The 576,716-nt window shown below is 45.9% G+C and overlaps 3 protein-coding genes across 3 annotated transcripts; 1 reads left to right on the forward strand and 2 right to left on the reverse strand.

The window, feature by feature from the left end:
* Positions 1 to 40,801: 40,801 nt before the first annotated feature.
* LOC146810081 (uncharacterized) lies at positions 40,802 to 393,235 on the reverse strand. The gene is made up of 9 exons (XM_085614940.1): positions 392,649 to 393,235; positions 289,175 to 292,487; positions 279,960 to 280,021; positions 146,690 to 146,753; positions 143,949 to 144,058; positions 110,096 to 110,170; positions 108,739 to 108,832; positions 49,762 to 49,865; positions 40,802 to 40,865 (listed from the first exon to the last, which is right to left on the reverse strand). The coding sequence occupies exons 2-9, from the start codon at positions 292,463 to 292,465 to the stop codon at positions 40,802 to 40,804; spliced, it is 3,864 nt and encodes a 1,287-aa protein (XP_085471066.1). The 5' UTR covers positions 292,466 to 292,487; positions 392,649 to 393,235.
* A 58,224-nt stretch (positions 393,236 to 451,459) lies between these two features.
* Positions 451,460 to 482,907, forward strand: LOC146810082 (uncharacterized). Its single transcript, XM_085614404.1, has 2 exons — positions 451,460 to 451,704; positions 481,917 to 482,907. The coding sequence occupies exon 2, from the start codon at positions 481,951 to 481,953 to the stop codon at positions 482,797 to 482,799; it is 849 nt and encodes a 282-aa protein (XP_085470530.1). The 5' UTR covers positions 451,460 to 451,704; positions 481,917 to 481,950; the 3' UTR covers positions 482,800 to 482,907.
* Positions 482,908 to 503,359: 20,452 nt separating this feature from the next.
* LOC146810083 (avidin-like) lies at positions 503,360 to 519,152 on the reverse strand. Its single transcript, XM_085614405.1, has 4 exons — positions 519,030 to 519,152; positions 513,453 to 513,663; positions 503,835 to 503,949; positions 503,360 to 503,510 (listed from the first exon to the last, which is right to left on the reverse strand). The coding sequence occupies exons 1-4, from the start codon at positions 519,093 to 519,095 to the stop codon at positions 503,438 to 503,440; spliced, it is 465 nt and encodes a 154-aa protein (XP_085470531.1). The 5' UTR covers positions 519,096 to 519,152; the 3' UTR covers positions 503,360 to 503,437.
* Between the last annotated feature and the right edge of the window lie 57,564 nt (positions 519,153 to 576,716).

The raw sequence follows: 576,716 nt of genomic DNA on the forward strand, positions 1-576,716 counted from the left end.
GCCCCAGGCAGGCCCAGGGACTCGCCGGTGGTCGCGTCAGCCCTCTACCCCCTTCCTGTCCACTTCCCATGCGGCTCGATGGCGCCGCCGAACACATGCCACTATGCGGGTTGGGGGGGACAGGGGGAGAAATCAGGGATACCAGTCCGGGCTCCACCCGGCCCGAGGGCGCCCCTTGCAGCCGGGGGGGTGTGGGGGGGGGGGGGGAGAAAGAAAGTCTGTGCCTGAAGGGGCCCCAGGCAGGCCCAGGGACTCGCCGGTGGTCGCTGGTCGCGTCAGCCCTCTACCCCCTTCCTGTCCACTTCCCATGCGGCTCGATGGCGCCGCCGAACACCTGCCACTATGCGGGTTGGGGGGGGGGGGGGGGACAGGGGGAGAAATCCGGGATACCAGTCCGGGCTCCACCCGGCCCGAGGGCCGCTCACACTCCAGGGCTTCATCGCTGATTAAGGGGGCCTCTGGTTGCAAAAAGGGGCACGTCTGCCCTGTGGGGCCAGGGGACCGTCGGCCCGCTCCCAGCACAGACTGCGGCCCAAGGCCCACCACGCACCACCCCCAGACGCCGCTCCTCACCTCCACGGCCCGATCCAGCCATCGAGCCGCCCAGCCGTCGTCCGCCTCGATCTGCGCCACAGAGCAGTAGCTGACCTCCCTTCAGCTGCTCCCTTCCGTCGGCCGGTCCCAGGGCGCACCTCTCCCCACCTCAACAGCAATACCGCACCCAGGCGGCCACACTCTCCTCGTCTGCTGATTCGGGTGACCCTCAGCGCGATGTCCTGGTCTCATGTCGGACCACGGGGATGCACCCTCAGAGGAACTTATCACGGCCGAGGCTCCACTCCGCTGCCACGAGCCTCCGCGGACGCCACAAATCGGCTTGGGCGGTGTCACCAATGTCGTGGGGCTGCAGGTTCTCTGCGGAGATCAGATTGGCATCGGAGGATCGGAAAAATTGAAGGATTAGTGGCGGTCTGGACGGAGCTCGCTCAGCACACGTCCGCCATGCTGGGTTGCCAAGCCACGCCCTTGAGTTTCCATTTTTGTGTTGAATATACATGATGTGATAGCAGAATATGTGTCACCAGTGTGTATTAGTTCTAGCGAGAACCATACGCAAATTAGGCAAACCCAATAATAAACGTTACTACCAAAATTCTCAGCCTCAGTTACCTCGAGCATTACACAAGTCTACAAAGAACCTCATCATTCAGCCAACGATTCTGTTTTATCACTTATGAAGTGACACTGCACCCTACTTGAAATTGCTAGCCCAGAAAGTTTGTCTGGGACTGCATCTCTGACCCCAAAACAAATCTTAGTATTACCCCTTAGTTTCTTTTACCAGCCTCCTCTTTCTCAACAAATTTTCCGTTAACCAGCCCATTTTATTCTGACAAATTGTTTCTGCTCCTTCATTTCCCATTGCAACTCACAATAGGTTTGCACTTGCTCAGCGGTGTGGATTGACTGAAGGCTCCCACTGTGCGTGGCGAGTGTCTGTGTGGGAAACTCTATACTCCCTAAATGTAATCTTAATGCTCGTCCAGATATAATGTCTGCCTGTGATTCACCTTCTTTACCACCTAGTCCTTATAGGGACCCAATAGCTACTCAGTTGTTACGACTGCAGGACAACCCATCTGTTTTTATCAAACACGGTCTTATTTTGGAATGTTGCTGGGTTGCGTCATTAGTGCACTACAATTGAGTGGCTCGATTTTGTGTCTACGTTTCACATTATATGTTTACAAAAAACATGGTCCGTGGACCCAAATAGGTCTTAATGGCTTCAAAACATTTCACTCCCCAGCCATCCCATCTATTTATGGAAGACCTAAAGCGGGACTATATCTACGTGTCAAATAATCTGCCCCCCAGAATATTGCAGTTATTGCGATCAAAGTATATTATCAAATCCTTTCAATTCAGATTACACCTCACACTACTATGGCCATAGTATATTTTCATAACAGTCCCTGTGTATGGGATATTATTCTTGCCCTCCACGAATTAGACACCAATCCTGAATCTGTATTTTCACTGGTTATAGGGACTCTTTGGTTTTGGCGATTTTAACCTTCAACTAGGTCTTCAGCCATCCAACAAGGTATGTAGGTTGGCCACTCCAGATAATGGCGATATTACTCACTTTTCACATACAGGTTACGGGGATTTGTTAAACGACTTACTTTTTAAACACAATCTGAGTTTTTGCAATGAACTAACTAGTCCCCCAGTCACAGAGTACTTTTAATGGGAGAGGGGAAAACAGTGTCAAACTTCTTGCTGTTTCCTTAGCATTACTCAGCATTGGTCTTAAATTTTATAATTTCGACATTGCAATTAGCGATCATTTCCCCCAAAGCGTTGCTTTGAATATCAATCCCTTGTCTTAACAGGGGGGTCAATCAAAACGTATTAACTGTGGAGAATATTGAAATCTCCCATGCTAATGGGTACTCTTTGAGATGGTCTATGATCAATCCAAAGTATTTCCTAGAAAATGTCATTTTAAATCAGTGCGGCTTTTGATATTTGTTTAGACGAGTCTGCAGAGGCACAAAGTCATCACAGCCTTAGATCAAATTAAGAAGGGAAATAAAAAAGGCCTTACTGCCAATCGGAACAAAGATGGCGTGGGGAACTGCAGCTGGTTTGACTCAGCCTGCATGAGGGTCCTTAGGAATTTAAAAGCAGCTCTATGTAAGAAAACTAGGTCCATCCAGGAAGTCCGGGAGTGCAGACGTGAATACAAGCTTGCCACCAAACACCGCACAAAAAAATATGTAGTAGGAGTCATGGAATCAACTACTGGAAGCAAGCCTGATGAAGGATAATACAACCTTCTGGCGCACTATTCACTCTCCATTCTTAAAATCAGCAGACCGTCCCCGTATTCAATCAATCAATCAATCATGGAACTTATATCGCGCACTACTCACCCGTAAGGGTCTCAAGGCGCTTGGGGAAGGGGGTCTGCTACTGCTCGAACAGCCAGGTCTTGAGCTGTTTCCTGAAGGCCAGGTGGTCCTGGGTCATCCGCAGGTGGACGGGTAGGGAGTTCCAAGTCTTAGCTGCCAGGTAGGAGAATGACCTTCCTCCAGCGGTGGCTCTCTGGATGCGAGGGACGACGGCGAGGGCGAGGTTAGCGGAACGTAGCCGGCGGGTGGGCGTGTAGAAGGTGAGGCGGCTGTTGAGGTACCCTGGGCCTAGGTCGTGGAGGGACTTGTGTGCGTGGGTGAGGAGTCTGAACGTGATCCTCTTGTTGACCGGGAGCCAGTGCAGGTCTCTCAGGTGGCACGAGATGTGGCTGCGTCGGGGGACGTCCAGGATGAGTCGGGCGGAGGCGTTCTGAATTCGCTGAAGTCTTTTCTGAAGCTTGGCCGTAGTACCGGCGTAGAGGGTGTTTCCGTAGTCTAGTCTGCTGGTGACGAGAGCGTGGGTGACCGTCTTCCTGGTCTCGGTTGGGATCCATCGGAAGATCTTTCGGAGCATGCGGAGGTTGTGGAAGCAGGCTGAGGAGACGGCGTTGACTTGTCTGGTCATCGATAGGGAGGAGTCCAGTATGACGCCCAAGTTGCGTGCGTGGTCCGTCGGTTCAGGTGCGGTGCCTAGTGCCGGGGGCCACCAGGAGTCGTCCCATGCGGAGGGTGATGGTCCCAGGATGAGGACTTCTGTCTTGTCCGTGTTCAGTTTCAGGCGGCTGATGTTCATCCATTCAGCGACGTCTGTCATCCCTTCGTGCAGGCTGGCTTTGGCGGTGTCGGGGTCTCTGGTGAGGGAGAGAATTAGCTGGGTGTCATCGGCGTAGGAAATGATGTTGAGGTTGTGTTTGCGTGCGATGGCAGCGAGGGGTTTCATGTAGATGTTGAAGAGAGTGGGGCTGAGCGACGATCCTTGCGGGACGCCGCAGATGACTTCGGTGGCCTCGGAGCGGAACGGAGGGAGGCGTACTCTCTGTGTTCTGCCTGAGAGGTATGAGATGATCCATTCCAGAGCCCTCCCTTGGATGCCGGTGTCGTTGAGGCGTTGGACTAGTGTGCGGTGGCAGACAGTGTCAAATGCTGCGGAGAGGTCTAGGAGGATGAGTGCCGCTGTTTCGCCGTTGTCGAGCAGGGCTCGGATGTCGTCGGTGGCTGCGATGAGGGCGGTCTCGGTGCTGTGGTTGGCTCTGAATCCGGACTGTGATGGGTCGAGGGATCCGTTCGTCTCGAGGAAGGCGGCCAGTTGCTTGTTGACGACCTTCTCGATGACTTTGGCGGGGAAAGGAAGGAGCGAGATGGGGCGGAAGTTCTTGAGGTCGGTCGGGTCCGCTGTTGGTTTCTTCAGCAGAGCGCTGAGTTCGGCGTGCTTCCAGCTCTCCGGGAAAGTTGCTGTGTTGAAGGAGGTGTTGATGATGTCTCGGAGGTGGGGTGCGATGGTAGAGGCTGCCTTGTTGAAAACATGATGGGGGCACGGGTCGGTCGGAGATCCGGAGTGGATGGTGTTCATCATGCGTGACGTGTCTTCGGGGGTCACCTCGGTCCATGTCTGGAGGGTGGCGGCGGGGTGCGAAGGTACGGCCGATGGGTGCGGGGGTGAAATGTCGAAGCTGTTGTGGATGTTGGCGATCTTGCGGTGGAAGTACGAGGCGAGGGAGTCGCAGAGGTCCTGTGAGGGAGTGATGTCGTTGTTGCCGGTGCTGGGGTTGGAGAACTCCTTGACGATGTTGAAGAGCTCCTTGCTGTCGTGGGCGTTCTTGTCCAGTCGTTCCCGCAGAGATTTCTTCTTGGTGGTGCGGATGAGCTGGTGATGTCTGCGAGTGGCGAGTTTCAGTGCTGTTCTGTTGTCGGCGGTCTTGTTGAGGAGCCAGGCCTTCTCGAGGGTGCGGCAGGCCTTCTTGGAGTCCTTAAGTTCGTCGGTGAACCAGGGGGCCTTCTTGCTTCTGGGCCTGGTGAGGGGGTTCTTCAGTGGCGCGAGGTCGTCGGCACAGGAGGTCAGCCACTGCGTGAGGTCGAGGGCAGCTGTGTTAGGGTCCGTGGTCCTGACAGGTGGGCTCTGGCTGAGGGAGGTGGCGAGCTGGTCGGCGGTGATCTTGCTCCAGTTTCTGTGGGGAGCCTGCTTCGGGTGATGGTGGACCGTGTTCTTTCTGAAGCTGAAATGGACGCAGCTGTGGTCGGTCCAGTGAAGTCCGGTGGAGTGGCTGAAGGTGACGTGCTTGCTGGACGAGAAGAGTGGGTCGAGCGTGTGGCCGGCGAAGTGGGTGGGGGTGTTGACCAGTTGCTGAAGTCCGAGGTTGGCGAGGTTATCCAGCAGGGCGGTGGTGTTGCGGTCATTGTTGTTCTCCAGGTGGAAGTTGAGGTCCCCGAGGAGGATGTAGTCGGCGGAGGGGAGGGCGTGAGGGCTGATGAAGTCGGCGATGTCTTCGCAGAACTGTGCGCGTGGTCCCGGGGGTCTGTAGATGAGGGTGCCTCTGAGGGTAGTCTTGGGGTCGGTGTGGATCTGGAAGTGCAGGTATTCGGCGGCGTTGAATACGTCGATGGAGTCAGTCGAGATGCGAATGGTGCTCTTGTGTACGATGGCGATGCCTCCTCCGGTCTGGTTGACGCGATCCTTCCTGATGATCTTGTAGCCGTCCGGGATGGCAATGGCGATGTCGGGGGCTGAAGAGTCGTTCATCCAGGTTTCCGTGAGGAAGGCGACGTCTGGAGATGCAGTGTCGAGGAGGTTCCAGAGTTCCACGGCGTGTCTGTGGACGGAGCGGGTGTTGAGCAGGATGCACTTGAGGTGGTTGCTGTTGTCCGTCTTGGTGGGCGTGGTGCTTGTTTGGAGGCAGGAGAAGTTGCAGGATCTGCAGGCGAAGGGTCCATGGGTGCGTTGCGGGGACGCTCGGTAGCATCCGGTGGCTCGGGCGGTTTTGAGTGCGATGAGCGTAGCGAAGTCGTAGGTCCTGCGGGGGGGCTGGCGGGCGCGGGGACCAGGGGGTCTGGCGCTGGGCGCGGTCCAGGCGCGGACGGGCGCAGACGGGCTTACCTTTGGCGCACCTTCGGCGCTCAGTCGGCGCTCCCGCTGCGCGCGTCCGCTGCGCGGTCGCTGAGGGGGCGTCATAAATAAGGAGCCGGGAGGGAGGGTCAGCGGGAGGCGGGAGCGGGGTGGCCAATGGGCAGGGAGGGGGGGCGGGACAGAAGGAGGAGGCGGGAGTGGGAGTGTGCGCCTGGGGCAGCGGCGCCGAGAAAACGGCGGGAAAATCGGCGGGAAGCGACGGAGCCCAAGGAGTGACCAGGTAAGTGGCGGTGGTCAGCGGGCGTGGGGAGTGAAGGTAGCGGCGTGGGTGGCGACCAGGAAGCAGCAGGCGGTACCTGGGAGGCGGCGGAGGCGAGATGCAGGCAGCGGCGTCAGGTAGGTGGTCAGCGGAGGCAGGTAGGTAGCAGCAGTGGGAGGGAGCGTCCGTCTGTGCAGGCACAGGGGGTCGCACTGACCAGCACGCGGGGTCCCCTTAAATAAGGAGCCGGGAGGGAGGGTCAGCGGGAGGCGGGAGCGGGGTGGCCAATGGGCAGGGAGGGGGGGCGGGACAGAAGGAGGAGGCGGGAGTGGGAGTGTGCGCCTGGGGCAGCGGCGCCGAGAAAACGGCGGGAAAATCGGCGGGAAGCGACGGAGCCCAAGGAGTGACCAGGTAAGTGGCGGTGGTCAGCGGGCGTGGGGAGTGAAGGTAGCGGCGTGGGTGGCGACCAGGAAGCAGCAGGCGGTACCTGGGAGGCGGCGGAGGCGAGATGCAGGCAGCGGCGTCAGGTAGGTGGTCAGCGGAGGCAGGTAGGTAGCAGCAGTGGGAGGGAGCGTCCGTCTGTGCAGGCACAGGGGGTCGCACTGACCAGCACGCGGGGTCCCCTTAAATAAGGAGCCGGGAGGGAGGGTCAGCGGGAGGCGGGAGCGGGGTGGCCAATGGGCAGGGAGGGGGGGCGGGACAGAAGGAGGAGGCGGGAGTGGGAGTGTGCGCCTGGGGCAGCGGCGCCGAGAAAACGGCGGGAAAATCGGCGGGAAGCGACGGAGCCCAAGGAGTGACCAGGTAAGTGGCGGTGGTCAGCGGGCGTGGGGAGTGAAGGTAGCGGCGTGGGTGGCGACCAGGAAGCAGCAGGCGGTACCTGGGAGGCGGCGGAGGCGAGATGCAGGCAGCGGCGTCAGGTAGGTGGTCAGCGGAGGCAGGTAGGTAGCAGCAGTGGGAGGGAGCGTCCGTCTGTGCAGGCACAGGGGGTATTGAGATTACCATCACAGAGACTGAATGGCTAACCCACTTTTCTAATCTTTATTCAATCCAGGAGGTTACTGCCACTGCCCTTCCTACGTTAACTCCTACGAGAAACTCCTCATCATCTGCTCCCCCGAGCGTCCAGTCTTATCCGGATTTCACCTTAGATGAGGTAGTTCTGGCTCTGAGGGCGAGTAAAGGTGGTAAAGCACCAGGCCCCAATGGTAACCCAATCGACCTATTCAAATCTAATATCGACCTGTGGGGCTCCCTCTTAACACTTTTTTTTTTTAGAGCCTGCCAGGACATAGGATTTTCAAGTACCTGGCCAGAGTCCCTTATAGTGCCTATTTCAAGAAGGGTGACCGTAGCAGTCCAGCTCAATAAAGACCCATCTCTCTGCTAGACTCCTCAGGCAAGGTGGCCGGGCGCATCCTTTTAGGCAGACTACAGAATTGGGCTGAGTCTAACAGTGGCATCTCGGACCTGCAGTATAGTTTCCGCCCAGGTGTGGGGACTATTGAGCAGGCTTTTAATTTGAACCTACTTATAGGGAAATATGTGCACATTAAAGGAGGCAGCTTTTTTAGCATTTGTAGATTTATTCTCTGCTTTTGATTTTGTTGTGCATGACAAATTATGGTCAATTATGCTCACCTTGGGTGTAGATTACACAATTGTGAATTTCCTTAGACATCTGTACGCAACAGGCCGGGGTAGAGTACGATAAGGTCTAAATGGTGAATGCACTTGGTTATTTAGGAAAGAAGAGTACGCCAAGGATGTGTACCTGCTCCATTCTTGTTTAACCTTTACCTTATTAGTTTAGGCGAGACCCTTGCAAGCAAATGTACTGATCTACCTCAAGTCGGGCATCAATCCATCCGGCACTTCTTTATGCTGGTGACACAGTATTAAGGCCCGGACTCCTCTGGGCTTACAATGATTACTTAACAGATTTGCCCAGTTCATGCAGAACAATGCTCTGCAAATTAATATCTGTAAAACCTTTGCAATGAAACTGCGGAAAAGGGCAACATCCTGCTGATACTTTTTTATTGAGGGTACCAAAATTCTGTTTACATCTACCTTTTCATATCTAGGTATTTTATTCAATAAAGAAGGCAACTAGAACAGTGCTGTTACGTCAAGGAGGCTTCAATTTGTCAAAAGCATTGCGGCCCTGTTGAACTTCTCTAGGAAGCGGAGTATTAAGACACCCAAGTGAAATGATGATCATTTACAAGGCCAAATGTAGTCCGACCGCCACCTATGGGTCAGATTTATGGGATTACATGAATGTTGATTCACTTCAGACTGCAGAAAACACTTTCCTAAGGAATCTTCTTGCCCTCCCAAAATATTTTTCAACCTTTGTCTGTCATTCCGAACTGGGAGCCCACTACTTAGCAGACTTAAGATCCAGCCTCAGATCTACGTCTGCATTCAAAATTCCCTGGCTCAAATTTGTGCGCAATTTTCTGGACGATATGGGCCAGCCTGAGAACTTCAACCACACCGAGCTTTTGACTAGCATCTCAAGGAAAGACTTAAAATTGAAATGTTACTCGCTACTAGAGAAATTAAGGCTATCCTCCAAGACTAATAAACCCTCTGTTTTGAAGAATCAATTGTTCTTCACCAGCTATGACATGCAACCATATCTAGCCAAAGTACATCATCTGCGTCAGAGTCGTATTGACCGGGCTTCGGCTGGATATTTTCCATTAACCAGTTTCCCTACCACTATTAACTAGCAGCATGAACCAGCGATATGCCCATGTGATAATGTATTAATGCATACTACTATACCAATTCTATTTTACTGTAAATATTACTCTGACTTTAGGAAACGCTACATTAAGCCCCTGTTAAAACCACTTGGCTTCGTGCAATGCCGACCAGCTTTTTTTTACTTGCAAGCCCTCCCGAATTTGTATACATGTTTTGTTTTGTCACGGTTTTTATTGGCTGTAATAAGAAGTAGGAAGCTGCTATAGAAACTTACTGATAACAAGAGGGTGTTCCGGTTTGTTTGTACCATATGTGTTTTAACTTATTTTTAATTGTTTTTAATTCAGAGAATGTATTTATTTTTGCAGCTTTTATGATTCACTATGTGATTTCGAATGAAGCTTATTTTGATTCGACTGAAACCAGCCAAGAGCTGAGAGTGGGGACCTGTGACCCTGGGTTTAGAAAGACCAGCTATGTCTCCTATTTAGGTCTGTCAAAGCACAAGTAGTTCAAATGGGAACCACTAGGTCAGAACCCAGCTCATACCATATATCTTAGGCTCAATCCTGCCTGACTTTATTTAATTTATCTGTGGAGCTTCAAGGGAGCTTGATGAGGCATGTATGCTAATGACACCATAAAAATCAGAGGGTGGCACCTTTTGCAGAGGTCTGCAATCTGAGTAACTGCCTTGTTTATATACATCATTTGATGTCCTTTCAGTCTCTAAAGGTAAATCCATAAAAGGAAAATGCTACTTACCCAGTATGCATTTGTTCTTGGCATATAGAGCTTTAGAGTCATATGCTGTGCATAGATCGCCAACTAGTGTTGGGTACGGATGTTTGCACTTTGTTTTTCTTCGAAGAAGTCTTTCCAGTCACGAGGTAGGGGACTCCTCCTTTTGGGGATAGTGCGCATGGGCATCCGCTCGAATGTTAAAAAAAATTCCCGCAGAGTGTGATAATGGAGTTAGTAAGAGTAGTAAAAGGAGATGTCCATGAATACATGTATCTAAGATGTTAATGGAACAGGTATAGGTACCCGAGGAGGGTGGGCGCATATGACTCTACAGCTCTATATTCCAAGAACAGATGCATACTGGGTAAGTCGTATTTTCCGTTCAAGGCATATGAGCTGTATATCATATGCTGTGCATAGACTACATAGCAGTTATCTCCCAAAGCGGTGGCTAACCTGTATCTGTTGCAGTGATCTGAAATAGTGTACGTAAAACTGCCTGGCCAACTCTAGCTTGTTGTCTTGCTAACACAGCTACACAATAGTGTTTTGTGAATGGGCGAGGTGTAGACCATGTTGCAGCTTTGCATGTGTCATCTATGGGTATATTTCCTAAGAATGCCATAGAAGCCCCCAGTTTGCGTGTAGAGTGCGCTTTAGGGGGAACTGCTAATGTTAGTTTTGCTTTTGCAATGCATTTTTGAATGCACTGGACTATCCACATTGCAATACCGAAGTTTGATATGAGACTGCCTTTGTGTGGTGGAGCAAAAGCGACAAATAATTGATTTGTGTTCCGGAAAGGTTTTGTCCTTTCTATGTAATCAAGCAGTGCTCTCTTCACATATAATGTGTGTAGGGCACGTTCTGCCACTGAAACTGGCTGAGGGAAGAATCAATCAATCAATCAATCAATCATGACATTTGTATAGCGTGCTACTCACCCGGAGGGTCTCAAGGCGCTTGGGGTAGGGGGGGTCCGCTACTGCTCGAACAGCCAGGTTTTGAGTTGCTTCGTGAAGGAGAGGTGGTCTGAGGTCAGGCAGAGGTGGATGGGGAGGGAGTTCCAAGTGTTGGCTGCCAGGAAGGAGAAGGATCTTCCTCCCGTGGTGGCTCTTCGGATGCGTGGAACGGAGGCGAGGGCGAGGCTGGTCGATCGTAGCTGGCGAGTGGGAGCGTAGAAGGTCAGGCGGTTGTTGAGGTACCTGGGTCCCAGGTTGTGGAGGGCTTTGTGTGCGTGGGTGAGGAGTCGGAACGTGATTCTTTTGCTGACGGGGAGCCAGTGCAGGTTTCTCAGGTGTCCGGAGATGCGGCTGTGTCGGGGGATGTCCAGGATGAGTCGTGCTGAGGCGTTCTGGATGCGTTGGAGTATTTTCTGCAGTTTGGCTGTGGTTCCGGCGTAGAGGGTGTTTCCGTAGTCCAGTCGGCTGGTGACGAGTGCCTGGGTGACCGTCTTCCTGGTTTCGGTGGGGATCCATCGGAAGATCTTTCGGAGCATGCGTAGGATGTTGAAGCATGACGAGGAGACGGCGTTGACTTGTCTGGTCATCGAGAGGGAGGAGTCCAGTATGAAGCCTAGGTTGCGTGCGTGGTCCTTTGGTTTGGGTGCGCTGCCCAGGGCCGGGGGCCACCAGGAGTCGTCCCAGGCGGAGGGTGATGATCCCAGGATGAGGACCTCCGTCTTGTCTGAATTCAGTTTCAGGCGGCTGTTCTTCATCCACTCGGCTACGTCTTTCATCCCTTCGTGTAGGTTGGTTCTGGCGGTGGCGGGGTCGTTGGTGAGGGAGAGGATCAGCTGGGTGTCGTCGGCGTAGGAGATGATGTTGAGGTTGTGTTGGCGTGCGATGGCCGCGAGGGGGCTCATGTAGATGTTGAAGAGGGTGGGGCTGAGGAATGATCCTTGTGGTACGCCGCAGATGACTTCGGAGGCCTCGGATCTGAACGGGGGGAGGCGGACTCTCTGGGTTCTTCCGGTGAGGAACGAGATGATCCATTCCAGTGCCTTCTCTTGGATTCCGATGTTGTTGAGGCGCTGCACTAGGGTGTGGTGGCAGACAGTGTCGAACGCTGCGGAGAGGTCCAGGAGGATGAGGGCCGCTGTTTCCCCGCTGTCGAGTAGGGCACGGATGTCGTCAGTGGCTGCGATGAGGGCGGTCTCGGTGCTGTGGTTGGCTCGGAAGCCAGATTGCGAGTGGTCGAGGGATCCGTTAGTCTTGAGGAAGGCGGTCAGCTGTCTGTTGATGGTCTTCTCGATGACTTTGGCAGGAAAAGGGAGGAGCGAGATGGGTCGGTAGTTTTTGAGGTCGGTGGGGTCCGCTGATGGTTTCTTCAGTAGGGCGCCGAGTTCGGCATGCTTCCAGCTCTCCGGGAAGGTGGCGGTGTTGAAGGAGCAGTTGATGATGTCCCAGAGATGGGGTGCGATGACGGAGTCGGCCTTGTTGAAGATGTGGTGGGGGCAAGGGTCAGTTGGTGAACCGGAGTGGATGGTGTTCATCGTGCGGATGGTGTCTTCGGTGCGATCAGGGTCCAGGCGCGGCGGGTGTTGGTGGGGGGCGTCGGTTGGGTGGTAGGGTGTGTGGGCTGTGTGCTGAAGCTGTTGTGTATGTCTGCGATCTTGTTGTGGAAGAACGAGGCGAGTGAGTTGCAGAGGTCTTGCGAGGGAGTGATGTCGTTTCCGGCGCTGGGGTTGGAGAGCTCTTTGACGATGCTGAATAGTTCCTTGCTGTTGTGGGTGTTGTTTAGTCGTTCCTTGAATGCTGTCTTCTTGGTGGTGTGGATCAGCTGGTGGGGTTTGCGGGTGGCGTGCTTGAGGGTGGTCATGTTGTCTGTAGTCAGGTCGATGCGCCAAGCTTTCTCGAGGGCGCGGCAGTTCCTCTTGGAGCTCTTGAGTTCGTCGGTGAACCAGGGGGCTTTCTTGCTGCCGGGTCTGCTGGGGGGGGGGGGGGGGGGGGGAGGGGTCTTCAGTGGAGCCAGGTCATCTGCGCAGATGGTGATCCACTGTGTGAGGTTGTCAGCTGCTTGGCTGGGGTTTGTGGGGTGATCAGGCACGAAGCCTCCTGAGGCGGAAGCCGGGAGATTTAGCCTGTTGTTTTAAAATTTTGATTGTCACTATTGCTGATTTTAAGAGCACTTACTTTATTATTTCATCAGGACTCTGCCCTTGAAAGCGCCGCACAGCCGATTAAGCGCTGGTCGCGGACACTTCCAAAACGCACTCTTCCTGCCACGCCCTTTCTGAGGCCACGCCCATCTGAGGCCACGCCCTCTCTGATGCCACGCCCTCTGAGACCACGCCCACTTGAGGCCACGCCCCCTGGCCTCCCCCTCCCTATTTCAGAATGTGCTTACACCGTACGCGCAGCGGACGGGCGCAGCGGGCGCGCCGTTTGCGCGCTGAAGGCGCGCCTAAGGCAAGCCCGTCTGCGCCCGTCATCGCCACGACATCGCCATTCGCCAGTCCCCCTGGTCTAACCGTGCCCCATATGCCCCTACGGTACAACCGAGAAGAACTCCTTGCCGTGAATCACAGACAAAGATGTTCTGATGTGACAGGCGTCCTTGGCCACTCGAAACTCCAGTGCTACTCTTGCCACTTTATTACTGACAGCCCAAATCGCGTTCGGGGAAACCGAGGCACAACCACCACCTCGCCCCTTACGATACTTCAACTTAACGTCAGGTCACTCACCAAACACCATCTAGAGGTCAATTCGCTCATATTGGATGAAAACCCAGACATCCTCTTTCTTTGCGAAACGCGGCTACGAGATGGCGCTTCTGCCATTCCCAACCTTACGCTCCCAGACGAGTATCATTTGGCCACCTTAAATCGCGATACACGAGGCGGTGGCATCGCGGTAATTTATAAGAAGCATTTCACCTGCTCATTTATTAAAGAAGCTTTCCCTGATTATGAATGCGCCCAATTTAAAATTACCACAAGCCCACAATTCACAATGTCGGGTCTATATATCTACCGCCCACCTGGCCCTGCTTCCAGGTTCATTGACGCCCTCCTCGAGGTGTCTACCGCACTTATAACCAAATCTGCCAACTTTACTATTCTGGGCGACCTCAACCTGCATTTTGACCTATCCAACGATCACACTATTACTAATCTTCTCACTGATCTCTCGGCATTGCAGCTTAACTCCCTCATCCAGGCTCCCACCCACCTAGCCGGGCATACTCTGGACCCGGTCTTTACTAACATCCAAGAGGCAGTCACAGAAGTCCCCATACCTATGGGATGGACGGACCATTACCTCATCAAACTAACCGTCCCAGTTCCAGGACGTCAGTACAAAACCGAATCCAATCGCCGCCTTAAAAGACCATGGCACAAACTTTCCACCCCTATTTTCCATGAAACCCTAGGAGTATTTCATCGGGAAGCCAATCAAGACATTGACACGACCTATACCTCCTTCAATAACTGGATCACAGGTGGACTTGACACTCTCATTCCAGCCAAATTGACCAAAGGACGGTCCACACCATCTAACCCTTGGTACAATGACACCCTTAAAGCCTTGCGCAAGGAATGCAAAAGAGCCGAGCGTCAATGGAGAAAAGACTTTGACTGTCAGGATAAAGTTAACTATTTATCCAAACTTAAAATATATCAAAAAGCCATCCGTACTGCCCGCGCTGCTTTCTATGCTGACAAAATCAGCTCCAACCCAAATCCAGCTAAAATGATTTTCAAACTAGTCAAAGAACTTCAGAGTCCTAGGTCACCCTCTCCCAAAATTGCATCCACTGAACAATGCGAACAGCTTGCCACATATTTTGTAGAGAAAGTCCAGAATATCTACAAAACCTTTTCGCAGCACCCTCTTCACCCTGGTGAACCCACCAACCTTACCTCCAATATCACCCCTCTCACCCAAATCCCGGCTATCTCTGCTATCGACCTAATCAAACTCTGCAAAAAAGTGAAATCTGGCTCCCCTGGGGATCCTATCAGCCCTTCTCATTTTCTGGACTCGCTTGACTTTTTCCTACCCCCCATGATCGAAATACTCAATCTTTCCTTCTCATCCGCCACTGTACCTACAGATTGGAAACAGGCTTGGGTATCACCCATTATCAAAAAACCCTCCCTGGATCCTTCGAAGCCAGAAACCTTCCGACCTATATCCCTTCTCCCCTGGATGTCTAAAATAGCAGAAGACCACGTCAACGGCATTCTCTCCAAACATGTGGACCTAAATGGCATCCTGGACCCATCCCAAAATGGTTTCAGACCGGGCCACAGCACGGAATCTGCCCTGTTGGCCACCACCGAATATCTCCGGACGATTTTAGATTCCGGTCACAGTGCTGCGCTGATCCTTCTTGATCTCAGCGCAGCCTTTGATACGGTATCCCACGACATTCTTCTTAAACGTCTGGAGATGGCCGGTGTGTCTGGCCTTGCTTTAACCTGGTTCCGCTCCTTTCTCAAGGACAGATCCTTTCGGGTGTCAGCTCCCCCTTTCCTCTCAAAACCTTATCCCATAACACAGGGAGTTCCCCAGGGCTCAGCGTTGAGCCCCTCCCTTTTCAACTTATACGTTCAGCCTCTTGCGGAAGTGGCCAAAGAGTGGGGGCTTACTCTAGTATCGTATGCCGATGACACCCAGTTGGTCGTCACCCTCACTGAAAGCCCTTCCATCGCGGCGTCCAGGTTCAGAAATGGCCTGGCAGCAGTGGCACAATGGATGACGGACAATTATCTACAACTGAACGCCGGGAAAACCGAGGTGCTCCTCCTTGGCAGAAACACCAGCCATTGGAACGAGCACTGGTGGCCGTCATCCCTTGGTACCACCCCACTCCCTAAATCCAGTGTCAAAAATCTGGGAGTCTGGATGGACGCCACTCTCAGCTTCCAGACACATACCAAAAAGGTGGCAGCCACTTGTATAGGTCTTCTGAGAAATCTTAGGCCCATACTTGGCTTTTTCGATCCGAAGGTTCGCCAGCTGATTGTCCAGGCAACTATCTTATCACGCCTGGACTACGCGAACGTCCTCCTCCTAGGTGCAAACAAAGCAGAAACTGCTAGATTTCAACGAGTGCAAAACGCGGCGGCAAGAACGTTGGTCGGTCTTCCCCACAGATGCTCAGCCAGAGCCACCATCCGCAAACTCCACTGGCTGCCCGTTGAAAACAGAGTAAAATTCAAAGCCCTCATCACGATCTTTAAAATCTTCAAACAGGGAAGCCCCACTCTCCTACAAAACCTCATCTGCCCCTATGTTCCTAGCCGTGAGTTGCGCTCCTCCAACCAGCTCCTTCTGAATGTACCCCGAATAAAGCTCTGTCGCACTGGAGGTCGCTCCTTCAAGGTCCTGGGACCCAAGCTGTGGAACGCTCTACCTCTTCACATACGTTCCATAGACAGTCTTTCTGCCTTCCGTAAGGCAATCAAGACCCTCCTATTTCCTTCCGACTAGTGCTGCTCCCTTTCCCCCCCCCCTTCCTCTTCCTGGTAGGCTCTGTGACTTCTCTCAGCGCCGGGACGCCCCATTGCTGGGGCAGCTGTTGCGCTTTACCAAACCCAGAATAGAATAGAATCAGGGTCAGGGATGTGGTGAGCTGGACGTCGGTGATCTTGTTCCAGCTCCGGCGGGGAACCTGTTGTGGGTGGTGGTGGGTGGTGGTCTTTCGGAAGCTGAAGTGGACGCAGCTGTGGTCTGTCCAGTGAAGTCCGGTAACGTGGCTGAAGGAGATGTACTTGCTGGATGAGAAGACGGGGTCAAGCGTATGTCCGGCATAATGGGTGGGGGTGGTCACCAGTTGCTTGAGTCCGAGGTTGGCGAGGTTGTCCATCAGGGTGGTGGTGTTGCTGTCGTTGTTGTTCTCCAGGTGGAAGTTGAGGTCCCCAAGGAGGATGTAGTTGGCGGAGGGGAGGGCGTGCGGGCTGATGAAGTCTGCGATGTCTTCGCTGAAGTGTGTGCGGGGTCCAGGGGATCTGTAGATGAGGGTGCCTCTGAGGGTGGTCTTGGGGTCGGTGTGGATCTGGAAGTGCAGGTGTTCGGCGGCTGTGAGGGTGTCGTCTGTGTTGGTCGTGATGCGGATGGTGTTTCTGTGGACGATGGTGATGCCTCCTCCGGTCTGGTTGACGCGGTCCCTCCGGGTGATCTTGTAACCGTCCGGGATGGCGATGTCGGGCGCTGAGGAGGCGTTCATCCAGGTTTCCGTGAGGAAGGCGACGTCTGGAGATGTGGAGTCGAGCAGGTTTCAGAGTTCCACGGCGTGTCTGTGGACGGAGCGGGTGTTGAGCAGGATGCACTTCAGGTGGTTGCTGCTGGGGGTCGGCTTGGCGGGTGCTGCGCAGGTCCGGAGGCAGGTGAGCTTGCAGGATCGGCAGGTGAAGGGTCCGTGGGTGCGTCTCGGGGTGGCTTGGTAGCAGCCGGGGCTCCGGCCGGCATTGAGTGCGTTGAGGGTGGCGGCGTCGTACGTTAGGCGGATGGGCTGGAATCTGCGGGGGCCAGGGGTTCCGGCACTGGGCGCGGTCCAGGCGCGGACGGGCGCAGACAGGCTTGCCTTTGGCACGCCTTCGGCGCACAATCGGCGCACCCGCTGCGCGTGAATGCTGCACGCACGCGTGGTCTCCATTTAAGGCGAAGTGGGAGGGAGGGGCAGCTGGGAGGCGGGAGCGGGGAGGGCACAGAAGAAAAGGGGGCGGTGCCGCGATGTACGGCGGTGGGAAGCGGGGAGCGGGGGTCACAGGGAACAGGGGCGAGAGTACAACAGGAATACACGGAGCAAAACAAAACAGGGGCAATCCAGACAACAAGTGGAAAAATAAAACACAGAACAGAACAAAGGTAACTCAACAGATTGATTGATATGAAAAGCAGAAATGACTCGAGGAAGGAATTTAGGAATAGTCCTAACAACCACTTTATTTTGGTGCATTTGTAAAAAGGGCTCTTCTATAGTTAATGCCTGAAGCTCCCCCACTCTTCTGAGTGATGTGATCGCAATGAGGAAAGCAACTTTCCATGTGAGAAACTGCAGTTCACATTTGTGCAATGGCTCAAAGGGTGGACCCATTAGTCTGGTGAGAACAATGTTAAGATTCCACACTGGAGCATGTGGACGTCTCGGGGGAATGACTCGAGTCCCTCCATAAAGGCTTTGATAACGCGCAAGAGATAGAGGTTGTCTATTGTAGAGGTAGTTACCAAACATAAGGATCCACCTCAGGGAGGAAAACGAAAAACCTGGGTTCAAAAAACTGGGGTAGATGAGTGTGCGTGTCCCACAATGGTTGGACGCACACTGAGTTGTTTAAATACCCCTCACACACCAAGAATGACACATGGTGTCATGCGTCATCATAGGGGTCTTCACGCCCCGCTGCGGGACGGGGCGTGCTACGACCTGCGACTACGCGGGAGCACTGACGATAAAGTGCTATGTGTAATGCAAAGGCAGGGTCTGGGGTAAGTGTTAATGTGAAATTAAAAAGGACCTGGCCGCTTAAGACAAAACAACTTTAATATGTCAAGGAGGGGGCTGGTACTAGTAAAAAGGTGGTGCGGAGATTCCCTACTCAATGTGTGGTTACTCCTAATACGTCAACATGTTTCGATGCAGAAGCATCTTCATCAGGACAGGGCTAAGATCCCTCCTATATGGAAAGCGTGTACTTCTGAAAATACTATAGACATAAGTGAAGATGCAACTAGTCATGCATAAATATACGATACCTAATAGTATACATGTATGTTCTGTAAAGGAAAAAAGAAAAAGAAAAAGGACTGGTTTAGTGTCCCAGGAATTAAAAACATTGTACCTGCAAACATAAGAAGTGCGCCACAAATGTGACCAAAACATGATCGTTGGCCATAGATCTTAATATTGCAGGAAAAAGTGCGGTGACCTGTAAGAAAATAGAGATAGTACAAGACACTACAAACAGACAACAAAAAACACACACTCTATGAAATGCGTGGACTATTCTCTAAAATAGAGATAGACATAGTGATAACAAGAATCCATACTTATGTGTATGTGAGGTTTCGCCTCATGAACCTTGAGAACCGGTGGAGAAATCAGGAGCCTCAATGCTAAATGAAAAAGCAAAAAGGAAACTGAGAAGGAGAAAAGGCTGTTATCTCCAGAACGCTACTTGAAACCTGAAAGGCTGTGTCGGTATCCTCGAACTAGCTCAATGTGCATCCATCCCGCGGTTCCGCTGATATGCGGGACACTGTCAGATGCGTTCTATTTAAGTTAAGCCGGCAAATGCTAAATTACAGGGAACTCGTAGCACCTGGTTCACTGCAATGGCTTCCGGGTGAGGAACTGGCGGAAGACTAGAACGGGGAAAGCCTAACCTTCCGGGAAACCGGAAATGAGGACCTGTGGTGTGCGTTAAAAAGGCAAGACTGGGCTAACAATAGATATTGGAAGCAGAGTTACTTATATGTTACGAAGTCTCAGGTGTCACTTGTTGAGTAGAGAGCATGTGCACGAATAAAAAATGCACGAGTAAAATACAAAAAACACGAGTCACCCCTTACGCACCATATTCGTCCGAAGGTACGTTCCCAAATGCTGTGTTAAACCCAGGGTGGTAGCGAGAAGTGATGCTAAAGTCTAAAGGCGTATTGAATAAAAAGGATTGAATAATTACTTGGGGAGATAAGCTCCCGAAGACTGTTATATAATAAAAAAAAAATTCTTATAAAAAATGTGGGCATGCGCAGATAGAGGCTGGTGGGTTGCGTGAAATCGCCCATTATAGATAATGAACGGGATTGTTTTCTTAAGATATATCTGGCAGACAGGGATACCAGCTATGAATATCTCATTGGTCATGTTGAGGAATCTAAACCAAGTGCTGTACACAGATTAATGGAGGAAGGCAGTACTGCTGAGGGTTTTGTCTTTTGTGTTACATCACAAAAAGAGATAATCGCTGTTTCTGATTAAGCAGGTCAAACGGGCAAGATAAATAAAAACGACATGCGTCAGTAGACACATGTGGGGAGTGATGGTACTACGTCAACTGTGACCACGGTATCTCATCATTCAGGCCAGTCAAGTGTGTACCAAGACGGTACACCCAGCGTTGCTCTTTTTCAAAGAGCCCATAATCGGTGTTCAATTGTTCTATCTCCCCAAGTAATTATTCAATCCTTTTTATTCAATACGTCTTTAGACTTTAGCATCACTTCTCGCTACCACCCTGGGTTTAACACAGCATTTGGGAACGTACCTTCGGACGAATATGGTGCGTAAGGGGTGACTCGCGTTTTTTGTATTTTACTTGTGCATTTTTTTATTCGTGCACATGCTCTCTACTCAACAAGTGACACCTGAGACTTCGTAACATATAAGTAACTCTGCTTCCAATATCTATATCTATTGTTAGCCCAGTCTTGCCTTTTTAACGCACACCACGGGTCCTCACTTCCGGTTTCCCGGAAGGTTAGGTTTTCCCCGTTCTAGTCTTCCGCCAGTTCCTCACCCGGAAGACATTGCAGTGAACCAGGTGCTACGAGTTCCCTGTAATTTAGCATTTGCCGGCTTAACTTAAATAGAACGCATCTGACAGTGTCCCGCATATCAGCGGAACCGCGGGATGGATGCACATTGAGCTAGTAGCAGTACAAGGGCACGTGAGTACAGCACAGCCGTTCGAGGATACCGACGCAGCCTTTCAGGTTTCAAGTAGCGTTCTGGAGATAACAGCCATTTCTCCTTCTCCGTTCCCTTTTTGCTTTTTCATTTAGCATTGAGGCTCCTTGATTTCTCCACCCGTGCTCAAGGTTCATGAGGCGAAACCTCACATACACATAAGTATGGATTCTTGTTATCACTATGTCCATCTCTATTTTAGAGAATAGTCCACGCATTTCATAGAGTGTGTGTTTTTTGTTGTCTGTTTGTAGTGTCTTGTACTGTCTCTATTTTCTTACAGGTCACCGCACTTTTTCCTGCAATATTAAGATCTATGGCTAACGATCATGTTTTGGTCACATTTGTGGCGCACTTCTTATGTTTGCAGGTACAATGTTTTTAATTCCTGGGACACTAAACCAGTCCCTTTTCTTTTTCTTTTTTCCTTTACAGAACATACATGTATACTATTAGGTATTGTATATTTATGCATGACTAGTTACATTTTCACTTATGTCTATAGTATTTTCATAAGTACACGCTTTCCATATAGGAGGGATCTTAGCCCTGTCCTGATGAAGATGCTTCTGCATAGATACATGTTGACGTATTAGGAGTAACCACACATTGAGTAGGGAATCTCCGCACCACCTTTTTACTAGTACCAGCCCCCTCCTTGACATATTAAAGTTTTTTTGTCTTAAGGTGCCAGGTCCTTTTTAATCTCACATTAACACTTACCCCAGACCCTCCCTTTGCATTACACATAGCACTTTATCGTCAGTGCTCCCGCTTAGTCGCAGGTCGTAGCACGCCCCGTCCCGCAGCGGGGCGGGAAGACCCCTATGATGAAGCATGACACCATGGGTCATTCTTGGTGTGTGAGGGGTATTTAAACAACTCAGTGTGTGTCCAACCATTGTGGGACACGCACACTCATCTACCCCAGTTTTTTGAACCCAGGTTTTTCGTTTTCCTCCCTGAGGTGGATCCTTATGTTCCGTAACTAATTCTGAGTGGAGGACGTATCCACCTCCAGTGCCCGTGTAGGGCTTTTTCCTCTACACTCCCTAATCTTGTTATTAGCTATTGTAGAGAGGTATGCAGCTATTGCAGCTAGATTTTGAGCGTATGGACGTGTACGCTAAATTGAAACATTGTAGATGTAACAAATAACATATAATGTTTTGTACAGAAGCATCAAGCGGGTTGATGTGGTTATTACAGGATATAACAAACCGCTTCCAATTTGCTGCATTCCAGGCTCTGGTGGTAGGACGTCCAGCCTCTTTGATAATATTCATGCAGTCTGACAGTAGATTAAGATAGCCAAACTCTAAGACTTCAGGAGCCAGATCGCCAGATTGAGTTAACTGGGGTCTGGATGTCTTATGTCTCCAAGTCTCTGTGTGAGAAGACTGGGTGCAAGACGTAATTTGGTGAGGAACTACCAGTTCCAATAGGGTCTTGAACCAAGGTTGACGTGCCCATGTGGGAGCAACTAAGATTGGTTTCAGGGACGATTGTTTGAGTTTCTGAACCACTAATGGAATGAGTGGGAGAAGCAGAAAAGCGTAAGCAAATATCCCTGACCAATTCATCCATAGTGCATTGCATTTGGACAATGGGTGTGGATACCTGGATGCGAAGTTTGGGCATTTTGCGTTTAGATGTGCGGCGAACAGGTCTATGTGTGGGAAGCCCCACATTTGGAAGAATGGGAGGAGAACTTGAAGGGGTATTTCCCATTCGTGGATTTGCTGTGTTTGATGACTGAGCAAATCTGCCAACTGATTGTTTACTCCTGGAAGGTGTTCTGCTAGGAGATATATTTTGTGATGTATGGCCCATTTCGAGATGGTCTGTGCTAGCTGTGACGGCTGGAGTGTGTGTGTCCCTCCCTGTTTTTGTATGTAGTACATAGCTGTCATGTTGTCTGTACGAATTAGGACAGTCTTGCGTACTAGCTGAACTTAAAATGCTTTCAGCGCCAGAAAAATCGCTAGCAGCTCTTGATGATTTATATGAAGCTGTTTCTGCTGCAAGCTCCAAATGCCCAGAATTGTGTGGGTTTGGAGATGTACTACCCAACCTGTTAGTGATGCGTCTGCTGTCAGTACTATCTGTGGAACCGGGTCGCTGAAGGGCTGCCCTTTTAAAAGGTTTTGTGTGTTCAACTACTGCAGAGAGCGATGGGTGCGGCCGTCTACCAACACAAGATTTGATAACGGACTGTGAGCTTGGTTCCACTGACGTGCTAAGCCTTTCTGTAGGGGACGCATTTGAAGTTTTGCGTAGGGGACTATAAAAATGCAAGACGCCATCATTCCCATTAACTGCATGAACACTCGAGCTGGTAAGGAGTGTTGAGGCTGAAACAGACATCAGGATTTGTATATTCCGGACTCTGGCTGGAGTTGGGTATGCTAGAGCTTTTTGCTTGTCAATAGTAGCTCCTAGATATGCTTGAGATGTGGATAACTGGAGATGGGATTTGGACAGATTTACTGTGAATCCTAGCTCGTGGAGCAATTGCACAGTTTTATGTGTGCGGCGTAGACAGCTGTTGTGCGAGCTGGCCTTTATGAGCCAATCGTCTAAGTATGGGAAGACATGAATATGTTGTCTTAGATGGTTTGCGACTACTGCCAAGCACTTTGTGAAAACCCTGGGTGCGGTTGTTACTCCAAATGGGAGGACTTTGAATTGATAGTGCTGACCTGCTCCCACAAACCTGAGGTATTTGTGTTGCACAGGGTTTATTGGAATATGAAAGTAGGCGTCTTTTAAATCCAGAGTGGAGAGAAAGTCACCTTGCTGATGAAGGGGAAGCACCATATGAAAATGGTCCGACAATGTATAGATTTAGTTTGCGGATGTCTAATATAGGCCTGAGAGAGCCATCCTTTTTGGCAATCAGAAGTAGAGCGAGTACACTCTTGCTCCCCGGTAAGGTAAAGGGACTGGTTCTATTGCACCTTTCTGCAACAAAGAGAGAACCTCTTGCTTTACAAGGGTGAGATGTTCTTGTGACATGAGGTGTGACCTTGGAGGATTTTTCGGTGGAGTGCTTGAAAGCTCCAGGCAAAAATCAGATTGGATAATTTGTAGAACCCATTTGCCTGATGTAATCCTATTCCAAAAGGGTAGAAATTGGGAAAGACGTCCCCCGACAGGAGTGGAAAGGTCGGGTATGGAAAGGAAGTCACTGTTTGGTATTTGCAGGGAAAGTGCGTGTTGAGTTACCTCTGCCTCTTCCCTTGATGTTGTTTCCCCTATACCCACCTCTAAAATACCCTCTTGAAGAGGGTGACTGATTTTTGCCCTTGTAAGAGGAGGAGAGATTGCCTGTAGACACATTTTTGGAGCAGCCCCTGTAAAATGAGCGACAAAAGGATCCTCTGTTGGAAGGTGATTGTAAGGCCCCCATGGACTTAGCAACTTCAGTATCCTTTTTCATCTTTTCTAGTGATGTATCGACAGCTGGACCAAAGAGGTGTTCTTTGTCAAAGGGTTGATTAAGAATAGAGGCTTGGCCCTCAGACTTGAATCCTGAAATTCTTAAAAAAAAAAAATGATAAATGTTCATTGGTTTCAACAGGTACAAGGACAGCCAATAAATGGATCCCTGAAACTCTTAACCAAGCCTGTCTACGGAGCAGAACACTAGTGTTTCCTGTCCGAGCTACTGTGTCTGCCTGATCTAGAGCACACCTGATAGTGGTATTAGTTATTAATTTACCCTCTTGAATAAGGGCACTAGCTCTAGACTTATGCTCATCAGGAAGAAATTCAATGAGCTTTTCTAGCTCATCATAATGAGCTCCATCATACCTTGCCAATACTGCTTGAGCTTTGGCAATGCGTCAATAATTAGCTGCTTGTGACGCTATCCTTTTGCCCAAAGCATCAATTAATTTGGACTCTTTATCAGGAGGAGGGGCTTCACCTGTTTGCAAATTCGCTCGTTTACGAGTGTTGGAAACTACCAGAGAGTCCAAGGGTAACTGGCCTTTGATATATACAGGGTAATTAGTTGCAGATTTGTATTTTTTCACTACCCATGGGATTGATTATTCTAGCTCTTACAGGGTCTTTAAAGACGTCCTCAGTATGTTCAAGCATACCCTTTAACATTGGCAATGTTTGTGTAGCCCTTTGAGATGAACTTAGTGTGTCAAACTAAAAATCCTCCTCTAAAGTCTCTTGATGAAGCTCTACTCCATGATATTGTGCAACTCTGTTAACAAGCTTAATATGAGAAGGTCTAGATGGATATAGGTCTGGGTCATTATCTGGTTGTGGGTCAACATAATTATCCCATGGGTCAATATCCTGTGGTGTGTAGTCATCTACATCCCCATCCCCTGTATCCTGTGGGTCAGGTGATGGTGGTGGAGGAGAATGTGTAGGTGTAATGAGTAGATTTGGATCAATGGGTGAAGGTGGAATGTATGGCGGAGAAGGGTTAGTACCCACATTTTTCCTTTTTAGAGGAATGTGGTAGTCTTCTTGTAAGCCCATTTGCCTCTTCTCAGGAAATTTGGCATGATTATGTCCAGTTTCTGGATGAATCACAATCTCCTTCTGTTTCGGATCCGAAGGTGGAATATCGGTCCAAGGCTCTTTAGTTTAAGTACTTTCTTTAGACACTGGTTTTGGTGTCGAAAGTTTCGGCTCCGAAGTTTTCGGCTCTAAAGATTTAGCCTTATGCAGCAGTGGCATGGAAACCAGAAGGTGTTTGGATTTCGACGCCAAATGTTTCGGGTCGGCACCGGCGTTGTGACGAGTAAAGCCCGAGCCGGAAGGCTGTTTATGTTTCGGCACCGAACTCGAAGACGGGTTGCTCGAAACCTTTTCTCAGTGCCGACCTTGGCTCGAAGGCAGAGGAGGAACCAGACCCTTTTTATGTAGGAGATGGTGGGGGAAGGAAGTCTCTTTACTCACGATCCGTTGTCCCGATGTGAGGTCTTCGGCATCAAAGTCTGCTTCAGACATGGAGATTTGCTCCTCCTCGCATTCGGTTTCCTGCGCGTGGGATTCTTCATGTTCGGAGTCGTCTAAGACGAGATCCGGTGCAGAGCCGCTTTGTTAGTGCATTTTGTGACGTCGCGGCCGACAGTCATCGGAGCGTCTTCTTCGATCGAAACAACCGACACGCGTTGCAGTCCTTCTCGTCATGTTCCGGGGATAGGCAAAGGTTGCACACTTCGTGCAAGCCGGTGCGTGGAAACTTAGTGCGACACCCTGGACAGAACTTGAATGAAGTCCGTTCAATCAACTGCTACAGACCCCGGCGCGGGCAGGGACTTCCACAAATCTTCACATCGATGGTTTGAGTGTAAACGATACGCGGAGAATAGGCAATACGATCGATAATCAATACCGTCGAAGGTAGTTGATTGCGCGTCAAAGGGGGCCTGAAGAACGGTGCGGGACCAAAGCGCAACAATTCAGATCCGAACCAGATGGCGGAAAAAAACAATCTAACAATGGAGTCGATGCCCATGCCTACTATCACCGAAAGGAGGCGTCACCTACCTCGTTACTGGAAAGACTTCTTTGAACGAAAAACAAAGTGCATAGAAACATAGAAATTTCTATAGTTCCCTTTTACACTGGGTACATTTCAGGACCTAATTTGTCTTTCCCCTCTTTCGCCACTCAATACACCTCTGAATTTGGCTTCTAATGTCTACTGTCGGATGTATGTCAGAATACGTTTTGAACATCTGGGCAGCGAAATCACTTGAGGCTCCAGGGTCTCTCTATGTCAAACTGCTCCTGCCTGTAATATTCACTTCACATTTTCTTCCCCCATAGCCCAATTCTTCTTTCCCTCCTAAATGATGGAAATCGTATTTATTTTAGCTGCCTTTTCCCAGCCACAATCGAAGGATGGCTGCCATGGCGAGACCGGCGATGCCAATTGCACTCTTAGAGTGCCTCCGATGAATGACACTGTCAGGTCCTTAATAAGGAATGGTGGCAACAACACAGCTGTGGATTCAGGTTTTTGCCTGTGGTACACATCATGGGAGACATTCCCTTGCAGCACAGACTGCTATTTTAAGGGACACTGCAGCATTATCCTGCCTGAGCATTTAACTTCTTAGAAACCAGCCGTGTCAGACTCCTCTGATGAGCTCTGAGCAGAGCAACAGATGTACGAGTAGTTGAAGTGAAGCACAATATGAGAAAAGATTTAACAAATAAATGACTATAATAAACTGAAAATGAAAACGTGGGCGATCAATATGCACAATTATCCGACAGGCACTGATGCTGGTTTGGTGGCGTGTGGCCATGGTACTCGTTTTTGCTTCCCAGGCATAGTGGTGTTGCACAGTGGACTGAACAATTACTGAGCTGTTATACTGTAAAAACTTAACTGCTTTAAAATCGGCTCTGCTATACTTTTCTGACCAGCTCCAAATAGCAAACTGTGAATCAAGTACTGCACTGAGGCAAGAAGTGAGGAAATGCATTCCCCCATGAATAATGAAACTGACCATAAAGAATTACATTGAAGCAGAATGTGCAGAAACGTATTACGGTGTGATGTTCTACAAAATATATAATTACAAGTTCTACAGTGCAATAGGAGACAAGAAAGAGGGCCATGGAACACAACTGACAATTCTTAATAATATTGATGTTTTGTTATGGGGTTCCCATAAACTTTATTTTGCATTAAGAAATGTTCCTGCTTTCAAAGTATATGTACCGTCATGCGACGCTGGGTAAAGAAAGAAGACATTTCAAAATCAGGAATTTAAAAGCTTCAATCCTGAAAAGAAAAATGTTTACTGCTTAGATATCCTAGCTTACAGAACAAAATACTTAACGGACACTACACTGTGGGATTCGGAGGAGGCCTGGCTACCTTAAAGAGGGAAGTTCTGAAAGTATGGCTACCTGCCTATTAGTTTTTTTTATTTTGTTTTAAATTTTAAACAAGGGATTTGTAAAAAGGTCTTAACAGATAGTTGTACTTATAGATCAGAAGTTATCATGAATTGACATTGAAATTGATTGATTGAAATTAATAATGAAACAGTGAAGCCATATAGGCATGGTGAATTCATGTTGAACATGCCTATCTGTATTAAACCAGAATTTCTTGTTGTAAATGTTTCAGGATGTAACGCATAGGTGAAAATATTCACTGCTGATGAATATTTAACAACAGGAAGATATAAGGCCCACAGTTTGGTGCAAACCACTGATGTGTTTCTCCACCACAACAAAGAATAGGCTGATAACGTTCACCTCTATCTAAAGGAGAAACCTTTCTACTAGTGTTCTTGCAGACTATGTGCCTAATTTATAGCCCAACAGATGAGTACTCATTCACAAATGTGACAGATCTAATACACTTGTAATTCAGGGAGCACTTGAAGACCAGAAGGTAGTGTTCCTTAACACGTATGCCCCAAATATCTATGCACCCAAAATCTTCCAGTCCCTCTCACCCAGCAACGTGTCAAGAACTCCCCAGTAATTTAGGAAAGGGGGAGACCTCAATTTGATCCTCAACCCAGAAAAAGACCGTACGGGGCCAGACATACTGGGAAACTACACACCACTAGAGCTTTGGTAGAGATCATACATTTATTGGACATGACGGACATCTGGAGACATATATTTTACCACTCACGAATACACATTTCATTCAGCCCCCTCCCCCAACATGGGTACTCAGTCCCACATTGACTATTGGCTTGTCACATGATCCATCAATATGTGGGTCAAAGATGTTCTAATCGGCTGCGTACACTGTCTTACCACTCCCCCGTGAAACTGGTCCTTTAGATACCAGGTCACAGATTTCACTGATCCCCGCCCCCCCCCAGCGATTCCTGAATGGGGCCCTCACAGTCTAGGTCTTTTGGGAATAGTTACTTGAGGCAACAGAAGAATATTTCCGACTCAATGAAGGGACTGTGTCTACCCATTCCACACAATGGGAAGCCTTTAAAGTTCATATCGGAGGCATCATTAGATCTAAACATTCGGGAGTGTTGAAGGTCATACGTACACAGTTCATTAAACTCAAGCAAGACATTTTACGGTTGTAATCGACCAACGCAACCCCCTTCTGCTGCTTACCTACATGAGTGTAACCGGTTACTCCGGCAGTACCTGGAGTTTGCCGATAGCGAGGTGGCATTTCTGGGTAAGCATGTTCGTAGCTGGAAATATAGAGAGAGTGATTGACCGGGTAGGACACTAGCTAATATTTTGAGGGACTACTCGCATCGGACACATAGAACCTATATTTCACATTGAGGCAGGAGAAACTATATTCTCCACAGAAGAAATATTAGCTGAATTTGTCTGTTACTATGGCAACCTATAAAGGACCAAATTAGATGAATCCTCTGCCGCCATCCAAACATACTTAAATGACATTGTACTGGTGTGGCTGGAGCGGACTCATCAACAATTTCTAAGCACCCCCATCACTACGGCACTAGAGATGATATAGTGGCAGTAATTGAATCCCTGCTCAGCCTCAAGACACCTGGCCTGGACGGGCTGACTGGAGACTTCTATAAAGCGTTTAAGCACCTTTTAGCCCCCCACCTGTTGGAGGTGTTCACTAAAGCAGTGCAGACCAGGATCCTCCCCCTCCCTCCGTGAGGCCGTGATCACACTACTGCCTAAACCTGTTAAAAACACTGCACACTGCTCCTCTTACAGGTCGTAATCCCTAATAAATCTGGATAGTAAAATTCTAGCGACCTGGGAATCATCACCTAATGATGTTATACTTCCGATGCTTAACATCCACACAGTATCATTCACTATATTAGAGCCAGTGACACCTGCTTGCCTCTTGAATAAAAATGGCCCTTTCTCCAGATGTGCTGTGGGATCCACAGCACTTTTATTGCAGTGATTACGGTTTCAGTGACTCCAGTCTTTATTGGCCTCAATGCTACTGGACTCTGAAAGACATGTATGATGTTGGTGTATCCAAAGTTTCCAAAATAGGGCTCCGGCAGCAAGTCCTGGTGCTGAGGTTGCCCAAGACCTACAAAAAGCCTTCCACAGCAAGACTGAGGCAAGTGGGTCTTCATATCTTCCACCAAGTGCTGAAGTGGGAAGGCAATTAAATCAGTAGTGGTTTGAGGCAGGAAGCGGGAGGTAAACATCAAGGTATGGGGCAACCATATTCTCATGCTTTAATTTCAAACTTACCATGGAACCCAGGATCCATACCTTACCTTCCTTACCTGCATCCTTCAAGCAGCCACTCTCTTATTTAATTGTAAGGACCCAAATTTTCACCACTCTTGTAGTGATTTCCCTTCTGGGCCCACTTTGGTTCTCCCTTAGTTGCACGTATTAGCTGTTTTAGGATGTCTCTGCTTTGCACAGCCACACAATACATTTGTTTTTGTGACAGGATTTTATTTTAGAAATATGCTGCACATATTATTTGTTATTCAGAGACTCTTCTTGGGATTCAGTCTGAACATTTCGTAGAAGGTCGAACAACGTGGTGTACTGTTTTCTTGTGCCCGGTCAGCAATTATCTCCTAATGTTTTTAGAAACAACGCTGCAGAACAGCTGCAGTTTTCTAACACAGTTCTTATCATATAAATCGTGTCTCACCCCCTCGGGGCAGGGAGTACAATTCCAGCAGAGAGACCAGTCCTGGAACGGAGGCAGCAGCCTTGAGTAAACTGTTTACACCTATGATGCAGACCACCTAACCAAACACACCAGGTATGGGGTTCGGTGCTAATCCCAGGGATCACTATTTATACACCTGTAATCTCACAGTGAGGGTAGGCCTAGATAGATATATTAGTTGCCATGGCTGGGTTGTTCATTGTATACATCCTGCTAGTAAGGTTTATGTTGCTCAGTTGTATTTGTTTACTAATCGCAGCATACTTGCATCAAATTAGACAACGATAGTTTCAATAAATATATTGGAAACTTCCTTCATGTCTTTGTTTTGTTAACTATGGACATGTATGAGTGAGAATCGAAAGGGGTTGATCAGTTTCTACGGTTCCCTTCAGGACTAGGGGTTCATGTTCTAGGTTTGCAGAAATCACCTGCTACTCTGGAAAGGTTAGGAGTTCAGGTGAGGCACTGTGTGCTAGTTGGATTTGGGCCTACAGGTACAGACGTGGTAGAGAGACTCAGTCCCTAAAGTCTGATGTCCTGTTGTCCCAAGGCACAGTACTGCTTCCAAGTAGAATCCATGCAACACTCTCTGATGAATGCCTGCCAGGAGAAAGGCAAAACAGAATAGGAGTGTGAGCTTTTGGTCCTTTTTTATAAACAGCAGTGGGGACAGTTTTTCCACATTACGAGAGAAATGGGAGCATTGATCTGGCGAATTAGATGGTGTTGACTGGAGGGAAGCACAATGACCCCTAAGGAAATAAGCTATCTCATCTCATTTATGGTTGATACAGTTGAAATAACAGACTGTCAACTTCTTCTTGCTTCTCTGCGCCGGTCAAGACACGGATTTCTTTCATATGGTCTGAGCATGCTCTAAAATTATAAGCTATTGGCTGGTGATTGCGAATGTACTAACAGGGTGCTAGGTAAGTTGATTTGCCTGATACCCAGGAGTGCTCTCCTGGGGATCCTGGATGAGCCTGGTGAAACCAGGGGACAGGGAGCCCTAATAGGCCTAACAGTATTTGCAAAGAGAAACCCAATACCACAGCCACCCCCACAATAGCCCAAGGCAAAGGATTGTGTGTGAAATTGAAGGAACCTATATATATTGCTTGGGGTTGTCCACGTAAACATCATAGGATTTTGGTCAAATTGTGGAAATATCATGGGCTGGTGACTAAATGAGTGGATATCTATTACTGGGATGCCTGGGTGGTCGAGGGTGGTAGCCTATAGAAGATCGGTAAGAGATACTTGTTATTGTTACTACTTGCACTTGGTTTGCATAAGATCAATAAAGGTGCTTTATAAAAAACAAAAAAAGAGTAACATTATTTGTTGAGAACTCGCCTGTAGTTTTTGGGGTGTTGCATAATAGAGGCTGGGCAGTTGCTGTACGCGGTGGAAATGCTCTCACCACATCTTGTAAGAGAGACTGTCATTCTAGCTTACACCTCTTGAGAAGAGAACACAAATGCAGAAAGGTACAGTAGCAGTAGGATGTTGTAGGTAGCAGGTGAGGCAGAGATAAACGTGCTGGATGGCATTGAAATGAAGAACCATTTATTGCCTCTGGTATGTATTATCCATGCTGCTTTCGCTGTGTTATGTTCAGGGTGGAGATGAGTTTGATATATTGTATCCTCACCTGGTTCAGGTAGAAATATGTCTCTGCCTCCTGCAGGAAAAGCTTTTCCTTCTGCTCTGCGGAGAGCCCAGCCAGCAACTCATAGAATGCATGGAAGCTCCTCTCACCTCGAGCCTAGGAATAAAGAGGCACAGAAGGAGTCTAAAATATACTGTTGAAAATCGAATACTACAGAAGGGGACAGGAGCATACAAGAGTGTTGGCCAGATACTACTGTAGAGCTTAAAAATATAGGAAAATGAAAGAAATAGACTACAGAATACGAGAAGACAGAATTGACAACAGATGGGAAAGGAATCTTAAAGAAGCTGGAAAAGAGAAATACTACAGAGCAGCACATGATCTTGCAGGGGGAGTAGCAATATAAAAGGCAGGTAAAGAAATATACAAGAGGGAAACACAGCAGATGGGGGTATGATAAAAATATACAAAAGCGTAAACAATTACATGATGGGATTAGCAATCTGCAGCAGAAGCACACAAATACAGGAGAATGGGCCAAGATGCTGATGAAGGGATAGAAATAAACAGGCTCACACAAGGTAGTATGCAACTGACATGATTATCTTAGAAAGGGCAAGACACTGCATAGTGTACAGTAACATATAGTACATAGGACAGCATTCTGCAGCAGATACACAATACCAACAGCATGATGTGCAGACAATCAGTAAAGATGGAAAAGTGGCAACAGCATACTATACAGAAAATAAAAACATACAGTGGGTGACATTATTCCACAGATGGTACAGAAACATACCAGGAAGGGCATGATATTGAACAGAACTATACAGGTGAGGACAGGATGTTAAACAGGGGAAATAATACAAAATAAAAATATGCAGGAGTGGATTGTATACGACAGAACGGAAATATACAAAAGATGGAATAGAAACATGGAGGAACGTATAGGGATTGTAACATGCATGAGTGAACCGGTAACACTAGTAGATAAAGGGATGAACTCTATCAAGATATTTCTATCAAGAAAGACTTTTGGAAAATCATTGCCCCTCAGAGTGCTGCAGGTCTTACCTGGAATACGACACGGGACTTTTCTAAGAGATACTGTGAGACGGAGGTTCCTGTAACAGTCCCACTGTAAGACCCAGTGAGAGAATGTCAGAAATACAGCCTGGGTACAAAGCAGCATAAAAGACAAGCTCAACAAGGAACAAAGATCAATCAATCTATCTTAAAGGAAGTAAACCACACCAGCATCGAAGTCAAATTGTGACCATTATATGTTTCACACAACCACCTGGGCACAACAGTGGTAATCTCCTTTTAAACAGAATTTTTTTTTTTTAAAGAATCCGTTTGAAACACATTCCTCAACAAAATAAGCATTTAGTTCCAGTCAAAAGTTCACAAACATGGCCACTGTTTTCTATGGAGAGACTGGGGCTTGAGTTTACTTAAATAAAAATAGGCCAAAGACTGTAACAGCGTGAGCTACACAGCCAAAGTGCCAGCTCTATCCAAGGTTACTTAAACCCAACAATGGAGCTGCAGACAGAGAAGAGAAACTGTCTAGAGACAATTGTGAGATTCAGGCCAAAAAAGAGGAAGTATCAATTGTAATTCTATAATAGGTGCGTGACAGGATCAAATCAAACCTACAATATAATTGATCAGTATACTGCTACTGAATATACAGCAATTTAGGGGGACACAGTGAAGAATGGCAGGTCTGAAATATTATATATAGCCGAAAAAAGGAATGAGAGGTTAATCAAATGCACTGGTCTATCCACCGTTAGCAAATCTTCACATAAAAAAATGAGGCATGGTCCATATTTTTCCGTTGTTAGAGGTCCCCCTTTTTTAATGGGGTTGTGAAAAAAACTACTAATTTTGGTCTTTTTCGTCCATGAAAAGTCCCAGGCATCATGGTTGAAAGGATGGAAAACTCACCCAGTAACAGTGGGTTCCTCCTCTACATGACATGCATTTTATGGTTCAAGCTCGACTTCTTGGGATCTCTTAATTAAGGGACTTTTCAGTGTTTTATTCTATTGCTAAATCGAATTAATTGGGACCGACCTAGTAAACAAGTTTAGTGTTCCTTCACATGGCTCCCAGTTTTGATGACAGCCTCAAGTTAAAAATGTGTTGGGATGGTGTTAATTGTTTTTTTATTTCAATTACCTCTCTTAGAAGTGGAAAACTTAAACCACTAGTGATCTATTATGTGTCCCTAAGGTCTATGTGTTAACTTGTTTCTACTTGTAACTTGTGCTCTTTCTGGATCATCAGCATTTGTCAGGACAGGTCCTGGGGTTTATATGTGTGTATGTGGTCAGGAGAGAAGGGGCGTGGCTTGCCGTGCCAAGATGGTGGTCAAGGTTTTAGGACCACTCCGTCCGACGACCTACAATTCGGGGGGTCCCGCTAAAATCTGAGTTGTGGCAGCCTTCCTATTGGAGACCCGTGTTGCGGGAAATGTGTGGCACCGACTGAGCAGCGTTTGGATCAGCAGTCATCAAGAGACAGTGGTCACCGATCGCTATCCCCTCCGACCGTGTGCGCCTGCCTCCGGGCTGCTCGAGGTCACGGGCTGGACCTGTGCAGATCAAGGGGACTGCTGTTGTCAGACCTACGCGGTGTTGGAGCGAGCTGCCCACTGAGCTCGAGAGACTGAGTGGAGGCCAGAGCTCGTTCATGGACCTTGGAGGCGGCACACGCAGTGAGTGATCTCCCTGGGTCCTTAGACCTTAACTATATTCTTCTCAACCACAGATACCTTATTAGAGTCACCATTTTTTTTTTGTTCACAACAGATTTTATTTTTCACAGACACGAAAGACCCAGGCAACACCAGGGCAGAACATCGTATACGTATCATGGAAATGGTAAAGCTGTCAACTTTTACAATATACAGTTGTCGAAAAAAAGCAATATGCAAAAATCTCAATTAAACACAAGTAAACAGAAACTAGAAACATCAGTGTCACAAAGTCCTTATATATGTAATTGTACAAAATCTCCAATCGTAATATTTGATTACAGGGATAATTATCATAGACATTAGTACCCAGCATTAGATCTTTATGGCAGATCTTCATTGTGTAGTGCAGGGGGGAAAGGTTCAAGATACAGACCCTGATAATCAGCCCACCGTTTCCATATCTTCGGGTGTTTCTGGGGACATCCCAAGCCTTAAAAATTGGTAGGTCTAGCCCCATGGAAAAGTCAAGGCCCTGTTTCAAGACCCCGACAGATGGCGGAGAAGTCGCTTTCCAAGCCTTAGCGATGTCACGCTCAGCCAGAGTAAGACCCAGGTATAGCAGATGTCTTTTGTACTTGTTACCTCCAATTCCCTCCGTAATATATAGCATAGTTAAACGTGATGACCGTGAAACGACCCACCCCAACACTGAGAGATAAGTCAGTACCCCAAGGCAAAACCGCGATAAAGCAGTACATTCCCATACCGTGTGAAGGAGTGTGCCCTCGGCCATTCTGCAGCACAGACACAGGTAGGATGCAATCATTCTTGCGCGCCAAAGCCTGTAGCGAGTGAAGTATACACAGTGGAGTTATCTAAATTGTATAAGACGAAGACGTGCATCAATGGCCACCCCGCACGGGGACTCATGAGCCTCAACCCAGTCGTCTTCATCAAGTGGACCCAGATCTTCCTGTCAGGCGTCTCTGGTCTTAATTGTAGTGTGGCTGTTAGTGACCAATGTGCGATATAGTGCTGTAATTTTGTGCGCACCCATCTCGCCTAGGAACACCTGGCCTCAATGGGATTGAAGTTGGAAATGTTGTCTTGCTGTGTTACGGGGAGAATGTGTGGCGAAATTGCAGATATCGGTAAAATTGGGACCGAGGCATTTGGAATTCGGATTGTAGTAGCTGGAATGACTTCAGGTTCTGACCATGGAGGACGGCGCCAATCGTTGAGATACCAATAGCATCCCAGCGCACAAATCCCTGCAACTCTTCCAATTGTGGTAGCAGGCCATTGCGCCAAAGAGGAGTCTTTCTTGAGTTTGCCCCACCATCCCATCCTACGCTATGCTTGTCGCCATATCACAAAGAACGTTCTGGTTGCGGGCGGTAGTGGTTTGAGTGTCGCCCTAGAGTATAGAATTGTGTGTAAAGATTTAGTGTCCATTAACCAGTGCTCGACAGCGTTAGCAGGGTCCCATCTAGTTCCGTACCACCAGTCATTTAATACGAGGAGATTGAACGCAGCATGATACACCTGGATGTCTGCAGTCGCAAGACCCCCACAGTATGTGGACTGGAAGCACATTCTTAGTGCGACATGCACGGAGCCCCCACCCCAAAGGAAGTGATTAAGGACCGTCTTTAATGTATGCAGTATTGGGTAGGGATGGTTTTGAAGTTGGTAGAGAAGGCGGGGTAGCGAGACTATCTTAAAGATGGCCGATCTGCCAAATAATGATAAAGGCAAGTGTGACTAGGAGCGCACCTGTTCTTTAATTTGAATCAACAAAGGGGCCAGATTGTTATTACAGGAGGCGGGTTGTGACGCCGACAGGAAGACCAAGATACTTAAAACCATCCAGCACTACTGTAACCTCACGCGCCAAAGTCCCAAGCTGATCGCCCCATTCACAGAGGCCAAAGAAACAATTTGCGGGAGTTCATATAGAGAACAGAGTTTTCACCAAAAATTTGCATTATTCATAGTAGGCGTGGTCCTTATCTATTCCTTGGGGAATAGTGGGTTGCCCTATTGTGATACCTTATCTATTCAGGCATGTTAAAAATGAATACGTCGTCGGCGTACAATGCTATACGATGGGAGACCTCCCGTGACCACTCATAGCCATATGCCTGGGCATCGATTCTTATCCACGCCGAGAGAGGCTCCATGGCGAGTGCACAAAGATATGGAGATAAAGGGCATCCCTGCCTGGTACCCCTTCCGATTCAAAACAGCTGTGAGATCGAGTTGTGATCTACACCGAGGCGGTAATGTCTGTGTATAGGAGGCAAATGTATTTAGTAAGTCGGGGGCCAATGTTAAGGCTGCTTAGAAGTGCAAAGAGGTAGGTCCAACTAATGGAATCAAAGGCCTTGTCGATATCAGCGAGAAGGAGCACTGCTGGCTCGTTCAGCCTATCCACAGTGGCAATAGCGTTTTGTGCACAACAGATATTATGTCCGGTGGTGCGACCGGGCATAAAGCCCGCTTGATCTGGATGAACTTATGTGCGGGACGATGCAGTTCGCAATGATTTTGGCTAAAAGTTTCGCCTCCACATTGAGTAGGGAGATCGGTCTATATGAAGTATGCAGTTCTGGGGGCTGACCCGGTTTTAAGAAGATAACTATTTCGCGTGGCGCCAGTCAGCCGGAAGCCGATCGTCCTCCGCAGCTGCGTGAAGTGCCGCTTAATAATGCGATGCTAGTTGAGATGAGTATTTCTTGTAGAACTCACAAGGAAATCTGCTCGGGTCGGTGCTTTATCTGAGCTCATGTCCGCGAGAGCACTCTGAACTTCCTCAGTCGTGACCGGGGCATCCAGGTCATCCCGCACAGAATCCGGCAGGGACCTCGAGGGCAGATTGGCCAGAAACTGGTCGGTGGTGGACTCAGGGAAAATCTCCCACGGGGTGTATGAAGTAATCAGCAAAGCTGGTAGCAATTCGAGCAGGGTCTGTAAGTACCTCGCCCGCTGGACCAAGAATTTCAGGAACAATCACAGGTCGGAGCGTTTGCTGGTATAGACGATGTAGAAGGGCACTGGATTTTTCCCCCCACTGATAAATCTGGCTACGCGTAGCAAGCCAATACGTTTTGGCTTCGTCCAACAGGTCGCTAGCGTACAATTGTTGTGTCATCGAGAGCCGATGACGAACCACGCCACCATCTGCATCCCTACTCCTTTGTTCTATGTCAATAATTTGGGCCTCAGTGCGGATCAGTTTTTCCCGGCGTTGCCTACATCATGCGTGCAAAAGGCAATGTCCACCCCCCTTAGTGTTTGCTTCATGGCCTCCCAAAGAGCCCCGGGGAGTCAACTGTACCAACATTGTGGGAAAAATATTCAGTAATGGTGGTATACATCTGTTGGTGGTAGTGATCATCCTGTAGTAGCCATGACAAGAGGGCCCCGGCGGGGCACACCCGGGGACCAAATGCAGTAGTAGTGTAACTGGAGAATGATCTGTTAAGACCCTAGGCATGATCTCGGCTGTCTCAATTTTGTGAATGTGGGGCGCAGACATGAATATATAGTCAAGGCGAGAGAATGAATCATGAGTGCTTGAGAAGTATGTGTACTAGTTCACGGTCGGATGTAATTTCCGCCAGATATCAACCTATCCCATTCCCTGGGTCAGTGCTTGGAGTCTCGATTCGCGCGTGTCAGCCAGCAGCCCAATGCTACGCCATCTATCTGTCAAAGGGCACATTATGTTGTTCCAGTCACCCCCAGCTATCGTCTGGCCCTGAAGAATCTCCGCCCAGAGGGAAGTCAATCGCTCCACGACAATGGGGGGGGGTGGCATATACACAAACTAGATTAAGGCGCTCACCATATAATGTGCCCGTTGCCACTATATATCTGCGCTGGAGGTCAGACCAGGTCCTATCATGAGCAAATGGCATCCTGCGATGCTACTACCCAGGAACCCCTAGTGAATTTAGAGTGAAAGGTCTGGACTAAGCCAAAGTGTGCAAGACAAGCTTTCTTGTTGCCCAGCAAAAGGGTTTCCTGTACCATTAGGATATCTGTATTGTAGCGCTTGGTCTGGTGGAGTATAGCCCCTCTTTAATTTTGTCGAGCAGGCCATGGGCACTCCAGCTAACAATATTCAATTGCCGCGTCTGGGTTTCTGGCATGTCGGGTATCTGACGTGCAAGGAGACCAACATGTGGGTAATATGATACAATCGGACTCTGTACATGAGATAAAAGATTGTGACACTAAAGAACAACAAACTTCCCATGAGTTCCCCCCTTTCCCCCCCCCCCCTCCCCACCAATACCTCAAGAATTTTGAAGCATCTGTCGCGGCATGTCGGGCATTCTGCCCCTAACAGGCTAGGTAGGATCCACTCCCAGCCAATGGATCCCCAATAAACATTTGTTGTACATTAAGGCGTCTTAAAACCCACTGAAATGTACAAGTCCATGTAGCCCCAGTTTAATCAGCCATCAAGATTAATGTGTCTTATCAAACAATTCTGCCAGCATTTGTTAGGAAGGTGTAGGAGCTTCCTGACCCTCCGTTACACGTCTGCGAGAGTTGCTGCGATTTTGGGATCTTCTCCTAGAGCATGACCAGCATTGGTGTTTCCCGCTGATCCTGTGTGGGTCCCGGCCGGAACCTCTTGATGAAGTATCTGAGTCTATTCCAGAGGGAGCATGGGGCTTCAGTTTACCCGATTCATCTGTCCAGCTGACCACCTGTTCAGGTGACTCGAAGAAATAGGACAGTGATTTGTAGGAGACACTCAGGCGGGCTGGAAATAGTAGGAAATATTGAATTTTCAGGCCTCGCAGATGGGCTTTTGCCTCAGCGAATGATTGTCTGCGTTGTTGGACGACTTTAGAATAGTCTGGGAAGATCATGATGGGTTGGGAGGCTTTATGTGATTAATCCCTTCAGCCTCGTGTGTTGGACAATCACATCTCTGTCTTAATAGTTAAGGAATCGGGCAATAATTAGACGGGGAGGTGCCCCGGGAGGCGGTTTCTGCTGTAGGGCACGATGGGCCCGCTCGATTGTGAAGCATGTAGACAAGGAATCGGTTGGGAGCCATTCCATGAGCCATTTAGTTAGAAAATCCACTGTATTGTTCTCGCAGCCCTCAGGAAACCCCACAAAGCGGAGGTTATTCCTTCAAGGGCGGCCCTCTGTGTCCTCCACTCTCGCTGCAAGGCCGCTCATCAGCGACTACAAGCTGGACCATCTTTTGAAGGGTGGTCACTGCATCCTCCGTCATAGAAATCCGCGATTCAGTTTCGGTAATCCTCTGAACCGTGTTTCGAAGATCCTGGTGAAGGAGCATGACGTCCGATCCGACCGCACCGATTTTTGTTTCTAGCGAGCCTCTGGACTGTGTGATAGCCACCAGCAGCGCAGCATTATCAGGAATAGCAGTCGCTGCGTTGTCGGGGGCAGATAACTGGGCTCCAGCACCAGTGTACTTGTCCATTGTGGATTATTTAGAAGAGGCCCCGGAGGGTTTATCTTTAGCCGTTCTGCACAGGTCAGAGGAGAAGCACCACAGAATAATTGTCCATAGCAGACTGAAGGCCAGTAAGTCACCGACACGCGGCCAGCACCTCTGAATCCCCCCACCGAGCACCCATGGGCAGCCACCCGGGGAGGGTTCCACACCCACAAGCCGCACCATGGCCTAGCCTGGCCGCCTCCGCAGGTGATGACCCTCCCCCCCTTCCCCCACCATGGCTGTCTCCAGCCCCCGGCGACACGGCAGCAGCTAGGCCGACGCCACCAACTGTAAGATGCTCCGGCGTCCCTCGGGATCAGGCAAAGGATTGCAGGTGGGGGCTAGGCAGCAACGACACCAAGTCAATAGGGCAGTCCGCTCTATGTATGTGGAGCGGCACCCAGGGCAGCACACAAGCAGGGTAGGTACACCAGGGCCCTGGTTCGAGAGCGGTAACGAGGTGGAACAGCCGGGGTCCCAATACACTCACCGGAATGTCCCTAGTATGTCCCAGCTCCTGGGTCCAAGTCAGGCTCATCTGGATTCGCCAGCACTCCCTCTCAGGCTGGTGTCTCACGCCACAAGACGGGCCACATAATCCTGCACCCAGGCCACACCAGAATCTGGCCCTGTAGGTATCACAGTCCAGTCTTTGACATATTTAGATGTTTTCTCTACTCTTCTTGCTACATCTATGGCTTTTTGTAGCAACGGGTCTTTTAAATCAATTAATTGTTTTGGGATTTTGACATTGCTTGTTCTATTAATATATTGGACCCTTATAATTTCTTCATGTAGGTCTCTAAACCTGCAAGTTGATGCTAAAGTCCTTAAGACCGAGATATATTGTTCTACAGACTCCCCTGGTTATGGTGCCCGAGAAAAGAATTTGTGTGTGTACTACAATGCTGGTTTTCTTCCCAAATATATATTTTTTTTTTTACAGAGCTTTTATTACTACTCTATATTCATCAATACAGTCACCCCTTACATCCTCAACTTCTTCATCACTGGTAGAACTCACACGAGTAGGTGTAGGCAATGTCTTCAAGACCTTCCGGCCTTCTACTCCTAAATTAAGTTTCAATAAGGCTACTTTGCATGAAGCTATGAAATCTTCCCCGCCTATTGACTATAAATAAGTTTCAAAGGACTCCACTCAATCCTCCCACACCATTCCAGGCGCTCCAGGGTTTGGTAAAAATGTTTGGGGAGCTACTATTGACAACATCTCCATCTCTACTACAGTTGTGCCTCCTCAGGAATAGGTACACGATATACAAATAAAATGTGCAGAACCTTATTGCTATTATTCAAACAATCCTTATTAAGCAATTGATTAGTCGCTGCTATCAAGTTTGACAAAACAAGCTAAAATAAATAAAGTAGTCACAGCTGGTCATGTAGTGGTGTTTGTAGTGTTCACTTTCCACTTTCGTAGCCGCTTCACACAAGGATACGCTTGTGATTTGCCTCAGAATGTCTCCGGCTTACCAGAGCCTTTCACGGTGTGCCGTAGCTGCGAGACACTCGCGACGGCCGGCTACCAACACTTCAGATAGCAACCACAGTTGCTTAGTAACAGTTCCTAAACGTGCTAGCAGCTCCTTGTCACACAGAGACGTACATGACAGAGGCGCGTGGCGCGATGACGAGCTTCCGCGGAGTATGGCGGCTGACACCCACGCGAGTTGGAACTTCGTCGCAGCAGCCACATGATCAAGAGATATAGAATTCCAATGTAGAACTTCGTGCCAATAAGATGGTCTCCCTTCTCCTTTTGAATGTATACACGTCCTCGCAATAGACCACGACGTTATCAGACACCGCCACAACACACTGTCCAATTGTTGAGCTGGCATCACTCAGCAATCCTTACGGAAGACATGCAAGGTTCCGAGTCCACCGCACAATTTGTAGAGATTAAATACTGCCTGATAGCCAGTACTTCTGGATTCCGCGCACTCGCAGGCCAGCCACACTACAAGGGTACCTGCAATATCCGTGCTGCAGTTCGCGCAATAATCAGTCCACGCAAGGTACTTTAGCGTAAAAGGCCATTTTATTAGGACAGGGTTGGACAACCATAACCAGAAACATAACACAAAATCCCCAACAACAACATTCCTCACTACCCATACTCTCCAAGACTCCAACTACTCCATCCCCACTTCACACCGCAACCTTCTCACTTCCATTCGCTTCCTCACTTCTCTTCCAAAACTCCACCATCATCTCCATTCGTCGTCCACTGCTCTGACGCACCCCCACGTTTCCCCAGTATCCCCCTCCCCGGAAGGGTGAGTATGCCCGTCATGGACTCCTCCCCCCTCCCCAATCCGCCCCACACAAACACAACCCGTCCTAAACTGGCACGCTGAAAAAACATGACCTCACCAACTAGTCACGTAATTGCCGGGTGGGCGGGTGGCCAACGATCCACTAACTACCCTCCCTGAGGCGCTGGGGAAAGGAAGAGGAAGGACTTCCTCTTCCTCCCCCTTTTAATCCCTACCTGCGACCCCACCCCTTATCCCACCCCTTCCTCCCCTGTCCTTCCCTTGCGCGAACTCCCCGGGGGAAGACTAGACCGCTGGTCTTACTTCCCCCGGGGGCCTCCATGTCACCTTTGATTGTTGTCGGTCGCTCTCTGGCACACAACGGACTCTGGAAGGCCAGGGGTTGTTAGGTTCGGGCAAAAATTGTCCACCTCGACTTAACCATAGGCACACCGTCGTGGATCAGCATCCCATCCACATCGCGATTGTTTAAGGACACAGGCCAGCATAAGATAGTTAAGTGTTTATTCAGATGTTTGGAACAACACCTTCAAACGTCCTCCTTTCTCCAGCAACCAACGCTCTCTCCCTCTCCTAGAAACCTCTTCCATAACACCCACAGTGGAACTAGCAACGGTTACTAGGATACAACAGTGCCCAGCTGATCTCCAGTGGCAGCTCAGGCCGAATGGTTTCCGGCGGGTGCACCTAAACTCAAATAGGGCCAGCCCACCCGCCATCTCCACTCCCACCGTGTATTCTCGGCCCGGGAGTCTCTATTTAAATAAAGAGCTCCGTTAACGCTGTTCTGGGTGGCAGCAGTGATTCGCTCCTTCCTTTTGACCTCCCCGAGACCCGCCTGGTCGCACATTACAGGAAAGTGGGCCCATCATGGTTCGGGTACCTGACCTAATGGCCTGAGCTGTGTGCTGATTGTGCTGATTATGCCCCCCACTCCCTCGACACTTGCTCCCCCTCAGAGGAAACCCCCCCCCCCCGCCCCCACGCCACTGAACAATGCCTAAACACTACTGGTGCACAGAGTAGTGCTTTAATGACTGCACTAACTGGCCCCAATGTATGAAGCGCCCACGGAACATTCACAACAACTCATCGGTGACCTCCACAGAGGAAGTAATGTACATATGAAGCACACTTAAGATATTGCATTACTCCTCAGCACCTGTGAGGCACTTGAGTGGGCTAACTCTGACAGGCCTGATTTGCCCAAGATCGATTGCAGTAGGTGGTGGGGGAGTTCTACACCATGCACGTTGACTGTAGCACTGCGGGGGACATGGCTGCCTCTTCCCATAACCTTATCTCCTCCCTATTGCTGTGGATCAATGCCATGATCTACACCTACTCTTCTTCCTCCCCCCTTTTCTGAAGCCTGATATGTGGGGCGCTGTGCTCAGCCTGGACTGCTTGTACCCCCCTTAATGTGCCTCATCTGGGTTTGAGAGGTGAGGCGGGTCTCGACAGTCCACAGGCTGAAGAGGACTGGGGACTTACGCTGGACTACATGCAGGTATCCCTTTGCAACTAGCAGCGCCATTCCCATAAATTGACTACCACCACCGGGAGTTCTGAGCGGGGCAGGCCACAGCATCCTTCTGTTTGCATCATCCCTATCTGAGTCAACTTCCGCGGACTGACAGACCCCTTCAAAAGTTGACGGCAGAGTTGTTGAGTTACTTGGACTGCACGTGCTGCCCTGCCAAGAGGTCCTTAAGTGACAGATGGGGGTTCAGGCAGGTTTATAGACATTGTTTGGAGTGTGACTCCTTCCTCTTGGGACCTGCCCGCTCATGATTGCTGGTGACCACTGTACGATAGATGGCATCTTTGACCAGAAATGGGATGACATGTAGCAGGAGGCTCCCGAGGAATAGGACGCTTGGATGTCAGTTCCACTGAACACACCGAACAGATGACACTGCCAGCTGGCCCACCCGTGGATGCCAAATTAGATAAAATCTTTGCAGCTACAGATGAAACTAGGCAAGACCTACAAAGCTGAGTGGACGCAATAGCAGTTGAGGTGGGTCTACTGCGCAATGATCAAAAGAATTTTGCTGCCAGTGTCATGCAAACGAGCAGCACGTTGGAAGACCCAAGACCCCCGGTGTCCGACATGCTGCACAGCTTAAATCCCTGATGGCTAAGGTGCGCAAACTCAAGCACTAGACTCTGAAGGGTGATCCTGCTGCAGCAATGTCCAAATCATTAGCTTCGCCGAGGGTGCAGAGGGTTGTGATCCAGTGTCATTCTTTGAACGGCGGCTGGCCCAGACGGTGGAGCCTGTGAAATTATCAGCGCACTACTTCCTGGAACGAGCCCACAGAGTACCAGCAAGACGTCATACCCAGGGACTCCCCCCTTGACCAGTAGTAGCCAGACTAATCAACTACAGAGACAAAGAAAACATTCTGCATGCAGTACGTGTGACAGAGCTGATCGTATACTAGAGCGCTCATATATTTGTGCCCTTGTTACAATCTTATTACAACTCCGCAGAACTTCCTACCTGGGAGTGAAAAAGTTTCTAGATGCTGCGAGACTGACCTACTCGCTGCTATTCCCACCTAAGCTGAAGGTCGTGGCAGATGGATCCAGCTACTTTTTTACCAAACCAGCAGTTGCCTGGGATTGGGGAGTGCAGCGTCGATGAGTCTTCGACTCCATTGACACCAACACCACGGCCTCGAACAGACAGAACCTGGCGACGTGATAAACAATGTAATCAAGCAGACGGAGTCTTGAGAGTCAATGGAACCCCCACCCCGGCGCAAGCCAGAGAGGAATAGATCCAGGTTTTATCAGCTGCTACTACATTATGGACAGATGTTCTCTCCACCTCAGACTCCTGAGGAAACGCTCTCCTAGGTAAACTCTAGCACCTCAATGGGTAGCACTATATCAGTAATCCTGCCGGATGTGACAGCAGAAACTGTAGACAATATAGTTTGAAGGTATTTCAGGTAATGAGCATGGGACAGGGGTTCAGAAGCTGCCTCTGCTGTTGATGTCTGGATGCAGGTGATTATCTGCCTTCTGATAAGAACAAAATGAAGTTGGCTGCTATTTCTTCCCCGCACTTCACGTCTTCCCACGTGGGTTGGCACTAATGCACACCTCAGCGTTGAGCCTCCCTATTGATATTCGGTCCTCCTGACTTTCGTTGAGATGAAATGGGTCGCATGCCTCACTTTTGACCTGATAGTGGCTAACACACTCTTTCATCAGACTCCGTTTGGCCCTAGCCTGCTGGAAACCCCCCAGATGCTCTTAGTACATGTGCTGTATAACTATACACGACCCAGACAACCCCACTGATGAGACTGTTTTGTTGTTTGTTTGGGCAGTCAGTGGTTGCTCGACTGCCGTTGGTTGGGAGTTGGGGTTTCTGTTTTCTCTTTTGATTGTTAAGTCATGCAGTGAGAAGTTTGCTAGCCCTGTGCCCTATTTGGTCTGCGTGCTACCATCTCTGGGAGGTACACTTATATTCTCCCCCTTAGTCGCCTCACCTCCCTGTGCAACACGTTATGGCTAGATTACTCATCTTAACGTGGAATGTCTGTGGCATGGGGACAGCGCCAGTGGCGTAATGCAACTTGACGGGCCCCCTGCAAAGTACAAGCAGGGGGCCCCTACAATCCAGAGCTTTCAAGCCAGAGACCTGTCAGTACCAACAGGGGCCTTTTGTTACGCCAATGGACAGCGCACAAAAGATGTGCCTTACAGCAATGTATCAGACAGCAAGACGCCCAAATTGTGTTTCTTCAGGAAACCCACTGCTCTGGGGGGTAAGACACGTAACTTCAGAAATGCTGGAATGGCCAATGTTTTAGTAGCACATACTCTGGTTTTGCTCGCCAGGCCCACATTAGTGTTAGACCCGCGGCTCCCTTTTAATATACTGCAACAGTCATAGACCAAGAGGGCAACTATATCCTAGTGCAGGGTGAGCTCAATGGCAGGCCCAGCCTACTGGGTAGCATTTACACAGCAAATGTAGCACAGGCCTTTCTCGCACATCACTGTGTTGGCTTGACCAGATGGGGACATATTCCTTGGATCATCAGTGGTGACTTCAATCGTGTCTTAGACCCACAACTAGATTGCTCACATCCTCCCATGCCAACCTCCCCCGTTATACCCACTGCTGCCTGTCTTTTCCAATGGCTCACACACTGGTCCCCGTTAGATAGCTGGAGTGCCCTTAATCCGCTGGCTAGGGAATATTCCTATAATTTGCCCCTCATGCCCTCCATGTGCGTTGTCATCCAGCCACCCAACTGCAGATCGAACATGCCGAATACTTAGGGAAGACATTCTCGGACCATAACCCACTTCAATTACACCTTGATCGGGGTCGTCGCAAACACTGCTTCGCATGTGGTGACTACAGCGAGTCATGTTGGAAGACCCCATATTTAGGGACACGACTTGTGAAGTGCTATCAAATTATTTAACTAACAACTGGGGGACCACTACCTCCAGATAAGTAAAATGGGAAGTGTTGAAAGTAGTGCTTCGGGGTCAATGTATACATTGTCATGGGTGCAAGGTCAGGTCTTCATAGGGACTTGGTCCGAGTGGAGGCCTCTCTAGAAGCCCAGGAGGAGGAGGTACATGCACTACCCACTGGGTGTTGGCATCGGAAAAGGTGGATCATGCCCAGTGGATTGCGCAACTGCGTTGCTTAGACTTTACAGCCTACCAGGCCAAAATGCATGCAGAGGGAGATCAGCCTGGTCGACTTTTGGCTTGGCTGTTGAGAAGCACAACACCGGTTACCCCCATAGTCATAATTAGAGTGACTCCAGACAGACTGGTCAAGAGCCAAGTGGACATACACAAAGTGTTCACGGATCATTATCGAACCTCGTACGATCCCCTCCCCCCAGTGGATCACGGGGCCCATGATCCAGCTTTCCTTTACAATGTGACACTACCGGTCATTGCCCCCATCAGTAGAGAGGAACTTAACGTGCCTTTCACAGTGTAGGAAATCCGGGGTGCCAGTAAGGGTGCTACTACAATTAAGACACCAGGACTAGATGGCCTGCCGGTCAAGTTCTATAAGGCATAAGAGGACCTCTTGGCCCCTAAGCTCCTGGAAATATAGACTGCGTTAATGGAGGGTCAGCTTCTACCAACGTTCCACGAGAAACCCTTCCTAAACCCGCCCAATACCTCGTTAGAGTTTACATCATACCGCCAACTGTCAATGCTAAGACGGATTATGTAATCGTAAGTAAAATCATTGCAGCAAGACTGCTGGAACACCTTCCCCACTAAGTGCACCCGGATCAAAAATAGCTTTTTACCGGGCAGATCCACTAATCTGAATATTCGAAGACTTCATAGAGTGCTGAAGTTGGCCCCCACCCATTGGCCCAACACTGCATGCATAGTGGTGGATTTAGAAAAGGAGCTCGATACAGTTGATTGGGGTTTTTTTGTTTTTGACGCTGAAAGCTATGGTCATTACTGGCAGAATGTAGAACCTTATTAGACTCTTCTACGCTGAGCCTATTACCTGAGTGAAGATCGAGCAAATCATTTCTCCCCCTTTCTCTGTAAATAGGGGTACCTGCCAAGGATGCCCGCTATCTGCTCCTTTTTGCATTGGCGATGAAGCCATTGGCACAAAGGCTTCGGCAACAGGGCCAGGCATGGGGAATACTGCTGGAAGAGCGGACTCGTATGATCTCCCTATATGCTGATGACGTATTGATTTAGGTCTGAGACATCCAAAACGGAATTTCAGAGAATACAGATATCCTGAATTCTGGGCCGACTCTGGCTTGGAATTGAGCTGGCCCTGCCTGTTCCGGACTTACCCAGGATGCCCACCACAACATTTACTGGTGGACAACCATCCCCTCTGTTGAAAACTACACACCTTTCGATATCTGGGCATAAATATCTACCATGCACACAAGATCTCATAAACGACAACCTTACTAAAGCCATTGCTTCTCTTCAACCCCAAATGGCATTCTGAAGCACTCTCCACCTCACGTTTCATAGTAGAATATCATTAACCAAAATGTTAATACTCCCACAACTACTGTATTTCTTTCATTATCTTTCTGTGGGTATACCACGGAGCACATTTTGCACCCTACATGCTATGCTTAAGGTCTACCTATGGAATAAAGGAAGATGCTGCATTGCTCTACTCAAGTTGCAACTCCCAGTCGAGAAGGGAAGCCCCCAACTTTGAGTATTACTATTTAGCAGTGCAACTATAATGGCTTGCTCGATGGTTAGCATTTCTACAACTAGGAGAGATGCACCGTGGGGCCAGCTGCCTCTTATAGGTCACTCACATCAGCTTCTGTAGGAGTGGCTGGAGATACGGGAAGTATCTGGGGCGGGAACCTTCCGCACTCTTTTTCAGAACGGCACGCTCATCTCCTTTGAACAACTATAGGCTAACTATGGCTTGCCTGCAGGTCATTTCCAGGTCTATGGCCAGCTAGTGGCTGAAATGGGCAGGCTATGGCATATAGTTGCCACGAAACCAGGGCAACACCCGCTGATGCACACGTTACACACTACAGGCGGCCATCGCCGGCTCATTACTTGGCTCACACGGGCCCCGGCGTATGTCACAAGACCCCCTGCTGCAAACGCATGGATGCTGAAACAAAAACTAGGCCAAGACCAGACACAGAAGAAATGGGAGAGAGAACTGCTATTCCACACAAACTCTCCTGCAACGCTAAGTTTCAATATATCCAACATAACATTTTACATCAGGCCTATCTCACCCCGGTGAGACTATACAAAATGTTTGTGTCCTATTCGAATTGCGCTTGGTGCCAGGAATCTGATGCCGACAAGGCACATATGTTTTAGGGTAGTCCAGCGGCGGCGAGTTTATGGTGAGAGGCTACGGACGTGGAACAGCTTGTTTCATGAACTACAGGCAAATTGCCCTGGACAGGGAGGGGTAACAACGCCCTAGTGACTGGCCGGCATCACACCCTGATAAATTTGTGCTTCTACCACCCGCTTCCCCAATTTTATTTTTCACTTGAACAAAGCGGCAGACGAGAGCGGAGATACTGAGGGGTACTATCAGGCATCTTTATTTATGATATGATCTAGCAGTACGGAGTTGTGGGTGTGCGGGACGCAGACATATGGGAGAGCAAAAACAGGTTGTCTGCTACTAAGAATTGTTATATCTGAACTTACAAACGGTCATGACTTTTAGTTATTAATGTTTCACTGTTATCACACTGCACCAATTACTCATGTAAGACATTATACTGTATGTACGGGAACCATAGTGGGACCATCAAACATGAGCAAATATGGCCAATCTAAATGATTGTAACGTGTATGTAAAATTCTGCTAAAACCCAATAAAAATGTTTTTTTTTTAAATGTGGGTAGTTGAGAATTTAAACGTCAGCAGAAGCACTCTTGTTAGTATGCAGAGAGATCTTTCACCAGATGGGTTTGGTATGCAACTGTAGTGGGAGTGGTATAGATTTTGGCACCTCCAGTGTATATATGAGGCTGATGGGATAAACGTATGCAGAGTGGGAAGGGCTCTCTCCCAAGTAAGTTATAAGGTTTTGTGTGGGTTAGCATGAGTATCTGTGGTAGAGTGTTGGTGTGTGTGTGTGCATGGTTTAAACAGGTCAGTTTCTCATACTCACCTGAGGATGTGTATATGTAGAAACTTCCCAAAGCGGCTAGAGTTATGGTTCAGGATGGTTTTAGCATTGCCGAAACTCTCCAAGATCGGATGGACTTGGCAGGGCTGCAGAGAACAGTAGAGCAGAGAGGAAGAGATGATGCGCATGCTCCAGTAAGGTATTTATCTCTGATGGGGATAAGACAACTTTAAATCACATTATTGATATAACTTAGACAAATGTTTCCAAATAAAAATACAAAGGCCCGATGTACTAAACAGTTTCCTTGACTTAAAGTCTTCAAACTCCTTTAGCCAAGGGAAGATGGTCCTGTTTTTCAAAGGGTCCTGTCCTAGCTTTCACCTGTTTCTTCAGACTGCCTTCTGTTGGAATTCAGAGTTGTGAGTTAGGTTAAGTTTTAAAAGAAAGTACTGCCTGCTTTCAAGATTCTCTCAATTCAGTGCATATGAATTTGGGTTGTTTGTTGACTGGGGTTTGAGCCCTGGTGAAGTAGCAACCACAATCCTTGTCAGGGTGAGGCACACGCCAACCCTAAATTAACTGGTCAACCCTCAGGTAGATTGCCACAGAACAGTCAGGCCTTTCGTAAAGGCAATGTGTAAAGTATTTGTGTAACACTTCAAACAGTGATAAAGTGAAAACACCACACAAAAAGGATCCCACATCATGTTAGAAAAAGAGAGCTTTCTTGATCAGTAGAACTGCAGATATGCAGTTTTAAAGATTTAGGGAAAATAGCACCAAAAAGCATAAGGTGCCAACTGTGGAAATCTGGTTGTGCTGGACCGGGAATAAACCACAACTTCTGGCTGACCGCGATGTAGCTAGGGCAGGCTACAGGGACCCAGTTAGGTCCGCTGAACAAAGTACCTGAAGTCTTGTTTTCCCCTAAATCTTTATCTCCTCTGTTAAACTCCTTTATGCTAACCAAGTGGCATGCCTTGAGGTGAATGGCTTCCTTATCGACTACTGCCCTGTCACCAGAGGGACTAGAAAGGGTTGCACCCTTTACCGTCTCCTGTTCATTATTGCAATGGAACCATTGATTTGCCACCTTCAGGAGTGGCACATGCATTGAGGCCTTCAGCTCACACATGGTCCTCTCCTACTCTCCCTGTATGCAGATGACATATTATTGTTTGTACGCTGTCCTTCTGATAATCTTCCCCCTCTGATTCATGAGATTATGTGTTTTGGAGTCTTTTGGGCCTCCTAATAAACTGGGCTAAATCTGAACTCTTCCCATTGACTGAGAACACTCATCTCGTAGATGTCAAATATGCCTTTTCATGGACCACAGACTCCACCAAATACCTGGGCATACACTTGCACTCTGACAAGGATCAGATTCTTAGCCTCAATTACGGACCAGCTGTCGAAACTGTGGAACACTGGATACAACTTCCACTTTCCATGGCAGGGTTAGCGGCAATAATTAAAATGGTCAGCCTTCCCTGCTTTCTGTATTTATTTCTAAATATCCCAATACCGCTCACACAACACTTCATCACTGTCCACAGCCTCCTCTTGTGGCTCATATGGGCAAACCCCAGATCCGATGGGACACCCTGACTCTCCCTTATGAATGTAGAAGTTTTGGGGTCCCAAACTTCCATTCTATTATCTTGCTGCACAATGCCAGTATGCATATCGCTGGTACCATCCAGATGCCCACATCTCTCATCTTAAACCAGAGAGGGATCAGTTCGGACAACTGTCACTCTAGTCTATATTACCGAAGAGATCCCTATGGATACCTCTGACATTCAAACCCTATCCACCACCTGTTGGGCTTGGGGAAACTTTGCTGCGTATTGGGCGGAGGCATTTTTTACTCTCCTGCTCTTCTACTAACAGAAAACCCTTGACTTCCCCTTACGAGTGAGAAGCTTGTCCAGCACATCCTACAGCGTTATGATCTCTATACAATGGGAGATGTTACTCGACGGCCATGTCCTCATGCATGCCGACAATGTCCGCTTTCAGAACGCCTCCTATGTAGATAATTTTGTATTAAAACTACTCCATAATACTCTACGATCCTGCATACCCACATAGCCCCTCGCACTGAACGACTTCCCACCATTAATGCTCATCATATCAGACATTGAGGGCGGTCACCTAATCTCCAGAATATATGACACCTGCATGACCATGAAACCATATTCCACCAAGTTCATTAGGGAGTCCTTGAGTACCGACTTGGTCTATTTGCTCTACCACAAATTCTGGTCCTACTGCTGCTCCCAAACAAAACTTGTGTCCGTCAACCACAAACAAACATACAGTTTAGGTTTCTTCACCAGGCGTACATCTTTTCTATAGATATCCACCGATTTGACCTCACCCACTCGTCTCAGTGCCCCAAGTGCCTAGCTGCAGATGCCAATTTTGCACATCTTAACTGGTCGTGCCCCCTCATTAGCAATTATTGGACCATTATCTTCTCGCTCATTTCCATGATGATATACACCACAACTATGCCTAACCCCATGATGGCACCCCAAGGGTACACCTACAACATCCCCTAAGCTAGACGCAGATTTACATCTGTTGCATTATTGCTCATTAAACGAAAACTGGCTCTACATTGGGGCAGTAATGTTTACTGCACGGACTCTACCTGGCTCAAAATCATGTCGTACTGTGACATTTGTGAAGATTTTCGTAATTCCAGCCCCTTACCTCTAGGCCTAAAGATGTTTGGCAACCCTGGCAAGACTATCTCCTAACCTTAGAAATAGACCCATCAAGTTGAACTGTATAACTGTTACGCTGATCACCTGCTCAATGAGCTTTCTTCTTCAAGTCTCCTGTATTGTCTGCCCTCAGCACGATTCTATGGGATCTGTTCTCCGACACCCTTCTCCCATTCCATTACCTCGTTATTGTCCCTTGTGCTGATCTACATGGTCTGATGTACCATGTACTGGATTGACAAAGCTTCTGCCTCAATGCAATGTATTCTTTGGAAAAAAACATTTTGATAAAATTAAGTACCTAGAGCATGCTCAAAGTTATAAAATTATCTGCCATGCTCCAAATTATGAAATGTTTGCACATTTCTGTCCACTATATGAATATCTTTCAAGACATTAGAGAATTTCTGAAATAGGCATAAAACACTTGAAAAATGTTCAAATACAAGATGACTTAAAAAAAAAGTCTTCAGACGGTTTAAAAATGTAGAATTATAATAAAATTGCATGGATCAAATCACAGATTTTTCCAACTTTCACCTAGGTTTGTAAAAAAATACATCCATGTCTTCCACCAGATTTCCAGAGGATGACTAATGAAAGTAAATGTAATATAGAGCAGATCAATGTATTTATTCAAGCATAAGCATAGATGCATATGGGAGGCCCAATTCAGAAATAGCTTTTCACGATCCCTGCTAGCATAGACATTTTGGGTAAAAGCACAATTCATACATGTGTATGTATGTATGTATGTATGTGCGTGCCATGAGCTGTGGGAGGCACAGATTCTAACACATCTCAAAGGGATGAGCTGGATTATGCCCCTGACACACATTCCGCTACAGTAGTCCTAACCTAGCTCACAACTGCCACAGGCAACGGGGCAATGTAGGTAGAGGAAAGAAGCGTCCCCTGTCTGCACTGAGGACCTCATAGCCCACACACAGTTCATGAAATGCATAAGCAAGAGGGTACAGAGTCGAATTCTAAATCCATACTGAAGGGCGGAAACACTATTCTAAACACTGATCTGCACGGCCCCTTTAATGCCTGCACACGTGAATGTGCTCTCATGTGTGACGTGGGTGGAGGGCAGGAGATTCCTTACAGCAGCATGTAGCACCTGTACATTTACAACGACAAACACTTAGCAAATTGAGTATTTACTTATGCATTTATGTTTTACAATTAGGCGCTATGTTACCAGGCCTGCTAATACAGTTTAGATATTGTAACATTTATTCTCCCAAAGTAATTGTTCAAATGTTTCAATATACACTATTATAGTTAGCTTGTCTTACATTCAAAAGAGATGTGTATTGCGAGTCACAGTAGAGCATGTACTGTGATAATTGCATTAACCTTGAGGGTTGGAAAACATTGCTATGGCATTGGTAGCAGTTGTAGAGCTTAGAAGTAGCAAGACCCACCTCGGCTGTGGTGTAGTGCTTCTATTTTCAACATTCAGAGTGACGTAACTAATAAGTGGCTGGACAGATGGTGAGAAGCAAAACGGCACAGGAGAGACTCGGAGGAGTGAAGTGGGTCGGACACTCAGTCACATATGGCGCTCCATACCTCAGAAACATTTCTGCCCACTGGTGAGTGGAACAGGAAACGACAGAACGTTAAGCGGGGAAATGAGGGGTGTTGGGCTGCCAGTAGGATTCACCCCACTGGAGAGAGACATTGAGCATGGAGCCACATGAACAGCCCTCGGAGTTCTATCAACCTTGATGATATTTTAGTGTGTAGCTAAGGAGGTTTACAACTTGATAGCATGGGCTGAGCAAGCATTGCAAAGTTGCCTGTAATTCATGCATCCTCAGAAAACCGAGTAGACTCGGTTTTACTGTCCTTACACATTGATTTACACCGGATGGCTATATGTTTCAAAATTTACATAATAATTTACACCTAAAACAAGAAAGATATCATTGGTTTAAAAACATTCCAAACTCAAAGATTGCTTTTTTGTACAAAAATATTTAAGTGCACATAACATTTGGGTTTGTTTGCCCCAAGTAAATATTTGGAAGCGTGGACTGTCAAAGAGACATTCCAACTACATCTGTAACCCCACCAAGCTCCATTTTCCAGACACTACTGAAGAAAGGCCATGTTGTTCACTTCACAAACGTATGTAAAAATATAGGACTCCAGAGTCACAAAGCTATTCAAGCCCGTAAATATACGTTAACGGCCAAAACTGACTTAAATCAGGTGATGGCAAAGTTTGGCAACCTCAGTCTAAAAATGGTTCCAGCTCACTAGAGAGTGGGAGGTTCAACAGGTGATTTGCCTAGTTTATTTTGTTTGTGAACCCCCAAAAACTAGTGTGCGTTTTGCTATTCACAAACTCCTCTCCAACCTCTTACTACCCTAGAAATAGCCCGAGATTTACTACAGGAAAGAAAGTCCTGACAGTCTTTCCATGGTTATATTAAATCAAAAGGAGGAAGAAGGAAGGGATTGTGATCCATTCAGCTTCCTAGCGTTAATACTGCATATCAAAAGGGAATGGATCACTTGACCCGAGTAACCAGGATTTGCCACATTCGTGTATTCTCTCAATAAAAAAACCCTCATTCACGTACTCAAGTCGTAAGGCGTAATATCTTGGTTCTCCGCTCTGTTTTTTAAAAACGTGACAGCATCATCATTGGGTTTCTCTTTACTTGTATGCTACCCTCATCCGGAGGTGAACCACTGGTTATTGCAGTAGTGATCAGGAAAAAAGGAAATGTAAGTGCTCTAATGAAGTGAATTCTTAAATGTGGGGCTAAAAAACTCATATCTAAATGGTGTTTTTAATCAGTCTAGATATGGGATTCTTTAAAAACAGTATCGTGCGTTGGAGGACCTGTTATTTGTCTACCGCACTGAATGTCCATAAAAAGGTCGACATGTTTCAGCCCTGTGGTTTGCCCAGATGGGGGGCTTTCTTCAGGACCTCAGAAGATAAGAAAGGCTGTGTCTTGTCACAGTCTTAGTGAATCAAGGCATATTTCACCCGATACTTAAGTGGTCAATTAGTACCTGTTCAAATGGAAAGAAACCAAATTGGAATGTCATACTTCACATTCTTTAGGTGCTGTTCAATAATGTATGTTCAACATGATGTCTCTTCACATTAAAGGAAATCATAAACTCAATCAGGCTCAGTGAAGAATTAAAGTGACTAAAAGTAACTAGAAAATGGCAATTCTTTATCCCTGTATTGTAGTAAAGATAGGGGGTCCGGGGTGGTTCCCTATTTTTACATTAATGGCACCGTATTTTGAGAGGTACTGGTTTTAGTGCGCGCTGTCAGTTGGTTGAGGTGGTATGAATGAGCAATTCCAGAAGCTATGACTTGTGTTGTTTTGTTTGAGGTGCCCCACACGAGGCTCTTGTGTTATATGGTCATTTGTTAAGTTCGTTTTAACACAGGTCTCGATATTACAACGTATCACGAACGTGTATGACAGATGCAGGATATGGCACAACGAGTGCACTGAGGCACTTGTGGTTAGTGAGACAGGTGTATATTTCGTGGAGCTCTTGTATTATCAAGTGTGGTTGGTTTGTGCGTATCAAGGCATGTCCGGGGTATGAATGGCAAACACTCCCAGTTTGTTCGCTTATGAGCGGAAGTCCATGTAAATTGATTTTAGCATGGCTGGTGTGTGGGTGATTTGGCACTCTATGAATGGTGTTGCGACAGAAAAATTAATTTTGGCAATTACGAGCATCGAACGCATAATAACGCTCTAAGACGCTAGCTGGTTATGCGTCTCAAGGCGTGTCTGGGGCGTGTGTGGTTAAAAATCCCAGTACGTTCACTTAATAGCGTGACTCCCTGTAAATGGATTTGCGTGTATCAGGTGTGTGAGTAACTCGGCACTCTATGAGTGGCGTTATGACAGATTTAATTAATTCTGGCAAGTAAGAGCATCAGGCGCATCTAGTTGGAGCGACAAGTACCCGTCAGTATTCTGAGTATACATATATCAATAACTCAACATTCATATTTTGAAATAATATTTAGGAGGTGTATCGAGCGCGTATGGTGAGGGCGAAGATTATTTAAAGTGCAGGCATACCTTTAAGAACTGAGTAGCAGACTTCTTCAGGCAGCCGTAGAGCGCATTGACCTGCTAAACATAAGTTGGTATTACAGATTAAAACAATCAATGTTAATACGATACGTTTTTTGAGGATGGTCTCCTCGTGTTGATGTTCAGTACCTGCTGCGTGGTGCAGCAAGACTTGTGCTGGCTCTTCCTGTGGCAACCTGGATATGGTTGGCTGGGGAGTTGCCGAGTGTTATGTATCCATGAGTCGATATGAAGAAAAGACTACTGGTCTACCTTTCGTGTTTAGGTGGAAAACAAGTTCAATTTTAAAAAAGATGTTCAGTTTAAAAAAAAAAAGATATATATTCTATGTTACTCCAATTATGTGAATAGGATAGTATTTATTTAGTAAATTCATTTTTAAATGATCTTTTTTGCCCAAAGTGCAAAATAGAGAGAGACATTGATGTTAGCATTGAATGGTGTTAAGTTGGTTTATTTAAGGTATGGGGTTTGTAGTTAACCTATTGCAGTTAGTTTGTGTATCTTTTGTGCTTAGTTCTGTATTCATATCCCAGTATTTATTGGATAAGGAAGTGTTATTTCAGTACTTATGCCATAGGCTCAGCCACGGAAGTGTTTTCCAGTTTCAGTGCCCTAGACTCGGCCACAGGATATTATCGTTAAGGCCTTGCGTGTTCGTTTTGAGACGATGGACCCATCTCTGTTCTTTTTCAAAGAGAATCTTGTCCGCATTATAGTTCTTCCTCTCCAGGGTTTCCAGGACTATCCATTTTAGATCATGGACGGAGTGGTTTGCTTCAATGAAATGGTTACTCATCTTCGTTGTGCTCCTCTTGCACTTGACATTGCTCCCGTGTTCGCATATTCTTTGTTCTGCCTTGCGACATGTCATCCCTATATATCTTAGGGCACACGGACACGTAATAATGTAGATTACATGTGTGGAATTGCAGTTTGTAAGGTGTTTGATTGTCCATTGTAAATCTGGTAAGAGTTGGATGGTTTTCCTTGCTGTGGTAAGGTTACACACTGAGCATGAGCCACATGGGTAGTGACCTCTGACTGGGGGATTGTCCCAGAGTCTCGGGGTAGGGTCATTTTGCACTGGTTGTGGTGGTCTTGTGTGGACCAGTATATCTTTTAGGTTCCTGGTTCTTTTTTTCGCGAATCTGGGATTAGGCCAGTCCAATGAACCGGAGGTTAAAATGCGCCAGTTTTTGTTCACTATTTTTTTTACTTAATTCGAGGCAATATTGTAGGTACTGACACAGGTTACTACATCTTTTTCGGGTTCTCTTTGTGCGATTTCTAAGAGGCTCTCCCTTGGTTGATTTCTAGCCCTCTTGACATCTCATGATCGTCTTTTCTGGGTAATCACGTTTCTTCAGTTTATCACACAGATCTTTTGCTTGACTCTTATATTCTCCAACTCTCCAGCCAACCATATCCAGGTTGCCACAGGAAGAGCCAGCACAAGTCGTGTTGCACCACGCAGCAGGTATTGAACATGAACACGAGGAGACAATCCTGAAAAAACGTATCGTATTAACATTGATTGTTTTAATCTGTAATACCAACTTATGTTTAGCGGGTCAATGCGCTTTACGGCTGCCTGAAGAAGTCTGCTAATCAGTTCTTAAAGGTATGCCTGCACTTTAAATAATCTTCGCCTTCACCATACACGTTCGATACACCTCCTAAATATTGTTGCAAAATATGAATGTTGAGTTTTTATATATGTATACTCAGAATACTGACTGGTACTTGTCGCTCCAACTAGATGCGCCTGATGCTCTTACTTGCCAGAACAAATTAAATCTGTCATAACGCCACTCAGAGTGCAGAGTTACTCACACACCTGAAACACGCAAACCCATTTACAGGGAGTCGCGCTATTAAGCGAACGTACTGGGATTTTTAACCACACACGCCCCAGACACGCCTTGAGATGCCTAACCAGCTAGCGTCTTAGTGCGTTATTATGCGCTCGATGCTCGTAATTGCCAAAATTAATTATTCTGTCGCAACACCATTCATAGAGTGCCAAGTCACCCACACACCAGCCATGCTAAAATCTATTTACATGGACTCCCGCTCATAAGCGAACAAACTGGGAGTGTTTGCCATTCATACACCAGACACGCCTTGATACGCACAAGCCAACCACACTTGTCAATATGAGAGCTCCACGAAATATACACCCGTCTCACTAACCACAAGTGCCTCAGTGCACTAGTTGTACCATTTCCTGCATCTGTCATACACGTTAGTGACACGTAATCTCGAGACCTGTGTTAAAACGAACTTAACAAATGACCATATATCACAAGAGCCTTGTGTGGGGCACCTCAAACAAAACAACACAAGTCATAGCTTCTGGAATTGCTCATTCATACCACCTCAACCAACTGACAGCGCGCACTAAAACCAGTACCTCTCAAAATACGATGCCATTAATGTAAAAATAGGGAACCACCCCGGACCCCCTATCTTTACTACAATAGAGGGATAAAGAATTGCCATTTTCTAGTTACTTTTAGTCACTTTAATTCTTCACTGAGCATGATTGAGTTTATGATTTCCTTTAATGTGAAGAGACATCATGTTGAACATACATTATTGAACAGCACCTAAAGAATGTGAAGTATGACATTCCAATTTGGTTTCTTTCCATTTGAACAGGTACTAATTGACCACTTCACAATCGGGTGAAATACGCCTTGTTTCACTAAGACTGTGACAAGACACAGCCTTTCTTGTCTTCTGAGGTCCTGAAGAAAGCCCCCCTGACCCATCTGGGCAAACCACAGGGCTGAAACATGTCGACCTTTTTATGGACATTCAGTGCGGTAGACCAATAACAGGTCCTCCTACGCACGACACTGTTTTTAAAGAATCTCAAATCTAGACTGATTAAAAACACTATCTAGATATATGAGTTTTTTAGCACCACATTTAAGAATTCACTTCATTAGAGCACTTGCATTTCCTTTTTTCCTGATCACTACTGCAATAACCAGTGGTTCACCTCCGGATGGGGGTAGCATACAACTGAAGAGAAACCCAATGATGATGCTGTCACGTTTTTAAAAAACAGGGCGGAGAACCAAGATATACCGCCTTACGACTTGAGTACGTGAATTAGGGTTTTTTATTGAGAGAATACACAAATGTTGCAAATCCTGGTTACTCAGGTCAAGTTATCCATTCCCTTTTGATATCCAGTCATTCCATGGTGACAGTGAGAACAGAATACCACAAACTTCATAGGGTTTCAGGTGAAGACATGTCTCCTTGGCGGCAAATATTTTCCCCATTTAGAAAAAAACTAAAAAATAGGAATTTGCACATTGGACAGCCTTTCATAATGTCGAGTTGTACCCTGTATATAACTTTTCACTGAAGGAACAGCAAAATCATGTGTCATTAAAACAGTACTACAGAGAATGTTTGCAAATTCCTGGAAAGTCTTACTTTTACATTAGGGTGTAGATGTTTATAGTTGTAAATATACTTTCTTTTAGTGAATCGGCCCCATGGTCTTAGAACCAGCTTTATACGGCAGTAACAAGGGTCCGATTCACAATGAAAGGAGTAAATATACTCACACATTTACATCATGGGGCAGCGGCGCAGCGAGGGTTGCCAGCTCCCGGGGCAAGGCAAGTATCCTTCCACTTCTCAGTTAAAATGTTGCACCCTTAAGAATGTCCCTGCGCCCTCAACAATGCCCCTAAGAATGTTGGGCCCAGGCAACTGCCCCTGTGGCCCTGCCCACACTATGCCACTATCTAAGGGCAAGTCTAGGTTTGCTGCTTTCTGGTAATCGCAAAGAATCTGCTTGTAAACCTATGCGCATGTTTCCATGCGAATTTATCGGAAAGTGAGTGACTACTCTTCCCATAGAGCTCCACAGTGAGGGCACAGAAACCCCTGTGGTAATGTATTTTTCCCCCATACCCTTCTCTTACACCGCCACCAAATCTGAGGTAATCCATACCTCTTCCCACCATGCAAAGGGACTCACACCATCCCAATACGGGAGTAAAAGTCTGACTCTTCACAGGGTGGAAAGGAGAACAAGATGAGTTTGGACATGCTCACAAATGTATATGTATGTGGGTCTCCGGAAACTGCTACGGCTAACCACGCAATGGAAAATCCGCTTCCCTATTTGAGCGGGATTTACAGGTTTGGAGATATCCGGAAAGGGTCTTACACCTGCAAGGAAACCCTTAATGGATTTCTGGAAGATGTAAAACAGGTAAACTCATTGGTAAATGTAACTTTACAACATAATTTATTTCTGTGAATAGGGCCTTGAATGTTTTATTTATGCATACATTTAGCACAAGTTAATAATATTTATGATACAAGAAAATATTAAGCAACAGTTTATTTTATATAATTAGTACTCATGTACACTACTCGCTTATGAAACAAATCAGACAGGACAAATAGAAAAGGGTGTCCGCTACAATGGAATAGAAAAAGGGATGATGGAGATTAGAAGCAACTCAACACCACTGCACCCACACAGGTTTTGGTAGTGAATACATACCAGAATAGTGGGTGCATGCCTGCTGATTTGTCATGCAGGTAGTGCCAGGACAAAGCAGTCAGCACAACATCTGAGCCGACAGCCCTGCCTTCATGAGCCAATCACAATCGTCAACTGAAACCATGGTCTGACTGTAAACCAAACTCAGCGTAGCACAAATGTTCAAACCAGCCCTACACTGAAAGAGGCCAGAACAAGCACGGTGCCGTATACACTTTAAGATTATTGCAGCCCACCCTGCTCCGAAAGCAGCCTTCTAGCCTGGCACCCACTGGGGAAATGTAAGAGTGGCACAATAGCCAGTCCGGCTCTAATTTGGCCTTCCAGGGCTTTGAGACTGTTGCAAAGTCATCCTTGTGCACTGGTCACCCCCATTTTTTAAGTCTCGCCTAGGCAGTGTACATGCGCTGCACTAGGAGGGCCTTTAGCCATCGGTCTTCACTTTTCAAGAACTGCACTCGTGCTTGTGGCGGCATCCACCTTGCGGGAGCAAACAGCGGCATGCCACAAGCACGAGTGATGTGCTTGAAAAGTGAAGCCTGCGCGCACGCACCACTCCCGGGCTTGTTTTCTTTTCGCTGACGTTTCCAATTTGCTGCTTGGATTGACATGCTGCTCTCCCCTCCGTGCTATGCTGCACTTTTCTATTCGTGCCACTGGGTGTCGCTGCTCTTCTCACAACAGCTGCTTTGCCTCGTCTTCTCATAGACTTGCTCCTGTTTTCCCTCCTACACTCACCATTAGGAATCAATGCCCTCCTTCCCGCAAATCTCTCTTTGCTACTGGTCTCTTCCCTCTCACACACCTGACATTTCTCCCCTCCTTCCTTTGTCCTCGCCCCTTGATCCCTCCCCGTTGCTTCTTACCTCAGTACTGGGAGCTGGGATGGGAGCTGCATTTCAGCGCTTCCCTTGTTTTTGTTTTGATGGCCGGGCCGCCCTGTGGAGCAGATTACAGATTGTTTGTCTTTGGTGCCAGGGTTTCTCTAGGGCCTAGGCTGTAATCGATAATCAATGGCGGCATTACATTGCTTGGCTCCAAAGTTACCGATGTTCACTCTAGACAGTTGCGACCCCTGATATCCAATTCCACCTTCCTGATTTTTACGATGTGGTTATTGAGAACCAGGACACCCTGCTTCCTCCTTCTCCTCTTGGTGACGGCATTGCTCAGCCTGTCCTTGCGTAATGATTGGCTGGGCTGCGGGAGACCTGGGCCCCGGTGCTCCAGCTTTCCCGACTGGTTGGCCCTGTGGCTTCAGGGCACTGACTATTCATGTAGGCCGCGCACTTCTTCCTTGCGTTTGGAAACCTGCTGATCTTTTGGGCAGTGGGTAATGTTATTGGAGGCCCGACAAACTCACCCAGTGATGGGAGTTTCATTACCCCTCAACCCGTTTGGCAGCTGAATTATGCAGTTCACAGCAACTTGCTCGCCCTTCTGCACAAGGATACAAAAGAGGCTCATTTTAAATTCTGTAACCTTGGCCTAGTGGTGTGGGTGGGTCTACTGTGAGCCTTATACTCTATAAGCACACGCTTGCGCATTAAGCTTTGAAGTCATGGTAGAACTAAGTATTTCAATTCATTCCTTACTGTCAATGGTCTGATTTTATTTTGTAGAGCACTTATTTTGCTCCGTCAGTGATTGATTTTGCGGAATAACCTACTCTAAATTTAACAATAGAGGCTGCCACTTGCGTGTTTGCAAGCTTTCCCCAGCTGCCTCTACACCACTTCAAGGTACCTGACACTACTTTGAATGCCATGAGCTTCCACACGTTCCCCACTTTTGCAATCTTCCCTTGGCTGCCCCTACACCACTTCAAGGTACCTGATTCTACTCCGAATGCCGCAAGCTTCTGCACATTCCGCACTTCTGCAAGCTTACCTCGGCTGTCGCAACACCACTACAAGCTCCAGCACTGGCACTTCGGTCCCTGTCTGCCCTCCCGCCTGTGAGATGTAGGAAATACTGCAGCAGATGTGAATGGTAAGTGGGTAACCACTATTTCACAAGTTCTCTTTAAGAGTAAACAAATGTGAATGTTATGGTACATGTTGTGTTCAATGGACAGGCTGTGGGGGAGGGGAAGAGGGTGGCGTGCTACCACTTTCCAGTCACTGCACCCGGGATGGCCTGGACAATACTGGCGCTCTCTTACTTAATTTACCTGGGGTGATAACTTCCCTCGTAAACTCCTGTCTCATGAGAGGGGAGCTAGGCTCACAAGACAGTTTCACCAGCGTCTGAAAATTGTGCTGGTCACCTCTCTCCTTCTCTCATCCAGCCAACGTCCACCTCTTCATCAATCCATCCATCCCCTTGTCTCTCCTCTCATCCATCCAACGTACATTCGTCTATCCATCCATCGTCGGCCTCCTCTCTCCTTCTCTCATCCATCATCTCTGTTCTCTCCCCCTCACCAAAAATACAATGTGCACTTTTACATTGTTCAGGCGTGTTTGTGTTTTAATGTGTGCCCCCTAAGTGTTTGTGAGTTACAGAGCTGTTGAAATCAGAGTGACGATTCCCAGTGGAAAAAATGTACACTGCTAATAATAATTTGTATTATAGCAGGGATTACATGACCACTGTGTCATGGGCATCAACTACCCAAACGTTCCACATCACTGCCAAATAAGGGGCCATTCGGGAGTGTGAAAACTGCGACCCTGGAGTGGCCCACCCACTTTTTGGACTAGTAAAGATGGTTCTTGAGTGTGTCTGTGCAGCTGGAAAAAAAAACATACATATAAATATATACACATATATATACAAATTCACTGAAAAAACCATAGGTTTCACACATGTTATAGTTAGCTGTACATTTTACTGATAAAAAACCAATGAAATTCCCCCGTTATAGTTACTGTAGGCAACTATAACTCACGCGACCGCAATCCTCTGCTGATGCTAATACTGTATTTAGACACTTATTTGCCCATGTCTTCTTCCATTAAATTTTAGCTATACATATATTACAAATATTTTTTTTTCATAAAGACACATATGTCATCAGCAGAGGATTACGGTCGCGTGAGTTATAGTTGCGTACAGTAACTATAACGGGGGAATTTCATTGGTTTTTTATCAGTAAAATGTACAGCTAACTATAACATGTGTGAAACCTATGGTTTTTTCAGTGAATTTGCAAGGTTTTTTAAATGCTAATTACTAACTATAACGTGTGTGAAACCTATGGTTTTTTCAGTGAATTTGTACGGTTTTTTAAATGCTAACTTACTTTACGCCATTCGTGGCGTGCGCGCCCAGTTAACGCAGTTCGTTCCGTGCGCGCACGGTGAGCATGCGGTGCGCTTCGCGCACCGCGCGCCCACTTTACGCAGTTAGTGCCATGCACGCACGGTGCCCACATTATGCGGGATGGGCCATGTACGCACGACGCGCTTCGCGCACCGTGTGCACATGGGGGGCATATTTTGCGCATTGTTGTGAAATGTTTTGTTTATTATTTTCATTTGTTTGATATGCCATGCACAAATGGTGCCCTTAGGGCACCATTTGCACTTGGGGTGGGGAGAGTGTGGATAATTTTTTTTTTTTAAACCAATTTTTACCGTACGCGTACGGTAAGCGTAATCGGCGATTTTTCGAAAAAAAAAAAATATATTTTTTGGGCCTTGGGGGTTGTTTGGGGGCCCGTACATCACTGCTGGGTGAATATTATCTCAATAAACTGCCCCTTTACACATTTTTGGGCTTCATTTATGCTGCCCCACTCAGAGTGCGAGAGAGAAAATGGCGGCCGCCGCTTCCTGGTTTCGACCGATTCGAATGTTTACTAAGATCTAAGAGCCAATCAGAATTGCGCTCGCGCACGTCACCGTACGCGTACGGTAAGCGCACCGTAAGCGCACCGTAAGCTGGCTCAGATATATATATTGATTTAAAGGCTATTTTCTCAGAATCTACTGAACAGATTTACACCAAACCTACAAAAGGCACTTCCTTGACCTGAGGACTACCTCTCTGCCAAATTTCAAGTAATTCTGTTCAGCCGTTCGGGCTGAAGCTGTGTCTAAAGGTCCTATGGAAAAATGCATGGGAAAAACGCGTTTTGGGACCCCCCTTTTATCTCAGCCCCCGCTTGACGAATCCCCCCGAGACTTTCAGGGTAGGAGCGGAGCGTAGCGCCCCACCTATTTTGAAAAATTCGCGAGGATTCGTCGACCGGCACAAAAGTTATTCAAAATAGAATGTTGCGGATTTCCTATGGAAACGTGGTCCTAACTATAACTACCTACTGGCGACCGCCAGTAGGTAATATATATATATATATATATATATATATATATATTACCTACTGGCGGTCGCCAGTAGGTAGTTATAGTTAGGACCACGTTTCCATAGGAAAACCTCAACATTCTATTTTGAATAACTTTGGCGCCGGTCGACGAATCCTCGCGAATTTCTCAAAATAGGTGGGGCGCTACGCTCCGCTCCTACCCTGAAAGTCTCGGGGGGATCCGTCAAGCGGGGGCTGAGATAAAAGGGGGGTCCCAAAACGCGTTTTTCCCATGCATTTTTCCATAGGACCTTTAGAACGAGCTACAGCCCGAACGGCTGAACAGAATTACTCAAAATTTGGCAGAGAGGTAGTCCCTAGGTCAAGGAAGTGCCTTTTGTAGGTTTGGTGTAAATCTGTTCAGTAGATTCTGAGAAAATAGCCTTTAAATCAATATATATATCTGAGCCCGCTTACGGTACGCTTACCGTACGCTTACGGTAAGCGTACGGTGGCGTGCGCGAGCGCGATTCTGATTGGCTCTTAGATCTTAGTAAACATTCGAATCGGTCGAAACCAGGAAGCGGCGGCCGCCATTTTGTGTATTTCACTCTGAAAAAAAAGAGTGAAAACAAGGAAAGGGGGCAATGAGGAGAGTTACAGACCCCCTAACATTTGTAAGGGGGTCAAAGAAGGACAGAAAAGTACAAAAAAAACATTTGATTTTAAAAAAAATCACGGGGTACGCGTACGGTAAGCTTACGGTAAGCGTACGGTAAAAAAAATAAAAATAAATAAATGAAAAGCAGATTTAAGAGTTTAGATATTAGGGAGCTCTAAAAAGAGCTGTTGTGTTTATGAAGTCATTTTTTTAGTGGTACCTACAAGTAAGTACCGATGCAGAGTCTAAGGTTCAAGAGGAAGACTCTGTTCCCTTCATCATTGAAGTGCACACCATCTCCTCTATAAATGTCTTGCATGTCATAACGCAAGTTGTTGTGGTAAATGGCACCCATACCATAGTCACGGAGGAAAGCAGAAACAGATTTGTTGACGTGCTTTCTTGCTTTGTCAATCTGTGGACAGAAATGATTGGACCAGTTCCATTTTTGCCTTTGGCATATGTTGGAAAACACAAAGGCAGTTTTAGGGAAAAGTGTAAACAGTTGTGCAAAGGTGTCCTTCATAAGCATTTCCAGACCTACCCCAGTCAAAGTGCCTAGGTCATTGCCACCACAGTGCACTATTATGAGGTCAGGGTGTTGGATTTGAATGAAGGATTTCACCAATGGCATCAATTGGTGCCACTTTAACCCTCTCTGACCAATCCATTTAATGTCTACATTTGGCAAAGCAAGGTCTCTCACCATACCTGTTTTCTCTGCAAACTTTTCACTCCAGAAGACATAGCTGTGCCCTACAATCCACACTGTGAACATCTTCAAAGGAGAACTGGATGCACTCAGGAGGTGTCTTTCAGTAGAATGGCAATATGAAAAGAAAGACAGTTTGGAAATGGAGGCATACATATTTTTTTCAAAACAAAAAGAACTGATTGGCTGTTTCATACCATTCTAGAATAAAAACTAGGCTGTATGTGTAAATTAATAGAAGCATGTTTTGTATTGGTAAAAAAAAATGTGTAACCAAAGAACAGTACTATGGATTTGCTGTTAGGTTTGAAAAGTCAAGCACTCTTGCTCTGTGGAATTGAAACATTGTTTGGCGAACTTCTGACCTAACTCAACACAGCAGTGTTCCATGAGCTGTTGCTATGGTAGCAGGCAGAAGTCAAGTTGGGGGAAGGGTACTAGGCAGAAGTCAAGTTGGGGGAAGGGTACTTTTGGAAAAGGGTTGGTTTTCAACCAATAGAAATGTGTGATTACATTTGAAAAAAAGGGGGAAGCACTGAGATTTGAAACTTACAAGTATATGTGTGGAAAAATAGAGGGAAAGTTTGCCATTATCTGGTTCTGCTGAGAGGAGAGAGGTGAACACAACAGAGATCCTGGCTCTGATAATCTGCTGTTTGAGTGTCACATTTCTTTCACAACTAACTAATTTTAAAGGTGAGTTTACAGTTTGAGAGGGGATGTATGTGGTAACTTAAGAAATGAATAATAGAAATGGAAATTGTTTTTGTTGTAGTTACACATGGTGGTTTCATAATGTGTCAGTCTGTAAAAGTGATTTTCACTTGCCCCGAAAAAAAAAAGAGCAGTAAGTGTGCTTTCAAATTGGCAAAGAAATTTCGTTTTGGGACTGATGTGAAAACATGACTCTGTGTGCAGAGAGGAATTCTAGGCAGAGATTTATTGCGTATTGCTCTGGTGATTTCACAGTTGCATTAGATGGAAAGGGGGAGCGAATTTTTGGAGGAAGAAGCAGAGTCTTAGCACACACCCATGTAGTGAAATGCAATATATTCTGAAAACAGCAAAAATAAGGCAAAAATATTTTTTGGAAAAAAATGTAAATATGTGTACTGTATTATAAAATGTTTTAAAAATATTAATACTTTTTTCTTTTTTTCCAGATAGATATAGAACATTTTCTAAAACTACAAACATTTTTAAAACTATTTTTTAAAAAAACAAATGAATAAATATTTTTTCAGTGAGTATGGTAAGTCAATAATAATAATTGTAGTCTCTCAAGGACAATGTAATGTGATAAATGATTTTTAGTGTTTTTTTAAAAAAAAAAAAAAAAAGTACGCGCACCGTACGCGTACGGTAAAAAAAAAAAAAAAAAGTTTTTAAAAACATATGTAAAAAAAAGATGAAAGATAAGGTTGGCTCTTAAAAGAACCGTTGTGTTCATGCAGGGACAAAGGAAAGGAAGCATGGGAAAATTATTCAAAGCGACAAATGTGCTGATCTATTTTGTTGTTCACTAGGGAAACACTGGTCTCCCTATGGCAAATTAGATCTTTACAAAATGTGCAATGAATATCAACCTTCCGAAATCGAGGGTTCATTTCCAGAGGGCCAGCAAAAGGAGATTCTCCCCCCACAGATGAAGGGCTCACCTGACCTGCAGAAGAAGGAGTCAGCCCTGCAGATGATGGTCCAGGCTGAGCTACTGTGGATGTACTGGCTCGTCTTTCTGAAGAGTTACCTCCAAAAAGATGACCATGTGTCCTTCTGTGTACATCCTGGAGGTGTCTCTTCATGGTGTGATTCCCAAAGGAATACTTCCTGTTAGGATTACCTCTAGAAAGTACACACTTACACAGCTTACAAGTCACTAAGGGTGCATTTACCTTTTGCTGGCCTTCAGGAAAAGTAAAATAATCCCATACATAAGAGGGCTTTTGTTTCCTCGATCTCTGCCTCACGACAGTGCTGCTAGTGCTAGCCTCACTCTCAGAAGAGCTCTGCTGTTCTGCCATCGTATCCCAAAGACAAACCAGCTCCTTCTCCCAAGGGATCACAAGCAGAAATGAGGGGAATGGGTGTGGTGTAGGAGAGTTCTAGAACTGAAAGTAGTTTCAACCAATCAAAAGTTGTGTTTCATGATCACATGACCTACCGTACGCTTACGGTACGCTTACGGTACGCTTACGGCAAAAAGTACGCATGCGCGTAAAAAAGACACGCGCTTGCGCGCATGCGCATAACAGTCACTACCCGACACTTCCGCGTAACGTGCGCGTGTAGCGTAAGCGCGCACGCGTCCCACGCGCAGTACGCGCGGCTACGCAAAGTGCGTAACTATACGCAAGCAGCGTAGATAGATTACGGACGTTGCGTAAACCGTACGCTTACCGTGAGCTTACGGTACGCGTACTAAAAAAATATTTTTTTTTTAAAAAAAGTACTGCAAATAAATTTTACATGTTTATTTTAAAAAATATATTTAAAAAAACATATTAAAGAATTTTAAAAATTTAATCATAGTCTTTATAAAAGGTAAGATAATTAAATTAAAAATAGGTTAGAAAAAAAAAAAAAAATTAGCATTTAAAAAACCTTGCAAATTCACTGAAAAAACCATGGGTTTCACACACGTTATAGTTAGGAATTAGCATTTAAAAAACCTTAGAAATTCAGTGAAAAAACCATAGGTTTCACACACGTTATAGTTAGGAATTAGCATTTAAAAAACCTTAGAAATTCAGTGAAAAAACCTTAGGTTTCACACATGTTATAGTTAGCTGGACATTTTACTCGTAAAAAACCAATGAAATTGCCCCGTTATAGTTAGTTCAGCTAACTATAACTCGCGCGCCCGCAATGCACTGCTGATGACGTCACATATTACATCACTCATGACATGGTCAGTGACATCACTCATGACATCACTGATGACATCTCAAATGACATCACTGATGACATCACTGATGACATCATCCTTGTGATAGAGTGGCAGACCTCCTCTCACCCTAATATAACCTTTGACACACACATTCAAAAATAGAGACTAAAATTTTCAAAACAATGGACATACCAATACCAGTTACAACAACCTCTTTAGTAATTCTAAGATCCACATACACATCCACTCATTCACCAACAGTCCAATACAGTCACTCATACATGTACTCACTCATCATATGTACTCATACACCTATACATCCTGTTACACAATGCCACTCATCCATAGAGTTACTCACACACATAGTCACTCGTACTAATAAAGAATCAAACATACATTTACTTGCATATACAGTTATACACACACCACCATACTTACTTCTACGGAAACTTACACATACTTAGTCTTTTAAACAATCACTTATAGAAACACATACTTATTCATACAGGAACTCTTCCAATCTCTCACCCTTGCATATACTCACATATATACACCAATAGTCACATATACTAGTTTTAAACATATGTAGTTACTCATAAAGACACTATTGAGACAGTCATTCACTCACTAACACACCCATACACACACTCATCCACCCATGCAGTCCTGCACACATGGTCTGTTCAACACATACAAACAGTGAGTCACTCATTCATGCACCTATGCACTACGTAATACCCCCCACCGAACCATACAGACACTCAGACTGATACTCAAAAAACCAACTAATAACCTATATAGACACCCATGTAGCTACTCACCAACCCATGCAGCCACTTATACACAAAGTGAGAGACTCATACAGATATTTACACATTTAAACATTACTCACTAAGCCATGTATTCACTAAGATACACTTAATCAGTCAGTTACACAATCAATTTTTCAAAAACAAATCATCCATTTAGACACTTATATACCCATTTATTCTTCCATCGACCTTGAGATATACATATATAAAACATATTTAATTTTCAGAAAAACCCACATTCACTGGATGATGTCATCAGTGATGTCATCAGTGATGTCATTTGAGATGTCATCAGTGATGTCATGAGTGATGTCACTGACCATGTCATGAGTGATGTAATATGTGACGTCATCAGCAGTGCATTGCGGGCGCGCGAGTTATAGTTAGCTGAACTAACTATAACGGGGCAATTTCATTGGTTTTTTACGAGTAAAATGTCCAGCTAACTATAACATGTGTGAAACCTATGGTTTTTTCACTGAATTTCTAAGGTTTTTTAAATGCTAATTCCTAACTATAACGTGTGTGAAACCTATGGTTTTTTCACTGAATTTCTAAGGTTTTTTAAATGCTAATTCCTAACTATAACGTGTGTGAAACCCATGGTTTTTTCAGTGAATATATATATATATATTCATTCCTCCGTCACCAACTGCATTTGTAAAGACGAAGATAGACCCAAAATTCAGTGCACATTCGAAGTTTTATTATCAAACGCCCTGCACCATCGCCATTACGCGTTTCAGCCTCACAGAGGCCTTGATCACATGATACGCCAACGGAGAGTTTTTTGACCTTTTTAAAGTGCTAGTGCTCAAAAATATGTGATAAGACACTCCCACAAAAATTCATGGAAATAAACACATTGTCTTTCAAGTGCAGTATATCCCAATGCTAGTGCAAACTATAACGCAATACAGTACAATGATAAGTATCATAGTGCAAATAGCGCTAAACCCAATAAATATAAAAATAAATATTCCTGAGTACAAAATATAGCATTAATAAAATCTGATAAAAATGCTAAAGTCATAAGCTAAAATATTATAACAGTAAAACCAGTAAATCCGATGGAATTAGCAGCATAGTTGCATGTCCAATCCTTACTGTCAGAATACATGGCTAAAGTTGTTACATAGATAGCTCCATCATTCGCAGCTCAATTCAGGCCTAAATACCGATTGATACTGCTAACAACTTAAGGTGTTAATGACCAGGTTGTTGCACCGTAAAGGACATATATCGTACAAAAGAATCCAAATTATCCGCCCCAGTGGGCCCAATAATTGTCTTGTGGGAACAGCCGTGAATGGATATGTAAATATAAAAAAAAATCACAGTTTTTAAATCATCAGTTCTATTATCTAATTTGTCAGGAGGCGGCAGTACATCTAAACTATACTAAATGCAAGTGGTAGCTCATTTTTAAAGACAGGTAAAAAAAAGTCCTCACTCGCATTTAACCCCTGAGGGTGCCTTACTATCTAACTCTAAGATATATCTTGTTTCCATTCGTCTCAATAGTTGATCCCGGTTGCCACCCCTTCTCAATGGCAAAACCGTATCTATAACAAAATATTTAAGATGAGACAAATTATTCTTATGACACTCCCTAAAGTGCCTAGCCACCAGGTAAGCGGCATCGCTGTTATTGATAGCTCTAATGTGCTGGAGCACTCGTTTGTGAACCTGCAGTTTCGTGCTCCCAACGTAACGCAGGCCACAAGAGCACTCCAGCACATATACCGCATATTCGGTCTTGCAGTTAAGAGCTTTTGTGATGTTAACTGGTTTGGGCTGAAATGGCGTTTGGTATAGGTGTGTGTTGATACCATATTTGCAGGCTTTACAAGAGTCACATTTGATGAATCCCTTCCTGCTGTCGAGCCATGTTTTGGTAGATCTGATCTCTGGGCTGCTCTTAACTAGAGAGCTACTCATGGAACGCGCTTTTCTGAACGCGATGCTAGGGGACCTAGGTCAATCCTTTTCCTAGAACTGGGTCATTACACACTAAGAGCCAACTCTTGTTAATGATCTTACGTAATGTTTTATGCTGTGTATTATACGTTAGTATCAGTCGTGTAGGCTGATCTTGGCTAATACCTGTAGTGGCTTTATACCTCAGTGCGTCCGACCTCTGTATTTTGTTAGCTTTGGTCATAGCTTTATCCAAAATATCTCCAGAATATCCCCTGTCCAGGAATCACTCTCTACACTCATGTTGTGCTTGTGTGCATTCCCTGTCTGAGCTACAGATTCTGCGAATCCGCAGCATCTCCCCAAAGGGGATGCTGTTGATTAAATGTGGCGGATGGTGGCTCTGTGCATGCAGGACTGTATTGCCAGATGTGGGTTTCCTATGGAGTCTTGTTTCCAGTTTATTATTTTGTACAAAGACCTCCACATCCAAATAGAATATACTGCTCTTACTCATCTGGGCTGTGAATTTAAGATTTAAATTATTGATATTCAATTTTTCAATAAAATCTTGTGCCGCTCGTTCAGTGCCTTTCCAAATTAAAAACAAATCGTCGATATACCTATACCAACATACAATCTGAGATTTTAGGGTTTCGCCATATATTGCCATGAGGACCTGCTCCTCCCAGAGTCCCATATGTAAACAGGCATAACTCGGAGAGAAGCAAGCCCCCATGGCAACACCCCAAACTTGTTGAAAAACCTGGTTTTGGAACGGGAAAAAGTTATTCTCTAAACAGGTAGAAATCATCGTCAAAATCATTCTGTTGTGCAAATGTCTATTCATAGGTCGTGTGCTCAAAAAGTATTCAACAGCTTTCAAGCCGTCCTTGTGATGAATGCTTGTATATAATGAAGCTACATCTAAAGAAATTAACACATAACCTGGTTCCCATTTGACATGATTAATCTTGTTTAAGAAATCCCCAGTATCCTGTACATACGAAGGCAATTTCTTTACATGATCCTGTAAGAAGAAATCAACAAATTTGTATGCATTTTACATAATGCTGCCCTGGGCAGAAATAATAGGTCTACCCGGAGGTCTGCATGCATCCTTGTGAATTTTAGGTATAAAATAAATCACGGGGATGATGGGATGTTCAATTTTTAAAAACTTAAATTCATCCAAAGTCAATAATCCTGCAGACTTCCAGGCACGTGAAGTTGAACAATGTAACTTTTTCAGTTCTGATGTTATATTATCATGGAATATGTCCACATTATCACGCAGCATCATAGGGCAGAAAGTGGATTTAATTTTGAAATTAGTTTGTGAACCACCCCCTGGTTGAATCATATCTTGGCTCATTACACTCACATCTCCATTGTTTTCATCCTGAAGTTGTTGCATGGCCTTTCAGCATCCCCAGCTGTTAATATTTCTTCAATTTCCTGCACTGGCTGTATATTCGTCATTCTTTCCTTATCGTGGGTGCCTTGAATCAAATGGTATTTGCGCAGTTTGAGTTTTTGTACAAATTTATAGATGTCAATCCTGGTCTGGGCGTAATCAAAGTTACTGGGAGGGCTAAAAGACAAACCCAACGCAAGCACACTCCGATCATCATCACTCAACACGCAGTCAGATAGATTGATGACTGACTGCAAATTTGCTTCCTTTATTGCTTGCGATTCCATTTTTTGTTGTTTGTTTTTCTGTTGTTTTTGACGTAGGCCCTGCTGTTTGCGCCGATCCCTTCTTTTTTGATTGAGTCCTTGCTGACGCTTACATTTTGGGCACGCGGTCGTAATGATCTTATTCTGTCCTGCCTGACATAATCCAATTCCTGGGCAAGACTGGGTTTTGGAAACCCCCGTCTCCTCGCTATTGCCAGTTGCTCATTGTCGGATTCACTATCTACAGCAGAGCTCAGGTGTGTGTGTGTGTATATATATATATATATATATATATATATATATATATATATATATATATATATATATATATATATATATATATATATATATTCACTGAAAAAACCATAGGTTTCACACACGTTATAGTTAGGAATTAGCATTTAAAAAACCTTGCAAATTCACTGAAAAAACCATAGGTTTCACACATGTTATAGTTAGCTGTACATTTCACTCGTAAAAAACCAATGAAATTCCCCCGTTATAGTTAGTGCAGGCAACTATAACTCACGCGACCGCAATCCTCTGCTGATGCTAATACTGTATTTAGACACTTATTTGCCCATGTCTTCTTCCATTAAATTTTAGCTATACATATATTACAAATATTTTTTTTTCATAAAGACACATATGTCATCAGCAGAAGATTGCGGTCGCGTGAGTTATAGTTGCCTTTAAATGCCAAGTTACTTTACGCCATTCGTGGCGTGCGCGCCCAGTTAACGCAGTTCGTTCCGTGCGCGCACGGTGCGCTTCGCGCACCGTGCGCGCACAGTGAGCACGCGGTGCGCTTCGCGCACCACGCGCCCACTTTACGCAGTTAGTGCCGTGCCAACGGTGCCCACGTTATGCGGGATGGGCCATGTACGCACGATGCGCTTCGCGCACCGTGCGCACATTTGTTAATTTCATAGCTCTAATATGCCATGCACAAATGGTGCCCTTCGGGCACCATTTGCACACGGGGTGGGGAGAATGTGGATAATTTTTTAAAAAAAATGTTTTTACCGTACGCGTACGGTAAGCTTAATCGGCGATTTTCCCCCCCAAAAAATTTTTTTTTTTGGGCTTGGGGGTTGTTTGGGGACCCCTATATCAATGCTGGGTGGTTAGGATCTCAAGAAACTGCCTCTTTAGACATTTTTGGGCTTCGTTTTTGCTGCCCAACTCAGAGAGCGAGAGAGAAAATGGCGGCCGCCGCTTCCTGGTTTCGACCGATTCGAATGTTTACTAAGATCTAAGAGCCAATCAAAATCGCGCTCGCGCACGCCACCGTACGCGTACGGTAAGCTTACGGTAAGCGCACCGTAAGCTGCCACAGATATATATATTGATTTAAAGGCTATTTTCTCAGAATCTACTTAACAGATTTACACCAAACCTACAAAAGGCACTTCCTTGACCTGAGGACTACCTCTCTGCCAAATTTCAAGTAATTCAGTTCAGCCGTTCGGGCTGTAGCTCGGACTAAAGGTCCTATGGAAAAATGCATGGGAAAAATGCGTTTTGGGACCCCCCTTTTATCTCAGCCCCCACTTGACGAATCCCCCCGAGACTTTCAGGGTAGGAGCGGAGCGTAACGCCCCATTAGTTTTGAAAATTTCGCGAGGATTCGTCGACCGGCGCCAAAGTTATTCCAAATAGAATGTTACGGTTTTCCTAAGGAAAGAGGATCCTAACTATAACTACCTACTACATATATATATTCACTGAAAAAAACATAGGTTTCACACACGTTTTAGTTACGAATTAGCATTTAAAAAACCTTGCAAATTCACTTAAAAAACCATAGGTTTCACACATGTTATAGTTAGCTGGACATTTCACTCGTAAAAAACCAATGAAATTCCCCCGTTATAGTTAGTGCAGGCAACTATAACTCACGCGACCGCAATCCTCTGCTGATGACGTCAGATATTACATCACTGTATTTAGACACTTATTTACCCATGTCTTCTTCCATTAATCTTTAGCTATACATATATTACAAATATTTATTTTTCATAAAGACACATATGTCATCAGTGATGTAATATCTGACGTCATCAGCAGAGGATTGCGGTCGCGTGAGTTATAGTTGCCTGCACTAACTATAACGGGGGAATTTCATTGGTTTTTTACGAGTGAAATGTCCAGCTAACTATAACATGTGTGAAACCTATGGTTTTTTAAGTGAATTTGCAAGGTTTTTTAAATGCTAATTCGTAACTATAACGTGTGTGAAACCTATGGTTTTTTCAGTGAATTTGTACGGTTTTTTAAATGCTAAGTTATGTATTTTTTTTTTTTTTTTTTTCAGGTTTTTCACCGTGCGCGCACCGTGAATTTTTTTTTAAATCGCGAGGTGCGCGCACCGTGCGCGCGCTGGGGGTGCACGGTGCGCTTCGCGCAACGAGCATCCACGGTTCGCAGTGCGTGCCGTTTGCGGTGCACGCACCTCGCAATTTTTAAAACAAAAAAAAAATAGTTTTTTTCTCCCTTGGGGGTCCTTCTGTGACCCCCTGACCAAGGCTAGGGGGTCAGGAACTGTCCACTCTGCCCCCTTTTCACGTTCTCCACCTTTTTTTTTCACCCCCTCAGACTGCGAGAGACAAAATGGCGGCCGACACTTCCTGGTTTTGACCGATTCGAATGTTTACCGACATCTAACAACCAATCAGAATTGCGCTCGCGCACGGCAGGGTGCGCGCGTATAGATATTGATATGCTTTTAAATGCTATTTTCTCAGGAAATACTGAACAGATTTACACCAGACCTGCAAAAGGCACTTCCTTGACCTTATGGCTACCTCTCTGCCAAATTTCACGTAATTCTGTTCAGCCATTCGGGCTGTAGCTGCGACTAAAGGTCCTATGGAAAAATGCATGGGGAAAATGCATTTTGGGACCCCCCCTTTTTCTCGGCCCCCGCTTGATGAATCACCCCGAGACTTTCAGGGTAGGAGCTGAGCGGAGCGCCCCATTAGTTTTGAAATTTTCGCGAGGATTCGTCAACCGGCGCCAAAGTTATTCAAAATAGAATTTTGAGATTTCCTATGATAACTAGGTTGTAACTATAACTATCTACTGGCGACCCATATATATATGTTCTACATTAACAGTTCTAAATACATAAACGCTCCAATTCAAATCAAAGTATCCACAAGTAGGCTGCTAACAAGGATGTTTTATGTTTTTTATAGAGTGCTGTGAAATGAACCACCTTCTGAATACTTCTCAAACTATAACAAACAAGCATTAGAACAGACATTTTTTGTATGTTAATTATTTTTTAATAGGGTCATTCAGTTGTACATAATGTCGTCTTGGTAACAAAAATGCTTACAACACTTTTTTTTATTTTAACTTTTCAACATGCTGCACAGCAGCCACAATGCTCTACTGTATAGTTTAAAGACATTGGTGAAGCCAATAGCTCTGGCTAAACACTTATAAGGTCCCAAAGGCGAGACCTATTGGCTATGCCAATGCTTGTTGATGACAAGTACTGGTGGCTATGCTTGACCAGGCCCAGGGCCAGTGCTATGCTCAAAACACACTTCTAACAAAACACCTACATACACTAGGTTACACTATGGGTTAGGGTACCCCTATGATAGGCATTACCTCCCCTATAAGGTCCAATTACATAATAGCAAAAAACAACAATTGATAGACAGAATGCAGAACAATGTCATACATTCACCCCAGTACAGAGATCTGGGCCTAAATCCATTATTTTTTGCTCACCATGCCATTCCAGTTTGAACCCAGCCATGTGCAAATCAGACTTGACCCTGTGCTCAATGGAAACAGTACAGCCCGAACTGCTAGGCCAGGTCCTCCCTGGACTGGAAACAAGCATCCTATGACCGGTTACATAATAGGGCAGGGGGATTGTAACTACCTTTTGGTCCCTCGTATATAATAGGGCATGGCAGTTTAGAGGCCTGCCGCCCTTTCTGCACTCGCATGTGTGCACTGCGGAAGCCCAAAGTCAGTTTAAAAGCAACCCTGGGTTGCAGGACTGCCTTTAAAATGCAAATTAGGCCCAAACTCCACTTTGGTGTTTGGGGTACCTAAAAATTTATAAACTACAATATTTGGGCATATTAGGTACCCCCAGGGTCTCCCCTAGGTGTCGTGGGTATCAAGTATCTATAAGGAGGACCCTTATAAAATGAGTTTTAGATGCCCTGGGTTAAGTGAAATTTCGCATTTCACTCCCAACATTATAATAAAGTGCTTCCCAAAATAGATGTTTTACTAGGAGCACTGTGGAATGAGAATCTGCAATGTGTTTACATATTCAGAACCCCTAAAGTCTACCTTAGGTGTTTCAGGGGTGGGGGTCCTGTAGATATAGTCAGGATCCTTATAAAGGATGTCTTAATAAGCCATAAAATAAGTGCATGCTCAGGAATGGTGAATGTGGGCAGACAAATTGATTAGTACTAATATTGAAGAACTCTGGAGGAGAAAGGTGGTTCCTTATTTTTAGACTTGTTGCTGGATGAAGTCCCATATCTTGTGTTTTCAGAAGAACTGTCAGCTTATTTTTGGTCATCCCATTAAAAACCACATTTTCGGAATCAGATCTAGTGTTGCCTACTGAACCAATTACTATCCTGTAAAATTTAGACCGGATAATTTGAAGGAATTTTCAAACATCTGAAGTGGAATATAATGTTATTCACCATGATTGAAACTGAAAATTTCATAGATAGGGTGTTCAGCTAGCCTCCCAAATGTGTAACTTTCTTTTCAGGTAAGATGGTTTTTACAAACTAAGAGGTCTGAGGGTATATTTAAGCTCTTGGCAAGCCTCGGAACCAACTAGTACAGTTTCACTTTTGCTGCTAGTAAGTTGTGGATTTCTTTTTCATCCATGACTCAGTTTCATCAAGAAAGAGATGGCCGTGGTTGGTTACTCTTCCCAAGCCATAACACAATCTGTGTATATATCTGCATAAGAACCGTACTCCAGTCTGCGTCTCCTCAGAATATCTAAGAGTGGTTTCAAATTGATGTTGAATAAAAATGTCGATAAAGCAAACTCCTGTAGGACTCCAAGTAGATTGGGGAGGAATTTGATATAAAGGGCTCTTTTGTACAATGTATATTCCATCATTCAGGAAAGAAATAAGCCATCCATGGACACTAGGCCTAACTCCTGCATAGTCAATCACCGCACCACCAGTCTTGAAAGCTGCAGAGAGGTTCAAAAATATCAGAAGACTAAAGTCACCCCAACAGTGATCTAAAGCAGCTTATTAATTACCTCAAGCAAGGATGTCGCTTTTCAATGGATTGCCATAAAACCAAACTGATTGTTATCCACAATGTCAGTCACATCCATGTAATTGGCTAGTTATGTCTTCTTGAACTAAAGAGGCATTATTGGGAGTTTTATAATGGCTTGTTTGAAGCTGCCTGGTACAAGTCCATCCTGTAAAGTTTTATTGATTATTAATGCAGGGGTAACAAAACAAGCAAGTAAATCAGAAAGATTATTAATAATATTTTTGGTTGATATTCTATCTACCTGTAGATTCATCACCTTTTGAATATCCCCAGGTGCCAGACTGGACCCTGAAATTTTGCAACTGCTCTTCTGTGCCAGTAGGTGGTGTTTGCTCCATCTCAATGGTGGTTACTGTCCAGACATGATTTCATGGGAGCCATGAAGTACCACCGTAGTGTCTGAAGTCAGTTCCTAGTCCATATTTCCAAAGTCCTTAGATGCATAGACGAGGCCAGCTTTAAGTTGCCAATGACAGGGAGGTAGATGGGATATGTGAGTGTGAGAAGTTGGCCTGGTATATGATGCTCACTAGTTAAAGTGATCACCTTGTACCATGCCAAGCAACCCTTATGGTGTGGTTGTAAGTCAACCTTTTCGGACTAGCTGCCCTAGTGGTAGCGTAGGCTAAGCAGTCTTTGAGGCTAAACTCGTGAAGCGTGTTAAGCCAGCTGTTTTACCAAATGCAACCCCCTTTTATACCAATGAAAGGACACCACACAGATATATATTCAAAATATATATGTATTTATTTCTCAAAGTAACCCCTAGTCTCTTTATGAGCACAGGAGCACAAATCGTCAAACAAGATTACAGTAGAATACACAGAAGTTGCACTTTATATGGATAGGCCCTGGTGGCCGCTCAAACCATATACTAAATAGTGGTATAAGTACCACGAACAGAAAAGGGAAAAGGCCTAGGGCCTCTAGAATCGCTGGGCCTACAAGGAGCTAACTTCAGTTAGTGACCAGGAGGTCCACGGGTGGCGTGTGCAGAGCAAATAGTCACACGCGTGCTCCCATAGGTTTCAATGGGTGCGTAAAAAGTACAAAGTTACTGCAAAGAGGATCTTCCGGATGGACTAGGAACTCAAGATTTGGAACACAGGCACTAGAGATGTAATACTACACTTGGGCACAGGTGTGCCAGCTTTACCTCACCCACAGGAAGCGGGTGCATAGGCCTCGAAGTGCGTCGGGTTTCTTCTATCTGTTCCGTGGCGCTTGAAGACAAAGATGCTGCAGGCGGTCGGTCCGGGAGAGATGCAGTGGATCCAAGAGTGGATCGGAGATGTTGAAGACCTGTAAGCAGAGGGGACAGTGTTCACAGTCACTAGCCAGTGACCAGCGTGGCACCAGGTGGGTACCAGGCAATGTCGGGAGGTTGACGACGTCCAGGAGTCGGTTCACGAGCTGTCCCACGCAGGCTCTCCCTGTCGGCGGTGTCGGCGACTTGATCGAAGCAAACAAGCCTTGGCAAAAGCAATTGTTGTAGGAGATGAAATAAGCTGATGGTTCTGACCAGCAAGGTCAGAAGGACTGCTCCTTTGGAGGGGAGCAAGGGCCAGTCTGGAGCAACCAGACCAGCGGTGTATTTCGTGAAGTTCGTCGCCAAGATGGCTACTAGCCAGCGGGCCAGCAACCGGTTAGGCGCGTCGAGTGGCAAAATGCAGGAGGGCCCCACGTAGATCGTGGAGATGCTGGAGGGCTCACCTTTGGTGCAGATGTCGCTCGAGGGTTGGGCTTCTCAGATCCCAAAGCACAACTTGGAGGGAGCCTCGGTTGTTGCACTTGTCAGCTTGTCGTGGTCGTTTCAAGATGGCTGGCTCCACGTGTCTCGGTGCCTCCACGGGTCTCCTCTTTTCAGGGACTGTGGATCGGGCGGTGAGAGGTCTGGAGGTCCAGGTCTTGTCAGTCTCTGGGCTCGGGCTCCGGCGGGAGGCGGCGGCAAAGCAGACGTTGATTCGCTGGATGGTGCTTGCGTTAGCAAGGTGGTCACTCCCTGACCACAGGGGAGATTTCCTTCAGTCTTCTGTGCAGCAGAATGTCGAAGTTCCCGTCTTCTTCTTAGTTTCAAGTTGATTCCAGGATGTCTGAAGTCTTAGGACACAGCTCCTACCTTTAAGCGGATTCTAGGGGCCGGACTACCTGCTAGGTCCCTCCCTATGGGTGGGACCAGGAAGGGGGGTGGTTACACCCCCAATCCTTTGTCCAGCTCGCCCCAGGCCCGGGACTGGTGTGCCCCAGGACCGGTTTGAACTGGCATATGCACCGAGGCTCCTTGTGAGCCACAGGCATGTCTGGTTTCTTTCAAGCCCTACCTGACCAATACACAAAATCCTGTCTGGGGTGGTGCACGCACCTCCCCTGGCAGGAAACCCTTTGTCCACACCTCCCAAGCTGGAAGGACTCCCAGCAGCAGGAGGGCAGACTTGTGTCTGTGGTGGCAGCATCCATTTTGTGGAGCTGAGGCTATGTCTGATTTTACCCGGGTTTCAGGTACTGTACATGTCGTGTCCCTCTAGAAGGGTGGAATGCTAACCCCGTCGCCAGAATTGGCGAGGGGTTAGTATTCCAATTCGTATGACACCTTACTCGACATGTTTTGATAAAGCCAAACCAAAGATAGCATTTAACCGCGAGGTTCATAATGCACTTAAGAGTATATGGTATGACGATATCTGGAAACAGTAGAAGGAAGTTGTTCCGACCACTGCAGACAGGCTCAGCTCATGCCAGAGCACCATCTCACATGGAACCAAGCACTCTGCCTTCAGGATTGTTAAGGCCTGCCATAGGAGTGACTTATAGGTTACCAGGTGTCCCATTTAAGGTTAGGTATAGGTATACTACACCTAAGTAAGAGGTGATTACACCAACTTACCCCAGCTGATTGATCAGCCAGTTGTGTCAAATTGTTAGGCCAAGCCTGGGGTGGCATAATACATGCTTCAGCCCCTGGCAGGCATTGGGTACACCAATGCCCTGGGTACCTAGTGTACACTGGTACAGGGGCTGACAGGGTGATCCACTTCCAATTGGTTATGCACCTAGGGTGCATAGTTTTAATTTAGTAGAGAGAACAGCAGGCTGGGGGTCTGATTGGCAGGCAAACAGCCTCAATATGTCAAAAACCAGTGAAGCAAAAAGCAAAAATTTGGGGTGACCATAGGATAGCAGACCCTACTCTCCTACAGTGAGGAATCTGCAGGTAGTAAAGAGTATCTACCACAATAATGGATACCTCTACCTTCCTTACCTTTTAAATGGATACCATAGCAATAACCATCCCAGATGGTGGGTCTGAAGGCATGGTAACATAAGATAGTCTTCGGGCATGGAACAAGCAAAAGGGCCATCCCAACTCGCCTCAAAGTTCAAGCAATAATGCTTGAAAAAGTGTCAAGCGAAACCTCATGCTGTCACAAGGCATATTTCCGCGATTGGCTTCCCCCTGTTCAACATAGATGATGCCTTTTCTCTGATGCAGTGAGCTCTTACCCCATCTGATGGTTCCTTCTTGGCAAGGGCATAACAGATTGTAATACAAAGTACAATTGATTGGGACAGGAGCCTCTTCTGGACTGCTTTGACCTTCATGTTGCCCAAATATCCGACAAGGAGTTGGTCATCACATCTGAAATCCTAGGGTCCTTTTGACATAATATCCCCGTTGAGGGTCCAGCCTATGTAACCTCTCCTCCTCTTTGGTGAGATGGGCAGAGTAAAAAATGTAGGTAGAGTAATTGACTGCACCACCTATGAAAGGAAAGCTGCTTTAGTTCTCAGAACCAGCTTGTCAGGGTATCAACTAGTGAAGGTGGGCCAGACGCACAGCGCTTGCAGTTCAATGATGTAAACAGTCAATGTGATGGCCACGAAAAGGATAATGTTACTTACCCAGTAAGCATCTGTTCTTGGCATGTAGAGCTGTAGATTCACATGCTTTGCATATTCCTGCTATCTATTGTTGGGTCCGGATGTTTGCAAGTTTTTCTTCGAAGAAGTCTTTCCAGTCCTGAGGTAAGGTGACTCCATTGTTAGATTGTCTTCCCGCAGAGGGTGAGAATGGATTTAGGGTAGAATAGAGACGTCCATGCATATGAATGTAAATTGAGAACTACAAGAACTACAAGAGACCGGTGAGGCGGGTGGGCGCATGTGAATCTACAGCTCTACATGCCAAGAACAGATGCTTACTGGGTAAGTAATATCATCTGTTCGAGGCAAGTGAGCTGTAGATCACATGCTTTGCATAGACTATATAGCAATATACTCCCACAGCGGTGGCTAACCTGTAGTGGTTGTATTCGTTTGAAACAGTGTTTTAAGTACTGCTTGGCCTACATTTGCCTGTTGTCTCGCTAGCACCTCTACACAATAGTGTTAGGTGAATGTGTGTGGTGTAGACCATGTTGCTCCCTTACAGATGTCAGCTAGGGGAATATTCCCTAAGAAGGCCAAAGTAGACCCTATTTTGTGAGTGGAATGTGCTCTAGGGGGTATTATGAAAGTTTTTTTTCCTTTGGCATAACATATTTGGATACATTTTACAATCCATCTAGCAATACCTGACTTAGATATGGGATTGCCTTTGTGTGGTGGCGCAAAAGCAACAAATAGTTGCTTTGTTTTTCGAAAGTCTTTGGTTCTTTCTACATAATATAGTATAGCTCATCTAACATCAAGTGTGTGTAGAGCTCTTTTTGCTACAGAATCAGGTTGGGAAAAGAACACTGGTAACTCAACTGATTGATATGAAAGGCAGAAACTACTTTAGGGAGAAATTTAGGATTGGTTCAAAGAACCACCCTATCTTTGTGAAGCTGAAAGAAAGGCTCTTGCATAGTTAATGCCTGAAGTTAACCAACACTCCTTAGTGAGGTTATTGCTATGAGGAAGGCAACCTTCCATGAGAGGAATTGTAACTGACATTTGTGCATTGGTTCAAAAGGTGGACCCATTAGTCTTGTAAGGACTATGCTTAGGTTCCATTCTAGTGCAGGTGGAACTCTTGGTGGTATCGCCCTTTTTAATCCATGAAGGCTTTGATCACTGGTACTCTGGATAGAGATAAGTGTTGTCTTTTTTGCAAGTATGCAGCTACTGCTGCTACGTGTAAACAAATGGATGTGTAAGCCAATCCGGATTACTGTAGATGCAACAGATAAATGATGTTCTGCACAGAAGCCTCAAGTGGATTGATATTGTTGTTAGATAACAAGCTGTTTCCATTTTGCTGCTTAACATGCTCTAGTAGTAGGCTTTCTGGTTTCTTTGAGAATATTCATATAATCTGGTGGAAACTGTACATAACCAAACTCTAGGACTTCAGGAGCCAAATTGTTAGGTTCATTTCTTTGGGATTTGGATGAGTGATTTCTCCATGGCTCTGAGTGAGGAGACTGGGTGTGAGATGTAGCTTTTGACGTGGAACCACCAACAGTTCTAACAGGGTGGTGTACCAAGGTTGACGAGCCCATGTGGGGGCTAATAAGATCAGTGTGAGGGATGTTTGTCTGAGCTTCCGAACAAATAATGGAATTGGTGAGAGAGCGTAGGCAAATAACCTTGAGCAATTCATTCATAGAGCATTACCTTTAGAGAGATGGTGTGGGAACCTGAATGTGAAGTTTGGGCATTTTGCGTTGTGTACTGTGGCAAAAAGATCTATCTGTGGAAAACCCCATGGTTGAAAATAGGGGAGAAGAACTTGGGGATGAAGTTCCCACTCGTGAATTTGCTGCCTGTCTCTGCTGAGCAGGACGGCAATTTGATTTTCTACTCCCGGAAGGTGTTCTGCTAGGAGATAAATTCTGTGATGAATTGCCCAATTCCAAATGCTTTGTGCAAGGCGAGACAGCTGGAGAGAGTGTGAACCTCCCCGTTTCTGTAGATACTACATCGCTGTTATGTCTGTGCATACTAGGACAGTTTTGCCTAGAAGACGAGTGTGAAAAGCTTTGAGTGCTAGGAACACCGCTAGAAGTTCCAGGTAGTTGATGTGGAGACGTTGGTGATCGTCTGACCACAGCCGTTGCACTGTGTGATGTTGGAGATGGGCACCCCAACCGGTTAAAGATGCGTCTGTTAGTACAGTCTGTGGAGTCGGGTCTATGAAAGGCCGCCCTTTTGATAAGTTTTGAGGGTTCTACCACTGCAGAGAACGATGCATGCAGCAGTCTACCAACACTAGATCGGTTAATGGACCCTGTGAGTCATTCCACTGGCGTGCTAGACATTCCTGCAGATGACACCTGTGAAGCCTTGCGTGAGGTAATATTGCAATGCAGGATGCCATCATTCCTATCAGTTGCATAAAAACTCTGGCTGGTAATGTTTGATTGGGTTGAAATGTTAGTATTGTGGAATTAATATTGCGAATCCTGGCTACGTTGGGAAAGGCTAGAGCTTTGAGTGTTGAGGGAAGCTCATGCATACCCTGTCTCCTGAGATGACCGGCTACTACTGTGAGACATTTGGTGAACACTCTGGGGGCCTTGGTGAAGTCAAATGGAGGTACCTTTAACTGGTAATGTTTGCCTGCTATCACGAATCTGAGGTATTTGTGATGAGCTGGATGAATTGGAATGTGAAAGTAGGCGTCTTTCAGATCTAGAGTAGACAAAGTCGCCTTGCTGAAAAACAGAAATGTCACCATGTGAAAGTGCTCTTACAGTATGTATGTGTTTAACTCTCTGAGATCTAGAATAGGTCTTAATGAACCCTCCTTTTTGGGAATTAGAAAGTAAAGGGAATAAACCCCGACCCTTGGTACTGAAGTGGCACTGGTTATTTAGCCCATTGAGTAATAGAGATTGCACTTCTTATTGAAGCAAGTGCTGGTGGTCTGGTGACAATTTGTGAAATCGAGGTGGAATGTTTGGAGGGTTGGCAATAAACATGTTGGATAATACCAATCACCTATTTGTCGGTTGTTACTGATTCCCAAATGTGGAGAAAGTCTTGAAGTCTTCCTCCGACAGGTGTGGAATAGTCGGAGGGAAGTGTGGGGAAGTCGCTGCTTATTTGGGAAGGGGAATTTCGGGCTGTGGCGTTTTTACCTCTGCCGCTGGGACTATTTCCCCTATAGCCTCCTCTGAAAAATCCTCTTGTAAAAGTTGATTGGGAATTATTTTTGTAAGAGGAAGTATTTTGGTCTGCCCCTGTGGACTTGGAACCTCCCCTGTACAAGGAGTGCCAAAAGGAACCTCTGTTTGAGGAAGATTGAAGCGCTCCGATAGATTTTGATACATCAATGTCGTTTTTCATTTTTTCGCGCACTTGATCAACTTTAGGGTCAAAAAGATCTTTCTAGTCAAAAGGTATGTTGAGAATGGATTGCTGGACTTCAGGTTTAAACCCTGAAATATGTAACCAGGCATGTCTCCGGAGTAGGATGCTAGTATTTACCTCTCCAGCTGCAGTGTCAGCCGCATCTAGAGAGCATCTAATGGAAGTGTTGGAAATTAGTTTACCTTCTTGACCTAAATCCTGAGTTTTGGCCTTATGCTCATCTGGGAAAAACTGTAGCAATTGCTCAATTTCGTCCCACTGGGCCCTATCATATCTTGCTAGGAGACCTTGGGTGTTAGCAATACGCCAGTGATTAGCTGCTTGCGCAGCTACACGTTTGCCAGACGCATCAATCAGTTTTGACTCTTTATCTGGGGAGGAGCATCCCCAAACGCTTGAGAATTTAGCTCGCTTTCGAGCATTGGATACTACTAAAGAGTCAAGTGGTAACTGACCCTCAATAAAAATAGGGTCTGTTGAGGAAGGTTTGTTTTTCTCATCTACTCTAGGAGTGAGGATTCTTGCATATACAGGATCTTTAAAGATGTCGTCTGTGTGCCTCAACATACCTTTAAGCATAGGAAGTGCTTGACTGGACTTATGTGTTCCTAGAGTTTCTAAGAGAAAATCCTCCTCTAAGGATTTTTATGGAGCTCCACCCCATGGTACTGTGCAGCTCTAGCAATGAGCTCCCGATATGACAGATTGGCATCAGGTGGAGATGGTCTGGTAGGGAAAAGATGTGGGTCTGTAGCCTGTGGAGGATCAATTGTATAATCCGTCCAAGGATCTATTGGTAACTGTGTCATTATTTACTTATTTATTTGGAGTTTTATATAGCGCTGGCTAGACCCGGAGGTATCACAGTGCTTTACATAAGGGAGAACGTGGACGTTACATAGGTTCCAAAAAATAGATACACAACATCAATGTCCAACACTAAAAGTGCAGTTGAGCAAGAGAAAGAAAACAATTACACTTAGCAAGCTAAGAGGGGGGATCAGGAATACAACAGACGAAGGAGGCGAGGAAGGGAGGGAAACCCAACGGGGAGACGAGGAAAAACATAGTCCGATATCCGGCTGGGTAGGTGACGGCCGAGGGGGTGAACCAGAGCCAAACTCCTCTATAGCTGCGTAGGACAGCTCCACCGGGCATCGGCCAAGGTTGCTCTGGCTCCACGGTAAATATTTATAGATTCTGCCCAGGGGGCATCGTCAAAGTTCCATCTAAAGCCCCTGTGTTACAGGGAAGCTCTGTCCAGCTCGTCCTCCAGCTCGCCCCAGTTCAAGAGTGGTGAGAGGAGAGGCAGAAGGGACAGTTCTAGTGTCAGCAGATAATCCCCATTCACAGCAGCAGTAGTGAAAGTAGTGCATTGGTGCGAAATCCCAGTGGAAAGGGGAACCTGGGCACCTTAGGGTCCAATAGTGATGCCTCAACACGGAACGTGTTAGGCCATCGTTAGATCCTCCATGCCTCCACCAGGAACCAGGGTCTCAGAGTTCCCAGAGGTCGCAGGGAGAGATCACAGGCAGAGGCATGCGAAAGGATTCCCTGTTGGTGGATGGTCTGGAATAGTCTCGCTAAGAGGAGTGTTTTGCATGTAGTGGGACGGTGCGCAGCTGCTGCCAAAGTCTACGTACCTCCCAGTCGTGGGCTCTGTCCCCGATATAGGCCCAGACTCAGGGTAAACTGCAGGTCGGGCCCGCGGACCCCTCCCCCTCCAACCGCACCCTTGCCTCACAAGCGGTGCAGGTAAACGAAATCCACGATGCAGAGTTTTTCTCCCCAGTAGGGCCAGCCGGCAATGTTTCAAGATGCAGGCGGGGAGGGTGGGTTGGGTGGGGTAGGGTTGTGTGGCGCTGTCTGAAGGTGAAACGGAGGTCAGTGGCATCGTGGAGCCCATTCTTACGGCCTCCGGGCATGGATTCACAGCCCCCCCCTGCACCATCTTAGCATGTTCACTGGCAGGATGTCGCGGCTCATTTCTCTGCGATGCACGGACGGAGAAGGGCGATGTCTCCGGTGATCCGCCTGTATTCCGGTTGCGGAATTATTGGATTGGGCACCGCTCTGGAAGCTGATGTGAGGGTTTGCTATGGAGCTACAGCTCCGAGAGACCATCATGGTCGTTAGTTCCTCCTCCTCCTCCTCCTCCTCCCTGTCCATCCTATGGCATGGCTTGAGTATTCACCAAGGTGTTGATGGCAGCTACTATCCCCAGAAACTTCAGGGCAAGTATGTTGGGATGACAAGCTGGTAAATGTATCCTTCTCCAAGCCCAGACTTTAATCTCTTCATTGTGTTACCTCACTAATTTTCTCCCACTGCCTGTCAAAAAATTTAAATCATCATAAGTATCACCTGCATCAGGGTGAGGTAGAGGAGACTAACGAGGTGTAATGTACAAAGGACGAAGCTGTGGTGGAGAGGGAGGAGATGGTAGAGTGTGGAAAGGACTAGTACCCACATCTTTACTCTTCAACGGAATCTTATAAGAGCTGTCATCATCGGGAAGCTTTTGTTTGGGTGGCAGTTTAGCATGAATATGCCCCTTGTCAGGATTGATATAGAGTTTCTTCTGTTTCAGATCAGACTTGGGTAGTACAACGTCCATGTTTGGATCCAGTTGTGGTTCGGGCAGCTCTTTAGTTCTCTGCACCGAAGCTTTCGGTGCCAGGCTGGAATGTCCTTTAGGCGCTGAAGATTTCGGCTCTGAGGAATGTTTCTTTGGTTTTGGTGTCGACGGTTTCGGCTCCGAGCCCATTTTGTGCTTAGAGCCCGAAGGCTTTGGCTTGGAAGTGGGTTTTGGCTGACTTGGTCCCGAGCCTGGAAGGCTTGTCAAAGTGTTTTGGTGCCGAGCTGGAAGGCGGAGCATTAGAAACCTCTTCTCGGTGCCAACCTTGGACTGAAGGCAGTGGTGGTGCCAAAGCCTTAGATTTTTTAGGGACGGTGGGTGGGTGGGGTCTTCTGTACCTACGTCCCCTTGTCCCTGCGGCACATCGTCGTCCTCGAGGACAATCTGCAACTCTGATTCGGAGTCAGACGCCGCTGAAGCCTGTTCTTTGGCCGCTGAGACCTCCTCTTGCTTGGAGTCTTCGCCGAAGAGATCCAGTGTGTCATCTGACTGCTGCATCTCTCAACGTTGAGCCAGATGATCACAGAGTTTTCTTCGATCTGAAGGATTGGCACGCGTTGCAGTCTTGTTCTTTGTGCTCTGGTGTAGGTCCGTACGCGGATACTTCGCGTGGCACAGGGGGCAGAATTTAAACGGAGTCTGTTCCATCGACAGGGAGCTGGACCGACACAGATAGGCCGGAAGGCCGCCTGCAAAATTCCAATCAAAATGAATATTTGATGGTTGAGTCGAACCGCAGAGAAAAGGAAACATGTTTGTAAACAATACCGTCAAGGGTTAGAGGATTGCACACCAGGAGGAACCTGAGGACCAGTTCCAAAACGGAGAGCAGCAATACACATTCAAACCCAATGGCGGAAGAAAAAAAAGAAAAATGGGGTCGATGCACATGCGCACTATCACCGAAAGGAGGCGTCACCTTACCTTGTGACTGGAAAGACTTCTTCAAAGAAATACAACTTGCAAACATCCGAACCCAACACTAGATGGCAGGAGTATGCAAAGCATGTGATCTACAGCTCACATGCCTCGAACATACTGTTTTGAAAGTTAAAAGCTGCAGCTGGAAGGTATGCATGAGCTCAACTGGAGCCAAATCAAGAACTTTATAACTATATTAAGGCCCCACTGAATCAAAATGAAAGGGTAATGAGGAAACCTATATGCCAACCCCTTCAAAAATCACCAGGCAACATTTCTACCATTTAATATGAATCAAGTTAATGGCGGGGCAACATGCTGACATGATGCTGCTGATCAGCTCAACTGGTAGGTGAAAGGAGCTCCGCTACCCAACTCACTCGCAAGGACTGAAGGTAGAGGTTCTGGATGTTGGAAGGAAGAACCTGCCGCTCTAACTACAAGAGGTGGTCCTCTCAGAATCGGAGCTAAAGTGGAGGACACCTGGAGAGTCTCAGAAGGACTGTGCATCATATTGTTCTCAGCTAACCTAAGACCACCAGAATGACTTTTGCAAGCCTTGCACAACTTCGAAACTGGAGGGATCAAGAATTTTCAGGGTAATGCATAGTAAAGTGCAAAATTTCACATCAACCGAAATTAATCCTCCAAGGGCTCCATGCAAGGGAAACCAGAGGGCAAAGAAATAAGGGCATTCTTGCGAGTAACAAACAGATCTACCGGAGGAGTGCACCACAGGGCAAAGATGTTCTGAACCACTTCAGAATGGAGGGGCCATTCGTGGTCAACAACATGTTGAGACTCAAGTTGTTGCCTTTCATGTTATGGTCTGTGACCAACCTGATCTAGAGCATGTCGGCAGAGAAGAAGAGATTTAACGTCTCCTAGCTTGTTTCACATCAACCAAGTGTTGTCTATCAAGATCTGAACAGATTGACTGCAAAGGGCCTTAAAGAAACCTTTCAGGGCCAGACAAACCACCAGCAGCTCAAGTATGTTGATGTCTAGTCTCTGTTCTCCTGCAGACCAGAGGCCTCTGATCTCCAGCTCCTCTGGATAGGCTTCCCACCCTAATGTGGAAGCATCCATCACTTTCATGACTAATGCTAGTAGTGGGCAAAAGGACCTCTCACATGAAAGGTTGTCCACTACTGACCATTACTGCGGTGTCCAGGGGTATCCTGATAATTTAATTAGATCGCCCTCATGCTGGAACATTTGTTGACAGATCACTGGAGAGCCCACGCACGTCAGCATGCATGCATGATTTGCAGTACAGCGGTAGCTAGCAAACACAGCAAGTGGAGGACTACAATTGGAATCTGAGCATCCCCATGAATCATATCCTGAATGTCCTAAACGAGCTGAAGAAGAGGGAAGGTGCTGAGAGGTGTGTCCAGTAATAGCCCTATGAACAGCAGGCACAGTAGGGCTCCAGGTGAAACTTTGGGAAGGTGATGGAAAACCGCCAATCCAAACCGCAGATATGCAGTGGCATTCAGATTTTCTGACACCCACTGCAGTGAGTCCACCTCAAGCAGCCAGTCATCCAGGTATCGTAATATTTAGGTCCCTGCCCTAATCAGATGTGTCACAACTACCCCATCAACTTGGTGAAGACCCTCAGTGCCTCTGTCAATCATAATGAAAGAACTGCAAATAAGGAGAACCTACCACGAAGTGCAGGAACCCCCTGTATGACTGCATGATTGGTATATGAAAACATGTATCCTGCATATCAAGGGACAGATCCAGTCTTCCTGTCCAAAAGCCAGAAGCAACTAAGCCAGGCACAGCATCTTGAATTCTCCTTGCGATGGAAGGAACTCAGGACCCTCAAAGGTAGACCACAGCTTTTCTTTGGAATAGGGAAGGACCAGGAGTAACATCCCTGCCCAATTTCTTGCCTGGAACCAACTCCAATGCCCCTTTCTGCAGGAGCATTGTGATTTCCTGCTGGAAATGCGACTGGGGCGTCAGGAAGGAACCGGGGGGAATGGGAAGGGTTTCTACTTGAACGGAAGGGTACATGCCATTTCTACAGGTTGTAAGGTGTGTTGGTCCATCGTAATGTCCTTCTAGGCCTGTAGATGGAACATTCTACCCACAATAGGTCATGTGGGTCCACTTGAGAGAGAAGTAGACTGGCTTTCCAGGTAGTGTTTGGGAGTAGGAGGGGGCTACATTCCAGTCTGCTTGCAGACTTGCCATAGCCCCAGCACTGCCGAAGAAATTGGTTCTGGTGTTGGATGGGCAGAGGAAGATAGCAATGACTGACCTTCGGATGGCCTTAAAACTTGCAATATGGTCTATGGAAGCCGAGGGCTGGATACACCACACCCAAAGAATGAGCCATAGGTCACCCTGTCTGAAATCTTTCCTTGACCGAGTCAGTCTTGTCATCAAAGAGGCAGACCCATTGAAAGGCAGGTCCATCAAGGTGGCTTGAACATTAATCCTGTTGAGTGCAGACAGGTGTGCCTCTTAAAAGCAGTAGAGGAACCCATGTCCCTTGCCACCAAATCCATGGTGTCCAGGCTCACTCTGAGGATTTGATTTGCAGCATTCTGTACATCTTTGACCACGTTTGCAAAGCTATCTTTTAAGTGGTTCATGAGGCTTGGTATTACCATCTGCGCCATATCTTCACAAATCGTGTGTATAACTGTCTATCAAACAGGTGGCCATCACCTCTAGTTCCTTGGATTTCCTGTAGGGAGGAGACATAGCAAAGATGCTTAGGCTCTGCATTGAGCAAGATGAAGTCTGTACCATCAGGCTTTCTGGAGAAGGATGAGTGCACAGCCTACAGTATCACACTGACAGCACCAAAGTGGTTATGTGCAGGTTCCATAAGCGCATCACTGAATGAATGGAAGAGCTCCGGGGAAGTAGGGCGTGGTTGAACAATCTGTGAAAAACATCTGTTTGGTTTTTGTCACCACAAACTGGAGATCCAGCTTTGCTGCATCCTTGCTAATGACCTCCATAAAAGAAACCACCTCCAGAGTGAGAGTTCTAAGGGACATTTCATTTCAACATCTGGAAAGATGCTGAGACCATTAGCATTTTAAAGGTTTAAGTAATCTGCAGTATCTAAATCTGCAGAAGGAAGGAAACTGGCTTCCTCATTGTACTGTCCTCATTATTTGGGATGATCTGTTGCATTTGAATGTGGTCGGAATTCGACCAGAAGAGGTCACCTAGCATGTGCCAATATTTATCCCTGTCTAAAGGTTTGGGTTGAGTTCTGTCCCTGTAGCTAGTCTCGTCCAGCAGTCTTTACGCTTGACACCTAGAGCACATCTCTATGTTATGATAAATACAATTCCTCACTATAGGAAACTTGGCTAGTAGTAGTAGTGCAGGATGTGAGACATGCGAATGTAATAGGTCCACAATTTTGCTGGGAACCAAGCACTGCATTGTAGCACTTGACTTTCTCAGGGTAAATAAGCAGAGTGTCCAAGGCCTACTCAGGGGAGGTGGTGTGGGCTAGTAATCAACATTAGTAAGCACCTAATAATAAAACTCAAAAAATGACTGCCCAGTGAGTGTTTTTTTCTTTGGGAAAAAGAAAAAGTACATTTATTACACCCACACTACTAAATACTATGCATTCGTTTGAAAATATATACATAAGATAGATTGAAAATACCTTAGATGACATTATGAACTCACATTTGACCCTTAAAGGGTCAGGACACTCAAAATCACAGTACCCCTCCTCCCCCCATACCAGACAGCACATCACTTTAAACAGGACAGCCTATTGTCTTTATAAAAGGTCATCAAAGCATTTTAGGTAAGCCTAGTGTCATCATCAAAGGTTCACCATATTAAAAGGCCAACAAATCTCGGTAAAAAAGCCATAATTTGCATAAATACAATAATCCATAACCACAAATCACTGTGAATAAAGCACTTTTAAAATCCTCAATCACTGTACACATGAATGGTTAATAAAGAATTAAAAATAAACATGTGTGCATTTTTATACACCTTTAGGCCACATAGAACCAGCTCCAAGAGGGTCCTGCTCTCTATGTGTCTTCTTCATACCTTTTCAGGTCACGTCAAATGCAACTATAGAACCAGCCCATAGAGGGCATCACCCTCTATCTGCCTTTCTTATACACTAAAAAAATGCAGTCATAGAACCAGGCCCTAGATGGCATTACAGTACCAGCTGTAGAGCAAAAGCTTCAGCCTTACAAGTGCTTGAAATAATAATTAAAACTCTAGGGGGTGGTGTCAAATTCCTGTCCCTCGCAAACAAAGGTCCGGGGGGGGGGGGGGGGGAGGGTCTGCTGATCTGCTGAAACCCCTGCAACACTTCTTTATGTTGTTGGTGGTGCCCATGCCATCAGGGGGCCACCACAAAGCCAGAGAAAAAAATGAGCCTATCCTGAGGCATTATGAGGAATATTTTCTGAACGGCTCTCCACTTGTGCCAGAGAGCGGAGTGTAGCTTTTCTTTTTTTTTTTTTTAAGGGGAGAGGTGCCAGGTGCCAGGTCCCAGGCATGGCTCTCACGTTGGGGGTATCTTAGGGAGCCCACCCCCAGCTGCCCCAGAGAGCTCTGTGCCTGGCCAACATCCTGAACTGCCAGTACGGGAGTCGTCTGTGTTCCTACCCTGCCTGTTCTATGAAAGTAGGGAGTTTGTTGTGCAGTGGCTACCTCACTCTACCCAGACACGGGAAGCAGAAGCAAAGCCACCCCCAGTGGGTGGCCAGAGGTGGAGTCCCAGGTGCCTTCTCTTTTATTTGGGGGGTGCAAACTGCTTCCCCAGTCTCCGTCTGTGTCATCCCCGGGAGCAAAGTTTGAAAAGGGGAGGGTGCTCCACACACACCCCCTTCCTCCAAATAATTTACTAATTCTCATGCCGACCCCCAGACCCTGGCCCGACCAGAGGTAAAATGATGCGGTGGAGCCCCAAGTGCATTGATCCTCGCTGGGGGTCAAAGGTCACCAACCTTTAAAAGGCCATAAGTCAGGCCCCATTAGGCTGATTTGGACGATCCTGAAGAACAAGTTACTTACCTTTGGTAACGATATATTTGTAAGAAACATAGGTTAGTTATAGATTCCTTAACCTAGAATTACCCCCAGGCGTCTGACTGTATCCGGAAAGTTTGTCAGCAGTACCCCTGCGCGTCAGAAGGTGGTGTCGGTCGACTCCGCGTTCGCCGTCATTGTCGTGGTCGCAAGGATGGCGTCGCATTAGCTACATAGATGCCGCCCTCACGCGCTGACATTTCTGTACACTACTTTCTACACCAGAAGCGTAGAGCCATGCAAGACCCTGACCACTGGTGCACAAAACTAGGGCCCTGAAAGGGTGTCCTTAACCCTAGAAGTCAGTTTGCTGAACGGGGAGGATGGGTAGGGCGGTAAGGAATCTATAACTAACCTATGTCTATTACAGATATATCATTACAGAAGGTAAGTAACTTGTTCATCTGAAAGAAACAGTTAGCTATAGATTCCTTACCTTAGATTAGATACCCCAGCAATACCAACCCTGGAGGTGGGTCTGCGAACCAAGTTCACACCAGAAAGTCCTGGAGCACAGAACGGCCGAAGAAGTAGTCTCTCCGGACTTGGCTGACCAGGCAGTAGTGTTTGGTGAATGTGTACAGCGATGCCCACGTAGCTGCCTGACAGATAATTAAGGGGGACTCTCCATCCAAAAGAAGTAGTGTCTGCCGTCGCCCTGGTGGAATGGGCATGCAGTCCCATTGGAGGCTCCTTCTTTGCCAAAGAATAGCAAGCTTTGATGCACAGAACAACCCACCTGAAGATGGTCCGTTTGAACACGGCCCGACCTTTCTTAGCACCCACGTAACCAACAAAGAGCTGGTCGTCCACCAGGAACTGCTTTGTGTGATCCAGGTAGAAGGAAAGCGCACGTTTTGGATCCAGACAGTGGAGCCTTTCTTCCTCTTTTGAAGGATGCGGAAAGAAGGTGGGCAAAGTGATGGTTTGGCCAATGTGGAAAGTAGTAACCTCCTTGGGAAGAAAGGAAGGTCTAGTTCTAAGGACGACCTTGTCCGGATGGACAGCCAGAAAGGGAGGCTTGGAAGAAAGAGCTTGTAGCTCACTTACCCAGCGCGCAGAGGTGATGGCCACCATAAAGGCAGATTTCAAGGTAAGAAGCCTGAGAGGACAGTTATGTAGCGGCTCTAAGGGAGAAACACATAAGATATGTAAGCACCAAGATCAAGTCCCAATCGGGCATTACAAAGGGAACAGGAGGAAAAAGATGAGTAATGCCCTTAAGGAATCTATTTACAGCAGGAGACTTGAAAAGAGAAGGCTGATCAGGAAGCCTAACGAAGGCTGAAATGGCCGAGAGGTAGCCTTTTAGAGTGCCCAGAGCAGAGCCCTGCTGGGCCACAGAGAGGAGGAGCAAGAGAACCTCAGAAAGAGGGGTGGAAAGGGGATCCACAACCTTTGCTGTGCACCATGCCACAAATTTGTTCCATCTGCAGGCGTCTACAGTCTTAGTGGTAGGACGCCTGGCTGCGAAGATAACATCGCAGACTATGGGAGGCAGATCAAACAACGTCAACTGCCGCCGCTCAATCTCCACGCAAGGAGGTGGAGGCTGGACAGGTTCAGGTGGAGGACCGTCCCCTGCTGCTGCGACAGAAGATCCTCCCAAAGAGGCAGCCGGATCGGAGGATCGATGGCCATGTTGAGCAGCTCGGGATACCAGACTCTTCGTGCCCAATTCGGAGCAACAAGAATGACTTGAGCCTGGTCGCGCTTGATTTTCTTCAGCACTCTGGGCAGAAGTGGTATAGGCGGAAAGGCATATAGAAGACCGCAACTCTACTAGCGACGAAAAGTGTCGCCCAGTGAGTGCCACCTTGGAAATTCCAACGTGCATAACGGCTGACATTGCGCGCTCTCTTCGGAGGCAAATAGATCTAACCAGGGCTCTCCCCACTGCTGAAAGAAAACTTGCACCACCTCCGAGTGAAGACGCCATTCGTGATCCATCATGCACCTACGGCTGAGTTTGTCTGCCCTGGCATTCAGGGAACCTGCCAGGTGTTGAACCACCAGGGATATGCCCTGATGTTCCAGCCATGTCCAGAGGCGGAGGGCCTTCAGACAGAGTCCACGACCCCACCCCGCCTTGTTTGTTGCAATACCACATGGCAGTGGTGTTGTCCGTGAACACCTGCACCACTCTTCCCCGGACAGAGGGAAGGAATGCTTTGAGTGCAAGACGAATCGCCCGAAGCTCTAGAAGGTTGATGTGGAGGCCGGAATCCACCAGAGGCCTCCAATCTACGCCTCCCCCATGTGGCCGCCCCATCCCAGAAGTGATGCAGCGGTCACTATTGTGAACTCTGGTTGAGGAAGGGAGAGGGATCTTCCGTCGACCCAATCCTGCTTCGTAAGCTGCCACTGCAATTTGTGTGCAGTGCCGTCCGAGATCTGGACCCAATCGGACAGGTTACCCTGATGTTGTGCCCACTGGAACTTCAGGTCCCCACAGCAGAGCCCGCATATGCCATCTGGCATGGTCCACCAGCAGAAGGCCATCAGACCCAGCAGTCTGAGGGTCATTGTGACCCTGGATAGAGGCTGAAAGATCGGAATCATAGCCCAAATATCCCAGACTCACTGTTCGGGAGGATAAACCCGAAACTGTGTCGTGTCCAGAACCGCTCCGATGAAGAAGAGTTTCTGAGAGGGGGTCAGGTGTGACTTCAGCACGTTGATGGAGAACCTAAGCGAATGCAGGAGTTCGGCCACAGTCTGGAGGTGGGAGACGACAGCCTGGGGCGAGCCCGCCTTCAACAGCAAGTCGTCGAGATAGGGGGAAGACCGGAACCCCTGATCTGCGCAGATGAGCTGCAACCACCGCCATCACTTTTGTGAACACCCGAGGGGCGCTGTTAAGGCCAAAGGGGAGCACGGTAAACTGAAAGTGCTCGTGGCCTACTGTGAACCGCAGGTAACGCCGGTAGGCCGGCAGAACGGGGTTGTGAAAGTAAGCGTCCTGCAAGTCCAACACTACCATCCAGTCTCCAGGGTCGAGGGTAGACAAGACCAGAGCAAGCGTCAACATTTTGAACAGAGGAAGCGGTTGATGTTCCTGAGATCCAAGATAGGATGCAGGCCTTTGTCCTTCTTGAGCACAAGAAAGCAGTGGTAATAGCAACCAAGACCTACTTCTGGGGTAGGAACCGGCTCGATGACTCCCTAGGCCAAGAGTGCTGAAACTTCCTGTTGGAGAAGGGTCAGATGATCCTCCGACATGCGATGGTACTGAGGTGGCATGGATGGAGGGGTAGTCTCGAAGGGAAGGGAGTAGCCCCTTCGGACTATTTGCAAAACCCACCTGTCCTACGTGATGGAATTTAAGGAATGAGTTAGTTCACACGTACAGAGAGAATCAAGGCAAAGTACAGAGCACGCTAGACAGAACTCTGGCTCTCGGGAACGTGAGATGTGGCACATGCAATGTTTGCCCCCTGTGTTTGGAATCTGATGCCTTGGAACACAATGGACGTAAGGTCTCCTCTAGATCTTTGAACAACTGTAGGAGCAAGAATATTGTGTACTTCCTTCGCTGTCCATGTGGGAAAGGATACGTTGGGGAAACGGGCAGGGAGTTGCGTATCAGACTGCAAGAGCATCGCTCAGCGATCCGTACTAGAAAAGCAAATGCCCCCCTAGTCACCCATTACATTGAAGCTGGCCACAATGACTCTGATATACAGTGGTTTATATTAGAGAAAATCTGGATGGGGGCCCGTGGGGGCAATATGGAACAGAAAAGGAAAGCAAGAGAACAGTGGTATATTTCCCTGTTCAACACAGTGCGGAATGGCCTTAATTCAAAGGAGGAATGGGAACGTTTAATAAGATGACAATATTCCCATGATGTGTCGTGTAAAATACTTGTCTTAGATGGGAACACTGTACCTCACTCTTCATAGCATTACTCCAGGCTACCATACAACGAGAGTTAGAATACCTTAGGGAGCGGACCGTTAGGTAAGTCGACTGATCCCGCTTATGTGCCCATATCAGATATTATATAGCGTGCATCACATATGTTTTTTGTTTGCTTATCATACAATTGTACCACCTAGGATGTAAGGTGATACATTTAGGAGAGGACTCATCGGGCTCGAGAATGATAATTTTCCCAAAAAACCATGTGTATAGATGGAAGCTTTTTGCTTCAGGAGTGGCACCAACGAGGTGGGAAACAGAGTAGGTTTGACCTTTACTATACTTCCCAAATAGTGCTCACTATTATACACTGTTTGCGCACCGGTTGGATTCCAATACAGATTTCTCACGAGAGATTGTTTTTTTAATTGTCGTGATTATGTTAGGTTTTAAAAGGAAATATAACTGAGTCCAAATAACATTCTGCGAAGTGGGATGTATAATATAACTTGTTTCCTTGGCAAGGGCAATATTGGTAGGGCCATTTACCCGGGTATTACATTGTGTTCAGGCGATCGTACTGGCACTCCATGATGGCCGCCACAGTTTCCGTTTTATCTTTAGAGTAGGCTGTGCTCCTTTTGAGTCAGGATACTAACGTGGATCGTGGGTCAGGACAGTCCAACATGGCCGCCACACCGGAAGCGGTCTGTTCATGTTCAGAAAACAGCTGGTCGTAGTCATCGAGTTGGACTCGTTTACACGTAGTATATAAGGCAATTCAATTCGGAGTTATTCGTCGAGACGTTGGGACCCGGAGACTGTACATGACGTATACGCATGTTTTAAAGGTGAGCAAAACGAAGACTGCAGGTCTGCTGTTTGTCGCGTTTGGAAGATAGACGCCTTGTATAGTGTTATTTGAAGTTCATTAGTATGGAATTGGGGAGGACTGATAGTTACCATCTAGGGCTTTATCAGCCCTTGAGGCAGTTTTCTGCTCTCTGAAAAAACAGGATATAGTTGGGTCTTTTAGTTTTGTACATAGGCGATTTTAATGAAGGGGTTTAGTTGGGTTAGTAGTCTCATTAGGAAGCAGGACCAGTGTAGTGACTGCTGGCAGTATTGTCTCGCACATTTAAGTTTATTAAAGATCTATGGGATCTGATATTCATGTCTTTCCAGCACTCAGAAATCTGATGATCATGCTGAAATATGTGAGGGAAGAAAAGAGTCTCCCTAACACTATGTCTCTGTTGAAAGAACAAGAATTTACCAATTCATTGAACTATTAAAGGTAAATCCTATGCATGATTAATTCCGAGTTTTTTAAGACCGAATATAAAGGAGCCAATCTAATAGTAGAACAATATGTATTATGAACTTTGTTCTTTTTTTAGATTATTTTACCACCAATACCTGAACCTAGTGACCATAAGTACACAGGATGACAGGTTATTTCAGGTGTTTTTGAATGCTCAAATGCCGTATATTTTAGTTTTCAGCTAAAACTTAAGTGTCCTAAATTTCTTTAGACTGATGGGTCAATCTATCTGTGTGTGACTCCACTGAGTGACATTGATGAGGTGCCACGAGGAAGTTAAGATCCCTTGAGTATCCATCACTCGAATACTTCTCATATACAAGGTACAAAAATGTATGATATGAAGATGGATGTGACACTATAAAAGCAGTAGGATTGTAAGATATTATTGGTTGAAGTGTGAATGAATGAGTCAATGGGAAATCACAAGGAGAACACCACCTTGTTATTAAATGCATTTTTATGCATGTGTTCTGTTGTATGTGAGGAATCTATTCTGTGTCTTAAAGATTTAGGTGTATAGTTTAATGACGGAATAGGGTGTGGTCTGAATTTGACTGTACAGCTGTGAATAGAAAAGTAGAATTTTTTTTTTTTTTAAATAGAGTGTTGTAAATGTTTTTAATATGTATATTCTGTTATTTGATTTAGATTGTACATTGACTGCATGGGAGAATAGAATATTTGTCCTGAAGAAGGTGGTCGTTTATTCCCTGATTTCCACCGAAACGCGTCGACGCAAACATAGGAGGGAGATTATAGATTGTATTGACATCTGTTTTCAGAACTACTGAATGTTGAGACAATCAACTAGGAAAATAGCTGATCTTGATCATATGTCTCCGTACTCCTGTAGATAAGAAAACAATTTGTCTTACTGTGTCTCCCATTGTATTGTATTGTTGTGTGTGTACTGGTTTATGTGTACATCTATTATATTGTATATTATTTGGAGATTTTTAACTGTTTTAATTTTGTGTTATATGAACTCTTGACTGTGTGAAGCCATAGGACTATATATTTTTAATAAAATACATTGAATTTTTCATATGAAGATTGGTTTGGGGATTATCTTTGGTGTCTTATCCTGGTGAGAGATTGGGTAGAGTTGTGAATGTGTGGATAGAAGCTCTGTTGTTCCAAAAGGGGAATTTTCTCTTTGACTTTTGTCTACGTGATGGTGCGCCAGTGGGGGAGGTGATGGTGAATCCTGCCGCCCACTGGCGTTTGGTGGTCCTGAAAAGTCTGACTAGGAGGGTTTGGAGGCTGCTGCAGGGCGGGCTGTGGTGGACTGGCCTGCCCGCTGGCCCCCAGAACCACAGCACTGGTTCCCACGTGCCCGGCCACGCAGAAGTTTAACAACTTGCACTGGCCTGTGGCGGGGCAACCCTTCCATAGCCACAAAAGGCAGACTGCGAAGGGCGGGTGGTGGAGAGGCCCAAGGACCTAGCCGTAGCCAGAGAGTTCTTCAAGCGCTCCAGTGCGTTGTCTGCCTTGTCGCCAAAGAGGCCATAGCCATCATAGGGCATGTCTAGGCTGTCCGGAATTCGGTTTAAACCGAATCTGACCGACAGTACCCTACCGGATGAAAATCAGCGGACCCGGTTTAAACCGAGTGTCACTGATTTTCATAGTTGACGGGGGAGAGGAGCTGTTGTGGACTGCAGTCTCTCTGACTGCGGCCGCACCCGAGTACTTCACAGGTCTTTAAAAAGCCCATTTAGATAACAAGGCTTTGTTGTTCTTTCGCCCCTTCTCAGAGCCCCTGTGGGCGGGGCTGAGCGCAGAAACCGGGTAGGTCAAAAGTGCACAAGACTGAAAACGTGGTTCTTCAAGGATTTTCTAGGTTGCATTTCCCAGCATGGACTTTACTGGCAGTTGCAACACTGGCTTGGTTGTTTTGGAAGGAGTAGGTCTGCTGAGTTTAGAAAGGAGGTGAGAATGTTTGGCTTTAGTGAAGACACCTTCCATGCAGAACTCGGATTTTACATAAATAACATTTACTTCTAGGGGCGGAGCTTGCCTGGCTTCACGATGGCGGCAACAGAGTAGAGCTCCGGCAGCCTGGCTGCTAATTTACAGGAATCCTGACGCCCACAGCGCAAAACAAGACAAAACAGCAATATTCCAGTACAACAGAAACACTGGCTACCCCAACCAGTGTCCAACACCATTTAGCGATAAACACAGCATGAGATTTGACATTACCAGCCTAAATGCATGGCTGCGGCAGAACGTGGCACCGGAGGGGTGCCTGCACAGCAAAGGGAATAACGCGAAGCGGAATCGCACTGAGTCCCGAGCCCGTGGCCTGAGAGGCACAAGAACGGAGAATCCCCCACCCCTTTGCCAAGATCGGCAATCCAGAATAGACCGGGAGACCTTTGAGGCACCTGGAGAGGGAACGTAAGTGCTGCAGAAGTGACAGCGGGCGTCCCCGACACCCAGAGGCCCATACAGGGAGACGAGGAGGCATCGCACAAAACCAGGCGAGTGGCCTTGGGGCTGCAGGAGACTCGCCGCCACAGAGAGCAGCTGAATCAAGCGGTTCTGTCCAAGAGAAACACAGACTGCTGCTCAGGTGAGTAAAACTTTTCATATTAAGGTACTTGGAGAAGCGTGTAATCAAGGTGTGCTTTAGGGTATTCCTCCAAGAACCTGGGCGCAACTGAATCCAGATAAGATTCACAAACCTGGGGAGAAGGCAGCCTGTGAAGCACAATGCTTCACGGGTGCCGAGGGGTTGGCTGTGACCAGATAAGTAGCATGTAGACTGAATGGGAAGCACCAGATGGGCCTTCTCCCATCCCTGGTGAACTGCAAGACTGTCGGGTGCCGACTACACCAGTTAGCGTGGTAGGTACGGAAGACACACCCTCCCTTAACAGTGAGGGAATAGCGTAGAATGAATCGAGCATAGCAGCGTGTAGACATCTTGGGGACACGCACCCAGTGCTGGCAAGATATTACCTCCCAGTCGAAGCTCAGAAAGGCCCCATAGGGCTGCACTAGACCATTGAGGAGACTCAAAGGTGTTTTGAGGGGGTCGCTACTGCATGCAACATTAACACGCCACCTGGGACACTAAATGCTACTCGCACCCCCACAAGTCACAATGAGGAAGACGGAAAAAACTCAGTCCAAACTCCAATTTGAGGCACATAAGTCTCCCAGGGCCAGAGACTTTTTTTTTCTTGCAGGGTTTTATATAGCGCGAACTTGACCCGAATCCAATCGGGTATCTTTTTGCGGGCATGATATGGTCCCATGTAGATGCTCATTGTCATGCTTATGTGCCTCTAATGCTATTATCATCCATTCCCCTCTGTACTGTGTATGATTAAGCTTTAAGAAATATTGTTTTATTGGAACCAACTGCTGGAAATGTTTGTTCACAGAATAAACTAGTTAAAAAAAAAAATGTAAAGTACTATGTGACTGATTGTAAGTGCAAAGATGGAAATGTAAATGCTAATAAAAATATCTTTTTTTAAAAATCAGTAGCGTAGTAACAAGAAAAACATTTTTAATTCTTGAAAGCAAATAATTGAAATCATATGTCTGCCACAGGCTGCACCGTCTAAAGTCTGGAGTATTGACATCTACTTTTAAGCCCATTCATTTCTCCACTATCCCATCTGCGGCAGCAACCTCTGCGCCACTTCTTCTCTCCCTGACTCCAGAAGCAAATTTTATTGAGTGTTGATCTGGGTGTTAAGGGATGGCCAACAATCTAGCTTGGTGTTCATCTCAGAAATGGGGCAGCACTCTTTTTTGGGTGCAGCGGATGTGAGCAAGTCGTGTCTGTCAACTAACACCACCACCCCCACCCCTGTGAACAGGTTGTCAGTTGGCTGCCACCCCTCCCGCACCCCGAGAACAATCTGTCTGTTGCCCGCTCTTACCTGCACCTAAACTGGGTGGCAGTAGGTCTAGCTACCCCACTGGCTATATCTAGTGTGTACATCAAGACCACTGAGCTTACCCTGGCTCGCTCTCATACCATTTCACTTCTCCTCAGAGAGCACATGTGGTATAAAAACTTAAAAATATACCAAAATATGCTGTAAATCAGGGCAGGCGTTACGCACTACTGAGCCATGCTTGCGGACAATTCTGTCCTAACTCTATGCCTCCACATATTGTGTCCATGATAAATTCAACATGAATTATTTTTGTAGCTAGGTGAAATTTCATCCCTAATCACGGACCAGATATGGCCCAAACTCAGCTCTCAGTAATCCCATTTTCCAAATACAGATCAACCAAAAGTTAAGAAATTTCTAAGGAGTGGCAAGTAGAGCGGGCATTTAAATAAATCGAAATCAGGGCGAGTCAACTCTACCAACCATCTTGAAACCTTCGACTTGTAAAAATGTATTTGGACCTCATATACACTCTATGTACACTGTCTATATACCATGCATCAATGAAGAAAGCAAGCAATAATAAAAGCAAAGCGTTCCATAAACACCGGTAAAACACTGTTTCAGTTGTTTTTTATGGGGCGAAAATGAGTAACCACTGAAAAGCACTGTTTTTTTGAGGTTTTGAAATCACTGGAAAACACTGAAAAAACACCACCAGAATTCACCAAAAATAGAAACTGAAAACAGGAAAGCCTAGGCATGTCCATAAAAGTGGATTGGACATCCCTGGAAAAAACAGTCGACAGCAACCAGGATTAGCTTCGAAGGGCTATGGACGTGGAAATAAATCGTCCTGCCTAATGAGTCGGCGGTATCCAGCCCACAGCGGATGGTAAACTTTGCTGCGTCTCTCCCCTCTGCAACTGCACAGGAGAGCACGGCCCGGGCTTCCTCCATGCACTGGGGCAGCACCTGCGCTACCGTATCCCACACAGAGTGGGTGTAACGGCCCAACAGACATGCAGTGTTTACCGACCGCAGTCCCAAGCTGGAGGAAGAAAACATTTTCTTCCTAATGTGGTCCAGCTTTTTGGATTCCCTATCGGGTGGTGCATTAGGGAATGCGCCTTTGGAGGTGGAGGCTTGGACCACCCAGCTCTCAGGGGTTTGGGTGTTGGGAGAGGAAAGTGGAGTCGTCCAGGGCCGTGCAGTGGCATCGGGCAATCATCCAGTCCACAGGTGCCAAAAGGATGTCTGTGAGGGCTTCATTAAACGGGCAGCAGGGGCTCCGAGGAGCTCACTGCCGGTTGAAGCACCTCTGTCAGGGGGTTAGTCCTGACTGCCACCGTAGGTAGCTCGAGGTGAAGCACCTCGGCCGCCCTACGCAACACCACTGCGTATGACGCTCCCTCCTCCGTAGCCACGGTAGTTAGACACAACATGCCAAGATCTGGTGAGTTATCCAGACCACCTGCTTACCCCAGTTTCTCTCTCCAGTCCTGTTCGTAAACCAACCAGTCGGTTAAAGGGTCCCCAGAACTCTCCCAGTCCTCCTCACCCTCCTCTGGCTACCAATCTGGACTCAAAAGAGCCAGGGTAGAACAGGGGCACAAAAGTACCCGTCGGCACTGGTCAACACCGGTCCGACTCCGTGTCTACCTCGAGGTGGAGGCCAGGGTCGACGTCGGCTTGGGACACAGCAGACGCCGGTTGCGGACGTGGTGCCGGGGCCAGTCCGGATCCAGGCTTGGATCCAAGGGGACCATGCGGCGCCAAAGCAGCTACCGTAGAAGGCCCAGGGCCCCCAGCCGAGTCCGCGGGGCCCAAAAGCACGCCAGCGGAGTCGGGCTTCCCAAAGATGGCGTGCATCCCTTTCTAAAACTGACGAAGCTGGGCAGGGGCACTCCCAGTCCCGGGAAAGGGGGGGGCGTGAGACCTGGAGCCGACCCTACGGGCACCGCAAGCAGAGCCGCGGGAGGGGAACCACCCGCATCCCTCGTCACGTCGGCCAACGGACGGGGAGAAGTCGAAGAGCGACGATGCTTCTTCGACTTCTTGTGCTTAGACTTACCTGACCCGAGTGCGAAGACTTAGATGAAGAATGGTGTTGGCTCCGCTATCAGTCCCTTGACGTCCTATGCGACCGGGACCTCGTGCGACGCGGAGCCGACTGCTGGGCCTCGAAGGAGCTTTTGGGACCACTCCCACAAAGACTTCGGGGCAATGATCCGGCAGTCGGAGCACGACTTGCGGTCGTGGTCACGCTCCAGGCAGTAGATGCACACGCGGTGCGGATCAGTCACCGACATCTGTCGGTTACAGGAACCGCAAGCCTTGAAGCTGGGCATCCCTGTGACCAGGAGTCGATGGACTCAAAAAACTAAGTCAACAAAAGTCCAGAAAAAGTCAGTCAAAAAGTGACTGGAGGTACCACTCTCTCCGGATCTGTGCTTGGCGTAGAAAAAGAAAACTGTCGTCAGCGCACGAGGGCGGCGTCTATGTAGCTACTGCGACATCATCTAGGCAACCATGATGCGGAGTCGACCGAGGCCACCTTCCAACACGCAGGGGTACTGCTGACAAAAAACTTTCCGGATCCAGTCTAACGCTGGGGGTAATTCTAAGGTAAAGAATCTAACTTTCTTTCAGATCTCATTTTATTCCTGGTGGCAAGCTCGAGCCATCAAGAGCAGTTCCAGTAGGCCTCCTGCCCTAAAAATTGGTGTCATCTGCAGGGTGCTGTTTCAACAGGCTCCCTGTGCCACCTCGTGATTGTCCCTGGGTGCAGAAGTCTAGATCTTTCCCCCAACTGGTCGTCAGGGCATTTAAGGAGGCCAGCCTCAATGGCCCTTGGAGAGACCCAGTGGTCCTGGGGTCAACTGGGACAGAGTTCTTGGTCCTTTTGGGCATCAGGGGTTTCTTCTTCCAGTAGTCCAAGGCTGTCACAGTCCCATGGTCCAGCAGCAAAAAGCAAGTCTTTTCTGACCCTTGTGCAAGAGTTTTTAAAAAGGGGTGGAAGGTTCTAGAAGCCAGGCACCCTTGGCAAATCCTAGGGTGCCACATCACTGTCACCTGTCCCAATCCTCCTGCATAGCATGCTCGGATAGTTTAAGATGGCACCATTCAGGAGTCACTGGTCACATCTGCGCTGGGAGCCTCAGCTCTGAGCCTCACTGCCAAGTCCTTTCCAACCAAAACTTCAAAGAGAAGCCCCCTCCTATGTTGGCTCCACTTACCTGGGCATCCTCCTTTGTTTAGTGGGCCTGGGCTGTCCTCGGGCCTGGGCTGTCCTCAGCCCTGGTACAGTGTGACAGGTAATTAACAGATGTAGATTTTCTTCCCCCCTCTTTTCCAGCTCAGCCACCTTTGTTCCCTCTACTGTGTAGAAATGCAATTAACTTGGTCCATTAGGGTGACAAAAGGCCTAGGCTCTGATTGTGTGCTAAGACCGAGAACTATGACAATTCTTACATAAAACTGTGTTTTCTACCCTCTAACAAGTAATTTGCCAGTATACAACATTTTCAAAACTTACTGAATGTCACTATTTAAGGCTGTATAATAACTTTGAAAAGTGCAAACCTAACTAATTCTTTAAAATAATTTTGTACATTTTCAAATTCTCTATTCTGTTTCACCTAATTTTGGGCATGATTTTAAATCTCATTTTAAATGAAATATTTTAATTTATTTTCAATTAAATATACATTTTTAGAGTACAGAATTCTTCAGACAATGTGTCTACCTAGTCTAACTTATTAACAGCTAATTCATGCATGTACAGACTGGTAAACAATTAAACAACATTTAAAAATAAGCATTAAACAGGTCTACAACTTACACAACAATTACTGTAGCAGAGTATGTAGTATGGATACTATTAAATAGAGGTACAAATACAGAAGCGCACACAGAGGCTTGTGCTAATGCCCAAACATCTACACACACACTAACACACATACACATACACATTTACAAACACAGGTAAAAGCACACGTAAAACACAAACATATGCACAAAAACAAAATCCTCTACACCTATGTGAGAACATAGAAATGTTGACTTAAACATACAGGCACACACAACACACAGAGGCATGCATAAAATACGCAAATGTATACATATGCACATACAAGCACACAAACTGATGCTCTCCCCTACACACACACACACACGTAAACACACCTGTATTTCAACATACTTATATACATGTACATTAGAATGTATTTATTCTACTAGCGTGCACTATTAGATCAGTCTCCTAAACTGGCCTGTCCTAATGTCCGCTGGAGCTCAGCACTGTGTCCAAGGCTGTCAATCTCCCCCTAGTGGACATATCCCAAGGATTTGCATTTTAATACAGGTCACATGTTTGCGGTCTCAAGAGAGTTCCTGGCTCTGTGTGGTCATTTCCAGACAAGCACGGTCTCCTCTCACCTGCCGTATGCGGCCCTTTTGCTCATTGCCCAAGCTGGTGAGGTACTGCAGAACAGACTTAGCTGCCTCCGTCTTTCCTGAGCCGCTATGTCCGCTGTTGAGAAAGAAACAAAAAGCATATTAGAGTTTACGAATAGAGAAGTGTATCTTCCACACCAACCAAAGGAAAGATGGTCCAGGTGAGGTACAGGTTTTATTTATTTATTTATTTATTTATTTTTTTTAAAGAGTTTTATATAGCGCATACTCGACCTGAAGACATCAGGTATCAGAGCGCTACAGTTGCGTTACAGAAGGACCCATTCATTTTTGTTAGGCACGGGGATATAGAGGGCCAGATGCAACGCAATTAGCGACTCGAAAATTGGTGGGTCTTACATTTGCGACTCGCAAATTGGGATGCACAACAGTCTCTGAGACACTGTTTGCATGAGGCATATTAATGAGGTTGTCGCAATTTGCAATGACTTTGTTCTAGAACAGTTGCACTTAAAACATTGGGATTATTAGTTCTAACGTACATCCATAACATGTTCATGAAGATATTAGCAAACAGAAAACGATGTTGTCTATCGCTTAGCCTTAGTTTTACTTTAAAGGAACATATCTGAGCGTTAAATGGTTACCAGCTGTCCTGGTGCCTTGAAATTTGATAATGCTGAATGGTTGACCTATTGGCAATTTTGCAGCAAAAAGTAGTTGGCCCCCAGCAGCCCCTTTAGACTCCACATTTTGAGTATGTTAACATGTCATCTTCCATTGTGTAGTCTTGAGGCAGTATTTTCCCACAGTTAAAAAAGTAAAGGGAACCCAGGTGCAATCAAAGTCCAGTCCCAGAAGCTGAGGTTGTGGGGGGCTGGATAGACGTCATTTAATTTGAGAGGTTAGTGTGGTCGAAAAATATTAAACATATGGCATCTAGATTTCTGTCTAGAAATGTTAAAAAGAGAGAAAAATAATTCAAGGTTTTGGAAAAGTAACCAATAATATGTGATGTTAAAGAAATATAATAATTGCTGATGGAATACAGCTTTGATCAGTAATCTGATTTGCTTATTTACAGAGTTAAAATGGAAATTTGGCATTTTAATGAATTGATAGGTGAATGCCTGAATGGATTTATGTAATTTTGTTAAATTGAAGACACAAATTTATAAGTAAAAATGAAATAGGATGACAGTCATCCCTGCCCCTCTGACAGGAGGACTAGGTGGGATAGAGTCAGTGCTCACAAGAGTTTAATGTAAATGTGTGTGGTGCGAACGGGTGTTCAGGGAATGTGAGATCAAGGCGCCCACAGGCAAGTTGTATTTAGAAGATCCCAATTTATGTGACAAAGAGTGCAGACCCCTCCTACCTGATGACAATGCACTGCTCCTTGTCCGAAGACTGCGACAGCTTATAGGCTTTTTCCGCCACAGCAAAGATGTGTCTGAAGAGAGAGCAGAGTATGCAAGGTGATCATTCAGGCAGCACATGGGAGTTGCTTATCCACAAAAACACAGGAAAAGACGCATCACATTTACACAGCACCACCAGAGGCAGATACCCTGGATAGGTGGTAAGGTGGGAGGCAGGACAACAAATCTTTAGGGCCTTGCAATATAAATGTAAACAAATCAGGTAGAAAACAAGCAATTGCTAGTGTTAGAGGAATAGCTAAGGGAGATATACACCCTCAAGGGCAGACTAGTATGAAAGCAAGAAACTCATCAATAAATATAAAGTAAACAATGGAATTACTTCTGGGGTGCCACTTCTGCAGCCCCTCACACACTCATCTACATGTATGATACTTGCTCCCTCTACTATAGAAGGCCTGAACATATTGTTGTAATGGCCAGTAGGCCATTTAGAGCAGGAGTGTCCAACGTAGACCAAGGAAGGCTGTACCCACACCATAGACTACACGAATGACTTCCATATAGATTCATTCTGTGTAAATTCATTACATTACTTTGATACTTTGAAATCTGGTATGTATCGTGCTCTCTTCGGGCTGATGTTGGTCACGCCTGATCTAGAGGAAGAGAAGCTGCAGCGCTGGGATCACAAGAGTAATTAAGCTGCATAATGTGACGTTACTCTAATCTACAGTCAAAAATACAGGGACTCCCTGCTACTAATGTAGATTCCTAGGGGAGGGAAATTACTTAATTGAAGAGAAACCCCTAGGCAACTATCGGTCTATAGGGTGTTTCAGACCTAGTAGAACACAGACATTCTATTAGAGACTCAGTATACACATCAAATTATTCAAAATACGTTTATTTAATTCAAAATTCTTTAAAATCATCCTAATACATGTTCCCATAATTTCCAAGCGCATAAGTGCAACAGCACCTCAACATGACTTAAAAAAACACCACAAATTATGATAAACAGACATAAGCGTTTCTACTTGATACAATAGAAAGTTATAATGACCGGTTTGAAATATCAATTAGAGAATACAATGTACATCCGATGAATGAACAATTAGGTCAAGTGGCTAAATGATTGATCATCTTAATGTCTACGCATGTTTCGGCGTACAAGACACCTTCATCAGGAAAGCCACAGTAATTCCGAAGCCTAAAAATGAAATAACGTACACTTAGTCCAAATTAAAAATAACATCAATTCCAATATTTAAAAAAAAAAAACTTAATTCTCCAGGTGTAAAAAAAAAGAAAAAGAAAAAAGAAGAGCACTGTGATGACAAGCAAGAAAGGGATGTATCCTTCACCTTGAAAAATATTCAGTACTTAATATGTACAAGACAGGTGCCCAAGAATAGAGGTAATACCTAGCAAGGAAATAAGACACCATATAGAATGTGTCCCTACAATGAACCCAAGAGATGAAGAACAGAAAAGAAGAAGGGTAATAAAAGAAAAGTTCCATTAACTTACCACAATGTATCCCTCGATAAGTACAACAGAAAAGGATGTGACGAGTATACAGTATGTTGTAATGAACGAAAATCTCTGAAACAAATTGAGAGGTATGAAATGTCAGCCTAGATTAAAATTATATAGTTCAGAGGCTGGCTACTTAGAGGTGTGGGGCGGGGGGGGGGGAGGGAGAGAGACTTTCTCACTGCACTATAGAAGGCCTGAACATATTGCTGTGATGGGCAGTAGGCCATTTAGAGCAAGAGTGTCCAACGTAGACCTAGGAGGGCTGTACCCATGCCATAGACTACACTAATGACTTCCATATAGATTCATTCTGTGAATATTCATCACATTACTTTGATATTTTGAAACCTGGTATGTATTGTGCTCTCTTCGGCCTGATGTTGGTCACCCCTGCTCTAGAGGAAGAGAAGCTGCAGGGCTGGGTTCCCAAGAGTAATTAAGGTGCATAATGTGACGTTACTCTAATCTACAGCAGCCATTTCACTGCCCTCCTGAGAAGATTTACATGGTTAGAAAAACCATTGAGAAAGGAAGTTATGAAAGATTTAAAATGTCGACCAAAATCTTTTCTAAGCACAGACTGTCCAACCAGAGCATTAGCTTTAGAAGATATGCAAAACTGACTGTTTAAAAGAGGCTCATGTCATCAACAAAACTGTACCCATGCTGATGGCCTGGAGCACCGTATTTTATAGAAATGCCGCTCACGCATTCTTGTACACGGGTGTCCTAAGGGGGAAGTTCCACCATAAAGAAAAGCATTTCAAGATACTGGAGACAGCCCAGTGGGCAATAAAGGGCCTGTGAAGCCAGTTTTCCTGCTTCTGGGGAACCACTGGGAATAAAGAGCCTGCTGTGGTTTAACCAGCTTTTTTGAATGCTCCTCTTAAAAAAGTAAGGCTTCCAATGAAGGACTCAGGAAGGAGTCCTATGAAACACTCTACATGGTTCATCCGAAGAGAGGGACTTTCAATGCAAACTCCTCCTGCGAGAATTGACTGGGTCAGAGTGAATCAAATTAGGCTACCTTCCATGGCCTTAATTTCTGGTCAGAAGATGTCTGAGGATCAGAAGACCTCTGAATGTAAACAGCTAAAACAACTTGTATCAAAACATGTAGATGTAAGTAAAATGTCCATCAAGTATCTAGGCAGGCAAGCTCAAAGATACAGCGCACATGGGTGCTACCAGCACTGAGGCAGAGATAAATCATCACAGTTTGTAGGTAGTACAACACAGATGTTTTTCCTACAATGTCTAGAGTGTGAAGAACTAAACTGGAGAGCAAAACACACCATAAGACGCCCTAACTATCTGAATTTGAATTCAGTTTGGGAATAGAATTGCTGGTGCAAGGTAGGGAGGAATTTCTGCAGCTCGCTGGTCGGCAACAGATCTGCAGAGTCATGACCCCTATGTGCTCAAGAGGCAAGCATACAACACTTTGCATTTTCCTGTGATTTAAGGAGATCTGCATTTTTCAGCCACTCCTCTAACAAAGAGCCACTACTTTATTATCCATTTATGACAACTGCGTGCTAATTTAATTAACCTGTTGGCATGCATACTATACATCAATGCTATGTGAGTGTGAGGCAAGGCTATGCTGTTGTTCTGTACACCTAGATGCATCTCCACTACATGCTTCCACACCTAAAACAATCTGTATCCCATTTTACCATAAAATAACCATTGCTGCGATGCTGTAGGTGTAGATCAACATATTTTTTCCACTAAGTATAGTATGGTTTTCAGTGGCTGAAAACGTTCATGTTTAGTACCTTGGATCATAAATTAACTGATTGCTCATGCCAAGTCCCCCCAAGGCGTGTGTGTTGAGATTGGATATTACCGGTATTTGTTGCCATGAAGAGAGGAATGCACTTCTCTTGAGGTTTTTCGTACAGTCAAAATTCTTCCCATCTCTCATCACAGAGAAGTGGGAGCCACTAGGATTAGTGATACTTTTCTTGGTAATGGGATAAATGCAGTACTTCTATCTTCGAAAGGCAAATAATATTTGAGGTTAAGGATAATACATCTTGGAGGTTTAATGCACAGAATTATTCAGCTAACCGGAGAAGGAGCAGAAGGTACAGCAGAGTTATTTTCTTCAAACGCTCCTGAAAGAGAAATGCTAAAGCTTCTCGATCAGGAACCATGACTGATGAGACTGAATGGTGGGAAGTGATAGAGGAGAGAACAGAAGAGGGAGTCTGGTATAGTCCATGTTGAAGGTATAAATAAACTATCCCAGGCAAGCCTTTGAGAGCCAGATATGACATGACAGGAGGGGCTCAATTGAGACCGACCGGATTAAATATGGAAGGTGAGGGTAACAGTCAGGAGACTTGTTTGCAGTATCCTAGAATGATCACAGGCAGTGAATGTATTATGGTAACCCTTGCAGGCGTGTGCCTGCTCAAATTGTTACACAACAATAGGTAAAACCCAGTAATCAGCTGGACCTGGGCCAGCAATGGTATGAACAAATGGTTCAACTGACCAATGTTTATAAAAAAACCTTTGTATGGCCCCCACATGCATCAAATTTAAACAATAACAAAATGTTAGTCTTAAAGGATTTTATAATATGAATTTATCCATGGTTTTCAATATCAATAGTTGCTCCAAAATATAAAGTGAAATAAGTGCTCAAGGTAGTGCTCATGATGGGATGGGAATTTGAAGGTAGAAGTGGTGATAATTACAATATTTACAAAGATGAGATCGACCCGTCTAACAATGCTGGTGCCATACTAAGGCTTTTGTATAAACATTGGTCGGTTGGACCATCTGTTGTTCATACCATTACTGGCCCAGGTCCAGCTGATTACTGGGTTTCCCTAATGTTGTGCAACAATCTGCACACGCCTGCAAGGGTTACCATAATATATTCACTGCCTGTGCAGCAGTCCTATACTGAGGTGAGATAAGGTGCCACTTATTCTAATTTATACACTCACCTTTCAATGTGATTTTGGGTAATTATTGATGATGCCTTTATGCTACTGTGGTCACCTGGTCATACAAGACACCTAGTCTGAAGTGGGTTTTGTCAGAGTTTTAATGGCCAACATAAAGATCACAAGGGATTCCGAGTAGGTTAGAGGCTGGACTCTTTAACAAAGTATAACAGAAGAACAAATGTTACTTACCTGTAAACTGTGGTTCTCCAGTATTGGTACTTTCATAGATTCACATGCTTGAATATTCCCCGTCGTCGAAGTGGTATATAAAAAGCAATAAGTGCCATGTATATACATATACATACATAACCACATAATAGCATATACATATCCAAATAAACTTTATATATAATTCAAAATAACATATCAAGTGAAAATACCATAGGATAGTATTGACACATAGGAAAGCATTGAGAAAAAGAATCACTTTACTGACATATCCTTGTCGTTTTATAGTCCAAACTCTAGCTAATCAGGCGCAAGCACCCTCTAGAACCTTCTCCTCAGAGGCTCAGGCCCTCAGATTTTCGTAGCACGAGAGTGACAAAAGAGTCTAATGAGGAGAAGAGAGCCTCTGAGGGGAGGAGGGTGGGTCGCATGTGAATCTATGAAAGACACCAATACTGGAGAACCACAGTTTACAGGTAAGTAACATTTGTTCTTCTCCAGTATTTGGGGTGTCTTTCATAGATTCACATGCTTGAATAGAATAGTGAGCAGTAAGCAGCAGCCGGCTGACAAGGCCGTATTAATATTGCATGAAATACCATAACAATGTATTTAATACGCAATTGAGAATACCCAAGAAGGAGGGAAGTAGCAGAGGCTCACCTTATTTAAACAGATTCCATAGAACTGCTTGTCCCACAGCCGTGTACGCTTCAATAATCGACTCCAGGCAGTAGTGCTTCGCGAACGTGTGCCTGCTGGACCACGTAGCTGCCCGGCAAATCTGATGGATGGGTACACCAGCGAACAGGGCAGTGGAAGATGACATGGCTCTCGTTGAATGAGCCCTTACTCCAGAAGAAAGAGGCTTGCCCGCCCTTTGATGGCAAAAGGAGATTGCTGAAGAAACCCAACGGGCAATCGTGGGCTTGGTAACCGACTGCCCTTTACAATTGCGTCCGTAGGCCACAAACAGCTGATCCAACTTGCGAAAGAATTGTGTTCTGCGGATGTAAAATTTAAGACATCTCTTTAAGTCCAAAGAGTGTAGACACTGCTTCGCCGGAGATTGCGGATGCGGGAAAAAGGTTTTCGAGATTACTGGTTCATTGAGATGGAAATCGGATGGTACTTTAGGCATGAAAGCCGGATTAGTGCGGAGAATTACACAGTCCGATCTGAATTGAAGAAACGGAGGTTGTACTGTAAAGGCGTGAATGTCACTGATTCTGCGGGAGGAAGTCAGTGCAAGGAGGAGGGCCACTTTCCAAGTTAAGAATTTGAAATCCGCTGAATGGATTGGCTCAAAGGGCGCCTTCATGAGCTGAGCCAATACGATGTTAAGACGCCACATGGATGGAGGACGCCGAATGGGCAGGAACATTCGGAAGTGACCCTTGAAAAATTGCTGTATTACTCTAGAGGAATAGAGAGAGGACGAGCCGTCCTGCCGAAAGCGAGATATTGCCGCTAGAAAGACCTTTAGGGTAGAGTGTGACAGTCCAGACTGCGCTAACTGCAGGAAGAACGGCAGAATGTGTTCCGGGGAGGCGTGCACTGGATGTATGTGGACCGACGCACACCAGAGACAAAATCGCTCCCATTTTAGCTTATAAGTTTTCACTGTGGAAGGCGCCCTCGCCTTAGCTAACACCTCCCTGCAGGCTGGTGGAATGTTCAAATGAGCAAACTCAAGGTGCTCCGGTTCCAGGCCGACAAGCTGAGTGAGCTGGGATTCGGATGGCATATCCGCCCGTCGTTCATTGTTAGAAGGTCCGGCCTCGGGTGAAGAAGGATGGGTTCGCATTGGGAGAGGAGGAGCAACTCCGAGAACCATGCTTGCCGAGGCCACCGTGGAGCTATGAGGAGCATCTGGCACGGTTGTTGCCGCATCTTCCGCAACACTCGAGGAATCAGAGGGATCGGCGGAAAAGCGTACGCAAATATCCTGTACCAATTTATCGAAAGGGCATTTCCGCACGACCCTTTGTGGGGAAACCAGCTTGCGTAGGACTGGCATTTGGTGTTCTGTGGGGTTGCAAAAAGGTCGATAGTCGGGCGACCCCAAAGGCCAAAGACAAAGTCTAGAGTCGGCTGGTGCAATTCCCACTCGTGGGTCAAAGACGTTGACCGACTGAGTGCATCCGCCAGAGTATTGGAAATGCCGGGCAGGTGAACTGCCAAGAGCGTAATCCGATGGACTATGGCCCAACTCCAAATCCTCTGAGCCAGTCGGGAAAGCAGCGGAGATCTTGTCCCGCCCTGCTTGTTCAGGTAATGCATGCAGGTGGTGTTGTCCGTCTGAATGAGGACTGACTCCCCCTGGAGCTGGAGGCAGAAGGATTTCAACGCCAAGAAAATGGCCATCAGCTCCAATCTGTTGATGTGCCAGGAACGCTGAACCATTGTCCACTTGCCCTTGACGGATAAATCTTGTAGATGTCCGCCCCATCCTTCCATGGATGCGTCCGTGGTAAGAACGAGCTCTGGGGCGGTCGTTAGAAAAGATGCTCCCGCTGCGATGTTGGAAGGACGAGTGCACCAATGCAGCGCCTGAGCCATGCGGGCTGTCACCACGAGCTGGTCGTTGAAGGAACCGGAGACCTGACGCCACTACTTGTCCAATTCCTCCTGAATGGTACGACTCCTCAGTCTGCAATGTGGGATCAAAGCGATGCATGAGGACGCCATCCCCAGAAAGGACTTTAATGTGCGGACTGAAACGGACTGCCTTGCTGCGATGGAGCTTGCAAGCTGTCGAATCCGTGTTTGCCGCTCTGCAGAGGCAAAGGCCATAGCCCTGCTCGTATCGATGGTAGCGCCGAGAAAGGTCTTGAACAGAGCTGGCGTGAGCTGAGACTTTTGCAAGTTGATCGACAAGCCCAGAGACTGAAACAGATTGAGACAGCGCTGAGTGTCGAGGGCCGCTTGGTGGGAGGATTGAGATTTGATGAGACAATCGTCCAAATACGGGAATATTTGTATGCCCGTTAGTCTCAAATGGGCCACCACCGGGGCCAGGATTTTTGTGAAGACCCGCGGAGCTGAGCGGAGGCCGAATGGCAGGACCTTGAATTGGAAATCCCTGTGACCTACACGAAAACGTAAGTACTTCCTGTGGCGTTGAATTATGGGCACATGGAAGTAAGCATCCTGAAGGTCGATTGTTGTCATGAAATCGCCCTGAGAGAAGAATTGAAGGATGTCCTTTAGTGTGAGCATGCGGAATGATTGGTCCTTGAGAAATTTGTTGAGCGACCTTAGATCGAGGATGCGGCGCCACTCCCCAGATTTTAGTATGAGGAAAAAACGGGAATAGAACCCCAACCCCTTTTGTGATTTCGGAACCACTTCGATGGCCCCTTTCTTTAGCATTATCTGGATCTGGTTGAAAAGTTCTTTGAGGTGAGCGGGAGGAGGTCCGGATGGAGAGGTGTGTGGGGGAACCTTTACAAACTCTAGGGCATGGCCCCTTGAAATAATGTCCAGAACCCAGCGGACCGAAGTGATTGAGGACCAAGTCGAAAAGAACTGGGAGATTCGTCCTCCAACTGGAGAAAGGGAAAAACTGGAAAGAGGGGACCATTGATGTACCCAGTCATTGTTTTTTGGAAGAGTTTCCCCTGTAATTGGATTTTCCTCTATAAGATTTGCCAGACTGCTGCCTGTAAGACTGTTGTGGCTGTGAGGAATAACGTTGTTGTCCTTGGTTGTAGGAGCGGTACTGGGAAGAGGACCCACGAAAGGAAGAGGAGGTGCAGCGCGCACCCCGAAAGGGCTGCTTCCGGAACTGGAGAGTGCAGAGGGAGCGAGCCGTCTCCGTGTCCTTCTTGATGGCTTGCAAAGCGTCCTCCACATGCTGGCTGAACAAAGACTCTCCGTCATACGGCAGGTCCAGAATCTTGGCCTGAACCTCCTGACGGAACGAGGTGGAACTAAGCCAACCCTGTCGTCTTAAAACAGCCGCTCCAGCCAATTGACGAAAACCCGTGGAGGTGCTGGAGCAGAGTTTTCTTTTAGAAAATTCTGGGGCTTTTGAAGCTCTGGCATGTCTATGCGTTTTATTAATTTATTAATAATTAACAATTAGTTATTTGTCTTGTGCAAGTGTGTTTTACTAATCAACCTGTTTGTCCTAACACAAGAGAAAGTTATATGAGGGTTAGCTTATTTGTGCTGTTTCTGTATTTACAATAACGTGCAAGTTTTCATGTTTAAACGTTGCTGTGTGCTATTTATTTTGAGCACAAAACGCTGTCTGAATTAATGCTTTTTTATGTCGCAAAGCTAGATAAATGCATACACATAAGGGTATTAGTGGGGTTTACACTGTCTAATCATTATGCTGTAGTAACGTTTATTTTGTCTCTTTAATTAAAGATGGTCTATTGTGGCCTATGAAGGCCTTAACCGAGCTGAGAGTATTTCGAAGCCTGGCTGTGGCATATTCTGTGATGTGGCAAGGGAGACCCCTGCTGGAATAAGGTCGAAGACAACTGACCGTGGTCCTTATTGTATTTTTCCATGAGGACATCAGCAGTTTGGAGGATCTCCAAAAGAAATGGAACGTCCTTGGCAAACAAAGGAGCTTCAGAAACAGACAATGAACTGTGGCCTGGCTGCCGAGGGAAGTTGTACAAGTTGGATACTTTAATAGTTTCTTGGTTCCTGTTCCGTAGTTCACGTCTTGTGACTTTTCCTGAGCGGAGATTTCCAGATGTAGCAATGTTACATTTCTTCCTTTTCGTTTTGCTCAGTGATACAGTTTATCCTGTCAACTTTATGTGTGTTTCTATTGTATTTTTCATTATAAGAATTGCTAGCTTAGGGAGGGTTTTGCCACTTGCCATTTTACCTTTGCCGCGTGAACTTGCGTTGCTGAGGATCGATGCTGAGGACTCTGTCTTGAGAGACTTTACCGAGAGACTGGTCCTGACCCGTTCTGACACTTAGTTAGAATAGGTAACTATGAGAAATGATTTATTCTGATTTTACTTTGACTAATTTAGATAAAGCAATATAACTTTTAAACATGGTGTCGAATATTCTTTTTTTTGTCAATTATTGTGTACATTTTTGATCATTGTGGTATAGATTGTATAGTGTATGTTTAAGGACAACCACTATAATCAGGTCCTATCGCTTAGATATAGATGCAGGGTGGTTTAGGAGTTTTCTTCCCACAGGTTTATTGCTGGTAGAGTATTTGAGCGTATGTTAGTGAAATGGGCCCTAGCGTATGATGAATGTATGTGCGTGTAACTGTGAGATTACTCTATCTGTGGTAGTGGGCATATTTTTGATATCCTGATCTCTATCAGAGGCAATGTCGACGGAGCAGTCGATGATTTCGGAGGATGCCCTCTCACCCTCTTGCAGGATCTTTAGAGCTTCTGCTCTAGAATCTTCCGGGATAAGCTTAACCAAAGCCGCCATGTCCGACCACATTTGTCGATCGTAACAACCGAGGATGGCCAAAGAGTTTGCTGCTCGGACTGTTGTTGAAGCCATGGTTGAAAACTTTTTGCCAATGGCATCCAGGTGGCGGCCGTCACGATCCGGAGGGGACGAAAACGGAGACGATGGATTTTTGGAGCGACATTGCGCCGCCTGGGTGATCACCGAGTCCGGCTTAGGCTGAGACACTAAGCAAGCTGGGGAAGAGTCCGGGGCCTTGTACTTCTTCTCCAGTCGCGGGAGGACAGCCGGGATGGAGTTAGGCGTTTTCATGAGCTTAATGCCCTTGTTCCAGATAAAGTCTATAATGGGCACGGCTCGTACCTGTTTCTGCGGCTGGGACTTGGAAGTCGTACAGAAAGCAGTCCTCCTCCCTAACCACCATGGGAAGGTGAAAACGTTGAGCCGCCCTTTCCATCAGTTGATGGAATCCTGTTATGTCGACAGGTGGTGAATTTACTGGCGATGTTGGAGGTGATGCAAGCGAATTGACTTGATAGTCATCCCAGTCCGCCATAGAGTCGTCATCATGAAGCTCTCCCTCCTCCGTATCCAGATTATCCACAACCTCATCTGTTGCAGGGGGAACCAATGCAGGTGCGGATGGTGTCGGCATCGTTGGCAACACAGGGGTAGACGGAACGGCAGATGGCGTCTCACGTGGAGAGCTATGAAAGGAAGCCGGAAAGCGAAGATTGTAATCTTCCAACATGAATTGAAGGTTGGAGATGAGCGACAAAGGGAGCTGCGCCATGGGAACTTGTGCAGGGGGATGTTGCTCCTGCTCCTGACCGTAATAGTCCTGCGAATAGTCATCCTCTTTAAAATCTTGGCATTTAATATGAAGCTCAGAAGGACTACGAGCATCTCGAAAAGAGGACTGAACATCGTCATCAGAATCCGAAACTTCCTCATCAACCGAGGGGAATAGCTGATGAGATGGCCGAGTGACCGGTGGCATCATGACAGAGTCCAGGACAGCATGGCGACGCTGCAACAAGGAGTTGTCCGCCGACACTGGTGTAGACATTGGCACCAAAGGCATCGTTGCAAAATTTGACACCTCCGTCGTCACCAAAGGCATCGTTGCAAAATTTGACACCTCCGTCATCGATGAAGTCGTCGTCGACGAGGCTGCCGTCGATGCAGTCGAAAAGGGTGCCGTCGACGAGCCCGCCGCCGCCGACGAGCCCGCCGCCGACGCCGTCGTCGACGATGCTGTGAGCGTCGACGGCGATGACTTTTTCTTCTTCTTCTTTATTATCGTTGACGAAGCTTTAGACGTCGACGGAAGCGCCAGCTTCCTAGTCATCGACGAAGAAGATAGTGGAATCGTTGACGAAATAGTCTTTAGGGAAACGCACACCACTGTCGACGGTGAAAACGGTTGATGAAGTGGCAGATCTCGTCGACGGAGGGGCTGTCGATGGGCCCGTTGACGGTTTTGTGCGTTTTTGACTGGAAACATGCGCTGACGGAGTCAGAGATGCCTGAGAGCTAGGTCTCGGGGGCGCTGGCGTAGTAACAGAGACTTGGCCTGCAGACACTTCCTCAAGATGAAGTCTCTTCTTTTTCAAAAAGGGAGACGGCAAGCCCTGAACACTACTACGCTTGGAGAAGACTCCTGTTCCAACAGAGGCTACACTCTCCACCTCAGAAAGTGGGTTATCCGTATCCTTCAGCTTTTGAAGCCACAATAATAGGCAACCCTCCCTGTCCTTCAAAGTCTTTTGAGAGAAGCTTCTACAGATTTTACAGTTGGCCACCTTATGGTAAGGGTAAAGACAATAGATACATTTTTCATGAGGGTCCTCAGAAAAAAGTCTCAACTTCCCACAAGATGAACAGGGACGGAAAAGGGACTTCTTACTTGAAGACATGATGAGAAAACTCAAACCAGAGCAAAGAACTGAGCAGAGCTCAGGGAGACTCCCTTCACACGATGTGCGGTAGAAAATCTGAGGGCCTGAGCCTCTGAGGAGAAGGTTCTAGAGGGTGCTTGCGCCTGATTGGCTAGAGTTTGGACTATAAAACGACATGGATATGTCAGTAAAGTGATTCTTTTTCTCAATGCTTTCCTATGTGTCAATACTATCCTATGGTATTTTCACTTGATATGTTATTTGGAATTATATATAAAGTTTATTTGGATATGTATATGCTATTATGTGGTTATGTATGTATATACATGGCACTTATTGCTTTTTATATACCGTGTGACTCCCACTTCGACGACGGGGAATATTCAAGCATGTGAATCTATGAAAGACACCCCAAATACTGGAGAAGTGTCCTTCTTGACAAGGTGGCCAACGTCTGTAGGCTTAGTGTAGGAGAGTAGGGTCTGCTTTCTATGTTCACCCCCACTTTTTGCTTTTGCTTCACTGGTTTTCGACTTCGATGTGGCTGTGGGCCTGCTAATCAGACCCACAGCCCAGCTGTTCTCTCTCTAAACTAATACTATGTACTTTAGGTGCATAACCCAATTGGATAGGATCACCTTATTGGCCCCTGTATAGTGTACCTTAGGTACCCAGGGCATAGGTGTACCCTAGGCCTACCAGGGGCTGCAGCATGTATTGTGCCACCCCTGGCCTGGCATTATGACACAACTGGCTGATCACTCAGCTGGGGCAAGGTCGTGTAATCACTCCTTGCTTAGGTGTAGTATTCCTATACCTACCTTATATATAGACACATGTGTACCTATCAGCCACTCCTATGGCAGGCCTTAACAATCCTGGAGGCAGAGTGCTTGGTAACATGTGAGATGGGGCTCTAGCATGAGCTGAGCCTGTCTGCAGCTTTCGGAACCATGTCCTTATAGCTGTTCTATGATATAGCCTACCATATACTCTTAAAGTACCTTATAATCTTAAACGGTTATAGTAACTATGGTTTGGCTTTATCAAAACATGTCGTGTAAGGTGTCTAACACTTTGGAATAATAACCCCATGCCATTTCTGGCCATGAGGATATTATTCCTCCCTTCTAGAGGGAGAAGACATGTTGAAACCTACTTACCCGGTTAAAGTTAACCAGAGCCCCAGCATCACAAAATGGATGCTGCTGCCACAGACACAAGTCTGACCTCCTGATGCTGGGAGTCCTTGCAGCGAGGGAGGCTTGGACAATAGGTTTCCTGCCTTGGGAGGTGCGAGCACCACCCCAGACAGGAGTTAGTGTATTGGGGCAGGGAGGGTGTGAATCAAACTAGACACTGCCTGGGGCACACACGGTGTCCCATGCATAGTCCAGTTCAAACCGGCACTGGGGCACTCCAGCCCCAGCTCTGGCGCGAAACTGGACAAAGAAAAGGGGGGGTGTAGCCACTCCCCTTCCTGGTCCCACCCATAGGAGGGACCTTGCAGGTAGCCCAGCCCACTAGCCCAGTATATCAGTAGCTAGCTGAGCCCTGCTAAATTAGATTAACCTGAATCTGCAACTTGAACAGAAACTCTGAACCTTCGACATTCGACCTCAGGAAGAAGACTGAAGAAATCTCCCTTGTGGCCAAGGAGTGACCACCCTGGGCAACCAGGCACCATCCAGCGACCGCTGCTTGCTTTGCGACTGAATCCTACGAGGGACGACTGCAGAGACTGACCAGCGCCGAGACTTCCAGACACCTCTGAACCAGATCCACATCTCCAGCGAAGCTGAGACCCGTGGAGGCGACGAGGGACCGGCGACTTGGGAAAAGTGTCTAGTAACTGACTAGCGCGACTTCCGAGGCTCCCTCGAGGCTGTGCTTGGGGAATTGAGAAGCCCCACTCCGAGCACCCTCTGCAAAGAAGACCAGCTCCCCGCACTTCACGTGTTCTGCGTGGGGCCCTTCTGCACCTGTGTTGCTCGACGTGTTGTCCGGTTGCTGGCCCGTTGGCTAGTAGCCTCTGCGACGACGAACCTTTACTTTCATCTTGCTGGTCCGGCTCCTCCAGACTGGCACCCGCTCCTCTCTGAAAGAGAAGCAACCCAGACCTTCCTGGTCTGCACCAGAAGCAAGTCCTCCATCCTGCGTGGGTTCCGCTTGCCAAGGCTTGTTGGGTCCTGACTCGACTTCGACGCCGCCGACAGCAAGAGCCTTCGTGGGACACCTCACCTCCTGGTCCTGGTCGTCCTCGACATCTCCTGGTACCCGTGGCTGCTGCGACAAGCTTCACCTCTTCACCTGCATCTTCACGACATCGCCTGGTTCCTTCCCGGCTCCTGGCTGGTGACCTAGACTCTGTCCCTTCTGCTTGCAGGTTCCTTCCTTCTTGATCCCCTCTTTGGGATCCACCGGACACTCTTCATTGACCGCCTGTCAGCAACTTTCCTTCAGGCATCCATAGAAGTCAACGACGAAACCCGACGCAAGTTCACACCTATGCACCCGCAGCCCGTGGGCTAGGTAACTTGAGTACTTCGGTGCTCACAAGGGTATTGACTATCCTAGGGTCTCGTTTCAGAGTCTCGACTTTCTAGCTATACCAGAAGTGTCCTAAAACTGTTAATTCCTAACTGCTAGTAATTCTATCGACTTTTACGCATTACGCGTGAGTGTTTCCACTCTGCACCTGAATCCCGTGGGCCTCCCACTTCCTAACCTTTGGTAGTGTAGTGTCGCCGCAGCGATTCCCTAGGCCTAGGCCTATCCTGTGTTCGTGACAGTGGTCCTTATACCACTTACTTAGTATATGGTTTGCGTGGCCCCTAGGGCCTAACTGTATTACTTACCTGTGTGACTTAATGTATGCTTAAATAAGACTGTGTTGTACTTGCCTCGAATCTCATAAAGAGTGCTGAGGGTTTGACTAGAATAAATACATTCTATTTTTATATATATATCTGTTGTGGTGTCCTTTCATTTGGTATTAAAGGGATTATATGGTATAACAGCTGGCTTCACATGCCATTCACAGTTTAGCCTAAGACTGCTCTTGTCCATGCTACCACTAAGATAGCTGGTCTATAAGGTTGACTTTACAACCAATCACCATAAGGGTTGTTTGGACTGATACATGGTGTACACTAGAATTAGTGACATCATATATCAGGCCAACTTCTCACACTTAGGTCTCTCTTTAGACTTGAACTGGTACTTGGAGTCACCTTTGTCTCTTTATGTCATCCCGCCATGTCAGAGGAGGAAAGGAAGTATGTATGCAGCCCTCGAAATAAAGCACAAACAATAATCCGTTTTAGAGTCCTTAACAAATCTTAAGCCTATATGTCACCTTCACCCAGGAAATGAGCTGCGAGAACCAATAAATGACAGGTGGGGTTCCCTGCAGTGCCATGCAGACGCATACATTTAGTGCCCCAGCCTCCACCACCCAGTCGTGAGATAGTGAATGAAGGGTACTTGCCGGAAGCCACGGCCCTCCTGGGTTGTGGCAGTAGGAGCCTCACCGCCCTCCTCCTCCTCTCCAGTACGGTCAGACCTTCGCACATTGCCCATAGGTGGTGGTGTCTGTGCTTCCACTTCTGCGGCGTCTTCTTCCTCCATGTTGGGTGGCCCTTTCTCCGGGAATTCCGATGTCTCCTCTCCAGCCCCTGGAACTCGCCTTCGCGTCCTGTACTCCATCTCTCCGCAATCAGACTGTGTTCTTCTCTTGTTGCTCGTCGCCCTTCACTTCCTTCTTTTGAACGCACTGGGGCCGCGCCTTCTAGAACACCGACCTCCTGTTCTTGGCACCCGGTAGCAAGCACCATCTTGGAAATCCAGCTCGAGAGAGACGCGGGATTACACCTACCTTTTAGGTTGCTCCTTTTCATAGTCCTGAGGAAGACCCCGCTTTAAGAAACCATTGGCCTTCGTCATTTTCTGGGGTTGAAATGTTGACCTTTTCTGTACTTTGACCTGTACTTGTTATTTATGCCCAGATGTGGAGGATATAATACGTATTTACATCTCGCTACTTGGGGTTTGTTTAGTTAGTCATTTAAACATTGTTAGACAGGTCTATCTCAGTTTTGTAAATATTGGAAGTATCACCACTTCTACCTTCACATTCCCCATCACATGCACTACCTTGAGCACTTTTTTCACTTTATATTTTGGAGCGCCTATTGATACTGAAAATCATGGTTAAATCCATATTATAAAATCCTTTAAGACTAACATTTTGTCATTGTTTAAATGTGATGTATGTGGGTCCCGCTCCAGCAAGCATCCCTGCTGTTGTTGGCGGTATGGGGAAGTCCCGCGGGACTTCATCGCTCAGTCTGCCTTGCCTGCACCGCATCACTCAAAAGCACCCGGAGGCACTTTAAAAACTGCCGCGGGCTCCCGCAGTGCGGGACACGCGTGGACGTGCCCGAGTAAAGCCCGGGCCAAGGGCCAGCCCGTCTGCACCAGACGTGACACAGCATGGCTACTCCCCCTGTGTATTAAACCTTCGGCAGTTCTGAACATCCACCTTAAAGGTACTTTTCCTCCTTCCAACGAGTACCGGACCCATATCTTTGTCCTCTTTATATTGTGAACTCCATAAGGGGTGGACGATCAATGTTTCAGGTTCTTTTAACCTAACTGTGAGGCACATATTGGTATATTGACTATTGTTGTACTGCTTTTTAACACTTGTTATTACTGCCATTATATATTATTTAATTTCTTTTTTCCATCATCTTACAATTGTTTGATCTTATCATTTAATTTTGGCCGAACATAATGGGGAAAAAGAAAGCCTTGGATAATGGGGAGGGGGGCTTACAAAGAAAGGAAAAAAAACATCCAAATTGTTACGCAAAACTCATGCCGTCATGGATCTTATTGCTAATCTTGTTGATGATTGTGAGAAGATATTAATTGTTCCATCCGGTTCGTGTAGTTCATCCAATACAGCCAGTGTATCATCCCCCATATCGACCCTATCCATCAAAAAAACTGTCCTGGCTATTCCTGATATGTTTAAAAAAACCTCCACCCCCAAGGGCCAACAAACTACCAATTACAAATATGTCCAATCTGAAGAGAGTACCAATTCTTTGCTGCTAAGCCCATGTCTTCCTACAACTTGTGTAAATGAGCCTGCCATTATATGTTCAAATAGATTTTTACCCCTATTGCAAACTTCCCAGGAACAAAATGTTCAGCAAAATCCAAAGGGGTCCGATGGCGCAAGCATTAGTTGTGACGACACAAATAATAGGGTTCAGTGTTTTTGTCCAGCTATGCTTAAAAATCAAATAACTGAACTAAAGGTCCAGACTCTGCACCTTATGGAGGAAGTGAAGGAGCTAAAGGGCATGCTAGAAAGTCTTAACTTAGCACTGAAAACAAGTACAAGCAAGGAGTATGCATCCACAAAAGCTTTGACCCAGACACAAGCTAGTAGTACACTTAATATCAACAAAAGAAATGTAAGTTGTTTAACTACTAAAAACAAAGCTACTGGACAAATAGAGAGAATTCCCAAAAAATCGATTATTGACCCAAATATCATGCAAAAATCTGCTGTTATCAATGAGGCAGTGAATAGACCTACTATTTTGTCCAATGCTTATACTAGAAGTGAAATGCATACCCCGTATGCTCCTACAGTTCAACTAAGGACTAAATTACCTGCAAGTAATTCCTGTCCCTGCCCTTTTATCTCACAAATCTTCCTAACTAATGTTCCTAAAGGTTTGCCTAGTCTAATTAAGAAGGATGAGCAGTCCCTGGCCTAGAAGTGCACCCAATGGCTAAGACACGTGCGCAAGTGTAGATCAATAATTAGGGAGGTGTGGTAAATATTTCATTACCGGTACTATTTTTTATGCGGTAAAGTCAAGTAAGAATAACTCAGTAAATATAAGAGGCAGAATCCGTGGTATTAGAGGTTTTAGAGGTTTAATAGGCTTTATTCCTATACAAAGGAATACAATTCGAATTGTAGGCTTTCTATTCCATCACCACGAAAGTTCAGGAAGGAAGGGGCATATATTATTGACAGATAAGCAGTTTTATAGAAAATGCATTACAGTGAAACAGATGCAAGAGGCGTAACAGCTGATAGTACAGATAAAAGGTGCATACGTAACTAACAAGGGCGTATACATGGGTGTAACTAAAATACGTCATTAAACATGATGTCACAAGTGGGTGGATCCATAAAAGAATCCTGCAATGTCAGCAGAAATATCTGGCAGAGATGCGCGCGCAGCCGCATGACGTGTGATTGACGTGCAACTAGAGGGTGAAGGGGACTTGACATTTAGCTCTACATGTGGAGACAGAAGTCTGGGGGTTATGTCAACCTAATCCCAAATCATATCTAATATCCTATGTTTAAAGAACTGTGTTATCCAAAAGGAAAGGTCTCTAGGATAGAATCTATTCTATACTGACTGTTAGTGCGTGTACAAGCGTCTAAGTGTCTACATGAGATGCGAGGGGGTAGGAATATTCCATGGTAATGGGGGCTATGAATTACTTGCATGAGGACAGCGAGGCCTGGCCCCTCTGCACGGTAGCTGAAGGAATGTTTACCTAAACTGCTAGACAGGAATGCATCGGATGAGGAGCGGAGTAGATAATCTTGAAGGTGAAATACAGTTTTTGGCAGGCAATATGCTGGATCAGGCACCGTTAGCCGCGCAGGGAGTAGGACAAAGTTCATGGATACAAATGCAGGCTCAGACTGGAGCTTTCAGAGGCAGAAGGCAGGAAAAGGCTTGATGACAGAATTCAGGGCCTACTCGCCTGAATCTGTAAAATGTGGAAAGTGAACCACATAAAGTCGGTGGCCTTTCATATTTAGGAATGGAATATCTGACCCATTCATGGCGGATCTGAAAGAGGACATGTTGACGGTGGACGCATATGTATTTGCGTCTTCAAAACTGGAACTGGAGGGAACATACATGTACTTATAGCATGCACATGGAGCCGTTGGGGTCTACGATAGGGGACATAACTGATCACAAAATTCATATTTCCTCATTCCCTCCTTGTCCCCTACGGACCCTCAGGAGATATCGATCTTCATCAATCCATCGATCTTTTCATATAACATCATTTGTTCTTCTTTCTTCTTCCGGGATCTTGAACGAAAACTTGGATGTGAGATACACGATGTGGCACACAGACCACAAATCGCTGGCCCACATTGTAGACATAAGCAGCAACTGAATAGTATGAGAAAGCCAATACCTAGGAAGGATAGGATTCTCCATCCCCAGGCTGACAACACGCCCCAGAACCAACCGGACCAAGTCCAGGTGCCTGGACTCTGGTGTATCTGGCTTATAATCTTATGAAGGCGGGTTATGGCTTTATATACTGATGGCGAATTTTCTGGTATGAAAATGCAGCAACTTGATCCGATGACCCTACAAGCTCCGCCCCTATCGGCCAGGATGACGTCAAGGACAAGACGATTTTGAAGCACAACAATCCGCATAGCAGACTGCTCTTCTGTTAAATTGCCTAAGGCGGAAATAGTTTCGTTCACTACTGCTTCAAGGGTTCTGGTTAATCTACGTATCAGCTTACTATTAGTGACTGTACCTATATAGGGAAAGAATCCTTTATTGAAATCTGTGTATTTTTCCCATGCTGTTTCAGTGTAATCGACAATTGGGAGATCTCTCTGCTGTCTATTGTGTACTAAATGAGTATTTCTATGGTAATCAGGCGGGGCTAGGAAAACAGGTGGCAGAAGGAATGCTATGTAACAGGTACCATCCCAATCTAAAGGTAGACATATATATGCGGTCTGGCCACATATGAAGTAGGAATGATGGGAAGCTCTAAATGTAGACTTGCCTTGATCACTGAATTTTATTACAGTGGTGCATTTACTATGGCCCATGTGTATGGAACCATTCTTTCTTACACATAATTCCCCTTTTACTGGGAATACTGACATGGCGGGCAAGATTGGTGTAGCTTCAGATTCAACGTTCAGGATCATGAGGTTAAGTGTAAAATTACCTAATCCATATACTTCATTTTCTAGATCAGTTCCTGTTCTTTTGGGAAGTCCCTCCTTGTTAGGGTAGCAGACTTTAAGCAAAACTAGGTTCAGGTTTCCCCATACCCAGTTGTCTTGATAAACTGCGGAATTTGAATCTAGGGAATTAATCAAACTAAACCATGCTCCACAGGAGCCATTGTGTGTGAACGGATATGGAAAGAGGGGCAAAACTCCCTTATAGTTTTGATAGGGAGGGAGTCGGCCACATATCCAACAATTTGTGGCATTGCTGGTCTGATGGGAATGATGTAACATACTAATAAATGTGTTGTTGCGCAGCGCAAATCTATAGGACAACTCATGCGGAGGAAATTCGCTAAAAGAATGTTCTGCAGTTATGTTGTAAGCACGCTTAAGAATAGGGTAATACATATGCAATAGTATGCTGAAAATAATGATCAGAAGACTTAGAAAAAACAAAATTAATAATGTTACTGTGCAGTGACTACGAAGTGATTTACAATACGCATGTTTTTTCAGCTGCATCTGTTGATTTCTTTCTCTATTCCGGTCCAGAGGATACATGTCAGAGACAAATTCAACCGATTCACCTCGGAGAGGACTTAAACAATCAAATTGTCTGACTTGCTAGACCTCAATTTCAGTTTGTACAGTTCTGGTTTTGATTGCTCAACCAAGGGGAGCTTTGAGTCTGTCTGTGAGGGAATACAGGGTTGAGTATTCACACTGGATGGTAGTCCATAAAATTTCTTGATATGACTCGAGTGCAACCACCCTTTGCGACCCTCAATCTTCACGGCAGTCCTTGTAGTCAGTAGAACCAACTTAGGCGACTTCCACCTAGGATCCAGTTGGGTCTTCCGGTCGAAATTCCTGACCAAAACCAGGTCACCAGGAACCACGTCATGGGGCTTCACCTCAGTATTATCGGGAAAAGCTGCGGCTACCTGTGAACGACAAGATTGTAGTGCAGACATCAAGGAAGCCAGGTAATCTGTCAGCATATTACAGTCAACATCAGTTATTTTGCGAGGTATAGGCGTCCCCCACATATTTGGTGGTCTACCGAAGATCACCTCGTACGGGGATAGCCCTGTTCGAGAATGTGCTACCATTCTCATGTAAAAGAGTGCAACTGGTAAGGCTACTATCCAATCGACACCTTTTTCCCTACATATTTTGGACAATCTAATTTTCAGAGTTTGATTATGGCGTTCCACGAGACCTGCGGCCTCGGGATGCCGGACACAGTGGAATTTCCATTGGTAGCCTAACAAAAGGGAAACGTGTTTCATTAGTTCGGATGAGAACGGCTGGCCGTTATCTGAGTAGACAACACGTGGTAAACCGTATCGTGGGAAGAATTCTCGAACTAACTGTTTGGCAGTAGTCGGGGCGGTGTAATCTGAAACCGGGTATGCTTCTGTCCAACGGGAAAGAGCACAGACAACTACGAGAACATATTTGAATCCTCGACATCGTTCCATCTGGATATAATCCATCTGGAGGACTTCAAAAGCATGATCGGGAGGTTGAAATCCACCCTGCTCTACGGGGATGCTTTTACCTGGATTAAACTGACAACATATCATACAGGTACGAACTTTTTGTTTAGCTGCTGCTCGCAAGTGTTTGTTGAACCAAATGTGTTGAATGCTGTCTAGCATAGCTTTTTCTCCTAGGTGCGCTGGACTATGTATTGTGTTAATGATGACTTGAACCATAGAGTCGGGAAGAAACCATATAGATTTTTCCTTCGTCATCCATCCTTGATCCGTTTGGATCCCTCCTAATTCAGTCCATTTCTTTATTTCTTCTGGTGTAGCATGTGTCTGTATGTCAATTACATCAAGGGCGGGATCCTTAACTGTCATGCAATGTGTTAATGTCTGAACTGTTGTCTTTGTCATGTCAGTTGTGAGAGTCTGATTCTGAGCAGTCTGTTTAGCTGTTCTGTCAGCTAGGTCATTACCCTGAGAAATGATATCGGTAACTTTTGTATGGGCTTTGCATTTCATAATCGATATTGCAGTAGGTAGATGAATCGCGTCTAATAGGGCTTGAATGAGGGGTCCGTGTTGGATGTGGGCACCGTGAGAAGTTAAATAACCTCTCTCTCGCCACAGTACGCCGAAGTCATGGACGACTCCGAATGCATAACGTGAATCTGTGTATATATTGACTTTCTTATTTTTGGCTTGAATACAGGCTTGTGTCAGAGCGATGAGCTCTGCTGCTTGAGCTGACAAAGTGTTAATACGATTTGTTTCAATGACTTCAGTGTCTGTTGTGACTGCGTAAGCGGCCACTAACTCTCCTGTACTTGTTCTCATACATGACCCATCTACATACAATGTCAAGTCTGGATCTGACAAAGGGATATCTGTCAAGTCTTGTCTGGGTTTCGTCGTGATAGTAATAACTTCGACACAATCATGTGCCAATGGATCTGTTCCGCCCACTGGTAACAGTGTGGCAGGATTTAACGTATTACAGCGTCTGATTTCTATGTGTGGCTGAAATAATGTCAATTCGTAACCGGTGAGTCTCGCTATAGTCAAGTGTTGTGTTTGTGTGCGGTTCAAAAGAACCTCTACTGCGTGTGGTACTTGTACTGTCAGTTGGTGTCCTAACACTATGGCATCGCTTTGTCTGATTGCTAAAGCTGTTGCTGCCACCGATTTCAGGCACACAGGAAGAGCCTGAGCTACTGGATCTAATGTACTAGAGAAATAAGCACATGGTTTGTGTGATCCTGCTTGTTCCTGAGTGAGTACTGACAAGGCAGTACCTTCGCGTTCTGTAACAAAGAGTGTAAACTGTTTGCTGTAACATGGTGTTGCTAAAACAGGTGCTTGGCATAAAGCTTTCTTTAAGCTTTCAAAGGCGTGTGTATGTTCTTGAGTCCAAGGGAGGACAGTCGATGTGGCTGCCTCCTGTGTTGTCAACTGGATGAGTGGTTTTGCTAGAAATGCATATTGAGGGATCCACTGCCTACAGTATGAAGTGAGGCCTATGAATGCCCGCACCTCCTTTTGTGTCTTGGGTGGTGGCATGTTAGCGATTAACTGGATGCGGTCGGATGTAAGCTGCCTTCCCTCCTTGGACAGCGAGTGCCCAAGGTAAACAACTCGCTGGACACAGAATTGCAGCTTAGAAGGGGACACCGTGTGTCCCTTGTTAGCCAAAAATTTTAAAACCGTCAGTGACGCTTTTTCACATTCAGGTTCGCTTCGGGCGGTGATCAGCAGATCATCGACATATTGAAGCAAGGCAGTGTTAACTGGCATGTTGATACTGTCAAGTTCTCGTTTCAGTGCTTGGCTATAGATGCTGGGGCTTTCTGTAAATCCTTGAGGTGCGCGTGTGAATTTAAAACTTCGTCCATTTAAACTGAATCCGAACAGATATTGACTTTCCGGATCGATTGGGACACTAAAGAAAGCATTTTTGAGATCAATTACAGTGAAGAACGTTGCTTCTGAGTCAATAGCTGTTAGTAATGAAGAGATATCTGGGACCACAGGGTATTGTGGTACAATACATTTATTTAATTCGCGCAGGTCAATAACTAATCGATATACTGGTGGTGCTTTTGGATCCGTTCTTTTAAGAATCGGAATTATCGGGGAATTGCATACATTGGAGTCGGTTTCGACAACCACTCCTTGTGCAATGAGCTCGTCAATGATTTGCAGCAAAGCCACAACAGCATCTGGTGGTAACTTGTATTGTCGCATTCGTGGTAGTACTACTCCTGTTTTTAGTGTAACTCGATATGGTGTAATATTCATGCAACCAACATCAGTGGGGCCTTGTGCCCATAAATGTGTAGGTAAATTCTGCAGTCGGTGATCCATGTCTCTGGACACGTAGTGACCTTTGAAGTCACGTAGAAATAGTCGTACTCCTTCCGGAGAACAACATATTATAGCTCCTAGAGCTTTCAATGTTTTTATACCTAACAAGTTTTCTGGACATGATTTAGTAAGCAATAAATCTGTAGTACGTGTCAATGGACCAATCGTGAGTGGAAGAGGTTGTGTTACGTCATTTATTATAGGTTTTCCTGAGAATCCAAGGGAAATATTTTGTGAGCCTGAGAGGGGTGCCCCTGGAACTTCACTGCGTCGTATAGTCGTTCTGCTTGCCCCTGTATCAAGTAAAAACTTTCTGTCTTCCCCTAATAGTTCACTATGTACATAAGGTCCCTCTTGGTCTACAGGAACCTCTATAAGGGGTAAGCCAAATTCCCTCCCTAGGCTATTTCATGTGTATCGCTGATAATCGGGATAATCTGCTTGTGCATACTGATACATCTGTTGTGTTGTTGCTTGTGTTGCAGCAATAGGCTGCGCTGGTGGTGCTACGGTCTGTTGTGGAGCTCCCTGTTGCGGAGCTAGTTGTTGCGGAGCTAACCTAGGTTGTGTATGCTGAGGGATTTGTTGTTGATTCTGATCCGGTCTAGGTGGACGTGGTCTCTCCTGGGTTCTACCTGTAGCAATATTATGTTTCAGGACTGGACAATCGTGTATATAATGACCTAGTTGTTTACAATAGTTGCATGTCCCTTTCGTAGGACCTGCGGAATCACCCTTATGATGACCATCGGCTGGAACTGACTGAGCAACAAGCATTTTCATTTTTGTATCTTTCATACGTCTTTGTTCGTGTTCTTGTTCTTCTCTAATTCTATTGTGGTGATATTGTAACATCTGTAACATCTGTGATGGGGTATTACCTTGCCAGGTACTTTCGAATTTCAATACTCTATTCTTGACTTGTAGCAGAGAATTTTCAACTAATTTTGTCACAAACAGATGTGGATATGACTCACTACTGGCTTTTATGCCACTATTTATACCAAAACATTTTTCAAATCGGGAATAGAAATCACTAGTGTCTTCATCTGGCTTTTGTTTACAGGCTGATATCGCACCCCAGTCTTCCTTTTTCGTAGTTAATAAACGTGGCAGTACCTGTACTAGTAGCCCTGCTAATGCAGTAGTCTTTTCCCCAAGCCCTGCTCCTGCAGCTCGGGCCCTTTCTTCGTTTTCTAATGCTGTCCAATCTATCTTTTGGTCTCCCACCTCCCATTCCTTTTCTTTGAGTTTCTCATAAACACCGGCGGGTAATAGGACTTTTAATATTTTCATAATGTCGGGGTAGGTATACCCTCCCATGAGTAACATGTCCTTTATTTCACGGTGGAAACCTGCTGGATCCTTGTCATGGCTGGGTACTACTTTCTTCATTTCCAATAATTCTAGTTTAGTTATAGGCGTGTACACAAACACGCGTGTAAAGTTATTACCGTCACCTCTGATTGGGTGTACTTCGCGTAACGGGTTCTGTCTATCTATGTGATACATTTTTCTTCCCATAATGGGAACTGGAACGTGTTCTGGGCATACGAAATTTAAATATTGGTTTCGGAATTCTAAAATTTCCCTAATCAAATCAGTACCTGACCCTCTCCATATATTCGTGAGTAGTTCTGTCAATATGTCAGGTAAGGGTCCTGGATCGGAGTGTTGGCTTTTATATAATATAAGGAGGTGTTGAATCATGTATATACTAGCTAAACGCTGTTCGTATGGGTCAAGATTCAGAAACGTGTGTGCAAGTACATCATCATTGTAGTCACTGGGACTGTCAGCCCATTGTACTGCGGACCTGGCTAATTCTTGTTCGTCCATGGAATCGAGTATATGGTACCCCCTTCGATCTCGGAGTAATTTATCAACGGCTTGGAATAGGTGTTCGGGGGATTTTGTATTTAACATAGGGTTTGGAAAATGTCTATTATATTCTGGACGTATCGGACGTATCTGATCATTAAAGCCTCTAGTATTATTATGGGGTCTTCCTCTACCTACATAAGCTATCGTTTCTATTTGTTCTGATTCTTGCTCCTCCTCCTCTTCTGATTCTACTCTGTCTGTTTCTCGTCTTTCTTTATGTATTCGGTCTACTTCCTTGCGGATCTTTCGACACATGGCGATTATACACGCCTGTCTATCATGTTTCTCTTCTGATATGTTCTGACCCCATTTGACAAGTTTCTGCATGGTATCATGATCTGCCCCGGGCCTGTCTTGATTCCTAATTACACAATTTATGAAAAAACGTAGTAGTTGTCTTTGGACATCCACTTTCTGGTATTCCATAGCTTCGTTAATACTTTCTGGACCTCGCCCTGTTTGGACAAAGCGATATATATTGTCTAGGTGGTCAACCATTCCTGGTATCGTCATTAAATATAATGTAGCTCGTCGTATACGTAGTGATGATATGAGCAATTTGTCCTGTCTACCTGGTACTGGGTCGTATCTACAATCCACAAGCTGTTCTTTAAACATGTCGGATGTCGCTAATTGGGGTGTACGTTGGAGTGCTAAATCTCTAAGGGTCTGTTTGTTTCGCGGCGGGGTGGCAAACATGTCTGTCGTACCTCCTGTAGCACCATCTGAGGTGCTAGGCACGAAAGGATTCGTTGGACGTAGGATAGAGATTGTAGATGCGGGAAAGACTGTAGAACCGGACGGACCTGTGGGAACTTGTGTAGGAGTTTGTAGTTGCGGGGATACAGACGGATGCTCTTGGTGTTGAACACCATCGGCAAGCGGTGTGGGTGGCATGGCATTAGCATACTCGGGAGCTACGTCATCTAAATAGGAGGAAAGGAAAACGTCCTTTGCTGTTTTGGGATGTACTTTTATCGGGAGCAATGGAGGAGTTAAGTCTTTTGGTATTTCCGGGATAGCCTTAGGTAACCCTTCGGCCAAAAGAGGATACATACCATTCATAAGAGTGTTTCTTTGTCTATCTACTTGTTCTGAGTTTACTCGGGTACCTTCCTCAAGTAATAGATTTTCTCGAGTTTTATTTGAATTCTCTCTACCTTTCTCCTCCTGTCTGAGCGCTTTTTCTGTACGTCTGTATGATTCTTTACGCCATAATTCAATGGCATCTTTCTGTGACTGTCTGGCTTTCTTTTTCCATAATTCTTCTTCTACTCTCATGATGCAATCTGCATCCCAGGTCCCTGCTGCGGGCCATCTCTGATTTTCTGGCAAATCCTTGGTGTAGTCTACCCATAAATCAAGAAATAATACGGCATCTAGGCCATGCTTATGATACATAAAATACCCTGGAGTGTCCCTAGGTGGGATGGGAACAGCTTCTTCGAGTACACCTTTTCTAGTTTTGATCTGTCTTAGTTTCGAAAAGAGCGGCATTTTTAGATCTGGTTACTTAATCTTAAACACACTTAATACAAATAAACGCAAATAATGAACAGTCATTCACACCACAATATATAGAACGTATTAAAACATTTAACGCTTAACATTTTTAACGAACGATGATAACTAATAGAAAACTAGTTACTGACATAATACTGACACTAGATAATACTTATTTATATGCAAGACATACTATATATACTGCTAAACAGTACAGATACACTGCTGAAACAGTGCAGACCGGATTTGTGTACCCAAACCCGTCTTGACCGGCACAGACTATGTGCACGTTAAGTGCCTCCCCGGTAATGGTACTCACCGGGTAGCTCGGAACGGAAGGCCTCGGAACGGAACTGAAACTGGACCGGACTGGACTCGACTCGACTCGACTGGACTCGGAACTTCGGAACCTGGTGGGCCTCTGTATACCTCGGATCTTGCTCTCTCAGCTAGGCTCTGGTCGGGATACTTCGCACTTCTCACCGCCTCGTCTGGGTGTTGATCGCAGCCTCAGTTGCTCCCGCTTGGCCGGAGGGAGATACAGGAAATCCTGCGGGTACGCGTTTTTGTCCGTTCAGCTGTGGCAGGAGACCGGGCCTGCAACGCACCGCCGGCGCGTGAGATGAGAAAGTGTCCCTGTTCGGGCGCCAATTTATGTGGTAAATATTTCATTACCGGTACTATTTTTTATGCGGTAAAGTCAAGTAAGAATAACTCAGTAAATATAAGAGGCAGAATCCGTGGTATTAGAGGTTTTAGAGGTTTAATAGGCTTTATTCCTATACAAAGGAATACAATTCGAATTGTAGGCTTTCTATTCCATCACCACGAAAGTTCAGGAAGGAAGGGGCATATATTATTGACAGATAAGCAGTTTTATAGAAAATGCATTACAGTGAAACAGATGCAAGAGGCGTAACAGCTGATAGTACAGATAAAAGGTGCATACGTAACTAACAAGGGCGTATACATGGGTGTAACTAAAATACGTCATTAAACATGATGTCACAAGTGGGTGGATCCATAAAAGAATCCTGCAATGTCAGCAGAAATATCTGGCAGAGATGCGCGCGCAGCCGCATGACGTGTGATTGACGTGCAACTAGAGGGTGAAGGGGACTTGACATTTAGCTCTACATGTGGAGACAGAAGTCTGGGGGTTATGTCAACCTAATCCCAAATCATATCTAATATCCTATGTTTAAAGAACTGTGTTATCCAAAAGGAAAGGTCTCTAGGATAGAATCTATTCTATACTGACTGTTAGTGCGTGTACAAGCGTCTAAGTGTCTACATGAGATGCGAGGGGGTAGGAATATTCCATGGTAATGGGGGCTATGAATTACTTGCATGAGGACAGCGAGGCCTGGCCCCTTTGCACGGTAGCTGAAGGAATGTTTACCTAAACTGCTAGACAGGAATGCATCGGATGAGGAGCGGAGTAGATAATCTTGAAGGTGAAATACAGTTTTTGGCAGGCAATATGCTGGATCAGGCACCGTTAGCCGCGCAGGGAGTAGGACAAAGTTCATGGATACAAATGCAGGCTCAGACTGGAGCTTTCAGAGGCAGAAGGCAGGAAAAGGCTTGATGACAGAATTCAGGGCCTACTCGCCTGAATCTGTAAAATGTGGAAAGTGAACCACATAAAGTCGGTGGCCTTTCATATTTAGGAATGAAATATCTGACCCATTCATGGCGGATCTGAAAGAGGACATGTTGACGGTGGACGCATATGTATTTGCGTCTTCAGAACTGGAGGGAACATACATGTACTTATAGCATGCACATGGAGCCGTTGGGGTCTACGATAGGGGACATAACTGATCACAAAATTCATATTTCCTCAGAGGATATATCCTCTGCTGTACGATACTCTTCGAAGGCTATCGACTCGGATTATTTGTGCCTTACCCTAGCCTCACCATCGCTGGTAGAAAACCTGTTGGCTTTTGAATTAAGAACTTCCCATCTGATACATACAAATATTAGCTTGAAATTGAACCCTCCTGATTCTGCCCATTATTTACCTATTAATGTCCCCGAACCCATGCGAATTGGAGACTCGTCCCTTTAAAATATAGATTGACCCTTGATTGATCCATGCTCCCAAGTAAGATCTGCGGCAGCAATTCCAACAGTAAGGGTTGAAAGCTTTTGCTTAAATTTTCCACCTAGAATCGGATGTGATGGGACGGATTGTGAAATAGAATTGTCTAGGACCCTAGTGAAACCATTGAGTGCTCCCCATAGTCAAACAGGCAATTCTAGCCAAACTGAAAATCCTATCTTACTTCCAGTTACCCTCAAAACGGGTACCATAGTGGAGGCTAGCCCAGTTAAAACTATGGACCACTATGATACATCCTTACTGAGACTAGCATCCTGGAATATAGCAGGGCTATCCCATAAGATTCACTCATCCGATTGGACAGATTTTATACGAACACAGGATATTATAGTGTTCCAGGAGACCTGGGCATTGGCTCCGGTTTTTCATCTTGGCTATCCAACTTTCATAAATCCGCGGTAGGTGGTCATAAAGGCAGACCCTCTGGAGGGTTAACAATATGGGTAAGGCAGAGCCCCACCTTCAAGATAGCTGAATTGGAGATTGAAAATATTGACATTATGGCATTGATTATTAGCTCTAAGCATTCCCCAAATTTACTTATAGTTAATGTATATGCCAGGGGCCTTGCGGGTGGCAGGTCCTCCAAGACAATCACTGATCTTAATAATTTTTTTGCTAGTAAGGGAGAAGGGTATAATATCATCATTGCTGGTGATTTTAATACTACATTTGAGCCTTTGGATTACGAAGATGGCAACCTAAGTGCAGATGAAGATACCCAGTGGGGTATCCCCCAGTTAGAAATACCACCAATTAAAAAATGGACTGAAGCAGCACTTCAGTTGAAAGCCTTTAGCTTAGAGAGGGGTGTGAGAGCAGTAAATGGTCGTACACCCTCAGACCGCTTAGGATCTTACACTTACAATAGTGGCCTTAGAAACAGCCGAATCGATTACATTTTTATTAATATAGAAAACTGGTCATCCTTAGTGGACATGAAGGTCTGCCCAAGGAACGAAAGTGACGATGATCCACTAATGTTAAAACTCAAAAGCTCAGCCCATGCTGTACTCTTGCCCTTAGTTGATGTAACTGAGACTGCCGATGTTAAAATAGGTAATGATATGAGGAGGGTCAAATGGTCCCGGGTGGTTGAGAATGAAAGCTCTCTCACAAACATGAAAGCGGATGTGTCAAACACGCTAGAACTCCTTGAAATATTTAATAATCGGGAGGAAAATAATTCTAATATTACACATACCCACAAGATTATGTTTGAAAACATCAGGCGCTTTTTTGTCAAACCTCACAAGACCCCCAAGAGACTGTCATCAAACCATGGCCATTGGTACAATAAGGCATATAAGGCAGCTTATAAGCAGCTGTCCTGGGCTATAAAAACTAACAACATTGATAGGATAAGAACAGCTCGTAAGCAGTACATAATCGCGCAATTATTAGCATAAAAGGTCTGGGACGAACAAAGGTGGATGGAACTTTTGCAAGCTAGTAAAATGAGAAACACACAATCGTTTTGGCAGCTTGTCAAATGGGGCAGAGGAGGTCATGGCAAAGTCCCGTCAAATCATATTTCCCCTGACACATGGGTATCTTTCTTTGAGCATCAATTCGCTGTAGCTGAGAACACTTTTCCATTCATAGTCCCTAGCGCAGTGACACCGGTAATATTCTCCTTAAGGGAAGTTGAAACCACTGATTTCAGCACCAAAGGGAAGGGCCCCTGGTCCTGATTGCATCCCGGCGGATCTATTTTTATCTCACAAAGACAAATGGCTCAAGTATATTTTGATCCTTGCAAATGCGACTGCCAGTGGTGCATCCATTCCCGACTCCTGGAGAGGGGCCGAGATCCTAGCTATAAGAAGGGGGACCGTTCTAGTCCTGGTAATTACAGGCCCATCAGCCTGATCGACTCCACTTAAAAGATCATGGCTAGGTTGGTTCTGAATAGAATCCAGATTTGGATAACTGTGAATAACATACTATCCCCCTTCCAAGCAGGTTTTAGGGCCCTTGTAAGTACAATAGATCAAGTCTTTCATTTTGTATTAATCTAGTGGCGTGTTGTACTATTAGCGGGTGGAACTATTTATGCCACCTTTGTAGATCTCCAAGCAGCATTCGATACGGTCCCGAGAAATAAACAATGGGCCGTATTGAGAGATCTAGGAATACCCTCTGAACTTCTGCAGCTTGTAGTTAAATTGCACGAACATAATTATGTGCAGTTTTGTTGGGGTGCGCAAGGGAATATTACCCCCAAATTTCCTATTCTTAAACGGGTAGGCCAAGGGTGCGTACTGGCCCTCACTTTGTTTTCATTATTTATACACGGTGTGGTTAACTATTTTTCTGACTATCCAACTGATGCTCCCTCTGTTGCTGGCATTAAAATACCAATACTCATGTTCGCGGATGATATTTTAATTCTATCCAAAACCCAAGTTGGGCTGCAGAAAGCATTGATACGCTTTGAGACATTTTGTAAGGAACATGAGTTATTGGTAAATGTAGACAAAACTAAATTCATGGTGCTGCATAACTGCAAAGTTATTAAATCGAGGGTTGTTATGAACAATGAGCCCTTGGAGCAAAGACTTATTTACTTATCTTGGAGTAAATATTAGTCGGAAATTAGATTGGAAACCGCAGATAGAATTAATGGCGCTTAAGCATTCCCAGTTAGCAGGTGCGATCTTGAAAGAATACAGTCTTTCTCAGACAAAGCCAGTGGCCCTGCACTTAAGATATAACATATTAAGGTTATGGGGTCTATTCTGTATGGGGCAGAACTGTGGGGGTTTGAAAATCTGTCCTCAATAGCTCAGGCTCAAAATAGTTTTTTGAGAGGTCTGGTTGGCCTCCCCCAAAGTACCCCTCCTGCCCCCTTATATTTTGATGTGGGATTACATTCTCTGACAGAGGTTGCTAGGTTTAAACCACTGGCTTATTTGTGAAGACTCTGGTACCCCGGAATTAGCCCATTTTGCACCAGTTCTAAAAGATATTAGAGGAGCCGATACTTCCCTCAAGATTAGATGGCTACAACAGGTGAAGAGCTCCCTGGTAAATATGGGCATGAAACATTTATGGGAAGATCCGGAACATAATACTTTTCCCTCAAAAAAAGTCCTTAAAGAAGTGTACTGGGCCACGATCAGATCGGGTGTTTTGAACCATTCTAAATCTCCATCTTTGACCAGTACCTTCTTGGATCACAAGCCGGAACCACTATATGAAGATCTTTGGGACTTTATTACTAAGCCCAATGATAGGAAACGTTATTTCCAGTTCCGGATAGGAACATTACTGACCAAAGTCTTCTCTGAAAACTGGCATCATTCTCAGGATAGCAAATGCTTATTCTGTCAGAGTATGGATGAAACAATTCCTCATATATTTGCTTGCCCTGCATATAGTTCTCCATGGAGCAAATGGCTCAAACCAATTTGTCAGAATCTGGGTAATAGGTCGAGTGCTACCGTGCTACGATTACTAAAGACCAGCACACAAGAGGCAATTGTGATCGCTATAGCGAAGTTCTTGGGGTGGGTGTGGAGAATAAGATATAAGATTGAAAACAAGCAGACTGCGACAGTGCCCAACAATGCTCTGTCTTCTGCTTAGTTTTTCAGCCCTGTTTCATATTATCTTTTATATTTTTATATCTATATTTTTTTTTTTATTTGTTTCACTTTGGATAGGGTCCTGTCAGCACAAAATATTTTATGAATTTTTATGAATTGTTCTTCTAGCTTGTATAGATCTCTGCTTTTTACTGTAATAGGGGACATTTATTGATCAGTTTTTATACAGTCATTTAATTTGTTTGTCTTTTTTAACATGTATTATCATATTATCTGTACAGTCCTTGTTGAGATATGGATTTTATATATGTACTTCGTAATGTTAATATTTCTTGTCTTTTATGATCAGTTTGATCGAAATAAAGACTAACAAATGAAATGAATGTATGTATGTGGGTGACATACTAAGGCTTTTTATAAACATTGGTTGGTTGCCCCATCGGTTGTTCATATCATATACATGATTTGGTCAGGTGAGGCACCTGGCTAGGTATTTACTGATGGGAAAGGCAGCAAGGGATTGAGAGGTCATCTTACTCTGCAGCATAGACATTTGGCCAAGGTCTACCTCAACCACTGCCTAGTCTCATGAATTAAAGAAAAAGAGTCAATTTAGCAAAGGAACACCTGAGGAGGTATGGACTACCCAACTATCACAGGGGGTTATTGGTGAGTGAGAGACTTGTGAGTTCACATAAGGGCCTCATGGTTGTGATTCAGATTCTGCCAGAAGAAAGGACTGTCCAGCTAGCACAGGGACCACCTGCATGAAAGAAGGATCTACTTAACAAAATTGCCTTGAGGCTGAGAAGGAGACTTTTGATAATTCAATGCTTGGCTGACTATTTTACTGCAAGAACTCATGGACTTACGGAGCCATCTGAGAAGAAGCAACCTGACGGTACATTCTTTCCACGTCTGCAGAGTATGTGTTGAGAATTTTGAAGGGGTTCACAGACACTAGCATATGCCCGATGTAAGTCTGCAAGACAATGAAGAAAGGATCAGTCACATATTTAACTATCTTCAAAATATAACACTGAAAAGGCGAAGTGCAGGGTAAAAGCAAAGTAAAGGAAACTTTCTCCAGAATCACTATCTGGCAGAAATAGTGCAAATCTAAAAGAATGCCAAGTACTTTATTGAAATGGTGAGTTGGATCAGTACTACTAACCCAATATTTAAAAAAAGAGAATGACAGGCTGCACAAGTGCGGGTCTCCATCCTCTTTCATTTTGTCATTTCATATTTGTAATGCATGCAAAGAGTAAATCACACATCCTAGTGTTTCACCACCACTCAGTTTGTCACGGGTTATTTTACCACATAATGAGTAATCTACACCCTGTTGCCTGTGGCAAATTTTCAAATACTGAAAAATCTGCTACTGAAACTAGAATATTGGGCGGAATCCCATTTATGTTCCACACTGGATCCTTCCACTTGATATTCTTATTCATTTATTTAGTCCACATTTAAGCTCTGTAAATACCAAAAGGCTTGTCACTATTTCGTTTGCATATTATCATGACATCACTCGCAATTGATTCCCAACAATGCAGCGATCACTTCTCATTTGATAAAGTACCAGGTTATTTAGTTACAGGTTCAGATTTTTTTTTTTTTTTTTTTTTTTTAACATGCTTGGGCTAATTTGTCGTCATAAAAAACAAAATGCCAAATGGAATTTTGATACATAAACAGAATAAAAGAAGGAATAAAAACCAGAGACAACAAAGTGGTGATTAGGAAATTATTAACAATCCCTTTTCCACGCTCTGATTTTAATTGGCTTAATTTGCTTATTCTAGTCTTGTTTCATGTAACTCAACTAAATAGTCCCTTATTCCAGGTTCAGACTGGACTAAAAATAGGCCCATACACCAAAATGAAGATGGCCTCAATTAGCGAACCAGATAGTTAAAAAAAAAAGTAGCCCACATTTGCAAATCAGGGCAGTTTTGAGCTTGTAAAGACACACTGTATGGGCAATTTTCAAGTTAATGGAGACTGCATGCATCTGCGTTTGCTGCAAACAATGATTGTGGTAATATCAGGGGAATCAACTTTAAATATCGGCCCACATGGCCATAAAACAGGCCCACAAACTACTAAAACAAATGGCCCATACACTAACCTGTCAAACCAGCCAATGGGACACTGCCAGATTACCCTATAGGCCATTCGACCCTGCTTTTAATGAAGCCTTATGGGCACTCCTGGCACTACAGTCTTGCACTGTGAAAACATTTTCGACAAAAAGGCAACTGTTTTGATGTCCTCTTACAACGCCTGGCGCCTCATGCACATGCGATGGTCCACAGTGAAGCCTTCATGCCTTACAAATGCCATGCGTCTCAGACACCGGAGTTCTTCAAACTTGCCTATAACTGAACTTCATACAAGAAAGGGGTACACATAGTACACTGTGCAATCAGAATAAGACTCAACCAATCAACAGTATGACTTGACGAAACAATCTAATGTAACCGTAAAGAGGCATGCAGCGTTTTACAAATCTTCCAAACAGGTGACTGAACAACATCCTATGAAAATCGTGTTAAACAAAGGTGTGTAGATGTACAAATGTTCACCTAGAAACAAATTATGAAAGCAGTCATGGTGGAACGTCAAAATGAAACATACCAAATACTTGCAAACATTACAAAAACCCAATTGTGCGGGGGTGGGGGAGCGGGATGGTGGATGTTGGAGAAATGTGCCGCTGTTGAACTGTTTTCTGCCAACTTGCCGGATTCAGGGGCTACTGCATTGCTCTACATTGTGGAAAATTATGTGTCTGATTACTGTATTGTGCTGCTGCTAATGAATACAATAAAAACAAGTTTAAAAAAAAAAAACCCAATTGTGAAGCTTTCCAGGTGGTGGAGTAACTAGAACTCCTCAGAAAACTTGACCTGTTCTGGAAATGGGTAATCCTGAGTGTGGCAGCTCAGCCCTGACCTTCATGTTACCCACTAGCGTGACAACCTCCAGCAGGCGGTGAATGCAATTGTAGTACACAAACGAAAGCAAACTGGCAGGGGCGACGCGGAGGAGCGTCGCCCCACTACCTTTCAGCACTACCAAAAATGAAATGATAACGCTGGGTTATCATTTTATTTTTCTGTGCTAAGGCAGTTTTAATGAGCAGGGCTGGGTAGCGCAGGGGGGAGGAGTGGTGGACCTCTCGAAGTGTCCATGACTGTTTGGCCGGCCATCTTGGGTCGGCCAAACAGTCATGCGCACTTTGCATGTCCTTAATACAGCCTGGGTGGAAAACGTGTCCAGACTCCCATTCCCTGTCTGAGCGCCAAGTCACGGCGTTCAGACCAATCACAATGCTGCATCGCAGCATTGAGATTGGCTTAGGGAACCTGGGTGCTTCCTGTTAGCAGAGAAGCTGGGAAATGGACTGAGACGGCTGGCCAGCCGGAAGGTAAGTGATCTTATTTTTTTTGTTACACCTTCCCCTCCCCGCCCCACTACTGATTCACGGCAGCAGACACCACTGCAAACTAGGCAATAAGAATATCAATTGTCCAAAAACGCAACCTTGAGAAAAATTGCAATATACACCCCCTTAAATTGGCAATGCGGTAGTTGTACATACGTAAATGAAGTCACGGTGAAACCTCTTCTTGAGACATAGCAGCACAGCGCTCTCGCACACCTCTCTAAAGGGGAGGCACAAAAGAGAAGAGGGGGTCACAACTGGGAGGCTGCAACAAGTGCGACCAACATATCCTGGGTCCATGAGCACTCAATGGGCGAGATTCAAGTCATAACTTGATGTCCAGGTCAGGCTGAATGTACTCCAGTACGGTCGTGATAATCAAAATGACAACAAGCTCGTTTTAATAGAGTGCTTATGCCACTGGGTAGCAACTTTAAATCACTGTAAGGAGCAGTGATGTTATCCTTCCCGACTCAGTGCTTCTTACTTTATCGAACTGGGAATAATGAAGGAGCCAGGTGCCCCATCATCATTCCAACATGTGGTTTGCAGGTTCCACAAAGATATCAGCACTCAGCAAGTACACTAAGTTTACAAGCTGTCTCATCTGCAAATGGGAAACAAAGGATACAAGAGAAAGGGAGACAGCGCAAGAGCGTTGGGGAGGAAAAATGGGAATCAGCTTGTTGAAGGGGGAGTGGGATAAAAAGAGTAGAGAGAAGCGAACGAGTGAACAAAAAGACGATTCACAAACTGCACCTTGTATAATGTTTTGTAGCCCTACACAGCTTACTACAAAGTGATATGCACAAACTGCACTTTTGTAGTAACTTATTCGTAGAACTTACTTTTGTTGCAAGTCCAGCACTACACATGGCCAACCACTAGGGATGGATGATGATACAACGCATACTAATACCACGCGTGCCATTACAACGCGGGTATTACTACGCGATGTCAATGACATCGCATGTCATTACATCGCATACTTTTACCACGAGTATGCCTTTACCACGCATGCCATTACAACGCAAAGGCATGCGTGGTAAAAGCTATACTCGTGGTAAAAGTATGCAAGGTAAGTGACAGCCCTACCCCTACACAACACACTACTCCCACCCCTACACTACCCCTAACCCTAAAACACTACTACACTACCCACACTACTCCCACCCCTACACTACCCTAAACCAATACTACACTACAACACTAACCACACTACTCCCACCCCTACACTACCCTAAAACACTACAACACTACCCACACTACTCCCACCCCTACACTACCCTAAACCCTAAAACACTACTACACTACCCACACTACTCCCACCCCTACACTACACTAGCCAACCTACTACCACCCCTACACTACCCTAAACCCTAAAACACTACAACACTACCCACACTACTCTCACCCTTACACTATCCTAAAACACTACAACACTACCCACACTACTCCCACCCTTACACTATCCTAAAACACTACAACACTACTCTCACCCCTACACTACCCTAAACCCTAAAACACTACTACACTACCCACACTACTCCCACCCCTACACTACACTACCCTACACTAAACCACTACCCCCACCCTAAGCACAATCAGCCTTACCTCTTTCCTCGTGGGTCCAGCGTCGCCGTCTCTGCTCCCGGTTCCTGCTTCCTGCCTCGTCAGAGGTCCACGTCGTTGTGAGGAAACAGCCTCAGTTTTCCCACAACGACTTGGATAGCCGCCACATTATATCGCATGCGTTGTAAAAGCGCATGCGATGTAATGGTATGCATGGTTTTACCACGCGTTGTAACATCGCATGCGTTGTAACGCATGCGATGTAATATCAACGCGTGGTAAAACCCGCGTTGTAATGGCTGTTCCCCACCACTAGTACTGCAGTACTTTTCATTAGAAAATTATGGAGGTTGGTGTTCAAAATAAAACCCCATATGAAAAAATGTTAAACTAAAAAAAGATTTAAAATAGTTAAAATATAAATACATATTGATGAGGCCATCAAAAACAATTCTATGTAACTTCCCACCGTATTGCCCTAAAACCCCAATCACATGCTACTAAAATATAAATTACTAACAAAAGTATAAAAAAAATATTATTTAGAAATTAAACTGAAATAAAAAATACAATTAAACAATTTAAAACAAATTAAGCATTTAAATATGTAATTTACAATAAGTAACATTAATTTAATTAACTTCTCAATCCATTCCCCTGTAAACCATATAACCCACTATAAAAATATAACCCACTAAATAAACTGTAAACAATTAAATCTACATTAAAATTAACAAATTAAACCTAAATAAATTAAACAATTAAATTAATTTACACAATTAACGAAATATGTAACAAAATAATTACTGTTAACATTAAATTAATTATAATGTAATTAACTTCTCACCCTAATACCCAATAAATCCAACAACCCACTACTACACTATAATTAACCAAATAAAATTAAAAAAAATAACTGTACATTTAAAATTAGAAATAATATTTAAAAAATATTAACAATTAGACTAACAATGCTAAAACCTAAAATTAATAAAAACTAAATTTGTTCTAAAAAACTATATTATATCTGTATTAAAGTAAATATTAAACAAAAGGATGTTCTTAAATCGATATCCTACACCAAAAAAAGCCTTGTGTTAATTGTAAATTAATTAACTTCTCAATCCATTTCCCTGTAAACCATATAACCCACTATAAAAATATAAATTACTAACAAAACTGTAAAAAATAAAATCTACATCAAAATTAACAAATTAAACAAATAAATAAACAAATAAACAATTTACACTATTATTAACTAAATATGTAACAAACATAATTACCATTATAATTAAATCACCCCATTACCCAACAAATCCATCAACCCGCTACTACACTATAATTGAATTAAATGAAAAACAAATTACTGCACATTTAAAATTACAAATAATATTTACAAAATATTAACAATTAGACTACTAAAACCTAAAAGTAATATACGAATATACACTAAATTCGTTCAAAAAAACAATATTTTTATATCAGTATTAAAGTTATTAAACAAAATTATGTTCTTAAATCGATATCATACACCAAATAAACCCTGATATTAATTATAATTTAACTTCTCGATCCATTCCCCTGTAAACCATATAACCCACTATAAAAATATAAATAACAAAACTGTAAAAAAAATCTACATTAAAACAAATCAAAAACAATTTACACAACTAAATATGTAATCAACAAAATAATTACCATTAAAATTAAATTAATTATAATGTAATTAACTTCTCACCCTATACCCAACAAATCCAACAACCCGCTACTACACTATAATCAAATAAAATAAAAGAAAATAACTGCACATTTAAAATTACAAATAATATTTAAAATATATTAACAATTAGACTAACAATACTAAAACCTAAAAGTAATATACTAATATACACTAAATTCGTTCTTTAAACAATATTTATTAGATCTGTATTAAAGTAAGTATTAAATAAAATGATGTTCTTAAAATCGATATCATGCACCAAAAAAACCACAAAAAAAACATTCATATTATCTACAGTTCTCCACAATATTTTGCTACGGACGATATTTTTGATATGCTATATGTGTTACATTTTTTTTCTCATCATTCACCTGGTATTTGCATAGTGAGAACCTAAAGAAAGGCAGCAGAGCAATGCACAAGGAAGCAGATATTTTGCCGAATCCATGGACCTTCAGTGGCCGCACTAGCCACCATCAGTAAGCCGACATGGCGAATCCGTTTGACATGCTCTCTCTCTCGACCAGCTGGCCAGACACATGTGCAGATGCCCTGTAGCTTACTGTCTGCATATTTGACTAAAAGTAGCATGAGTCACCCCCTTCAAGAGTGTTTTGGATATCCCAGTGGGAGGGCAAGGGTACCTGAGGCTAGGGAAAAGGGAGGAAGGAGACGTATGGCTGGAAAGGCTGTTGTGGGTGGGGAAAATCGAGACATGGTTAGGTTCCACTGCTTAAAAGACTTATTAGTGGGAAGAACAAGGGATATAGGTGAATGTCAGTTTCTGTTAAGAACGCGAAGAGGATGGCCCTAAAGAAGATCCAAAGGCTCTCATAGATACTTACTTTCTTGGGTCACAGCCTCTCATTTACCACAAAGCAAGTTAGAGGCCTAGAACGTTGGCTGGAATTACTAGAAAGGTTTAGTGGTGCACCAGTGTGGTGAACAATGGCTTACTGATTGAGTAGGTGCAAATTCAGATACCAATGCAGCAGGAACAGGAGGTTTACGCTGTTCTTGGAAAGGTGATGAGGCAGAACAGAGGAAAGTGCCATGCGGGAGACTTAATTACATGAAGTGCTTGGATCTATTTTTGGTGCCATTGGTAGAAAGATATAAGGGAGTGAGCAGCTGAACTGAAAGTGTGTTGCTGCTGTTGGGAATGCATCTGCTCAGCTTGAAATGCAATATACTGGTTTCGGATACGTATGTTTTAGGGGCTGATAACAGATATGCTGATATGGGATGATGTTGCTAAAATGGGTTGCAACATCAACCTATAATAAAGTTCCTGGTGCAGGTATGTTAGAGCCCATTGCCTAGCAACAAGGCAATTTTCTAGTCCATTTGCTGCCATCTAGAACCCTCTTGTGGTTGCATTGTAAGAGATGCCTAGAGTGGTCTTCATGTAGCAAAGGCCGCACCCACATGCTAAAAGACTTGTGGGATCTAGGAATATCAAGACATCATACAAATCACTTACTTTTAGAGGTGGGATGAATTCTTATGTTTTATGTCCAGAGGAGAGCAGTGCCAAGGAAAGGAACAGAACAGACCATATCGATCTCATGGAGACAAGAGACACGCTGTTCTCATGCTTTTGGATCTATCTGCTGAGTTTGATAGCATCTTCCACCCCATCCTCACTTAACATCTACATATGATGCCGGCATTCAGAGACCAGCGCTCATCTGGATGTGCTCTTTCCTCACAGGCCCCATCCGGTCAGTCAGCCTGCCTCCCTTCACCTTGGCCGCCACCAAACTCATTTGTAGAGTGCCACAAGGATCCTCGCTCAGTACCACGTTGTTGAATGCCTACATAGTCCCACTCACCCTCATTCCATGGTCCCATTTACACCCACAGAATCAACGTTCTCTTATGCAGACGACATCCAGCTGTCCCTCTGTGACAAAGATCGAACACCCAAACCAAATTCTCTGTCTGTCCGAAGTCTCCAGATGGATGAAAACAAAAAACCTCAAGCTCAACACAAACAAGACAAAAATAGTCATCTTCGGTAAAAACATCTCATGACTTGCTGATCTCAGACCCCAACCCAACCATCCATGCGCAAAACCTCGCAATTTTAGTCAATAACCAGCTACCTATGACAGGCCAAGTGAACGCAGTCTCAGCTCCAGTTTCCACGCACTCAAGACGCTCAAGAAGATTTTTCAAGTGACTTCTCTTGCAGAACCGTTACCCCAGCCTTCATCATCAGCAAGGTGAACTACAGCAACACACTATGTAAAAATCACTGTGCAACTGACCAGAAGACACCAGAGAATACAGAATTCAGCTGCCAGACGTACTCAGCCTTAACACCCTATACCCACATCACCCTGTACCTCAAAGACTTCCAATGGTCACTCATCCTCAAACAGACACTATTCAAACTCCTCACATACAAAGCCTTGCACAACATCAGCCTCACCTAGAGCAATTGCATTAACTTCACATACCTCTCCAACACCTCCACTTAGGCGGACTCCTATCCACACCCCCTCCGGCATATGCAGAACCAGATCTGGTGGGCGGGATTTCGCTTACCTTGCTCCCAAAGCCTGGAACAACCTACCTGAACACATCAAAGCCACCTCCTCAGTTATTGAACTTCTCAAGAAAAGGAAGGCTTGGCTCGTCACCTAGTCTCGGCCCTGGCTCGACCAAAGTCGCGCATGCTTTTCAGCTCCAGGCTACCTTCCGGGTGAGTCATGCACTCAGGCCAGGCAATCTTTATTAGATTCAATGGGTGTCGGGCATTACAGTGGCTAAGGTGTGCCTCCTGGCAGGCAGAAAAATTGGGAGCTTGACGTTGCAGGGTTGCACCAGAATAAGAAGAACGAAAAGTAGTGGCAGGAGGTCAACAGCAGAGGTTTTGTTAATTCAATTAGTGTGAACTTTATCACAATGATTGCGTAAATTCACGGCGAAACGTCAACCTCACAGGAAGAGGTGTAGATAAATGCCCACAGTATCATGAAGTGGGATAGCATCCACACAGAGAAGAGAACGTTCATGGGAATGTTTTGTTATTTTAGCTTGTTTTACATTTTTTTTGATTCAGGTTTGTTTTGTTTGTATTGTTGAGAGGTCCTGGCCCACCTGTTCATTTACTTATTTTAGTACACTATGTTAATACAGGCATTTGTATAATTTTCAGTAGTCGTGCTGGGTAAAAAACTCCTATACTACAGAGTCTAAGTTCCAGTTTGAGTTTCTGTTGCCCTCATGTTGGCACTTGTAGGAAATTGGGGTATTGCCTCAAGTAATAAGCACAATCCTTGTTAGGTGAACCACTAAAGTCACTGAATTAACCTGAGCTCAACCCAATGATAATTATGGCGCAGAACAGACAGGCTTTACCTGGAGGCAATGTGTGAAGTATTTATGTCATTAATAAAGTTGAAATGCAAAACAATAACGATCCCAAACCAAGTATGAGAAATGAGATCAAATGTAATAAACAAAATAACACCAGAATGATAAAAATCCAATAAGGGGAACTGGAGATGTAGTTTTAAAAGTTGTAAGTAGAAATAGAAATAAAAAGCACAGTGTGAATGATATTCAATGGTCATTGTAGAACAGCACCTAGGTCCAATTTGACACTGACTACAATAGAGCGAGGGTCAGACACACTAACGAGGTTCGTCCTGATCAAAGATTGTACCTGCTTCCTTTAAGTCCAAATCCACCACAGGAGTACACTTCTAAAGCCCCCAGGACCTCACTGGAGGCCCCTAGAGACCCACAGGGTGGCAGGTAGAGTCCAATCCAGGTCCAGATGCCACCGATCATCTGGGCAGATGCAGAAAATCCTCTTGTAGCTTATTGTATTCTTTTAGCTTGAACAAGTGGTCAACCTAAGGGCCATTGGAATCCACTTCTAGGTACAAGAGGAACAGCAGGTTTCGTCTTCAGGGCTCTTCTCAGGTCACATACAGCAGGTCCAGCCAGTCCTCTTATGTTCTTCCACAGTTCCGGAAGTGATCTGAAGTGAATGTCAGGAGGAGCAACATTTTTGCCTGGCACCCGCTAATGGGTATATGTTCCCAACCTAATCAGTAGGGTAAAGGTTTCCAAGGGTAACCCTATCCACTTTGGCTCTTTTCAAAATGGCTAAAGTATTTGCCTATGCAAATGTTTGCCACTGAGAGGTGTGTGATAAATATGCCATGGTAATCCTAATGTCCTCCACTTCCAGTTTGGGGCAGTCACTGTACCCACAATAAGCCTGGAGCCAGACGTCTGGAATGACAAGCAAGGTTTTCCAGCAATCAACTGTTTTGGCATCCTATTTCCCTTCCTTTCAAGTGCACACCCAGTATTATATGAAAAAGCCCAGCAGACCTGTCTAGCATGATTTGGCATTTAACTAGGATTTGACATAATTTCAAAGAGAATGCTCATGGCCCCACCCCACATATTCTGTCTGGTTCAGAGAAGTCATTTCTGCCTATTCAGGTCAGCTTATTGCGTTTTCGCTGGAGCCTCTTCACAACTTTTTTATTCAACTATCTTCACACCTATTCAAATATTAGTTAAAGGCTGGCAGAAGTGGGAGAGAAATGCAAATTTAGCCTTCAGAAACTTCAGCCAGGGAAAAGGTGACTTTATAAAAGTTACTTCTCCTTAAAGATTGACTGTCACCTTTGAATTAGGTTTTTAATGACTATTAAAAAATGTTTTCTAATTAGTTTTCTAGGTAGTCCCATTCCGGAGATACAATATTGGGATTTTTATCTGTATTCTGGTATTCTGCTTGCGACAGCTAGGCCTGCCACAGTGAAAAATAGCTTTTGGGTGATGATCACTTTAAGACCATGCTAGCATTAAAATTCTACAGGTCTTACTTTTAAATACCAAGCACACTGCCTTGTGGGTGACCAGGCCTACTTAGGGGTGACTTATTATTATTTAAAAGGGAATTTCTGACTTGTCTAAAGGGTTTATTTTGACATGCCGAATTTCAATTTTTAAACTGCTACAGCCAGGTTACAATGGTAGCCCTGAAGCTACGTTTCACATTGTGCTATAGAGGATGGCAAAGTAGGTGCTGTTGTCCACCAGTGACATTTAACTTACAGGCCCTGGGTACACCATGTATCATATACTAGGGACTTCTAGGTAAGCTAAATATACCAAGTAGTAAATGCCAATTTAACCATGTTTAAAAGGGAGCACTGGTACTTTAATGCTCGTTGACAAAGGTAAAGTGCATAGAATTCTTCAGCCACACTAAACATGGGCTCTGAAGGCAGGTGGTGTGTAGGGAGAATACTATGGTAATCCCGGTGTCCTCTCACATCTAACATTAAAATCCAGTCTTAGGCAGACCCTGTACCACAACAAACTCAGAGACAAAAATGTGGTATAATAAAGCTGGCAGTGGATACACAAACATTGTTTCAGCATTCTGTTTTCCTCACTTGAAGTGCGCCCCAAATGTTATATGAAAAGCTCCAGCAGATGTGTCAAGCAGGATGTGCCATTGAAGCAGGGCTTGACACTTTAATGTCAAAAAGATATCTCCCAGCCCCCAATGCGTTTTAGGTCAAGTTCAGAGGGTCCATCGCTTCCCATTCAGGTCAGCCTAATATTTTGTTTCATGGAGCAAGTTCACACCTCATTCACGTCTATTAAAATGTAAATTACTGGCTGGCTGAAGTAGGAGAACGAATTGCAAAGGTAACTTTTTAAAAGTTATTTTTTGGCAACATTTAGATCACAATCAAATTCACCATTCAACCGGATTTTTAACAACTAATAAAAGGAATATGCTACTTACCAGTATGCATCTGTTCTTGGCATGTAGAGCTGCAGATCTACACACTTTGCATAGATCGCCATCTGGTGTTGGGCCCGGATGTTTGCAGTTTATTTTTCCTCTTGGAAAGTCTTTGGAAGTCACGAGGTCGGTGACTCCTCCCTTGGTTCGTATTGCGCATTGGCTTCAGCTCCATCCTCAGATTGTTTTTCGCCAACAGGGAAAGATGGAGCGTAGTAATAACAGTGAAGAAACCCATGTGTGTTGTATCTAAATAAGATAGACTGGAACAGATACAGGTAGCAGGGGAGGCGGGTGGCCGTGTGTAGATCTGCAGCTCTACATGCCAAGAACAGATGCATACTGGTAAGTAGCATATTCCGTTCGAGGCATATGAGCTGCAGATTACACACTTTGCATAGACTATATAGCAGTTCCCAACCTTAGCGGCGACCACCGGTATCTGTTGCAGTGGTTTGGAATAGTGTTTTCAGTACAGCCTGGCCCACACTAGCTTGTTGCTTGGTTTGCACATCTACACAGTAATGTTTAGTGAAAGTGTGCAGTGTTGATCATGTAGCTGCTTTGCAGATATCATCTAATGGGATATTCCCTAGAAAAGCCATAGAAGCCCCTATCTTTCTTGTAGAGTGGGCTTTAGGGGGAACAGATAGCGTGCGTTTTGCTTTGTGGTAGCAAATCTGTATGCATTTTACAATCCACCTAGCTATCCCTGATTTAGAGATGGGGTTGCCTTTATGAGGTGGAGAGAAGGAGACAAAGAGTTGCTTTGTCTTTCTGAAAGGTTGTGTTCTCTGGATATAGTAAAGCAAGGCACTTTTAACATCGTGTGTGTAGAGCCCTTTCCGCAACAGTTTGAGGTTGCGAGAAAAAAAACAGTAATTCTACCGATTGGTTTAGATGAAAGGGTGAGATGACTTTGGGTAGGAATTTTGGGTTGGTACGTAGGAGAACCTTGTTCGGGTGCATTTGGAGAAAAGGTTCTTGTATAGTAAGTGCTTGTATTTCACTGACCCTTCTAAGGGAGGTGATGGCTACAAGGAAAGCTGTTTTCCATGTGAGAAATTGCAGTTCGCATTTGTGCAAGGGTTCAAAAGGCGGTCCCATTAGCCTTGTGAGCACTATATTTATGTAAGTTCCACACAGGTGAGGGTGGCACCCTGGGGGGAATTATTCGTTTTAGGCCTTCCATGAAGGCTTTAATGGCAGGCACTCTGAAAAATGATAGGTGCTGTCTGTTTTGTAAGTAAGCGGCAATTGCTGCGAGGTGTAGCCGAATGGATGTATATGCTAGGTTACATCTTTGTAGGTGTAGTAAGTAGCATATGATGTGCTGTATGGATGCGTCTAGAGGGTTGATTGTGTTGTTATGGCAATAAACAACAAATCTTTTCCACTTGGCAGCGTAACAGGCTCTAGTGGTAGGACGTCTAGCTTCTCTGATAACTTTCATACAGTCGGGGCGAAGGTTAAGGTATCCGAACTCTAGGATTTCAGGAGCCAGATCACAAGGTTGAGCTGATCTGGGTCCGGGTGTCTGATCTCTCCATGGTTCTGGGTTAGGAGGCATGGTGAGAGGTGTAATTTTTGGTGTGGCACTACTGAGAGTTCCAGCAACGTGGTGTACCACGGTTGTCTTCCCATGTTGGAGCTACTAGAATGAGTGCGAGGGAGTGCTGCTGTAGCTTTCGCACCACTAATGGAATTAGTGGGAGAGGTGGAAAGGCGTATGCAAATTTGCCTGACCAGTTCATCCATATCGCATTGCCTTTGGACAATGGGTGTGGGTATCTGGCGGCGAAGCTTGGGCATTTTTTGTTTTCGTGGGTGGCGAATAGGTCTATTTGTGGATGCCCCCACATTTGAAAGAACGTGTAAAGGACTTGCGGGTGAAGTTCCCACTCGTGGATCTGCTGCGTCTGTCTGCTGAGCAGATCTGCCATGGTGTTCTGGACTCCTGGGACATGTTGGGCTAGGAGCAAGATTTTGTGTGGAATTGCCCATCTCCATATGCTCTGTGCTAGTTGAGAGAGCTGTGGCGAGTGTGTGCCGCCTTGTTTTTGGATGTAGTACATGGCGGTCATGTTGTCCGTGCGGATGAGGACTGCCTTGCCTAAAATCTGTGTGTGAAAGGATTTTAGGGCTAGAAAGATTGCCAGTAGCTCCAGATGATTGATGTGGAGAAACTTTTGTTGCGGCGTCCATGTGCCCTGCACTGTGAGGTGTAGTAGATGAGCTCCCCAGCCGGAGAGCGATGCGTCTGTTGTCAGGATTATTTGTGGAACCGGGTCCAGGAACGGTCGACCTCTGGAAAGATTTGTGGTGTTCCACCACTGCAGAGAGAGATGGGTGCGACCGTCTACCAACACCAGATCTGTCAGTTGCCCCTGGGCCTGGTTCCATTGGCGCGCTAAGCACTCTTGGAGTGGACGCAGCTGGAGTCTTGCATGAGGCACTATAAAAATGCAAGAGGCCATCATCCCCATCAGTTGCATAAACACTCTTGCTGGGAGGGAGTGTTGAAGTATGAATTTTTGACGCAAAGCCTGAATGCTTGCGATCCTTGCCGGATTGGGGTAGGCAATGGCTTTTGAGGTGTCTATGGTGGCACCGAGGTATTGCTTTATGTGGGATGGTGTTAGTTGGGACTTTTGGTGGTTCACCGTGAAGCCTAGTTGGTGAAGTAGCTGGATTGTAGTGGCGGTGTGGTGTACACATTGGTTTTAGGACGCGGCTTTTATGAGCCAGTCGTCCAGATACGGGAAGACGTGAATGTGCTGTCTTCTGAGGTGTGCCGCCACTACCGCTAGGCACTTGGTAAATACCCGTGGTGCTGTTGTGACCCCGAATGGGAGCACCTTGAACTGGTAGTGTTGCCCGTCCACTACGAATCTGAGGTACTTTCTGTGGGCATGGTGTACCGGAATGTGAAAGTATGCGTCTTTCAAGTCCAGTGTGGTGAGAAAGTCGTTCCGGGAGAGGAGCGGAAGTACCTGCTGAAGTGTTACCATGTGAAAATGGTCCGAATGTATGTATGTGTTTAGAGGCCGGAGATCTAGGATAGGTCGTAGAGTCTTGTCTCTTTTCGGTATCAGAAAATATAGGGAGTAGACCCCTACATTTTGCTGATCGTGGGGGACCTGTTCTATTGCGTGTTTTTGTAGGAGGAAGATCACCTCCTGTTTTAGCAACGTGGAATGTTCTTGTGACATTGGGCGTTGCCTGGGTGGAATGTTGGGGGGGGGGTAGATGTGAGTTCCAGGCAGTACCCTGAACGAATAATTTGGGTCACCCACTTGTCTGATGTGATGGACTCCCAGACGTGAAGGAAATTTTGTAGTCTGCCCCCGGAGTGGGATGGTCTGGGGGGAGCAGGGGAAAGTCATTGGTTAGGCGGTGTGGCAGAGCGGGCGGTATTTATTTTGCCTCTGCCTTTATTGTTATTTCCTCTATAGCTGCCACTTTGATAACCTTTTGTGAAGGTGGACTGAGGAGGGGATTTGTAGGACGTGGACGCGCTATCTGAGGAGTAGCCTCTGCCCGTGCCCCGAAAGGAAGAGCGGCGAAAGGAGCGTCTAGGAGGGTGTGACTGTAGGGCTCCCATAGATTTCTCCGTATCTGTATCTTTTTTCATCCTCGAGGGCCTCATCTATCTTTGGACCGAATAAATGTTCCTGATCGAACGGATGGTTTAATATGGAGGCTTGTACCTCGGGTTTAAAGCCTGACACTCTCAGCCAAGCGTGTTGACGGAGTAGGACACTGGTGTTAATGGCCCTGGAAGCCATGTCTGCTGCGTCTAAGGCACAGCGTATAGAGGTATTAGTTATGGTCTTACCCTCTTGGATTAATTCATTGGCCCTATTTTTATATTTCTCTGGGAGATGGTGCATGATGGTTTCTAGTTCATCATAGTGCGCTCTGTCGTATCTGGCCAATAGCGCTTGAGTGTTGGCGATACGCCATATGCTAGCTGCCTGTGACGCAGTGCGTTTTCCTGATGCGTCCAGGAGCTTTGATTCCTTGTCAGGTGGTGGTGCTTCGCCTGACGCCTGGGAATTTGATCTTTTTCTTGCGGTGGATACCACTAGGGAATCCAGTGGCGCTGGCCCTTTGATGTAGGCAGGATCTGTAGGGGCAGCTGTATACTTTTTTTCTATGCGTGGGTTTAGGACCCTAGCCCTGACTGGGTCTTTAAAAACCTCTGGCGCATGTTTTATTACCCCTTTGAGCATAGGTAGTATAGCAGTAGACCTATGTGCTGTATCCAAGGTATCTAGGAGGAAATCTTCCTCTACTGGGTCAGTGTGTAGCTCTACCCCGTGATAATGTGCCGCCCTCTGAAGTAGGTGGTGAAAACCTAGTGAGTCTTCTGGTGGCGATGGCCTGGATGGATATAGGTCATCTTGTGGGACATCTGGAATGTCTGGATTATTATAATCATCCCAGGGGTCTGGGGATCCTGTAGGGGTGGGGTCTTGTGGCACATCTGCTGGGTCGTAGTATGGGTCCCCCTGATCATCATGGTCCGGAGACGGGGTCGGAGAGCGATGAGGCAGGGGTGGAGGGGTGGAGGTGGAGAGGGTGGAGGAGGTGGAGGAGGCGGGGAAGGCACTCTGAAAGGGGAGGTAGCACAGTCCTTCCTCTTTGGAGGTGGAGGTGGAGCTGGTTTGTCCAATTGTCTCTTTTTAGAAGACAGTGCCAAATGTCCAGTTCTTGGATCCTTGGTAAGTGTCTTTTACAAAGGATCCGGTGTAAAAAGCTCTTGCGACACTGGTTGTTCGGTCGGCGCCGACATTTTCGGGGCAGACGGCTTCTTAGGCTTGTCTGTGCCGTGCTTTTTGGGAACCTCCGATTTTTTGTTCGGTGCCGAGACAGGCTTCGGCGCGGAAGTGTCGGTGCCGAGGGCCTTATGATGTTTGGTCGGCACCGAGAGGCTGGGTTTCGACACGGAGGGCTTTGGTGTGGAACTCTGTGTCGAGGTAGAGGCCGATCTTTTCTTCGGTGCCGTAGGGTGTTTTTCGGCACCGCTGGCAGCTGGCTCGAGCCCGAGCCGCCGGAAGGCTTACTTGGCTTCGTCACGAAGGTGGGGTGTTCGAAGCAGTGTCTTTGGTCTTGCCTAGGCTCGAAGGCGTGACCGAAGCCTTTTTGGGTGTCGGCACGGGTGTGGGAGGGGGTATTTTACTCACGACTCTCTGCGCCGGGGTGATGTCCTCCACATCCGAGTAGTCGGCTTCGGAAGCACTGACGAGGTCCTCTTCGGTGTGCTGGTGTCCCAGAGCTTCGACGTCGTCCCCGAAGATGTTGACTGGAACGGAGGTCGAGGAGTGCGCCATTTTTTGTCTGGCCCTTCGATCTCGAATGGTCTTTTTGGATCTAAAAGACTTGCAGGCGGGACAGTCTCGAGCCTCGTGTTCAGGGGAGAGGCAGAGGTTGCACACCTCATGAAGATCGGTGTGGGGGAATTTGGACCCACATCGAGGGCACTTCTTGAATGGAGTTCTTTCCATCAGCCGGGACCGGAGCCTGGGTAGGCCCGAAGGCCGCCGTCGATGACTGGAATCGAAGGTGCGTCGAAGAAGAAGGTGATTGAGGAGATCAGTATCTAAACAAAACCGCGGAGAGCGAGGATTCCGCTTCGATCGTCGAACTGGAATGTTCGGAACCGGAGCGCGAAGTATTACATCCGAGCCCGATGGCGGAAAAAAACAATCTGAGGATGGAGCCGAAGCCCATGCGCAATACGAACCAAGGGAGGAGTCACCGACCTCGTGACTTCCAAAGACTTTCCAAGAGGAAAAACAAACTGCAAACATCCGGGCCCAACACCAGATGGCGATCTATGCAAAGTGTGTAATCTGCAGCTCATATGCCTCGAACATAGTGTTTTCTTACTTTTCTAGCAAGACTAATTCCTGTGATATAGGATTAGTATTTAATATTGTATCTCAGTGTTTCCATAAGGAACAGCTAAATTTGCAATAGTAAAAATAGCTTTCAGGGCAATTTCACTATTAGGACATGTTTAACATTATTAAACTTTTGCATGTCCTACTTTTAAATACCACGCACCCTCTCTTTGTGGGCAATAAGATTTAGGCTGGACAAATATTTTAAAGGAAGGTGTAGGTCTGTCAGAAGGGGTTATTTTGACACGTCAAATTTGCAATTAAAATCTGCAAAGTCAGGCTACTGCTGGCAGGGCTAAACACATGTTTATTTCGTCTCTGTAGTGGATGGCACTTATGACATTTAACTTACAGGCCCTGGGTACACCTTGGTACCATATAATAGGTACTTATAGGTAAGCTAAATATGTCAAACAGGAGTTTACCAATTTTACCGTATTAAAAGGAGGCCCTTTACAATTGGTTAACACGCGTAAAGTCAACAGAGTTCTATCACCAGTAAAAATAATGTTCAGCAAAAAGGCTACTAATTGGGGTTACAGTATAGAAAGGGCACATTTTCAACAGTACTTGTTTAGTACTGAAGTACTGGCCTTACTTCCAGCTCTGTTGATGGTGCATGGGTGTGGTCTCTGCCCCTGGCCTTCAGGATCAGCAGATGCTGTGATCCTTTCGTACTCCGATAATGGCGTAGCTGTGCAATTGGTGTACCACTGGCCTGCCAAAGGCATGCCTAGTGCAAGCCAGTCTTGCCCCTCCATGGCCTGCCCATTTGCACCCGGACAATCAGGACACTGACAGGGATCAATCCTGTTGGCAACCAGACCTGCCCCATCTTGGATAGACCTGGTTGCTCTGCTCCCCTTTTGGCACCCTCTCTTTCTCCTAAGATGGTCCACCAATCCTTCTGCGCTCATGTCTCCCATGCAGTTACAATGCACATTGATCGTTGCTAGATTCGTGTGTAAACATGAGAACAAAATAGTTGACTTCTTGGAATACACCTATTACACCAACCCAAGTATTTATGTCACTTCGCACCTTTCTTCCAAGAAATTGTCGCTAAAATCTGTGATCTTTATCCACCTCAATTCTCATCTGATTTGGCTGAACTTCCATTTGAGAATAACATTCATATACAGCCATTAAGACATTTACCACTGCTTTACCAAAAACACATCTTAGGCCTGATTCATAAAGAAAGTGGTAAATCTTCAATGGTACCACCAAATATAAGATGCTGAAAGACAAGATATTATGAGGTTGAAAAACTTCAGATGCACAATTCATAGAATGACATAGCTGCTTGCCTGTCTCCTGCGGACTTGTGAGGGAAAGTCGTGCCAGACGAGGCTTTGCCGAACCACAATCCCCATCACTCCCCACAACCCCTGACGCGCATTCAAATGTGACGCTGCCCTGCGGAAGGGGTAGCCACTTGCATGTCTCCTGCTGACCTGCCACGAAAGTTGGGTCGGATGAGGGAGTCCTTGCTGCACCGCTTGGGGGAACCACAATCCCCATCACTCCAAAGGCGCCGGACGCACATTTAAACTCGGAGAAGCCCCGCAGGACTTGCCTGGGCAAAGCCTGGGCCAAGGGCGGGCCCGTCTACACCTGGAGAAGGCTCGGCTGGGCCCCCTATCCATCTCGGTTGGTCTCGGGCCGTTACAGCAGAGTTCAAACTCCTCATGGGGAAACGGAAAACCAAAGTTGGCGAACAGAGACGAGAACCCATTTACATATTGGACTCCTTCCTCTCCAGAGCGGCGGATGCCTTGGCAAAGAAGATCGAAGTCACAGAGCACAGGCTCTCCACAGGAGAGGTAGGAAAATCGCCTCAAGTACTGGATCTTGTGAATCATCGGACAGTATCTCCTAGTGATTCAATCTCCTTACCTGATACTGTTAATACCTGAAGCAAATGTACACATTTTACAGCTGTCTCTGGCGGGGAAATTCACACCCCAACTGAACCACCTACTAAGAAAAAAAAGGGGGGGGGGGAAGAGATTGAGTTAGTCTGCTGAGGCAAAATCAAGACCAGCTATATATACACACCCTAGCCCCACTTTGATTACGTCATTTGATTATGAGGCCCTATGTACCAGAATGGAACAGACACTTGTTCAACTGTTGCAACCTCTCGCAAAGTGATTAGCTAAAATAGAAGAAAACCTACCTTTAGCTTTATTAACTGCTCAAGGGGGAAGAACCCAAGTGGGAGATCATCGCAGGTCCCCATCTCACATATGGCTAATGATCAAATTTTTTCTCTGCGTCCTGTTATCCTCAACCCCCATGAGTCACAGGTCCACAAGGGTGACGGTTATGGGGTAACTATAGGGAATGAAGGCTTCAATAACTCTCTGCTTTCGCTAAGGATCTACTCAAGACAAACATTACCATCGCCATACGTATATACAACGTCCCCTACTGCCCCAAGTCATCCCCTCTTCACATATTTGCGCTCACATCCCACAAGAAACTCCATTGAATTAAGGTATGAGGGCTTCCAACAGTATGCTTCGAAGGCAGAGGTTACACTTTGCAGGAAGGACAGGCAGGAGATAACTGGCAAAAGCCTTAAACAAGATTAGATCTACCTTCAGCCGCTTGCCCCCATGTGGTTATCCTGGTTAACACCCCCGAGTTGAAGAACACACAAATAGAGTCCACTGAACAACTAATGCTCCACGCCGTCCATTGGATAAATAAACACACTATAGGAGGGCCAGAACACTCTACATCTATTATGGCCAGAAGAGTTGAGGTTACCCCCTCTTACATCTACCCACTTACCTGTGTGGCGCTTCATCTTCCGATCGAATGGAAGTGTATCAGGATGTGCCCTACCAGGATGATCAGTGGGAGGCGGATCCCCTCACTTCCCTCCAGTGGGATGAGGACTTTTGCGAAGCTGTGGACGATTCTATACATAAAGCGGTAGAGAAGGCCATGGCGCCCTTAGAGGACCGCCTGTCTTACCACATTGAGCAGGCTTGTGAAAAGATAGCCAGGGCGTCCCAAGCCCTTCCTGCTCCTTCGCCAGGCGCTGGCGGAGCCCCCGCTGACTCACAATCCCCGCCTGCTAAGCGTCCTAGGGACTCCGGGGTGGATTTGGATGCTTTCAGCAGTCTTAAGCAGGTGTTCTTAGCGAGCAACCCCAAACAGATGCCCTCAACGGCCCCAGGGGATAACGCGACAGGCGATGTGGATGACTATGCTGGTCCATCCCGTCCCTGGCGCCCAGCCCGTCTGGACCTCTCTTCTGACTCGCAGAACCTCTGTTCCGACATGCTCGACCCGACGACATCCTTCATCCCCGGTCCTCTGACTGGGCCCCCCTCCGAGAAAGTGTCCCAGTACGTGGCCAGCAGGATCCGCCGGCCGTTAGAGGCCAGAGCCAGCAACTGTCTAAGGGCGGAGTGCCCCCGACCTTCGCTGGAGGGGAAAGTGGCGGCTACCCCGGAGATAGATCCAAGCATGGCCACTTTTCTTCAAAATTGTGTTAAGGACCCCAAGAGGGGTATCGACAGATCCTGGCGTGCTTGCCAGGACAAGCTCCTCGATGCCCTAGGCCTCGCTACGAAAATATTGGACTTGGCTTAGGAGGCCAAACTGTCGGACTTCCTTATCTCTGAGAATCTGTCAGCCTGGCCCCAACGTGTGGTGTTCTTCCTGGGGAACGCCAACTGCGCGATTTCCACGGAAAGGAGTAGGAGCTTACTCATAAAGGTTGACCCCAAGCTCGGGGACTTGGCCGACTCGGAGGCTGGCTCCATGGCCCAAAGGAGTCTCTTCGGAGAGCCCTTTATCAAAAAGTTGGGCAAATCTGTAAATACATTTACGTCCTAAGACCGGGCCCAATCTTCCATTCGCGCAAGGTCTTCCGCCCTCGTCCGGCCGTCCTAATCAGGCCAGGGGACAAGGCTCCGGGAACGGACACTATCAAGACCAAGCCAGATTCGGCAACTTTTACCCGACCAGGGGACGTCAAGGGAAACACAGAGGCGGCCGAGGCAGTGGAGCCTCCAACTCTCCCTTCTTCCCTTGTAAAAGTAGGGGGGCCGTCTGGCGCGTTTTTTCCACGCCTGGACTTCTGTCACAGGGGAAGCCTGGGTTCTGCAGACTGTCCGGGGGTTTCACAGAGTTTCACGGGGAGGCCTCGCAACTGGTCCCTCTGCACCCGCTCTCCTTCTCTGCCTCAGATACCGTGCTGGTGGACCAAGAGGTTTCCTCTCTTCTAGACAAAGGGGCGATCGTGGAGACCCTTCCGCACCCCAGAGGTTTTCTCAGCAACCTCTTTTTAGTGGACAAGATGGATGGAACCCAGCGTCCGGTCATAAATCTGCGAGAGTTCAATGGGTGGCTCGTGTACCACCACTTCAAGATGGAGGGGATCCATCTTCTGCATGACCTCCTCAGACCAGACTGGATGGCGCGCATCGATCTAAAGGATGCCTACCTTACGATACCCATTTTTCCCCCCTCACGGGCGGTTCCTGAAGTTCCCCAAGCGGGACAAGGTGTACGAGTTCACCACTCTCCCTTTCGGCCTGTCTTCCGCAGCCTGGTGTTTCACCAAGGTCCTTCGGCCAGTGATCGAACGGCTGCGAGCGTCCGTAATGGTTTGATTGTGTACCTGGACGACATCCTGTTGATGGCTGTGTCCCCGAGCCTTATCGCTGCAGCTTCAGACAGTGGTCAACCTCCTTCAGAGCTTGGGCTTCGTGGTCAACGGGGCAAAATCCACTCTTGTGCTGGCTCAGAAGGTGGTGTTTTTAGGGTTCGTGATCGACTCAGTGGAGTCCACCCTCAGCCTTCCTTCTCGGAAACTGACGAAGATCCGTCACAAGATCAGGAGAGTCCTTGCGCAATCCCGCCCCTCTCTCCGGCAACTTGTCCAGATCGTGGGGCTCCACTCAGCCTCCATCCAGGCAATCTTCCCGGGCCCTCTGCATTACAGGGTCCTCCAGCGCCTCAGAGCCAGTCAAGTGCTGGACCAAGGATGGTTTCTCTTTTGACGGGGACAGGACAGAATTAATGTAGCAGTAAAATCATATTTTTGTACATTGTTATTTGAACTGAGAAATGTGTTGTTTACATATGTCAGGTTTTAATCGTATATATGCAATAACATTGCTTTTGCATCTCATTTACAAAAATGAGGTTTTCTTATGTGTCATTCATAATAAAAAAGTGCACTATAAAGCAAAAAATATCTATCTCAATAAAAAAGAAATATATGCTTTGAACAAAATATCTAAATGGAAAAAAAATGTTTTGAATAAAATGATCAAATGAAACTTAGTAGCAGATCTTGATTTGTACAGTATAGGGAGCCCTTTAGAGCTTGTGACAGCCGCAATGAAACCACTGTAGGTCGTGTGGGAGTATTTTGTTATATTATTGTTGGATTTCCCCATCTCCCAGACCTAGAATTATATATAGGGGGCACCTCATTATAGATAGAAAGATCCACTCTTGTGCCCGCTCAGAAGGTGGTGTTTTTAGGGATCGTGATCGACTCAGTGGAGTCCACCCTCAGCCTTCGTTCTCGGAAACTGATGAAGATCCGTCACGAGATCAGGAGAATCCTTGCGCAATCCCGCCCGTCTCTCCGGCAACTTGCCCGGATCGTGGGGCTCCTTTCGGCCTCCATCCAGGCGATCTTCCCGGGCCCTCTGCATTACAGGGTCCTCCAGCGACTCAGAGCCCGCCACCTTCGCAGGGGTCTACCCTACTCTCAGAAGGTATCCCTCTCCGCTGACACCAGGGGGGAGCTCCAGTGGTGGCTTGCCAATATGGAAGCCTGGAAAGGGCAGGCGATCTTCGGTTGCGCGCCCGATCTCGTTATCGAATCAGACGCCATCAGATCTGGCTGGGGCACGCAGTGTGGAGAGTTTGCTACTGGAAGTGTGTGGTCTCCACAGGAGCAGCAACTGCACATCAATTGTTTGGAGCTCGTAGCGGGCTCTTTCGCGATCCAGTGCTGGACCAAGGATTCGGTCCGATCCTGTGTTCACCTCAACATGGACAACATATCAGCCATCCGGTACATCAACCATCTTGGGGGCTCACGCTCGCGAGCTCGGTCGGACCTGGCAGCGAACTTCTGGCAGTACTGCCTGGATCACCATGTCTCGGTGACTGTGGATTATCTTCTGGGTCAGGACAATTTTCACGACGTGGACCTGTGGAAACTTCATTCGGGAGTCTTTGCGGACCTTCAGAGCATCTGGGGCCCATTCTCGGTGGACCTTTTCGCCTCCCGCTTAGACTTCCAGCTTCCCCGGTTCTTCAGTTGGAGGCCGAATCCTATAGCGACTGCCACGGATGCGTTCCTGCAGGACTGGAGGGAAGAGATGGGGTATGCCTTTCCCCCGTTCGCCATGTTAATAAGGGTCTCGGCCTAGGTTTGTCGCCAGAGAGCAGACGTAGTGCGGATATCGTCAATCTGGAGTACTCAAGTCTGGTTTCCGGTTCTTCTGGAACTTTCTTGGGATTCTCCAATCCCACTCCCCCGATTTCCGACTGTCCTGCTCAGTCCCGACGGGCTTGCCCACCCGCTCATCGCTCAGGGCTCCCTAGCACTGATGGCGTGGCGGATTACAGGGGACGATGGGCGGTCCCAGGCCTTTCGGGAGTGGCTGAGAAATTCATGTCCAGGGCCAACGGTATAATCAAGCGGTACCGCTCCACGTGGAGACAATGGGTTTGCTGGTGTATGCGACGGGGTTTCAATCCCGTGGCAGCAGATGTGACGGCTATACTAAATTTCTTGGCTGCCTTGGCGGAGGAAGGTTTGGCTTATATAACCATTAATACCTTCCGGTCCGCCATTTCTGCCGGCCATACCATGGTGGATGGCTCCCCGGTGGGTGAGCATCCCTTGGTTTGTCACCTCCTTCAAGGCATCCGCCTCTCGTTGCCTCCTGAGCCTCGCTACTCACAACTGTGGGACGTTAATCAGGTTCTCAATTTGTTTTTGTCTTGGCAGCCAAACAGATTCATGTCTAGAAAGGAGTTATCTGCCCAACTGGCTATGCTCCTCTGCCTCATATCCTGCCGGCGCGTTTCAGATGTTTGAGCCCTGGATGTTTTGGGCAAGATCTTTTCTCCCTCCGGTGTTACGTTCACAGTCCAGAGGCGGACGAAGTAAGGGACAACCTCTATATCGTACCCTGCCTTTCGCGGACTCCCCTAAGCTGTGCGTCGTAGCCTGCCTTAAGGCTTATGAGGAAATGTCTGAGGAGTTCCGTCCCCCAGGTGAGCGGCTGTTGCTTATCGCACTCAAACCTCACAAGGCGGTCTTCTCCCCCACGATCGCCCGTTGGGTGATGCAGGAGGCCGGAAATGACCTGCGGGCTTTTGGTGCCCACTCTGCCAGAGGGGCCATGGCCCCTACAGCATTTGCCCTGGGAGCTCGTATGGAAGACATTCTCAATGCAGAAGACTGGTCTTCTGACTCCAACTTTAAGCGGTTTTATTTTAAACCAGTGCTGGATATGGCACACTTGGTGGTGAGCAAGCTTTAAACAAGTATAATCCTTGCCTCCGGTCCCAACACAGAATGAAAAATTTCCTAGCTAACGTAACGGAAAGTTTCAATTCTATTAAGGACTCGGAGGCGAGGATTATCCCACCCAGGGTACCTGTTTCGTGGTTACCTTTCCCGCCCTCGTAATGGGGTAACTTTTTTCCTATTTCGTAATTTCTGTTGCGTGCTCATTGATTATGTGTTGTTATCTTCACTCCCTGGCAGGGTTAAACCTTAGACACTGCTGACGCTTACATTGTGCTATGCTTCTGCAGACGATGCTGGCAAACAAGACTTGTGAGGATTTCGGGCTGGCTGTCTTAGAGCGACGAAAGAGGGAGACTGAAGAGGGACAGAGGACTACATACTCCTAGGAGCCCTGTGATTGGTGCATTGGAAGAGGACTATCTATCCATGGACACTATTGTTTTTTGTGTTGTTATTCCCTATGGTTCAGGGGAATAGTGGTTTAACTTTGAATGGCTGCTATTCAATAAAGAAGAAAGAATAGCATAATCCTCGCCTCTGAGTCCTTAATAGAATTTAAACTTTCCGTTACGTTAGCTAGGAAATTTTTCATTCTCCCCGGAGTTGTGGTGGTGAGCTTTTAAAGGACCCCCGACAACTGATGCAGATAATGAGCGAATAAAAATAATCACCTGGAACATAGCAGGCATCAGGTCCAAATTGGGCGATTCAAAAATGTGTCAAGTATATAACCCATTATGACCTAATATATCTACACGAGACATGGGAAACGGGAACAATTCACCTAGATAGATATCGTTCTCGCTGTACACCTGGGCTACTTTCCAAAGCGGGGCATGCGAGAGGGAACATTCTAACATTGGTAAGAAACACCTTAAGACTTAAAGTACTTGTCTGTTGCAATGATTCCCCGTACTACAATCTTTTGTGCTCAAAAGTGTTGGTGGTGGCAATATGTTCCAAATAAACTTTTATAATAATAATTTCACGGGTGAGATGTCAAGCGGCGCCAACTCAATTGAGAAGGCAATCAAAGCCTACATCAGAGACTATGATAATGTCCTGAACATCTTATAGATGGGGGATTTTAATGTGCAAAGCTGTGGTAGCATGGCAAAACCAGTGTGTGGTTTAGCTAATGAGGAAGGAGAAGTAATTCCTCACTTCTGCCATAAGGCTTATGGCAATGCTCTCGGAATTTAGAAATCATTCATTTATTCGACACGAGCACAGGCTTATTAGATAAAACGTTTGGCACCAACTCTCAAGGTTCCACTATTGACTACCTGGTTGTATCTGTATCCCAAATATATATTTTTTGCAACATTAAAACATATTTCTTAAATATTAGTGATCATGCGGCCATATCATGCCACATGAAATGGAAAGAAATACATACTTTGCAAACGAGGCATCTCCCAAAACCCCTCATACCGAGAGAAAATGGGATAGCTCTTAAATGGGGCAATATTGACAAGGAAAAAACTGTCCCGCTGGTTGTCGTCAAAAGACGTAAGGAGGTAATGATGTGTATTGACTCAAATACACCTTTGGTTAATGTGGCGGCAGCCTTTGAGACAATTCTGGATGATGTGAAAACTAACTAAGTGCATCAAGTCCATGTTCGTAACACCTTAGCTCCCAAATGGTTTGATCCAGCTTGTACTAGGGTCCTATCCAACCTTCAAAAAACCCTTAAAACAAATCCAAGGGATAGGGCCCTAGTCAGGCTTTCTCAACACATATATAATGAGGCTAGGAATGCCAGGCAGAAAACTCTGAAGGAGGAGGCTTGGGAATGCCTCCACCAGGTGGCTATCACAAATAATTCAAGGGAATTTTGGGCTGTAATTAATGCCCCGTTTTTGAAAGATAGCACATATCTTAATTTTGATACCCATGTGGATGAAGACACTTGGGTGGAGCACTTTCATAAAATATTTGGCTTCACCCATGAGGGTATGGAACATCACCCAAGAGGCACAACAGTAACTCCTAAATTAATACTAACATTTAACCAAACTGAGGTCAGATATACTCTGCTGCAGTGCAGCAGCAAGGCCCCTCGCCTGGAGGGTACCCAATAGAGTTTTCTTTGAAAATCCAGATCTTTGGGGGAACCTATTTAACTAATGTTTCTAATGCTGGGGCCACCAGAATCATGATCAAAAACAATTATAATCCCTATTCTTAAACAAGCATTGGAAATGCAATAGGTCTCGCATTTGTTGGAGCTGGAGCTCTTGGCATTGTAAATGGCAATGTTTTTTATTTATCCTTGGGGTTTTATATAGAGCGAACTTAACAGCCTCAGTTGTGAATTTCAATTCAGCAAAGTTTGGTGAGCCCTGAAATTTGCACAAGTAAAGTGCTAACAGTATAAATATGGGCACTGTTTAACAAACGGAGCCACTGCAATACAAGAGCAAAGGTGATCGAGTAACTGCTTCTGGGTTGACGGAGTTGCTTACAGTCACTGCCCGTTAAAGCTAGCTAGCCCGCTACTGCGAGTTTTTCAAACTTAATGCTATGTTTTCCTATGTTTTGTTATGCTATGCTTTGTTATGCTATGCTTTGTTATGCTATGCTTTGTTATGCTATGCTTTGTTATGCTATGCTTTGTTATGCTATGTTTTGTTATGCTATGCTTTGTTATGCTATGCTATGCTATGTTTTGTTATGCTATGTTTTGTTATGCTATGTTTTGTTATGCTATGCTATGTTTTGTTATGCAATGTTTTGTTATGCTATGCTTTATGCTGTGCTTTGTTATGCTATGTTTTGTTGTGTTTTGCTATGCTGTTTTTTTTTTGTTTTGTTATGCTATGCTTTGTTATGCTGTTTTGTTATGGTATGCTTTGTTTTGCTATGCTATGTTATGCTATGTTTTGTTTAGATATGCTGTTTTGTTGTGTTTTGTTATGCTATGCTAGGTATTGTTATGCTATGTTTTGTTGTGGTTCGTTAAGCTATAATTTGTTTTGTTATTCTATGCTATGTTTTGTTATGCTATGTTTTGTTAACCTCTTGCGTGCTCCGCCCTTTCCCCCTCCTGTGCCGGGCTTTCTATTAGCGGGCGGAGTCCATGACGAGATGGTCTCGTCATGGGCACAGAGCAACCGCGGCCCATGACGAGACCATCTCGTCATGGACACTGAAGGGGTTAAGCTATGCTATGTTTTGTTGTGTTTTTTTATGCTATGTTACGTTTTGTTATGCTATTCTATGCTTTGTTTTGCTATGCTATGCTTTGTTGTGTTGTGTTTTGTTATGCTATGTTTTGTTATGCTATGCTATGATTTGTTATGCTATGATTTGTTGTGTTTTGTTATGCTATGCTATGTTTTGTTTTGCTATGCTATGTTTTGTTGTGGTTCGTTAGGCTATAATTTGTTTTGTTATTCCATGCTATGTTTTGTTATGCTATGTTTTGTTAAGCTATGCTATGTTTTGTTGTGTTTTGTTATGCTATGTTATGTTATGCTATGTTTTGTTTTGCAATGCTATGCTATTATTTGTTATGCTATGGTTTGTTATGCTATGGTTTGTTGTGTTTTGTTATGCTATGCTTTGCTATGCTATGCTGTGTTTTGTTATGCTATGCTATGTTTTGTTATGCTATGCTATGTTTTGTTGTGTTAGGCTACGCTATGTTCTGTTGTGTTAGGCTATGTTATGTTCTGTTGTGTTAGGCTATGTTATGTTGTGTTAGGCTAGGCTGTGTTATGTTGTGTTAGGCTAGGTTGCGTTGTGCTGTGTTGTGCTTTGTTATTGTTTTGTTCTGTTATGTTTTGATATGTTATACTATGTTTTGTTATGTTATACTATACTATGTTATGCTATACTATGCTATACTATGTTATGTTATGTTTTGTTATGCTGCGTTATGATTGGTTATGTTGTATTAGGCTAGGCTATGTTTTGTTTAGTTATGCTATGCAATGCTAGGATATGTTTTGTTATGTAATGGTATGTTATGTTAGGCTATGTTTTGTTATGCTGTTGTTATGTTATGTTAGGCTCTGTTTTGTTATGTTATGTTGTATTAGGTTAATGCTTTTGTAAAGTATGCCCACACCCACAGGGCCTCATGGCACCAAACAGCAGAAACTGCTGAGAGGAGACTTCTGTAATATGTGCAAAGCTGCCTGCTCCCCCTCCCTGCTATGGTGCAATGCACCCCCAAACACCCCCGCCAGCCCCCCAGCCGAGCGTGTCGTGTCCGGTCGAGCAAGATAGCCCTCTCAGAAGAGCCTCTGGTCTGCTGCCCCCGCCCCCAACCCCACCTGACGCAGGAACTCAGTGTACCCTGCACTCACTCAAATATAGCGACGCGTGAAGGAATAAAACGCCGCACAGTCACTCAAATAAAGCGCCGTGTGAACGAATAAAGCGTCGGGCAATCACTCACATAAAGCGCCGCACAGTCACTCAAATACAGCGCCGCGTATCCGCAAATAAATACATCTGCGCAGAGGCGCAACTAGAGCCAAATTTCGGGGGGGGGGGGCTAAGGAAAAATTTCGGGGGGGGGGGCTGAATCTGTAAGCAATAGTCAGAGTGGAGCTGCAGGGGCTCTTAGAAGGGGTGAAACAACAGCAAGGCCTCATTAACATGCAAATGGTCTTTTAAAGACCTGTGAAGTGCTCGGGTGCGGCTGTGTGCGTGCCCGAAAAGCTGTCTCATCTCGGGTTGCCACACACGACGGGAGAGGGCTGAAGCCCTTTGAGTCCAATGAGTTAAATGCTAAGTTATGTATTTATTATTATATTTTGTATATATTTATTTTACAATAAACTACGTATTAAAATTATTATTTATTTTTTTATGGTTTTTCACCGTGTGCGCACCGTGCGCGCACCCCGCGATTTAAAAAAAAAAAATTAAAATGTTTTTTTCTGCCTTCGGTGTCCTTCATGGACCCCCTGACAAAGGCTAGGGGGTCAGGAACTCTCTACCCTGCCCCCTTTTCACGTTCGCCACCTTCCTTTTTCACTCTCGCACTCAAAACAATCAAAATGGCGGCCGACACTTCCTGATTTCGCCCGATTCGAACGTTGACTGACATGTAACCACCAATCAGAATTACGCTCGCGCACGTTAGGGTGCGCGCACGGTGCGCGGCTATAGATATTTATGTACTTTAACTGCAATTTTCTCAGGAACTACTGAACAGATTGACTCCATATATGCAAAAGGCACATCCCTGACCTGAGGACTACCTCTTTGCCAAATTTCAAGAAATTCTGTTCAGCCGTTCGGGCTATACCTTCGACTAAAGGTCCTATGGGAAAATGCATGGGGAAAACGCGTTTTGGGACCCCCCTTTTTTCTCGGCCCCCGCTTGACGAATCCCCCCCCCCCCCCCGAGACTTTCAGGGTAGGAACTGAGCAGAGCGCCCCATTAGTTTTGAAAATTTCGCGAGGATTCGTCAACCGGCGCCAAAGTTATTCAAAATAGAATTTTGAGATTTCTTATGGAAACACGGTCCTAACTATAACTATCTACTGGCGACCGCCAGTAGAATATATCCACCGCTTTGGAAAGCGCCCGCAAGTTCACAGAAAGGAGCACGGACCACAGTTTTAGTGCTCGTGATGATTGTTTATTTCATTCGAGGTAAGCCAGCCATGACGCGTTTCGACTCCGTGGAGCCTTGATCACATGACACGCCATGAAGTCACCTGATTATTTAAATTCATGTTTTCACCACTTTTTTCTCTTACAGCTTCCGTTTAAAGTTAAAGGGACAGTGCTAATAGTGCAAACTTAACCATTTACGTTCGGGGCTTGTTGAAACACATCTCGGTAAAATACCATGATCTCAAAGAAACCATATATATACAGCCGTACATGTGTGCAAAAATAGCAGTAAATAACACTAATAGAAAAACACATATTCATAAATGCATATAGTACATAAATAAATAAATAGATAAATATGTATAAAAAGCATCCATCACACAACAATTTTAAAAAACCGAATATAGGTTTTGTTAAGATATTAGAGATATTTTTTTAAAAAAAGGATAAAAAGTGGATAAGACTGTGTATATGTTAATCTCAACTTATGTTTGGAAATCCTTGTATTATATATATATATATATATATATATTTATATATATATATATATTCGACAATCCAGTTCAAACTGTATATGAAGAGGCGCTGACTCCGTGGGAGATTTCGTCAAAGAAAAATATTTATTCACAACAAAATGGCCTATTTATATATATATATAAAACTATAGTTTACTACGATATCAAAGCATTAATATTGTTAATATTACTAATAATCACGTTAGTCTGTGATCTCTGAACCAGTCTTCCAGTAAACAAATGAGTGAACATCTAATTTTGAAGCACAGATAATCCATCATCTAGTTTGTGATGGCTGCCGCTGAAATGGACTGTTCTGTATCAAGTGTGTACGTACACACACACAGGACACCGGATGACACGTGTTGTGTGGCTGCAGGAATGAATGGCAGTGTCATAACGTGACATCTGGGCTGAAATGGCTACGTGAGATAGCTCGGTCGGGCAGCGCACCGGCGGCGGAGATATACAGATGCTAAGGCCGCTGGGGCAGTCTCAAGCGTTGAACCGTCTGATGAGCGGTAGTGTCGGGGGGCCGTGACTCATGTTCAATTAGGTCATGATGTGGTCATGACCTCAGTCATCTCCCACAAACATTTCTTTTTTTTTTTTTTATATTTTTAAGATTAACATCATATCACAGCCGGGTAAAATCAAGTGCAACATGTTTCTTAAAAGACCAAGTGTTGTCCTTCCCATTGCCACAAAGAACGTTACATATAAGCAAATTAGCTCTTCCATATTTCTCAGCCCTCTGAACACTGAAGTACTGTGAGTCGCCCCCCAGTGCCCGTCCATTGCATTTTCAATCGCTCAAATCTGGGTCAGAGTCCTCCGGGGGAGGGGTGCAAATGTTCCCATGATATGCGTTCCATTTGCCCCATACCCTCTTCCATTTTTGTGGACAGCCCCTATGGATGAATACTGATTTCTCTGCCACCATGGCGCTGTCTAGACCATCACACCATTGTCGATGGGAGGGGATCGTCTGTGCACCCCACAGCCGAGCAATGTTCCGTTTGGCTAACGCCATACCCAAGTTCGCCCAGCACTGCTCTGCGTGATTAAGGTCCATAGGTTCCCACACATAGAGTAGACATCTCCTAGTCTCCGGGGAGAGCTCGTGACCATTCACACTAGTGAGCGTATCCATGATCGTCTTCCAATAAACCGTAATACGGGGACAGTCCCATAATGTATGGTAGAAAGAGCCGTCAACTCCGCAACCTCTCAGGCAAAGCGGTGACTCGGCCCTCCCTATTTTGTAAAGTGTGGTCCTGGTGTATAGGTTCTGTGCAATATTTTATGTTGCACAAGTTTCAGTCTGGATGGGATTGCTACCTCCCGTGGGGAAGCCAGGGCCTCCTGCCAGTCTTGTTCCTCCATGTCACCTATCTCGGCTTGCCACTTTTCCCTAAGCTCTTGGGTCGGGTCTGTCTGATTATTGATCAATTTGCGATATGTTAGGGAGGTTGCTTTTTTGGTGAGAGGGTTTGTCAACAATCGGTCCTCTAACGGTGAGGCGTCGGGGAGGTCTGTTCCAGGGGCTATGGCTTTTGTGAGTGCATGTTTTATTTGGGTGTATCGGAAATGCTCCGTCTTTGCCATGTGGTATGTTACTTGTAGCTGTGCAAACGTCACTATTTCCCCCTTTTTTCCACAAGTCTCCAACCATGAAGATGCCTATTTGGTCCCATCGGGAGAAGCCTTTACTGGTGCGCAGTGTACCCAACCTGGGGGTGTCCCAGAGTGGCGTGTGTTGTGTGAGCACTCCTTCCCATCCTAATGTGCGCTGTGCCACTGACCAGATATGCACGGTGTGAGCCGTGGGATCAACCAACGCTCGTCTCCGCTTTTTATCATATAGGGCCCCCATGATTCCATCTGTGCCGAGTGTGTGCCTGTCCATACGCAATGCGGGTTCTTCCTGTGAGGCGTGAAGCCACTGATTAACCACTGTAAGCTGCGAGGCCCAATAATAGAACTGAATGTTGGGAAGGGCGATACCCCCGTCATACCAACTCCGTATAAATTTGCGTTGCGCTACCCACGGGGGCTTTCCCTCCCAAAGGAGGTGTCTCACCTCCGCCTCAATAGATCTGAAATAGGAGTTGGGGACAGGCGTTGGGGTGTTCTGTAATGCATATAAAAACATGGGCAGAGCCATCATCTTGAACAGAGCTGCTCTCCCCAGGAGCGTCAATGGCAAGGAGTGCCACCACTTCACATAGCTGCGGAGTCTCTTCAGAAGTGGTAGGAGATTACGTTCGTAAAATTGTGTGGGGTGTGGTGTGATGTGTATACCTAAATATTTAAATCCCTCCGTAGCCAGAGATATCTCCACGCCCTGGGGTAAACGTGGGGGGGGGTGACCCTTAAGTATATACAGTACCGACTTCGCCCAGTTAATGGTGTAGCCTGAAACTCTGCCGTCCGATTCGCAGATGTCCAGTAGGCAGATAATGGACTTTCGGGGGCTTGGCATATACAGCAGGATATCTGCGTAGAGGGATATATGTTCTTCCCCCCCCTCCGTCCACCGTAATCCCCTTATTTCTGTGTCCCACCTAATCCGTGCCGCCAAGGGCTCGAGCACCAGAGCAAATAGAAGCGGTAACAGGGGGCATCCCTGCCGGGTGCCACTACCCAGGGGAAACACTCCCGATAGTCGCCCGTTGACCACAACTTGCGGCATTGGTCTTGTGTACAGCAACCGAACCCAAGCACAAAAATTGGGCCCAAAACCGAGGTGTTGCAGTACAGCAAAGAGGAAGGGCCATTCCACCCGGTCGAAGGCCGTACTTGCGTCCAGAGAGAGAATGACCGCCTCCTCCTGTACGGTGGGTAATCTGGCCAATACTCCATGGAGTCTGCGTAGATTCATTGCTGTGTTTCTGCCTGGCATGAAACCTGATTGGTCGGGGTGTATTAAGGTTGCAAGATGTATTGGCAGCCAGGCTGCAACCCCTTTAGCAAGGATTTTCGCCTCTGCATTAAGGAGCGAAATTGGACGGTAGGAGGCACAGTCCTGCGGGGGCTTGCCTGGTTTTGGGAGTGCAATAAGTGTGGCTATTTGTTGGTCTCCCGGGAGTATTCCCTTCTCTAGGCTATCCTCGTACATCCTCAACAAGTGGGGCGCCAACACGTTGGAGTCTTTTTTATAGAGTTCAATGGGGATACCATTAGGACCCAATGCCTTCCCAGACTGGAGCCCTGTAATGGCTGTAATGATTTCCTCCACCTTGAGGTTAGCTTCCAAAGCCTGGGAATCCTGCGGTGTCAGCTTTGGCATATGTATATCTTGGAGGTACTCCAGATTTTCTTCCTCGGAGTACGTTGCTATGGGGGTATATACTGTTTCAAAATGGTGTGCAAATGCTGCGACTATGTCGTTGGGGGTCTGTCAGCAACTCTCCCGAGGGCAGACGAATCTGTGCCACCCAGCTACTGGACCATTCTTTTTTATCTAACCAGGCTAACCGCCTACCCGCCTTGTCCCCGACCTCATAGATGGTGTGTTGCGTTTTGGTAATCTTCCCTTTGGCGCTCTCCCGTGCGTAGTCCCCATATGCTTGTTTAGCCAGGTTGAAGGAGTGGGTCATGTGGTCAGTGGGATCTGCGGCGTGCGCGCTTTCAGCTCGGCCCACTGCCCGTTCAAGCTCCTCCATCTGGTGCCTTTGGTCCCGTTTGTGGGCAGTGATCAATGAGATGGCTTGTCCGCGGAGGACTGTTTTATATGCTTCCCATAGGATGACAGGGGAGGCCACTGAGTGTATACTTTCTTGAAAATAATGTGTAGATGTTTTATGGAGGCTTTTCCAGATTTTGAGTTCTTTGAGGTAACCCGGATGTAAGGGGTATGTACGTCGTCTACCCATGAGGTGCGATGTATATGTCATGCGTATGGGGCCATGATCAGAGATACCCCTGGGGAGGTGTTCAATCTCCATTACTCCCTCCATACTTGCGGGGAGAAGTAAATACAGAATCAATACGCGATAGGCTATTGTGTGCCCCTGAGTGGAAGGTGTACTGTAATGTGTCGGGATGCTGTGTGCGCCATACATCTACCACCCCAATTGCATCTAGGAATTCTCAGAGGGGCGATGAGGCTGTCCCATGCTCCCTGTGTGGGTATCTATCTAGTGCCGCATACACGGTGGCATTAAAGTCGCCTCCTATAATTAATTCCCCGGGTGGGAGTGCTAACAGAAATTCACCGAGGGCTGGGAGGGCGAGGCTGTGGAGTGCTGGGGGAATGTAAACTGTCACTAAGTTGTATGGTCGCCCCTTCCATTGACAGGATAGGGCTGCAAAGCGCCCTTGGTCGTCAGTCCAAGTCTTGGCTACTATTAGAGGGCAGCTTTTTTTGATTAGGATCCCCACTCCTCTGGAACCAGATGTAAAATGTGCATGAACCACCATATGAAAGACCCATCTGTCCAACGCCTTAGTTACCGTGCCAACCAGATGTGACTCTTGAATGAGGGCAACTGATGGGGCGTGTCGCTTAAGGTACTGCAATACTAATCCCCTCTTTATTTTATTACCCAGTCCATTCACATTCCAGGATAGTACCGTTAGGGGTGCCCCCAGTATGTGTGGGTCTTTAGACTGTGACCGGGGAGGGCTTAGTGTTACGGACCCTAAGGTTTGTGAGCGATCGGTCAACATGGGCACACTTGTGTCCTTGTGGTTCTGTGCGGCCCCTTTCCAGTGGCAAAGTGTATCGGCTGTGAGTTCTCTCTTGGAACTATCTTAACTACAAAAAACATGAACTTAAACTGCACCCCCCCCCTCCACTCCCCTCCCTGCTCCCCTGCACAACGGATTTCCAACTACCCGCCACCCCAATAATGCAGAGTGCTTCAGTCCCATAAACAGTACTTGCGTGCGGGAGATGGAGTCCGGGATGTCCCTCGAAGATCCCCAAGTTCCCCAACTTTAGAGCACGTAACGTTGCGAATGTCAATGTTGGCCCTTGTAGCGTCCTAGTTTCCCCCAGAGCCAGCCAGCCTGGGTTGGGTTGGTTGCACGGTGATGTCCCGTAGCGTCTCAAGACTCGCTGCCGTCCTTCAGCATGTCCTTCTGTCGTTACGAGGCTTTCCATGTTGGATGTCTCCCGACCTCACCTTCCAGCTTCCCCTTGGGATGAGTTTTGTTTTTCGCCGCCATCTCTTTCGCTTGACGAGGCGAGCGCCTATGTTGTTGACCTGCTGATCTTGCCGTATGTCCCACTTGGCGCCATCTCTCCAGCCAATCATGGGCCTCCTTGGGCGCCTCAAAAAAACAGGTGTTGCAGTCTGCCACGATCCGTAACTTCGCTGGGAACAACATAGAGTAGGTGATTTCTCTGCGCCCAAGTTCTTTTTTCACCTCTAGAAAGCTCCTTCTCTTGGTGACTGCTGCCATATAATTAGGGAAAAAGGACATCACCGAGTTCATGATGCGCAGCGGAGGGGCCACTCGTGCAGTCTGAAGAATGGCGTCGCGGTCGTTAAAAATGCGGGCCAGCACCGGTCTGGGGGGGGCCCCCCGGTTTGGGCCTGCCCCCTGGCACTGTGTACTCTCTCAACTGAGAAGAAACTGGATAGTCCCCTTGGCTGGAGCCTCGTCTTGATGAGGTCTTCGATGTAGAGGTCCATTGCTTGTCCCCCTTCACTCTCCGGCATGCCCGTAATCCGGACATTGTTTCACTGAGAGCGCCCTTCCTGGTCATCCAGCTTCGCTGCCATGAGCCTGTTTTCTGCTTCTAGGTGCTTGACTTTCTGTTGCAAAGTGGTGGTGTCTTTAACAACAAATGTGGTTGCAGTTTCTACATTCGATACTCTTGCGGCCATTTTTTGAAAAACAGCGTGTAGGAAAGACATCTGCTGAAATTGACCCCACTGTTGTCTGTACATTGGTGAGGGCGGCCATAATGTCCTGTAATGTTACTTCTGGCGGGCTTCCCTGTGTGGGGGCCTGTTCTTTGGATGCCGTTTTATCAGGGAGCGCAGGAAGGTCCTTGGAGTAAGCATACTTGTCCAGCTTAAGCTGCGGCGGTGCACGCTATCCCTTGCTCCCCATTTGCGCGCTGTGTATGGGCAGAGGATGCCCAGTCCAGGTGTTTAGCTGTACTCGTCGCTGCCTGCCGTGCGGGTGGATATCGCACTCTGCCTTTCGGTTTTCCCGCTATGTAGAGTGCGCAGTCACTGTGTGGGGAGCAGTTAGGGTGGATCGTGGCCAAGTCTGGGGGTCTTTAGGGGTTGTGGCGCTCAGCAGCAATTATTCTACCCATGGCCTTTTATACTGGAGTGCCGCCTCCCTGGTTGGTATTGTCCATCCGGTATGGTGGTAGTGTGAGGAGGTGAGCAGGCACTCAGAGCCGGGAGCCCGCGAGACCCGGAGGCACCCGCGGGCTGTCCACGCGCTCAGCGGTGGCCCGTCTCCTGCCTCTGCGTCTCATTCCCCAAATCTGGAGGGCCGCCCGACCAGCAGTATAGAGTGGAGCCCCCAGGTACCTCTGGTTGTGGAGGGTGGTGGGTCGTTCGTGTACGCGTTGTTGGCACGCGGGCTCCAACGCTGCTGCTCTGCCTGCGATGCGTTCTGGAAGAGGTTCCTAGGCTAGTGCCCCCCGCTGGATATCTCGTGCAGCCGGGTCTCCCACTGGGAAGCGGTCATGTAAGTCTGGCCTTCAATTTAAAAGGGATGCGGCACCTTTCGTTCCGGGTGCTGCCATCCAGGCGCCCTCACGCCGGGGTGCTCTCCTAATCGAGGCCGCTGCTTCAAAGGCGTGTATAGGCCTCACACTGGTCGAGTCGCCGGGACTGTGCTGCGGCAATATTCGGGTCGTCAATGTCGCTCACCAGGTGCCCAACACGGTCCGGTTCGCGATTCGGTGCGTTGGGGCTAGGTTTTGTTCGGATTAATGAACGGATGGTGAAGGGGACCTCTCGGTAGTCCCGTAGCTCCTCTAGGCTGCGGCCATCGTGCTCAGCTGCAAGCCACGCCCCCATAAACATTTCTAATAAGCAGCATATTACTCGCAGATATGGTTTTCATGGATATTACTCAAACAAGATATTGTGACAGGGAATAAAGGTGTAAATTGGTGAAGCAAGACACCTCTGCGATCAGCTGTCCTGCAGTTTCCCCAGGGCACAAGCAGGCATCCACTTCTGTCAGGACAGCTGATCGCAGCAAAAGACAGAAGTGGATGCCTGCTTGTGCCCCGGGGGGACTGACAAAAAAATAAAACATGGGCAGCGGCATTTTAGATTGCTATGGCAACAAAATGGCGTGGGACTGTCCACAGTCCCTACGGACACGTGCATGCTGTCTGCTATGGACAAATGGCAAGAGCAGCCATGTTTGTCCATGCAGGCGCGTGCATGAAAAGCCCTCTGCAGAATCGATTTCAAAAGGTACTTGCAATTGCGAGAGCAATGCATGTGCTGCTTTCGCCAGGCGAGTCCTAAAAAGGTGATAAATCAATCCCAAAAACTATAGCCCCATTTATTTACTGTACGGCACAGCCAAATTGATGGGCTGAGTGCAACTGAATAGATTAGAGGAATTGGCCACACAGAAAAATATGATACCCGCGCGGTATGGTTTTAAGAAAGGGAAAGGGACATTGGATCAATGCTTTAACCTGAGCATCTTATTTCCAGGTACACTTTAGCTAAAAACGGAACGGCCTATATGGCCTTTATGGAATTATCAGCAGCTTTCGATTGTGAATACAGCTATCTTGTAGATGTGGGTGGGAGACACAATCTACAGCCTGTGACCGATATGGAAACCAGGAAGAGTGTATTAGGTGGTTTCAGATTGAAAGGGGGGGGGGGGGTCAGAAAGGGATGCGTCCTCACTCCCTTTCTTTTTTCCTTCTATACGAATGGCTTGGAGGCACCCCTCTTAGACCCTCTCCTAGATGTGCCTGTGATTAACCAGGTTTACATTCCCATACTCCTCTATGCAGATGATGCAGTGCTAATTGCCCATACTGGCATGGCACTGCAGAAACTCAGAGGAGTATGTGAAATGTATGCAAAACTTAGATCAACAAGTTAATGAGGCAGTCTTATCTTAGTGACTTGCCACCAAAGAACCCACCCACTTTTGACATAGCTGAGCGTAAAGTGGAACAGACAGATATCTTCTCATATTTAGGAGTTCTGTTCGATAAAATGGCCACTTGGAACCGTATGGTAGCCAACAGAAGCTTATTACTGGAAAAAAGCATTATTGCCTTATATTGCCTCTCTCACAAAATTGGGCTCCAAACCAGTGAATTTCATCAAAAAGATATATAGGGCTAAATCTACTTCTGTTGCTGCATACAGGGCAGGAGTGTGGGGACATACAAACCCAGACCTCCTCCAAATCATAGAGGACTCCTTTTTGAAAAAATTAGCAGCCCTCCCCAGAAGCTGTTTCAATTTTAATTGCCATCTTGAACTGAAGTCCCCTATATATCCGACCAGGGGCGTCTAGCCCCAATCCTTTTATGGCATTCAGTATGGAGAAGGTAATCGGTTTGTTTTACACACCATAATATCAGGGATTGTCTAAACCTTGATAGTGCACTCAAGGACCCTTGTATTTCTTATGTCTAAAATGCTCTTATTTCCTTGGGTTTCCAACAGCTGATCGAGACCCCAGCCAAATGTTTGGCTATCTCTAAAAAACTGATTAAAAATCGTTTTTTTAATCAAGATGGACAAAGAAAGATTTCAAATTAATTATAACAAACCTACCGTCTTAACCTATTTGAATGTACCTGTTATTTCTGATGGGTCAGTCTCCTATTTGACGTTTGTCACAAACCCCCGTCGTCGTTTTGTATTAAGGTTTCGACTAAACTGTATTTCCTTTATGCTGGGCTATCCTACTGGTATTTATTTCTCCCAAGCTCTGCCGGCCTGTCCACGTGATGGTGTCTATCCAATCAAATCTCCTTATTTTCTTTTTGTAAATGTTACGCAGCACACTGTAAAAGTTTCATTTATCCCATCATGCGTAAACACAAATTCAGGCAGCGCTGACCAGGATTATATTTTCTACAAATGCTTCCTGATCAGTCTGTTACAGCGTAGTGACTTTTCTATGTATTATTGAAATCTAGGAGATAATAGTAGCAAGGAATAACCAATGCTATTCTCTGTCAATTCCTATTTTATGGTTTTTAATACATTGAATGTGTCTTTTAAAATATTTATATCTTGTTATGCGGTCTAGTTTACATATTTTTGTACTTTTATCATCTGTGTTATCTAGATCGAATAAAGTGATTAACTGACTTACTGACAAGAAAACTCTCCGCTCCCATATCAGTATGTACAAGGAAGAAAAGGACTCTCCAATAATATTGGCGCAGATCAACTGGGCAGCAGCGAAGTTCACCTGGAGTGAAATGATGCGTGGCTCAGCTGTAGTCCGTTGAGTGTCTAGGTTGCAGAAGGACAGTCTACTATCCTCAAAGTCGTGATTTCTCAATAGTCAACACACCCAACCCCTACTCTGAAGAACTAGCAATCAGAGAAATTTGTGTTCAACCCTTTATTCTTAACCAATCCTGAATAAGTCCTCGTAAAATTTAAATTGCACCATTAAAAGAGAAATTACAATAGATGAGATCTTGGAAGCCATTAGCGACCTTCATACCTGCAAGTCTCCTGGATAAGATGCCTTTCCTGGCAGCGCTGGGCTGATGTGCACTGAATGAGGGGGGCTTACCTGCTTTGGCGCCAGTTGGCTGAATTCCCATGCTGTCTTCAGTGTGCTTCCAGCAGCTCGCAGGGGGTTGAGACAGTGGACTGGGAGGGGGAAGGCTAGAGAGGGCCTCTGGTGGACTGTTGACCTCGACTGGGCACTTCATAATGCCAGATCGGCGATGAGGGTGCAGCAGAGCCATGGGCAGCAGCTGCGGCCTCGGATGGCTGGGAATGTCCGAGAGGTCATCTCAGCAACCAGGCTTCTGGCAAGACTTTGACAGCAGCAGACAGGGAGTCCAAGGAACCAAAAGAGAAAACTGCTGGGAGAACCTGTGTCAAGAACTCAACTTACTGCAACAGAAAATGCTGCAGGAAATAAAAATGCATATGGACATTGAAGGCTCCACTGAAGGTCCACAGGTAAAACCACGTATTAATTTGTTTTTAAGCCTAATGCCGCTAATGCCAATTCATCGGATACTATGGCTAGTCAAAGGACTCTGGTCGAGTTATTTAGCCCCCCAAGGGCTTGGGCTACAAGCGCATACAGCAATAGCATTACCAATCCCTTTTGCGGATTTAGGCATGCTCACTAGCGGGCCGGCCAGGGAAAGTCCAGCAGCTGTCAAAGACAAGGCAGAGGAAGAAGTGACCATGCAAGTAGTACATACAGATAGCAGCCGCAGTCGGTAGGAGTAACTGCAGGGCGGTGACGTGGGGAGGGGAAGGGGCAGGGGCAGGGTGGGGGGTAGTAAACTATAGATTACGGAGGTTTACAGGTAAGTTAACATATAAATTAATAAAACTAATTTCGTTGCGTGCACTGCATCGCATTTGGGGATGCAGTGCACGCAACGAAATTCGTTTTATTAATGTATATGTTAACTTACCTGTAAACCTCCGTAATCCATAGTTTACTACCCCCCACCCTGCCCCTCCCCACGTCACCGCCCTGCAGTTACTCCTACTACCGACCGCGGCTGACAGATAGGACAAGTAGAGGATATGGTTGCCCGGCACTCTGGGAGTGTGGATCTGGGCCCCATTACTTCTAATTGTACCATCGGTCAGTAGAATCCTGGGAGTGGGCGTCAGAGTTCATTGGATGCTCAAACTTTGGGCGCAGCTGCCAGCGGCATGGGAGCAGCTTTGGTGCTGCAATCATCTGACTGGGAAGACTGAGGCCAGATCCTCCAACTCATAAAAATCTGGACAGGTCAGTGGGAGTCGCGGCTGCCAAGAGGCTTGAGGAAAGGAGACGAAGAGGCGGAGCAGGGAGGGTCCACAGCTCACGCTGAGAGCCTGAGCAGCGAAGCACAGGCTATACACAAATCACTGGATCCTTTTTTTTCCAGCAGATTGGTTTGGGAACAGTAGCCTATCATGCACTTTGAAGTCTTAATCAGAAATGGATGGAAATTTGGCCTGGGGTGGTGAGTTAATGGCTACAATAAAGCAGCCTGCTTGAAAGCAACAAAACAGAACTCCTAATGTGGGGGGCTCATAAGAAACAGTCTCAGGCAGATGGTCTCAATGCTCAAATGGAGCAGCTCATTGCTCCGGATCTTAAGGAAGGCTGCAGCATACTGGAAGTGAGGGAAGGAGGATCTCCCAGTGATGGGAGTTAGTTTGGGATCCCGAGGGCATTGAACTAACTCCTACTAAGAAATAAAAGAGGGGGGCTGTCAAACACTCCCTTCAGTCAACCTGGTTTCGTATGGATCTCCTCACATGCCCAGAATGGCTTGTACGGATAATTCCTTCTATCCAGAACTGACCAATTGAGAGCGGGGAAGGGCTGAGACTGACTTCCACTGCCTACAGACAAGCTGAAACTGGAGAACGTGCCCCCTCAATTTATGAATTATTACAGCAGCACAGAGATGAATATAGGAGGCATTCTGCCCAGACTAAGGCATTGCACCACAGGACTCGGGTAATACGGCCGAAAATATCTAAAAACATGGATATCATTTATAGCCACTTTAACAAGCTTGAAATGCAAACTGCAGATTCTGTGGAGTCAAATAAGGCATTGCAAACTCAAGTAGACCAGCATGAGGTCAAGTTGAGTGAGACCGACCACAAGAACGAAGATATGGAGAATAGCCTACAGAGGATAATCTCAGGGTGCTAGGCATACCGGAGGAGAACGAGGATGACGATCCAGGAAAATACGTTGTCCATCTTTTTAAATAAGCATTTTCTCAATTAGAGGATTGGGATATAGACTGTCAATCCAAAGGGATCACCGGTTCCCCTTCTGAAAGCCTGACAAGAATCGTCTAAACACAATACCCTCGTGCGGTTTCGATGAGTTTGTCAATAGTTTCTCAGCTGGCACGCTCTGCAGCCCACTCAAGGCACTCGGAATGGAGTTCTTTGTGCAATCTGACTTCTGCCATCACAGAGTAAAGAGATCATGACTGGTACGAGAACTGATCGCAGTCTTTCAAAACATTGGGGCAGTAGTATACTTGCTCCAATCAGCTACTGAAGATATTATAACAAGAACAAATTCTCTCCTGTCAAGACTCAGTGAAAGCTAAAGAAGTCTTAAGATAGTAGGGCGACTAATGGGAAATTACATATCTCCTGTTCTATCTTGTCTCCCTTTGATTGAGGGCGCTAATTCGGTTAGCCATGATAATGTCTAGATCTGCTGAAGAAACATAGTACTTGGGCATTTCTGTCCAGAAGTGGGTGTTGGTTTTCGCACTGTATCTTATTTGATGGTGATCTACAATGAGCTCAGCCGCCGTTTTGCATGGACATTGTTACCTTTCTTATTTTTTCTCTTCTCCCATTTGCCCTCAATCACTACTTTCCATTGCTTTTTTATATATTCATTGTTAAAGATTTTTCGTCTTTTCTTTTTGTTATTATTTTTCTTCCTCTTCTTCATTAGTGCAGTGGCCATGGTTCCAGTGGGAGTCAATGACACTCATACGACTACTTTCCTTTAGTGCTGGTGGAGTTTTTCTTTTAGGGGATGGGTTTACGGACTATTTCCCTCCTGGGAAATATGATGGGAATGGGTAGTTTGGAAATGTGGGGGGGAGGGGGTTGGGAGCTGGGGTTAGTCAGGGAAGGACTGGCAATGGGTGGGTAGTGAGTAATGTTCACAATTTCTCCAACTGCTTATTTGAGAAAAGGCATGGTTGTTAGGTTATGTGAAATGAAAAATTGGAAAGAATTGGAACCTGTTTCTTCTCATGCATTTGTCATATGCAAAGACAATATGAGCAATAATGGTTAGTGTTTTATGTCCTCGAAGCCAGGATGTACAAATTCTTACCTGGAATATAAATGGTTAGACAGCATCAGCTAATATCGGCCTTCTAAGGGAGGAACTGTCCACATTAAAGTGACTTGGTCTACAGAAAGAAGACTCATTTAACTATCCCAGAGTCCAGGAATGTCAGTAGCTTAGAATGCAAGGTTCTGGAAGTCTCCGTTAATGACATCCCTAAGCACGGGGTCACGCTGATGGCGTCGACCAGGTATGGCATATTGCGACACTTAAGATTGACTCGGCTGGGCGCTGGCTAATCACTCAGATAGGCCTGTCTTTGGTTTAACCATTTGCACCATTTATGCGTCTAATGAGGATGATTCATCATTATATATTTTTTTTCAGTCCGGGATCAGTCAATGGCTGGAATTGATTATTATATCCAGAGACTTTATTCTGGTCTTGCTACCTGGTATGGATTCAATGTTTTTAAGGAGGTCTCAAAGTTGCATGTCTAAGTTTTTGCTGGCTGTGAAGCAATTCATGGACTCTTATTCGCTGATCGATGACTGGCATGCCTCTAGGTGCGTGGAATGTAAATGTACTTATTATTATGCTCCATTTTTTACATCCTCGCATATAGACTTGTTTTTGGCAAGTCACACTATGTTGTCTGCTCTTAGGATATGAATTAATTCTAGGATTATTTCGGATCATAATACCCTCTTGCTTTTTAGGTCTCGCCGGGCGTAGGCTGCGCACATGCGCAGTCTCGCTGGCGAGATTTAAGGTATTTCTGTAAAGGGCATTAAGCCCCGTCCCTCTCTTCCATTGGCTGGCGTCACCGTTTATGCTAAACGGTGGCCAGCCATTGGAAAAGAGCTGTTGGTGACGTTTTTGCCCAGCTTTTTGAGCCGTTCCATTTGGACGGGCTAGTCTGCCTTCCGTGCGTCGCGAAAGCTTTCTTTTCTTTATGGGGCCATGTGTTTCAAACACATGGCCCCATAAAGACAAGAAAGCTTTCACTACGGACGAAAGTGAAAGCGGACCGTGCTTGTTTGTTTCTGTAATGAGAAGTAACATTGCTTCATATTGTGGTCTCTCAGTTCCAAAGTGGTCTGCTCAACCGCTGGGCTACACTTCAGACGTGTCTCAGCAGTTTATTTATTTGCCGAGGGCGTTCTCTCACCCCACCGCTGGTCCAAATTCTAAATACAGTGTAATCAGAAGGGGGAGCAATAGACTTTAGGCCACTAGACTTTAGGCCACTTTCCCGGTGATTGATGGCAGCTGGCGTGCTGCTCCACAAACTCCTCGCACCCGCCAGTAGTCTGTGGCGTCTCCAATCAAAAGAGGGGGGAGAAAGTGGATTACACCGGTCTCCGTGGCAACAAGTGACTGGTGAGTGGATAAAGAGCGCGCCGTAATCTCGGCAGCGGAATGTCCCCGGCTCCCACAATGGGGGCGCTCCACGGCCATTTCACGCTCTCTGCTGATCGCATTACAGGGTCGATGCAGTTATGAAACGATAATCAGTGTTATTCGACGCGGAGCCCGCGAGCCCGTGACGCGACGCAGGAAGACGCAAATGTGTAAAATGCGCCGGTGCTATTTAACCAAGTCTACGGCCCTCCCAGTCTACGAGTACTTCTGGTTAGCGCGCAAGTTCAAAAGCAAAAAAGGGCCCAAACAACTTTCCTTTCTAACTGCGTGCTCTATTAAAAATAAAAGGTCCAAAGGGAGTCGCGACGGAGATATGCGTGCGTACTGGAGAGGGGCCAGATAACGGGCAATGGGAACCATTAATTACTCTCAACAGCATAGTTACGCCTCCACTCAGCCCATGAGTCTTTATAGAGTTCCAACCTGGTTTCCTACTTTTCCGTGCGCAACTTTAGGCCTAAGGCCCCAGGGGGGAGGGGCGTCGCCCCCAAAACTCGAACCGGCCTCCTCTTGCTACACTACGGATAGATTTGCTTTCTATTAATCAGGAAACATTATGTTTCTACCACAAGGTATGATAAACAACTGACATGATTTTTAAACGAGTGCTGTACTAATGACTAATCGTGACAGTGTGAAAAAGTGCGCTGATCACAGACGAAGACCAGGAAAAACAACAGTTTGTTCCTGGACTTTATCCACTTTACACACTTTGCCATACCTAAAAGTAGAACAGAAGATGTCAACAAGCTTTTGTGTGAAAATTTGACAGCATAGCCTCACTGCAGTCTTGTCCCCTAGAAAGAGTACCCTAGGTCCTGTCTAGGTATGAAGGAAGATTGTGAAATCTCTAAATGACACTTTTTGCTGATCACCATCTCATAAGAGGTGATCCTCTTTGTGCCACTAAGGATCAATGACAGAATGAAGGGCTTCCTCAAAAGTCTAATTGAGCATTGACCGCTTCCAGGGCAGATGCTCGGTCTTTTGCCAGATGACCTGGTGCTCTATTGCCTCAAATTACCAGAATTTGGGATTTTCTATCAACTGGGAGAATTTTCTCTGAAGATCATGCTTGGGCAGGGGGAGGGGTGGGGGAGTAAGGACGTTAGCCATATTTGCAGCTCAGAGAGGACCACTGCATTTCTCTTACAAGCAGCTGCCAGCAGAGGTTCGCTTGGACAGAGTTCTCCCACTCTGGCTCTGAGAAAGGCCTAGTATATTGCCGAAGATCTACTTCTTGGTCTCGTGGATCTCTACAAGTCTGCCTTCCTGTCAACTAACCTACCCAGACATCCAACTGCACCAATGCTAGGTCCTGAAAATAAGTTTACCTCATCCGCCTAGAAACTCAACATTCTTAAAAGCGGTCCAACATGTTCTTGCTGTAGATCATCAATCCCAGCACACAAGTGGATAAACCGCAGAGCACTCGCTATCTCAGAATGATCACTTTCCGACACACAAGTGCCAGCTGCCAGCAACCTGGTCACTGTGTTCAACAATAAACCATCCCCATCTTCATGCCAAAACCACAAGCCTTGAGAACAGCATACATGGAAAATCACAAAAGCTTGTGTGTACAACACTGTAACAATTAATATAAACGGGAGATGCCAAGCTATTAGGACAGAAGCACATGTCCCGCAGTAGACAATATTACTCAAACAGAAGAATAACAGTGTTAGATTTGTGTTTCTGATGGACACTTCTGCTAGCCGAACTTGTTATTGGCTTGACAGGGAAGGTGCACAGTATTAAACAGATCAAGAGTTGTGGAGTTATGCGTGGAAGGGAGAGAGGGAAGGGAGAGAGGGAAGGGAGAGAGAAAAGAGAGCGAGAGAGAGACTCTTTAGCTCGCTCTCTCGGAGTTTCGGTGTGTAGGGATGTGTGTGGCTGTTTTTCATATGATTGCTGTAATTTTCGAATGATGTGGGTGAGAGGAATGTGAGGGGAACAGTTCAAGAAAAAATGGATGAATCATGGCAGAAATTTAGGCCACAAGAAATGTATGGCAACGGAGGACCACCTTTTGTGGCAGGATAAACTAAATTATGTGGCATGCCACTGGCAGCATCATGTGTGGCACTTTTTTTTTTTGCAGTAACTTTAGATCGGTTTGAGTAAGAAACAATGTTTTTGGTTATAATCTGCAAACTACACGCAGAAGGCAGATTATGTTACAACTGCAGTACATCCAAATATATGTGGAAAAGCCAATTACAGTGACCCTGTGTATAATAGTACAACATGCCCGCCAAATGAACACATTAAATGACTTAACAAGCAATTTCGGATTTCATGGAATTTCAAAGAGTGAAACGGAAGGCCTGTATAGCAGGACATCATTAACCCCTCCAGGGTACTGCACACAAAGAGAGCAAACACAAACCAAGGAGTTCTGCAAATGATCAAAACCTGCGAGAAATGAAAGACGAGAATCTGCAGGAGAAGCTGCTCCAAGGCCCTCCCCGCTTCTAGGTTGTAGGTCCTGCCCAGCAACTGGCTACCGAAGATACTGTCTAATTCGAGACGCTAATCATATAATTTGCTGCATTCTACATAATTTACTGATTACAGGCCTGCGCGACAACGCTACCGGGCTGCAATCAAGCAATTATGGAAATAACCTCGCCAGGTCAGAGCAGGTATTCCAGCAGTTTATTCTTAATATTACACTCTTTATGTACTACATACTTTCGATGCTGAACCGTGCTGGGCGAACAAACGGGCTGCTGAAATGGCTCGTTTCTGGGGCTTTTATCCTGAGTGACAGGTGAATAACCGGTGTATCGTGAGGTGATCGAGGCAAAGGAAAAGACACTATTCTACTAAATTAACCTGTCGTACAGAACAAACAGGAAAGCCATCGAAAGGCATGGCCTGCTGCACAGTTACACAGTAATATGGATGCAGCTTTTACACTGTCGTACGAAAAGCTGTAAAGTGCCACAAACTACCTGTAGAGCTTTTAACAATTTTAATAAAAATCTGCATATTTGCCACGGCAGTTGTGCGGTTTTGTCAGGAGCTTTCCAGACAGCAAAGCAGGCATGAGACAAGCAGTCAAGGGCAGCTGCAGAATATCACAAACTAGGATCCCTGCTGCAACCGTCCTGGTCTTGTTGAATCAGCAATGAGTGTCAGGGGGTGGGCGGAGGGCAAGTCACCCACACGTGCTCACAAGAAACTTGTCCTGCACAAGGCCCAGAATGTACAGCTCTGCTACTTTCATCCCAGAAACCGGCCACTCGGAAATGTAACTAATTGTAAGCGAGCATTGTGACGATATTGGGGTTCAAAGGCAAGAATTTCCTCTCATAAGTAGGTAACGTATCCCATTGTCAAACAAAAACAGAAAAAATCCCCAACGACCACATCACCCATATTCTTCGGCTCAAACTTATCTCGAACAAAGTTTATCACAACCACAGGCTTCAGAAAACTGATAGTTTTTGCACAATAGCTCAGTAACTTGACTGCTCACTACTGACATCAGCAGGTAAGGATTTAGAAGGCCAGCAAGGGCGACTCAGCCTTTCATCCTTCAATTTAGGTAAAGGGACTCCATCAAAATGGGTAACAGTAACATTTGTTATTTACAAAGCTCAGACAGAACAATAGTGAGGGAAGAAAAGTTGTACAAAATGTTAATAAAATCTTCATTTCACGGTTACACTATTTTACTCAATTTCCGGCCCTCCCTACTGGGTTCTCAGTAAAACTGTATGGGCGAAACGGATATGCACTAAAATGGCATTGTCAGGCTTTTTTCCTGAATATAATTTGCCAGTGAAAAACTGGTGACCTATATTAACGAAAATGTGCTTTGAATGTGAGATAAACCTGCAGAATAAGTGCTAAAAACAATAATTCCCAAAGAAATTCCCCATTCTGTGAGGGTAAATAAGTAATGGTGGGGTATTGCCACACTTATTAATTACTGTACGCTGTGCCATTGATAATTACGGGTGTGGTATTACCGCATCAATTTTCCATGAGCACCTCGTTTAAAGGGTGTGGTCTCGAATCCTATTTATACAGTGTACCTTCCTCATCCTTAGCATCATTGCTGGTGCTTTTGCTGTGCCCATTACTGCTAAGGCACTTCCTCTCATGATCTCACAAATGAAAACAACTTCAACCAGCTCTCCCAGCTGGTACCCAATTGAAGAATGATCCACAGGCACAATAAAAAGGTATTTGTCTCCCCTAATCTGACTAATCATTTATACATCTTCAGCAAAATGTATTGCACGCTGAGTTCAGCTCGTTGAACCGCTGGCCATCAATGGGGACTCAAACATATTATGTGTTGCAGTTGCAAATTAAGCTCTATCTAGTATGGATCATGAATTATGCTGGGGTACTGAGAGGGAGTGAAGCAGTGCTGGGGGACTGGGAGTGAGTCAAACAACGCTGAGTGCAGCGGTGACTAGGAGGGAGTGAAGCAACGCTGGGGAACTGGGAGCGAATTAAGCAACGCTGGGGTTCTGGGAGGGGGGGGACGGGGAGAGAGTGAAGCTATTCTGAGGGAGTGAAGCAATGCGGGGGGACTGGGAGGGAGTGAAACAATACTGGGGGACCAGGAGTGAGTGAAGCAATGCTGGGGGACCAGGAGTGAGTGAAGCAATGCTGGGGGACTAGGAGGGAGTGAAGCAATGTGGGAGGACTGGATTGAGTAAAGCAATGCTTGGATACTGGGAGGGAATAAAGCCATGCTGGGGGACTGGGAGGGAATAAAGCCATGCTGGGGGACTGGGAGGGAATAAAGCAATGCTGGGGGACTGGGAGGGAATAAAGCAATGCTGGGGGGCTGGGAGGGAGTGAAGCAATGCTGGGGGGCTGGGAGGGAGTGAAGCAATGCTGGGGGACTGGGAGGGAGTGAAGCAATGCTGGGGGACTGGGAGGGAGTGAAGCAATGCTGGGGTACTGGGACTGAAACAATCCTCGGGACTGTGCTGTGGGGGCCTACGAAGGTATGTGTGATGTGGGGACAGAGTCGCGGTCATTGATCGGATTGGGCCCCTGCTCTTCCTTCTGTCGACATCAGTGTGCCAACTGCAGAGCTTTAAGAGCATCGGGTCCTTCCGAGTCTCAGATGCAGCAGGATTTAAAGACTCTGAAATGGGTCCCTATCGGTCCTACATTCATGTCCTTTACAATTAACAAGCATTGGCATACCCAATAGGTCTCGCCTTTGGGACCTTAGAAGTATTTAGTTATGCAGCACAATATCCTTGGTGCAACAACATCAACTGTTGCATGGGTAAACACTTATAAGGTCCCAAAGGCGAGACCTATTGGCTATGCCAATGCTTGTTATTAATGGGGATAGTCTTATCACTGATTAATTTACTCTGCTAGACATTGGATAGGAAGTTACTTTTGGACATAGAGTTTCTTAAATTTATGCAGTCTACTTTAGTGGAATTTGTGAACAATAACGCTGGCTCCGTCGACCAAACAGTGGTACGGGTCGCCCTAAAAGTATATGTTCGGGACAGACCCTAACCTGCGCTGTTTGAAAAGTACAAAGAGAGAGGGTGATGGACGAGCAGTTATGGTCTCAGCTTCATAGTTTGAAAATGGAGTTGCCGATTGCTATTCCTAATCAATTATCTCTTGAGATTGTCACCAGTCTGAACAGCTCACTTTGGCACGCATGGCAGTCCGGATAGGGTATGATAAAAAGCAAAGGCCAACCAGGTTGCACGTTTCAAGACTAACGAGTAAATGGGGAAATCACCTGCCTTTCAAATTAAGGACAGGAAAAGTGCAAATGTAATTTAGGGCATTAAAGATCCTTCATGTAACACAGAAAAAAAGAGAGCACGTTGAAATATTAGCAGCTTTTAGGGAGTTCTATTCTGTCTTATAAAATGATGACTGCTTAGCCCCTCCAGAAGCGGTGGAGACTTATCTTAACACTGTAAGTATGGGTCAATTAATAATAGGTCAGCAAGACGTCCTTGATGCCTCAGTCACCCAGGCGAAGATAGAGGAGGTTATAGGGCAGCTTGCGACTGGCAAGGCCACTGGGCCTGATTCAATACAACCTGAGTTGTATAATGTTCTCTAGCTTAGTGGTTACAAGCATGTTGGATTTCAACTCTCAAGCCTTGGCTCGCTCAGTGCTATCAACACGGGGTGAGACATTCATAGCAGTCTCCTCCTCTAGACATTCAATTCAATCAAATGCTTTCTCAGTGTCAAGGGATAGTGTAATGGCGATTGGTTGGATAGTGACTAGAAGACCTTGAAAGCATTCGTAAATGGAGAAGTCACCTAGGACAAACCCCACTTGGGATTTGTGTATTTAAGAGGGTTATGACTTTGCACAATCAAGCGGCCAATACCGTGGCAAGGATTATGATACAAACATTTATCAAGGTGATCAGATGGTAGCTGTCGTAATTATGGGCGTAACAATTGCCCTATTTGATATGTGTTCAAGAGCGCCTGTTTCTGCTTCTTTGTAGGCAACACATGATATCAGAGTGAGGGAATGGACTCCTTAATGAAATTATATGTTGTTTCAAATTTTAACCACATTTTGTAGGCCTCGCATGCAATTCTCCTTGTCGCTCCTTAGATGGGTTTGCTTGCATAATTATTGTGTATGTAGAATCTGTTCTCTCTCACATGTGTTGCCGGTGGAGAAATGTATCTTTGTTTGTTAGAATAACTCTTGTTTTAGGAGCTAGGTTTAGGGAGGAGAGGATACATTTGAACGAGCGATACTGATAATGTGAGACGGTGTTCTTTCTCACTGGAGAAGGCCTGAAAATAAGGTCATCGAGCAAGAGGCTGGGAGCACTGTTGCTGCATGGAAAATTATCTATGAGGAGGTGTCTAGCTGGATGGGGCGATCGCATGATGTGATAGGTGTGACCTACGATTTTGTGTTGGGGTCAGAGTCCGGAGACTTCTACTGTGCCAGTAGAGAGCATATCTGAAAACGCGCTCTGTAGCTTTATGCTACTTGACCCATTCAACGTGAGTGTTCTTCTTAGGAAGCCTTCACGTGCCGAGACCTTATCTGGAAATTTGCATGGGAAATGCCAAGTAGGGGTGTCACGATAGTGGTAGCAGAGGGACAGACTAATGCTTTTCACTTCTGAACCTCCAATGAAGAGGACCATTGATGTAGGCGCAGGTATTTTCTGCATACTGATATTGGAATTGGTTGTGTTGTGCATGTTGTACCGCCTAAATTTCACTCTTAGATTTGGCTTTGTATTTGTTTGTGGGTGTTTGTATGTCTAACTTTTCTTGGCTTTGTAATAAACTTGCTAACTTTGGATCTGGAGTGTGTGTTCCTTCGGTAATATGGGAGACTAATGGTAATGTACAATTAGCTAATGATTTTTCCTCCCATCCACACTTTCAAGCAGGCAACAAAGAGCCATCGACCAGGGGTTCCAGAGCAAGTCTAGAACGTGGAACCCAGCTCCTTCAGTTGGTAGCAGAGTAGGATGGTTGCCTCTTGAAGTGAGGGGAGAATCTAGATATTTGTAGAAAGGATTTTGACTCATGGAGCCCCAAAGAAAGAGCCCGATGATCGAGAGCGGAGAACAACGGACTATGGCGGAGACCAACGGAGATTGACGGTGTGGCGAGAACAGCGGTGAACGGTGGCGTGAGTATGAATAGGGATGTGTTGTGTGTTAGATTGCCGGAATGATTTGACTGAGATGTCTTGCAGAGTTTGGATGAGAGTCGAATGAAAGTGGTTTCGGACCGGACGCGTGCGGTCCATGGGTTTTGTTTTATCGGGCTGAAGAGTAGCCTAAGATCTCGGGATATATTTTTGGTGCAGAAAACACAGATTTGTTGTAATTGTCTGGCAGTTGGTTTGTTGAGAAGTCGGGAAGCGCTATTGACAACCCTCCTGAGACAGGGAACTTTGTGTGAGTGGATTTGTTGGAATCTGGTGGGAAGCCTTGGGCACCGAGGTGGACTACAACAATTAGAGTGGCCAGCGAAGGTCAAGGGTCACGGTGCATGAATGTTCTAGAATGATTGGATTCTATTGATGGGACAATTACTTGTTTCTATTATTTGCAAGAATAAATGCGTAAGGTGAGATTGTGAATGAGGGTGAACCGCTGTGAAGTGGGAACAAGTGACATCTGAGTGTGCCACGCTGCGATAGGTCGGATAGTTTATCGTTGCGCTGGGATTGGCTGGTTGTCATCAAGAAGTTGAAGCAAGAACATCTTGTTGGCGAAAGAATTTGGGTTAATCATGCAACGCTTTAAAGTATTACGAGATCTTTGTAGGGGAGATAGAGGAGTGGTAACACGAGTGGGTGAAGAAGTACCGCCGAGGATACCCCAGCACATTAAATGGCAACGAATGTAGGTTTTCATACCATAGTCCAGCTCCAAAATTGACACAAGATTACTGAAAAAGAGGGAGATTTGGTATTTCCATGTTATGGTTCATTTTGATTGGTAGTATTAGATCGGTTGAGGGGAGCGATGGCTTCAATACGGCCCCCACCTGCACCAACACAGTTTGAGGCCTTAGATGCATGGATGGGAGCAGCTGAGGCAAAGAACAGGGAAAGGTGTCCGGGAAGGATGAAAAAGGCAATGAAGGCATATCAAGATGTGCGATGGGATGTACAGTTGAAGAGGTGGAGAGTAGACACCATTGAGGGAGAGAGATTGTACCCATTATTAGTGAAGGAAGAGGGATAGAGATGAGAACGACACTGATGACAGCTTGTTAGATAGATTATTAGCAGAGGGTCCTCCACCATACAATCCAAATTCAGAGGAGGGAAGACAAGAATTGGCCAATGCAGTGAGCATGGAGAGAATGGTAGTGCCACAGACAGGCTCTACTGCAAGAGTAGTGGGTAATATTTCAACAGGGACAGAAGGGACAGGGGAGGCGCAGAGACGAGTGGAGTCAACGCTACTATACGGTTACCAGAGGCCCTTACGGTACCGGTCACTATTGGACCTGTAGTCTCAGTGTATGACCCAAGTTTAGGGGAAAGCAGTAGTCAGCCACAGACAGGTTTGGGAGAGGGGGCCAATTCAGGGGGAGGGTGGGGGGGGGGGGGGGGAGGAGGGGAATGAACAATGGATGGAAATGATCCATTTCTGGTGCCTATGTAAGCTAGTACTCCATTACCAGCAACCGCTAAACCTTCGAGGGTGCGTGCTGGGTCTAGTAAAATACGATCAGTGTAATTAGCAATTTCAAATCAGATTTTAAGATGTAGGAAGCTCCAATTAAAGGACCCATGGGGAGGATATCAGAAGGAGGTACAGTTCAGGGAGTTTCTGGAGATCCACATGTCATGCAGACTACAGTAGCAGGAAATCGCCAGAGGAATCAGAGTAGCCGAAGAGAAGGACAGGGTACACTGACAAAATATCGACACCCAAAATATCCCCATACAAAAATATCGTGACCAAAATATTGATGTCAAAAATATCTACATCCTGTACTTATAATGGTAAGTACAAAAATATTAGGGGGAAAAATATTGATGTCATCAATATAGTTATACAAAATATCGTTTATATATATATATATATATATATATATATATATATATATATATATATATATATATATATATATGCGCGTTTCAGCATTCGCCTTCGTCACTGCGTTTAAAAGCCATCCTTTTTGCCACAGCGAGAGACCTTTTAAACCAATGTACGGCCTGATTGGTTGGATTTCGGCCAATGGGAGGACTCCTTTTCACGTGGTATTATGCCGTATTTCAATGCAATTTAGGTACTAATTAACCTTGTAGACCAATCGCCGCTTTGAGGCTCTGCCGATCAAGAAGGTCGTGACTTATTCAAAGCCAGGAGTGCCTCGCCATACGACGGACACCCGCAGTAAGCCAACAGTCAAGATCCAGCGGCAGGCGAGAGGCGATGTGACACAGCGAGAGTGAGAATAATTTCCTAAGGTAACTATGTGGCAGGACATGAGTGGCATTAACCGGGACATTGTTTCTCATAATCTGACATTGGTCTAAAAGGTTAATTATGGAAACACGGTCCTAACTATAACTATCTACTGGCGACCGCCAGTAGATCTAGATCTATATATATCTATATATATATCTATATTCACTGAAAAAACCATAGGTTTCACACATGTTATAGTTAGCGGAAATTTTACTGATAAAAAACCAATGAAATTCCCCCGTTATAGTTAGTGCAGGCAACTATAACTCACGCGACCGCAATCCTCTGCTGATGCTAATACTGTATTTAGACACTTATTTGCCCATGTCTTCTTCCATACATTTTTAGCTATACATATATTACAAATATTTTTTTTTCATAAAGACACATATGTCATCAGCAGAAGATTGCGGTCGCGTGAGTTATAGTTGCCTGCACTAACTATAACGGGGGAATTTCATTGGTTTTTTATCAGTAAAATTTCCGCTAACTATAACGTGTGAAACCTATGGTTTTTTCAGTGAATTTGCAAGGTTTTTTAAATGCTAATTCCTAACTATAACGTGTGTGAAACCTATGGTTTTTTCAGTGAATTTGTACGGTTTTTTAAATGCTAAGTTACTTTACGCCATTCGTGGCGTGCGCGCCCACTTAACGCACTTCGTTCCGTGCGCGCACGGTGCACGTCGCGCACCGCGCGCCCACTTTACGCAGTTAGTGCCGTGCACGCACGGTGGGCACGCGGTGCGCTACGTGCACCGCGTGCCCACGTTACGCTAGATGGGCCATGTACGCACGATGCGCTTCGCGCACCGTGCGCACATGGAGGACATATGATGCACTTCGTTTTGAAAGGTAATATTTTAATTTTTCGTAATTTTTATAAGCCATGCACAAATGGAGCCCTTCGGGCACCATTTGCACACGGGGTGGACAGAGTGTGGATAATTTTTTTTTTTTTTTTTTTTTTTTTTTTTTTTAAATATTATAGTTTAACAAAGGGGTTATAAGCCATGCACAATTGGTGGGCTTCGGCCACCAATTGCACACGGGGTGGGGAGAGTTTGGATAATTTTTTTTTTTATATATTTTTTTACCGTACGCGTACGGTAAGCGTAATCGGCGAAATTAGCGAAAAAAAAAAATCAGTTTTTGGCCTTGGGGGATCTTTGGGGACTCCCTCAACATGGCTATGTGTGTTGGAGCTGTCAAAACAGCCCCTTTACATGTTTTTGTGCTTTGTATTTTCATCATCACTCTCAGTGCGAGAGAGAAAATGGCGGCCGCCGCTTCCTGGTTTCGGCCTATTCGAATGTTTACTAAGATCTAAGAGCCAATCAGAATCGCGCTCGCGCACGCCACCGTACGCATACGGTAAGCGTACCGTAAGCGCACCGTAAGCTGGCTCAGATATATATATTGATTTTAAGGCTATTTTCTCAGAATCTACTGAACAGATTTACACCAAACCTACAAAAGGCACTTCTTTGACCTGAGGACTACCTCTCTGCCAAATTTCAAGTAATTCTGTTCAGCCGTTCGGGCTGTAGCCCTGTCTAAAGGTCCTATGGAAAAATGCATGGGAAAAACGCGTTTTGGGACCCCCCTTTTATCTCAGCCCCCGCTTGACGAATCCCCCCGAGACTTTCAGGGTAGGAGCGGAGCGTAGCGCCCCACCTATTTTGAAAAATTCGCGAGGATTCGTCGACCGGCGCCAAAGTTATTCAAAATAGAATGATGCGGATTTCCTATGGAAACGTGGTCCTAACTATAACTACCTACTGGCGACCGCCAGTAGGTAATCTATATCTATATCTATATATATATATCTATATATATATATATATATATATATATATATATATATTCCATACGAGAAATCATGCTGCCTTTACAACACAGAATCAAGCCCATCCATTTGAGAGAGTCAAAGTTGATTTTATTCCAGTAGGCAGCTCAGTAGCAATAGCATGACGCGTTTCAACCGTCTTCGGTTTTAATCATATGCACGTGTGAGGAACCACTAGCTCTGAGTTTAAATGCACTGCAGTTAAAAACAGTGAAGAAGGACAATCACATGCAGTCCACTGATTTTAAAAGGGGCACTGGTCACAATGTATTTTCATTCTAACCTGGGACTATACCATAACTTTTCTACACAATACTCTTTGTTATTAAATGACAGTTCGTTATTTTTCATCATTGTCTGAGTTTGCGTGGTTAAAGTCCCTGTTTTGTTGATTCTCGCACTACATTGACCAGCATGCATTGTAAAGATGATCAGAAAATGCGGCATCACATCCTTCCTTATTTAAAGTCAATTTCGATTTTTTGCCATGATGTTCAATAATGAGGTTGTAACATGCCCACCTTTGTGCTTTATCCGGAATAGTTCCATTCTGTGCAGGGGGCAGATACACTTTATTTCCTCCGTTTGTCCCAGAGCATCGGTCCTCATTTTCAGAGATGTTAAAATGTCTCTTTTCCTGGCTGCCTGTTTTCGTTACCTTTTCTTATTCCCAAAGTGCAGAAGAAATCTGCAAACCCTGGCTGCTACCAGTGTGTAGAAAGTCTTTAGCCAGCAGGCCTCGCATCGAGATGGTGGCAGAGCCTCCCATTCCAGCGGTGGCTCCACCAGACTCTGTCTTTTCATCAACAATGTACGCAGCCGGCGGGCACCCTTCTCATTAAATTCCAAATGCAATTTTGACGAAGTGGGTGCCCTTCCAAACGGGTCGGGGCTTGTTGGCGTCGTCACCGCCTCCATATTCCATACGAGAAATCATGCTGCCTTTACAACACAGAATCAAGCCCATCCATTTGAGAGAGTCAAAGTTCGTTTGGAAGGGCACCCACTTCGTCAAAATTGCATTTGGAATTCAATGAGAAGGGTGCCCGCCGGCTGCGTACATTGTTGATGAAAAGACAGAGTCTGGTGGAGCCACCGCTGGAATGGGAGGCTCTGCCACCATCTCGATGCGAGGCCTGCTGGCTAAAGACTTTCTACACACTGGTAGCAGCCAGGGTTTGCAGATTTCTTCTGCACTTTGGGAATAAGAAAAGGTAACGAAAACAGGCAGCCAGGAAAAGAGACATTTTAACATCTCTGAAAATGAGGACCGATGCTCTGGGACAAACGGAGGAAATAAAGTGTATCTGTCCCCTGCACAGAATGGAACTATTCCGGATAAAGCACAAAGGTGGGCATGTTACAACCTCATTATTGAACATCATGGCAAAAAATCGAAATTGACTTTAAATAAGGAAGGATGTGATGCCGCATTTTCTGATCATCTTTACAATGCATGCTGGTCAATGTAGTGCGAGAATCAACAAAACAGGGACTTTAACCACGCAAACTCAGACAATGATGAAAAATAACGAACTGTCATTTAATAACAAAGAGTATTGTGTAGAAAAGTTATGGTATAGTCCCAGGTTAGAATGAAAATACATTGTGACCAGTGCCCCTTTTAAAATCAGTGGACTGCATGTGATTGTCCTTCTTCACTGTTTTTAACTGCAGTGCATTTAAACTCAGAGCTAGTGGTTCCTCACACGTGCATATGATTAAAACCGAAGACGGTTGAAACGCGTCATGCTATTGCTACTGAGCTGCCTACTGGAATAAAATCAACTTTGACTCTCTCAAATGGATGGGCTTGATTCTGTGTTGTAAAGGCAGCATGATTTCTCGTATGGAATATGGAGGCGGTGACGACGCCAACAAGCCCCGACCCGTTTGGAAGGGCACCCACTTCGTCAAAATTGCATTTGGAATTTAATGAGAAGGGTGCCCGCCGGCTGCGTACATTGTTGATGAAAAGACAGAGTCTGGTGGAGCCACCGCTGGAATGGGAGGCTCTGCCACCATCTCGATGCGAGGCCTGCTGGCTAAAGACTTTCTACACACTGGTAGCAGCCAGGGTTTGCAGATTTCTTCTGCACTTTGGGAATAAGAAAAGGTAACGAAAACAGGCAGCCAGGAAAAGAGACATTTTAACATCTCTGAAAATGAGGACCGATGCTCTGGGACAAACGGAGGAAATAAAGTGTATCTGCCCCCTGCACAGAATGGAACTATTCCGGATAAAGCACAAAGGTGGGCATGTTACAACCTCATTATTGAACATCATGGCAAAAAATCGAAATTGACTTTAAATAAGGAAGGATGTGATGCCGCATTTTCTGATCATCTTTACAATGCATGCTGGTCAATGTAGTGCGAGAATCAACAAAACAGGGACTTTAACCACGCAAACTCAGACAATGATGAAAAATAACGAACTGTCATTTAATAACAAAGAGTATTGTGTAGAAAAGTTATGGTATAGTCCCAGGTTAGAATGAAAATACATTGTGACCAGTGCCCCTTTTAAAATCAGTGGACTGCATGTGATTGTCCTTCTTCACTGTTTTTAACTGCAGTGCATTTAAACTCAGAGCTAGTGGTTCCTCACACGTGCATATGATTAAAACCGAAGACGGTTGAAACGCGTCATGCTATTGCTACTGAGCTGCCTACTGGAATAAAATCAACTTTGACTCTCTCAAATGGATGGGCTTGATTCTGTGTTGTAAAGGCAGCATGATTTCTCGTATGGAATATGGAGGCGGTGACGACGCCAACAAGCCCCGACCCGTTTGGAAGGGCACCCACTTCGTCAAAATTGCATTTGGAATATATATATATATATATATATATATATATATATATATATATATATATATATATATATATATATATATATATATATATAACTACAATGTGAGCAATAAAGAATCTCGCCATACCAAAAAGAGGAGTTCGTGCTGTCTTTTCATCGCCCGTGTGGAAGTTGGAATCGGCATTAGTTATATATATATATATATATATATATATATATATATATATATATATATATATATATATATGTGTGTGACACATGGAACGCTCCTGCTGAATTGCTCGACCCAAGGGAGGTGGCGCAAATGCCGGCGGAGCACGCCGGCTCGTAAATATTTCCACAAGGATCGGCGCACGATGGAATGGCGTGACCATTTCTGGCAAGACTACGAGCAGGGACCCAGCCTTGACAGATACAGTTACCCACTTGAGGTTGGAGAGACTCTTGGGAGACACAGCGATATCCACTAGTGATGTCAATCAGCCTAAACTACTGAGACCAGCATGCCGTTGCGAGGCACGCCCACTGGGCGGGACCATACTTTAAATGCTGCAAAGGCGGCGGGAAACTCTTGTGCTGTGCCCCCCGAGGAATACCAGTGAGCAAGGGCTAAGGTAGCCCGAAACATGTTTGGTGACTTACGCTGTGATGTGGAGCCTGATTTCCCTGCAACTTGCCGAAATAAAAGGTTGAATACGCACATGTGTGGTGCCTCAATTTTGGTGCAGCTTTCGATTGGATGTGTAGCGGCCTTGCCCTGGTCGCGAGACACCCCGCTGCGGACGAGCAGCTCCAGTGCGCTGTGATTGTATCGGCGCACGATGGAATGGCGTGACCATTTCTGGCAAGACTACGAGCAGGGACCCAGCCTTGACAGATACAGTTACCCACTTGAGGTTGGAGAGACTCTTGGGAGACACAGCGATATCCACTAGTGATGTCAATCAGCCTAAACTACTGAGACCAGCATGCCGTTGCGAGGCACGCCCACTGGGCGGGACCATACTTTAAATGCTGCAAAGGCGGCGGGAAACTCTTGTGCTGTGCCCCCCGAGGAATACCAGTGAGCAAGGGCTAAGGTAGCCCGAAACATGTTTGGTGACTTACGCTGTGATGTGGAGCCTGATTTCCCTGCAACTTGCCGAAATAAAAGGTTGAATACGCACATGTGTGGTGCCTCAATTTTGGTGCAGCTTTCGATTGGATATATATATATATACAATGTGAGCAATAAAGAATCTCGCCATACCAAAAAGAGGAGTTCGTGCTGTCTTTTCATCGCCCGTGTGGAAGTTGGAATCGGCATTAGTTATATATATATATATATATATATATATGTGTGACACATGGAACGCTCCTGCTGAATTGCTCGACCCAAGGGAGGTGGCGCAAATGCCGGCGGAGCACGCCGGCTCGTAAATATTTCCACAAGGTTAAGTGCTGCGCTCTCAGTTACCAGTAAATGCCAGAATCCGAAAAGTATCCAAAGAGGTGTTTATTCCTCACAACAACGCGTTTCAACTCTATGCAGAGTCTTGATCACGTGATCATCATCATCAACAAAATAAACTCATTTTTTTATTTTTTTATGAGTAAATAAAAAAGATAATGTTAAAAATGTTAATGAAAAAAAAAAATTATAATGTTAAATACATATCACAAATACATACAATTATATTAAATAAAATAAAAATAATTTTCAAACCAATACATTTTTATTTCGAAATTATTTTTTATTAATGAAAACATTGCTTATAACATACATTTAGTCCATTTACTTCATACCCCTGTAACACACCACAACCCACATCGAAAACAAAAAAAATGTATTTGCATAATTAAATGTTAATCAAAAAACAAATTAAAAACACAAAATGTACAGAGGAGCCGGGGCGTGAAGATTGGCAGGCCCTGGGTGCAGTGTGAGCGGCGTGGCCGCCCGCCGGAGCTAGTGGGCGCGGTGCACTGTCCTGTGTGCACAGCATCGGAGGCAGCATTTGTGGGGCGGATCGGCCTCGGAGACCCGGCCGGGACATTGGTGAGGAGTCGGGAGAGGGGGGCGCACCGGCCCGCGGTGTCGGGCGGCAGCGGACAGTGGCACTGCAGTTGAGGAGGAGGCCTGTGTCCGGGGCCCCGGACTCAGGAGTGCCCCTCCTCCGTGAATTTGGCTGCTGCAGTTTGGATGGGGGCTTCGGGGGTCGGGAGCTGTGGCAATACCCCCCCCCCCTCCCCCGGGCCTAAGCTCCCGCCTGGGGATCGGCGGCTAGATTGGGCCGCGGTGGGGGGCTTCAGAGGCACCCACGCTCTCTCTGCACGCCTTTTCCAGTTTCTCTGTGGACCCTCCCCCGCCCCGGGACCTATATTGGAAGTGGTGAGCGAGGCTCTGAGGGCCTACTTTCGCTGGACTCCACCGCTATTTCTAGAGATAGGCCCAGCCTAATTTGTGGCCTGGACGGGTGCCTGTGGCGGACTTGTGGTAGGTGGGGGAGCCTGGAGTGGCAGCGCTGCAGCCGGGTGAAGTACCCAGGGGCCCCTGAAGATCACAGTGAACCGGGTCGACGTGAGTGCCCGGGGTGAGGGCCATCGCTGGCGGGCCTGAGCTGGTGGTTACCAACGAGGGGCCCGGGGAACGGTGCCACCAGTTGGGTCACGCGGCTTGGGTGTTCTGCAGCACAGGAGTACAGAGAGTGTCCCCCCCCCCACGCATCGACTGGAGTTGGTATTTGGCAATCGGCTGGCCCACCTCTGTACGGTTGGTGGGGGGGGCACTTGCTGGTCGTGGCCCCCACTGGTGGATTGCGGGTTCCTGACCTGGGGTGCCTTCCTTACTTCCTTCGGGATCGGATCGGGTGACGGATCGGCTTGTGGCGTGCCTGCGCTGAGGGGGTCCTTGTGCTAGCGCTTAGTCCAACTTGGCCTGCATCCGCAGGGTGTCCATTGAATGCCACCATGACAAGGGATAAGGGCGGCGGTGGATCCACAAAACAAGGGCCTATCGACAAGTTCACCGGCCCGGGAGCGACGGGCGGTGCTACAGGGAGTCCCCAGGAGGTCATGCCGGACAATGCTGCTCTGATGGCGGCAATCACCCAATCCAGGGACATGCTTGATGTCAAAATTGGTGTGGTGGGCGCGGATGTTATGTTACTACGCGAGGATCTACGGAATGCAGTGTCCCGCATCACGGAGGCTGAGACCCGCATCTCAGGGGTGGAAGATGATGTTTCGGTCCTCAAGCAGAAGGTGGCAAGTATGGAAACCATCCAGAAGGGCCTGGCGCTCCGGGCTGAGGATGTTGAGGGGCGGGCCCGGCAGAACAACCTGCGCTTTGTTGGATTCCCGGAGGGGTGCGAGAATGGTGATATGGAGCGATTCCTCACACAATGGCTGGAAAGCTGGCTCCCTCCGGATATCATGTCCCGGTGCTTTGTCGTGGAGCGGGCCCACAGAGAGCTCATTCAGAAACCACCGGTGGGGGCTCGGCCACGACCGGTGATTGTGAGACTCTTGAACTACCTTGACTGTGAGACCGTGCTGAAGCAGACCCGGGCCAAAGAACCTTTGCTCTATGATAACCACCGTATCCTAGTGTTCCCGGATTATACACGACTCGTGCAGCAGCAACGCAAATAGTTCATGGCGGCGAAAGCCAGACTGAGGGACCTCAAGCTCCCGTATGCCTTACTATTCCCGGCTCATCTGCGGGTGGTGTACCAATCCCGAACCCACTTCTTTGACTTCCCGGAGGTGTTCAAGTGGACAGATGAAACCGTGCGGGTGCATACGCCGTCTGGGCTGCAATCAGGCGCTCTCTGTCTTGCGGAGCTTCCTCCCGGGGAGACCCTACTTCCCAACATCGGACACTGGATCCCTAATCTTTGTGAACAAGATGGTGCCGAGATGTTCCTCTAATTGGACTGTGCGACTGTTTGATTTAAGCTGTATGGAGGGAGCCCTTAGGAGGGCTGAATCCCCACCTGTCTAGTGCTTGTGCGGGGTTGGCCTGGGCGACATGGGCTGTAAGTTGGGGATCCATTAGCGGGGGCGGCCCGTGTCCCCCCGTTGGGGGCTTTGCGCCAACCCCGCCGCAACAGGTACTTCAGCGTTTTTGAGGTATGGGGTGGTGGGTTTGTTATGGGGAAGGGGTTTGGTTAGGGGTAGGAGTTGCACTTTTGCGCTGGGTTCACCACGACACGCACACACATCGTCGGGACCTCCTATCCGTGTTACACCACTGCTTGTTGCCCGATGGCTAGTGGGGTTGTAGATGCTCTGGTGTCCCTGGGCACCCTCCGCATTGTTAGTTGGAATGTGTGCGGGGTCCTGGATAAAATTAAGCGAGGGGCTGTCCTGCGTCAGGCTAAGAGGGCCGGAGCGGACATCCTCCTTTTGCAGGAAACCCATTTGATGGGCTCCAAGGTCCTGTGCCTGCAGCGCTATGGCTTCCAACTGGTCTTTCACGCTGGGTGCATGCATGGTTCCAGGGGAGTAGCGATTTGAATACACCGCAGGGTCCCATACGTGCATGCGCAACAATGGCTGGATATGCAGGGGCAGTACCTATTTCTCCGGGGCACGATTGGGGAGGACCCTATTGTGTTGGGCTGTGTGTACGCCTCCCCCCCCCCCCCCCCCCTCTACAGTGGTCTTTGGTGGAGCGGCTACTCTCCCTGTGGGCTGACATGCCAGACGAGGCCTCTGTGGTGGGTGGAGATTGGAATGATGTGGTGGCTATGAGCAGGGACAGAAGCAGGGCTGGTGGGGGCCTGGGCGGCAATCATCCCACAAAATTGCACTCTCTGGTTACAAGCCTTGATTGGGTAGACACCTGGCGACACACACATGGTGACAGGAGGGAGTTTATGTACCTCTCGGCGGTCCACAAGTCATTTTCTAGGATAGACTATGTTTTTGCAGAATGCTGAATACGAGAGGCACATGAGGGAGGCGAACGCAAACTACTTTATCGCCAATGTGGGGGGTCGGTCTCCAGTGCCGTGACACTTTGGGAGGCACTGAAACCCACTCTACGTGGGGTGGACATAGCATGGTGTGTGGTGGCCCGTAGAAAGCGCCGGGATGAGTTGGTCCGGGCTGAGGCGGAAGTAGAAGCGCTTGAGCGTCGGAGCCGGGAGGCGGGTGTTGGACCGGTGGTGCGACAGCTACTCCTGGCACAGCAGTCCTATGCCTCTCTCCTAATGGACGAGGCCCGTCCAGTCTGGCTGGCAACGCGTAGGAGAATCTGTCAATGGGGTGACAAGTCAAGTAAGATGTTACATTGGCTCTGCCAGGGCGCTTTACATCCCCAGGCCCTTCCGGGTGTGCTGGATGAGGGTGGGGCACCGATAATAGACCCTAAGGCCATAGCGGAGAGCTTCACCACCTATTATGCGGATCTCTATGCCCCTTGGGAGTGCTTGCCGGAGGCTACGGTCGGCAAGTTCATTGCAGAACTCCCGCCCAAAGCGGTGTCCGATGAGACGCGTCAACAACTGGAGCTCCCCCTATCAGAGGAGGAGCTGGGTAAGGCCCTGGGAGAGCTCAATTCGGGTAAGGCTCCTGGACCCAATGGGTTCCCCAGTGAGTTCTTTCGCCGGTACAACCTACAGTTGGTCTCTTATTATCGGGTGGGGGTGGAGGAGGCCAGTCGGCTCCCCCCGGACTGGAGGCATGCAGGTGGTGGTGTTTCATAAGCCTGGTCAGCCCCCGGAGCAGCACGCCTCTCACCGCCCCATCTCTCTTCTTAATGTGGAGGCCAAAGTTTTGGCCAAAGCACTGGCTGACCGCCTCTTGCCCCGCATTTCGGCCTTGGTACACCCAGACCAGGCCGGGTTCATGCCTCAGAGGTCGACACAGCACAACATAAGGTGGGCATACATAGCGCTGGCACCGGTCCGACTGACTGGAGAGCCGGCTGCACTCCTACTGGCGGACATGGACAGGGCATTTGATTCCCTGAGCTGGGTCTACCTTTTCGCTCTCCTACGTAGACTTACTTTTGGTCCCCGTATTTTGTTGTATATGATGCTCCTTTCTACAGATCTGGCCGTGTCGGTGCGGGTGGCAGGAGTGGTCTCGTCCAGCTTCCCTATATGACGTGGCACCAGACAGGGGTGCCCCTTGTCGCCATATTTATTCGCCCTAGCCATGGAGCCATTGGCGGCCTGAGTGCGTATCGATGCACAGCTTACGGGATTTGAGTGGGCTCCGGGCCTATCAGACAGGATCGCATTGTATGCGGATGATGTCCTTTTTTTTCCTAACTGCATTGGATAGGTCGGGGCCACGAATCCTGGAGATCATGCAAATATTCGGGGATAAGACCGGGCTGTATATGAACCCCCGTAAGTCCACGCCGTGGGTCTTGGGAGCTCGGGTGAGTGTGGATACATGGGCGTCTGTGCTACAGGTGGCGGTGGGAGGTCTCAAATACCTGGGTGTATTCTTGTCGGATGTGCTGGCTATATCATGGGAGCGGAACTTGGCACAGGTCTGAGAGCGCGTTCGTACAGAAATGAAGACCTGGTCACGCATGCCCTTAACAATTTATGGCAGGTCGGCAATCTTCAAAATGGTTGCGCTCCCCCGCCTGCTATACCAGTTACAGAATCACCCGTACCCGATCGCGCCTAAATGGTTCCGGCTGGTGAATTCGGTGCTGGGGCAGTTCCTTTGGAGGGGGAGGGGGTGAGTGTGGCGTTGCGTATGTGCTTTCTCTCCACTTACTGTGGGGGTCTGGCGACCTCAGATGTTCTATCGTACTACCAGGCCTTGCACCTGTTAGTTCTTAACGAGTGGTGGTATGGGGACAGGGGGGACCCGGCCTATGCATTGGAGCGACACCTTATGGGGCCTCACACTCTTCACACGATTCTCTACTCAGCGACGCTGCGTGGTACGCTACCACCAGTGACAAAGGTAGTATTCCAAATTTGGCGGCAGTCACTAAGACTAATGGGGTGGTGGAATACCCATTCTAGAGAAACTCCTCTGTGGCACAATGGACGCCTGCCTGATCTAGCGGCCTTGCAGAGCTTTCGGGGATGGGATGCCATAGGTATTTCGTGCGGGAAGGGTCCCTTAAGTCCTTCCGGGATCTACAGGTGGAATTTTGCATGCCCAGGTCCCAGTTCTATCGGTACCTGCAGCTCCGCCATGCGCTTTCCCCCAGCCTGGAGGGCCTTGACTCTCTACCAGAGTTGGAGGCGAAGGTTTTCATGGGGGATCTGGAGACCAAGAAGATCTCGCGGATATATCAGTCCATGGTCACTCCCAGTGCTCCTACGCTTCAGAAGTTACGGGGGGTGTGGGAGGAGGATGTGGGTACGCTGGAGGAAGAAGACTGGAGGGAGGCCCTAGCCGCCCCCCAGGGAGCAGCCATAGCGATGCGTCTCCACCTCATTCAATTTAAGTACCTCCACCAGGTTTATTTTACTAGGGTTCGACTGTGGCGGGCGGGATGGATTGCCTCCCCGGAGTGTCTCCGGTGTGGCGGGGTGGAGGACACATTCCTGCACACGGTTTGGCAATGTTCATCACTGGATCGTTTCTGGAGGGGGGTATTCTCCTGCCTATCGGAGGTTTTAGGGTGGACACTCCCACGCACATCACAGTTCACCCTGCTGCATGTGATGGAAGGGATCGGGGCAATGTTTATAAACGGCATCTTATGCAGCTGGGCCTCACATTGGCGAAACATGATATAGCCAGGAGGTGGAAGGATACACGGGCCCCCTCGGTGGCCGCCTGGAAGAATGGTATTGACTTCTGCATGGGGCTGGAACAGCCAATCTTTGTGGCCCGGGGATGTCCGCGTAAGCACTACAAAATATGGAAGCAGTGGGCGGACTATAGGGGCTTGTGGCTGGAGCCTCCGATCGCAGCAGATGAGGGTAGGGATGGGGAGGTTGGGCCTGGCACGGGGGAGGAGTGGGGGGAAGCCTGGGGTGTGTGTGTGCCAAGACTGGCACTTCCCTACTTCTGTTCTGGTTTCTCGTTTATTATTTCATTTAGTCCTATATTATCAGCTGGTGGACTGGGGTCGTTGCGCAACTCGGTTGGGGTGTGGGGGGGGGGGGGGTAAGTTGGGGAAGGAGAGTCCGATATCCTACCAGATACTCAATGTCAAATATTTTGGTTGCTTCGTTTTACAAAAAGGTCAGTTGCTGTCCTGCAAATGTATGAACTGATACGGCAGTGGCCTCTGGGATACAGAGCTCTGCGTCATCTGTGCAATTTGACAATAAAATTTGTTTAAAAAAAAAAAAAATGTAATCAACGTCCCAATCTTTTCACCTATAATCACCAAAACCCACACCCTTAATTAAACGGTAAAAAAAATAATTGCACAATTAAAAAACTTTCTATTAAATAACTCATAGCATTTAGCAACCAATTATAAAATAAGTAAAATTAATTTACTGCCCCATCCCACCTACAAACCCAGACAAAACAATAAACAATTATACTAATTACTTATTAATTAACTTAATAATCAACTAATCAATAATTAATTAAAAATAAGTTACTTGCTTATTGGCGCCGTGTGCATGCGGTAATGGAGTGTGTCACTGGGGTCGCTCTGTTGCCTGAGGCTCGTCGATGTTTGCTGAATGTATGGGAGCCGAATGATTACAACGTTGCCCAGGCCCGGTGGGCGGCACTTGGGAACATGATTGCAAAGAGGGATATCGCGCAGCTTTGTGGTTCCCGACGGCCTCCCACCGTGTCAGTGTGGAAGGAGAACATGGACTGGTGCATGTTCAGAGAGAAGACGGTATATCTGGTTCGGGGCAAGCCCGGGGCGTGGGGTAGAATTTGGGGTCAGTGGAACGCCTACCGAGGTAACATTTGTATGCCCCCTTTTGAAGATACTTCTGACATTTCTCTGTCCCCCTGATCCTGAGGTTCCCGGAATACTGTACTCTTTATGCTGATTGTTCTGACTTCCCCGCTGCCTCCCCCCACCCCGGGTCATCTTTATTGACCTCCTGATTCTTTACCTGGTATGGTGGGGTCCCCCCATCGGCGCTTGACACCGTCTAGACTGTTTCTCGCCTTGAGTTTTGTTTTCTTGTTTCTTTGTTCGTTCTTTTCTTTTAAAATTTAAAATATCTGTATCCTGCCTAACTTCTGAGTTGCCGAGAATAACTTTTGTAATCCTGCTGCGCCTCTGGGGATCAGTCGCTGCTTTGTGACGTCACGTAATTGGCATGCATATACTAGCGGCCGACCCTGGTGGTTGTAGGCCCATGTTTGTACTGCTGGTTTTCTGCAGCATAAAGTTTAAAAAAAAAAAAAAAAAAGTTACTTATCACCCTTTACCCCTAAAAACCCTACAACCTGCAACTAAAATTACATAATTTCCATATTTAATCGTCAATGAATTAATTAATGAAAAATAAATTACTTCCCACCCTTTACCCCTATAAACCCCACAAACTGCACCTAAAATTACATAATTGTCAATTAACAACTAATTATTAATTAAAAATAAATTACTTTCCACCCTTTACCCCTAAAGACCCTACAACCTGAAACTAAAATTACACAATTTCCATATTTAATTGTCAAGTCATTAAAATTAATCAATTAAAGTAAATTACTTCCCACACCCTTTACTCCTGGGAACCCCACAAACTGCACCTAAAATTAATTACACAATTACAATAATTGTCAATTAACAACTAATTATTAATTAAAAATAAATTAGTTCCCACCTTTAACCCCTATAAACCCCACAACCCGCACCTAAAATTTACCCCAAAAAAATAAAAACAATTACCATGATAAAATCTCAACAAAAAAGAACAATGAATAAATAAATAAATATATTCATTAATTTATTATAATTAAATTACTTCCCACGCTAATCCCCTATAAACCCACACTCCACTTCGGAACTAAAATACGCAAAATGTTATTAAAATAAAATTAATAGCTACTAAATATTTAACAAAAAAAACATACGTATACAAAAAAAACACATCACATACATTTAAAATATACAATAAAATATATAACACTAATTAAGAAACAAAATCAATATTTTAAACAAGTATATTTTAACAAACTATATTGACTTCAAAAACTTTTAAATCAATATTTTTTACCTTATAGTCCATATTCTTGACCACAATATTCTTGCTGTCGATATTTCTGTGTCACGATATTTAAAACTCGATATTAGTGTAAGTCGACATTTCCAACTCAATATTTTGACTGAATACCGAAGGACAGAGTGGCGTGTCGAGTCAGGGAACGATCAAGGCTGCAGTAAAGGCAAAATTGTTAGACGTAGTAAGGCTGAAAGCAGAGGCGGACAAGATAATTAGTGGGAGCCTAGCTTTGGAAAGGAAAGAACTTTATGAGCAGGATGAGCTGCTGTTCGTGGTGAAGGACATAACTCATAATGCGAGCACATGAGAAACTGACTGAATTGGCCCAGAAGTATGATGTGGATTTGTCCATAACAAAAATGTTGCAGGGAAGTCATAGGTTAAATTACAGTGATCACGAGTCGGAAGAGAAAAGGGTAACTGGGTTGAAAAGACACATTTCGGAATCTGGTTGTAGGGATACGTGTGTGGAGCATGCTTAAGAGAGAACAAATGGGGTCAAAGAAAAAGTGTGTGAGGAAAGGGATAGGAGATAATCCGCCACCTGGGGAGGGACAACAGGAGTAGAGGCTTACCCATTGCGAAAGGTACAGAGCGTAGGGTTTGTTCATGTGCCTTGGAGCAGGGGTGATTTGACAGCATTTACAAACGATTTTCCTCGGCTGAGGGAGAAACCTGCTCAATGGTATAAACAAGTTGATCGCTTTGTGAAGATCTCAACAAGTGGATTGAGTTGAATATGCTATTCGATATTGTGGTTCCTAGTTATTTGTGGTCCGCTTGTAAAATTGCTATTGATTGGCAGACTGCTGAACCAGATAGAGATCCTATAACACATGGTCCTTCACCCTTGGACATGAAAATAATTGAGCAGGTTACCTGGTTACAGTCCAAGATTGCCCCACAAGATATCGATTGGGTTAAGATAGAACGAATGACCCAAGAGCCCAAGGAATCAGTATATGCTTATTACGAAAGGCTCTTGCAAGCCTTTAAGCAGTACAGTGGGTTGGATACTCTAGACCCTGAAGACATGGGACAGTTTCCTCCCAAGTTTGTGTTGGAACTAAGACCAGAGATTAGCTTTATGATCCAGTAGCATTTAATCTGCTGGCAAAATAAGCCCGTAGATGAAATCCTGTGGTGTGCTCGTTACTGTAGCAATGAGATGTATTCTAAGCATAAGAAGATTAAGGATAAACTGATACTGGTCCATATGAGGAATGCAGATAGAATAGAAGTGCAGACGAGTGGAGGAACTTTGGGTCAAAAACAGGGTAACAGTCATGGAGGGACTCAAAACGTGTCAACCCACTTGGGACAGGGAAGAGGGAGAGGAATAGATCCAAAGACAGGAGTGGCTGTTGGTACCTAAAGAAGACCACCGCTTGTCACTGTCACAAAATCGGGCATTGGAAGCCCAAGTGTCAAGCAAATTCAGCAAATCAGTTCCAGGATGAGGAGATTGTACAAGCACCTGATGTTATAAATACGGTGACAAGACCCAGATCTGTCAATGGGGGGGATCCGATTTAGCAAGTGCAGGTACCCCATCCTCTGAGAATTTCACAGGGTAACTGAGCGTACCATCACATGCCCTTCATCGAAATTCTAGATGGGTTCGATCCAGACCCGCTACGATGACCGTGCCTGGGGGGGTGGGGAGGGGGGGGGGGGGGGAGGGGGGGGGAATGTGCCCTTGGAGCAGTCTTGGAGGTAGACCAGAGGGGACCATATGTTAAGGCAGAGGTAGACTGTCATCCCATTACATTCTTGATTGATACTGGTGCTACCTGTTCTATTGTGATGTTTGCAGTAGTCCCAAACCTACCCCTTTTGGGACAATCGATCCAAGTTGTAGGAGTTGCTAATAGGAGAATGACTAAATCCATTGACAGATGAGATACCTGTGAGAATAGGAACATTTCAGGATCAACACCAGATTGTGGTATGTGATTCCAGTCCAGTCTGCTTGTTGAGAAGTGACCTCTTGTGTGGGCTGAATTGTACCATCTATTGCACGCCCAAAGGAGTAGAATTGCAGACTAACGATGAGGACATTGCATTGAAACTGGCGAACCAGAACCTGTGTGTGGAGATGTTCCCCATACTAACAGTGGAGGATCTGCCATATAACTTGAGACACAGTGTCTCTCGGGTAGTGTGGGACTTCACAGGAGACGAGATGGGACTGATTTGAGGAGTTGAGCCAGTTAAGATACAGATCAAGCCAAATGCTGGATTTCCACGAATGGTCCAGTATAAACTGACCCCGGAAACAGTGGCAGGAATTACACCTGTGATTGAGTCAATGATCGCGCAAGGCATTCTGAAAGAGATCATAGAAATCCTGTGCAATTCACCTATAATGGGGTTGCAGAAGCCGAGTGGAAAGAACAGGATTGTGCAGGACCTGCGAATGGTCAACACGATCGTGATTCCATGTTGTCCAGTGGTACTGAGTCCATCTGCGATCCTATTTCAAATCCTTAGTGAAGCTGAATGGTTTACAGTGATTGATCTATGCCAAGTATTCTTCTCGATACCCTTACATGAGGAAAGTCAATTCTTGTTTGCTTTCCGGCTGGAAAACCATGTGTTAACGTGGTGTCTTCCACAAGAGTATACTGAGAGTCCATCAATCTTTAATCAGATCCTGAAAAAGAACCTTGAGAGCATAGTACTGACACAGTTCAGTACTCGTGAAGTACATTGATAACCTCCTGATTGCCTCCGAGACTGAGGAAGCTTGTAGGGTTGATACCGATGCTCTGTTAAACCACCTGGCAGAAAATGGACACAAGATGTCTCCAAGCAAACTTCAGTACTGTTTGCCTAAAGTCCAATATTTGGGTCATCGCATTGAGAAAGGCTAGAGAAAGGTGCTACCAGACCGCATTGAGGCCATCATGAAAATGAATGCGCCTTCTACGCAAAAGGAAGTCCGGGTGTTCTTGGGAATGGTTGGCTACTGCCGACAGTGGACTCGCCACATTTCATTGAAGGCGAAGCCTTTGCAGAGATTGATGCACAAGGATGCGAGTTATCCGGTACCATGGGATAACAATTGTTTGGTTGCCTTCTTGGAGCAGAAAGAAAGACTATGCCGCGCTCCGGCTCTAGAAATGCCTGATTACAATAAAGCGTTTGCTATTTTGCTGGGAGAGGGAGGGTTGTGCACCGTCTGTACTCACCCAGACATATTACCAATTGCCTACTTCTCAGCTATATTAGACCCTGTAGCTTCAGCGTTGCCGGGATGTCTCAGATCCGTTGCTGCAACTGGTGTCAGCATTGAGAGATGTGAAAGTATTGTGATGGGTCATCCTCTAACTGTCTATGTTACACACTCAGATGAGCTCCTGATGACGAGAACCAAAGCAGTATTTGCCCAATAACAGGCTCACATGTTATTAGCAGGTTATACTGGCCTCAGAGAATGTTACCTTGAAAAGAGGGTCTATGTTAAATCCTGCCATGTTGATGCCTATTCCAAATGTTGAGGGAGAAGATTGTGAGGACCATGACTGTCTGGATGTGACTGAACTTTGTACCAAACCGAGACCGGACATGGTTGATGAACCTGAGTCAGACCAAGTTCTTTTTGTCGATGGTTCATGTCTAAGAGACAATGCGGGCTATCTGAGAGCAGCTTTTGCTTTCTGTACCATTTCTAGAGTCGTGGAAGCTGCTGGGTTACAGAGAGTACACTCCGCACAAGTAGCTGAGATCATTGCCTTGACCGGTGCATTCCTCGTTTCTGATCAAATCCGAGTCACCATTTATACCGACAGCCAGTATGGATTCGGTGCGGTTCATGACTTTGGGCAGCTATGGTCACAGAGGGGGTTCATAACGTCATCAGGATCTCCTATCAGAAATGGGTAATAGGAGAGACAACTGTTGGAATCTTTGCAACAGCCAAGGTAAGTAGCTGTGGTAAAATGTGCTGCTCATGGAAAGGGGGAGGATTTGGTCACCATGGGCAACAAATATGCAGATGAAGTTGCACACATATGTGCCGTACATGGTTGCATTTTCAATGGGGATTTTTCAGGAGAGGGATGTATGACGTTACAACGCACACTTTTACAACGCATGCACTTACAACGCATTTTTTACAACGCATAATCCATTACAACGCACTACACTTACAACGCATGACACTACAACGCATTTTTAAAAACTACCTTTACAACGCATACCATTACAACGCATAATATTAAATTGCATTTAAGGTAAGTATTAGATAGTATAGGGGTAAAAACTACTTTTCTAACTCCAGGGGGTGCAACAGTAGGGTAAATGTTGGATATATAGGGGTAAAAATTACTATTCTAACTCCAGGGGGTGCAACAGTAGGGTAAGTGTTGGATAGTATAGGGGTAAAAATTACTATTCTAACTCCAGGGGGTGCAACAGTAGGGTAAGTGTTGGATAGTATAGGGGTAAAAATTGCTATTCTAACTCCAGGGGGTGCAACAGTAGGGTAAGTGTTGGATAGTATAGGGGTAAAAATTACTATTCTAACTCCAGGGGGTGCAACAGTAGGGTAAGTGTTGGATAGTATAGGGGTAAAAATTACTATTCTAACTCCAGGGGGCGCAACAGTAGGGTAAGTGTTGGATAGTATAGGGGTAAAAATTACTATTCTAACTCCAGGGGGTGCAACAGTAGGGTAAGTGTTGGATAGTATAGGGGTAAAAATGACTATTCTAACTCCAGGGGGTGCAACAGTAGGGTAAGTGTTGGATAGTATAGGGAAAAAAATTACTATTCTAACTCCAGGGGGTGCAACAGTAGAGTAAGTGTTGGATAGTGTAGTGTAATATTATGCGTTGTAATGGTAGGCGTTGTAATGGAATGCGTTGTAAAGGTAGTTTATAAAAATGCGTTGTAGTGTCATGCGTTGTAAGTGTAGTGCGTTGTAATGGATTTTGCGTTGTAAAAAATGCGTTGTAAGTGTAGTGCGTTGTAACAGTTGCGTTGTAAAGGTTGTTCCCCTCAGGAGCGTGTACATACAGAACCGAGCTCAGCATGATGTTAGAAGTAGCAGACACTTGGGATAAGGTCAAGCGTCTGCAAGGAGAAGTGTCAGACCAAGAAGAAGCCGGTTGTATTAAGGCATGGTTGTGAGAAAAGAGATGATCGCATTTGGGTTTCAACAGATGGTAGAGCAGTGTTGCTGGATTGTAAACTTAGCCCTATGGCAAGATAGATTCATGGAGCAGTTCACATTGGGAGAGGTGCGAGTGTTCAGACAAATGTGGTTTAACCTGAGGTTTTGTGTTTGCGGAGGTGGTGTGCCACGTGTGTTACGTGTCAACAGATGAACGCTGGAAAGAAAACTGTAGTTGCATGGAGTCACATTGGGAAGTTGGGGAGTCCTTTCAACAGAATCCAACTTGACTTCATAGAGATGCCTAGGTGCAACAGGCTGAGATACCTCTTGGTTGTGGTATGTGTCTTTTCACGATGGGTAGAGGCATATCCAACTAGAAGGTGTGATAGCCTCACAGTAGCGAAGCTGTTACTTAGGGAACTCATTCTGCCTTTGGGATTTCCAACTTCATTGATATCGGATAGAGGAACCCATTTCCTCAGCGAGATCATGAAGCTGTTGTGTACTGCATTACAAATTGACCAGAGGTTGCACTGCAGCTTCAGGCCGTAGGTGTCTGGCATGGAGGAGCAAATCAATGGGACTCTCAAAATGAGAATGGCAAAAGTGTGCTCTTCCGACGTCTTTGAATTGGCCTGATACGTTCCCTTTGGCGCCGATGAGTTTGCGTAGCATTCCAGATAGAACAGGTCCACACACAAGATAATGATGGGGAGGGCAATGTGCTTGCCGTTAGTTCTTAACGAGTGGTGGTATGGGGACAGGGGGGACCCGGCCTATGCATTGGAGCGACACCTTATGGGGCCTCACACTCTTCACACGATTCTCTACTCAGTGACGCTGCGTGGTACGCTACCACCAGTGACAAAGGTAGTATTCCAAATTTGGCGGCAGTCACTAAGACTAATGGGGTGGTGGAATACCCATTCTAGAGAAACTCCTCTGTGGCACAATGGACGCCTGCCTGATCTAGCGGCCTTGCAGGGCTTTCGGGGATGTGATGCCATAGGTATTTCGTGCGGGATGGGTCCCTTAAGTCCTTCCGGGATCTACAGGTGGAATTTTGTATGCCCAGGTCCCAGTTCTATCGGTACCTGCAGCTCCGCCATGCGCTTTCCCCCAGCCTGGAGGGCCTGGACTCTCTACCAGAGTTTAGCCCGTTGGAGGCGAAGGTTTTCATGGGGGATCTGGAGACCAAGAAGATCTCGCGGATATATCAGTCCATGGTCACTCACAGTGCTCCTACGCTTCAGAAATTACGGGGGGTGTGGGAGGAGGATGTGGGTACGCTGGAGGAAGAAGACTGGAGGGAGGCCCTAGCCGCCCCCCAGGGAGCAGCCATAGCGATGCGTCTCCACCTCATTCAATTTAAGTACCTCCACCAGGTTTACTTTACTAGGGTTCGACTGTGGCGGGCGGGATTGATTGCCTCCCCGGAGTGTCTCCGGTGTGGCGGGGTGGAGGACACATTCCTGCACACGGTTTGGCAATGTTTATCACTGGATCGTTTCTGGAGGGGGGTATTCTCCTGCCTATCGGAGGTTTTAGGGTGGACACTCCCACGCACATCACAGTTCGCCCTGCTGCATGTGATGGAAGGGATCGGGGCAATGTTTATAAACGGCATCTAATGCAGCTGGGCCTCACATTGGCGAAACATGATATAGCCAGGAGGTGGAAGGATACACGGGCCCCCTCGGTGGCCGCCTGGAAAAATGGTCTTGACTTCTGCATGGGGCTGGAACAGCCAATCTTTGTGACCCGGGGATGTCTGCGTAAGCACTACAAAATATGGAAGCGGTGGGCGGACTATAGGGGCTTGTGGCTGGATCCTCCGATCGCAGCAGATGAGGGTAGGGATGGGTAGGGATGGGGAGGTTGGGCCTGGCACGGGGGGGTGGGGGGAAGCCTGGTGTGTGTGTGTGTGTGCTAAGACTGGCACTTTCCTACTTCTGTTCTGGTTTCTCGTTTATTATTTCATTTAGTCCTATATTATCAGCTGGTGGACTGGGGTCGTTGCGCAACTCGGTTGGGGTGTGGGGGGGGTAAGTTGGAGAAGGAGAGTCCGATATCCTACCAGATACTCAATGTCAAATATTTTGGTTGCTTTGTTTTACAAAAAGGTCAGTTGCTGTCCTGCAAATGTATAAACTGATATGGCAGTGGCCTCTGGGATACAGAGCTCTGCGTCATCTGTGCAATTTGACAATAAAATTTGTTTAAAAAAAAAAAAAAAAAAAAAAAAACACTAAATGTAATCAACGTCCCAATCTTTTCACCTATAATCACCAAAACCCACACCTAAAATTAAACTGTAAAAAAAATTACACAATTAAAAAACTTTCAATTAAATAACTCATAGCATTTAACAACCAATTATAAAATAAGTAAAATTAATTTACTGCCCCATCACTCCTACAAACCCAGACAAAACAATAAATAATTATACTAATTACTTATTAATCAACTAATCATTAATTAAAAATAAGTTACTTCTCACCCTTTACCCCTAAAAACCCTACAACCAAAATTACACAATTTCCATATTTAATCGTCAATTATTAATTAATGAAAAATAAATTACTTCCCACCCTTTACCCCTATAAACCCCACAAACTGCACCTAAAATTACACAATTACCATAATTGTCAATTAACTAATTATTAATTAAAAATAAATTACTTTCCACCCTTTACCCCTAAAGACCCTACAACCTGAAACTAAAATTACACAATTTCCATATTTATTTGTCAAGTCATTAAAATTAATCCATTAAAGTAAATTACTTCCCACACCCTTTACTCCTGGAATCCCCACAAACTGCACCTAAAATTAATTACACAATTACCATAATTGTCAATTAACAACTAATTATTAATTAAAAATAAATTAGTTCCCACCTTTAACCCCTATAAACCCCACAACCCGCACCTAAAATTTACCCCCAAAAAATAAAAACAATTACCATGATAAAATCTCAACAAAAGAACAATAAATAAATAAATAAATATATTCATTAATTTATTTTAATTAAATTACTTCCCACGCTAATCCCCTATAAACCCACACACCACTTTGGAACTAAAATACGCAAAATGTTAAAATAAAATTAATAGCTACTAAAAATTTAACAACAAAAAAACATACGTATACAAAAAAAAATACATCACATACATTTAAAATATACAATAAAATATATAACACTAATTTAAAAAAAAATCAATATTTTAAACAAGTATATTTTAACAAACTATATTCACTTCAAAAAATTTTAAATCAATATTTTTTACCTTGTAGTCGATATTCTTGACCACAATATTCTTGCTGTCGATATTTGTGTCACGATATTTAAAACTCGATATTAGTGTAAGTCGACATTTCCAACTCAATATTTTGACTGAAGGACTTTTTGAATGATATCAGCTGCCCCCTGACTCTTTCAAACTCTTTCAACAAGTTCAATGTTGGGGGGAGGAGCCTAGCGCGCAACCAAGATGGCCGCGTAGGTGCGAGGCTCCCGAGGACCTCCGTGACCTCCTACACATATCCTGAAAATATCCTGTCCTAGATGAGGGGACTGTTTTGGTGAGCCCGAGCTGAGGTGGCACCCGTTTTCCTCTTCCAAATTGGACCTCGGACACCGGCGGGAACATCGATCGAGGTTTGCGGCCTTCTCCACGCCGGACCCCGGATTAGATCTGTGGGGCTATCCGGAGACAAAGTGAACAACAGCGGCGGGCAGGGCTCGGCGACTCGCGTACCCCGCACTTTCACTTTCGCTTTTGCACCCTCCTTGCTGTCTTGGCGAGGTTGGGTCGCGGGGCACTGTGAGGTGGTGTGGCCTCGTTGGGGTACCTTGCCGGCCCGCCGGCTGTGATCCACCCCGTAGGTCTGTGGTGGCCCCCCCCCGGAGCCCGTGACCCGGCTTGCCTGCCCTTTATGACGTGATTGGCACGATCGGGGGACTGGAACCATGTCCACAAAGCAAGATGGTGACCAGGCAAAGGTGAAATCGACTCGACGTGGCGCAGCCCAGCAGTCTAACAGCATGGACCGCTACACCCTCCAGAAGGGATCTCCTGAGGTGCCGCGTAGGTCTCCTGAGGGCCCGGCTGATGCTCCTGCTCTGCCCGCGGATCTGACCCTGCGGGATGTCATGGGTGCTATCGCCGAGATGAAGGCCTCGGTGGGCCAGCGTTTTGATACACTGGCGCAGAAGATAGACTCGGTCCTCGTGGATGTTGGCTTGGTGAGGGCCGATCTATCCAAGACCAATGATCGGGTCGATTCTTTGGCCCACACCACATCGGGCCTCACGACAGATGTGGCGACCCTCCAAAAGGAGGTGCGCCGGCTTGGCCAGGCGAGTGCGCTGATGGACCGCCGCTTGGAGGATTCCGAGGGTCGGGCCCGGAGGAACAATGTCCGCATTATCGGGGTGCCTGATGGACGTGAGGAGGCGGCGGCGGCGGACCTATTCGTGGAGGACCTGATTCTCACTCATCTCCAGCCCCGGGGGCTGAGTAAATTCTTCGCGGTGGAACGGGCCCACAGGGTTCCCGGGGGAAGGCCTAAGACCGGAGCCCCTCCGAGGCCTCTTATTGCCCGGATCTTCAACTTTCGGGACAGAGATGCTATTCTGCAATCCTCCAGACTACAGGGACCGGTCAGACTCGACAACATGGACATCAATTTTTATCCGGATTTCACTCCAGCGGTCCAAAAGCAGAGACTGAGCTTTCTCGGAGTCAAACGTCGTCTACGGGACCTTAACCTCAAGTATGCGATGCTTTTCCCAGCTAAGTTGCGGGTGGAGGTGGATGGCCGCACGCACTTTTTTGATCGTCCCGAAGTGGCTGGGGACTGGCTGGATACTTTGTCTGGGGATCGGGCTCGGGGGGGTGGGGGGGGGAGCGGTTGGGGGAGAGGGCTCGCCGGATCAGGACTGAGGGACTAATATTAGGCCTCGCTCTGGACAAAATTGATGTCACTTTGGACTGTTCGTCTGTTCGAGTAAGTTCCCCTCCTGTGGAGGTCGTGTGGGGTCTCTTGGGGGTTCTCCCTCCTCCTCTGGGGGCTTAGTTAGTTTAACCATCTATGGGGCGACAGGCACACTGCACTTTGGGGGGGCTGTTTGGGCTCATGCAGGGGTGCAGGGAGGGGGGAGTTCCGTTGGGGTGGGTGGGTTGGGGTGGGGTGTTGTACGTTTTTACCACAAGGCAAACCCTTTTTTGTATTGGTCTTAAGGTGCTCTCCGGGGGACGAATGATGGCTTTTGTGTGTGATGGGGGGTAGGGACTTGACTTTGTTGTCTTGGAACGTAAATGGACTGGGGGATAGGATCAAACGAGGTGTGGTCCTGCAGTATTTGAAACGAATCTCACCCGATCTAGTCTTTCTGCAGGAGACACACCTTATTGGTAATTCTTTTTGTGCCATGAATCGGCGTGGCTACCGTTTAGTGGCCCACTCGGGCTTCACGTCGGGCTCACGGGGTGTGGGCATCATGGTGAAGAACTCGCTCCCGTTGGAAATTGATGAGGTGCTCCATGATGATAGGGGACGATACACTGTCTTGGTGGGGAGAATGGAGGGCAAAGTAGTTGTCTTTGTATCAGTATACGTCCCACCGGGGCTACAGTCGACCACTTTTGCAGACCTGGGGCGCCTCCTCCTTGGCCTTCCGGGGGGGCTTCTGGTGGTTGGGGGGGGACTTCAATGCGGTGGTTTCTGGGACTGTGGATCGTCACCCCCCTAGGGACCTCCCCCGGGCACAGGCGTGGCTGTCCGGCCTCTTGGATACACTGGGATTGGTGGACTGCTGGTGCTTAAAACATCCCACGCAGCTGCAGTACACTTTCCACTCGGGGGCCCATGGTAGCCTCTCACGGCTTGATTATGTCCTTGTCCCGGCGGCCTATGTTGGGAGGGTAGGAGAGGTGCGCCATTTGGCGCGGGGTATTTCAGATCACTCCCCGCTCCTGTTACACATTGATGTCTGCCCGAGGGGTGAGGGCAGGGTAGTTCCAATCAATGCTTGGTACTTGCGCGACCCCATCATTCGCGCTGACTTGATTAAATCCTTACACCGATACTTCGATGAGAATGTGGGGTCCGTCCCTTCGGCTATCTCCCTGTGGGAAGCCTTCAAGACAGTTCTCAGAGGGGAGGCCCTATCCCTTATTTCCCATGCCCGGAGGCGCGAGCGGGAGGAGGTGACCCGGGTGGAGGCCGAAATTGTCGAATTGGAGGGTGATCTAGAGGGTGGGGTGACAGATGCTGCGCTACATGTCCTACAGCTTAAGCAGGCGGCCTACAGGGCCCTCGTCACGGAGGCGGCCAGGGGCCTCAGTAGGGAGCAACAGGGGCGACTGTATGATGTGGGTGATAAGGCTGGTAAACTGCTCGCGTGGTTGGATAAAAAGGAGAGAGCGAATCGTGTGGTCCCGCTGATTGAGAGGATGGATGGTGTGAGTGTAACCGAGCCAGAAGAAATTGTCTCCTGTTTCGCGGATTATTTCCGTGAAGTGTATTCCCCGGTTTCTCCCTGCTCGGAGGAGGATTCCCATGCCCTGCTTAGGGATATCGCGCTCCCTTCCCTTTCGGAGGAGGACAGGGTGTCGTTGGATGCCGCTCCCACCTCCGACGAAATTGCCCTCGCCATACGCTCGGTCGCCTCTGGCAAGGCCATGGGCCCGAATGGCATCCCTATCGAGTTGTATAAGTTGCGACCGGATGCATTGGCACCCCACCTTCGCGCGATGTTCCTGGCGGCCCACTCGCTGGGCTCCCTCCCGCTGGACCAGCGTCTGGCTACAATCGTGGTGATCCACAAGGAAGGGAGACCTCGGGACCGGGTTACATCCTATCGGCCTATCTCGCTCTTAAATGCGGAGCCCAAAATTCTTGCCAAGGTACTGGCCAATCGGCTGGTCGGCGTGGTGGGCGATCTGGTCCATCAAGACCAGTCCGGCTTTATTCCCCATCGCAACACAGCCCTTAATCTGCGGCGCTTGCACGGGGTGCTCGCACGGGTTCCATTCGTGCGGGAGCCGGCCATACTGGCGTCCTTAGACGCCACCATGGCGTTTGACACGCTTGAGTGGCCATACATTTGGGCGATGCTGGCGAAGTTTGGATTTGGCCCGGGTTTCATCAGTTGGGTCAAATTGTTGTATTCGGGCCCATTGGCGCAGGTGGTGGTAAACGGAAGAGTGTCGGCCCCATTCGAGCTGGGTCGGGGCACGCGGCAGGGCTGTCCCTTGTCGCCGCTCCTGTTTGCGCTGGCCTTGGAGCCCCTGGCGGAGTGGCTGCGGTGGGAGCCTTCCATCCGTGGTCTCCGTTGGACCCCCGAGTACGAGGACCGCGTGTCCCTATACGCTGACGACATCCTTTTGTACCTAGCCTCCCCACGTAAATCACTAATAGTCCTGGTTGATGTTTTACGTTCATTTGGCCGCAACTCAGGCCTTGTCATCAACTGGGCTAAATCATGTGTGTATGTGCTCTCCGGGGAGGCTCCCGTCCTCCCGCGGGGCTGTCCGATCCAGATTGCCGCTCAGGGGTTTAGGTACCTGGGTGTTTACATTACTCTGGACCCGGAGGCCCGCTACGAGCGGAACTTGCTTCCCCCCCTCCAGCGCTTGAAGGAGGACGTCGCGCGCTGGCGGCGCCTGCCGCTTTCGCCGCTCGGCCGGGCGGCGCTGTTTAAAATGATGTCGTTGCCACGCTTCCTGTACGCTCTCCAGAACACTATGGACTTAGTCCCGGCGCGCTACTTCCGTGAGGTGGAGAGTCTACAGCGCCGCCTGTTCTGGGACGGGAGGCCGCGTATTGCCCTGGCGAAGTTGACGCTCCCATGGTACGACGGGGGGATTGCCCTCCCGGATATTAAACGGTATTACTGGGCCTCCCAGTTAGCTGCAATCAACCATGGCCTCTACGGGCCCGCCTTGAACCCGGCATTTGAAATGGACAAGATGCTACTGCCCGGTGGCGACTACAATCGAGCGCTCTACTCTGGCGCGCCCGACGCTCGCCTGACGGGACCTGCGCGTGTCATGGTGCGAGTATGGCACGCGGCTAATGCAGCTATGGGGTGGAAGGACCGTTTGACCCGGGCGTCACCACTATACGCGTCTGAGCGGTTGGGCTCCCTGTGGACCTCGAAGGGCTTCGAGAAGTGGGACATGATAGGCATCAGTAAAGTCGGGGATCTCTGGACGAGGGGGGGATTTAAACCATTCGAGATGCTGCAGACGGAGTTTCAGCTGCAGGACAGTGAATACTTTCGGTACCTGCAGGTCCGTCATGCACTGGGCTCCGTCTTCCCAGACGTTGCCTCCATCCCGGAGTCTTCCCCCCTGGAGGACAGAGTGCTAGATGGCCATGTCCCAGACAGCACGATCTCCCTTATTTACAAAAAGCTGATCAATGACCGCTCGGGCTTGCTAACTGGCCTCCGAGAGGCCTGGGTTGCCGATGGGCTGGAGTTGGACGACGAGGACTGGACCTCCGCGGTGGCCTCTCCGAAGGAGGTGGCCATACCGGCTCGCCTTCGCTTCGTCCAGCTTAAGATACTCCACCGGGTCTACATGACGGGGCCAAGGCTTCTGCGTATGGGCTATGCTGAGGATGGGCTGTGTAAGCGTGGGTGTGGTGCTTTGGCGACCTTTCTGCATATTTTGTGGGAATGTCCGAAGGTGGAGCGATTTTGGCGTGGTGTGCATGAGGTCCTGCGAGTGGTTACACGTGTCGCGCTGCTGCCTGAAGCGAGGAGGTGCCTGTTGAATGCGTGGGAACCAACTGACTACTCGGCTCCGCAGATGTGGTGGGTGACTCTGGGATATATGGTAGCTAAGCGTGATATTGCTCAACTGTGGGGATCCCAGAAGCCCCCGGCGGTGTCGGCCTGGAAAGAACACATGGACTGGTGCATGTTTCGAGAAAAGGTGATGTATGTGGCGAGGGGTAAGCCTGGGACATGGGTGAAAGTATGGGGCCCCTGGAACGCCTATCGTGGGGGTATCTGCGCGCCACCACTGCTGCCTGCTGCCTGCTGCCTCACCAGCCCCGTCCCCTTAGCTGACTCCTTCCCCCAGCCCCGGGCACAGGGTTCCCCCAGTCCTTGCTCTGTTCCCCTTCCCCTCTTTAGACTCCTGTGTCTACTTGGGGTCCCCCATTCGGGGAGCACGTGCTGCTACTGTCGATTGCGGGTTGCCTTGTGGGTGTGGTTTTTTCTTGTTGTTTGTATAAAATGAAACCGTATTGTGGGGTCTGACTGATATGGCCCACGGCATTGATACCTCCTGATTATGCTCCTCTGCAACACCAAGTGTTTTATGAACGTATGTCATATGCTCCTGTCATCCTAGCGGCCGGCCGGAAGGTTGTAGGCCCATACCTGTATATTTTTGAGATTTGTAATAAACGGTTTCAAAAAAAATAAAAAAATATTTTGACTGAATACCGAAGGACAGAGTGGCGTGTCGAGTCAGGGAACGATAAAGGCAAAATTGTTAGACGTAGTAAGGCTGAAAGCAGAGGCGGACAAGATAATTAGTGGGAGCCTAGCTTTGGAAAGGAAAGAACTTTATGAGCAGGATGAGCTGCTGTTCGTGGTGAAGGACATAACTCATAATGCGAGCACATGAGAAACTGACTGAATTGGCCCAGAAGTATGATGTGGATTTGTCCATAACAAAAATGTTGCAGGGAAGTCATAGGTTAAATTACAGTGATCACGAGTCGGAAGAGAAAAGGGTAACTGGGTTGAAAACACACATTTCGGAATCTGGTTGTAGGGATACGTGTGTGGAGCATGCTTAAGTGGGAACAAATGGGGTCAAAGAAAAAGTGTGTGAGGAAAGGGATAGGAGATAATCCGCCACCTGGGGAGGGACAACAGGAGTAGAGGCTTACCCATTGCGAAAGGTACAGAGCGTAGGGTTTGTTCATGTGCCTTGGAGCAGGGGTGATTTGACAGCATTTACAAACGATTTTCCTCGGCTGAGGGAGAAACCTGCTCAATGGTATAAACAAGTTGATCGCTTTGTGAAGATCTCAACAAGTGGATTGAGTTGAATATGCTATTCGATATTGTGGTTCCTAGTTATTTGTGGTCCGCTTGTAAAATTGCTATGGATTGGCAGACTGCTGAACCAGATAGAGATCCTATAACACATGGTCCTTCACCCTTGGACATGAAAATAATTGAGCAGGTTACCTGGTTACAGTCCAAGATTGCCCCACAAGATATCGATTGGGTTAAGATAGAACGAATGACCCAAGAGCCCAAGGAATCAGTATATGCTTATTACGAAAGGCTCTTGCAAGCCTTTAAGCAGTACAGTGGGTTGGATACTCTAGACCCTGAAGACATGGGACAGTTTCCTCCCAAGTTTGTGTTGGAACTAAGACCAGAGATTAGCTTTATGATCCAGTAGCATTTAATCTGCTGGCAAAATAAGCCCGTAGATGAAATCCTGTGGTGTGCTCGTTACTGTAGCAATGAGATGTATTCTAAGCATAAGAAGATTAAGGATAAACTGATACTGGTCCATATGAGGAATGCAGATAGAATAGAAGTGCAGACGAGTGGAGGAACTTTGGGTCAAAAACAGGGTAACAGTCATGGAGGGACTCAAAACGTGTCAACCCACTTGGGACAGGGAAGAGGGAGAGGAATAGATCCAAAGACAGGAGTGGCTGTTGGTACCTAAAGAAGACCACCGCTTGTCACTGTCACAAAATCGGGCATTGGAAGCCCAAGTGTCAAGCAAATTCAGCAAATCAGTTCCAGGATGAGGAGATTGTACAAGCAACTGATGTTATAAATACGGTGACAAGACCCAGATCTGTCAATGGGGGGGATCCGATTTAGCAAGTGCAGGTACCCCATCCTCTGAGAATTTCACAGGGTAACTGAGCGTACCATCACATGCCCTTCATCGAAATTCTAGATGGGTTCGATCCAGACCCGCTACGATGACCGTGCCTGGGGGGGTGGGGAGGGGGGGGAGGGGGTGGGAAAGGGGGAGGGGGGGGGGAATGTGCCCTTGGAGCAGTCTTGGAGGTAGACCAGAGGGGACCATATGTTAAGGCAGAGGTAGACGGTCATCCCATTACATTCTTGATTGATACTGGTGCTACCTGTTCTATTGTGATGTTTGCAGTAGTCCCAAACCTACCCCTCTTGGGACAATCGATCCAAGTTGTAGGAGTTGCTAATAGGAGAATGACTAAATCCATTGACAGGAGATACCTGTGAGAATAGGAACATTTCAGGATCAACACCAGATTGTGGTATGTGATTCCAGTCCAGTCTGCTTGTTGAGAAGTGACCTCTTGTGTGGGCTGAATTGTACCATCTATTGCACGCCCAAAGGAGTAGAATTGCAGACTAACGATGAGGACATTGCATTGAAACTGGCGAACCAGAACCTGTGTGTGGAGATGTTCCCCATACTAACAGTGGAGGATCTGCCATATAACTTGAGACACAGTGTCTCTCGGGTAGTGTGGGACTTCACAGGAGACGAGATGGGACTGATTTGAGGAGTTGAGCCAGTTAAGATACAGATCAAGCCAAATGCTGGATTTCCACGAATGGCCCAGTATAAACTGACCCCGGAAACAGTGGCAGGAATTACACCTGTGATTGAGTCAATGATCGCGCAAGGCATTCTGAAAGAGATCATAGAAATCCTGTGCAATTCACCTATAATGGGGTTGCAGAAGCCGAGTGGAAAGAACAGGATTGTGCAGGACCTGCGAATGGTCAACACGATCGTGATTCCATGTTGTCCAGTGGTACTGAGTCCATCTGCGATCCTATTTCAAATCCTTAGTGAAGCTGAATGGTTTACAGTGATTGATCTATGCCAAGTATTCTTCTCGATACCCTTACATGAGGAAAGTCAATTCTTGTTTGCTTTCCGGCTGGAAAACCATGTGTTAACGTGGTGTCTTCCACAAGAGTATACTGAGAGTCCATCAATCTTTAATCAGATCCTGAAAAAGAACCTTGAGAGCATAGTACTGACACAGTTCAGTACTCGTGAAGTACATTGATAACCTCCTGATTGCCTCCGAGACTGAGGAAGCTTGTAGGGTTGATACCGATGCTCTGTTAAACCACCTGGCAGAAAATGGACACAAGATGTCTCCAAGCAAACTTCAGTACTGTTTGCCTAAAGTCCAATATTTGGGTCATCGCATTGAGAAAGGCTAGAGAAAGGTGCTACCAGACCGCATTGAGGCCATCATGAAAATGAATGCGCCTACTACGCAAAAGGAAGTCCGGGTGTTCTTGGGAATGGTTGGCTACTGCCGACAGTGGACTCGCCACATTTCATTGAAGGCGAAGCCTTTGCAGAGATTGATGCACAAGGATGCGAGTTATCCGGTACCATGGGATAACAATTGTTTGGTTGCCTTCTTGGAGCAGAAAGAAAGACTATGCCGCGCTCCGGCTCTAGAAATGCCTGATTACAATAAAGCGTTTGCTATTTTGCTGGGAGAGGGAGGGTTGTGCACCGTCTGTACTCACCCAGACATATTACCAATTGCCTACTTCTCAGCTATATTAGACCCTGTAGCTTCAGCGTTGCCGGGATGTCTCAGATCCGTTGCTGCAACTGGTGTCAGCATTGAGAGATGTGAAAGTATTGTGATGGGTCATCCTCTAACTGTCTATGTTACACACTCAGATGAGCTCCTGATGACGAGAACCAAAGCAGTATTTGCCCAATAACAGGCTCACATGTTATTAGCAGGTTATACTGGCCTCAGAGAATGTTACCTTGAAAAGAGGGTCTATGTTAAATCCTGCCATGTTGATGCCTATTCCAAATGTTGAGGGAGAAGATTGTGAGGACCATGACTGTCTGGATGTGACTGAACTTTGTACCAAACCGAGACCGGACATGGTTGATGAACCTGAGTCAGACCAAGTTCTTTTTGTCGATGGTTCATGTCTAAGAGACAATGCGGGCTATCTGAGAGCAGCTTTTGCTTTCTGTACCATTTCTAGAGTCGTGGAAGCTGCTGGGTTACAGAGAGTACACTCCGCACAAGTAGCTGAGATCATTGCCTTGACCGGTGCATTCCTAGTTTCTGATCAAATCCGAGTCACCATTTATACCGACAGCCAGTATGGATTCGGTGCGGTTCATGACTTTGGGCAGCTATGGTCACAGAGGGGTTTCATAACGTCATCAGGATCTCCTATCAGAAATGGGTAATAGGAGAGACAACTGTTGGAATCTTTGCAACAGCCAAGGTAAGTAGCTGTGGTAAAATGTGCTGCTCATGGAAAGGGGGAGGATTTGGTCACCATGGGCAACAAATATGCAGAGGAAGTTGCACACATATGTGCCGTACATGGTTGCATTTTCAATGGGGATTTTTCAGGAGAGGGATGTATGACGTTACAACGCACACTTTTACAACGCATGCACTTACAACGCATTTTTTACAACGCATAATCCATTACAACGCACTACACTTACAACGCATGACACTACAACGCATTTTTAAAAACTACCTTTACAACGCATACCATTACAACGCATAATATTAAATTGCATTTAAGGTAAGTATTAGATAGTATAGGGGTAAAAACTACTTTTCTAACTCCAGGGGGTGCAACAGTAGGGTAAATGTTGGATAGTATAGGGGTAAAAATTACTATTCTAACTCCAGGGGGTGCAACAGTAGGGTAAGTGTTGGATAGTATAGGGGTAAAAATTACTATTCTAACTCCAGGGGGTGCAACAGTAGGGTAAGTGTTGGATAGTATAGGGGTAAAAATTGCTATTCTAACTCCAGGGGGTGCAACAGTAGGGTAAGTGTTGGATAGTATAGGGGTAAAAATTACTATTCTAACTCCAGGGGGTGCAACAGTAGGGTAAGTGTTGGATAGTATAGGGGTAAAAATTACTATTCTAACTCCAGGGGGCACAACAGTAGGGTAAGTGTTGGATAGTATAGGGGTAAAAATTACTATTCTAACTCCAGGGGGTGCAACAGTAGGGTAAGTGTTGGATAGTATAGGGGTAAAAATGACTATTCTAACTCCAGGGGGTGCAACAGTAGGGTAAGTGTTGGATAGTATAGGGATAAAAATTACTATTCTAACTCCAGGGGGTGCAACAGTAGAGTAAGTGTTGGATAGTGTAGTGTAATATTATGCGTTGTAATGGTAGGCGTTGTAATGGAATGCGTTGTAAAGGTAGTTTATAAAAATGCGTTGTAGTGTCATGCGTTGTAAGTGTAGTGCGTTGTAATGGATTTTGCGTTGTAAAAAATGCGTTGTAAGTGTAGTGCGTTGTAACAGTTGCGTTGTAAAGGTTGTTCCCCTCAGGAGAGTGTACATACAGAACCGAGCTCAGCATGATGTTAGAAGTAGCAGACACTTGGGAGAAGGTCAAGCGTCTGCAAGGAGAAGTGTCAGACCAAGAAGAAGCCGGTTGTATTAAGGCATGGTTGTGAGAAAAGAGATGATCGCATTGGGTTTCAACAGATGGTAGAGCAGTGTTGCTGGATTGTAAACTTAGCCCTATGGCAAGATAGATTCATGGAGCAGTTCACATTGGGAGAGGTGCGAGTGTTCAGACAAATGTGGTTTAACCTGAGGTTTTGTGTTTGCGGAGGTGGTGTGCCACGTGTGTTACGTGTCAACAGATGAACGCTGGAAAGAAAACTGTGGTTGCATGGAGTCACATTGGGAAGTTGGGGAGTCCTTTCAACAGAATCCAACTTGACTTCATAGAGATGCCTAGGTGCAACAGGCTGAGATACCTCTTGGTTGTGGTATGTGTCTTTTCACGATGGGTAGAGACATACCCAACTAGAAGGTGTGATAGCCTCACAGTAGCGAAGCTGTTACTTAGGGAACTCATTCTGCCTTTGGGATTTCCAACTTCATTGATATCGGATAGAGGAACCCATTTCCTCAGCGAGATCATGAAGCTGTTGTGTACTGCATTACAAATTGACCAGAGGTTGCACTGCAGCTTCAGGCCGTAGGTGTCTGGCATGGAGGAGCAAATCAATGGGACTCTCAAAATGAGAATGGCAAAAGTGTGCTCTTCCGACGTCTTTGAATTGGCCTGATACGTTCCCTTTGGTGCCGATGAGTTTGCGTAGCATTCCAGATAGAACAGGTCCACACACAAGATAATGATGGGGAGGGCAATGTGCTTGCCGTTAGTTCTTAACGAGTGGTGGTATGGGGACAGGGGGGACCCGGCCTATGCATTGGAGCGACACCTTATGTGGCCTCACACTCTTCACACGATTCTCTACTCAGTGACGCTGCGTGGTACGCTACCACCAGTGACAAAGGTAGTATTCCAAATTTGGCGGCAGTCACTAAGACTAATGGGGTGGTGGAATACCCATTCTAGAGAAACTCCTCTGTGGCACAATGGACGCCTGCCTGATCTAGCGGCCTTGCAGGGCTTTCGGGGATGTGATGCCATAGGTATTTCGTGCGGGATGGGTCCCTTAAGTCCTTCCGGGATCTACAGGTGGAATTTTGTATGCCCAGGTCCCAGTTCTATCGGTACCTGCAGCTCCGCCATGCGCTTTCCCCCAGCCTGGAGGGCCTGGACTCTCTACCAGAGTTTAGCCCGTTGGAGGCGAAGGTTTTCATGGGGGATCTGGAGACCAAGAAGATCTCGCGGATATATCAGTCCATGGTCACTCACAGTGCTCCTACGCTTCAGAAATTACGGGGGGTGTGGGAGGAGGATGTGGGTACGCTGGAGGAAGAAGACTGGAGGGAGGCCCTAGCCGCCCCCCAGGGAGCAGCCATAGCGATGCGTCTCCACCTCATTCAATTTAAGTACCTCCACCAGGTTTATTTTACTAGGGTTCGACTGTGGCGGGCGGGATTGATTGCCTCCCCGGAGTGTCTCCGGTGTGGCGGGGTGGAGGACACATTCCTGCACACGGTTTGGCAATGTTCATCACTGGATCGTTTCTGGAGGGGGGTATTCTCCTGCCTATCGGAGGTTTTAGGGTGGACACTCCCACGCACATCACAGTTCGCCCTGCTGCATGTGATGGAAGGGATCGGGGCAATGTTTATAAACGGCATCTAATGCAGCTGGGCCTCACATTGGCGAAACATGATATAGCCAGGAGGTGGAAGGATACACGGGCCCCCTCGGTGGCCGCCTGGAAAAATGGTCTTGACTTCTGCATGGGGCTGGAACAGCCAATCTTTGTGACCCGGGGATGTCTGCGTAAGCACTACAAAATATGGAAGCGGTGGGCGGACTATAGGGGCTTGTGGCTGGAGCCTCCGATCGCAGCAGATGAGGGTAGGGATGGGGAGGTTGGGCCTGGCACGGGGGGGTGGGGGGAAGCCTGGTGTGTGTGTGTGTGTGCTAAGACTGGCACTTTCCTACTTCTGTTCTGGTTTCTCGTTTATTATTTCATTTAGTCCTATATTATCAGCTGGTGGACTGTGGTCGTTGCGCAACTCGGTTGGGGTGTGGGGGGGGTAAGTTGGAGAAGGAGAGTCCGATATCCTACCAGATACTCAATGTCAAATATTTTGGTTGCTTTGTTTTACAAAAAGGTCAGTTGCTGTCCTGCAAATGTATAAACTGATACGGCAGTGGCCTCTGGGATACAGAGCTCTGCGTCATCTGTGCAATTTGACAATAAAATTTGTTTAAAAAAAAAAAAACACTAAATGTAATCAACGTCCCAATCTTTTCACCTATAATCACCAAAACCCACACCTAAAATTAAACTGTAAAAAAAATAATTACACAATTAAAAAAACTTTCAATTAAATAACTCATAGCATTTAACAACCAATTATAAAATAAGTAAAATTAATTTACTGCCCCATCACTCCTACAAACCCAGACAAAACAATAAATAATTATACTAATTACTTATTAATCAACTAATCATTAATTAAAAATAAGTTACTTCTCACCCTTTACCCCTAAAAACCCTACAACCAAAATTACACAATTTCCATATTTAATCGTCAATTATTAATTAATGAAAAATAAATTACTTCCCACCCTTTACCCCTATAAACCCCACAAACTGCACCTAAAATTACACAATTACCATAATTGTCAATTAACTAATTATTAATTAAAAATAAATTACTTTCCACCCTTTACCCCTAAAAACCCTACAACCTGAAACTAAAATTACACAATTTCCATATTTATTTGTCAAGTCATTAAAATTAATCCATTAAAGTAAATTACTTCCCACACCCTTTACTCCTGGAATCCCCACAAACTGCACCTAAAATTAATTACACAATTACCATAATTGTCAATTAACAACTAATTATTAATTAAAAATAAATTAGTTCCCACCTTTAACCCCTATAAACCCCACAACCCGCACCTAAAATTTACCCCCAAAAAATAAAAACAATTACCATGATAAAATCTCAACAAAAGAACAATAAATAAATAAATAAATATATTCATTAATTTATTTTAATTAAATTACTTCCCACGCTAATCCCCTATAAACCCACACACCACTTTGGAACTAAAATACGCAAAATGTTATTAAAATAAAATTAATAGCTACTAAAAATTTAACAACAAAAAAACATACGTATACAAAAAAAATACATCACATACATTTAAAATATACAATAAAATATATAACACTAATTTTAAAAAAATCAATATTTTAAACAAGTATATTTTAACAAACTATATTCACTTCAAAAAATTTTAAATCAATATTTTTTACCTTGTAGTCGATATTCTTGACCACAATATTCTTGCTGTCGATATTTGTGTCACGATATTTAAAACTCGATATTAGTGTAAGTCGACATTTCCAACTCAATATTTTGACTGAATACCGAAGGACAGAGTGGCGTGTCGAGTCAGGGAACGATAAAGGCAAAATTGTTAGACGTAGTAAGGCTGAAAGCAGAGGCGGACAAGATAATTAGTGGGAGCCTAGCTTTGGAAAGGATAGAACTTTATGAGCAGGATGAGCTGCTGTTCGTGGTGAAGGACATAACTCATAATGCGAGCACATGAGAAACTGACTGAATTGGCCCAGAAGTATGATGTGGATTTGTCCATAACAAAAATGTTGCAGGGAAGTCATAGGTTAAATTACAGTGATCACGAGTCGGAAGAGAAAAGGGTAACTGGGTTGAAAACACACATTTCGGAATCTGGTTGTAGGGATACGTGTGTGGAGCATGCTTAAGTGGGAACAAATGGGGTCAAAGAAAAAGTGTGTGAGGAAAGGGATAGGAGATAATCCGCCACCTGGGGAGGGACAACAGGAGTAGAGGCTTACCCATTGCGAAAGGTACAGAGCGTAGGGTTTGTTCATGTGCCTTGGAGCAGGGGTGATTTGACAGCATTTACAAACGATTTTCCTCGGCTGAGGGAGAAACCTGCTCAATGGTATAAACAAGTTGATCGCTTTATGAAGATCTCAACAAGTGGATTGAGTTGAATATGCTATTCGATATTGTGGTTCCTAGTTATTTGTGGTCCGCTTGTAAAATTGCTATGGATTGGCAGACTGCTGAACCAGATAGAGATCCTATAACACATGGTCCTTCACCCTTGGACATGAAAATAATTGAGCAGGTTACCTGGTTACAGTCCAAGATTGCCCCACAAGATATCGATTGGGTTAAGATAGAACGAATGACCCAAGAGCCCAAGGAATCAGTATATGCTTATTACGAAAGGCTCTTGCAAGCCTTTAAGCAGTACAGTGGGTTGGATACTCTAGACCCTGAAGACATGGGACAGTTTCCTCCCAAGTTTGTGTTGGAACTAAGACCAGAGATTAGCTTTATGATCCAGTAGCATTTAATCTGCTGGCAAAATAAGCCCGTAGATGAAATCCTGTGGTGTGCTCGTTACTGTAGCAATGAGATGTATTCTAAGCATAAGAAGATTAAGGATAAACTGATACTGGTCCATATGAGGAATGCAGATAGAATAGAAGTGCAGACGAGTGGAGGAACTTTGGGTCAAAAACAGGGTAACAGTCATGGAGGGACTCAAAACGTGTCAACCCACTTGGGACAGGGAAGAGGGAGAGGAATAGATCCAAAGACAGGAGTGGCTGTTGGTACCTAAAGAAGACCACCGCTTGTCACTGTCACAAAATCGGGCATTGGAAGCCCAAGTGTCAAGCAAATTCAGCAAATCAGTTCCAGGATGAGGAGATTGTACAAGCACCTGATGTTATAAATACGGTGACAAGACCCAGATCTGTCAATGGGGGGGATCCGATTTAGCAAGTGCAGGTACCCCATCCTCTGAGAATTTCACAGGGTAACTGAGCGTACCATCACATGCCCTTCATCGAAATTCTAGATGGGTTCGATCCAGACCCGCTACGATGACCGTGCCTGGGGGGGTGGGGAGGAGGGGGCGGGGGGGGGGGGGAGGGGGGAGGGGGGGGGGAATGTGCCCTTGGAGCAGTCTTGGAGGTAGACCAGAGGGGACCATATGTTAAGGCAGAGGTAGACGGTCATCCCATTACATTCTTGATTGATACTGGTGCTACCTGTTCTATTGTGATGTTTGCAGTAGTCCCAAACCTACCCCTCTTGGGACAATCGATCCAAGTTGTAGGAGTTGCTAATAGGAGAATGACTAAATCCATTGACAGATGAGATACCTGTGAGAATAGGAACATTTCAGGATCAACACCAGATTGTGGTATGTGATTCCAGTCCAGTCTGCTTGTTGAGAAGTGACCTCTTGTGTGGGCTGAATTGTACCATCTATTGCACGCCCAAAGGAGTAGAATTGCAGACTAACGATGAGGACATTGCATTGAAACTGGCGAACCAGAACCTGTGTGTGGAGATGTTCCCCATACTAACAGTGGAGGATCTGCCATATAACTTGAGACACAGTGTCTCTCGGGTAGTGTGGGACTTCACAGGAGACGAGATGGGACTGATTTGAGGAGTTGAGCCAGTTAAGATACAGATCAAGCCAAATGCTGGATTTCCACGAATGGCCCAGTATAAACTGACCCCGGAAACAGTGGCAGGAATTACACCTGTGATTGAGTCAATGATCGCGCAAGGCATTCTGAAAGAGATCATAGAAATCCTGTGCAATTCACCTATAATGGGGTTGCAGAAGCCGAGTGGAAAGAACAGGATTGTGCAGGACCTGCGAATGGTCAACACGATCGTGATTCCATGTTGTCCAGTGGTACTGAGTCCATCTGCGATCCTATTTCAAATCCTTAGTGAAGCTGAATGGTTTACAGTGATTGATCTATGCCAAGTATTCTTCTCGATACCCTTACATGAGGAAAGTCAATTCTTGTTTGCTTTCCGGCTGGAAAACCATGTGTTAACGTGGTGTCTTCCACAAGAGTATACTGAGAGTCCATCAATCTTTAATCAGATCCTGAAAAAGAACCTTGAGAGCATAGTACTGACACAGTTCAGTACTCGTGAAGTACATTGATAACCTCCTGATTGCCTCCGAGACTGAGGAAGCTTGTAGGGTTGATACCGATGCTCTGTTAAACCACCTGGCAGAAAATGGACACAAGATGTCTCCAAGCAAACTTCAGTACTGTTTGCCTAAAGTCCAATATTTGGGTCATCGCATTGAGAAAGGCTAGAGAAAGGTGCTACCAGACCGCATTGAGGCCATCATGAAAATGAATGCGCCTACTACGCAAAAGGAAGTCCGGGTGTTCTTGGGAATGGTTGGCTACTGCCGATAGTGGACTCGCCACATTTCATTGAAGGCGAAGCCTTTGCAGAGATTGATGCACAAGGATGCGAGTTATCCGGTACCATGGGATAACAATTGTTTGGTTGCCTTCTTGGAGCAGAAAGAAAGACTATGCCGCGCTCCGGCTCTAGAAATGCCTGATTACAATAAAGCGTTTGCTATTTTGCTGGGAGAGGGAGGGTTGTGCACCGTCTGTACTCACCCAGACATATTACCAATTGCCTACTTCTCAGCTATATTAGACCCTGTAGCTTCAGCGTTGCCGGGATGTCTCAGATCCGTTGCTGCAACTGGTGTCAGCATTGAGAGATGTGAAAGTATTGTGATGGGTCATCCTCTAACTGTCTATGTTACACACTCAGATGAGCTCCTGATGACGAGAACCAAAGCAGTATTTGCCCAATAACAGGCTCACATGTTATTAGCAGGTTATACTGGCCTCAGAGAATGTTACCTTGAAAAGAGGGTCTATGTTAAATCCTGCCATGTTGATGCCTATTCCAAATGTTGAGGGAGAAGATTGTGAGGACCATGACTGTCTGGATGTGACTGAACTTTGTACCAAACCGAGACCGGACATGGTTGATGAACCTGAGTCAGACCAAGTTCTTTTTGTCGATGGTTCATGTCTAAGAGACAATGCGGGCTATCTGAGAGCAGCTTTTGCTTTCTGTACCATTTCTAGAGTCGTGGAAGCTGCTGGGTTACAGAGAGTACACTCCGCACAAGTAGCTGAGATCATTGCCTTGACCGGTGCATTCCTCGTTTCTGATCAAATCCGAGTCACCATTTATACCGACAGCCAGTATGGATTCGGTGCGGTTCATGACTTTGGGCAGCTATGGTCACAGAGGGGGTTCATAACGTCATCAGGATCTCCTATCAGAAATGGGTAATAGGAGAGACAACTGTTGGAATCTTTGCAACAGCCAAGGTAAGTAGCTGTGGTAAAATGTGCTGCTCATGGAAAGGGGGAGGATTTGGTCACCATGGGCAACAAATATGCAGAGGAAGTTGCACACATATGTGCCGTACATGGTTGCATTTTCAATGGGGATTTTTCAGGAGAGGGATGTATGACGTTACAACGCACACTTTTACAACGCATGCACTTACAACGCATTTTTTACAACGCATAATCCATTACAACGCACTACACTTACAACGCATGACACTACAACGCATTTTTAAAAACTACCTTTACAACGCATACCATTACAACGCATAATATTAAATTGCATTTAAGGTAAGTATTAGATAGTATAGGGGTAAAAACTACTTTTCTAACTCCAGGGGGTGCAACAGTAGGGTAAATGTTGGATAGTATAGGGGTAAAAATTACTATTCTAACTCCAGGGGGTGCAACAGTAGGGTAAGTGTTGGATAGTATAGGGGTAAAAATTACTATTCTAACTCCAGGGGGTGCAACAGTAGGGTAAGTGTTGGATAGTATAGGGATAAAAATTGCTATTCTAACTCCAGGGGGTGCAACAGTAGGGTAAGTGTTGGATAGTATAGGGGTAAAAATTACTATTCTAACTCCAGGGGGTGCAACAGTAGGGTAAGTGTTGGATAGTATAGGGGTAAAAATTACTATTCTAACTCCAGGGGGCGCAACAGTAGGGTAAGTGTTGGATAGTATAGGGGTAAAAATTACTATTCTAACTCCAGGGGGTGCAACAGTAGGGTAAGTGTTGGATAGTATAGGGGTAAAAATGACTATTCTAACTCCAGGGGGTGCAACAGTAGGGTAAGTGTTGGATAGTATAGGGATAAAAATTACTATTCTAACTCCAGGGGGTGCAACAGTAGAGTAAGTGTTGGATAGTGTAGTGTAATATTATGCGTTGTAATGGTAGGCGTTGTAATGGAATGCGTTGTAAAGGTAGTTTATAAAAATGCGTTGTGTCATGCGTTGTAAGTGTAGTGCGTTGTAATGGATTTTGCGTTGTAAAAAATGCGTTGTAAGTGTAGTGCGTTGTAACAGTTGCGTTGTAAAGGTTGTTCCCCTCAGGAGAGTGTACATACAGAACCGAGCTCAGCATGATGTTAGAAGTAGCAGACACTTGGGAGAAGGTCAAGCGTCTGCAAGGAGAAGTGTCAGACCAAGAAGAAGCCGGTTGTATTAAGGCATGGTTGTGAGAAAAGAGATGATTGCATTTGGGTTTCAACAGATGGTAGAGCAGTGTTGCTGGATTGTAAACTTAGCCCTATGGCAAGATAGATTCATGGAGCAGTTCACATTGGGAGAGGTGCGAGTGTTCAGACAAATGTGGTTTAACCTGAGGTTTTGTGTTTGCGGAGGTGGTGTGCCACGTGTGTTACGTGTCAACAGATGAACGCTGGAAAGAAAACTGTGGTTGCATGGAGTCACATTGGGAAGTTGGGGAGTCCTTTCAACAGAATCCAACTTGACTTCATAGAGATGCCTAGGTGCAACAGGCTGAGATACCTCTTGGTTGTGGTATGTGTCTTTTCACGATGGGTAGAGACATACCCAACTAGAAGGTGTGATAGCCTCACAGTAGCGAAGCTGTTACTTAGGGAACTCATTCTGCCTTTGGGATTTCCAACTTCATTGATATCGGATAGAGGAACCCATTTCCTCAGCGAGATCATGAAGCTGTTGTGTACTGCATTACAAATTGACCAGAGGTTGCACTGCAGCTTCAGGCCGTAGGTGTCTGGCATGGAGGAGCAAATCAATGGGACTCTCAAAATGAGAATGGCAAAAGTGTGCTCTTCCGACGTCTTTGAATTGGCCTGATACGTTCCCTTTGGTGCCGATGAGTTTGCGTAGCATTCCAGATAGAACAGGTCCACACACAAGATAATGATGGGGAGGGCAATGTGCTTGCCGTTAGTTCTTAACGAGTGGTGGTATGGGGACAGGGGGGACCCGGGCTATGCATTGGAGCGACACCTTATGGGGCCTCACACTCTTCACACGATTCTCTACTCAGTGACGCTGCGTGGTACGCTACCACCAGTGACAAAGGTAGTATTCCAAATTTGGCGGCAGTCACTAAGACTAATGGGGTGGTGGAATACCCATTCTAGAGAAACTCCTCTGTGGCACAATGGACGCCTGCCTGATCTAGCGGCCTTGCAGGGCTTTCGGGGATGTGATGCCATAGGTATTTCGTGCGGGATGGGTCCCTTAAGTCCTTCCGGGATCTACAGGTGGAATTTTGTATGCCCAGGTCCCAGTTCTATCGGTACCTGCAGCTCCGCCATGCGCTTTCCCCCAGCCTGGAGGGCCTGGACTCTCTACCAGAGTTTAGCCCGTTGGAGGCGAAGGTTTTCATGGGGGATCTGGAGACCAAGAAGATCTCGCGGATATATCAGTCCATGGTCACTCACAGTGCTCCTACGCTTCAGAAATTACGGGGGGTGTGGGAGGAGGATGTGGGTACGCTGGAGGAAGAAGACTGGAGGGAGGCCCTAGCCGCCCCCCAGGGAGCAGCCATAGCGATGCGTCTCCACCTCATTCAATTTAAGTACCTCCACCAGGTTTATTTTACTAGGGTTCGACTGTGGCGGGCGGGATTGATTGCCTCCCCGGAGTGTCTCCGGTGTGGCGGGGTGGAGGACACATTCCTGCACACGGTTTGGCAATGTTTATCACTGGATCGTTTCTGGAGGGGGGTATTCTCCTGCCTATCGGAGGTTTTAGGGTGGACACTCCCACGCACATCACAGTTCGCCCTGCTGCATGTGATGGAAGGGATCGGGGCAATGTTTATAAACGGCATCTAATGCAGCTGGGCCTCACATTGGCGAAACATGATATAGCCAGGAGGTGGAAGGATACACGGGCCCCCTCGGTGGCCACCTGGAAAAATGGTCTTGACTTCTGCATGGGGCTGGAACAGCCAATCTTTGTGACCCGGGGATGTCTGCGTAAGCACTACAAAATATGGAAGCGGTGGGCGGACTATAGGGGCTTGTGGCTGGAGCCTCCGATCGCAGCAGATGAGGGTAGGGATGGGTAGGGATGGGGAGGTTGGGCCTGGCACGGGGGGGTGGGGGGAAGCCTGGTGTGTGTGTGTGTGTGCCAAGACTGGCACTTTCCTACTTCTGTTCTGGTTTCTCGTTTATTATTTCATTTAGTCCTATATTATCAGCTGGTGGACTGTGGTCGTTGCGCAACTTGGTTGGGGTTTGGGGGGGATAAGTTGGAGAAGGAGAGTCCGATATCCTACCAGATACTCAATGTCAAATATTTTGGTTGCTTTGTTTTACAAAAAGGTCAGTTGCTGTCCTGCAAATGTATAAACTGATACGGCAGTGGCCTCTGGGATACAGAGCTCTGCGTCATCTGTGCAATTTGACAATAAAATTTGTTTAAAAAAAAAAAAAAAAAAACACTAAATGTAATCAACGTCCCAATCTTTTCACCTATAATCACCAAAACCCACACCTAAAATTAAACTGTAAAAAAAATAATTACACAATTAAAAAAACTTTCAATTAAATAACTCATAGCATTTAACAACCAATTATAAAATAAGTAAAATTAATTTACTGCCCCATCACTCCTACAAACCCAGACAAAACAATAAATAATTATACTAATTACTTATTAATCAACTAATCATTAATTAAAAATAAGTTACTTCTCACCCTTTACCCCTAAAAACCCTACAACCAAAATTACACAATTTCCATATTTAATCGTCAATTATTAATTAATGAAAAATAAATTACTTCCCACCCTTTACCCCTATAAACCCCACAAACTGCACCTAAAATTACACAATTACCATAATTGTCAATTAACTAATTATTAATTAAAAATAAATTACTTTCCACCCTTTACCCCTAAAAACCCTACAACCTGAAACTAAAATTACACAATTTCCATATTTATTTGTCAAGTCATTAAAATTAATCCATTAAAGTAAATTACTTCCCACACCCTTTACTCCTGGAATCCCCACAAACTGCACCTAAAATTAATTACACAATTACATTAATTGTCAATTAACAACTAATTATTAATTAAAAATAAATTAGTTCCCACCTTTAACCCCTATAAACCCCACAACCCGCACCTAAAATTTACCCCCAAAAAATAAAAACAATTACCATGATAAAATCTCAACAAAAGAACAATAAATAAATAAATAAATATATTCATTAATTTATTTTAATTAAATTACTTCCCACGCTAATCCCCTATAAACCCACACACCACTTTGGAACTAAAATACGCAAAATGTTATTAAAATAAAATTAATAGCTACTAAAAATTTAACAACAAAAAAACATACGTATACAAAAAAAATACATCACATACATTTAAAATATACAATAAAATATATAACACTAATTTTAAAAAAATCAATATTTTAAACAAGTATATTTTAACAAACTATATTCACTTCAAAAAATTTTAAATCAATATTTTTTACCTTGTAGTCGATATTCTTGACCACAATATTCTTGCTGTCGATATTTGTGTCACGATATTTAAAACTCGATATTAGTGTAAGTCGACATTTCCAACTCAATATTTTGACTGAATACCGAAGGACAGAGTGGCGTGTCGAGTCAGGGAACGATAAAGGCAAAATTGTTAGACGTAGTAAGGCTGAAAGCAGAGGCGGACAAGATAATTAGTGGGAGCCTAGCTTTGGAAAGGATAGAACTTTATGAGCAGGATGAGCTGCTGTTCGTGGTGAAGGACATAACTCATAATGCGAGCACATGAGAAACTGACTGAATTGGCCCAGAAGTATGATGTGGATTTGTCCATAACAAAAATGTTGCAGGGAAGTCATAGGTTAAATTACAGTGATCACGAGTCGGAAGAGAAAAGGGTAACTGGGTTGAAAACACACATTTCGGGATCTGGTTGTAGGGATACATGTGTGGAGCATGCTTAAGTGGGAACAAATGGGGTCAAAGAAAAAGTGTGTGAGGAAAGGGATAGGAGATAATCCGCCACCTGGGGAGGGACAACAGGAGTAGAGGCTTACCCATTGCGAGAGGTACAGAGCGAAGGGTATGTTTATGTGCCTTGGAGCAGGGGTGATTTGACAGCATTTACAGACTATTTTCCTCGGCTGAGGGAGAAACCTGCTCAATGGTATAAACAAGTTGATCGCTTTGTGAAGATCTCAACAAGTGGATTGAGTTGAATATGCTATTCGATATTGTGGTTCCTAGTTATTTGTGGTCCGCTTGTAAAATTGCTATGGATTGGCAGACTGCTGAACCAGATAGAGATCCTATAACACATGGTCCTTCACCCTTGGACATGAAAATAATTGAGCAGGTAATTACCTGGTTACAGTCTAAGATTGCCCCACAAGATATCGATTGGGTTAAGATAAACCGAACCACCCAAGAGCCCAAGGAATCAGTATATGCTTATTACGAAAGGCTCTTGCAAGCCTTTGAGCAGTACAGTGGGTTGGATACTCTAGACCCTGAAGACATGGGACAGTTTCTTCCCAAGTTTGTGTTGGAACTAAGACCAGAGATTAGCTTTATGATCCAGTAGCATTTAATCTGCTGGCAAAATAAGCCCGTAGATGAAATCCTGCGGTGTGCTCGTTACTGTAGCAATGAGATGTATTCTAAGCATAAGAAGATTAAGGATAAACTGATACTGGTCCATATGAGGAATGCAGATAGAATAGAAGTGCAGACGAGTGGAGGAACTTTGGGTCAAAAACAGGGTAACAGTCATGGAGGGACTCAAAACGTGTCAACCCACTTGGGACAGGGAAGAGGGAGAGGAATAGATCCAAAGACAGGAGTGGCTGTTGGTACCTAAAGAAGACCACCGCTTGTCACTGTCACAAAATCGGGCATTGGAAGCCCAAGTGTCAAGCAAATTCAGCAAATCAGTTCCAGGATGAGGAGATTGTACAAGCACCTGATGTTATAAATACGGTGACAAGACCCAGATCTGTCAATGGGGGGGATCCGATTTAGCAAGTGCAGGTACCCCATCCTCTGAGAATTTCACAGGGTAACTGAGCGTACCATCACATGCCCTTCATCGAAATTCTAGATGGGTTCGATCCAGACCCGCTACGATGACCGTGCCTGGGGGGGTGGGGAGGGGGGGGAGGGGGGGGAAAGGGGGGAGGGGGGGGGGGAATGTGCCCTTGGAGCAGTCTTGGAGGTAGACCAGAGGGGACCATATGTTAAGGCAGAGGTAGACGGTCATCCCATTACATTCTTGATTGATACTGGTGCTACCTGTTCTATGGTGATGTTTGCAGTAGTCCCAAACCTACCCCTCTTGGGACAATCGATCCAAGTTGTAGGAGTTGCTAATAGGAGAATGACTAAATCCATTGACAGATGAGATACCTGTGAGAATAGGAACATTTCAGGATCAACACCAGATAGTGGTATGTGATTCCAGTCCAGTCTGCTTGTTGAGAAGTGACCTCTTGTGTGGGCTGAATTGTACCATCTATTGCACGCCCAAAGGAGTAGAATTGCAGACTAACGATGAGGACATTGCATTGAAACTGGCGAACCAGAACCTGTGTGTGGAGATGTTCCCCATACTAACAGTGGAGGATCTGCCATATAACTTGAGACACAGTGTCTCTCGGGTAGTGTGGGACTTCACAGGAGACGAGATGGGACTGATTTGAGGAGTTGAGCCAGTTAAGATACAGATCAAGCCAAATGCTGGATTTCCACGAATGGCCCAGTATAAACTGACCCCGGAAACAGTGGCAGGAATTACACCTGTGATTGAGTCAATGATCGCGCAAGGCATTCTGAAAGAGATCATAGAAATCCTGTGCAATTCACCTATAATGGGGTTGCAGAAGCCGAGTGGAAAGAACAGGATTGTGCAGGACCTGCGAATGGTCAACACGATCGTGATTCCATGTTGTCCAGTGGTACTGAGTCCATCTGCGATCCTATTTCAAATCCTTAGTGAAGCTGAATGGTTTACAGTGATTGATCTATGCCAAGTATTCTTCTCGATACCCTTACATGAGGAAAGTCAATTCTTGTTTGCTTTCCGGCTGGAAAACCATGTGTTAACGTGGTGTCTTCCACAAGAGTATACTGAGAGTCCATCAATCTTTAATCAGATCCTGAAAAAGAACCTTGAGAGCATAGTACTGACACAGTTCAGTACTCGTGAAGTACATTGATAACCTCCTGATTGCCTCCGAGACTGAGGAAGCTTGTAGGGTTGATACCGATGCTCTGTTAAACCACCTGGCAGAAAATGGACACAAGATGTCTCCAAGCAAACTTCAGTACTGTTTGCCTAAAGTCCAATATTTGGGTCATCGCATTGAGAAAGGCTAGAGAAAGGTGCTACCAGACCGCATTGAGGCCATCATGAAAATGAATGCGCCTACTACGCAAAAGGAAGTCCGGGTGTTCTTGGGAATGGTTGGCTACTGCCGACAGTGGACTCGCCACATTTCATTGAAGGCGAAGCCTTTGCAGAGATTGATGCACAAGGATGCGAGTTATCCGGTACCATGGGATAACAATTGTTTGGTTGCCTTCTTGGAGCAGAAAGAAAGACTATGCCGCGCTCCGGCTCTAGAAATGCCTGATTACAATAAAGCGTTTGCTATTTTGCTGGGAGAGGGAGGGTTGTGCACCGTCTGTACTCACCCAGACATATTACCAATTGCCTACTTCTCAGCTATATTAGACCCTGTAGCTTCAGCGTTGCCGGGATGTCTCAGATCCGTTGCTGCAACTGGTGTCAGCATTGAGAGATGTGAAAGTATTGTGATGGGTCATCCTCTAACTGTCTATGTTACACACTCAGATGAGCTCCTGATGACGAGAACCAAAGCAGTATTTGCCCAATAACAGGCTCACATGTTATTAGCAGGTTATACTGGCCTCAGAGAATGTTACCTTGAAAAGAGGGTCTATGTTAAATCCTGCCATGTTGATGCCTATTCCAAATGTTGAGGGAGAAGATTGTGAGGACCATGACTGTCTGGATGTGACTGAACTTTGTACCAAACCGAGACCGGACATGGTTGATGAACCTGAGTCAGACCAAGTTCTTTTTGTCGATGGTTCATGTCTAAGAGACAATGCGGGCTATCTGAGAGCAGCTTTTGCTTTCTGTACCATTTCTAGAGTCGTGGAAGCTGCTGGGTTACAGAGAGTACACTCCGCACAAGTAGCTGAGATCATTGCCTTGACCGGTGCATTCCTCGTTTCTGATCAAATCCGAGTCACCATTTATACCGACAGCCAGTATGGATTCGGTGCGGTTCATGACTTTGGGCAGCTATGGTCACAGAGGGGGTTCATAACGTCATCAGGATCTCCTATCAGAAATGGGTAATAGGAGAGACAACTGTTGGAATCTTTGCAACAGCCAAGGTAAGTAGCTGTGGTAAAATGTGCTGCTCATGGAAAGGGGGAGGATTTGGTCACCATGGGCAACAAATATGCAGAGGAAGTTGCACACATATGTGCCGTACATGGTTGCATTTTCAATGGGGATTTTTCAGGAGAGGGATGTATGACGTTACAACGCACACTTTTACAACGCATGCACTTACAACGCATTTTTTACAACGCATAATCCATTACAACGCACTACACTTACAACGCATGACACTACAACGCATTTTTAAAAACTACCTTTACAACGCATACCATTACAACGCATAATATTAAATTGCATTTAAGGTAAGTATTAGATAGTATAGGGGTAAAAACTACTTTTCTAACTCCAGGGGGTGCAACAGTAGGGTAAGTGTTGGATAGTATAGGGGTAAAAATTACTATTCTAACTCCAGGGGGTGCAACAGTAGGGTAAGTGTTGGATAGTATAGGGGTAAAAATTGCTATTCTAACTCCAGGGGGTGCAACAGTAGGGTAAGTGTTGGATAGTATAGGGGTAAAAATTACTATTCTAACTCCAGGGGGTGCAACAGTAGGGTAAGTGTTGGATAGTATAGGGGTAAAAATTACTATTCTAACTCCAGGGGGCGCAACAGTAGGGTAAGTGTTGGATAGTATAGGGGTAAAAATTACTATTCTAACTCCAGGGGGTGCAACAGTAGGGTAAGTGTTGGATAGTATAGGGGTAAAAATGACTATTCTAACTCCAGGGGGTGCAACAGTAGGGTAAGTGTTGGATAGTATAGGGATAAAAATTACTATTCTAACTCCAGGGGGTGCAACAGTAGAGTAAGTGTTGGATAGTGTAGTGTAATATTATGCGTTGTAATGGTAGGCGTTGTAATGGAATGCGTTGTAAAGGTAGTTTATAAAAATGCGTTGTAGTGTCATGCGTTGTAAGTGTAGTGCGTTGTAATGGATTTTGCGTTGTAAAAAATGCGTTGTAAGTGTAGTGCGTTGTAACAGTTGCGTTGTAAAGGTTGTTCCCCTCAGGAGAGTGTACATACAGAACCGAGCTCAGCATGATGTTAGAAGTAGCAGACACTTGGGAGAAGGTCAAGCGTCTGCAAGGAGAAGTGTCAGACCAAGAAGAAGCCGGTTGTATTAAGGCATGGTTGTGAGAAAAGAGATGATCGCATTGGGTTTCAACAGATGGTAGAGCAGTGTTGCTGGATTGTAAACTTAGCCCTATGGCAAGATAGATTCATGGAGCAGTTCACATTGGGAGAGGTGCGAGTGTTCAGACAAATGTGGTTTAACCTGAGGTTTTGTGTTTGCGGAGGTGGTGTGCCACGTGTGTTACGTGTCAACAGATGAACGCTGGAAAGAAAACTGTGGTTGCATGGAGTCACATTGGGAAGTTGGGGAGTCCTTTCAACAGAATCCAACTTGACTTCATAGAGATGCCTAGGTGCAACAGGCTGAGATACCTCTTGGTTGTGGTATGTGTCTTTTCACGATGGGTAGAGGCATACCCAACTAGAAGGTGTGATAGCCTCACAGTAGCGAAGCTGTTACTTAGGGAACTCATTCTGCCTTTGGGATTTCCAACTTCATTGATATCGGATAGAGGAACCCATTTCCTCAGCGAGATCATGAAGCTGTTGTGTACTGCATTACAAATTGACCAGAGGTTGCACTGCAGCTTCAGGCCGTAGGTGTCTGGCATGGAGGAGCAAATCAATGGGACTCTCAAAATGAGAATGGCAAAAGTGTGCTCTTCCGACGTCTTTGAATTGGCCTGATACGTTCCCTTTGGTGCCGATGAGTTTGCGTAGCATTCCAGATAGAACAGGTCCACACACAAGATAATGATAGGGAGGGCAATGTGCTTGCCGTTAGTTCTCAACGAGTGGTGGTATGGGGACAGGGGGGACCCGGCCTATGCATTGGAGCGACACCTTATGGGGCCTCACACTCTTCACACGATTCTCTACTCAGTGACGCTGCGTGGTACGCTACCACCAGTGACAAAGGTAGTATTCCAAATTTGGCGGCAGTCACTAAGACTAATGGGGTGGTGGAATACCCATTCTAGAGAAACTCCTCTGTGGCACAATGGACGCCTGCCTGATGTAGCGGCCTTGCAGGGCTTTCGGGGATGTGATGCCATAGGTATTTCGTGCGGGATGGGTCCCTTAAGTCCTTCCGGGATCTACAGGTGGAATTTTGTATGCCCAGGTCCCAGTTCTATCGGTACCTGCAGCTCCGCCATGCGCTTTCCCCCAGCCTGGAGGGCCTGGACTCTCTACCAGAGTTTAGCCCGTTGGAGGCGAAGGTTTTCATGGGGGATCTGGAGACCAAGAAGATCTCGCGGATATATCAGTCCATGGTCACTCACAGTGCTCCTACGCTTCAGAAATTACGGGGGGTGTGGGAGGAGGATGTGGGTACGCTGGAGGAAGAAGACTGGAGGGAGGCCCTAGCCGCCCCCCAGGGAGCAGCCATAGCGATGCGTCTCCACCTCATTCAATTTAAGTACCTCCACCAGGTTTATTTTACTAGGGTTCGACTGTGGCGGGCGGGATTGATTGCCTCCCCGGAGTGTCTCCGGTGTGGCGGGGTGGAGGACACATTCCTGCACACGGTTTGGCAATGTTTATCACTGGATCGTTTCTGGAGGGGGGTATTCTCCTGCCTATCGGAGGTTTTAGGGTGGACACTCCCACGCACATCACAGTTCGCCCTGCTGCATGTGATGGAAGGGATCGGGGCAATGTTTATAAACGGCATCTAATGCAGCTGGGCCTCACATTGGCGAAACATGATATAGCCAGGAGGTGGAAGGATACACGGGCCCCCTCGGTGGCCGCCTGGAAAAATGGTCTTGACTTCTGCATGGGGCTGGAACAGCCAATCTTTGTGACCCGGGGATGTCTGCGTAAGCACTACAAAATATGGAAGCGGTGGGCGGACTATAGGGGCTTGTGGCTGGAGCCTCCGATCGCAGCAGATGAGGGTAGGGATGGGTAGGGATGGGGAGGTTGGGCCTGGCACGGGGGGTGGGGGAAGCCTGGTGTGTGTGTGTGTGTGTGCTAAGACTGGCACTTTCCTACTTCTGTTCTGGTTTCTCGTTTATTATTTCATATAGTCCTATATTATCAGCTGGTGGACTGTGGTCGTTGCGCAACTCGGTTGGGGTGTGGGGGGGGGTAAGTTGGAGAAGGAGAGTCCGATATCCTACCAGATACTCAATGTCAAATATTTTGGTTGCTTTGTTTTACAAAAAGGTCAGTTGCTGTCCTGCAAATGTATAAACTGATACGGCAGTGGCCTCTGGGATACAGAGCTCTGCGTCATCTGTGCAATTTGACAATAAAATTTGTTTAAAAAAAAAAAAAACACTAAATGTAATCAACGTCCCAATCTTTTCACCTATAATCACCAAAACCCACACCTAAAATTAAACTGTAAAAAAAATAATTACACAATTAAAAAAACTTTCAATTAAATAACTCATAGCATTTAACAACCAATTATAAAATAAGTAAAATTAATTTACTGCCCCATCACTCCTACAAACCCAGACAAAACAATAAATAATTATACTAATTACTTATTAATCAACTAATCATTAATTAAAAATAAGTTACTTCTCACCCTTTACCCCTAAAAACCCTACAACCAAAATTACACAATTTCCATATTTAATCGTCAATTATTAATTAATGAAAAATAAATTACTTCCCACCCTTTACCCCTATAAACCCCACAAACCACCTAAAATTACACAATTACCATAATTGTCAATTAACTAATTATTAATTAAAAATAAATTACTTTCCACCCTTTACCCCTAAAAACCCTACAACATGAAACTAAAATTACACAATTTCCATATTTATTTGTCAAGTCATTAAAATTAATCCATTAAAGTAAATTACTTCCCACACCCTTTACTCCTGGAATCCCCACAAACTGCACCTAAAATTAATTACACAATTACCATAATTGTCAATTAACAACTAATTATTAATTAAAAATAAATTAGTTCCCACCTTTAACCCCTATAAACCCCACAACCCGCACCTAAAATTTACCCCCAAAAAATAAAAACAATTACCATGATAAAATCTCAACAAAAGAACAATAAATAAATAAATAAATATATTCATTAATTTATTTTAATTAAATTACTTCCCACGCTAATCCCCTATAAACCCACACACCACTTTGGAACTAAAATACGCAAAATGTCATTAAAATAAAATTAATAGCTACTAAAAATTTAACAACAAAAAAACATACGTATACAAAAAAAATACATCACACATTTAAAATATACAATAAAATATATAACACTAATTTTAAAAAAATCAATATTTTAAACAAGTATATTTTAACAAACTATATTCACTTCAAAAAATTTTAAATCAATATTTTTTACCTTGTAGTCGATATTCTTGACCACAATATTCTTGCTGTCGATATTTGTGTCACGATATTTAAAACTCGATATTAGTGTAAGTCGACATTTCCAACTCAATATTTTGACTGAATACCGAAGGACAGAGTGGCGTGTCGAGTCAGGGAACGATAAAGGCAAAATTGTTAGACGTAGTAAGGCTGAAAGCAGAGGCGGACAAGATAATTAGTGGGAGCCTAGCTTTGGAAAGGATAGAACTTTATGAGCAGGATGAGCTGCTGTTCGTGGTGAAGGACATAACTCATAATGCGAGCACATGAGAAACTGACTGAATTGGCCCAGAAGTATGATGTGGATTTGTCCATAACAAAAATGTTGCAGGGAAGTCATAGGTTAAATTACAGTGATCACGAGTCGGAAGAGAAAAGGGTAACTGGGTTGAAAACACACATTTCGGGATCTGGTTGTAGGGATACATGTGTGGAGCATGCTTAAGTGGGAACAAATGGGGTCAAAGAAAAAGTGTGTGAGGAAAGGGATAGGAGATAATCCGCCACCTGGGGAGGGACAACAGGAGTAGAGGCTTACCCATTGCGAGAGGTACAGAGCGAAGGGTATGTTCATGTGCCTTGGAGCAGGGGTGATTTGACAGCATTTACAGACTATTTTCCTCGGCTGAGGGAGAAACCTGCTCAATGGTATAAACAAGTTGATCGCTTTGTGAAGATCTCAACAAGTGGATTGAGTTGAATATGCTATTCGATATTGTGGTTCCTAGTTATTTGTGGTCCGCTTGTAAAATTGCTATGGATTGGCAGACTGCTGAACCAGATAGAGATCCTATAACACATGGTCCTTCACCCTTGGACATGAAAATAATTGAGCAGGTAATTACCTGGTTACAGTCTAAGATTGCCCCACAAGATATCGATTGGGTTAAGATAAACCGAACCACCCAAGAGCCCAAGGAATCAGTATATGCTTATTACGAAAGGCTCTTGCAAGCCTTTGAGCAGTACAGTGGGTTGGATACTCTAGACCCTGAAGACATGGGACAGTTTCTTCCCAAGTTTGTGTTGGAACTAAGACCAGAGATTAGCTTTATGATCCAGTAGCATTTAATCTGCTGGCAAAATAAGCCCGTAGATGAAATCCTGCGGTGTGCTCGTTACTGTAGCAATGAGATGTATTCTAAGCATAAGAAGATTAAGGATAAACTGATACTGGTCCATATGAGGAATGCAGATAGAATAGAAGTGCAGACGAGTGGAGGAACTTTGGGTCAAAAACAGGGTAACAGTCATGGAGGGACTCAAAACGTGTCAACCCACTTGGGACAGGGAAGAGGGAGAGGAATAGATCCAAAGACAGGAGTGGCTGTTGGTACCTAAAGAAGACCACCGCTTGTCACTGTCACAAAATCGGGCATTGGAAGCCCAAGTGTCAAGCAAATCCAGCAAATCAGTTCCAGGATGAGGAGATTGTACAAGCACCTGATGTTATAAATACGGTGACAAGACCCAGATCTGTCAATGGGGGGGGATCCGATTTAGCAAGTGCAGGTACCCCAACCTCTGAGAATTTCACAGGGTAACTGAGCGTACCATCACATGCCCTTCCTCGAAATTCTAGATGGGTTTGATCCAGACCCGCTACGATGACCGTGCCTGGGGGGGGGGGGGGAAACGGACTGTGCCCTTGGAGCAGTCTTGGAGGTAGACCAGAGGGGACCATATGTTAAGGCAGAGGTAGACGGTCATCCCATTACATTCTTGATTGATTGATTGATACTGGTGCTACCTGTTCTATTGTGATGTTCGCAGTAGTCCCAAACCTACCCCTCTTGGGACAATCGATCCAAGTTGTAGGAGTTGCTAATAGGAGAATGACTAAATCCATTGACAGATGAGATACCTGTGAGAATAGGAACATTTCAGGATCAACACCAGATTGTGGTATGTGATTCCAGTCCAGTCTGCTTGTTGGGAAGTGACCTCTTGTGTGGGCTGAATTGTACCATCTATTGCATGCCCAAAGGAGTAGAATTGCAGACTAACGATGAGGACATTGCATTGAAACTGGCGAACCAGAACCTGTGTGTGGAGATGTTCCCCATACTAACAGTGGAGGATCTGCCATATAACTTGAGACACAGTGTCTCTCGGGTAGTGTGGGACTTCACAGGAGAAGAGATGGGACTGATTTGAGGAGTTGAGCCAGTTAAGATACAGATCAAGCCAAATGCTGGATTTCCACGAATGGCCCAGTATAAACTGACCCCGGAAACAGTGGCAGGAATTACACCTGTGATTGAGTCAATGATCGCGCAAGGCATTCTGAAAGAGATCATAGAAATCCAGTGCAATTCACCGATAATGGGGTTGCAGAAGCCGAGTGGAAAGAACAGGATCGTGCAGGACCTGCGAATGGTCAACACGATCGTGATTCCATGTTGTCCAGTGGTACTGAGTCCATCTGCGATCCTATTTCACATCCTTTGTGAAGCTGAATGGTTTACAGTGATTGATCTATGCCAAGCATTCTTCTCGATACCCTTACATGAGGAAAGTCAATTCTTGTTTGCTTTCCGGCTGGAAAACCATGTGTTAACGTGGTGTCTTCCACAAGAGTATACTGAGAGTCCATCAATCTTTAATCAGATCCTGAAAAAGAACCTTGAGAGCATAGTACTGACACAGTTCAGTACTCGTGAAGTACATTGATAACCTCCTGATTGCCTCCGAGACTGAGGAAGCTTGTAGGGTTGATGCCGATGCTCTGTTAAACCACCTGGCAGAAAATGGACACAAGATGTCTCCAAGCAAACTTCAGTACTGTTTGCCTAAAGTCCAATATTTGGGTCATCGCATTGAGAAAGGCTAGAGAAAGGTGCTACCAGACCGCATTGAGGCCATCATGAAAATGAATGCGCCTACTACGCAAAAGGAAGTCCGGGTGTTCTTGGGAATGGTTGGCTACTGCAGACAGTGGACTCGCCACATTTCATTGAAGGCGAAGCCTTTGCAGAGATTGACGCACAAGGATGCGAGTGATCCGGTACCATGGGATAACAACTGTTTGGTTGCCTTCTTGGAGCAGAAAGAAAGACTATGCCGCGCTCCGGCTCTAGAAATGCCTGATTACAATAAAGCGTTTGCTATTTTGCTGGGAGAGGGAGGGTTGTGCACTGTCTGTACTCACCCAGACATATGGCAATATCCATAGACCAGTTGCCTACTTCTCAGCTATATTAGACCCTGTAGCTTCAGCGTTGCCGGGATGTCTCAGATCCGTTGCTGCAACTGGTGTCAGCATTGAGAGATGTGAAAGTATTGTGATGGGTCATCCTCTAACTATCTATGTTACACACTCAGATGAGCTCCTGATGACGAGAACCAAAGCAGTATTTGCCCAATAACAGGCTCACATGTTATTAGCAGGTTATACTGGCCTCGGAGAATGTTACCTTGAAAAGAGGGTCTATGTTAAATCCTGCCATGTTGATGCCTATTCCAAATGTTGAGGGAGAAGATTGTGAGGACCATGACTGTCTGGATGTGACTGAACTTTGTACCAAACCGAGACTGGACATGGTTGATGAACCTCTGCCTGAGTCAGACCAAGTCCTTTTTGTCGATGGTTCATGTCCAAGAGACAATGCGGGCTATCTGAGAGCAGCTTTTGCTTTCTGTACCATTTCTAGAGTCGTGGAAGCTGCTGGTTTACAGAGAGTACACTCCGTACAAGTAGCGGAGATCATTGCCTTGACCGGTGCATTCCTCGTTTCTGATCAAATCCGAGTCACCATTTATACCGACAGCCAGTATGGATTCGGTGCGGTTCATGACTTTGGGCAGCTATGGTCACAGAGAGGGTTCATAACGTCATCAGGATCTCCTATCAGAAATGGGTAATAGGAGAGACAACTGTTGGAATCTTTGCAACAGCCAAGGTAAGTAGCTGTGGTAAAATGTGCTGCTCATGGAAAGGGGGAGGATTTGGTCACCATGGGCAACAAATATGCAGATGAAGTTGCACACATATGTGCCGTACATGGTTGCATTTTCAATGGGGATTTTTCAGAAGAGTGTACATACAGAACCGAGCTCAGCATGATGTTAGAAGTAGCAGACACTTGGGATAAGGTCAAGCGTCTGCAAGGAGAAGTGTCAGACCAAGAAGAAGCCGGTTGTATTAAGGCATGGTTGTGAGAAAAGAGATGATGGCATTTGGGTTTCAACAGATGGTAGAGCAGTGTTGCTGGATTGTAAACTTAGCTCTATGGCAAGACAGATTCATGGAGCAGTTCACATTGGGAGAGGTGCGAGTGTTCAGACAAATGTGGTTTAACCTGAGGTTTTGTGTTTGCGGAGGTGGTGTGCCACGTGTGTTACGTATCAACAGATGAACGCTGGAAAGAAAACTGTGGTTGCATGGAGTCACATTGGGAAGTTGGGGAGTCCTTTCAACAGAATCCAACTTGACTTCATAGAGATGCCTAGGTGCAACAGGCTGAGATACCTCTTGGTTGTGGTATGTGTCTTTTCACGATGGGTAGAGGCATAGCCAACTAGAATGTGTGATAGCCTCACAGTAGCGAAGCTGTTACTTAGGGAACTCATTCTGCCTTTGGGATTTCCAACTTCATTGACATCGGATAGAGGAACCCATTTCCTCAGCGGGATCATGAAGCGGTTGTGTACTGCATTACAAATTGACCAGAGGTTGCACTGCAGCTTCAGGCCGTAGGTGTCTGGCATGGGGGAGCAAATCAATGGGACTCTCAAAATTAGAATGGCAAAAGTGTGCTCTTCGACGTCTTTGAATTGGCCTGATACGTTCCCTTTGGTGCCGATGAGTTTGCGTAGCATTCCTGATAGAACAGGTCCACACACAAGATAATGATGGGGAGGGCGATGTGCTTGCCAGCGGTGCCATCCACAGCATTGATAAACATCAGTGATGATTTGATCCTTGATCATTGCAAAGAACTGGCTGACGTGGTCCGCTCGGTCTCTCACCAGGTTGAAGCACTGACTGCACAGACTTCGTATGACCTCTGTCATGACCTGTGTCCAGGTGACTGTGTATTGGTCCAGAAACATGTGAGGAAGAACGGTCTTGATGCCCGGTGGTGAAGCCATACCAGGTAATTTTTGTGACAAACACAGCTGTGAAGTGTGGAGGCTTGCCGAACTGGATTCACGACTACCATACCCACAGTGTTTCAGGACCCTTGGAAGAAACAGCTCCTCTCCCTGAAGAAAATCCAACCATGGTAGGGAGGCCACCAGAGAGGGCAAGCCAAGATGTGAGGGATCCTGATGAGGCTGGTTGCCCACCACGTTGAGCTGAGGGGGTTACGCTACACAAGGCCCAGGTATTGATTATGAGGAAGACAGTAATATTGTGAGTGGTATAGATTCAGCTGAAGAGATTAGTGTGGAAAGTGGGAGAGTGCAAAGAAGGAGAGCAGAAGTTGCAAGAGAATCGTGGCCTGTGAGACAAAATAGGTAGAACTTGAAACTTGCACCTGAAAGAGACCTTGCACCCGTATCTTAAACATGTGAATCAGAATTGAGTGGCACAGAGCAAGCACAAGGGGGATTGAGAAGGTCAAGGAGAGTAACAGTCCTGTGTCAGAGAAACGCTGCCCTAGAGTGGACTTATCTGATTACAGTTGCCGGGAACAGTGCGGTTCGGGAGGCTGAGATTCAGACAAATGACTAGCAGAGCATCAGTACTGATAATTGAGATTGAACTGTTGGTCCCTGGAGTAGAAGCTAATGGAGTTTTGACATTGACTGTACCAGATCCTGGTGCTGGCTTGCGAAGCCTGATTCTGCAAGATATTTTGTTTCCGACTTTTGGGTATCAGCCACCAGCTCAGGAGATTGCAGCATTTCGTATTGAACTTTTATAGCGGGTCATTGACGAAGTTGGAGCTGATCTTATAAGGGATGGCAAATGAACTGTGAATTGTATATAAAAAGTTCAAAAGAAGATAGCCTAGGCCCGATTGGAAGAACAACAAATTTAGGGATCTTTCCGTAGAAGAAGAAAGAGGGCTAGGGAAGTCTTTGAACTGTGTAGATAGTTGTGCAACAAGCTTTGAAAACTGTTTAAGAACCTGTGTATGAACTTTGTTGATCATCAGTGAGAGACAGAGAAAGAATTTGCGATGATCCTCTTGCTGTGGCAACCTAAACTTATCTGAAGATGAAGTCTGGAAATTCGAACCGTAGAGCGTGTAATAGGTACACTTATAGTAGGAATGATTGTCGTTATAGCAGTGGTCATTATCATGTCCGTTACAAGTTCACACGAAGCAGAAGTTAATGGGGTGGGAGTACAAGGGACATCCATTCCTACCACGTCCAGCACAAAAGAGGGTACATTAGGAGTTGATAGTGCTATGATTGATCAAAACAAGTCACTTGTTGCATATAGATTTGCCTAAAGGTGATTATACGTTGAATGCTTATGCGATGCTGTTTTATGAGTATATAAATACAATGGACGTGAGAGATTGTTGTGCGTATGCAGTTACCATCATCAGTTGAAGAGGGTATCAGGTACCTCCCCCTGCCTCTGACGTTTGGTATCACTTGTAGCTGATTGCTTAGCATGTTCTATGATAAAGGTCATTATGAGTACTATTACTTCAATTATGATGCGGCGCTTTTAGAGGTTCCAGCTTACAAGCACCTGAACAAGTATGATTATTACAAACAAGAGGAGATAATAAGGAAGTATTTCATACCTATGGTTACATTAGATACGGCTTACGCACATAGACATAATTTGAAATGTATGTTAACTGATATGGAAAAGAAGTTTGTAGATCAGGTAGAAGACAAAGGCATTTAGCAGTTAAGCTTACAATAGGGAATGAAAATTTGAGTGGACCAAAGAAGAATTAGAACAAAGCTAAAGGGAGTTCTGGTCCAATAGCCTTAGATTTAGAGCAGTGAGGAAAGCTTTGCATCAGACAGGTTCAAACTTAATATGATACAATCTTAGTGGGACAGAGTGTGTGCAATCACATTATCACAATTGATGCCACTGCAAAGAACTTCTTACAGGATGTAGTACAAGTGGTGCTGAATGTGTACTTTGTGATTGGGGGAAATGTGAATGTTCGATTACCAATGAATTGGTTTGGCATGTGTTATGTGGCTGTTGTTTTTCCCAAGATCTATCACGTGGACGATTTAAGGGAAGCCATCCCATAGAGAGAAGTGTGGTACAAGTGCAGGAGAAATTGTTGGAGATGTGTTTGGACAATGATACCAAGTTTGGGAGTGGTTTTGAAAGACAAAGATTAGAAGGTTATCAACTATTGTGGTTAAGTTGTCAGCAAATATAGCTCAGTCTTTGTTAGTCGTGGCTGGAGAGATGGTGTTGATAAGAGCTATGGTGATGCAAATCTAGCTTTAGAAGTGTTATTAGCAAAAGAAGGAGGAGACTGTAAAATGCAAAGGGTTCAACAGTGCTGTACTTGTATACTTCCTCAGATCCTTACTATGATGTGGGATATAAGTAACATTACTGAAATACACGATGACATACATGAAATTGGCGACAGAGAATTTGGGATAAAGTTGGTTTGCAAATCTTGGGAATGGATTTCTTGGTTACATCTTGAAGCCAATAATAGTTGTGATTAGTGTCCTTTTGCTAGTAACAATAAGAACTTATAAGTGGCATTAATCGAGACAGGTTGAGAATTCTCCTAGACAGTGAGCGTGGAGGATGGAGAGACTGCAGACAGTCATTATGAGAATCTCAAGAACCTAGAAGAGTTTCGAGAGGGAAGACTGGCTACGACTTCTGTTTAGGTCGGTTCTCTCTACAGGGAGATACAGTTAATTGTGATGAGGGGGGGAGGGGGGGGGGGGACTGATAGTGGGCGATTTTGCACTTTCATTTGTAGGGGCGCATTATAATCATGAATAGTTTGTACTCACACATATATTCCTTTGTCGTGTTAACATTTGGTTATTAGACCATGTAATGTAATAATGAGTGAAGTGATAGTTATATTTTTGTACATCGTGGAGAAAGCGACATTACAATCATGTGCTATTTGATGAAAGCCTTACTGTGATGAATTTTATATGCGACTAACAAGAGATTATTCATTTGTTCTGTAACGCATGGACTTAACTGTGCACAATAATAACGATCCTGTACATGTGTGCTTAATAAAATTATATGCTGTTTCTTAGGTTAGCTGATTTTTGTAGGCCTCATGCAATTCTCCCGGTCGCATTTTAGATGGGTTTGCTAGCAGAATTCATGTGTATGAAGAATCTATTCTTTCTCACATTTCTGTAGCAGGTGGAGAAATTCATCTTTGTTAGTTAGAATAACGCTTTTGTTTTAGGAGCTAGGTTTAGGGAGAAGAAGATACATTTGAACGAACGATACCTATAATGTGGGACGGTGTTCTTTCTTACTGGAGAAGGCCTGGGAATCAAGGTCATCGAGCAAGAGCTTGGGAGCACCGTTGCTGCATGGAAAGTTACCTACGAGGAGGTGTCTAGCTGGATATGGTGATCGCGTGATGTGACGATGGGTGTGACCTACGATTTAGTGTTGGGTTTAGGGATGGAATCCGGAGACTTCTGCTGTGCCCGGAGAGGATAGGAGTATCTTAGAACGAGCTCTGTAGCTATATGCTACTTGACCCATTTAACAAGAGTGTACTTCTTAGGAAGCCTTCACGTGCCGACACATTTTCTGTAGCTATCCTGGGTAATGCTAAGCATGGATGTCACGATAGTCGTTGCTTAGGGACAGACCAATGCTTTTCAATCCATCAATCAATCAATCAGGAAATTTGTAGAGCGCACTATTCACCCCTGAGGGTCTTAAGGCGCTAGGAGGGGGGGCTGCTACTGATCGAATAGCCAGGTCTTGAGTAGCCTCCTGAAGGTTAGTAGGTCTTGGGTCTGCCGTAGGAGGGTGTTCCAGGTCTTGGCGGCGAGGTAGGAGAATGATCTGCCGCCGGAGATCGCTCTTCTGATGCGGGAGACGGTAGCGAGGGCGTGGTCGGCAGAGCGAAGCTGGCTGTTCGGGGTGTAGAAGATGAGTCGTCTGTTGAGGTATGCTGGTCTGGTGTCGTGGAGTGCTTTGTGTGCGTGGATGAGGAGCTTGAAGGTGATCCTCTTGTTGACTGGCAGCAAGTGTAGGTCTCTTAGGTGGGGTGTGATATGGCTGTGTCGAGGGATGTCGAGGATCATGCAGGCAGAGGCGTTCTGTATGCGTTACAGTCGTTTGAGCAGTTTGGCTGGGGTTCCCGCGCAGAGGGCGTTTACGTAGTGCAGCCTGCTGCTGACGAGGGCCTGGGTGACCGTTCTTCTTGTGTCGGTGGGGATCCACCTGTAGATCTTGCAGAGCATGCGAAGGGTGTTGAAGCAGGAGGATGAGACGGCGTTGACTTGCTTGGTCATGGAGAGCGTTGAGTCGAGGATGAACCCCAGGTTGCGTGCATGGTCGGTGGATGTCGGTGCTGCTCTCAGGGCGGTCGGCCACCAGGAGTCGTCCCAGGCAGAGAGGGTGGAGCAGAGGATGAGGACCTCCGTCTTGTTAGAGTTCAGCTTCAGACGGCTGTTCTTCATCCATTCGGTGACTGCTTTCATTCCTTCGTGGAGGTTGGTTTTGGCGGTGAGGGAGAGGATCAGCTGTGTTTCGTCGGCGTAGGAGATTATGTTGAGGTCGTGCAGTCTGGTGACGTGGGGGAGCGGGGCTATGTAGATGTTGAACAAAGTCTGGCTGAGGGATGATCCTTGGGGTACGCCGCAGATGATCTTGGAGATTTTGGAATGGAAGGGGGGGGGGGGGGGGGGGAGGGTGGCGAACGCTCTGAGTTCTGCCGGAGAGGAAGGAGGTGGTCCATTCCAGAGCCTTGTCTCAGATCCCTGCGTTGTGGAGGCGTGTGCGTAGGGTGCGGTGGCAGACCGTGTCGAAGGCGGCTGATAGGTCCAGGAGGATGAGGGCATCAGTTTCGCCATTGTCCAACAGGGCCCTGATGTCATCGGTGGCGGCGATGAGGGCAGTTTTGGTGCTGTGGTTGCTGCGGAACCTGGATTGGGACGGGTCCAGGATGTTCTCCTCAAGGTAGCGTGTCAGCTGTTTGTTGACGGTTTTCTCGATGACCTTCGCCGGGAACGGAAGCAGGGAGATGGGCCGGAAGTTCTTGAGTTCCCTCAGATCTGCCTTGAGTTTCTTGAGCAAGGCGTTGATCTTGGCATGCTTTCAGCTCTCTGGGAAGGTCGCGGTCTCGAAGGAGATGTTGATGGCCTTGCGTAGGTGGGGTGCGATGGTGGCACTGACTTTGTTGAAGATGCGGTGTGGGCACGGGTCTGACGGGGAGCTGGAGTAGATGTGTTCATGATTTTGATGAGGTCGTCGTCGTTGATGTTAGTCCAGGTGAGCAGGGGGCCGCTGTGGGGTCTGAGGTGTCGTTAGCTGTCGTGGTGGTCTGGTTGTCGAAGCTGTCGTGTATACGATCTTGCAATGGAAGAAGGTGGCAAGGGAGTTACACAGGCCTTGCAATGGTGGGATGTCGTTGGGGTTGGAGAGTTCCTTCACGATGTTGAAGAGCTCTTTGCTGTTGTGTGCGTTGTTGTCGAGGCGGTCCTTGAAGGAGGTCCTTTAGGTGGATCTGATGAGGTGATGGTGTTGGCGCATGGCGTTCTTGTGGGCTGCGTGGTTCTCTGGTGTCTGTTCGCGGTGTCATTTCTTTTCTAGTTTTCGGCAGGTTTATTTGGAGGTCTGGAGGTCCGTGAAGAACCAGCTGGCATTCTTGTTGGTGCGTCCGTCGGAGGGTTTCTAGATCAGGGCGAGAGTGTTGGCGTAGTAGTCGATCCAACGCCTGAGGTTGCTGGCGGCGGTGTCTGGGTCGGTGGGGTCGGCGGGTGGGCTTCGGGCGAGGGCGGTTTAGCTGGTCTTCGGTGATTTTGCTCCAGCTGCTGCGGGTCATCTGTTGGATGCGGTGGTGCGTGGTGGGTTTCCGGAAGGTGAAGTGGCTGCAGCGATGGTCGGTTCAGTGGTGTGGCTGAAGGAGACGTGGGAGCTTGTGGAGAAGATGGGGTCAAGCGTGTGGCCGGCGGAGTGGGTGGGCGTTGTGACGAGCTGTCTGAGTCAGAGGTTGGCGAGGTTGTCGATCAGGGTGGTGGAGTTGGTGTCGTTGTTGTTCGAGGTGGAAGTTCAGGTCTCCAAGGAGGATGTAGTCCATGGAAGCGAGGGCGTGCATACTGACGAAGTCGGCGATAGAGTCGCTGAACTGAGGCTGAGGTCCGGGGGGTCTGTAGATCAGAGTTCCTCTGAGGGTGGTGTTGGGATCAGTGTGGATCTGGAAGTGCAAGTGTTCGGCGGTGTCGTCGGAGTTGGTCGAGACCTTGAGGGTGGACTTGTAGATGATGGTGATTCCACCTCCTACTCCGTTAGTGCGGTCTCTGCGGGTGATCTTGTAGCCGTCCGGGATGGCTATGGCGATGTCGGGTGCCGAGGAGTCGTTCATCCAGGTCTCTGTCAGGAAGGGATGTCCGGGGAGGATGTGTCGAGCAGGTCCCAGAGTTCGACGGCGTGTTTGCGTGCGGAGCGGGTGTTCAGGAGTATGCATCTGAGGTGGTTGCGTCCTGTCCTGGTGGGCGGGTTGGCGGCTTGGAGACTGGTGAAGCTGCAGCTCCGGCAGGAGAAGGGTCCTTTGGTGCGCTTCGGGACGGCCAGGAAGCAGGCGTGCGGTTGTCCGGTGTATAGTGCAAGGAGGGTGTTGGCTTTGTAGCGGTGTCGGGTGTCCAGGGGGTCTGGCGCTGGGCGCGGTCCAGGCACAGACGGGCTTGCCTTCGGCACGCCAGCAGCCGCCATATAAGGGGAGGTGGGAGGGAGGAGCAGCTGGGAGGCGGGAGCTGGGCGGCGAATGGGCGAGCAGGGGGGTGGGGCCGCAGGGGACGCAGCTGCGGGAAAAATGGGCGGGCAGAGGGTACAGAAGGCAAAACACTGGTACAAAACAATGAACAGTGCACAAAAGGGAAAACAGGAAAAATACAGCTAATACCACAAAAGAGGCAATTACAACAGGTAGACAGGCAAAAGGGGCAGATCGAGTGCAGAGTGCTAACTGCTTACCACTGGCCACCAGGGATGAGGCACAGGTGGTGGCCTGCGGGATTTCACATACGATCCTCCAATAAAGAGGGCCATTGATGTTAGCGCAGTTATTTTCAGCATACTGATATTGGAATTGGTTATCTTGTGCATGTTGCACTGCCTAAATTTCGCTCACAGATTTGGCTTTGTATTAGTGCCCATGTACTTTTACAGCCTCATTTTGAGGTGTTTGTATGTCCAACTTTTCTTAGCTTTGTTATAAACGTACTAACTTTGGATCTGGAGTCTGTGTTCCTTCAGTAACATGGGCGAATGTAATGGTAATGTATAACTGGCTACTGATTTTAACTCCTGCCACACTTTCTAGTAGGCAACAAAGAGCCATCGACCAGGGGTTCCAGAGTAAGTCTAGAATGAGGAACCTGGCACATTCACAGGCCTGTCCAGCCTGCACTCTAAGGCGGTTGGTTGCGATTAAATTGCAAATTGTTACTGTTTCAAGTCTCTTCTCTCACTTTATCTCACCTCTTATACCTTACCCCTATCAGTAAACTGCTCTCTCTACTGTTCAAAGTACCTAGATTATCTCTCTCGAACTCAGCCCTAAGTCACCTTTGTCTACCTCACTTCCTTCTTAATAAACCAAAATTACTTAATCTCTTTTGCTCTCTCCTTACTTTGCCTCTAAGTCAGTTTTGTGGCTATCTGATCTCCCTGTATCTCCGTCTACTTCACTTCTCACATCTCCATCTTTACCTCACTTCATCTCTATTACCTATCTCTCTCTCTCAAAGTCTCTACTATCTTACCGCTCTCCATCTCAGCACTTTCTGGACCTCACCACCCCACCCTTCTAACTAATTTCTCTCTCTGCCTCGCATCTCCCTCACTACCTCAGCATCCTCCACCCCACATCTATCTCGGACAACCAAACCTCTAAATTTATCTCACCATTAGTTCACAACCTTTTTTCCGTGCCTCCTTTTCCCTCATTCTACTTCTGTTCCCCTTCATTCACTATTGTATTCCTTTTATTCCAGTGTCTCAACTGTGTTTGCTCAACAACACATTTCAATTTATGCTCTTCAGCCCTCTCCCTACTTTTCTCTGCTCCATTTACCAGATCCGTGTTTCTATACCTCTTCCCATTTTGTTCCCCATTTGCTTTATATCTCTCTGCTTTTCCTCTAGCCTCAGTGTCTGGCTACCTCTACCTATTGTTGCCCATACCCCACTCTAAATCCGCTCTTTTTCTATATTACCTCTCTATATACCTCACGCACCCCCTTGGAGTCCAGTGCTCCTCTGCTTCTCTCTTCATGTCCTCTCTCTACCTCTCTTCCTCACTCCAAAACATTACATATTTCTGTACCTCTCTATCTATCTATATCTATCACTTTCTACCTCTCTTCATCTGTCTTTCTGGCAACTAAACCTTTCTCAATACACTTTAGTTCTCTCCCGAACCTCCCATTCTGTCCATATTATCTCTACCTCTACCACCTTTTCCCTCGATTTCACATCTCTCACTGCAAGCTTCTTTTTATATCTCTGTCCTACTGCGGTATCCTGCCCTGTCCAATTTTTCTTACTCAGCAGAGACATAGTTAATTGTCTAGCCAACAGAATGCACACATATAAAGAGGAGAAGAGGGGCTAGGGCAGGAGACATTTGGAGAAAATTATCACATTATAACCAATGGAATGGAGAAAATCCACAGAGCAGCAGTTTGCAGCAAAGACACGAGTAATGAAGGGGGTTATATATGCCAATTCAAATATTCAGCAAGTAAAGCTACACTATTAAATGCTATATGCAGATGCCTTATATTAATAATATGCACTAATCAATTAAACATCTACCAAGTCACACTTATCATATGTTTCCTACAATGGAAACACCTAGCTGGTAAGTCACAAAACTTGTTGTAAACAAATAATTCTGAATTCTAGCTTAAAAAAGAAATGGCTTTATCTTTGTTTGTTCCATCTTTCTTTTGGTTCCATTTTGATGGCGCACGCCCGGCAGCTTGATCGTTCCGCTATTTTTTTAGAACCAAAATGTTATTTATTTTTTATTTTAAAAAAGGTAAACCGGGGGGCGTGGCCAAGATGGCGAGGTGAGCGAACGTCTCCTCGACCGGCTCCCGATCCTCTGAGCCTCCAGACCTGGCTCTAACGCAGATTCTCCCCCCAATTCTACGGGATACGAGGCAGAGGAGCCGGCGGAGCAAGGCGGGAGGCTGCTTGGTGAGCCAGAGGGCACGAAACACGCTGACGGCGCCCTACGGACCACCGGGAGGGAAACGCCGAGAGGAGGCGGAGCACCAGGCCGGGCCCCGAGAGAGCGTGCTCGGACGCACGACTACGTGAGCGCCGAGCCCAGGGACGCGACCTGCAGCTTAGTGACGGTGACTGCCGACACACGACCGCGGAAGGCAGCATTGGCCGGGCGGAGAGATCGCATCATCAGCGGCAGACAGAGGGGAGACCTACCCCGATGGACACACGCCCTGCTTCGGGCGGGCCACGAGAGGATATCGCACGTGGTGTGGCGGCCAGAGTGCGGGGCCCCAAGGCCGCCGCGGAGCCCTGGAGACAGTGAGGGGACCCGGGGCTGCGTGGCACAGCAGCGACCGATGCCCGAGAGGAGGCAGGCACGTGGAATCACCGACGGCGGCCTTACCCGGAGCGGACTATGGCCACGGGAGAGCGGAGACACCGGGGAGGAGCTCATCCGCACAGGAGACGGCAGAAGAAGGGCCGCAACACGGTGCCTCAAAGGGGACGAGCTGGAGTGGACTGTTGGCGCCCAGAGGAGGTAGAGGTCGGACAGTCTCCCATTCCCCCCCCCCCCCCAGTCTTAATCGGGCAGAGCAGGGACGCGGCGGGAGCAGAGGGGCACTGACGGGGGACCCGCGGCCTACAGATAAGGGGCTTTGGAGTGGAGGAAGCGGCATAGCATCCGGAGTGGCCCAAACGAGACCCGGGGCAGTCTGGCGGCACAAGAAAGGCGGGCAGCGCAGAGGGAACAGACCCGGCCACAGCCAGGATCCCCCGAGCGCCGGCTTGGGAGGAGGTAACCGAGTGGGAGCTGGCCCACAGCATATAGAACCTCCGGCGACCGGGTGGCAGGGCCTGAGGCGCGGCACTCTCACTGGGCAGAGGAGAAGGCCACGGGGAAGGGTGAGCAGTGGTGCGAGGAGAGGGCACAGAAGCGCGGAGCCCGGGCGACGGACCCGGCGGAGGCCCAGCGACACGGCCATGGCAGGCAGTAGAGGAGGGAGGAAAGGAGAGCGCACCCTCCCCGAACTATTGGGCCGCCACCCGCAAAGAGTGGACAGGGGGCAGCAGTCACCCCACGCCTCCAGTAGTGCCCCGGACCCCAACGGGGGAGAACCCCCGCTCACCAGGTCCTTTATGGAGTCCCTCTTCGGATCCCTCAGGGAGGATTTCCAAACCCTAAAGAAAGAAGTGGCCGGCGAAGTGCGGGAGATTCGTCGAGAGGTGGACGGCCTGGGTGAACGGGTAGCCACGGCAGAAGAGGCAGGCCAACGGAGGGATGAGGAGTTTGAACAGCTCCAACAGGAGGTGCTGAGACTCAGGGACCAGCAGATTGACCTTCAGGCACATGCCGAGGACCTAGAGAATAGGTCTCGGCGAAACAATGTACGGGTTCGCGGAGTCCCATCTGCGGAGGAGGGAACGGACGTAGCAGGTTACCTGAGAGACCTGTTCCGAGAGGTTCTGGGGGAGCCGGAGGAGTTTTCCATCCGAATAGACAGGGCGCACAGAGTAGGGGCACCACGGAGGGCATCCATGCCTCCCCCGGACATTCTGGCTTACCTCCCGGACTACCCACTTAAAGAGCGTATCATGGCGGAAGCGGCAGCCCGTGACTTTCCGGGGACACCCGGTGGCCTTATACCAGGACCTCTCAGCTATCACGCTCCAGAAACGGAAGACATTCAAAATAGCTACCGACTTCCTGAAAGAACACCGAACGCCTTACGCCTGGGGCCACCCCTTTAGACTTATCTTCAGGTGGAATGGAACCCTGCACCAACTACGCTCCCTGCAGGAAACGTGCGGGGTCCTGGGCCTCACAGCTATGGAGGACGACACTGCTTCGCAGCGTCGCGGGCGCTCTGGAGGGGACGGATGGCGGCGGGTGACCGGGCGGCATTCCCGGGATCGACAGGCGCGGCCGGACTCGCCCACCAGGAGGGCCGGTATGGCCGACGCGGTATCGGAGGTGGCCGAGAACACTGGCTCCAGCGACATTGCGCTGACAGCGTAGGACCACTCCTGGGGGAGAACACAACAGCCGACTTCAGCTTGCAGGTTTGGGGGCGGGGGGGGGGGGGAGGGGGCGGGCGGGGAGAGGAAGATGGCTGGACGTCCACTGGAGGGCTTTACCAAAGACTTGTCCCCTTGGGGACCGGACTTGGACATTGAGGACTCAGGGTCTGGGGCTGGGGAGGGAGGTACAGGGGAGAAGGGATTCGGTGTTGCTGGTTCGTTGCTAAGGGGGGGGCTGGTGGGTGGTGTGGAGGGGGAGGTGTTCTTGTTGATGTTGGGAGGGGAAAGGGGGGGAGGGATTTCTCAGAGTGCGGGGTATGGGAGGAAGGGGGTCTGGGGAGGGGGGGTGAAACGTCCAGTGCGGGACCAACATGATGGCCAAGATAGCGACATCACTGATATTGCAGGTGGGCCCCGGAGGGTACAGCGCAGGCGCGCCCGTCTTCCCACATGACACCTACGACCCTTAAAATAGTTACGCTTAATGTGCGGGGCCTCAACAATCCGACTAAACGGCGTGCGGTGCTGTCCCTGTTAGAAAGCACTCAGGCAGATATTTGCCTCCTCCAAGAAACGCACCTTCTGCCCAGAGACTGTGCTAGGCTGCGCTCTCCCGCGTTCCCCACGCAGTTTTTTTCCTCTTGTAACACTAAAACAGCGGGGGTGGCGATCTTGGTAGCACGACGCTTTTGGGGAGAAGTCCTCCATAAACAAGCGGAACAGAAGGGTAGACTCTTGGTCTATCGATTCAGGGTCGCAGGTCTCCCCATCACGATTGGGTCCTTATACAGCCCGAACGATCGGCAAGAGCATTTTCTCAGCGCGGCGCTGGGGGACGTTACGGCTACCCAAGACCGGCACATTATCTTAGAGGGTGACTTTAATCTAGTCTTTGACTCAACACTTGATAGATCCGCCCAACGTTCGCCTCAGACAGGGGAGTTCTCGGCGGGGTGCAGGGCTCAGCTGGCAGACATGGATTTCTTAGACCTGTGGCATCACCTGCACCCCGCAGACCGGGACTATTCTTATTACTCACACGCGCATAAAACGTACGCACGGCTAGACCACCTATTGGTCACTGGACCGGTCGGCGCCCTCGCTACCACGGCGGAGATGGGGGTGATCTCCATGTCGGATCACGCCCCGATGTCGGCTACTTTTTCGATGCCGCCGGTTTCCCGGAACCCCCGGGTATGGCGCCTAAGGGACACCTTACTACATAGAAAAGACGTGACCCAGCAGGTGACAGCAGCGATTCAGGAATATCAATCCCACAATGAAAACCCGGCTACCACCAGGGCGACTCAGTGGACTGCTCTGAAAGCGGTACTACGGGGTGAGTTCATCGCGATCTCAGCGGCAGGTAACGCACAACGACGGAGTAAAAGAGAGGAACTCATGCTGAAGGTCCGTGAACTGGAGCACATGCATCGCCGAACGGGGGCCCCCCGGATTTGGCGGCAGCTACAGGGGGCGAGAAAGACACTGGTGGCTCTAGACATGGATCGTGCAGAATACGCAGCGCTCCGTCTCAAGCACGCCTACTACACAGGGGGAGACAGGTGCGGCTGACTGTTGGCGAGTAGACTCAGAGTGGCGAGACAGAAGCACCTGGTGAAGACGATCACCGACTCCACAGGGTGTGCAGCTGCGGAGGACGCCTCTATTGCGGAAATCTTCCGCAAGTACTACGCCGATCTGTATGCCGGGGACCCCCCGGATGCGCCCGCGACGCAAAGTTACCTAGACTCGGTCTCTCTGCCATCACTGACACCCCTGCAGGCAGAGAGTCTGGACAGGGACATTCGGGTAGAAGAGGTGATTTCCGCCATTGCCAAACTCAAGTACGGTAAATCCCGGGGCCAGACGGCTATACACCCCTCTTCTATAAAACATTTTGCACCACACTCGCGCCGATCCTCACGCGCCTTTTTAACACCTTTGCGGAACCGGGGGCCGTGCCGCCGGATCTGTTGCGGGCGTCGCTGACGGTCATCCCTAAACCGGGGAAGGACAGATCACACTGTGGCTCTTACAGGCCGATATCTCTCTTGAATGTTGATCTTAAACTGTACACGGGGATTCTGGCAGCCCGCTTGGCTCCCCTCCTGCCGGGGCTTATTGACCCGGATCAGGCAGGCTTCATTCCAGGGAGGCAAACGGTGGACACCACCAAACGGATTACACATATTATAGAGAAAGCGTCACGGATCCGGGGTGAGAGAATGTTGATGGCGGTGGACGCCAAAAAAGCATTCGACCGAGTGCACTGGCAGTACTTAGAGCGGGTGCTGGAGAAGGTAGGGATGAGGGACAAATTCCGCAACATGATATTCAATTGTTACAGATCCCCGACCGCGGTGGTAAGAGTAAACAGATGCAGCTCCGGGTGTTTCAACATCGAAAGAGGCACGAGGCAGGGATGCCCGCTGTCGCCTTTACTTTTCGCCTTATATATGGAGCCGTTCGCACATCGAATAAGAAACAACCCGGAAGTAAAGGGAGTGAAAATGGGTGGTTTATATCATGCCGTTAGCCTCTACGCGGACGATGTGATCTTCTCTCTGGAAGATCCACTCATAGCCCTGCCGGCCTGTATTGAGGAACTGACGGCCTTCACGGCGGTCTCGGGATTCAGGATGAATATGGGGAAGTCCGTTGCCCTGGATCTCTTGCTCGCGCCAGCGACCAGAGCACTCCTGCAGCGTCAAGTCCCGATAGTCTGGTCGAGGGACCCAGTGCCCTTCCTGGGAATTCAGCTGGCCCCCACCCTGCCCGCTATGACGGCAGCCAATTACACCGCTTTAGGCAGAACGATACGGGAGGAACTGACTAGGTGGGACCGCACTACTCTCTCGTTGTTGGGCAGAGTGGCGGCCGTTAAAATGACGATCTTACCGTAGGTGCTTTATCCGTTTCGGGCGCTCCCTCTGCAGCCTCCGGTGGGGTGGATCCGGCGGACGCAATCGGACCTGGGGCGGTTCATTTGGCAGGGTAAGAAACCAAGAATGAGGCGGGCACTCTCAATGCTGGCTCCGGAGGCGGGAGGCCTTGGCGTCCGAGACCTCCGCAAATATTTTCAGGAGGCGCAGTTGCGCTACCTCGTGGAATGGAGCAGGTGGGAATCGGACAAGCACTGGCTTTTTCAGGATCAAGCGGTGGCGGGCAGACCGTTGCAGGAGGTGCCAATTCTGCGCAGGGCACACCGCCCCACTAATCTCTATGCCTCCTTTGTCACTGGGGTGCCGTTACGGGTTTGGGACGCCACAAATCTCACACACGGGTTGACCACGTTTCCCTCCCCATTGACGCCCCTGGTGGATAATCCGGACTTCACCCCAGGGATGCAGGGGGGCGCGTTCGCTCATTGGCGCGCGGCGGGGTGCAGGGCTTTGTGTCATATGTACACTGCAGACGGGATCATTCCCTTCACGAGCTTCCGACAGGACTATGCATTTCCCGAAACTGAGAGAATGCGCTACATGCAAGTCCGCCACTGGGCGACGAGCCCGCAGGTGCGAGAAACAGCTGATAGAAGGCTATTCCCTTACGAGCGCTGGCTCTTGTCGCGCAAGTCTGACGCTAAGATCATAAGTGACCTTTATAAATTCATCCAAAGGCCAGCTTCGCACTTCTATCACCCGGGAAGGGAACGTTGGGAGAAAGAACTGGGTAGGTCTCTGACCCACGCAGAATGGGAACAGGTAGCGTACAGGGCGAGACACTCGGCATACCACACAGGCCTAACGGAAACCCTCACAAAAATCTCCACTTATTGGTACTACACCCCTGACCGCATACATGCAATGGACAGTAGCAAAGAAGCCACCTGCTGGAGGGGTTGCGGGCAGATAGGAACGTTGACCCATATACTGTGGGAATGCCCCCTCCTTGACGCTTACTGGAAGGAGGTGTTAGAGACTGTGGACTCCCACTTCAACATTGAGCTGCCTCGCTTCCCAGCCTACATTCTGCTGGGTCTTCCAAACGCGCTGATGTACCCCCTAAAATCACGCAGAGGTAGGCAGATAGCAATAGCGCTAGGGTCAGCCATTCAGAACATCATCACACATTGGCGAACACCCACAATCCCCACAGTCATCAGATGGCTGCACAGACTATGGCATGTGCTTGGAATGGAGAAAATGTCGTTAGCAGCGGCGGGGGAGGTAGAGCAGTTTAAAGATATCTGGCAGCCGTTCCAGTCTCTGCTAGCCGCGGAATTTAGAGAACTGACCTGTCCAAGATACCTCAGACTCTTGCGGCTCACTGGGCTGGAAGGCTCGGATTCTTGAGCACACCTGGGCTAGGGTGCTAGGGCGGGGACTGCGGGACGAGGTGAGGTCGATCGACATCCGCACTGGACGAGGGAGGAGGGAGGGGGGGAGACAGGGGATTTGGGAGTTGGGGAGGCAGGGAGGGGGGGGATTGTTGGGGGGGGGGGTTACTGTCGGGTTGTTTAATATATCTTGGAAAGGATGTGCCCTAAGGGACGGGTCTTAGCTAGGGGACCCGCCACCCTGATCGGGGCCGTTCCAGCTAAGGGAGGACACTCTGTCAGGCATGTATCTGTGGGCGATGTGTATATGACATACTCCTGAAGAAGTAGGGAACTGCGGGGAGTTTCCACAACATAAACCCACTGCATAGAAGGGACTCCCTGGTTCCTTCCAGATCAGACGCGGCCGGCCCCGAGGGGTTGTAGGAGACTTGCTGTGTATCGACTTGACATAACAGCGGAGCCCCGGAAGGGCTTAGGATGCACTGCTTTATAGGTACGATAGCTTGCCGGCCCGAGGGGTTGTAGGCTAAGATGACGATGCCGTAGATGATAATTTTTGTTTTTCTGATGTTAATAAAAAAGATTTAAACCTAAAAAAAGGTAAACCAACAATGCAAGGAGTCAGGTACAGCATTGATACACCTTAAACATTTGACAGAACTTCAGCTATTCCAGTCTATAATGTGCTCACCATTTACCCCAAATTTTCTGTTTTTGCAAGTCCCCTGTTTCCAAAGGTTTAACTTATAATTCAATATGGTTTAGCATCACAAGGGATAATACATTCCAAGTTGTTCCATTTTTATTTATTTATAAAGCTTTGTATAGCGCGAACATGACCCAAGTAGGTATCAGAGCACTTTACATGACAAGAAGTAGCTAACAATTGGACTGGTAAACAAAACATGCAAGAGTCAAACATATAAGAAAGTAAATACGATATAAAATTTTTTTTTTAAAAAGGCTTGGTGTTGGTTATGGCCAGCAATAAGGTGGTCGTTCCTCCCAAGAGGGTTGATATTCATATATTTTCATTGTCACCGATATATTGACTTAGGGTAAAAACTTAGCTTCTTTTTTGAAGGAGGCGGCAGAGGAGATTAGGCGTAGGTCCGGAGGTAGAGAATTTCATATCTTAAGGTATAACTGAGAATGCTCTTGCACCCATTTTCTTTTTGTTGGTTTATTGGGGCTTCAGAAGCAAGGTGTGCGCACTTCGTGAGGAACTGCTGCCATCTGATTTTTCCAGCTTTGGAGCCAAGTAACTGGGGGTACTAAAGTGTAACGCTTTATGCGTCATGCAAGCAATTTTCAGATGGATTCTTGCTTTGTATGGTAGCCAGTTTAAGGATTTTAGATCTGGTGATATGTGTGTATTTCTTTTAGTTCCAAGGATAAGTCTTGCTGCCGCGTTGAGAGAGGCTCTTAGGGGGGCCAGTTTGTATTGTGGTAAGCCACATAGTGTGGCACTACCATAATCCAGGTTGGGCAGAACAAGAACTTGAACCACTTGGTTTAGGTCCTCGTGTGGAAGGTAGGGTTTAAGCTTCTGCAGAATGCTCAGTTGATAATTTGCCTCTTTGGTGGCTGTGCTAATGTGATCCTGCATATTCAAGTGTTTGTCTAGTATAATACCCAAGGATCTAGCGGAGTCTATGATGTGGGGCAAACAATCGAGGGCTGTAAGATGTTTCAACCAGAGCTCAATCTTGGGGATGTTATTCGGTGGAGAGACTAGGAGAAATTCGGTTTTAGCAGCGTTGAGTTTGAGATGGTTATCCATGAGCCAGAGGTGTGTGTTTTGTAAGATGGAATTGAGGGATATAATGTCCTCTGGTGAGGCCATTTTGAGATACTTCCGAGTGTCATCAGTGTACAGGTGGTAATGGATGTTGGTAGATTTTAGGTGGTTTGCAAGTGATTCTAGGAATAAATTGAAGAGAATTTGTGATAGTGCAGATCCTTGGGGAACGCCAAGAGTGATCGCGTGGGGCTTAGTGATGGATTCATTTGGACTCTTAGGGATCTTCCATACAGGGGCCCCTAAATGTATCTTGCCCGGGGACCCACAAATCATTAAGATATCACAGGCTGATTCAAGATAAGCCTGCCCAACATCCTTGATTATTGTTCTATTCACCTTCCACAATAAGTGCTAAATACAGCTAGACTGACCCGGGCACCGGGCGTTTTTCCGTTGGGCTGACAGGGTGGGGGCCGGTTTTGCATCCATGGGGGCTGTTTGTTACCAGGGGCCAGTTTTGCAGCATAGCTGAAATATCGGCTCCTGCAACAAAAGCAGCTGCAGTGTTTTCCACACGCACCCCCCAGCTCCCCTCCCCCACCCCTCGAGGCAGGTCTGACTCAATTGTCAGGGTTGGTTTGCGTTTCCAGTCCGCCCTGGCTAAATATATCAAAGTATAAGTGCCAAGGGTCATAGCAATGCACAGAAGCCTATGGCCGGCACCACTGAACATCAGTGTGTCAAATACCAAGATTGTGTAGTCTTGATTCCACATCACTCTTTAATACTACACCAGACACTCCCTGTCCCTTTGTCTCACTCTTGCAGGTTGCTGCTTTCTCCCTTTATCATGGTTTTTCAGTCTCTCTCTTCCTCCATCTTTCCCACTTGTGTGTTTTTCACTCTCTAGCTCTGGGTCAAAGTCGGATTAGGAACTATGTTCCGGTGACCAAAACTGATTGCGGGTGTTCCCCACCTGCAACCACAGACTCAAATTTAGCACTGCTCCCACTTTAATTCTCTTGCTGTCAGCTATGGGGGATATTCTGCAGCACGTGCTGGTGTCTTGGTCTGTCTATCTTTATACATAGCATGACTTGGCATCTTTTGGCCAAGAAAAAAAAAAGCAAAACAAATTTCTATAGGTTTTGCCCCAATCTTTTCCTTTACAGTGATTAATCAACTGCTCATTTTAATTCAAGCATTTCCTCATTTAGGTTTGTGCTGCTTAAGTGAATCTCTATAAAAGAGTGTCAAGAATTCGATGACTGAGCTGTCCTTTTGTTAGTTAAGTTTACCGCCCTTTTCAATTTTTTTTAACGTGGATCATTTTATAAACTCAAATTGGAATCTGACAATAGCTGGAATATATGTTTTTAGACGTGGCTGCCTACCGTATACTATATTAACAGTACTGGTGAAGTGGGTAGAAGAGAGTTGCATAAATCATAGGTCTTTCTGTAAAAGATTTTGGGACCTCTGGATATATGCTTGTGGCACAAAATCGTTAAATAATAATGAATTGTGTGCAATACAACTAAGGGACCAGCAGTTGGTAACATGTATAGGGTGCTCATTTAAATATACTGCTAGAAGATGTTTGGTTGAATTGTACCTCTTCTTTCGTTTTAAATCTTGTACCTTTTACAGTGGCAGCTGGCATGTATGGAGGGTAGAAGGGCGGTAGGGAAACAAAATGAGTTAACAAATAAAAAATTAATTAAAAATACACTTACCTTCCTTCGATCCTGGTGTGACGTCCTCCTCGCTCGGATCCAGGCAGGTAAGAAGGCTCCAACGCTGTGGGACCAGGAAGCTCCAGTAAACAATCCTGGCGCTGCTTTAATGCAGCTTGAAAGCAGCACCAGGATTGGGGGGGGGGGGCGGCCTCTCTCGCCGCGACCGAGGGCACTGGAGCCCTATACGTTCTCTAACCCAGCTGTCTCAAGGCAGCTGGGTTAGAGCGGTTTAAACTATGCATGTCTGGCTGGCCATCGCAAGACGGCCGGACAAAAAGACATGCGTAGTTTAAACCCAAGTGCCCTGCCTGTATCACTTCTTTCTGCAGCTGCCTGACTGGCAGCAGCAGCAGAAACTAGAAAGCCTCGCACCCCCGTCCTGACACTTGGCTCAGGACGGGGTGTGGAAACATAAAATGGTAATAAATAAAGTTTATTACTATTTTATTTTTCCATATTTGGGTGCAATTTGGTTTGTGGGGCGATGCTCCTCTGCCTTAACGGAGGAGCTGCCCCTAAGCTTTTATCGAATTGCTTGAACCATCTAGTAAGGGTGCTCTGTTGACCTAGACTCGTGTACAGATGTGATTTTTTTTCTACTGTAGATAGAAGAGAAGCAGTAACTTAATATAATATATTTTTCAAGTTTAAGATTTGTTTAATAGGCAGAAGGATAAGGGGCTTAATTATTGTGATATTTGTTTAATAATGAAGAATTTTGGCATAGGCGAATGTAATGTTAAGTATGTTACTGGAATGTATGTTTGAGTTGCCTTATTGCCACAATATCAAACAAATTAAAATTGAATTGAAAGATAAAAGCGAGTGGGTAAGCCGAGATGTGGGTGCCAAACTCTTTATGGCACTGGGACATATGCTGTAAGAAAGAGGACTACCAGTAGTTCCTCAGGGAGAGGAAAGAAGTGGAGATGAATCAGTCAATTAAGCCTGGATGGACTACATGTATACTATGTGTAAAGTGGGTAATCCTTTTGTTGGATTTTAATGCCCTCACACACCCTTTCAGGTGTCATGCTTCATCATCTGGGCTGCTCCTCGTCGGGCCGGCGGTGCAATGCCTAACGGGCTCCCTAAAAAGGGGCACTTTATCGGAGTTCTTTTAATCCAACAGCCGTCAGGTGAAGTGCGGGTGTGTGGGCCTAAGTGGTGTAGATATAAAAGTGAATTAAAACAGGGTCGAAAGTACCAGTGTGAACAAACTATTTATTTTAACGGTCTCCTTCCCTGGTTAAAAAGGTGTGTGTAGCACCAAGTAGAGTGTAATGTCTCTAGTTGTAGTGCATGGGATTGGTGGCATTGCACCGCCGGCCCGACGAGGAGCAGCCCAGATGATGAAGCATGACACCTGAAAGGGTGTGTGAGGGCATTAAAATCCAACAAAAGGATTACCCACTTTACACATAGTATACATGTAGTCCATCCAGGCTTAATTGACTGATTCATCTCCACTTCTTTCCTCTCCCTGAGGAACTACTGGTAGTCCTCTTTCTTACAACTTCATTGCCGGGGCACCTTACCAGTTTGGACCTCCCACTCACTCTTTGTGAGCGGAAAACGCCCCCCTGATCCCTCTCCTTTGGTACCTACTGGGACATATGCTTCAGCTCACTGATGAGGTCAACAAGCCCAAAACATGCTTGGGTGTGCTTGTGTTTCTGTCCTCAGGGATTTCGCTTTGCAGATTGTGCTGGACTTCTCTTACTTTAGGGTGTGGGACTAGCTGTATTAAATGTGGTCACTCTTAGAGGAACTTGCAGTGGTTAAGGTTCACAAAAGCATTTTAGTCCATGACTTAGGTGCTGCTGCTAAACAGGCAACTCTTTTTGGAAAGGCTCTATTCCTCGATTGTTATTCAATACTCACTCAAGCCTGGACAAGTCCTCTATCTCCTCAACTTCGACGCAGTGAGTTTCATCCACATGCACCTGTACAAGAAATAAGGCAAGTGTGAGTAAAAGAGCAGAGGGTTCGAGTTGCAGGATTACCTCACCAGTCAGCCCTGTCCCACTTAGTTCTCAACATCCATTTGGAAAAGATTTCCCACAAAAAACAAGCATTTGCAATGGCATTGGTGTGGCATTTATGAGAGTTTAAGCTATTGGCAATGCAATAGCTAAAACTCTTGCAAATGCGAGACCTATTTTTTTTTTACATGGAACCACTCACAACCCTACTCAGAGAAGCCAATATCCCGTTCCACCTGTATGTGGACGACTCACAGATCTACCTGGAAACCACCTCCAGTGATGACATTCAGAGACTCAACGACACGCTTCAAGAAGTCCAACACTGGCTGTCAAGTAACCATCTAAAACTTAATCAAGACAAGACTGAAATACTCCTCATCTCAAACAAAGAAGAGAATCCCCAAATTGCGGAATGGCTAAATGCGATCGATGCACTCAACGGAAACATCACCCTGGCAGACTCTGTAAAATCACTTGGCTTCACTCTAGACCAAAAACTGAACATGACCAAACACATTAAGAACTCCGCCAAGAGCACCTTCCTCAACGTAAAGCTACTAAACAAAATAAAACCTTTCATCTCCCCCAAAGACCTTAAACAAGCCCCCCAATCACTGGTTTTTATCTAGATTAGACTACGGGATCGCAGCCCTCTCAGTCACATCAAAGTCACACCTTGCTGCCTTCAAAACAACGCTAAATGCAGCAGCTATAATGGACACAGGAGTGAAGAAATTCGACCATAGCTCACCTGCACTCAGAGAACTAAAATGGCTCCCAGTTGAACTGCGGGCCAGTTTCAGAGCAGCTTGCCTTACCCACAAAGCCCCTCACACAGGCAAACCTGAATACCTGGCCTCCAAACTCAAAGCCGGTCAGACCAGAAACCTCCTGAGCTCGAACACTCTACTACTCATACCGCTGAAAGCACGCAAACAAAAAACCGCGGCACGGTCCTTCGCGGGAACGCGCCCAAAATTTGGAATGCTTTTCCCCCCCACATCAGAACTATCCCCACCTTCGCAAAATTCAAAGGACAGCTCAAAAATCTTTTCCTAGAACGTTCCCTAGCGAAGGGACTTGAGCCGCAGAAGCGCTGATGGCTACCCCCTGGAGGGAGCGCGACCCTAGACTATGTTACCCGGCGAGGGTACCTCAAGTCGTCATTGCTCCTTGGTTATTTAACCTGCTGAAACTCATTGTCCATGCTTGATACTTTCATTGTGTTTTGTTATTTGTGGTCTTTTGCAATGCGACTGTTGTAAAGCGCTCCGATACCCTCGGGTCTGGCCTGCGCTATATTAAACTTCAAATAAATAAATCAATCAGAATGTGCATGTTTCAATCCCAGGTCATGCATCTGAGCACAAATCGTACTATAGTAAGCATACTGCTTCATCTCTATATTCCTCGTGTAGTAAATATATGTAATGCGAATATGCGAAACCCAACCGTAGAATGTAGGCTGCATGTTTCTCCAATATCCTATTCTCGTTTCGGCAATCAGTTGCAACTAAAAACAAAATAATGTCTACCACCTCATATTTGCAATGCGTCTGCTACAATAACAAGAACTGACAAAACTAATAACTTTGCATTTTGTATAGTGCATGTAAGCAGGCTCTCAAGCATACATTCAGGGATCCTTTACGATAGAATAAAAAAACCTACTGCTACCTACATACAAATACCAAACACAGGCACCCACACACACTGGAAAACATATGTAAGCAGCAATTCCCAAGACCAAAAGATATAGACAACCAAGAATACAAGCCAAATGATGAAATAGGCACCCATAAACTCCGATATAGAAGTGTTCATTCACTCCAGCCACAAGATAGATGCCCATATACACAGACCACCAGATATACAGTTGACACAGTTCCAACAGATATACAGACACTATACACAGCAAAAAGTACACAGAGGCACACATGCAAGCACACAGAGCCAAACAAAAAAAGTGAGACTGACAATGAAAAATAGTAAGTAGGGACAGATTCAATATGAAGCAATGCATAACTGGCACTGGGGAAGAGGTCGACCTAATATTTAGACTACCTGAAAAGAAACAGGGTAAATGAAGAAGTTGGGTGTCGATATTTAATATACCTTTAGCCTTTCCTAAATGAGGTCACTTCTAGGTGTCAAGAGACAAATAGACACCCTTAAAGACAGAGTGATCTTACAAGTACTCGTGTGCCTGCAGGCAACACAGCTGACACTTGTACGCACTCATATCCAGACAGACCCAAACATTAACCCAGCGGTCTTCATATACTAGAAATACAATGTTTAATTTTCTATTCAAAAAACAACATTTAGGAGTTAACAGGTTAATAATTTCACTTATATTTGTTTTCCTGCTTTATAAAGAGCCTCCGAAGCACTTTGCATCATCGAGTCAATACAATAAAAATACACACACTGACTAGAAGTTTCCATATCACAGGAACACAACTTTTTACAGACCTGAGCTCTCTTTTAGAAACCAGTTTCAATAGATGTGTTATTGTAATATTCTAACAGACGTAAACCAAGACCACAACTCCTAGCATGCACAACTTTGTTAAGTGAAAGCCCATGACCCCGGTGTTCTGGTGACTTTGATTAATCTGGTGCATGTGTGAACCGACACGAAACAGCAAACACCAGTATCCCAAATGGACTCCGGAAAGACAAAATATCTTTTACAGTGACTCCAATGGAAACTGTAGATGACACATTAGCAGGATGCAAACACTAAACACTGCTCATCGTGCATATCTGAATACCGCTCTTGCTGCTGCAATCAAAGCTTACACAAGCATGCACTTAGGTTGCATGGAACCCTATTCCTTTGCACAGACCCCTCACGTGCAGCAAGAAGCTGTATCCTTGCAACAGGCATTGGTAGCTTCCCAGGCAGGTCCAGAGGTCACTCACTCAGAGTTGGGGGCTCAAGGTCTCCGTGCTGCCCCCTCATCAGATACCGATGGTGCTTGGGTGCCATGGAATAGTGGCCTCTGCGCCGTGTGAACGGTACATGCACCAGACATACGCCACATCCCCCCCCACCCATGAGCCAGCCATTCACAGCCACCTGCGTGGCACCGCTCCATGAGCTAAAATCTAAGCAGGGGAGCTGCCGCAGTCTGCAGCGCCTGTTGCAGAGTAAGAGTGAGCACCCCTGAAAATAAAACTGACAATCCCTGCCCAGAAACGATGCTGAATGGGCAAACAAATTCAATCAAAAAAGCTCTAGACTGAGAGGAAGCTGCAGTGCCTCCTGGTAAGGTGCCGTTCAGTGAGCTAAAATCTAAGCAGGGGAGCTGCCACAGTCTGCAACGCCTGTTGAGCGAGCACCAGTGAAAATAAACCAGACAACCCCTGCCCATAACCAATGCTGAACGGGTAAACAACTTCATTTAAAAAAAAATGTTTTAAAAGCTGTAGATGGGGAGGCAGCTGCAGTGCTTCCTGATAATCAGCACGCAAGCATTGTGCGCGTTCGTGCTCGTTTCCGAAGCAATACTCCATGGGAGTTAGCTTGCAAGAAAAGGCGGGACATGCACCCACCAGTAGCTATTTGCAGGCTACGTTTTTTTTAAAGACATACATGAAAGCCTATCCAAAGCGTGGGAGGAGTCAGAGCATCACAAAGTACCTACAACAGATCGCCTAACACGCAAGCGCTGTATTGGCTCGACCTAATGAGGGACTCACCTACACATATTTCGGACTATCCGATATGTCACAAGGGACAGTGCGGCTGTAGTGGAGTCACTGACCGCTCAGAGTGGATTTGTTGAACTGGTAGACGAGCATGTCCTGCGTCTTTATGAGTATCTAACCCCTTTTGTAATAGTTAGTCATAAAAAGAATACCATACATTAATTCCTCTGTGACAATTATAACACCCAATTCAATGTTTCACGCTGGAATGGTGAACAACATGTTGATGCAGTTTAATCACCCCTGAAATCCACATATTTTACATATCCATTTCCAATTAGTTTCCAGGTATATGTTATCCCAGGAGAGAATTTATCAAGGTCAACGTCAGGAACGTAGTAATTTTGTATAACTCAAAATTGCAAAAATAACATTGCACCCGTCTTTCGAATTTTCCCATCACTCAGAATGGCAGCCCAAGTCAGCAAGACCCTGAAGAAAAGCAGATTATGGAGTTATTTCTAGTGCCGCTCACTGCAGCCGACAGACTGGCTAGTAGGGGGTACCGTGGAGCTTGGCCAACCATGGGCAAAGGAGGACAGTCTTCTTCAGGTCAAGAGCCACTGCTGCACAAAAAGGGCATTACAAACTATTGGGGTAACCCAAAACGACCAAAGGACCGAGGTACAATGGGAAACAAATGACAATTGGTCCTATTGGCAAGGATATATAGCAATGGACACAATATTTACATCAACATTAATTGATACGCAAGTTTGAGAAAAAAAATCCAATGAACTATGAAAGTCAATTCAATTCTTTATATTTCTTTTATCAAAAAAATGCATTTACATTGAATCAATAATTTTCGGTAGCTCCTCATACGGCATAAGAAAAAGTGCTCGAAGAAGTGCTCAAATAAAGGAAAAAGAAAAAAAATTCTCTGAAAGTTATAGAAACTAATAAGCGCAGTGGCAGAGATGTATCACTGCGAAAAGCTTGTCAGAAAAGGTTTGGAGTATTATAAAATATATCCATACAAGATAAAGAGGCAGATGAATCGAAGCACAGCTGTTTTAGGATAAAAAGTAAACAATCCAGGTTTGTATAGTTATGTGGAGGTTTAGACCCACATGATTAGTGTGGCAATTTAAGACCTATTTGGTGGGTCTCCATGAGTACATAAAATAAGGACCGTGAGCAACTGTCCATGGTGTGGAAGAATTACGCACCTTACGAGTGCATGGATGGACCGACCGGCTTCTTATCCAGCTGTGCGTGGGGGCAGCAGATCTGCCGGGCCGGGAAGGATGTTAGCGGTCTAGCTGCCTAACCTCTCCATAAAACCAGATGCCTGGCGCGACGCGCAGGAGTAAGGCTGGCGCTTCTTTTAAAGATTATTTGCACTAATTTTTAATTCTTTTAACTTTTAGAAACCCCACATACCTTTTTACTTGCATCATCCCCCACTGTTGGACCACTTCCCATTACGCTCCACACTGCTCCCCAGTCCACCGCAGGCTTTTCCCGTTTGTGTGGAGGGAGACAGTCAGGGGCTACTTTCGGGCTGAGAGGGAAGTTAGTGGTCTAGCGGTCTAACCTCCTCCATAAAACCAGATGCCTGGCGCAACCCGCGCAGCGAGCTGGCGGCACGTTCCGCGCAGTGCGCGTGCTGGCGGCGCCCCAAAGGCAAGCCCATCTGCGCCCGTCCGCGTCCAGACGTCGCCAGGACTCCTACCCATTTCGGAACAAATCGGGGCATCAGTCAGAAATTAACCTACTCAAGTCGGAATTTATTTGATATTAGACGAGGCTTGCCGCTCCTATGCTCTCATATTTCATGGGATATTGTCAGGACACTTCCAGCTATGGAGGGGCCCTTCTCATGTAAATTCTGTCAGTTCCAAACCCTTAAACCTGAACATAAGTAAAGAGATCCTAGTAGCTCTCATTAAAGTAAGCGACATTGCCCTCCCAACGTGGTCACCCATTCCCAAACGGTTTTAGGGAATCCTCCAAACAATCCCAGCCACAGTTGGAAAGGCTTCCTAAGTAATGTTAGATCCCTGCCTAAACATGCTGTAGAGGTATGGGACCTACTTACCTCCAAGAATCCAGATATAGGATTCCGGACGGAAACCTGGCTCAAACCCAGTTCCACCCCCGGCATTACATTGGCACCCCCAGAGGGCTTCCGCATCCAAAGATTGAATAGACAGCCCAAAGTGAAGGGAGGGATAGCCATTGTCCATAAAGATTGCATTTAAGTATCTATACTTGAGCAACGGTGCAATTAAAAGATTGAAATTTTAGTTTACCGAATTGACCCGCTACCACAATATAGTTGGAAAGGGGCCCTAGTTTACCGGCCCCCTCTCTGACTTTTCACTCCAACTTATGGAATTGATAGCTCCCCACGTCATTTCAACCAAGAATGTTCTATTTCTGGGAGATTTCAATTTACATAGTGACTGTACCACTAATCTAGATGCATTAGTGCTCCTGGCAGATCTAGCCTCTCTAGAATTAGTTAAGATCAACGGTGGCCCCACATATGCAGCAGGACATACACTTGATCTTATTCTCACCAACTGGCCCAATATTCTCTGTGAACCCCCCCCCCCCATCCCTTGATCTGGACATATCATGCATTAATTGACTTTCACATTAAGGGCCCTAGGGCTTTCGACGCCCCCCGACCAGCCTCCCATTACCTCCGCACACAATGGCACAAAATCACCCCGGACCATTCTCAGGATGCTTTTCCCCCTTTGTGGAATATGGAGTCTGATAACGAAGAGGAATGTCTGACCCGTTACAACTCCTCTGTCAAAACGGCCATAGATCACCTTACCCCTCCGAGAGCAGCACTCTAGCACGCCAGGCACCCCCAGACAGCCTTATTCTCTCCTGATCTTAGGACAGAAAAACGGCTGTGCAAAACTCTGGATAGGCGCTGGCGCAGATCCCATGATGGAAAGGATAAAGAGAGATAAGATCGCTTTGACCCAATATCACAAAAACATAAAAATTGCGCGAAGAGCCCATATCGCACTACAGCTCTATCAGGCAGGTAATGCCCCTAAAGTCTTATACCAAATCCTCAAAACCTTTACCAACTCAAAGGCTGGCGACAATGAGGAGGCCCCCTCTCAAACACTTTGTGATAAAATAGCAATGCATTCTACACAGAAAATTGAGTTGATCTATGATACAATCACCTCAGCTGGAAGCTCTCAGCAGGCTCTCACATCTTATAACCAGCCCACCCTTACTAAGGGGCAGATGTTGGAAAATTCTGCCTCCCTTACTTATGACCACGTGAAATCATTACAGTAAAATCAGGCTTCCCCTGGACATCATCCCAGCTAAAATCCCTATACTTTACTCTCCAAACAACTTTCGGCGCCCATTTGCTCGCTCCTCAATCTCTCAATGAGAGAGGGACATCTCCCCACTGAATGGAAGGCGGCACAAGTCATTCCTATCTGCAAGACTATAATGGCCCCTATGGATGACTTGTCCAACTTCCGGCCTATTTCTCTACTACACCTCCTGAGCAAATTACTGGAAAAACATCAATAAACATCTGTCTGACCATGTTGAGTCTACATGATGCCTTGATCCCTCTCAATCTGGATTTAGGCCTGAAGGAAATTGGGCTCGGAGGATCGGCGTTTCAGTGGATGGAGAGCTTTCTCTCCCTCCACTACCAGACCATCAACCTAGTTCCTTTTCATTCAAAGACCATGGGTCTGACAAAGGGAGTACCCCAGGGCTCGCAGGAAAGATCGAGATTATGCTGTTTGGAGATCATTGCTGTGGTCACCAGATTGGTGGCCGGTGGATCTAGGTGACCTCCCTGAACCTAAGACCGTAGTCAAGAACCTTGGCATACGCCTAGACCAGGCACTGACCATGAAAGAACATGTCGCCAACACTGCTGGCTCCTGTGTTCATGTGCTTGGACTACTACGGCTTGTCTTCCCTTTTCTACTCTTGGCCACATGGAATTCTCTCATCCAGGCATTGGTACTAAGTCGCTTAGACCACTGCAACACCCTCCTGGTCTCAACTAATGAGTCCTCGTTGAGCAGATTGCAGGTGGTCCAAAATACAGTGGCGCGCCTTGTCTCAATCGCTCCACCTAGAACGGCCTCTCTTCCCCTCCTATAACAGCTCCACTGGCTCCGGGTACGCAAATGAATCAAGTTCAAAATGTGTTGCATTGTTCACAAGGCCGTGAATGGCAAGGGCCCCAGCTATCTAGCAAGGAAATGCAATCACTATACACCCACTAGGTCACTTCATTCAGGAACTAAATCGCTACTCCTTGTTCCTCGGTTAAAAAAAAAAAAAAATCGCCGATGGGTGGGAAAGCCTTCTCTAGCCTAGCCCCTCTATTGGAACCAGCTTCCTACCTATCTGCGGCAATGCCCTGACTACCTTCAATTTAGAAGGCTCCTCAAAACTGCATTATTTTAATATGCCCCCCTCATTGGCCTACTGTAGCACTTCCATAGCGCAGAGATACCCCTTCGAGGGCCATTCAGGCGCTCTACAAAGAAATTAAATAAATCAAGTTGAAGAATCCAAGGGTATCGCCTGTTCAAGGTAAAATCAATATGAATTCATGGGTAGAAGAGCCCATAATCGAATAAATCAGAATGGGTCAATGGCTTTTGTTGTAGTCAGGTTCAGAGGTGCCCCTAATTAACCAAAGTGAGGGATCACTTGCTGAATAACTAGTTCGACAAAAAATCCTGTTCCTCGCTTGGTAACAGAACAGGTTGGCGACAGTCACAGATCTCTGTAAATGCATTTTTTTGACAAAAGAAATATAAAGAATTTAATTGACTTTCATTGTTCATTGGATTTTCTTACTCTTTATGTATTCTCTGATTTTGACGTAAATACAATATTGAGTATTGTGTCTATTGTTATATATCCTTGCCAATAGGACCAATTGTTCTTTGTAATGCATGAGAAGGGCAAGCAACAGTATGCAAAGCACATTCCAAATATTAACTGAACAGTAAAGGAGATCTATTTAAATTCATAGGCTATCTGACATACAAACATTTACATCAGGATGCCCTTTACAAATCACCTAAATCACACATGTTCAGACTGGGTTGCCACAAAAAGATTTTAGCAACATGAGGGAATGATTTTTTCAGCCACAGAACCAAACATTCATTGATTGAGATGGGACAGCTGCACATGAAGCACTTCTACCTCTAAACTTCAAGGCAGCAGCAGTGTACCCTTAAAATGCTTTACATATAATGCTTCAACTTTTAGTCTGAATACTAAATGCCAAAGTCATAACCATGTGTCCCAGCACTAGCGATCCCCCAGATGTGATTTTTAAGGCGCAACCCAGTGCTGAACCGACACTTCATCCCCTGCCCTATGACCTACTGTGTGCGGATGTTCTAGAAGGGTATTTACCTGTTGGTGTGTTAAGTTCATTTCAAGGATCCCCTCCATGGCATCTTCTGCTTCCCATCGCTCCTGGGAGACCTTACTGTGATGAGGTTTATTGAGGTCGTGATCATGATACATTGTCCACTTGCTTAGGTTCTCAACAGTCAGCCTGGGCAGCAGAGTTTCGGAGTTCAGCCAGGCTGTGGGATCGCATCTCATCCCATGACTCTGTGCCCAGTGCACATGAGCAGTGGTCTCATACAGGTCTTGGTGAGGAACATGGGCAACCTCTTCATTTGTGTCTTCCTCAAAATAGGAGCCATGGTCTTCCTCCTCAGATTCCTCTTCTTCCTGTGGTGGGTGGTTCTGAACTCGAACTAAGTCATTCTGGACTGAAGGGAAGGCAGGATGTGGGTTCTGGTTTTGCAGTTGCTTTTCTTCTTTTAGAATAGAAGATGTTGATTTTAAAGCACATTTTCCAACTAAGGAGTTTCCCACTTCTGAAGAAACCTTGCCAAGACGAGATAAGCTGTACGGTGCTGACACAGGCTGTGCATCATGAAGAATGTTCAAAGAGGGGTCAGGACCTTCTGTTTCAAAGGAATGCTCAAGCGGAGCCTTCCTACCGTTTTGTGCCATCAAGGGCTTAGACTTATAACCAGGCTGCACAGACATTACGGCTTTCCTTGCAGCAAAAGCTTTCGACAAATGCTTCTGATGAATCTCATTCCTTTCTGGGGGTATCTTCTTTGATGTGACCAGGTTATGCACTCTGGGAAACACAATTGCATACTTTGCATCTGCCGTACTGGCTTTCTCCTCTGTCTCTGTAAATCCATCAGAGCACTTGACATGGTTTGCTCTACATGGGGCGCTGTGCGGATTCAGCTCTGCATCCAGTTCTTCAATAGCCTCTGGTGCTTCTGCGGTTCCAAAGTCTTTATTTCCACTGATTCCGCTCAATTGTCCTGCTCCACTGGGGGAAGGACGGCTTAGCCTGTTCACCAGGCCAGCAGTATTGACAATCCTCATTGCCATCCGCCTCCTGAATCCAGGGGGCATCCCACGCTTCTTTTTCTTGGTAAACCGTCGGATGAGCCATTCAGTTATTCCAATGGCCCGGGCTGCACTGGCAAAGCGGCGTTTCAGGTTGATTTTCTTGCCAGGCCTTTGTTTGAACCAGCCAGTTACTCTCCTAAAGGCTGAGATAGAGTTGAGTGCTTTGGTGTCCTTCTGCGTTACCTTTGGCATCCTTTCTGTTGAAAACTCTCCAGTTTCTTCTTCGTTTTCTGCTTTCCTCAAATCAGCATTCTTGGGGGAAGCCATTTTAACCCTTACAATCACTTTCTTCATCTTTTTCTTGGTGATTAATGGGGACTCATCAACAGTTTTTTCTGCATTTGAGCTGCTGGAAATGTTGGAAAGGCTGGGTTCTTTCTGGTCTTTGAGTAGGCGAGGCTTTGGAGAATTCAAAGAAGATGGTTCTGTCTCCTTTTTAGGATGATCACCTTCTGGGTCTTCTGGCCCTGAAACAACACTTCCGGCCATTTCAAGTTGCTCATGGTGCTCTTTTGATAGCAGCTTAGTTTTTACAACACGGTGCCTGTTCTTAAGGTTTAAAATGATTTTGGATTGGTTACTTATAAAGCTTCTTTGCTTTCCCTTTCCTGGTAGTACTGTGGCTGACTCTCCACTTCGCTCTAAAGGAAAATAATTTCTCCCTTCTTGGTCAAGTTCGATGGTGTCTTTATTTACGTCTGCTAATTCAGAATGTGGGGTTTCCTGCTTTGTTTTAGCATAAAGTTCAGTTAGGGCCTTGCCATCTTTGAGCAGGACCAAGTTGCTCATGCAGGTCATTGTGGTAGGAACCTCCGCCCCCTTCTTTTGGCAAGCTTTGCTCATGCCAATGTTGAAGAGTTTTGCTTTCACTCCAATTGGTAGTGCTTTCTTTCCAGTCACTCCTCTAGGTTTTCTTTTTTCCTCTTCTTGACCCTCCTCCTCACCCTCTTGATCTTCCTCAGCCATAGCACATACCGCTATATTAGATCTACAACTGCTTCTTGCAGACTTCACTGACTCATCCTCTGAAATTACTTGCGTGTTTTTCTTTTCAGAGCTCCCTGGATTCTGGAGATCTGAGTTTTTCTGGCTCTCCTCTTCATTGAAAGAGCCTCTCCTGGACTGTTGGCTATCATTCTCAGAGCTGGTTGCATCTCCATCCACAGTGCTGCTCTCGCTAATGCCCCCCTGGCTCTTTTGGGACCTTCCATCCTGTTCTTCATTTTCTTCTTCATCTTCCTCCTCAGTGTCCTCCGTATTCACTTCAACAGCTTCCTCTTCTCCTGGTCTTTCCTCCTCTTCTTTCTCACTTTCAGTTGCTGAGCTTTGACTGGTCGCATCCTCTGCTTCTTGGCTCTGTAAAATGGTTTGCACGCTGGTCACAAACTCAACCACTCCAGAAAAAGGTTCTTCTGAGTAACTCTTCCTCACTTCATTACTCCCCGACTCTTTTTCTGTGTTTGGCGGTGACCTATCTTTTTGAAGATTCGACAAGGATGCCTCATCAAACCCTCTCACTCCTGCTTTATAGTTCCTCCTCGATGACATTCTCATGAGTTTGTCGTTTCGAGTGGGCTTTGCAGGTCGTCCCTTGTAATCCATGTCTTCAGTGTCCACTTGTCTTGCCTTCTTACAATTGGTTTGTCCAGATCTGGCTTTTGTATCCCTAGGGTTTGCCATACTTTCCTTCACTTCTATCTCAGAATGGTGAGCCACCCTACTACTGTTGAAAGACTTCAGAGATTCCATTTCTGCATTGCTTTGACTTAGTTCTGTCACGTAGGAACGTCCTCTACTTTTCTTTGTGATATTACGCTTCTTCTCCCTGTCTTTTTTGTTTCTCTTTTTATCACCTGTGTCCTCATCTGACTTGGCTTCATCTTCTATCTCACCATCCAGCTTTCTATCTTGGTACTCAGGCTGTTCATCAGCACTTACTCTTGCTTCTTTGAGGACTCTGGTTCGCCCTGTATAGGGTTCTTCTACATCCCTGTAAGCTCGGCTGTCTTGTCGACTCTCTTTCTCCTCCTTCTTGCAGTCTGTGGACCGGGAGACCTTTTTTCTGTCCCGGCCTTGTTTACCGGAGTCACTTTGCCCATTACCTCTCCTCTTCCACTTCCTGCCCTCATGAACCTTGGATGAATATGGAGACAGCCTTCGTTTCTTCCCCCGTCTTGACCGTCTGGATTTTTTGGCACCCCTCTTGTGCCGCTTTGCTTTTGAGGAGGGCATTGTTTTGAAGGTTTGTCCACACATTAATTCTATCTCCTATGCTCACCTGTAAACAAAGAGACGAGAACCTATTTTAGGAAGGTGACTAACGCTATGGCACTTACAGCATTTGTGTGTGAGATAGGTAGCACACAAAACAGAATCAAAAGAATAAACAAACAATAAAAACACACCAACACAGGGATAAATACAGCCCAACAGTCATAAAGCTGAATATGGACAATAGCAAAGGGCAGTAGCAGACAGTAACAGGGTGCAGTAGAGACATGAGCAAAGAGCAGAATAACAATTAAAAGAGAAAAGAGACGAAAAGTTACAGGATATAATAGGATAGAACAGACACACGGGCATAGGGTGGAATAGACACAAAGACATAGGGTAGTTTAGCAATATAAAGGTGAAGGAAGAACAGGCAATGGCCAGAATACTGACACAGGGGCAGATCAGATACTCAATATAAGAAGCAGAGAATGATCACATAATATATATGCAGTTTATGCATGAAGGCCAGCAAAAGAGATTTTGTGATTATTGCGCAAGAAGCTATGCGAGTCAGCTGGACTAGAAAGATGTAGGAGGGATTGCAAAGGATGTCCGATCACTCCATGAGTGGATAGGAGAGTGTGCTGCAATAGTGGCCTTTTGGGGAAAGCTTCAGATGAGGCTGCATGAGAGGGCTGTTGGGCTTGATGAGCATTATCATCGTAGTTTATAGAGTGCTACTGCTATCTGTAGGGGGTTTCTGTAACTAAACTGAAAATCTGGAAACATTTTGAAAAAGTAAACTGAGTAGGCTAACTACTATGGAGGAAACAAAGCTTTGCCCAAGACTTAGAAGTCAGATATAAAACAAATATGACTGCTTTGTTGCACCCTGCAAATAGTAGACAGTTTGAGGGGAAAGTTGGAAGAAGAGCGACAACGACAAGAAGAAGGTTACCACTGCAGACGAGATTGCAAAAACCTCAGGGCTATTTTATATACAGCCCTTCTTCAGACATGGAGGCATTTGAAAAACATCCTTTTTAGCACACTGAGCCAATGAAGATCAACAAGGTGTAGCATAATATGTCCCAGCAAAGAAAAAGAAATAGCATTGCATTTTGGGTCAACTGAAACTTAACCATATGAGGAAGCCTTGTTAAAGTGAATTGCCACAGTCCAGGTGTGAAATAATCACTGCCAGGACCAGATGTCAATAGGCATCAACAGAAGAATCTGCTTTAGGTTCTTGAGGGTAGAAAAGCAAACGAAGTTTGTCTATTGACCTGAGGGAGAAGTGAAAGAGTTTACATAAAATATAAATCCTAAATTCTGTGCGGACGGTGCCGGAGACGGCAGACAGCCTGAACTGGAAGTCCACTGGGAGTTGGTGTAGATACACAATGAGCCTCCCACAACAACCACTTTATCTGTATCACTGTTTAAACACCGAGAATTAGTACTCATCCATTTGGCAAGAGTGGTCAGACAGTTCGTGAAATAGTCTTTAGTGAAACCCTGCTGGTTATCCAAATGGACTTGTCGGATCTAGATAGTAACAAGCAGAAACGGAGTGAACATTTTAAAAAGTGCTTTACTGAGTCCCTGTGTAAGGTAATGAGGTGATCTGCATTTGAGTTGTACTGTGGCAAATAAATAATGGACCGTGAAGAAGTATACTAGCTGTGTGAGAATGTCATTTCAGAAGTTAGATCTGACCCCAGCTAAGCACTACAAGAAAGGTAAGAAAGTTGGTAAGATGCAGGGTGCTTCATGGGAATTAATGCATGAATTTCAGAAACAGATGACTTGGTTAAAAGAAAGAATTATTAATTAGTGAAATACCATTGTGTATTTGCTCAGTGATGACGCAACAGCGCTTGACTAACTTGGAGCTCTTTGAGATCTCTACATATGGTGGGGAGTGCTTCCTCAGGTGCATGGGGGCCATAGCCCCCATTAATCTGGCAGGGCACCAGCCAGGATATGAATGACCCTCTTAGACTCCTTCTTTGACCTGGAAGACTGCTCTGGATTTTCCATGAGACAGTTTACTGAGGTTAGCCCTATTTGCGCACCTTTATGTTGTACCATTCTCTCTGGGATCTCCTGTGCCTGAGAGTCTACCTTGCAAGAGCTCTGATGGCGACTTATAAGCGTGTACACTTGATACCAATCCCTTAATTTGTTCCCAAACAGACAGTATGCACAGAGGTCATCCCTTATGCCCATATGGAGTATCCTAATTTTTAAGCCTAAAATTAGATTTTATTGTTAGTACCTTTGTGGGGAAGGAAACTGTATGCTATGATAATTAACTTTAAGGAATCATGGTCTTCCATTTGATGAATGGCTCTCACATCTCAAAGACCAATCAACCATATTCTGTATGCTTGTAGGTGGTTAAAATAAAGATCCAAACACTTCACGCTGTTAACGTATACTGGTGGGTTCTTGCGTGGCCTCATTGTTTTCCAGAACATGCCATCTGATTTCATTTGCATGATGGTTTTTCTCCAGATAATGTTTAACTAATGGTGCAGTTAGTTTAGATATCTGTATCGCTGAGCGATGTTCTGTTAAGCGTGTCGCCAAGGCATGAGAAGTCTCACCCACATACCCAAGGTAGCAAGGGCATAGCAAGAGATATATCAAGTTGTTGGTTTTGCAGATTGTGAATTTGTTGGCTTTAATAGTGTACCCATTATGTCTAAGTGAATCTCCTTCAATTACACTATCCCAAGCTTTGTATTGGTTGCATTTAAAGCTACCCTTGATGGGAGCCGCCCCTTCAATGGTCTTTTGTACAAAACCTGGGCCTGTGGTGAAACGTGAATGTACAATGAGATCTTTAATGTTTTTATTGCGGCGATGCGCATATAAAGGTTTTGGCAATTTGATTTCCCATATAGGAGGAGTGTTAAGTATGTGCCAATTGGAGTTGATGATTTGTCTCACAGGGTCATTCATCATGGAATGTTTTGTGATGCAGACAAGTTGAGTCACTGCTTTGGTAAGTGGTGATCTTAATAGGGCATCTCAGGCGTAAAATCTGGAACGTTTGAATGATTTCCTGATGAGGCATTTTGGATAGCCTCTGGTGAGAAATATGTCCGTAATTTAAGAGGCTTGACGATCAAAATCATGCAGATTTGTGCAATTTCAACAGAGTCTAAGAAACTGTCCGAATGATATACTTTGTTTCCGACTATGAGGGTGATAACTCACGAAATGCAATAAGGTGTTTCTTGCAGTGGGCTTGACATAAAGATCTACTTCTGAAATCCCCTTGTTGTGGTGGATTTCAATATCCAAAACTTCAACTGCAGAATGGCTCGTGTGAGCTGTAAATCTTAAATTGCAAACACACAAGTTAAGCCAATCTAAGAATCCAGTAAGTGGCTCAGCTGTACCAGTCCAGATAAAGAAAATATAATCAATATATCTGGACCAGTGTGTCACTGATTCAAAAAATGGGGCTATTTCATTGTCAATGAATTTCATTTCAAAAGAGGCCATAAAGATGTTCGCTACAGAAGGGGCAACTGAAGCCCCCATGCTTACCTCTTTAATCTGCTTGTACAGGGTGTTTCCAAACTGAAAGGTATACTCGGAGAACACGATTTGTAGACCATCTAAAATGAAGTTACGAGGACAACTAATGTGGTAAGTGTCATTGAACTAAGCAACAGCCTGGTGTGCCTCTGTCTGGGGTATATTACTATACAACGCCTCAATATGGAGGGTCACCAAAGTTTGATTCGGTGGACAAAATGTAAGATTTTCTACTTTGCTAATAATATCTTCGGTATCCTTGATCCGCGAGGGGATAGTCTGCATATGGGCTCGTAGCAAATTGTCTATATATTTGGACAATGGTTCAGTGACAGATCCGATGGTCGTCACAATCGGTCAAAGTGTGGGGGGGGGTCCTGTAGAATTCTTATAAATTTTTAGGATGCCATAGATGCAAGGCATTTTGGGATCCTTGATGTGGAGAAGTTCATACTCCTTTACGCATATGTCGCCGGCCAATAAAGCCTCATTGGTCAGGCGTTGGATTTTGGATATGGTTTTAGCCTTAGAATCGCTGATTATTTCGTTGTCAAAACTAGTGTCACTCAGAAGAGAAATCATTTTAGATTCATATTGGTCAGTATCTAGAACTACTATACTACCTCACTTATCACAGTTCTTGACAGTAAGGGATTTATTGTGTGTCAGTTGTAGTAGGGATAAGGATTCATCTTTTTCCAAGTTCGGATGTGGTCTATGGATGTACTTAGTGGCAATGTAGCACGGCCTGTTCAAATATAGCTCCCTCTGGGCCGATTTGGTCTAAGGTAGGAGTAAGCGAAGAGGGTGGAGAAAGTCCGGATAAATTGATCGTATCAGATGGCATAGTATCAGTGGTAGCAAAGAAATTTTTAAACTGTACCTTGCGAAAAAACGTAAACATTTCCTGGTAAAGTTCAAATACGTTAGCTGTTGAATGAGGTACAAATAAAAGAACTTTTGACAAAAGTAGAACAGGCACTGTCTAGGGAGACAGAAGACAGATCGAAGATAGGAATTAAGTTCCCCGTCTCCTGTATTGGCGATTGCATATTTGTAACAGATGTTGATTGTTGGGGGAGTAAAATGGATTCTGAAAATTGCCCTTGTAGTTGGACTGAAATCGTGCCTTCCGTCTGCCCCTGTGTGCGCCTCGCTGGGCCAAAAAAGGTTGTATCATGCCCTGATTGGGATCATAAGGTATATGCCGCCCTTGTTGTTTGAACTGGTGGGTGCTTCCTTCTGCATCTGAAGTATCAGAAAAGGTCAGAACCTGATTTCTTGAATTCTCTTCCCCTTGATATTGGCCATGATAGTAGTAATTTTCAGCGAGATAGGGGTTTGCTTTACCTTGTGAATTAAAGCGGATGTCTTTATTAAGTTTCAGTCTGACGTTAAACCAAATAGTCTGAGAATGATGACAGTTCTTTGTCAGCTTCCTCTAGTTTTTTCTTTGCCTCATCAAGTGCATTAGACTGTTTAATCTAGTCTTCCAATTCACTGAGTTCGACTTTAACGGTGGCAACTAATTCTTTCGCCATCTCGATGATCAATATCATCAGATCTCTCGAACAACTATTGGCTATCATACCCCATTTCTCTAAAAAATTGTCTGATCTGAACGAACAGGCCCGGTATATTACGTACTCTCAACCCTTGGGGTATCACCCCAGCTCTGAGATATTCAAGCATAAATTCACCATGTGCTTCTATTGCTTTAATTTTTTTCTTTAGCGTAACTAATTTTATAGTGTCGTCATTAGTGTTGACTCAGGGATTGAACACAGCGCCAAAATTGATGTTAGTGCCTACCAAAGCAGCAAATTCCTCATCGAAAAAAACGAAGGTTTTTAAATGATCAATGTGTGAAATGACTAAGGAAGTGAATTAAAGAATCAAAGAAAACCTAAAATTAGAATATCAGCCCACTTGTGGAACCAATGTGATACACTCTGCACCCAAGGTGACCGAGAGAGATGGTAAGGGGACAAATACAACATAACAATGAGACGAAAGGACTCACACAGACAGGCTGTAGGATAATTAGTGCAAAAGATAAGGACCCCCTGTACTTAATGTAAATTTCCAAGGACAGGGAAAATGGCAATTGTCAATCGAAATCACTGGGAAAACATATGGTCAAATGAATATAAGAGAAAGGCCGAATGTGAAAAGATAATCAAGGAACAACTTAATGTACCAATCAAACATGTGAATGTCTTTGTAAAAAATTTCACAAAATATTTAAAAAGGTGGTTAAAATGGTGTTAAACAATACAATAAACAAAGACAATAACAATTCCTTGTGTATAAAGGCAGTGACACTTTTTTGTATCGATGGTTATTTCCAAGAATCTGATGCCTCTAGGTAATTTTCAAACTTAGAGTTAATTTACAAATCAGGGTAACAATTTAATATACAACAGAAAAAACAAGAATCCTGTGCCTGAGAAGTTTAAGTGCTCCGTCCATCATCTCCTTGTGTTTGCTTTGTTCGCTTTAAGTTGGCAGGGTATGCCCAGATGTGGGTCCCTTGCTCACATTGCCATTGGATTCAAGTTAGCCTGGCTGATGAGGGCTGTTAGCCCGAAAGCTGTCCCAGGATGCTGGTTTCCGGTCCAGGGAAGACTTGGCTTGGCACTGTTCCCATGAGGCACAGGGTCAAGACTGATTTGCATAAAGCTCTGTGTGAACTGGGGTGGCGAAGTCATCTGAAGAACAATTATGAATTCAACCCAGATCTGTGACTGGGGGTGAGTGTCTGAAAAGTTTCAGCGCTCTGTCCATCATCTCCTTGTGTTTGCTTTGTTTATCCATAAAAGTATCACACATGTAAACAAGACAGAACGATAAAACTATACGTTTGATAAAAATTCACGAAAAAAAGGATTAAGACCATAAAATCAAATCAGCAATATAATATTTGCAGCAAACATTTAGCACAACATAGACCTACGAGCTCACACAGCACAATTTAAAAAGGCCCCAATATACAAAACAGTAGGCTTGCATTGTGTAATATCATACCAAGACTGTCTTAAAAATGGGATTAAACAGAGTCTTGTATACCTTGCATAAAAAGTACGGGAAAAAAAGTGAAATGAAACATCGATTGGCCTGTTATGTCACCGCAAGGTCATTAAGATTCAGCAAAAAACCCTGGGGGAAACATATTTTATTGTATCTAATCTGAACTGAAACAGAAGAGAACATTCCCATCGACCCCGTGCCCATCAAATGTAGTAGGCAGGACTATCAAATTCAGTCAGAGTTAAATAAGCAGTAACATTTGTTTTTCCTTCCACTTACCTTAAACGCCGGGAATCTTCATAGTTTGAAAAGTGCTTGTGCAATAGACTTTTTACTTAGGGAGGAACAAGATAAATGATCAGTAAAAGCAGACTGCATACCAATCTTGCAGTATTCAGCCTTAACCTAGACCAGTCAAGGAATGAGTAGCCCTCTGCCAAGAGAAAGACAGTCCATTATATCTTTTGATAATTTAGCCTTCATATTCCTCCAAATTAAAAGCCACAATAGATCAGGCCAGGCCCTATTCCGGTCTGCTAAATAAGGAAGTCCAAGTTCTTTATGACAAATAAGATGCGAAGATGATATGGGGACAGACAGGATTTTTCTGCAAAATCTATTCTCTTAAAGTTGTATGGCCTTCCAGTGCGAAATACCCCAAAGCTCTGCTCCATACATAGCAATAGGTATATATTGTGACATATATTTCTAACAATGGTATAAGGGAACCTCCCCCCGCCTGCTGAGGGAGACTACATAAACCGATAGCCATGGACAATTAAGTCCAATGATGCACAATGTTGGGAGTCCATGACCCTCGGGCTGAGAAGATACCGCCAAGGTACAGAGAGGTACTAGTACTACTCAGTCGGTTGGAACCGATTGACAGAACGGACCGCTGTTTTGCACTTTGCTGCACAAAACTTGGGATTTTGTGAAACTGGTTTGCAGATCCAGTGAGGCCATAAAATTAACAAAGGCAAACACCAGCTGACGCAGTGTTACCTAGGCCTGCATGCCAGGAGCACTGGGTCGTCTACATTAAAGAGTAGCTAGCATCTTGCCTCTAATTTTTGGAATGTTAGGGGTGATGTGCCTTAAAATAGGGTGAAGCTAGTTGATATATATATATATATATATAAAATGAATAAAAGAGGAGTCAAGACACAGCCTTGTTTTCAACCACGATGAATGCCTATGTCTCCGGAAACCTCTCACTGTGTGCTAATACGAACCCTAGACTTCATATCCCTGCGAAGGTGCGCAAGAAAGTGCACAAGTGCTGTATCTAATGTGCAATAAGTAGAGGCAAATATTTGGACCGATATACACAATCAAAGGCTGATATCAGGTCCGTAGATGCAAGGTAAAGAGGGGATTGTTTGGGGATCATATATTTTCCCCAAAACCAGATTTAAGTTGAGCCGTTGCTCAATAGCCCCAAATTTGTTCCTAAACCCGTATTGACAAGATCAAAGCCCGTGTCCATTCTATGATTCCATTTTAAATTACTCTTGCAATGATTTTGGCCGTAGTGTTAAAGAAATAGGGCAATAACATCCCAGCAGCGCGCGACCCCCTTTTTTAAAAATGGGTACAATAATAGATGTACCCCGCCCCCCCAAGTACCAGGTAAGGAGGAGTGACCAAGATTATTAAAAACATTGGTAAGGAGGGGTGGCCAGAAGGTGACATTGCTTTTAATTAGATAAATTGGGACACCATCAGGGTCTGGTGCCTTATCACCAAGATTTTGGGTAATGACGCCTTCTACTTTGGTTAGAGACAGCTGAAAGCATGGTAAGAGGTGATTGTCTATGACAAAACTATCTGAGGATAATGGGGCAGCATCTATTTTGTCAAAATGCTACTCCTGGGTCTTATTTGCATTGTGACACGTAATGGGATGCTCAGACTGATTTTTCAGCTCTGCCACTACACACCAAGAAGATGAAATTAGTTACTTACCTGTAACTGCAGTTATCCAGTATTGGTATCTTTCATAGATTCACATGCCTGAATCATTCCCCGTCGTCGAGATGGGAGTCCCCGGTACATTAGTAAAGTAATGTCCCATTGGACAAAGGAAGTAATAGGCCCAAGGCCGCACATTAGTAACATATCCAGGTCCTTTTGTGATAAGGACCAAACTCCAGAGAACAACCAATCAGCTGCCACCACCCTTTGGAACCTTCCTGGAAGGAGCTCTAGTCCCTCAGATTTTCGTAAGCACAGTGCTATATAGAGGTACAACTGAGAGTACTAGGTGAGCCCTTCCAAGGGAGGCGGATGGGTTGCATGTGAATCTATGAAAGATACCAATACTGGATAACTGCAGTTACAGGTAAGTAACTCATTTCTTATCCAGTATTAGGGTATCTTTCATAGATTCACATGCCTGAATCAGAATAGAAAGCAATAATGAGCACATTTCCTTTTGTACACAAGCCATAAATGCACCAGTAAATACACATATCAATGTTAAAGTGCAGAGCAATAAGTCATAATTGTGGCAAAAAATTATAGAAGAAACAGAGAAACGTGCAGTGAGAGAGAGAGAGAGAGAGAGAGAGAGAGAGAGAGGTTGGTGGGAAGGAAGAAAGACCCCTTTATTGAAATAGAGGACATAACACCGCCTGTCCCACTGCAGCATCCTTCATTAGCTCCGAATCCAAGCAGTAATGCTTGGTAAATGTATGCAGCGTCTTCCATGTTGCCGCTCTGCAAATGTCTGTGATAGGCACACCCGCAAACAAAGCCATAGAAGCCGAAACTGCCCTAGTGGAATGGGCACGAATTCTTGATTGTACAGGTTGACCAGCCTGTTGGTGACAGAAGACAATAGCACCAGAGATCCAACTAGAAATACTTTGTTTTGTAAGGGAAAACCTTTCCTAGGTAGACTGTAGGCCAAGAAAAGTTGGTTGGACTTGCGGAATGCTTTTGTCCTGTCAAGGTAGAATTTAAGGCGACGTTTCAAATCCAACGAATGTAGAGCTCTTTCAGTTGCTGTTTGAGGATTTGGAAAGAAGGTCTTTAAGACAATGGGCTCGTTAAGGTGGAAGTTCGACAGAACTTTAGGTATAAATTTCGGGTTAGTACGAAGTATCACCCTATCATTCTTAAGTTGAAGAAATGGATCTTGTATTGTAAAGGCGTGAAGCTCACTGACTCGGCCAGAAGAAGTGCAGTCTTCCAAGAGAGGAATTTGAGGTCAGCTCTGTCTATCAGCTCAAAAGGATGCCTCATAAGTTAAGCAAGGACTGTATTGAGCTGCCATGTTGGAGGAGGAGGTTCGGAATAGACCTTTGAGAATTTGTTTTATCAGTCTATTTGACCAAAAAGAAGGTCCTGTGGAAGATCTCCTAAAACGGGAAACTGCTGCCAGGTGAACTTTGATGGAAGCATGAGCGAGGCCTGAAGTTGCTAGATGGAGAAGGTATGGTAAGATTTCTTCCGGAGAGGATGTGAGGGGATGCACCTTAGCAGATATACACCAGATACATCTACTATCTGCTCTTGCGTGAGATAGAACCACCCTGCAGTCTGGAGGAATGTTTAGGCCTTGAAATTCGTGGAACTCAGGAGCCAGGCCGATAATTTAAGAGAGGCTGGATCCGGGTGTTGGACTGGTTTCTGGTCCATCGTGAGGAGAGACGGAAACGTTGTCAACGGAACTGGAGGTTGCAGGGAGAGGAGATGGAGTTCCGTGAACCAATGTTGGCGAGGCCATCCTGGAGCTATTAGAATTAAGGTGCAGGGCAGGTGGGGGCGGAGCTTGCCTAGCTGCAAGATGGCCGCTAGATGTTTATGTTTTGTTTATGTTTTTGAGATTTTTATTGCGCGCAAATACCCTAGGGTGTCTCGGCGCATACAGAACTTCCTAAAGACAGAGGCATCTGAAGGGATCACTGGTTGAATAACCAAGTTTTCAAGAGCTTGCGGAAAATGGTAGGGGAAGTTTTTATGACCAATGGGAGGGAATTCCACAGCCTGGGAGTTGCTACCAGGAAGCGTCTGTCTCCCCATGTGGAGGTTCTGGTACGTGGTATCGGGAGCATGTGCGTGGAGGCTGATCGTAAAGTTCTTATAGGGACATAGATTTGGAAAGCGTCCTTCAGGAACTTAGGTCCTGATTCATGAATGGCTTTATAGGCAATACATAAAGCCTTGAACTTTATACGGCTCTTTACTCTCAGCCAGTGCAGATGGTATATGGCAGAAGAAGTGGGATGACGAAATGGAACGTCGAGCAGTAATCTTGCTGCCGCGTTCTGTACAGATTGCAGCTTGGCTAAGACCTGCTCCTGAGCATTGAGAAAGAGACCGTTGCCATAGTCCACTTTTGAAAAAACAAGGGTGGTGATTAAGGTTTTTACTGCAGTCGAGGGGAGATAAGGCAACAACTTCTTAATTTTTCTCAACATGAAGAAGGATGATGTCGCCACTGCATTGACGTGATGCTTAAAAGAAAGTTTGTTGTCGAACAGGATGATCGAGCTCCGCCATTCACCGCACCTATCCTTCATTATCCGCAGCCTCTAAGACTCCCGACAAGTGTACGATGGTTGGAGATGGGATCCTGACCTCCCGCTGAGTTCGCCAATGCGATCCTGCATTTTGGAGTGCCCCTGGACCTGATAAGGATTGACGGTGGCTCTGCCGGCGCGCGGCCTGGAAGCATGGTCGGTGTGCGCGTCACCCGAGACGGGGACGTGAGGCACGTTGTTGCAGCCTGGTCCCTACTGACTCCCGTTGCGGCTCGGCTTTGGAGAGCCATCGGCGCTTGACATCCGATGTTCGACTGATGGGGCGTCCTGTGGAGCTCTGACGGCCGCGGACCTGGGACACTCTCCCAGTCGTCGCTGTGGAGCCGGCGCTGCATGGCGTCCGACGATCGCCTTGTGAGCTGAGCCATCAGGGGTCCAGGGGGGTGATCCTTGGCAGGCGCCTACACCACTGCTTTTTTTGGGCCACTCTCACCATTGCCTGTGTCCCGTGTGCTGTGTGGCAGCCTAGGTCGTGCTGCCGGCGGTTCCCTGGGGCCAGTTGACAGAGACTTGTTTGGGTTCTGCACACCACGGGCACTACTTTGCAGTGACACTGGGGTCGCTGTCCAGCTGGAGGTGGGAGCTTACGCTCCTGCGCTGTGGGGTGTGCTCTGCCTCACCTACAGTCATCACTTGCTCAGGAGCAAGATAATAACTGGGGCCACATTGACTGTCTGGTCTTCGCACTGTTTCTCCACCCTGTTTACTGCATGATTCCTGGTCTTCCTGGGCCCCTGATCCTGAGTCTCGAGAGGAGGTAGACAGTGTCTTGGACTGCGCCGGCATGGGTAAGCCGGATAAGTCCCAGCCTAAACTAACATTCGAGCACAGCAAGTCGAGGCGCCATGTGGAGGCGGCGGACTTGGCGTTGGTAGATTCGGTTAACCCCACCGATGACCCAGTGAGCGACATTAAGCAAATAACAGCTGCCATGCAGAGTGGTTTTACAGCTATAGATGCCAAGATAGACACCCTGGTCTACAGGATGGATCGGATAGCGGAGAGAGTCGACAAGCATGCGGAGAGCCTGGATATGGCGGAACACCATATCACGGAAACTGAGGAAGCTCAGACCGATGCCAACAACGTGAAGCGGCAAGTAGAGAAGGGGCTGATTGCGCTGCAGGATCGCGCTGAAGATTTGGAGGCCAGGTCAAGGAGATGCAACCTACGAATCACGGGCCTCCCTGAATCCACTTTCATGGGGCCCATGGAGCTCTTCATTGAATAGCTTCTTAAAACGCTGCTGGGGGCTGACACCTTCTCTGCTATGTTCGTAGTAGAAAGGGCACATCGCTCGCTGGGCCCGCGGCCCCGTCCTGGTGCTCCCCCCCCCCCGCCCATTATCACTAAGCTCCTCAACTACCAGGATAGGGACACAGCACTTCACAGAGCAAGAGAATTGGGCACATTGCAGTAGGAGGGCTCCTCCCTTTCCCTCTTTCCGACTTCATCATCAAAGTTCAGGAGGCCCGAAGGCAGTTTGTCCCCCTAAAGCGCATGCTGCGCGATCACCGCATCGAGTATGCTATGCTTTACCCAGCACGGTTGAAAGTGCTATTTGACGGCAAGCCATGCATCTTCACTGACACAAGTACATAGATTACCCAAATTAACTAATGGATCGAATTAGATACACATTGAAATTGGACACACATTGATACAGTTCATATTTTTATGTCTTATACATGATTGGGTATTATTGTTATTAAACCAAAGGAGGTGTGCAATGACAATCCATATGGGAGGATGAACTCTAAAATACAAATTTAGGTCAACAAACTGGTCATGAATGTAAATGGTGTCAGCATTCACAGAATAGTTCTAATCAACCTGCATGCACATAAGACCTGTATGTTATACTAGACAAGCTAAAGTGTGCCATTCCGTGGCTGAATTCAGACCTTGTTTGATATTGTCAGTACGACAAATCCAGCGATTCTCTCTCATTGTGAGTGTACAGTCAACGTTTGCTTGTCTAATTGTGGGTTTCACTACCTCGATGACCCACCAGAGCATATCTTTTTCGGTGTGTTTCATTCTGATATAGTGGTCTACCAATGGTGCATTTTCAACCTTGCATCTGATTCTTGACTGATGTTGCAAGATTCGCTTTTTAACCATTTGTGTAGTTTTACCTATGTATTTCAAGCCACATGGGCATTGAATACAATAGACCACATTACTCGTGTTACAGTTTGAAAAACATTTCACTTTAAAGTTTTCACCATTCAGTTGAAAGGATTTTAGATTAACTGTGCTTGCACAAGCTGTACAATTACTACATTTATAGTGACCGATGACCGGTGACAGCTGTCGCATATTGTCCACTATATTTTGATCTTGAATTTTGTAGGCATGCACTAGCCGGTCCCTGAGATTGGAACCTCTTTTAAAGGAAAACAATGGTTCCTTGGCTAGTTCAGGCAATGAAGCTAAAAGTGTCCAATGTTTGACGATTTTTTTGATCTTATTTGTGGCTGTTCCAAAAGTGGTGACACAAACCAGTTGAGGTTGATCATTTTTTTCTTTCACCTCCAATAAGGCATTTCGATCGTTGTACCAAGCCCTTTTAAGAGACTTTTTGAGTAGCTTGTTTGGATTGCCACGTGAATGTAGTTTTTCTTTAAGTCTCTTTGCTTCCAAGAAATAGTCAACCCTTCTGGAACAGTTCCTCCGAAGACGGAGGAACTGTCCAAAGGGGAGTCCATCCTTTAATGACTGCGGATGATGACTCATATTTTAATAGCGTGTTTCGCGCAGTTGGTTTTGTAAAGAGAGTGGTGTATAGTTTATTCTCCGTGTCTACTCTGATCGAGATGTCTAAGAAATTCATTTGTTGGTTGTTACATTCTAATGTGAACTTCAAATTGGGGTTCCTTGAATTTATCCAATCATGAAACTCAGTTAGTAGTTCTTTGGATCCTTTCCAGATTAGGAAAACATCGTCAATATATCTAAGCCCACACGAAATGTTGGCTGTGAATGGATTGGATATATTGTGGACGTGTTGCATTTCGAAGTCAGATACGTAGATATTCGCGATATCTGGGGCATAAACTGCCCCCATTGCGACACCCTTTAGTTGTTGATAAAACGTTTTTTCAAACAGAAAAAAGTTTTCACACGGAGAGATTCTGATGCATTCAATGATGAATTCAGTTGGAACCGCATGTGGTCTGGGTCTGTTGTTTAATAAATTCTCTATAATCTCAAGCACTTGTGTCTGTGGGATGTTGGTATATAGACTTTCTATGTCCATTGAGACTAGGAATTCACAGAGTGGGTCAAAAGGATGATTTTCGACAACATTGATGACTGCTGTTGTGTCCCTTATATAGGTGGGGGTTTCAGTAGCATAGGGCCGGATAAAGAAGTCGGCATACTGTGCTAGTGGTTTAAGGATTGAATTACATCCGGAGACAATCGGTCTACCGGGGGGTGTATTGGCGTCCTTATGTATCTTCGGTAAGATGTATATTACCGGCATGTTGGAGATTTGTTAATTAGGAACGCTGCTTCTTCGGCACTGAGCCAACCACCATCAAAGCCTTCTTTGCTAAGTTCACTGATAGATTTTTCTATGCGTGGAGTTGGATTACTTAGCAGTTTCTTATAGTGTGTTTCCACAGATAACTGTTTGATCATTTCGGTATTGTATGCATCAAGATCCCACAGCACAATCCCTCCACCTTTATCGGCTGGTTTTATAATTGTGTCCGATAGGGATTGAAGATTTTTTAAGGCTTGATGTTCATCGTGAGTCAGATTATATCTCACATGACTCGAGGTCATAAAAAAGTTATCTATACATTGCAGTAGGAGGGCTCCTCCCTTTCCCTCTTTCCGACTTCATCATCAAAGTTCAGGAGGCCCGAAGGCAGTTTGTCCCCCTAAAGCGCAGGCTGCGCGATCACCGCATCGAGTATGCTATGCTTTACCCAGCACGGTTGAAAGTGCTATTTGACGGCAAGCCATGCATCTTCACTGATCCGCAGTCGCTGCAACAGGCGCTGAAGTCCTGGGAGGTGGCGGGCAAACGAAAAAGAGCGCAGGCCAAAGGCACTGACAACACTTCCTCGCCGCATACTCTGGATGACAATGACTGAATGTAGGAACTGGGTCTCATTTGTTTCTTCATATGTGCTTAATTGGGCTACTCATTGCTCCGTTGTCATTTTTTCTGGCCAAAAAGGCGGGGGGGGGGGGTGAGGACTCTTTCCCTTATAATGATGATGTCCGATGATTGTGGTATTGCTTTACTGCTTGACGTTCTTTCATGACCGTTTGCTTCTGCAATGCGGTTGACATTTACCCCCCTCTGCAGTCCTTCCTAAGATCTTGAGGCTCCATATCCTCTAAAGGTGATTTCGTTTTTGGAGACTGTAGCTAGAGATTGCTGGGTAACATCCCCCCCTAATGTTACCCGCTGTCATTGAAAATGTTTTGGTGTTTGGGGTTTCCCCCCTCCTTTTAAGGATGGATAGGGTTAATTTTTTAATTGAGAGGGTTGAATGTCGCTCTTGCTCGGTTGGGGTAAGCAAGGCGTGGGTGGGGGATGGTTTTGGGGGTGTTTTTCTGTATGTTTATGATTTTTTCTTTTTGCAGGTCACGCGAGATGATTGCCATTTCTTGTTCGGGGGGCTGGGAGGTGCAATAAGTGAGGGCACAGCACAGATATTGGCTTATTCTACCTCTTAATTGACCGTATGCCTAAATCGGAAGTGTTTGAAACTTTTGAAATGGAATGTGAAGGGGCTTAACGACCATAGAAAGGTGCGTAAAGTCCTAGCCTATTTGTAGAGAAAAGAGGTTGACATTGCTCTATTGCAGGAGACGCACCCCCATCCCAGCTGCAGTCTGCTGATGGGGAGTCGTATGTTGGGTTTTTGTCATGCTGCTGGTTTTACCTCACACTCCAGGGGCCTTTTGACCTGGGTTAATCCTGGTGCGAAGCTCGTGATGGACTGTTGCGAGACAGACCCCTCTGGCAGATACACCATTACGCGATGTCACAATTCCACTATAGATTTACTGGTAGTAAACTCCTACGGCCCGAACTATGACAATCTACAGTTTGATCTTTCTCTCTCCCAGGCTATTCAATCACATGCCCCTTCTTCTGTGGTGTGGGGTAGGGATTTCGATTGCGTGTTGGATCCACTGTTAGACCGTTCTAAGGGTCCCCTGAGGCCACCTTCGACTGCTGCCAGAGCGATTGTTGATGTGTCTGTACAGTTGCAGTTGGTTGATGTGTGGAGGGCTCGTTTGAGGGAGAAGGGTGGGTTTACGCACTACTCGGCTCCTCACGATATCCATACACGGATCAACTACTGGCTCATTTTGCAGTCCTTGCTGACCACGGTGCAGGATTGTGTGGTGTTATCGCGAACGTTTTCGGATCACTCGCCTATACTGTTGACTATCCGTCCCTCCTCGCGGTCCCCCTCCCTTCCTATGGCGGTTCCCTTCCTACTCGCTGCTGGATGCAGTCTTCAAGGCAGAACTAAGTGCGGCTATATCGGAGTTCTTCGAGATGAATATTGGTTCAGTTGCTTCTTTTACCACAGTCTGGGAATCATTTAAGGTCTACATCAGGGGCATAGCCATTAGTAAACATGCGGGGGTGCTCCGCTCCATACGGGGTAGACTGGCACTGTTGGAAACCCGGATTGCCGCGTTGGAGGACGAGCGGTCTCGGGAGTCCTCTCCACAGCTGCTTGAACTACTGAAATCCGCGATGGTGGAGTTCAGTGACTAGGCGGACGCAGAGGTTAAGCACATGGGAAAATATGCTACGGCGCGGTTCTATGGGGAAGCGGATCGGCCGGGTTTGGTCCTGGCAGCCATGGCTAGGTGTAGGGTATGCTCCAGTTGTGTCCCTATTCTGACTTCAACTACTGGCTCCACTGAATCGGACCCTGTGATTGTTATTGAGAAGCTCTAAAGTCTCCCCCAGTGATGCAGACATTGTACAGTATCTGGAATATATCGAACTCCCTTGGTTACAAAACTGGCACAAGGAGTTTTTAATGCGACCTATAGAGCTACAAGAGATCCGACTGGTGTTGAACTCTATGAGGGAAGGCAGTGCGCCTGGTCATGACAGGCTAACGGTTACGTTCTATAAAGCCTTTAGCGATTTACTGCTTCCCCATCTGGCCACGCTGTTCCAGGAAATAGGCGCAGTTGGGATTATGCCACAAACAATGCGGGAAGCCTTGATCGTCACCCTATAAAAGCCCGATAAAGATCCACACCTGTGTTCCTCTTATCGTCCGCTTTCGTTGCTGAATGTGGATGCTAAGATATTCTCCAAGATCCTCGCAAACCGTCTGTCTCCACTGTTGCCTCAGTTAATTGGCCCTGAGCAAGCCGGTTTTATCCCCGGATGCACGCTTTCACACAATCTTCGTATGGTATTAGGAGTCCTACAGCATACCTGTTCGGATGTCCCAGCAGTGGCGGTCTTTTTAGATGCCGAAAAGGCGTTCGATTCTATCGAGTGCCCGTTCCTCTATGCAGTCCTGAAACGCGTGGGGGTAGGCCCTGTCTTTTTACAACTGGTTGAGATCCTTTATAATAAGCCGGGGGCTCGGGTTCGGGTGGGAGATGTTGTTATCTGAGCCGATTGTCATCTTCCGAGGCACCAGGCAGGGATTTCCCCTATCCCCGCTACTGTACACGCTGGCTGCTGAACCCCTGTTAAGAGTCTTGATAGAATATTACGGCCACAGAGGCCTCTGCTTCTCTAATTACAATTTGATAGTATCGGTCTATGCAGACGACACTTCTGTACATAAGAAATCTGGTGCATCTCCCTCCGATTATACGTGAGGTGTTGCGTTACGGGCGCTATCGGGTCTGAACATCAACTGGGATAAGTTTTTAATCTTCGCACTGACTCCCTGCACCACCCTGGTGGAGCTTGATTACCCTTTGCAAAGGACTTTGGATCCAGTCCGCTATCTCGGAATCCGTGTTCATTCGGATGCAGAACTGGTAATCCGAGCGAACTACGGAAGAGCGATAACAAAGTTGAGTGATGATGTGGACCGCTGGATTCGTCTCCCGTTGTCCCTGGTGGGCAGAGTCTCCTTGATGAAGATGGTGGTATTGCCTCGCCTGCTATTTTTATTTGTGAATATCCCTATTGTTGTCCCGCGGCATCTATTTAAGGAACTGCGGGTGCTGATGGTCAGATTGGCTTGGGCAGGCAAGGCGCCACGAGTCTCTATGAACACTCTTATGTTGCCATGTTCTGCTGGTGGATTGGGTGCTCCAGGTTTCGAACTTTACTATAGAGTCGCTCAGGCGTCCCACGCGCATTCCTGGGTCATGGTCCCCACACTCTACCACATCTTCATTATAGAAAGAGTTGCAGCGGCTCCCGAGCCATTGCCTTGGCTCTGGACTAAAGCTCCAGATCGAGGTTGTGGTATCCTTGACTCGGTAAATTCCGTCTCCCACACGTTGCACACTCTGCTCGGCATGTTTGCCAGAGCCCAACTGTATTCGCCGTGAATGCGTATACAATGGTGCCAATCGTTTGTTTTTAGCTCTGACAGGGGAGTGTTGCGTGCCCTGAACAGTCTTGGATTGTCCGACATGGGTGACCTTTTTAAGGATGGCAAGTTGGTTAATTGGGAGGATACTATTGCGATCAAGGAACGACCTTCTGCACTCACAAAGTTTCAATTTTTTCGCACGCATTGCGCAAGTTATTGGGCAAGGAGCTGGCAGAGCCGATTGAGTCCCCTCCTCTATCCCTCTTACTCCGATCTCAATCCCCAGTCAAGTTGGTCTCTAAACTGTATGTTTATGCCTTACAAACTAAGATATCTCCATACACTAAGGCTCGGTTGTCTTGGCAAATCGACATCGGGGAGCAACTCTCGAACGCCATATGGTTTTATTGCTACAAGGTCACTAGGAAAATCTCTTTAAATGGCAGGCATAGACTAGATCACTTTAAATTCTTCAATAGGGTTCATTATACGCCGGAGCGCTTGCACAGGTATGGGTTGCATGAGTGACTGCTGTGATCGTTGTGGCTGTCCGGGTGCGGGTTTTTATCATCTGGCATGGTAATGTCCCCCTGTGGTGGAGTTTTGGAGTCAAATCTTCACGACTGACTGCTATAGTGGGCTCCCCTATCACTTCTGATCCACTAATAGCCCTACTGGGTTATATGAAACCCCTGCAAAAAACAATGCGTAAGTTGGTAGCCATGGGTCTTCTTTCAGCCAAACGTTGGCTGGCAACGAGGTGGATGCGGATGCCTTTACCAACACTGGCCGAGTGGGAAAGAGACATGGTGTACTGTAACACCCAGTCAGATGTGTACAACGAGCTGCTCCCACCTTCTTCCCGTCCCTTAAGTTTTTGGGGCCCTTTCGCTCAATATCAGGAAGCCATTCGTTCTGCCGATGGTGCACAGACAAACTAAAATTGTGTGTATATAATTTACAATTTATCTGCTGTATCATTATAGCTGCGTAGCCATTGACACATGAGATGCAAATGTGGGGAGATTGCTTATTCAACTAGTATATGTCCCCCTAGAGAAAACACTGTTGTATTGATGATGCTCAGTACAAGGAAAGTTAACTTCCCCTCTTCCCACCCCTCTATATTCCTTTAGTAGAACGTTGTGCATTGTACGTGACCTGTGTATCTTTTTTCTTTTCCTCCTTTTTTACTGTAAAAAGTGAATGTGTATTTTGTTTTTTGAAAAAGTTCAATAAATAAAATAAAAATAATAATTGTGTGCAGGGTTCTGCTTTCATCTTCTTCAGGACCCTGGGAAGCAGGGGAATCAGTGAAAAGGCATAGGCAAATACGCCGAACCATGCTATTGAAAATGCATTCCCCAGAGATCCCCGTTGGGGATGCCAGCTTGTGAAGTGTTGGCATTTGGCGTTGTGCTGTGTAGCAAACCGATCCAACGGTGGTTCGCCCCCCTGAGAGAAGATGCTGTTGAGAGTATCTTGGTTCAACTCCCACTCATGGCAGGTTGTCTGTAGTCTGCTTAGCGAGTCTGCTAATGTATTTTCTTTTCCTGGAACATATTCAGCCCTTAGAGAAATTCCGTGCTGAAGTGACCAGTTTCAAAAAAATTTAGATTCTTGAGAGAGTGATAGAGAACGAGTTCCTTCCCGTTTGTTTAGGTAGTGCATCATCGTAGTGTTGTCTGTTCTGACGAGAACTAGTGAACCTTTTATCCTGGGAAGGAAAGCCAGGAGGGCTAGATAAACTGCTCTCAGCTCTAGGAGGTTTATGTGCAGACTCCGCTTGGAAGATGACCACTTCCCGCTGATCTGAAGCTCCTGAAGGAAGGCTCCTCAACCTTCCAGAAACGCATCCATGGTTATCACTTGCGGAGAGGCTTGAGTTAGAAAAGGTAGGCCTCGAGAGAGATTTAGTGGGCAAGTCCACCAGTTTAGAGAAGCGACCATCTGAGGAGTCACCTGTATGATGTCAAAGGATCCAGGTACTTGAATCCACTGAGTGGTGAGAGCCTCTTGGAGAGGACGCATGCGGAGACGACAATAGGGAACTAGAAGAATGCAGGAGGACATCATCCTGAGGAGGGATTTGAATATTCAAACTGAAAGACTTTCTGTATACGTTCTGCTAATTGCAGGAGTTTTTGTTGTCGTTCCTGCGTTGGGTGAGCCGGTTTCAGGACCGCATCCAGGACAGCTCCCAGAAATGTTATCCGCTGAGAAGGTTGTAGGACCGATTTGTCTGGATTGAGGGTGAGACCCAATTTTTCGAAAAGCCGTAGACAAGCTCTGGAAGACTTTCTCGCGCTTACAAGAGAGGGTGCCTTGACGAGCCAGTCGTAGAGATAAGGAAAAACCTGGTGATGCTGCTGCCTGAGGTATGCAGCGACTGGGGAAAGCCATTTTGTAAAAATGCGCGGGGTTGACTTGAGTCCGAAAGGCAGAACTCGGAACTGGTAGTGCCTGCGGGCCACGGCGAACCTTAGAAATGTTTCGCTTCCTGTGGATAGGTATATAAAAACAGGCATCTTGGAGATCCAACAATACCATGTAGTCGTCCGCATTGAGAAGCTACAAGACTTTTTCGATGGTGACCATGCGAAACAATTGTTTCTTCAGGAATTTGTTTAGATTCCGCAAATCTAGAATTGGCCTCCATTTCTTTTCCTTCTTGCGTACCAAGAAGAATCGGGAGTAAAAACCTTTTCCTCCTTGATGAACAGGAACCCGCTCTATAGCTCCTTTCTGGATCATTGATGACATTTCCAGGTGTAAGAGGTGTAAATGTTTGTGAGCCATAGGATGAGGAGGCATCGGTGGAGGAGTTTGTACAAATTCTAAAGAATACCCAAACTGTACTAGTTGGAAAACCCAACGATCTGTTGTGATGAGATTCCAATTTTGAAGGTAGTGGGATATTTTCCCTCCTATTTTGGAGGGTGGAGGTGAAACGGAGATCGGCGGCAGAGGAAAGTCATTGGCGTCGGGCGGATTCATTTTGTCGCCCAGCCTTTCCACGAAAGGAAGACTTGTTGTAGGAAGTTTGTTGTTGCCTCTGTTGAAATTGTGGTCTGTATTGCTGGTTAGAGGAGGAATAGGACCTATACTGTTGGTAGCGTCCTCTGTAGGAAGATTACCCTCTACCTTGTGAGCCATGAAAAAGGGTGCTTTTATATTGGAGGGTACCCAGAGCTCTGGCTGTATCCGTATCTTTCTTGATCCCTTGAAGGGCTTCATCAATATGCGTTCCAAAAAGAAATTGTCCATCATAGGGCATGTCAAGGATTTTGGTCTGGATCTCAGGCCGGAATGTTGTCGGCTTAAGCCATCCTTGGCACCTTAGGACCGCCACCCCAGCCAGTTGGCGGAAAGCAGTAGATGCGCTGTCCATCGCACAGTCGATTTCAGAAGCCGATCTTTCATCTGCCAGTAACAACTTCTTTGCTTCCTCTTTAGTGTCTTGTGGAAGGGCTTCTAGGTAAGGTGCAATGTCTGACCACATTTGCCCGTTGTAACATCCCAATAACGCTAATGAATTAGACACTCTTACGGTCAACGCCGACATGGTGGAAAAACGCTTTCCAATATTGTCCAACCGCCTGCCCTCTTTATCAGGGGTTGCCGATAGTGGAGCAGATGGGTTTTTTGATCTGCGTTGAGCTGCTTGAGTAATCACTGAATCAGGTTTGGGATGACCTATAAGGCAGGCCGGAGCGTCTTCCGGAGCTCTATATTTTTTATCCAATCTTGGCAAGACTGGAGGAACTGTAGAAGGGTTTTTCATTATTTTGATGCCTTGGTCCCAGATATAATCTATGATAGGCATAGATCTAACAGATTTTTTGAAGGGTTCCTTGAAGTCGTAAAGGAAACAGTCCTGTTGGTGAGAAGGCATTGGAAGTTGAATGCGTTTTGCCGCTCTTTCAAGGAGATTATGGAAACCTCCAATGTCTTCTGGAGGCGAGTCTACCTGAGGAGGAGACGGCGACGCTGGAAGAGGGATAACAGATATCCCATTCATCATGATGTGATTGAATATCCTGAATCTCACCTTCTTCTTGTGGCTCATCCTCCTCGTCGTCCGTAGAGGGGGCGGCACAGGCACTTCAGTGGTAGGAAGCGGTGGAGGTGGAACTTGCACCACCTGGGGCGGAGAAAGGACTGGAGCAGGGCTGAAGGAAGACCAACCATTTGTGGTTGTTGGTGATGTCTTTGTTCTGGATAGTATGCTTGATCATCAAAATCTTGATCCTCATACTCAAGAGTCCTCCTGGTATTTTACATTGAGCTCAGGAGGACTTCTTGAAGCCCGAAACATACTGCCCTTGTCAGAATCAACATCTTTGGCCAAAAGATGAGGGTAGTAAAGGCTACTGGGTGAGGTCATAGAAGGCGTCAGCCTTTGTTTGCTGAATTTCTTTTGAAAAGATGTATTTTCCGCCTTTGACTTTGTCGACGAGGTCGTTGTCGGTATATTCGTCGTCAACGGTCGAAAGTAAGGACATTCCAGATGGCACGGTCGTCGATGATGCAACCCTAGTCGACTAAGTCGTCGATGGCGAAACAGCCGTTGATGGGAGGGTTGTCGACAGTGCGTATTATTGTCAATGAAACACTCGTCATTAGGCGAGCCGTCGACGCTATCTTCGACGATGACGAAGACTTCCTGATCTTTATCGTCGACAACAAAAGGGGCTTGTGCCGTTGATGAAGAAGTCATCGTCGACGAGAGAGATGCCGAAGAGACTGAAATTGTGGAGACGGTCGTAGAAACCCGGGGTTCAGAAACCAAGACCAAGCGCAGCGCACGATTTGCCGCTGGAAATCGTGTGAACCAACACGGTGAATCTATTGTGGGAAGCAGGGGCTTCAAAAGAGCATTTGTAATACAAACACAAAAGACTGTAAAAGCCTCTACCACCTGACCATCATGCACCTCCTCCAATCGGCACAGCGACACCAACCCCAGACTCTCCTTGATTATTAAATTGAGAAAAATCAGTCGGGTCACGCATTCTCCAAACCAACCTTAGGTTGTCAGTGGACAGTTGGAATTTACAAACCCCTTTGAATATCTTAAATCTTTCCTTTGGGCAGAGTAATAGTTCAGTCTCAGTAGGGTTGTGATCACTGTGGCTGGAGGGAACAACTGTGCCACAGAGAAGTAAGCCTTCTAGAGTTTGGGTAACACAGTCAACTATGGAGGAGCTGCCACTACCCCTAAAGGTGGGCACTTCACAGCTAGTTGGTGTAGGAGAGTAGGGTCTGCTTTCTATGTTCACCCCCACTTTTTGCTTTTGCTTTACTGGTTTTCGACTTAGATGTGGCTGTGGGCCTGCTAATCAGACCCACAGCCCTGCTGTTCTCTCTCTAAATTGATACTATGTACTTTAGGTGCATAACCCGTTTGGATAGGATCACCTTATTGGCCCCTGTACAGTGTATCTTAGGTACCCAGGGCATAGGTGTACCCTAGGCCTACCAGGGGCTGCAGCATGTATTATGCCACCCCTGGCCTGGCCTTCCATTATGACACAACTGGCTGATCACTAAGCTGGGGCAAGGTCGTGTAATCACCCCTTGCTTAGGTGTAGTATGCCTATACCTAACTTACATATAGACACATGTGTACCTATCAGCCACTCTTATGGCAGGCTTGGTAACATGTGAGATGGTGCTCTAGCATGAGCTGAGCCTGTCTGCAGCTTTCGGAACCATGTCCTTATAGCTGTTCTATGATATAGCCTACCATATACTCTTAAAGTGACTTATAATCTTAGACGGTTATGGTAACTATGGTTTGGCTTTATCAAAACATGTCGTGTAAGGTGTCTAACACTTTGGAATAATACCCCCATCCCATTTCTGGGGATGAGGATATTATCCCTCCCTTCTAGAGGGAGAAGACATGTTGTAACCTACTTACCCGGTTAAAGTTAACAAGAGCCCCAGCATCACAAAATGGATGCTGCTGCCACAGACCAGAGTCTGACCTCCTGCTGCTGGGAGTGATCCCGGCAAGGGAGGCTTGGACAATAGGTTTCCTGCCTTGGGAGGTGCGAGCACCACCCCAGACAGGCCTTAGTGTATTGGGGCAGGGAGGGATGAAAAGAATGAGACATGCCTGGGGCACACAAGGTGTCCCGTGCATAGTCCAGTTCAAACCGGTGCTGGGGCACTCCAGCCCCAGTCCTGGCGCAAAACTGGACAAAGGGAAGGGGGTGTAACCACCCCCCTCCCAGGTCCCACCCATAAGGCGTGACCTAGCAGGTAACCCAGCCCCCCAGATTTGGATAAGAGTGGTAGCTGGGCCCCAGGAGATTAGATTATCCTGAACCTGCAATTTGAACAGAAACTCTGGACCTTCGACATTCGACGAAAGAAGAAGACTGAAGAATCTCCCTTGTGGCCAAGGAGTGGCTACCCTGTGCAAAACAGGCACCATCAAGAGACTACCCTTTGCTTTGCTGAAGTTCTACGAGGGACCGACTGCAGAGCCCGACCAGAGCCTTGACTTCCAGACTTCTCCGACCCTGATCCACATTCACAGCCGAGCTGAGATCCGTGGAGGCGACGAGAGACGTGGGACCGGCTACCTGGGAAAAGTGGCTAGTATCTTCCAGCGCAGCTTCTGAGGCACCCTCGAAGTTGTGCACCGGGGATTGAGAAGCCCCAACCACAAGCACCATCTTCACCGAAGATCAGCCCCCCACACTCCACGAGTCCTGCGTGGGGCCCTTCTGCATTTTCCTGCTTGCCGCGCCTGTCCGGTTGCTTGCCCGTTGGCTAGTGGCCTCTATGACGACGCATCCTGAAATCTTCACTGCTGGTTTGGCTCCTCCAGACTGGCTCCCGCTTCCTTGCAAAAGAGAAGCACCCCAGACCTTCCTGGTCTGCACCAGAAGCAAGTCCTCCGTTCTTCGTGGGTTCCGCTTGCCAAGGCTTGGTGAGTCCTAGTTCAACTTCGACACCGCCGACAGCAAGAGCCTTCGTGGGACAGCTCGCCTCCTGGTCCTGGTCGTCCTCGACGTCTCCTGGTCCCCGTGGCTGCAGCGACAAGCTTCACCTTCACCTGCAATCTTCACGACATCGCCTGGTTCCTTCCTGGTTCCACGTGGTCACTGGCTAGTCACCTTGTCCCTTCTGCTTGCAGGTCTCCTCTCTTCTTGATCCCAGCCTTGGGATCCACCGGACACTCTTCACTGACTGCCTGTCAGCAACTTTCCTTCAGGCATCCATAGAAGTCCACGACGAAACCCGACGCAAGTTCATACCTATGCACCCGCAGCCCGTGGGCTAGGTAACTTGGGTACTTCGGTGCTCACAAGGGTAGTGACTATCCTAGGGTCTAGTTTCCGAGTCTCGACTCTCTAGCTGCTTCAGAAGTGTCCTTAAACTGTTAATTTCTAACTGCTAGTAATTCTATCGACTTTTACGCGTGAGTGTTTCCACTCTGCACCTGAATCCCGTGGGCCTCCCACTTCCTAACTGTTGCCAGTGTAGTGTAGCCCCAGCGATTCCCTAGGCCTAGGCCTATCCTATTTCCGTGACAGTGGTCCTTATACCACTTCTTTAGTATATGGTTTGCGTGGCCCCTAAGGCCTAACTGTATTACTTACCTGTGTGACTTAATGTATGCTTAAATAAGACTGTTGTACTTACCTCTAATCTCAAAGAGTGCTGAGGGTTTGACTAGAATAAATACACTTTATTTTATATATATATCTGTTGTGGTGTCCTTTCATTTGGTATTCAAGGGATTATATATGGTATCACAGCTGGCTTCACATGCCATTCAGAGTTTAGCCTAAGACTGCTCTTGTCCATGCTACCACTAGGATAGCTGGTCTATAAGGTTGACTTTATAACCAATCACCATAAAGGTTGTTTGGACTGATATAAGGTGTACACTAGAACAAGTGACATCATACATCAGGCCAACTTATCACAATTGGGCCCACAGCTTCCAGTGCATTGACCCCAACATACACACACTCAAACACCACATACCTGCCAAACAACACACACCCAACAATACACCAGACCCACATGCAACTGCACAACAGACACACGCAAATCGCACAATCCAGCTCCCTCTACCTCCAAAACCCAGTCATCTCCCACCCTTCCTACCCTTTATCCTAGTTCTGCTTTTATTTCTGTTCGGTCCTTCATCCCTACTAGATGCAAAACCACCCTCACAAATGCAAACCCACCCCTCCAAAACCCAAACCCACTCCACCCAAACCGCTCAAGGGAGATTCTTGAGGTGACTACCCTGTCCCCAGTAGATGCCTCTTCCTGAGGAGGTTTCCCTTTGGCAGTCTTTTTAGGAGGCAAGTTTGGGGAAAACACTCCAATGTCTTTGGGACATGTCATTTTTGGATTTTTTAGGTTTTAAAATAAAATATATTTTGATTTGAGAGAAGCATCTCAATATATTTTCATTTTACCAAGCTTGTCCTGATATTTTTCATTTACTATGGATTCCTAGAACTGTTAATGATTAAAATGTGATTTACATATTTGATATTAAAATGAGGACATATGACAGAAAATGCAACAGTTTTTTCAATTGGAAACTTCATACACTAGTAATAAAAGTATGTGATTGACATTTATAATTTGGTTCAAGCATTCATCATGATGATACACGCCAACAAATGAATTAGTTATACTTTTATTGTAAGCCTTAATACAGATGTGTTTATTTGTACTTGATAAGTGATGAAGATAAACACATATGCATTGCATCTTAAAATAATGACGGCACAAATAACATTTAATTAAATACAGGAAATGCACTAGACAAGGGGAAATGTTACATTGATAACTATATTAATAGATAAAACTTTGGAACGGACCTTGAGTGTTATTTTAAAACAAAAGTTTTACATGGTCAAGTGCAATTTCTCCATTATATTACATTTCAACTATCCCAATAATGTGCCATTCATACGTTTATGATTTTATAGTTTCGGAAAATTAAGTTAACACACCTGTATGGTCAGTTTTTGTTTTTTTGTATTCATGTCAATTTTTGTGTAAATGGCCATAATCATGAGGGCAACTTGCACCACATTTAAAATTACAATAAAATAATACAGGTGTGTTGCTTTAAATTTCTTAAACAACAACATTACAAACACATGCATTACACATTGGTATGCTATTGTTTGTGAGAGATTTCAACATTCAGGAGTCCTGATCAAATGTAAACTGAAAAGTTAAAAGGTAACAAGTTATAAGAGAAGCTTACCTTCAATACCAGCGACAACAGTGTGAATCTGCTTCGAGGTCAAGTAGCAGTAGCAAAGTCAGGACTTGTAAGATAGGAAGATAAAGGGAATCTGAAACAGAAAGAAGGTACGTTTCGGCCTTATATCCATTCCAATCTGCCAACTCAGGTGTGGCGGTTTCCCCGCCACAGTCATGTTGGCGGAAAGGCGCATTGTAATTGGCCCAGCAGACAAACTGGCTGTGCTCCCTCCAACAGCCGCTTTTGCCTATGGAGCCATCGATGAGAGAGAGAAAATACTTGGTGGAGTCAGTGGCACCCCGGCAGTCTTCATCTTTGGACCCACCCGCATCTAAATAGAGCGGGAAGACAACCTAGTAGGCGGACTGAGAATCTGTCGGAAAAGTGACGGCAGAACCATTATCGCCAAGATCTAAATCAGGCCTGAAGACATTAAACCTTTGATATTTTAATCAGCTTCAACATTAAAATGACTAATATTCTGTCTATTTAGAATATATTTATCTTTCCAGTTTAGTGTTTGAGGAGTCAACTCGGTTGACTTCGCCAACATTGGAAATCTTTTTTTGTTGCAGAAATCAGAATTTGGTTTAACTACAATACTCTGGATTACTCTGTGGGCAACATTATCTGTGCAATACTTTTGAAAACTTAACTTCATTTACCTGGGCAATTATTACTGAATATTAAAACACCTCATTGTAAATTATATTTGCTCCGGTGCTAGCATTCTTTGGGAGCCCAATTTACAGACAGGTCTTTAATCACAGAAAGAAATGCACACATTATTAAGCAGTTATGTGCCTGTTATTCATTCATTTGATCTGTTCTCCACCTGTAGTGGCCACAGGCAGGTTGATGGCTCCAGCAAGTGATAAAAGAGCATTGGCAAAGCCAATAGGCCACACCTTTGCGACCTATTGGTTTAGCCAATGGTTTTTAACCTGAACAGTATCTCTAATGCTGTGCAGTATGGCTAAAGTTTAAAAAGAAAAGCCTTTTATGAAGCAGCCATCATTTTGAAGGCATGCATACTACAAGTGTGGGCCTACAAAATCATGCAGGTATTTTATTTTTTTTTGATCCAGGTTCAAATTTTTCAAATTTATTCTTTTTTTTTTTAAACAAACTTTATTGGGTTTTTGTTTTTCCTCCTTCTACTGTCCATATAATATACATACCATACTTTCATGACGCATTCAAGAAAAAAAGTCCCCTTGTAGGGTCTCCATGCAAGAAGTAGTATGTTCATCAGTATTCATGGCTGGAGAATGTGATAACACACAATACAAACAAAAATAGAAATTGAATTTTCCCCATATCTTGACTTCCGTCAGCTAGGTCATAAATCATGCGTATGTACAAAACTGTTCAACTATAACCCTTAAACACCTCCCACCACCCTTTGTTGGGTAACCCCCACGCCACCCTCCCCAGGCTCTGACTATTTTATGAAATCCTAGGTGCTCATCCCTCTCACTCCGTATTTCAGTAAAATGTATCAACTTATCATACCATTACGTTTTGACCTATCCACCCAGGACTGCCTGGGAACTCCATACTTCTGTCTATTGTTGTGTATGTGGGACGTCATCAAGATTGGCACTTTTGTGGGTTTCCACCATTGTGTCCCATTCCAAAGAAATTGGGGTTTTCCGCAGGCCATGGGCCTCCTCTCTATGCAGTGCCTGGCTTTCAGACACCGCCCACCTGGCCAGCTCACTATGCCATATGCCCACCGTGGGGGCCTTAATCGATTTCCAACGCATTGTAATAGACCTCTATGCCAATATGAGCGCCAAGTCCAGAAAGCGTAACTGAACCTTGTGGGTCTTTCTGCGCTTACGGATAGGTAACAATCAATTATATGAGAAATCACAGGGCTAGTTAGTGGAACCCAATACCTCTTCCATGAAGGAAAAGCACATTCAAGAAAACTAGGAAATAATGGATATATTTTAAACATTTATTTTAAAATCAAAATTCTATCCTAGTGCACACAATATGAGTTTTAACTACAACAAAAGAAAATTAATGGTAGCTGCAACGTTTACCAAAAGCATGAACAACAAATTTCCAACGTATTTGCTGTTTAACTTTATAGCAATGCAATCTCATTCTTCTAGTCACTAAGCTAATGTTAATACTAAAAGGAAAGCCTAATTTGAGTTGCAGAGATAGTTCACACCCGCATACATATTTGAACAATAAGGATTTATGTTCATTATAATATTAGAGTCTGCTATCCTCGTCTTGTGCTGGAATGATAAGTGCAGCAAGTGAACTCTGAATGCCTTCCTGTTAGCATTCAGCCAAAGGAGGAAATGCAATTCTGCAAGTCCTGTTTTGTCTGGCATGAAGTTCCACTCTAACCCGTCGCACTCTGTGCTTAGGTTTAATAGTATCTAGTCGTGGTTGAACCTTTGAGGATGAACAATTAGCAGAAAGTGGGTGTAGGAAGCTGGCTCTGTATATACTATAACAAAGTAAGGTATATTGAGCACAGAGTCCAGTGGATTCCCAGAGGCTTTACAGAGTCTGAAGTAGAAAATACTAATGTTCTCTTTTGGGGTAGTGTGGTTGAGTAGTTAGGCTCATCAGAGGGCTGTGTTAAGCCTTTGTTGCACACAGTCAGGCAATAAATTATTGCATGCACTCAATGACTCAATCTGAGACCAATTGTTTGTAAAAATATGTTTTATATGTTTATTACTTAGAACCAAAAATACTTTGTTACAGTAAAATACATTTTGTAATATCACTGTTTTTAAGTTTAACAAGTGGACACATTGCATTTATCGAACAGTTCAATGTTACAGGGATGTGGGATTCCTATAGCCTGACGCCCAGGACATATTGTTTGGGGTCAAGGGCAACAAGTTTTCATGTGTATTTTGTCCTCTGGAAAAGTAGGCCCAACCCCCAGCAGCACAAACCCTTTGGCTGCCAGTTTGCAGTACCACATTATGGTTCAGGGAAGGGCACTGTCTGCAGTTAAGGTAATATTTTTGTCCACATGTTAATGCTGTTCAAACTTGTATTTATGGTTAATTAATTGAAAGCCTTTATTATTCCGGTGAGCTCTCTAAGTAATTGTAAGCTCTGACTGCACTACTGACAGTGGTTCCAGTATAAAATTGTGTACCCACGTTTTCAAAGTTTAGCAATATGAGGCGATGTATAACGCTGCCAGAATGCTCTGATTAGATGCAAATATTTCCAAAGCTTGAAAACAAGATTGAGGATTCTTTGCTTTCAAAATAAAATGTTCATTAAAAAAATGAAAGCAGGATCATTTAGTAACATATTTAACATGTGTGATGCACACCAGTATTTCCCAAAAATATTCATAATGGAAAATCAGTGTAACCAGTTCCAATAAGATTTTGGGAAACAAAAATAAACAAGCAGTGGCAAAGCCAGTAAGTCTGTAATTGGTGGTCAGATTCTTAGTTTTGTCAATGTGTGAATTGTTTTGGCATGGTTTTTGTAAAACTTTATTGGTGTGGGAGCTGCTGGGACCTCACCATTATACCAAACATTGGCAAAAGCAAAAACAAATGTGGTCTCAAAAAGCACACACTGCCAAAGTAGTTAATGGCATTGAAGAAAACTACTTTGTGTGCCGATATGCTCCTTGTGAAATAGCAGAAAGCTGTCACTTACAGTCAAGTCAGCCAGTCCAGAGAGAGAGACAATTTTAATAAAATGCAAAAGGTCATGGTCAATGCCAGACCAAATTAGGGGCTCAATTATTAAAGAAAGTCTCAAAAGTGCACCCATGGCATGTGTCCATGTATTAAGTGCAGCTATACCGCGTTCGTGAATTCCCAAGAATGTACAGAAGTAGGAAAAGGAATGGTACTCCTAGAAAATATTTGGGAACTGCATTTTAGCATGAGCAAATATGCATGTGTAGATTTGCTCATGAGGAAATCTGAGTGTTTGAGAGTTCATTTTCCCTCCAACTACTTTTTTTCCCAACTGTGGAAGAAGGTTTACGTCTGCCATAGTCAGGGGTAAATGTCCAACATTTCTCAGTATGGGAAAAGATTAGAGAAGAGTTGTTGAAAACCCTGAAAACATGCAAGTTAGAAGGTTTGCACAGACTCAAAAGGGCATTCTAAGCCTGGAACTATTGCTTACCACTACCTTCAGCCCCAGTATGTAGATCTGCGGAAACATGGCCGCATGAGGGGAATTGCAAGTACAAATAATTAAGTTGTGGGAGAATGGATCACTTATCCTGTCAAATCAGGGTCTTTAGTGTTGGAAAACTTTGTAGAAAACCCTCATATGAGTGGTGTATCTTGATTCTCCGCCTTTGTGTACTGTCACAGCATCATCATTGGGTTTCTTTCGTATATATCCTGTCCTCCGCCTGGAGGTAGACCAACTGATTTGTCAGTAGTGTCCAGATATCAAAAGAAAGAGGGACGTGCAAGGGCTCATGGGTTTGACCTGACCCACTGATGCAATAGACTAGGAACTTTGTCTATATACGCATCACACTTTTTGTTTTAATTTCCCACTTCTCTATTAAAATTTTTACTGTTTGAGTGCAGTAGGGAATTTTAAGTTCACCACTTATGAGCACTTGCACGTCCCTCTTTCTTTTGATATCTGGACACTACTGACAAATCAGTTGGTCTACCTCCAGGCGGAGGACAGCATATATACGAAAGGAACCCAATGATGATGCTGTGACAGTACACAAAGGCGGAGAATCAAGATACACCGCCCCCGACCTGTGTACTCATATGAGGGTTTTCTACAAAGTTTTCCAACACTAAAGACCCTGATTTGACAGGACAAGTGATCCATTCTCCCACAACTTGATTATTTGTACTAACCATTGGAAGCCGGATGGATCACTGCTTCTCATTCCCTCCCTGTTGATTTCTACACGGGAATTACAAGTATTCAAACACTACTATGGTATGAGCCCTGGCATAATCAGAGAGGCTATATCAGAGCTCTTATATAATGAGATTGCTGCCATAATCTGTCGCCACACCACATGGCCCCAAAGGGACAAGTGGATTTTGTTACAGGGCAAGTAGATTTATGAAGCAACCTGTCCCATGGACAAGTAGATATTCTATTAAAAATTCTACACCCCTGATGTTAACCTTTAGGAGGAAAGTCTTCACCAGAACTGGTCGCTGTCAGGGGGAACCCTTCGTGTTGAGGCTGCAGGGGTCTTCCTGGAGTCCACAGGAGGTCAGCCACCAATGGTTTCGAGATCAGTATCACAGGGGAGACTTCACTGGAAGGGAGGGCCACTCAGACTTGGGCTGTGGGTGTTGGGTGCAGAGTGGGCAAGACTCGCGGATCCTGAGGACAAGGGAGTTCTTGGTGTTGGTTTCTTTGTGGACAGGGCTGCTGTCCTCTGGAGTTCTTGGTCTTAAGGGAAGGCAGGCAGTCCTCTTAGAGTTTGAGAAGGTCGCTCGGCGTGCCGGACGAGTCGCTCCTTCAAGCAGGTTTCTTCGAGGGCTGCAGATAGGCTGGTAGGGCTGAGGCCAAGTCAGTTGTCGTCTGGAGTCTTCACTGCCTGACGACTCTTTGGTCCTTCTTCTTTAGCTCAATAGGAATCTAAGGATCAAGGTTCAGGGGTGCCCCTAAATACTAAATTTTGGGATCTTACAGGTACTTACAGGTAGTAGCCAATGGGCTACTTAGCTTTAGGGTGACTACACCTTTTGTATATTTCCTATCTTTGGGGATGGGGCATCCGCAAATCCTATCGGCGAAAATCCTTAATTCCAACATGGAGTATTTTCTGGGGTGGGGGGTGACTTCATCTTGGGACACCTTAGGGGTGGTCCGGGCTAAGAGGGGACACACCTCTCCTGCTTACTAATTTTACAGCCGACTTTGCAGCCAAACTTGGGGCTTGGTCGGGGGGGGGAGGAAGGGGGATCTCCACTAGCTGGAGAGGTCGTGGCTAGCTTAAAAAGGGCAGGAAGCCTTTGAGGTTCACCACCCTGAATACTGTTAGTGCCTGGGGGTAGGGGAGAAGCACCTCAACACAGAGCAGGATTTGTTTCTGAGCCATGAGAGCACAAGGCTCCCACCTCAGGGGGTCAGAAATATTCCTAAGAGTGGCAGGTCAGCTACAAACTAGCAGTTGGCTAGGTTTTCAGGGGGTACCGCTGAGGCACCCCCTGAATGCATTTTACAATAAATCCAACACTGGCATAAGTGTGGGTTTATTATGCTGGGAAAATTCATACCAAACTTCCAAGTATTCAGTAAGCCATCATTGAGCTGTGGAGTTAGTAATGACAATCTCCCAGCCAGTGTACTCAATATGACTTCACTGCACTTACAATGTCTGAGAATGGACTTGGCTGCATGAGCAACATGCACCTACAGTGTCTATGCTCTTCCCCTGGGGTATAGTGCACCCAGCCTTAGACTGTAGGGCCGGCTAGAGGGCTGACATACCTATGCCACAGGTAGTGTTTTGTAGGCATGGCACTGAGATGTGCCTCTAGACACACATAGAAATAGGGCTATGCAAAGTACGTCGCTGTTATACAGTGGTAAGTTGGCAAGACACACGTTAAAACTCTACAATCCGGTACGAAAAACAACACACCTTAACACACGTAACAAGGAAAATAAACACTCAGGGCCCGATTCACAGAACAAACTTAAGACAAAATCCTAAACTTAGTACCATTTTGGTATTCACAGAATGCACTTACTACTTTTTCGATTCACAGAATAAACTTACTACTTTTGCTATTCACAGAATGGATTTACGACTACTAACTTTACGTCCGCACTCGGAATGGAAATTCCGGGCCGGAGGCGGAGCTTCCGGGCCGGAGGCGGGGCTTCCGGGCCGGAGGCCATGGCCAAAATCTCCACCTCCGGCCCGGAAGCCCCGCCTCTGGCCCGGAAGCTCCGCCTCCGGGCCGGAAGCTCCGCCTCCGGGCCGGAAGCTCCGGCCCGAGTGAGGACGTAAAGTTAGTAGTCGTAAATCCATTCTGTGAATAGCAAAAGTAGTAAGTTTATTCTGTGAATCGAAAAAGTAGTAAGTTCATTCTGTGAATACCAGAAGTAGTAAGTGCATTCTGTGAATACCAAAATGGTACTAAGTTTAGGATTTTGTCTTAAGTTTGTTCTGTGAATTGGGCCCTCGGTCAACGATTTGTTCTGGATAGTTTTGGATTAACCTAATATCCCTCCGACTGCCCATAACATTGAGAATGCCCTTTTCTTAACCTCATCAGTGCCCATGACTTGATGGTCTCGTCATGGAGCACGGTTGCGCTGTGCCCATGATGAGACTATCTCGTCATGAACCCCGCCCGCTAATGTAATGCACGGCACAGGGCGGGGAAAGGGCGTGGCACTGAAGGGGTTAACCTCTTCTATGCCCATGACGAGATAGTCTCGTCATGGAGCGCGGTTGCGCTGTGCCCATGACGAGACTATCTCGTCATGGACCCCGCCCGCTAATGAAAGGCCCGGCACAGGAGGGGGAAAGGGCGGGGCACTCAAGGGGTTAAGCGAACAGAAATGGATCTATAGAATTTGTAGCCACATCTCTGGTTACAACAACAACAATATTCCCTGCAATGCACTTATCCTATAATCAACCATGGGGGTGGGTACATGATGATTAATGATGACAGAGCATATACCATGAGAATATTGACTGGATCCAAAGCACCCAGATGTCCATCTGGGTCCAGACCCTGCACTGAACTATTACTCCCTCTCCCCCTTTGTGTATATCTTTGGGTAATTTCTTTTCTCAACCAAATTCCTGACCCCTTTGGAGTCTGATTACACATATATTCTGCGATAGAACTCATGCACAGTCTTGATTTTGAGCAAACGTTGTTCTTTTAAGAGGTTAAGGATATAGGCAGCCCCTAAAGACAGGGCTAATTCTAGCCCTGAGAACTCTTGACCAGGGTGTTTTGCAGCCATCTTACACCCCGCGATATCCTTCACATTAGGCAGCGCTGGAAAGCGAAACCACATCCACATACTCCAAGTTGGAGGGACATGTTGCAGGTGCAGTCTTCCTCTAGATGACCGGCATTCCGCCCTCCGCGCGCACCACATGTGTGTTCAGGTGGAGGGACGGTGATATCCGGACCACGGTGCACTGCTCCTAGAAGCTACGCGGTGCCGGGAGATGACCTTGACATAGTGAGTAGGGGGACCGGGGACATTCAAGCAAGGTCCCGGCGAGCTTTGTGTTGGCCCGCTCAAGCCCCTAACATGAAATTGGGGTGTATTTAATCACGATAAACAACCAGGGCAACAAACCAATTGGGTACCCTCACGAATGTATAATTATGTAGTTGGGCTAAGCACCAGGGGCCAAACACAGCATTCCCTAACAGGCCCTCTTATCGTCAATTGAGTTAGCTAATTAACATCTTTTATCTCTATCAATGCAGAGTGTGACTACAGGGAGCCGTCCTCACTCCCCCGCCAGTTCGAGCATGATCATCAATAAAAATCAGTAAGGGATTCAGAGTGTATGGTTGTGAGGATTTGATGATCGGTGTTTTTATTTTAAGAGCGATACTACTACACTCCTATATGACGATTGGTCCTTTATACCGGTGGTGCCTACACCTAATTATAGCACTTAGCGGGTCACACTAGTTAAGAGGGACAAGACCACCTTGTCTTATATTTTATTACATTAATCACAAAGGGCACTGTATTTTGTGTGTTCACATGTGTAACTTTCTTATTGCTTGCACAAATTTCTCTGGGAGTAAGTTACACAACCTATTTGACCTGAGCATTCACTCAAGACTGTGACCTTGCTCTACTCCACAAGGTAGGAGGTAAGGAGAGTGCTGTAAGGATCTATTCTCATAGTCCTCATGAAAGCCGGGGACAATGCATAAGCGGGCTGAAACATGTCGACAGTTTGCAAATTGGAGGGGTAGTGGGTTCATTATAGCCCAGCATACCACCATCCACTGGTTGTTCAAAACCTTTTTAATCTGACCAGGGAGTCCACCAATAAAGGGTAGTTTGGAGATCCCAGTGTTAGTTTTAACATTATCTTATCTGCACTTTTCTCTTCTTGATCCCGCATAGTTTTTCTTTGTTTGTTTTGTCTCCCCCCCCCCCTCCCTATTGCTCCACCTCTGTTGTTGGCTTGCGCGGAGGTGTGTTAGCAGCCCTATAACGAAGCATGCCACAGATTTCTGCGGGAGAGGGCAGTTTTAACAACATGTGTGTATTGCCAACTTACCTCTGTATAACAGCAACATACTTTGCATAGCCCCATTTCTGTGTGTTGGTAGAGTTGTATATTAGGTCGGAGTGGGGCTTTTCCTCCTATCCATTATCTACTGCGTGTGACACAGATGTGTGCCATGTCGACTTTTTTGTTTTAGCTGCACCAAAACACTTAGTCTGCAATAGCAGGGGGTATGTGTTTGGTGAGGAGTCTCTGAGGGTGGCACAATACATGCTGCAGCCCTTAGAGACCATCTCTGGTCACAAGACGCTTGGTACCGCTGGTACCTTTTACAAGGGGCTTATATGTGTGCCAGTGCTGGGCTGATTGCGGAAAAAATGGTACAGTTTTGGGAAAGAACACAGGCACTGGGAACCTGATTAGAAGGATCCCAGTGCACATTTGGTCAAAGTGCATCCGAAATCAGGCAAAATGCAAGGGAGGAGGATACAGCAACAGAAACCCACTTTCCTACAGTGGTTTGACGGAGTTTTTTTTATAATCAAGTTTATTCACATTTGAGATAGCAAAACCGCAAAAAAAAAGTGTACATTATAGCAAGCCCATCAACGGCAGACTACAGGAGACCAGGCCTGGGTGTAAGGCACTCGGACAAACTATCTCGTGCAAACACAATATAACGATATGGGAGAAAAATAAGTACAAAACCCAAGCCAATAGATTGAGCCTCTTGCCCCAAACATTTTCAAATTTTTCGGGACATCCCCGGGCCTCAAAGAGGGGTTCCTCCTGTGCCACGCACCAGTCCACTCCACGCCACCACTTACGTATGGTAGGGGGTGTGGCCTGTGTCCAAGCTGCTGCAATATCTCGCTTGGCCACCGCCAGCGCAGTGCCAATGAAGCGTTTATTGGCTCTAGAGCCGTCCAGGCCATCAAATATTCCCAGGAGAAGGCGTAAAGGGTCATGAGGGACCTGCCACCCCAGAGTCTGCATGAGATCTGACTCCACACTCGACCAGAATGGAGCGAGTCCAGGGCACAGACAGACCATGTGATAAAAATTGGCAGGGACGTGGCCACATTGTGTACAATCAGGGGAGGGGCGTGATCCTGCCCTGTGTAAGCACGCGGGGGTGAGATATGCCATGTGAAGGTAATAAAGTTGGATGAGACGTATCTTGGAGGAGGTCGTCAGGGTTTTGGGAGTCATAAGTGCATCTCGCCAGTCTGCTTCCTCTAGGGGGCCCAGCCATCCCTCCCAGCGGGTTTGCAGCGAGTCTATGGTAGTAGGGCAATTGTTCAAGAGGGAGCAGTAAATCCCCCCCCCCCCCTACCCAGGTTCCCCATCATGACTTGGGCTTCTAGTGGACTAAACTCAGGGAGTGAGGAGCCTGATGAAATATGCGTAGTGAGGGTGTGACAGAGCTGCAGGTACTTGTAGAATTGAGTGGCGTGAAGGGAGTGGCGCTGCTGCAGGTTGGAGAAGGCCCCGACGTGATCTCCCACCCAAATGTCTCCAAGGAGTGAAATCCCGACCCGGTCCCAGTGCCGAAAACCCTGAAGGACCGATGCCTCATGCAGCCATGTGCCGTACCACAGGGGCGTATGTTGGGTGAGCCTCTTGTCCCATCTCGTATAGTGCAGAGCAGAGGTCCAAGCCGTTAGGACCGCCCTAGTGATAAGTGGAATAGTTTGTGGAATCGGTGCACCACACAAATAGGCTTGGATTTGTGGGAATTCCATAGTTCCAAGCTCGGTTCGATAAGCAGGGTCGGACCAATTTGTGGGAATTCCATAGTTCCAAGCTCGGTTCGATAAGCAGGGTCGGACCAATTTGTGGGAATTCCATAGTTCCAAGCTCGGTTCGATAAGCAGGGTCGGACCAACCTCCAATGAACCAGTCGTGGACGACAATGAGTCTAGTGGTCAAGTAGTCGAGGTGACGGTTGGTCACACCCATGCCACCCCCGAAGGGAGGTATCCGGCAGCGAGCCAGCACCATGCGTGGCCTTCTGCCCCCCCCCATAAAAATCTGGTAAGTACCCCATCGAACTCACGGAACAAACTACTCGGGAGGTGAAAGGTGATATTTTGACGGCTATATAAAAAATGGGGAAGGATCATCATTTTAAAAAGTGCTTCTCTTCCAAAGGGGTTGAGTGGGAGGGCTTGCCAGTGCTTAAGGTCGGCTTTGGCTTTCATGACCAGGGGTGTCAGGTTGAGAGCCCATTCTAGCTCTGGAAGAAGAGCCACCCAGATCCCAAGATATTTAAACGATTGCCTCCGTAAGGGGGATGTTGGATTGACAGCAGGCTCTAGAGGGATGGAGGGGGATCAGAGTGGACTTTGCCGGATTGAGCTGCAGGCCCGAGACATTCTCAAAGGCCTGAAGGACCTCCAGACAGCGTGGACCGGAGTTCTCCGGGTCGGCCAGGAGAAGGAGGACGTTGTCCGCATATAGGGCAATTTTGTCAACCTAGTGTAGGTCCCAAGACCACCCTCAGATTTGGGGGTCATTATGTATGAGGCAGGCCAGGGGCTCCATCGCCAGCGCCAATAAGAGCGGAAAGATAGGGCACCCTAGACGGGTGCCTCTTTGGATGGGGAACACCTCTGAGAAGGCACCGTTAGTCAGGACTCTTGCCATGGGGTTGGAGTACAGGACATGGCTGAGGCGTCAAAAATGGGGGCCAAACCCCATCATGAGGAGAACGTCCTCCAAGTAACTTCAGTCAACCGTATTGAAGTCCTTCTCAAAATCGATGAGCAACAGGGCCAGATACAGGGTGAGTAGATGGCGATGGGCTACGGTAAGGTGGAGGCGCCGTATGCAGTGCTGAGTGCCGCTGCCTGGCATGAAGCCACATTGATCCGGGAGGATCAATTGATATAACAAGGGACAAAGATGTTGAGGACCGTGGCATAGATCTTCATTTCAGTGTTAATTAGAGAAGTCGGGCAGTAGTCTGGAGAGGGAGAAGGTGGCTGGGTCTTTGGAATGACCACGATAGTAGCCACGTCAGTCTCCGAGGGGAAGGAACCCGTCTCATTCACATGTTGGAAGAGGTCAACCAAGTGGGGGGACCAATAAGTCAACTCAGAGACGGGCTGGAAAGAGAAGAACATAGCGCAGTATCAAGTTGCGGAGCTTTTGTTTGACGTCCGAGTAGGTACGACGTTGGGTCTGGACTTCTCTCGTGTAGTCCGGGAAAACCATTATGGTGTTGTTTTGGTACTTCAAGGGGCTGTGGGCCCGTGCCTCCCAAAGGATCACATCCCTGTCCCGGAAATTAAGGATCCTGATGAGGGGACGAGTTGGCGCCCCAGGAGGAGGCCTGGGCACCAGGGAACAGTTGGCGCGTTCGATTGCGAACCACGCATAGAGAGCCTCCTTGAGTATCCATGGCTTCACCCCACAACGGTGTCCGTCCATGTTCATCTCCCTCAGGGAAACCTATGAGGCGCAAGTTGTTCCATCTGGAGCGGTTTTCGTCATCTTCAGCCTGCCGGTGGGGCTCTGAGGTTTGTGTCTGTAGGCAGGCCGCCTGGGTTTTCAACTGACCCAGCTCGCCTTCAGACGTGAAGAGGCGCGATTCAGCTTCCGAGATTCTGGCGGATAAGGGCCACGTCCACCCGCACCTCGCCAATCTTAGTACCGCAGCTGATTATTGAAATGCTGCCCTTGGTACAAACAAATGGACTCTGACCTTTAATACGGTCCCAGCTGTCCCTTATCCCCCACCAAACAGGACGCTGTCTTGTTACGATCGCCTCCGCTGCGCAGGCAACTAAGATGGGTAGTTCCAAAACAAAGCTCAGCCAGCCGGCTGTGCACTCGGTAATCACCGCGTTTGGACGCGAGCTCCGCTCGGGGTTCAGAGGAATTTACCTGGCAGGCAAGAAGCTGGGCAGTCCGTGTGGTTTGGGGGGGTTTTCTGGCAAAGCAAGTTTCTTCTTCTGGACGCTACCCGGCCTCAGGCGCAGGTCCGCTTCTCGGAACGAGCGTGGGGGAAGCCCTCGAGGCTGGGACCAATCCCAGCACGGCTTGGCAATGGACGTTGCAGGAATCCCTGGTGACCGGGACCAATCCCAGCGCGGCTCGGCAATGACGTTGCAGGAATATCCCTGGGGGCCGGAACCAATCCCAGCGCGGCTCGGCAATATCGTTAGCGGACTCCGGGCAAGCAGTGGTGAAGAGTTTTTGCAGCTACATTCTCCTCGGCGAACCTGGCCTCGGGCGTTTGGCTCGAGGTGCGGCTGTGAAGGTACAAAGGGACAACACAGCACGCTTGATGATCGGGGGCCGGTGGGGAAGAGATGCTGGCTTCCCGTGACGGCTAGTCTTCCTTGTGTGCCGATTGCACACCGAGTCACAGATCACCAGCAGGCACCTGCTGTCCTTTCCGTGGAGACTTAGCTATTTGGCTGATGTCCGGTGGAGCTACCCGATAGCTATTGAGGAGATGGGCTATGGACTTCCTCCTCGGCCCTCACCTACCCAGCTGGTCCTTGGACAGACGTTCCCTTCGTCTCTCTGACGTATCTCCCCCCTACTCCTTTTCCCTACCCCCTTACCTTTCTTCACTCCATGAACATCGTGCTCTATGCTATTTGTTTTCATTGGTATATTATGTAATTTGTCACAGATGTAATTTTTGCAACTTTGTGGAACCTTATGTAAAGCGCTCCGATACCTTGTGGTCTAGCCAGCGCTATATAAAACTCTTGAAATAAATAAATCTTGCCCTCAATCGAGGTCTGAGAGGTTCTAATAGCCTGAAGGATGGTCGAGAGGTCTCATCCGGCGAGGGGGGGACCCCAGCGGCCCCCTCCGTCGGATTCCGGTCAGCGGTGGTGATCGCGACCCATCTCAGCTGTGAGCTCGGGACCCAAGCGTCTCGGTGGACGGGGGTGGACCGCCTCCCCAAACCAGGCACGGACGATGCCAGGCCAGAGGAAGGTGTAGGGCTTCTCGCCGCTGATGGGTGCAGCTGGCTCCGCTTTGCCCTCAGGGTCACGCGCGAGATAGAGGTGGCCTATGAGCGAGAACCCTCGGGTCAGAGGAAGGTGAAACCAGGCTACCGGTCAGCAGGGTCAGGTAGGGCAATAAGGCAGCCAGTTCACGGAGGAGGCAAGGGCCAGCACCGGGGACCCCATGCCGCTCCATGGATGCGGCCGACAACTGCTGGCGACTACAATCCCGCGGGGCGTGCCACGGCACACGGCCGAGAGTAGCCAAGGGGCCCACCACCGAGACCTCAAGCCGCCGGACAGTCAACCCCCATGGGTGCAGAGCTGGAGCGGGGGCGGGGAGGGGAGGTGCCCCCTGCTCAGGAGGAGAGTGAAGCTGTAGGCCGGACACCCAGACCTCGATGGTCACAGCGCAGAGTGGGCAGGGGGGCCCACGGACACAAGGATAACACCGAGAGCCCCCCAGCACGCCCGGTCGCAGGAGCGGACAGTCACCCACCTCAGCGCGGAGTTGCAGATCTGTGATGTCGGCAAGGCGTGAGGAGAGCAGTCTGCCGCCTTCGACTCTTGTCCGGGCCGATGGAAGGGCACCAGAGGTGCAGCGGCCCCAGAAGGCGTGACAGGGCTCGCCACCGGCCCCAGCAGAGGGGGGCTGCCCTCACAGTCCAGGCAGGCCGACCACCAGGCCCGAAGCACCAGCAGGCCCAGAATTCCCAGGGGGTGCCGCAGGGTCCGGCAGTGGACCGGAGCAGCCATGGAAGGCCAAGTCTGCAGAAGGGAGAGGGCAAGGGTCCGGCCGGTGTAGCCGCAGCAGTAGCCTGGACAGCAGTTGGGAGCAAAGCCGGCCGGGGCAGCAGTCACGGAGTGGAACAGGCCTCCAGGTAGGCCTCAGAGGTCAGGTCCAGTGGCCCGGAAGTGTCAGGGCATCCAGAACACTTGGCGGCAGCCAGGTGAATGTTAACCACAAAAAGCTGCTGCTAAAGTAGTGACCACTGTGAGGTTTGGGTTATATTGTGAGTGGAGACATCTCACAAAATGTAACTGACTGGTCTCACACGAACACCTGGTGTCATGTTTCATCATTGACCAGTCCTCGCCGTCTAAAACCTTGGTTTGATAGAGGGCGGGCATACATCCGACTACAGGGATGCACTTCTAAACTAAGTGGGGGCCCATGTACAAGTTAGTGTGGTTAAAAATCGTTATAGTCATCCTAGTTGTGTTTTTTAATGTGAAAGGTAACTATATGATATTAAAATCAGATGACGGTATGTGGGGGAATTAATGTCCCCTAACCGTTATGTGAGAGGTCGACATGTTTCTGCCGTGTTGGCCCAGGTGGGTCCCGGGCATTCATCAGGAACCAAATATATAGAGAGGGGGCTCCGTTCTTACCAACTGGTGGCAAGAGAATACCACTGTGTGGCCATGATCAGTGTCACTCTCCACAATTAGATGGCTTCTAAGTTCAAGCCCTAAGTACCAAAGCTACTTGCCCCATGGGAAGAGGGGAGGGGAAACCCCTGTTGTCAAACCTGCCTCAAGGAAAGTTTCCCGCTTAGTTCCTAGGTGACTTTTCCCGTTCCTCCCCGATGTAGGCCACAGCAGCGGATGGGAGGGCGGCCAGATGAATCCCAGGTCACAGGTGACAGGCCATTCACAGGGGAAGCCCAGGCATCCAGTCACCAAAGCACCAGCAGGCCCAGAAACCCCAGGGGGTGCCGCAGGGTCCGGCAGTGGACCAGAGCAGCCACGGGCGGCCAAATCTGCCGTTCGTCTGCAGAAGGGAGAGGGCAGGGGTCCGGACGGTGAAGCCGCAGCAGCAGCCTGGACAGCAGTTGGGAGCAAGGCCAGCCGGGGCAGCAGTCACGGAGAGGAACAAGCCTCCAGGTAGGCCTCAGAGGTCAGGTCCAGCGGCCCGGAAGTGTCAGGGCATCCAAGACCCTTGGCGGCGGCCAGATGAATCCCAGGGTACAGGTGATGGGCCATTCTCAGGGGAATCCGAAGCATCCAGTCACCGCCACCCAATCTAGTGGCCGAGGTGCCGCTCAAACGCCCGCGCCCCCAGGAGCACTTTGCCGGCACCGTGGAGCGGGCCGGCGGCGTCAGAGGGCCCGGTCGGGGAGGAGGACCCGCTCCAGAGGACCACAGCTGGGAGGCCGGTACTCCGCTACACCAGCAGTGGGAAATATGCAGGGGGGACACTGGCGGATCACCAAAGCCCACGAATCCTGTCAGGTAGGTCGCATTCCCAGGCACCAAGGCACAAAGAGGCCTCAGGGGACCGCCACCGCCCTTTTGTGATAAAGGTGCGTCCGCGTCTAGGACGGGAAAGCAGACTCTGTGGGAAGGTAGGGCGACATCAGGCACATCGCCGGGCAGTGTGGGTCGAGGCAGAGGCCACAGCAGCAGATGGGAGGGTAATTGGCGTGCCGATAGCATTAGATCGTGGCACAGATGACGGAGGGGTCCAGAGCACTCAGAGTGCAACCGCCATCTTGACGTGCCAAGCCACGACCCCGGTTTGATGTCGTTTTACCTATTTTAATTCAGCAAGAACTGTATTCTTTGAACAATAACAATAAACGAGACACATAGTTATCAGTTATCCATATAACTTTGTTCACAACTCAAAACAGTTATTTAGAACAGAACAGTCAGCTTACATTAAAAACTAAATATACTTGAGCAGACCGGATCATCATGTTGCAAAGAAAAATGACATAAAACAAACATGCATTCTATATTAATCACACATCTAAATGATTAACATGCATATCCTAAAAGGGGGATAGCTAGAAAAGAAAAAATATATAATAATCATTACATCCTGTCACGGGGCTGGTGACGACATGGGGAATGAGGCATCGTACTCCCCTGCGACTCATGTGAACCAGGTCCTCTTCCTTCGTACACAGGCCCCGTATAAGGACTATACCTTTAAGAACACGGAGTTCAGCTTCCAGGAAGAAGGCGGTGCAAAAGTTCCGATGACGCTTCAGGAGAGGAGCCAATCGGGAGTAAGAGATTAAACGACGAAAGCAGAATATAAACTGAGCTAGTACGTGGAGGAGAGGGTAGAAGCCAGAGGAATCGAAGACGAGGACGGGAGGAGACAAACCCAAGGAGGAAATCGAGAAAGCGCCAACAACACTAGACGTGGATGAAGTCCCCGAGGAGAAGCAGAAGCCAGGAGGCCAACGACAACACACTCCGCCCTGCCACACTACTGGAGCAATGTGGCTGAACCAGGTACGGTTTCGACTGCGGGGGGGGGGGGGGAATCACGTGTCACTGGGTGGTTAGAGAAAAGAAATAAGAGGGAAGTCATCGGAAACCGGTAAGAGAGCCGGAAAACACGGTGGCGGTCACAATTGCACTGTTTTCTTTTTCTTTGGGCTAAAAGGTGTCGCCTCCTACACGGGCCCCTTCTCTATCCTTCGTTTACAAGTCCCTAACGGTAAACTGTGTATTCTTTATGTTTTTCTCCCAAGGGGATCCCAACGCAAGGACTGAAGTAGTCCCTGTAGAAGAGGTGGAGAGGAAGACGTATTCCAACCTGACCACTACGAAGAAAAGGGGACAGACATAAAATGGTTTTGAAGCCTAAATAGTGTGAACCTAAATATATGAAACCTAAATATATGAATAAAGGAGTGTAAACCTCAACAAAAGAGAAAGACCCGTCATTGTCTTCCGAGTGTGACCCCCCCCTTATGAAAAGCTGACACATCCCCAAAATGATAATAAAGGTATAAGAAATGAATATATTTCTGTTCATAAATCCTTTAAGTAAGAGTTCAGCATTTTAGCATGCATTTAGAAAGCCGAAAGTGTTAGACAATTTTCACAAGTTTATCCCGCATACCTGTTCGATGTGGCCTGGACTAGGATGTCAGCATGACGAATTCCAGGCCATATTGAATAGGCATTGGCGACCCTGTTATAGGTACAGAAATTCCTAGTAGAGACAGATCACTTTCAGGATGGCTAAATACATGCAGGATAGACTGGTAAAAATTGAGATCAAAGAAAAAGAAACATGGTTCAAATACTCAGGAGGATTTAAAAAGTGCAGCACGTACAAAGCTTGCAAACAGGGAGTAAACATAAAATAAATAAGCACTCCTTTCCACAAGAACATCAAGATTACAGATAGAGTTGAGCTGCAATACAGAATATGCAGTATACTTAGACATGTCCATGCCTGAAGGTGTACGTGGTTAGTACCATCTTGTCCATGCACAAAAGCATTCTCCAGCATATAAGGGCAATAATAAATAATGATGATAGTTATCCGATGGCCGACACTAATTTTCTTGTGGGTAATGAAAATATTTTAATTTTCAGTGTGCTAGATGGTGTTCCCAACGCATTGAAGGGTGGTGACAGAGAGAGGGGCTTACTCAGGCACGAGTCACTGTATATAGTGAGTCTAGATTTGAAGGAACCCCATGGCCTGACTGTGGATGAAGAGATGTATGAGCACTTATAAGCAGCCTTTTTGAGTTTTAACGTAGGAAGCATGGTCTTTGCTGATAGTATTATTTTCAAGGTAGTTTCTTAAAATTTACAGACACTGCTAAAGAAAAATCGAGAAATGTAAAATGAATAGCGTTATGATTAAAGGAGGTATAATAGAATAGGTCTGGTGAAATGATATCAAAATGAATGAAACAGCCCACTTGGGTTTGAGTAAGCAGGAAATTAATTTTTCCCTTGGACTTTTTCATAGTTTGAAAGTGACCTGTATAGACAATCATGATGTAAAAGAAAATGAATGGAAAAATGATCACCAAATCACTAAACCATGATGTAATATTACAGTAGGGTGTTGAAATGCAGCCTTTACAATATGGTGCTGACTGTGACAAGATGTGCAGTGCATTTGTTTGTGTTTACTGTTGCCTTACAAATAATGCTTAACATGGTGGCAAGTCTTGAATGCTTAAACGCCTGGATGCTATTTTACTCATTTTTGCCACTCCTATAATGAAACTGAAGTGGTCTGAGCAACCACCTCCCAAGTGCCAATATTATTTCTGCCTTACGCGTTTCGGGCTGCCAAAGCCCTTGTTCACAGGTTCATCTTTAGAGGAGACTGTGAACAAGGGCTTTGGTGTGGATGCCTCGATAGGAGCCTGTGAACAAGGGCTTTGGCAGCCCGAAACGTGCAAGGCAGAAAAAATAATGTTGTTGTAATTGCAGGTTGCCTAAAAGAATGGAACGACATGCTTTCGAGTGCAGCTTCGTCGGAGGACATTTTGGGATTCATATTAACGAACGGCTGTCCAGACGTGAAGCTCGCACCAACGCTCTGAAAAAAAAAAGCAAGTCCGTGATTTCGACTGTCCATGTCACAAACGGAACAGCAAGTCTTTGTTAATGAACTATACAATGTACATCGGCAAGCCCACGGAGGGTTGAAAATTATATTAATTGACTCTTAGCATCTTTACACCCACCAGGGAAAAAGGAACATGAAAGACAAATCCCAGCAAGCAAATAAGGAGAAAAAACACCCACTGAGGGAAAAAGTACTATGAACTATCTATCCCAGCATGCATGGATACCAATGAGCATTCCACTAGAGGAAATAAAGCAATAAAGAGCAATTTTGAAAATGAATTGTTGGTTCGTACTAATTGTGCAGATGCCCCAAGAGGAGCATGTGAACAAGAGCTTTGGCAGCCCGAAACGCGTAAGGCAGAAAAAATGTTGTTGGAATTGCAGGTTGCCTTGAAGAATGGAACGACATGCTGCCGAGTGCAGTATATATATATATATATATATATATATATATATATATATATATATATATATATATATATATATATATATATACACACCTCGTGGTGACTGCAAGTACCATGATGCATTGGACTTGGGATGCTAAACGCAATTAACACACCTGCCTGTGGGAGGAGGAGCTTAGAGTCCACTTCAAAGGGAGTGGTCTCTCGAGTCCACGAGGAATCAACAGCCTGTGGGACCGGCACTGATGACGGCCATTCCGGCCAGAAACGCGTCTGCCATGAGATTTCACAGACTACAGGAATACGTTTTGCATGCTGAATAAATCCCTTCTTGTGCCCAGAGCATGTGTCCCGCTGATTTTTCAAAAAGGTCAGCATTTGGTGGTGAAGTATAGCCGGCTTTCGCTGATACCGGCAGGGGCACGCCCTCTCGTTCAGGAGCTCCGCGTAATCAGCAATTTGTTGGTGCAGTACGAGGAGTACAAACGCGGCGCCCCCCCAAGCTGAGTTATTTCCATTTGGATATTATTAAGCGAGGGGAGAGAGGAGGTGGCATTGTGCTGCCTGACAAGGGCACAATTAGAGGGTTCAGCCGGACCATCATCTCCAGGACTTTGTAGGTGGAGTGCAGCACAGCGCCATGAAATTGGGGACATTATCATTTGTTCAGAGTTCTATATCACTGGATTGTGGAACCTCGTGGTGACTGCAAGTACCATGATGCATTGGACTTGGGATGCTAAATGCAATTAACACACCTGCCTGTGGGAGGAGGAGCTTAGAGTCCACTTCAAAGGGAGTGGTCTCTCGAGTCCACGAGGAATCAACAGCCTGTGGGACCGGCACTGATGACGGCCATTCCGGCCAGAAACGCGTCTGCCATGAGATTTCACAGACTACAGGAATACGTTTTGCATGCTGAATAAATCCCTTCTTGTGCCCAGAGCATGTGTCCCGCTGATTTTTCAAAAAGGTCAGCATTTGGTGGTGAAGTATAGCCGGCTTTCGCTGATACCGGCAGGGGCACGCCCTCTCGTTCAGGAGCTCCGCGTAATCAGCAATTTGTTGGTGCAGTACGAGGAGTACAAACGCGGCGCCCCCCCAAGCTGAGTTATTTCCATTTGGATATTATTAAGCGAGGGGAGAGAGGAGGTGGCATTGTGCTGCCTGACAAGGGCACAATTAGAGGGTTCAGCCGGACCATCATCTCCAGGACTTTGTAGGTGGAGTGCAGCACAGCGCCATGAAATTGGGGACATTATCATTTGTTCAGAGTTCTATATCACTGGATTGTGGAACCTCGTGGTGACTGCAAGTACCATGATGCATTGGACTTGGGATGCTAAACGCAATTAACACACCTGCCTGTGGGAGGAGGAGCTTAGAGTCCACTTCAAAGGGAGTGGTCTCTCGAGTCCACGAGGAATCAACAGCCTGTGGGACCGGCACTAATGACGGCCATTCCGGCCAGAAACGCGTCTGCCATGAGATTTCACAGACTACAGGAATACGTTTTGCATGCTGAATAAATCCCTTCTTGTGCCCAGAGCATGTGTCCCGCTGATTTTTCAAAAAGGTCAGCATTTGGTGGTGATATATATATATATCCAGCTCAGCTTTCCGTCTTAATCCCTTCACTCACGACCGAGTGCTTCCAACGCAGTGACGGACACCGCATACAGTCCAGGCTATCGGTACACCAACAGATACCAGCACTCACGGGAACAGTGTTCTGAATATTTTATTTCAGAACTCACAGCAAAACGCGTTTCGGCTACCGCCTTTGTCAATTGCAACCGGCGTCCACTATCAGTGAACATAAATACATGCCTTGTCTCATAAACAACAACAGAGGACTTGCTTCAGTCCTACGATGGCAGCCATTACTAAACATGCAAATTATTCTTACATTTGAATGCGTACATTGAACAATCACGCCCTGCATGGGCATTCGTAATAATTAACGAATTTCAACTTATAATTAGACCCTGAATGGGTAATTGCTGCCATTGACTTAGTGCATTGTTTAAGACAAATGAAATATATATACAAAACAGAACAGATATCTGATACATAGAGATTTATAACTACAAATGAACAGCCATCTCTTCCCCACTATTCAAGCCTAGTGGCATCTTGGTCTGAGTATCGATGATATATCTCGATTCAAGTCTTCTTAATTGCAACTGTCTATCACCCCCTCTGACATTGAGTGGCACATGGTCCATACAGAAAAAAACTTAACAATTCTCTGTTGCTCTGATGGAATGATTCAAAATGTCTTGCCACCGGATACGATGCATCCTTGTTATTAATGGCCCTTAGATGTTCCAGAATACGCACTTTCGGGGGGTGTCTAGTGCTCCCTATGTAGCGCAAGCCACAAGGGCAGACCAAACAGTATACAGTGAAACTAGTGTTGCAGTTCATCAACTTGTTAATTTTCCTGGGATGATCTAAACCAGGTACATTGTAATGTGTGACCTTTTTGCTGTTTTTGCACGCTCTACATTTGAGACAAGGATAGAAACCGGTTATCTTTCCAAATGGTGATGTCTTGCTCTCTTTGCTGCAGTGACTCTGGACTAAGTCGTCCCGCAGTGTTTTAGCCCTTCTGAATGTTATGAGTGGTGCTTTTGGCATATCTTTACCTATTATAGGATCTGATTTTACAATATGCCAGTTCTTCCTCATTATCTCTCTAATATCATGAGCATCTTCCGAATAATCAATTATTATTCTGAATTTATTATCACTCTCTTTCTTTTGTCTCATCTTATGATCTTGATCTTTGATCAAGTCAGTTCTGGGTTTCACTTCCACTTTCCTGACCGCTTCATCAAGAATTTCCTGATGATAACCCCTCATCCTGAATCTTTCTACACTTTCTTTAGCTGCGAGTTGATAATCGCTATCCCGTGTGCAGTTCCGCTTGATCCTAAGTAGTTCGCCATAAGGAACACTAGTTATCGTTTTTTCCGTATGGCAACTTCTAGCATGCAACACGGAATTACCCGCGGTGGGTTTCCTATGCAAACGCGTGCACAGTCTGCCCTCCGCAGGGAATACCACCAGATCCAGGTAATTCACAGATGTCTTACTTATTTCTCCTGTGAATTTAAGGTTAAGATCATTGTTGTTGAGTACTCTAACAAATTCATTTGCTTGTTGTTCATTACCTCTAAAGACAATAAACAGATAGTCTATGTATCTGGTCCAGCTTATCACATTTTCTGCCCAATACTTATTGTTCTCTGCCCGGGCCACCTGCTCCTCCCACCAGCCCACGAACAAGTTTGCGTAGCTGGGGGCGAAGCAGGTCCCCATAGCAGTACCGCGTATCTGTCTAAATAGAAGATCCTGGAACAGAAAAATTTTATTACATAGGCAAAATCCCACGAACTCAATTAGCATATTATTGTGTTCTGCCAAATTTATTGGACGATTGTCCAAGAAGTACTTGATTGCCTCTAATCCTTGATTATGACTGATGCTAGTGTATAAGCTTGATATATCAAGAGTCATCATTACAAAGTTATCTTCCCAGAGTATATTTTCCACATGATGTAAAAAGTCCTTGGTATCTTTGATGTATGAAGCCAATTTAGTAACAAATTCAAACAAGAAAAAATCCACATATCTGGACATGTGTTCAGTTAAACTGCCTAAGGATGAAACTATAGGATGACCCGGTGGATTTGAGGCGTCTTTGTGCAGTTTAGGAAGGTGATAAAAAGTCGGTAGTCTGGGATATTTACATTCCAGGAAGCCATACTCCTCTTTGGATAGCATACCCTTATGATACCATTTATTAAGGAGCATCCGATAAGATGTAATACTGTTCTCAAATTCCTTACGTGTAATCTTGATGTAACTAGATTAATCATTGAGCTGATTTAGTGATTCATTTTGATAATATTCCAATGTCATCTGCACCACATTACCACCCTTGTCTGATGGCTTGCAGACAATGGTTTTGTCATTCTGTAAATCCTTAATAGCCTTTCTTTGCTTATCAGTGATATTCCCAATCATCTTGCTGTGGTTGTTCTTTACTCGTAGTTTGACCAGTTCTTTGGTCACTACATCAGTAAATACATCAATGGAGTCTGCTGGCATCATTGGAACAAATCTAGATATAGGTTTGAATGGACTACCAGGATTGACTTTTACTGTATCTGATTGGTCCTTATTTTCGGGATCAATGCCATAGGATCACCTTCGTTCTGAAGATCTTCCAGCACCGACAGTGTTTCTAAATCGCCAGCTGTAAGATTATCCATATGACGACTTGTTGTCATTCCTTTCCCCTGGATGGGTTGTTTTCCTTTAAAGTATTTGATAAGTTTCATTTTTCTTGAGAATTTGAATAAATCGATTTTCGTTTGTGCATACTCCGATTTTCTTGAGGGGCAGAAACCTAATCCGAGTTGAAGCACTTTCAATTCTGCTTCATTCAATACTCTAGGAGTTAGGTACACCACGGTAAGCGTTTGTGACGTTACCGTCTCGCCCCCCGTTTGCTCCGTGTTATCCGCGGTGATGCGGTGCTGTTGCTTGCCCCAGCCACCTCTCCTTGTTCGACGTTTGCTCTTCTTCTTTGTGCTGGTGGCTTGCCTCTTCCACCTCTGCCCCACGTTTCTCGTATAATTCGAAACTCCTCGTGAAAAGGGGTTGCCGCGTCACTCTCAGTGGCTCTGGGCTCTCTTTCGTCACTGCTTAGATCTACATTATATAGATCTATCTATCTATCTATATCTATCTATCTATCTATATCTATCTATATCTATCTATATCTATCTATATCTATATATATATATGATCAAGGCCGACCGCTTCGGCCGAAACGCGTCATGACAGGCAGTTGAGAGATCAATAAATTCAATTTATTTTGCCACCAAGAGGAGTTCGCTTCGTTCCTTTTCGCCATACCAGGAGGTTCAGGAATGATTGTTTGCAGAATATATATATATATATATATATATATATATATATATATATATATATATATATATATATATACATATACATATATATACATATACATATATATATTCACTGAAAAAACCATAGGTTTCAGGGGTGTTATAGTTAGCTGGACTTTTCACTTGTACAAAACCATTGAAATTCCCCCGTTATAGTTAGTTCAGCTAACTATAACTCGCGCGCCCGCAATGCACTGCTGATGACGTCACATATTACATCACTCATGACATGGTCAGTGACATCACTCATGACATCACTGATGACATCTCAAATGACATCACTGATGACATCACTGATGACATCATCCAGTGAATGTGTGTGTTTCTGAAAATTAAATATGTTTTATATATGTATATCTCAAGGTCGATGGAAGAATAAATGGGTATATAAGTGTCTAAATGGATGATTTGTTTTTGAAAAATTGATTGTGTAACTGACTGATTAAGTGTTTCATAGTGAATACATGGCTTAGTGAGTAATGTTTAAATATGGAAATATCCGTATCAGTCTCTCACTTTGTGTATAAGTGGCTGCATGGGTTGGTGAGTAGCTACATGGGTGTTTATATAGGTTATTAGTTGGTTTTATGAGTATCAGTCTGAGTGTCTGCATGGTTCGGTGGGGGTATTACGTAGTGCATAGGTGCATGAATGAATGACTCACTCTTTGTATGTGTTGAAGACAGCATGTGTGCAGGACTCTATGGGTGGATGAGTGAGTGTATGGGTGTGTTAGTGAGTGAATGACTGTCTCAATAGTGTCTTTATGAGTAACTACATATGTTTTAAACTAGTATATGTGACTATTGGTGTATATAAGCGAGTATATGTGACAGTGAGAGACTGAAAGAGTTCCTATATGAATAAGTATGTGTTTCTATAAGTGATTGTTTAAAAGACTAAGTATGTGTAAGTTTCCGTAGAAGTAAGTGTGGTGGTGTGTGTATAACTGTATATGCAAGTAAATGTATGTTTGATTCTTTATTAGCATGAGTGACTATGTGTGTGAGTACCTCTATGGATGAGTGGCATTGTGTAACAGGATGTATAGGTGTATGAGTACATATGATGAGTGAGTACATGTATGAGTGACTGTATAGGACTGTTGGTGAATGAGTGGATGTGTATGTGGATCTTAGAATTACTGTATAGGTTGTTGTAACTGGTATTGGTATGTCCATTGTTTTTAAAATTTTAATTTCTATTTTTGAATGTGTGTATCAAAGGTTATATTAGGGGAAGAGGAGGTCTGCCACTCTATCACAAGGATGATGTCATCAGTGATGTCATCAGTGATGTCATTTGAGATGTCATCAGTGATGTCATGAGTGATGTCACTGACCATGTCATGAGTGATGTAATATGTGACGTCATCAGCAGTGCATTGCGGGCGCGCGAGTTATAGTTAGCTGAACTAACTATAACGGGGGAATTTCAATGGTTTTGTACAAGTGAAAAGTCCAGCTAACTATAACACCCCTGAAACCTATGGTTTTTTCAGTGAATTTCTGAGGTTTTTTAAATGCTAATTCCTAACTATAACGTGCCTGAAACCTATGGTTTTTTCTGTGAATTTCAAAGGTTTTTTAAATGCTAATTTCTAACTATGCCTACAGAGATAGGACATGTGAAGAAAGAAGAAAAAATGCACAGAAAGAAACAAAAGAAGTGCAGAAAGAAGCAACAGAAGTCCTCAAATACGAAGATAAGTGCAGGAAGAAGGATAACGTGCAGAAAGAACAAAAAGAAGAGCAGAAAGAAGCCTTGTTGCAAAATCATCCTGTACCCTCAACTTTTTCAGACGGATACTGGTGGTAACTGAGTCTGACTAACCAGTCCTAGAGCCAGTGCTATGTTAAAAGACACTTAGAATACAGTGAAAACACCTACATACACTAGGGAACATTATGCGTTGGGGTCCCCCTGTGATTAGCATGACCTCCTCTGTAAGCCCCTAGTGTATAATAGGGCATGGGGATTAAAACTACCTCTTAAAACAGGCCACAGGGCGTTTTTGCACACGTTAACTCAGGCCCCGTCCCCTCCCTTCACCACTGTGTAAACACGCCCTGTGTCCATTTTTAGTTGGGAGATTAAGTTCATTTGAATCCTGAGGGTCCCTAGGGTCCAACTAGCCCACTAGGTACCTCCAGTAAGTGCCACAGAGCTGCGTTGCAGAGAGGTGTAAAAAGTGGCACGGCCTGGACCACCTCTCTGCAATGCAGCTCAGTGGCGCTTACTGGAAGCACTTGGTGGGCTAGTTAGCCCCCAGGGGCCCTCAGTATTGAAGGGAAATTATATCCCCAATTTAAAACGTGCCATAGTGCGTGTTTGCACACGTCACCTCAGGCCCCGTCCCCTCCCTTCACCACTGTGTAAACGCGCCCTGTGGCTGTTCTAAGTTGAGAGATTAAGTCCCCCTGAATCCTAAGGGTCCCTAGGGTCAAACTAGACCACTAGGTACCTCCAGTAAGCGCCACAGAGCTGCGTTGCAGAGAGGTGTAAAAAGGGGCTTGGCCTCAGAACACCTGGCTGCAGCGCAGCTCCCTGGCGCATACTGGAGATGCCTGTTGGGGGCGCGTTTGCAGAGTGCTGCATGGAGGGGGCATGGCGTCCGGCACGATGCCAGTCTTTTATTTATTTTAGTTTTTTAAGAAGGGGGGCTGTTTGGTTCCCCTTCTTATTCTAATTTATTGGCCCTGATGACCCCATCCCCCAGGGCCAGTCTCCTAATTATATTTTTTTGACCCCAATCCCCAGGGCCGGCCACTGTTTTTTATTATTTTAAAAAAATATATATTTATAGACACACCTAGGACATGCTGGACAAACCGTACGTACCTATCACCATGACGATTTGCGTGATATTCATTAAAAGGCGACTATGCATGCAATGAATCCACGTGGAATGTATTTACACCACTAGTGAAGCTCTGACATGTCTGATGCCCTACCGTGCCTAATCCTAGTAGACACCCTTGTCGTTTATTTATACAAACATTGGTAGCTATTGACGGGCACATTTAATACACATGCACACCAAGCCATTCAAAGGGGATTCGACAAAAATTCGACCAAAACTATGCAAGAAACCCCCCTCACGGTTAATAAAACACACATCCACTGCCGGATGTGTAATACTTTTTATTTTACTCTCTGGAAAGGGGACGAACATCACTTGAGAGTCACAGCGTGCTCCTGACAGAGCCCAATGCTGTGTTACACCCACCATTGCCTGCCGAGTGCCACACACCTCTGTGTTGTATTCCACTAGCTAGTGCATATGCTATGACACTCTCTAGCCCATGTGCACTGTAACACCACCCCGTGAATATGTCATGCCACACTTGTCTTCGCACGGGTTATATTGCCCCATCTAACGTGCCTTTCTCGATGCCTATGTTATAACGCACAGTGCTATGCCATACATATTACAATCTGGGATCCATATCTTTGTCACAGTGCATATGCAACGTTACACTCCCCAGCACATATTTTATATTACAACTTTAGAGACTAGTTAGGTTACACAACACTGCCCTGTGCATATTACACTCCAAGGCGCATATCGCATAGCACGCGCTAGTGCCTGTGCTATCTCGCGCTCTCCCATGAATCTGTCATTGCGCACAATGTATTGCATATTATATTTCACGCCCGGTTCATCTTATATCACACTTTTTGGTGCATAGTTTATACCATACACTATATCTAGTTTTCATTTTCAATCGTGCTCTCAGGACTATGTTCTATATAACACTGTGTTCACCTACCCTTTTCACGGGCATTACATTTTGCGATAGGGGGTGGAGGGTCAGGGGGTGTTTCTGCCAAGTGAGCCCCGAGTCACAGTCACAAACGTCCTCTTCTTCCTGAATAAAAGTGAGATTATGCTGCATACTTGTTCATATTTTAAGTAGTTCGCACAGACACAATGTTTTAAAAACAATAAAGTTCCTAATACCCGCCTTCTCTGAACAGTTAGCTTGCTGCCCCATCCCCTTCCTCCCTATCCTCTGTTGTGTGAATCCATGGACTAGCCTCCTCCCTCCCGCCATGCATGGTCTGATGTGCTGCCACTGCCCTCAATTTAGTATGATGTACCAGTCCACTCCTCCTGCCCTCCATTGCCCAATTCTATGCCCCATCATTGACCTCCTGCTTAAACTCTGTGCTTAGCTTGCTGCCCCTATTCTCCTTCCCCCTGCCCTCCGATGTCTTTGTGCATGCCCCTGCTCCATCCTTTTTGCCCACCATGTCCCATGGACCTGCCACTCCTATCTACTCTGAGTGTTCTGTTGAGCTGCCACTCCCCTCCCACCTGCCTAGCATTGTCAGATGACTGTAACCTGTCCCTGCCACCTCCACCCTGCCTGTCCACATGCCATGCCCCTATCCTCTTCCTCCTGTCCTACATGGTCCATTGTACTGCCACACCCTTCTGCCCTCCCTGGTCTGTTGTGCTGCAACTGCTCCTCCTGCCTGCCCCGTGTGGTCTGTTGTGAGGTCCCTTCCCCTGAACTTTCTTGTCTGTGCACAGGTCCTGACCCTTCCTTCTATCCTCCATCGTCCTTTGTGCATGCCCCTCCACCCTCCTTCTTGCCCATCATAGCCATTGTGCTGCCACTAACCCTCCCACTTGCCATGCATGGTCTTCTGTGCTGCCATGGCCCCTCCCACCTTCCCTGTGTGGTCAGTTAGCTGCCCCTGACCCCCTCCCACCTTCCCTCCATGGTCTGTGTGTATGCCATCACAGTCTCACTGTTGCTCTTCATGGTGTGTCTTGCTTCTAGTGCCCATCCTGCCTGACCTCCATGGCTATCTTGCTGCTCCTGCCCTGCCCCCTTGCCCCCAGCCCTACTCCCTCCCTCCTGGCTTGTCTGTTCCATTGTAATGCCCCTGATCCGTCCCTCCTGCCCTTTATGGTCTGTTATACTGCAGCTTTCTCTCCTGTCTGTCCATTATGGTCAGCTAGCTACCATTGCCTCTTGCCCCTCTGTTCTCTGTTGTCCATGTGCATGGTCCTGTCCCCTCCCTCTTGCTTTCTATGGATTGTTGTGCTGCACTCCCGTCCTGCATGCCCTGTGTGGTGTATTGTGCTGCTGCAAACCCTGATGCCTGCCCTGCAGGGTCAGTTTGGTGCACCTCTCCATGTCCCTCCTGTCCTCTGTTATCCAAGTCCATGTCCCTATCCCATTTCCTTCCATGATCCAATGTACCATACTTGCGAACATTTTGAACTTGGTAAGAGGGAGATTTTGAAAAAAAATTGGGGTATTGATTTTCCCCTTTGAGTTACATTGAAAAAGAGGATATTGTAGACAGGAGACAGATCAAATAAAGCCCATTTGAGCTTAAAAACATTGGACGTTTCCTGGCTGAATCGGGTCTGTTGGCATGTATGGTTGTACTACCATTGCCTCTTCCTTCTGCCCACAATGGTCTATTACATTGCCACAGCCTTGAAGGAGGGTAGATTTTGTATCACAGGGGGCCCCTGGCCCGTTCTGTCCACACCTGAAGTATGAGACCCTTGTCCTTGCCCTGCCAGCTGCATTTGTAGGCCGTATTAAATTGACCAGCGGGTCCTGTGTTGCTATATAATTATCCTGAGACATCCTTACCACTCAGCCAGCATAAAACCCCTGTGTAGGCCCTTCTGTTCAATATGTAGGCCTCTTTGTTAAATTGACCATAGCTCTGCAATTTTAGTGTATAGCAGTCTGAAGGCAGGTCTGCGAGGCCTTCTGATCCAAACTAGTAGCCCCCACCCTACCCGAGTGCTCCGTGCTCGGTATCAAAGTTCAACATCCCCCTGAAGCTGTCGACATACAGTAGGCTGCATCCTGGACTGGTACTTGCTTCCTGGGCAGGTTTCCCGCTTTTAAGGAAGTGGCAACCGCAGAGCGTCAAGTTAGGAGAACTGAGGAGATTTTATACATGAATATATTGAATTCCCGTACAATACCCATTATTTTCTGCTTGCTCTATGGAACTTACGATAAGCGATTGGCCTGAGAGACTGACCTTTTCACCCAGTCCATTGTCAGCATTAAGTGGGTAAATGACGAAATGTCTGGTAAAATCTGCAGACGAAGCTTTTGGGTAGCATACGTAGGTAGATGTAGCGTGCAAAGGAGCCCACAAAATGATATAAAAAGGGAGCACCCACAGATATCGACGGACTACCTCGCCGTCTGTATGTAGGTTAACAGGCAGTGCAGGTTTTCCCCAAGAGCTGGGAGCTCTTGTCTTCCTTTGCTTAAAATGTCTTGCTCTGCTTTGCTTGAAGTATCTTATTCTATTTTACCTATATGAAATGTCATGTTATGTTTAACCATTGTTCTCTTTACTTTTGCATTTAAAAGATTTTGTATTGTAATTGCAGGAATGCTTGCTCTAAGAGTAAACGTGAGTGTTCCTAGGTAACATTTTCCTTGGTGTAACTTGTTTCTCATGATGCATTTATAGATGTGTTTTCTCTCTCTCTCTGTCAGTACATTAATTGAGATACAGAGAATATTATGACAGCTGTATGATTATCTGGATTCTGTATTTTGTACTTTATGTCTCTATTCTGCGGTTTCTTTGAAGTTGCATCTTCTCATTAAACTGCCATTGTATTCTGCCTCCAATTCCATGTCTCATATGTCTGTTTTCTTCATTTTTGGAGCAAGCGTTCCTAGGCACCCCGGCTCAAATTAAGGTGCCCCTTTTGTCCCTGACTCACTCTCCTGCTCAGTTCTGTGGTGGCTCCCGGGGATCTGGGGACCGCCCCTAGCTTCCTTGACCCGTAATAGATCTTCCCTCCAACAGCCTCTCTTGCAAGTCCTGTATTGTTGGTTTGTTGCCCCTGCCCCCCTTTCCACTGCCCTCCATAGTCTGTTGTGCTTCCACGGCCCTTCCTGCCTACTCAGTGTGGTTAAATTGTTGCCTTTGCACCCTCCTACCTGCCTTCAATTTTCAGAGTCCGTGCCCCTGGCCTCTGCCTCTCAACAGTATCCTAATAAACAACTAGATTGCTAACATTCTATATTTATTACAAAAGTGTGGAACGCCTGACATCATCTTGATGTAATCAAAACTGTAATACCTAGAGCATTTCCTTTAGAAATTACATATATGAGAGGGTCTTATTGGCATCAAAATTATGGTTAGTGCTCTAAAAGACTAAAATAAGGACATATTTTCTGAGTTTTCAAATAGCGACAAAGCACTTTTAAATTATTTGTTATCTTTATGTTTTTTTATCCAGTTGACCACTTGATTAAATGTTGCACTTAGGGGAGAGGATGTGGTGTTACTTCCAGAACTGCAGACTTTGCAACTGGGGAACCAGGTTGAAGTTTCTGCTTCAGGTCGACATTCTGTGATTCTGGTCAAATCACTTAGTCTCCCCATGTCTACAACCAAAATGAATTTGTTCTTGTGTGATGTAACCAATGCTCATGTAAAGCACTCCAATACCTGACAAGTCTGCACTATATAACACTGCAAAAACACAAAATAATAAGTGTTTTGCACACTTCTGTCATTGGGCTATATTTGGGCTACATCTGGGTGATTTTGGGCTACATTTGGGCTCTTTTGTCTCCGGTGGCCATCTTGGGAGATTTATTTGTTATGAAGTTTCCTAATTTCCTCATGTACTGCAGTCTCCTCAGTAGGAAATGCTTTCAGTTTTTTACTTTGATTCAATCATGAAGGTATTCAGATATGTCACACATTTGCCATAAATTCTGAATGTTAGCACTCTAGTTGCTCATTAGATCACTGTAGTAAAACTACTGCACCATGGAAGTCTGCTCCTGGTATTAAAAGTGCATGTTTCAGTCTGCATGTCAGAATTTTTTAATGAAATAGAAGAGGATTTGAGAAGTCACTCAAAATGTGCCCTCATTTTCTTTCTTCAGCATTAATCATAATTTCTATGGCAAAATGAACCTCCTCATTGTGTTCCTTTTTAAATTAAATGTTTTAAGTGTTACCAGTTTATTCCAATCAAGATGGCTTCAGGTGTGCCTTACTTTTGTCATAATGAAGACAGTAAGCGCTCTAGTTGTTTTTAAGAACATTCTGGGACATTCTGTCATTGGGCTATACTTGGGCTACATCTGGGTGATATTTGGGCTACATTTGGGCTCTTTTGTCTCTGGTGGCCATCTTGGGAGACTTATTTGTTATGAAGTTTCCTAATTTCCTCATTTACTGCAGTCTCCTCAGTAGGAAATACTTTCAGTTTTTTACTTTGATTCCATCAAGAAGGCATTCAGATGTGTCACACATTTGCCATAAATTCAGAATGTTAGCACTCTAGTTGCTTATTAGATCACTGTAGTAAAGCTACTGCTCACCAGGGAAGTCTGCTGGTATCGAAAGTGCATGTTTCAGTCTGCATGTCAGAATTTTTTAATGAAATAGAAGAGGATTTGAGAAGTCACTCAAAATGTGCCCTAATTTTTCTTTCTGCAGCACTAATCATACTTTCTATGGCAAAATGAACCCCCTCGTTTTGTTCCTTTTTAAATTAAATGTTTTAAGAGTTACCACTTTATTCCAACCAAGATGGCTTCAGGTGTGCCATACGTTTATCATAAGTAGGACTGTTAGCGCTCTAGTAGTTCTTTGGAACACTCTGGGAAGCTGCAGTAGAACACAAAGGAATCAACTGACAGTCTCTGCCCTTGTTGGATGTACATGTTTTACTGAGAATGTCAGACTTCATTCTCACATGACTGAGAAAGATAATGTGAATTTACAGAAAATAAGCTCTCAGTTTAGCCTATAGATCACCTTCCAAACCTCTGTGGTAAAAGCATGAGAAAATATTTTTCTCTCAATCATGATATCCCAGAAGAAGGCTTTTTCACATGGTGAAATCACCTTAGAACATACCACAATTCCTAAAATGAGTATGGTACCATCAACAAATGATTTATAATGTAACTAAAGTCTTAAAACCTTCTATTAACTGCAATGCTTTTTAATGAGGTGCTATCATGTATATTGGTCCCAAGATGGCTGCCAACACTTCTTGGATGAAGTGCTGACAGCCAATCAGATCTCAGGATGAGATGTGTGGTTAGGCTCCGCCCACATATATATATGCTTTTAAATGCTATTTTCTCAGGAAATACTGAACAGATTTACACCAGACCTGCAAAAGGCACTTCCTTGACCTTATGGCTACCTCTCTGCCAAATTTCAAGTAATTCTATTCAGCCGTTCGGGCTGTAGCTGTGTCTAAAGGTCCTATGGAAAAATGCATGGGGAAAACGCGTTTTGGGACCCCCCTTTTTTCTCGGCCCCTGCTTGACGAATCCCCCCGAGACTTTCAGGGTAGGAGCGGAGCGTAGCGCCCCACCTATTTTGAAAATTTCGCGAGGATTCGTCGACCGGCGCCAAAGTTATTCCAAATAGAATGTTGCGGATTTCCTATGGAAACAGGGTCCTAACTATATCTACCTACTGGCGACCGCCAGTAGGTAACATATACATATACATATACATATACACACACGCACACACACACACACACACATATATATATATATATACACACACACACACATACATACACACATATACGTGCTGTGGAAAGCATTGCTAAAGACTTTGGTACTCATTCGGGCATTTCGTTGAATAGTGCTAAAACACAGATTTCTTACGGCCTCGGACACTCGTATTGTTGGGAAAGCGGTTTATCTAGTGGTTTGCATAACATCTAAGGTTGAGGATATCGTAGAGCTATACATGGCTCTCATAATGGGGAAAATTAAAAACGATCTCCAGTGATGGGACAATCTGAAGCCGCCGATAATGGGGAGGTGCAATATAATCAAAATGATGATTTTGCCTAAATTGCTGTATTTCTTTCGCACAATCCCCCTGGAAATACACAATTTTTGGTTTCGTCACGTTGAGGGGGAGGTAGCGAGATTTATTTGGTCTTATGGCAAAACAAGGAGAGCTAACGCATTTTTTTGTCTCTCCCAAGGGAGAGAGGGGGGACTCCCACATTTTAAGCTATATTACCTAGCTGCAGTCTTGCAATATTACGGGCCTCTCCTGGGTGTCAAGGCTAGGGATGGAAACGACTCTAGCTACATCCCCTCAATATTTGAAATCTTAATTGGCTCACAGGCTAACGGCGGTCTCTTAAAACTTTATGAAGCCAGCTACTTAAAAAAAAAAAAACTCGGTTCAAGGTTTTAATTACTGCCTTTTACAACTGGGCTGGCGTAAGGAAAAAATCAGGAGTAGGCAGGTTTAACAGGTATACTCCCTTGATCGGGAACGATCAGCTCCCGATGGCCCTACAGGATAAGTGTTTGGCAAGGTGGGGAAGAGGCGCATTATTTAGGATTAGGGATGTCCTGGCAGGGGGGTCACATAGCTCCCTTTGATATAATCCGGGAAAGATTTAGTATAGGCCCCCTGGATTTTTTTTCATTCTTAAAGTGAAGGGATTTCCTTCTTTAAAAAGCTGGCGGTGCTGCAGGTTTTGGGCAGGTGGCGATAATCGAACTGCTTATTTGCAGTTCGGGTTCCTCAATCTCAAAACTTTATAGCTGCCTGTTGGAAGAGCTGCCAGACGATCTAGATAAGCACAGGCAAAGATGTCAGGATAAACTGGGGGTTTTGGATTCTTGTTTCCTTAAGTCAGTTACATAGGTGAATTCAGTGTTGTGTTCGGCCAATCTGCAATCACAACATTTAAAGACTCTGTTTGAGCTTTATATCACGCCTGCTAAAATTGTGAAATGGGGAGGAGTGGAGGGAATCCATTGTTTTAGGTGCAAGGTACATGCTGCGGACATAATACACATTTTTTCCACTTGCCCCTGCATCGAGCCACTCGGTCGAGAAATAGCTTTTTTACAACTTGTTTTATAAGAGGATGTTCCTCTGTCGTCTCATGCTTTTGGGGGTCAATTAATTAATAGGGAAAAAGGGAGATGAGCTTATTTTTATTGCAATGGCAGTTTTTAGACTTTGTGTTGCCTCTGCCTGGTTAGATCCGTAACCCCCCGACTTTTCAACAGTGGAAAGGCCGATTTTTGCACATTTATAAACTAGAAAAAGCACTTTATGAGCAAAGAGGTAGAAAGGGTAGTGCAAAAGGGAAAACGATTTGGGGCCTGTTTACAACCTTGGTCACTCCGTTCACACAGGCAGAATGAAATGTATGGTGATAACTGTTTAGTTTAAGGGCTATGTGATGAAATGCTGTTGTATCTTTTGCCTTTTATCCTTCTATTGTATTTAGTTTTTTTTTTACGTGTAGAGACAAATGTAACTGCTTTAACATCTGAATTTATTTATTGCTTGTATATAGTTCTCATTATCTCTAAATCTCTCGTTTTTTGTTATCTGGTTTTAGCTGATAATGGTTTTTATCTGTTATATACCGATCCAAATCCATGTTATTATAAGCATCATGATTTCTTGCTTCAGCTGTACTGTTCTTTACGGTAAAATAAAAAATATAACTAAAAAAAAACATCAGTCAGAGGGATAAGGAATATGAAGGTGCTGATAACTTGCAACTGAAGAAAGGCACTTTCTAAAGATGCCATACGTTTTTAGTACTTCCAAAATAATTTAAAATATGTTTTTAAAATACTAAAAGGGAACCTTCTTAAAGATGTGTCGAGATGGTTTCTGTATTTAAAACCAATGGACGGTGCCTGCTCCAAGATGCTAAGGAGCTGTAGAGAGTTAGGCATCAGTACTTCCCCTGTTGGCAGCTAGTGAACTTTGAAAAAGAAGGCGCACATATTGAGGAAATAGTGGCACAGAGTGAGCAAAGCGAGTAAGCCTGGAGAGGTTCCCCCCCCCCCCCCCCCCCAAGAAAATGTTACACTACAATTTTCCAAGATAATTGCATAAAGAAACATAGGTTTTAAAGACAATTCTTAAAAAAAGGCACTAGTGAAATGCTTCATATGTCATGGTCTGTCTAGCAGGTCTGACCACAAGCAGTCGTTTTAAGGGAGGGGGATCTTTCCTCTAAGAAAGATTTGAATTATTATTGGATGCGTTAACTGCCACGTAATTCCAATCCGTCTGTAAACAGGGGGTTTATTCACAGGCCGGAATACCCCAACAAAGTTGCAATTCGGCCCTTTATTTCCTCAATAGGGTTCAGCATCTTGGATCTTCTCTGCAGTCTTATGGTTTCGAACAAACTTCTAAAAGGAAGAAAGCCATGGACTGGGTCTCATGTCCAGTCCTTTCTTGACGTAGCTTTTCCTAAGTGTCTGGTGCCCTAGACTTTGGGGGCCCAAACCTTACAGAGTGCATTTATCTTCCAAGTATCCTTATCTCCACGGCACTAATTTAGGAAGCAAAACTGTTACTTTACCACCTAGGTATTCCAGACAAACAGAAATAACCACTTCAATGGGGGAGGGAAGGGGGGGGAGGGAGGAGTTGAGGCATCTGCCCTGTCTCTTCTATGTGGTGAGCGCACTTAGCTAAGCCTTTAGGCCAAAGACTGACTCAATTTGCGGTCTTCCAGGTTCACTCTGACATGCTCAAACTGGCTCCTACTGTCAGCCACAATAAAATGGGCATTAATCAGGAAACAAAAGTAGTGAAATCTGCACCTGTAGATGTATATCTAAGAGCAGGTACAGATTTGCTACTTTTTGCTATGCACCAGTAGAAAGCCTGTAAAGCGGTGACACGTGTACACAGAAAAGAGGGGCAACCCTGTACTCATAGGAACCGGGGTAAATCAGAAGTAAAATAAACAATGGAACATATTTGGCATCATGTTATATGCAGGTGCTCCAACGTGACAGCGCAGTAGAAGGGAGTGGTGACAATTGTGAGACAAAAGTGGGCACTGCTTCTTCATAAAATATAGGAGAGAATCTGGGGAGAGAATGTGGCCTAACGGCTAGGGCGATCGACCTTGGAGCTGCAGACACGGGTTCGAGTATCAGCAATGACGCTCAACATCCTGTGATTCTGGTCAAATCACCTAATCTCCCCGTGCCTAACAAAAATGAATGTAACGTAACTGGTGCTCATGGAAAGCACTCTGACACCTTCGGGTCTAGTTTCCGCTATATAGAAACTCCCCAAATGTTTAATTTTTTATATATATATATATATATATATATATATATATAAATAAAAGCCACAATCCTGAAACGATCCCAGTCACGGTCGCATACACAGGTACGGACCACAATGTGGAAAAAAGTTTTTCTTTTTATTGTCGCAGATTATAAAGATGCCTGTGCAAAGTCTTTACAAAGCAAGTGCCCAGCCTGGCGCATTTTGACTGGCCGACGGCAGTCTTGATATATATATATATATATATATCCAGATATGAAAGTTAGTGGAACGTGTGCTCTCAGTGAGACACATACAGCCAGCAGGGTGGTATAGTCCGAGTGTTTAATTCACACAACGCGTTTCGGTACAGAACCTTGATCAAGGTTCTGTACCGAAACGCTGTGTGAATTAAACACTCGGACTATACCACCCTGCTGGCTGTCTGTGTCTCACTGAGAGCGCACGTTCCACTAACTTTCATATCTGGATATTGTCGTTACCGGCGTGCTCCGCCGGTGTGTGCACCACCTCTCTTGGGTCCCAGCGATTCCGGAAGGAGCAACTTTTCTTCGTGGATATATATATATATATATATATATATATATATATATATATATATATATATATATATATATATATATATATATTCACAAGCACTCTTCCACTCCGCGATTCTGCCACCAGCCACGGAAAAAGAGCACGGACCACAATCCTTTGAGATCGATAGTTTTTTAATATCCTTAGGTTACATCCACAGAGTAGCAGCCATTACGCGTTTCGTCCCTGCTAGGGGACTTGATCACATGACGCTGAACCACCAATTGTGTTGCACTTTTAAAGGGGGTAGGGCATAGTGTGTTTCGACAGTTTTTTTCTCAAATGAAACATTGAAACTTTACTCACAGTCAGTTAGTTTCATCATTGTCCACGTGTTTTTAACATTTCGGTTCTTTCGAGTTAGTATAGAGATTTTAATATAGATTTAAATATCAGCATGATTGTACTAATGCTTATCGTATCATGTTTAGAAAGATTTAAAATCTTCGGAATAAATATATAAATATACAAACATGCATAAATAAATAGAGTAGTCTATAAATTTATAAAAACATTTTCTATATCATAATTATAAAGATAAAATCTTGTATAAATACATAAATATATAGACATATAAACATATATAAAAACATATAAATATATGTACAACTATATAATAAATACGTAAATGCATAGAATTCTGAGTATATGATTGTAAAATACTTCTCAATTTGAAATACAATCTTGCAATTCGTTTTGTCTTGCATGACCCCCGTTAACTGGTTATGTTAGCATGTTGGGAGCAACAGTTCTCTACGTTTGATGGTCACAGACTCGAAAGACTAAAAAAATGGGGGGACAGATCAGGTTGCCCACTACCACTACCCCCGGTCGGTCTTGATTTCTGATCACACAATTTATGAGGAAACGTAACAGTTCCCCCTGTATCTCCACTTTCTGGTATTCCATAGCTCTGTTAATACATTCTGGATCTCGCCCTGTTTGGACAAAATGATATATTTGATCTAGATGTGCAGTCATTCCTGGTAACTTCCCTAAATACACTGCGGCTCGTCTGATACGCAATGATGCCAGGGTCATTTCGTCCTCTTTACCGGGCACAGGGTCATATCTACAATATATAATAAGTTCCTTAAGCGTACGGGCACTTATGAGTTTGGGTGTACGTGAATGTGCTGACTCTTGAAAAGTAAGTTTATTTATTCTGGGTGGCGTAGAAAAAATATTGGTAGCACCTCCCGTAGCCCCACCAAGGGCATTTAACCAATGAGAATGCAGATGAATTGTAGAGCCGTGCTGCCAGAACCACATCAGATGCCTGTGATCAAGAACCAAGTCGGTTTGAAACGCGTAAGGCGAAGAACTAATCTTGATGTGCAATGCTGCTTTGAATAAAGAACTCTGCTGAGCCTTTTAGCCTTGAGAGTGCGTCTTCAACTGAGGGTAACCTCCTGATTTAGATATAGTACGGCAGCCCTGCCGTGAAGACCGCACCACCGCCGAACAAACATGCGGGACCGGAGGCTCTGAACCCATTAGAGCCTTGCTTCGGTACGGCCGAAAAATGAATTTGCAAGCAGCACTAAACACCGAGAGGCCCACTGGAGGGCTTTAAAATATTATGATTGTTGTTTCTGACGCACACCCACCGGAGGGCTGTCATAATTGCACTACGAATCCCAGCATTCCGCGAGAAGGAGTTTACACTGGCGACGCCCACCAAAGGGCATTTAACCAATGAGAATGCAGATGAATTGTAGAGCCGTGCTGCCAGAACCACATCAGATGCCTGTGATCAAGAACCAAGTCGGTTTGAAACGCGTAAGGCGAAGAACTAATCTTGATGTGCAATGCTGCTTTGAATAAAGAACTCTGCTGAGCCTTTTAGCCTTGAGAGTGCGTCTTCAACTGAGGGTAACCTCCTGATTTAGATATAGTACGGCAGCCCTGCCGTGAAGACCGCACCACCGCCGAACAAACATGCGGGACCGGAGGCTCTGAACCCATTAGAGCCTTGCTTCGGTACGGCCGAAAAATGAATTTGCAAGCAGCACTAAACACCGAGAGGCCCACTGGAGGGTTTTAAATATTATGATTGTTGTTTCTGACGCACACCCACCGGAGGGCTGTCATAATTGCACTACGAATCCCAGCATTCCGCGAGAAGGAGTTTACACTGGCGACGCCCACCAAAGGGCATTTAACCAATGAGAATGCAGATGAATTGTAGAGCCGTGCTGCCAGAACCACATCAGATGCCTGTGATCAAGAACCAAGTCGGTTTGAAACGCGTAAGGCGAAGAACTAATCTTGATGTGCAATGCTGCTTTGAATAAAGAACTCTGCTGAGCCTTTTAGCCTTGAGAGTGCGTCTTCAACTGAGGGTAACCTCCTGATTTAGATATAGTACGGCAGCCCTGCCGTGAAGACCGCACCACCGCCGAACAAACATGCGGGACCGGAGGCTCTGAACCCATTAGAGCCTTGCTTCGGTACGGCCGAAAAATGAATTTGCAAGCAGCACTAAACACCGAGAGGCCCACTGGAGGGCTTTAAAATATTATGATTGTTGTTTCTGACGCACACCCACCGGAGGGCTGTCATAATTGCACTACGAATCCCAGCATTCCGCGAGAAGGAGTTTACACTGGCGACGCCCACCAAAGGGCATTTAACCAATGAGAATGCAGATGAATTGTAGAGCCGTGCTGCCAGAACCACATCAGATGCCTGTGATCAAGAACCAAGTCGGTTTGAAACGCGTAAGGCGAAGAACTAATCTTGATGTGCAATGCTGCTTTGAATAAAGAACTCTGCTGAGCCTTTTAGCCTTGAGAGTGCGTCTTCAACTGAGGGTAACCTCCTGATTTAGATATAGTACGGCAGCCCTGCCGTGAAGACCGCACCACCGCCGAACAAACATGCGGGACCGGAGGCTCTGAACCCATTAGAGCCTTGCTTCGGTACGGCCGAAAAATGAATTTGCAAGCAGCACTAAACACCGAGAGGCCCACTGGAGGGCTTTAAAATATTATGATTGTTGTTTCTGACGCACACCCACCGGAGGGCTGTCATAATTGCACTACGAATCCCAGCATTCCGCGAGAAGGAGTTTACACTGGCGACGCCCACCAAAGGGCATTTAACCAATGAGAATGCAGATGAATTGTAGAGCCGTGCTGCCAGAACCACATCAGATGCCGGTGATCAAGAACCAAGTCGGTTTGAAACGCGTAAGGCGAAGAACTAATCTTGATGTGCAATGCTGCTTTGAATAAAGAACTCTGCTGAGCCTTTTAGCCTTGAGAGTGCGTCTTCAACTGAGGGTAACCTCCTGATTTAGATATAGTACGGCAGCCCTGCCGTGAAGACCGCACCACCGCCGAACAAACATGCGGGACCGGAGGCTCTGAACCCATTAGAGCCTTGCTTCGGTACGGCCGAAAAATGAATTTGCAAGCAGCACTAAACACCGAGAGGCCCACTGGAGGGCTTTAAAATATTATGATTGTTGTTTCTGACGCACACCCACCGGAGGGCTGTCATAATTGCACTACGAATCCCAGCATTCCGCGAGAAGGAGTTTACACTGGCGACGCCCACCAAAGGGCATTTAACCAATGAGAATGCAGATGAATTGTAGAGCCGTGCTGCCAGAACCACATCAGATGCCTGTGATCAAGAACCAAGTCGGTTTGAAACGCGTAAGGCGAAGAACTAATCTTGATGTGCAATGCTGCTTTGAATAAAGAACTCTGCTGAGCCTTTTAGCCTTGAGAGTGCGTCTTCAACTGAGGGTAACCTCCTGATTTAGATATAGTACGGCAGCCCTGCCGTGAAGACCGCACCACCGCCGAACAAACATGCGGGACCGGAGGCTCTGAACCCATTAGAGCCTTGCTTCGGTACGGCCGAAAAATGAATTTGCAAGCAGCACTAAACACCGAGAGGCCCACTGGAGGGCTTTAAAATATTATGATTGTGGTTTCTGACGCACACCCACCGGAGGGCTGTCATAATTGCACTACGAATCCCAGCATTCCGCGAGAAGGAGTTTACACTGGCGACGCCCACCAAAGGGCATTTAACCAATGAGAATGCAGATGAATTGTAGAGCCGTGCTGCCAGAACCACATCAGATGCCTGTGATCAAGAACCAAGTCGGTTTGAAACGCGTAAGGCGAAGAACTAATCTTGATGTGCAATGCTGCTTTGAATAAAGAACTCTGCTGAGCCTTTTAGCCTTGAGAGTGCGTCTTCAACTGAGGGTAACCTCCTGATTTAGATATAGTACGGCAGCCCTGCCGTGAAGACCGCACCACCGCCGAACAAACATGCGGGACCGGAGGCTCTGAACCCATTAGAGCCTTGCTTCGGTACGGCCGAAAAATGAATTTGCAAGCAGCACTAAACACCGAGAGGCCCACTGGAGGGCTTTAAAATATTATGATTGTTGTTTCTGACGCACACCCACCGGAGGGCTGTCATAATTGCACTACGAATCCCAGCATTCCGCGAGAAGGAGTTTACACTGGCGACGCCCACCAAAGGGCATTTAACCAATGAGAATGCAGATGAATTGTAGAGCCGTGCTGCCAGAACCACATCAGATGCCTGTGATCAAGAACCAAGTCGGTTTGAAACGCGTAAGGCGAAGAACTAATCTTGATGTGCAATGCTGCTTTGAATAAAGAACTCTGCTGAGCCTTTTAGCCTTGAGAGTGCGTCTTCAACTGAGGGTAACCTCCTGATTTAGATATATATATATATATATATATATATTCACAAGCACTCTTCCACTCCGCGATTCTGCCACCAGCCACGGAAAAAGAGCACGGACCACAATCCTTTGAGATCGATAGTTTTTTAATATCCTTAGGTTACATCCACAGAGTAGCAGCCATTACGCGTTTCGTCCCTGCTAGGGGACTTGATCACATGACGCTGAACCACCAATTGTGTTGCACTTTTAAAGGGGGTAGGGCATAGTGTGTTTCGACAGTTTTTTTCTCAAATGAAACATTGAAACTTTACTCACAGTCAGTTAGTTTCATCATTGTCCACGTGTTTTTAACATTTCGGTTCTTTCGAGTTAGTATAGAGATTTTAATATAGATTTAAATATCAGCATGATTGTACTAATGCTTATCGTATCATGTTTAGAAAGATTTAAAATCTTCGGAATAAATATATAAATATACAAACATGCATAAATAAATAGAGTAGTCTATAAATTTATAAAAACATTTTCTATATCATAATTATAAAGATAAAATCTTGTATAAATACATAAATATATAGACATATAAACATATATAAAAACATATAAATATATGTACAACTATATAATAAATACGTAAATGCATAGAATTCTGAGTATATGATTGTAAAATACTTCTCGATTTGAAATACAATCTTGCAATTCGTTTTGTCTTGCATGACCCCCGTTAACTGGTTATGTTAGCATGTTGGGAGCAACAGTTCTCTACGTTTGATGGTCACAAACTCGAAAGACTAAAAAAATGGGGGGACAGATCAGGTTGCCCACTATAAAATCATCCCCGATATGTCTCATCACACTAAAATAATTTTTTGTGATTTTCAACTAATTTATTGATTTTTGTGTGTCTTGTTTGATATTAGTATTGTTGTGCAAAAAGTGCTTAAATTTAAAACTACTAAAAAAAGTGACAAGTGATGATAAAAAATTTTTTTCTATATATGCAAAAATATAAGATTATTATATATATACAAAAAGAGAGCGGAGAGAGGAAGAAAGCAGCTTTAAAGATCATAGTAGCTTCGTAGTTACTATAATATCGGCCGATATATGAATAGTAACATACTACTAGGGCTTGAAAATAATGTAAGCCACAGGTAAAAAATGATCTGATTGACTAACTTAAATTAAAGTCTCGTTTCAGCAAGGAACAAGGGGGGCTTTATGTAAAATACAAACTGCAAAAACTGTTATTGTACATATAAAAATATGTGAATCGGGGAGTTTAGATATCATGATGTAAGCGTGATATTTATAGACTGGCGTGTAGCTCCTCCGAGCTGTTCAATCCATGTGGGTATTTGCTGTCTAGATTTAAAATGTAGTACATTTCCAATACTCTAAGTGATCTCTCACGGTCACCCCCTCTTTTGTTTTTGGGGACAGAGTCAATGAGGAAGTAACTTAAATCTTTTGGGTTACCCTCATGAATTTCTTGGAAATGACGTGCCACTGGATACGCCTGGTCGTGGTTTTTGATGGCACGTATGTGTTGAAGTATTCTCTTGTGCCCAGGGAGAATAGTACTCCCTATGTACCTTAGTTTACATGTACACTCCAAAACATATATTACATGATCAGTTTTACAGTTCAATGATTTGGTAATTTCCCTATTGGGGCCCCCAAAGGGTGTGGTGTAGTTGGTTAAGGAGACTCCATATTCACAGGCTTTACAGACCTTGCATTTGAGGAATCCCCGTCGTTGTGACAGCCAAGATCCCTTGACTCCCACCCCACACGGATCATTGTCTACCAATATATCTTTCATAGATACTCCTCGTCTATAAGTGATAGCTGGTCTTTTGGGGATTTTTTTGCCAATTATGGGGTCCTGTTTTATAAGATACCAGTTTGTTGAGTATTTTCCTTACTGCCCCCTCTTTATATATATATATATATATATATATATATATATATATATATATATATACGGTCGCCAGTAGATAGTTATAGTTAGGACCGTGTTTCCATAGGAAATCTCAAAATTCTATTTTGAATAACTTTGGCGCCGGTTGACGAATCCTCGCGAAATTTTCAAAACTAATGGGGCGCTCCGTTCAGCTCCTACCTTGAAAGTCTCGGGGTGATTCGTCAAGCGGGGGCCGAGAAAAAAGGGGGGTCCCAAAACACGTTTTCCCCATGCATTTTTCCATAGGACCTTTAGACACAGCTACAGCCCGAACGGCTGAACAGAATTACTTGAAATTTGGCAGAGAGGTAGCCATAAGGTCAAGGAAGTGCCTTTTGCAGGTCTGGTGTAAATCTGTTCAGTATTTCCTGAGAAAATAGTATTTAAAAGCATATCAATATCTATACGCGCGCAGGGTGCGCGCACTGTGCAAGCCCTGTGCGCGCACCTTGCCGTGCGCGAGCGTAATTCTGATTGGTTGTTAGATGTCAGTAAACATTCGAATCGGTCGAAATCAGGAAGTGTCGGCCGCCATTTTGTCTGTCGCACTGAAAAGGAAAGGTGGAGAACGTGAATAGGGGGCAGAGTAGGGAGTTCTTGACCCCCAAGCCATTGTCAGGGGGTCACAGTAGGACCACGAAGGGCAAATAAATGATTTAATTTTTTTTAAAAAACATCGCGAGGTGCGTGCACTCTGCGCGCACCCGAAAAAAAACATTAAAAAAAATAGAAATAAAAATCAAGTTTAAGTGTTTAGATATTAGGTGGCTCTAAAAAGAGCCCTTGTGTTCATTGAGTGTTTTTCGGTACCTACAAGTAAGTACTGATGCAGAGTATATATATATATATATATATATATATATATATATATATATATATATATATATATATATATATATCTATCAAAGTTCACATTCACCCAAGGTGCGGGGCGCACTCACAATCAGCGCGTTCAACATGCAGGGGAGAACCAAGGTGCCACCAGCATCAGCAGAGCCTGACGCGTTTCAGGAATCCTCCCTTTTTCAAAGGCTTTTCTGCTCCAAATGAATGCCAGCAAACAGATACCAGTCTTATTTCCCTTTTTATTCCAATGATAACTCTCAGGTGAGTAACATAACAGCAGTGAATTATGGGACTGGTAGTCCGTACCAAATAAAACCCCAGTGGGCTGGTGGCAGACATCCGGAAAATAAAGTTCAAATCATGGGAGCACCCTTCTGTTACTCCCCCCTTCCCAAATAACGCCAGATTGTTCCACGGCGCCGATCAAAGAACCAGCAGCAGAACCGCCAAAGTCTGCGGCGGTGCATCCCCCGGCCGGGTCGGCCGTATTTATCAAAGTTCACATTCACCCAAGGTGCGGGGCGCACTCACAATCAGCGCGTTCAACATGCAGGGGAGAACCAAGGTGCCACCAGCATCAGCAGAGCCTGACGCGTTTCAGGAATCCTCCCTTTTTCAAAGGCTTTTCTGCTCCAAATAAATGCCAGCAAACAGATACCAGTCTTATTTCCCTTTTTATTACAATGATAACTCTCAGGTGAGTAACATAACAGCAGTGAATTATGGGACTGGTAGTCCGTACCAAATAAAACCCCAGTGGGCTGGTGGCAGACATCCGGAAAATAAAGTTCAAATCATGGGAGCACCCTTCTGTTACTCCCCCCTTCCCAAATAACGCCAGATTGTTCCACGGCGCCGATGAAAGAACCAGCAGCAGAACCGCCAAAGTCCGCGGCGGTGCATCCCCCGGCCGGGTCGGCCGTATTTATCAAAGTTCACATTCACCCAAGGTGCGGGGCGCACTCACAATCAGCGCGTTCAACATGCAGGGGAGAACCAAGGTGCCACCAGCATCAGCAGAGCCTGACGCGTTTCAGGAATCCTCCCTTTTTCAAAGGCTTTTCTGCTCCAAATGAATGCCAGCAAACAGATACCAGTCTTATTTCCCTTTTTATTCCAATGATAACTCTCAGGTGAGTAACATAACAGCAGTGAATTATGGGACTGGTAGTCCGTACCAAATAAAACCCCAGTGGGCTGGTGGCAGACATCCGGCGTTATTTGGGAAGGGGGGAGTAACAGAAGGGTGCTCCCATGATTTGAACTTTATTTTCCGGATGTCTGCCACCAGCCCACTGGGGTTTTATTTGGTACGGACTACCAGTCCCATAATTCACTGCTGTTATGTTACTCACCTGAGAGTTATCATTGGAATAAAAAGGGAAATAAGACTGGTATCTGTTTGCTGGCATTCATTTGGAGCAGAAAAGCCTTTGAAAAAGGGAGGATTCCTGAAACGCGTCAGGCTCTGCTGATGCTGGTGGCACCTTGGTTCTCCCCTGCATGTTGAACGCGCTGATTGTGAGTGCGCCCCGCACCTTGGGTGAATGTGAACTTTGATATATATATATACACACACATACACATATATATACACACACACACACACACACACACACACACACAATCTACTGGCGGTCGCCAGTAGATAGTTATAGTTAGGACCGTGTTTCCATAGGAAATCTGAAAATTCTACTTTGAATAACTTTGGCGCCGGTTGACAAATCCTCGCAAATTTTTCAAAATAGGTGGGGCGCTCCGCTCCGCTCCTACTCTGAAAGTCTCGGGGTGATTAGTCAAGCGGGGGGCGAGATAAAAGGGGGGTCCCAAAACGCGTTTTCCCCATGCATTTTTCCATAGGGACCTTTAGTCCAAGGTACAGCCCGAACGGCTTAACAGAATTACTTGAAATTTGGCAGAGAGATAGTCCTCAGGTCAGGGATGTGCCTTTTGAATATCTGGAGTTAATCTGTTCAGTAGTTCCTGAGAAAATTTCAGTTAAAAGTACATATATATCTATAAGCGCGCACCGTGCTCGCACGGTGACGTGCGCAATTCTGATTGGTTGTTAGAGGTCAGTAAACATTCGAATCGGTCGAAATCAGGAAGTGGCGGCCGCCATTTTGTCTCTCGCAGTCTGAGGCAGTGAAAAACAAAGGTGGAGAACGTGAAAAGGGGGCAGGGTGGACAGTTCCTGACCCCCTAGCCTTTGTCAGGGGGTCACTGAAGGACCCCCAAGGGTGAAAAAAACATTTATTTTTTTGACGAATATGCGCGGGGTGCGCGCACGGCACGCACAACGCTTCGTGGGCGCACGGTGTGCGAAGTGCACCGTGGGCGCACGGTGCGCGCATGGTGAAAAACCTGAAAAAAAAAAAATATTAATAAATACATAACTTAGCATTTAAAAAAACGTACAAATTCACTTAAAAAAACCATAGGTTTCACACACGTTATAGTTAGGAATTAGCATTTAAAAAACCTTGCAAATTCACTTAAAAAAACCATAGGTTTCACACATGTTATAGTTAGCTGGACATTTCCCTCGTAAAAAAACAATGAAATTTCCCCGTTATAGTTAGTGCAGGCAACTATAACTCACGAGACCGCAATCCTCTGCTGATGACGTCAGATATTACATCACTGATTACATATGTGTCTTTCTGAAAAATAAATATTTGTAATATATTGTATAGCTAAAGATTAATGGAAGACGACATGGGTAAATAGGTGTCTAAATACAGTGATGTAATATCTGACGTCATCAGCAGAGGATTGCGGTCTCGTTAGTTATAGTTGCCTGCACTAACTATAACGGGGGAATTTCAGCACTTTGTGTTGACATCAACGCCCACAGGAGCTAACATCGTGAAAAGCTCTCCCCAGGCAACACTTACCTGATCCAGCTCCCTTCTGGGAACTGTAGTCTACGGTGAAGTTGTTACCATGTGACCTGTGGTCAAGCGGACTACCGCCTATGGGAGAGGCATGTACCATTCAAATGTGGGGTGGAGCAGTACCCTAAACATGGCGGCATCTGAAGAAGGCTCGCAAGCCGAAATGCATTATGCCTAATTTATCTGCTACATTAAAGGTCTTCCAAACGTTCCCCTGTGAGGTCTCTGCTTCTTCGTTTGGAGGAGGATGTATATATATATATATTCACTGAAAAAACCATAGGTTTCAGGGGTGTTATAGTTAGCTGGACTTTTCACTTGTACAAAACCATTGAAATTCCCCCGTTATAGTTAGTTCAGCTAACTATAACTCGCGCGCCCGCAATGCACTGCTGATGACGTCACATATTACATCACTCATGACATGGTCAGTGACATCACTCATGACATCACTGATGACATCTCAAATGACATCACTGATGACATCACTGATGACATCATCCAGTGAATGTGTGTTTTTCTGAAAATTAAATATGTTTTATATATGTATATCTCAAGGTCGATGGAAGAATAAATGGGTATATAAGTGTCTAAATGGATGATTTGTTTTTGAAAAATTGATTGTGTAACTGACTGATTAAGTGTATCATAGTGAATACATGGCTTAGTGAGTAATGTTTAAATATGTAAATATCTGTATCAGTCTCTCACTTTGTGTATAAGTGGCTGCATGGGTTGGTGAGTAGCTACATGGGTGTCTATATAGGTTATTAGTTGGTTTTTTGAGTATCAGTCTGAGTGTCTGCATGGTTCGGTGGGGAGTATTACGTAGTGCATAGGTGCATGAATGAGTGACTCACTGTTTGTATGTGTTGAACACAGCATGTGTGCAGGACTGTATGGGTGGATGAGTGTGTGTATGGGTGTGTTAGTGAGTGAATGACTGTCTCAATAGTGTCTTTATGAGTAACTACATATGTTTTAAACTAGTATATGTGACTATTGGTGTATATATGTGAGTATATGTGAGAGTGAGAGATTGAAAGAGTTCCTGTATGAATAAGTATGTGTTTCTATAAGTGATTGTTTAAAAGACTAAGTATGTGTAAGTTTCCGTAGAAGTAAGTATGGTGGTGTGTGTATAACTGTATATGCAAGTAAATGTATGTTTGATTCTTTATTAGCATGAGTGACTATGTGTGTGAGTAACTCTATGGATGAGTGGCATTGTGTAACAGGATGTATAGGTGTATGAGTACATATGATGAGTGAGTACATGTATGAGTGACTGTATAGGACTGTTGGTGAATGAGTGGATGTGTATGTGGATCTTAGAATTACTGAAGAGGTTGTTGTAACTGGTATTGGTATGTCCATTGTTTTGAAAATTTTAGTCTCTATTTTTGAATGTGTGTATCAAAGGTTATATTAGGGTGAGAGGAGGTCTGCCACTCTATCACAAGGATGATGTCATCAGTGATGTCATCAGTGATGTCATTTGAGATGTCATCAGTGATGTCATGAGTGATGTCACTGACCATGTCATGAGTGATGTAATATGTGACGTCATCAGCAGTGCATTGCGGGCGCGCGAGTTATAGTTAGCTGAACTAACTATAACGGGGGAATTTCAATGGTTTTGTACAAGTGAAAAGTCCAGCTAACTATAACACCCCTGAAACCTATGGTTTTTTCAGTGAATTTCTGAGGTTTTTTAAATGCTAATTCCTAACTATAACGTGCCTGAAACCTATGGTTTTTTCTGTGAATTTCAAAGGTTTTTTAAATGCTAATTTCTAACTATGCCTACAGAGATAGGACATGTGAAGAAAGAAGAAAAAATGCACAGAAAGAAACAAAAGAAGTGCAGAAAGAAGCAACAGAAGTCCTCAAATACGAAGATAAGTGCAGGAAGAAGGATAACGTGCAGAAAGAACAAAAAGAAGAGCAGAAAGAAGCCTTGTTGCAAAATCATCCTGTACCCTCAACTTTTTCAGACGGATACTGGTGGTAACTGAGTCTGACTAACCAGTCCTAGAGCCAGTGCTATGTTAAAAGACACTTAGAATACAGTGAAAACACCTACATACACTAGGGAACATTATGCGTTGGGGTCCCCCTGTGATTAGCATGACCTCCTCTGTAAGCCCCTAGTGTATAATAGGGCATGGGGATTAAAACTACCTCTTAAAACAGGCCACAGGGCGTTTTTGCACACGTTAACTCAGGCCCCGTCCCCTCCCTTCACCACTGTGTAAACACGCCCTGTGTCCATTTTTAGTTGGGAGATTAAGTTCATTTGAATCCTGAGGGTCCCTAGGGTCCAACTAGCCCACTAGGTACCTCCAGTAAGTGCCACAGAGCTGCGTTGCAGAGAGGTGTAAAAAGTGGCACGGCCTGGACCACCTCTCTGCAATGCAGCTCAGTGGCGCTTACTGGAAGCACTTGGTGGGCTAGTTAGCCCCCAAGGGCCCTCAGTATTGAAGGGAAATTCTATCCCCAATTTAAAACATGCCATAGTGCGTGTTTGCACACGTCACCTCAGGCCCCGTCCCCTCCCTTCACCACTGAGTAAACGCGCCCTGTGGCTGTTCTAAGTTGAGAGATTAAGTCCCCCTGAATCCTAAGGGTCCCTAGGGTCAAACTAGACCACTAGGTACCTCCAGTAAGCGCCACAGAGCTGCGTTGCAGAGAGGTGTAAAAAGGGGCTTGGCCTCAGAACACCTGGCTGCAGCGCAGCTCCCTGGCGCATACTGGAGATGCCTGTTGGGGGCGCGTTTGCAGAGTGCTGCACGGAGGGGGCATGGCCTCCGGCACGATGCCAGTCTTTTATTTATTTTAGTTTTTTAAGAAGGGGGGCTGTTTGGTTCCCCTTCTTATTCTAATTTATTGGCCCTGATGACCCCATCCCCCAGGGCCAGTCTCCTAATTATAATTTTTTGACCCCAATCCCCAGGGCCGGCCACAGTTTTTTATTATTTTTAAAAAATATATATTTATAGACACACCTAGGACATGCTGGACAAACCGTACGTACCTATCACCATGACGATTTGCGTGATATTCATTAAAAGGCGACTATGCATGCAATGAATCCACGTGGAATGTATTTACACCACTAGTGAAGCTCTGACATGTCTGATGCCCTACCGTGCCTAATCCTGGTAGACACCCTTGTCGTTTATTTATACAAACATGGGTAGCTATTGACGGGCACATTTAATACACATGCACACCAAGCAATTCAAAGGGGATTCGACAAAAATTCGACCAAAACTATGCAAGAAACCCCCCTCACGGTTAATAAAACACACATCCACTGCCGGATGTGTAATACTTTTTATTTTACTCTCTGGAAAGGGGACGAACATCACTTGAGAGTCACAGCGTGCTCCTGACAGAGCCCAATGCTGTGTTACACCCACCATTGCCTGCCGAGTGCCACACACCTCTGTGTTGTATTCCACTAGCTAGTGCATATGCTATGACACTCTCTAGCCCATGTGCACTGTAACACCACCCCGTGAATATGTCATGCCACACTTGTCTTCGCACGGGTTATATTGCCCCATCTAACGTGCCTTTCTCGATGCCTATGTTATAACGCACAGTGCTATGCCATACATATTACAATCTGGGATCCATATATTTGTCACAGTGCATATGCAACGTTACACTCCCCAGCACATATTTTATATTACAACTTTAGAGACTAGTTAGGTTACACAACACTGCCCTGTGCATATTACACTCCAAGGCGCATATCGCATAGCACGCGCTAGTGCCTGTGCTATCTCGCGCTCTCCAATGAATCTGTCATTGCGCACAATGTATTGCATATTATATTTCACGCCCGGTTCATCTTATATCACACTTTTTGGTGCATAGTTTATACCATACACTATATCTAGTTTTCATTTTCAATCGTGCTCTCAGGACTATGTTCTATATAACACTGTGTTCACCTACCCTTTTCACGGGCATTACATTTTGCGATAGGGGGTGGAGGGTCAGGGGGTGTTTCTGCCAAGTGAGCCCGGAGTCACAGTCACAAACGTCCTCTTCTTCCTGAATAAAAGTGAGATTATGCTGCATACTTGTTCATATTTTAAGTAGTTCGCACAGACACAATGTTTTAAAAACAATAAAGTTCCTAATACCCGCCTTCTCTGAACAGTTAGCTTGCTGCCCCATCCCCTTCCTCCCTATCCTCTGTTGTGTGAATCCATGGACTAGCCTCCTCCCTCCTGCCATGCATGGTCTGATGTGCTGCCACTGCCCTCAATTTAGTATGATGTACCAGTCCACTCCTCCTGCCCTCCATTGCCCAATTCTATGCCCCATCATTGACCTCCTGCTTAAACTCTGTGCTTAGCTTGCTGCCCCTATTCTCCTTCCCCCTGCCCTCCGATGTCTTTGTGCATGCCCCTGCTCCATCCTTTTTGCCCACCATGTCCCATGGACCTGCCACTCCTATCTACTCTGAGTGTTCTGTTGAACTGCCACTCCCCTCCCACCTGCCTAGCATTGTCAGATGACTGTAACCTGTCCCTGCCACCTCCACCCTGCCTGTCCACATGCCATGCCCCTATCCTCTTCCTCCTGTCCTACATGGTCCATTGTACTGCCACACCCTTCTGCCCTCCCTGGTCTGTTGTGCTGCAACTGCTCCTCCTGCCTGCCCCGTGTGGTCTGTTGTGAGGTCCCTTCCCCTGAACTTTCTTGTCTGTGCACAGGTCCTGACCCTCCCTTCTATCCTCCATTGTCCTTTGTGCATGCCCCTCCACCCTCCTTCTTGCCCATCATAGCCATTGTGCTGCCACTAACCCTCCCACTTGCCATGCATGGTCTTCTGTGCTGCCATGGCCCCTCCCACCTTCCCTGTGTGGTCAGTTAGCTGCCCCTGACCCCCTCCCACCTTCCCTCCATGGTCTGTGTGTATGCCATCACAGTCTCACTGTTGCTCTTCATGGTGTGTCTTGCTTCTAGTGCCCATTCTGCCTGACCTCCATGGCTATCTTGCTGCTCCTGCCCTGCCCCCTTGCCCCCAGCCCTACTCCCTCCCTCCTGGCTTGTCTGTTCCATTGTAATGCCCCTGATCCGTCCCTCCTGCCCTTTATGGTCTGTTATGCTGCAGCTTTCTCTCCTGTCTGTCCATTATGGTCAGCTAGCTACCATTGCCTCTTGCCCCGCTGTTCTCTGTTGTCCATGTGCATGGTCCTGTCCCCTCCCTCTTGCTTTCTATGGATTGTTGTGCTGCACTCCCGTCCTGCATGCCCTGTGTGGTGTATTGTGCTGCTGCAAACCCTGATGCCTGCCCTGCAGGGTCAGTTTGGTGCACCTCTCCATGTCCCTCCTGTCCTCTGTTATCCAAGTCCATGTCCCTATCCCATTTCCTTCCATGATCCAATGTACCATACTTGCGAACATTTTGAACTTGGTAAGAGGGAGATTTTGAAAAAAAACTGGGGTATTGATTTTCCCCTTTGAGTTACATTGAAAAAGAGAATATTGTAGACAGGAGACAGATCAAATAAAGCCCATTTGAGCCTAAAAACATTGGACGTTTCCTGGCTGAATCGGGTCTGTTGGCATGTATGGTTGTACTACCATTGCCTCTTCCTTCTGCCCACAATGGTCTATTACATTGCCACAGCCTTGAAGGAGGGTAGATTTTGTATCACAGGGGGCCCCTGGCCCGTTCTGTCCACACCTGAAGTATGAGACCCTTGTCCTTGCCCTGTCAGCTGCATTTGTAGGCCGTATTAAATTGACCAGCGGGTCCTGTGTTGCTATATAATTATCCTGAGACATCCTTACCACTCAGCCAGCATAAAACCCCTGTGTAGGCCCTTCTGTTCAATGTGTAGGCCTCTTTGTTAAATTGACCATAGCTCTGCAATTTTAGTGTATAGCAGTCTGAAGGCAGGTCTGCGAGGCCTTCTGATCCAAACTAGTAGCCCCCACCCTACCCGAGTGCTCCGTGCTCGGTATCAAAGTTCAACATCCCCCTGAAGCTGTCGACATACAGTAGGCTGCATCCTGGACTGGTACTTGCTTCCTGGGCAGGTTTCCCGCTTTTAAGGAAGTGGCAACCGCAGAGCGTCAAGTTAGGAGAACTGAGGAGATTTTATACATAAATATATTGAATTCCCGTACAATACCCATTATTTTCTGCTTGCTCTATGGAACTTACGATAAGCGATTGGCCTGAGAGACTGACCTTTTCACCCAGTCCATTGTCAGCATTAAGTGGGTAAATGACGAAATGTCTGGTAAAATCTGCAGACGAAGCTTTTGGGTAGCATACGTAGGTAGATGTAGCGTGCAAAGGAGCCCACAAAATGATATAAAAAGGGAGCACCCACAGATATCGACGGACTACCTCGCCGTCTGTATGTAGGTTAACAGGCAGTGCAGGTTTTCCCCAAGAGCTGGGAGCTCTTGTCTTCCTTTGCTTAAAATGTCTTGCTCTGCTTTGCTTGAAGTATCTTATTCTATTTTACCTATATGAAATGTCATGTTATGTTTAACCATTGTTCTCTTTACTTTTGCATTTAAAAGATTTTGTATTGTAATTGCAGGAATGCTTGCTCTAAGAGTAAACGTGAGTGTTCCTAGGTAACATTTTCCTTGGTGTAACTTGTTTCTCATGATGCATTTATAGATGTGTTTTCTCTCTCTCTCTGTCAGTACATTAATTGAGATACAGAGAATATTATGACAGCTGTATGATTATCTGGATTCTGTATTTTGTACTTTATGTCTCTATTCTGCGGTTTCTTTGAAGTTGCATCTTCTCATTAAACTGCCATTGTATTCTGCCTCCAATTCCATGTCTCACATGTCTGTTTTCTTCATTTTTGGAGCAAGCGTTCCTAGGCACCCCGGCTCAAATTAAGGTGCCCCTTTTGTCCCTGACTCACTCTCCTGCTCAGTTCTGTGGTGGCTCCCGGGGATCGGGGGACCGCCCCTAGCTTCCTTGACCCGTAATAGATCTTCCCTCCAACAGCCTCTCTTGCAAGTCCTGTATTGTTGGTTTGTTGCCCCTGCCCCCCTTTCCACTGCCCTCCATAGTCTGTTGTGCTTCCACGGCCCTTCCTGCCTGCTCAGTGTGGTTAAATTGTTGCCTTTGCACCCTCCTACCTGCCTTCAATTTTCAGAGTCCGTGCCCCTGGCCTCTGCCTCTCAACAGTATCCTAATGAACAACTAGATTGCTAACATTCTATATTTATTACAAAAGTGTGGAACGCCTGACATCATCTTGATGTAATCAAAACTGTAATACCTAGAGCATTTCCTTTAGAAATTACATATATGAGAGGGTCTTATTGGCATCAAAATTATGGTTAGTGCTCTAAAAGACTAAAATAAGGACATATTTTCTGAGTTTTCAAATAGCGACAAAGCACTTTTAAATTATTTGTTATCTTTATGTTTTTTTATCCAGTTGACCACTTGATTAAATGTTGCACTTAGGGGAGAGGATGTGGTGTTACTTCCAGAACTGCAGACTTTGCAACTGGGGAACCAGGTTGAAGTTTCTGCTTCAGCTCGACATTCTGTGATTCTGGTCAAATCACTTAGTCTCCCCATGTCTACAACCAAAATGAATTTGTTCTTGTGTGATGTAACCAATGCTCATGTAAAGCACTCCAATACCTGACAAGTCTGCACTATATAACACTGCAAAAACACAAAATAATAAGTGTTTTGCACACTTCTGTCATTGGGCTATATTTGGGCTACATCTGGTTGATTTTGGGCTACATTTGGGCTCTTTTGTCTCCGGTGGCCATCTTGGGAGATTTATTTGTTATGAAGTTTCCTAATTTCCTCATGTACTGCAGTCTCCTCAGTAGGAAATGCTTTCAGTTTTTTACTTTGATTCCATCATGAAGGTATTCAGATATGTCACACATTTGCCATAAATTCTGAATGTTAGCACTCTAGTTGCTCATTAGATCACTGTAGTAAAACTACTCCACCATGGAAGTCTGCTCCTGGTATTAAAAGTGCATATTTCAGTCTGCATGTCAGAATTTTTTAATGAAATAGAAGAGGATTTGAGAAGTCACTCAAAATGTGCCCTCATTTTCTTTCTTCAGCATTAATCATAATTTCTATGGCAAAATGAACCTCCTCATTGTGTTCCTTTTTAAATTAAATGTTTTAAGTGTTACCAGTTTATTCCAATCAAGATGGCTTCAGGTGTGCCATACTTTTGTCATAATGAAGACAGTAAGCGCTCTAGTTGTTTTTAAGAACATTCTGGGACATTCTGTCATTGGGCTATACTTGGGCTACATCTGGGTGATATTTGGGCTACATTTGGGCTCTTTTGTCTCTGGTGGCCATCTTGGGAGACTTATTTGTTATGAAGTTTCCTAATTTCCTCATTTACTGCAGTCTCCTCAGTAGGAAATACTTTCAGTTTTTTACTTTGATTCCATCAAGAAGGCATTCAGATGTGTCACACATTTGCCATAAATTCAGAATGTTAGCACTCTTTTTGCTCATTAGATCACTGTAGTAAAGCAACTGCACACCAGGGAAAACTGCTGCTGGTATTGAAAGTGCATGTTTCAGTCTGCATGTCAGAATTTTTTAATGAAATAGAAGAGGATTTGAGAAGTCACTCAAAATGTGCCCTAATTTTTCTTTCTGCAGCACTAATCATACTTTTTATGGAAAAGTGAACCCCCTCATTTTGTTCCTTTTTAAATTAAATGTTTTAAGAGTTCCACTTTAATCCAAGCAAGATGGCTTCAGGTGTGCCATACGTTTATCATAAGTAGGACTGTTAGCGCTCTAGTAGTTCTTTGGAACACTCTGGGAAGCTGCAGTAGAACACAAAGGAATCAACTGACAGTCTCTGCCCTTGTTGGATGTACATGTTTTACTGAGAATGTCAGACTTCATTCTCACATGACTGAGAAAGATAATGTGAATTTACAGAAAATAAGCTCTCAGTTTAGCCTATAGATCACCTTCCAAACCTCTGTGGTAAAAGCATGAGAAAATATTTTTCTCTCAATCATGATATCCCAGCAGAAGGCTTTTTCACATGGTGAAATCACCTTAGAACATACCACAATTCCTAAAATGAGTAAGGTACCATCAACAAATGATTTATAATGTAACTAAAGTCTTAAAACCTTCTATTAACTGCAATGCTTTTTAATGAGGTGCTATCATGTATATTGGTCCCAAGATGGCTGCCAACACTTCTTGGATGAAGTGCTGACAGCCAATCAGATCTCAGGATGAGATGTGTGGTTAGGCTCCGCCCACATATATATATGCTTTTAAATGCTATTTTCTCAGGAACTACAGAACAGATTTACACCAGACCTGCAAAAGGCACTTCCTTGACCTTATGGCTACCTCTCTGCCAAATTTCAAGTAATTCTGTTCAGCCGTTCGGGCTGTAGCTGTGTCTAAAGGTCCTATGGAAAAATGCATGGGAAAAACGCGTTTTGGGACCCCCCTTTTATCTCGGCCCCTGCTTGACGAATCCCCCCCGAGACTTTCAGGGTAGGAGCGGAGCGTAGCGCCCCACCTATTTTGAAAATTTCGCGAGGATTCGTCGACCGGCGCCAAAGTTATTCCAAATAGAATGTTGCGGATTTCCTATGGAAACAGGGTCCTAACTATAACTACCTACTGGCGACCGCCAGTAGGTAATTTTATATATATATATATATATATATATATATATATATATATATATATTATATATATATATAATAATTTTTTTTTTTTTTTACCTACTGGCGGTAGTTCTAGTTAGGACCTATTATCCATAGGAAATCCGCAACATTCTATTTGGAATCCTCCGCGGAGGGAGAGCAACAGGAATCAGCTGAGGGTGGCCCTGGAGCTGGTGAGTTTACCTAGTAGGGGGCTGCATGATTGTCATTACTGAATGTCATGCTGGTGGAGTGAGTTGGGGAGTTGTGCTCCGGGACGTCTGCACCTAGGAATTCCAGGTAGCGCACCTAGGGGACACGCCAGAAGGTTGAGTTGCTCCGTAGCTTACCCAGGGTCCATGGTACAGTGTATAACACTACTGATGTATTGGAACAACAGTGATTTGCCGCCGGACCTCCGGGTTGTCGGCCTCAAGGCTGTGTACAGGGTGATGAAACGTAATGAGAAATGTCATCTGGAGCCGGCCCGTGCGGTTGTAGGCGCGGAATGTATACCTGTGTCAAATGCTAATAAAGGTTTTGGAACTTTAAAAAAAAAAAAAAAAAAAAAACATTCTATTTGGAATAACTTTGGCACCGGTTGACGAATCTTTGCGAAATTTTCAAAACTGGTGGGGTGCTCCGGTCCGCTCCTATTCTGAAAGTCTCGGGGTGATTCATCAAGCGGGGGCTGAGAAAAAGGGGGGGGGGTCGCAAAACGGGTTTTCCCCATGCAATTTTCCATAGGAACCTTTAATCACAGCTACAGCCCGAACTGCTGAACGGAATTACACCAAATTTGGCAAAAAGGTAGCCCTTGGTTCAGAGTCGTGCCTTTTGGTTAAATGGTGTAAATCCATTCAGTAGTTCCTGAGAAAATCAAAAGTAAAATTACATATATATCTGGGCGGAGCCTAACCACACATCTCATCCTGAGATCTGATTGGCTGTCAGTACTTCATCCAAGAAGTGTTGGCAGCCATCTTGGGACCAATTTACATGATAGCACCTCATTAAAAAGCATTGCAGTTAATAGAAGGTTTTAAGACTTTAGTTACATTATAAATCATTTGTTGATGGTACCATACTCATTTTAGGAATTGTGGTGTGTTCCAAGGTGATTTTACCATAAGAAAAAGCCTTCTGCTGGGATATCATGAATCATGTTTGAGAGAAAACTATTTTCTCATGCTTTTCCCACAGAGCTTTGGAAGGTGATCAAAAAGCTAAACTGAGAGAATATTTTCTGTAAATTCACATTATCTTTCTCAGTCATGTGAGAATGAAGTCCGACATTCTCAGTAAAACATGTACATCCAACAAGGGCAGAGACTGTCAGTTGATTCCTTTGTGTTCTACTGCAGCTTCCCAGAGTGTTCTAAAGAACAACTAGAACACTAACAGTCTTACTTATGACAAAAGTATGGCACACCTGAAGCTATCTTGATTGGAATAAAGTGGTAACGCTTAAAACATTTAATTTGCAAAGGAACAAAATGAGGGGGTTCATTTTGCCATAGAAATGATGATTAGTGCTGCAGAAAGAAAAATTAGGGCACATTTTGACTTCTCAAATCGTCTATTTCATAAAAAAATTCTGACATGCAGACTGAAACATGCACTTTGAATACCAGCAGTAGACTACTGTGGTGAGCAGTAGCTTTACTACAGTGATCTAATGAGCAAATGTGTGACATATCTGAATACCAATAGCCCAATGACAGAAGTGTGAAAATTTTTTATTATTTTTTGTGGTATTGCAGTTTTATATAGTGGACTTGTCAGGTATCGGAGTGCTTTATATGAGCATTGGTTTCATCACACAGCAACAAATTCATTTGGTTGTAGACATGGGGAGATAAAGGGATTTGACCAGAATCACAAAGAGTCGAGCTGAAGCAGAAACTCCAACATGGATCCCCAGTTGCAAAGTCTGCAGCTCTGGAAGTAACACCACATCCTCTCCCCTATGTGCAACATTTAATCAAGTGGTCAACTGGATAAAAAAACAAAGAAATAATTTAAAAGTGCTTTGTCGCTCTTTGAAAACTCAGAAAATATGTCCTCATTTTAGTTTTTTTAGAGCACTAACCATAATTTTGATGCAAATAAGACCCTCTCATACATGTGATTTCTTAAAGGACATGCTCTAGGTATTACAGATTTTATTACATCAAGATGACGTCAGGCGTTCCACACTTTTATAATAAATATAGAATGTCAACAATCTAGTTGTTCATTAGGATACTGTTGAGAGGCAGAGGCCAGGGGCACGGACTCTGAAAATTGAAGGCAGGTAGGAGGGTGCAGAGGCAACAATTTGACCACACTGGGCAGGCAGGAAGGGCAGTGGCAGCACAACAGACTATGGAGGGCAGTGGAAAGAGGGGCAGGGGCAACAAACCAACAATACAGGACTGGCAAGAGAGGCTGTGGCAATATAATGGACCATTGTGGGCAGAAGGAAGAGGCAGTGGTAGTACAACCATACATGCCAACAGAACCGATTCAGCCAATGTTTTTAAGCTCAAATGGGCTTTATTTGATCGGTTTCCTGTCTACAATCTCCTCTTTTTCAATGTAACTCAAAGGGGAAAATCAATACCCTAGTTTTTTTTTCAAAATCTCCCTTTTACAAAGTTCAAAATGTTCGCAAGTATGGGACATTGGATCATGGAAGGCAGGAGGAATTGGGGTAGGGACATGGACTCGGATAACAGAGGACAGGAGGGACATGGAGAGGTGCACCAAACTGACCCTACAGGGCAGGCATCAGGGTTTGCAGCAGCACAATACACCACACAGGGCATGCGGGACGGGAGTGCAGCACAACAATCCATAGAAAGCAATAGGGAGGGTACAGGACCATGCACATGGACAACAGAGAACAGAGGGGAAAGAGGCAATAGTAGCTAGCTGACCATAATGGACAGACAGGAGAGAAAGCTGAAGCATAACAGACCATAAAGGGTAGGAGGGACGGATCAGGGGCATTACAATGGAACAGATAAGCCAGGAGGGAGGGAATAGAGGTCTGCACATGGAAACAGAGGCCTGGGGGGCAGGGCAGGAGCAGCAAGATGACCATGGAGGTCAGGCAGGATGGGCACTAGAAGCAAGACACCATGGAGAGCAACAGTGAGACTATGATGGCATACACACAGACCATGGAGGGAAGGTGGGAGGGGGGGTCAGGGGCAGCTAGCTGACCACACAGGGAAGGTGGGAGGGGCCGTGGCAGCACAGAAGACCATGCATGGCAAGCGGGAGGGTTAGTGGAAGCACAATGGCTATGATGGGCAAGAAGGAGGGTGCAGAGGCATGCACAAAGGACCATGGAGGATAGAAGGGAGGGTCAGGACCTGGGCACAGACAAGAGAGTTCAGGGGAAGGGGCCTCACAACACACCACGCGGTGCAGGCAGGAGGAGCAGTTGCAGCACAACAGACCAGGGAGGGCAGAAGGGTGTGGCAGTAAAATGGACCATGGAGGACAGGAGGAAGGGGATAGGGGCATGGCATGTGGACAGGCAGGGTGGAGGTGGCAGGGACAGGTTACAGTCATCTGACAATGCTAGGCAGGTGGGAGGGGAGTGGCAGCTCAACAGAACACTCAGAGTAGATAGGAGTGGCAGGTCCATGGAACATGGTGGGCAAAAAGATGGAGCAGGGGCACGCACAAAGACAATGGAGAGCAGGGGGAAGGAGAGTAGGGGCAGCAAGCTAAGCACAGAGGCTAAGCAGGAGGTCAATGATGGGGCATAGAATTGGGCAATGGAGGGCAGGAGGAGTGGACTGGTATCTCATGCTAAATGGAGGGCAGTGGCAGCACATCAGAGCATGCATGGCAAGAGGGAGGAGGCTAGTCCATGGATTCAGACAACAGAGGATAGGGAGGAGGTGGATGGGGGCAGCAAGCTAACTGTTCAGAGAAGGCGGGTATTAGGAATTCTTTTCTTTTAAAAATGTGTGTCTGTGCGAACCACTTAAAATATGAACAAGTATGCAGCATAATCTCACTTTTATTCAGGAAGAAGAGGACGTTTGTGACTGCGACTCCGGGCTCACTTGGCAGAATCACCCCCTGTCCCTCCACCCCCCATCGCAAAATGTAATGCCCGTGAAAAGGGTAGGTGAACGCAGTGTTATATAGAATATAGTCCTGAGAGCACGATTGAAAATGAAAACTAGATATAGTGTATGGTATAAACTATGCACCAAAAAGTGTGATATAATATGAACCGGGGTGTGAAATATAATATGCAATACATTGTGCGCAATGACAGATTCATTGGAGAGCGCGAGATAGGAAAGGCACTAGTGCGTGCTATGTGCTATGCGATATGCGCCTTGGATTGTAATATGCCCAGGGCAGTGTTGTGTAACCTAACTAGTCTCTAAAGTTGTAATATAAAATATGTGCTGGGGAGTGTAACGTTGCATATGCACTGTGACAAAGATATGGATCCCAGACTAATATGTATGGCATAGCGCTGTGCGTTATAACATAGGCATCGAGGAAGGCACGTTCGATGGGGCAATATAACCCGTGCGAAGGCAAGTGTGGCATGACATATGCACGGTGTGGTGTTACAGTGCACGTGGGCTAGAGAGTGTCATAGCATATGCACTAGCTGGTGGAATACAACAAAGAGGTGTGTGGCACTGGTGGGTGTAACACAGCATTGGCTCAGCCAGGAGCGCGCTGTGACTCAAGCCAGGTTCGTCTCCTTTCCAGAGAGTAAAATAAAAAGTATTACACATCCAGCGGTGAATGTGTGTTTTATTTACCGTGAGGGGGGGTTTCTTGCATAGTTGGTCGAATTTTTGTCGAATCCCCTTTGAATGGCTTGGTGTGCGTGTGTATCAAATGTGCCCGTCAATAGCTACCCATGTTTGTATAAATAAACAACAAGGGTGTCTACTTTGAGAGTACCCACCGGCGGGGGCTCCGGGATTAGGCACGGTAGGACGTCAGAGCTTCACTAGCAGTGTAAATACATTCCACGTGGATTCATTGTATGCATAGTCGCCTTTCAATGAATATCACGCAAATAGTCATGGTGATCGGTACGTACGGTTTGTCCAGCATGTCCTAGGTGCATCTATAAATATATATATTTTTTAAAAATAATAAAACACAAAGGCCGGCCCCAGGTGATGGGGTCCCCTGGGGCCATAAGTGGCCTGAGGAGGGGGGCAACGCAGCCCCCCTCCTAAAGAACTTTAAAAAAATGTTTTTAAAAAGGCCCTGCCCTGGGGGTTGGGGTCTCCGGGGCCAATGAAGGACTCGGGAGGAGGGCCACATAGCCCCCTTCCAAATTTTAAAAAAATAAAATAAAATTAGGGGGCAGGCCCTGGGGGATGGGGTCCCCAGGGCCAATAAATTGGGAAAAGAAGGGGGGCCACACAGCCCCCCTTCTTAAAATAAATAAAAGACCGGCATCACGCCAGAGGCCACGCCCCCTCCTTGCAGCACTCTGCAAAAGCGCCCCCTGGCGAGTTGTAAGTTGGGGAATTAATTCCCCTTCAATACTGAGGGTCCCTGAGGGCCAACTAGCCCAACATGTATCTCCAGTATGCGCCAGGGAGCTGCGTTGCAGACAGGTGTTCTGTGGCCACACCCCTTTTTACACCTCTCTGCAACACAGCTCTGTGGCGCTTACTGGAAGTACCTAGTGGGCTAGTTTGACCCTAGGGACCCTTAGGATTTAAGGGGACTTAATCTCTCAACTTAGAACGACCACAGGGCGAGTTTACACAGTGGTGAAGGGAGGGGACGGGGCCCGAGGTGACGTGTGCAAACACGCCCTGAGGCGTGTTTTAAGTTGGGGAAATTATTCCCTTTCAATCCTGAGGGACCCTGGGGGCCAACTAGGCCACCAGGTGCTTCCAGTAAGCGCCACTGCGCTGCGTTGCAGAGAGGTGGTCTAGGCCGTGCCCCTTTTTACATCTCTCTGCAACGCAGCTCTGTGGCGCTTACTGGAGGTACCTAGTGGGCTAGTTGGACCATAGGGACCCTCAGGATTCAAGGGGACTTAATCTCCCAACTTAAAACGGCCACAGGGCGTGTTTACACAGTGGGAAAGGGAGGGGACAGGGCCTGAGGTGAGGAGTGCAAACACGCCCTGTGGCACATTTTAAGAGGTAGTTTTAATCCCCCTGCCCTATTATATACTAGGGGCTTACAGAGGAGGTCATGCTTATCACAGGGGGACCGCAATGCATAGTGTTCCCTAGTGTATGTAGGTGTTTTCACTGTATTCGAAGTGTCTTTTAACATAGCACTGGCTCTAGGACTGATTAGTCAGACTCAGTTACCACCAGTAGCCGTCTGGAAAAGTTGAGGGTACAGGATGATTTTGCAACAAGGCTTCTTTCTGCTCTTCTGTTTGTTCTTTCTGCACGTTATCCTTCTTCCTGCACTTTCCTTCGTCTTTGAGGACTTCTGTTGCTTCTTTCTGCATTTCTTTTGTTTTCCTTTCTGTGCGTTTTTTCTTCTTTCTTCACATGTCCTATCTATGTAAGTATAGTTAGAAATTAGCATTTAAAAAAAACCTTTGAAATTCACTGAAAAAAACATAGTTTTCAGGCACGTTATAGTTAGGAATTAGCATTTAAAAAACCTTAGAAATTCACTGAGAAAAAACCATAGGTTTCAGGGGCGTTAAAGTTAGCTGGACTAATCAGCACAACTCAAACTAGTAGTACAGTGTGTACATAAGAGGAATTAATAGCAGCCCACTCGTAAGATTGCCAACGTTTCAATCCTGGATAACTTGGCAAAGGGTCATCATCAGGACAAAAACATGGTAGCGACCAGCTTTAGAGGATGGAATCTTGCAGAAAACACTTTGCAAGAAAATCCATCTATACATCAGGAAATTGTGAAAATCAATTGGGTGGAATGGTGTCATTGGGTATTTAGAACACATACTTCTATGGTACTGGAGAACCGCACTAAATGGCGTTAGACGCAAAATGAAGTTTAGCGTTGCCAAATATGTTTTTTAGCATTGCAAAAAACAATGCACATACAGTGAATACATTTACCTGTATAATCACCATACAATGGTTGTTATGAACTGCTCAGCCAAGAAAGTCAGGGCTTCATACTTCCTCCAAGGGAACTACGGTTTATTATACTTTTGGAAAGCTGTGCCAGGCGTAGGTTTCCAGACTAAATATGGGAAATGTCAGGTGACTGTTTGTGTGAGTTCTTATCCTCGTTGAGCGGAGTTCTCCACTGCAAATAAGTCCGCACATCAGGAATGGAGTCCTCTAAACAAATGCACACTTATTTCTCTGCAAATAAAACTCATCCCCTACAAAACTACCAAATCTGGAGGTAATCCATTCTCAGTTTCATCCTGGGTGGGAATTTACTATACTTTCCAGGAAGCAAAGGAAAGGGAACGGAGTTCCAGAATGCCTACAAACACGTTTGCGAGAGTTTGCAAAAGTTCAAGGCAAACCGCACCGTGGCACACCCACTTTCCTCCATTGAGTGGAACATAGATGTGGATTACTTCACGCTCGTGGCAGAGAAATCTGTAGTCGTAGATACATATATGACTGCCAGGAATCCCTTGGAGCATGCCTGGCAGCAGTAAAAAAAAAAGACAAATTTGATTGTAAATGTATGTTTGAGATCAAAGTTATCTTTGTGAATAGGCCCTGAATGGTCCATCCTGTGTATGTGTATTGCAAGCATAAGTTCACTTGGCTTTACAATGAAATTTAGAGGGAGGCAGGAATCTAGGAGAAGACCGGAATGAAATGGAGAGAGAGCGCAATCTCAGATTACTACAAACCCAATGGGGTATCCTACCAGCTTAGGGCTTCATTTATACAGGAGGTGTACCAATCTAGGAATCACACCCTACATATACGAACATACATGTAAATGGAAAATATGAAGGAGTCCAGTTATCACCTTCTACACTGACTTAGAAGGGAAAGCCAGTAAGAAATCCCCACGGGGTAGTCAGCTCGGCTTAGAGTACAGCTTTTGGCGATCTCAAAGGCCATAACAGAGACTAGCATTCAGTAAGCTACATGGCATAATCATGTATAGCACTGTCCAAGAGACTTCTGACAAGGGTCTCTTGTACAAGCATATTTATCATCAACAAGAGTTGAGCAACAGAGAGAAAGGAAGAAACGAAGATTCGAAAGACAGGAAAATACTGACAAAGGAAGAAAGCAGGGATGAAAAACAACCTGCAAGATTTAGCTTAATTAAGAGAGAGGAAGTGTAGACTGGTGGAATAAAGGCATGAGATGGAAGTAAGTCTATGCAGCTTTGGTATTCAGCAACCCTGGCATTCAACTTTTAGTCTGTGTTTTTTCTACAGTTTCAGGACTGTGTGCGCAGAGCACAAATATACTTCTTTGCAGTAACAAGGCTGGAGTCAGAACCAGGATAAGAGCAGTTGCCACTCTTCGGAGGATGAGAACAGTTAGCAGACTGTGGTTTGGTTGAACTGAGAGATGAGTCATCTAGGACGGCTTGATAGGCAGGTGAGGTGGCAGCAGCCAGCCCCAAAGAGATCTCCAGTCACATCACATTTCTGTTCTGCACCATTGAGGCAAGGCATACGACTATGGCAAATTCTCCGTTGTGACTTGCGTCTCAAGCAAATATTTGTTTTGAGCATGAACTTGCCACTACCAGATAACCCTGTAAACATTAAATGTCGGTGGCACCAGTATTTACGCTAAAATGACTGAACATGTCGGTAACATACTGGCTAGGTGGCACCCCGCTTTCCGAACTGTGGGTCTCCCCAACCTGTATTCCTCCTCCATTTTTAAGTCTCACCTAGCAGACAGCATATGCGTTGTCTGTCACGAGATTCATTGTTAGTCGACAGTGGTGATGTTACCTTTATTCTGCAGGTTTTAGTCGGCATAGCCTTTACTTCACATGCCTTTTCTCAGCATTCCTTTATTTCACAAACTTTACTCTGCAGGTAACTGTTTTTTAGGGTTAAAGGGTGGGTAGATTTAAAGGAGGTACGTGATTTTATGGCTCAGGGTTGGGTAGAGGTAAAGGGTGGTAAGGGTAATTTTAGGGTTAAGGAGTGGGTAAAAGGAAGTAAAGGATAATTTTAGGGTTAAGAGGTGGGTTGCGGTAAAGGAAGAAATGGTTTGTTAGGGTTCAGGGAAGGGTGTTCTGTTTTTGTGTGTTTTATAGGGTTATCACCAAAAAATAGTAAAGTAAAAAAAATTAATAAAAAACAATTTAAGTTCCCTCAATTATTTTTTTACACACACACACACACACACACACACACTATATAATACAGACACATAATATACACACACACATATACACACACTCACACATATACACACACACAAACATACACATATATTCATACATCCTTTCACCCAACCACCTTTTCACTCTCTTTCTACGTCCTTTCACCCATCTGCATCGATTCCTCCTTCCATTGCCTCTTTCACCTACTGGTCCTTTCATCCTTCTAATGATTTCTTTCATCCTTCCTTCTAGTCTATCACCCTTCAATCCATGTAATCCTTCACCCTTCCATTCTACCTTACACTTGTTCTTCCTTTTTCCTTTATTTTACATTTCTTTCCTCCTTCATGTCTCTTTCCCTTGTCTATCTATTCATTCTTCTCTCATACTTACTTTTTCTTTTTACCTTTTCCTCTCTGGCTTATTTTTTATATTTTACCCCGTCTCACTTTTCCCCCTATTTTCCTAATTTCTATTTACTTAACTATACTGACAGTCCACACCCCAGATCATGGCATTTCTCATTTGAGTTATATATGAATATTTTGACTGCAAACCTTCAAATAAAAGAGGCCCTTGACATAGGGGAGTATTGATTTGGATTATTGCAGGCAATCAGAACAAACTATATACAAGAGTAGGGGGAGCCAAAGAAGTGGGAGAATATATGGGGAGCCTGGCAGACCTATGGAGGTTTAGAACGGGAATAGCGTAGGGATTGTCAACATATATCAAGTATCTACTGTATAGATCCATGTATCATCAAGGACTCAGAAAATAAGATATATAGTAATCTGATGTAACGAGCTCTAGAATGTACTGTCTACTGAGCACATTTTAATAAAAAGAAATAAAAACAAAAAAAGAAAAAGGGGGGTCCATAAACAACAAATTTTTTATTGGGGCCAGTTTCACCAACCTTTGGGTGCAGGGACAGTCCCGGCTTAAGCTGCAGGATGGGGGGTGGGTTCCTCGATGCTCTGTAGGTCTCCTTGGTCTGCCCTTTCCAGCTTCTCACACTAAGCCTCCCTAGCTGCCCTCCCTTGCTCCTCACCTCGCAACAACAAGTTAATTTGCCAATGCAGGGTGCTCAAGATGATGAAGACACTTATTTTCCATGGAGTATTTTTGTTTTTTTAGGACAGTGAATACAACTGAAGAGGCAGTCATACCAACAAAATGAAGATAATTTGACAGGTATAGATCTTTCCTGCCTAACCTCATCTTTCATTCACTATATTTGGGAGCACCTAGTAAAGAGCTTTTAAGAAACAGATTTGAAGAAAAAAATGGAAATGTACTTACACTTGAATGGAGGAAGTATTAAGTGGAGAAAAGCAGAGCACAACTCTTAACAAAAAAAAGAAGTGGGGGAGGGGGTGTTAGTAAGAGTCTGCAAGTGATATCATGGCAACATCACAGCACGTGACATCCCATGATCTCACAGGAAGGGACATCACACGAAAGGACATCAGATCTTAAGATCTCACACATATGCTTAGCAGCTCTATTATGACTACATTTGAGTGCATTATGATATTTAACAAATGAGATTTTGTGTTGGTTGTGCCAAAAAAGTGACACAATCCCAATGCAAAGTCTGGGCCTCAATATAAACATTTAGTTTTTAAAACTCTGCCACAAAATAATTGGCAACAAGGAGAAATGTGGCAGTAAATCTACACTCTGCATAATTGGTTGCAAAGTCTACCGTTCAATCAAATCAATCAGGGGTTTGTATAGCGCAACTACTCACCCGTGAGGGTCTCAAGGCAATGGGGTCATCCCAAGAGCCAGGTCTTGAGGTCCTTCCTTAACTGGGGCAGTGTGAGGGTTTGCCGGAGGGAGGAGGTTGTTCCATGCCTTGGGTGCGAGGTAGGAGAAGGACTTTCCTCCCATTCTCGTCTTGTAGATGCGTGGGATGGTGGCCAGAGAGGTCTGCTAATCAGAGCTGTCTCTTGGGTGCGTGGAAGGAGAGACGGTCGTTTAGGTATGCTGGTCTGATGTTGTGGAGGGCCTTGTAAGCGCGAGTGAGGAGTTTGAAGGTTATTCTTCTTTCGATTGGGAGCCAGTGGAGATCCCGGAGGTGTTCAGTGATGTGGTGGTGGCGGTGATGTCTAGGACCAGTCTGGCTGCGGCATTCTGGAGCTTGTGAAGTAGTTTCTTGTTGATTCAGACAGAGCGTTGCCGGAGTCCAGTCGGCTACTGATAAGGGCGTGCTTGACCGTTTTTCTGGATTCGGGTGGGATCCATCTGAACGTTTTTCGGAGTATGCAGAGGGTGTTGAAGCAGGCTGAGGATACGACTTTCATCTGGTGGTTCATCGGGAGTGCCGAGTCTAGTATAATGACAAGGTTTCAAGCCTGGTCCATCGCAGTGGGGTGGTTTCAGAGGGCGGGGGCCACCAGCTGTCGTCCCACATGGATGGGGTGGAGCCAAGGAGGAGGACTTTTGTTTTCTCGGAGTTGAGTTTCAGGCAGCTCTTCTTCATCCATGTAACGACAACTTTCATCCCTTCTTGGAAGTTGTACCTGGTGATGTTGGGTTCTTTGCTGAGGGAAAAGGATGAATTGGGTGTCGTTGACATAGGAGACTAGGTTGAGCCCGTGGTTTCTGATGATGGTTGCAAGGGGGGCCATGTAGATGTTGAAGAATATGCGGCTGAGGTACTCCACATCTTGTCTCTGTTGGTTCCGAGAGGAAAGGCAGGAGTTCTAACTGTGAGAAATAAGCATATCCAATCAAAGGCCTTTCCGCGGATGCCGGCATTGTGTAGTCTGGTGGCTAGTGTGCGGTAGGATACGGTGTTGAAGGCAGCTGAGAGGTCCAGGACGACGAGGGCTGCCGTTTGGACCTGGTCAAGGAGGGAACGGATGTCGTCGGTGGCGGCAAGAATGGCAGTCTTGGTGCTGTAGATTTCAGATTGGGAGATATCCAGGAAGTTGCTGGCTTCGATGAAGTTCGCTAGGTGGGTGTTGATAGCCTTTTCGATGACTTTGTCTGCGAATAGAAGCAGGCAGATGGGCCTGAAGTTCTTGGAGTCAGTTGAAAATATCTTACTAGGTTACGTCATCTGCTGCAGCCGCCAACTAAATCTCAGGGAATGATAATAATGGTTGGACAACTCTGGACGTTAAGGTATCTGCAGGAGAGATCTGTGTTTTGTCTAATTCCACTTTTTAAATCAAAGTAGCGTAGAGGGTTAATATGTTTCCTACAAAGCACATTATGTAGCACGCAGATAACTGATTTTTATTTTATGTAAATGGGTAAGTTGGTTACTGTTTAACAGAGATCCTTTTGTTACTTGCAGTACATAAACTGTAATCCTAATATAGCACAGTTTGCTATGGGGGACATGTAGCTCCTACACTCTAAAACCCTCACTGTCTTATGCAACACATCCTGCACATTGATTTACACCATATGAATTATTGCCAATGTGTATGTGTGATGTAAAGCGCTCTGACACCCTCCATTGGGATGAATTTTTCAGAAAGGATAGTATATTTAGATATATATCTAAATTGCTATCTGTGTAAATACTGGGACAGACCAACAAATCAGATATTCTTATAGTGCATGCATATCTCTTATATACAGGGTCTGTACTATGTCAAAAGCATGCCTCTCTTAAGTACCTGTGAAGTGATAACCGGTGCACCTTTGTTTCCCTTCCACTGAATTTGTGTAAGGCTCCTGATAGTTCCCAGACACGATACTCCAACAAGGAGGCCTGATGGCCCCTTAACTTCCATCTTTGTTATGGTCCAGATGGAATCTGATAAAACCAGCCCTTAATTTGAGCCAGCATCACCAGCACTTATTCCTCAACACTTTTCATGAAAACCAGTTAAGGACACATTTATTTTTGGTAGGCACGGGGAAATAAATTGATTTGCCTAGAATCATAGGATGTTGAGTCCACGCCGAAATTCGAACCTGGTTCCCCAGCACAGAAGTCGGCAGCTCTGGCCATTATGCCACATCCTCTCCCCACTTATATGGATAGTAGTTGGTTCTGTTTTAAGCAGCGTTAACAGGAGAAATGGGCTGGTGCAAGCTGCCTTCTGAAGACAGCCCCGGCACTTTTTTTTTTTTACAAATTACCTACTGGATAAGCCCTTTCCTCAACATCCACCTAGCAGCTCTGAAAGAAAGCAGCCACCGTGAGGGCGCTGCTGAATTAGTCCTGGTGTCTGAAAATAACACCTCCACAAGTTTATCATATTTCTTTCTGTTATGTCCAACCTCTCAGAAGGGTAGACGGCCGGCGTCCACTCTGTGAAAAGAGTGGGTTGAAGCTGCCTGCCTACCCCAGAGTACCCTCGACTTTTACCCTGGACAAAAGTATTATACCATAATTAAAAGTCCACGAAAGATGGAAAAACTCACCTAAATCGAGAGTGCATGCCCTTTTCCGGTCTGTAAACCCGTAATCCGCTCGCTGCCCTCCTATCTTTCTCCGCACCCGCCGCTCTATCCCGGGCCCCGGCAGACTTCCTCCTCGCCTGTGGGACTCCGGTGCTCTCACCGGAGAAGCCTCCTTGGTTGCCCCGACATTGGTCGTCCTGAAAGAAACGGTTGAACTGGGACTGGTAGGTGCCGCCAAACCGCAGCCTGCGCGCAGGCCTCACTGCTTGCACCTGATTTACAGGAGCCCCGCCCTGCACGCGCCGATCCGCGGACAGAGTGAATTATGCACGAACCCCTGTGACACCAATCAACAGCCCTCCGAGGTGGGTCGAGAGGAGGGCGCCAGATGGCGTTTGGATGTCTTCAATGCGAGCACACGGACTACGGGATGCCGTAGTAACGGACGGTGCCCGACAAAAGTATTTTGTCAGGAGACCTGCGCTGTCCGTGCAGGTAAGAGCGGTAGGTAGGCCTGGGTGGGGCGGTCAAAATACGACAGCGAGGGGAAATTAAATAAAATAATTGATTTTCCCTCGTGGTCGTATGTCGAACAACGCCCCCGCTCTTACCAGCACGGACCGTGGCAGCCTGCAGGCCAATCAAACTGTTTTTCTTCAGGCGGCACCCTACTCTTTTAATGAGAGAACCACAAGGAAACTCCCGGCTGCTACGTTTTGTTTAAGACAGACCTGCACTATTCTTTAAAATTAATTACAAAATGGGCCCCTATGGAGGAAGAGTTCCCGGTAGCCCCAAAATAATTCCTAGCCTCGATCCCAGAGAGGGCAAACTGTCAGACACCAGAGAGCGCCTCTTTTTGGGGAAGTCATTACCAGCATAACTCAGAAATGACCTTATCGCAGGGCCCAATGGGCCCACGAACAAAGCCACTACTGAAGAAGCCAGCCAAGTTGGCTTCCAATGACAGTCCTCATCCAGGCAGGGCAGCGTTTCCAAGCCGGAAACGGAGCATAAGTGTAGAGTGACCTGATGGCACCCAGACCACCACTTTTCAGTTCCTGGACTTTGCTTTTATATATTATAATCATGGCCCATCTGACTCAATGTGAATCAAGACTACAACTCCCAGAATGCATTGTTTTGTTGAATCAAAAAACAGATCTTTAAAAGTAGTGTCCAAGTGATATGGAGTTATGTGGTTGCCCTATGCAAGTGACCACTTATTGGGTTTACCAGATGGCTACCTGGTCACCATCCTCCCCCCATGAATTACCTGTAGGCTGCACCCCAAGATCCATAACTAAAGTTATCACCTAGGGTAGTGATACTCAGTACAGCCCGGGGACCACATGCGGCCTTCCTGACCTTTACAGGCGGCCCCCTGGTCAACAGCTGCACTGGGCTGCTGTTTTTCGAACTCAGCACTAAAATTGAGAAGGATGTTAAATATAGGGGCAAGAATAAATTTAAAGGTTAACTTAAATTAAAGACGGGAAGTAGCTAAGGTGTCTGTCCCGCACCACTTAACTTTAGGAACACCTCATTTATAAAGACAGCTTGCATAAAACGTGTGAAAATATGATAAAGTCTCTTCAAAGTTCAAAAAGTGTAGTTCATTAACATGCAGAAGTGTTTCACCTGAGTATATCAGATTATATCAGTGCCTTGAAAAGTATTTTTTAAAGGGATAGTTGCAAACATGAAATTAGAAACATTCATGCTTCCCCCTACATTGGCAACAAGCAAATCGTGAACTAGGAGGCAAGTCAGTTGTTATGTGCGCAATCTGAGTGGCCTGGGTTGCTATTATATATGGACAACAATATAGTTTATTAAATAAAAGTGTGCATCCTCAAGTCATGTATTTCAAGGTCCTCTTGTGTGTACATATATATATGTATATAGGTATGGAAGAAAAAAGAGGTAAAGTTAAATAAGACATTTGCCTAGAATCACACAAATTGATCAAGCGAGGAAGCCAGGTTTGATCCCACGTTTTCTGGTTTCACATTGTGTAATACAGCCTTTCGATGTACATGCTTCCCTTCCCCGATACTCACCTTGCACCCCTTCCGCCCCTCTCCCTCTGCCACCCTGCTGGCGTCCAGGTGGTCCTCGGTCACACCACCTACAAAGCTTTCTGGCCCCCTGGAAAATGTTTGCGAGTACCCATATGAGAGTGCGCTCCCAAAAGCAATCCTCACTAGGGTTGCCAGACTTCCAATATCTTACCAATATTGTTTTTTTTATGTTAGACAGGTAAAACCTTTTGAAATATCAGAGCTTTAAGTGGGCCTGGTCCATCTGGGTCTCAGACCTGGTGGTAATTAAAAACAAACATTGAAATGGGTCCCTTCCAGGCCCTGGATTCATGTCCTTAACTTTGTAGGCAAAACACTGATCAATTTCTGAACAATAATTGTGAAATATATTAAGGTAATCCATGTCCTTCCTATTTATATTTCACATGCTTTATTTCATTATACATTCCCTAAGAGTGTTTGGTTTTCCAGGATGTTGTGTTATGGTATTTTTTTCCGTACAACATATACTTCTTTTATAGTGTATACTTTCAATTGAGTCACCTCCTGGTGTTTGTCACGGGCCACAATTGAGAGCACTGGAGTGGAGGATGGAAATAGCACAAGTATCTCTCACTACATGTCAGTGAGTCAAAAAGGTGTTTAGAATTCCTGGTCATCCAATTCTGACCTCTCTACAAAGCACACAGAGCAATAGTCATGTATGATACTTGCAGTTGAGATGCTATGCAAATGTGTGTGGAGGAGATACACAGTTGTCGAAATATATTACAAGGCATAATTAAAAGTGCAGTGATTATAGAGTGTGTGGGTTGTGTGTTTGGGGGTGATGCAAGGAAGTACATGCAGGATAAAGTGAAAAGAGTGTGCTGATAAGGAAGGAGATGAGGTGTGAAATATTCAGATGGAGAATTTCGGAAAGATATGTAGAGAAAAAGGACATACATGTCTAATGGACCGCAGAGGAAAGCTGTGTGGATGGAAGAACAGGAGTAATTGAGACTCTGATGACCGCCTCCCCTTCCACATAAATTAGTAATGTTTAATTCACAGTCTCATAATTGCAGAAATGAAACATTTTCAGCATAATTTATGACAAAATCACTGGTGTCACTCATTTATCATAAACCACTGACTACCATTGGCAAAGCCAATAGCTCTGGCTTGTTTTAGGTGTGCTGTGTCAACAATCGATCCTCTTGTACCCTTTCACTCTCCCACACACTACAACTCCCAAGGTGCATTGCGATGGCTGTCGCATCGTATGCTTTCCCATGCTGCCGTAGGATAAGTCATGTGACTTGTATTGGGCTTATAGGCAGCAAGCTCCCTGTATCAGGTGCTTGGCCTTCGTTCCCGTTTGAGGACCACGCCCCTTTTCCTGTTTGGCCATTCATTGGACACCCTAGAGCAAACGCTTGCCATCTGTTCGTCGTTCACTGCTTTGCAACTCCGTTTCCGAGAACCTGAAGACTCCTAGAATTTCGAAGAAGAGCCGTTGTTCGAAGACACGCCGGAAACAAACAAACTCCTACCCTAACGCTTCCTCTAACAACTCCACTGAGGGGGTTTTTGCCCTTTTACCGGAGAGCGCGCTGAAGCACTAACAGACTGTCAGTCAGTTCTGTGTGACTGCGAGAAATCTCATTTTGGTTCCAGATTGATTTGGAGTGTTACGCCGCTCCGTTACCTCCCGTCTTTTTTTTCCTTTTTTTTTTTTTCCTGGTGTATCCAGCACTGATGAGTGCTGACTTGCGCCCATAAGGTACTGTCTCCGCTTAGGAGTGATTTCATACTCCGGCAGCAAAGTACCTTCATTTTTGTACGTTGCCATGCGCATTTGGTTAAGGGAAAACTTTGCCTCTTCTTTTGGGACACAGATATCCAGCGCAGTTTAAGACGCTTGAGATTACGTTGAATCACTGTGGATCTGCATCCTACCCAAAACGTTTCGTTCGTTCTATTGTCCTCCTAATCACCCGTTTTGGATGCCTGACATACTATACCAATTACATGGGATTAACAATCAAGTCCCTACCTTTGGAGAGATCTATGTACAGAGTCCTGCTGACAATAAGTCTGTGAGTATGGGAAAGCATATATTGTGACAGTTAAACGTCTGTTTAGCATATTTGACATTTTTGTTTCTTTACATATTGCTCTTTCTGTTTCTTGTGTCCTGTAGGGTCCCTGTGACACGTGCTTAGAAGACCTGGTGGTCCTTTTTGGTCTCTTCGCTCTCAGGGGGGTATCTGTATTCCTCTGGTGGGTCTATTTAACCACAGGTGACTCTACCCTGTGAGAGAGAAAAGACATTGTCTTTGCTCCCGCGGATCGTGGACTATCTGTTGCTGGAAAGACACCCGGACAGAAAGGCCAAGCCCACGTATTTAGGATTCCCTGAGCGAAGATGAATAAAGGCGCTGCTTATGACGCCGCTATGGCGGAACCCCTGCGTCATGATAACCCTGAGATAACCATGGCTGAATTAACTGCTACTGTAGTTAATCTGCAAACAGAAGTCAGACTATTGAGGGGAGAAAATCAGCGCCTTGTCACTGAATTAGATATGTTGAAGACACAAACGCAAGTAGAGGCTGTAGTAACAGGAACACAACCCAAGCAGAAACGTAGCTACATACAGCCAGGACATTTTCACCTCCCTCATCCAGATACCTCCTTGCCCCCTGCTTCTACTTCTGCACCGGTTAATGTAACAGTAGTCACTCCACCACAAACACCCTTGGCCATGCCGGAGCGTTTTAATGGGGATAGCAGCAAATATGCTGTATTTATGAGCCAATGTCATCTGCAGTTCCTGTGTTGATCGGCCTCCTTTCCTGATGATGCAGCGAAGGTAGCGTTCATCATCTCTTACTTAAGTGGGAATGCGCCCTTTGGGCAGTTCCCTTAGTGGAGAACGATGATCCTATTTTGTATAATTTAGCCCTGTTCAAAGAGAGGATGAGAAGTCTGTTTGCGCGTCACTCATACATGCAGGCAAGTGATAATGAGCTGCTTAACCTTAAACAAGGCTCAAAGGACCTACTCACCTATATAACTACGTTCAACAGGTTAGTTACAGAGACACAGTGGCCGGAGGAGAAAAGGACTTCTTTGTTTTATAGGGGATTAAGAGATGAACTCAAGGACATTCTGTCGCAGATTGTAGATCCCCCGGACGTTTGTGCGTCCTTTATAGATTTAGTGGTCAAGTTGGAACATCGTTTGACGGAAAGGAAGGGAGAGAAGACAAAATGGGAGTACCCACGTCTTTTTTTTTCCCGGAATGACAAGAAGGACTCTAAGGACTCTAGCGAGCCTATGCAAATAGGAGGAGTAAGAGGTCCTTTATCCATGGAGGAAAGAGAGAAACGACGAAAACTGAATCTGTGTCTTTACTGCGGGAAGGGAGGGCATTTTGCTAGAGAATGCCCCGCTAAACCCAAAGGGCATGGGAGGAGTCCAGTGGTTACCTCAGGAGCCGCGGTGTCAGCGGAAAACTAACAGACTTGGAAAGTCATGAGATCACTCTTCCAAGTCTATCTTTGTCTCAGATCTCACAGTCGTTAGCTAACACCTTAGCTCCAGTGCCCAAACATTTTGCTATTTCGGTGGTCTTTATTCTGCCTTCTTCCCACAGAAAATCCATGTCGATTCTAATAGATTCAGGGGCCACCGGGAATTTCTTAGGTATAGAGGTAGCTAAAGCACTTGGGTTAGAACTCATAAAAAAAACAACAGCCTGAAAGAGTCAGAGCGGTGGATGGGACGGAGTTATCATCGGGGTTGATAGAAAACCAAACACCGGCGGTCGTTATGGTGTGTGACAACGGACACTCCGAAGTTATCTCGTTTGATCTAATAGATACTCCTGCCTTTGGTGCCATTTTAGGGGTCCCTTGGCTGCAACAACATAATCCCCATATAGACTGGGTCTCCAGGATAGTAACCCTAAGGTCCTCCTATTGCATACTACATTGTTACCAAGAAATCGCTCTCTGGCAAGCACCTGTGTGTTGTGCGACATCCTCTTCTGATTCCATGGTCCTGCTCGCTGAGTATCTTGACTTTGCTTGTGTATTTGATGAGGTGAAGGCAACAGCGCTACCACCTCATCGATCTTATGATTGCAGGATTGATTTAATACCTGGGGTTGAGCTGCCCATCAGTCGAGTGTACGCATTAACCGAACCCGAGACTAAGTATCTTTACGAGTATTTGCAAGACATGTTGAAGAAAGGCTTCATCCGTCACTCGACCTTGCAAGTATCGTCGCCTCTGTTCTTTATCCCTAAGAGAGAAGGGGGATTGAGAGCGTGCCTGGACTTCCGTGCATTAAATAAAGCTACGGTAAAGAACAAATACCCTCTCCCACTCATCTCCAATCTCTTGGATCAGGGGCGTAAGGCTAACATTTTCACTAAACTCGATCTGAGAGGAGCGTACCATCTGATTCGAGTCGGAGAAGGAGATGAGTGGAAGACGGCTTTCCGCACAAAGTTCGGGTTATATGAGTACTGTGTAATGCCTTTTGGCTTATGAAACGCTCCTGACGCCTTTCAATTTTTTGTGAACGATATACTACGAGACTTCTTAGACCTCTTTGTTATCGTCTACATCGACGATATTCTGATTTACTCTCAAACCGAACAAGAACACGTACAACATGTACGGTTAATACTAAACGACTCCAGGAACACCATCTGTTCGCCAAATTGGACAAGTGTCTGTTTCATACGCGAAAGGTCGACTTCTTGGGTTTTGTCATATCACCCGAGGGGATTCATATGGATCCATCCAAGGTGTCTGCCATCACGAAGTGGAATAGCCCTAAATCAGTACGAGAAGTACAATCTTTTCTTGGATTCTCTAATTTCTACAGGCGTTTCATACACCACTTTTCTGAATTAGTTGCCCCAATAACTAGATTGCTAAAAAAGGGAGTGGTGTTTGAATGGGACAACGCTGCTGAAGTTGCCTTTCGGGCCTTAAAGAACAGATTTACTTCTGCACCCATAATCAGACATGCAGATGAGACACAACCATACTTCGTGGAGGCGGATGCCTCTCAATATGCAGTTGGGGGAGTGTTGTCACAGAGAGACAGGAATTCAGGCTCTCTCCATCCAGTAGCATACTTCTCAAAGACACTCACACATGCTGAACAGAACTATACAATAGGAGAAAGGGAGCTTTTGGCTATCAAAATGGCATTCCAGGAATGGCGCCATTATTTATTAGGATCACCACATACCATTACGATTTACTCTGACCACAGAAACCTCCAATTCTTTCGTTCAGCTAGAGCCCTCAGCCCCAGACAGATGAGATGGGTTTCTTTCTTTTGCGAATATGATTTTATCATCACCTTTCGCCCAGGATCGAAACAGGGAAAAGCTGAGGCCTTATCTAGGTTAGGAAAATGTCACAGACTCCCAGAAGAAAACCCCGTGCCCATCATACCTGAAAACAAAATCGTAGCGCTGGGTGCCCATGAGGAAGTAAATTCTGATTCTTTCTTTGCACAGTTAAAACAGGAGTATAGAAAACTTGATCAAGAAGAGTGGTTGGCGGATCCTGCCAACACCATAGAGAAAGGTCTAATCTACCATAAAGGCCGTCTGTTTATCCCTACAGAAGACACCCGTTTACTGGTCCTGAAATGGTGTCATACCTTGCCCATGGCGGCTCATCCCGGAAGTGAAAAGACTCAGCAAACTTGCCAAAGATGGTTTTGGTGGAAACGCATGATCCAGGACATCTCTGCATTTTGCAACGCCTGTCCTACTTGTGCCCGACAGAAACCTCTACATTGTGCTCCTGCAGGCCTTTTACGACCTTTACCTGTCCCTGATTGTCCGTGGTCAGCTATCAGTATGGATTTTATCATGGATCTACCTGCAAGTAGAGGCTTCACGACTATATTGGTAGTGGTAGATTTGTTATCAAAAATGGCACATTTTGTTCCTCTCAAGAAACTTCCCAGAGCCAAAGACCTCACAGACATCTACATAGACAACATAGTAAAGTTACATGGATTGCCCACAGTAATTGTGTCAGACCGAGGACCCCAGTTTATTTCCACATTTTGGCAAGGGTGATGTATAGTACTTCATATCGATCACAGACTCTCTTCAGCTTATCATCCGCAAACGGATGGACAAACAGAGAGAACCAACCAGACTCTGGAGCAGTTCCTGCGGTGTTTGCTGAGCACCACTACTGGTGATTGGATCCAAGCCCTTCCCTTAGCAGAGTTTGCCTACAACAATTCCACGCACTCTGCTTCCAAGATTTCCCCTTTTTTCTTCGTTACAGGGTATCATCCTAAATTCCTCCCCTTAATACTCCCACCTGAAATGCTGAACATACCCGCAGTTCATGAACACCACAAGACCCTCAGATCCATATGGGAGTAGGCTACACGAGAACTACTAGACACCAAACAACGCATGAAAGAGCAGGCTGACAAACATAGGCGTCCTGCACCAGCCTATGCAGTAGGTGATCAGGTATGGCTTTCCACAAAGAATCTCAGACTACCAGGGCCAAGCAAACTCCTCCCCAGGTATATAGGGCCTTTCCCCATACTACGGGTAGTCAATCCGGTGGCCATGAAATTAGAGTTGCCAACAGATATGCACATACACCCTGTTTTTCATACTTCTCTCCTTAAACCTTTTGTTTCTCCCTCTTGTCCCGAGTCTCCACCTCCTCCCATCACAGTGGACGGTGAACTAGAGTACGAAGTTCGCCGCATTCTTGATTCCCGAAGACACAGGGGAAAGTTACAATATCTGGTAGATTGGGTGGGACTTGGGAACCAGCGGAGAATATACATGCCCCAGTGTTAACCAGACGATTCCATGCATTACATCCTACTAAAACTAGACCTGTGAGTAGACCGTTAGGGGGGAGAACTGTCAACAATCGAGCCTCTTGTACCCTTTCACTCTCTGACAACCGCCCACACACTACAACTCCCAAGGTGCATTGCGATGGCTGTCGCATCGTATGCTTTCCCATGCTGCCGTAGGATAAGTCATGTGACTTGTATTGGGCTTATAGGCAGCAAGCTCCCTGTATCAGGTGCTTGGCCTTCGTTCCCGTTTGAGGCCCACGCCCCTTTTCCTGTTTGGCCATTCATTGGACACCCTAGAGCAAACGCTTGCCGTCTGTTCGTCCTTCACTGCCTTGCAACTCCGTTTCCGAGAACCTGAAGACTCCTAGAATTTCGAAGAAGAGCCGTTGTTCGAAAACACGCCGGAAGCAAACAAACTCCTGCCCTAACGCTTCCTCTAACAACTCCACTGAGGGGTTTTTTGCCCTTTACCGGCGAGCGCGCTGAAGCGCTAACAGACTGTCGTCAGTTCTGTGTGACTGCGAGAAATCTCATTTTGGTTCCAGATTGATTTGGAGTGTTACGCCGCTCCGTTACCTCCCGTCTTTTTTTTCCTTTTTTTTGTTTTCCTGGTGTATCCAGCACTGACGAGTGCTGACTTGCGCCCATAAGGTACTGTCTCCGCTTAGGAGTGAATTCATACTCCGGCAGCAGAGTACCTTAATTTTTGTACGTTGCCATACGCATTTAGTTAAGGGAAAACTTTGCCTCTTCTTTTGGGACACAGATATCCAGCGCAGTTTAAGACGCTTGAGATTACGTTGAATCACTGTGGATCTGCATCCTACCCAAAACGTTTCGTTCATTCTATTGTCCTCCTAATCACCCGTTTTGGATGCCTGGCATACTATACCAATTACATTGGATTAACAATCAAGTCCCTACCTTTGGAGAGACCTATGTACAGAGTCCTGCTGACAATAAGTCTGTGAGTATGGGAAAGCATATATTGTGACAGTTAAACGTCTGTTTCTTTCTGTTTCTTGTGTCCTGTAGGGTCCCTGTGACACGTGCTTAGAAGCCCTGGTGGTCCTTTTTGGTCTCTTCGCTCTCAGGGGGGTATCTGTATTCCTGTGGTGGGTCTATTTAACCACAGGTGACTCTACCCTGTGAGAGAGAAAATACATTGTCTTCGCTCCCGCGGATCGTGGACTATCTGTCGCTGGAAAGACACCCGGACATGCTAGACTTGGCCCTCTCTGCATGTTCACCACCAGACTTTTTGCCTTCAGCTCTCCTGTTTTCTGAACCCATATTTTAGCTGTTTAGGACTCTGTGCACTTACCACTGCTAACCAGTGCTAAAGTGCTTGTACTCTCTCCTTTAAACATAGTAAAAATGCCTTACATCCACTTGGTACATTTCATCTACTTGTAAGCCCTTAATAATATGGTACTACATGTAACCAGGACCTATAAATAAAATGTTACTAGTGGGCCTGCAAGAAGAACAAATGATGGTCGGAATGCTGAGCAATGCAAACATTCACCCCCAGTCACAAAGATCTGGGTTTAATCCAGCGTTCATTTGCTCACCATGCCATCCCAGCTTAGACCCAGCCATATGCAAATTGGTCTTGGCCCTGGCTTATGAGAGGTGATTCCCCAAAACCCATCCCTTCATGCTTGTTTCCAGTCCTGGTAGGATCTGGCCTGGCAGTTCAGGCTGGACTGTTCCCTTGGGGAGCAGGGTAAAGACTTATTTGCATATGGCTAGATCTAAACTGGAATGGCATTGTGAGCAAAAAAATAATGAATTTAGGCCCAGATCTCTGTACTCGTTGTGATTGTTTGACATTGCTCCTCAGCATTCTGTCCATCAACTGTTCTTTTTGTATTTGTTGCCCTAAGTGGTACTGGTATGCCCAGATATGGGTCCCCTGCTCTTCATGCTACTGGAGTCAAGCTTGCCTGGCTGATGAGGGGTGATACCCCAAAACCGGTCCCATGATGCTTGTTTCTGGACCACGGAGGACCTGGCTTGGCAGTTCTGGCTAGACTGTTCCTATGGGGAGCAGGGTTAAGACTGATTTGCAGATGTCTGGGTCTAAACTGGAATGGCATGGTGGGCAAAAAACGATGGATTTAGACCCAGGTCTCTGTACTGGGGTGAATGTTTGGCATTGATTGTTCAACATTCCGTCCACCAATTGTTCCTTTTGCTGTATGGTCTAGTACTTGCCTAAAGTCCCCCCCCTCTTCACCCGCAACCCTTGGGGTGGGCAGTCAGCTGGCTCCCCTAGGGGCTCCCCCTCCCCTTTTACCACCAAGGCAAACAATTCAAGCACCACACTGCTTTGGATTAGGGGTAATAAACCCGGCCATATTTTATTACATAATATAAACAAACATTAAAAATTTATTATTTTTTTATTATACACACAATACGAAGAAAGTCCAATACATTGATAGGTACAAGCTGTCAATGGGCTAACCTTAACATGTTTCTAATACATATTGGTGCCTATCTAAGCTAAGCAATGAAGATATTCTCTTTCTGCATATCCCTGTTAGAGCCTACAGCAAGGTCAATGACTAGCGGCCCCAGGTCAAGGTCAAGTTCAAGCTAGGTCCGAACCTCCAACCAGAGTGACCTTGCGCAGGGGGTCCAGCTTACCGGATGGATACCTCCACCGGGCCCCCCCTATGCCCTTAAAGATTCAACTCCATAAAAGGGGGCCACTGCAGTTATGCGTCCTTGTGCCCTTGAGCACATGCGCGTGCGGGGTGGCCAACCATCCTACTGGTAGCGTGACCTCCCTATCCCTGCACCCTTCCAGCCTACCGGCTGTAACTGCCCCTGGAGCTCCATGAGAGACCCTATGTCTCCCCCTCGGGCGTCCCCATTTTGACCATGGTTATGCCCGTTAAGGACCGTAAACTATGCTCACCAATCATGACCTTAGCGCCACAGGCCAGTATAGTTGACCGACTATCTGGCCTCCCCCTTCCGACTTCTAGAAAGGTCATGCTGCGCTCCTTGCCCCTACGTTGTTCAGAAATACTGCCTTACCCAGTCAAGAGCGGTGTATGTACCTGATCCTGCCAATGGCAAAAAACCATTCCGGACCTTAGACCGTATCCTTGCTTATGACGCCGGGCCCAGTGAGCCTTAAACTATGCACCTACTGTGCTGACTCGCTGTATGAGGAACTAAACCTCTTCATCACTGGCAGGTGGGCTTGCTCAAATTTATTTGGCATAAACCTAACCCAATCACCGTTCCGGGTGCTGTAAAGCATGAGTTACCCAAGACCACTCTCCTCTCGCCCCCTAGCCATGATGGCTGATCCTCCCATAACAAATATGTTCCAGGACCTGTTCAGGGTGCCTCTATCGAATACTAGTGACAGGCATATTGCCAGGTTCCTGGCAGGGCAGGCTACCTTAAGGGTCTTCTGTACCAGCTGTGCACCCGTCCCCTGAAACTTGGGCTGACTGAGAGGAGATTAACATACCATCTGTGGCCTCAATTGATAGAAGCACGATGCACCCGATAGACACGTTGCACCAGACAATGAGACTCATTGCTAGTGTAACTGCACCCATCTCAACAGAGTTGGTGCCATATTGGAATAGTTGACTGACCCTGGAAATTGTAAAATTTGGAAGATTACACAGGGAGTGCCCCACAGGTCCCAAGATCTCCCATAAACATAGCCAAGGAATATGCGAACAACATACACCTGGCCACTAGGTTCTGGGATAGGCTCTGAATAAGCCTCTCCCCCTACTAACCATCTGCTTGCTTCCTTGGTTCCAGGACCCTTTAGCGGGATACATTTCCCCTACTACGGAGCATCCCGACGCCGCGCAGTATCCGCTAAGATGGCACCTGCGTGCACAAGTGCTGTAATATGTTGCTTAATGGCAGAATACTATTTCAAGACAGGGGTGTTGAGCCATTGCATCCGTCAAGCTGGGAAGACATAAACCTGTAACGCAGCGGACTGCTAAAATACCCCAGCTGGCGGTAACATGTGGTTGTCATACCTATACCCAACCAATACAGTGCATGGGCCGCAGCATCTCAACCATGCATGTTGGCACCTCTGAGCCCTTCTCTTGATTGCTCATCACACTTGATGCCGTCGCTTGCCACATCCATTCCGGATCTTCCAGTCCCATTTCTTGTCCGCATCTTGCCGGCATTGCGGTATGGATCACCTCCCAGGTATATCGCCGTCATTGCGGTATGGATCAACTCCCAGGTATCACAGTCATGAATCCAGCCATACATAAAGGAAAATCAAACACAGATGATTAGTGCTCTTAGCCTTATGGATAAGAGATACAGTTTACATGCCAGCCCTATTGACTACATCATGAGACTGTACCCCCCTTACCACCCACACCCCCAGCCCAGGGTGCATAGGTAATATGTGACACGACATGGACATCTAATGAGCAAACAAACGGATGCATCGGTACTGTGTTATACCACACACGTATCCTGTGCAAAATTGTACAAACACAAGGGTGCACAGGTACTGTATGACACAACATAGGCATCTAATGCAAAATTGTGCACAAGCCCACAGGGAATAGGTACAGTGTGATACAACACAGGAATAGAATGCTTAGTTGTACAGGCCCAAGGGTGCGTAGGTACTGTGTGACACAACACGGACATCTAAAAGTATAAGTGTTCAGGCACAAGGGTGCAGAGGTACTGTGTGACAAACCTCAGGCATTTAATGCTTGATTGTACCAGCACAAGGGTGCATAGATACCGTGTGACACCACACAGACATCCAATGCATAAGTGTTCAGGCACAAGGGTGCAGAGGTACTGTGTGAAACAATATATTATTATGCAGAAGTGTATGAGCATAAGGGTGCATAGGTACCATGTGATAAACCACAGGCATATAATGCATACATGTACAAGTGCACAGGTGCAGAGGCACTGTGTGATATAACACGCTTCTAGTGCATACGTGTACCTGCGATGGGTGCATTGATGCCATTTGACACAGACCCCTAATTCATATGTGTAACAGCACACGCTTGCATAGGTACTCTTGAGGGTGTGACAACAAGGCCTGGGACATATTGATGTGACATCATAAGTGCTGATAATGTACTTAAGTGACATCACCGAGGCAAGCACCTCACAAGACTGACATCAAAGACTTTGAATATATTGATGTGACATCATAACGGCTTTGGAATGTCTTAATGTGACGCCAACAGTAAGGGCAGCAGTCATGTTTCAACCTGAAAAAAGTTAATGGTTTGTCCATTCCGGTGGCAACATAGCATAGCACCAGTTGCATAGCGGAACATTGAACTCAGACTTTCAATTGTGAGAGCCTAGCATAGCACTCTTTGCATTCCATGAGGAACATTGAAATCAGACTTTCAAAATTGAGAGTGCCTAGCTTAGCACCAGTTGCATTACCTGAGGAACACTGAAATCAGACTTTCAATTGAGAGCGCCTAGCATAGCACCAGTTGCACTACCTGAGTAATAATTACAGTGAAATTATGAAAACATCCCACATTGCAATTTGAAACCTTTAAGTGGAAGCTTTTTCAATAATATATGAAAGCCATAGTTGATGCTTATTTATCTCATGCAACTGACAAAGCCAATTGTCCGACTTGTTGTAGGTATGATGTTACTTGTTGTATCATATATCTGGATGCAATGACAGAAAGAGGAAAATACAAGTTGGGGGGCACACTATGCCAAGCACAGAAAAGTTTAAAAAGTCACACAATCACTCTGCAGCCCAGCTCTATTAAGAAGAGAAATACAGCAAGTCTACAAACACGGTGTGTGCTTTACACGCCATGTTTGTAGAGTTGCTGCATTCCTTTTCTTAATAGAGCGCAGCTGCAGGGTGATTGTGTGCCTTAGTTAAAGTTTTCAGGTTAATCGCAGCACCCGTCTGCAGCTGCAACTAACAGGAAAACTTTCAGATGAAGTGAAACGGGATGACTAGGAGTGGGCAGTGCGCTTAGAGGCTTTTATAGGTGAGAAAAGTGATCACTGAACTGCTATGCAACTTTCAAATCCTTGAAAAAATACAAACTTAGACCAACATTACAACGCTGACAAGAGATCTGTGAAAACCTCCTGCACCATCACTGCACTGGTACATCACCTAGTCCCGTGGAATGTTCAGGTCACAGTGCATCATGCATAAAAAACACACTCTTTCTAGATGTCAGTTTCTCAAGACAATAATTGAACAATAATTAAGACCCTAAAAAAGACTCTGCTCCTCCACTGCTCAAGACTAGTTACCCTCATCAGTGTCTCACTGGGTCAAGGTTTATCTTGTCTATTCTTCAGACTTGCCATAATGAGCACCTACATTAAAAAAATAGAGAAATACCACAAACATTTCCCCTTTCTTCCTTCCTCTGACCCCCATTAAACCTGGAAAGTATAATCACCCTACAATTTGAAAAATATTTAGAAGCAAGACAACTGTTGCCTTCCCATTAGTCACTTTTCTGTCCCAACCACAGTACGGAAGCTGCACTACTCAATGTTTGACAAGCTCCTATCACAGGACAGTCCGCTTAACCTGATGAATTTCAGAGCTGAGTTTTGTACAGAAGATCTACCCCTTCCGTCCTAATATATGCAAGTACAAAAAAGCGAATCTCATTAACAGTCAAACTGCTTCTTGTTAAAATGTCACATTTTTCAAAAGGGGTTGTTAAAACTGTACTACCAGCATGACCATAACAGACACTCAAGCAAGTCTCTGTCATTGGTAGCCTCATCACAACTAGAAAGATGGCTGGAGAGTTTCGCTGTTTTCAAATTCAGATGGATTTAATTTATACCAGCCATTGTTGCTGCATATTTATCTTATGCAACTAGCAACCACTTACAAAGCGCCTGAATCACCCCCAAAGGGGTATCTCTGCGCTTCGTACTGTGCTGCTGGGCAGGCTGACGAGCATTATCACATTCTATCCTGTACAGTCATTTTTTATCTATCTTAAACCGCATGTCAATATACTATGCCGATATTATGTGTTAACATGCAACATGAAATACTAAATCCCAATAAACAAATTTTTAAGAAAAAAAAGTATATATTCCTTGTAAAATATATGTGAATATTTGAAATTTAAAGCATGCAGAATACACATATGGTACCAATGATTCATTAAATATTAATCACATATACTTTGCTTTTTAAGACAACTCATGTACCTGATAATCTATACCTCGGGGTGAAGTTTGCTCTTGTGACCTATTAAATACTCCTACTTGATAGATGATTTGTACCCCAGAAGGAGCTGCTTGTTTGGCCCGATGTCCTTTTTGACTCTCCTATATGCCTATACTTGATATACAGATGATAATTCCAGGATAATATTATATATATGAACATGAAATGTTATGTGCTTTTATATCACATTTTTCTCAGTTGTATTATACAATGTAAACTTATACCTATGACTACTGAGAAATAACCCTTCCTTATACCTTTTGTTGTATACTTTCTGGTATCTTTGTATTACATCTATGATTCTATGTGATTTAAGATCAGGCACTGGCATAGTGTCTCCTTTATGTGATTGATGTGCTCTCTTTTGTATCAGCTTAGTTTTTAATTTTTTATGGTTCATATGGCTTTTTCTTTTAACTTGTTTTATTTGAGCCTTGATGAAGTTCTATGCGTGCTACGCAGTGCATTGGTTGAGTCCTTGATGTCTTTTATGTGCTTTTTTAATCAATGTCAATTAAGAACAATCACGAGCTTAGAATAAAGACGTTTCTTACTCATCAACTTGCAGTCAAAGACTAATCAGTTTTCTATCGATTATTTACAAAACAGACTGCATTGAGTGCACCCAAACCTTGGTGCTTTCACAAGTATCCGTGCATTGTTTGATACAGTAAAGCATTGTTAGCTCCAGTGCAACAAACGTCACTTACCCCTGTCTCCTAGGGTGTTGAGACAAAAGACAGAAAGGTTAATAGAAACTTCCAGTGGCATCTTCCCTGTCTGGGCCAGAGAGAGCCATGAGCCTGTTCCCCTGCTCCTTGACCTTTCCCCCACATCCATTCCCTCCTAAACCTCTCCTCTCCATAAGTTCATCCAACCTCCTAATTACATTCTTCCAGATTACGGCAAACGCTCTTACCCTGAGGCGTGCCCGGTACCTGCTTTGTTTCATGGGTTTTCTCAAACGAACCCCTGCCACGGGTGGACTCTACCCACTTTGTTTCATGTGTTTCCACAATCGAACCCCTACCATGGGTGTACTCTACCCGCTTTCTTTCATGGATTTCCACAATCGAACTCCTGCCATTTGTGGACTCTATCCGCTTTGTTTCATGGGTTTCCACAATCGAACCCCTGCCATGGGTGGACTCTATCTGCTTTGTTTCATGAGTTTCCACAATCGAACCCCTGCCATGGGTGGACTCTATCCGCTTTGTTTCATGGGTGTCCACAATTGAACCCCTACCACAGGTGTACTCTATCCACTTTGTTTCATGGGTTTCCACAATCGAACCCCTGCCATGGGTGTGCTCTATAGAGTGTTTCCCAATGAGCTTCTGACATCACGGTCTCTATGCAGTGCGCGCTCCATGGCGCCTGGGTGGGCTCTCTGGATTACTTGACATGAAGCATTTACAAAGGATGCCTGTGTCCAGTGAATTCCAGCGAGGAAATCCTCTGGAGCTGCTGGGTAAACTCTACAGAGCGTTTACCAGTGCTGGCATGGGTGGCTGTCCTGCTGCTTCCTGGTCGAACCTATGAAGCATTGGCCGTAGAGAAAAATACTTTTATCTCTCTGGTACTGCTAGTTTTAGGGATAACTATCTGAATATGACTTGCAGGACAGGGGTATTAGGCCACAGCCTCTTCTATGTGCTATTTGCTGCATTCATTCTCTCTTTCCTTTGCAGGCTGTCTAGCTTTCCTTTGCTGCCTGCATGCCTGTTTGTGACCTTACGGTTCTCACTGCCTCCAGCCACAACATATATGTGGGCTGCTCCAAGGTCACTCCTAGGTTGACCCTGTAGAGCATTTCTCATGGCTGCCTGTAAACAGTGCATTCCTAGAGGTGGCCCCTCCACTGCTGTTTGATGGACTCCCTACCTTTTCAAAAAAGGGGGAGAACCCAATAACCCTCTGGCATCTGGGTATGTTAACAATATGTAAAAAAAGGATAATGCCTAGGGACTAATATCCACGTATAGATTCGGATGAAAAGATAGATGAATTATCTCCTCTCTAGAGTAATATTTTTTCTCCAACAAACACTGTGTTGCTTTATTTTATTGCTAAGTCAACGGCGATTCCAATAAGAACAAATGGTATATAGAAAACTTAACTTTTTTGTATGTGAAAGTATATTTATTTATACCCCACTTTTTCTGAAATTCTTTCGTTTTTAAACATATATATACAATAAACAAGTACAATATTTACAATACTTACATATAACTACACAACTCAACATATACATATCAACAAACGCCCTTTGTTTATACCAGGATGCTTCTGAGATTATTTAGACACAGCATTCCTATATATCAAAGATCACTGATCCAGAGTCACTGCGAGATTTTATCGTTTATAATCTCCTAATTGTTTTGAGTGCTCTTTCAACAATCATTTCAATCCATAAAGCAAAAAATCCAACGAGTGTCTTCAAAACAAAATGTCGATGCGTTTCAGCCTTATAACTTTTACGGCCTCCTCAGGACTAGGGCATCCGAACACATAGATTTCAACCTACAAATCAATTGTCATTATTACTATATACATTATATACACAGGAACAAACACACTATATTACAATTATTTTACAAGGCACTAAAAAACTGAAGTGGCGGCCCAAACAAAACAAGAAAATTTTAGAATTAAACACCCAAAGTGTGAATCAGACCTTATTACCCAATCTATCATATCACCGACAGTGAATTTAAAGGAATTGAGTGAAAGAGATACATAATTATCTTAAATAAACCTAAAAGTAAGTCTAGCTTCTTATGCCAGGAAAAGCCTATTACCTCTTGTCCCAACAGAATCTAATGGAACAACTGGTCGTCTTTTCTTTAAGTAATTCTTATATTTCTTGATGGGCTAAAAGTAACAAGAGTACATATCACAAAAGCAAATCATTCTATCCGTAATAGATATATCTAATTTCTAATCATGAACTTGTAAGTCCATTTCTCGATATATCGGAATCTCTATTATTTCAAACTACACCGATGCGAGTCGTAACATTAAAGGAAATCCACTAAATACCATTAAAACCATAAAATGCACCTAGCTTTGATTGCACCTACGTGTCATCAAGAGTACGTAAGAAACATACCTTTTAAGTCACTTATTCGACCATAGCGAAGCCATTCATTACTCGGTTTTCTCTATCGGTATTTGCGTTTATTCACGATATTTTAGTGCTTCGCCTCTGTCAAAAAAGAGACCCAACACAAGAACATAAATCTAAGTACAAGGCCTCCTATGTCTTACTGAAGCCTTAGCAACGCGTACCCGGTTGTCCGTTATCCTCACCTTTAAGTTTAGACCCGGGACCAACTTCTACCGTTCCTTCTCAATAGTTTGAAAGGATTACGTCCATAGTCACGTGGTACGGAAGTCTATTTAAACACGTCAAAGCGTGCCGTAAACACAATGGAAGGACCAATTTTTTACACAAGAAAAAAGAAGAAAAGGGACATCAGCGTTACCGGCCGTAAACCTAGTAAAGGGACTATTTTTGACTGCAACAAGGACTGCTACTATATAAACGCTAAAAAGACGTGGATAACCATAACAACTATAATTATTAGAAATATTTGTAATGAAATGAAATCTATGCTTACACCTCATATTACCGCCCACATAGGAGATCACTTTAAATCTTCCTATATTTAATGCTAAATTAAATGCTAACATCTAAAGAAACACACTAAATGTATATTTTTTGTTGAAGATATTTCTATATTGAAATCATTTAGTGCCTATTAAGATAAAATTAAAACAAGTAAACACCTTATACCCCAATATAGTACCGCCACTCCTTACATTCTGACCTTTCATAATACATGGTTGCAAATTATTAAGAACCAACTATAGCACGGAACATCGTCAGGAGAACATATGAGCCATTTGAACAGATCCATTATTGTAGCAGTGCCCAGATCTCATCTTTATCATTAAGGCCTAACGTTGTGGTTTGGTATTTTGCTATCAGCCTGGCCTCTAGTCTGTTGAGTTTCATTTGTAACTCATTTTTTTCAAAATTTACCGACTAAACACATTACTGACCATTTCAAGTCATTCTCTGAATGTTGATGATTCTGAAAGTGATGCACCAGCGGAGCCCCCTGGACATTACATTTAATTCTTGATTTGTGTTGCAATATACGTTTCTTTACATGCTGTATTGTCTGGCCTATGTAATATTTATTACATGGACACTTTATGCAATAAATTGCATTTTTGGAATTGCAATTGGAAAATGACTTTTGGTAGTGTACCTGGCCATTAATCTCCAATTGTTTGGAATCTTCTGTTAGGTTGCATGCCGAACAGTTTTGGCATCGAAAGTGACCAACTACAGGTGGCAAATTCAAGAGGTTCCGCAGATCTTTTCTAGGTATTTCTGTCTGTCTTGTGGCTCTTACAAGTTGTTGGCGGATATTTTTGCCTTTTTTGAACGCAAACAAAGGTTTAGAAATTCCTAAGGACTCAATTATTTTCCAGTTTTTTTGGATAATTTTCTTTACTTTATTTGCTTTTGGATCAAAAGTTAATACACATGTCAATGGAGTGATTTTGTCCTTGGTTTTTGGAACTAATAAGACTTCCCTAGGGGTGTACCACGCTCTTTTCAGTGCACCTTTCACTAGTTTTTTTGGGTACCCTCTTGTTAATAATTTATCTTTCAATATCTCTGCATTATTGAAAAAGTCTTTTTTGTTTGTACAATTTCTCCTTACACGGAGAAATTGCCCATACGGTAAATTTTCTTTTAAAGTGCGTGGGTGACTACTTGTGAAGTGTAGAAGAGTATTTCGGTCTGTCGGTTTTGTGTACAAACAGACCCCTAATACCTCATTCTCATGTTGGATAAATACATCCAGAAAATTGATTTTATCATGGTCGGCACTTTTAGTGAAGTTAAATTCAGCTGTTCTTGAGTTTAACCAATTGTGGAAATCAACAAGGCGTGTATCATCTCCATCCCAAATCATAAAAATGTCATCTATATAGCGACACCAAAACCCGATGTTGTTTAAAAATGGGTTGGTGTCGCTATATATCCATCTGTTTTCAAATTCTGCCATAACTAAATTGGCTATTTCGGGTGAAAAACTGCAGCCCATTGCAACTCCTGATAATTGCAAATACAAATTTTCTTTAAAATTAAAGAAATTATTTTTAAGACATAAAGCCGCTAGAGCTATTATGAATTCAGTAGGGACTTGGTGGGGTCGATCTCTTTCGTCTAGTTTATGTTCCATGACAGCCAATGCCTCATCCTGAGGGATGTTGGTGTATAAGGATTCGATATCGAAGGAAACTAAAAGTTGTTTTTCTCTATTGTAAGGTAATCCTTCTACCTTCGATATCAAATCCATTGTATCCCTAATAAAGGATGGAGTTTTTTGTACCAAAGTAATTAGAAAGGTATCAATGTATTTAGCCAGTGGTTCTAGAATAGAACCACATGCAGACACGATAGGTCTACCAGGTGGATCTATCAACGTTTTGTGGACCTTTGGTAGAATATATATGTTTGGTACCTTAGATTTATCACTATTGAGAAAGTCGAATTCGTTCTTACATAGCCATCCCCCTTCTAAACCATCTTTGGTAATTTCAAGGATCTCGGATTTTAACTCGAGTGTGGGATTAGTTTCCAATAGTCTATAATGCATGGGATTTGACAATTGGCGATTGACTTCGCGATCATATTTGTCTGTGTCCCAAAGTACAATTCCTCCCCCTTTGTTTGCCGGCTTAATTGTTATAGCAGGATTATTGGCTAAATCCTTAAGGGCTTGGATTTCCTGTTTGCTGCAATTGGTATTGAAAAAGATCTTCTTATTTTGTAATACATCCAATTCCCTTAGAGTTTGCTCTTCAAAAACCAAAATTTCCGCAGGCAAAAGAGTGCTTTCTGGGATGAACTTCGATTTATTTCTTAGACCACTAATATTCAGCTGATCATGTTTTTCTCTTTCTAAGAAGAAGGCTTGAAGCCTCACCTTTCTTAAAAAATGTGAAATCTCAGTTTTAGTGTCTACAGGGTTTTGTAAGGTTGTGGGAACAAATGACAAACCTTTATTTAGAACCAATAGTTCCGTATGAGTGGGTGTGTAATTTGATAGATTATAGATAGGTATAGTCTCTAATCTATCTTGTTTCTGTATGGAGTTTATACTTAACGCCTGTATGTTTTCTTCCTGGTTCTGAAGGTCTCTGAATCTTGGTTTTGATATTGTTCTGGGGTCTGATATTGGCCCTGTTGATGGTATTGGCCAACTTGTGCATTGTAGCCTCTCCATCTTGCTCCTCCTCCTCTGCCTCGATACCGGCCTCTGCCAAAAAAAGGTTGGGATCTAGGATATTGGGGGTTTGGATGGTAGTTATTATATGACCCTTGGTCCGAATCAGAGGAAGTGTCAGAAAAAGTAATGAATTTATTTCGTGACCTACCCCTATATTGTAAATTCAGGGAGTTAGGGTTGTTGTTCTGAAAAAACCAGGAAGAAAACATACAGGCGTTAAGTATAAACTCCATACAGAAACAAGATAGATTAGAGACTATACCTATCTATTTTAAAATTTTAAAGAAAATTTGTATTTGCAAGTATCGGGAGTTGCAATGGGCTGCAGTTTTTCACCCGAAATAGCCAATTTAGTTATGGCAGAATTTGAAAACAGATGGATATATAGCGACACCAACCCATTTTTAAACAACATCGGGTTTTGGTGTCGCTATATAGATGACATTTTTATGATTTGGGATGGAGATGATACACGCCTTGTTGATTTCCACAATTGGTTAAACTCAAGAACAGCTGAATTTAACTTCACTTTACGGCACGCTTTGACGTGTTTAAATAGACTTCCGTACCACGTGACTATGGACGTAATCCTTTCAAACTAGAGAGAAGGAACGGTAGAAGTTGGTCCCGGGTCTAAACTTAAAGGTGAGGATAACGGACAACCGGGTACGAGTTGCTAAGGCTTCAGTAAGACATAGGAGGCCTTGTACTTAGATTTATGTTCTTGTGTTGGGTCTCTTTTTTGACAGAGGCGAAGCGCTAAAATATCGTGAATAAACGCAAATACCGATAGAGAAAACCGAGTAATGAATGGCTTCGCTATGGTCGAATAAGTGACTTAAAAGGTATGTTTCTTACGTACTCTTGATGACACGTAGGTGCAATCAAAGCTAGGTGCATTTTATGGTTTTAATGGTATTTAGTGGATTTCCTTTAATGTTACGACTCGCATCGGTGTAGTTTGAAATAATAGAGATTCCGATATATCGAGAAATGGACTTACAAGTTCATGATTAGAAATTAGATATATCTATTACGGATAGAATGATTTGCTTTTGTGATATGTACTCTTGTTACTTTTAGCCCATCAAGAAATATAAGAATTACTTAAAGAAAAGACGACCAGTTGTTCCATTAGATTCTGTTGGGACAAGAGGTAATAGGCTTTTCCTGGCATAAGAAGCTAGACTTACTTTTAGGTTTATTTAAGATAATTATGTATCTCTTTCACTCAATTCCTTTAAATTCACTGTCGGTGATATGATAGATTGGGTAATAAGGTCTGATTCACACTTTGGGTGTTTAATTCTAAAATTTTCTTGCTTTGTTTGGGCCGCCACTTCAGTTTTTTAGTGCCTTGTAAAATAATTGTAATATAGTGTGTTTGTTCCTGTGTATATAATGTATATAGTAATAATGACAATTGATTTGTAGGTTGAAATCTATGTGTTCGGATGCCCTAGTCCTGAGGAGGCCGTAAAAGTTATAAGGCTGAAACGCGTCGACATTTTGTTTTGAAGACACTCGTTGAATTTTTTGCTTTATGGATTGAAATGATTGTTGAAAGAGCACTCAAAACAATTAGGAGATTATAAACGATAAAATCTCGCAGTGACTCTGGATCAGTGATCTTTGATATATAGGAATGCTGTGTCTAAATAATCTCAGAAGCATCCTGGTATAAACAAAGGGCGTTTGTTGATATGTATATGTTGAGTTGTGTAGTTATATGTAAGTGTTGTAAATATTGTACTTGTTTATTGTATATATATGTTTAAAAACGAAAGAATTTCAGAAAAAGTGGGGTATAAATAAATATACTTTCACATACAAAAAAGTTAAGTTTTCTATATACCATTTGTTCTTATTGGAATCGCCGTTGACTTAGCAATAAAATAAAGCAACACAGTGTTTGTTGGAGAAAAAATATTACTCTAGAGAGGAGATAATTCATCTATCTTTTCATCCGAATCTATACGTGGATATTAGTCCCTAGGCATTATCCTTTTTTTACATATTGATGGACTCCCTACAGCATTCTCTTTGGTAGCTTGTAATCTGTGCATACCTGTGGGTTTCTCCTGTGCCGTGCAACCCATCCAAGACGCGGACCTCCTCACTGCCAAGGACGGCAGGTATGACCCAATCACAAATATATGTCAATCTAATTCCTTCCACTCCAGGCATAAACACAAGTACACGGTCCCCTACTCAATGTGCAGGACGCCAGAACACTTCCCACAGAGGCCAGTCTCATACACCACTCCTTTCCAACCACAATACATTTCTGTAAAGCACATGCCTTCTGTCCCTCGCTGTTATTCACTGCACTAATTGGTACGGTGCAGCCATCGATGTTAGGATCTGAGCCTCACTTTGCTCAGTCATAGATGACACCAAAATCCTTCCCATGTAAATCACGCTACAGCTCAACACTCTTCCAATCTGTTCCATAAGGTGGAGACTGCCACCCATCCATTAATGCGCTTCGGAGCCTCATCAGCTTTATGAAGCACTATATAAATGCAAGTAACATCCGATACAATCACTATGTCAAGTGCGCCATCATTAGCTCCTATACAGCATCACTACATTAAATACACCATCATTAGATCCAGCGCACCATTGGTTGCTCCAGTTAATCTTCACTATCTTAAGTGCACCATTATTAGTCGGAATGCACCATTATTAGCTCCAGTGCACCATCAAAAGCTCCAGTACCTCATCCCTGCGTTAAGTGCACCTTCATTACTTTCAGTGCACCCTCAGCCATGATGTTACTTGTTGTATCATATAGCTGGATGCAATGACAGAAACAGGAAAATACTACTTGTATGGCTCACTATTACAAGCACAGAAAAGTGTAAATCACCCCACAGCTGCGCTCTATTAAGAGAAATTCAGCAAGTCTACCAACACGACGTGTACTTTTCACGCCGTTTTTGTAGAGTTGCTGCATTTCTTTTGATAACAGAGCTGGGCTACGGGGTGATTGTGGGCCTTTGTTAAAGATTTCAGGTTAATCACAGTGCCCATCTGGAGCTGCAATTAACCTGAAAACTTTAACAAAGTCACACAATCACCCCACAGCCCAGCTCTGTTAAGAAGAGAAATTCAGCAAGTCTACCAACACGATGTGTACTTTTCACGCCGTGTTTGTAGAGTTGCTGCATTTCTTTTCGTAACAGAGCTGGGCTGCGGGGTGATTGTGGGCCTTTGTTAAAGATTTCAGTTTAATCACAGCGCTCGTCTGGAGCTGCAATCAACCTGAAAACTTTAACAAAGTCACACAATCACCCCGCAGCCCAGCTCTGTTATGAAGAGATTCAGCATGTCTACAAACACGACGTGTGCTTTTCACACTGTGTTTGTAGACTTGCTGAATTTCTTTTCATAATAGAGCGCAGCTGCAGGGTGATGGGCAGATTGTGTGTTTTTGTTAAAGTATTCATGTTAATTGCAGCTCGTGACGGCGCAGCAATTAACATAAATACTTAAACAAAAGCACACAGTATGCACCGCAGCCGGGCTCTACATGAAAGAAACACCCGTTTTTCTTGCTGCTCGCTTTTTAGAAGCAGCGGCGCAAATGTTCTTCTTTGATGTGCTGTGTATGTGCGCGCTCCACACACAGCACTGCACGCTTCTTGTAACGGAGGTGCGCGCGTGCCCAGGCGCGCACGTTATTGGGAACAGTGGCGCCTAGCATAGCACCAGTTGCATTACATGAGGAACCTTGAAATCAGACTTTCAATTGAGAGCGCCTAGCATAGCACCAGTTGAATTACATGAGGAACCTTGAAATCAGACTTTCAATTGAGAGCGCCTAGCATAGCACCAGTTGCATTACATGAGGAACCTTGAAATCAGACTTTCAATTGAGAGTGCCTAGCATAGCACCAGATGCATTACATGAGGAACCTTGAAATCAGACTTTCAATTGAGAGCGCCTAGCATAGCACCAGTTGCATTACATGAGGAACATTGAAATCAGACTTTCAATTGAGAGCGCCTAGCATAGCACCAGTTGCATTACATGAGGAAAATTAAAATCAAACTTTCAATTGAGAGTGCCTAGCATAGCACCAGTTGCATTACATGAGGAACATTGAAATCAGATTTTCACATGAGAGCGCTTAGCATCGCACTAGTTGCATTATATGAAGACCCCTTCATATTCGTGCGGGAGATTAGATGCTTTGCCCAGCATCACATGTGTTCAATGTCATTGCCGAGATACCCAATTCCCCAGCTACATGGGGATTAATGTTGCTGTCCCCGGGTCACGTTCAGCCCTTAAAGTTCCAAAACTAAATTATTGCGGGTTTTGTAAACCATAAAAACACCTGGATTTGAACACATAACCTTCAAGGTAAGAGTCAGATACCTAAACCACTAGGCCACCATCCCCGATATGTAATGGCCCTGCACTGCACATCACCCCCGGGCAGGAAGATTACTGTCGCTGTCCCTGGGCCACGTTCAGCCCTTACAGGGCCTTAAACCAAAATTACTGTGGCTTAGGTAAACCATGGAACACACCTGGATTTCAACACATCACCTCCAAAGTGAAAGTCAGATACCTTAATCACTAGGCCACAGTCCCCAATATGTAATGGCTTCGTTAATAGTAGTTGGGTCGCACTTAATTACAGCAGCCCATAAGCAGAGGGTTAATCGGTGTATATATACAGCACTTCATTCAGGCATTTTAATAATAATTAGCGGACACCACCACAATTAATGTTTGGCGTAAATTGTACCCATCTTATTTACCGACCGTTTGGGGAGGAAAATACCTACCTAGTTTGACTGTTGTGGGTTGTGCACACAGTGTGTTGTGTTTCAGTGGGAAAGCATGGGAGCACGCACTCTGATGCTTCCTGGCTCTATGGGACACACATGGTCTTAGAGTTTCAGTGCGAAAGGAGTTTATTCAGCAGATCAGGGGCTTGGCTCGTTTGCCTGAAAGCCATGGGTATCCTGCCAGAGACATACAGTAAAATAAACTACCTTTTCTTAGAAGAAGAGATCGAGAATACAAAAGTCCGTCTGGCTATTAATATTGCTTAGTTTCCTCACAATCACAGTGAGTCTGTTTTAACTGCAGTAAATGTGACTGAATAAATCCTGTACATCTCATATGTGCTGGAGCAGCTAATAAAAGGTGTGTTTATTATATGCTCGCACTGCCACCAATAAAATACACTGTTAACGGAAGATTGCAGCCTTGAACACAATACCGGACACATAAGTATAAATACACGCGTTTCCATTCACTCTTGTAGTCACATATTTGTAGCTCTTTGTTTTACAAATTTCCTTGTTAATATTCAGACAGCCGATGATTCAAAACTTGCAGTTCACAGGCATGGCGTCATGTACGGCAATTACTGAGAAGCCAGAGAAAATTGTTTTGTGCATGTCTTTTCAAATACATAAAGGTGAGATCATACACGTAACACAGCCTTTTGCTTTGCTCGGATTCTGCATGATGGGCGTTGCTGATACGCAACGCAACGCAGTTTGAGCTGCTGTAAATTGCCGCTGCGCCCTCATCAAACCGCCTCACTTCCCCTGCCCTGAAGGAGAGTAACGCGCGACTGTAGAAGGAATTACTTTACCAGCCTGTGTTTATGGCAGGTTTATATAGCGTGATCTAGCCCCGAAGGTGTTGGAGCGTTTTTTATGAGCACCAGTTATATTACACATTCATTATTTTGACGACAAGAGAGGCCACGCGATTTGCCCAGAATCACAGGGTGTCGAGACAACGCCGAGACTCGAACTTCGTCCCCAGCTCTAAAGACAACAACTCCGGCCGTTAGGGCACAACCTCTTCACAATTTAACACGTAGCTTCAAAAAAATGGTACCGTGCCGCTGCCACCTATCGTGTTTGCGGATGGGAGCGGCACCTGCCATCACCAAAGCTCCCGTACTCTCAGAAATGTGAAAGCATACCTTTAGAACAGCTGCAGTGCAGGAAGTGTGTGCCGTGCCCACTGACGTCCCTCTGCTGCCCTGGGAGCTGCAGCATCCCTAACACGAGTCACACAGCAGCGTTTGCCAAACCCACCTCACCGTAGAATAACGGTCCGATCTTCCAGGCGCGAAGGAATCCCAAGTTGGCCTGCCTAGCTGCTGCTGTTCCCGGTCGAATACCGATGCTGCTCCGGAGTCGGCTCGGAGTCTTGTGCTTTGACCGCCAAGTCCCTCTTTAGGTCTCGCCTACGCAGCGCGCATGCGTTGCATAGGAAAAGACCTCTTGGAATCGATTCGGTTTTGAGGCCAAAAACGTGCACGTTTCAATGGCAACGCGTGCATGGTTGGCGATTCCCTTGCGGAGCGAGATTTGAAACTATCTGTTTGTAATTAACTTTTAAACAGATGGTGGTCCTGCTCGTTCCCGCAAGGGAAACGCTGTGTGTGCTTTCGGCCGCACTCCTCCCACCCCTCCCACTTGTTAACCCGCAGGCTACGCTGAGAGAGTATTTTTTCCCTCGTCTTCATTGTTTGATTTTGCTCTTGAGAAAGCATCATTCTTAGTCGTTGAAATGTCACTCATAATTACACTGATATCATGAAAATGTCACATGTAGAAATCTGAAACCTTAGCAGCCGTGTACCTCTCCGTAGTCACAAAAGTAACCTGGCTGCATTATCCTTTACAAAAGCACACACTGTCAAACGGCTTATTTATGTGCCCAAAATTACAGCCCTGACACTACGGAGATGCAACTACTGTTATTCAGATTTCTCACAAACGCTTCGTCGGTGGTATCAGATGCAACTCAACTTTCGGTTTAATTTCCCACGACTACGACTAGTGGGCCATACCAATGCAAGCATACAGCGGGGGTAACGGCGAGACGGCAGGTCGCAAAACATTGGGTATGTTTATATCATTCATATGCAACGGCAATGCTATATTATAACCACACAAGTCACAGATGGGAGGTAACAAATGTTATGTGCGCTTTGCACGGAGCTCCGTTCTGGCTTCGCTACATAATTCCCATCCCAGCAGCAGCTGTACTTAGTACGATTTGCCGCCAAGCTTCAACTTGCTTGGAGCTGCGCCTCTGTATGCGCGCCGAAGCAGCCAGTGCTGATCTTGGATATTGGGATGCTGTCCAAGAAGAAGCGTCAGTCGTACACTCAGCGTGACCAGTGGGTGCTTATTGAGCAAGGTAAAGCGCCTACATTCGTGCTCCATGAATACTCAGTGACCCTACTGTCAATGATTTTGACCCCTCCTTGTTACCGTACATTGATTTTTCCCAAATGTATAAGCTAGCTTTCAAGTGTAACATTTGGTCTCTCCCATACTTTTGCAGCATAAACGCTGTCCAGTTGAAACCACGCAATACTCAGAAAAAAATCGCAAACCAGCCCAACATCCCCCAGGCTCTGGCATCTTCTGCCGGGCTTGAGATTGCGACGCTTCCCATCGAAGGCCAGCTCGCCATTTGTCTTCGTTAAAGCTTGCTGACTACTGCGCAGAGCCAAGTACTGCAGTGTGGTGTTTGAACCCTGCTCATGTGGCTACATTTAGAGGTTTAATGGCCTATCCTTGCAAATATAGTTTCATGTATATAATCTAGCAAAAAAACTATTGAAGTAACAAACTTTATAACTTCTGCGGTCACTGAACGTTTTGAGTCATTCTGGAAATATCAGTGAGTGTTTATTTGTTTCCGGTTAAAGAGACCGGCAGTTTCACTACTAGAAGTGCTCCAGGGACATTCCTGGATAACATAACCAGACTAAGGCTGTTGAGATGGTGGGTCTTTTTACTCTTAACAACCTTCGGTTGATTCAGTAATTTCTTTCCTTCTGTGCGTAGATATGTGGTGTGATGGAGCTTTCAATATATTTTTGTTCTGTTTTATCAAAAGTATAATTGGAGCTCATGGCATTTAGATCAAATATCGGGTCTTGGGCATACAGTGTCTTTCATTCATCTCTTGGTGTTGGTTCCAAGTAGTATCATGCCTTACTGGTGAAAGAGATGTAAGGGAGATAACATCTGGGTGTTCTGATTTACCAATCCTAAACATGTCACGTACCTAATTGTATGATTTTTCACACCTCTCTGGATGTGAAAAGGACATCATATCGACAATCTAACGTCCAAAGCACTTTCTTTTTAGGTCTCTCCTACTAGGTAGTGCAAGCTGTATGGCTGCGAAAGTATAACTTATAACTTTTAAACATGCTGCACAACATTCACAATGCTCTACAACACATATTAAAAACGTTAACAAAGCCAATAGCTCTGTCTAAACACTTATAAGCCCCCAAAGGCGAGACCTATTGGCTATGCCAATGCTTGTTGAATTGTTCAGCGCCACCCATCCACTTTCAAGCGCTGTTCGCCGCTCATCCGCCTTCAAGCGCTGTTAACCATCCTCAGCCACGTAACCAGGTTACATTCCACGAGCGTCTTGGAGACCGACAAACCTGCAGGTGAACAAAGGAAAATATATATTAAGGGCCTCCGCCGGAGGCCCGGACCCATTGAGGGCGGTTCCCAGGCTGAGGAGCGGCGAAAAAGAGAGGCCTTCCTCGCCGCTCCCCAGCCTTCTTATACCTAGTGTGGGGTAGAGGGAAAATCGGTCACGACCGGCTTGCCCGAGTGCGCAGACCGGAAGCACTTATAAGTGCTTCCGGTTTATGCGGGCCACCAACTAATCAAGGGGAGGCCGGGGGCGCCGCATCACTATCGTGCGCAGCGCACCCCGCCTCCCACCGATGTGGGGGACCGGTGCGACCGCCATAATGGCGGCATGCCCGAGTCCGTGCCCTGCCTTCCAAATAGACCTGCAGCACTGATTGTGCCACAGACTTAAACAGCCTTTTAAAACATGTCTCAGATTGACAATGGCGGACTACCTGATTCCTTTACGGAAGCTTCCATATCTGTGATCTTTAAACCTTCAAAAGATCCCCTGGACTGCTCGTTCTACCACCCAATCTATGTACTGAACATCGACCCTAACATATTTACAGGCATATTGGCAGCCCGCATCAACCCATACATGGCAGGACTCATCGACCCAGATCAAGCCAGCTTTATACCGACGAGACAATGCAGGGACAACACTAAGCTCCTGTTGCATCTTACAGACCTCATTGACCGCTCTCAAACAGAGGCCCTCCTGCTGTCAATTGACCCAGAGAAGGCCTTTGACAGGATTCACTGGCTGTTCCTGGCAGAGACGCTCCGACGTTTCGGCTTCGGGGAGAAATTCCTCGGCTGGATAGGATGCAAATATAAAATTCCCAGGGCATCGGTCAAAGTCAACGGATATTCCTCCAGACTTTTCCCTACAAGTAGAGGAACTCGACATGAGTGCCCCTTCTCCCCCCTACTATTCACCCTTTATATGGAGCCAATGGCCCAGAGAGTTAGAGACAATGCATTGATCTCCGGGATTCGCTTGTGGGCCGACACAAATACTATCAGTCTATACGCTGATGATGTGATTCTGTCCCTGATGAACCCAGCGACCTCGCTATTGGCTTTGGTGGGTGAGTTCTCCCGCTTCAGTGAGGTGTCGGGATTTAAGGTGAACCTGCACAAGTCGCAAATACTAAACCTATATGCTGCCCCTGCCACTGTGGAGGCCATCGCTGGACAATTTCCATTCTCCTGGGCTAACAATCATATAACATACCTGGGGATTCTCTTGGCGCAAACATCTGCTAAAACACTGAAAGCCAATTACGGTCCACTTCTAGAGCATGACTAGCAAAACTTTAGCCAATTGGACACGGGCGGGTCTTTCTTGGGTGGGTCGTATTGCTGTAGTCATGATGACAATCCTGCAGTGCATACTGTACATTTTTCAAACTATTCCCCTAACCCCACCCTGGCCACATTGCGGAACCTTCAATGCTCTATCAATCGCTTCATTTGGGATGGCAAACAACCGTTACTTAGCTTCTCACAAATAACGAAATCTAAACTGCAGGGGGGCTGGGGGTTCCGCTTGTCTCACGATACTTTTAGGCAGCGCAACTACGCTTTATATTGGAGTGGAATTGTCCCCTTTTTGAGACACAATGGTTGTTAATGTACCAAACTATCGCAGGATTAAACATCTGGAGAGAGATTTGGCTCCTGCGCAAGCATAGGGTATGAGGTCTATACTCCTCCCCCGTCACAGCGACAACCATGAGAGTCTGGGATGCAACGGCGACATGTCTCGGTCTCACATCCTTTCCCTCCCCGACGACCTCTCTGGTCGATAATCCAGCCTTCCTACCAGGGTGCAAATCAGAGCCGTTACAGTGGTGGCGTGAGCAGGGCTGCAAAAGGGTAGGTTTCCTATTTGATCAGAATGGAATCATTCCTTTCGACCAGCTCAGGAAGGACTACAAGATCCGTGCCTCTGATCACTACATATACAACCAAATACGGCACAGGGTAACCTCGCAAGAGAGATGAAAGTAGGGGCTTCCCGCCACTTACCCTAGTTTGAAAAGTGGCTCATTACTAAAGAAGACGACAAGCACCTTATAACAGAACTGTACGCTTTACTCTCAGTGGACACTTCTCCCACGAAAAACTAAACGGCAACTTAGGTGGGAAGAGGAATTAGGCAGAACCCTCACAGACAAGGAGTGGCAAGACATTTATTTCAGGTCACTTCATACAGCACACGACATCCCGGGCACGGAAGCAGCATACAAGGGAGCAACATACTGGTATTTAACACCGGCCAGACTAAACCAATGGAACAAAGACTTTGTGGCCTACTGTCAGCGAGGTTGTGGACAGACATGCTCTCTAGCGCATCTTATCTGGCATTGCCCTAAATTAGTGAGTATCTGGGATATGATATTCCAAGACATAAACAACGCCTTCAAAACCGATATCCCATGCTTCCCTGCCTAAACTTTCATAGGGTTTCCCAATTCTCTGACATTTCCCTTGCGCTCTCCAAGAGAAAGGCAGATAGCTTTAGCCCTGAACGCCGCGCGAATGGAGCTGCTGGCCCCCTGGGGCACGGATAGAGTCCCATATCATGCAGCATGGCTGAGGCGGCTGTGGTTGGTACTAGGAATGGAGCGCCTATCCATGTTAGGGGAGAACAAAGCAGATGCTTACCCCGAAATGTGGGAGCCTTTTATTATTATCCTCAGCAAAGAGTTCACTGAAATAACCTGCCCCAAGCTCTTGCAAATCCTGCGCTTTACAGACACCACCTATCACATTGATACCCAATAGAGATGATAACGAACAAACTGGAGTCCCTAAGGAAAGCACGACAGGGGAACACTACTAGGTGCGGAGGAGTTGGGAGGGGTGGGAAGTGTGGGAGGGAGGACTTTCTTATAGTGGATTTTTCTTTCCTTTTCGTTTCCCAGGTTCTTTGCTTATGTTTGTAAGTTCAATTAAACTAAGTTCTTCCCCACTCTCGTTCTACAAGACTTGGCCCAAAGAGACTGAGATATTGATACATTCTTTGGATAAATAGCCTCGCTATTGTTCTCGCTGCCAGCCTCTGGGTTGTAGGCATCCAGCTGTGTCTAACACATTAAACTGCTAAATTTCCTGCTGGCTATTGTTGATGGTACAAATATGATATCTTGCTGATGTGAAACGTGTAAACCCAAATAAAAAGAGTTATTCCATAAAACATGTCTCAGGCCGGCTATTGCAGGCTGTATGAACAGTTAAAACTGCCATTTCGACCTGGCAAAAGAAACCTTTTGCCAGGTCTAAATCTTCCTTTTTGATACATATAGGTCACCCCCTAGGGTAGGCCCCAAACAGCCCACAGGTACATGTACTTTTAACTTTTACATGTACTGGTAACGAAAAACTCTTAAATTCATTTTTCACTACTGCAAGTCCTACCTCTCCCGTAGGAAAGCATTGGGTTGCCTTATTACATTCAATTAGTGAAAACTTGCAATTGGGAGCAGTTAGGAAAGTCGAGTTTGTTCTCTAAAGAATTATGATTCAAATCCCTCTTTAATGGTGAAATTGGATTTTAAGTCACAATTCTGAAAATGGCACTTTTAGAAAGTTGCCACTTTCTTATCCCAACCATTTGGTGCCTACAGCCTGTTTCCTTGGTAACATGACTAGGCGTAGCTGGCAGTTGGTGTTTGTGTATTGCTCAAACAACAAAAGAGGAGAGAGCCGGTCAATATGTAAAGAAACTGGGAGCCAAAGAGAAAAAGACAGATTCAGCCCACTAAGTTGAGACAAATCCCATCGGCCCACCGCTTTGGCAGAACATAATCATCTGGGAGTAAGGTGGATCAACTCATTGCAGTGCACCCTATTTTAGAGGAACCATCACTGTGTATATGCAATGAGTTTGCAGTCTTTCAGAAAAAAAGTCTCAAAACATAGTGGTACTGAGAAAAGTGTGAAATGCAGTGCAAAACAGAAGAAAAGTGTAATAAAAATGGCTACCTGATAACACCACCCAACTTTTATTCGGTGTCAAGAAAAGGTGCCAAGATTAAAAAGCAAGTGAAAAACTGATAGTTTGAAAAAACAATAACTATCTTATAGCAATAGAGGTCGACATGTTTCAGCCAAAACGTAACAGTTACCTGGCTTTCGTCAGAACCATGTATGGTGGAATGCTTCTGCAGAAATGTGTGTTTACAAAAATACTTTGACAAGAACATCACCGTGACAATACCCTACCAAAATCAAACAGTCATTGATTGTCCAGTTGTTTAAGGGATGTCAGAGTGTTCCCAACATTATGTGGGAGTACGCCTCACCTCACCCGGCAACTGCTCGGTGTACTGAGGCCCCACTAGTGGGGCCTCAGTTTGATTTTGGTAGGGTATTGTCTCAGTGATGTTCTTGTCAAAGTATTTTTGTAAACAAACATTTCTGCAGTAGCATTCCACCATACATGGTCCTGACGAAAGCCAGGTAACTCTTACCTTTTGGCTGAAACATGTCGACCTCTATTGCTATAAGATAGTTATTGTTTTTTCAAACTATCAGTTTTTCACTTGCTTTTTAATCTTGGCACCTTTTCTTGACACCGAATAAAAGTTGGGTGGTGTTATCAGGTAGCCATTTTTATTACACTTTTCTTCTGTTTTGCACTGCATTTCACACTTTTCTCAGTACCACTATGTTTTGAGACTTTTTTTCTGGAAGACTGCAAACTCATTGCATATACACAGTGATGGTTCCCCTGAAATAGGGTGCACTGCAATGAGTTGATCCACCTTACTCCCAGATGATTATGTTCTGCCAAAGCGGTGGGCTGATGGGATTTGTCTCAACTTAGTGGGCTGAATCTGTCTTTTTCTCTTTGGCTCCCAGTTTCTTTACATATTGACCGGCTCTCTCCTCTTTTGTTGTTTGCGTACTGGATGGGGGTTTGGATATTGCCTGGTCGTTCAAGATCATTCCCCTTAGACCCTCCATGATTGTTTTTTGTTGGTAGTTTGTGTATTGCTTCCATACAGTGAGACAAAGGAAAAATAGGTGTTGGCAGGATGGGCCAACTCTGACTTGAGGAGGTTGCTATGTCGTCTACCACACTTGGATAAATGTATGAGGAGGCGCACACCTGTATAAACCTATCAACTAGCTATTCTTATTAAAAACAGGGGTGCTACAGTGTAACTCTTGCTGTCAAACCAAGTGTTTAAAGTAAAGCAGAAAAAAACACAACCAGCGAGGTCAAGACTCACAGTTATACCAGGCACAGATACCACAAAAAGGTTGCTTCAAAGAGAAATTTATTGGATAAAAACTTTGCAAACCATGTTCCCTTTGGGTCTTAATGACCGTTATGATATGAGTTGTTTCTTGTGATGTACTTCTTTGATCATACAGTATTCAATTGTCAGTTGTCTTTGCAACACACATCTCTCTGGTGGTGGGTTTCCTTTTCTTTATTGTCAATCTTTATCACCATTAATTATGATGACACTAAGCTTCCCTCTTTTCCATCAGTTTTTTGTGACTCTCCTGTTGGTCCACCTATCATTCTTTCCCCCATCACTTCTTTGTCCCGTGCCGTATCGGCTTCGCGTTCACTTTCGGGCTTATTTCCCATATCCTTTATTATATCAATACATTTCTTTACCCCTGGTTTGAGCAAAGCCTCTATTTGTTTCATTCCCCAGTACTTTTTCGTTAGTATTATCTGTTGTAGTGCTAGCTCTTTTTCTACCTGCGGGCTTCTATCAGTTACACCAGTTTAAGATGTCCGACATATTACGTTACGCACTAGTCCTTTGTCCATGTCCGCATCCGTTGCGCTTTAACTGAACCGCCCGGCACAGGCATCATGGTATCCCTGTCTGTAGTAATGGCATAGCGTTTGGGTTCAATTTCCGTAACTCCTCAGGTAGGCGGCTTTATCCATGCCCCCGTTATTAGTCTCATAATTGCACCTTACGTCTGTTGGGTTCACTATGTCCCTAAAACCAACGGCATCTCTTTTGAATTTCACAGAAACAGTCGATGCTCGTAAGCAGCATTTCTATCAGCCCGGTAATCTACATTGCACTGGTGAGCTTATATCGCTCTCATGCGATTGTGTTTATTTTTATTTTAATACCTGGACCGTATTATGACTGTGTACCATTATTCTCACAGCTTTTATAGAAACTAATATTTAACATCCTGTAGACGGCTGCCAATGCTTATCCTTACGATCGGTGAGCTCTTATTTTGCGTTCACCCCTTCTTTTTCTGACACACACTAGCACTATGTCACGTTTGCTGTCTTGACCTTGTCTACCTATATGCTTTTCAGTTCACCTTCAGTTCGTTATATACTTAGCACCAACTATTCTGATAACTGTTTCACCACTCCTTTAAGCAGGAGCAATCTATGTACACAGTTTATATTTTTCTTTTCCAGCAGCGTTTTACTCCATTTGCACAATGGTGTATTCATCATAATAGATGTAGTTAGATCGAAGACCCCACAGCTTTGTTATTCTTGCTGTTAAACCACGATTACACGTTTCTTTGATTTTTCATTCACAACGGTGCCCTCTCTGGTGTCTGTAAATTATCCTCACATACGCTTCAGTTAACATGACATTTCTATCTCATAGGTTTCCCCTGAAGAAGGGACGCGCCAGTCCCGAAATGCATCGGGCATGACTTCCAAAATTTCAACTATGAACGCTAAATTGTTTTTGACGCCATTATCATGTCGTTACATTTTGTTATGATCACATCATTTATGTTTGTATAAAACAGAAGTGTATCTACATTGGATTGTTACATATGACTTAATATGTGAACAGCATTAAAATGTTATGTTTGAATTATAACTTCGCGTCTTAATTCCACATGAAAGAATTGTATGTTGATGTTACCCTTAAGGAATAGTGCGCAGTGTTCATGACCTCGCTGGTTGTGTTTTTTTCTGCCTACCACACTTGCACATCACATAGGCTTTGCTTTAGCACACTTACAAAGGGTTTCACACTAGTCTTTGGTGCCGCAAGACAAGCTGGAGTCAGGGCAGGGAGGAAGAAAAGATCAGGGTCCGCAGAACAAAAAAAGCTACAACGACCTTGAAATCAGCTCCTACACTGTTCTGTGAGTCTTACCCCCCAAGTGGTACCACCCCTGTCTTGGAACCTTGGAAGTGGGCATGAAGGTGCTCTGCCAGCCCAGCTTTGGTCTGTGCAGAACTGACGCATCGAGACGCATTGTCTTACATTGGAACCGCAGCTGTACGACGGATCCCCAACACAAGACCATGCAGCTCCTCTGAACTTCTGCTGTGCAACACATCCTCGAAGCAGGGCCTCACATCATAGCCCCATAGTTCCTCGGAACCTCCACTGCATGACACAACCTCAATGCAAGACCTCGCATCGCAGCTCCTCGGAACCATTGCTCTGCAACGCGTCCTTGTAGCAAGACCTCACATTACAGCCCCAAACTACCACTGCACTGCGCATCCTCAATTTGGGACCTTGCAGAGCTCCACAACCAAGATTTAACATACTTCTTTTCAGCGGGCCTAATTTAATCATTGTCAGCCGGCCTAGGAGTGCCACGCCCATTGGGTTAAAATGGAATTCAGTTCTCCCCGTCGTCTTCACAGTCCAGGGTGCTGCAACATGGAATGACACAATTTTCTGGCTGCCGTGGGCTGCTATGGGCTGGGGCAACAAGGCCTCAAGGTCAGCCTCATCCAAAGTGCTTTACCGGCTTTTCAAAAGTCATTTACTGGCTTATGAGCCTTTGTTTAATTTTACTCACAGTGACCCCTGCAGTCTCCACTTTCACCGCCTATTCAGTCCCCATGGAAGGTAACCATCAAGGCTACTTGAAGTGTCTGGGGAATGAACAGCAGGGGTTATAGCCCGTTAGCACTTCCCACCTAATATACAAATACATAGTAGGGATCCCCTGCCAAACTCTACAACAAGAGGCAGAGAATGTAAAATGACGTCAGAATGTAATTAAGAGAGAGACATGAGAAGGATTTTGCCTTCTATATTAAAAAAAAAATGTATACGTGTAGAACCTAATAGTTAATTGTGGTTTTACTTTTAGTGCTTTGAAGCCATTCACAATACAAGGCACTATTTAAAAAGAAAGTGAAAGTAAGAAAAGTTGCATTCTGACACTATGGTACCACATGTATCAATAATTTGTGCCAGTGCAAATTCATAAAAGTGACTCAAAGTGTTGCCAAACTATATACTTTCCATGGCAAAACTCATTTTTTCACTGGAAAGCTGTTTAAAAGTAACACAAATAGAGCTATGCACTGATTTGCTTCACTGGGGCGTTCCAACGGTGGTACATGGGCGTTCCCATGATACCACCCATTGTTTTTACATAAAGCTGTATGCAGTAGGGAGCCTGGAGGTGTACCAGCGCTTTGAAAGGGAGCAGTAGGGCCATATCTTAATTTGATTACTGTGCTGCATGCAAGAAATGTTAAAGCCAGGGTCTATAAGTGTTGTACAAAGGCCCTCATACACTGTAACCCGTGGGCAGCGGTATATCTTGGTTCTCTGCTTGAGAAGGTTAGGTGATTGGTTTATCATTGGGTCCTTTTCTGCCTGAGTTTCCCGTTACCCAGGCAGTCAATCTTCCTCTAAGATATACCGCTGCCCACCGGTTGGAGTGTATGAGGGCCTTTGTACAACACTTATAGACCTTGGCTTTTTGAAGATACGTGGTTCATTCTCTTTTGATTATAAACTATTAAGCATGGAAGCAGAATGAATCACTGCTTCTTCCTCCCTTCTCTTGATTTTTTGGATGCATGAAATGTTAGTAAATCTTCACCTTAGGCCCAGACTTAAGGTGTCTTAACGAATAACAATATCTCAATTTCTTCTCATTACTTCTTCTTTGCATGTGTGCAACATTCTCCAGCACACATACAAAGAGAAATAAGCCTCTAATAATAGATTTTGAGCAGGAAGGTACTCCTTCCTGCACAAAAACTATTGTGATGAAAACATAGCCACCCTTGTGTCATGGCGCAAATGTGCCTGCATTGGCACCAGGCTGCCACAAGTGCACCAGTGTAAGGAGAGGGCAAAAATGCCTCATATGTTAGTAAATATGGCATATTTCTGCTCTCTCCCTTTCACGCAACACAGCACAGCAAGTTTCCTAGCTGTGTTGCGTGAAAGTTTAGTAAATCTGGGCCATAGTGTTTCCCCCCAGAAGAGTATCCTTTCAGGATAAAGCCTATGTTAGACTTACACATACACCTTTGGTACTAGGCAGCCTGATCATGCACCAGCACTTGGAAAGAGAGCAGCTGCGCTATATTTTTGTAGCTATGATGCGGTCCTGCTCTCTCCCTTCCATGCAGCACAGACATTTTGATTGCTGCAATGCCTGAAATAATAATAAATGTGCCCCTATGTCCAACTGATGATACTAATACTTGCCGTAATCTTCTCAGTCTGAGTGGTCCTCTCACCTCAGGTAAGCACTGGCTTAATTAATGTGTATTTTGGGTGCTGTTGCTCCTATTGTACTGTGCCATGCTTATATTTTTTTACTTTTACAGACCCTGATTTGGGGGATTGGGTGAATTTTCTGTCCATGTAGCTGCCTGCATTGCTGTGTTGTAATTGATCCTGCATCTCCCACCTTTTCTCTATCCCTTCTCTATTCCTCTTTTGTGCAATCTTCAGGTCAGCCTCACAAGGGGATACAGCTTGTTACCGGCAGTGCCCCAGCACTGCCACCTCGTCTCTCCCACTAAACCCCTGTTAATGGTGCCTTCCCACGAAATTTTGGGGCGCAAAAGCAATGTATGTTATGAGTGCTGTGTAGCTTTGTACAGCGCATAGTTTTTCTGCCTACTACTCCTATTCTGAATTTCAGCACCCTGGCCCTTCCCAACCTGCCCTCTTACCAATACATTATCTTATGAACAGCAAAGGATGTTTTTTAGTGAGCAGGCAGGATGGATGTAGTTCAGGGGCATCCAATAGAGGTCAGCAAGAGGGAACTAGGGCTGAAGCTCCTTCACCCTTGTATTCAAAACCTATACAATGTTGCAGTCAGCAATTCATGAACTTCTATGTACACACACATCAGAATTTGAAAGCACTGTGAGATAATGCAATTAGTGCACCTACACTACACAAATGTTGTTAACATACATAAGGTCTAACAGTTAAAGGTGTTCTTCTTTTATTCTGGTACTTCCAGCTATGTTTCTAGACCTGGCCCAGGATGCCAATGTGCAGTGCCTTCCATTTTCACACTTTGAGGCTGCAGCTAATTTGTTTCTGATAAGAAGGTGCCACTTATTACAGTGTGACAGCCAAATAATTATGCATATCTCTGACTAGAAGACGTTAATTAGGAATAATAAGACCACAAAGTGACAGACTGCATTAGAGCACAAATACAATTTCAAGAACTCAAACAGAAATGTTAAGTCTGACCAATCCAAGCTGCCTAGGTTTTCATAGGGCTTGAGCTCTACATGGGAATTATTTTAACATTTGTGCATATCAATATGTCATGCCAGAATCACTGATGTCCTTATTATTTCCTAGTGATCTTCATTACACCTAATCCTACTGATTCTTGTCACAGTCATCAATTCTGCGGTAAAGCTATCTTCAGACGGGAAGAACTCAGGAGCACGCTGAAAATAGAGACGGCATTCGCTCTATGGGGTGCTACAAAGTGGATGGCTTCCCAGCATACACCCTGACTTATCTTGCCCAACTGGAAAGCTGAAGTCACAGAATGATGGCTTTTTGTAATGTCTGTGATAAGGATAAATGGGGTTAGGATTATAAGTAATGAAGAGTACTGGTAATTAATAAAACATTACCTCTACATTCCAAAGCCTCATTATTACAGGAAGTAAACCAAAATAAAAAAAATGCTTTAAGCCTACAACATAAGAAAATATGCACCCATAACATAGCTTACTAATCCAACACTCCAACACCCAGTGAATGATTTATTGGTGACATACAAAATTTAGGGCAGGAGAGAACTACATTTTGTTGCCTGTACTGTTGTACAGAGTTGTGGGAAGACACCAAAGTAGCCGCTCTTCAAATTTCAGGTTAAGGAAAACCCTGGAGTTCCACCAATGAGGGAGCCATGATCCTTGTGTATCTATCCTGGAGATGCTCATGGAAAGAAAGTACAAGCCAAGGAGCGGGCTAAAGCAATTCTAAGGAATTAATGGCTAATGAAGAATCTTTTAACCCCTCCCCAGCTCTTATAAAAGTTACAGAAAGATGATCAGACAAACAAAAATGTTTAGAACATTATAAATAGATTTAAAAAACTGCCCTCTTAACATCCATTGAATGCAAGGTTTCCCCCACCCTGAGAAGACAGGGAAGGGAAAAAGATGGACAAAGCAATCTTGTTAACCACATGAGCTGAGCTACCTTGGAAAGAACTTTAAGATCTGGGAAAAACACAATACCATCTTCATGGATTTTCAGGAAGGGAGGTCGGCACAATCAAAAAACAGCTAACCAATTTGGTGAGCTAAAGAGATTGAATTGCAGAAAAACAAGCTTCTTTGTCAGAAATGTAATATCAACAGAAGATATAGGTTCCAAGGGGGAGAGTCAAGCTGATTCTAAGACGAGAGGCAAGACCAAAGGAGCAGAAGAAAACCTAGACATAGAACGAGAGAAGCAAAGATCTTTCAGGATATGGGAACTCAAACTTACCCAACTATCATGAAATGCTCTAATTGTTGCCCATTGTGCTCTTAGGGTGGGGAGTTTAAAAAATGCAAAAGTAATTCTGTCGGATTCAATGTATAACATACAATGATTTAAAATAAGAGCTTAGTACATCCTCTTACTCTTAAGTAATTAATCAGACAGAAACATATGAGAATTGACTATTTTTAAACAAGTATATCGAATCATTGAGTTAGTATTGAGCAATTGTATACAGAAATAACAACAACAATGTGCTTCATGCATAGTGAAAAAGAGCTTGTCCAGGGCATAGGAGCAAGTATTTTGTGAGCACATTGGGTCCTTTCATTTGCCTTGCCTTGTAGTTTTGAATAGGATCTCTAAATTGGGTTGGCAGCTCAGTTCATAGCAATCATTGTCCCAACAAGATAATGTGGTACATGGCAAATGTATAATCCATAGACGTTTCGACCTGGTCACAATTAGTGTAATGCGTCGACATCAATTCGAGTCTTCATCTGGATGTCAAATTTAACCACTCTCTGGTTTAGGTAAGAATCAAGTGTCTTTAGGTTCAACAAGGCTCCCTATGGTCACCTCTTCTAATGTTGGGTTCCACAAATGTGTTTACCCCTTCCATGGGCAGTTATATAGATATGCCCGGCGGCACCTTATCAGGCGATAGGTGTACAGGCACTACCACGAGGACATAACGCTTTCTCACTCGGGGGTCTGACTACACGCCGTCTCAGCCCTTCTACAATGTGGGGAGGGTTTGGGGTTTTCAAGAGGACATGGATAATACATGTTTTGGACGCGGAGACGTCTAACCTAACCTTAGGTAACGTGGGACTATAGGGTGCCTTTCTCTGATTCCCACATTTTACTTTCTTTCACACCCGGTCCTGATGAAGCACACTAGGGACCAGCAAAGTGCGTGAAATATGTCGACCATCACCAATTCTAGTACACCACACATCTTGTTCATGGTTTGAGAGCGTTGGGAACACACTGGTTCCGCCCTTGATTTAGCTTGCAGGACAGTCTCCAAAACCTTGCCAACCTTTTTAATTTACCCCCAGGACCCATTATTAAAATTGTTAGGGTACCAAGAGGTAATTTTAATCCACACCCACTCACTTGGCCCACACACCCACATGCACAAATGCGGCACCTCCATTAAAAGATCTCCATCAAAGAGCCCTCTTGTAGGGCACGTGAGGGACTGCAGCTCCACCCTCACGAGGAGCACCACCCAATGATGATGCTTAACACTCGCAAGGGTGTGTGAGGGCACAAGAGACCACAGGAGGTTTTTACCCCCACCACAAGCACACCCTCAACTGTTTCTTGGAAAATCGAAGTGTCATGCCGGACCACTACCTGGCCGCAGAACCCACACCTTCCCCTTTAGCAACTGTTACCATCTTGTTATAGAATATAGATATGCCTCACAGAACTTCCTGAAGACCACATCAAAAGGCCTTACTAGTCATATGTTACTCAAGTATCATCCATCTCCATCGGTGTCTGTGGGTGGGGACAGTAAGGTTCTGCTGAAACCCCTCCATGCAAAACAGTTATACAGAAAGAAGTTTACATTGAATAAAGGAAAGGGGAGTGAGTAGCACACCAATGTTGGAAAGATTTCTAGTGCCTAGAATAGAATTTTAAAATGGAGGAGCATCTAGATTTCTGATTGTAATGACCCTGTCAAGATGTCTTATGAGTCTGCTGTTCTGCAAACCAATTCTGTCAGTCTCCACTGAGAGAGAGCGAGAGAGAGAGCGAGAGAGCGAGAGACAGAGGAAGAGAGATAGAGCAGCAGGCACCCTACTTGAAACCACACCTGGGAGCAGAGGAAACAGGGAAACAGAGGGAGTTTCAAAACTGAAAGAATGGACATGGACAAAAAAAGAGAAACTGGGAGCTGGGTAGCCAGAATGGAAGTATTAGACATCATCCGCTGCTTTATCTGGATCTGAGGGATCAACAATGTAGGAGGAAAGGCACAGAATACATGACAAAGCCAAAGGAAGGCCAAAAGCATCCAATTTCTATGCCACTGGTGTAGGGTAGTGGGAGGAGAACCTGGGCAGTTGGACTTTTTCAGGACAGGCACACAGGTCTACAAAATGTCCCCTGTACCTTCAGCATAATCTCCCGAAGACTGATGGACATATGGACGGGTCTTGAGGGGATGGAAATGCTTAATCTATTTTTCATCTGTCCGACCCCCAATGTGAGCAGCCCTTAAGGAGAGAAGGTGTGATTCCACTCAAGCCCCTAACTGTAGGACAACTAGACCAAGAGACTTGATTAAGGTCCTCCTTGTCTGTTCACATAAGCAAAGTCACTGTATTGTGTCTGTACTAGAATATGTTATTCCTTCATTTGGTGTTGGTAGTGACAGAGATCAATATACTGCAGACAGACCCCTCCAGTTGAAGAGTGCCTGTGGTCTGTCATGGACCATCATCCTTGAGTTGACAGTGTCTTGAAGGTGTCACCCCATCATAAGGAGCTGACTTGGCACCATCAGGAAACGGGCATGAAGTGGAAAACTTCTCATTAAGGATTGTGGACTTAACCACCAGTGTAGCTGAGGATGTACAGAACTTCACACAGGAAGCCTAGGTCATAATTCTGAGGCTCTGGATTCCAATGATGTAAAATATGAAAGAGGGTGAAGTTGCAGATGTACCCATGGAACTGTAAATATGCATGAGCCCATGTGTCCCTGAATGTTCAAGAACAGTCTGCCTGGAGCTTGACAGTAAAGATGTTCTTGTGGTCCTTAATCTTTCTGCTCTATATTCAGGCAGCTAAGACATATCTAGGTTTGTGTAGAAATGAGCGCCAATGAAAGTTCTGTTTCAAGTTGGATCTGTCTGGCGTTTTGCCCACATCTTGGTAAAGATTCTTGAAACGCAGGATTGTCCAATGGCAAGACCCAGCACTTCTTGGTGACATACAGCTATGTAATATAAAGGTAAGCATCCAGGAGATTGATTGTAAACATGAATGCTTCCTTCGGAACCAATGTAATTATTCTCAGCCTTCTTTGAAGGTAATCTTATATACCCATAGATTCACTTACCTGAGACCGATGGTCATGTGGGATCTCGCTGTTGATTGAGAATTGCACAGACCATACAGAATCCTCTGGCCCTTGTGCGTTTCTGACTACCTAAATTAATGCTTGCATATGCAATGTGTAAAGGATGACTTGAAGCATGACAAGTCTCTTGGAATGAGAACATGGGCTACATATGGTCCAAAATATGGAATACAGGAAAAATTGATTTGATATCTGCTTGTTACCGCTAGAACTCAAGTGCCTGAAGGAGCTTTACACAGCTGTCCATGAAATGGTGTATCTGACCTCCAACTGGCCACTCTGAGCCATTTCTGGCACAGTCAAAAAAAGCATGTTTATGCCAGAGAGAAAGATTTTCTTTCCTGTTAAGAACAACCAGAAAAATCTTTATGGTGCTTATTTGAAGGTGGGGGCAGATGTCTTGAGCATGAGCAACTCATTTATGTGAGGGCTGCTCAATGTGAGGTGCTAACAGCTATTTTGTTCTTTTTTAGTATAGCGCAGATTCATGGTAGAGTAATTAACAAGCAGAAAATATAGACAACTATTTGGCACTCAATCTTAGGAGGTAGGAAAGGTGATAAACCAGTGATGCGATAGTCTCACCCCCACACAAACCCCCCCTCAACCCCACAACATCAGGTATGCTAACCCATTAAGCTCATAATTTGGAGACATGCACACATTTGTGCTGCCTCAAACATAGAAATGCAGAATCTCCTCATGGAAAAACTGAAAACATGCCTTCAGTCAACAATCAGGGATGAGTGCCTTCCTGGACCTACAATGCTAAATATTTGACAAGAACTTTGGTCTGCCCTAAAAAGAATTGTGGTAGAACTGGCAAAAGGTAGCTCTGCTCCATCGCTTGAAGTGTTATCTCCAACCCTTTATTGAAGTTTAGCCCTGCCCGCCTGCTTGAAGTATTAGCCTCCCCGAAGTTCAGGTCTAGTTGCACCCCTGATCCTGCCACGCCCCATCGTTGTCGGTCTGAACTTGTGACTTTGTCCCAGTCCGGTGCGAGCAGATAACCACAGTTGGCACTTTGTACTTATAGGCGCTATTTTTACCTAAATCTTTAAAATTGCATATCTCCAGTTCTACTGATTGGATTTTTGCTGTTCTGGTCTCAAATAATTTATTAAATCAAACTCTATTTTTCTAAATCGGTGTGGGATTTTTACTTGTGGTGTGTTTTCTCTTTTTCTGTTTAAAATGCTTCATAAATACTTAACAGATTGCCTCTAAATTAAGCCTGACTAATTTCGTGCCAAGCTACAAGAAGATTAAGCCCCTGTTAATTTGGAATGGGCTTATGCTTCACCCTGACAAGAATTGTAGTTGCTGCTTGAGTATGTATTTACCCCCCTCAACCCAGCCCTATTTCCTACAATGTGTATGTCAGTTGTGCTATATATCTGGATGCAATAACAGACAGCTCAGAAAGGCGCCAAAAGACTGTCTGGTTGGCATGTTTAAGCCACGCCCTTAATTACATGTGCCATGCGGCTTTTAAGGAGCCCTCACTTTTTTCAGCCCACTTATCACCCTGGGAAATATAAACATAACAGAGTAGATGCGAGAAGATAAATTACTTCAATTGTATTTTATATCTTCTAAACTATGTCAAAATGATTTCTCTAGCAAACCGGCATTTGATTCAGGCAAATGATTCTTCAAGCAAATAAGCATTGGCAAATCTAGTAGCTATTAGCTGACCTTATGCTTTGCCAATGCGTGTTGCCCTTATTGAATAGCATCAACAAGACTAAGAAAATTACACAATATCTTCCATAGGCGAGACCTCTTGGCTTTTCCAATATTTATTTTAGGCAGGTTGCACAGCAGCCCAGCTGCTGTGCAGTATGACAAAGTATAGAAAATAAAAGAGCTATGATGTGGTCAATGCTGGCTGCATCATTGCGCTTTTTTTCAACTTTCAGCCATGTTGTACAGCAGCTGCAGTGCAACATGCTGAAAGTTTTTTTTTTAATGCTGTGAAGCAGAGTGCTGCTGTATCAAAGAGATTTTTAAAATAAATTTCAGACATGTTGCACAGCAGCTGTGGTGCTGGACAACATAGATAAAACAACATTGACAAAGCCAATAATTCTAATAGGTTAGACCTATTGGCTTTCCCATTGCTTGTGTTTTTTTAAAGCGTTGTAGCACCGCAGGCTGTGCTGCTGTGCAATATGTTAGAAAAAGCATGATGAGGGCAAGCCACAGTTATGGGGGAGGAGGGAGGGAGCAGCAACAACGGATAGCGGGGAAAGCAACAATAGAGAGTCACGTGGAGGAGGGTGGGAGCAGAAACAGCAGGAGGAGAGGGTATGGGGAAATCAATATAAGGTAGGTGCAGGGGAGGAGGCAGCACCAATCGGAGGACAGCAACACAGAGAAGGGGTGGGTGGCAGGAGCAAGAAGCACTACGCACAAGGGGGAGTTTTGGGGGGGTAGCAGAAATAATTGTACCTGGATCACAGCGCGAGCAGTGGACGGGCAGTAATTAAGCTGAATCAATCTGTGCTTGGCTCATGCTCCACAGGAAGGAAAGGAAGTGAAGCTTGGGATGCGCTGGCCAGTTGGGAGGCAGTGAAGAAAAGTGACAGTGGAGCCAACGAATGATAAGCAATGGGTGGGCTCCAAGCCCTTTATTGTAAACAATACCCCTTGCAAGTGAGAGCTCATTGAGCTCATGACCTGTCGCAGGCTCGACATAAAAATGGTTGTTGTCAATGCTGAACATTATCAGCAAAAGGAAAAAAAGGTTGTTAATGCTGAACAACACCGGCATAAAAAGCCATAATGACCTGTCATAAGGTGATGATGTATATGCGTCTGTGCGTTGTCAAGCATCTGCAGATATGCAGATGTTGCTGTTGACATTTCTTTTTGTTTCTTTTTAATTTACCATTCCAATTAATCAAAACGTATAACGTGTGTGAAAGCAGATTACAGAGAAGGAAGCAGAAAGAAAGCAAGTTGCAGCTGCCAGGCCATACAAAAAAGAAAAACAACAAAAGAGCTCGGAAGGTGCAGCGAGGTAACGTATGAGCGGAGGTAGTGGGAAGCAGGTCAAGGTTGCCAAGTGCTAGGAAGCAAAGCTAAGCAGGGAGAAAGGGGGGAGCAGCTGAAAAGCTAAGGTGTAGAGAAAAAAAAGCAGAGCTAGGCAAGGAGAAGAAGGGTAAGCAATGGACGATCTTGGAGGGGCAACACAGGAAGTAAAGAGGACAGAAAAATGAAGGGATAGCACCATGAAGAGCTAGAGCAGGAAAACCCATGCACTTCCATGGTGTGCTATAGGGAAAAGAAAAAAGAAGTTCCCTAATGGAAGTACACAAGTCATCCAATCAAAAGGCAGTAAATAAGCTATGCTCCAGGAGAGGGATAAAAACAAGGGAACTTGAGTCACAAACTGAACTTTTGAATATGTTTACTACGTTTCAGTATTCAAAAACTACACTTTTGTAGTGACTCACACTTTTGTAGTAGTTTAAACTTTTGTGGTAAGTCCAACACTACAAATGGCCAGCCACTGGTATTGCACCCCCCAATAGAAAATAATGGAGGTAGGGACTTAAAATAAGACCCCATCGGAAATAATATTAAATTAAATTAGATTATTTAAAACAGAAAACATTTACATAAATGATATACATAAATTAATTGTAATATTTATTGTTAAATTCTTTTTTTAATTCAAAATAAATAATAAATATAGTAAATATAGTTTAAGGTTTACTTATATATATTTTTGTTTAATCTTTTTATTTCAAAAACAGCAAAGAAGTTTTATTCACCTTATATGCGATTTATTGTCACATCTCCTGGTTACATCATTTACATTTCTAGTGACCTTTATAATGTATCCCACCTGTTATTCCCTTATTTATCAATTTCCTCATGTATTTCCTCCTGCCTCCTCTGGGGCATTGGAGCCGTACATGGGTTGCCCCTGAACTCATTCCACTTGTTCCACACCTTCCTCCATTTCTGGGGGCATCCTCTATTGGTATGAACTGTTTTTCTCCGCCGCCATACACCAGTCCATATCCCTCTTCCAGTCCCTCAGGGAGGGAATCATGTCTGAGCCCCATGCTCGTGTTATATTTCTTTTGGCGATCATGAGTGCTAGAGTCACCCCCGTTTGTCCTCCTCTCCCCAGCCCCGTCACCCCCCACACATTAGGCATTTACTTATATTTTTTACTATTTTTAATATTTTAATTTGATTTAATGTGACATTATTTCCTATGGGGTTTTACTTTAAGTGCCTACCTCCATTTTTTTCTATTGGAGGGTTTTACAGTAGCAGTGGTTTTGGTTAGACAAGGGAGAATGCCTTCTAAAGTTAAGTATGTTAACTTTCTCTTGATACAATGGTATAACTTAAAAGGTGAGTCAACTCCCTATAAATACTTTGAATATCTACCTTCTGAGATTGTGTACCAGTTCTTGGCCACATGTAGTGCTGGACTTACAACAAAAGTGTAAATCTAAGTTACTTCAAAAGTGTAAGTTACTACAAAAATGATGTTCGTGAAAATTGAAAAGTAGTAAACATATTCAAAAGTGTATGTTGCCTTTGGGAATCAGGCCCAAAAAGAGGAAGGAAAGCCAGCTAATAAATAAAGCAAGTGACATAAACAAGATAGACCACCAATAAGCGACATATATAGGCAGGGCCTGCAAAAGAATACAGATGATTATTTACGCCACGTTGAGTTCAACTACCAGTTCTTGGACTTAACAGCATTTCAAAGCATTAATAAATGGGTGCCATTTTTCTCTTGAGAAATGTTGCAAACCTTGTCTTCACTCAAGAAAGCTCTAATAACAGCAGGTCTCACACTAGCCCTCACCAGAGAGAATCCAGTTGTTGGTCTAATATGTAATATCACAACAGTGACAGTCTTCAACTGGAGCGGGAACAACATTCACTCCCCAACAGGAGAGAGAGCTGAGGGAGAAAGATTTGGAAAAGGACAGTCAAGAGAAGAAGGAGGAAGAACTGGAGCTTTGGCAGAGTAGCACTTCAGAGAAGGAGGCCTGTCCGTAGTAGAGTTAGCAGATTAAATCTGTATAACATCACCAACAAAGCGCGGTCTCATTGCACCATCAGCACGTACCAAACAACAAGTCACTCACTTACAGGCTTCACACAGGGTGTATCCATTGAATAGTGGCTTCCAATGAGAAATTAATGACTAGTTTACTCAGGGGACCCACAGGGTAGGACTCACTGGGAGGTCTCCGTGGGCTTTCTCACAGTGGATGTACCCACTGACAGGCTTCACAGATGAAGCAACCCCTAACACGTACCAGACCAGGAGCAGCGTCTGACATCACATGAGAAGCACCCAGGAAACATCCACTGATGGATCCACTCAGATTACACCAACCTCACCAGAGATCAGCCACCGATCCTCTGGAATTAGAGAGCACCCACTCATAGTCCTTGTCAAGTGGCAAGCCCTGATCTGCCTCACCTACATACCTCAATTCACAGTCCTTTCTAAGCTACACCCATTGATCAGTCTCACCCAAGACAAACCGCAAGCCTCACCCACGTTTTACTGGCTGGCCTCCTGGAAGGAACTTAGTAATGTTTATCACCACGGAAGCACCCACTCAGCGTGGCAAGTGCCAATGGCAGGCCACTTGTGAGGGCAGCCACCAAGCAGCACCCAGGGAATTCCACTGACAGACCTACCACTACGAGTAGCAACTAGCAAACTATACCAAGGCTGCACCCAATCACAGGCTTCACCCAAGACTACCCACTGACCGGCCTACTCCTACGAGTAGCAACTAAAAAACTTCCCCACTGCTGCACCCACTCCTAGGCTTCACCCAGGGACCACCCACCGAGCAGTCTTCTCCTGGAACAGTAGGCCTCAATCTAGGTTGCACCCACTGACGAACCCCACACTGGGAACCACTATGAACCAGACGCAAGCCCACACTAGCACCCAGCTTCAATCCTGGGAAAGGCACTGACCAGGGATGTGACGTCATCAGCGATGCCAAATGTGAGCACGTAAGTAGTGCATATCGGAAGGTTGGGGATAGTTACACCCAGCACCGGTCGGCAAATAACAGCATAGGACAGAAAAGTTGCATCTGATAGAGACTTCTAGCTGCAGATTCTTTACCTTTGAATTTCCCAGGCGTCAGGCTGGATCCGTAAACTTTTACTGAGCAATACCCCTTGCACGCAAATTCAGGTGGCTCCATTTGGCTCTGCATGGCGTCGTAAGCCTCGGTTATGATGTAGCGGTGCCTATGTAAGCGCCACCCAGGCACGCAGACATCAGTTCTTTTCTTTCCGCGCCAGCTAAACACCGATCCGGGAAGAGCTACCCCTTTCCGCTTTTTAGCAGGCTTTTTCCTGACTTTTGTCGTCATTTTTTAAAACGACTCTGAGTGCGAGGGATGTCTTCGAGGAGGACAGGTTTCAAACCATGCAGGACTTGTTCCTGCATGCTGTCGGTTACCGATCCACACCTCGTTTGTCTTTGGTGTCTTGAGCGCGACCACGACACGAAGTCGTGCCAAGGCTGTTGGGTGATAGCTCCAAAGACCTTGAGAGAGCGATCGATGAAGTTACTCATGGCCCGGCAGTCGACACCGTCAAGCGAGACTCCGAGGAGGTCATGGTCCTGTTCAAGAAGAGGAGGTCGCGGGACCGCTCCCAGAGCCCTAAGTCCTCTTCCTCCCATTCGAGGTCCTTGGGGCACTCAGGGAAGAGGCACAAGAAGAAGAAGTCCAAGCGGACTTCTTCTTTGCCTCAACTGACATCCATCGTCGAAAGAGGTAAGGCGCACCGACGCTCTAGGCATGGTTCCGCGGAACCGGAGCCAGAGTCGACTTTACGCCTCCCCCCCCCTTTCCGGGAGCAGGAGCGACTCCCGCTCAAATAAAAAAAATTATTAGGCTTTGCGCCACATGTTTGAGTGGAACGACCCCACTGGAGTGCCTTCAGGCCCCGCGGGGTCGGAAGGGGCCCCACTGGGTTAGAAGTCGGTGGCTCTGGCCTAGACACCGGTGGGGCCTCAGGGATCCGATCCTGGATCCGGTTCGACGCCAGTCGTGCCAACGCGACCTTACCAGTGTCTAATCTGAAGTTGGTACCTGCGACGTCACCGATGCCCGTTGGAGGCGCAAGCCCTATCCTCAGCTCCAAAGACAGGGAACCAGAACGGCGTAGATCGACACCGATTCCGACGTCGACAGAACCCATAGGTTCTATGTTGTCGCCTGAGTACTTTGTAGATGTGCTTGGCCCAGGAGAGGAATTGGAGTGGCCTGGGGACCCTCATGAGATTCAGGAAGTCTCTGAGGAGAATTTGGACAGGTATGAGAAACTTGGGGAGGCCATTGGTCTGGATACTTTCCCAGATACTGGCATACTTTCCCCTCCTACGATGGCTACAGAGGAGGGAGCGTCCTATGCCATGGTGGTAAAGAGGGCAGCTGAGGTCCTCAGACTCGAGCTGCCCTCCGTGCAAGTCAGGACTAATCTCCTGACTGAGGCGCTTCGACGAACCCCTATTGCCCTTTAATGAAGCACTTATGGATGTCCTTCTAGGAACTTGGTCCAAACCTAGCACAGGGGCTCCTGTGAATAGGACGATTGCACGCTGCCATCGACCAGCTCCGGGCGACCCAAAGTTCCTCAGCCAACACCCCACCACAGAGAGTTTGGTGGTGCAGGCCTCTACATCCCAAGGTGCATTCCCTTTTGCCCCTCCGGATAGGGAATCCAAGAGGTTGGATTCATTCGGGAACAAAAAAAATTCTTCCTCCAGCCTTGCATTGCGGTCGGTGAATACTGTATGCTTATTAAGCCATTTCTCCCATTCCCTTTGGGAGACGGTTGCACAAGTGATGCCACAAGTCCTGGAGGTGGCCCAGGTTGGGCTCTCCTAAGCTGTCAAAGATGGGTGATATGCTGCAAAATTCATCATACGGTGTGGGTTAGATACAACCATTTCGCTGGGCAGATCGATTTCAACGACGGTGGCCCTGAGACGCCATACCTGGTTTCGTACCACTGGCTTTTCAGGCGATGTCCAAGCTAATTTGATGGACTTGCCCTTTCGATGGAACCCGCTTTTTGGGGAAAAGGTAGACTTGGCCCTGGTCAGGTTCAAGTACTCTTGTGCTATGGCCAGATCATTGGGCCTTTCCTCCACTCCTCGTGGACAGTCTTCCTTTCGCCTCTTTCATGGCAGCGGAAGGGGTTTCCAGCTGTGTCAACGAGAAAATCTCCTTCCACATACCCAAGAGAAACCTCTGCTCCCCCGACCTCACCGAAACCAAGCGCATCCGCAAAGCCAAGACAGGAGGAAGAACGTTTTCCCACATGGCGGCCAAGACCTGGAACGAGTTCCCGGTCAACATCAGATGCGCCCCCTCCCTGAACATCTTCAGGAAGACACTAAAGACCTGGCTATTTGACTGATCGGAGCTGCCAAAATCCCCCCCCCCCCCCAGTGCCTTGAGACCCTCTCGAGTGAGTAGCGTGCTTCACAATTCCCTGATTGATTGTTTGATTGATTGTCAGCCCTACCCCAGCTGCCTTCCTACACAGACTGTCCAAGCTGTGCGTGGACGTGGACACAGTGCATTCCGATCTTGAAATGGAGGCCAGAAGTTGTCTACCACACTGCCCCCAGCAGCCGCAGCCGCAGCCTCCAAGCACTCCAAGGCTGATTCTGCAGGGCCACACTATTCCAGTTGGTGGGAGAATTTGTCATCATCTCCCCCACTGGAGATCCATAACATCGGACAAGTGGGTCTTGCAGATCATCCATAAGGGCTATTTTCTACCTTTCCTTTCTTTTCCTCCTACTAGTCTGCCAATTCAGGAACGGCTGACGTAGGGTCATTTAAAGTTGCTCCAAGAGGAAGTTACGGCTCTCTTGGCCAAAGGAGCTATAGAAAGGGTCCCAGTTTCAGAACTAGTCAATGGCTGTTATTCCCCCTACTTTAGGATTCTAAAGAATAACAAGGGGTTATGGCCCATTTTAGATCTTCGGACCATCAATCTCTCCCTCAAAAAGGAGAAATTCAAAATGCTCCCGCTGGCTCAGGTCTTGTCTGCCTTAGACCACGAAGACTGGATGGTGGCGCTGGACCTGCAGGATGTATTTTCACATTCCCATCCTGCCGGGCCACATGCGTTACCTGCAGTTCAAGGCAGGCCATGAGCACTTTCAGTTTACAATGCTCCCCTTCGTGCCCCTCGGGTGTTCACCAAGCTGATGGCAGTGGTCGCAGCTCATCTGCGCGGGTTAGGGGTGTCAGTCTTCCCCTACCTCAATGACTGGCTGTTGAAGGCGTCTTCAACCCATGCAGTTGTCTCCCATCTTCAGACTATGGCGAACCTTGTGCATTCACTGGGGTTCTCTATAAATGTGCGGAAGTCACACCTGGCTCCTTCTCAGACGATCACTTACATCTGAGCTGTTCTGGACACAGTGCAGTTTCGGGCTTATCCTCTGGAGCAGCAGGGCCAGGATATTCGCGCTATGATTCCGATATTTTAGCCTCTATCTTGGATTTCGGTGAGACTGACTCTGAGGTTGTTGGGCCTCATGGCCTCTTGCATCCTGTTGGTAAGACACTCAAGATGCTGTATGCGGGTTCTGCAGTGGGACTTGAAGTTCCAATGGGCACAGTATCTGTGAAATCTCACTGACTTGGTTCAGATCTCAAAAGGAACTGCGAAACGATCTGCAGTGGTGGTTGACAAACCGTGATTGGGTCAATGGCAAACCCCCACTCCCTTCCGCAACCAGATCTCACAGTCATGATAGATGTGTCACTTCTGGGATGAGGCGGCCAACTGTGAAAGGTGGAGATCAGGGGACACTGGTCTCCGGCGGAGTCGGAGCTCCACATAAACTTGTTGGAGCGCCGAGCGATTCGGTTGGCATTGAAAGCATTTCTTCTATCTGTCTAGGAGAAGCTAGTGCAGGTGTTCACGGGCAACACCACCGCCATGTGGTACTGCAACAAGCAGGGCGGGGTGGGGTCATGGACCCTTTGTCGAGAGGCCCTACGTCTCTGGGCTCGGCTGGAACAGCAGGACATAACACTGATGGTTCAACACCTGGCAGGTTCTCTGAATGCCAGGGCGGTATAACTCAATCATTGATGCCTAGCGGATCACGAGTGGCGTCTCCAGTTGGAGAAGGCGCATGGTCTCTTTCAGCAGTGGGGAGAACCTTGGTTAGATTTGTTCACCTCCGAAGAGAACGCACAGTGTCAGCGGAACTGCGCACTGGAGTTGCCAAGGCTGCAATCGCTCGGCGACGCCTTTCGTTGCGAGGGGAGCTCAGGCCTGTTGTACGCCCATCCGCACATACCACTCCTACCCAGGGTTCTGAAGAAGATCAGGAGCCCAAGTCATTTTTGTGGCTCCAGACTGGGCGAGGAGATTCTGGTATCTTCTGAGCTTCTGAGAATGAGTGTCGATCCTCCAATCAGGCTGCCCCTTCGGGAGGATCTTCTGTCGCAGCAGCAGGGGAGGGTTCTCCACCTAAACCTGTCAACTCTACGCCTCTATGCGTGGAGATTGAGCGGTGACAGTTGATAGCCTTTGACCTTCCTCCCGAAGTCTGTAACGTTATTCTGTCGGCCAGGCGGCCCTCCACTAAGACGGTATACACCTGCTGTTGGCAGAAATTTGTATTATACTGTACAGAAAGGTCCATTGACCCTCTTTCTGCTTATCTTTCTACTGTCATTTTATTCATTCTAACCCTTGCCCAGCAGGGCTCTGCCTTGGAAACTCTCAAGGGTCACCTTTCTGCTCTGTCTGCTTTTTAGCGGCTGCCAGACCAGCCCTCTCTCTTCAAGTCTCCTATTGTAAATAGATTTCTAAAAGGGCTGGCTCACTTGTTTCCACCCATGCCCTTTGTCATGCTGCAGTGGGACCTTAATTTGGTCCTCGCTTACCTGAGGTGGGCTTCCTTTGAGCTTTTGCAAAATTGTCCCCTCCGGCTGTTGACCATCAAAACAGCCTTCTTAGTGGCAATCACATCTGCTCGGAGGGTGAGTGAGTTGCAGACGTTATCCAGCTCGCCTCCTTATCTTATGTCCTTTCCGGACGTGGTGGTGCTTTGCACCAGGACATCCTTTTTGCCAAAGGTTGTGACCCCATTACATCTGGGTCAGTCGATCACTTTGCCCACCTTCTTTGCTCCTTCTTATCCCTCTAAGGAAGAGGAGTGTCTCCACTGACTGGACCCAAAAAGAGCATTGTTGTTCTACCTTGACTGCACAAAAGAGTTCCGGGTGGATGACCAACTCTTTGTGGGTGTACTTGGGTGCTAAGAAGGGAAGGGCAGTGCAGAAAAGGACCATCTCTCTCTGGGTCATTCTCTGCATTAAAATCTGTTATGCCTTGGCAAAGAAGCAGCCGCGTGAGGGATTAAGAGCACATTCCACCGGGGGAAAGGCTGCGACTATGGCCTTGGCTCGGGGTGTCCCGCCCAAGACATCTGTCAGGCAGGGACATGGGCATGTTTGCACATGTTCACAAAACAGTACTGCTTTAATAGGCAAGTACGCAGGGACAGACATTTTGCCTGTTCAGTCCTGCAAGACTTTTTAGTCTTGGATGTGAGTCCACAACCCACCTACAGGATGGCATGGCTCGGGTATCTGATTCAAAGGTAAGGAATCTGCAGCTAGAAGTCTCTATCAGATGAACAAGTTACTTAACTTTGGTAACACATTATCTGATAGAGACTCTATCTAGCTGCAGATTCCTTACAGCCCCACCTATGCCTCTCCGCTTTGTGGACTGATATTGTAGGGCTACGCTAGTTCCCCTTTTTAGGGCCCTAGTTTTGCACACGATTACGTCAGTTACTTCGTGGCTCTGTGCTTCTGGCATTGAAAAAACTAAAACTACTGACGTCCGCACGCCTGGGTTGTGCCTATATAGGTACTGTGACATCATAACCGACACTACAGACGCTGCCAACGTCACGGATTGCCGAATGGAGCCACTCGATGTCACGTGCAAGGGAGTATTGCTCAGCAGAAGTTTCTGGCTCAAACCAGACGCCTGGGAAATTCAAAGGTAAGGAATCTGCAGCTCGGTAGAGTCTCTACCAGCGTTACCGAAGGTAAGTAACTTGTTTATTACAAAGTCTTGAAAGTGCTCATTCCTCAAGAGTCAACAGTTGCAGTAACAGTTTAATTAGCTTTTCTTACAAAGCAAACTTGGCGTTCGTGTTATGGGCTCTGAAAGATAAAAAAGTGAGTAGGATTTGCACGGTTTGGTCTCTGACCTGTTGCGGGTGCACTGACCCTCTTTTGCAGTGGTGCCAGTCTCGTGTTTGCCATCATCTACCTCTTGTTGGTAGGTGAACTCGCCGCATTGGTACAGTGACTCCTGCGAGGCTTGCAGCTGTGAAGGAACGCTAGCCCAATAAGAAACGGTGGATATTTCTCCCTCCAGCAAGCAGGGCCGGTACAGAGACACTCATAGGCCAGAAAATACCCGCCCTACAGGTATTTCAGGTGGCGAATGTCCGACATATGACTGACTGCTACAGACCCAGCAGTCTTCCCGAGCCACGAGACTGAAATCTCAGTAACTCAACAGAAGTCCAACTTCTGGGGGACCCTTCCTGGCGGTCATTCTGATGACCTCTGTCGCAGGCTGTCAGCACTAGCCTGAATATGTCATATTGCACCCCTGCCCACCCTCCTTTGTCTGTAGGCCGGCTTCTGATTACACAACACACTTGATATTAGTACCCCCAACTTTACTGATTGCAGATTAGTTGAGTGAGGTAGGAAGGGGCTCTTGGGTGGCTGACAGAAAGAAAGGGGTGGTAAGTGAAACGTCGAAATAAAAATATTTGACTTTTTTTTTTAAATAAACCGCTTTTCACTTTAACAGACTGCCGTGAAATGTTGTCAGCTCGAGCCAAACAAAAACGCGCAGTGCAGACCCCACCCCCAATTTACGTTTAAGCTACCTCACCCCGTGGCGGGCAGTCCTGTGCCCACCCTAACTAATGGACTTAAGCCTGGCAGGTCATTGATAAACTAATCTCCCGCGCCCTGCCTCGAGCTCGCCCTTCCTCCAGATAAAGGGGGTGGTCGCAACAGCCCATTGTCCGTCACAAGGACGGCAGTGGGGCGCTAATGGGGCATCTTATGGCTCAAGCACCCTGCCCAGGGTGTGGTCGTGCTAGGGCGACCCCCGGAGAAGGCCTGCTCCTCAGTTGAGGCGCAGTCCGGAGGAGCGGGTACTGAGGCCGGAGCCGGGAGGGTCCCTGGCGCAGGAGAGATCGTGAATCTTCACACCGTCCTGGGGACCCCAGTTCGGTCAGGTAAGGCCAGGGCTTTAAGTGGGCCGGGTCTGTCCGGGTCTGAGCACCGGCAGTTTTTTTTTGGGGCCCTCGAAACGGGTCTCTATCGGGCTCTATTTTCGTGGCTACTAAAGGTAGTCCGTTCTTTTTTTTTTTTTTTTCGGACCCGTTTTGAGGGCCCAAAAAAAAACTGCCGGTGCTCAGACTCAGACATAAAGTAAAATGGCAGACCAGGCACGTCCATTATAGCATTGTAGCAAAGGGGTGCACACCTATGTGGAACACACCCCCGTCTGGTAGGGTGACCAACCGTCCGTAAATTTCACGGACAGTCCATAAATTGGACCTCACGTCCGTTGTCCGTGAGGATCCTTTTTACGGACGCCTTTTGTCCGTAATTTTAGGCATTACAGAGAACTGATCAGTTCCACTGCGAGAGGCCTCAGATCCCTGATGGGGCCTCCTCCCACTCCTCACAGTACAAGCGCAGCCCCACCCCGCCCATTGTCATTCTGTGTGGGGCTGATTGCCACACACAGAATGACAATGGCTCAGTCTGGGCTGGCACAGCATGCGGTGGCCTCCTCCAGCCTCGCTCCAGGGCAGGGCTTTCTGTCCCATGTAAGTGCAAAAACGCCCATGCTGCTGCTATGGGAGAATCCAGTTAATCGAAGGAAGGCAGTGGAAGAAGCTCAAAGGAAAGGATTATAGTTATAGTATAGCAGCCATGGTTGCTGCTTTTTTATTTTATGCAACAACCATTGACAAAGCCAATAGTTCTGGCTTGTTGTAGGTGTAACGTTACTTGTTCTAAGTGTAACGTTACTTGTTGTATTATATATCTGGATGCAATGACACAAGCAACAAAAATACCAGTCGGCGGCACATTATATTAAGCACCGATTTTTAGCTTATGTGTTTTAAGCCACGCATTTTATTACATTAAACACCCTTTTGGAGAGACCCCCCTAGTTTTTACATCCCACTTAAAGCTCTGGAAACAACACTTTGTCACAGTCGCCCCAAGTCCAGGCACTGTGCATCATGCATGACTCATGCCTTCCACTTTTTCAGATTGCCTAAGTGCAGGGGCATAGTGAACCCTGCCCCACCCCACCCCTTGCTTTAGGAACTACAGCAAGGGTAGAGTTCTTGATGGGTCTCATAATTAATGTGAAAAGGTGAGTGAGTAAGTAAGGGATGGGTGGATGGATGGCTGGATAGATGAGTGAAATGATGGATTGATGGATGAGTGAAAGGGTGGATGACGGGCAAGAGAATGAGTAGATGGATGAGTGAAATGATGGATGGATTGCTGAATTGATAAGTGAAAGGGTGGATTGCTGAATTGATAAGTGAAAGGGTGAATGGATGGACGGATGAGTGAAAGGGTGGATGTAAGGCTGGATGAGTGAGTGAAAGGGCGGGTAGATGGACAAAAGGATGGATAGATGAGTGAAGGAGTGAAAGGGTGGATGGATGAGAGAAAGTATGAATGGATGAGTGAAAGGATGGATGAATGATAGGTTCAATGGATGGATTCATGAGTGGATGACTAGATGGGTGGATGGAAGGATGGATGGCTAAGTGAAAGGGGAATTGAAAGTGAAAGGGGAATGGGTAAATGGATGGCTGAACGGGTGAATGGGTGGAAAGATGAGTGACTGGATGGATGAATGAGTAAGTTAAAGGATGGCTGGATAGGTAAATGGCTGGATGAATGAGTGAATGGATGGATGGGTGGAAGAGCGGATGGATAGGGTGAAAGGGTGGACGGATGGATATTGGATGGATGAGTAAAAGGGTGGATGGAGGGATGGCTGAGTGAAATGATGGATGGATGGATAGGTTTGTAAATGGTTGAATATGGACATGGAGTGGCACAGGGATGGAAGGACAGAATGAATGGTGAAAGACTGAATGATGGATGAAAGTATGATTACACATTGTAAGCCCCATTATCTTAAGCAACATTTCCTATACATTGACTTTCACATTTATATGAGTGATTGTCTCTTTATAATATGTGCGTGTTGTAACGCACTCCAACACTCTGCCCCACAGACTTGGGATGATTAGCACTATAGAAGAAATTAAATACACATGAGAGAGGGTCTATGTGAAGATGAGGGGCGCCATTGGAGGGTGGTATCAAAGCCAGACTGGCCGGACCGGGCATCAGGCGTTTTCTCTGGGAGCTGGAAAGGTGGGGTGGGGGCAGTTTTGTTACCACAAAAAGACCTGCACATTTGTTTAAAGCTGCGTGCACACTGACAAACCATAAAGTGCACAATTGTCTCAACCTAATGTAAACTTATTTTCACTTGTACTTTAGTAGTTGTCTATTTACTTACTTATATACTATTGCGCAACCTTCTCTGATGTGTCTATAAAACGTACCTTTTGTCCTGAATTTTGACCTCCTGTCCTGAATTTTTGTCCTGAATTTTGACCCCTTGTCCTGAATTTTTACACTCACTGTCCTGAATTTGCACCCATGTCAGTTGGTCACCCTACCGTCTGGAGGTAAAGGTGAGCAGGCCCTCGGACTACCCTGTTTACCTTAACCACTCGACTCGCTTCACCCGGCGCCGAGGGGAGGGGAAGGGGGTGGGGGGGTGAGAGGTAGGTGGGAGGATGATGGAGGCCAGGATCACTCGTGGCAGGATCACAATGCCACTCAGCAGCTGAGATTAGTGCGGAGTGCTAAACAGGCACACAAGTGTAACTAATTAATAAATGGGCGCAGCCCTAACCGTCTGCAAGGAAGGCGAGCACCGCCCCTCCCCCCCCACACCCTTCCCCCCCTCCCGGTGCCACGCCAATACAACTAGAGAGCCCTTCCTTCTCTGGTTGTCCTCCAAGTGTCTGCACACCAAACCGCCTACGGTTCATCTCCTGTTGATACACAAATACGGGCGGCGCCTTTTATTTATAGCATCATTTTAACTCACAGCTGGCACCATGCCAGGTGCCCTGCTGCTGTGTCACCGTATGGAGGCCGTGTGGCTGGCACTGATGGCATACGCTGGTGTTTCACCGTTAGGGAACCGTGTGACCACCACAATGCCAGGTACTCTCCTGCTGGTTCACCCAATGGGGACCATGTGACTGGCACTGATGGCAGACGGGAGTGTTTCACCGTGTGAGGGCCGTGTGACTGGCACTGATGGCAGACGCGGGTGTTTCACCGTTAGAGAACCGTGTGACCGGCACAATGCCAGGTTCTCTGCTGATGGTTCACCGTATGGGGACCATGTGATTGGCACTTATGGCAGACGGGAGTGTTTCACCGTGTGACTTCATGATTTTCTTAAGCACACAGTGCTAGTTATTTTGATTTAGACCACGCCCCTACTCGGATAGGCCACGCCCCTTCAAGACATTAACCACGCCCCTTTTAGAGCACCTCCAGTTTTTTTTTCCCACTTAAAGCACTGGGTAAGGCCTGGTGTGAAAGTAGAGTAGGCCGCCCTACAAAACGAATCATCATATGAGGGAAACGGTGCCCGTGGGTTCTACGGAGGCCAGGAAGAATCAAAGTCTGGGGGGATTTCTAGAGGTCTCCTGCGAGTGCGAATTATGAAAGACTTTGGGTGGATGATACATCGGAGTTCATTGTTGGGGAAGCAAGCGCAGCAGGAGGCAGGCCTGGGGCGAACAGAGCTCACGCTCCCTCCGGAGGCGGCAGTGACGACGGGCTTGCGATCCCTCGGTCCCGGGGGAGGATCACGTGAAGGGTGTCATGACCTGCCTCAGAACTGAACAATTACCGACACGCTCTTTAGCGATAGATTGGGTGTGGGGAGGAGGCTGGGGTGGAGCATTAATTTTTCAGGGGCTCTTTGTCCACTAATTGTCTGAAACTCAATGCGGACAGGGGCCGGTGACTCGGGCAGGGTCCTGTTACAGGCTAGCTGCACTAGGGATGGTCCCTGGAGCGGGCTGTGCCTGTTCAACCACCCCCACCTTCTGCATCCCAACATCGTCTCCACGCGCCGGTTAATGCACTCCTAGAGCCTGCATTAATGGGGTCTGTCTCGTTGCTTCAAGTCTCAGAGACCGGTTGTTCCCCTCCTCTCGCTGCTGCCGCCCGCAGTGGAGGGCGCGCGCTAATCACTCTTCAGCCAGAGACCCGTCGTCTGTCGCGGGCTCCACTTCCTCCCCGGCCCGCTCTCCTCAGAGCTGACTCTGCCGCGCGCCGATGCCGTTTCCATAAGTCGGTCTAGAACTCCAGACAGAACTTGGACTTTCTGGGTACCTCAGTGGTGGAGGCTCTTTCGATTTCTCTCCGCCAAAGATGCGCTCTACGCCACGGACTGAGTGGGTTTTAATTGACTATTCCCTAGCGACCCCCACTCCCTCCCCATTACGCCCTACAGCATTTATACCCATGTCATATCATTCCTCGTCCCAAAACACCATGTATGCAGCCCTGCTCTACAGCGAAGCTTGTTTGTCAGTGCAGTACTGTACATTTCATAGGTTCACATCCTCCCTTACATGAGATGTTTGCAGTGCCTGGCGCAGAACAACCAGAGCAAACCTGATAAGGCCAATCATTATGGCTCTTGTACAGAGAACATGTTTTAGGAAGCCTCATTTACAACGTACAGCATGGACAACAGCACTGCAGCTTCCCATACACAAAGAACAGGGGTACTGCAGGAGGCACCCACCGCCGTGTACAACACAGGTAGCAGCAGTGCGTGCTTCTTTACACACAGGAGATGCACAGCATAACGGTAGAAGCTTCCCCGCGGCCTAACGGCGCAAGGTTCCCCACAGCACAACAGTACATACAAGCTTACCCACAGAATAACAGTACAAGCTTCTCCACAGCATAACGGTAGAAGATTCCCCGCGGCCAAACGGTGCAAGCATTCCCCACAACACAACAGTATATACAAGCTTCCCCACAGCACAATGGTGCAAGCTTCCCCACTGCACACCGGTGCAAGCTTCCCCACTGCACAACGGTGCAAGCTTCCCCACGGCATAACGGTACAAACTTCCTCATGGCATAACGGCACACTCGTCCTCACAGCATAACAGTAAATACAAGCTTTCCTACAGCATAATGGTGCAAGCTTCCCTCACAGCATAATGGTGCAAGCTTCCCTCACAGCATAATGGTGCAAGCTTCCCTCAAAGCATAATGGTGCAAGCTTCCCTCACAGCATAACGGTGCAAGCTTCCCTCAAAGCATAATGGTGCAAGCTTCCCTCACAGCATAATGGTACAGGCTTCCCCACGGTATAACGGTACAAGCTTTCCTCACACACAAAGAAGCATAATAGCACAGGCAGTACTAAAAAGGCCAGGCCAGAGTGACGTTTGGTGTCTCGCATACAGCTTGCAGCAGCACTCTACAAACCTTCCTCCATTGCCAGGATGGATCCCTCAGGTTCACAAAGCCTTCAACGGGTGCTTATGCATAATTCTACGTCATCTTCGATGGCAGGCGTAGAATGGAAGCCAATGAACAAGAATAGCCCATTTCCTTCATATCATGGCATGTGGATGCCTAGGGTCGCTTCGCTTCCGGCACCATTTAGGGAGAGTCATGGTCCAGATATGTAAACAAGATCTGGCCTCAAAGCACCCTGGCCCGAGTGGCATACGATAGTTTCTCAAGTGTAAAACTCTTAGGGCGTTCAAATAGAGACACACATGACCTGCGGAGCCAGGTAATACCCCATGGAAAGAACTGGCTGTTGTGGAGGATTACTAAACAAAGGGGGAGCTTCCAAGGAAAGAAAACAAGGAAGGCAAACTAGTGGGGTTGCTCCAGGAAAGGGATGGAAGAAAGGTAAACAATAGTAAAAGAGTGCCCATATCCATTCGCTTCTTGGATCTAGTCATCATAAAGGAAACCGTTCCCAAAAGAGTCAAAGACAGACATCTCATGGTTCAGCTGTCTGTTTTTGGCAGACATCAAGTACTTTGTTCGTGGGTAGTCATCCTGCGATATCACTTGGTAAACCGCACAATATGTTTTTCACATTTAAAGAAACATGGTATGGACTTTCCTGGAATGCTAGAAAAGCTACAGGAATCAACTGTTTAAAAAACAAGCATTGGCATAGCCAATAGGTCTCGCTTTTGGGACTGTTGCATGGGGACCATGCAACAGTTGCATAACTAAATACTTATAAGGTCCCAAAAGCGAGACCTATTGGCTATGCAAAGCGGCCGTGCGGCCGCGAAAGTGAAAGTGATCGCGATCACACATCAAAGCGGCCTGGTAGCACTTTTTGGAGCCCTCTCAATAAGACTCGCCAGACCAGCACATGCTCTGGGTCAGGCGAGGCCTAAAAAATGTAATTGCAGAATGATTTAATTTCACTGACATTTACATACTATTTTTCAATGTTGCTATAGTATAATTAAAAGATGCATCATTTTGAAGTAGACCAGTAGGCGTGAACAATTTTTGTTTATATCAATTTAGAACAATGTATCCATTCTGATGCTTGCGCGGCGGATTCGGATGCTTCACTCGTTCGGACTCGAATGCTTCACTCGTTCGTCTCTAAAAAGTAGTCACTACAGAAACGTTAATTACAATCGGACTTGGATCACGGATATCCTGTATCCCTACAGCAGTTCTATCATTATATGGACTGGCTAATTAGTCCTTGTATTTGTCAAGCATTGCCAGTGTTCAAGGAGACAGCGGAGACATTAGATGCTCCAAACTTCGTCAGACATATTACCATCTACTACTCTTCAAATCCTATTTGAATACAATTAGTCCCCAGATATTGTCCTGAAGAGACCCCGTACCCAGAGAGGGTTGAAACGTCGTCGACTCCAACAAAGGGAGAGCAAAAAAGACTCGTTACACTCTTATATGCTCCTCATTGTTTTTTAAAAAAGACCTCTTAAACACTTAGTTCACTTTGTAGGCTACCATTATTCTCACTGGGCTCTATTCTCACCTTTTTCACCATTTCTCTTTGTGCCTGAAAACTAAAATGTTTATGATATAATTGTGAATTGTGCAATAAATTATTTTTGCTCTTGTTGAAGTAAATAAGTACTCCAGACTAATTAAGTACGTTTTCTTTGGCTTTTGGATTAAATCAGCTGGGAGTATAACTTTTACTCCAAAATTGCTAATGGATCATTGTGAATAAGTTCCTTGTGGACATTGTTCTTACTTAATAATCCATTCTGATGCTTGTCACCTGATAAGCTTCAGGCACCATAGTCATCCGTTCGAGCTGGGGTTAAGAAGTTGCTCCCCAATCACAGCACCTGAACCTGTGTCTCCCTTCACACCGAGAGATGCTTCTTCACGTCGACACCGGCAAATATATTCAAAGTAGCTCGAATGGATGACTATTGTGCCATAAGATTATAAGGTGGCAAGCATCAAAATTGACTTTTTGTGAAACCTATTTAAAAGGGATATTTTTGTCGTATATTTAAAAATAAGCCCTGGTGAAGTTCTGTTTAGCTGAACGAACCTCGTTGGCTGTAATCTTGGCTGTTTTAATGAAAAAATAAGATACCATTTTCAATAAAGGAAATAACCAACACACAAAAGGAATTCTGGACTTTTTCGTGGGTGTGCTATTCTTTGGTTTGCTTTAAGACGACCATTTGTTGCCTCAGGTTGAAAGGAAAGAATTGGGTCTCCTGCACCGTAAAGTTTAGTTTAACTATATTTAATTTAAGGTATGTGCATTGTATTTTATGCACGGTTACTCTTTGTGAAAGTCCAACATTATAGCTACAGAATATTTTAAAGTTTTTAGTTATCTGATACCCATTCACTCCCCCTCCCAAACAATCACTGACGCCACCCCCATCATGCTCTGGTTCACAGTTCTCATATTATGTTTAAGCCCTTTGACCACTGGAACTCCCTGATATTGTGGTTGTATCAAGGGGGATATAACACAGTTTTGGAATGGATATATGGAAGTGTTGGTGCTCACTATCCCATAATCCCTGCTTGCTATTAGGAAGTGCTGGTACTCTTCCATTAAAAGTACTGAACCTCTGCTGAGAAGTGCAGGTACTCATTCCTTTCAAAGCAAAGAAGTGCATGTGCTTAAGACACAAAGTATTTGCCCATTCGAAGCAAAGAAGCACCTCATTAGCCACATGATTTACTTGAAGTGTAGGGTCGGCGAGCACAAAAAAGATCTTAAGATGGATCGTTTCACCAGTGAGGTGATTCGGCCACCCAGAGTAGAGTAGTGTATCATAGGGTCATGGAATAAAGTAGCAAAGAGTGGCATGGAGTAGAGTGTCATAGAGTAGTGTGGAGAAGCATGGAGTCGAGCTGCATAGAGTGGAGTGCCTTAGAGTAGAGTGTTGTAGAGTGGGGTGGTGTAGAGTATCGTTGAGTGGTATATAGTAGATTCATAGACGGGAATGGAGTAGAGTGTCAGAGTGAAATGGCGTAAAGTAGTGTGAGGGGATGGAGTGGTGTAGAGTGTTGTAAAGTAGAGTATTGTAGATTAGAGTGAATTAAAATGTCAGAGTGGAATATAGCAGAATGGAGTGGCAGAGATTGGAGTGGTGGAGATTGGAGTGGAATGGCGTAAAGTCAAGTGGTGTAGAGCACAGTAGAGTGGCGTGGAGTGTGGTTGAATAGAGTTCAGTGTTGTAGAATGGAGTGGCGTAGAGTGGAGTTGAGTGTCATAGAGTGGAGTAGCGTAGAGTGTCGTAGAGCTATGTTCCCCCAAAGGTGTGCACTCAGACTGTTGCCCAGCTTCTCTCTTAATAGCGTGCAGAGAAAAGCTGGCTGCGCGCACATACATGAGTGAACTGCATCTGCAAATTTCCCTCGAAACTCCTTCAGAAAGAAAGCAGGTTTCTATGATGCTATGGGCGCAGTGAGATTCATGGAGTGGTTTCTATGCTGGATGATCTGTGTTAAATGCCTTCAGAGGAAACATTTGTTTAGCAGTCTTTTCTGATGTTAATAGGGAGAAAAGTGGCATGGATGGGGTGCCCCCAAAGTCTTTGGTGCAACCTGTTGGTTCTGCAAGGGTAAGGGCCAAGCTGCTCCTCCTCACTGCAAAAAGCCTCTTTAAAATGTTTACTATACCACAGCAGCCTGTCAAATAGTTTGTTATTTATAGTGCGTCTTTCTGTACTTCTGCCTTTCCTAAGCGCTGTAAACAACAAGTGTTACTATTATGGTAAAAAAAAGAAACAGCGGCAGAAGTATGGAAGGCAGAGACTCACTTGCTGAGATTTAAAGTCATGACCCACAGGTCACTGCATGTCTCAGCAGCGGGCACTTAACACACTGAGCTTTCCTCCTTACTTTAACTCTTTCAAGGAAACTTGAAGCACAAAACCCTTATATTAAATGCTGCACACCGGTGCTCTGTCATAGGTGAGGCTTGACAGCTTAGTACATTTACGTCTTCAGCTAAGAAATTGGAAATGTGTGCTTGAGCTGAGACTACAAACCCTGTATGAGATGAGGTCATCATAGTATGAGTTCACTTCCCTTGAGAAGAACAGATACACTCCCTTATTCGCTCTTCTCTGTCTGCCATGGGGCCTTGTACAGACTACCTACCATAGCAGACATTTCCTGGCTAAGTATGTTTTTTATTGAGAGCCTAGCCAGTGCTGCAAAACGTACAAAAAGTAGCCCCGGGAACCCACAAATTGCACTAGAGGCATAGAGTGTGAAGGGCTGGAGTCCCAATGTGTGGAGTCTGTAGGGGCGAACAGGTGATCCACCTATGGTCTGCTGGGGCATATGCATTATTCCAAAAACTCTGCCTCACCCCAAGAAAAATGCAATAACAAATATATTTCATCCTGATGTTCCAAAACAGTGTGAATAACTACTGGTAGCATGACTCTGCTTCATAGTACTGAATTCAAAGGACCGAGAAGGATGAGAAGCTGTATCTAAGCTGCCATATTTCATTCAGACTTGCAAACCTGTGCTCACAGCAAACATTGGTTGGCAAACATTTAACAAACCAAGTTATCATGAATAGAAGATGTGCAAACTTACTTTATTTGTTACAAACTGACCATGCTTTCCAATGGCTTGGAATGTAAAGATCCCTGCTGAAGAAATCTGTGCATGAGCAACGCTCAGGGTACAGTACTGAAAAGATAGGTCCAGTGGTAATCTGGTAATCACTTGATCTGAAAGCTAAGAGTCTTATTGTGCCAGATGGAGAATACTGCCTACAACATTGGTTTCTTTGTAAAATAGGGTAGATGATGTGTCTGTTCACTGCAGAAATCCTGGTGTAACCTCAGGTCGCATGTTCCATTCCTGGTAAAATTGGTTAGTGGATTATGTGCCTACTTTTTCATTTTAATAAGGCTGATAAAATGGGTATGGTTCAAAGGTGTCGAAATTAACACCAATAATTAAGGGAAGAACACCTCAGTTTGTTTTTTATTATTGTCGTTACACACACACAGATCTGCATACCTCACATACATAAAGAGCATAGGAAAGTAAAACTATTCATGCAACATGCAGAGAGAATCTATCTTCCCTACCGAGTCTGGGTGCACGGTTTAGCAGGAAACTCTAACAACAAGCATTGGCATAGCCAATAGGTCTCGCCTTTGGGACCTTATAAGTGTTTAGCTATGCAACAGTTGCATAACTAAATACTTATAAGGTTCTAAAAGCGAGACCTATTGGCTATGCAAAGCGACCCCATGGCCGCGAAAGTGATCGCGATCAAACATCAAAGCGGCCGTGAAAGTGAAAGTAATCGCGGTAAAGCGCGGCGCGCACGCCCGCGCACATGCACTGTAGCTCTAGGCTGGCCTGGTAGCACTTTTTGGAGCCCTCTCAATAAGTCTCGCCAGACCAGCGCATGCGCTGGGTCAGGCGAGACCTAAAAATGCGTCAAAGGATACATTTAGAATGAAGGCTCTGGTGATGGAATTAAAAGCCTTCCAGGACCTTGAGGCATGACACCCATGGAAGGCGCCAGGTGAGCGGCTGCCTCTGGATATGTAATGCTCTGGCGGATTACTACACCTAAACACTTGGATGGATTGCGTAAACTCTAACAGGGCTCATTTTCATGCCACTTCATGGTGCATTAGTAGTGATGAAAAACAACTTCTTGTGTGGTGCTGCTTTCCAGGGGTTTTCAACCTTTTGTGTAATAAGAGCTACTTCTGTTCAAATAAAATCATCGCAAACTTCTAACATTATTAGGGTTATAATAATGACCACATTAGACAAGATTACATGAGTGTTCACTGTATGCAAGATTACCAGCAGTGATCAGCTCAGTCTATCAGTAATGGTTGCGAGCAGCAATGTAAAAGAAGTTTTGTCCTTTTGCAATGCTTCTACGCAGGCAATACATGTCAGCCACAGAGTGGTGCCCCATCACAAAGGTAATAATGATAGTAAAAAGTCTCCCCACATTATTTATCAGTCAAAAATCAGGTTTAAATATATTTTTAAATGTCTGCCATTTTTCTCCAAATATCAGCTTATAAGTACTGAAAATACACACATTTTCATATTGAATAGACAGTTATGGCATGCATATATTAATTCAAAGCAAAAGATTCCAATTTAGTAGTCTGTGATGCACACAGGCGAGCTACTTACAGATAGCTGAAGCGCTACCAGAAGTTCACAAACTACTCGTTTGAGAAGCATATCCGAGTCAATGTATTGAATTAATATGAACCTAGTTAAAGCCATCCTACCTAAGTAATGAGACGTGCCTGTAGCAGACTTCACTGTTTTATGGGACTTGTACATGACAGTTTCTAAATATTCACCAGGGAATGTTTTGTGATAGGAATTAGTCCCAGAGTCCAAGAGAGCTCTACCTGGGTCATAATTATAAGTATTAAATTGAACATATGTCTTTCTATTTTTTAATAATGGGTTAATAATTTACTACATTTGTTCACCTAGTATACAAATATTATTATAGAAAACTCTATATTGAATTGACTATGTTTGACGTGAACTGACCCCACTGTTCATGATCAGGGGCCATTTTATATCTAGACCCGTATGAACATTTTAACAGATGTACACTCAATGAGGTGCATGTAAGCATTAATTATAAATTTCATGGTATAGCTATTTTATCCACAATATCGTTCCAAATTGTACAACTAGATTTCTTTTACATATATATTTTTGGAGAGGATATACATATCCCCTAATTGGTGCAGTAACCCTAGATTAAAGCCACTCCCCCAATACACCCCACACAGAAATAACCACTTGCTCACTTTGAGCGCTCAAGAAGTAGCGTACATGTATATTTTGGTGCCGCACACAGAGGGAAGGTATTAGAGGAAACAATGCCGTAGAGTGGAGTAGTGTCGTGTAAAGGAGTGGCATAGAGTGGGGTAGAGCTGAGTTTCCTAGACTGGAATAGAGTGTCATAGTGTGGAGTGGTGGAGAGTGGAGTAGATTGTCAGAATGGAGTAGAGTAGAGAAGAATGGAGTAGAGTCCTTGGAGTGGCGTATGGTAGACTAATGTGGAGTGCTGTGGAGGGGTGTAGAATGGAGTAAAGTGTCAGAGTGCAAAAGTGCATAGTGGCATAGAGTGTCATAGCGTGGAGTGGCGGAGAGTTGAGTAGAATAGAGTAGAGTGTGTGGAGTGTCATTGAGTGGAGTAAAGTGTTAGAATGTAGAGGCGAAGAGTGGCATTGAGTGGAATATAATGAAAAAGAGTGTCATACCATGAAGTGGCAGAGAGTGGTGTAACATTTCAGAGTAGAGTGGCATGGAGTGTCGCAGAGTGGAGTAGAGTCACATGGGTGGGCTTAGAGTAAATTGTCATAGATGGAGTAGAGTGTGAGAGTAGAGTAGATTAGTGTGTCGGGGAGTGTCTTGGAGTGGTGTACAGTAGAGTGGCATAAAATGGAGTGGTGTGGAGTAGAGTTTTGTAGAGTGAAGTATCAGAGTAGAGTGTCATGCAGTAGAGTGTTGTGGAGTGGCGTAGAATGGAGCAAAGTGGTGTGGAGTGTCATAGAGTGAAGTGTCAGATTGGAGTGGCATAAAATGGTGTAGAGTGTTGTGGAGTAGTGTAGAGTGAATTGGCATAGAGTGAAGTAATGTGGTATAGAGTGGCACAGAGTAGAGTAAAGTGGAGTGTTGTTGGGTGGAGTAAAATGCCGTAGACTGCAGTGGCATATGGTGGAGTGGAGTAAAGTGTCAGAGGAGAGTGGTGGAGTGGGATGTCGTGGAGTAGAGTGGAATAGAGTGTCATAGAGTGGTGTGAAGTGGCATAAGGTAAGAAAAGTGGAATTGCATAGAGTAGATTGTCATACAATGGAGTGGGGTAGAGTGGAGTAGGGTAGAGTGAAGTGTTGTAGAGTGGAGTAGAGTGCTGTAGGGTGTAGTGTCATAGGGTGGAGCAGAGGTGGCATAGAGTGGAATAGGGTGGAGTGTTATAAGGTAGAGTGGAGTGTCGTGAAGTGAAGTAGAGTGTCGTGGAGTGGTTTAGAATGCAGTGGCATAGCGTGAGAAAAGTAGAGTCACGTAAAGTGAAGAATACAGTGGAGTGGGGTAGAGTGGAGCAGCATAGAGTGAAGTGGAGTGGAGCAGCATTGAGTAGAGTAGAGTGTTGTAAGATGTAGTGTTGTAAGGTGGAGTGTTGGACAGTGTAGTAGAGGTGCGATAGAGTAGAGAGGGCATAGAGTGGAGTAGGGTGGAGTGTCATAGGGTGGTGTGTTGTGGAGTGGCATAGGGTAGAGTAATGTAGAGTGGAGTAGAGTGTTGTGGAGGGGCATAGAGTGGAGTAAAGTGTCAGAGTAGAGAGGTGTAGAGTGGCATTGAGTGGAGTGTCGTAGGGTAGAGTCGCTTATAGTGGAGTGGCAAGGCATGGAGTGTCATGGCATAGCGTGGCGTAGGGTGGAGTGTCATAGGGTGAAATGTTGTACGGTGGAGTGTATTGTCATAGGGTGGAGTGGAGTTTCATAGAGTGGAGTGGCATAGAGTGGAGGGGCGTAGATTGGGGTCGAGTGGCATATAGTGGAGGGGAGTGGAGTGACGTGGATAGAGTGGCATGGAGTAGTGTGTCATGGTGTGGAGTAGGGTAGAGTGGAGTATGCATGGTGTGGTAGCTGCCATTACAAACAACACACTTTCAATTGGAATTACCATTGCATTTGCACAGACATACAGTTTTACTGATAAAACTATACAGCGCACAAACGATAATGTGTGGAAATTGCATCACCTAGTGTACTGATTTGTTTTGATTGCATTCAAATATTTGTTTTCACCACACTTTACGAAATAAATTAGAAAACATGTGCTTCATTTGTACTTTCCAAATTCTGATATATTCAGAAATATTTCTACAGGTTATTAACTGGCATTTAAATTGTGTTGTGTGCTAGAAGAAAATAACATCCAATAGCCTTTCCCAACCCCAGTACCCAGCAGGTATGTCACATAAATACTCTCACTTTGCTGTCAGAGAAAGAAAAGTAAACACCAGGGCCGGACTGGGAACCCAAAGCAGCCATGGGACCAGCCCCTATCCCGGATGCTGGGGGGGGGGAGGAAGCAAGAATGAAGCACTGCTGCTTAACAAAACCAGCCCCCAGCACTGCTGCTTTTGTTACCGGGGACCGATATTGCAGCATCGCTGCAAAACCAGCCCCAGTAACAAAACTGCCCCTCACCGCTCCAAAACCAGTCCCCACCCATCCTGGGCAAATGCCAGCCTGGCCCTGGTAAACACCAACCTCCCCCAGAAGACAGAGCTTTACATTAGACCTTTGTGAATGCACTGCAAATGTGACAAGATAAAAACAAAATGTAAAGGGCCTGTTTGTTGCTCATTCACTTCTGAACCGCAGAATAGTTATTTCAGTGGTGTCTTAACACCCCCACTCACTGACTTCCAGCGCCTATTATGGCATAGGCATGACATTGAGGCACTGGATTGTTTACGGTATTCTATTATTAAAGAGCACTGATCAAAATAAACAAGTTTGTAGACCGAACATTGTTCCTCACTGGTATACATTGAGTGCCTGACAAAAAAAGAGTTCCCGGGAAGGGAGCACACGCGGAGGAATGGAAGACTTCAAACTTCGTGCCGAGATAGTCACCCAGAGTAGTGGACAGCAGGACGCACACCACAGCCCTTACCAGAGAAGACAGGGGTATAACACAGGCACTTAGAGACTGCTATCACATCCTTTACAAAGCAGATCACACGTGGTCACAGAGTATGAAATCATGTCACCACTCCACTAAAATACCAAAGCTCATGAGCTTGCAAGGAGAGTCCCTGAAGAAGACCATTACAGAGGAGGAAGTGGCAGTGGAGTAACGAAACTTGAGGGGGCCCCCTGCAGGGTACGTGGAGAGGCACCCTCGGAACTAAATCTGGAGCTCTCCAGCCGAAGTGCAGTGCTAAGGGGGCCCCCTGGAGGGGGCCTGTGTCACTTCCGAAGTGGGTACTGCCATTGGCAGGCTACAACTAGATACGACACCTGGGCCAGGTGGTTCCACCCCATTCTTTACAAGTTTTACTGCCAGGCTCTGGCTCCTATTCTAGCACCTCTATACAACTTGTTTGTCCACCCAGGTGCAATTATATGCACCATGTGGGAGACCTCCATTATAGCCATACCCAAACCAGGCAAAGGCCCAGCGCTGTGCTCTTCACACATATGTATCTCTTAACTAAACATGGATTCTGAGCTGTTAACAGAGATCTTAGCATGCACACTAGGTCCCCACATGCCTGCATTGACAGATCCAGACAAGGCCGGGTTTAGGCTATATTACTTGCCAGTGACCAGAACTACACTTGCAGCAGAGGATAACGTTGCTATAAACTATAAAGAAAGGTTTCCCAACCTTTTCTTCACCAATAACGCCTTAAATCAACATTCCAGAGTTCACCCCAGCTCCGGCTCTACAACCATAAACTAGATTTTGGAGTTGTGTGTGGGGGGGGGGGTGGGGGGGAGATAGTTGGAACTACCTCCAGATAAGGCAGTGGGTAACACACAGATTTATTAAACCACGTCAGCAGAGTACTGTCACCATTTGAGAAATGGTTAGTCACAAAAAAGTGGGAAAATGCACATTATCAAAAAAATACAAACTCTTAATAGTCACACACATATAGTTGATAATATGCCGGGGAAGAAAAAATTAGAGACAGACCCAGGAAGACCAATCACAGGTTAGGAATGGAGTGAACTAGGCTTCACTGTGGCAGGTAGAGAAATCTCGCTTATGATACCACACACTGTTATGGAACATCACAAACCAATGAGTGGGGACCCTTCAAGACCAAGGAGTGCTGTGGTGACAATGCGGGGGCCACAGGCAACCTCCAGCATCTACTATGCAGAGCTCTTGGACATAGATTACCTGACATATTTGATATTCAACTCAGTATTTCCCCAGATTTCCAACATGTGAAGTCCTGGGCCTAGCCAACAAACATATCCATGGTGCTGTATCAGGAGGCAGTTCATGTCGCTACTGTTAATGCACGGTGAAACAAACCATCATTTAATATGGGGCCCAGAGAGGTCATCAAATCATTGGAACTGTCTGCTTTGGGCATGGGCGTGAGAGTGCATTGAAGAGATCGCGATGGCTCTAGAGCAGTGGGGGCGATGGTTAGAATATGGGGTCATTCACGCAGTGCTTAATTTGAGCCGGTGGTTGCCGGTGCTCGTTAGCACCGGCACTTATGGCAGTCTGCCACATGGGGGTGGTGTTTGTCTAATTTAGAGAGGAGCACAGCAACAGTTGCTTATTAATTCAATATATATTCAAAATGACTAATACCTGCTGTCCAGGCCATTCTTATAGCTTTGAGGGCCTGGAATAGTCTGAATTGTTACACTTGTAGGAGCGTGATGGCAAGTATCTGTGTTGGTGCCATCACTGGCAGCGCTGGTAGGAGCACTGTGGGTGGAAGCTGCAGTGGTCTCCTGACAAGGGACTGGCACATATGTGTTTCTTTCAAACTAAGCACTGCCGCCAGTTTATAACCTTCCGTACAAAAGATTTCAGGGAGCTGACCATGTCCTAGATACCCAAAGGTCTTGGTAATTACTACAAAGCTGCAGGTGGGGCTGGCCGGTGGAAGGTAGTAGTCGGGCTATGGGGAATCAGCATGAAGGAAGTTCAAGGGCAGCAAAATTGGACTCAGTGGCCTGCCACAGCCCCATGATCCACACACACAGAAAGAGGCCCATATGGGACGTTTGCTTTTCCGTTTCATATTAAAATCACATGTCGGCCTTCAGCTTCCCATGGCCAGTGGATGTAGGCGGTAGGATGAGTACACTAAAGTGAGGCAATATAAATAACTGAGTCATAATAAAAATGCGCAAACTGATAAGACAACTGCTGAGCAGAGTACTATTTAACAAAACCACCATGCTTTGAATCTCGCTGCTCTTGTGGGTCGGGTAGGTTGTCTAGGCCATGCGCCTGCCCTCGATGCCCTCCACTATCTTACACTTGAGAGCCTTCTAATGCTTAACATGAGCCGGTGGTTTTCGGGGCTTGGTACCGGCACTTAATTGTCTACACTGGCACTTGTGGCAGTCTGCGCTGTCTGGTTCATTTAGAAATGACTCCAACAATAGTTAATTATTAATTCAATACACATTAAAAATTACCATTACAAGCAGTCCAAGCCCATTTTATAGCTCTGGGGGCCTGGAATAGTCACTTGTTGAAGTGTGATGGTTAGTGGTTGTGTTGTTACTATCATTGACAGCATGCTAGGGGCAATGTGTGATACAAGCTGCAGTGGCCTCTTCACGAGAGCCCTGGCACTTATTTGTTTTTACAAATTAAGCACTAGAGCCTTCCACCATGCCTCTCACTCAAAGACCCACTTGTCTCACAATGAAAAGACTGCTCTCTCCCTTCATTCCACCCCGGACATTAATGAGGTGGCGAGTGCCCCCAGGAGCACCTCATTTCCACAATAGGCAGTGAACGCCTTGTTCACACACTCGGCCTCATTTTGGAGCTTTTGTGCTTGAGGACCAAGAACATTTAAAAAAGCAAATTTGTGTTTAAACAAGGCTAAGGAAGCTTAACGTAACTAGGTGTTGGCGGTACACTCCGCTCTGCCAGCGGAGTTTGTAGAGATTTGTCACTCCGCACTCCTTTTGGAGCGCGGAGTTTTTGCTAAAACACCACTGCGTGGCGGAGTGGAGTGTACCACCCACCCAAAGTTATGCAGCAGAGCTCCCGTAGAGTCCTTCTAGGTCTCTGGCGCAGATTGCTCGCCAGCTGTAGCCGCTCTCCTCTCTTTGGTATAAGGTGAGTGCTGCAGCTATCCTCTGCGCAGTTTCGACTGAGCTGGCCCCTTCCTGTCATGCTGAGTGCGGTTGTACTTGTAAATTTGAAATGGCAGATGAAAACAGGAGACGAGGGACAGAGAGGCGTCGACAACCATGAATGGAAGAGGAGCCCTGGACATGGCCTCATGGGGAACTACCTGCAGCTCATCCCGGGTACTGTAAGTCGCTGTCTTTACTAATCTACTACAATGGCTGCTGTGGCATAGTGTCTTTAGTAGTTATTAATGTGGCATACCTACAGCTCAGCTCTTATATGGGAGCGGGACCGATTGCAGTCCAGCACGAGCATCATAATCGGCGCCCAATCCTGAACAGGAACCGCGCAAAGCCCCACCGTGTGTAATAAAGACAGTTTTTGACAAGGGTCATCTGCCAGCCCTCTGACGGGGCCATTAATTGCCCTCCCATGATATCTTAATTGTTGTTGTTTGTAGTATTTTCTGGACTGTGGCACACAATCTTCCAAGCATCGGAGATGGTTTAAGTTGGTGTAAACATTTACTGGTTGCGGATAAATGTATCACTGCAGCACTCATCTAACCCAGTAGGTTTGTGAAAGCGAGCCCTTGATTCGGAGAGATGTTATCTGAGGTGATTCATTTATACAGCTCCCACGCAGCTGCCCCCTGCTTGTAGCCCACACGCTGTTAGCTCATTTTACCAAAATCATCTGCAGGTTTTCTTTTGGGGCATTTTAATGAGTGACTTTTTTCCAGCTGCTCCTGTGCCCCCTGCCTGTGTGGGGTGTCTGACAGCTAAAATTCATATCATGCACCTGCACTGTCCCGGCTGGCTAACCACTGCATTGGCAGACACGCTGCAGCGTGAATCTGCAGACACACCTGACAGCTCCTGTGAAGGATGATGTACCTGCCCTCTTTGCTCAGAAGGTATGCATGTGGAATTTAGTTAAACGGTATACAAATATTCATCAACATTTTCTGATGTTAAATATTAAAAAAGAAACATACTCTGCCAGTAATGGACTGAAGAGTTGCTAAGTAAACTAAAACGCACAGTTAATTAAAAGGCATAAGGCCCTCCAGGTTTTTCATATCCTTTCCTGCTGCAGCATTGTACAGTATTGTATTATAGCAGTTATGTAGCACTTCACAGGGTCGGAACTCCGCCCGCTCACGGAACTCTGCGGAATCTCGCAGTTTTTCAGTAACCCCTTGGAATTCTGCGGAGTGAAACTCCACAAGCTCCACCCAGGACTAAAGGTAAGCTCAATGCCGCTGAGCATGTGGTTCATTTGGAAAGGAAGGGAGGGTTGTTTTGGCTTTTATGGTGGGTTTTTATGGTGGTTGGTGGGAGCGCATACAACAGTACAATCAAAGAAGAAGGTCTCTACCTGTACAGTTCTATTCGTGCAAATAGTCACTGATGTCTACAACACTAACAACTCGTGCAAAAATAGTGATCAAAGATACACTTACATAGGAGTTATCAAAAAGTTCACTCATCCACATCATGCATCCTGATTCATAAACACACATACTCACACGTCAAGCAATATCAGACATCCAGCCATAAAGTATTTATATACAGATGAGCAAGTCCCCCAAAGTTACAAGAGGTATTGTCCACTTTGCATGAGAAATGATGAAACCCTTTAGACAATAAGGATTTAAGAACATGGAAAAGACAACTAATCAATCAAATGATAAATACAGTTTATATGAGTGAGAAGATGAACTTTTCTCGTAATTTGGGCGACACTGGGTGGGCGTTTTAGCTGAGCACTGATTCATCTCTTCTATTGACGCTGGAGCGCCTTTATTGGATGTGCGCCCTTTGTTATTCACCGATCGGATTCGGCTGAATCCACGTTTTATACTGCAACGTTGCTGCTAACGAGACTCGTCCCCTAACAAAGGGACTCCCATATCCGCCATACTTGAACGCTTCTCCCGCTCTATTATCGTCTGTGAAACGTGGGGATACCTGTTTTTTTCTAATCAATACTCAGCTGGACTTATATTCATGTGCATTTGATTTTTATCAGCGGTAGTTCTCCCTCAGACTGTATTATCTACCGATTCAGGACACTGCATTTATTGTGTGGCCCAACTACATCCGCGGTTTCAATATTCCTCCAGGATAACTCATTATCGCATCGGCCTGTTCCCTCAGGCACGTCCCACTACTAATTCAGTAGGTCTATGCGCCCTGAAGAAGGTGAGACCCTTATAGGGGTCTAACACCGAAACGCGCGTTGGCACTGGATGAGCAAATTGGAGCTTTTTGACAGAAAGTCCCCCAAATTACGAGAAAAGTTCATCTTCTCTCTCATATAAACTGTATTTATCATTGATTAGTTGTCTTTTCCATGTTCTTAAATCCTTATTGTCTAATGTGTTTCATCATTTCTCATGCAAAGTGGACAATACCTCTTGTGCAACTCTTGAAATTTGGGGGACTCGCTCATCTGTATATATATACTTTATTGCTGGATGTCTGATATTGCTTGACGTGTGAGTATGTGTGTTTATGAATCAGGATGCATGATGTGGATGAGTGAATGTGCTGTGGGATGTGCTTTGTGAATATTTTATCTATATATGTGTCTTAGCAAAGCTCATTGGATACAGTGATTATTAACAATAATAAACTTTTTGATAATCCCTATGTAAGTGTGTCTTTGATCACTATTTTGGCCTGAGTTGTTAGTGTTGTAGACATCAGTGACTATTTGTAGGAATAGAACTGTGCAGGTAGAGACCTTCTTCTTTGTACTGTTGATTTCCCCTGCTGGTCTCCACCTATATTTGATTTAGGGGGCCCCCTCTTTTTGAGTGCGAGCGCATATAAGCCAACAGTCTTTTATGCAGGATACCCGCGGTTTTTAAAATAAAATGACATAATTTTAGCTTTCTCCAAATTAAAGCTTCCACCACTCAAATGGAAGGAAATGGAAACATTAAATTACCCAATTGCTTTTGTTCTAAATTTCCTTTATAAGTGGCCCTAAAAATTGCATGTACGGGGGCTCGAGTTCGGTGAGCTGGTGGACTGTGGGGAATTGATTGGTCAGAACAGTTAGGTCCAGAATGGAGAAAGGGCACTAGTAGGACTAGAAAAAGTGAATGATCAGTAGGTCCACAGCATGCTTAAGGGCATGAAGAACATAGTGGGTCAGATTTCAACAGATGCAGCGCTAGAAATGGGTGCAGAGGCAGGGTCTGCTTAAGAGGTGGGTGGAACATCGTCTGTTAGTTTCATTGGTGAGGAAGTATTCTACAGCAAGGAAACCGAGTGCTTTTAGTCAGTGCTTTAAATGGAAAAAAATAAGTGCAGGTACTCACCCTAATGAGTGATGGAGACTGGGCGGAGCTAGAGGAGGGCTTAAGTTGCAAGCATTTAATGAACTAAATATCAAAGGTCGGTAAACTCAGTACCATCAGAATTGGGTAATAGTGGCATCTGATATTTACAGTACTTAGAAGTGTGAATACAATTGCTATGCGTAAAAAAGAAAAGATAATAATGTAAATCTTACAAGTGACGATTAAGCTCGAAATTGTATCGTGTATGTGTGCTAGGACATGTGCCATTTATTTTGCAGTAGACTAAATGTTCTATTTTGCAGAATTCTTGTCCAGCATATTTCGTTCGAGATGACTATGTTCATTACATTATGTAAAAGTATACATGATAATGTGTCCCATTATAAACTGATATTTACCATTGGATATTGGTGATATTCTCACCTTTGTCCATCTACTCTCCGGCTCTACCCTGACTCTTTTACTCTTCCACAGTCTCTCTCATTACCATTGTCAACCCTGTACTTAAAAAGTGTCTTTTTCCTTTTTCTCTCTCCTCTGATACCCTAGCCTCTGGCTTATTCACTCTATTTCACTTGCCCTATTTCTCCCATGTCTCAGCCTCCCTCCATGCACAGTCTAATTTCATTGCACTTTTTTCTCTACCATACCGTAGCCCTTTCCCCCACCCCTCAGCTTTCCCTTTCTCTACCGGTTAACCCTGTAACCTGTAGCTTCCTTCCCTGCCTCTTACTATCCAATGTGCCTTTTACTATTTCCTGTGTTGTATCTGTCCTTGTCCTTTCTTTCCCTGTACCTTTGCCTCAGTATCTGATAAGGGCCACCTGTAAAAATTTATGGGGTGGGGGGTACACATTCTCTCTCCCTTACTCATCCTGTCGTGCTCTGTAGAATGCAACTCACTTGTTGCATGACTCACTGGCCTAAATGTTCAGCATTGGAATAATAAGGTGGGATTTCTCCAGAGATACACTGCTCCCAGCATGACAGAGTTTGCACACACACTGAGCACAATGAGAGTAACAGCATGCAGCATACAAATATGTGCCTGCCATGTCCAGTGTAGTGTGTGCATCTTTACTTCAAACAACACAATGCTAGCTGTTTTCTACTCCAGTGCACAGGTGCAGTCACAACGCAGGCCTACTGCAGCTGTAATTGCTGCAAAATCAATGTCTTCCATGCAAGTTGTACAAAAAAGTGCACCCCCAACTTTTGCACCAATATGAATGCATTATATGGGGTTGGGGGTGGCTTGACAGACGTCCAAGATAGCGGCGTCTCCTTTAGGCTCCAGAGAGCGGCACTGGAAGAGGCAGTGTGGACAGCACCCTCCTGGGCCCTCTACCTTCCTGAAGCACAACATGCAATGGTAATGTTGCATATATGTTTTTTCAGCGCTCAGGAGGACACCGTTCATTATTTACAGATGGCACGTTTCACTACCTCAGAAATGGCTGCCATTTTGAAAACGAGACGAAATGCTGAGGATAATATCGTCCCTATAATTAGAAATGGCTTTCTGACCTGGGCTCAGGAATAAGACTCCTCTTACTGGCTAATACAAGAGGTCAGATGAAGAGCTTTTCCAGATCTTTGCCTTATATTTTTGGATGCTTTGGCTAACTCTTGTGTCCTTGTACTAGCTCTAGCGGTTATTCACTCTATGCCAATTTGTTTTGTGCACCTCTGCTGGTAGACTTTTCAGCTTATGGGCAAATCAAAGTCCTTAAACTGACCCTCAGGTTCTCTCCTGGTAAACCGCCCAAACCCTCGCCTGCGCTCTCAACATTTATCACGAAGGAGGAGTCTTCTTCAAATAAAGGTTCTGCTCTCCCTTTTTCCTCCGTGCCAACAGTCATGACTATGCAACCTAATACTGGTAAGACAACAATTAAGAGGCTCAAAAAAAGATCCACCTTCGCCTACAAAGTCTCTCTCAATGGTTTCTTTGGATCTTTTGCTTGAAGAGATCAGAGCTTTGCGCCTGTTTATGTAAGACACTAACACCAAGTTACAAACCCTTGGTGACAGATGGTCACTTATGGAGGAAAATTTGTCAACTGTAGAGAAACAAATTTCTGACCTTAATGCAACTTCCCTCACTGTGAATTTCCTTCAAACACAGGTTGTCTCCTTACGGAAACAGGTCAAAGACCTTCAGCAACAGGAGGAATAACCTTCATATTTACGGCCTCCCTGAAAATTCTGAGGGGGCGAACCCCATACCGGTTTTCAAAATCTTTTTACTGCCACTATTAAATTTACCAGGGGGCCCGCCACTCAACAACGAGTGAGCACATAAGCTAGGTCACCTGCACTCGATTTCATCACCATCTAAGAAACCCAGAGGGGTTATTCTGTACTTTCTAAAATACACAGAATTAATGCAGGTTATCACCACAGTCCAGCATCTCAAACGGATCTCATGGTCAGGTCATAACATATACTTTTCCCAAGACTATGTCAAGAGCACAGAGAATCGACGAAGAGACCTTTTGAATAGGAGACCCATACTACATTCGATCAGAGCCCGATTTGGACTCTTTCACTCCTGTTTCTTTAAAGTCACGTATAACAATAAGAAAACATACTATGAAGACCCGTCTTGTTTAAAGGCTTTCCTAGCAGCCTGTAGAGCAGAGACTATAGACGCTGCCTCATCAGCCACTTCATTGCAATAATGTGCCGCTGATAATTACACCTTTTCTATATCTGCATTTTAAGAAGTCTTACAGTTTTGTTTCATTCCTATAATTGTTCTTTTTATTCTCAGGTTATTATGATATTGCAAGTTAGAATGCGATGTTCCTTCTTTGGCTAACTCACTCCTTTATTCTTATTTTATTACAGGAGATAAATCTTTGGTGTGTTTGTCTTTGTGTCCTGCTCTATATCCTTTCACCCTTCCTGCTCCATGTCTCCCCTTGAGAATCAGACGTTCTGTCTTCTCTATGTGACCGCCCCCACCCCACCCTCATCAAATATCGTTAGTTATGTTCCCCTTTTTTCTCTTCTGTTTGGTTTTCTTCCTCCTTTTTCATACTCGTTTATTCAATTTTTCTCTTCTTTACTTTCTTCCAACTGTCCTTCCCTTCTCTTTCTCCTATCTTCATTTCGGTTTCCTTATTTTTTCTCTTCTTCTCTTCAAAGGGTTTATTCCACTCTCTATTCATATGGCTCTTTTTTCAATGAATGTTGTATGGTATACTTTTTGTTCTACCTCAATGGTTTTGACAATGGTTTCTTGATACGTCAGCAGTTTGAACTCCTCAATTAAAAGTTGACGAGTCCTAACCCACTTGTCAAAGCTTAATGTTCATATGGCTTTCCTGCAAGAATCCCATCTTTCCGATGAAGAATTTATGAAACTACGGAAAGGATGGGTGGGTGATGTTTTCTTTCACATGGGAATGGGAGAAAACATGGAGTTATGATTCCATATCACAAATCCTTAAGTATTCAATTTGTGTCTCAAGAAAATGATGATGAGGTAAGATGGTTATTGCTTAAATTGTATATGGATACCATTCTGATAGTTCTCTTTAAAGTTCATGGCCTAAACACCCCTGATGTCAGTTTGGACCTCTATTTCTCAGAAGCTGTTACAGTTTCCAGATGATAACCTAGTTCCTGCAGGGGATTGCAACTTACCCGCTGACCCTTTTTTTGACAGATACTCATCTCATTATATACCAAACAAATCACAAAAAGCTATTGTGCCCGCTATATTACAACGTCATTTTACAGATGCTTGGCAATTATGCAATCCCACTTTACAGGAGCATACATTTTTCTCACCAGTTCACCATACGCAATCCCGTAAAGATAATTTTTTCATTTCAGACCACCTGACTCAATCCTTACACTGAGCTGATATTGGCTCCATTTTAATCTCTGATCATGCTCCAATGTCTGTAAATTTAAATCTTACCCAAATCCACCTCTTACAAAAGACGGCCATGTAATAAGGCCTTACTGTTGGATACCACTTTCACCTCCTCTTTCACTTCCTTCTTTCATGAATTTTTTTCTTTTCATCCAGATGGAGGAAACTCCTTTCCACACTGTTTGGGACGCATTAAAAGCCTCTGCCCAAGATTTCATCACCAATTTTGTTTCTAAGAAAAGATGGCTCTCGGTCACAGTCTAAACAAATTTGTGAGGATACTTAACGCCTTCAACATTCCTATTTCACCTCTCACTTACAACAATCACTACAGCAACTCATTGATGCTAAGCTTCAGTTTAATAAGGTCTCTACGAAAACCGCGGCTTCTTATCTTCTCAAGTCTAGTGCTAAGTATTATGGGGGGGGGCAAATAAATCTGGAATATTATTGGCAAATTATCTTCAAATTAAGCAGAACCAACTACTTATTGAATCAATTAGTGATGATACTAACACAACCCATCATAAGGACTCTGACATTTTAACTAAATTTCAGAAATTCTACACCAATCTATACACACTGGAATATCTCCTCTCAGACAATGACATTTTACAATACCCGTCTTCTGTACATAAACCAGACTCCTCCCAAATAGATTTTTCATCTCTAGAAACACATTACAGAAACAGAACTACACCTTGCATTACTATTTGTTAAGAAGGACAAAGACCCAGGACCAGATGGCTTTACAGAAGAGTTTTATATACACTTTTCCAAAGTACTTCTCCATAAACTATGCACTATTATCCACTCCTTCAGTAACTCCTCCACTAAATCTGGTTCCTTTCTGGGAGCTCTCATTTGCATTATCCAGAAAAAAGGGAAAGAGGCACACTTTTGCAAGAACTATAGACCTATTTCTCTAGTCATCTTAGATTACAAGATCTTTTCTAAAATACTAGGCGCTTCTCCCCAGACTTTTGGGAAAGAAGCAATTGGATTTTGTTATAAGCTAATACCTTTCAGATAACACTCGCTTGTTCTTTGATATTATTTCCAAGTCAATGGGTATGTATGAATCTTTGGCAACCGTTGCCTTGGATGCTGAGAAGGCTTATGATCGCGTAAATTAGGCTTTCCTATTTCATTACCTCACATGGTTTGGCTTTGGTCCAAAGATCACAACCTTAATATTCCTTCTTTATATTTCTAAGACTGCCATTTATGCTAATAGTCATTTTGTCTAAGATCCAGCAAAACTCTGACATACATGATTTCATCCACAACTCTCAACAAGTCAAAGTAGCCGCAAACACTGATGACATTTTTCTATTTATTTCTCAACCTCATTTTTGGTTCTTATTTCTGAGGTTTCCTCTTATGCCTCCGTTTATGGATATAAATTGAAAACCGGCAAATGTGAAATTTTACCTCTAAACAAATTCACCTTTAAACATGATTTCTGTTTTCTCTAATTAATTTTGAATGGCAATCTAAGCAACGTAAATATCTTGGTCTTCAATTCATCCACTCTCTCGCAACTTCCATTTCTATTAATATAGATGCCTGCATCCATAAACTAACTCCCTTGACCAATAGATGCCATCCCCATGTATAATGGTTAGCTCGTCTGGATACTATCAAGATGATGTTAGTTCCCATTATCCTTTTTTCTATTTCTAACATCTCATTGAATATTCCTCTTAGGTCATTCATAAAAATGTACTCAATACTATCTTCCTTTCTTTTGAATAATACAAATGTTTGTATGTCTCTACTTAAATTTAAACGCCCCATGGTGGAGTGAATTTTCCAGATTTTTCCAAATATCACAATCCTTTCTATTAAGGCAATCTGCACACTGTATTGAGCCCTCCTTGTATACTCCTTTGTGGGTGGATTTGGAATGTGCATTCCTGTCCCCTTTTTAATTTCTGGAATTTTTAACTTTTATGGAAAAACCTCAAATATTCTCTACTCCTATTTTCAAAAACACTTATTGTTAGCTTCTGTCACTTCATACTCCCCCACAGACTTACCCTCCTTCCTCAACTCCACCACTTGGTTTAACCAATATATTCAAGTGAAAAGTAGATCTATTTATTGGCACACTTGGAGGACTAAAGGACTGATTTGGGTAAACCAATTATTTAAACAGAACTCCCTTATTTCTTTCTCATAAGCTAAGACACTCTTCAGCCTACTATCCACCTTCCGGAATAGATTTACAACTTTTCAAAACACTATTTCTCAAGCATACACTTATTGTGAATCAATCTCTCCACCTATTATTTCATCACATACTCCTCTAGCTGATCTTTTACACATTCATCCTAAGGCTTCCACTATTTATTCCCTCTTGCAAGGTATCTCTATTAATAAACCTAAAGATAGTACTTAACAAGCATGGGAGAAAGATCTTTCCTTTATTTCACCCATAGCCACTTGAAACAGATTTGGATTAAGATTGGGAAAACCTCCCGATCAGCTAACACAAACACTTTTTTCCCAATACAACAGACTTTTCATGATGCCAGAATTCCTTCATAAGGTTAACCCAGACATTCCAGTTACCTGCCGGACTTGTTCAACGCAACCAGCTGATTTGAAGCACTTACTTTTCACATATCCTTCCATTTCTACATTTTGGTCACAAGTTTGGAACCAGATAAACTCTATATTTCACTATAAATGTACCCTATTCTATTTCCAATGTATTTTTAGGAAGTATATCTGATGTATGGGAAAATGCTTAATATAACTTAAAACTATTGGACCTACTTTTATCAATTGCCTTTCAGCAAATCACTCACAATTTGAAAGACTTATATGAAATTATCATTTAAAGCGTGGTGGTATGCAATCTGTCATTACCACCAATTGGATACTGCTTATATGCTCCCTCTATCTCTTGCTTTAAAGCGAATGTCCCTTTGGACACCAATTACATAGTTCCTAGATAACTCTGCAAACTCGTCATTTACTCCTCTCCCCTGCATCCAGGAAGTTCTACAACCTCCCTGACGTCCTGCATCCAGGAAGTTCTACAACCTCCAACCTCCCTGACGTCCCACTTCTGACTATATTATTTTACTAAAATGTATCTTTTGTTATACATTTTAGTATTGATATTTTGCTTATAATCAGACAATGTCTTTTATGAAGTATGTACTTACTTTTTCTTTTCCCTTTCTCTCCTTCCCCTTTATCAAGTTGTTTTGTATTATTCCAGTGAATTACTCACTAAGCCTTTTTTATTTATTCTTTGGGGCTAAATATCTTTTCTTTCAATAACCGTACTTTTTAAACTCTAGCATCTGTGGCATGGGAGGCGTGAAAGGCCGGTGGTCCAACACTGATGGGCTTGTACAAACGAGCCAAAGAGAGGCTTGGGGGTAACAAAGGGTCCACTGACATGTTTTATTCCACAGGGCAACACTCACCAGGCCACAAGGCTAAATGTGTCTGTACCCTCCTAGCTCAGCCGTTTTCCTTCTAGAAACTTCACTTCCTTCTTTAAAAATATCATGGTCATTCAGCCGCCCTAATGGCACCACCCACACCACTGAATCCTTATCTGTTTTGTGGCAACTTTCCCCCATGATAGTGGATCCGGAGCCTCCAGTTGCCACCCATCAACTCCACCTTTTACGGACAAGCCCCTTCACTTCCTTAAGAATGTTAATAAAGAGTTTGCAGAGCTGGGATGGCTGTGAGGGGGCGCTGAAAGCATCTTGTAATCGGTGGGCACTGGAGACAAAGGAACTTTGTTTGCAAATAAAGTACAGGCACTCGCACACTCAGCAACCCATACACAGAATTTAATACGTTTACATTTTATTAACAAATTAATTTTTGGCTGGCAGATGATATGTTTCCATTTCACACACAAAATAGAACATTCCGGCAGGTGGAGAAGGCTGCATTGTGCCGCATCGAGTCGACCCTGCTACTACTGGCTTAGCTCTCAGCCTTTCCAACCGACCTGGCCATGGGAAATTGTCCTCATCACTTCTTCGACAGGACACACAGCCACGAGACTCCTGGTGTAATTGATTGCGCAGGCCTAGTTAGACACTACCCGTAAAATCCCAGAGTAGTGAAGTCTTCAGCAACAAGTGCATATAGAGGCTCGTGCACTTACAATCTCCACAGCAGCAGAGAGGCGCCTGTTGTCCTGCCCCGATAGATGAACCTACCCCGAGTCTGCCTTGCGTCCATCAGAGTTCAATTCTCCCGGGCTAAAGAGAAGTTCCGGAACATATGGGTGAAATATTCGGTAGTGCCAGTACTTAGTACCCGTACGTACCTGCCCAGTTAAAGCACTGCTTTTAGTGTTCGTGAGCTCAGAATAGCAATTTAGGGCAGCCTTTTATTCCTCACACTTCACAGGCATCTGGGTTTAATTACACTATCACGTTCATATTATTTTAGGATAAAAATTAGCGAGACACACTAGTTGGAGCTCTCAAATCAGAGTCTCTTGAGGGTTAGGGGTGTAGGGGCTACTCCTTTTGATCCACCTTGCAAGGATGACTTCACAATGCCACACATGAAGTCACTGGGGCCCTGACTTGCTGGGACCATATGCTATGGCAGCCCAACACCAGGGATCACTTGAGATAAAACAATACCAAGATTCCATGGCTTTGACATCTATAAGATATAGACTGGCGAAATAGACCATATTTGTGTTAAATCCATGTCTTGATGGGATTTTCTCTCCTTTTTTTCAATAGGAAGAGGCACACAGGTGTGGAAGCTTTGGGCTTGATGTGGGAAGAGGCTGCAACCAGTGTGCGAGGACTGTGGAAACAAAGCTGCACTATTCAAGAGCAAGCTGGGCTCCAGGCCCTTCTGCCGCCCTTGGGAGGGCCATCAAATCTCAGGTCGGAGGAAGGGCCTAGAAGTCAGGAAGAGCCTCTTTGTAGAAGCCTCAGCGCTGCAAACCTGCAGCCGGGATCAATGGGTTGTGGGCGAAAAGAGACCCACTCACTAATGCCAATAGGACAGAGATCAGTACAACCACTGACACTGGGTACCCAGATGGCCAAACTAGCAGTCAGTGGAGTCCTTCGCCAGAGAGATCTGGGTGGCCAGGTACATAAATACATGCCCGTGGTGCACAATGTGTCAGAGTCATTCATCCACTTCTGCGCCACGGACCTGCTCCTGGAAGCCCAACACCGGAAAAGGCCTCGACTGCTGCCCCCACACCGCAAAATGCACCTGGAGGTGCCTCATGGCACGCCCGAGCCCCCACCAGCAGTATCAGAGCAACAGCAAAACAGGGGTCCAGAGAGCGAGATGCCCCTGGAATACAGACATCTGGTGGACACCATGTCCCTTCTAAAGCCCACCGACATCTCGCAGGTGGAGATGCTCTACCGCCAGTTCACACCTTGGCCACGTCAAGGCCTCCTGCCACCATGCAGCCAGGCCAGCGCTCCCAGCTTCTATGCCAGGAGGGGAGCAGGCAGCCAGCAGCAGCTCAGAGTCTCATCAGGGTCCAGGAGTAGACATCGTAGGACCCCCAAGAGTGCTCAAGAATCTCCCCAGAGTCACCTGCCTCCCAAGAAACGGTTCTCACCCACACATCAAGGGCCTCAAGTGATCCTCTAATCCTCCCCAGTTCCATCCCATCCTTGTGTGTGTGGGCGTCACTGGACTGCCATGGCCTCAGCAGGAAGCCCAGACTACATTAAAAAGTACACTCATGTATGAAATAAATATTTTTATCAAAAGCGATTCATTTCATTTTGTAAGACCGTATTCATATAACTTGGGGGGTGACTAAGGGCGGAGTGCTGTTGTGCGTTCATACATTGGGGCAGTGCCACAGAGACCATGGCGGGCTCCCGCCCCCTTTATTTGGGTCAGTGTGCCCTGAAGTCTGAGTTCAGGTGCACTGTCCAGGGACTGGCTAGTCTATTATGAATTAGGGTGGTACCCTGAGGAGGGAAGAGCTTTATCTGACTCCACCCGAGTCCTTCAGAGGGAGGAATTACTGGGATATTTACAACTGTTATAGATCTCCAAATAGAGGGTTCTTCATATACTGAGGGGCTCACTGGGCAGAAGTGGCAGATAAAATGGTCTGCGTAGTTACAAGGGAGTCAGTCTGGATAGAGGGACACAAAATGTTATGCGAGGGTGGTCTTCCATACAATCTAGAGAGATGCACGCTCAGTCCAGAAGATTATTGCATTTTGGAGACTGGATATGATTTGAGACCAGTTAGAGAGGTGAAGGGCTTGCACGTGATAAAACATAGGTTTCCTCTCCTTTCGTGCTTAGTATTGGTAAGGAAAAAGGCTGTGGGCAGCTGAGCTGGTAGTGTGTGTGCAGCAAAATAAAAACACCCAAAAGCCCCTTGCATAGGGTCCCTCACTAAAGCCATGAAAATGCATCTAATTCCCAGAGGCATCTTGCTTGCTTTAAAAGCCCTTTTTTTATGCATTTATTGAAAGATCGCTTGTATTATTTATATTGTGCTCACTAGCCTTAACTGGAGAGCTTGCCTTCAAGGGTAGCATGCTAGCCAAGTGTGCGGCTGGAAGGATGTATTTGTTTTGATCCTATATCGAAGGTGTTTCAACGTCATGCATGATGAGCACGAGGTACAGTTATTGCGCTGTAGGACTTAGCAGCCTGATGGATGAAGACGTTTGAGGGATGGGTGCAGTGTATGGTTTTCAGTAATCTGACAGGTATGTGCTTCACAGGATCCTTTATGGTATTCATGATTGCAGGTCTCTAAGCTCCTTCTTGCATCGGGTTGTCTATTCTGAGATGTTTGTTTAGGATCCTGAGCAGGCATAGGCTGGAGGAGGCGATGTTGGGGAAATCTGCATGGCTGGACTTTGGTACAATCAGCCCTTATATGATGGTCATTGTGAGAGGTCACGCAGCAGATGTAGTTAGATGGGACCTGCCAGGATGGAATGAATCTGAGTCCTCCGGGGCCAGCGGTATGTGGCAGATCTCTACAGTTAGTCTGTGCCTGTCCAAATGATGGGTGGCTTGTTGTTGTGGACTGGTACATAGCCTCATCTGTATGGAGTGGCATGGGCAGTACAAACAAAGAAAACATGGCGCACATGATGGACCTTCCCTGTGCAGCCATACACCCCGAGATTGGCCACATACTCTGAGACTCCTATTTTCTTGCATAGGGCCCCAGGTAGGTCCGACAGAGGCCTCCCTGAAAATGTCAGAGTGTAGTTATCGTTTCCACCCTACTTTTCTCAGCCAGCCTATCCTGCCACTATTTTTGTTCAAAAAAACCTTTTTAAAATGGCCACCCAACACACAAGGCCCTCCTCTGGAGACTTTAATCAGGATCAGGACCAAAAACCCAAAGCCCCCTGACGTTGATCGAATTCTTTAGTCAATGTTCACGTTCTCATCCTTTCGTTCCAGTGCCAAAAGCTCAATCTCTAAATTCCTTCCTTTTACTTTACCAATACCGCCACTTGCATGTGCCATGCCAGCACGGTTTCCTAATCGCAGAAGAAACTCACTCTTTTCAGAGTGCCCAACCAAGAGCAGCCCCATATCCTCTCAGCCTAGCAGAGACCAAGACCCAGTTTCAGACAATAAGCTGAACAGTGCATATGTTAGAAAATCAAGCATAAAAATATTGCCCTACAAAAATATTGCACGCAGAATGTTAAATAAATTATTTGCGCTCTGCTTTCTCAGCTCCACCATGGCTAGTCCCAAGGCCAGCTGTGAAAGGAGGAGGGTACTGGGTGAGGCCAACTACCCCACCATGTAAAAAGATTCTAGCAACAGCAAGGTAAACCATAAGACATCCCAGCTTTGGAGAGAGGAATCTCCTTCATGGAGAGCCAGGACATCTTGTGGTAAAAGCCAGATATCCCAGGAAAGCACAAAACCAATCCACCTGCTTTCAACCATCACCATCGGGACATGTAATATGAGGACCAGCTACAGGACAGGCAAGGCTGCTCACGTGGCAGCAGAAAAAAATACATATACACATACAGACCCTTGCTCTGCTTGGCATCTGTGAGACTAGTTTGACAATCTGGACAGAAAAGGCTTGCTCCAGGAGGAATGCTGCTGTATTCTGGACACAAGGAAAAGAAACCCCACACATACTCCGCATCACTGCTACCCCCAACACCAGCAGAGCTCTGACTATGCAGAAGGCTGCTGTAAGGATTCTGGAACTGGTGGCTTCCCAGCCAAAAACAAGAGGATGAACATTAACCAGTGCTATGCAACTACAAATGACAGTAAAGAGGAAAGAGAAGTTTTACAACAGACACCAGTCCATAAAGGCGAAATGCCTTGAGAGTGACATCACTACACTGATGAGGGGCCTCATTGTCAAGACTGGAAGTGACAACATTGGGTACGCAGTAGTAAGGGTCAACCATGGCCTTGGCAACAGGAACAAGTATGGTGAAAGGCTTGCAGATCTGTGCCCGAGCATTCTAGTGACTTGTGGTCATGTGTTCCCACACCAAAAAATACACAAGGCAGCTAGTGTGTCACCAGACCATTCAACATAGATTGACCATGTCTGCATTGCCAGGAGGTTCGGAAGTCCCTGCATGATGAGAATGATAAAGACAGACGTGGCATCATACCATCATCTTGTCATGGCCAGGTGAAAATTAAAGTATGGATCGAACCGACAAACCAACGCCAGCGATATACCACCCTCCTCAAAGATGCCAGAAACTGGGTGAAAACTCAGTCACCGTAAGCAACAAGTTTCAAGTCCTGCAAGAACTCGGATGACAGACCCAATAGAAAGTCAGTGGGAGAAGATCAAAGAAAAAGGGACATCAACCTGCCAAGAGGTACTGGGTCCCAAGAAACACCAGCATAAGAATGGATCCCACCAAGACTCTGTAGCTTTCTTTTCCCTTCTCCATTGAATTTTAGAGTCAACACCAGCCAAACAAGAGCAGAAAAAGTGAAAGCTCAAGGAGAATACACCAAAACAAACAAGGAAGCAAAAAGAAGCTTAAGAGCAAAGTGAATATTCATCAAAGGTCTTGCCACAGAAGCCAAAAAGCAGCAAGGTCACTGAAACTTTAAAGACATAAGGAAACTCAGGCAGATACAGCAAGCCAGCGAGTCTTGTGAAAGACCACATTGGTGAGAATTGGGGGGAAAGAAGGCCAACAAGGAAGATGAGTGGAGCACTTTGCAGCACGGGCTGGTTCAACAGTTCTTCAATCTCCACTAGACATGCGGCCAGTTGACAAGGACTTGTCATTCAACTGCAGAAAGCATTTGAGAAATGGGAAGGCAACAGGACTAGACAACATTACTGCAGAGGCACTAGAGGCAGACATTAAAACATGAGTAGATGTGCTCTAGCCCATGTTTGGAAGGATCTGGAAAAAGGTGCCATCAGACTGGAAGGAGGAATATCGGATCGAGATCTTCACGAAAGGTGACCAGAGTAACTGCACAAACTACAGAAGGATAACTTCTATCAGCCCCAGTAAAGTGTTCAGAGTCATGCTGACAGAATGGAGGAACAAGTCGACGCTCCGTTATGAGACCAGCAAGTTGGCTTCCACAAACAGATGCTGCACATACCAGACTGCTACACTGCGCATCATCACTGATCAGTTGATGGAATGGAACTCCCCCCCCCCCCCCCCCCCAACCCTCTATATCAACTTCAGTGACTATGAGAAGTCATTAGACAGTATGGACAGACCCCCTTTGGGAACTCCTTTGCCACTACAGCGTTCCATATACATTTGGAAGAATCCTCAGGAGCTCATACAAACGAATAGCTGACAAGATCGTTCATGGAGCACAACTCATGGAAGCTGTTGAAGTGAGGATTGGAGTCCACTAGGGTTGTTTGCACTCGCCTCTTCTCTTACTGCTGGCAGTGTGAGTGGATCATGAAGACTTCCACAGCAAGGTTAAGGAATGGGGAACAGTAGACTCCTTGGATGCAGCTCGACTACCTAGACTTTGCAGATGACTTGGTCCTACTCTCCCTAACTCCTCTGCAGATGCAAGAGAAGACCAACAAAGTGGCAACCACATCAGCACAGCTTGGCCTCAACATCCACAGGGGAAAAAAAACAAGATCCTGAAGGCTAAACATGGCTAGCACTATGGGCAGTTACTCATGCGGGCAATGCACTGGAAGAGGTTGCAGTCTTCACCTACCAAGGCAGTGTCAGACAAGCTTGGCAGCACAGACGCCAAAGTCAAGTCAAGAATCAGCAAAGCAACAGCTATCATATTTCAGCTAAAGAAGATTTAGAGCTCCAAGGACCCAACGCTGCAAACCAAGATGAAGCTTTTTAACACCAACATAAAATCAGTTCTTCTGTATAGAGCAGAAACTTTGACGACAACAGTGACCGCCACCATCAAAGTCCAGACCTTCATCAACACCCGTCCGAGGAAAATCCTCCAAATCTGTTGGCCAAACACCATCATCTACAACAAATGGCAGCAGACTTTCTAACTTCCTGCTCATGAAGAAATCTGGAAAAGATGCTGGGCCTGGATAAGTCACACCCTCCGCAAGGCCACATCATCCACCACCAGACTAGCTGTCACCTGGAACCCTTTAGGGAAAAGAGGAAGACCAAGAAACACCTGGTGTCAAGGAGCCAAGGCCTCGAGACTGACTGCAAGGAGATGGGTTACACCTGGAGTCATGTTAAAGAAAAGCTGATACCCCTGGAGAAGTAGGAATATGTAAGTACTGCTTTTTCTTAGTATTTCTGCATTCTTCGTGTTAGATCGGGCACAGCCATAATGACAATATATAAAACACCTTTTAGGTGTTGGCTTTAGAGTTATACACACTGTTCCATATCTGTGTTTACATGGCCACAAATGTAGTGTTGACCAATGATTCCCCAAACATGCCTTGCCCTTTCCATTCTTGCGATACCAAATTCAGTGATATACCACCTGTAATTAACCAAACAAGCCCTTTGGGCTTATTGTCCCCACCACAATAGTAAATAGTTTGTGAGAAATCTGGGCTTGCTCCTGCCAGCAATTGCACACAGCAGAAGCCTTTACTTGGAGAAATGAAAAACATTCAAATCATTCCAAACCAATGCAAAAGCAAGATTCCAATCAGTAAAACGGTTAACCAATTTAGAAAAATGGTTTTATGATGCAAACCAGAGCAACATACCAACATTTGATGCAATAGGAGCTTCTGTATTTCTGAAAAAGTCAAAAAGCACAGTTCAGCAAAGTTTGGGTGCAGTCAATGATAGGTTTTTGCACATGCTCACAAACCACCATCAGAAGTAATTCCTGCTTTAAAAAGGAAATGTTGGAAAGTGGGTAATTGGTAGGGGCAAATATAGGTCTGCCACTGGCAATAAGGCCACTAACACATGGTAGGACTCAGCATAGGTCTTAGAAAATTATTCCTATGCTCAACCCTTGGTAACGTGGCTGCGAGCAGACAGGCTTAACTTCAAAGACAGGTATGTAAAGCATTTAAAACACAATTTCAGTAAATAATTAAGACACAACACATAATAAAAATCCAACCCCAATTTATAAAAACAAGAAATATTTTTATCTTTAAAATGACACCAAAACGACAAAAATCCAATGTAGGGACAAGCGATATGAATTTAAAAAAATGTATTAAAATATAGCACTTAGAAGATTATAGCACCATATTGTGATACCTGCTCGCGATAGACCGGGGAAAAGTCTAAGTTTCAGGCCGGGCGCGATAGGGCCCTGAGCAGCTACAGCTCCCGGCAGGTCTCGGTCTCAGTTTCTACCTTCACACTTAAAAACTTTTCTGGAGCTTTGATCCCCAAGGGTCCTCAAAGCTCCCAGCCAGTCTGGATCCGGTGAGGTTTCATCGGCTTGACTTGTGACAAGGTCCCGGTCAACTTCCCTGGAGTGGACTTGGAAAATATTTCAAGATTGCTTCAGCGGGACAACCCAGGAATCCAGGCCAACATGCGATGGAAGGCAGGCGGCTTGGCTCTCTCAGTTGCTCCCGGTCACCTTTTCTACAAGCGGACTTAGAAACTTTTCTGGAGGCTTTTCTCGCGGGGTCTCTCGATGCTCCTCATGTAGCCTGATCCGGTGAGGGTTCGCCAGCTTCAGTTTTCTTCTAGTCCCGGTCAAACTCTGGAAGTTGGACCCATGAAACTTTTAGCGGGATGAACCTGGATGGCTTGGCCGGCTCGTGTTTGAAGGCAGGGGGCTGGTTGAGTCGGTCCCTCTATGGAGCTTTTTTTTCCAAAGTTGCTCCAAAGTTCTCCAAAGTTCTTGAACTTCTTCCTGAAGTTCCTCAAGGGGTTCCAAAGTGTCTCAAACTTACTCCAAGGGTCTGGAAGCTCCACGATGGTCCTTGAAAGTTGAGGACATCAGTTCCCACAATCCCATGGTACAAAACCATTACAAATCCACTGATGGTTCTCCAAGGTGAAGATTTAGTTGGTGATGTTCCAGTTGAGCTCTTTTAACCTTTAGCTTTCAGGGAGTCCACTCTTTAGTACTTTTCAGCAAAATAATTCACAGGGCTGTAGTTTGATGTTGCAGTTTTCAGAGGTCAGGCCTTAGAAATCTTTGCACAGCAAAACTTCTCAGCAGGGCACTTCTTGCTTCAGTAAGTTACAAGTAGCAGATCTGGAGAGCTCTACCCCTCTCAGATACTAATTCCAAGTTCTCTGGGTCATGCAGGAGGTCACTTCTGACCAATGGGAGCAGGGTAACTCCTCAAAGTTAATACCACATCCCGTAGAGTGTGGCATTATTTTGTCCCAGAGTGCATCAAATCTTCCAAATCCATAATGGCTGATTTTCCAGCAAGGAGGTAAGAGCTGGCTAAACACACCCCTAGGATGGCTAATTTACTTAGGCTCTCCCCCCCCCTACATCTGCTCATACCTTCCTTAATCCTACCATCTGCCTAAGGTGGGAAGTTCAGAGCTGTAAATGACAATGGTCTCTACTCTCCCCTTTGAAGAGCACACTGCCCTGCCAGCAGAGCTGGTTAACCCCAGGGGCTCTTTATCACCTCTTCAAGGTAGCCTGGCTAATCCACTTAACTCTGACCAATCAGGGCAGACCACTGGAAGGCTGAATGTAGACTTACAAACAAGAAAGTCTTATAACTTCTTGTATGTACACTTTAGGAGAAATTCAACAATACGATATTGTTGGATTTATTAATACCATTCTGGGAAGTCATTGGATGGCATTTCTATAACTCTAACAAGAGTTATTAATCAATAACTTCCTACCATGTTAACCTATGTAACAGGGGATTTCCAATGGGAAAAATGACTTGGGCCATTTGTGCAGAGTCAGGCCTTACAAAAAATATATTTTATAAGTACTTGCCTTATATCTACAGGAACCCCAGCCCCTGTGCAACTAGGGGAGACCTTAGGGGTTCTGAATCTGTAGAAAGATTGCAGATTCTCCCTCTACAGTGCTCCTAGCATCAAAGTCAAATTTGAGCAGCACTTTACCACTCTTTGGGGGGGGGGAATGTGAAATTTCACTTTACCCAGGCATATCAAAACTCATTTTATAAGGGTGTACCTTCTACATATCTGACCCCCATCCCTGGGATACCATGGGGAGGAACATTGTAGGTTATCCCTTTTTAAGTGCCCCAAACCCCAAAGTTGAGTTTGGGCACAATTTACTTTTTAAAAGCAGTCCTGGCACCCAATGCTGCTTTTAAACTGACCCCAACTGACAGCAGTGCACATATGCAAGTGTGAAAAGAGCTGCTGGCCTCCAAACTGCCATGCCCCAGGGTACTAGGAACTTCTAGGTAGTTTCAATCCCCCCCCTGCCCTATTATATACTAGGGGCTTATAGGATAGGTCATGCCAATCACAGGGGTACCCCACCATACCATTGTGTATGTAGGTGTTTTAACTGTGTTCTGTGTTTCTTTCAGCATAGCACTGGCCCTTGTTAGGCAGAGCTCAGAGTCACGTACCACCAGCACCACTCAGCAAAAAGTGGGGGGGGGGGGTGCCCAGAGCACAGGATGACTTTGCAACATAGCCAGCCACCCCCAAACAAAAGGTGATGGGTTACTAACCTACACCCTGGTAGTCCTCATCAGCTAAGTGGATAAAACCTGGAAAGTCCATCTGCATTTTCATGGGCAACCCAGGTCTGTGTTCCACTGTAAAGTCCATTCCCTGTAGGGAAATAGACCACCTTAACAGCTTTGGATTCTCCCCTCATCTGCATGAGCCATCTGAGAGGTCTGTGGTCAGTTTAAACACGAAAATGAGTCCCAAACAAATAGGATCTCAACTTTTTCAGGGACCACAGCAAAAGCTTCTTTCTCAATGGCACTCCACCTCTGCTCTCTGGGAAGAAACCTCCTGCTAATAAAGGCAACTGGCAGATCAAGGCCCCCTTCATTTAGCTGTGACCACACTGACCCAATCCCTTGCTCTGAAGTCTGTCTGAACCATAAATTCTTGTGTAGTCAGGGGCCAGTAGCACTGTTGCTGAACACATAGCAACTTTCAGAGGGTCAAAAGCCTTCTGACACTCTGGGGTCCAAATCACCTTCTTGGGCCTCTTTTAAGAAGTGAGTTCTGTTAGGGGCCCCGCAATGGTCCCATAATTTTGAACAAGCCTTCTATAGTACCCTGTCAGTCCAAAGCATGCCCTGACCCGAGTCTGGGTAACAGGAGCTGTCCAATCCAAAATAGTTTGGATTTTAGCTTGGAGAGGCTGTACATGGCCGCCACCTACCAGGTGGCCCAGGTACACCACAGAACTCTGCCCTATTTGGCACTTGCTTGCCTTAATAGTCAGGCCTGCCTGCTGCATGACCTGAAGCACTTCACTTAGGTGGCTTAAGTGATAGCGCCCGCCGCCCGCCCGCCCGCCCCCCCCCCCCCCCCAGCTATATCATCCAGGTAAGCTGCACTGAACTGTTCCAACTCAGACAAGACCCTGTTCACCAACCTTTGGAAGGTGCATTCTTTAAGCCAAAGGGCATAACTTTGAACTGATAATGTACCTTGGGTGTGGAGAATGTGGACCTCTCCTTTGGTCCATCAGTGAGGGCAATCTGCCAGTAACCTGAAGTCAAATCAAAATTACTCAGGTACTTAGCAGCCCCTAACCTATCAATGAGCTTATCAGCTCTAGGTATAGGGTGAGCTTCAGTCTTTGTGACTGCATTCAATCCTCTGTAGTCCACACAGAACCTCAACTCATTGGGTCCCCCCTGAGGATTAGGTTCGGGTACCAGTACCACTGGACTGGCCCATGGACTCAGACGGTTCAATTACCCCCAGTTCCAGCATCTTAGCAACCTCAGCTTTAATGCTGCCTCGGACATGGTCAGACAACCTGTACAGTTTGTGACAGGTAGGCTGTCACCAGTGTCAATGTGGTGCACACACCGCTCAGTGATGCCTGGGGTCAAAGCGAACAGGCCAGCAAACTGCTCTAGCACTTGCTTACAGCCTCTGTGCTGCTGGTCTGTCAGTTTGGGAGAGAGTACAACTACCTCCACTGACCCATCTTGCACCTTAGTGGAGAGGAGGTCAGGCACAGGCTCAGTTTCCTCCTCCACAACCTTACCAGTGACCAGTAACATGGTCATGTCTGCCCTGTCATGGTGGGGTTTCAATCTATTCACATGCAGGACCCTGTGAGGGTTCCTGGGGGTGCCAAGGTCAACAAATAGGTACCCTCACCCTTTTTTTCTAAGATTGGATAGGGGCCACTCCACTTGTCATGGAGAGCCCTGGGAGCCACAGGCTCCAACACCAATTGTCCTGGAGTATACTCAGGCATAGTAGCCTTTTGATCATACCAGTGCTTCATGAGCTCCTGGCTGGCCTCCAGTTTCCCGTTTGCATTGTACATGTACTCTGCCATTCTAGATCTCAGGCCTAGCACATAGCCAAGCACATTGTCCTTTGCTTCTTTAAGAGACTTCTCTAAAGACTGTTAGCAGGCTCAATGGCCCCCTCACAGGGTGTCCAAACACCAACTCAAAGGGAATGAAACCAACCCCTTTCTGTGGTACCTCCCTGTAGGCAAACAATAAGCATGGGAGGAGAACATCCCATCTCCTGAGTTTCTCGGAAAAGCCATTTATCATGCCCTTCAGGGTTTTGTTGAATCTCTCAACAAGACAGTTTGCTTGTGGGTGATAGGGGGTGGTGAGCTTGTAGTTAACACTACACTCATCCCACATAGCAGTCCGATAGCTGGATAGGATGTTTGTGCCCCTATCTGACACCACCTCTTTTGGAAACTCCACTCTGGTGAACACACCAAGCAGTGCTCTAGCCACCGCAGGAGCATCAATGGTTCTAAGAGATATGGCTTCAAGGTATCTAGTGGTATGGTCAACTACCACTAAGATATACCTATTCCCTGATGCAGTAGGTGGGTCCAGGGAACCAACAATGTCCATCCCCACCCTTTCAAAAGGAACCCCAATGACTGGCAGTGGTATTAGGGGAGTCTTGGTCTTGCCCCCTGCCTTGCCACTGGCCTGATGGGTGACGAGAGCTGCAAAACTCCTTTACTTTTTCAGACATAAGGGGCCAGTAGAAATGGTTCACCAACTGGTTCCATGTCTTTGTCGGTCCCAAATGTCCTGCCAAAGGGATACCATGCCCCAACCTCAGGATGAACTCTGTACTTCTGGGGCACCACCAACCTCCTGGTGGCCTCCTCCTTGAGGTTTCTGGCCTCAGTATAAAGCAGTCCATCTTCCCAGTAGAGTTTGTGAAACCCACTGTCATCCCCCTCCTCTTGCTTGGAAGCAATCCGCCTCAAGGGTGGGACAGTCACGCTATCCCTGACTGAACTCCTCTCTGGAGGGTCCACCTGCTCCTGTCAGTTCTGCCACATCTGACAGCTCTGGCAGGGATGGAGTCCCTCCCTCAGAGGCAGATCCTCCCCATCAGGGTTAGATTCTTTCTGTACCTCTGGAGTTCCCTGGGCTGGCTCACCAGGCCCGGTGCCCTTGTCATTGGATGCTTGGCCCTTTGTTCCAGGGTACAAGTGTCCAGCCCCTCCCTTCTGGCTAGTCTGCAAGAATATTGGAGCTCCCACTAAGGGAGCTTCAATATTTTCATATGGAGTCCTCTCTCCACCTCTGACCACTGAGAGGCTTCAAGATCATTGCCCAGTAAACACTGGACTGGGAGCACCTTTGACACCGCTACCTTCATAGACCCGGTCACACCTCCCCATTCCAAATCCACCACAGCCATAGGCTGGAGTTTGGTAGTGCTGTCTGCATAAGTCATCTGATGTAACTCACCAGGTAACAACCTCTCTGGCGGCACCAGTTCATCCAGGACCATAGTTACACTAGCCCCAGTGTCTGACAGCCTCAACCTCAGTCCCATTCACTTTCGGCCTCTGCCTGTACTTGTCCATGTTTGGAGGTAAGGTAGCAAGGGTGGCTATAGTCACCCCACCCAGGGACACTAAGGTTGCTTCCACCACCTGATTACCCCTTTCTGGGGCACCACTCTACACCCCTACACTTACACTGGCAATCCTTGTGGATGCCCTGGGAGGGGGGGCGGGAGCTTCTTGGCACAGACAGCACCTCCCTGCTTATGCCCTGGCTGGTTACAGTCAAAGCACTTACCCATCTTTGAGGGATCCAAGAACCTGACCGGCTTTCCCTGAACCCCCTCCCTTTGAATTTGGGTTGGCTCAGGCCCCCCTCCTTGTGCAGGTTTTTGTGGGTCTTTGGAGGACTCTTTAGGTTTTTGACCTTCATTTCCCTGGACTTTCCCTTGGGAAGGGACCTGTCCTTTCTTCTGGTCATCCCCCTGGTGCTGAATGGAAACCCGGGTTCTCGCCCACTCATCAGCAGATTCCCACACTCTCTGGGGTCTGTCAGCTTAGATTCCACTAGATACTGGCATAACTTCTCTTCTGCACAATGAGTCAGAATATGTTCCTTCAAAAACAAATTATACAATCCGTATGTGTCAACCCAAGACTTTGAACTCAACTTCTGGGTGCCTCTAAACTTCACCCTGTACTGTTCTGGAGTCAGACCAAATCTCTTGACTAAGTAGGACTTCATCTGCTGGTATGATTCAGCATCCTCTCCCTTCAGGGTCAGGAGCCTATCCCTCTCAGCTACTGGAATCAACTCCCACAGGAGTGCACCCCAATACCTAGAGTGGACCCTACTCATTTTAAGGGCCCTCTCAAAAGCTGCCAGCCACCTGTCAACGTCACCCCCCCTCAGTGTACTTGGGCACTATGCCCTTGGTAAGTTTAGGTTCAAATCCACCACCTCTGGACAGCCACATCATCTTCACTTTCGCTGCCACCATTCCTCTTCTCCTCTCTCCCATTTTCTCTTAGCCAATTCAAATGTCTCCTTCTCCAAGGCAATCCACTCTAATTGAGCCTGAAGCTGTTTCTCTGAAATGGACAGTAGTGGTACCCGAGTAAGGGACACTTCCCCACTCCCACCACCACCTTGATTCACCTGGCTAACACTAGTCACAATGGAAGAGGTCTCATCCTCACCCCTCTTGGGTGAGGTGGTGGGGGGGGGGGGGAGGGAGGAGGGACATTCTTCCACCCCCCCTCCCCCCCACCCCCGGGTTCACCTCAGCTGGCCTGACCCAGGCCTGTGGAGACTCAAGCAACCCTGCCTGCCTCATCTTATTGGCAGCATGCAGCCCCTAAGCCTACACTGTTCAATAAGCTCAGAAAGCTTTAACTGGGACAGTTTAGCCAGGTCCAGCTCCATGGTTGCCTAGTTTCGGGTCACAAAAACTAGGCACAACAGACTTGGAACAATTTGGACAAACCAAAACAATGGATTAAACGCAGTTTAGTCCAAATTCCAAAAATCAAACTCAAAAGTTTTGTTTGAAGGCAATTTAAAGGATTATTATAATCTTAAATCATTCACTGAAAGGTACTTTTTAAACACAATTCCTCATCCACACCGCTGAGCACCAAATGTTGGAAAGTGGGTTATTGGTGGGGGAAATTTAGGACTGCCACTAAGGCCACCAACATTGTAGGACTCAGCATAGGTCTTAGAAAATTATTTCTATACTCAACCCTTGGTAACGTGGCTGTGAGGAGACAGGCTTAACTACAAAGACAGGTATGTAAAGCATTTAAAAATACCATTTCAGTAAATATTTAAGAGACAACACATAATAAAAATCCAACACCAATTTATAAAAATAGGATATATTTTTATCTTTAAAATGGCACCAAAACGACAAAAATCCAATGTAGGGAACCGGAGATATGAATTTAAGATTTAATCAAATATAGCACTTAGAAGATTATAGCACCATATTGGGATACCTGCTCGCGATAGACCAGGGAAAAGTCAAAGTTTCAGGCCGGTACGAATAGCCCTGAGCTGCTACAGCTCCCCGTCTCAGTTTCTACCTTCGCACTTAGAAACTTTTCTGGAGCGGTTCTTCCCGAGGGTCCTCAAAGCTCCCAGCCAGTCTGGATCTGGTGAGGGTTCGCCAGCTTGACTTGTGACAAGGTCCCGGTCAACTTCCCTAGAGCAGACTTAGAAAATATTTCAAGATTGTTTCAGTGGGACAACCCAGGAATCCAGGCCGACACGCGATGGAAGGCAGGCGGCATAGGTCTTCCGGTTGTTCCCGGTCACCTTTTTTACGAGCGGACGTAGAAACTTTTCTGGAGCTTTTTCTCGCGGGGGTCTCTCGATGCTCCTCATGTAGCCAGATCCGGTGAGGGCTCGCCAGCTTCAATTTTCTTCTAGTCCCAGTCAAACTCTGGAAGTTGTACCTATGGAGCTTTTAACGGGACGAACCTGGATGGCTTGGCCAGCTCGCAGTTGAAGGCAGGCAGACTGGCTGACCAGGTTGAGTCGGTCACTCTATGGATCTTTTTTTCAAAGTTCTCCAAACTTCATGAAGTTCCTCAAGGGGTCCCAAAGTGTCTCAAACTTACTCCAAGGGTCTGGAAGCTTCAAGATGGTCCTTGAAATTGGAGGACATCACTTCCCACAATCCCCTGGTACAATGCCCTTACACATCCACTGATTGTTCTCCAAGGTGTAGATTTAGTTGGTGATGTTCCAGTTGAGCTCTTTTAACCTAAAGCTTTCAGGGAGTCCACTCTAATTCTTTTTCAGCAAAATAATCCACAGGGATGTAGTTTCAGATGGTGCAGTTTTCAGAGGGCAGGCCTTAGACATCTTTGCACAGCAAAACTTCTCAGCAGGGCACTTCTTGCTTCCGTAAGTTTCAAGCAGCAGATCTTGAGGGCTCTGCCCTTCTCAGATACTTATTCCAAGTTCTCTGGGTCATGCAGGTCACTTCTGACCAATGGAAGCAGGGTAACTCCTTCAAAGTTATGGCCACATCCTGTAGAGTGTGGCATTATTTTGTCCCAGAGTGCATCAAATCTTCCAAATCCATTATGGCCGATTTTCCAGCAAGGAGGTAAGGGCTGGCTAAACACACCCCTAGGATGGCTAATTTACTTACTCTCCCCCCCCCCCCCTACATCTGTTCATATCTTCCTTAATCCTACTATCTGCCTAAGGTGGGAAGTTCAGAGCTGTAAATGACAATGGTCTCTACTCTCCCCTTTGAAGAGCATAGTTAACAACTCCTACCCCTGGCCTGGCATGCCTATGGAACAGCTCACTGCCCTGCCAGCAGAGCTGGTTAACCCCCGGGGCTCTTTATCACCTCTACAAGGCAGCCTGGCTAATTCACTTAACTCTGACCAATCAGGGCAGACAACTGGAAGGCTGAATTTGGACTTACACGAAGTTATTGGACTTTGTATGTACACTTTAGGAGAAATTCAACAATGATATTGTTAGATGTATTAATACCATTCTGGGAAATCTTTGAATGGCATTTCTATCCCTCTCCTATCAAGAGTTATCAATAACTTTCTGCCATGCTAACCTATGTAACCGGGGATTAGCAATGGGAAAAATGACTTGGGCCACTTTTCCAGCGCCAGGACTTATAAAATGTTTTTGTAAGTACATGCCTTATATCTACAGGAACACCGCCCCATGTGCAACTAGGAGAGACTTTAGGGGTTCTGAATCTGTAGAAAGATTGCAGATTCTCCTACTACAGTGATCCTAGCATCAAAGTCGAATTTGAGCAGCACTTTACCACGAGGGGGGGGGGGGTAGTGAAATGTGAAGTTTTCACTTTACCCAGCCAAAGTTCACCCCACCCCCCCCCCACCCCCCGGGATACCTAGGGGGGGGGGGGGGGACCCTGATATGCTAAAACATTGTAGGTTATTAGGTTATCCCTTAAGTGCCCCAAACACCAAAGTCTAGTTTGGGCACAATGTACTTTTTAAAAGCAGTCCTGGCACCCAGTGCTGCTTTTAAACTGAACCTCAGGCTTCAGCAGTGCACATATGCAAGTGTGAAAAGAGCTGCTGGCCTCCAAACTGCCATGCCCCAGGGTACTAGGGACTTCTATGTAGCTTCAATCCCCCTGCCTGATTATATACTAGGGCCTTATAGGGTAGGTCATCCCAATCACAGGGGTACCCCACCATACCATTGTGTACCTTAGTGTATGTAGGTGTTTTAACTGTGTTCTAATGTGTCTTAGCATAGCACTGGCCCTGGTTAGGCAGAATCAGTTAGCATCAGTCAGCAAAAAGGTGGGGGTGCCTAGGATGACTTTACATCAGGCAAGTTAATGGCACCCTAGTCTGCTCATTTCGCCCCCCCCCCCCCCCGGCTCAATGGACATGGTCAGTCCTCATGCACGATAGTACACTCTGTCTGGGGATGTTGGCATGTGGGGCAGGCTTCCTTCACAAAAATGGAACCTAGCTATGTTCGGAAGGTTGATGACAACTCTCTCCCCCCCCCCCCCCCATCCCACTGGAGAAAGCCAGGTTTAAGAAATAAGGGGGGGGGGTGTAAGTGTAGCGTGAAGTTTAATACCTGGCTAGTGGGTGTGACTAATTTAATATGTCCCCTAGTCGGTATGTTTCAAAAGGGAGCAAGGCGGAATTAGACGAACAGGAGTGGCAGGAGGCGCTGGCGTCCCCACGGGAGGTGGCGACCCCTTCCAGGTTAAAACTTGTGCAACTCAAAATATTACACAGAACCCATTATACGCAGTCGATAATGCATATCATAGGGAGGGCTGACACGCCACTTTGCTTGAGGGGTTGCAGGCTCACTGGGTCTTTCCACCACACGATATGGGACTGCCCCCACATCATACAATACTGGAGAGTAGTATGACGACCATCACCCAGGTATGCGGGTTTGAGGTCCCTCTCGAACCCCGAATGTGCTTAATGTGTGGGAACCCACTGATCTAAACCATGCAGCGCAGAACTGGGCCACACAGCATCACCCTAGCTAAAAGGAACATTGCAAGACACTGGGGAACCCAAATTGCACCTTCCCATCAGCAGTGGTGTCGAGACCTTGACAGCGCCATGGTGGCAGAAAAGGCAGTCTTTATTAATAGGGGATGACCCCGGAAATGGACATGTGTGGGGGAAATGGAACAACTTTCAGGGAAACATATGTACCCCCCCCCGCCCCCCTCCTCCCTCCCGACGACTCAGATTCTGGCATGAGTGACTGATTTTCAGAATATGGATATGCTGAGAGAAAATATCAACTGTGAATCAAAGCAACATGGTAATTATATGGAGATGGCACACCTGTATTTACATGTCCTTTTATTGTGTACGAACTCACTGTGTGTTGCAGCATATGGGTTTCTAACTGAATACGGTCATGTCTGAACTGCTTTACTGTATTGAATTATCAATAAAACGTTTTTTTTTTTTTTTAAATATTACCAAAGGCTACTTAAGGAAATAAATACCACAGTGCCTCCAAAGGAAAAAAAAAAAAAAAAAAAACGCAAGGCAAAATTAGGAGTTTGCTTACCTACAAGGTAAACCTGTTTCTAGCCATACTCCTATTGGCTTTTAGCAAACCTACCACCCCCCCTCCCCAAAGCCCACTCCTGCTCTTTTTACTTTAAGCACACAAAATTGCATGCTTAGTAACATAATTTTCACCTTGGTGGCAACTCACCTGATCTGCAATTATTCAGTTAGTCTGAAGATAAAAGCGGAGAGTTTAAAAAGAGCCCTGTGGCTGCATGGTCAAACATTCCTGTGATTTAAAATAGAGGTGCATACAAATGAATATTGTTGTAAGTGAAGCAAGTGGTTGTCAGAATGGTATGTAAAGTTATTCTAACACATACAAGACGTCTGGCCACTGCCTCATGGTTCCTCCGGGGGAGAGGGGAACTTGTAGTCACTCTGCAGAGAATTGTATTAGGACGCAACGTTTGACGCCCGGCTCCAGATTTACTGTGCGGCGTCCAGCGCTCGAGTAAGATGTGGTCCCTGGTGGTGCAACTAATCAGGTTGCCATGTAGAGTTAGAACCTGAGTGGCAAGCGGGTCCTTATTTTTATGGCCCGATCCTTTGGCAAATGTAATGGTTACCAGGCCTTTTGGAATACAATTATTCTCTGCAGTGTGACTACAAATTCCCCTCTCCCCTGGAGGAAACAGGAGGCAGTGCCCGGACATCTTATATGTATGTGATGCGTGTATACAAGTGCTTTCTCCATGTTAAGATAATTTTATGTACCATTTGGTACATTGAATGTTTGGCTCATTTAAGGGGTCCCCCTAGGAACTGCACTAGAAGTGCTCACTTAGAAACTGGACTATACGTTGCTTCACCTAGAGGTGTACACGTAAGAATATAGTTATATGTTACGTCAAAGGAATGTTTGTCCATGGGGCTGGTTTTTAACTCTCAACTTTATCTTCACAGATGAACTGAATAATCGATCGGGTGAATCACCAACATGGTTGTAATTGTATGGATTTTGCTAAGCATGCGATTATGTGTGCTTAAAGTAAAGAGCAGGAGTGGACCCAGGGAGTTAATTTGCGTAGGTCTGGATGAAAAGCCAATAGGAGCACGACTAGAAACATGTAGGAAAGCAGACTCCATTTCTCCTTTCCCCTTTTAAACATACCAACTAGGAGACAGATTAGTCACACGCACTAGCCAGGTCTATTTAGACATCACCCTACACTCAAAATCCCAGCTCTGATTTCTTAAACATGGTCTTTATTACACAGAAAGTGCTCCCACTTAGTTTGTCGGTCGCAGCACGTTTCGTTTCGCAACTGAATGGGATGGACTAGATTAAGCATGCCACCAAGGGGTAACCCTGGTGCATGAGGGTTTCACAAGATAACTGTTGCTTTCTCCAGTAGCTAGGTTTCATTTTTGTGAAGTAAGATTTAATGTAGAGGATGAACCTAGTGTTTCCTCGCCCTCCTTGTCATTTTTGGGCCATTGTGGGGCAGGCTGCCAGTCTGTGTGGTAGGGCCGGACTGGAACTCAAAATAGGCTCGGGAACCAAAATGAAAAAAAGTCTCTCAGTGAGTTCGAAAGCGAACAGAAGTGGCCCACGTTTGCAAAGTGGGGCAGTTTTGAGATTGTAAAGACATGCTATATAAATGTTGTGCAAGCAATGGAAGACTTCATGGATGTAGGCTTATTGCAGGAAATATTTGCTTTAATGTCAGGGAAATAAGGACCTGTCAACCAGCCCAGTGGGCACTGCCCTGCAGCCCACTCAGACCCTGCCTGGTGGAAACAAGATCCTCCCAGGTCCTGACCAATAGCTCGATCCTCACTTTGTTAAACATCTTCAACCTGGTGATACCTCAAGCCCTCAGACCTCAAGGGAGAGCTCCTAGAGAACCAGACTGGAGCTGCCCTGACCCTAGATAATATGAACCAGATTCAAAATCCTCTTTACTAAATGCACCATCATATGCCAGGTCTTGTGAGCGCCAAGTCGCTTTACCAGTAACATAGCTAATGTAACAAGTAGGCTCTCTAGGTCCTAGACTGTTTGCTAGGACACGTGCTGGCCGCAGCTTTCGGCCACAGTAGTTCGGAGCTGGAATGGCAGCTCTGAAGCCATGCTTTTAGAGGCACTCATGGGGGTGGTGTAGATCTGCTCTGCAGCTCATGCTACATCGAACCTTTATGCCATATTACTGGGACCTTATTAAAAAGTCAGATATGCAAATCCGAATTAACCATTGTACCAAGCTTAAAAGGAGAAGACAGCTTAGCACTCAATGTCAAATAAGCCATCATATCCAGTGCATAAAAAAAAAACCTAAACCACTCCAAAAGATGTGTTTCTATATAATTTCTGGTACCACCCACATTTCCAGACCACAAAGGCTCTACCAAAGTTGTTCTCACCCAGTCAGGACAACCTCAAGCTGAGCCCGCCACTGTAAAACCACTATTGTTTGCAGGTTCAGCTATAGTGGTTATAATTCTGAAGCAGAATTGAGGGGGGCATGTGTAGTGGCACAAGAAATGCCTTGGAGTACATAGTGTGCAATTGTGAGTGGATGTCCTCTGAGTGGCCATCACTGGGACAAGGTGGGCCCATATTTAATTTATACAGTTTTGAAAAGAAAGTACATGATCCTTGGACGATAGAGCACTTCACCCAGGGAGATTATAATTGCAGGCACAAGTGTTACACCAAATCAGGTCGGTCAGCATCAAGCAACGCGGAGCAGACTGCGCTGGACCAGGTGAAGGTGGTAGAGCTACTCCTTCACACCTGGACACCCGCGCAGGTCTGTAGACATTACCCTCGTGTGATGGAGGGTCTCAGTCTGTGGGTCCCAACATCTGACCTTAAGTCAGCTGAGGGTTTGCACCCCCCCCCCCCGGTAATCTGTTCATCTCAGCCTTTTCCTGCTGACTTCTTCGGTCCTCTTTCAGGTTGAGGGCACGGGGTGGAGTCTAGGGAGGGGGACGAGCAGAGTTAAATATGGCACCATACTACAGGTTAGAGAAGGAAACTACATTCAGACCATTTCGGAGTGTAATCCGTGCTTTCTGAAACAGACTAAACCGCCACAAAGGTGAAGCCAGAATCTATGATTCACGTTAATCTCACAGGGGATACCCAAATGAAACCCCTGCAGGTGATGTGGACCCCTGAAGACTGGATGGAGGGCTGCTCATGGTGAGAGGGCAGCCAGGGACGTAGATTAACCGGTTCATTTTTGGGGGAAGCAGCCCAGAACTGGATCAGGCATACACCATTCAATGGTGCCCATTGTAATTCAAAGCAGCAATGACACTTCAGACCAGAGCAAACATACATTTATTATTATTAGCATTGGGTTTTTTTTTTTCCAACAAAAAAAAACATTTCCCGGCCAATTCATGGATGTTCATCCAAATCGGAGTCACAGATCCAGCTTTTAGTCACGGGATGGAAGACATCCTCTCCAACGCTGCAAGAAAAAAAGAAAAACATGTTAGCCAACATTCTCCAGCACAAGCAAGGTGGTTCCAGTGTATGCTATGCAGCATAAGAGCACACCCCCCATGAACATAACCCATGAGGATGCACCTTGGACTCCTGTGTGCGGCTCAGAGCCCCCCCACCTTCTGTGTACAAAGCACAGATCGGACTGGGTGAGGACAGCAGAAGCACAGGAAGCGCGGGGCAGAACAGCAAAGAAACATTCTCAATCATGCCTCAGCATTACTACAAACAGGCACCAGACTACAAAAATGCAAGCTCAAGAAGCAGGCATGTGGAGGTGGCATCTCACCGGGTGGCCTTCCAGTGATCCTCCGCACTCATAGGGGACCTCAGGAGCCACATGGTCTTCAGAACCGGGGGGTCCGACTTGCAGAAGCACTGACCGGCCCACGTAGTGACCGCACCTGAAAGCGACAAGATAGATCACAACTATAGGATGCATAGCCAACAGCCCCCTCTCATCCCACTTAATTGCTGAAAGTAGCAAGATCTGCCCCAGACCCACCTCCTCTCTATGGACTGATGAACAGAAAAGGTACATCCACATATCGGCCTGGACCAAAGTGCCCCCAAGCCATTCATCATGGCTCGTACAAATTGGGCATGCACGCCCCCAGCCACTAAGTGCCAGCCCTTCAGGCCATCTCAATGTTCCGGCTAGAGCTGTGGTAAGAAAGCAGAAAGCAAGACCCTTACCTACGCGAAGACCTCACCACCCATCGTTCCACCATGCTAAGGTTACATGGTGCCCAGGCCCATTGAGAGAAGGTTCTGCAACCTTTCAAAATATAGAAGAGTCTTTGCGATTGACAACTTTGCCAGTTTCCACCCCCCCCCCCCATTAAATCTGGCTTTTTAGCATACCCACCGTTATCTAGCTAAATAAGACTATTTCAGCTGTACAATTCCCCTGAGACCCTCCCTTCCGCTTCTTTATGGAATACAGAGTGCTTATCTCCTGCAGTTCGTATCAGTAGCATTACCACTGTGCCTATCTTCAGTAGAAGCCCAATGTTCTAGGAGTAACCATCTTTTACATCACAATAACACCAGAACAAACCGAAAATTGCACGTCTGGCAAGACTATAAATAGTATGTGGAATGTGCGCATGGCAGATACCCAGCATATCCACCCCAGAATAACATACGTTTGTAAAGAGCGTGTTCATCCCAAATGGTGCTGAATGGGTTATTAATCACACTATGGCACCCAGATGGTAGGACCTCAGTGATGCCAAATGCACATAAAGGGGTGGCAAGAAGGTTGGATTTATAACGCACTAAAACCATCTGGCCGTCAGAGCTTGTGGTCAATGTCTAGCTGGACAGGTGAAGTCTGTCATCTTCGTGATGCTCTATAGGACTCTGCAGGTACAGAGGGCCAGCTGCTGGAGCATTACTGCCACCACCTAACCAGAAATCAGGTGATCAACCCAATCTCCTCACATATGGTCAGGAACTAGAAAGAGGTTCCACTTTCCAGTGTCTGCTGCAAGAGCAGGAGTGTCACCATCCCCCAGAAGTGGGATAAGCAGGATGAGCAGATGAATAGTCTGCCAAAAAGAACATACAACATGGAAGAACAATGTTCTTACCGGTTCTAGTCCGATACCAAATGATCATCTTCCCTACATACAGCTCAGCCAGGACCTCCTCACCACACACCATTAGCCCCTTCCCTGCACATGAATCCTCTCCAGTGGGGTCCCAAAATACTTTCTAATCTGAGGCACAAGACCAGTTTCACCTCTTCAAACAGACTTTCAGAACTCTAGCTCCTTGAAAGATTTGGCATCATGCCAGTGACATGTTGACCCATTCTGCACACTGGGTTTCTGCAAATATTTAATTGCAACTGGTTTCCTCCAATACGTCCCACAAACCCCCCAAAGCGCTACGAGGCTATCAAAGGGCAGTTACTATCGATTTACAAAACGAAAGATTTAAGGTGGCAAAGGTCAGAAGGTAGTCACCACTTCACAAGCGGTCAGGGGCGGGACTACTGTCCACTTTATCTGCAGGCGGCTGGAGTAGAGGCCATCTGCATTCTTCCACATCTTGGCCAGGACAAAAAGCTGGTGTTAGGATCACCGCTTAGGCCTGGTACCAGAAGGATCATACCTCTACAGGTGGGGATTGTAAACATTAAATAAAAAAATAAAAAATCTTGAATATTTTCTCGATGGGACAGTGCCCTCATCTTTAAAATATGTTTTCCACCTGTTTTTTCAAAAGCATCAAAAAAAATGTTGGTACTGAAGTAGCAAATGTAATGACTACTGGGCTTCCACTAGAAGACTATTCTAACTAATGTTCAGATCAGCCTCTCCCCAAAGATGGCGGATGTCATATGGGGGGGGGGGGGGGGAAGAAGAGAGGGCGCAGAACAGTATTGTCCCACTTCAAGGCAGCTGGGTTTAAGCAAGAATAAATATTCCACCCACAGGTGTCCTGGGGGAGTTGGAAATATTGTGAACAGCGGCACTGAAATAATTTACAAAATAATCCAAGACTCAGTGCTGCCCACATACCTACTCCCAGTTTGTACAATCTGAGGGGGCTCACATCTTCAATGTTATGCATGCAGCATCCCGATGGAGGGTGATCTCCACATTTCACCTCAATGCAAAAGGATACTCAGCGGAAAGGCCGAGGCCATAAAGTGAGATCTGGTGTACATATGAAGTAAGAAATGGGCAAGTGACAGAGGGAAATCCAGAGAGCTTCCGCTGTATCTAGACCAGAGGCTTTATAAAGCAATCCCTTGGACCCACAGATTCTGGGGTACAACAGTAATGAGGCCAGGACAGACTTCACTACTTGCCACTTGACCCCAGTACATGGATCCTGCACATTTGCCAGCTGGCAATGGACTCGATTCCAGTCCATTGAGGAGAGAAGGACCTGTAAAATGATAAGATACATTTAACAATGGTCACAGTAAGTGCATCTAGAGCAACAACGTGGATTTTGGGAGGAGTAAGTGGGAACATGGTCTACTGGACAGGCTGCATGCCACAGTGAACATGAGAAGGGAGCAGCTAAACCTCATGGCACTCACAGCTCCTCCATACTGGGGCTCTTGTCTGTTCTAAAATACAGGAACTTAATCAACTCTGGAAGGGACAGGCGCAACTACTAAATAGAACGGGAATTTGCTAGAACAGTGACTCCTGCACAAAGGAAGAAACTTTATAGGAGTTACACATCCAGTCTGCCCAACATCCGGACATCAAGATTTCAACGGGACTGGCGCATAAGCTAGGTCTCACCAGGTCTGTGTTGGGGCATGTGAAATAAAGGTTTGTTGCACATATGGTAGGAGAAAGCAAAGAGGAGACTTTTTGAAATATTAGGGGGTGGGGAAGGGAGAGAGGGGAATCTTTGAATTTAAAAAGTCTGGCAACAGGCAGCTTTAGCCGTGTTGCTAGTGCTCGTGCGATAAGCAGCGCCACAGCATTTTATGGATGATAACACGGTCTCTGACTGGACATTATAGCTTTGGTGATGTTGAAAAGTAGTTCCACACTGCACAGCAGAAACAGTTCTAGCCCTGGTAGGCGCTGCCCACAAAAGGCTCACAATGTCACCAGCTTCTCTGGCCCAGCCTCGCCCACTGCAAGCCGGCCTCTGCAGAGCTCCTCACACAGTGCAAGCCCGTTGCCTTGGCCAAGGACGGTTTCAGACTATATCCTACCATAAGTCGCAGGAGAAATCGAAAAACATTAAATACCAAGAGAAGTTAGAGACTCAATTTATTAGGGACTTAACACTTCGAGGCAACACCGATGGCTGCGAGGGCCTGGGACCCATCTGTGTAAATACACACTGAACCCAAGCAAACTTTAATTCAGGGCAGTCCGCTGGCCCAGACTGCGATCTCAGCAGAGGACAGAGCGGACGCCGCCGCCTGGTAGGAGCCGCCAGTGGAAGTTTGGTGGCCCAGACGCAAGCAGCGAGTCACTGCTCCTTTCGTGTAGGGCAAGTCAGGTGGCGAGTGCTTGATGGAAGCCGATAGTGTCCAGACTGTACAAGAGCGGTAGTTTCTATGCTTTCTTTCGTATGATGTTCCAAGAGCCGGGCGAAGGTTTTAATAAAAAAAAAAAAAGTTTTCAAAGGGCCTGCGGCAGCGGAGTCTAGACCCTAGCGTGGAAAGGTCATTCGCTGCCTGGACGTCACTTGGGGCAGCTCTCCAGAGTTCACCCTCCGCTTGAACGGAGTGCAGACGTGCCGTGCAGCAGCACAATAGGAGACCCTGAACAGGTTACGTTTTACGCCGTTACACCCGGGGAAGCTGCGGGCTTGCTTAATAAATAATGTCATCGGGTCGGTTTCGCATGTGCAGCAGACCGTGTGCCCGGGTGTAATTGGTGCAAGTTATTCTTCTCGGAACAGCTGCGACTTGCCCTTTTAGTGGGCCTCGGATTACAAGTCGCTGCAACAAACTGTGGGTGCGCTGCTGATCTGTGGCTGGGCCCGCGTGTCTGGCGTCTCGGGCTGGGGACTTCCACCAGGACCCTCCCAAAAAAAAAAAAAAAAAAAAAACACACCACAGGCCAGGAGCACCTTCCCCGTTCACTTGCGGGTTAATCCCATCAAGCCAGGCAATGGGTGTCTTGAATATTGCACGTGAATACATAGAACACGAAAAACCTGAGTTCGCGCATGAAGTGCAGAAAACACGCTCATTAGTGAGCGGGGATCGACTCCTTCCCAAGGTTCGCAATCTCCCGCTAATATATTTAACTGAGACATTCAGAGTTAAAATGCATAAGCCTTAGTCACTCCAAAAGCATAAATAAATACATTGGTTTGTGAAATACAGCCCCTGGAACTGTAGGAGTGCTCCAAGGTGACAGGCATGTAAGTATTTGTAACCTGCAATACCAAAGCACCCCCGAGAAGGGACACTGGTGTGGCCCCTTCTGCACTATAGATCATGCGAAGCAATACAGCGTTCCCTCATTTGCATGGAGGGTGGTCCCATGCAAATGAGGGAGCCCATTCCAGTGTGCCCCCGTTGTAGTACAGGCACTCATGCAAGGGCAAAGAAGCTGTCTGGAGGCGCACCCATTTCTCATGGAAGATGAACCGATTTTGTCCAACTTTGTGTGATGTCCACACATTGGGATAACATGCAAGCGGCCCCAAGAACAGCCAGGCACCCTCTTGCAGGTGGTTACAGCAACACTACACTTAGTTTAAAGAGGGATCGGGAATCCTCCCTCAAGTGAGGTCAGTTCCCCTCAGTGAGGCACAGCTACGGTTTTTACCCAGCAGAGTTTGCACCCGTGCAGAGCACAGCACATTTAGTATAATCCTATGCACAGTGCAGAGCGCGCACAGAGGTAAGCGTGTCCAGGGCTGGATCATGGACAGCTGCACTGGCCAAGAGCACAGCCGAGTACATGGGGCTGCAGTGAAGAAGGCACACAATGGACTCCATTTCGTCACGTGAATGCATGAACTGCAGATCGCAAAGCACGAAGACTGCGGCAATCACGGCTTGAATCGCGATAGCTGCAGTTCATGCATTATCTGGAAACTGGAGTTAAATACACGCACTTTAGACAGTTCGAATGCACGAGTGCTCGGCCCAGCAGTCCAACTCCACAATATGGCCAGGTGCAGAGGATTCGTCGGGGCCACAGTAATGAAGTGTTGGAAGCTGGCTTTTTATGTAGCGCACCCGAACGAGGAAGTCCAGGTGACCCTTCTAGGCTTACATGAATAATAATCCCAAATGCTATGTGGTAGCGTGGGCGAACACTTTACGTTTGTCAGAGGGTAGCGTTAAGCATTGGTTTTACACAGTCAATTGAGAACCTCAAAAAATAGACCAATTTAGAAAAAAAAAAGTTTTAAATGTAATTTGACAAGATCAGAATCAGGCAAGTACTTCGATGTTTTAGCTTTTTACAAAACAAAAAAAATTAAAAATCACAATGGTCAGATTTTAGGCCTAAACTTCGAATGCAGCAATTTTAGCCATTGGGAGCAACAGTCAGACGACTAGTAACAGTACACTTACAGGACTGTTCTTCTAGACTTAAGGCAAGTAGGGGCCAAGGTCCAAGACAGCACCATCAGTTCAAGTGTACCTGCCCAGGGGTGTCCAGGTGCAGAGGTGCTCTATACAGTGGGAGCCTCTAACACTTCACGCTAAAGTCAATGCAAGAGTACCTACAAGAAAAAGGCTGCGGGTGGGGACTGGGGGACCAGTCCGGCAGAACCCAAGAGGAGGGGGGGGGGGGGGCTGGAGCTTGGCTCTTGAGGGTCTTCGGATGACAGACATTGCCAGTTTACGCGAGTCCAGGCTGGGTAGCTCGGCTGCAGAGGTGTTTTGTTAGGCGGGTCGGAGAGTTAGAGGTGCTCGCACTTATTGGTGTTCCTGCAGAAGAGGCTAAATGAACACAGCAGGACCGCTCTTGTGGAGCTGGCCTATCAAAACCCCCTCGATGTGCAGGTACGTTTTGGCAGTGTGATGTTTTGACTAACACAAACAAGCCTTGGTTGCTGCAAGCGATCTCTAATTACTACATCAAATGGTTTGAGAAAAAAAAAAAAAAAAATTGTGTGGAAGCAGCAAATACCTCAATATAGCATTATAGCCTGCTATAGTGGGCTATACTGCCTGCTTCAGCATTATAGTCCCAACTTGAAGGCAGTGACTAACAAGGGAGCGGGTCTTTAGCGGCTGGTATAAGAACATTTCGCCCCATGAGAGTAGAACGTCCTAATGAAAAGAAAAAAAAAAAGAAAACTAAGGCCTCCTGAAGACTAAGGGGGTTGAAACCCTGCCACCCACAGTGCCAAGGCTGTTAACCATTTGAACATTCACAGCAAGCGCTGTAGAAGGAGGCTGAAGTCAGCCCCTGGTTCTCCGAAAAACAGCTTTTCCTGGTTCAGCTGAGCCAGGGAGCCCCAGGAGCGGAGCAGAGCTGCCCCTGCCTCCTCCCGAGGATCCAGTGACCAGGGCCAGTTTTAGGGTGGTGGCACCAGTGCAGCCACACAGTTTGGGGTGTGAAGTGTTTAAAAACAACTTGTGGGTCGAAAAGCACGTGCTGCACCGTTTGTGTCCAACAGTTTTCAGGCAACAATGTACATAGAAATGCTAATGATTAATATTCCTGCTGGGGAGAGTTGAAGTTGTCCAGTGGCAGTTTCAGACTGTAGCGCAATGGGTTAACATGCCTGCAGCAAACACGTTCCACGTAGATCACACAACTGCATTGCATGTGGAAAGCTCAGTGGGTTACTTTTGGTCAAGGAGATGCTGGTTACTTGCAGTTCTGTTACAATCCTAATGTAGCAGCATATATGAACTATCAAAGAGCTGTATGCAAACTGCAGGGTTAGGTTACAGTGTTAGGTCTCAACCCCCCCCGTCTTTCATTATCCTAATTGTGCTAAAAAAAAAATTAAAAAAAAAAAAGTGTTTGGGTTGAAATACTTTATTAGTAAAGCCAGCCCTAACCAAGTGGTGCATTTTAAATCCTGAGTTTGTGCTTCTCTAGACAAAAGACAAAATATACTTCCTACTAGCATAGATGGCATGCTATTCCTACATATAGTAATCCTTAGTTTTATGAAACAATGCCGATAGACTTCATCACACACATGATTCACTGTCTCTGTATAACGTGTGGGATGTAAAGTGCTCCAACACTACACTGGTAGGAGCATCACTATAAAACGAATGAACTGCATGCGAGGGGCCATAGAGAGCCGAGGGGCACTGCTGGAGGGCAGTAGTGAGGGAATATGTGTAGAAGGAAGTCATGGGAAGGGGCAAAAAAAAAAAAAAAAAAAAAAAAAAGGAAGGTCTCACATACCACCACCAGAGCCAATGCCAGCCTTGCCAGTAACCCAGCTGCAAGAGCAGTGGGGGCGGGGGTCAAGTCTCGAGTGCCCCAATGCACAGGCTCTGCCTTTTGTTTTCCCCTCCAATCCATCTATTTTGGAGAAGCGGTGTATTAGGACATTGTATAGTTGAGAGCGGGGGGCCTGTAGTAGGTTTCTAGGCCGCTGCTGCCCCATGGTCTCAATTGAAATCTCAACATTCCAATGTTCTAGGGCTAATTGAGCTCTTGCAAAATATTTGCGTCAGAGGAATATCCCTCCATTATCCACAGTAACAAAGTTCCGTTTAATTAGTCCACCATAAAAAGCTTTAAGGGATTGTGTTTGTCGACAGTCTACTTTATACCATCCACAGGTTAAAGGTATGGTTGAAAGTTTATCGAGTGTCCCATAACAACTAAGGTAGATGTTACAAAGGCACTGAAATCTCCTGACCTGGGCTCACAGGAACACGCTGCACATTTACCAAAGACACACCTTCTATACTTCTAGGTACAGTCCGAGCCATTGGTGTTCATTTTGGATAGAGATGTTTAACACGCACCATTTTGATAAATTAAGGATATCCAAAATAGAATCAAATTAACTCAGTAAAAGTATAAAAAGTATCAGGATAACAAGCCACCTCCAACATGTGTTAAACGGGAAGAATGCGATGAATGTGAAACAAAGGTTGCTCAAGGAGACTAGTTTAGGCACCAGGAAGACCTAATTCGTACATTAGTGGTTGGCTTATTTCATGCTAAAATGAGAACTGCCACTTCGAGTTTCCCCAGTGACTGCAAAACTTTAGGGGTTCATCAACGTTCCGCTTTCATTACTCTTACAAGTATGGGGAAACATTACGATGAGTTGTGGATTGCTTCAGCGTGGGATGCTTTGGAACATTACGAATAGCGAGGCCATATCTTTTCGGGTCGTGTTTGGGGTGGTTAGCTACGCTCTTTGCCAAATAAACATTCATCATTACTGGTGTGGTCTCATTTCGGGATCAATGCACTCACAAAACATAAATTCTGCTGCAGGTTTTCAAGTCGCGCACAAACACATGCTTCATCGCAGAATGAAGCACAGCAGCAGGGTTCTCCTACAAAGGCTCAGGGAGTGCTCTAGGACCAATCATTGACACGCGGGCTGGAATGCAAGGGGCCAATGCAAGAATGGAAGAGCGAAGGGGAGTGTGGCAGATTAAATTATGGCCTAGAAAAGGCAGAGTGAACCAAAGCAGAACCAAGAGGCTCACTGGTTGTATTCCTCCACCATGTTATTTGCAGAGTGGACATTTACCAATGGAATGGAACCGATGTCCAGGTAGGGAGCCCAATATATGAACCTCCACCTTGAGCCAGCCCTGTGGAAACGCGTAATGTGGTGGTGGTAGGTACTGCTAAAGATGCAGAATTAAAGAGGCGTTGCGGGCAGCTTGTGGATTTACTTTAGTGGTTATAGCTTTAGAAACTGCAGGGATTACCCAACTACAAGTGTATAAAGTATACTTCAATGAAGACTTCACATCAACCCCCCCCCCCCGCCTCTCACCCCCACTGGGGCATGGGCTGTGGTTCATGCCCTTTGTTAACTTGAATGCACTAGAGGCCAGCACCCACCACAGCAAGTAGAGACCCTTCTACCTCCATTAGCCAAACCCCCGCTAGGTGTCTCATCAACAACCTCCTCTTGTATTAGAGTACGAAGGATCACCTGAAAGGCTCTCAAGCTTGACACCACTCCTCGACATCACTACCTGGTCAACAGAAAAGGACTACTTTACTATAGTTCCACCCAACACTGAATCAGGGCCTCCCAAGTGGACATGTGGCTCTCATTCAAAGGAAGTGAATAGACCAGCATTACAGGATTAACTGTGGTCCCAGTAGACCAGGCCAATCACTCCACTTTCAGTTAGGACGGACAACCCAGACTACTCATGTATGCGTGCCATGACTTCCCCTTATGATTGAAGTAGTCCTGTATCTTAACACCAAATGATAAAAAGCATCACACCATCACAACCCCACTCATTCCATAGTTTGGCCATACATACCCCCGCTCCAGCAGGCGGAGAAGGCTACAGTCGGGTCTTCTCCAGGGTTACGTATTCCAGTCACTGTGCCCATCTTGTTCTTGCCCGCAGCCCCCTTATGAGTCTCCACAGCTGTGAAGAAGCATCCTCGAAGAGAGGGTCCATCCTCAGAGAGCTGGAGGAGTGAGCCCAGGCTGTTCTTCCATGAGCCAGTCATGTTACATGTTCTACCCTAGAGAAGAAAAGCATAATGTTCAATAAAGGCTGCAGCGCCCATGGCTGTTCCGATGCTGGGTGGGGCCCTCCACTGTGCCAGAGCTTCTGAACCCCACCTTGCAGCCACATTGTTCTTACTGTCCTGGGCATGCACGGCTTTGCAAATACACCTCATTCTTTACCTGCTACAGTGACACCAAATCCAGACCAGGTATTAGTGTTGCTCGGCTAATTTAGCTAGACCCCGACGTAGTGATCTAATGATTACAGTATGGGGACTCAGGACCCAAGTAAAGGTAAATGGTCATAATAAGTGCCACCCTCCCCCCAGATAAAGTCTGCCAGGAACAGGGCTTGGAATGCCAGGAAGTGGACTAAAGAGGCTTACCCAAGAGCTTCACATTGGTCTCTGGTGAAAAGAGGGCCCCCACTGCTTGTGGAAGACCCATCTACTAGCTTCGTGCCTAGAAGAATTACAGCAGTGCTTCTAGTTACACTCACTGAATCCTTATCAAGTTACTGTTAAAGGCCCACTCCAGGGCTTGTATTGGACCACTAGCGAAGCCAGGCTTACCATTAAGTTTACCGTACAACTGTTTAAGAAGGCAACGCTCAGATCTTCCTTTTAAGTTATTGCATTCTGGTAGTTATAGCCTTGATGCCCATCACTAATCAATTCGCTTCAAACAGGAATGCAAGTCCAGTAATGCCAGACCCGTGCAGGTGCCATCACCCATCCCACCAGTATTGACCTCTTAAAATATCCCACGCCAGGGTGCATTCCATTTTCATGCCACTTTACTCCCTGTAGTCCTCAAGGGCAAAATTATTGTAAGTGGCAGAAAAAGAGAAAACTAAACAAATCATAGCACGACATGGGCTCTCTACCTCAGCAGATTGCGGTCCAGGAGAACAAATTGGTCATAGTAATTTTTGCAAGTAAGAATACCGCTTAAATGCGTTTTTACGTGGTAATGCTTTCCTATGGAGAACAGAGCATATACTGCATACAGGCATTTGCAAATGATTTTCAGGGGTCCCCTTTAGGACTTAAAGTGCTAGGGGGCCAAGGTCCAAAGTACCACCAGCAGTTACAGTATACCTGCCCTGGGGTGTCCAGGTGCAGAAGTGCAGGGCAGGTTGGTAGCCTTGCACGCTACACCTAAGGCAGGGGGGGTGGGGAGGGAGAATGCACCCATAAAAAGGCTGCAGAGAGGGACTTGAGGACAAGTCTAGGAGCTCAGTTTGTGGGAGTGCTGGGAGCAGGAGAGCTCAGTCTTGTCGTGGACCCAGGTTGGGTAGCTTTGGTGCAGAGAGTTTTGATCGGCTGGTGCCCGTGCGTCAAAGGCCCCCACGCACTTGGTTAGACCGGCAAAGGGGCACAAATCAGGACAGCTGGGCCACTCTGATGCAGACGTCTCTTGTCAGCTGCTCGGTCTCTGTAGCGTTAGAGTGTGATTGGACTCAAACAAGCTTTGGATGCTGCAATGGGTCCAGTACCCTGGGTATTGGTGCAGGGCAGCTCCAGTTGGTCCTGGCATCATCTCGCTTAGTGGGGTGATGGATCTGACCTCTTGGAACACAATAACATCTTCCTGGAAGGCTGCTGTGTCAGTGAACCTGGTGAACAGCAGAACGGTGAACCAGCGATTGCGGTTGGTGCCTGCAGGGAAATGGCTCCTTCACTTCAAAGGAGATGCTAACCGCTGCAGACCCTCCAAGACTATTGAAGGCTGCACAGCTGCAGAATGAGTCGGGTTGTCTCAACTGTCAGGACAGGAGCAGGTAGGGTTTGGCACAAGAGTACCAGCAGTCTGAAGTTCTTGCTTCTTTGGCTTTGTTCTCTTCCTTTTTCGATCAGTCAAATCTGAGTTCCTGGTGTCAAAGGGCCACCTAAATACTCAATTTAGGAGTGTTAAGGAGAGCAAAAAGGTAGTAGCCAATGAGCTACTTACCCTTGGGGTCACTCCACAGAGTAGGTAAACCCTACTTATTGGGAGTGGATATAACCCTGTCCCAGAATTCCTATTTCCATCAAAATGGTGGAACCCTTCTTTGTGGAACACCTCAGACAGACCACCTTAGGGGTGTGACTGGCCTAGTAGTGCTCCATGCCTCCTGGCATAGCTAATTTCCCACCTGTCCTGGTGCCAAATGGGTCCTGGTGCCAAATGGGCCCCGGGCAAGAGGTGGCATCTCCAAGGTTGCATATTGAAGACTGCAGAGGCTTTGAAGACCTTGCCCTTGGTATGCAGATTCACTAGCCATCCAGCTGGAGGAGGTGAGAACTCCTTCCTCCGGAGCAGGGTCTGAAACAGGTCTGTGGTGGCAGGCTGGATGAGATCAGTCAGCCAGCACACTAAGAGCCTGGTAGGTTTAAGGGTCACCTGAAAGATGCCCTCTGGGGGCATGTTTTAAGAAAACCACTACTGGATTCAGTACTGATTTATAAAAACAAGGTGCTTGATACCAAACACCATAAATTTCAGTGAAGCCATCATATAGTTGGGAAACTCGTAATGACCACTGCCCAGTACATATACTTAAGGTGGCTTTCCTGTTCACCTGTACTAGCTAGCAACTGAATTAGACAGCACACGGGCATACCTGCCCAAGCAGATATGTCCTCACATGTAATAATGCACCCAGTCTTAGGGCTGTATGGGCGATTTACATATATCCCATGCAGTGTATGTGCGCATGGTACATAGGGTGTGTAACATGTCCGGTTTTGATAAGTCTGCAACATTTCATGAAGCCTGCAATAGCAGTCTGCACAAGTTTGATGGTGGGTGGCACTATACAGGCTGCAGCCCTTAAGGACCCTCTTTAGTACACATGCCATAGGTATCAGGGGTACTATTAGGGACTCACAGGGGTGCTAAAGGTCTTGCCAACTTGGGAATAATTGCACAGTTACCTTCTTTTAGGGAAAGAACACTGGGGACCTGGTTTGCAGAACCCAGTGCACTTCAGTCAAAATTGCATCAGATAACAGGAAAACCTGGGGCTGAGCAGGTAAAAAGGGGGCACTTTGCAGCACTTCTATCTTGCTGTCGCCCACTGATTTCACTCAGCCGTTACCTCCTGCTCTCTGGTTTCCCTTTCCTTTCTCCACAAGTATTGAGCCGGTACCTCAGTCCAATTTCCCACAGAGTGCCGTTACTTTGTCTCTTCACAACTCAGGCACGTGGACTAAAGCTTGCAATGGTGCTTCCCCCACAATGTAGTACTGCACATGCAGAACTTTAAGACAGCGGTGGCTTGCATTGCGTCATTTGGACAAAGGTTTACTAAAAGTGCGCAGCGTCGTAGTTTCTTGGCGGATGTCAACTCCATTGAAAAGGTTTCTTCCTCAGATCTTGATTTTTTTCTTCCTTGGGTTAATTTTAGTTTCTTTTCTTCCTTGGGTTAATTTTCATTTAGTTTCTTCTGCTTACCTCAAAAAGATATTAAAATACATAACATTTTATGACGATTTTTTCCATTTTAAAACACTTTCTAGAACACTTTAGCCGGCTGCATTTTATTACATTTGATTGAGACTTTGACCTTACTTCGTCCTTGCGGGTGGCTCGCTCTTGCCCTGTCAGGAAAGGGCTGCCACTCGCTCCCCTGGGTAGGGGCCACCTGCTGTACCTAGAGATCCCTGCCTGACTAGCGCCAAACTCCGCTTTGCAGCAATGACGTTTGCAGAGCAGGAGCCATGTTGGAAGTGTCCACTTTGCAAACTTCTTCGTTCGAAGACAACAACCTCTCAAAGCGGGGGTTTGTTGTATCGGTACAAGTAGGCCCAGTGCTCAGCAGCCTGAGAACTGCGCGAGGGCCACAAACCTGTTCCCTGGCCATGTTGGTCAACACAGGCACAAACGCAGCGCCTGGAACCTGCCCTCAATAGGGCCACTCTGACCGTCACTGGGCCCAGCTGGAGCTTCATGCAGCCCACCCAAGTACCCCTGGGTTAGGAGCTTCCGCCAGCAGAGTCTCCGCCCCCAGTAACAATGCAGGCACCGCCCCCCCCCCCCCCCCCAAAAACAGCGGGGACCACAGGTGCCGAGTGACAGGAGGGCCACCGGTTGACAGCTTTCCTTTTGCCAAGCTCTAAATAAGCTCAGTTTTTAAAGGTGTTTCAGTCTATACCTACCGTCGCCTTCATGTTCACTGCCAACCTCCCCCCCCCCCATTTTGGCAAATCTATACCTCTGGTTGTAAGCTGCTCTTAGACCCGGAGCTGACCGACTGAGTGCTTGCTGCTCTCAGTATCTCGCTCACAAGGAGGAGAGGCTGCAAGGCCTCTGCTGTGAATCAAAGCGTGCCCGACAGGCTGCACACAAGTACCCGCAAAATGTGTAGTAGTGGTGCCTATCGCTACCTCCGCCCCATGTTCATTAAGCAAAAGGATTGATAAAGCAGCCAATGAAACACTCGCTGCTGAAACATGCGCGTTTCTGCAGGTCGCCCGTTTAAAGGCTGGCAAGGTACAGTCCGTCCTCTGTACTTCCAAGTGTACCATCAAATTGCATCATAGAACAATGTGTTATTAACAGACAGTGCTTAGAAACAACACATTATGAGGCACTATACAAAACAAACTACAACAAAGGGCCCTTTCAGCTACTCCGGGCCAATGGACTTTACGCCCTTTGTCTAGTCATGTCCCCAAGCATGGCGTTCTGGGAGATGAGGTACTGTTTTTTTTCCCACTCGATAGCCATTAGGCTGACGATAATGATTTTAGTAGACATTCATATGACACCAACAATCAAGGACGTCCCTATGTTTTGTATTTGCTCCCCCCAAACTATACCGCGCTAAGAAAAGGGGTAGATCGCTTTGAGACAACTCTTTGGTTAGGCTTTATAGATTAAGTAGCGTAGGTGTATTCCATCGTAAGGTGCTGTATTAAAAAAAATCGAGTTTTACTTATCCAATTTCTAGAGCTCTCGTGGTTCACAGATTTACGCGTGCCTAGCCCATTCAATCCAGGTTTCAGTTTGGCATTCTGAGACTTTTAGTTTCAGGGTTTATATTGTAATACACAAGACTACAAGTCCCAGAATGCACAACAAAAGCTCGGACTGTACTGTCGTCCCATGCACGACCAGGGAAGCTTGAGTTCTGCGTTTCTATAACAATTATCACACAAACACGGTCAATGTCGTCGAAACACCTAACGCTAGTGGGCTTGACCCGCCCTGTGAAATAATTCCCACCACTACACCTTAACCCACCCCACACGCCAAACCTCCACCTACAATACCAATAAAGCAGCCACTATGCAAAACATTTCACAAAGTTCTGTAACAAGAGAGAAGCACCCCTCCATCTACTAAACTTCACCCATTCTTTCTACAAAGTAGCACAGCACTGCCAACCATTCACCTCAGGTGTGCACAGGATCAGCTGGAATATCAGCAAAAAACTGACGGTGATCAATAGCGCCATCATAAAGCCAGGCACCCAGTAATGAACAGGGCCGAGAGACAGACTTTTATAGAGGCAACGTCACTGAATGGGTAATTAGGCTTGAGCATTCTGATTGGTGACTCTGATTTGAAGCATATGATCGACTAGTCGAGTCCAATCTGATTGGTGAATGCGGATTTGGTCATCTAAACTACACGGTCCTCGGAACCTGACTGGTGACCCGGCCTCAGGCCTCTGATCTGCAAGGCAAGCTCCGGGCACGCATGAGACGGGTGTGAGAGAGGCAGTAGTCATTCGACTGGATAAGTAGCCTTGAAACGTCTCACTTGTGAGGGAAATCATAATAACCCGACTTATTACTCATGCTTCCATATACGGGTTCCAGGATTCGTGATCTGGTTCGAGAGGCAGGGATACGTTTGCCGAGTGGCTTCTTCAGCCACCTGATTGGTGAAGCGGGGACGGGCACTTGATTGCCAAGTTCGATTCCACGCCGGACGCTTCGGGTGTAGCTGCGGCGATATCAAGCGTTGATTGGTGGATTCGGCGATCTGATCGATTTATTACATAATGACCATGGACAGGGCCGGCTTTAGCGCTGGTGGCGCCCTGTGCGACAATGTTTGTTGGCGCCCCCCAATGACCACCTCCGTCAGGGATTCCCCCACTACCACCCTTCAACAGAGCCCCTCAAGTCTCCGTAACTACTCTCTCACATATGCATTACATTAGTTTTATAGGTATCAGAACCTTTTACATCACACATATTACACAGAGACAATCAATCCAGGGGCGTAGATAGCCCTTTGGTTGCCCTGACAGTCACTGCAGATGCCGCCCCACGGCGGCCAAATAAAGAGTGGGGGGGAGGATTGCCGCCCTCAGACGGCAGGTAAGCGCGGGGGAGGCCGCCTCTTCTAAAACTCGTGCCACCTGGGGCGGACCGCCCCCCTTTACCCCCTACTATGCCACGGAATCAAGCAAACGTGTAAATCAGTGTATGGGAAACGTTACATAAGACAGGGGACTACAATAGGAGTCATGTCATCCATACTTGTAGGCAGTATAGTTCAAGAGTGCTTGGTCTGGAGAAGCACAAACTTAGAATATAAAACTTAACACCGTGGTTGGGGGTTCTCTTTAATAATAAGTATTGATTTCTGCCCAAATGAACCAATTTTGCAACACTGGGATAATGAAAGACCGGGGACAAAATCATAATTCTCTAACCTATACCATGCACTTTTCATGCAGCTCTTTGATGACAGTTAATTGCTCACTGTTCTACATTAGGATTTTAATTTATAAACTGCAGGTAACAATAGAATCTCTCTAATAAAAGCAGTAACGTACTGACTTATTTACATGATATGCTCTTTCTTGCCACAAAAAAAGTAATACTTTGCCACCAGTGTAAAACTGATGGTAACCCATTGACAAAGGAGACCTTGAGAATGTAAATAATATTATAATTTAAGATCAGGCCCTGGTTCCACGCACCACTGTCTAATCTTAAAAAAATGAAACAACAAGGCTTCTTTCTTTTCTTTTTAAATGCTTCCCTTCTTCCTTTAAGGAAAATGGGCTGCATAAAAAAAAAGCTTTATTAACAAGCATTGGTAAATGCATTAGGTTTCGCAAATGTCATTAGTAATAAGCTGCTTTTTGTTGTAAGTTGTGGTTTACTGAGTATTTGTGCAATATAAGTTACAGTAAATCTGTTATGACTTGTTTATGTACAAAAAGGCAATTTATTGTGCTGTTACTGGTGGTATAGTGTAGGTGAGTAATAGCAAAACTTTGATTAATGAAATGAAAGAGGGAAATAATAGAATTAATTGATGTAATAGCAATATTATATGTTTAAAGGAGTTCTGCTAACATTTGGGCTTGGTGACACTGCATTCACAACAAGGAATAAATCAGCCAGGTTGCCCTCCACTCAAAGGTTCAATCAAACACAAAAACCTGACAGTTTTTTAGTACATATAGGATTTCCTAGGGAACCAAGGGGTATTCTACTAGAGTCTCCCACTAACCGCTAGTTAAAAAATATTACCAGTCATATCTGGTCCAAAGTGTCTCTTTTAAAAGCATACAGTTACCAGTTTACCCCAGTTACATCCATCCCCTATACTTAAAAGGGTGTCTGTAAAGAAAAAAAAGTTGTGAAGGAAAGAAAGTACCTCACGTAAGCGTCACCAGGGGAGCTGCTGGTTGCTCACCAGTTTGCCCACGTTTCTCATCATCGGTAACTTTCTTATCCGTGAAGAGAAAGAAAAAATGTCCAGTGTAAAACGTAAAAGGTGAATAAATGAATAGAATAGAATATGCACAGAAACGTCTTGTGTCAACAAAAAGACCCCGTCGGTGAGAAAGAGTCCCCACTTTTCTCCAATTAAAATAGAGTTATGACTCACACAATTCTGTTTTATTCCATGGTGTGAACATACTCAAATTTAAAACCAGACTGCATGTTTCAGACCACTTTAAGATGGCCACTTTTCTTTACAGCAATTTCTTCAGGGCTCGGGGCCAGACTTCACCACACTGGATCTTAAATATTTAACCCCGGGTAACAGGTGGAGGCCATCAACATTCGTACCGGCGGCCCACAATTTTGAAGGGGAATCCTTGTTTCATAGGACCCCTGCAGCAAAGTCCGTTGCCAACCGTCTACCGAGTTTCAGATGTGCAGAATGCTGCCTCTCGTGCCAGCCTCCTGAAACTGCACCTGCTGCACCATTCAAATCATGCCTGCAAGATAGCTGCACTTGTGACTGCATGTTTAGTAGTAAAATATAGCACTATTTGGTGTTTAGCGTAGCTATGCCAACTTTTGGTACGGTGCGACTCCACCTTCTGACCCTATTGCCTGTAAGCTAACTGCAATTGTGACTGGCTGTTTAGTAGTAAAATAGTGCAATATTTGGTGTTTCAAGGGGTTCCTAGAGCTTTGGGCCCCGGTGTCACTGCACCTGCTGCACCATTGAAATCATGACCCTAGTGCCTGCAAGATAACTTTCTTGTGACTGCTTATTTAGTAGTTAAAATATAGCAATATTTGATGTTTAGAGGAGTACTGACAACATTTGGCCCCGGTGCCACTGCACCTGCAGCACATTGAAATAATGGCCTAGTGCCTGCTAGATAACTGCACTTATGACTGCCTATTTAGTAGTAAAGTTTAGCAATATTCTGCATTTAATGGTGTCTCTAGAGCTTTTGGCCCCGGTGCCAATGCATGTGTAGCACCATTCAAATCAAGCACTTTTTAACTGCAAGATAACTGTAAATGTGTCTGCCTGTATAGCAGTAAAATATACAGATGGAGGGCTCGAGGGAGGGTGGAGAAAATCAGGGTGGGCGCAGACTCTAGTTAATTTTACTGTAACGATTTTAAATAATCGAACAGTCAATACATTTACTTACTTACTAGTAAAATATACCAATATTAGGTGTTTAGAGGAGTTGTGACAACTTTTGGATGTGGTGCCTCTGCATCTGTTGCACCATTCAAATCACGACTCTGTTGTTTGCAAGGTAACTGCACTTGTGACTGCCTGTTTCGTGTAGTAAAATATAGCAACATTAGGTGTTTAGTGGGGCGCCTAGAGCTTTAAATCCTGGTACTACTGCACCTGCTGCACCATTCAAATAATGACCCTATTGCCTGCTAAATAAATGCACTTGTGACTGTCTTGTTTAGTAGTAAAATTTAGCAATAATCTGGGTTAGGTGAGGTCCCTAGAGCTTTTGGCCCCAGTGCCACTACACCTGCTGCACTATTCAAATCAAGTCCCTTTGAACTGCAAGGTAACTGCAATTGTGACTGTCTGTTTAGTAGTCAAATATAGCAATACTAGGTGTTTAGAGGAGTTCTGACAACTTTTGGGCCCAGTGCCACTGCACCTGCTGCACCATTCAAATCATGACCATGTTGGCTGCAAGGTAACTGCACTTGTGACTGCCTGTTTAGTAGTAAACATGGCAATTTTTGTGTTTAGTGGGGTGCCTGGAGCTTATGGTCCTGGTGTCCTTGTACCTGCTGCACCATTGAAATCACGACCCTGTTATCTGCAAGGTAACTACACTTGCCACTGCCTATTTAGTTGAACATTTTAGCATTAATCTGGGTTTAGTGGGGTCCCTAGAGCTGTTGGCCCTGGTGCCACTGCACCTGCTGCACCATTCAAATAAAGTCCCATTTACCTGCAATGTAACTGCAATTGTGACTGCCTGTTTGGTAGTCAAATATAGCAATAGTATGTGCTTAGAGGTGTTCTGAAAACTTTTGGGCCCGGTGCTACTGCACCTGCTGCACTATTTAAATCATGCCCCTGCTCTCTGCAAGGTAACTGCACTTGTGGCTGCCTGTTTAGTAGTGAAGTATAGCATAGCTCTTGATTATTAACTTTATTTTTAACGTACAATGTTTATTACAACATTTAGAATTTTATCATAATGACCAAATAGATTAAGTTGGAAAAATCCATCCCATAATGCCTACAAAGTGCAAATAATGGTACTGGGGCATGAATAGGAAATGCCACAAACGTTCTAAGGCTAAAACATCTGCTTTAACCAACTAGGTAATAAAAAGCAAGAATTCCAGCACACTGTTGGAAGCTGTCTGCCTTTTCCCTGGGAAGATTTTTTATCTTGACAGTGAATAGGGCTTAAATGGTGTGAACAGCTTTATTAGAAGTATCGTAATTGTGCTGTGCGCAGCCAGGGGAAGTTAACAAAAAAAGTTCCACACAAAAGCGAATGAACACTGTAATTCGGGTAAGGAACTAATAAGAGCCCCCTTTTAACATATGTTAAATATGAGAGATTTCACAAGCACAGCACAAGCGCTGTGCAGGCGAAACCTAAAAAGCAATCGCAGACATGGTAGTCTGCTGACCTCAACAGGCCACCATCCCTGTGATGGCTGGAAATCAGGGCCGGACTGAGAACCGAAACCGTCAAAGTGCTCGGCCGCCCCCCCTGGGGTGATGGGGGGGTGCAGCCGAGCAGTTTTCGAGGGCCGGTTTCGGCCGATTTTGTTACAGGGGGCCGATAATGTGGACCCCCAATAACAAAAACGACCCCAGTGGCCCAAAACCAGCCCTCACCCCAGCAGCCAACCGGGGAACCTCCCGGTGTCCGCTACTGCCAGTCCGGCCCTAGCTGGAATTCCTATTGGGTCGCAAACTGCAACCTACCTTATTAATGTTCATGAGGTATGTCGATTTGCGACCCACAAGGAATCCCTAAATGAAACTCAATGAGTTTCATACATTAGGAAATCGTTTATACATCTGGCCCCATGTGAATAATTAGTTTCAGGCCCTCATCCCTTTTGGTTGCAGAGTTGGACCTTAGAGACAGTTGATAAGTGAGACACATATTTTCTCTGTGTCCTGGGGTAAGAGCAGAGTATTATGCGAGGTCTTTATTTAAATAGGAATGCTCAGATTAAGTACCAGAGTGGAGTAGAGTGATGCAGTCTTGTAGACTGGAATGCAGTAGAGTGTCGTGTAGTAGTGTAGAGTGGTGTAGTGGTGTAGAGTTGCAAAAAGTGGAGTAGAGTGTCGTGGGGAATGGTGTAAAGTGTTGTGGAGTAGAGTGGCGTGTCAGAGTGGAATATAGTGTCAGAGTGGAGTAGTAGAACGTTGTAGAGTTGAGTGTCATAGAGCAGAGTGTTGTAGATTGTCATAAAATGGAGAATTGTAGAGTGTCCTGCAGTGGCATAGAGTTGAGTGACGCAGAGTAAAGTGTCATGGAGTGGTGTAGAGTCGAGCCGAGTAACCTAGAGTGTATTGTAGAGAATGGAGTAAAGTTTTGTGTGTTGAGTGGAGTAAAGAGCATAGTGTCGTACAGTGGAGTCTCATGGAGTGGCATAGAGTGAAATAGAGTGGTGTAGAGCTGAGTGGCGAAGAGGGGAGTGTCGTAAAGTGGAGTAGAACTTTGTTGAGTGGAGTGTTGTACAGAGGAGTGCCATGGAATGGTGTAGCGTGGAGTGACTCAGAGTGTCAGAGCGGAGTGTTGTAGAGTAGAATGGGGTGGGATGGGGCGGGCTGGCATAGAATGGAGTAGATGCATCTGTTACTATACTGTGTCTCAGAGTCTTCTTTTGAAACAGAGCCCCCTTCAGGAGACTTTCATTATTGCACCACCGTGCTACTGATTGTGAGGCAGGTGTCTTTAGCTGAAAAGTGTCTTCCCAATTGTCAGTTTTTAGGACTATTGGTCTTCTTGACACTGTTGCTGGGGTCTCATGAAGAGATGGGCATATGGAACAGCGTAGATGCAGGATGCCTTGAATCCTTGGAAGGAAGCAATCTGGCGAGCTGACAGATTTTGGATGTTTTTCAACAGATGACACTCCTTTTGAATAGATGACACTCTCTGCTCCGTAGGACACACACTTTTGGTCTCTCTGTTTAATTTGGCCCCCACAGATATTATACTGTACACCAGTTGACTTATGGATTTGTTAATATTAATTTGTAGTCCCAGTTTTTGTATGAGGTTTGCAGTTAACCAGTTAAGACTTGATTTTCTTTCAGTTGAGTACATGCTTTTGGAAAGCCAGTCGTCAAGCTAAGGGAAGACAATTATTTTTCTTCTCTGTAAACTAGCTGCGACCACTGCAACGCACTCGGAGAAGGTTTGTGGAGCAGATTTTAGACTGAATAAAGGGCGGTATTATAGGAAAGTATGATCTTTCTGCAGGGGTGGCTACTCTGCTATGGCGGAGGAGCGTCGCCACACTGCTTTTAAGCAGTGCATTGTAAAGGAAACATAAAATGAAAACTTCGAGTTATTATCATTTTATGTTACCTTTGCAGGTGGGCGGGGCTGCTCTAGGGGTAGGGGAGAAGTGGTTTGCCCACTTCTAAGTGCACAATGGTTGTTTGGTTGTCCCTCTTGGGCCACCCAAACCAGCCATGGGCACTTCCCCATTCTCCATGCAGGCTGCATTAGAGCCTGCATGGAGAACATGCCCAGACCCCCATTCCCTGCTGGAGTGTCGAACCAGGCTGCTCAAAGCCAATCAAATTGCAGCGTTGTGATTGGCCAGGGGAGCCTGGCTGTTGTCCTGTGCCTCAGTCTGAAGAGGAGAGCAGGAGCAGGGACGCGGAACCCGGCGCGGCAAGGTAAGAGTTAATTTTATTATAATTGTTTTTAATTGTGCGCACCGTTTCGGTACCCTCGTCATGTCAATTCCTCAGCGCACCCGCCCTGCCACCCGCGAACTATGCCAGCCGCCACTGTCTTCCTGGCATATATACCCCCACTTTTTGCCAGGTGTAAGTATGTTTTGACCGTAGTTCACTGAGATCTTGCTAACCAGGACCTCAGCAGCAGTGCTCTCTCCTCTAAATTTGATGGGAAGTACTTTGTACACCCCACAATTGTTATACAGTGGTACCACTGTAAGCCTCTAGTATATGGTACTGAGGTACTCAGAGCTTTGGTACTCTCATGGGCTGCAGCAAAGGGTGTCTGCTCAGCTGCTAGCATAGTCTGTGTAAAATGGTGCATGTACCTACCACTTTTGATATAAGGTTTTCCTTATATCCCGGTCACTGCACTTTTAACCTATAAGTCACCCTTAGGTAGGCCCTTTAGTCCAAGGGCAGGGTACATGGCTCTCAGTGTGTGGGTATCCTTCCATGAGCAGAGGTACCCCTGCATTTTCCTCGCATCGTAAGTGCAGATAAGCCATTTTAAGGTATGTAGTGGACACTGGCAAGTCGAGATGTCCAACTACATAATGTCTGCCCAGAATCTGGTCATATTTGGTATCAAACATGTTGGAATCATGCAACTACTCCAATTGCAGTGATAGTTGCATAATACCATGTACTGGAGGGCTCCTTAAAGAACCCTCCAATACCTACCTTTGTAGCCTTACAGGGTATGCCTGCCAGCACGCACTGCTGGAAACCCTAGAGAGTATTTTACCCCCTGCTGATGAGCTTAACTCGGGCAGGGGAAGCTGAAGAAAGGATTTACTTTCTCTTTTAGAATTAGGTAGGGTAGGGGGCGCTTCTGAGCGCAACAAGACTGAATTGAAGGGCACATCTGACTGGCTAGGCAAGCTGAGTAGCATCCCTGACCCCACCTTATAGTTGGGTCACCGCAGAAGAGGCCATTCCCCTTTTTAGGGTAACTTAAGGGCTCCCCTGAAGTTGGGTCCTTAGATTTGTCAACATCTTCAATGACAGTAAACCTGTCTTCCTAAGATCGTTTAAAGACTTTTCTGCTGGTGGACACTGAAACTCTGCTGCTTCTTCGAGTCAGGACTAAAGACAAGACTGCTCTCGGCGGGAAGATTCCTGCGGCAACTTTGTCTCCATTTTCTTCAAGTTTCTGAAATTCTGTGGCCGTGCATCCTCCAAGTCAGCAAGGACTCCTTCTGCATCCATGCAAAAAGGAATCTCCCTTGGAGTGAAGGAGTCCCTTCCCTGCATCTGCTGGCACTTCCACGTCGACGACCGGTTTGCTGATCCTGTTGCCCCAAGGACATCGCCTGGCTCTGCAACACATGTGGTGGTTTGTTGGCTCTCCAGAGGCCTGACCAGTCTTCCTTGCAACTTGGGCGACTGCAATTTTTCTCCAGCCAATGTAAACCACCTTCCTGTGCTCCGCATCTGTTTGTCGTTGCCAAGGCTTGTTGGATTTCTTCACTGAAGATCTTCAAGCTCCAATAAGCCCCAGCCTCCAGTATTGCACAGCTCCAAGAACGGCATCCTGCATGCATCCTCTGCACCGGGGGCCTCCATTTTCTGTGTGCTGCTGAGGCTTCCCTGTTACTCCCTGTACCTGTTGACAGATGGTCCTCAATGGGGCTTCAATGATTCCTGCTGGCTCTCCTGCATGCTCGGGGCCTGCCCTGACTTACCCTTGCTGGGTTAGTCCCAGAGACCTTGCTGGTCTGCATCCAAGCATCTTTTTCTTCAACCCGACTGCTGCGGCTGCCAAGGCATGTTGGTGGTCCTGCAAGCTATTGGCCTTTCTGCATTCCTCATCTGGCGTGGGACAGCTTGTGGACAACCCTTGTGCTCCTTCATCATCTTCTGGGCTCCACAGCTGCTTCCTGAAGACCGTTGTGCTTCAGCAAGTACCCCTGACAAGAGGAAGCATTGTGCTCGTGCTTTCGTGGATACCTCCAGGTGGTTTGGACTCTGCCCCCTCTGCTTTCAGGTACTTCTCATCTAGAATCCACATTTGGGTTCCACCATCCTGGTCCATGAGTCGCTGCAGCCGCTGGACTTCCAAGATGCTCCATTGGTTCCTACGGGTGGTTCTGACACCACTTTGCCTCTATGCACTGCGCTGCCTGGTGTAGGTATCCTAGTTCCCTAGGTATCCATGGGTGGGATGGCTGTCCAGCCTCTCTTGCTCCAATTGGTGTCTTCTGGGTCCTTTGGGAAGGGTCCTGAAACAAGAAAATACCAACCGCGACTTACCCTGTGTTATCATATGGAAGTTTGACCTGCTGCAACCACTCTGCATCCAGGTGCTTTGAGGTCCCTAGCTACTCACCTTTGTGGGTTCCTTGCGTCCTCTGGGCTTCTCCATCCTTGGGTAACCTTCTCATTTTGGTACTTACCTCTTATACCACTTTGTTATATATGGTTTGGCCCTCCATACAGGGCCCCATATGTTTTCCAATGCTACTTACCCGTTTCTAAAGTATTTCTTGTGTGAATTTGATATCTCTGGGTAGGAGATATACCAAGTTAGGTATTTTTTTTTTTGAAACCGTTTATTACAAAATTAAAAAAATATACAAAGATGGGCCTACAACCTTCAGGCCGGCCGCTAGCAAGCAAAAGGAGCATGTGATACAAACAATAGCGCGCATGCCGCGGCAAAGGGAAATGCGCAGGAGTTAGAAGCGGTGGTAGCCACGCCATCCGGACCCCACATAACGGTTTCATTTTAATATAAATAACAACAAAAAACAAATCCACAAGGCAACCCACAATCGGAAACAGCGGCATGCGCTCCCCTAGAGGGGGGACCCTACCAATCCATAGGAGTATCAAGGGGGGGAAAAGGTCAAGACGGGGATTAGGTGGACTCAGTGCCCAGAACCGGGGAGATAAGCTGGCTAAGGGGACGGGGCCGGTGACGGATCGGGCAATAACGGCGGGGTACAGATTCCCCCGCGGTAGGCGTTCCAGGGGCCCCATACGTTCACCCATGTCCCAGGCTTACCTCTCGCAACATACACCACCTTTTCCCGAAACATGCACCAATCCATGTTATCCTTCCATGCCGAGACAGTCGGCGACCTCTGGGAGCCCCACAGTTGAGCAATGTCGCGTTTGGCCACCATATATTCCAGAGTCACCCACCGCGTCTGCGGCACCGAGTAGTCGGTTGGCTCCCACACATTCAGAAGGCATCTCCTCGCTTCGGGCAGCAGCGACACACGCGTAACCACCCGCAGGACCTCATGCACACCACGCCAGAATCGCTCCACCTCCGGGCATTCCCACAAAATATGGAGAAAGGTCCCCAACGAACCACACCCACGCTTACACAACCCGTCCACAGCATAGCCCATACGCAGTAGCCTTGGCCCCGTAACATAGACCCTATGGAGTATCTTGAGCTGGACGAAGCGAAGGCGAGCCGGTATGGCCACCTCTTTCGGGGAGGCCACCGCAGATACCCAGTCCTCGTCATCCAGCTCCAATCCATCGCCACCCATGCCTCACGAAGGTTAGTCAGCAGTCCCGAGCGGTCATTGATAAGTTTTTTATAGATTAATGAAATCGTGCTGTCCGGTACATGTCCATCTAGCACTCTATCCTCCAGAGGGGAATACTCCGGGATGGAGGCAACGTCCGGGAATACGGAGCATAGCGCATGACGGATCTGCATATACCGAAAGTACTCCCTGTCCTGCAACTGGAATTCTGTCTGTAGCATCTCGAACGTTTTGAATCCCCCCCTCGTCCAGAGATCACCCACCCTGCTGATGCCTATCATGTCCCACTTCTCAAAGCCCTTCGAGGTCCACAGGGAGCCCAACTGCTCAGATGCGTATAGTGGCGCCGCCCGGGTCAAACGATCTTTCCACCCCATCGCCACATTAGCCGTGTGCCACACTCGTACCATGACACGTGTGGGGCCCGTCAGACGTGCGTCAAGCGAGCTGGAGTAAAGCGCTCGGTTATAATCACCACCCGGCAGTAACATCTTATCCATTTCAAAGGCCGGGTTTAGAGCGGGCCCGTACAGGCCGTGATTAATCGCAGCCAGCTGGGAGGCCCAATAATACCGTTTGATATCTGGGAGGGCAATCCCCCCGTCATACCACGGGAGCGTCAGCTTCGCCAGGGCGATACGCGGTCTACCTTCCCAGAACAGTCGGCGCTGCAAACTCTCCACCTCGCGAAAGTAGCGCGCCGGGACGACGTCCATTGTGTTCTGCAGAGCGTACAGGAAACGCGGCAGCGACATCATCTTAAACAATGCCGCCCGGCCGAGCGGCGAGAGCGGCAAGCGCCTCCAACGCGCGACATCCTCCTTCAGGCGCTGGAGGGGGGGAAGCAAGTTCTGACTATATCGGGCCACGGCGTCCAGGGTAATGAAGACACCCAGGTACCGAAATCCCCGCGGGGCGATCTGGATAGGACAGCCCCGCGGAAGGATAGGATCCTCCCCAGAGAGAACATAGACGCACGATTTAGCCCAGTTGATGACAAGGCCGGAGTTAAGACCAAATGAATGCAATACATCAACCAGTACTATCAGTGATTTACGTGGGGAAGCCAGGTACAGGAGAATATCGTCAGCGTATAGAGATACGCGGTCCTCATACTCGGGGGTCCAGCGGAGACCACGAATAGAAGGTTCCCACCGCAGCCACTCCGCCAGGGGCTCCAAGGCAAGCAAGAAAAGGAGCGGCGATAACGGGCAGCCCTGCCGCGTGCCCCTGCCCAGCTCGAACGGAGCCGACACTCTACCGTTCACAACCACCTGCGCCAGCGGGCCAGAGTACAACAATTTTACCCAACTGATGAATCCTGGGCCAAACCTAAACTTCGCGAGCGTCGCCCAAATATAAGGCCATTCAAGTGTGTCAAACGCCATAGTGGCGTCCAAGGACGCCAAAATGGCCGGCTCTCGTATGAACGGGACACGTGCGAGCACCCCATGCAAATGCCGCAGGTTAAGCGCTGTATTGCGATGAGGGATAAAGCCGGACTGATCCTGGCGAATCAAGTCACACACTACGCCGACCAGCCGATTGGCCAACACCTTGGCGAGGATTTTGGGCTCCGCATTCAATAGCGAAATAGGCCGATAGGATGTGACCCGGTCCCGTGGCCTCCCTTCCTTATGGATAATCACGATAGTAGCTAGACGCTGGTCTAGCGGGAGGGAACCCGCCGAGTGGGCCACGAGGAACATAGCACGGAGATGCGGCGCCAGCGTATCCGGTCGCAGTTTATACAACTCGATGGGAAGACCATTAGGACCCATGGCCTTGCCGGAAGCGACCGAACGTATGGCGAGGGCAATTTCTTCAGAAGTTGGAGCGGCGTCCAATGACACTCTGTCCTCCTCCGAAAGGGAAGGCAGCGCGATATCCCTGAGCAGGGCATGGGAATCCTCTTCAGAGCGGGAGGACACCGGGGAATACACCCCACGGAAATAGTCTGCAAAGCAGGAGACAATTTCTTCTGGTTCAGTGACACACACACCATTCTGTCTCAATCAACGGGACAACTCGACTCGCTCTCTCCTTTTTGTCCAGCCACGCAATCAATTTACCAGCCTTATCACCCACATCATACAGTCTCCCCTGTTGCTCTCTACTGAGGCCCCTGGCCGCCTCCGTGACGAGGGCCTTATAGGCCGCTTGCTTGAGTCGCAGAACATGTAATTTGTCATCCGTCACCCCACATTCTAGAACACCCTCCAACTCGGTTATCTCAGCCTCAACACGGGTCACCTCCTCCCGCTCGCGCCTCCGGGAATGGGAAATAAGGGACAAGGCCTCTCCCCGGAGTACCGTCTTGAACGCCTCCCACAGTGAGACCGCCGATGACACAGACCCCACATTCTCGTCAAAGTAGCGCTTAAGGGATTTAACCAGCTCTGCGCGAATGGTGGGGTCACGCAGGTACCAGGGATTAATCGGGACCACCCTACCCTCTCCCCTCGGAAGAATATCAAAGTGCAACAAGAGCGGGGAGTGGTCCGAAATACCCCGTGCCAAATGGCGCACCTCCCCTATCCTCCCCACATGCGCCGCCGGAACCAGGACATAATCTAGCCGTGAGAGACTACCATGAGCCCCTGAATGGAAGGTGTACTGTAGCTGCGTGGGATGTTTCAAACGCCAACAATCCACCAGCCCCAAGGTATCCAAGAGGCCAGACAACCACGCCTGGGCACGGGGGAGATCCCTAGGGGGGTGACGATCCACAGTTCCGGAAACCACAGCATTAAAATCCCCCCCCACCACTAGAATCCCATCCGGAAGGCCAAGGAGGAGGCACCCCAGATCCGCAAAGGTGGTCGTCCGCAGCCCCGGCGGGACATAAACAGACACAAAAACGACCACTCTGCCCTCCATTCTACCCACCAAAACCGTGTAACGTCCCCTGTCGTCATGGAGCACTTCATCAATCTCCAACGGGAGCGAGTTCTTAACCATAATGCCCACACCCCTTGAACCAGACGTGAAGCCCGAATGGGCCACAAGGCGGTAGCCCCGTCGATTCATAGCACGAAAGGAGTTGCCAATGAGGTGTGTCTCCTGCAAAAAAACTATATCGGGCGAAATTCGCTTCAAGAACTGCAGGACCACACCTCGTTTTATCCTGTCGCCCAATCCATTAACATTCCAGGACAACAGACTCAGTCCCCTACCCCCCATCATAAACAGAAGCCATCACTCGTCCCCCAGAGAGCACTTTAGAAATAACACAACGATACTTTTGCCTTGTGGTATAAACGAACAACACCCCACTCCAACCCACCCACCCCAACAAAACTCTCCCCTCCCTGCACCCCTGCATGAGCCCAGACAGCCCCCCCAACTTGCAGTGTGCCTGTCGCCCCTATATAATGAAACTAGCTAAACCCCCTAGAGGAGGAAAGAGTACCCCTTCTAGACCCCACACAACCTCCAAGGGAGGGGAAAGAACAAAGACAGAAGCTTGGTCGAAAGTGGCATCATAGTCGTCCAGAGTGAGGCCCAATATCAACCCCTCAGTCCCGATCCTGTGGGCCGTCTCCTCCCGCCGCCCCCCCCCCACCATCTCGATCACTACCCCCAGGCAGAGTGTCCAGCCAGTCCCCGGCCGCTTCGGGACGATCAAAAAAGTGCGTGCGACCATCCACCTCTACCCGCAGCTTAGCCGGGAAGAGCATGGCGTATTTTAAGTTCATGTCCCGGAGGCGGCGCTTGACACCCAGGAAACTCAGTCTCTGCTTCTGGACCGCTTGAGTAAAATCGGGATAAAAGTTCACCTCCATATTTTCCAGCTTAATCGGCCCTTGCAGTCTGGAGGCTTGCAAGATCGCGTCCCTGTCCCGAAAGTTAAAAATCCGGGCAATGAGAGGCCGCGGAGGGGCTCCGACCTTCGGCCTTCCCCCGGGAACTCTGTGGGCCCTCTCCACGGCAAAGAATTTACTCAGTCCCCGAGGCTGGAGATGGGTAGCGATCAGGTCCTCTACAAAAAGATCCGCCGCCGCCTCCTCCCGTCCCTCGGGTACTCCGATGATGCGGATATTATTCCTCCGGGCCCGACTCTCGGAATCCTCCAGGCGCCGATCCATAAGCGCACTCGCCTGACGAAGTCGGTGCACCTCCGTTTGGAGGGCCGCCACCTCAGTCGTGAGGCCCGACGTGGTTCGGGCCAAAGAATCAACCCGGTCGTTGGTCTTGGAGAGATCAGCCCTCACCAGGCCGACATCCACGAGGACCGCGTTGATCTTATGCGCCAAGGTGTCGAACCGCTGGCCCACCGAGGCCTTCATCTCAGCAATGGCGCCCATGACGTCTTGCAGAGTCAGATCCGTGGGCAAATCCGGGGCATCAGGGGGGCCCTCAGAGGACTTGTGCGGCCCGCCGGGAGATCCCTTCTGGAGGGTATAGCGGTCCATGATGTTGGCCTGATGTACGGCGCCACGCCGGGTCGACTTGGTCTTCGACCGATCTCCGTCTTGTTTCGTGGCCATCGCCACGGGTCACACACCCGCACCAGCTACGCCGTAGAGGGCAAGCAATCAAGGCCACGAGCTCCGGGGGTCCACCCCAGGTCGGCGGGGTGGGTCACAGCCGGCAGGCAGGCAGGGTCTCCCCGCGAGGCCACACCAACACAAAGAGCTCCGCGATCTCACTTGCAGAGACGGCAAGGGGGTGCGAAAGTGAAAGCGAAAGTGCGGGGTACGCGACTCGCCAGGCCCAGCCCGCCGTTGTTGTTCACTTTGCCACTGGGTCACCCCCCAGCGCAAATCCGGGGTCCGGCGAGAAGTAGGCCGCAAACTTCAATCGGTGCTCACTCCGGTACCCGAAGTCCGATTCGAGAACGGAGAACGGGTACCACCTCGGCTCAGGCTCACCGACACAGTCCCCTCAACCGAGACAGGATGAAGACAGGATAAACGTAGGAGGTTGCGGAGGTCCTCGGGAGCCTCGCACCTACGCGGCCATCTTGGTTGCGCGCTAGGCTCCTCCCCCCAAGTTAGGTATTAGTGTTGTTATAATAAACACTACTGTATTATTGTAAACACTTATGTGGTTCTTTCTGGTGTGAAAGCCTGTGGTCTGACTAAGTGCTAAATGTATCTGCTTCACACCCTCCTGAATGAGCCTTAGCTGCTCTCCACAGCTACCGCTTGAGAGCTTTGGTTATCAGGGATCTAATCACTAAGGGTTGCCTGAACCAGGTGCACAGTGTGTCACTGTAAGTGGGCACTATTTATTGAGCCAGCCTCCTACAGGTATATTGGCAAGGATTTTCTCTCACTAAGAATTAAAAAAAACTTTGTGATGACAAGAGATTGGAATGTGGGACTATGCATCCTGCAAGTCCATGGAACAAAGCCAAGTGTTCTTTTTTTATTTGAGGAAACATTTGATGTGGTGATAGCCTTCTGAATTTTTCCTTGCGGACACAATCTTTCACCAACCTCTGATCTAAGATTGTTCTAATTTGTTAAGGTTTGTTTTTCTATAGAACGGCAAAGAATCTTGAGTAGCTTCCTTATCTTGTTGATGTTCTGGGACCTACCTTTTCTGTTGCGCGTTTTCATAGCAAGATACATGCTTCCTCCTTTAATTTTGACAGTTGGTGAGATCATGAAGGCTTTGGAGGGATAAAGGTGGTTCGTTTTGAAGTGTATTGAGTTTCCCTTTGATATGATGTTTAAGACCATTTTTCTGTAGTGATTAATTTCTACTCTTCCTCATGAGACATCACTGCTTCTTCTACAGGAGTGGGTAACTGTAGAAGGGGTGCAGGATGTTCATTGGCAATTTCCGTATGACTTTGAATTCCTTTGGAATTTGTTGTTTTACGAGGTGTCTTTGGGTTTCTGATATTTTCTGTGGTAGGATTATCTTTGACCCTGTTTTTGAGGGATTGGTATGACCATCTCTGGAAATGAACCCTCTGAAAGAAGTAACATCTTTCCCTGAGTCTGTATTGTCTCTTGAAGACTTTCTTCTGTTCTTCCAAGTTGCCCACTTTACGTGTCGCTATCTTATTTTTCATGCGCAGCATATCTGCCTCAGATTCCTTGCCTTATAATTATCCCTAAGCATCTGACTGGAACCGGAAATTGTTCATGAGCAGTACCCCTGTGCACTGGTAGGTGGCGTCATTTGGCTCCTTGTGGTGCCCTTAGTGTTGTCTGCGCCCCAAATGACATCCGCGGTGCCCATATAGGTGCAACCCAGGCGTGCTGACATCAGTTTTTTTCTTTCCGCACCAGCGCAGATCCCGGAAAAACTACCCCTTTTTAACAAAGCTTTTTTCTACATTTTGTCAAAGTCTTTTTTTGGGGTCTAACCTCCCTCTGCCCTCGGAGTGCATTTATTAATGAATACAACGCTGGCACCACTGTGGGCTCATTAATCTGAGATGTTTGGTACCAACCTTGGGATTCGGTAAAGCCATTATGGAGCTTGAGGAAATATGAATTTTGTGATCAGTTATGTCCCCTATCGTAGACCCCAACGGCTCCATGTGCATGCTATAAGTACATGTATGTTCCCTCCAGTTCCAGTTTTGAAGACGCAAATACATGTGCGTCCACCGTCAACATGTCCTCTTTCAGATCCGCCATGAATGGGTCAGATATTCCATTCCTAAGTATGAAAGGCCACCGACTTTATGTGGTTCACTTTCCACATTTTACAGATTCAGGCGAGTAGGCCCAGAATTCTGTCATCAAGCCTTTTTCCTGCCTTCTGCCTCTGAAAGCTCCAGTCTGAGCCTGCATCTGTATCCATGAACTTTGTCCTACTCCCTGCGCGGCTAACGGTGCCTGATCCAGCATATTGCCTGCCAAAAACTGTATTTCACCTTCAAGATTATCTACTCCGCTCCTCATCCGATGCATTCCTGTCTAGTAGTTTAGGTAAACATTCTTCCAGCTACCGTGCAAAAGGGCCAGGCCTCGCTGTCCTCATGCAAGTAATTCATAGCCCCGTTACCATGGAATATTCCTACCCCCTCGCATCTCATGTAGACACTTAGACGCTTGTACACGCACGAACAGTCAGTATAGAATAGATTCTATCCTAGAGACCTTTCCTTTTGGATAACACAGTTCTTTAAACATAGGATATTAGATATGATTTGGGATTAGGTTGACATGAACCCCAGACTTCTGTCTCCACATGTAGAGCTAAATGTCAAGTCCCCTTCACCCTCTAGTTGCACGTCAATCACACGTCATGCGGCTGCGCGCGCATCTCTGCCAAATATTTCTGCTGACATTGCAGGATTCTTTTATGGATCCACCCACTTGTGACATCATGTATAATGACGTTTATTAAATTACGCCCATATGACCGCCTCTATTAGTTACGTATGCACCTTTTATCTGTACTATCAACTGTTACGCCTCTTGCATCTGTTTCACTGTAATGCATTTTCTATAAAACTGCTTATCTGTCAATAATGTATGCCCTTCCTTCCTGAACTTTCGTGGTGATGGAATAGAAAGCCTACAATTCGAATTGTATTCCTTTGTATAGGAATAAAGCCTTTTAAAACCTCTAATACCACGGATTCTGCCTCTTATATTTACTGAGTTATTCTTAATAGACTTTACCGCATAAAAAATAGTACCGGTAATGAAATATTTACCACAAGCTGTGGAACATATATTGACAAGCTCCCAACCCATGTGCTTAGTATCGCTTCACTATGCACTTAAAAGGCCTAAGAATAGACTTAGACACTATAGAGCCATTTCTGCTTGTGCAGTTATGCCCTCACTAGAGGTATAGGGCACTCTGTCGTAGGGCTGTAAGTCCTGCTGCAGGGGTGACTTATCTCTGCCTCTGGCAGTGCTGCCAGGCCTGGAACACAGGGATGTGTGCCAGGTCGTCTTTTCACTTTTAGTTGCACCAAATCACGCAGGTTTGCAGTGGCAGTGTGCATGTGTTTCGTGAGGGGTCTCTTAGGGAGGCAGATTACATACTGCAGCCCGTAGAGACCCTCTCGGATCACAATGGCCTTGGTACTACTGGAATGTGGGCCAGAGGAATGCCAATTGTGGAAGCGAAGTTACAGTTTTGGGAAAGAACACAGGTGCTGGGAACCAGATTAGCAGGGACCAAGTGCACATTCAGTCAATTTGCATTCAGTCAGGCAAAAAGTGGTGGGTAACCATGCCAAAAGGAGTACTTTTCTACAGACTGACTGCACAGAACAGGACCATCTGCCGATGGATCGTTCTCTGTATCAAAATCTACTACGCATTGGCTAGGAAGAAACGCCCTGAGGGTTTGCGTGCTCATTCCACCAGAGCTAAAGCTGCAACCACTGGGTTAGCTCGCGGAGTCCTGATCCTGGACATCTGCCAGTCAGCAATGTGGGCTTCCCTGCATTTGTTGTAATACTACTGCCTAGACAGATAGGATCCGTAGGGATGGGTACTTTGCCCATTTGGTCCTGCAGGACTTTTTCGTGTGAAATTGGTCAGCAAACCCACCTCTGGGGAGATATTGCTTGGGTATCTATTCTAAGGTAAGGAATCTGTGGCTCAAAGTCTCTATCAGATGAACAAGTTACTTAGCTTTGGTAACGCCTTCTATGGTAGAGACTCTGGCTGGCCGCAGATTTCTTACCGACCCACCCATCGTCCCCGCTCTGCAAACAAATTTCTAGGTAAAGGGTTTTTCCCTTTCAGGGCCCTAGTTTTCCACACCAGTGGTCAGTGTACTCCGTGGCTCTGCGCTTCTGGCATGGAAAGTCCCAAAAAATGTGTGACGTCAGCGTGCCTGGGTGGTGCCTATATAGGCACCGTGGACATAACACATAGTTTTCCCTGTTGCATCCAATCACTTGCTCTGCTCTTCCTCTCGGGTGGTGTAGAAGTTTCTGGTACTGAAGGATGTTTTCTCCGAACTGCTGTCATGATAACGGAATAAAGTTTCAGTTCAGGCTTTATAAAATCTGGATTTTGTTGTGGAGGTCTGTATTTTTTCATAAGGTTAAATGTTGCTGCTTTCACTTAGCAGGTGTCAGAAATTCATCTTCCGCTATTTTGAGAAGGTATTTTGGCACAAGAGGTAAGAATGCTTTTGGTGCTGCTCTTGGTCGTAAAGTCTCAAGAATTACAGAGATTAATGGAAGAGGGGACTCTTTTGGAATGTTGAGTTTAGCAACCCCTCTTATAAGTAGACTCTGAAATGTTAGTATGTCATCCACTGCAGATGCTCTAGTCAGTGACTGTAGTGGAGAGGTAGGTGTATAAGTTGAGCGAGAGACGCATGTATCCATGTCAGGGGATTAAGATCTGGTGTAAGATCTCCTTCTGCTTCTAGCTGGAGTACTTGGAGGAGTTTTTGATTAGCTCCTTGGAGATTTCTGGGAAGGTTTCCATTTCCTTAATGGTGACGTGGATGTTGCTTTAGAAAATGTTCTTGCAGTGAAAAGTTTTATTGTTGATAGTGGACTGTGGACTAGACCCTCTAATGGTATGGTTGGTTGAAGAAGGCTTTAAGGTAGAGGAGTCATATCTGGAGATGTACATATTATGGAATGACGAGAGGAAATATAAATCTCCGCTCTCTCTCTTTTCCTTGAGGTGGGTTGTCTATCAGGAGAATCAGAGTACGAGGATAATGATCAAACTGCGGGAGATTTTTTTTGCATCTTTGTCGACGACAGTGGAGTATTTGAAGTCAATCGGTGCTTTTTTGACGTCAATGAGCTTGCCATTGAACCAGTTAGTTTCAACACCAGTTGATGTGATGCTGTTGAAAGTGATACCCATGTTGTTGCAGATTTAGGTATTGTTGGCGAATGGTGATGATGTCTCAACGTTGGGAGAAAATGTTTCTTTGAGACTGCCCTTGATTGTATCGATAACTAGGAGTGATAGCGATGACAATGTTGCAGAGTACCTTCCTTCGACGGGGAGATTATAGGCACCGAGGCTTTCGACGGTAAAGATGTTTTTCTAGGATAATGAGAATGATGATGACGCCCTTCTTGTTGTTTTTCTATGATGTCGAGAATGATGACGCCTTTCTTTTTCTTCAGATTTTCTCTCCCTGGACATTGCTATGTTGTAGCACGCTGGGAGCCTGATCTTTCTAGCTTCTTCTTTTTTCTTCCCCATGTCTTCTCACATGTATTCAATCATGCCGCTCAGTCTTAGGCTCTCTCAGTCTTTCAGAGTTCTTTTTGACATGAGTGTGCAGTCGATAAGCAAACTACATAGAGCTTATGCGTATCTAAAACTGCATTTTGTCTCTCACAGGAGGGACATATAGAACAAACATTGGCAAAGCCAATAGGTCTAGGCAATGCCAGCGTTATTGGCGTTGTCAATGTCTTTTCGCGCTGTTGTATCACAGCACAACTGTTGTTCAGCATGGCTGAAAGTCTGTGAAATTAGCGCTATAACCCGGTCAGTGCTGGCCGTGTCCTGGTGCATTTTTGTCTGGAAGCAGGGGTGGGGCAAACAAGACAGCACAGGGCCGGTCATGCAACACAACTCGAGCCGATATCAGTCAGTCTGTGAACATATTTCCAAAATATAAGAACTTCTGCAGCACGTAAAGCTAAATTGCAGCTAAGTGTAGGTGCCCACATTTAGTTAAGGGAAACTGAAAGGTAATGAGACTCTAATAAGTATATACAGTGTCCATATTTCACAGGACCCAGGTTTCAGTTTAAGCATATATAACGTCTTCAAAAGCTTTGTATGCAAGAGTTACCGTAATTCATCAAAGCATTTAAGCGTATGAGAAAATCAAATCTCAAATGAGTGTCTAACATGTTCATCTACAGGACCCATTTTTCATTTTGAAGAGTATGTAAATGCATGAAAATTAGATCGGCGAGTTCACTTTCAAAGTCTTATTACACGGCAGTACCCATCATCCACAAGAGTGTTTAAGCATATGTAAACTCTTAAATAAAAAGTAAATCATGAAAAATTGTGGAACAGCCTTACAAGGCCAGAATAAGCAAAACAAATTATACAAAACAATGTCCATGGGCAGCAAATCCTCTCACTTTGAAGTCAGAGAAATAAAAGTAAACGGGCACCCTTAGAAAACAGCGCCTGACATTTGACCTAAGAATTTAGATGCGCAGGAAATGTGATGAGATAAGAACAAGATTTCCAGGTCTGTTTACCAAAATGGAGCTCGGAGCGACTGAAAACACAAGCGCTCTTTAACAAAGAAAAAAGTAGTCCATAAAACATTGCTCAAATGGGAGCTGTGGATGGATAGTACTGATTGGTCTATGCTCTCGGGGAAGGCTAAACACAGGAAGAGGTATGACGCATGCATGCTATGTGGAAAAATGTGGAGAACGAATAGGAGAGTGATGATGGAGCCAGCAAAGCTGAAGCTTATGGGCGGACTGAAGCCCAAAAAGTATATACAGCATGTCCCTTCGAGACAGCGCAATAAATCTTGTCAGAAATTTGGTTTTAAATTATATACTTGACTGAAGATGTTTAAAAACCTCGAGAGAAGCAAGACAAAAATGCTTCCTGATAACAAGAATGTGTTCTTTGAGGTTTTAATTCCTCAGAAGGTGTTCAGAGATCCTTCTCACATAAACCGGAATACAGAACTGGCTCTGGGAGGCAAGCACCAGTACAAGGCTTATTGGGTAGGGGTACCGCCCAGGTTTTAAAAGACAGTCTCCTTTTTGTTTGTCTGCAATGTAGGCCCATGCGACAACTTTGTCACCTTCATGTACATTTTGCAAGTAAATTGCTTTGCATTTCAGATGCTGCAATGCAGTCCTTTTATAATATTCTATAGTCGTATATACACAATCAGGAAATAAAAATAGGCCTCCAATAGGTTTCTATTGTGCGTTTCTATTATTACATCCATGGACAGAGACTCTGTTGCTTTCCGTGGAAGCAAACTATTTAAAAAGGTGTTCCGGGGTCTGTGAAACACAGTTGAGATTATTCTAGCATTTAGGTCTATCAATGAGATTGTATGATGCGGAAACATTGATTTTACGGACTATAAAATAAGCCATGGCAGGCTATGTATTATAAATTGGAGAAACTCTTTTTTTAAATAAATGTTATCTCACTCTTTTCAATGTGAGGGCAGAAATACAACTGCTATAATTTTAGGAAGAGTGGGGCCTTCCACATGATTACAATTACTGTTGGTGTCTTGGATCCAGCGGAAAATCTCTCTAGAAAGGGCATCAGTGAGCTGCACACTGCATAGAAACATTTTATAGATAGTTAAACACCACTGTTGTCACAAAAGCACTGGGGAGACAGAGGAAAGTGGATAGTCGTGCGGAAGAAAAGCACACGATGGAGATGAAAGGAGGAAAACACACACTCTCATGGAGTGCTTCACAAAAAAGGAAAAAAGTAGTGTAGAAAAGCCGCTAATGGTGGAAGCACAGAAGCAGCCTATCGGAGAGATAGTAAAGAGGCTTTGCTCCACGGAAGGAACATAGAAAAGTTAAACATCCTAAAACAAATAAAGCAAGCAAATAGAAAGTAAGCAAAAGTGAATGACAAAACAAAAAGCCAGTAGTAAGCAATGGGTAGAAAGCATTCTTAGGTCAGCTTTTAGCATGTCTCCTAGAAATCTTTTGCAACGAGACAGCTATGTGGTCCGATGGGCTTCTACCTTAAAAGGTAGTGTACCACAACCAACACAATATTACAAGTAGACAATATATGAAATATTTCCTAGTCATTCTTTGTTGTTTTTATTGAATGATTAAAAAAGACAAAAAACTCATAATCCACTTTTTCTGCCACTCAAACAACGAGCAAAAAATGAAGAAAGTGTGTGAGTGAAAGCTCTTATTTTTCAGCACATTAGGCTAAAACTAAATACATTTCTTATAGGTACTCTCATCAAATATACGCTGGTCAGTTAATTTATTGAGCCTCTCTGTCCGTAGACCCCGCCTGCTTTCATGTGCAAAGGGCGGGGCGAGGCTGTGCAGGATTGTTCAGGGCTCTGCTTTGTTATGGCTGGTCTTCAATCTCAGACGTTGAGTGAGGAGAATGAGTTTCAAGAAACAGAGGTGCAATGCCATGCAAATTGCTAGTTAGAAACAGACGGTGCACTGACATGCCCAGTAGTAAGTAGGTATATGAGCAATGAGAAAACCAATAGGTCTCGCTTTTATGATAAGAGTGCCAAGCTTTTGGTTGTAAAAGTAGTAAAAGAAAACCATTTCAAAATGCTGGCGGAAAGCAAGGTATCGCAAAACTGTGGACTGAATTCAATACGTTAAAACTTTAATAATGCCAGGGTTTTTTTCCAAATAGTTTTCATCCAAAAACTATGAACAGAATTTAACAAAACGAAGGAAGTTAAATGAAAAAACTTGCTAAGGCGTAACACAGCCACCCCTGAAGGTTCAGCGCTATAGATCAGAATCCTCTTCAACAAACACGGGATCTCATCAACTCTGAATTTTACCAGCTACGTTATACTATTGCAAGAGAAGAGCGACAAAGTGGTAGCCACATGAGCACACCTTGGCCTCAACATCCAAAGGGGAAAAAAACAAGATTCTGAAGGCAAACACGGTCAGCACAACTCCAATCGCCCTTGCAGGCGATGCACTGGAAGAGGTTGAGTCTTTCATCTTCCTGGGCAGTGTCACAGACAAGCTTGGCAGCACAGACGCCGATGTCAAAGCAAGAATCAGCAAAGCAAGGGCTGCTTTCATTCAGATAAAGAAAACGTGAGCTCCAAGGACCTAACGCTGCAAAACAAGCTCAGCCTTTTTAACACAAACATAAAATCGGTCCTTCTGAAGGGGGCCGAAACTTGGAGGACAACAGTGACCACCACCAACAAAGTCCAGACCTGTCTGAGGAAAATCCTCCAAATCTTCCGACCAAACTCCATCAGAAACAACGACCTATGGGAGCAGACTTTCCAACTCCCTGCTCATGAAGAAATCATGAAAAGACGCTTGGGCTGGAGGGGTCATGTGCTCCACAAACCAACATCAACCACCACCAGGCAAGCCTTCACTTACAACCCTTAAGGGAAATTGAAAAGTAGAAGGCCAAATAACCCCTGCCATTGAGGCCTCAAGGCTGACTGCAAGGATATGGGTTACACCTGGAGTCAGCCCAGTGACGGTTCACCCATAAAGGGTGCACGGGCAGCGAACCACAAGTAATGGCCCAGTACTGTCTCATCTTCAATTACCTGCTGACATGATGTTACACTTTTACAGGAAAACGAGTGTCTGTTTTCAAATTAAAGTGAAACATGCCAGCAGCAAATGGGGCTCCACTGTCCCTTTTCAGGCAGTGGCTTCTTCAGTACATCTCACACATTCACAGTAGATAGCAGACATGAAGCACTTGCCTCGGGCAGTGCAGCATGTTTGCTAATGAGGCGTCAGTGGGGCTTGTCACTCTTCATCCGTATACCCTACCAAATGGTATGTTAGGGAAGAAGGGCCTGCCTCCAGCCCGATCCTGGCAGTTGATGGGGCAGAAGCTGGTGTTTCAGGCTAAGACAAGCAAAATCTATCCTCTATGACAGCTTCCGCTTGTTCATAAAGGTGCGCAATTTGTGGGAGTTAGAATGCTGAAGCAAGAATCACGGTGAGGTTGAATTGGGAGTCCCAAGGTAAAACTGTCTTAATATCTTTTGTGTGTGTACGTGCATGACTGTTATTGTTTGTATGTATGCTTGTCTATGCATGATTGTGATTGTGTGTGTATAGTTGTATGTATATTTGCGTGGGTGTATCTGAGTGTGTGCATGATGGATGTCTGTCTTCTGCCATGAACACGATTCATACATGTCAGCATTTCAATGTTGATAAAAGGGAGAAACATATGTGGCTGCAAATGCATGAATATTCTCTTTTTTCTGCAGCGTCTTTCCTGTGTTCAGTTACAATTTTGCAATGTTTTCTCTTCTAGAGTATGTCCATTTGTAGCTTCAAGTGGGCAACGAGTGGAGTGGGCAATGCTATTTGTTAATTTAACATTATGTTCCTTTGCACTACATTGCACAGTCAATGCCAAGTTTTTTATAAACTTCCTATAAGGTCCTCATCCTCGGCTCCATCCCCTCAGCCTGGGAGGACTCCTGGTGGCCGACCGCCCTGGGAGCAGCACCAACGCCAACCATGACCAAGCAAGTCAACGCCGTCTCATCCTCCTGCTACAACACCCTCTGCATGCTCCGCAAGGTCTACAGGTGGATCCCCACCGACACAAGAAAAACGGTCACCCAGGCCCTCGTCAGCAGCAGGCTGGACTACGGAAACGCCCTCTACGCGGGAGCCCCGGCCAAACTGCTGAAACGACTACAATGCATACAGAACGCCTCAGTCCGCCTGATCCTCGACATCCCTCAACACAGCCACATCACACCCTACCTGAGAGACCTGCACTGGCTCCCCGTCAACAAGAGTATCACCTTCAAGATCCTCACCCACGCACACAAGGCACTCCACGACACTGGACCAGCATACCTCAACAGACGACTCACCTTCTACACCCTGAACCGCCAGCTCTGCTCCGCCGACCGCACCCTCGCCACCATCCCCCACATCCGAAGAGCAACCTCCGGTGGTAGATCGTTCTCCTACCTCGCCACCAAGACCTGGAACACCCTCCCCATCCTCCTACGGCAGACCCAAGACCTACTAACCTTCAGGAGGCTACTCTTGACCTGGCTGTTCGAGCAGTAGCAGCGCTAGGCAATAGGCATGAGGAGGGGCAATAGGCATGAGTACAATTATACTATGTCCCACCTAAGTTCTATGTTTTTTAAACAGTTTTATTGTATAAACAAACTTTAAATACACTACAACATGTTGAGCTCAGTTCGCATAATAGCACCCAGGTTCACAACCCATAGTTTATTGAGCAAAGCAGTTCAAAATTAAGAAATAATTGCACAATACAAGCCAATATAAAATGTCAGTAGCTTACATTATGGATGTTTATAGAACACATTTACATGTTGCACTTGATAGACCATTTACAGCCCTATGGCTGCAGTTTAACTTTTTTGAAATGATGTGTCCTAGGGGCTCATATGCTGGACCTATAAGAACCCCATGTCCCCTTCTTTTTGTTGATATATTTCTAGTATGGCGTACAGCCGTGGGCTTCCCTTCTACCTTACTAAAAGTAGCTGGCTGGCATTCCCCTGACCTTGTGTCTGTTTTCTCACAAAGTTTTCCACTCTCTCTTCCTTTTTGATATTCTGTACCACAGACCATTATCACAAACAGACTGCCTGCCTGAAGCATGGAAGGCAACCAAGAATTAAGTTTTGGGGATGACATGGTTGCAGAAATGTTGATAACCCCATCTCTGCTAGGGGCTGAAAGCAGCACCTCATCGGGCAACCAGTCAGAAGATTAGAACTCTCTCACAGCCATGAAGAAACAATGGGTCAAGAATACACTTCATGGAGCCATCATGACAGAATATTCAAGGGCCAATATTGCACCAAATTGCCTCATTGTCGCAAATGTTCCACGTCTCTTTCTGGAAGACGCCACCTTCAAGAGGGAATGCTCCCTGGTTGCATCGAAGTGCACCAGGGACTGGCTCACTTTGATTTAAAACACCGCCAAATGGTTAGCAGATGCACTACAGATTAAAATTCAGATAACGGAAGGGACCCTTAAGACAGGAATATTGATAACAGCTTACAAAACCAAACTAGCTGAAATCAATAGTGAAATTACAGAAAATAAAGATTAACTAATGAAACAAAAGATTACCAAATTACAAAAGGACATACAAAAGTATGACAAAGAGAAAGTGTATCCCTATCTTAAAGAGGACTAAACCCCAGTGGAGGTGATAATTTATCAGACGAAAGTCAATATTCACAAAGGAGAAATTCCTCATCTAACAGTAACTCTAGCAATGACAGCTGGGGCAGCAATGGACTAAGAAAAGGTCCCCGGCCACCTGTTTTTGGGTACTGGATGCCCCCATATCAAGTACCTGCCTATTGGCAATACTCCATGTTCCCACAGGGCCCACAACAATTCTTCCCTCATACTCCTAACTGGACAGAGGCTGGGGCAGAGGAAGAGGTTGCAACTGAGGAAACCAAACACGGGTACAGTGGCAAGAGCCACCGCAAAAGACAGTGCAAACCCGGAGTCAATCGGGGTAGAAGCATTGATAGTCAATCTCACTGAGATAGAAACAAAAGTCCTAAAGAAGGGCTTAGGGTCTGTGCCTACGCCCAGAACTGATAAATTCCAGGACAACTGTGAACTACAAAACGTTTTCCGAAAGATACGCCTGCAGGTGTTCTTCCAGGACAAACCTACTCAAGAACAGACGGACATGGGCGACGTAATCCATCCAAGTTCACCCCCAATGCCAGCATGGTGCCCAACGAAATTCTAACATTCGAACAAATAGTTCTGAAAGAAGTTACTACAAGTGATAAAGAAACTCCTATCCACAGTCTCTCCATCTTAGAACTCACGGCTGTAAATTCTTTGGCCACTGATCAGAAGATCACTATCAAACAAGCATACAAGGGTGGGGCCACCGTGATTATGTCCACTACGGACTATGACGTGAAATGTAACCCACAGTTGGCCGATCAACACTATTACACCCTTATTGCTAGTATCCCCACTGGTTGCTTAACCACACAGATTACTGCCATGGCCTCTACTGAAGAGACCCAGGGTTAGATTAGTAGGAACGAAGCTGACTTCCTTGTTAACAGGGAACCTAAGATTCCCTACTTTTATATCTTACTGAAAATTCATAAGGGTCTCCAACTGTAACCTGGATGACACATTGTATCAGGAATTAACTCCCTTCTAGAGCCTGTGTCTCACTTATGGGACCACTTTCTACAGCCAGTGGTACAAAAAACTCCCTCATTCCTACAGGACGCTAGGGATGTCCTACGGCTCATTGATAACATCCACACCACAAATGAGATTGACCTGCTGGTCACTTTGGACATGGACGAACTCTACACCATCATTCCCCAGACAGCTACGTTAAAGGTGGTAGAGAGTGCCCTATTAGCTGAGAATTGGAATTCACCTACACCAGTCAGCTTCATCATAGAGTGTGCCAAGTTAGCCCTAACTATAAACTTGTTTCAACTAAAAAAACAACTGTATCATCAGACCGAGGGGACATCTAATGGGAAGCATGTTTGCTCCGAGTCTGGCCTGCCTTTACATGGCAACTTTCGAAAGGCAGATGATCTTCCATGAATCTAACCCCTACAATGCCAACATATTATTATGGTGTAGATACATTGCTGACATTCTGATATTCTGGAAAGGCGAAAGGGTGACATGTGAAAATGTTTGTGAATGGAGCCACGCCTTCAATCCTTACCTCCGCTTCTCCAATACCATATTGAATGACAACATTCCCTTTCTAAACCTGATGATTACATTAACAGATGGTCAATTTACCACCTCAGCTTACAAAAAACCCACGGACTGCGCAGTCCTCTCTTATATAGCAGCCACCATCCAAAAGCCCTTAGAGACATCCTACCCTTTGGACAGTTTCGACAGCTGCGCCGCAATTGCAGTACCCTACAGGACTATAACTCCAAGGAAGATCAACTTGCACACAATCCCAGCATTCACGAATATCCCATACATAGTGCCAAGTTGGCCAAGAAACGAGCCAAAAATAATAATAGAGAAGCACTCTTGGAACCCAACTAGAGACAAGTGACAGACGCATTAACATGCATTACAACTTACACACCAGATTCCAACAGAATTCGCAAGATCATCAAGAAACATTGGGGCGTTTTACAAACTGGTGAACTGACATTCCCCCCTCCTCAGTTTGCCTTCAAACACACTAGGAACTTGAAAGACATACTCATACAAACTAGACCGCCACCTTCCACCCAGCACGACCAGAGATCCCTTTGTGACCTTCCACCAGTGACAGCACACTACACATGTCGGTCTTGTACTGTTTGTGCTTTCACTGAGACTACAAGGGAAATTAAATTGTCCAACACGTTCAATTGGATGCAGAAAAAACACACCAACTGCAACACAAGCAATTGCACATATACACAAACATGTCTTTGCAATTTACGATACATTGGTTTGACTACAAGAGTTGTCAAAACATGCATTATGAAACACTGCAGTAACATCAAGTGCCACAGACTCAAAACCAAGATGTGCACGCGCTTTGAACAGAAGGGTCACACACCTGACAATCTACGGTGGACCATCATCGAGGCACACCCACTAATGAGCAAAAACGCCCTCTTCAGGAGAGAGCAATAATTTATTTTTTGCCTCTCCACCAACAAATAGGGATTGAATGACGACATTTCTTGGAGTGAATTGAATAAGTAGAGCCCTCTCATACTACCTTTATTGTAGGTTTACACTTTCACCCTCAGCCCCCGCTCCTTCCTACCGTACAGTCTCTTACTAGCTCTCATTAGTCTGTGTACATTGACCTACATCTTGACATTCCTCTACAGATGGCCTCATACTTTCCTGGCAACTGTATCACCTACGAGACCGTACCCTTATATTGAAATGAGCTGTGTGTCTGGTTCCTTTCACATTCTAACCACTGCTCCCATGAACACCAGAGAATTTTGTAGTCTGTTGTGGCCCCGCCCACACGTGTTTATACGTAGTGGGAAATGCAAAAAGAACAATTGATGGACAGAATGAAGAACAATGTCATACATTCACCCCAGTACAGAGATCTGGGCCTAAATCCATAGTTTTTTTGCTCACCATCCCTTTCCAGTTTGGACCCAGCCATATGCAAATCAGTCTTGACCCTGCGCCCAATGGGAACAGTCCAGCCCGAACTGTGAGGCCAGGTCCTCTCTGGACTGGAAACAAGCATCCTAGGACCGGGTTCGGGGTTTCACCCCTCATCAGCCAGGATAGCTTGACTCCAGTGGCATGGAGAGTACAGGACCCACGTCTGGGCATACCCATCCCACTCAGGGTGTCAAATGCAAAAAGAACAATTGATGGACAGAATGCAGAACAATGTCATACATTCACCCCAGTACAGAGATCTGGGCCTAAATCCATCGTTTTTTTGCTCACCATGTCTTTCCAGTTTGGACCCAGCCATATGCAAATCAGTCTTGACCCTGCGCCCAATTGCAACAGTCCAGCCTGAACTGCCAGGTCAGGTCCTCCCTGGACTGGAAACAAGCATCCTAGGACCGGTTTTAGGGTTTCACCCCTCATCAGCCAGGCTAGCTTGAATCCAGTGGCAACGTGAGCAAGGGACCCACGGCTGGGCATACCCTGCCAACTTAGGGGGAACAAAGCAAACACAAGGAGATGATGGACAGAGTACTGAAACTTTTCAGACACTCACCCCCCAGTCACAGATCTAGGTTGAATCCATCATCATTCTTTATCTCACTTTGCCACCTCCGTTCAGACCCAGCTATATGCAGATCAGTCTTGACATGCCGCTGCTGTGATAGACACTTTGGAGATTCTCCTCCCTACGCTTGAATGCTACAATGCTGGTTTACTATTTAATGAAAGGCTACTGCTGGATTATACTTTTGATTATCCTTTCTTCCCATACTAGGACGCTATAATTTAGCGTTCCCTCTGCCACTACTCGATGTAGTTGGTTACCCACCCCAGATGGGTGAGTCTTGAAACTTACTTCCAGTCCTGCTGTTTGATAAGCTGCCCTGCCTGCTTATGACTTTAGATGTGGCACCTGCCTGCCATTCTCTACTGCCTTTCCACTGATCCTCACACACACCTTTTAACTAATAGCATGGAAAGAATCCTACCGCATGCTGTGTTATATTGAGAATTTTTATTTATGTATGTTATTATTATATCTTTTTAGGTTGGTATTACCACAAGGTACTTCACATTTAGGATGCTAACCACTATGTAGATAGTCATTTTACTTCCGGTCCTGATGAATTGCGAACTGATCACTTTTGTGACATTCAAAAGCAGGAGACATGTTGACCGTTAAGTATTAGCAACCACTGAACATCATGTCGGTAGTTTGCTAACTGAATTTAGCTAAGACAATTAGACTCACTGATTAAAACGTTTTTAGAGTATGCTTAGTCTCCTTTTTATTTTTCCCACTATTCACACACCCTTTACACTCCTCTGCACTCCACGGCCCTACACTCGCACTTCACATTACAAAAGGATCTCCCATAAAGAGCCCCATAGAGGGTGCACGTCAGGCATTGCAGCACCAGCCCGATGAGGAGCAAGCCTATTTTAAAAAAATATATATTTATTGTGGTTTTTCAAACAAACAAACCAAGCGCATTTACATCAATAATACCTGTACACTGATCAACATGCTACGAAAAGAGCACAGGTACTGGTCACATTCCCCTACTTCAAATTATGTATTAGTTGTTAGAAGAGACATTAGGCATAAGACATTGACAATTCCCAAACCAAAAAAAACACATCATATCATCGGTCAGAACCTACGGCACCAATGTCTCCAACCACGTCTTATGCTTGCAATCAGTCATTACTCAGTGTATCAAATAACGCGATATGCAATCCCCTTCCCTCTCTCTTATCCCTCCCCCCTCCCTTATGGCATAACAATGTTTTTTTAAAACAATAGTCAATGATGAGTCATAAGTGCGGCAACAACAAACGTGTCCTTCATAATGATCCAAAAAGCCAGACTGTGTTGTCAGAGGTAATGACTTGAAAGAAAGCGTTACAGCCCTCCCCCTAAGGAGGCGTAAGCCCTCGAGGAGGAACCTCCAGCCCTTGCGTGCTAGAGTCTTCGTCTGTGTCAGTGGGGGGTAATCTCAGCAGGTGCACTAGCGCTTCCCAAGCCCTCGCCATCTCCATCATCTTATCACTTGTAGCGCGGGTTGCCATCTGTATTCGCGTGGTTCCCTCGCATTCTGCCCATTTAAGGAATTAGGTGTGCCATCTCTGAAAACTAGGGCCGTTTGCAGCCTTCCAGTGGGCTGTTATTTCCCTCTTCGCCAGTAATAACCCCAGGTCTATAAATGTACTTGTTATCTCATTCTTAGAAGTATGGGGGAACCAGTGTAGCAAGCAGAGGCCTATAGCGGGTTCTATATCCCTGTCTGTAATTATATGTAAAAGAGTAACCACCTCCTCCCAATACGTACCGAGTTGGGAACAGTTCCACAGCATGTGGCAGAAATCCGTTCCTATCGTTCTGCAGCGGGGGCCCATTGCTGTGGTCACCTTAAAATATTTATTAATTTTCTCAGGCGTAAGATACGCTAGATGAAGAATAAAGAAATGTACCAGTTGGAAGCGTGCATTCTGAGTGCTTTTCCCTGCACGTTCCACCAATCCTGCCCATGCCGTCTCAGGAATTTCAGCGCCTAGGTCTTCTTCCCATCGCTCCCGAAGCGTTACTAGTGGGGTCAGACTTTCATTCACCATACGGCGATACAAACAAGTAACTGCCTTGATGGTGCCAGCAGCTAGGACTACATACTGACAAGCCATGGAGGTGGGGGTTCCCTGAGACCCATTTTCCAATGCGCCTGGAAGGCCATTACGAGCGCCAGGTGCAGTAAATAATCACCCCTGGCCAGGTCATACCTGTCTTGTAATATCTCATACGGTATTACAGAACCATCCTCATACAAATCTCCTATGGTGGACAACCCCCTTTACGCCCAGGCCCCCAGCGCCGCCCAATTACGGCCATGCGGTAGCGCACTACATACCGCCAACGGGACTTCATGGGCATACGGACGCACTATTTGTGCTTGCCTCTGACTTCTATTCCAGCAGAGCCGAAATGTCCCCATCTCTCAGGTCAGGGAGGAGGTCAGAAGTGGTAATTGCAGTAAGAGCTTGGAAAGTGCTAACCTATTTAATTGATTCCTCTCCCCATCATCATTGCTTCGGAATGATCGTGCCACTGCTTGAGTAAGCCACTGTAGTTGTGCCACCAAATAGTATGATTCAAAATCAGGGACTGCCAGTCCACCCTCCGAACGTGGCCTCATTAATGTGTTGAGAGCTACTCTCTGTCATGCCCCAGCCCAAAGAAAGCCAACCATCAGCGACTGAAGTTGCTTGAAAACCGATGCCGGAATCCAGATCGGTAGCATTCTAAAATAATACAGCAACCGAGGGAGCGCTACCATCTTGAGAATGGCCACTCGCCCAATTACCGAGAGTGGGAGCGTACCCCAAAATTCAATACAACCCTTAGGTGCTCTAATGGCCCTGCCCACGTTACCCTCCCATAAATCAGCTTGGGTGTGATAAATGTGAACACCAAGGTACGTCAAGCATTGTCGCTCCCAGCACACCCCTTGCGTCGATTCCCGGCCCTCAGTTTGCCGCACCACAGGGAACAAGCAAGTCTTTGTCCAATTTACCTTCAGACCGGCAACCTTGCCAAGCTCCTCCAATAAAACATTTGCGCCTCGAAGGCCACCCTCTGCATTCGCCAAAAACAGAAGGAGATCATCAGCATATAATGCAATGTGATGTATTTGTTCATGCACTCTCAGTCCTGAGTAATGCAAACCCGTCCTAGCCCGTGCCGCCAGCGGCTCCATGGCTAGGGCAAACAGCAGAGGCGAAAGGGGACAACCCTGCCTGGTCCCCTGACCCACAGAACAGGTGTCCAATACCATCATTCCCGTCTTCACCCACGCTGTGGCACGTGTATACAAGAGAGATGTCCAACCCACAAACCTATCTCCTAATCCAAATTGCTGCATGACCTAGAACAAATATGGCCATTCCAAGCTATCAAAAGCCTTTTCAATATCTATCGCTAGCACAGCAGCAGACTCTTTGTGATGCGCGTCCGCCTCTAATATAGCAATAAGACGGCGAACATTCTGAGCCGTATTCCGAGTTGGAATGAATCCCGCTTGATCCGTGTCTATTAAATGGACCATATATGGAAGTAAGCGGCCCGCCAGAATCTGGCTCAATATTTTATAGTCTGTGGTCAACATTGACAATGAGCGATAGGTGGTCCTGTCATGGGGAGGCTTACCCTGTTTCAGTAGCGGTATAATTAACGCCTCTTGAGTGGTGGCAGGCAAAAGGCTCTCCTTCCTTGCAGTGTCATACAGTGTTACCAACCTAGGGGCCAGCAGGTCAATGTATGCGCTATAAGATTCCACCGGGAGACCATCCACCCCAGGGGTTTTCTTCCGGGCCATATGCTTAATCGCACTACAGACCTCTCCCAGGGTGATGTCCTGACCCAGTAACTCCGCCCTCTCATCATCTAGTGCCGGGAGATCAGCCGCCGAAGGAGCAAGCCCTATGATGAAGCATGACACTCTGCTGGGTGTGTGAGGGCCCCAGGTCCAAAAGGAGGAGACTCAGACTCCAACCTTTGGATATCTATAGCTATATATACCAACTGACCTTCTAATTCTCTCTTCCTGTATCCTCAGAAACTGCATACTCTTTTTTTGAATTGATATGTCCTAGGGGCTCGTATGCTGGACCTATAAGCTTGCAGTCCCCTTCTTTTTGGTGATATATGCAGTTTAAGAAAACCATTGGCGTGGGGAGGATTGAGCATACTACATTCTCACACAATGTAATCATGGATGTAATTTAGGGGTCACAGCTGTGGCCCCTGGCTTGCCCCTTGAGACCCCTGACATCGTGGAGGCCAGATCAGTGCCTGGAATCGAGTGGCAGCTCGTCTTTATGGATGTCTGTTGGGTTGCCATGCTCTTTGTTTTCTAACAAGTTTTCATTAGATTAATAGTGAAGAAAATTAAATGTTCACTATTATTGTAATAAAAATGGAGCACAATTAGCTGGAATAAAACTTTTCTTGGCAGCTGCGGTAAATAAAACAAGCATTAAAAATGCAATAGGTCTCGCCTTTTATTAAGTTAAAGCCATTTGCTTAGCTATACAATACCATTAGCAAAGCAAATGGCTTTAACTTAATAAAAGGCGAGACCTATTGCATTTCCAATGCTTGTTTTCTTCTTAGGCACGCGGAGATTAAATGATTTGCCCAGAATCACAGGTTGCATTTCCAATGCTTGTTTTTTTCCTTAGACACGCGGAGATTAAATGATTTGCCCAGAATCACAGAATGTTGAGCGTCATAGCCGAGACTCGAACCCGGTTCCCCAGCTTCGAAGTCAACCGCTCTAGCCTAAGGCTATATCCTCTCCTGAACTACTCCATCCGTGTATTTTTTGTTCTCAATGTTCTTTTTTTGCATAATGTTCTTTTTTTGCATATTTATACAGCACGAACGCGACCCAAAGGTATTGGAGCGCTTTACATGAGCACCGTATTTACATTACACATTCAGGCACGGGGAGATTAAGTGATTTGCCCAGAATCACAGGATGTGGACGCGACCTCGGGGCTCGAACCCTAGTTTCCTGAACCAAAGTCGGCAGTTTAAGCCGACGGACCACATCCTCTCCCTTTCTCTCTCCCTTCTGCCCCCTCAGTGCCACAGACGCTCCTGGCACCTCATGTACTCACCCCTCCCCCCCCCCCCCCCTTTGTATTCACAGTGGTCGGAGCCCGTTCTGTGAGAGGCAGGTGGTCTGTTGTACACACAGCGTGGTCTGGACACGTGTGCGGCATCCACCTGGCCAGGGCTGTCACGTGCACGCAGGGCCATGGGGGCTGCCCCCACAGCCCCTCCTTTCTGGAACCTCCATTGTGAGTGAAAAGCCTTGTGATGAGCAGGGGGTCTCCCAAGCCTTATCATGCCACCTGTGGCAGCTTCCGTGGACCATAGGGGCGGGGCTATGGAAAGGGGAACACATGACCGAGCCACCCCTCCCCCACCTCATGAAGTGGTATGTCCTGGGTTACAGTAAGGGCAGGGGGCACCTGTCACTCCCGGCATCTCTAGGAATTAAGTTACTGTAAACTCTGCGCGCCAGGTAGTTCCCACTTACAGCCTCAGGGAGCTTTGGCGGACACTGGGTAGAGCGCCTCCTCAGTGCCACCCCTAAAGTACTGTAGTGACCACTTACTTAAACGCTGTCTCTCAAGGAACTTCCTCTCCCACTTGTGTGTGCTGTGCCATCGAGAGCGTTGGCAGCCAAGCCGTTCCCCGTCACCGCCTGCGTCAGTGTAACCTCTTACTATAAACTCCGGCTCCTATGGTGCAAATTTGTAGTGCAAAGCTGCACAGCAGCCAAAGTTTCTGCACTGCATTATTCTAAGGGGAGAGAGCAGGGAAGTGTTGTATCTTCTAAGATCTCTCTCCCACCGCTGGTGCACAACCAGGGTGCCTAACGCCAAGCACGTACCTTTGCACCACAGTGCACCATAGTGCAATGGTGTGAGGCGCGTAAGGGCCACTGCACACAATAATATGCCTAGAAAAACTTTAAAGCTTTTCACACATTGGATGTATTGTACAGTGCCGCACACATGCAGAAATTAAAAGGTTTCACCAATTTAACACCAACAACGGTGTGTAGGGAATCTTCTATTATGATGCTGGCATTTGTGTAGTGCACAGTCTCGCATTAGTGTGCCTCACAGCGCTCTCGGCTCTCTGGGATGCCTTTCCACAGAGTTCCAAGGATCCCACCATGGACTGGAGTCTAGGAGGTCCAGGGATGATATGTTGCATGTATTGTGTCCCAACCCCTCGCTAGATTGGGTGCCACAGTTTGATGTAATTAATTTAATTGCCTAGCTGCATGAGCGCTATAAAAGATGTGTGGCCAAGACGGAAGGACGGGACCGTGTCAGTAAAGAGCTAGAAATCTAGTACAATTGCTCAGAATTTTCCAGAAATTTCAAAAACTGCCACAACCCCTCTAATCAAACAGAAGGTTACCTAACCTGGCAATGATATGAAAAAATTAAAATCCTCACCCTTCCATTAGTGTTGCGAAGTGACTTAGGAGACCTTGGGCGCTATATGAAACTGCAAATAAATAGATACGGCTTCAATTGAGTAATTTCCATAAACTTTTTATATATGGACAGGACAAGAGGCCGCTAAATGGATTAGGTTTGGTAATGTTTAATAGTAAGCTGGATTTTGATAGAGCTGACTAGTGTCGATGTTAGCCAGTGTTCTAAACAGCAGGTATGGTTTTTACCTAACTGCACTCATTTTATCAGTTTCTGGTGGCTAAAACTTTGAGTGGACGTGCCAGGATTTTAAACTGTTACCTTTGGGTTACACACTTCTGCAGGTGAAACTTAAACTTTTGTAGCGACAACAAAATTAACTTCCCTTTTGCGCTTAAACAGCAAAAATATGCATTGCCGCAGTCACTGTAGTCTTGTCAGCCTGAGGGGGATGATCTGTCGACCCACCCCTACCTTGTTCTGAGCCTCCATGGGCTACCCAATGATCACTGCAGTTGGCGCTCAACCTGCTGAGTTGTCTAGCAGCCTATAAAACCGGGTTCTGAGCCGTGTCAGATCTTCAGAAGTTACGCAGATGTACACAAAACACCCCTTGATCGGGTACCTATGTTTCGAGTAGACAGACATTCCCCACGCAACAACCCCCAAGATGCACTCAGACCAAAGATGCCCAGAGCACACAACATCACGAAGCACAAGCCCCTGGGATGCCCAGAGCACACAAAGTCGCGAAGCACGCAGCCCCAGGGATACAGAGAGCACACAGCCCCCAGGATGTACAGAGCACACAGCTGGGGTCAGGCTTACCATGGTGCCATGAGTCCACGCAGCGAGTGACCTGGCACAGGCCGTGTTACAGAAACCCATTCCCATGCACTGAATAGGGAGCCATGTGCCGTGCCCATCAGCCACACGCCAGCCAATCACCGCTCGGGCTTTGTGTGTACAGAGAGACAAAGTGATGCTCGCCTTTTCACCGGAAGTTACTTTTTTGTCATGCGTGGAATCTAGTGTTCAAGGCAACGTTCACTGGGTCACGTCACAAGTTTACAAAATATAATAAGAGGCAGACACAGGAGCGAGGGAGTGGTCGAGACGTTGACAGGAAATCAACCTGAAGGGTGATTGACAACCAGAGGTCACCCACCCAAAACGAGGAAAGGTAGAATCAGGGTCCCAGCCAGCGTTTTCATTTCTAAGGAGAAATACGCATTTTGGCTGCCGGTCCTTGCACCTGTCTACTTCTACAGACTGGGCAGCAGTGTTCCATTCAAACCGCAAACTTCCTTTGAACACGCCAGAAGCCGCATATCAACTAACACCCAGTAAACATACAAAGAGAAGCCATCTTTTGCAGTCTTTGATTCAAGGGGAGGAGAGTAATAACAAGCATCCATCTCTTGTCTTTATGGGGCCATATGTTTGAAACACATGGCCCCATAAAGATAAGAAAGCTTTTACCACACACGTAAGTCAAGCGAGCCAGTCCAACTGGGACGGCTCTAAAAGAGAAAAGTGTACATCACTGGAAGCTCTTTTCCAATGGCTGGCCACCGTTTAGCATAAACGGTGATGCCAGCCATTGGAAAAGAGGGGCGGGACTTAAACCCCTCTAGTGAAAGCTACCCAAAAACATAAAATCTCGCCAGCGAAACTGCGCATGTCTGCGCAGCCTACGCTAGCCGAGACCTAAAAAGGCTTTTAGATGTATGCGTGTTTGCAGGTGAGAGCATGTTTATGTTTGTGTGTGAAAGTGAAGGTTAAAGGGTGTGTGATGTCACTTATGCTCCCCCCGGCATTTTGGTGAGCTGACGCCCATGAATGTAATGTTATTATAAGCAGCATAGTTCACAGCGAATCTTCAGCAATGGTGGCTAGCAGGGTACGGGGGTTGGTGGGCGGGGAGCAAAAAAAAAAATAGAACGCTTACCTTTTGCAGGCCGCCATCTCTCCTCCGCTTCGGTCCCTACTCACAGCGCCGCCTCTCCTCCACTTCGGCTGCGGAAACAGGAAGCACCCAGGCTCCCTCTCCTAAGCCAATCACAATGCTGCGATGCAGCATTGTGATTGGTCTGAGCACCGTGGTTCGGCGCTCAGACGGGGCAGGGAGCCCGTACATGTTCCTCACCAGGCTGTGCATTACAGCCTGGTGGGGAACCTGCAAAGTGCTCAAGACTGTTTGGCCTGCCCAAGACGGCCGTCCAAGCAGTCATGTGCACTTGTAGTGTGCAAACCACTCATACCCCTGTGCCACTAGCCCCGCCGAACCCAGCCCCGTAGTGAAAAATATAATGATAATGACAAAGTTATTATAATTTTATTTTTCCTTTATCTTGCTCTGAGAGCAGCAGGGCGATGCTCCTCCGCCTTAGCGGAGGTGCTGCCCCTGAGCTTCAGCATGGTCACATCAGGTGAGTTGGCGGTGAAACTCCTCAGCCCCGTATCATTCTTTGTTGAGCTTAATCATGAAAGGATGACTTTTGTCATTGTGCCGTGATTGCAGCTGACCATTGCAGTCTATAAATGGACAAGACTCTATGATCGTATCTCACGCTTGGGCTATGCCAGTCCGACATAGGCCCCTTCTCTCTTCCCGTTTGAGGATAATACTTTCACAGTAAGCCGGGGCCACTGAACAAAGTGCTATCTGGAGTCCAGCTAATACATATGCCAAATCTATTAATCTACTCATCAAATAGTTAGGGAAACGACCTATGAACATACCATTAGGGTGACAGGAATATCACGCTCAGTGGCACTATTAATGATCTGGAATATTATGACCCAAAACGCTCTAAGCAAAGAACAGTTCCAGACCATATGAAAAAAATCTGCACCCTCCTCAGCACATGTGGGGCACCCTACTTGTGCACCTAGGAATATATGGTTGATCGTCTTTGGAGTATTATATGCATGGTGCTGATAGAAGTGTTGAATTGATTTTAGGCTTGCATTTCTAGATACTTAATAGTAGTACTTGAAAATGGAGGTCCAATCAGTATCAGAAATTAATACACTTATATCCGCCTCCTCTTTACATCGTAGCACCAATAAGTCTTCTCCTATAGCTTTCAATAGCGGCCGATATAGAAGTGTGATTGCTCTATTCCTATCACCAATCATATAAATGTATTGCAAAGATACATGTTCGGTAGGTTCCTCTGTGCCGTCTTCCGCCAAATGCATAGCCAGCCCTGCCAAGTACCATGCATAAGGCGTTAGACTAACGCATTTCAGTGTGGTGGTCTGCATCACCGCACTAAAAAGCATCGTCACCCACAATAGGCTTAGCGCCTTGCTGTCAAGCCGTTAGCGCTACTAAACTAGGCTGGAGTGGCTGGCAGCGTGTGGCGTGCGTGCTGCTCCGGGCACTGGGCTAGGATGATGGCTGAGCTAGAAGCTGCTAACTCTGGCTGCTAGTGCTATAATGTATCAATAGAAAGGTTTAGATCCCCCCCCCACTGCGCGGCATTACATTCTGACTGACGTCATAGGCGCCGTGCGACGTTACGTCCTGCTGCTGACTCGGACTGCAGTTACGTTTGTGGGAGGCTGCCCTAGGCTGCGGCAAGTTGCATGGTGGGAAATTAAAATCAATCATGACCCCAACGACCGCTGGACCCAACCCCACGGGACCGCAGCGCATGTGGAGCCCACTGTGCAGCAGTGGCGCCTGCTGCTGAGCCTGAGCGAGGCTGATGCCGGGGGCAGCGCTCCGTGCACGTTTGCAGAGGGAGTGACTGGTGCAGCAGCTAGGAGTCTGAGGAGACGGTCGGGCGGCTGGCCCGTAAACCGAATTGTCGAGGCAAGCCTCGCAAGTAAGTGACAGTGTCACTGTGAGACGCCGTGCCAGCCGAGTATAAAACCACATATTAGCTTTTTAGCGGCAGCGCGATCAGCGGCCTGCTGGTCGGTGTCTGGACTTACACTGTTCAAGTAAAACAGAAAATGAGGCTCCAGCCCAGAGAGGTTCTTGTGACCTTCCAGATACCGTCTTTTTGGAATGTTTTCCCGTTAATGGTTTGCAGTCACACACAAGCATTCATGCATATTGATGTAGATGGTTGTACAAATCAAACGAGAGCCTTCCTTCTGTTAACAGGATAATTATTTCTCGAGTATAGACGAAGTGTACACCACAACCGCTGACTGGACACCAACTGACTCCTCTAGAACCCAGCTTGGATTCCACGCGAGCACTTAGAACACCACAAGTGTTCCAAAGGAAGAATGGGGAAAGGACACAAAGGAAAGGCTAATCCAAAACAGACAAATCAGTAAGTACATTACAGATGATAAATGTTTACAACACATCTTCTTCCCTAAACATTAAACAGTTAAAACTACCATAGAGGAAGTACACATAAAAATAAACATTAACATAAGTAATCATTCAGATAGACCGGAGGTCTGCGAGATCTTACAACTCTAGTTCCGTCAGATTGTTGAAAAGCATTATTATGAGGAATTTGACTCTGTACATCACTGGAATTAGATGCATCACCACCACCTTCCTCCCTACAACGAATTACATCAGGAGAAGAGGTAGGAAACTCAGAGGTAGATAGCAAATAACCACTACTGGATTGAGCAGGTTCTACTGACTTAGTGATGTCACTAGATGATGTGGACTTACAATAAAGTGCTACTCTGCGAATATTCCACTTCTCACCATTGTCAAGTACAACATAATGTGGAAAAATCTTCTTAACCACATGTGGACCTCTAAATTTGGAAAGACCTCTTGTCACTCTACCAGGTTTCACCTTAACCAAGTCACCTACAGAAATAGTTTTAGAGGTATAGGCCCTTAACTCAGAATGAGTGCCTTCAACGAGACAATTTTTAATCCAGGAGGGTGCAAGCTTAGTGCCTGGACGTCTGCCACGCATAAGCTCAAACGGAGATTTACAATCCTCTTTATGAACAGTGGTCCGGTAGGCCCACACCATATCTTTGACCATCTCATTGACAAACCCACCTGAAGCACAAGTCATTTGAATAATTCCTTTAACCACTCTGTTAGCCCTCTCACACACACCATTGGCTTGTGGCTTATAGAGAGAAGTACAGTGGTGAGTCACTCCACACCCAGATAAAAATAAACGCATTTTCTGAGAGGTAAGCTGAGTGCCATTATCCGTGATCAATACAGAAGGATAACCCTCATTAAGAAATATGTTTTTAAGGAACTGTATAGTACAATCAGTGGTTATATCTTTAACAAATTCCACTGCGAGCCATTTAGAATAGACATCAACAATAACTATGGCAAAACGTTGACTGCACGGTAGTTCATCCATCGGACCAATGAAATCAAGACATACACTATGCCATGGTAAATCCGGAGTAATAATGTGGCTTAGCATTGAACTAGAGCCAACTTTGAGTCTCTTTTCACTATCTCTACAAACAGAGCAATTTTCTACCCAAGATGCTACTTGAGCATCCATAACCGACCACCAAAAATCTGCTTTTAGTCTACGCTGTGTGAGTGTTTGCCCTAAATGACCTTCATGAGCCAGTTGCAAAAGTTTTTGTCTTAAACTGCACGGTGGAATATATCTGTCACCTCTCATTAGAATACTATCACCACAAGTTGACAATTCATCCAATACCTTAAGAAACGGTCGTACAGGGGGCTGGACACAGCTTTCCCGTCTGGATCCTAATTTTACCAGCTCAATCACTTTAGTAAGTACTACATCTTTTCCCATTGCAGCAAGCCATTCATCCTTGGTAAAACTACCATCGCTCAGAGTTACTACATCATGAATAATAGCCACAGCCCCGTCAGTATGCACATCCGAAAACTCATTCAATGCGTTCTCCATTTTGATAGGGAGTCTGGAGAGGCAATCAGCCTGTATGTTGCGCCAACCTTGAATATAAGAAATGTCGTACTGATACTCTTGGAGTCTTGAAGCCAATCTTGCCGATCTCGGTGAACCTTTCCCAGAACCCCCTGGTGACAAAACATTTACCAAGGGTTTGTGGTCAGTTTTGAGTTGAAATTTTGTACCCCACAAATATGTTCTAAAGTATTGTGCTCCCCAGGCGGCAGCTAACACCTCCTTCTCTATTACTGAATAGTTTTGTTCAGAAGAGGACAGGTACGCGATTCAAAGGCAATGGTCTTCTCTCCTTCATGACATTTCTGTAACAGAATTGCCCCTAGGCCTGTGGCACTAGCATCCACCATTAATACAGAAGTACGCCTGATATCAAAGGGAGTCAAAACCTTAGCCTCACACAAATCTTTTTTTATCGAATTAAAGCACTCCTCGTGGTTATCATTCCAACAAAATTTTACTCCTTTTTTTAATAATAATGTCAATGTTTTGTCTGAGAAATTCTTCACGAATTTAGAATAAAACTCTATGAGTCCCATAAATGACCTAAGTTGTTCTTTGTCCGTGGGACAAGGAGCCAGATTTATAGCCTCTAAGAGATTTTTCTTTGGTTTAACACCCTGAGCTGAAATCTCATAGCCTAAATACTCTTATGTGCTGAGCAAGGAAACAGCATTTCTCTTTACGTAGAGTCAAACCAGTATCATCTATTCTTTGTAACACATTTTTGAGCACCAAATTATGTTCTGAGATATTATCACCAAACACAAGTATATCATCCTGAAAAAACACAGCTTTCTTTATGCCTTTAAAAATCTAAGTGACCATGCGTTGAAAAACACTAGCAGCAGAGATTAAACCAAAAGGAAGTCTCGTGAACTGAAATGTGCCCTCTGTGGTTATGAACGCTGTTAAATGTTTTGACTCATCATGGAGTCGGATTTGATGATATGCGCTCTTCAGATCTAATTTCGTGAAGAACTTCGCCCCTTGTAGAGTAGAAACTAACTCCCCTATATTGGGAAGGGGAAAAGTGTCTGCTACACATATTTATTTAAGGATCTTAAGTCCACACAGAACCTAATTTTGCCATCAGCCTTCTGCGTGATAACGACCGGAGACACCCATGCAGAGGCCTCAACAGGTTCAATGACACCCCCCTGTAGCATTTCATTAATAACTTTTCTAACCTCATCTTTGACTGATAATGGAATTCTTCTTACTTTATGCTGTACTGGAATCGTGCCATTCTTTATAACAATCTTGTGGACATAACCCTTTAATTCTCCTAACTCATCTCTAAATACATTTCTTGCATCATTGAGTATGTCACTGACTGTATGGTCATCTACTACCATTACTTGGTTGGGTGCTCTCGGATTTACTATTATATGTAGATCGTATTGATGAATCCAACCAAGAATTGGTTGACCATCTACGGCAACATATACCTTCCCTTTAATTGACCTGTTTTCAAAATGAATGTCTGCATCAAAATACCCCAACAAGTCTATACTCTCACCTTGGTACCCAGTTGGAGAAATGTCACTCTCCTTCAAGAGCGAATCACCCCACTTGTCCCTGAATAAACCCTCAGGAATGATAGTGTGTCTTGATCCAGTGTCAACCATCAGAGTTACCAAACGACTATTAACCATAAACTCTGCTTTGGGTCTTTTTTCCCTTTTCTCATTGCTATTGTTAATATCACAATCATCCACACTCAAGATTTTATCTTTTTCCCGTCTCATTTCAATGGGTTTATCTTCAATGACTGCTACATTAGTGTTGCCTTTACTCCTGCACATTCTAGAGAAATGGCCCAACCTTCCACACTTGAGGCATTCCTTGTTGTTCGCAAAACAGAATTTTGCATCTGAACTATGGCTACTACTACCACATCTAGAACAAAATCTAGTATTGGGATATCTTACAAAATTATTTTTCTTTAAGGGATTTTTCCCTTTAGACTTGACCATACCAACAGCCTCTTCATTTCCTGTCTCACACTCACTCTTAAGCTTCTCTGACACAACTGAAACTGAAACTTGTTGTGAACTATATTTTTCTAATTCTTTCATGCATTTTTCTGATTCTTCCACTACTTTCGCTAAATCTATAGCTAATTTCAAGGACGGATTCTTGGCTGCCCACAACCTCTCCTGAATTTTCCTATTGTTGCACTGTACTATGAGCTGATCACGTATCAGCTCGTCACTCATTGCTCCAAAATTACATTTCACAGCTAATTCTCTAAGGCGTGCTACAAAATCATCAATCGATTCTTCAGAACGTTGTTTATGAGTGTAGAACTTATATCTGTTCATAACAAGATTCTCTTCCTTGCCAAATCTCACTTCGAGTCTAGTTATGGCCTCCTTATATCAATTAGGAATGGGCTGTCCGCTTGCTTGTAACGCTTGAGGAAGATATTGAAAATCACGTTGGCCCTCTTTTCCTAAGGCACTTTGTAATAACGCTTTTATTCGTTTAGCAGGGAACTCCTGTCCATCTAGAGCATCCAAATAGTTGTCAAACATGCATATCCAGGTTTCCCATGAAATTGACGGTGTGCCTGGTTCACTAAGAAATTGAGGAGATAGCGACACGGTGACCTGTTGATTCGATTGTTGAGCCATAGTGTTGTTTAGTACACAAAATTAAATATTCTGGAATGTATGCCAAGAGAATTTCGTTTGACAATAAATATTGATGATAATATTTGTTTATGTGTTATAATAACTTTTACTAATAATATGGCCAACTATCAAATTGTTTTATGGTTTTTGTTTCTTCCTTTATAAGTTACATAACATTTCTTTCTTTTACTATTTATTTTCCAATTGGTGAGTGTATCACCGTATGAGGTTAACACTTGTGGATGTAGCACCTGCAGAACAGACAGATTACTGTTGCCTTAACATTTGCATTTTACGTGGTATCCTTTGTACTCCTCGTTTCACAAACTGAGACAATGCTTATTTATTTTCCCATAAAGCGCTTGTCACTGTGGTGAGAAAATGCGCTCGTTGATAACTATTTCCATATGATTTTACTGATAACAAAGTAGCGACCGATAAATTTGCGCTCCAATGACGTTTCTTGAGTTAAGATGGCCGCTAATCGCCATGAATATGCGTCGTTACGCCGTCACGGCTACGCAGTGCGTTGGTATGCGGGAATGTACTGAGGGAAACAGACGCTGAGACAGGCAAGAGCTGCTGCCTAGCAACGCTCAGCACAGGTGACCAAGCGCACGCTGAAAGCCGAGGACACTGCTGCCTAGCACGCTTAGCCTGCAATGGATATGCGGATTGAATAACAGACATTGACCGACTCACGGTTTGTCGCTAAAAGTCAGCACCGCTCCGCAATCTCAAAGTTTCAGTCCATAGTTTTCACCGGGTGCCTGAATCTGGCATGTCGTCTCACGAAGTCGTCTGTGCTGCAGCACGTCGTGAATTCTTATGGAGGGTGTCGCTTGTCAAATGTCTGCTCCGAAGAAGGCTCACACTCTCTTCCAGTCGGCACATGAGATCATCGCCAAATTGATGTAGATGGTTGTACAAATCACACAAGAGCCTTCCTTCCGTTAACAGGATATTTATTTCTCGAGTACAGACGAAGCGTACACCACAACCGCTGACTGGACACCAACTGACTCCTCTAGAACCCAGCTTGGATTCCACGCGAGCACTTAGAACACCACAAGTGTTCCAAAGGAAGAATGGGGAAAGGACACAAAGGAAAGGCTAATACAAAACAGACAAATCAGTAAGTACATTACAGATGATAAATGTTTACAACACATATCCAAATAAAAAGCGAACTCATTATTTAACTTTCTCTGTTCTCAACTTGTCTGCAAACAACAAAACTATTAAAGTTTCTAACTGAATCAGAATACAATGAAAATAACACATTTCCAGGATGAAAAGCAAAGTAAACACAACTGACCATACGCTAAAACATATTTATTATTATTATTGTTTTTAACTATTTGTTTAAAAAATGCTATATTTTCGGTAAATAGAAATATTTAAAAAGCATTCATTTCAAGGTAATATCTTTCAATTCTAATGCTTTGGATATGTAATTTTCAATAGTTGTATTTTGCTTTGGCTCCTTATGACTGTACTATGTTTCTCCTGTAGGGGTCGCTCTACAAAGATACTGGAAAGGCCAGGCTGTCTTCTGTAATGACAAATAGCACAGTACACAAAGCCTCCTAATGAGGTGACATTTGTGTCAGAAGGTGGCCTTGAGTGTCACATGGTAAAGGAGGGGGATACACTGTTTGTGACGGTTCATGCCGGGGCTTCCCAGCACAGTTTGATCAGTTCATGCAGAGGGAGGGTGAGGCACCTGGCCGTGGTTCTGCTTTAGTCCACCCATGGGAGATCTATCTTGTTTTTGTGGGGAGTGGGGTGGGTGGGGCGATATGGAAGATGAGGCTAATTTGCAGGCAGTATGGCCTCTCACCTCCTGTTTGGTACAGTCGGGTCCCACAGTGCCCTTGCATTTCTGGTGCCTTGCTGCAACTTTAATATCTTCTTGGAGTTTCTCTTTACTCAAATGGGTGTAATTTCGGATATTTATATGTTTCCCTCATTTTCATTGCTTGATTTTGCTTGCGAGAAAGTGTCACTCATAGTCATTGAAATGTCACTCGTAATTACACTGAAATTATGAAAAAGTCACACATAGCAATCTGAAACCTTGACAGCTATGCATACCATCGCACTGAGGGTCCCACGCAACAAAAAGTGCTGCCGCAATAGGTCGTAATCCTCCGAGTTCTTGGAAATCCAGACTAGCACTCCCTTCAATAAGAATTGTCCACTACTGTACGGCCCTTCTCGTCGTATTCTCTCCCCCCCTCAATTTCCCTGATGTGGCCAAGCCATGAAACAGGATGTAGGTATGTCCTTAGTGGAAGGCAGTTGTGTGCGTGTGTGTGTGTGTGCGTGTGTGTTTTCTGTAATGATCGTGCCCACAGAAACCAGAATGTCCTAATCAGTCAGGAGTACCGCTGGGGGACGCCAGGGTGATGCTTTGCTGCCCCCTCCCAGCAGCTCACAAGCCATCTGCACACCCACTGCAACTGTGCGATGAAATACTAGAGCTCGAAATAAAGGCGGCAAGGACCCACACCTAAGACTTAGTCTTGACGTGGCTATTCGGTGCCTTTTTGTGTCCAAGAGGAAAGTTATTAATGTGCAATCCATTCCGCTGAACACTGGTCTAGGGATCTGTGCAGTTCAGATATATAAACAAGCATTTGCAATGCAAAAGGTCACACATTACTGAAAGTAGGAGCTATTAGTTTTGCAAATAATAATGTGTCCTTGATTTTTATTTTTTGTCAACAAATATCCCAGCAGTAGCATAAGTAGTAAAAGAAAATCCTTGAAGGAAGGAAAGGGTGCAGTATTATAGGCCGTTACTAGGTGTACCTGTGGAGTTGTAAAAGGATCTCTATTAGCAATAAAAGGTACTGCACCCTTAATTCAATTATAAAGAGAAAGATTGCAGCTGAGCATAAGTTTCCATTTGTTTTTATTGAAAGTGAGACTGTAAATAAAGCATACTGTGTTACAACACATGTAATGGGGCAGTGCTCACGGGAGGGTACAACAGGAGAAAAGGAGGTACTAAGGAGGGACTACTAAGCCTATTCATGAATCAAAAGCCACCGTTTACAAAGGGCAGTAACAGGAGGCCATTGAAAAGGGCAGAAAAGTGGCAGAGCTAAAAGTCCATACCTGAATACAGCATGTCTCGAAGAGACAGCACAAGTCCGCCTAGGTGAGACCTGAAAAGGAATACTTTATCATAATGGATGCTCGCTTTAGTACAATGCCAAATGCATGTGCCCTATCTGTACCTGAGGAAAATAAAAATATCATGAGGCCTATGTGTCCCCGTGTGTTCCCCCACACTCATGTGCACATACATGTCACCTACGTATTTCCCCTCCATGGCCTGTCTATCATGATGCTCATGCTATAACGTAGCCTGCCATAATCCAGTCTCCCATGAGAGAAACGACAAATCTGCTCTGAGGCCTACACGTTTGCATCATGTTTTCCTGCATTTCCATTATTGTGGCCCAGCCAGAGCCGAAAAGAGGCTTCAGGCCTCAGAACGCTCTGAAAGCTGTAGCTGCGTATCCTTGGCCTTGCACACTTGGGCCTCAGCCAAAGGGGCCCTGTCCGAGACAGTATTGAGCACGGTTATCTGCTTACTCCTACCGAAACCACATTCCTGCCTGGAGAAGGAGGGATAAACATGACATCTGCAAAGGAGAAGCCTAGCCTTTCTGTCTCTTTTTGTGTGATTACAAAGCTCACGTCAGTGAAAAGCCCATAGCCCCCGTGCAAGACTTCAGCAGTAAACGAAGAAATAAATGCCACATTGGCCCTTGGTGATGGGCAACCTATGTCGCGAATCAGTCCCTGCTCCAAACTTTAGATATCAGATAATACGAGATGTGCTGGTCACCCTGATACTGAAGGTCTCACTTCTAGACTACAGACTCCCCGGTTGCATAGCAACCCTTTTACACGTCAGTTACACGTCATGCTCGAGTTGAGCACAAGTAAGGCAAAGTTCCAGTAAAGTTCCAGCTGATCATGCAACCCCCTCTAGGCATCCACCCACCTATGACACTTACCTATTATCATCAAGTAGACGCCCACCTTCACACCTACTTACACGCCCACATGCTCTTATCTCATTCTCTCTTGCTCCGCCTGAAGCGCTCTTGCTTACGTATATTATTACAAACATATATATACTGTACTCTGTGAATAAAGTTTGAGAATACCTTTTTGAGAACCCTGGTCCTGATCCCTTGTGGTGATGGAACTATTCTCCCTATAACTCGAGTTATTTGAATAAAGCCGTTTTGAACCTGATACCACGGACTCAGCCTTTTGCTTCATGTATAATTGTATTGATATCTTGAAATTCTGAAACTCGTAATAATTTATTTACGACATAATGGCGCCCGAACAGGGACGCATCTCCTTCCCCATGCGCCGGAGATGAAGGTCCAGTTTTGCCCCCTTCCACAGCCGTGACGGACTTCGAGTGTAGACGACGCGGGTTTTCCCGCCAACTCCCTCAGGCCAACGAAGGAGACGGACTGCGACCAGGCATCCATACGAGGCGGTGAGGATTGTGGATCGTCCCGACCCAGAGCCCACCTGCGAGAGAGCTGTGTCCGAGGTTTCAAGAGATCCACCTAAGATACGCCATTCCCTGCGCAGCGTCAAGTTTCCGAGGCCTTCAAGTTCAAGTACAAGTTCTGCTTCCCGGTGAGTTTCTCATGGGGGTTGCAATCATGACGGGTTCATTTAATGAACACGGTAAAGACGTGTCTCACTTGTGAGACCGGTATGTTCAAGAGCATGCGTTCAAGAATTAATGTTTCCAGATTTTAGAGGCCAAGTTTTCAGGTGCACCGATATAGCTGTATGAATGTTATCGTCTTAAGTTAGGTTCAGTTAGGTTTAAATGTGTCAGGTTTGTGTGTAAGTTTGCTGCATTGTGATTTTTGGGTTTTTTTTTGTTCATTGTGATTTTTTGTTTTCGGTTACATTCCAACATGCCGTTATTTTCGAAACTGCGTAAGATAGGTACCAGGAAAGGTGTACTAGAGGAACCAGTTAACATTCCGCCTAGAGACACACCTGGACATTTCATGTACTGTAAGCATGGTTTAGATGCCGTGTTGTTTTTAGAACTCTGGGTGGATTACACGAAGGATTTAGAGACAAAGTATAAATGGCCCATTACGGGAACGTGGGATGCGGAATGCATCATGAAGGTAGAGGAAGAGATACGGAAGAGAAAATCTAGACCTGCTCAGAAGGATGCCATTGAGTTATGGCGCAAGGAATCTCATAGAAGAACAGAGAAAGAGTTCCACAAAGCAGAGAGAAGTAGACAGGAGTCCGAAAAAGCAAAGGAAGAAAAATTACAGGAAGAAGGGGAGCGGGTAAAAAGAGAGCAGGCTGAAAGAGAAAGAAATACTGCCGTTGCTGGTATTTATCCCGTCCTTTCAGAGGAACTAGCAAAAGTGGCCCCAGTAGAAAAATTAGTTAGAGTGCCACCGCCAGTACCCCGAAAAATAAAACAAACAGCATCCGACACGTTCATTAACAACTACCTAGAGGAACCCCCACCATCATACGTGGACGGAATTTTCCCTGCACCCCCAACACAAGAACAACTCCAGGAGCTCGAGGACGGCGGGGAGGGAGGATCCGGGGCAACATCAGGAGGGGGACCGACAGTAAAAGTAGCAATTTCCGAATGTATATATGACCCAGATCCAGGAAAGGGCAGAATGCTCGTGTTTTCATTACGGCTTAGACGAGCAGTCGCAGATTTGGAAAAATTACCAGATATGGATAGACATCTAAAGAAAATGTACACGTTCATAAGAACAGGGGAAGGTCCTGAATGTATAGCAGAAGCAGTACAAAATAGAAAGGTAATTATTAAGAACTATATCCTTCGCTTCCTAATTAATTGTCTGATCAGAGAAAAAGACGAAGGTGATGGTGATGTAGACCGTTGTTACACTGGTTGGAGTGATCGCATAGATGCCGGTCAGCATGATAAAACAGGCCAAAGAGACAACATGTTGACCAAAATCCAGAAGGCAATAATAGCATCACATGAAGGAAGCCCGCACGAAACAGCTGAGTTATCTTCTGATGACGAAGAAGGGGACACAGACAGAATACATTATGTGGGCCGTGCCCGGCGATTCGAAAGGCCCAAGGGCCTCAATCACCGTAAACAGGGAACTGCCATAAAAGAAAGGTATTCCCTTGAAAGTTTGTTCCAGATCACCGAAAAAGCGGTGAATAAATGGCTGGGTAACGATCAGCCCCTCACCCCGACCGAAAATGAATTAGCACGATCAGCTACCCTGTGGATATCCCAATATGATACATATAATAATGATATCGTAGCCCAAACGTTCCTGAGCCTCCCACCAAACGAACAGCGCATAGCTGGTGTTTACATGGTCCAACATTTGATCACGCTATATGAGAGTCAATATTCTGGTCCTGGTATATTGTATAAGTTGCTGGACGACATAATACTAGACAGGTGGATGAACATGGGTACTGAACTGATTAATGTCATTCTGGATCAGCGACACAAGTATATAGTATACGTGACTACATCCCTGCTTCCCGCTCCACCTCAGGTTAAGGAACAGTCGTACGACAAGCTGAACCCCCTACGAGAGGTTCATCCTGTAAAGGATGCAAACAATGAACTGCAACGGGTGTATGTCTACACCCCCTTGTCAAAATTAGAGATACTGGAAATGAAGAAAATGTTACCATCCCATGATAAAGACCCGGGGGGTTTTCACCGAGAACTAAAGGACATTATTCGCCTAGGAGAATATACATATGCTGACATTCTAAAGTTATTAAAAGTACTATTGCCCGCTGGTATTTACGAGAAATTGAAAGGATAGGACTGGGAGGTAGGAGACAAAAGACTCAGTTGGGATATACTGGAAAGAGAGGAGGCAGGAAGGGGCCCGGGGGTTGGTCTGGGTCCTCGAGCTAAAGACCTACCTGAACTCCTTGTACAAGTTTTGCCCAGATTACTAATCACCAAGAAGGAAGACTGGGATGCTATTTCGGCCTGTAAACAGAAACCAGACGAAGACACTAGCGATTTTTACTCTAGGTTCGAGAAATGTTTTACTATCAATAGTGGTCTTAAGCCCGGTAGTGATTCATATCCCATCTTTTCGTGAGCAAACTAGTAGAAAATTCCCTACCAGAAGTAAAGTATAGGGTACTAAAGGTTGAGAGTACTTGGCAAGCAAACAGCCCTTCACAAATGTTACAGATGTTACAATACCACCAGAACAGAATTAGAGAGGAACACGAACAGGATAAGAGACGCATGAGAGACACAAAGATGAAGATGCTGGTGGCCCAATCAACACCGGCAAACACAAACACGAACAAGAATAGCACGAAACAAAATACTGGGACCTGTAATTATTGCAAGAAGCCAGGTCACTTTGTAAATGAATGTGCGGTCCTGAAACACAATATAGCGATAGGTAAAACTAAGCCACGATCTTATCCTCCCAAAGAAAATAACACACATCAGACATCAGACACCTTTCCACCACCGCCGCCGCCTGTCCATGCACCTGCACCAGCCCACGCCACAGCACAAATGTATGAGCACGCTCAGACTAACTATCCAGAATACCAAGCATATTCGTGAAAAAGCCCAGAGAGGGAATTCGACTTGCCCCTTATTCCAGTTCCTGTGGACCAAGCGGGTCCCTATGTGCATGCACGTTTACTAGGACAGAATAAAAAGTTTTTGATTGACACCGGGGCAAGTAGAACTACCATCAGTCATTCCGAGGTTCCAGGGGCACCCCTCTCGGGCTCAAAGAGCATATCCCTGGGCTTTTCAGGAAGGCCTATTATCAATGAGGTTTCAGAGCCAGTCTCTTTAGGAGTCGGTCCACTAATACATACAACAGACTTACTGCTTACTAAATCATGTCCAGAAAACTTACTTGGCATAAAAACATTAAAGGAACTGGGAGCAGTTATCTGTTGCTCGCCAGAAGGAGTGCGACTGTATTTACGTGATTTCAAGGCACATTTTGTTATGAAAGACGTTGACATCAGGCTTCAAAATGTACCGCAGCACCTATGGGCATAAGGCCCGACTGACGTAGGTTTCATGAACATTACACCATACCAGGTCACCCTCAAGGAAGGAGTGGTGGTGCCGCGGATTCGACAATATAAAATTCCACCTGAAGCTGAAGTAGGGTTGCTGAAAATTATCGATGAACTCATTGCACAAGGGGTGGTGATAGAGACAGAGTCAAACATATGCAATTCACCTGTTCTTCCTATTCTTAAGAGAACTGATCCCAATGCATCACCTGTCTATAGATTAGTTGTGGACCTGCGAGAACTAAACAAATGTGTGGTGCCACAGTACCCTGTGGTCCCGGACATTTCTTCATTATTGACTGCCATTGATGCGAAGGCTACGTTCTTTACAGTTATCGATCTGAAGAACGCCTTTTTCAGTATCCCAATACATCCGGACAGCCAATATCTTTTCGGTTTCAGTTTAAAAGGCCGTAGCTTCAGATTCACAAGAGCACCACAGGGCTTCACGGAAAGCCCTAGCATCTACAGTCAGGCGCTCAAGAGACAACTAGACAGTATTCATATGCCTACCACTACAGCACTGATACAGTATGTAGATGACATTCTCATTACCGCACGATCGGAAACTGACTGCGAAAGCGCATCACTCACTGTTTTACATTTCATGGCTGACAAGGGGCACAAAGTGTCCCCTTCGAAGTTACAATTCTGTGAACAGCAAGTGGCGTACCTTGGGCACTTGCTATCCAAGGAGGCTAGGTGACTAACACCAGAACGTATTCAATTGATTTCTGGTCTCTCACAGCCCAAGACACAAAAGGAGGTACGTGCATTCATTGGCCTCACTTCATATTGCAGGCAGTGGATTCCCCAGTATGCTCACATAGCCAAGCCCCTAATACAATTGACGACACAGGAGGTAGCTTCTACTAAAGTCCTCCCTTGGACACAAGAACACACTGTGGCATTTGAAGAATTAAAAAGAGCTTTATGTCAAGCACCAGTTTTAGCAATCCCTGATTACAACAAATCTTTTATGCTTTTTGTGATAGAGCGAGATGGAACAGCACTATCTGTCCTCACACAAGATCATGCAGGAAAACACAAGCCCTGCGCTTATTTTTCTAGTACATTGGACCCAGTAGCACAGGCTTTGCCTGCGTGCCTAAAATCTGTTGCAGCAACAGCCCTAGCCATAAGACAAAGTGACTCGATAGTGCTGGGCCACCCCCTGACAGTACAAGTACCACACGCAGTAGAGGTTCTCTTGAACCGAACACAAACACAACACCTGACTGTAGCGAGACTGACAGGTTATGAGCTGACGCTATTTCAACCACAACATAGAGATCAGACGATGCAACATATTGAATCCTGCTACTCTTTTGCCCTCCAGTACAGAAAACGTTTCCCCACATGACTGTGTTGAAGTAATACATACCGTGACGAAACCAAGACAAGACTTGACAGATGTTGCACTCCCAGACCCTGACCTAACACTCTATGTTGACGGCTCATGCATGAGGACGGGGGCGGGAGAATTAGTGGCAGCATATGCAGTGACCACTGCTACTGAAATCATAGAGACTAAAAGAATAGACATACTGTCAGCACAAGCAGCAGAGCTCATCGCTCTGACTCAAGCGTGCATAAGAGCTAAGCACCTGAGAGTAAATATTTACACTGATTCACAATACGCATATGGGGTAGTTCATGACTTCGGCGTCCTATGGAGGGAAAGAGGGTTCTTGACTTCTCACGGGGCCAAGATACAGCATGGCCCCCTTATTCATGCCCTTCTGGAAGCGATACATTTACCAACAGCCATAGCTATCCTGAAATGCAAAGCACATACTAAAGCCACAGATACCATTTCTCAAGGCAATGATCTGGCAGACCGAACAGCTAAACAGACAGCTCAGACCCCACTAGACATGACGAATTCACAGGTACCATTAAGGTCCAAAGCCATGACAGTTAGGGATCCTTCCAAGGATGTACAAGACATACAGACACATGCTACTCTAGACGAATTAAAGAAATGGTCGGAACAAGGAGGGGTACTGACTGATCAGGGTTGGATGACTAAGGGCAAAGAAACATGGTTTCTTCCTGATTCGATGGTACAAGTGATTATAAATACCGCACATAGTCCTGCACACTTAGGAGAGAGAGCAATGCTAGACAGCTTACAGAACATATGGTTCAACAAGCACCTGCGTACAGCAGCGAAACAAAAAGTCAGAACATGTATGATCTGTTGCCAATTCAATCCAGGTAAAGGCATTCCAATGGAACAAGGTGGTTTCCATCCACCTGACCATCCTTTCGAAGTCCTTCAAATGGATTATATCCAAATGGACAGATGTAGAGGTTACAAATATGTCCTAGTAGTAGTATGTTCCCTATCAAGATGGACAGAGGCCTATCCAGTCCCTGATTATACTGCTGTGACTACCGCCAGACAACTGGTGCGAGAGTTTTTCCCACGTTATGGATTACCGCGTGTCGTATATTCAGACAACGGTCAGCCTTTCTCTTCTGAACTCATGAAACAAGTGTCCCTTCTGTTAGGGTATACCTGGAAGTTCCATTGTGTACGACATCCTTAGGCAGCAGGCCTTGTAGAAAGACATAATCAGACCTTAAAAATAAAACTAGCAAAGATTTGCGCAGACAAAGGTGTGGATTGGATGGTAGCCCTGCCGGTTGCCCTCTTTTACATGCGAATGGTAGCCCATTCTAGAACAGGCTTATCTCCCTATGAAGTGGTCTTTGGTAGACCACCGAATATGTGGGGCACTCCAATGCCTAAAAAGATCACTGATGTTGATAGTAACATGCTGACAGATTACCTGGCTTCCTTGATGTCTGCACTACTCTCTTGTCGTTCGCAGGTTGCTGCCGCCTTCCCTGACAACACCCAGGTCAAGGAACATTCCCTCGCTCCTGGGGACTTTGTTCTCATAAGGAACTTTGACAGAACGAGCCCTCTTGAGCCAAGGTGGAAGACGCCTAAACTAATATTATTAACTACGAGGACCGCTGTTAAAGTCGAAGGACGAAAAGGATGGGTTCATCTACATCATTGCAAACGCTACTTTGGGAATAACGATTCGTTTAAAAAAGACATAAAGACTTCAGACTTTGAGCCCCCTTTATTAGAGGAGACTCCCCAGCAGACTTACAAAACCAAACTTAGATCTAACAAGTCAGAACCCGTTTGATCAATTAAGTCCACTAGATGGTGAAGCGGTTGAACATGTATTCTGGCTCGCATAAGATCTTGGATACCGGAGATGAGAAAAAGAGCAAGATGAAAACCAAATACTGTAAAATATTACGTGGTAGATGTATAGTGACTCTGATATTGTTATTTCTTCTGTGCATCACGATAATATGTATCAGCTTAATACTACATGCTATTTTTCCTCCTATTGCCTCACTCTTACACTCTACCAATGATACCATAAAGCACACATTCAGTGATCTGCCATCCCATGAGCTATCGTATCGACTTGCCTTACGCAACAATACTTTTATCCAGATGCT

The sequence above is a fragment of the Triturus cristatus genome, chromosome 7 (genome assembly GCF_964204655.1).
Source record: "Triturus cristatus chromosome 7, aTriCri1.1, whole genome shotgun sequence".
In the NCBI taxonomy this organism is placed as follows: domain Eukaryota; kingdom Metazoa; phylum Chordata; class Amphibia; order Caudata; family Salamandridae; genus Triturus; species Triturus cristatus.

Excerpts from the sequence above, each read along its gene's own strand:
- LOC146810082 (XM_085614404.1), top strand. The coding sequence starts at position 481,951 with ATGTGGGAAGAGGCTGCAACCAGTGTGCGAGGACTGTGGAAACAAAGC.
- LOC146810081 (XM_085614940.1), bottom strand. The coding sequence starts at position 292,465 with ATGTGTGGACAAACCTTCAAAACAATGCCCTCCTCAAAAGCAAAGCGG. Across the intron at positions 108,833-110,095 it reads GAGCAGTGCATTGTCATCAG|CGGACATAGCGGCTCAGGAA; the intron begins GTAGGAGGGGTC and ends CTTTCTCAACAG. Across the intron at positions 40,866-49,761 it reads CTACATATACACATCCTCAG|GAGTAGAAGGCCGGAAGGTC; the intron begins GTGAGTATGAGA and ends AACTTAATTTAG.
- LOC146810083 (XM_085614405.1), bottom strand. The coding sequence starts at position 519,095 with ATGATGGCGCTATTGATCACCGTCAGTTTTTTGCTGATATTCCAGCTG. Across the intron at positions 503,950-513,452 it reads CTCCGCCTGCTGGAGCGGGG|GTGCGGTCACTACGTGGGCC; the intron begins GTATGTATGGCC and ends TGTCGCTTTCAG. Across the intron at positions 503,511-503,834 it reads GATCACTGGAAGGCCACCCG|CGTTGGAGAGGATGTCTTCC; the intron begins GTGAGATGCCAC and ends TTTTTCTTGCAG.